At 42.3% G+C, this 458,203-nt stretch overlaps 24 protein-coding genes across 38 annotated transcripts; 11 read left to right on the top strand and 13 right to left on the bottom strand.

Annotated features, from left to right (window-relative positions):
- Nucleotides 1–14,332: 14,332 nt before the first annotated feature.
- Nucleotides 14,333–16,683, bottom strand: LOC138591101 (homeobox protein six1b). Its single transcript, XM_069661616.1, has 2 exons — nt 15,863–16,683; nt 14,333–15,014 (listed from the first exon to the last, which is right to left on the bottom strand). The coding sequence occupies exons 1-2, from the start codon at nt 16,420–16,422 to the stop codon at nt 14,720–14,722; spliced, it is 855 nt and encodes a 284-aa protein (XP_069517717.1). The 5' UTR covers nt 16,423–16,683; the 3' UTR covers nt 14,333–14,719.
- Nucleotides 16,684–22,349: 5,666 nt separating this feature from the next.
- On the bottom strand, nt 22,350–28,696 carry six4a (SIX homeobox 4a). Its single transcript, XM_069661493.1, has 3 exons — nt 27,860–28,696; nt 25,403–26,097; nt 22,350–24,467 (listed from the first exon to the last, which is right to left on the bottom strand). Exons 1-3 carry the CDS (start codon nt 28,591–28,593, stop codon nt 23,887–23,889), a joined length of 2,010 nt encoding a protein of 669 aa, XP_069517594.1. The 5' UTR covers nt 28,594–28,696; the 3' UTR covers nt 22,350–23,886.
- Nucleotides 28,697–28,827: 131 nt separating this feature from the next.
- mnat1 (MNAT1 component of CDK activating kinase) lies at nt 28,828–61,266 on the top strand. 3 transcript variants are annotated; one of them, XM_069661837.1, is made up of 9 exons: nt 28,828–28,911; nt 30,168–30,262; nt 35,929–36,081; nt 36,470–36,543; nt 37,823–37,926; nt 38,094–38,234; nt 39,451–39,582; nt 48,468–48,589; nt 60,971–61,266. In XM_069661837.1, exons 2-9 carry the CDS (start codon nt 30,174–30,176, stop codon nt 61,089–61,091), a joined length of 936 nt encoding a protein of 311 aa, XP_069517938.1. In that variant the 5' UTR covers nt 28,828–28,911; nt 30,168–30,173; the 3' UTR covers nt 61,092–61,266. The 3 variants fall into 3 exon arrangements, with proteins under 3 accessions (XP_069517938.1, XP_069517937.1, XP_069517939.1); XM_069661836.1 differs by lacking the exon at nt 28,828–28,911 and having other exon boundaries at nt 30,107–30,262; XM_069661838.1 differs by lacking the exons at nt 28,828–28,911; nt 30,168–30,262 and adding an exon at nt 33,592–33,674.
- Nucleotides 61,267–61,287: 21 nt separating this feature from the next.
- On the bottom strand, nt 61,288–64,367 carry trmt5 (tRNA methyltransferase 5). The gene is made up of 4 exons (XM_069661834.1): nt 63,753–64,367; nt 63,436–63,560; nt 62,661–63,300; nt 61,288–61,531 (listed from the first exon to the last, which is right to left on the bottom strand). The coding sequence occupies exons 1-4, from the start codon at nt 64,219–64,221 to the stop codon at nt 61,473–61,475; spliced, it is 1,293 nt and encodes a 430-aa protein (XP_069517935.1). The 5' UTR covers nt 64,222–64,367; the 3' UTR covers nt 61,288–61,472.
- A 313-nt stretch (nt 64,368–64,680) lies between these two features.
- slc38a6 (solute carrier family 38 member 6) lies at nt 64,681–75,311 on the top strand. The gene is made up of 16 exons (XM_069662197.1): nt 64,681–64,934; nt 66,572–66,702; nt 66,810–66,883; nt 67,692–67,744; nt 67,854–67,893; nt 69,780–69,858; nt 71,791–71,876; nt 71,955–72,013; nt 72,094–72,165; nt 72,586–72,642; nt 72,880–72,959; nt 73,067–73,167; nt 73,371–73,495; nt 73,775–73,919; nt 74,197–74,291; nt 74,391–75,311. The coding sequence occupies exons 1-16, from the start codon at nt 64,842–64,844 to the stop codon at nt 74,472–74,474; spliced, it is 1,374 nt and encodes a 457-aa protein (XP_069518298.1). The 5' UTR covers nt 64,681–64,841; the 3' UTR covers nt 74,475–75,311.
- Nucleotides 75,312–83,100: 7,789 nt separating this feature from the next.
- prkcha (protein kinase C, eta, a) lies at nt 83,101–109,480 on the top strand. Its single transcript, XM_069661244.1, has 14 exons — nt 83,101–83,748; nt 88,718–88,781; nt 92,183–92,336; nt 92,430–92,464; nt 92,565–92,647; nt 96,299–96,428; nt 96,520–96,653; nt 96,739–96,870; nt 97,014–97,187; nt 99,358–99,512; nt 105,011–105,149; nt 105,596–105,784; nt 108,469–108,615; nt 108,745–109,480. The coding sequence occupies exons 1-14, from the start codon at nt 83,398–83,400 to the stop codon at nt 108,892–108,894; spliced, it is 2,037 nt and encodes a 678-aa protein (XP_069517345.1). The 5' UTR covers nt 83,101–83,397; the 3' UTR covers nt 108,895–109,480.
- Nucleotides 109,481–113,029: 3,549 nt separating this feature from the next.
- Nucleotides 113,030–126,544, top strand: hif1aa (hypoxia inducible factor 1 subunit alpha a). Of its 2 annotated transcripts, none has more exons than XM_069661271.1 (15): nt 113,030–113,288; nt 121,019–121,209; nt 121,620–121,771; nt 121,906–121,990; nt 122,648–122,757; nt 122,893–123,095; nt 123,279–123,385; nt 123,495–123,642; nt 123,735–124,009; nt 124,126–124,325; nt 124,414–124,536; nt 124,628–124,884; nt 124,966–125,065; nt 125,156–125,246; nt 125,336–126,544. In XM_069661271.1, the coding sequence occupies exons 1-15, from the start codon at nt 113,257–113,259 to the stop codon at nt 125,497–125,499; spliced, it is 2,238 nt and encodes a 745-aa protein (XP_069517372.1). In that variant the 5' UTR covers nt 113,030–113,256; the 3' UTR covers nt 125,500–126,544. The 2 variants fall into 2 exon arrangements, with proteins under 2 accessions (XP_069517372.1, XP_069517371.1); XM_069661270.1 differs by having other exon boundaries at nt 123,735–124,045.
- Nucleotides 126,545–126,620: 76 nt separating this feature from the next.
- LOC138590864 (serine protease HTRA2, mitochondrial-like) lies at nt 126,621–130,661 on the bottom strand. The gene is made up of 8 exons (XM_069661273.1): nt 130,024–130,661; nt 129,294–129,498; nt 128,521–128,715; nt 128,282–128,314; nt 127,834–127,942; nt 127,632–127,701; nt 127,448–127,543; nt 126,621–127,097 (listed from the first exon to the last, which is right to left on the bottom strand). Exons 1-8 carry the CDS (start codon nt 130,482–130,484, stop codon nt 126,932–126,934), a joined length of 1,335 nt encoding a protein of 444 aa, XP_069517374.1. The 5' UTR covers nt 130,485–130,661; the 3' UTR covers nt 126,621–126,931.
- A 1,048-nt stretch (nt 130,662–131,709) lies between these two features.
- Nucleotides 131,710–139,849, top strand: mis18bp1 (MIS18 binding protein 1). Of its 2 annotated transcripts, none has more exons than XM_069662132.1 (16): nt 131,710–132,565; nt 132,665–132,802; nt 132,905–133,191; nt 133,302–133,375; nt 133,509–133,630; nt 133,741–133,828; nt 133,987–134,099; nt 135,245–135,405; nt 135,489–135,558; nt 135,644–136,388; nt 136,477–136,655; nt 138,038–138,177; nt 138,296–138,438; nt 138,509–138,596; nt 138,681–138,735; nt 138,965–139,849. In XM_069662132.1, exons 1-16 carry the CDS (start codon nt 131,710–131,712, stop codon nt 139,063–139,065), a joined length of 3,360 nt encoding a protein of 1,119 aa, XP_069518233.1. In that variant the 3' UTR covers nt 139,066–139,849. The 2 variants fall into 2 exon arrangements, with proteins under 2 accessions (XP_069518233.1, XP_069518232.1); XM_069662131.1 differs by having other exon boundaries at nt 138,962–139,849.
- Nucleotides 139,850–140,133: 284 nt separating this feature from the next.
- tpp1 (tripeptidyl peptidase I) lies at nt 140,134–149,001 on the top strand. The gene is made up of 13 exons (XM_069661384.1): nt 140,134–140,187; nt 140,610–140,684; nt 141,189–141,328; nt 141,435–141,585; nt 143,051–143,172; nt 143,277–143,452; nt 144,026–144,224; nt 144,417–144,605; nt 145,527–145,599; nt 145,755–145,875; nt 145,958–146,119; nt 146,848–146,973; nt 147,284–149,001. Exons 1-13 carry the CDS (start codon nt 140,177–140,179, stop codon nt 147,419–147,421), a joined length of 1,683 nt encoding a protein of 560 aa, XP_069517485.1. The 5' UTR covers nt 140,134–140,176; the 3' UTR covers nt 147,422–149,001.
- A 307-nt stretch (nt 149,002–149,308) lies between these two features.
- On the bottom strand, nt 149,309–152,871 carry yy1a (YY1 transcription factor a). Its single transcript, XM_069661385.1, has 5 exons — nt 152,264–152,871; nt 151,102–151,252; nt 150,760–150,820; nt 150,369–150,527; nt 149,309–150,163 (listed from the first exon to the last, which is right to left on the bottom strand). Exons 1-5 carry the CDS (start codon nt 152,760–152,762, stop codon nt 149,981–149,983), a joined length of 1,053 nt encoding a protein of 350 aa, XP_069517486.1. The 5' UTR covers nt 152,763–152,871; the 3' UTR covers nt 149,309–149,980.
- A 971-nt stretch (nt 152,872–153,842) lies between these two features.
- On the top strand, nt 153,843–158,139 carry degs2 (delta(4)-desaturase, sphingolipid 2). The gene is made up of 3 exons (XM_069661268.1): nt 153,843–153,951; nt 156,308–157,050; nt 157,465–158,139. Exons 1-3 carry the CDS (start codon nt 153,870–153,872, stop codon nt 157,606–157,608), a joined length of 969 nt encoding a protein of 322 aa, XP_069517369.1. The 5' UTR covers nt 153,843–153,869; the 3' UTR covers nt 157,609–158,139.
- Nucleotides 158,140–159,154: 1,015 nt separating this feature from the next.
- evla (Enah/Vasp-like a) lies at nt 159,155–198,863 on the bottom strand. Of its 3 annotated transcripts, none has more exons than XM_069661266.1 (14): nt 198,471–198,863; nt 173,017–173,185; nt 172,289–172,469; nt 167,491–167,548; nt 167,225–167,286; nt 165,407–166,351; nt 162,948–163,201; nt 162,704–162,819; nt 162,447–162,474; nt 161,570–161,612; nt 161,415–161,475; nt 161,008–161,065; nt 160,863–160,920; nt 159,155–160,603 (listed from the first exon to the last, which is right to left on the bottom strand). In XM_069661266.1, exons 1-14 carry the CDS (start codon nt 198,473–198,475, stop codon nt 160,566–160,568), a joined length of 2,076 nt encoding a protein of 691 aa, XP_069517367.1. In that variant the 5' UTR covers nt 198,476–198,863; the 3' UTR covers nt 159,155–160,565. The 3 variants fall into 3 exon arrangements, with proteins under 3 accessions (XP_069517367.1, XP_069517366.1, XP_069517368.1); XM_069661265.1 differs by lacking the exon at nt 198,471–198,863 and adding an exon at nt 193,775–194,008; XM_069661267.1 differs by lacking the exons at nt 165,407–166,351; nt 198,471–198,863 and adding an exon at nt 193,775–194,008.
- Nucleotides 198,864–199,224: 361 nt separating this feature from the next.
- eml1 (EMAP like 1) lies at nt 199,225–255,088 on the bottom strand. Of its 6 annotated transcripts, none has more exons than XM_069661353.1 (24): nt 254,895–255,088; nt 220,442–220,624; nt 220,172–220,225; nt 217,578–217,713; nt 214,275–214,403; nt 214,042–214,070; nt 211,890–211,916; nt 208,556–208,685; nt 206,932–207,081; nt 206,220–206,289; nt 205,950–206,060; nt 205,768–205,863; nt 205,544–205,678; nt 205,308–205,407; nt 204,997–205,148; nt 204,420–204,545; nt 203,982–204,113; nt 203,454–203,521; nt 203,205–203,293; nt 202,909–203,006; nt 202,467–202,554; nt 201,264–201,359; nt 201,041–201,171; nt 199,225–200,948 (listed from the first exon to the last, which is right to left on the bottom strand). In XM_069661353.1, exons 1-24 carry the CDS (start codon nt 254,920–254,922, stop codon nt 200,823–200,825), a joined length of 2,484 nt encoding a protein of 827 aa, XP_069517454.1. In that variant the 5' UTR covers nt 254,923–255,088; the 3' UTR covers nt 199,225–200,822. The 6 variants fall into 6 exon arrangements, with proteins under 6 accessions (XP_069517454.1, XP_069517451.1, XP_069517452.1 ...); XM_069661350.1 differs by lacking the exon at nt 254,895–255,088 and adding an exon at nt 241,176–241,755; XM_069661351.1 differs by lacking the exon at nt 254,895–255,088 and adding an exon at nt 241,176–241,755 and having other exon boundaries at nt 205,950–206,057.
- Nucleotides 255,089–266,127: 11,039 nt separating this feature from the next.
- Nucleotides 266,128–275,782, bottom strand: pkdccb (protein kinase domain containing, cytoplasmic b). The gene is made up of 7 exons (XM_069661893.1): nt 275,098–275,782; nt 274,295–274,432; nt 272,053–272,324; nt 271,650–271,729; nt 271,261–271,368; nt 267,413–267,589; nt 266,128–267,073 (listed from the first exon to the last, which is right to left on the bottom strand). The coding sequence occupies exons 1-7, from the start codon at nt 275,683–275,685 to the stop codon at nt 266,967–266,969; spliced, it is 1,470 nt and encodes a 489-aa protein (XP_069517994.1). The 5' UTR covers nt 275,686–275,782; the 3' UTR covers nt 266,128–266,966.
- Nucleotides 275,783–279,793: 4,011 nt separating this feature from the next.
- Nucleotides 279,794–293,530, top strand: disp2 (dispatched RND transporter family member 2). The gene is made up of 10 exons (XM_069661595.1): nt 279,794–279,885; nt 283,298–283,442; nt 283,608–283,879; nt 284,433–284,462; nt 284,590–284,713; nt 285,264–285,379; nt 286,033–286,130; nt 287,084–287,181; nt 287,424–287,582; nt 288,713–293,530. The coding sequence occupies exons 1-10, from the start codon at nt 279,794–279,796 to the stop codon at nt 292,034–292,036; spliced, it is 4,458 nt and encodes a 1,485-aa protein (XP_069517696.1). The 3' UTR covers nt 292,037–293,530.
- Nucleotides 293,531–293,536: 6 nt separating this feature from the next.
- rpusd2 (RNA pseudouridine synthase domain containing 2) lies at nt 293,537–296,527 on the bottom strand. The gene is made up of 3 exons (XM_069661596.1): nt 295,894–296,527; nt 295,348–295,644; nt 293,537–295,227 (listed from the first exon to the last, which is right to left on the bottom strand). The coding sequence occupies exons 1-3, from the start codon at nt 296,362–296,364 to the stop codon at nt 294,436–294,438; spliced, it is 1,560 nt and encodes a 519-aa protein (XP_069517697.1). The 5' UTR covers nt 296,365–296,527; the 3' UTR covers nt 293,537–294,435.
- A 683-nt stretch (nt 296,528–297,210) lies between these two features.
- On the bottom strand, nt 297,211–299,930 carry pcmtl (l-isoaspartyl protein carboxyl methyltransferase, like). 3 transcript variants are annotated; one of them, XM_069661927.1, is made up of 9 exons: nt 299,862–299,930; nt 299,387–299,522; nt 298,971–299,075; nt 298,856–298,887; nt 298,660–298,764; nt 298,459–298,579; nt 298,288–298,373; nt 297,995–298,164; nt 297,211–297,762 (listed from the first exon to the last, which is right to left on the bottom strand). In XM_069661927.1, the coding sequence occupies exons 2-9, from the start codon at nt 299,502–299,504 to the stop codon at nt 297,726–297,728; spliced, it is 774 nt and encodes a 257-aa protein (XP_069518028.1). In that variant the 5' UTR covers nt 299,505–299,522; nt 299,862–299,930; the 3' UTR covers nt 297,211–297,725. The 3 variants fall into 3 exon arrangements, with proteins under 3 accessions (XP_069518028.1, XP_069518029.1, XP_069518027.1); XM_069661928.1 differs by having other exon boundaries at nt 297,211–297,798; nt 299,387–299,554; nt 299,862–299,929; XM_069661926.1 differs by having other exon boundaries at nt 299,387–299,554; nt 299,862–299,929.
- Nucleotides 299,931–300,067: 137 nt separating this feature from the next.
- ccdc32 (coiled-coil domain containing 32) lies at nt 300,068–302,454 on the top strand. Its single transcript, XM_069661972.1, has 4 exons — nt 300,068–300,165; nt 300,457–300,716; nt 301,346–301,499; nt 301,667–302,454. Exons 2-4 carry the CDS (start codon nt 300,470–300,472, stop codon nt 301,860–301,862), a joined length of 597 nt encoding a protein of 198 aa, XP_069518073.1. The 5' UTR covers nt 300,068–300,165; nt 300,457–300,469; the 3' UTR covers nt 301,863–302,454.
- A 4,007-nt stretch (nt 302,455–306,461) lies between these two features.
- Nucleotides 306,462–307,876, top strand: prlh2r (prolactin releasing hormone 2 receptor). The gene is made up of 2 exons (XM_069661738.1): nt 306,462–307,343; nt 307,562–307,876. The coding sequence occupies exons 1-2, from the start codon at nt 306,462–306,464 to the stop codon at nt 307,874–307,876; spliced, it is 1,197 nt and encodes a 398-aa protein (XP_069517839.1).
- Nucleotides 307,877–314,421: 6,545 nt separating this feature from the next.
- Nucleotides 314,422–342,859, bottom strand: bahd1 (bromo adjacent homology domain containing 1). Of its 2 annotated transcripts, none has more exons than XM_069662182.1 (7): nt 342,579–342,859; nt 324,871–326,631; nt 321,509–321,918; nt 320,502–320,661; nt 320,326–320,405; nt 318,616–318,707; nt 314,422–318,385 (listed from the first exon to the last, which is right to left on the bottom strand). In XM_069662182.1, the coding sequence occupies exons 2-7, from the start codon at nt 326,501–326,503 to the stop codon at nt 318,193–318,195; spliced, it is 2,568 nt and encodes an 855-aa protein (XP_069518283.1). In that variant the 5' UTR covers nt 326,504–326,631; nt 342,579–342,859; the 3' UTR covers nt 314,422–318,192. The 2 variants fall into 2 exon arrangements, with proteins under 2 accessions (XP_069518283.1, XP_069518282.1); XM_069662181.1 differs by lacking the exon at nt 342,579–342,859 and adding an exon at nt 331,342–331,728.
- A 6,913-nt stretch (nt 342,860–349,772) lies between these two features.
- On the bottom strand, nt 349,773–355,395 carry ivd (isovaleryl-CoA dehydrogenase). Its single transcript, XM_069661772.1, has 12 exons — nt 355,161–355,395; nt 354,232–354,321; nt 353,978–354,029; nt 353,713–353,882; nt 353,507–353,600; nt 352,424–352,554; nt 352,155–352,251; nt 351,978–352,071; nt 351,673–351,754; nt 351,471–351,575; nt 351,212–351,284; nt 349,773–350,396 (listed from the first exon to the last, which is right to left on the bottom strand). Exons 1-12 carry the CDS (start codon nt 355,290–355,292, stop codon nt 350,263–350,265), a joined length of 1,254 nt encoding a protein of 417 aa, XP_069517873.1. The 5' UTR covers nt 355,293–355,395; the 3' UTR covers nt 349,773–350,262.
- A 2,278-nt stretch (nt 355,396–357,673) lies between these two features.
- Nucleotides 357,674–369,755, top strand: itpka (inositol-trisphosphate 3-kinase A). Its single transcript, XM_069661912.1, has 7 exons — nt 357,674–358,347; nt 363,262–363,358; nt 363,738–363,951; nt 365,345–365,549; nt 367,099–367,200; nt 367,669–367,740; nt 368,889–369,755. The coding sequence occupies exons 1-7, from the start codon at nt 357,931–357,933 to the stop codon at nt 369,159–369,161; spliced, it is 1,380 nt and encodes a 459-aa protein (XP_069518013.1). The 5' UTR covers nt 357,674–357,930; the 3' UTR covers nt 369,162–369,755.
- A 2,749-nt stretch (nt 369,756–372,504) lies between these two features.
- Nucleotides 372,505–419,255, bottom strand: ltk (leukocyte receptor tyrosine kinase). Its single transcript, XM_069661804.1, has 29 exons — nt 419,076–419,255; nt 402,738–402,836; nt 399,670–399,819; nt 399,196–399,418; nt 397,619–397,758; nt 396,500–396,634; nt 394,942–395,091; nt 394,659–394,759; nt 394,354–394,514; nt 393,396–393,490; nt 391,826–391,897; nt 391,349–391,523; nt 390,077–390,236; nt 389,826–389,954; nt 389,434–389,590; nt 386,485–386,670; nt 385,773–385,871; nt 383,104–383,265; nt 382,851–382,964; nt 379,312–379,498; nt 379,134–379,224; nt 378,558–378,622; nt 377,178–377,307; nt 376,985–377,082; nt 376,722–376,814; nt 376,366–376,467; nt 373,983–374,117; nt 373,630–373,720; nt 372,505–373,536 (listed from the first exon to the last, which is right to left on the bottom strand). The coding sequence occupies exons 1-29, from the start codon at nt 419,125–419,127 to the stop codon at nt 372,508–372,510; spliced, it is 4,581 nt and encodes a 1,526-aa protein (XP_069517905.1). The 5' UTR covers nt 419,128–419,255; the 3' UTR covers nt 372,505–372,507.
- Between the last annotated feature and the right edge of the window lie 38,948 nt (nt 419,256–458,203).

The following is a 458,203-nucleotide window of genomic DNA, read 5'->3' as shown; positions in this document are numbered from 1 at the left end:
TAAGGGCCAGAAGCCAGAATGCTGATTCACAATGAAATAGCTGATTATCCTGTGTGCAGGAGACTTTTCAGCACCACGGACAGAGACACAGCCCTGCCCTGACTCTTTACGTAATTCATCACTAATGTCCATCATAATTTATCAGATCAGTATGACATACTTTCTGGGTCAGACTTTTGTGTTTCTCAGGAAATGCTGTGTCCGGCTGTTTAATGTAGAGCATCGTCTCCTGAAACCACGGCAACAGTTTTTTTTTTAATCTTGATTCCCAATAGACTGACAAAGTTTGGACATAATAAAATCATTTCAAAATTATAATAATGAGAAAACGTATCAGGCACTACATAGCTAGTGGACAACAGAACATTACACCCACAGGTTCATTTTAAAACTCTGCTGCACAGTCCCTCCGTTCAAAACATTTCTGGAAGTGGAAGTTTCTCTCAGAATTGTTCCCACAAAAGGGAAATAGACAATTTAGTGGAATATAAACCACAGCCTCTTTCTAGTCTAACATTGATTCCTTGAATGGAACTAAAATACCTATAGTATAAAGGTCGTGAACCAAAAGTACACAAAAGTATGTGGACCCCTTGGCGACAAATTTGAGGGGGATAGAATTTTATAAACACCTCTCCTTTCCCCCAAGGAATGCCCCTCTCTCAGGTTCATACAGCAGAGGTAATTAGATCATACATCGGTGAAAGTACTAATACAACAATGTAAAAACACTCCATTACAAGTAAAAGTCCTGCATTCAAAAGCTTAATGAAGTCAAAGTACACACGTACTATCACCTATGCTAAATGTACTTCAAAGTACTGCTTCCTGCAATAAATTGGCCTCTGTGACTGAAACATAATGACCTCAGCACACTGTTAAACCTGATGCACTGTAGTGTAAGCAGCATTTTGCTGGAGAGATCATTTTCTCAAACAGAACAGAGCTTTTTTTTTAAAAACACTTTTTTATTCAAAGTTATGTACATTTTAAATTACACAATTCACTTGTTTTAAAAATAAAATGTAACAAAACATTAACGAAAGAATTCTTCAGCAAACCAGTATTTAACTTTGAATTCATGGCATCATCTTCATCCGCAAAAAGATGGGTCTGTAGAATTAAACCAAAGTATAGTGGGTACAATTATATTTTAATTTAAAATAAGAAAAAGCAGGATATGTATATGTGTATATATATATCTGTCGACATACACCTACGCACCTACTTTCACATACAAGCATATATGCATCCAGGATAACGTTATCATGTCCCTCGCCACCAGTAGAAGGAGGTGTAACAAACAAGCCCATAGCTCTCTCAGGTATTGCACCAAAAATGTAACACAATGGCTTTAGTGGTACATCAACACTCAGACTGGCCCGTATTTGTATTGAGAGTCACTGGTTTTGTATTGATAATGTGTTGTATTGAAAAGGTTTATCATTTGTCTCGTCCTATAAATATGGCTGTAAAATAATAGTAAGTAATTAAAAATGACTAAACATTGCTCTTAAATGTATTGAAGCATATAAGTAAAGCAGAAGTACCTTTATATTTATGGAGCACTACTTGAGTATATAAACTTCTCTCCACCACTGCAGTGAATGTTTTTGGTTCCACTGTATTCAAAGATGATAGGGTCTGCTAACTTTATGTCCATGTGTAGTGTTTGCCTGCAGTGAAGGAATAACAGTGGAGAGGTCCGTTTAACATGTGGTTCACATGAGACAGAGTTCACCTGATAGTTAAAATGCTTAAAAACTTTTTTAAACTGTCTGTAAAGCTGAAAGAGGATTATTTTTAGGGACATCTCAAAGAGATTTTCAAGAGCCATTGCGTTGTATTTTTTAAATACTATTTTCACCTGTAATTTAGTGGAGTAAAAGTGTATGGTCACCGCGACACATCACTTGATTACATGTCCTTAGTTTCTTTCCAAAACCTCCTGCCTGAAGCCTGAGAGGTAAAACCAAGGGCAACAAAAGTTCACTTAGCTCATCGCTTTGAGGCCACAAAACCACCCGAGGAGCGAAGTGAAATACCGTCAGACTCACTTTAAAGTCCCAAATATAATCCATGCTTCCCCAAATGTAAGGAAATCCTGTATAGGACTACATAATAATTATATCCATCCAGAGTTTCTCTGTTCTGCTGGTTATTCCTTATTAACAGACCCCTTTAAGTCTTATATTGATTTGCCCCATTAGTTCTGCTTAACATCATACTTGTGTTCAGGCTCTCGTCGTGCTTCGAAGGCCCGACATCCCAGCAGGCTGATCAATCATTCAATCAATCCAGACATCGCTCCAACCTTCACCTTTCTGCTGTTTGTTATGTGATTACAGTGCAGACAATGAGATCCAATTATGAGTCCTGTGTGAGTGTGATGAAGTCAGCCAGTGTTCACATCACCGGGCCGCTCTGCTCACACAAAGAGGACTCGTGTCAGCCTGTCATTAGAGCTGTGAGAGTGTTTTTACAGGAGCCGTACATGAGATGAAAACATGATCACAAACACGCTCTTTGTGCGTGCCAGTGTCCATTTAATACATTATAAATAGAGCAGATCATAGAAGAAGCTTTGAGGTGAAAAGTCAAATACTGTGTGCAAGAAAATGTTTAATAAATATCTAAACACAGCTTTTTAAAAACAGTCAAAGCCAAACAACTTCAAAACGTAAGTAAAAAGTGTAAAATAAGACAGTTACTGGGTATATTTTAATTCTTGTATTTATCCTTGGTTGATCCAGATGCAGGACCAGATTGACCCACTAGGGGGCCCCAGAGGAAAAAGCCCTTTAGCTCCCCCAGTCCCTTATTTACCTCTGTCAAGGAGGTCATGTTTTAAGCATTGGCCAATGAAGAACCTATTACATGTCTGACTGGGTTTGGATCCATTTAGAAGTAGATAAACAACAGACAGCTGACATGATGACGCTTCAGCAAGGCACAAACATAATTTCACAAAACTCTCACAGTTCTGTACATACAGTATATCCAGACATATCATAAGAAGACAAGACTTGGCCTTGGTAGATGTCTGCAATCTCCAAATGCCTTCCTAGTTCGCAATGCTTTCATTGAACAAATGTTTACGGGATATATGCGCTGTGCTAACATAACTGAAATATTAAGGGTATTTGAGCGTCGTTGATGTGTCACATGAAAAAGCGGTTTGAAGGATAAAAATACTCACGGTCACGTCTTACTGGGACACTTAGAACAAAGATTTTGTTAATGCTTTTACAACTTACTTTCTTTAATCTAACATTTTAAATGTCTGCTGTGTAAGAGTCTATTGTTACTAGATTTGACACCCTTTACAAAGCAGGCGGCTCATGATGAGGTCACTGTGAATTGCAGTAAAGCACCTTAAGGCCCTTACCAGGTCAGTATGTTAGAGGGGTTACAATCGCCAAACAAATGAGCAAATAGTCTATATTTTACCTTATTGCCAAACAGGACCTGCGCTCTCCAAGGTACTTAATTTATGTCAAAAGGGACGATGAACATTAATCAAATCAGATTTTTATGCCCCCAAGGTAGGTGGAAGACTAGCTTTCATCAGCTGTCCCTTAGCCTAATGTTTTAGGTATCCTACAGTCATGAAAGTATTATAACATAATACACAATAGTTAAATAACATTACAGCAAAAAGCTTATACATACAGTTTAACAACAATATGAGAGCTTAAAGTCCTGTGTGGTAAGAGTCCTGGGAGTCTCAGGCCCCAAAGCAGCTGCTCACTTTACCCAGTTAAATAACTAAGCCACGGCCAGGTGTTGCACTTACTGTAGTATTGTTAAAATCCAACTAGTAATAGTAGTATCAAATTGTTTGGAGTAAAAGCGTTGGGCAAATGAAGCTGCCATGGTCTCTGTAAAATGTCTGAGGATGGTGAGTGTAGTTCAGTGTTTGGCCTCTAGATGGAGACAGTGACTAAAGGAAGAGACGTGTTGAGGAAATGTTGCTGTGCTTTATCGACATAGGAGTGAAGACCTGTCACTTTGTGACCCGTGTTTTTCTGCTGCTCATTCATCAATACTGAGATTTTTTTCCTGCACTGTGACTGTATGAGAGACTTTAATCCATTTACACCAGAAACTGGATGCAGAGTTAATTTAACACTTTTATGAAATCAACGTTTTTTTTTTATCTTTAAGTTTGGTGTTATAAATGATCAACTGCGTGCATGGTTTCAAATTTAAAAATAACCGATCCCTTAAATAATTTTTTTTTACCTTCAATAATTTTAAATAAATAACAAATCGGCCAAAAGTGCAGTGAGATTAATTTTTGCACTTCTATTATTTTACTCACCAGCGTTATTGGGTTTTTTTTTGGTTATTGCTCTTTGGAAATCTCTTGAAAAGCAGAGTCTTACAAATAAAATATATCTAAATATCAAATAACAAGCATGTTATTAAAAGTAAGCTTATTTATAGAAAGAAAAAACATTCTTCCATGTGAATGTTTTTCTGTACCTGTAGTTCTGCTTTTGACCACAAGATGGCGCACAAGATCCACAGTACAGAGGAAACTACTCAGTAGAGCTGCAGCTGCAGGTTTTGTAGACTTCTGTCATACTCTCGGCATGAGTTGGTTAAAACCATAGACTGTATGTAAATAGTATATATAGTCTTGATTATATATGGAGACTTAATATAAACAGTCGATCAAAAAAACCATGAACAATTAAAAAAAGAAAATTTGTCACAAGACCTGAGTTTTAAAATATTTAAACATGTAAGGTCTCCAGTTCAATCTCATGAGCGACGTTAACCAACACTAAGAATAACCCCATTGTGTAAAGAGCTCTCTTTAAACACACTTTGATCGTACATCAAACTAACTACAGGTAAATTTGGAGCCCAGTGTAAATGAGTGTACAGCATTACTGAGCGCAGGGTGTGAATGTACATGTGTAAGAAAGTGTCGAGGCAGGGCGAGGGCAGCAGTTGGGATTTTAAGGGTCTAAATTTAAACTCTGGGGTCTCCAGTTTCTGCAGCTGTCGCCAAGTTTAAGTTCAGCACCTTGAGCCTTTCTCAGGCATGCCGGAGGCTGCGGTTATGAACCTGCAGAACTCACAAGCAGAGACTCTCGCCTGACCTTCAGGTCGGAGCTGCAGGAGCTCCACGAAGTCCAAATCGTACCGGTGTCATTGAACTGAACACTGTTGATGATATCTGCTTACCATGCAGCTCCTCCTAAATGACTTCATGATGCATCACGTTATGTCACAGAACTGCTGCAGTTCTTTAAAACTGCTGTTTCATTGTTGATATTTGTCTCCCTCTCTTCATCCCCCTAAAACATCATCAGAAAGAAGTGCTGCATGGTTTCTTATGCTTCTTCTAACATCGTATACACGTCCAGCTTTACTCCACTGTATTCAAAGAAACAGATGACTAAGCACTGTGTTTATAATTCAGAACATTTAGTCTCAACTGCAGCTTAAAGTTAGAGGGTTTCATCTTATCGTTGCTAATGAACAAAACAGGATGTTCTTAAATCAATTTCATTATGAAACAACATCCCTGACTGAGGTTTTTCCTGCTATTGTAAGTAAACTCTCATCATAATGATTAATACTTTATGCACTCCTTGCAGGGGCCCAGCAGTCCATGTTGTCATGACCTGGGACTGACCAGGACTACTACTACTACTACAGGAAGTACATTTCTTTCTATCACGTGTCATCCTTTAATTTGATGTGTTACACACATTTTGCTTTGTTCATGTTATATGTTGTTTTGAATCTTTTTGCATTTCTCTGTAGATAATAGGTAATACATTGTTTTATGATGGATTAAAACCAAAGCAGTGATGTTTTGCGCATGTAAGTCTGTGTGAAATTGCTCATTTTAATCAGTGCTAATGGACATGAGCGTATGAAATATATTATAACATTACAGGTACAGGTTTTTTGGTTTCTAATCTTACAGCTTACAATATTATTGCATGAATCTTCCTCGTGTTGTACTTCTGTAATCATTGCCTGAGAAGGGAAATGACAAACTGTCTTCAGTATAAACTGTAGAAACAAAGGCGTCCAGTAAACCAAACCTTACTGGATGTAAAAACTGTAAAGATGTGACTGACTGATCTGCTGCGTCCCTCTGACAGACGTCTCCTGCAGGTCACCGGCAGTCTGTCCAAAGACACGGGCCATGAGGACAACGAGAAGGCTTCTTTCTGTCTGCTGCTATTCTGCAGGGTGAGTTATGCTGCATCAATATTTTATATGTCATTACAAATGTTCTAGATTAGTAGAGTAGTGGTAGAGCGAGATCTGACAACTGCTCTACGCATAATTATAGCAGCCACATATGATAAACATGTTTCCTTCATATGAGACAGACGCAGCACTGCAGCCTGTACTCTATAAATCCTAAACAATCACTCGATAGATAAATATATTCAGATTTAACAGGGTAAACATTCACAGATTACAGATATTAAACTAGAATTTAAATAATTGTTTTAATATGTGGATTGTGCAATGATTTTGCAAAGGCTGCTTTCTTAAACAGATAACTTGAGATATTAAACATGTAAACAAAACACGCTCTGTGGAGCTACACGATGACAACATTTTTCAATCACATTTTGGCATCAGATGTTACGCAAAACAGGTGTTCATGTAGGCACAAAGTAGAAAAAACCATATAGGCCGATACCAATATATCTGTATAGGCCCACATTAGCCCGATAACATACCAGTATGATATATCAGTCTTGTGCTAATAGATAGATTGACCAGCTGAGTCTGCTGTAGTAGCGCCTACAGTCCAGTGGCAGCTCTCTGCCTAATAACAGAGCTTAGCTGGCATACCAGAGCCGGTGGCACATTGGTGTAGCGGTAACTCCGAGAGAGCCCGGTAATTACCACCGGCCGCTGACACCATGCTGCAAATGCACCAGGAAGTACTGAGAGGAGCAGCGGAGCATTTCTCCCCCCCTCCCTCTGCTGCCAGACGGCTCTCCTCGCCAGCCATGGCACCGAACAGCAAAGAGAAGTGTATCATCTCTTTCCAGCCAGAGAGAATATTTTCTCCTCTGTGGTGCTGAACATCAAAAGTCCTCCTTTCTGCTCTGTCATCTTGGACACACTCGTGCGCTGAACGAGGAGTCCTGAAGGCTTTCTCTCAGGAAAACAAACTGCAGGGCCGGAATGGGAAGTTTATTTTGCTTGGTGCATGAATATCTGTGGGATGTGGGGCTCAGAGGGCTGCAGGAGCGCTCTGCTCTCTGCAGAGGAGTTCATCCCTGCTGCACCGTCTCCTCTCCACCTCCTCCTCTGTCTGAGGAAACAATCTCATCCTAATAATTCCTCACACATCTTTAATTTTCTTCCTCCTCTCCTCTCCCCTCCCTCCTCTTCTCTCATCTCGCAGGCTAATATAGGCCCAGCAGCTTTTCTCTGGGCCTTTTGTCCCTGCTCAGGGAGACGTTTGGCACACAGCGGATCGTGTTACAACTTTCATTTCCTGAATATTTTCCTTTTTTTCTGCGTGGAAGCAAGAAGGGTATTCTATCCCTCACTGCAGCATGAAGATGAAGGGCGAGGGGGAGGGAGGGGGCAGGATGGCAGCTCGAATTCGGGCTCCTGTCACTCCAACCACTGCAAACAAATAAAGTACAAACTGCACGTAGCTGAGGGGTCCGGGTGGAGGGTCGCTGTGGTGCGCTTTGGGCACAGCGGGGGTGTGGATCATGTGTGTGGAACAGGGGGGGCTTAGTTACTTGAGCTATTTGTGAGCCCCAGGATAGGTGAGGCGAAACCTTCGGGAGTGTGAGGTAAATTTCATTATCCCATATCCCATACCACTTCCTCCTGTTGTGTCTGCCACGCTGCCCCTCCCCAGAAACCCCCCCGAGCCTGCAGCGGCAATGTGTCTGTGTTTGGACTCATGGATCTTTCTTGGTTGCACATTGAAGCAGATTAACAAGCAGAACAGTCGTAACAGTATGAAGTATTATAAATTATTAATTCTATTGAGAAGTAATGTCTATAATATGACAGTAAACCCGTCGTCAGAGCTGTTGTATCGTCTGCTTCCTGTTTTATGCTCCTACACAGCATGATAACAGACGGATCTCTGGGACCAGTAAAACAGACGTCAGAGGCCGAAAAAGTAACTAAAATGACTGTTTTGTTAATTTTTAAATGTATAAATACATTTTGAAAGTCAGTTTATTTATTCCAAAAGTTGAGCCTTTTCTTTTTCTATATATTTCTTTAGCATTTAAGTAGGAAAAAGACCGAAAACAGAAACTTCTCTCAAAACTTTGGGCTCTTAAACTCCTGTCAGAGTTGCAAATCTTAAAACCAATTCACAAATCTACCGTTTAAGTTTTTGAAAGAGGGCACTGAATCTTTCATCAAATGTAAAGTGCATTCAGAACACTATAAGTGGAGTCAGCTCGCAATAAACTAGAGTACCCATGTTCACGGTAATGAAGGAACGTGTCAGAGCAGCAGTGTGGCTCACTGGTGTGTTTAAGTGTTGTCGTGTTTTTGGACAACAAACTAGAGGAATGGAGGAAAAAGTGTGGTGGACATAGCTGTGAGATAATTTCATTGTTGGTTTTGGTCTTTTCATTAGATGTGTTGACAATAAGACAAATATAGAATATCAATGGACTTTGCTACTAAGCTATCTTTATCTGATGGACACATCTTTCCATGAGCATCAGCAGATAAAGAGTAAATAGTAATACATCACTCTGGGAAAAGGAGTCTTTATTTTGTTTGGACCCGTCATATCTTACTTCCATTTTTCCAATGAAATTAAATTTGAGATGAAGTAGATAGCAGAGATTAGATTAATCTTATCAAATGGCTGTTTTTAAAGGCAGTGACTCATGTTCTTTTATTTTCACTTTAACAATATAAACTCAGAACCTCACTTTAGGCGGGGCATTGTAGCACTCTGTTTAGCCCTGTTATTGCTCCCGGCTTGAACGTCTGTATATATATCTATAAATATTTCTCAGTGTCCAAATAATCCTCCCCAAAAAAGTCCCAAACTAACAATGAATAGACCCAGGTAAGAAGTACTTCCTGTTTGGTTTCCTGGTAAATGTCATACTCATTGTGATGCAGCTTACTAATAATTGTTGGAATTGACTGGAGAGTCATATCTACCTGTATGAACCACGTCGTTGCACTGTGACATGCTCCTTAACTTTTTTTGTTTGGCCATTTTAGAGGAAAGCTGGAGACAGACAGGAAATATGTGGGAAAACAGAGCATGCAGCAAAGGGCCGAGGACAGGCGTCCAACCTGCCACCTGCGTCGAGGACTGTGGCCTCTGTATGGTGCGCCTGCTCTACCCACTGAGGTAAACCAGCGCCCCGACATGCTTCTTAACTTACCTGAACATTGGAACTGTAGTTTATACCTACTGCCGCTGTAAATACTCATTAGAGCACCAAATGTGTATTAATCCTCCTGTGAATTGCCGAAATGTCTGAGTAACTAAGTTGAGTTTTTTGCCAAAAAAAACTACAGTGTCCAGAAATGAAGAAAGTATACAACCTTTAAAAATATTAAACTGTATATTTGGGAGCAGATTTTAAAGATTTTGATCTTCACTTAAATGATTTAGCTTTTATTCTGAGGTTATTTTAAGGAAGAAATGTCTCTGATTCCAGATTCTTAAACGTGAACACTTTCTGTTCCTCCTCTTTTTCATTAAACTAAACAGGATATTTAAGAGAAGGCTTTGGGAAACAGGGGCCGACATTTTGTCATCAAACAACTACACAATCAGCAGATCAATTGACAGTGGAATAATAGATAGTTAGTTGCAGCCATACTTTGTGGGGTTTCTTTACATGTGAAACTTACTCAGTCCACCTTTCTCCCCCGAGCCCGACACATTTGGGTAAAGACAGTTGGTTCTGCAGTAATCAGTAGACAATGAATGAGCTGCACTTTTATTTCCATTTAAAAGAGAAACTAAACCAATAATAGTCCTACTTATGTAGAAATGTGCAGCACTGATTTCATCTCCTCTTTGTCTCCTTCATGAGACATATTTTACCTTTGATACTCGACACTAAAATCCTCACAAAACTTTTCCCAAAAAACACCCGGACTGCAGCCACTCTCCTCATCAAACATAAGAGACTAATGCCACGATCACATTTCTTCCCCCAGCTCCAAAAATATACATATCTGATTCTCAGCAACCAGAGCCGCCTTTGTCTGCTGAAGACGTCGTCATGTGAGCCTCTGCCTTCTGGCCACATTTCTTTTATACACGTCCTCCTTCGCAGACATCACGTCTTATCTTGTCCTTTGTCTTTTCCTCTTTATTACAAATATTCCCCCTCTCTTTCATCAGGTAACGTGCGTGATGCTGTCCTTCATTTGACACATAACATGGTATTTAACACTCTAATGGTTAGGGATCGTCTGCAGAGCCTCCCCCTCCTCCTCCTCCTCCTGCTCGTGTCTGAACCCGGGGTCATGCATCACTCATCCGACTGGAAGAAGGAGATAAATATTTCTTTCAGCTCTGTCACATGGTGGCTTCCTGTTCGAGGAAAGGCTTCCTACGCTCCTGAGAGGACGCTTTCTCTGACTCTACATCAGAATGGAGCCTAATCCTTCTGATTTCTGCACACTTGTGACACAGAAATACACCAGACGCCTTCTACTTCCTGCCTTATTTAACTTTATTTTCCACTTTAATCAGTTGTGTTCCCTCACTCTGGTACACGTGAGTAAGTGCACACACTCACTGCATCTGCCCCTGGCTGCGTCCAGGCAGGAACATTGTCAGATCCATGCATCATTGGTAAGAAAATCTCTCCCCCGCTCCCCTCCTCTCCTGCACCAGCAGCCCTGCCCCTCTGAGGCAGACCTGAAAAGATCCTTTTGTCCCTCATCACCCGCCCGCCTCCTCCCCCCTCTCTCTCATACAGCCCTGTGGTTATGGATACCTGGGACCGTCTCACACCCGGCTCCCATGTTGGGGTGAAGCTACCTGCAGTGCACCAGACCACGAAAACAGGCCACCGAAAAGCCGCCTCTGCTTGAGATTTAGTCCTTATATCCTAGACGAGCTCTGAGTCTGATGCCAGAGAAAACACGGCAGACGGCTTGCACTCATGCAGGCTACTCTCCGTGTTTATTTGCACACGTCAGGGCCTTTTCCTGCTGTTGATTTAGAGCCACTGCCACTTACGCCTATGTCAAATGAAACGCCTGGGCCTCTGTTTGCTATCAGCAGCTGCTCCTACTGGCACAGACGCCTCCATCTTTTGTCATGTAGTCTATATCCTGGAGCACTTGTTGCACGTCTGACAAGAGGAAGACGCAGTAACTCATACGGCGCATAGATTTATGGCTGCAGACGCGCTCGGAAAGCCGGGATTTGAGCTTGATTAAAAGCACTGTCAGAGTTTCCGCGCTGGATTGATTTTAGTCTCCCGCACATCCTGAAGGTGACTCCACTCGCCTCCCTCCGTCATGTGGCTCAGAGCCGGTTTAATCCCCGCTGTGTCTGTATACCCTGCCGGACATGTTGTCATTAGATTAACAGGTATGAGGGAGGCATTTTGGTGGCTTTGTGATCACCTGTTTGCTAATTTGTGAATATTCAGACGCACCGTGTGCCAACAGGGAGAGACACGTGATGTGCAGGACCTCTGCTCTCTGCTGACCTCTGCTGATGTGACGTACAGGCATGTGTATGCACTGATGCCTTTATGTGTAGACACTTTTTTTATTTTAAAACTACACCACATACAAGTTAAAACCATTTAGGATTCTCAATAAATCAAACTCATGCTTTTAATTTGAAATTTAAAAAGTACAACTGGCTATTTAATCTACATTTTGATTTGTAAGCCTTAGTTTGAATGTAAAGTTTAATGTCAAAAATATTATGTTGTATTTTAGTTTTTTTTTGTCCAAAATTAAGACACGTAAGACATGTTTGGTAGCAAGTTCAAATTAAGCCCTCATATTTCCTGCTTGTATAAATGTAGGATGCTAAAGTACCGAACTTAAAGGCCCCTAAAAACCTTCTTTTTTTTCTCCACCAGCTGATTGCTGTGAGCGATGGCGTCCGACATACTGTACAACACATGAGATGTTTCTGTGTGTGTGTTTTTGCAACATTTGAATCTGAATCAGGAGAAAGTTGTGTGCTCGTTTGGTCTGCTTTGCCGGCTGCTGTCAATCAAATGTTATCGAAACACTCGCACTATCCTGAGGAATTAAATGAGCTTTTATTTTTTACTTTTTCAGACATAAATCCTAAATTATAACACCCACTTTAATTTAATTTTGCCTTTTGCTTATGTAGACATAATTATTTCATGTTATTAAGAATATTTAAGATTAAAAAACACATTTTCAGGGACTCAATATTAAAGCATTTTACTTGTAATATTCAAACTGTATGCTGCTTTCTTTACTCTTCTACTCATCTACGTTCCTGAGCGTATATATTACTTATTACTGCTCTGCAGTTATGTGACACATGGCAGTTTAAAACTGAACATTTATAAATCATAACAGTTTGATAAAATATTGTATTACAGTCTTAAACGTCGAACAAAAAGTGGTTACATTAGCTGCACATCTGCATTTGTAATAATGATCCAGTTACCCTATAATAAAACCTGTCGGGGGCTTTTAACTTCTGATAGTCTAAGTACATTTGGCTGCTAATACTTCTGTATTTTTTAATGCCTGCAGGACTTTAACATAAGACTTAGTGTCACTGTAAATTTGACCCAAGAAAAGGATCTGAATCTTCTTATATTCTGACTCTCACGTGTTTGATTAAATGTAATAAGAAACAAAACATGACCTAAAGTCTGATGATGGAAGGTCCGCTGAGGACAGCCAGCCAGACAGACACATCACTCACACAGGCCATATGGGGAGCTGAGATGGGGAGCACAAGCCGGGTGTTTTAGTCGACCCATGGGGTGGGGAGGGAGGTAAGGCCTGGAGGATGCAGACTACCTCAAGGTCCCTTCCACTGAAGCCGGGCGCTGCTGCAGCCCTGCAGCCCCTGCAATCTTCGCAATCAGGCAGTAATGCTAGCAGCGACTGTTTCAGATTATGCTCAGGAAATCCTCCGTGCTCTCTGCTCAAAACAATTTACCCTGACATGAGCCCAAAGAGAGAGAGGGAGAGAGAGTGGGGGGCGGGGGGCGAGAGAGCTGTCCCTGCTGCTCTCAGGCCCCCAAACTCTCATAGACTGTCCCACAGATAATCTGATGTTATTGTTATTTTTATTAAAGCTATAATTACTGTAGTAGTGTCACTCTAATAGGAATCATTAGAACACAGTCGTTTATTATAATGGGAATTAATATGATTAATTGTCTGCATATATTTAAGCAAATATCTGCCACCGATTTTTAAAGCTGTTTTGTTTTTTGTTTTTTTGTTTTGTTTAAAGGGCACCTACACAGACAGTGAGCTTTAAACTTATTTTAATATGGGATGTTTTTTTTGTTTGTTTGTATGTTTTTATAAAGGGCAGTCATACAGGCAGCCTTATTTTTTTTTTTCCAAAGTGGATGTTGTTGTTTTTTTTAAAGGGCAGCAATACAGCCAGTGAGCTTTAAACTTCTATTTTTTCATATGGGATGTTTTCCTTTTTTAAAACTAAATATCCAGAGCTGGTAAAAGGTTGAGTGCTGGCTCTTTCCCATGGCCCGGAACCGACAGAACAAACTCTGGGAGAGAGCAAAGAAAACACGGCAACAAAAAGCCAATGATCCGCAGCACCCAGGCCAAAAAAAAAAAATGACGAAGAAGAAAAAAAAAAAAAACCTCCTTCAGTCAAACATGTAGCTATTATGGAGCAGACTCAATATTCAAAGCCTGCTTCGTGTGTACACAACAGGCTCCTGACAGACAGCTGCTCATGTTGACTCACATTTGTATAATTAAATTTCCCTTTATGGCTCTGTGTGTTTGAATTCTGTGTTTTGAATTACCGTAATTATTGTAAAAAACCAAGAAACCGTTCAGGAGGCTTTTATCCGCACCGCAAAATGACTCATGATATTGTTTATATGGCTTCATATCCCACCAGTGATGCTGACTCGGCATTTTGCAGATAATTCTACAATTTTAAGCAATTTTAAGGAAAAAAAATACAGATTTCAAAATAAAATCCAAAATAAATATAATACGGAAATTAATTGCGTCGTTCCCTTTAATTCACGATCTGTTTACGGTGAATTGTCAATCATTATAACCCCGATTCATTTGGTTTGAGGGCCTGAATCTGCGCTATCTTTCCACTACGTACACAAATAACACGGACACAAATGTGTTACTTTTGTTTTATTGGAAACTAATAACCATGACTCTAATGAAAACGTTACCTCTTAGTTTCCATCGCAGGAAGTTGCTATAATTCTTTTCTCTCAACAAAATCTCATAAATTAAGCGAATGGGAGTCCAGTTAAGTGTCTCGTTGAGTTTAAGAGTTTCAGTCAGGTCCTGTTTGTGTGTTTTCGTGAGCAGGAGGTCAGAAAAAGGCTCCTGTCAGGGCTGATACACAGGTTAAGCGCATAAAGGAATTTTGTTCTAACCAAATTTAACGACAGACAAGTCAGTCTATATTATAAGGTAGGCTACTATAGTGTTATTTCATACATGTACTCAATCTGATTATCAGTCTTTTTTTCACGTTTTTGTAAAATAAAATCATCTGTCAGCCTCTTTAAGAGCCCAAATCCACGAGACTGGACGTTAGAGGTCCCAACAAGGAGTCCTGCAGCTGGTGCGGGTGTCCGTGCATGCTGTGCACCGGCTGAGGGGCCCCCAGGCCGGACATGGGGTACGCGGAGGCCCCGGGGTGGCTCATGTTGCCCTGGAGCAAAAGCGCTGAGTTCTGGTCGGGGCTCTGAGGGGGAGAAAACTCGTCCTCCGAGCTGGACATGAGAGACTTTCCTCCGTCCAGCGGCGACAGCTGGTTCTGTTTGTTGCCGCCTGCGTTGCTGTTTTCACTGTTCTCCCTGGAAATGACATCAAGGAGGAATTAGAGAAAAATACGGACTATTTTTTCTTTGAAAATGGCTTCAAATCCGTGTGTTGGGTCTGTGTGTAGAAGCCAGCTGCAGTTATTTTTCCTCCAGCAGGCCTAGGCCTTGGAAAAAATAGTTTTTATATTTTCCTTAAATTGCAAAATTGTACACTAAATGTTTTTTAAAACTAAGAGAAAAGTGAAGAGAATTAATGTTTAAATTCTCTTCACTTTGGATGTCATTTATAAATCACCAAAAAGGCCTGTTATGTGCGTGTTTTTCTTCTGTCGTTACCCAGTTTAACCTTTTCTAACTCTCCCAAAACGGGCTCCAGAAATGTCACCAAACTGCGTTTTGTTTCCCCCTAACATTAGCCTTTTAGCCAAAAGCATAAACCTTATTATGGTGCAGATATTTGTATGTATTTCCTGTTCTAACTGAAGCTGTGACAGGTCAAACGGGACGGTTCCTGTAGAGAAAAGTCCATCATTTGTCAACAACCAGCTTCTGTTTACTCATCAGCACCGTTATCAGGAAATGTCTCATTATGAGGAATAAACATATTCAAAATTAAGAAATAATTCCAAACTTCTGTCTGACATAAGATGGTTTCTATCAGGAATACTTTTCTATTTACTTTCCTGCTTTTCTTGAACGTATGAATATTATCAGAGCACTGTGACTCCTGTGATTCCTTCTGTGGCTGCTTGGAGACACATTTTGGGGAAATAATATCCTGAGTTGAACTTGAATGATCTCCTTAAACATGCGGAGAATAAAGTAAAAGTCTTTCTGTGTAAATGACATGCTGCATGGAGGTTGTGTCAGTAACAACGTACCTCTCCTTCGCCTCCGCGGCTCTGTCTCGCTGCCGTCTGTTTTTGAACCAGTTGCTGACCTGCGTGGTGGTCAGTCCCGTGGCCTCGGCCAGCTCTCTCTTTTCTCGCGGGGACGGGTAAGGGTTGTGTGTGTACCACTCTCTCAGGACGCCCCTGGACTTCTCCTTAAAGCAGTAGCTGGTCTCCTCTCCGTCCCATATCGTGCGGGGCAGCGGGAATTTCCTCCGTACGCGGTACTTCCCTACAGCTCCGAGCGGCCGGCCGCGCAGCTTCTCCGCCTCCACGTAGTGCGCCTTCAGCCACAGCTGCTGCAGCTTCGGGTGGTTGTGTGGAGAGAACTGGTGGCTCTCCAGGATCTTGTAGAGCTCTCTGAAATTCCCCCGGTGAAAGGCCACCACCGCCTTGGCTTTGAGGACGCTCTCGTTCTTGTGGAGGTGATCGCAGGCGGGCAGAGACCACAGGAAGCGGCCGAGCCTCTCTAGGTTTCCACCCTGTTGCAACACCTCGCAAACGCACGCCACTTGCTCCTGCGTAAACCCGAAGGACGGAAGTATAGACATGATGTCCGAGCTCACTCCTCCGCCCTGAAAGTCGGTATCCAAAGCGAAAGCTGTCGTTTAATTTCTACGTGTGTTTGAGCTTCTTCTCGCGATGCAATCCAGCGCAAATCCTTCCGCGCAGCACGGGCCTGTAGGCTCTCCGCTCCTCTCCAGCCCCTGATGCGCGCAGCAGATTGGGATGTTGATTGTTGGGACAATTTGTTCCTGTTGGAGATATGTCAGGCTTAAAGGGAGCCTGTGCGTTTCGGTGATTGGCTCTCCCTCTGCCCTGCACCGTGTACAGCAGAGCAGGACTGAGTTTGCGGCTCCGTTTCCTCCCCAGAGGCAGTGCGTCAGGGGCTGAAATAGGAGCGCTCCTATGCACCTCCCGCCCCCACAGTCCCTCTCGCGCTGCAGCTGAGGGCGCAGAGCGGCACCTAAACACTAATCAATTATTACAGACCTCTTAAAAAGCCGTATTAACATGTTGTTAATATACATCTTCTACTGGTTCTACTGTATATGCTTTCAGGGTTCACACGTGTGGACAAACCTCACACTGCTTCCCCTCCACGCGTTATCAGTAATCACAGTCAGTGGAGGTGAACCCACAAAAACACCAAACTTTTTTTGATCTCTCAGGGGAAGTTTTACACTTTAAAAGGCTAAAACATGTTTGTGATGCACTTCAAATGTGCCTCACAAAAAACAACAACACCAGTGCAGAACATTTGGATAAAAAACTACAAAAAACTCAAAGATTTTTGGGAGAATTTGATGTTTTTTTTCCCACTTGCAGGTTTATTTACAGTCACAGCTGATCGCGGTTGACGCCCACCTCCTTAATTACACACAGATTGAACATTTTGTTGCGTCCCCTCCTTTAATTAATTACCCAAGCCGTTTATTTTATGAGGCGATATAATTTAATAAGTTCCTATGATAGGTGGCTCCACGTGCGCCATTACGCACCACTTTTATACGAGAAAGCCTACACTACCTGCCCAACGTGTTATGGGACATATAGACCACCAGCAGGAGATCAGCCACTTAAAAGTGAGTGTGTGTATGTGTGTGTGTGTGTGTGTGTGTGTGTGTGTGTGTGAGAGAGAGAGAGAGAGAGAGAGAGAGAGAGCGAGAGGCTGATAAGAAGTGCCACATGGTCTAAGCATGACGATTTGACAAACATCTTCAAACCGCGTCACACTTTACACACTTAGTATGGCTTTTCAAAATAAAGTGTTTTAATATTTTCATACAGCAAATTTACGCGCTTTTATCTCACAAATCTGAAATGTTGTGTTTCATTGATCTCTCTCTCTCTTTGTTTATTATTTTATGCTTTTCACCCCCTAATCGATCACGTGCCCGTTGCAGAGCTCCTTCCAGCCTGCAGCCCACATTTATATTTCAGGGATTAGACGGGCACCGCACTGGCTCCAGTGTTTTCTGGTGGGTGAAACTCTAAACCAATCCATTAGTAAATGAGTTCTCTGCGACACTGCTTCTTGGTGGGGCAGTTGTTGGTTTGAGCCGTATAGATCACATTTCTTTATCTGCACTGAGTCTGAAACTAAAAACCCCCTTTCAATATGTTAAAGGAGGGAGGGAGGGGGGGATGTGTGTGACCTGGAAAATAATGTTTAAACTTGAACAAATTCATAGTAAACGTTTGGAGGAGATCAGCACTGCCCTGACTGATTTTTACTTTAAAGGTAAAATGCTTTGAGGTTTTGTTTTTGCAGCGACTGACAGCTGCAAAAATAGAGATCTGCTCTAAACAGCACCACTACTGACGGTAAATAGAGATTAGATTAATACTAAAGATATTAGGGAATGAGGCTGGAGCTAGACTATAAGAATAAAAGCTTTAAATACAAGAAAACCAGGTTTAATTAGGCAATTAATTGTTCCAGCGTTGCGTAAAGTGTGAAATAAAAAACTCATATGTCACATATTCTTTACTATTTATCAAAGATTATACTGGAACTAAACAGCCCATTTCCCCTGAATGGATCGTATTTATCTCTCGTGCTTAAATTGAACAGGACACATCAGATTATTGCCTGAAAAACGCACCTGCGTCGCCACAAACCTGCGAGACTTTGGAGTTAATTTAAGTCATTTTTACTCTATTCTATCAGCGTCACCAGTCTTATAAACAATATACACAATTCATGTTATAACACTAAATAAAACCGTTAATTGTTCGGCTTTTGCATCGTTTATAACAATTATTTCATACAGTTAAAGTCGATTTTAACGCAGCGCCATTTCCTTGTTTTTACGCAGCTCTTATTGCGTAAACGTGATTAAATGAGCGCACCCTCTAACGTAAATGTATCTCTGTGCCTTCAGTGGACACTCAGACCACTTGAGCCCGGGTCCTCATGCTCTCAGTCTGTGTGTAAAACCTCAGAGCTTCAGTAAATGAGCTGTCTGATGAGCGGCTCTCGGGTTTCTCTAATATCTCTACCACATTGCGCCGCGCCTCCTCCTTTAACCCGAGCAGCCCGGGGGGCCAGATTATTTCAAGATGTGGACTCTCTCCGCCTCCTCCGGAGCTGCGTGGGCTCCTCAGACCCCGACCAGTAACGCAATACTGAGGTGCACTATCACTGGTTACTCGTTTTAAATGCAGCGGGGATTCTTCACTCTCGTCTCAGAGTTTTCCCTTCCTCAGCGTTAAACTTCCAAAAGCCACAATAACTCAGTTTACATATACTGGAAAATCAGGGCTGCTGAATGTTACGGATGTTCGGAGTCGTAGTCATTGCCTTTCCGGACAAACTCACATGAGTCAGAGTGTTTTCACCCTGAGAAAATAAACCTTTAGCCATTTCTCATTAGGCTGCTTTTATGTGATGAAGGCCGGAGAGAGACTGGCGCTTTGTGGGCCAGTGCTTGTTGAATTAATCCGCCTCATGGTGCCAAATTTGGAGGTAAAAGGGACGTATTGATTTTAAATAGATGCTGTATAATTGGTTACATTATGCACTACAGGAGAATACAGATGAAATGTAACACTTAAACCCTGTGGGAGAAAAGAAAGCACGTCAAAATGTCATCAGCAAAAAGCGGAATGATGGTTTATTATTATTTTTAAATATGGAGGAAGATTCAAACGGCGAATATCTAAATCCAAAGTGCAATTTCATTTGCTGTCTGCCGGAACAAAGACGGTTCAGTTCAGTGAGTGAAACATGTCAGAAATAGTCCTCAGCGTTTTATTTGATTTGAGCTTTTTTTTGAAAGGGATTTGGTTGGTATTTAAGGATGCCCCCTGAATGCACCGCAAAAAAACCTACTTGATTATTTATTTAAATCATTAACAACAACAAAAATAATGTCATCTATCTTAATGTCCTCTTCCCTAATTTATAATTCACTAATTAATTTTCTTTTACATTATTCTGCCTTAATATAAACAAATCTTTATATGTCTAATATATTTATAAACTAATTAATTAATCCAATCAATAGTTAGTCATTGGTTTACAGTTGGCGGTTAATCCATGATGTCCTAAATGTGCTTTTAATTAAGAGTAAACGCGGTTTGTTCTGAGAGGTGAAGAAAGGCGCTGAGAAGGAGCAAAAAAAAAGCAGCTCCTTCTCTCAAAACAAAACACAACTGTTGACATGAGTGAGTTAAATGAAATTGGAGCTGCAATTATCAGCTTAACAGAGTTTCCTGTCATGTTGGAAAATTAGACCTGGTACAAGTGCACGAGGGTTAACCCCCTCCTCCCCATCCAAATCATTACGCATTTCCTCCTAAGAGGACCAGCTCCACAAATATGCAATTATACGGCCTCGGCTTCTTCTTTTTTTTTTTTTTTTTTTTTTTACAGTGCTCTGCTTTGTAAACACGCCCCGAGCTTAAAGATGGAGATATTTGTTTAAAGGGAAAATCTTTTTTTTTTTAAATTTAGCCGCCGGGCCGGATTACGTAAACAAACCCGGTAAAAACATAAACAAACAAAAGGGAGGGTTTAAAAACGTGAGGTGCCGCTGCCGGCAGACAGGGGGCGCCACCACAATGCTATCATACACGTCTAAATATGACTCCAGGAGAGGGTGAGTTAGTGCCTGTGTTTTAGAAAAATGAAGTTTTTAAGGCAGACAGTTGAGCAGCAGGTGTGTGTGTCCATGTGAAGATCAATGGCCTGGTGTGAGCTGCTCCTGTTACAAAGTGCTGTTTTTCTCTCTGTTTTGACCACTGTGATGCTGCTGCCTCCCAGCTGCTGCCTCTGTGTGTGTGTGTGTGTGTGTCACATTAAACCTTGTGTGTTTTCTTTCCAGGACTAACCAGTGACTCACGATTGCATCTTCCTCTTCCCAACACTGCACGATGAAGTGGGCATGTGCACATACCTTCCACCCTGCCAAGCAACAAACAGCTCGCTGAGTTTAAGTGGAGGTAAGAGAAACATGGACGAGACCCCTCATAGTTCATAAACACCACATTATTTCCACGAGCCAGCGCTAGATTCAGTTTCTCTCCCCTCTCCTCGGCCGGTAGTGGTGGGTCTGCGCGAGCAGGCTGGTACCCGCTGACCCCTGCCCTCTCATTAGTGGGACGTGGAGCAGCGGAGTACCGTACTCCCCAGGTCATGTTACATATGGCTTGCAGTCTGCTGCGCCGCATTAAATGTCAGCTTTGAAACCATCTGAAAGAGCAGAGGTCAGTGTTTTTAATAAGGCCAGAGTTCTGGGGGAGTTCCCTTTTTTACTACACCAAAGTATGTTTTACGCTGCATGTTTGAAATGTAGACAAAAGGATCCTCTAGAATTTAGATATGATATCGTATAAGTGAAATAGGAAAATAGTAGCTGCCCTGTTCGTGAAGAGAAATCTATGTTCTGTGAGGGATCCATTCTTCTCCTCTCCTGTCTAATTTATAGTCACAATACAAAGGTGGAATTTGTAGTTCTTCGCGTCCCCCTCCCCGTGAGACCCACAGACCGTGAGCCTGTCCTCCTGCGAATGGGATATTGTTCTGGGCTCCAACAAAGCTGTTTTCACCCTCTTCAATATTACAGGAGGAGTCACCTGATACCTAACAATCAGCTAATCCACTGCCCATGGCGACGAGGTCACCTGTGCACAGGTAACTTTATCCCCGCTCGCCTGCCTCTCCCTCCCTTTCCCGCTAAGTCTCTCCCTTTTTATTTTTTTCTCTCTCCTCTCTCTGTGCCTCCACAGTGAGCACGGACAAACAGCCTCTGTTTATTTAGGTCATCAGCTAGATCATATATAACTCCTGCAGCCAGGAGGACAACTCCTATAATCCACCGCAGACACGCTGTGAATAAAACAAAATCCCCCGCTGTTCGTCCATTTGTCAAACTTTGTCTCCAATCTTATCTCTCTGGTTTGGTCCGGTGCCCACAGCGCGAACATGCATCCGAGGGGAAGTTTCATGAATTTAAGGAAGATTTCAAACGATCTTTTTCTCTTGGATACAGACCCAGAACCTGTGAGTGACAGCGCCTCAGATTCACTCTCCCACATGTATAAGCAGGGCTCACTCGGCCTTCGCTCTGGGGGGAAAAAGGGCCTTTGGATTGGACTGAGCTGTGGGGCGCTGCAGACCCCCCACCCAAAAGGAGCTTTACCTCTGGAAATCTCATTGCTGTTTATTTGAATTACAGGGGCTGAGATGAGAAAAGGAGGGCTAATGAACTCCAGGTTGCCGGGCATGTGCAAACGATCACTGCAGGTTTGCAGAGAGCTGCAGCAGCAGCAGCAGCAGCAGGCACCCCCTCCTGATCCTCACAGTTTGGCTACACAGGACTCTTAAACGTTTGTCAGACATGTGCTTTATGTCCGGCATGTAACATGTTACAAAATACAGGCGATCTCTGCTTATTTTTTGTAGCTAAATTTGAAAGAATTCAAAAGTATCTGTTTAATGTTTTTATAAATATAAACTTTTATTGCAGTATGTAGATTTAGAAAAATACATTCACATAATTTCAGATAACAAACATATAATTCAAACTAAGATTTAAAAAAAACAAATGACCATCAGTTTTTATTATTCGCCCAACGACTCATTTTTGGTTTATGACATTAAAGCACTGAGAAACACTCGGACATGTCCTTTCAAATTGACGGGATTGTGTCTTTAAATCCTGCATTACTACAGTCCACATGTATGACTGATGCACTGAGAGATGTGCATAGTTCGAGTTGGCTGCGAGGCTGAAATGTGCTATTATGGTCATGTACGACAGCGAGGAATTAGGCCCCTGTTGTGAAAAGCACCGGACACACTTGACAAATGGGCTCCACATTCTCTCGTCTTTCCCTCGACTGACACCCGACAAATGTGCCCGGGGAAGCGAGGGGCGGCGTCGGTGCTAAATCACTCGCTTACTTTCAGTGTCGTCCACAAAACACAAAGTAAAAGGCACTGGAGTCCATGCAGAGAGACATTACTACAATCCCTTTATAGAAAAATAGCATCCATGACATTTTGGAGACACACGTCAAAATGAAACAGGATATAGAAGAGCATCATCACGTCTAGTTAACATACTCCGAGCTGCAGCTTTATAAACAACATACGGTGAACAACGTGTGAATCCGACAGCGAGACCTCATTCATGTGTCGCTCTCACAGGTTGATGATGAGGCGTTACAGAAATAGTGTGCGTTTGTTGAGGTGTTTTACACATGAAACCCTTCCAAAAGTAAAGGCTGTTTGAAACATGAGCATTGAAGTAGTGCAAACGCCAAAACAGACCAATGAGTGTTTAAAGTAGCAGAAAGGCACATTAGTCGTAGTAGATTTGGTGATATAAAGCATTAAAAGCAGGTTTGCAGCGGCTTGAAAGGCATTCAGATGTGATTTCTGAAGGACACTTTTTCCTAAATCAGCAGCTTTGTGTATTTAATGACCTTTTCTCTGTGTGTGTGTGTGTGTGTGTGTGTGGGTGTTTGTGCAGTCCTTGAGTAAAGCTCTCGCTCTTTAGCCGACCATTTTCACAGAGCCTCTCTCTCCCTCTTTCCCCCCTTCCGGATGACCTTTTTGGTTTGACCCAGATGACGCATTTAGTTTGGAGGAACATCCCGGTCACATGACTCGAGGCATTCCAGCACCTGCTCCCGCGGATCAAATCCACTCAACAGGAAGTAGCAGGTGTTGTCTATAAAAATGCACATTTAAACACGGCTCAAGCTCGTACAGCGACTTCTTCTTCTTCTTCTTCTTCTGCGGGCACGTAACAGTCGTAATGTTTCTTCTTACGAGCGAGGGCTTTTTAAAACATGTCGTAGGCTTTTTTTATTTTTATGATAAGCTGATAAAGCCCACCCAAGGGCTCCTCTCTGACTGGAGTGCATTGTAAAAGTCAAATGAACACAAATAATTTAACATTTAAGGGAAGTTAATGGTAAAAAAAAACACACGCACGCTCACACAAATTAAAAGATTCATCATATCTGCTTGGACATGAGTGCTACTGCGAGGAGAGAGGTTAAAGGTCAGCCATGTCCTCCTCCATCTGCACTGTCTGTAGTTTGGCGAGATCCTTCCCCTCCACCGCCTCCATCTCCCCGCACATCGCTCGCACCATCTCGCTCACGCCTCCTGAAACCTCCACCTTGCTCTCCGAAAGGTTCATGAAGTCGCTGTTCATGAGGTGCGAGGACGGGGGACCTCGGAGGTAATCTGAGGGCTGGAGGTGGTGGCTGCTGTGGTCTGTGTGAGCCATGAGCGGCGTACTGACTGTGAGCGTGGTGTAGACTTCAGGCTCCGGGCTGGACGAACTCACGGCGGTGACCTCGGTGTTGGAGGCGGGACCTCGGCTGGACGGGACGTCTTCGGAGTTGGGGGTGGTGTAGGTGAGCTGGCCGCTGGGGTCCAGGTGGAGGCCGTGGTGGTACGAGGAGTAGACGACTCCCTCCAGAGGCTCCTTCTTGATGGAGGTCTGGCCGTCGCTGCTCATGTTGTAGAGGACAGTGCTGTGGTGGAGGGACGACATGGTGAGCTTGTCCTGCTGCTGGAACGAGACGTCGCTGGAGGACGTCACTGCTACGTTGTTCAGAGGCAGAGAACCTGCGGTGACACAACAATGGATGAGGATATAAAGTATGTCTACTTCCTGGATCGTTTCTCACAGTGTGTTATTTACAGCAGGCCTTGGCCGCTAAACTGCTGTTGTCTGTCTCACACACTCTCTACTCTTAAATCTCGACCCTGCGGAGCCCCAGAGAACATGAGCCAACAGTCTGCCAGGACTCGACAGCATGCTGCAATTTTCTGTGTTTCTTTATTATTCATGCTGCTGCAGATTCTCTGCTTTTTGTCAAAGTGAGAGCTGGAACGGTTTATTCCCTGTTAGTGCGTCTCATGGCCTCTGATTGTCTGAAACATATTTCTCCTCCTCCTCCTCCCTGCTCTGCACATCAAGAGTGCAATGATGATGAGTGATGGTGACTCCAGAACTTGTTTTTATTCATCTCTGGGGTTTTCAAAGGACCACCTCTTCTCTCTGTATGTGTGTGTGTGTGGCCCTGTTTCTCCTGCTCTGTGTTGCGTGTAGTATCGGCCCTTTGGGCAACAACCCAGCACATAGAAGCCAAGAATAAAGCAGCTCAGATATATTTCTGGTGGACGTAGTAGAGACCTGTTTACAAACTAGCTCGGAGGTGCAGCATTGCACTGGGCAAAGGTCGCGTCTGATCGTCTCTCAAGCTAAGAGATGCAAGAGAAACATTTGAACACATGATTTGATGTAAGAGTAGAGGATGGTATGACTGGATGTTTGATCTCAGTTTAGTATGTTCCTGGACGGGTTCCTGGACTGTGTAAAAAGGGTAAAATTAACATGAAATACATGTAAATAATTTAGTATTTTACCCCGATTTCTAGATGAGAATCACCCAAATGCTGCTCTTAAATGATCAATTATTACAGCATATGAAGCAAAACTTGTTACTGCGACCAAGCAAGTTTCTAAGTTGAAATGAGGGTAAAGTTTCTGAACCCACCTTGTTGTGTGATTGAGGCAGATGAGGCCGAGGAGAGCTGCAGAGGAGGAAGACCCACGTCACTGTTGAGTAATGAGCTGCCATCGCTGTCCCCGCTCGGTACCTGGACCAGGCTGTACCCCCCCAGCTGCAGCGCCCCTGACGAGGAGCTAAAGGTGAGCACGGAGGAGCCTCCGTTGTGGGCGGCCATGGTGGGAACCCCCTCTATCTTCACATCCGATCCGTTCACGCAGCCCGGGTAGGAGGCGTACTGCAGGGCCGAGTCCTCCGCAGAGCTGCCCAGTCCTTTCTCATGCCCCGTATGCATCTGCATGTCCACCCCGGAGCCCCCCAGCAGCACCCCTCCGGATGACCTCAGAGGGTTGAAGGCTAAAGGCTGTAGGCCCAGATTGAGCCCGTTGAAGAGGATGTTTCCGGGCGTGTGCAGGTAAGACGAGCCTCCATTGTGGAACACGCTGGAGGAGGTGTTACTGGTCACCAGACCTCCGTTGTAGAGACCGCTGCTGGTGGATCCAGGAGGCAGCTTGATGTCCCCGATCTGCTGGATGACCACCCCACTGTCCAGAGGCCCTGTTTGAATGGGAAGACTCCCATGGGTGATCACTCCATCTGAGGAGTTAGAGAGGGGCCGGGGGGACAGCTCCTCCTGGCCTTTGCTGGACTCGTCCTCTGTGCTGTGGTTCCCATCAGATTCACTGAGGAAAACGAAACATTACAAATGATTTGTCACAAAATGTGTGAAGTAATAGGAAAGAAGAATGTTTTGGCTGTAAGTGTGAGATGACTTTTCAGCTACTTTTCAAATAAAAAACAACCAGAAAATGTGTTTTCCTAACACATATATTAAGTTGTATTCTCATGCTGTGATAACAAGGACAAACTTTAAAGCACTCTTAAAAAGTTAGAAAATAAATTCAATATAAATTCACATTTTTTTGATATTGTTTTATCTCCTCTCCGCCCACATCTTGCCCTTCTCTGAGCACAGAGCAGCTCACATTTGCTGCTGTGTTATTACCCAGCTTTGAAGAGCAGCCTGTGTTTGTGAATGTGGAGCCCTCTGCTACCTCATGGAGAGCAGCACTGACAACAACCGACCAACACCAACAACCGTGCAACCATTTGGCGCAATAAATTCTGGTGTGACAAAATGCCAGCACTTGCTGGCGTGACAAAACAAATGGCTGAGAGCATTTATTGGAATTAGTTCCTCCAATTTAAAATGGTTTCACAATTTGTAAGCCCTGTTTTTCTGCTTCCATGAAGCCTTTGAAAAGATATATAGACGTAGTTGATACAGCTCATTAATGACAAGTCTTATTTAAGATTGATTCAAACAGCTGCAGCCTCTCCAGCACGCACGCACACACAAACACACACACACACACACACACACACACACACACACACACACACTAAGCTGTCCCACCCCCCACTTCCAGGAAGAGGTATAAACAAAGACCAGTTGCCACAAATATGAGCAAAATATCCTCAAGTTATGAAGTTACAAAAATGTTGTTTCTGAATGATTTTAGTGGCGACTTAAAGGGAATCAAAACAGTGTGCTGTGAGTCTGTGTGTGTGTGTGTGTGTGTGTGTGTGTGTGTGTGTGTGTGTAAGGGAGAGAGAGAGAGAGAGAGAAAGAGAGAGAGAGTGACAGAGAGAGAGAGAGAGAGAGAGAGGGGTCACCTCCACCAGGTGTGCGTCAGCTTTGTTCACAGAGACAGAAACATGAAAGAAGCTCCCCTTCAGTCTGTTTGAGTGGGGGATTATGAAAAGAAACGCACGAGCTGATGGAGGCTCTGAGATCCTTTTTGGTCTGAAAAAAGTGATAATGAAAATGATTTATGTGCTGACGCACGCGCCCATGTGTTGTGCGTGCTCAACACTGACTTCGTGCACACACGCACGCACACGCACACAGACACACACACACACACACACTACAAAGCAGAAGAGAAGAAATAAAAGTCACTCGTTAATTGTTTTATCAAAGTTTAGAACCTCTCGTGCCTGACAGTCAAATCACCAGCCTGCAGGACTCACTATGTTATTTAGTTGCTTATGGTTTCCATGCCTCTAAGCAGCAACACACTTGAAACCGGATCTGAGTGGCAACCGCTTCATATTTCAAAACATTAAAAGCGTGCTCCAAACCCTTTTACGCACACTTTTTTCGCTTCTTAATTATCAACGGTTAATGATTCACATAGTAAAAAAAAGTGAGTCCAACGGGAGATCATGAAATACACTGAGTTTTGTCTGTCACTGGCGTGAGTGTGAATGGTTTTAAAATATAGACGCCATTCCTCTGAATAAGCTGTAAATACTTTGGTAAAATTAGCCTGAGTCTATTTTAATGCGCCTTTTACGCACAGCACAGACTGAAGAATATTTTAGTACATCGTTTTATATGAAGTTTGTGACTGAAATAACTAGTTCCTTTAGTTGCCTCACCTTTTTGATTGTGCCTCGGACGGGTTTCTGTCTCTCTGCCTCCTGTTTTTGAACCAGTTGCTGACCTGGGTCAAGGAGAGTCCTGTAATCTTGGCGAGATTTCTCTTCTCGGCAGGAGACGGATACCTATTCTGATTATACAGATCCTTCAGCGCGTTTCGGGACCTCTCCTTGAAACAATACACAGTCTCCTCTCCGTCCCAGATAGTCCTTGGGAGAGGGTACTTTCTCCGGATCCGGTACTTGTCCACGGCGCCCAGGGGTCTCCCCCGAGCCTTCTCCGCCTCGGTGTACCGGGCCTTGTACCACAGATCCTGCAGAAAGGTGTGGTTGGACGGACTGAAACTGTGGTTCTCCAGAATACTGTACAGCTCCTGGTACCGAGCCTGGTGAAAGGCAACGAGGGCTTGGGCTTTCAGGATGCTTTCGTTGCCGCGGAGCAGGTCACTCTGAGGCAGGGACCACAGGAACCTGGCCAGCCGGTCCACATTGCCTCCCTGCTGCAGCGCCTCGCAGACGCACGCCACTTGCTCCGGGGAGAAAGCCAGAGAGGAAGCGGCGCTCACCAGCAGCTCCGCGCGCACCGCGTCCGTGTTAGGAGTCGTGCGCTCCATGGACAACTCCGCCGCGTCCAGCGCCACAAGCTTGATGCACTCCCGCGTATCCACCTCCTTCACATTTTCCCTCTTGATGTCATTTGCTGTTGTGACTTCTCCGGCAGAAGAAGAAGACATTTTTTTTGTTCAAGCCTTCCCTGGTAAAGTCACTCCTCCCAGCTCGATCAGGTTACCTCCTCGCCATGCGAATGCGATCGGATATCTGACAGCAGCTGTAAGTAGATATCTCTCTCCCCTTTTCCTTCCAACGTGACTTTTACTCTGCGGGGACTGGAGCTGGACGGAGACACGCTGGGGTCTATCTGCAGGAGAGCCACGCTATTGGCCGCCGAGGGCCCCATTAGGGAGGAGCGAGCGCGATTCAGACACGAATGTTTGGTTTCCAGCTGTCACTCATACAACCTACAGTAGATTCCCGTAACTCACCTGTGCAAGGTGAGTGCTGCTGGGATCGTGGGAACGGGATATCCTTGTTGTCTGTATTGTTCGGAGCTGACTTAGCTTTCTGTGAAACATAAAAGCATTTTTATTCCCAGAGGTGTGAAATCCAAGGGGGAAATAATCCTGGGACTATTTTCTCTCATTGTCTCAATCTTTAATCATTTTTTCCCAATTTTTTTAATCTGCAAACAAAACTTAAAATATAATTTGATAATCGATTTGATAATCGATTGTTTGGAATTTGCCAGATTAGATTATTATACATACTCCCCTTTTTATTTCATATGTCCAAACGTATTGTCAGTTTTGATCATTACTACATTGTCTAATTGTCACTGTTAGATACAGTATCTAAAAGCAATAATTTTACAAGTGAAATTCTAAACAGATTCCTTATAGTTCAAGGTCCTAATTGTGATTAGAATAAGGTGTTAAATTGTTAATGTAATTGTTAATTGTCTGTCACAATTTACTTCATGACATAAGGTGTGTGTGCTGTGATGTTTCTGTTCTCCAAAAACTATAGCTTTATGTTTTATTTCCACATCTAAGATTATGCGACCCACAGAGACAAACTTCTGTGGTGCCTGAATATAATTTAATTACATTTTAATAATTTAGAGCATGTGTTTTCACAGCCATAACCTTTGAATCTGGACTTTACTTTAAACCAGCCTCCCTTAAAGTTACTTGTTAGCACTCTAATGTATTAATACACTCTTTCTGTCCTCATTTTGCATTGTTGATTTAAGTTAATAAATCACATGATATATCCATCATCCTTGTGGAATTATTCACATACACAGTTACACATTCAGGAATTATATGATGTCAGAAGCCCAGGGGAGCAACATCTGCAGAGGTTTTGGGTTTTAATTATGTTTCAGTGCAGACTCACATTAGATCATGGAATATTGGAGTGATGTGTAGGGTACTCCGTGGTAGAGACAGTGAAACCTATAATCAAAACAGCCATTTAATACCGTCTCCATAAATACAACCCTTGTGTGTATGTGTGAAAATTAAAAACTCAGCTTTTTACCTCAGACCCCCTGGAACTCATCAGGGACCAGCACCACAGTGTGACCACCACTGCTGTAGAGGTGATCATTAAGTAGGAACTCTTCTTATTAGTGGCGTTTCCCGCCGGACCGCATTCTGTGTGACGCAGCAGTTAGCTGCCTGGAAAGTGACAGAAGAGCTGCTAGTTGTTGACATTTTTCTCTAGCTTTGTAATTTGTGTTGCGCAGACAGAAATGGACGACCAAGGGTGTCCGAGATGCAAAACAACCAAATACAGGAATCCGTCGCTGAAGCTGATGGTGAACGTCTGCGGTCACACGCTGTGAGTATTTACATCTGACAGCTAAAAGAATGAAGAGGAAAATACATTTACACCGGCATGACGCTGTTTTTGCTTCAAACTGAGCAAAAAGATACATTTCAACTTAAAATGTGAATACGTTCGTAGTTATACTTACACGTATGTTACGCTTTAAGCCTTAATAGTGGAACGTTAGCGTGCAAACAGACGTTGGAATAATTTTTAAGCTGCACGAGCTCTTAGCGAACAGCCAACGGTTTGCTGTACCCTGCTGCTGTCCTGTGTATAAAAGTGGGAAAATGTAAATTCTTCTCGGTTAAAAACACCACATTTCTATAAATGTTATGCAATACTACTTCTAACTTTCACGCCCTCTTATAAGGAGTAGAGATAGCATCAACAGGCGAGTTTGTAGGTGGGTTATCCTCTTATCTCAGCCATAATATTAGTGCATGACAGCTGTCAATCTTTCTAGACATTTTTAGAAACAATGGCGGACAGGTAGCCCCCAGTAACACATCGCTGCACTGAATATTTGCACCCCTCTGTAGAAATTGGTTGGACGTTTTTTTAAACAGACGCTGACGCTTTAATCATCAGAGCTTTTTCCACTAACCTAATCTTTAGAATAGGGCATTTCTTGGAAAGTTAAAAAAGTTCATCATGGCAGAGAGGGGGATGAACTTTTTGTGGACTTTGTGTGTGCTTAAATTCTAACCACATAATGAAAGTGTCTGTCAAAGGGGTGTTTAAAGGGCCAATTCATAATATCAAATCAAATCTCCTGCATGTTAACAGTAAGGTCTATTATAATTCGTTTTTTTAGGTTAAACTGATGAATTATGTTTCCTCTGGGTCTGTGGTCGAGCAGACCATACCCTGACCTATACCATGCTACTGAAGATGCATCCTAAACATAGTCACCTTATGGCAGATCCCTAAACATAACCCTATTTTACCTACTTGCTATACGCCCTGAAGTCTGGTTAGACTTAAACCATGGTAGGATTCTTAATTTTTCATAAAAATGAAAATGGCAGAATGCCTACCACAAATAATTAGAGCCTGAAAAAGTCTTAAAAAATAAAACCAATTAAATTAAATGTTTAGTGAATTCAATTTTCAAATTTAAAAAGTATTTTAACTAAAAAGAAAAAGATTTTGACATGAAAAAGTTTCCTCAAATGAAATCTTTTCAATTTGATTGCTTCATAAACAAATTGTTGTAGCACTCATACACACTCATCATATTCATTACGCTACAGTTGTGACTGTGCGTCATGCTCATGTCAGTACTCAGTGAAACTTGTGTGCCATGCATTTTCCAATATCTAACCTTGTCACCTGTTTAAAAACCTGCTCATTTAAATGAAGGGGACATGTTCTCCACGAGCATCATGCAGCGACGGTGCTAGTCTGATGAGAGCATCTTTTTTTTTTTCCGACCCTGTCTGTTTATTGACCGTACCGTCAGGAAGTTGCTGTGCTTTGTCATCAGGTCAGCGAGCTCATAACTCACCGCCTCCGTCTGGATGCAGGGCCACACACAGAAAATTAAAATGATTCTGCAATGAGGCAATATGGAGAGATGTCCTAGTCTGGGTCACCTTGGATTTCAGAGCGGGTGCGACTGTGTATCAATGCACCAAAAGGAGCCTGCCGCACTCTCACACTGTTTTAGTATTTTCATCACTGAAGTCACTTATTGTTATGAACACTCCTCAGTGTTAATAGATACAGATGCGTGTACTGTAGCGTGAGATATGTATTTAAATTTCACCGTTACTCATTACCAGTTTTGTGTATTTAAAATCTCTATGCGGGAAAAGTCTCACGTTGACATCTTTGATGAGTTTTTTTCTGTATTGTGGGAATATGGGCTCTATATTTAAATAGGTTTATTGAAAAAATAATAAGTTACAACATCAATACTGAATGTAATCATTAGCCCCAGAGGGACTCCGTAATGTTTCGTTCATTTGAATCACTGTTACCCTCTCTTTACCCTGTTGTCCCTGTTGAGCAGTCATTCCAGCCTGAGCTCACCGGACTCCTCTACCCGGCGATGCAATGCAGTATTGAGCTTCTCCTCCTTTAGCATGCATCTAAATATAAACCCCACCACAGCACATTTTGTATCCCTGTCACCGGGGGCATTTGATGCTTGTTATTTATTACCTTTTGCACAATGACACCAGGCGCGTGTCCTTTGGCATTTGACACTGGGCACAGGCAGGCACAAAAGAGAGTAGCATAAGCATACAGTGGGGAGTAGAGGTGTCTACCTTCTATAGTGAGCTTCACCTGAATGACACATAAATTGAAGCTAGGATGATGAATAGTAGAAAAGATGGACATTTGTTATTCTGATTTTGGGGTTTCCATCAGTAAAAGCTTTAAGTTTGTCTTAAATCAGTAATCAATAGAAAAGGCTGTACACCTACAAACTTAAAGGAAAAGGTAGATGAGTGTGAAGTACACAGAAACACATTCTTTTTTTACTTCAGTTGTTGCATGGATTACGAAAAAACAAGATATAACTTTGAAGGTGCTACCTGCTGGATTATTTAACCTTTGAAATCGCCAGGCTAGCTGTTTCCCCCCTGTTTACATTTTCTATGCCAAGCTGAGCTGGCCGTCGCTTTCTAACGAACAGACAGGCAGGAGAGTGGTATTGATCTTTTCTTCTTGTCTTGTTGAGACTGCTAATAAGCATTTTTCTGAAAATGTTGGAATATTTCTTGCAGAAAGAAGTCAACTACACGGGGGCATTGCTGTTCACAGAAGTCTGTTAGTGAGCTTGAACTTTTGTTGCTCTTTTATAGAGAGCCTCACAACAGCTCCACCTCAGAGTGAGCGTTTGTCTCTGACAGTGTTTCCCCACAGTGTTGTTACATTTTTCACACGGCGTTTTTAATTATCAGGAACATTGAAATTATTGATTTAATAACTTTTCAATACACATTTTCTCCCTGCCTGCTTTGCTTCTCAAAAATGTAAGCTTTATTTTTGTTAGATCACACAAGCCTGCGCTGCCTTCCTGTGTAAGCAATCACACTCCTGAGCCTCAGCACTTTTTGGCCGTGCTGCTGCAGGTATTGCAGGTCACAGGGCAGGACGGACAGAGCGCCGTAGCAGGTTTGAATTTGACATAAAGCCAGCTCTGCTGTCTGGACTCTTTGAAGATGAAACAACAGAAACAAGTGAATATATCTATTGTCTGTTCATAGTGCTGCTTTGTTTTTGCTTTTTCTTGCATGTGAAGGAGGCAAAGATGCAGGCAATGTCACCAAGGGGCATTGAGGGTGGTGGTGGGGGAGAGGCCTCTCTGCTGAGCCAGGATACTGTTTACCCTCCTCTTACCACCCCCGTCTTTGACCTGCTGACAGCTGCAGATGGGAAAGATAGGAGCCTGGAGCTCTGAGCAGGACAGGTGAGCGAGGGAGGAGTCAGGACTACTCAGTCAGCGTCAACAGCCTTGGGACACAGAGATGGCAAGCTGCTAGAGATCTGTCGACTCTCTTTAAAGTCTGTTCACTCTGCTTGGCAAGAGATTTCCGAGGCCCCCTTTGATTACAAATTGCAACAGGCGCACAATCTGAAAGCTGTCACTTAGAGAAGAAGTATTTCAGAGGAATGACGGCAAATTGACTCTAAAAAGTCTCCTCCCTCCCTCTTAGTCGTTCACCTCTTTGCTCTTGAGTTACACAGGATTTCCCCTTTGGAGGGTTCTGTTGTGTGGTCCATTTATGGGGCAGGGGGCAAGCTACGCCCCACTCCTTACTCCGCGTTGATGAATGGGCTCTTTGTGGGCCTGTGGAAACAAGCTGAATCCCTCCATCTACCTCCATATGGCCGGGTCTATACATCTCCTGTAGCCTGGGGCCGCACTGAACATCTGCCTCTTGCAGGGTGCACTTGAGCAGGAGGCTCCTTGTGCTCTGAAGCACCAACTGGACAGCGCAGATGTTTCTGTCCGTCGTGCAGCTTTCAGTCTCATTTCGCGGCTTCATCCAAGCCAAGCCTAGATAGTCCCTTTTAATGCTTCATCAAACTTTTATATGTTTGTTGTGTGGCTGTGAAAGCGAGGAGTCACACTTGGCAGGTTGAGCTTGTTTGACCCATATCTGATACGCCGGGCGTAAACAGCCAAACTACATAGCTCTGCACTTTTTCCTTTAACTGCCTTTTTGTTTTGAATCCAGCCGATCCAGCTTTCAGGATGACTCTCTCGTGATTGTTCTAATAGGCTTCATCCCTAGAGATCTTTTAAATAGACACCAGAGTCTGAAGCCCAGGACTTAACTCTGGAAAGAAATGACTCAAACATACCATCAGTGACGTATGTTGAAAAATTCTGCCTTTTCCCGTCAACTTTGCTGCATTTTATTATAAAATCTGTCAGTGCTCAAAAGCAGATAGTAACATTTGGAAACCAGATGTTGCCCATTTTAGCGAAGGTGGTCAGAAGCAGGAAGGTGAATTCCTGTGGAAATAAAGCTCCACAGAGACTTAATTAAAAGAGCGTACTGTGCAAACGTTTATCCAGGCCCTCCACCCCGTCAGGGGAGACTTAGGAGCTTTCTCATTGTCTTCCACGTCCACTCCTCATTTGAGTGTGACTGATGGGTAAACGCCTACCTGCATAAAGGTGTGATTGATGGCTAAGCTCAGGGTTGCGCCCTCAGGTAGGTTTGACAGTTGCCATGGACTCATGTCATGATGGTGCGTAGAGTAAACTTCACTGTTTGAAGCAGCTTTACCTTAAAATGCCCCAACGCTGTCTGAAGAGAGTTTCTGCACTTTAGTGCAGGATTGGTCACGGGTGGAGAGACGTGCTCTTTACTGAGGAGAATTGTGATTCATTTGAGGACCAAAGGACGGCTGAAAAAGTCATCATGACTGCACTGTTCTGCTACATATGTACTCTTGGAAAATTTTTAAATCCATTAAACAGATTTACAGTCGATTCTTTGGTCAAAAACAGCCTCAATTTCACCCGTATTAAAAATGTGGGTTAAACTTCTTTATAATGAGACTTCCTTTCATCTTGTGTCAGGAATACTTCCCGACACAAAGGGAGACTTGTTTGAACTGCATGTGGACATGCTGTTGATTTTAAAATATTCAGATAAATGAAAGATCTAAACATGAATGAAACTTTATTTCAAGGTGCTTAAATTTGAAGTAAGGAAAAGATCAAAACAACCGTACATCTGTGTTTTCTCACTGATTTAAAATTACATAAGAGTCCGTTTTAATAATGATAGGCTGCACTGAGAATTACTGGATTTTATCATATTATGCAACGAGGCAGAATGACTGAGGTCTGTTGAAAAAACAATGAAGCTAATGTTTTTCCAGTGCAGACAGACACTCCACTGATGGGGTGTCAGACTAATTTCCTCTTGTCTGCCATTTGGAGGCAGCCTAATCGACATTCCAATCATAATCCAGGCCATCTTTGAGCACTCAGAGGAAATATTCATATGCCCCATTATCACCCACCGCGCCTGACGATAACTTGCAGACATTAAAAAAGCACAAAATTGCTTCACTCTGAGGAAAATTATATTAAAGCAGCCATATATGCCCACACATGCTTAAAGCTGACTCTCAGGGAAGGACCACCTCTGGAAACCCCCAGCTCAGCCTGATGGTGTTTTGTTGTCACCTCTCTTCCACAGATGCGAGAACTGTGTGGAGATGCTGTTCGTGCGCGGCTCGGGCAACTGCGTGCAGTGCGACACGCCCCTGAGGAAGAGCAACTTCCGCGTGCAGCTCTTCGAAGACCCCACCGTAGATAAGGAAGTGGAGATTCGCAAGAAGGTGCTGAAGATGTGAGTTAAAGGGGGGGTACTGTGAGGGTGAGGGGCGCGGCCCTGCGTGTTTATGTGTCATCTCATGCCTCCTCCCACTTCTTAAGCCACCTTTTGTCTTTCTCATTACACTGTTTGTTTTGTAGACAATGAGTCTCCCCAGGGGGGGCGCAAACGGGAAGGCTCTTTCCCTGCCAGGTTTTTACTTCTCAGCCCCTCCCTGCCTCCTCTCTCTCCCTCTCATCTGTCCTTTAATAGCCCCTTAATTGACATCTAATGGGTGTCTATTAGGCACAATGCAGACATGGTATTATAAAATGGTTGATTTAATGGAAGCTATTAATGTCGGTGCATATCTGCTTTCATCAGGTTTTACAATTTGTATCATCATTCTGTTCTTCCTCTGCAGATACAACAAGAGAGATGTCGACTTCCACAGTTTAAGAGAATATAACGACTACCTGGAGCAGGTGGAGGACATAGGTAGGAGCACAGACTTCATGCCTCATGCTGAAACAGAGGGCGAAAGGGAATCATACTAGAGCTATGATTTCTCCTTGACTCTGGCTGCACATGGAGGCATCTACAGGCATTAATGCCAACCAGGGGCATGGACCAGGAAGTAGCTTTGCCAACAAGCTTGCCTAGAAACCCACAATGGACCTATAGCATTGATGTATTAAGAGAGCGGGATATGGTGTAGCCAGTCAGCGTCACAGCTACATTGTCTAAGTGGCCAACTGTGACTTTGCAATAAATAAATCCCAGAGCTCATTTTCCCTTTAGACTGACAATAGATAGATTTTTTTAATACACTGATGATTGAAGAAGATTGAGGTCATAGTTTTAGTGCACCAGGAAATATATGTGCCGTATCTGCACACTCCCATGTATCAGTGAAATCTGATCTACAGTTACCCTCTGAAGTTGAGAGAAATATTGTTGTTTATTGGTAAAAATTGAATTAACGGCTCACAGTTTCACACAGTCTCTCCTGGAGGACATTCATAGTGTTCCACTCAATTGTTCAAATGAAATAGTTTTGTTAAAGGGCCAGTTCGCCGATTTTCACCCTCAGTCCGATCATGCTATTATGGGGAGCTAATGCCATTATGGTAGGGAAAAAAAATGCAGTTTGGCTCTGTGCATTTGGCGGACGCTATCCGCTTCTCCAATGGGCCCTGGAAAACCTCCGACTACGTAAAACGTGTCATCTGTCGGAGGCCAGGGAGCTCGCTAAATTACACTTCCTCAATCTATGACGCCCGCCTCCGTTGCCATAACTCGTTCATAATCGTCAGATGTGAAATGTAGACTGCAGACCCGAAGATTTTGTAGACGATCCACCGGTATATTCTTGTCGTATTTCAGATTCTGTACCGCTCTGAGCCATTGCCTGCAGTTAAAACGGTATTATTTCACGAGAGACGCTGGGCCATTTCTTCCAGAGGGAGGGGCGCAATGCACGCTGGGTGTTGTAAGAATGTAGAATGAGCGAAACCATGAGCTGTTTGTACAACTTTCTCCACAGCTATGGCACCAATTTCAAATATTATTTCTTCTATCGATTACAGAGAACACCAGCTTTGACTGACAGCGACTTTTTCCAGGGAAGAATTGCTCCTTTAAGTATTAACAACAGATCACATCAGATGTGAGAGGTGTGGGTGGATGGGGTTTCGGAAGCTACTAGAGCTTTTGACAGGCACTTTTGATGGAGTATGCTGGCCCCTTAACCTTGTCTTTTGCCTCCTCTGTGTAGTGTTTAACCTGACGAACAACATGGATGTGGAGAACACCAAGCTGCGGATGGAGCAGTATCAGAGAGAGAACAGAGACATCATCCAGAAGAATAAGGCTAAACTAGTACGTACCGAGCAAACTTTCCTACGCACCCATAATACCTTTTATTATTGATGATAATTTGAATCTCGCATAAACACTTGTTTGCTCCTGTTGCTGAGAACTCAGAGTACACAGTCAAGTACAATATGGCATCACTAAATCCCCCTTCTCCTTCCTTCGCTCCACAGACACGAGAGCAGGAGGAGCTGGAGGAGCTGCTGTTGCTGGAGCAGCGGGACAGTGAGCAGCGCAGACTGGACGTGCTGCAGGAGGAGCAGAGGCAGCTACAGGCCAAGAGGAAGAACAAGCAGGCTCTGCTGGATGAGCTGGTGAGAAACACACATGTCACATGTATGTCCACAGGCTGGAGGAGCGAAAAGCCGTCACATTGTGACAGATGCTGAATGTCAGACACTCACGCACACATGAACACACACACACACCCTGAGCCTGAGGGTTCATTGCTGTGAGATCATTAAGAGCTTATTACCAGTCATTGTGCTGCAGGCTGCATTGTTCTCATTCTGTGATTCCAAAGCCTCTTGGCTCCATTGTGTTGACCTGCAGGCTTTGGAAGTGATTGTTCCTGTAGAGCGGGCTGCTGAAGGACCATCGCAGATAGCAGGCTAAGCTGTGTGTTTGTTTGTTTAAGGCACAGGGCCTGTTGACTGTAGGCAGATGAGATCAGCTCCCACCCCCCCTGAGGGAGCGATCCTGAGCTCTGACATCTGTATGTCCCTGCGGCTCACTGCTCTCGCACACATACAGTCAGATTCCTTGTTGCTGCTGTGGCTAACTAATCAATACACCACAGGGAACTTGACGCATACTTATTATTGTCCTTATCTAATCTAAACACTGGACTAATATTACATTTCTGATTTATTAGTTATTATTTCTTGACTTTATGGACTTTTTTTCTCAAGATCTGAGAAGAAATTTACCCCAACAAAGTCATCCAGATCAAGCAAGTAAATTCCTCCAAAAAAAGGGTCACTATTTTGTAAAATGTCTGCAGTGAGGTCGGGACTTATTTGTCTTGGAATCCACTAAATCAGTTTTGGTTTATTGTCAAATGCTAAGCCTCATCTTAACTGTCCTCACCATCAAAAATGTCCTACGTCTTGGGTGAACAGTCTGTCCGGGCTTGTGTTCTTAGACGTCTGCGCTTGGCAACACTCCACTGGAGAAATTGAAACGTCCGACCTTGCGTTTAATGGAGGTGAAGGCGGCGCAGTGCACTTGAAGCGGCGTCCCCTGCACTGCCACAGTTTTGTTAATATGGCTTGCATCAATAATGTGGCAGCCAGCCTGAAAGCAAAGCCCCCTGAGCTGATGGTTATCCTGATATACAGAGAGGTCTGAGCCGGTGAGGGGGCGGGGGTGCGACTGTTTTCTTTTCTCAACATACATCAGTTTAAAAGGAAAAGGCCTCAACATGTACATGTGTCAGCTGATCCCAGTTCCTGATGATGCACTTTGCTGCATGTCTCACACTCTTAGATTCCAGTCTCATTAAAGCCCAAATCTTGTTTGTTTCTCCAGGAGCAGTCTAAACTTCCTGCCACCATCTTGCTCGCCCAGCACAAGGTCCGCGCTGCCCAGCTGGAGACCCAGATCGAGCAGCAGAAACAGGTGGTCAAACCGACCAATCTATTTTCAACTGGAATCCATATGGTAAGTGCAACACTTATTAGCTTTACCCCAGTTAGTCATACATCAAAATCAATGTGACAGGCTCTCTTAGTCTCAAGCTTGGGGGTGCGTGCTCACATGTATCATTTTTCCCCTTAAACACCAAGTAGCACGTTAAAGATTTATTATTGTGAAATAAGAAGTTGCTGAGCGATTTTTCATCAGAAAACACAACTTATGCAAGCCAAGAACAGCAAAGAGATAAGATGTGCCACTTTGTGCGCAGTGTTTGCCAAGTTCAACACAAACTGAAAATTCCTCACAGTAGCTTTAAGGTAATCAAAACAACCATGATCGGTTGTTGCCACATTGTCGATGTGTGCCAGCGGACGTTTGATGGAATTAGTTTTAGAGTATGTACTGTACGTGTGAATAAGGCTGCAATGTTTACATCGAGCGTTCAGACTGGAAGCTACCCTGCATTCAAAGCATTCTAGGGGCTGCATTGTCGGGGTCTCGTCATGTAGAAAGATTCACGTGTTTGAAAGCCTATCAGGTGCCGGAGCACTTTTTTGAACACGACCTTAGTGTACATTCAGACCCGGCTTTGCTGATTCAAGTTAAGGCAGGGAGAGAGCATTGAATCAGGAGAGCTTACAGGAACTATATGTACCATAATTTCACACCAAAATCAGCGCGTTTTCAGACCCGTGAAGACCTGATTGTCTTTTTCCCATTGCCAGTGGAGTATACCCTTTTGGGTCTTTTTCTGCTGTGTCACCGGAGACAGGGTTGGTAAACAGTAAAGATGTTACGGTGGTTAGGTCTTTATTGTATCTATTATTCATTCACCGACAAACTTGGAACGATGTCCGAGTGCTGCTTGGACGGAGTCGGACGGAATGAGTGTCATAGCAACGCGCCGGAAAGTGGGCGGAGATTAGCGTGTCTACCCGGGTTTTGTGTTCCCATCATTGCCGATTGCAGCCGAGGCGATAATTACCCGGGTCTGAATGCAGATTGCAGCCTTTCCCACTCAGCAAAAAAGCCGAGTGTTAGCGTGTTTTTTGACCAATGAGAAAGGGGCTTTAGTAACAAATGGATACTTGTTTACAATGAGCCCATGCAGGTTAAGGTCACATGATTGTTTCCCCTGTCAATTGGTCAAAGATGGGTCTTCACAGTTAGGGTCTTGGCGTAACTTAAGTTGAGTGCTAACTTCATGTGTATTGCTTGTTTACAATAGAGTGGTGATAACAGTTCAAAGGGAGGACGTACCTCCGTGTCTGGTCCTTCCTCAGTGTGGGAACAGGCCCCTCAAACCTTCAGTCATGTCATCACATTCCTCTGGGCGAGCACTGGGACCCACAGAGAGAGAGTATGGGGGCTCAGGGCTCTGGCAGCTCTGAGCTCACAGCTTTGTGCTCACCGTGTCTGGAGAGACCTTCTCTCTGGCTGTTTTTCAGGTTTTCAGTAGTTTATTTTCATTTTACTGTGATGGAGATAAGCTGTGTCATCACCCCCCCTCCACCTCCTCCTCCCCCAGCAGCCCTCATGAGGCATGCTTGCCTTCCCACAGTTCAGTGAGGCGTGGGAGAGATATGTGCTTACGACTCACCTAGGCTCAAACTGGAGCTGGGTTTTGACAAACTCAGGTCTAACCAAGCTTTCCACATATATCCTGCCAGTTTCTTCGTGTTTTCCCCGGGTATAGTTTTTAAGCTGGCTTGATTGAATTAACTGATGCCGTAATGATCAGAGACTTAACCAAAACATTAACTCAACCCCACAGAGACAACTAGCTCATCCACCATTTGTGGAAAAGCATTGAATTGATCCAAACGGAGGATGTGGTGCTTGATATGCAGCATGAAGTTAAAGTTGCTGATGGAGAGAAAAACAGCATGATTTTGTTGCTCTTGGCTTCTTCTGTGGCTGTTTTTCCTCACTTCTCTCTTCCCATTTCTCCTCATCCTCCCATCCCTGAGCTCCTGTTGGTGGAGCACAGCTCCCACCATACATCTGCCGTGTTGGACAGAGCGTCTTGAGTCTGGGGGAACGTGTGGGTTTGGATTTCCCTTCACCTCGGAGTCCATAAGAATGACTCCTGTTTGACTTGGTGGGGTTTCAGCACAGAGCGGTGGATTCCTGCAGATTGCTGGAATTCATTTATCTGCTAGGTTGTGGTCCCTTGTTCCTAGCAGGGTTTTTCTTCAGGAGAAGTCAAGGGAGGTAAATGTAAAAACACATTTCTAACACGGGGCCAAATTTCCACTTTATTCTTTTACTCACATTTAGGCTGATTGGTGCTGTTCTTTGCAGTGACGGGAATATCAATTTGTTTTCATTAGTTTATCAGTTGTTTCTAAATTAATAGACCATTTTTATTATCAGTAATTTTTTTAAATAGCTTCTGTTTTTTCCTCTCTATAATTTATTTTGCAATTATTTTGTAACCTTTGGTTCCTTTTGAAATGCTGGATTTCACTAAACAAATCTGCAGATACTTTACTGTGAAGTACTTGCACACAAGAGAAACACTTATTATTGTGCCTGATGAATAGGGGTGTGATTTATCACCCCCTTCCTTTTTGGTGACGTGCAAGTTCACCAGTCACAGAAGCAGATATTCATGGTGCCTCTAACACCCCCCACCATCCGGCTGCTTTACCCCGGGCCAAGGTGAGCCGTCACTGGTGGAATGACATATCTGGCTGCCGTTGAGCCGTGCAATCCATGGAGCGTGAGGAAGCTAACTCTTCCTCAGCTTCCCAATGACTCCGGTCTTTATTTACAGAGTGATCTAATGTTGCATCTAGTTGTGTCATGGTGTTTCCTGGGAACACGCAAGGAGACATCTCAGCCATCCTGGCACTGCTCTTTGTCTGGGTGATTTTCCAGGAGTGAGTTGAGGGGATTCCAACTCCCCTGGTTCTGATTATTCTGCTTTTGTGTTAACTTGTTGAATGGACGCTTGAGGAACTTTGCCGATCCTGAGGGAAAGTAGTCGTGGTCCAGGTGTGATGTGAGATGGGATGGGCCTGGTCTTGCCTCAGGAATGGTCTGGAAACACTCACTAATCCCTCACTTTGTAGGCACTCTATTGAACCAAGACACGCATATCCGTGTGCGGGTGCATGCACGCACACACATAAACGACACTCCCCTCACCCAGTCTGAGCAAACATCCTTTGAAGAATAAAGTGTCTTTTAAAAAAAAAAGATGTCTGCCAATCTCAAAAGAGGCTCTCTGCGTGGGAGGGAGGCAACCATTCGCTGTTTAAACAGGTTGATTGTTGTTGTCTGACACATAAGAGCAGCCCGAGTGCCAAGCGCGGTGACAAGAGTCACGATGTCTACTCATCAGGTTTGGCACCTGCTCCGAGCAAAACATGGACATGAGGTGAGGGTTATTAGCATATAAATTACTTTTGGTTCAAGCGTTGCACAAGTCAAATTTGTTGTTTTTTTGATAGTATGTAAGCATGACGGTTGTGTGTGTGTTTGTGTGTGTCTGAGTGTGTGCGGGAGGTTGGGGATTGTCCTCAGCTGCTGCAGTGTCCCATTCCTGAAAGCGGTTGACCGATGGGGAATCTCTCCACCTTGGAGCAGCTTTCAGCGCCATCTTAAATGAAAGGTCCCAGGTTCCTGCGCTGCCGGGACGCAGTCCACTCCTCACAGGCAGCAGAGCAGCTGACATACCTGATGAGGCCGGCATGGGCACCTTATGAAAGCAGGGAGCGCATGTAAACAAAGTGCAGCTCACACACACACACATGTGGGTGGAAAGTTTATCCCTAAACATAGATGAGTAGCTGGCTGAAATAACCCCAGCTTCTCTGGCTTTATTCGTTTCTCCACTTAGGGAGAGGAACTTGACTTCCATAGAAAACAAAAACACATGTACACACACACACACACACACACGCGCGCATGTTCATGCTGTGAGCTTGTTTTCTCAGACCTGACTTACTTGGTTAAGTCGTCCTCTACAGTGACCTCTGCTCGGTAGACGTACTCGTCAAACTCTCCTCTACTTTCCTCTGGCAGACTCGCCTAACCTGTTTCGCCTGGAAGGTTGCTGCTCCACGCTCCCCCAACCCCCACTCACTCTTTCTGTATCTTCGGTGTTATTTTCATTTCCTCTATTCACACTCCTGAGACAAAGATACAGTATCCGTGCTTTTAAATTGTGAGGTTACGCATTCACAAGCAGCGGTGGCGGGTGTTATGTGGGAGAGTGCATAACCCCTTGCCCTTTGACCTTTCCTCTTTTTATTACATTGATGGCACGTAGGTTGGTAGCTGCAGGGGCTTTGGGAGAGGGGGTCAGCTCTGGTGGTAAAGAGATCCGTCAGCCCTGATTGGCACAAGCACATGTGGGCATTCACACCTCTGCCCCTGCCCCTGGCTTTGCCCCTGTTTAGGTTGGCCTCAGCAACCCTTGCTGCCCGCGCAGGCTGGCCCGACCCAGCGGAAAAAAAGGAGTTGTCAGCTTTAGGGGCTTTTCGCCGGGGCAGCTGCCACTGGTCAGGCGGTTATATTTAAACTTGTAAGGCGAGGGGAGGCACTGTGCGGGCAGCAGCTTTTACACTTGCTACTTGCTGCTCTGTGGGCCAGTGGGCAGCTCAAAGCTCTTTATCCACACAGAAGCACCCGCAGTGCCAGAGCAGAAGGTGGAAGTCGGGGCTGAGGATGAGATGCCACGAGGTGGGGTCCTAACTAGGCTTATTAATTTTATCCCTGATACAACACTGTCCGCTGCTTCCCTTTTCATTGTCCTCATTATCACCCCGTGCATTAGCAGCGAGGGCCTCACTGTCTCTGGAGCTCAGCTTAGGCTCCCCAAACCCACAGGAAACAAGCACGTGTATGTGGTTTTGCGTGTGTTACAGCGGATGATGTGGGGAGGAGCTGATGGAGAGGTTAGTCTCTAAAGCGACCTTGATGTGTTCCTGCTGAGCTGCAAAGTCAGGAGAGACGGTGGCCTGGAGGGGGCTGATGATCATGCAGTGTGCTTGTGTGTTTGTGTGCAGTACGTGGCATCCTTGGTGGTGACCGACGATCTTAACCGATAACCAGCTGAGCTTATGGTCAAGATGTGCATTGTGAACTCTAAACATAACCTCCTCATTGTAGCACTTAGTATCTTTAATTGTGAAGAAGTTATCAAACTACATTACTTCAAGATGTAGGAGCACCTCCGACAAACACGCCATCCATCATCTTCTTTTAATGTTGACTCTGGTACGCTGGTACTATACCTCGGGGGCAGACCCCTCAAACCTTAAAATGACTTTTATGAGACCCCCATCCCATAAAAGTCACACGGATGTCTGCCATATCTTTCTGTCAGATAGGTTAACCCTGTTGCTTTCCCAGATGGTACGGTTCAGATGGATGGTGACGGCACATCAAGAGCCGAATTCAACCCCCCTCCCGCGAGTGCTTAACAGTTTTCCAAGCCAGCACACCTGTCCCCTCCGCCAACACGAGGATAGGCACCAGTGACGGCTTTTACTTGACCTTTTCAAACAGTTCCACTCCCAGAAATTGGAGCCGGTATTACGAGATCACTATAACTCTATCTGGATCTGAAGTAGGTTAAGGAGGATCACAAGTACAGGAGGAGGACGACTACTCCCTCTGGCGCGATGGTGATTCCCTCAAATCACCCTCCCCTGCGGTTTTATGAAGATTGACAGCCCCCAGAGTTTCATTTCGGTGTCACAGGGGTATTATGGGAGTCTTAAATACCGCCTATACACAAACTTAAAAGTGCCATGAGGACATACATAATGTTGTGTAGGTAGTAAGACGGGCCTCTGTGATGTTAAAAGCAGATGTTTGCGTTGGCTCTTTAGGTGGTGTTGTTCCAGCGACCCCTAGTTCCTTAGCCGTGTCTGCTCTGCTCGGCCTGGCTGGACCCCCACCCCCCCCTTTCTCATGCTTTCTCTCACCAAAGCATTTGGAAAACAACATTCATAAACCGCTTTTAATAGGACGTGATGAGTTTATGATTGAAAGTTTCGGCACTGTTTAAGGTGGAGGGGAGGAGAGGACACAGCTCGATCAGTCACAGAGCTACAGAGTAGTTTGCTACAACAGAGCATTAATTTTCACATTTTTGTAAATATATTCTGAAGGGCACAGCCTGCTCTTGCGTATGCAAGTCTTATGCTGTGTTTGTTCCTGATGATGTGTCTCTGCCAGCTTTCAAGGTGCCCTTGCAGAGGAATGCAACAGAAACTTCTCCAGACTGGGGGGTTGGCCCTGCTCTGTCTGTCGCTTAAAAAAATCTGATTTACTGCACTTTAGTTATCTGCAACTCCCAATTTGCCGCTCTCTTTCTCTACAACTCCACCACTGTAGATTTTCTACTCCTCTGCTTCTCCCTCCAGCCCTTCGTCCCAGCGCGTCTCTTTGATTGGCGCGGTAGGGGAGTAAAACTCTGCTGAAAGTCTGAAGGAAGATGGATGGGGAGACTGAAGAAGTGTGAAAGTGAGGGAGAGTGACTGGGTGAGGCTGGTCGGTCTGGGTTTCATTAGCCTGTGGTGGGGCTCCACTGTGTTGAATGAATGGATGGGACAGGAGAGGGGATCGCTGGCACCTCGGGGTTAAAGGTTGACTGGAAACCGTGGAGAGGAGGGTGTGTTGTGTTTTAAAGAAAAAAATCTAAATCTAAAGCATGTCGATAGTTTTTAAAAACAGGGCATGCAGGTTTGGACAAAAGGCCACAATACCCATGTGCTTTGGTCCACTATCTGATTGGGTGTTGTGTATTTCTTTCCTATTATCTCTGGATACAGTAAGTAAGCAGATAAATGTATGAGCAAAAAACAATCTATCATGGAAAATAATTATTAGAGGTATTTAAAAGGTATAATAAGTAGGATTTTTCTTTGCAACACATTCAAACTGGGCCCCTCCTCCTGGGCTCTTCATCACCAGAACCTCACTCTCACTCTCTCGTGCGACTCCCCGCCGAGCTAACACCGACAGCCGCCGGTTACCTTTGCGTTAGCATGCTAACTGCCGGTTAGCTTGTCCTACTCTTTTTGTGGCACCTAACTGTCCACCAGAGAGAAGGCCAACTCTGCATCGCTCTTTCACCATGTTTGCCAGTCTGAATGGGGCCCCATTGCTAATTTGAACCACTCCCACACTCACCTATACGCTGTGATTGGCTCAGGGAACCACAACAGCGCCCCTCCTGAAAACGTCCTGTGCAAAGCAAAACAGAATAGATGCAGAGGAAAGGGTCTCACAAGGGTATAGAGGCCCATAAGTGATGATTTATGTTATATTAGATTTGTAAAAGTCAATTTTTTTCCTAGGAAAATCCTACTTATTATACCTTTAAGTAGTTGTAGTTGAAAATTCAACATTTCTTTGTGGGAAAAAAAAAACCCCTTTCTTCTGACACAATATACTGCCACTGTCGTCACCCCCCCCTCTGCATGTATAAACCACCGCTGAATGCAACAGGTTCAGACTCGCTGTTTTAGGGTAGTAGAAAGTCATTATGGGAAATATCCTGTATCACAGCATGCGTAGTTAATATTGCAGTATTGATACACATCGTGATACAGGAGACCGGAATGTCTTTGTCAACTGGGCTGCAATAAACACTTCATATTGATGATATATGACATCATTAAAGCATGTCTTACTCGTGATTGTGGTTATTGTTTTGTCTGTTTAACTACCCTACATGCTGTCCTGCTTACGAGAATTACCACCATGTTGTGTTTGGCTGTAAACTCATTGCTGTCTCACTGTGCATCACTTTTGTAACTTCCAGTTCGTCTAAAGTTGCTTTATGTCCCCGTGGGTGCACAAGCAAGAGCCAGAGCCTGTGTGAGGGCGGGCAGTCTGAGGCCGCGGGGCACATGTTACTCGTTTACTTTGGTTTTTCATCAGCTCCCCTCTGTGTGCTCTTGTTTATGCTCCCCCACTTCTCTGTTATTTGCTTTCTCTTTTTATCTTCCTTTATTCTGAGTTCCTTTTGCTCCATGCTAAAAAAGTCAGTGTTTGTTTAGACATCATCTTCTTAAATCCACGTTTGTTTCATGACTTTGGCTCATCTTCTGAGTCTTATTACTTTAATGCCGGAGAAAGCCGAGTGGTCTGATGCCGTGTGGAAATTCCCCTTTGATGGCAGAGCACCAAGTCGAACATTTCTACATTGTCCTCGAGAAGGCTCGTGTTTCTCACTCGATCGCGGTGGACAAGAGAATTAGAAACTGCAGTGGCCCCACTGAATCTGAGTTTTTATGAGGTTTTCTCTTGACTCTTGAAAATGTTGAGCATCATTTCAGTGACATTAAGATTCACCTCAGTCGGATCAACGTTGTATTTGGTGAAGGAGAGTAGATGCATAGAGCAAACATTCAGAGCTGAACAAATAACTTCATTCAAACTAGTCGACCAGCTTTTAACTTTCATTTCGGAGCAGCTTTCTCTTCTCCATTTTCAAATTGATCAGTCTTTTTGTGATTCCATGGAAATAAGCCCTTAGCCATTTTCATCCGAAATCCCCTCCTTTCTTCTATCGGGGATTACATTTCCTCAACAAACCCACAACAAACTCTCTAATGTTTGTGTTTTCCTGATATCAGACTTTCAACAGGAATCGTTGCTGACCACAAAAAAAAAACCTTAGTCATTCTCTCAATTGTTTCTCCACCGAACCAGCCGTGCCAGGGGAAAGTGAAAATGACATAACTCCTATTTCCAAACCAGTCGGTCAAGAAGCGGTGGTTGTAAATGCTGCGGTGTGATTGACATTAAGCCTTCTACAAATTGTTTTTTCCGTTTGTGTCATGCTGATTGAGCCATCGCAGAAGTTTCCAGTGTTGCTAATGCATACGAGACAATGAAGATTATTGTCCTGTGTTTAATCTGTTTTTTTTTTTTTCTTTCAGCGGCAGACGGTGTCTCTTCAGCCTGTGCCCAAGATAGAGGAAGTTCTGTATCACTACAAGCCCCTTCACATTGAAATCTGCGGACCCCCGGTTCCAGAACTGGAGCAGCTTGGCAGACTCGGGTACAAACTTATTTACACACCTGTGTCTTCCTATCCACCACATTCAGAGACATGGGGGGCATTTTCAGCTCCTTTAAGTCTATGGAGCCGTTTTCCCACTGGTTAAAAAACCCACTAACACCCAGCTTTTTTGCTTAATGGGAAAGGCTACAATCGGCATTCAGATCTGGGTCAAATGACTCTGCAGTAGACCTGGGTAATTATCACCTCTGCGTCAATGTGCTGATTTTTAGCGGGAAAGGGGTATAAGAAATATAGAGACAAAGTTCTTAATTGTTCAGATAATTACATGCCAGTTATTTGTTTTTTGAGTCAGACTTTAATAAGCAGGACTAAAAGTTCCTTAAAAGAACTGCCCCATTAATACCCCAGTAAACAGTGAGCGAGAGTTAAGCTTACCTCCACTGCACTGACAGGTGATTGAAATACACCAACTAAATATTGTCTCAGTTTTACTTGTTATTGGTGCCAAATGAAAAAGTTCTTTCCCGGGACTTTCAATCTATTCAATGAACTGTAATTCATTTCTCCACAGAGCTACTTTGTACAAGTTTCGTTGTAGGGTTTAAGAGCTGTTAGAAAGGTCTACTTGGAAAGCCTGCCTCATCTCACTTACCTCTCTTCTAATTATCGGGGAGAGTGAAAGCAAACGAGGAGCAGGAGGGCTGAGAGAGAGAGAGAGAGAGAGAGAGAGAGAGAGAGGGAGTAACAACCATCGCCCTGCCACAAGCCGCCACAGTGCGTCTGCAGGAGCGTCCATTAACACACACAGGAAGTGCTTTCCCCCGACGGCCCCTTTGGGCCAATCAATCCACGACGCCATTGGTCCAGTCCTCACTGAATGTAAGCTATCCGTCAGACAGCCCAGCGCCCAGCCTTCTGCACTGCAACTGGCTGGCACTAAAGCCTGCCCACACACTGAGAGTGGCCTGCTTTTATTGGGTGACAGGAGCAAAACAGGGTCATATTCTTTCTGGGCGAGCTCGCTGACTTTCAGCACGGCTTCACCCTGACAATAACCTTCATCTGGCTGAGATGTGCAGATTTGAACGTAATGTCAGCATGTTCAGGATGAGGGTTTTCTAGTTCATTCTTCTTTTGTCTTCAGATAAAAGTTGCTATTGACTTTTGTTGCACAGCCCCATTCACCTAATTACCTGAAAAAACACCTACTTAAGGTGAAACGTTTTCCTTAAAGGATTCCAGGCGAGTTAAAGCAGAATAACTGGTACTTATTTACATTATGTATTCAGTGAAGTGCTGAGGTCCTACTTCTTTTGGCCAGGCTGATCAATATGCAGATGAAACACATCTCACAATTTTTGCCGCATGCTGGAGCTCAGAGTAGAGAAGAAAAGGAGGGGGGGGGCGGTGTCAGCAGTTCAGGGGTCCAGGAGGACCGACGTTGGAGAGGAAGGGCTCTGCCACAGAGATAAATGAGGTTCAGTTCAGTGAGGAACAACAGTCCCACTGGTGCAGGCAGCCGGCAGCGACACAAAGAGGCCCCTTCAGACAAACCACAACTCCCAAGATGCAACGTGCCGTTAAGTAAAAGCGAGGAATAGTGCTGACACTTCTGCGCAGTTGGCAGATTGTGATTCAGCTAAGTTTGAGGTTTTGTGCATGCAAGCTCAGATATACAGACGATCAGGCTTGTTCCTACACATGCTCACAGAGGTGTCCCTTAAACGTGCTTTACATTTTGTGTCATACGCACTCACTCTCACCCTCGTTATTGCAGTCCCAGCAGTTTGGCTACAATGGAGCTTGTGTGATGTGGTAAAAATTCAGTGTGTGTGCAGAGCAGAGAGAAGGCAGACAGCGTTGAGAGGGTGAAAAGTGAGTCCCCTGTGTGGAGCGTTGGACTGCAGCTCCAGTCCTATGACCTGTGAAGGGAATATGCTCCAACGTGTTGGGAGATATGGATGTGCCTGAGTGTGGATGAGGTGAAAGGGGCTGTGAGGGGGCAGGTACTTATTTTAAAACACGGCTGTTTGTCTTGGTCAAGGCCCACGGTGACAGCAGCACTGCTGGTGATTTGTCTTGGACTCAGCCATCAAGTGAGACTGAAGAGTTGAGCTCACACTCCCCCTCCCTGGTGGCCCCAGGGCCCCTGGGGCCGTGCCGGCCTCTTGCACAGGATGTCCAGTCCACACAGGACTGACTGGAGCCGTGCTTTTTTATTTCAACTCACTCTTTTCCTGTGCACCGCTCTCCTTCTCCCTCTGTCTCAGTGTCTGTGTCTTTTTCGCCTTGTCCCTTTGCCCCCCAAAAAACCGCAGGAGTGCTGCACGGCTGCCAGGAAAAAGAAGGGCCACGCCTCTTTCACTGTCTCTCCCTCTCTCCGTCAGCTGTACCTGAATAAATATGGGCTGAGCCGAGCTCTTCTATTAAAGACAGCTGCTTCAATACTGGAGCAGAGGAAAGGCTGCATGTTCAGGCAACGGGGGCCTCCAAAAGTGCCCATTCAGCTTCAACTTCTGCCCCCTTCACACACACATGCATAACCGAAATGCTCCTCCCCTGATGTGCGAAGGTGCGTATGATATGCCACAGAGGATAAGACCCCGACTGTGTGAGGTTTCTATAAAGGCAGTGTAGGGCTGTCCATCTCATTGACTGGCACGTACCCAGAACCATGCGTGAGCCGTAAGAATTATGAGTCAACTATGAATGTAACATTACAGCCAGAACTCCAAATGTCCTGCCATGGCTCCTTTGCTTTTATGTAGAACAGTAAAAGCCTTTAATAAACAAAATCAAGGTCAAAGTAAATACTGCTTTGGAGACACAAACAGAAACATATGATGTTTACGTTGACATGGCTGTGATATGAATTCCAGCACATGGAAAACCAAGCAGTAGCTGTTTTAACTCCCGCCTCCTCCTCCCGACCCTACGCCTGCTGACGGACATAACCTGAATGGAACTCTTGCCTACATCAAAAATACACCGTGCCCATGAGGTCATGCCTGCAGAATAGTTGAAACAGGTTCGTGTTTAGGTACGAGAGCTCGTTTGGACTCACGCTGACGACCTGAAAGAAAAATGTCGTCCAACTTTTTTGTTTTTGTTTGTGAGCATCTGGATCTGAGTTTTCTCTCTACAATAATACTTCTTAAACTTTTTTTACTCCGACTGCGTAGGCGATGAAAGACTGACTGGGATCTTGGACAAGGACAAATCATATGGGGGGAAAAATAAGGGGAAAGAGAAATTGGCTGCGGAGCGTTGAAAAATTCGACTCAAACCTCAAGTGCTGACAACGAAGGCTAGCCAGAACAGTTGTTTGTGTTGGCACAGGTCGCCCTGAAATTAGCCCATCTCTCTCTGACAGAGGTTGCTCAATGCGCTTCGCCAAATGCCAGTGTGTATAATATTCTGAAGCTTTGCCTCCTCCCCCACACTGCATCGCTCTCTATAATTGGTGGAAAAAGTGAGGTTTGCTGTTGGGAGCGCTTGTCAAGCATCCGTCTCTTGTCGGTAGGGTGAAGGGGAGCAGCTGAATGAGCATGAGTGTTTAGTCTGGAGCTCCTCTCATGGGGATGCACTTCTGTGCAGGAGGAAGTAGTCCTCAGAGCACTTTCTCTTACAAATACAGACGACTAGTGACCAGGTGAAGGGTTAAATAGCGACGGGTGGTTTTCTGTGACCTTCATTCTCAAACACAAAGGGCAGCCATGTTTTTCATCCCCTCTAAGCTGCCCTCAAGTCTTCATTTAGAGAGACTCCATCTTTCTTTGGACATAAGTACATACATATAGATACACAGGAGTAATACATAAATCACTGGTACACACACACATAGACTAGCGATGTTTAACGTCTACTTAAAGGACGCCTGCTCACTGCTCTGGTTGAGAGCCAGGGGTTAATGGGTCTCTGAGTGATGCTCTCCCCCTGCCTGTGTTCCTTAGCTTTTCAAACATCCCTAGGCGTCTGCGTGTTTATGTGAACGCTGTGTGTATCTGTTTGTTTGTTTGTTTGTGTGTTGGCTTATACTGCATGTTAAGTGCTTTGGTGGGAGGGAGATATCCAGAATAGTCAGTGGTGCCATCACAGCCCTCAGTTCCTGGCAGCCGCCTTCGCTAGCCTCTCCCTGCCTGCTTGGCCTGACTCCAGGTCTGAGCTCTCCATCTCTCCAGCTCTGAACCTAGCTAGCCAAGAGCACTACTAGTGACCCTTGATTTGGCTCTGCTTGGGGGGAAGGACCACTAGACATGGTCCATAGAGCCCTCTTGAATCCATTTCTGCCATCACTAAATTAGAGAATATGAGGTTTAAATTGCATACAAATCATTCTTTCCTTCCCCTGCTCTCCCCTCTCGCTCTGCAAGGAAAGTGCAAGTCAGCCGTGATATTCCTCTTTCACTCACTATGCAGAGAGAAGCTGCTCCAGAGGAATCTCAGCCATGAGTAGTTTTTCCATGTATCCCAGGTTCTCTGATCCCTGCAGGGCACATATCCATCTGATGGGCCTGACGGGCCTGGAAGGGCCGGGGGGGGCGGGGGGATCAGAGGTCGCTGACCCCGGGGGAGCTGAGGTGCAGCACCACGACGTCAGAGTGCGGAGACTGATGGGAGCAGAGTGATGGCACCTTGGAGAGACCGGTCTCGTATTCTTGGCCTCAAATAGTCATTCACTCTTGCACTCTCGTCCACACAAACACTTTGATGCTTAAGTTATGAGCTGGAGACTGAGGCGCCAGCGAGCGTGACCTCAGATGAACTCCCTCAATAGCCTCAGTCTTTGATCTACTTTTACTACTAATAGATAATGTCTCAAGGAACGTATTTTGCTCTCATTCAGCCGATTAAATATTCGTCAATGTTGCCAAATAGAACCATTTACGGGAAAATGGTTTATTTGCATCTTGCATAACAGAAGGGCTTTCCCTCAAATACTTTGGGGTTGCCACCATAACCTGAAGCTGAACTTGGCCTCTCAGATATCTGATATCCTCCTTTCTTCCACACTACACACTCATTGCGCGTGCCACTGTTTTGTGTTACTAGATCCTGCATAGCCAGTAACTACAGACATCACTGCAGGTCTTCTCTGACCATTTAAGTGTTTCCATAGCTCAGATCTAAAAGCCTGACTGCAGCCGCGGCTCCCAGATTTAAACATTTGCATGGCAAAACGAGAGTGCAGGCAGAATACAAGTGTGGAGGTTCGAGTCCAGCTATTTGACTTGCAAACCTGTCTGTGTCAACAGGATTCCCAATCTTCGTTGACAGCATACAGCCACCACCTCCCTTCAGCTTCTTGTACTGTATGTGCTTACTCTCCTCGTTACAAACTAGATGAGAAACAGAGTGGAGCGCCGCCACTGTCCGATTCTCCACCAGCCCCCACCCAGGCCATTATCCCGTCTGTCTCAGTAAACAGACCATTAACAGACAGAGCTGGTGGAGGCCAGATCACTATTGTTTTCCCTCCCATAGATCTGTGCAAATATTGATCTTCTCTTGAAGTATGAGTCAAAATAAGCACACACTGTAGTTGGCTGGAGGCTTTTTACTCTTGGGTGAGTCATTTGTGACCCACAGAGCAGGCGGAAACAGAACGACACAGCAAGAGAAACATTTGTCTTGTGTGTATTCTGGTCATCCGAAAGGGCTCTGCTTTTAGTGTTATTGTTTTCCCTTTGTGGGCCATGTGCCAGACAGACCAGCAGTCTCCTCCCGGGATGAACCCAGGCCAGGCCAAACCAGGCCACTGCCAGCGAAGGAGACACCGGCAGGCAGGGAACTCCGAGGACAACAGCGTCTCCTCCCTCCAAGTTTATTTGTGTCACAGCCTAAAGGCGGCAGGGTCAACACCCAGCGGAGGGTGAGGTGATGTCTTCTGACTATTTTAACACACAGTGATCTGTGTAGAGGTCTGCAAAGCAGAAACACACTTTGAGGGTTTATTTTGAGCGTTTTTATTTGTGTTTTTCACTCAAACGCCATCACACCTGAACTCTGCGCCTCTTCCTTGCTCTTCACCCCTGGGGCAAAGGGCCCGGCAATGTACAGGGGGGATTATCCGGCTCATTTTCCCCTCTTAAGAGCTGGAGAAAGAAAACAAACTCCCGTCACGTGGGGCTCGGCTGTGGGGACTTGCCACGCACACCTCATGGTAGGAGGTACTTCTCCACAGTGGTGTATGAATTATCAGCCCCCCCCGTGCTGTAGCTTTCCCTGTCTTTTTGTTTTCCTCAACCCCCCCTTCTTTGCTCTTTTCCCATCTCTCTCCCTAATTGAAATCCTCTTTGCCTCTCCCCAGTGCTTTAGGTGCTTCGGTAACTGATACCTGTGTAGGAACCCCCCCTTCTCCCCTCGGGAATACTCTTTTCTTCCTCTATGTATCGGTGCTCTATTCCCTGAATGCTACATCTAACTGTCAGGGCTCCTTTGCTAATGTATGTGTATGGGTGTGCCTTGTGCTAGCAGCCATTCACTGAACAGCATATGTCCTTCCATTGTTTACGGCCCCATTTGGTTAACGATGACACTGATGTCATGTCATTATCCTCCCTCTCCTGTCTGGTTTGCCCCCCACCCCCGTCCCCCCCTCTTCTTCTCCTTCCTCTAAGCTCTCCAGGGGGGCAGAGTTATCAAGTGGCAGCTCAGGAGACGAAAGAAAGATGCTCTCTGTATCAAGTGGCGAGCGGGTTGTGTGATGCCTGTCCAAGCCCCACGGCTGCTGTGGTAAGGTGCGATGGCAGCTGCCCAGTCAGTCAGGCAGCCTCTACTGCCCCCAGCAGGTCGGACAGAGAAGGTGCAGGGCCAAGACTTGGGAGAAGTGGATAAGAAGTGACAGGTGACGCTTGGACCAGGAAGTTGTACAAGTAGCACAATAGGCCTTTATCTTAGTTAACTCCTCAATGCTTTCTTTAATACACGCAGAACAAGAATACCTCTTAGTCTTTATCTCTGAAACCAACAAGCTGCCTTCTTGAAAACAGCGTACAGATTTACTCTCCGTAAGAGCATTCTATAAGCGTTAATGTCAAGTGTCACCCCAAGCTTCTGTTAACACTCTAAACATGTTCTCCCCTTAACTAAGTGTCAGCGATACCCGCCTCCCCTCCTCTCTTTTGGGATGCAGAGGCTCAGACTCGGCCCGTCGGAGGTGATGAGAAGACACGATAATGGATAAGGGGTCTGTAGACTCGTGAGGATATGATGTAAGCGCACTGAGCTCCCCCTCAGACGCACTCAGAGCACAACTTGAGATAATCTAGCGGACAGTGGGGAGGCTAATGGCCGAGGATCTGTCTCACACACTCGCGCGTCCCAGAGGAAGCTGCGTTCAATGGAAAAGAGTGTGACCTATGACCTGTGGTGATGAAAGAGCGCTGTTGACAGATATAGTATACCTGTGAGAGTCCTCTGTGTTTGGCTTGTCTGCGGGAGGTTTTGTTTTTTGGACCGCAGCCTGGACCAATTCACACGTCCTTCAGTGGTAGAATTCTGCGCCATCGCTCCTCCGTCGGTATCGATACAAACAGCTCTGCCCTTAGACAAACATGTGAATTGTGCAGACACATACATGGGGGGCAAAACACACACCGCACATCCATACAATGAGCTCAGTGTGCTGTGTCTCTCACAGGGGTACATTTTCTCTCAGGGTAGAGTGAAGGAAGGAGGGGCAGATGGGGTAGCAGTGTAACCGGAGCTGCCTCAGGAATGCAGGGGGTGTTTTTGGAGGACTGGAGTGGAGTTTGGGGGGCGAAGGGGGGTTGACTCAAGGGGTAGGATGGGTGATTAGGGGGTGACAGCTGAGTGCTGACCCCTCTATAATGACAAATCATCTGGCAGGTGTGTGGCTCTGCACCCCTCCCCTCCTCCTCCAGCCCCCATCGTTTCCAGGCCAGGAATCCTCCACCGCTGCCGGAGCAGAGCGCTAAAGGAAGACTTCCGGACATCCACACTGCCATCCAGCAGCCTCATGACTGGCCTTTCAGAAGTATGGGGCAGCCTCTGTTCAGATATAGCCTGCCCTGTGCTCGTCAGCTGCCCTCTTTGTGCACTCAACACTTGTGTCTTAGCTCCTGCGCATTAATAAACATAGCTAATGAGGCCTCAGTCCTTGGAGCGTCTCAGGTAGGGTGGGTTTTATTGATTTATCTTTGCGAATGTTCTTTTTTTCTTCCGGTGTTGATTTAACAGAACAAGAGTTTATCTCTCCAACTGCATGAAAGTCACTGACCCTGTTTGGATCGTGAATCATGCTGACGACAAGCTGAATCCAGAGAGCCTCTCATCTTTTGAAGTAAAAACAAATGCTGACCCTGGATCACTGAGGGTGCTGTGAAAGCGGACAGGTGCCAAACTAAGGCCTGGACTCTGCTCAGTGCTTTGAGGGAAACTTGAAAATGCCGCCAGACTCTCTCCCATCACCCCCTTCATTCAGAGATTGTCTCAAATTTTCTGCTCCATTGAGGGAGCTTGTTTATCTTCTTTGGACTATTGTATCGCTATATATAAGCTCCTGTTTATGTTTGCTGTTGTTTTGCAGTTGTCCACGGTATTGGATAATCTGCTGAGAAGTAGTTCCAGGGGAGGGAAGAAGGAATTATTGTTATGAAGCTACTTTTAAGCTGAAGTTCGGCATTCTGGGGAAGAGAAGACGCATGTTGAGTGAGCAAGAGCTAAGTCAGAAAAGCAGTTAGCCAACCTGTTTGTTGTTTTCCCAGTGACACTTCAACCTCGGTCGATCTGCGTTCCAACCCTCACCTATGGTCATGAGCTTTGGATAGTGACCGAAAGAATGAGATAGCGAATACAAGCGGCCGAAATGAGTTTCCTCCGGAGGGTGTCTGGGCTCAGCCTTAGAGATAGTAGAAAATTAATTTGGGGGAGCTCGGAGTAGAGCCGCTACTCCTTTGCATCGAAAGGAGCCAGTTGAGGTGGTTTGGGCATCTGATTAGGATGACCCAGAGCTCGCTGGAGGGATTATAAATCCCTTCTGGCCTCGGAACGCCTCGGTATCCCTCAGGAGGAACTGGAAAACGTTGCTGGGGAGAGGGATGCCTGGGTCACCTTGCTTAGCCTGCTGCCACCGCTAAGCGGAAGATGAGGGATGGATGGATGAATGGACCTAACCTCAGGTTAGCTGTTGCTGCGACAAGGAAATAAATCTGGGCTCTGTTGAGCTAGCTACACACACATGATCTCTTCCTTATTCTTCCTCCATCTGTCTAGCTACCCTGCAACGCACCCCGCAAAATCACATTCCGGATTCTTACAGTGAGCGTAATTTAAGACTCATTTAGGTTGCTCCATTGTCCTGTGCTCCTGTGCTGCTAAAGTATCTTGCAGAAATAGCCTTTGCAGCATTACAGGCCTCTTTCCTTTTCCATCGAGCTTGGGCTTCAACATCTCCTCTTAATCCAATTCCAGCCAACACATGGAGTCTAGACAAGAAGCCCAACACAGCCTGCACCTCAGTCTGATATCTCCTGTTTTTCCTCCAGAGTCCCGACCTCGCAGCTCTTTCCCTGAAGAATCCAAACACCCTAATTTCTACAGCAGCATCGCAGATCCAAACATACAAAGAGGAGCCACACATTCTCAGCTGGAAATCACGCAGAACCCGCCGGAACATTTCAGCACTTATCTTTTCACTTTGAATTAGGGATGGGGCTGTGCAGTGTTTTCCAGGCGGCGGTAGTGGGGAATACGTCTCTGAGCGTTATTAGCATTAGCAGGAGACATTGCACAGGTATTCGGAGCTCCAGACCCGAGTGGAAACATGCCGATTGCTCTGAAAAGTTTTGATCCAACTGCACACTGCTGCAAAGAAAGGGAAAATCTCAGATAATATCAGTAGAGTTTCTTAATTCAAGTATTTATTATTTTGTTTGGGGGAAAAAAATATGAATTTGACCCTTTTGCTGCTGTTTTTACCTCCCCTGACAATAACAGAATCTCTTGCCCATTGTCTTGGTGAAGGAAGAGAGGGAAAAAAATCACTCCTTTGAGTGTGTACAATAATGGAAACCCCCTGTCATATTCCCTTGTGGCAATCGCAGCCTAACACGCACACCGTCACACTGTGTCATTCAGTTGTCTTCATCACCTGCACTCGTCTTTTCCCACTCCTCCCCCCCTCGAGCGACATAATGGGCCGGTCCAAAGTGACCCATATTTACCCAATAATACGAGGCTTTGAAAAGACCCATATCGAGTTGCAGCTAATGCTCCAGTGGGGCCCGGAGAGTGAAAGATGTTACCGGCCGAAACGGCTTGGGTTTCAGGGCCCTGCGAACAAAAGGCAGTCCAGTCCTCAGAGAGAAAGGGAGAAAGAAGGGATGGGTGGGGGGTGTGAGGGTGAGGAGTGTGAGTGCACACAGTGTGAAACAGTAGCGTCAGAGGGTCTCGTAGCGTCTGTTTCAGACTTGTATAGTGTGTGTTGTATCTCGTTTTATGATTGACGGTTTAAAGAGTGCCTGTTTTTTTTAGGCGAGGCGAAATGCAAATTTTAATGCATTTCATGTTGTTGCACGTCTTAGTCCACTCTTAATGTTTCAGTAACGTCAAGTACAGTCATGAGAAAGGGTTTTACTTTCAGCTTCACCGACATCCATACCCGGTTGTGTGTGTGTGTGTGTGTGTACATGTACGCGTCCGGGCCTTTACAGGAAGATGCGGATACAGCCGCTGAGTTAATGGAGCAGAACTGAACTAACCTCGGGCGTTAGGGGTGAGCAGAGGGCAGACAGGGTTGGTTTAAGGGAAGAGGGTTTGAGATGATGATACCCAAAGGTGATTTCACCTCATATCCTCCCTCCTCCTCTCTCCTCTCTTCCCACCCCACCCCCACCCCCTTCCTCCCTCTCCTTCATGTTCTCTCTTTGCTCTCTCTCTCTCTCTCTCCTCAGGGGCAGGCAGGTATAAAGTTACACAGAGCTCTCAGCTTTCTTGGAAGGAATGACCACATGAGTAGCTTGGGGATTAGATTAGCAGGAAGAGCAGACTTAGCCGGGCTGTAAATAGCCCACTTTTTTCACCATTAAAAAGGCCCCAGTACAATATAATCAATAGATAGCACTCATCTGATGCAGGAAGCCATATGAGAAGACCTCCCTCAAGTGCTCTGAAGGACAGGCTACAGCAGCTTGTGCCTAATGAAGTTATTATTAATCACTGGGCCTCCTGTTTTGAACTTGTGTGCCGTTTGTCTAGTGGCTGATGAGTGGTCTTTGTGTGCGAGACCTGATTGACATCTTGTGCTGATCTTCTTTTCACTCTATAGAGTAAGACAAGCCAAGGTCGTGTGTGATATATACGTGAATGTTTGCTTTCATGTCATAGTCATGTTAGCGACTATATTTGAGCTTTTATTTTGAAGGTTTTATTGCTCTACGAACAAGCCACATCATAGAATCATAAGACAACAAAGCTAAAACCATCTATTCCGCGTGTAGTCTCGCCAACACCTCTTTTCCCCCTGTCCATCTCTAACACACACACACACACACACACACACACACACACGCCTCAACTCTCTCAGTCTCTGAGCCTCCCCACAGGTGTTGGGTTACTCTGTAAAGCAGCTTGAATGGGCACAGAAATCACAGAGGGCTGTCTGTGCTCTTGATTTTCGTCTCACTTTGAAGTTTCCCCGGCTCACAGGAACAGGGGCCACAAAGCCAGACTCGTGTGAGGGCTTTAGCTCTCTCTGCCAGGACTATACGATTCCTGCAGGGTGGGGTGAGGGGGGGTTGAAAGTATTGACAGGCAGAGCTACGTGTTGTCTCAGTTGCTGGAGGACTTTGCTGTTTTAGCTTTGTAGTCAGATGCTACGAGAAAGCAGTACAGAACATGTGTGCAACGCTTTTTGACGGCACAAAACAGTGAAGGAAGGATTAGACTGGGTGGGGGACGCAGGTCAAAGCCCCCTTTACACACACAAGTCATAAGTAGAGGGGAATCTTTCACTGTGGGGACAAGATGTGGAGACTAAATTAACAGCTCGGCTGTTTTTCTGTCTGTGCACGACTGTGAAAATAAACAGTGACTTTTGGCTTTGCTTAAGAACCTGAAAAGGGGCTTTGGCAGGCTACATCTGTAAGCACTTAAAAAATAAAAGACACCCATAATACTTTAATAGAGCCATGTTGGAGAGGCTTTTAGGCACAAGGTGTTCCAGTGTTAGTGTATGGGTACGTCTGTCTTGGTTGATCTCATCAAAGGGCCAAAGGGTCGCGGAGAGCCAGAAAAAATAACTTCAAGTGTTGATTTAATGAAGAATAAACTTTCACTCGAGTTACACTCACAGGAACTGCTTTTTAAACCCGCTCTCTCGCTGCCACTCAGTCGCTTTATTTACAAAATAGCTCACTGCTGTTTCTGACCAGGGCTTTCTCTGTGTGTTCTCAGGTATCTGAACCACGTGCGGGCTGCCATGCCTCAGGACACAGCTGGAGGATACTCCTCAGCTTTGGCTTGTCATCGAGCCATTCAGGACGCTTTCAGTGGGCTGTTCCCTTCGAAAGGCTGAACACATCCAGGAACAGTCACTGGTGAGAAATGTGACTAAAAAGGACTTTAAAAGCACACTGCTGCCACCATGGAGCGGGCAAAAGCTGCTGCGGTAATGATCCGACTGATTTTTGGTCGGGATTAATATGACTTTTTCTATTTTGTTATTCTTTTATTAAAATAAATCACAGTGACCTCTGAGAATCTGTCCGTCATTTAACAGATTTATTTAAAAGTGAAAAACGATGACGCTGAATAACAGTTCCACTCATTCTGATTTCCTTTGACAAAACGGAACAAAATCTGTAATAAAAGCATCAGTTACACTTTGTAAAAAAAAAAAAATGCTCAACTGAAATGTTTCCTTTGATTCCTTATAGTGCCTTCATCTATATGATCATTATGTTGAATCAGCTTCTTCACACTTCTGTCTCTTTGGTGCCGGTTCTGCTGAAGGCTCTGTGGACAAACAAAATCTGATTAGAATCGTTTACAACTTTATCGTCCACTAAGTTGGACAATCTGTCTGTGCATTATTACACATACACCGAACACACAACAACCCTGACTAACTGACTGCTAAATATTACACATGAAAGACTTTATTTTAAGATGATATTGGGCATTTTTGCGTGATGTCTCACTGATTAAACTGTTTTTAGGAAAAAAAACAGATTAAAAATTAGTCACTAAGAAACTAGGGCTGACCCGAATGCTTCGAAGCTTCAATCGTTGCCATGGTAATCGACAGCAAAAATCAGTATTCTAATCTATTCTAGTTCTTTCCTTTTAACCACAGACATTAGGAGACGAGCAGATAGAACACAGATCTGTGTGTTTCTTATGCTCTGGTTCAATAAGGTTGCGATCTGTCCGTTTTTTCCGCGCACAGTTGGGCTACTATAGTATAAACTACGTCTCCATGCTATGAATGACACAAGCAGGAACCTGCGATCAGTTCATCATAGTTCATAATAACGCAGCACGGGGAGGCCACAGGCGTTAAATAACGTGGATCTTTCTGTCTGACGGTCACTGTTAAGAGAGACTCCAGTCTGCTGTGTAGTTCATATGTCACTGATAAACCACAGAGCTGTGGAGGAGCGTCAGGCTTCATGAGCAAACTAAGTTTTATATCACATCATCACTTCAGTTCGTGATCACACGCTCCATCCCCCTCTCAGCGCTGCGAGTCTGCAGCACAGTTTTTATTATATGATGTTTTTTAAAGTCTAATGAAGGTGAATGAGGCTCCTTGTATATTCACAGGGCCTAAGGCTGTAATATATTTAATCAGAGTATTCCCCGTTGCCCTCGTAGCGAAGCTTCAAATACAATCGTGTAATTGCTGCTGAAGTTTCGAAGCCCCAAAAAAAGGTTTTCGGGACAGCCCTATAAGAAACCTAATTACCTGTAGGACTAATTACTTCTTATATATGTTTTATGTTGCCAAAGGCATGCTGTCAGGTAAGCCACAGTATAGCCTCCCATACTTTTAGGTAACTGAGCCCTCATGTCCCGTTCTCTTTTTCCAAAGAGTCCCAAACATATTACTTTAATTCTCACAGTTTCAATAATAAATGCTCACCTGTCTGTTCGTGATCACAGCTGAAGAGGACTTCTTTAGGGAGTGTGAATGTCACACACATCATGTCTTTGTTGGGGGCCACATTACGAACAAAATGAACAGAACATTTGTCCTCCAGAGGGAATCCGAGGCTGCAGGACGCCCTCTTCACCACGTCTGTGTCTGGGTCGTTGTCTTTAGAGAAGCCGTAGCAGTGAACTATGGGAAGGGTCTCCTCGCAGGCAGGCTCCTCCTGCAACAGGCCTCTGAAAGCATCCAGGAAATCCAGAGCCAAGGCTGGCAGGTTCATCACAACATGGATACCTGCTTTCTGCTTCATCAGCGCCGGCAGCTCCTGCTTCACAGGTCCCTGGACGAACGCTCGGCCGTCAAGGTTAAAGGTTCTGACTTTGCTCTCCACCTTGTTGAGTTTGCAGTTGTGCTGAAGCCATCGGTAGGACTCTGGGTTCAGGTCGTTGGCAAGCACGTTGGCACCTGAGCGGGCGGCTGGGATGGCGAAAGGTCCGACGCCGGCAAACACATCAAACACAGTGTCACCACGTTTGACGAGCTGCACCACACGCTGGTGCTCTGTGCTCAGCCGGGGATTCCAGTACACACGGGAAAAATCAAACTCGTAGGCAACACCGTTTTCTTTCACCTGCAGCACAGACAAAGAACATTATACACAACATCAGGAAAGATCTGAGGATATTTTAGTGAATTAAAGTTCTACTGTATACAAATATGACAGTATTATTTAGATGAATTTAGTGCACATCTGTGAATAACCTACTTTGGCGACCATGTTTTCCTCTCCAGCTAGAACTTCCATTTTGAAGTTGCGGTAAGTGGAGTCGATCGTGTTTGTCTTATTGACCACACAGGTGACACCGGGGTTTTTGTCCATGATGACTTGACCTAAAGAGGAAACAGTGACCAAAATAAAGACTGGAGGTTGCTGATAAAAGAGCTGATTCCTCACATGATACTAAGTTATAATTGTTGAACTATTTCAGAGCCTACAAACTAATGTTTAACACAATAAAATTGTATGTTTGATCCTAGGTCATCACATAGGTCACAGCATTTGTTGCAGCATGTGCTTCTCACCTATGAGGTTCTTGAATGTGAGCTGGTGGTCCCTCAGATTCATGTGTGCGATGTGTCCCACCCGGCTGAACGCAGAGGTCACATCCTGACCCTGCGGGAGCACAGCCTCCAGCACTTCTTCACTCTTCAGGTTATCGTAGGTGAGTCGCATCTCAAAGTAGTGCAGCTCCTCGGAGACACTGAATGACCTCAGAGCCTCAGATTCAGCCTCACTGAAGGAGCTGGGTGAGGACACTTTGTGGGGGTCCAACAGGACTAAACGAAAGTCACTACTCTCCTCTTTATCTTGCACCACTCTGTGCACCCCAGGGCGCTGGATGGTTGACTTTCTGAGGCTCTTTACCACTTTGTTTAAGACCCCGGTCGGCACCCGTAGAGCTGGGACAGTGATGGTCTGTGTAAAGGCCTCTTTGTCCAGAGAGGTCATCCCCCGGACCTCTGGAGGCGGTTGGTAGAGTTTAGCCTCCATTACAGGCTTCAAAGCAAAGCCAGAAGCAGCTGAAGCTGATGACCAGAGGCTCCGGTAGACCACGGCAGATTTTAGCTTTCTTTGAGTTTGTACAGAAGCAGAGACTCTGGAGAGGAGCCTTGAAGGACAAAAGTGCTGCTGTTATTGATCGAAAAACTAAATAAATGCATCCCAACTTTAAATGAGTATTTAATTTTAAAAAATTGAGTATGGATAAATAGTAATCATGCTTTAATTATCAAGAATTGTCCCATTCAAAGCTCACCTCAACATCCTCCGCTCTCAGGCATGCTTGAATTACGTCATCAGTGGTCGACCAGTAGCTGACTGCTGATTGGTCAAACGAGCGGAGAGTCGTTTTCTGATTGGATAGTCTTTTCTCCGGACGCGTCAAATGCGACGGAAGAGCACGGCACGTGACATGGGTGATCAACAATAACAGCCAGCAGCTGACAGGGGAATAAAAGGAGAGTTTAAAAGTGGTGTGTAAGAGAATATGTTATCATAAGTTTCAATTTGACGTCGCCACCCTCACAGGAGGGTTTGTAAAGTTTGACGCGGAGCAGCCGGAGTTTGTTTCTTTTAATTTGTGTTCTAAGTTTTTTTTGAAACTTTAGAAAATGAGCATCAATGCAGATAAAAACACTGAGTTATATAATGAATGCACTACCGGGGACGCAGAAGGCAACGAAACTACACCTTTATTATCAAATGTAAGTATTAAAACAGCAGTATGTCTCTTCCAGCTCAGAAACAGCGACGCTTCAATAAGTATGTGAACTTGATAGACATCACGTGCGTGTTCTGGAAAATGTCAGCTCCCTCTCTGCTTTTAACCTCTGTCAGCACTTACAGGGGAAATCCAGACTAAAGCAGCCATTATACCTTAGCTTCTAAATTATAATTTTCCACTAGGATATATGTGCCTTCATATTAATTTTTTTATGTAAATACAAATTATATTTTGCATGTCATTTGTACATTTAAAGGTCAAGATTTTACACAAGACAAACTGGACATCATAAAGTCAGTTATGTAATATGTCCAGTTTCTGTCGAAGGAGATTTTCAGTCGACATACCCTAATTGTATTTAAGTCAATGTGTAAAAACAGTCTCATTTAAATATATCTAGTTTAAATACCATCTGAACCAGCTTTAAATGCACACTAAGATTAAATGCAATCTGCATGTGTAGAATATAATATCCTCCTTGGGTTTTATAAATATATTCTCTATATTCTCAACAGCATCTTGAGATCGTGACCTTGGTTTCAACAATTTTTCAGCCTGCGTGGAGTAGCTTCAGTATAAGACTGTGCACTTCTCAACCATTTAATCCTCCGAACTACACGCCAGTATTTCTGAAACAGGAGTACTGTGTTTTTATGCATTTCCACATGTAATAAGTTGCAAAAAATGTGGATCAGTGTTGTGCTTTTGCAGGGTTTATCAGTAATAATGATAAATCTGATATAGTTTATCAATCAGAGTTGTTCTCACACTCAAAGGAAGTGATGACAGTAGAAACAGTTTTCCATTTGATTTAACGACCTATTGTCATGTCATGATGCTTGATTAGACTACTGATGGTCAAACATCTCTCACATGACTTCACAGTGAACACTAAATGAATCCCATCACCAATCTAAAATCAATCAGAAGACATGAAATAGAAAGAGGAAATGAGTGAGATAAGCAGTGATTTGTAGATTAATGGTTAATGGTTTGTTGATTCACTAAGCACTGGGATTGACTTGTGCATGCTGGGATATGCTTTCCTTCCTCTGACCCTAAACAGGATGAAGATATTGATAAATGCATTTTTATGAATAGATTTGACCATTAATGTCAGATCACACTTTCCTTGTGCATAGTTATTTCCACATTCAAAATATTTTAATTAACTAATCTGGATTATAATTTTACATCCCATCTGGTGTCATACTTTACTTCCTGTTCTGTCAATACTGTAACCCACGGTGATTCAGATTCAGCAGCTCGCGGGTCAAGCCGAGCTTGTTGTGACACTGACACCAGAGTTGCCACTCGTTCTCTCCAGGATATCCCCTATTAGAGAGGTCAAGCAGTTTGGGCAGCTCCCCTTATCCTGAGCTCAGGCAGCTGTCCCACAGCCAATAGCTCAAATCCCACCATTCCCATTCCCATTCCCTGATCCCGCATGCCTCTGCAGTGTTGTTTCATGACATCCATCATCAGGGGCAGCCAGTTGTTCTTAATACTGTCAGGAGCTAGCTCTTACAAAAATATTCAGATTTCTTCTGCTGCTTTGTCGTCGCACTCTGTTTGCATCTTTCTCTTTTATCTAAATGTTATTTCTGCTGTTTGCAGGGATCAGCGCCGACCAGAGTCAAAGGAGCCTCCTTCGCCTCCTCTGTGTTTAACCTGATGAATGCTATCATGGGCAGCGGCATACTGGGGCTAGCTTATGCTATGGCTAGCACTGGAATAGTTGGTTTTTGGTAATAATGCTGTATTTCTTAGATATTTTAGACCGCTTTTTAGATATATCAGACATAAATACAACCACATTACACTAATTTATGCTCTATGCACCTCTCCTCTCTAGTATCCTGTTGTTAGTAGTGTCCAGCCTTGCAGCGTACTCTATACATCTCCTCCTGAAGCTATGTGACCAAACAGGTGAGAGACTGACGATGGATTCACATTCTAACTTTAGATTAGCACATCACCATGCCTTTATCCAGAGGGTTAAATCCGTTTTGTTTTTTTTACCATCACTCTGAGGTGTTTCCTTCACCTCACGCATGATTAGATCACTATTAATGGAAGCTGATATGTTGTCCAAGGCTATCTCTTTGTGTCTTTGTTTTGTGTCTTTATTTACTTCCTAGTTGTGATCTAATCAGGGGAAGTTTTAATGACGAGAAACAAGATAAAAAGAGATAATAATAGATTATTGTCTAATTAGTTAACCCCTGAAAACTGATGAGATTCTTCTGGGGAAACGGAAGGACATCCTGTTCCAATTTTTGATCATCATTCAAAGGGAACTCGGCTGATTTTACACATTTAAGTGTGTTATCAAGTCTAGGAGATTGCTGCTGCATATGCGTGTAAAGCCTTAGGCTAATAAAGTGATCATTTCAGTCAGTTTTGGTTCGGGCTAAGGACTATTAACTTGCAAAAAAGTAGAAGTAAGCTTACTAGACCTCGGTCACCCTCCAAAAATCAGCTTGACGCTAGCAGCTCAAAGCTACATTAGCAGTTGCTAGCACGACACACAAATCTTGAATCTAACTGTGGTTTGTTGAGTTGCACTGTGGGTTATGTAGGCAGGCACCGTGTTGTGACTGGAAAGATGAGTGAAATAAAAAAAGATGACATCTCTGTGTCTGCTTCACACGTTTCGATCCCTTTGTTTGTATTTTCTGGAGAAGTTTACCTTCATGTAGCCATGTGTTTGATTGTTTTGATTTGACTCCTATAGGAATCAATTCCTATGAAGACCTTGGCGGCAGAGCCTTACAAAAACCAGGAAAAGTAAGTGTTGTCTTTTAGATTAACGTCAAAACAGGAATTCCCTCACTTACAGTCTCAATATCACCCGGAGACGTACTCACGCTAACCGCCTCCTCAAAATTCCTCGTAGGTTCTGGTCGGAATCGCTATTGTCATCCAGAATATTGGTGGTAAGTCAGCTCCTATTTGACTGCACAGTAACATACATTGTTCCTGACATGTTGGACATGAAGCGATTTTGTGGTTTGTATAGAAGCAGAGTGGTGAAGAGGGTGCCGAGTGCTTCAGGGTCAGACTGTGGGTGGGTTATTTTGGAGGCAGATAGTGCCCCCTACTGGTGATCAGGTCCTCCTTCCTTGTGAAGCTATTACCCAGATTCCCTGATAACCTCTGACCCTGTAGCCGCTGTCCTCTCGGCCCCCTCCCCTGGGCCTGAAACCTGACTTCTCGTCTAATTGATCACTGATGGTAAACCCACCCAGCGTTGAGTAACCTAATGGGACCCCTCCTTTTATTCCCCCACACTTTTCTCCCTCTCCGTCCCTTCAGCCACAAACTGCGCTTCCCAGACAGCAGAGAGCCGAGGTGATCGCTCCTCTGCAGTCATTAGCGGCGCGGCTGAGTGGATTACTGCCGTGCCCTCTAGTATGTTTGTGGTTTTCCCAGCATGGGGCAGTGTGTGTGAGAGTGTGAGAGCCGGCACTCCAGCACGCATCTGTCTACACCCCGGGCCCCCTTTTATAAGAGTGCAATTAGCCTCACTCTGGGTAAACATTCATCTGCACTGCCAAAGCCTGATGGGCCAATTGACCTTAATTACTGCCCAGCCCAGGGCTCTCTCGGCCCGCCTCTCCCCTCGTTCTTAATGAAATGAAAGTGGCTCTGTCTTATGTTGAACACACTCTGTGACCACACACAGGAGGTTTACGTCAAAGTTTCCCATGAATTTTTACATATTTCTGTTTTATTACAACATGTTTCCTTCCACTTTGCCAGTAACAATCCTTTTTCTGCACTCAAGGGCCTTTTTGTGTTTAGACATGTAAGTACAAAGAGTTGTTGTGCTTCCCCTAACCAACTGCATGAGCCTAAACCTCCGCATCACGCCTGTTGTGTGATCCCTGTCAGTGTGGTTGAAATTATTTTCATTTTTATGGCTTTTTTCTTTTTCATGTATGAACTTTTGCTGTGAAACGTTTTGGCTCAAACACCAAAGCAGCTCCCGCCTCAGACTGACCTCTTATTGTCAGATTTAAGTGCTCATAAATGGCATTAGTTATTCACAGAGTGAGTGTCCTTGTGTCTGTGTGGGCTGGGAGGGTTATTGGAGGAATTTTCTTTTATAAACAAAGACAGGATCTGAGGGATTATGGTCTAGGCTTATTTAACGGCGAGTGCAAGACCTGCCCCTGGGGCTGTAAGGTCCCGGCTAACTCTTAGCTCTGCTTCCCAAACTTAAATCCCTTAACACACTCTCCCTTTATGACTGACCACACGCTGCATCTGCATCCCAACTCAACCAGAAACGTCCTCCCCACCTGGTTCAGTCTCCATCTCCCCTTCTCACTTTTCCTCCCGGTGTTATTGAGGCTGGTATGACCCTCAGGAAGTGACCCCGATCCCCTCTCTGATTGGCTGTCCGTTGGAAGGATGTCGGAGCCTGTCGGAGGCTGATAATATCCTGTTTCCTCGTGAGGTGGAGCAGGGGGAGAAATACCTGGATTAGCGTCAGAGATCATTATTGTTAGCATTCCTCCCCCCTTTTCACTTCTTCGTCTCCAGCAGTTGGAAGATCTGCATAATGTCTGCTCCTCTACTCCGAGGGCTTTGCTGGTGATCCCCTTGAGCTTCCCGCCCCACCCATCTGCATTAACTCAGAGCCGCCATACCCCACCCTCCCTGCCGTTTATTTCCTCGAGCTGGAAAACGCACACCATCCTCACACAATGTGTTGTGTTTGTGGTTTTATAGTTTGGTGTGATTGTGCTTTTATTTTGTTGCTAACTTTATTTTGACAACAGGCTTTTTCTGACCTTTTTTCCCTCTCCTCCCTCAGCTATGTCGTCCTATCTGTTCATCTTGAAGTCGGAGCTTCCCGCAGCCATCAACAGCTTCTTGACCTCACACGGCACAGGGTTGGTATACTCATTATAGTGAGCTCCCTCCGTCGCCAATAAGGAAATTTGGTTTAAAATCTGTTACAGCTGCGGGTAAAACCAAACCATTCTTTTAGATTAGCTGCATTAGATAACGAATGAGTCATTCCTGTTCCCATGATGTTGTAGATTTTACCTTTGACTTCAAATACGTCAAATTTGACACATCTGCACCGCACGGATTGAAAAGCAAGAAAAACCTATAAATAATGCACGGGAGAAGATCCCTCAACAAACCACAGTGCATTACTAAAGCTTGTGTGTGAGCGATGGAGGGGATCTTCTCCTCTGCGTTATATAGCCTGAAGCTGCCCAGAGGAAATGTATTTACGACAGAGAGCCATTCATCACGCATCATCAACCGCCGCTGTCTTTCATTGGCCCGCGCGGACGAGCCTGCAGGCCGAGGCCAAGAAAGTAACTTCTATCACTTTATTATTGGCCACACTGGTTTAAGCAAAGAGATGTAGCCGCTCTCGGCCCAATCCGTCAACATCTGACTCTTCCACCACACAGCTGCTTTGTATTAGCGCTCTCCTTTCACCCCCAAATCTCTCACACATGTTCCCCCGGAATCAGACTGATACAAGGGGATATCAGTTTTGCCATTCTAATTACAGCTCAAGCTGAGGGAAACAAAACATTTCTGTTAATGAGCGGCTTTGGGATGTTAACAGACACATTCTCGATCCCATCAAAGCCTAAATACACGAGTTGTTTTATGTTAAAACGAGTCTTTTTTTCTGCCTCATTTATCATAATACAGCTGAGTGAAAACACAGTCGTGCTCGGTCGTGTCTCAGTCTTTTCTCTTTGCCTCTATGTGCTGTTTAAGATTGTTGTGTTTCCGTTCAGTAACAAGGCCCGAGATGCGCACAGCTGTGGATCTGGGTTTGCGTTGGCTAGATTTATGCTGATCTTCAACACTATGTGGAGATTGACTCATTGGCAGTCAGACTCCAACCTTAACAGAGAGCGATCCTGCATCTTGTAATAGCGTGAAATGTTCCACATTTCATGGGTCGTCTAGGTATCCTGCGTCTTTACAGTAAGCCTCGAGCTGGATCCTGGTGAAGGAGGGTTTTTCTTTTAATCCCTGTGTCTCAATATCGCTCTGTGAAAGTGAGAAAGAGGGTTAGCTTAGCTGTGGTCGAGCGCTTCAGCTAAACTTAGGTTGGGGTAGAAGTGATTGGACAAGAGGGAGTCGGGGTCAGAGCAGAGGTCTCGCTGACATCCAGTTACGGGGCAGAAACGAGCGCAGACGCAGACAAATCCATCCGCGCCTCCGCTAACGCCACAGCTGTGAAACTGCCAAACAGGGGTCAGTGGGTGTTGATGTGGTCAGAGCAGGTGCTGCTGACTGTGGGAGTCTCATAAAGAGCGCTGGAGCCAGTCCCTCATGACCCCACGCTGCGGTCCAGCATACAGCAGCGCCAGGCAGCACCCTTCCCACCCCAACCCCGACCCCAGCGGAGCCGACATGCCTTCCACATGTGTCACCTCGAAACGCCGCCCCTCCTCCCTCCTCTTTCTCCTTTAGCTCCCCAATCCCGAATAAACCGCCAAGGCTATCCCTCGGCAAAGGAAAATATTATTCCCCCCACTCCTAAAAAACCCGGCGAGTGAAATGCGGTCTCAAATGACAGAGCGACACGACGTTTGCATGTGAATTACATAATTGTTATGGTTTGCGAGAGCTAAAGCCCTTAATTCGTACCACATGATGAATCTGTCGCTCTGTATTTGAGCACCAAATGGAGACAAATTTTCCAGAGCAGGTCGGTTTTAAAGCACTGAGATTAATCTTTGCTGTTCATGACATCCACTGCAGGACCAGGGAGGAGGTGATGATGATGTGAAATGTGTGTCAGCTTTGGCTTCTTTAATTATTAACGTCCTCTTGTTTTGCAGAGACGCCTGGTATCAGGACGGCAGGTTGCTTCTGATCATAGTCACAATTTGCATCGTTCTCCCTCTGTCTATGTCGCCGAAAATAGGTAAGTATGCCGATCAAGGAGCATCTTTATTTGCTGTTTTAATTTGTGTCTTACACGACCTGTGTCTAACCCTCACAGGCTTTCTGGGCTACACCAGCAGCATCGCCTTTTTCTTCATGCTCTACTTTGCAGTTGTGGTGAGTTTTCATAATTTCCCCTTTTTTAAAACTTTTTTTTTTGCATGTCTCTTGTTGACGAGGTGTTTTCTCTCCTCCAGGTTGTGGTGAAGAAATGGTCCATCCCCTGCCCACTCCCTCACAATGTAACCACACATCAAGATACCTTCCAGGTAACAACACTTTCCACACAAACACACACCATAAAAGGACAGTAAGTCTGAGGTTGGCAGTCTCGACCAGACGGTCACGGCCGCAGGATTAAGAGGAGGGAAACCCTGGAGACTTGAGTTTACTGACTGTGTTGACTTAGGCTGATGAGGACCAGAGGAGGCTGCACAGAGCTTTTCATGGTGAATGGTGCCAGTCCTCCTGCAGGGGAAGGAAGTTCATGTGACCTTGCATCAGTCTGGAAATGACCTCTGGCCTTTTGGAATTATACCGACCAGAGTACAGCTTCAGACCTGGCATGGTTGTTTTCCTTTTGAGCTCCAAAGCCAGGCAATGCATCCAGCTCTTTGATTCTGCTCTGTGCAAACGCAGAAGAAGTCATCTCCTAAAATTCATCTCATTTTTCTCTCTCTGTTCTCCAGACGTCGAATTCCTCCGACTCTGAATGCACACCGAAGCTCTTTGTCATCTCCAGGAAGGTACGTGTAAGAAACGAGCCTCTTTCTTTGTGAGGTGACAAGTTGTTGAAAGTAGGTCTGCTGCAGTTGTTAGACTCTGGTAACAATCTTTATGTGTAAGTGCACTGTGCAGCTGCTACTCACATGTATGGAACAAGTAAAGGCCATGTGTACATGTGGCATGCAGACTAAATCTCACACCTGAACATCACACACTTGACCCACCTGTAAATGACGGCTGTGCTCTTTGTGTTTCAGAGCGCTTTCGCCATCCCCACCATGGCCTTCTCCTTCCTGTGCCACACGGCCATCCTGCCGATCTACTGCGAACTGGACCGGTCAGTACCGCACCTGCTGAGATTTACCATTTTACTGTTTCAGGTCAAGTCATTTATTGTGTTTCTCACCACTTAACACTCGGTAAATGTGTGCTGGTGTTTTTCAGACCCACGAAGAAGAGGATGCAGAATGTTACAAACGTCAGCATCAGCCTCAGCCTCTTGCTTTACCTCATTTCTGCACTGTTTGGCTACCTCACCTTCTACTGTAAGGTTCACACTTTAATGTAACTAAACAATTGTAGATGGGATTTGAACCATCTCAGTTGTTGTATAGGTATACTGTTTATTCTCTCTATTGTTATTCTTCTTAGTTAACTTATTTTATTTACATGTTTGAAATAAATTGATGTTGCTACTTACCCGTGTCCGGAACTGTTCCCTCACTCTTGTCTTGTCTCCTGCTCACAGCTCATGTGTACTCTGAGCTGTTGCTCGGCTACGATGCGTATTTGCGTCATGACATCATGGTGACGACCGTCCGACTGGCCATCCTGCTCTCCGTGCTGCTCACCGTGCCTCTTATTCAATTCCCTGTAAGTGCAACGATCCCAGAATCCCAATTTCTGAATGCCTCGTTATTGATTCTTTGGTCAATTATACTAAATGATTAAGAAATATTTAAATGTGTTTAACAAGCCTTTTTTTTTAGATTCTTTGCTCTGTATCACTTTATTGGGAACTATAATGATGATTGTTGTCTTGTCTACATATGCACAATTCCTATTTGGTTACATTTATTCCTACGCTTTCTCTGTGATATGTTTGCTTACACTGGTCTTATATATATATATGTGTGTGTGTACACGCTACAGGCCCGTAAAGCTGTGATCCTGCTTCTGCGTGGAAGCCGGCCCTTCTCCTGGCCGGTCCACATCATCGTAACTCTTCTCATCCTGGGCGTGGTGCTGCTGCTGGCCATCTTTGTGCCTGATATCAGACATGTGTTTGGATTAGTCGGTATGTGATGATTTTTATATATGGTTAAGAAAGTAATTGTTTGTTTGGCTTTATATTTTCTTTATAATTGATCATTTTTACAGCAGGCATTGAAAGCACCCAGAATCTCAGCTGAGATATCTCTATTCCACCCTTATTGATCGTGCTGGCTAGAATCACAGCCTCTCCTTATCCATAATTAATGGTGCAGAGCTGCTCAAACAGTTTATGAAGCTGCTTTTATCAGACATGAAGTGTGTTGTCTGTGCAATTCAAGGATCTTTCCTCTCTTTCCCAGGATCAACAACATCCAGCTGCTTGTTGTTTGTCTTCCCCGGCATTTTCTACCTCAAGATCAGCGGCAGACCCCTCAAAACCTTTGACTCCATTGGAGTAAATACACCGTTTTTATTCTCCATACACTGCTTAGATTTTCTGTTTCAGTTTACCGTAATGATGCTAACAGTGTTGTTTATGCTGTTTTTGTCCTAGGCTCTCCTCCTGGTGGTCTTTGGTCTGATTATGGGAATAATCAGCCTCTCTGTCATTGTCATCACATGGGCACAGAGCTCCTGACCCTCCCCTTTCCCACATTATGCACAAGAGCGAAGAAAGGGAAAAGTGCGCCAAAGAAACTCAATACTGGATAAAGAAAGGAAACATACAGATGCTCATCAGCATCACCTCAGGCAGGTTATTTATGGGAAAGTCGTTCTGAACGCTGAAGTTTTTTTTTTTTCTGTGCTTTAAAACTTGCAAACATGGAATGAAGTCGGCACATCTGAGCCAAAGGAAAGAAGTACTTTACATTTTCTACTCAGTGATTTTTAAACACTTCTCTTCATGAAGATTATATCCACTCCAAGCTAATCTATGTTCCTTTCTTTATCTGGCTTAAACAGGACAGAGTTGTGGTTTACTGTTTCTGAATAATACAAGAACGTAAACCAAGTCGTCCATTTTATTTAACTTTATTTTGTTTTAAAACAATTTTTTAACTTTATGTTGCTTTGTGTAGATGATCGTGCACTTTATGTAAAGCTTTTAGAACACGTCTGACAAAGTCTGAATCACAAATCTGTCGGGTTTAACACTTTTTCTCTTTTTTGTTTATGTCACATTCTTACATGTTTGCGTTCTCAATGGCTACAGGTGTTTTTAATTTATTAACCTTGTTTTTGAGATTTTCTTTTAAGCTTGTTTTTGTTGGTTACAATGACTTTCCTCTCCGAGTACAGTCCAGATCTCAGGTGTTTATGCTGCTATCGTATCCTTGAGCTTTAATGAACTTGACACAAACTCAAGTTTTTTTAAACTGACCAGGTTTGTTTGGACCAGTTAATTACAATCATCTCCATATGGTCATATTGTAAGAATTGTATAATGTTCAATCTCAAATGACTTTCATTTAATAAAAGGGAAACCGTTTTTGAACTGACATGTCGGTTTGCTCATTTAACCACTAACATGTCTTCATCAGCGTTGTGGAAAGCTCATCAGTCCAACATGTCACGTTCATGGCCGTGTGTTTGATTGGCAGGCGCAGTATTGATGCTGAGTCCTGCTCTTCAGTGTTGTGCTGTGGGTTCAGCCTGTAGCTAATGAAAGCCACATGCTCGGTACGTTTCTAATCATGATGCTGTTTAGATTGTCTTCATGCTGCCTCTGGAACCTACAGCCACCCGCTGCTGCTTTTAATCTAAGGAATTAGGCCGACTGGCCCCGTCGCCCCTGCAGATAGCAGTGGCTGCCCACTATTCACGCTGCCTCCGGGGAGGTTCTCCAGTGCAGGAAATCTCTGCGGCCTCCACCCTCAAGTCTGAAGGACGCTCCTGTGAAGAAATGAACCACAAGTACCATAAACACTGAATATATATATTTGGTAGTCTGTGTTGGGTGAAGGAGTCAAATCTTTTACTGACACCAAGTACTTTTAAAAGTACCAAAATAACAATGTTAAAAAATACTCATTAACAAGTCTTGGATTCAAACTGATTTTTCAGAAGATCTACCTGTAGAATCTTTTTTTTGTTGTGAAGTTCAGCGGTTCCCAACCTTGGGGTCGGGCCCCTCAAAAGGGCCACATAAATCTGAAGGGCTATACGATAATAAACGTGGTAAAAAAAAACCTGAGAAATTACACATTAATTCATGAACCAAAAAAGTCACAAAAAAAAAAAATTAACAACACATTTTTAATGTGAAACATAAATCCTAAACATAACTACAGCTGTCAAAAAAATATATAGTTCAGTAAAAAAATCATTAAAACCTTGGATCAAATGGAAATAGTCAAAGTACACGTATTAGGTTACTCAGCGGGGTTAAGTGTGGCTTAGTTGTTTATCACTTTCATTGACAACCATCAGCTGTCTGTCACCATATCTGTTGAAACTCAAGCTCTCTCTGGAACTAAAACATGCTCTGACTCCTATGGGATCCTATGGGAACAACCCACCAAACCCATTTGAAACACAAGATTACCACCTAGTGTCAGACTGTGTTCACAGCAGTCCAGCTCCTCCTCATTTCATTGACATCCCTCTCCTGGTTTATGAAAGCCTAACTAATAAGAGATAACGAGATGCTCCAGTTTTCTCCCATTTTTATCATGTGTTGGAAACAAGTGTGTTAACAGAGACCAGTGCTGTTTTTATGAAAGTCTGAGTGAGGCATGTGTCCTCAGTTTAGTCCGCAGTGTTTTTGTTTAGTTAAACTCACTGACACTCTGGGCCCATGTCCAGCAGTATGACAACACCATCTCCCAGGGTAAAAGGATGGAATGAGGCGGAGGAACGATGGTGGGCTGAAATTAATCCCCCGCTGGCAGCCACTGCTCTTGTATTGTTTTAAGAGGTGTTGGCTGTGTTCTTTGAAAATTATTTTCTGTTGTTGGAGATCAGGATTTTTGGGTAACAGCTGGGTTTGATCCAAATTGTCGCTACTTTGACCTTTGAAACAGTTTGACATCGTATTGTTTCATAGATTAGATCAGCGATTGCCATGCTACGGCACTTGAACCTTAGGGTAGGCCCACCTCAACTAAAGTTTTGCAGTTCCAATTTCTCAGTTGTGATTTAAGTGAAATACATATCAATTAACTTGCTTTAAAAATAAACCACCGTAATACAAATGGGTGTATTGATGAACTTTTCCATATTTACATAACCAACATGTTACGCTTGAGAGGGTGTAGAAGCTAGTTAAGTTTAAATAGTTAGCCTGGATAAAAGTAATTTAGGAGAAATGTTAAACGAAAAAGTTAACAAGCTGAGAGTAATTGATTAGTATTTAAAATAGTTAGCCTGAAGTAATGGATAACAGTTGAAAGAGTAGGCTTAGCCAAAAGCAGTGGACAAGCTGATGTAAGCTAAAAGAAAACCAATGGATGAATAGTTGAAATAGTTTCGTTACGTTAGCTTAAAGTAAAGGTTTGACAGAATTGTTTGCTAAAAGTAGGCTAATTGGTGTCATCTAAACTTGCTTGCCAAAAGTAATAGATAAACAGCTAATATATTTAACTTAAAAATAATGAGTAACCAGTTCGAATAGTTAGCTATCTTATAGATAAGTATTTGAAATAGTTAGCCATAAGTAATGGACTACAGTGGAAATAGGACACTTAGCCCAAAGAAATAGATATACTGTTAGCTAAATGTAGGCTAATGGAACACTTGGAATATTTAGCTAAAAGCAGTCCCCTGTATAAACAGTTAAAATAGTTTAGTTATGTTAGCTTAAATTGGGCCTGCTGACCTATGACGGTTTGCTAATTGGAAGACATCTAAAATGAATTAAGCCTAAAAGTAATGGTTAAACAGCAATATATGTAGCCTAAAATAATGAGGAGCTGAAATAGTTAACTAAAAGTAATGGATAAGAATTTGAAATGTTTAGCCTTAAGTAATGTTAAAGTTAAAATAGAAGGCAAAGCTAAAAGTAATGGAACAACTTCTGTTAGCTAAATTTGGCTAATGGATAAACACTTGGAGTATTTAGCTAAAAGAAGTCCCTGAGAAACACCCTGCTGGAAAAACAAGCATGAAATCACTGGTCCATGCTAGTCATGCTGGTCACCAATATGCTGTTTTTTGTAGCAGGGCAGTTAAAATTGTTTATTACATTAGCTGGTTAGACAGTTGCATTCTTTGCTAAAAGTAGCTAATGGCTAATCTAAAATAGTTAGAGTAATAGAAAAGTATTTGAAATAGTTAGCAATAAGTAAATTACAGTTGAAATAGGAGGCTTAGCGAAAATCAATGCATAAACTGATGTAAGTATGCTAATGGATAAACATTTGAAATATTTAGCTGAAAGTAGGCCAATGGATAAACAGTTGAAGTAATTATGTTTTATTAGCTTAGCCTATGTGCACGACAGTTGCATCGTTGGGCAGGCAATTAAAATAGCTTGCTTAAAGTAACGGCTAAACTGTTTAAATATTTAGTTTTGAAATAATTGAGATAGTTGGAATCGTTTGCTTAAAGTAATGGATAAATACTTAACATAGTTGGCTAAAAATAATGAACACTGGTAAACTGTTTAAATAGTTAGCGTGAATTAATGGATATCAGCAGTTTAAGTTACAAGAAACTACTACAGTTAAAAGAAACAGGCCTTTCAGTCCTCTACAAATTATTATTGTCAGAAAGCAGATCTAATGCAGTATTCCACTTCAACTTCATGTTTGTGTTTCAACAACATCAGATCAACTTGCCTTCACAGGTAGAGGAAGTCAGAAAGAGCAACAGAGCTGCGAACATGCACATCTGCTTTCTGTTTACCCGCATAATCTTGTTCAACAGGCATTCCTGGCTGAAAGGTGCTTCAAGGGTCTTTTCACATAAGCCTTTTAATGCTGGCTGGCATGATGAGTGGTTTTCCTATTTAGTCATGGTGGCGGACTGCAACTCAGCAAATGCCATCGATACGTAAATGTCATCGCTGATGAAGTGCTCTCCATTTGATTTTCTTCTGTCCTTCCAGTCCCTCCTTCCCCTCCGTCTACCATCGCTCCATGCTGCTTTTCTGCTTTTAATCGATTTCCACACTCTATCAGTAAACATGCTCTTTGTGTCACAGTAAGAGCATTCCTCGCCTTGAGGACTCTTTCTTAGACCGCAGATGCTCTGGCTATGGTGGAATTTACTGTTTATACTCTGACATTTTTCATATTCATGTAACACAGTAAAGATAAAAGGACGACCACTACTATTGGAAATGATAGCCTTCAGAGTAAGACTCTATTAACTAACAAAATATTGGTACTACCACTTGTTGGTCTTCATGAATATAATCATCATCTTGACGTTGTCCCTGCTTCTTCTTTGTAGCAGATGTGTTGTGGACGCTTCATGCTGCTCCTGTGCAGACGAGTGATGTCCTTCATCAGAGCACCACTGGCTGCACAAAGCTGACTCTCACCCAGAACCCCAGTGCCTAACCATTGTGTGCACAAAACATATTTCTTGAAAAGCACTCAGGGTAAGAATTGGCGGTCACTCTCATCACCCGTCAGTCAGCAGTCAGGGCCAACACGACAGCAGCAGCAGAATGACATGAAATGGACTTGACCCCAAGATTGCTGTCCCCATAGTCACCGAGACGTAATAATCCTTGGAGAGAGATGAATCATGAGTCAAGGCAAATAAACAAGGGGGATTGTACCGTGTTTGTAGAAGTACTGCAGTGCTTACTTATTTTGGCAGATGTAGGAGGGGTCTTCACGCAGTGTCAGTGGTCAGCAGAGCAGTGTGGGGTGCAGTCTGTGTTTTTCGGCTGGAGAGTAGGGGCGAGCTTGTCTCTCTGCGATCCCATCAGCCCTGGGCTGAGCTCTTAATGCGGCCCTGACGCCTCGCTGGCGCAGGGGCCACGCTGCCTCACATCTGGAGCCAATTACCCAGGAGGGGCTGTGACAGAACCCCCCCACCCTCGTCTACTCTCTGCTCTGCTGTCCAACTCAGCTCCGACCAGTTACATTCCTGCACTTTTCACAACACTATTTTTGTCGGCCATTCTTTCCTCTTATTTTCTCCTGCCTCACAAAAACACATCCTCTTTATTGATCAGGATTGTGCTTTTCTTTTAAACCAATCAGAAGAAGAGTATCAGGATGTAACGGTGACCAACAGATTTAAGACACAGTGTAATCATACTGTTGCTTGTTTTAATGTCAGTATCTCTCTCTCTTAAAGGATCTAAATCAGTAAAGAAAAAAGGCCCCAAAATAAAATGACAAAGAACGAGCATGATCAGCTTTATATGACTGCAGCTCATGAACTTCTTGCTACTTCATGTGAAATTTCTGCAGACTAGTGCCGTCGTAAGTCATGTTTTCCCGTGCTGCAGCACTGGCAGTAAACACCACTTGTGAATAAAGCACATTTAGTACCAAATCAGCTTTTACAGTTGTGATTTATGGAGTGACCCTGCTTTCACACAGGAGAGCCACAGGGATCTATGTGTATGCGTGTGTTTGCATGTGTGTTGTAGGTTTCTATATGGCCTTACCTGAGGAGAGGTTGGGGTCTGATGACTGTAGGATGGAGGTTAGTTCTGTGGGGGTGTATACAGGCCCCATAGGATTTCCCTCACCGGGGTCAGAAGAGTTGGGACTGGGCTTCTCCATATCTGGGCCGTGCACTCTTTATTCCCTGCTGCCCTGTTTGGCAGCGATGCTATGGTTCATTAGCTGCAGCTATAGGGTGTATACCTGGGCAGGGAGCCAGAGGATTGAGCTGTCCTGGGTTACACGGACATAAATTGAACGTGGAAACTCTACAGGTGGCTGAAATTAAGTCGTATACAGAGATTCAGTCTGCTCTGAAATATGGGAGGCTTTTGGTAGCCGGCTTTGTGCTCGTGTGCAATAAAATGTTGGCATCTTGAAGAGATACATCAGAAGTATTGTTATGATTCATGCCTCTGTGTGTGTGTGTCTGAGGCATGCACGTGTCAGTGTGTGTACATGTACACTGTTTCAAGGCATGTGAAGTTGCAGACTTCTCCCATGGGTGCATAATTCAAGATAAGGCCATGACGACCACTTACAGAGGGGGAGAGCTAGCCTGCAATAAAGAGGGAGAGATGCAGGGCAAAGAGCCACACAGTTGAGGGACAGAGGGAGGAATAAGAGGGCGAACGCAGGTAGAAGAAAGGAACAAAACAAATCATTCTTCACCGTAAAAATGCCAGCTCTGGCTCCGAGGTAAAATACGGGAGAGAGGATGTAAAATATAAAGATTTTTAATTATGCTTAATCACAAGAGAGAGGCAAGCAGAGAGGAAGAGGAGGGTTTAAGGTGAGGAGATACATATTGAATGTAGCAGTCTCTTTCTGCCCTCTGCTGGACAAATTGGAAACTGCACTATCCTCATACTCCGTTAAACTTCTGACCTCAAGGCACAAAAATATGACTAAATTAGCTCGACTCTAAGGTGTTGATGGAACATACTAGTATGTTTACCTGCAGTGATCCAGCTGATCTGCAGAAGAAAATCCAGTCGCAAAATGTTTCACTCTAACCCCTCTGGTCTGACAGAAAATGTCAAACCCATGCTGCTGATAACTGTGAGCGTATTTTCACTCACTGCACTGATGCAATCCGCTATCTGGCTGCCTCATCATTATGACCTTCTCCGCTCACTAAGGTCATGCCTGAGACGCTGTTTACAAGACAAGTCTGTATCCCAGGGATGTGTAAGATCTGCGAGCCCGGCTCTTTATTTATAACAGCTGGAGCGGAGAGATGTGGGGCGCTGACATTTGGCAGAGTGGGGTGAGAGGTCAAGTTTAACACCAATAAAGTGGAGACTTTGATCGTGGCGTTTATGGATGGAGCAGGCACAGCACCCTCAGACACACACACATCTTTTACTTTCACCTCAGGATTTATCTTTTATTGTTAAATGCAATTTTCTTTTGCTATGTTCCTTTTTCCAGCAAGTGAATAAATCCTTTAGTCAATAAAATGTCAGGAAGAAACCTTAAATTTGGTCTTAACAATTTCCAGAACCAAATGAGACAGTTGTTTTGTATGGAAACAATCTGAACTCCCAGAATATTCATTTTACAAGGACAACCTGATAAATTATTCAAACCATTCATTGTTGATAATTGAATCACTAGTTCATTTTACTAATAATTTCAGCAAAAATCAGATCAAGGGATGTTCCAGATTTGTTACTAGCAAAGCATTCCACTTAGACTGCTCAGATAAAACCCAGCTGAAGCTAAATGCATCCTAAGGTTTTCGGAATGAATTTTCATTAGTCCTTTTTGAGCCCCCCAACATTATGGAGGTACAATGCTAATAGTATTGTTGTTCCCCTATTTTTCCATTTAATTTCAACACATTTGCTTTCTGCCAGGATAAAATGTTGGAAAAGTAAACATTAAATCCCTTTGTTGCGTTTATTTATGCTATTTTCTTCCTAAAAGACATTCATCCTAAAATGATTAGCCCTCAAATTCCAGCACGAGGTATGTTAATGTAAATATCAATTTTAATTTCACTTTCCTTTCCTTTATGCATTTAGCCATAGAATAATTTTATCATGGCCCCAATTTACCTCATTTGCCTGTTACACTTATTTTAAATGATCTCCGTAACACAGACTTAACAATGAACAAAAAAAGGGCATTATTAGCTGGCTTCACAGCAGCGAAGAAGCTCATTGCCACACGCTGGAAGCCCCCCACACTTACTTTCTTGTCAAGTATAGATATTAACGTACTTAGACATTGTGTACCTAGATCTATCCACAAGAAGCAACTGTAGAGATGTGGCAACTTCTATCTCAAAAACCTTTTAAGTTGATCCTCTCTTGGGGCAGTGGTCTGGGATGGGGTAGTTATTTTTATATTAACAGCGAAATTCGAATCTTATTTCCGTGTCATAATAGAGCTTTAATTTCGACATGCATAGGCCTACTCAGATGCAGTTCTCTATAACAGCAAGTAGATGGCAGTATTCCCCAGTCAGCTCAGCACAGGTGTGCCATCACAGCACCTTCAACGAACAGAGCACTGCATTATGGTTATTCGAGTAACTCACTCTCGATAAGAACTACAAACTCAACCATGTGACACAGCAAACCAACGGAGGCAGGTTAAGGGGTGTGCTGTGTGTTTTTGCGTGTGTGTGCGCTTTGTGACAAGTTATGCGGAACTCTTCGGCGTGTCTGTGTTGTGGCTTCCTTCTTACTGAAACTTCTTGAAACAGGTTCACACACAGACACAGCGGCGTTTTGGGGGCTGGCAGTTTGTTAGTCTGTGTTGAGAGGCGCGAGGACAGTTCGTACAAGATAATGACTGCTACAGAGCGCGTGAGGTGACACCAAATAACAGTATGAGGATTTTAACTATGAATTTAAGACAGCGCTGTTTTTGTTATTGATATGAAGTGGTCGTGAATGCTTTTTTTTTTATGACGCTTGTTTTATTTTTGCGCTTTTGTGTGTTTTTTACCTTCCGCGTGAGCCTTAACGTTTGATAAAAATGAAGTTCAACGGTTACCTGAAGCTGCGGATAGGTGAGGCGGTGGACCTCAAACCGACCACCTTCTCCCTCCGCCACTCTGTCATCTTCAACAAAGCCCCTCCGGCTCTGGACCCTTACATCGTAGTGAAGGTGGACGACTCCAAAATTGGACAAACTCTCACCAAACAGAAAACCAACACGCCGACGTACAACGAGGAGTTCTGCCTGAACGTGAAGGACGGGAGACAGATTGAGATGGCAGTTTTCCACGACACCCCGATCGGATATGATGACTTTGTGGCCAACTGCATCATCCAGTTTGAGGACTTCATTAAAACCTCCAACACAGGGGAGACCTTTGAGGGATGGGTGAGTAAAGGGGAGATATTTGAAGAGCTAAGAGTGGAAGTAAACAGTAAAAGTCAACATAAAACATGGTCGAGTTAACCTATTAGGGTACAAATGTACTGTTTGGTCCCTGTTACACCATCCCCACCTCACAATATACATCCAATGCCGAGTTATTTCAGGCCTAAACTGACTGATACTGCGTACTGACAAATATCTATTGAGGAGCAGTGTATCATGATATATGAGCTAAATGTATTGAACCACACACAGACAGTAAAGCAGACCTGCAATTAAGTTTAAAAGGGTCCAAGCACCCTGATGCAACTCTAAGCCTCAGGTGCACTGCTAGGAGAAAAACAAGAACCATGTCTGCAGCTTAAACAGGATATTTATTTAACATGTTTGTTTAAATGCATTAAAAATAAGTATAAGTAAATAACTTTATTAGAAGCTGGCATGACACGTAGGTGATGCACAGTGTTCATAGGCCAAGGACTCTACCTAATGTGACGATCAGTATCTATTTTACTGACATTAATCCATAACAAAACTTGGGATTATTAACAGCATAGATACAATATCAATCAGCTAACCCCTACCCTAAACCATGACACCACACATGAAAAGTAGGGTGAAGGATATTGTTAAATAATTGTTAATAATGCGAGAGCTTTGACACATGCTGATCAGTTATTAGTTAGGAGGAGGTACAGAAAACAAATCGGCTATTAACGCAGCACGTGTCGCTGACACTCGCCTGTTTTTCTGCTTGAACGCATCAACAGCATGTCGCCTGCACTGAGCTGATCCCTGCTGCTGTCTGACTGACTGATTACTGAAGGATAACACCCTCACACCATCACTTCTTTATATGTTGGTGTGGGCAGCGTCAACTGGACGTGTGGCTCTTTCATGTCTTGCAGTTAGAGCTTTTACTGTGATCATCAGCATTAGGGCTGAAACCACACATACCACTGCAGAGGCGAGGTGTTAATTCTGCTTGCAGGTTGCATGGAAAAACTTGCGTGCCCCTGCGTAGCATTTGCCCTGCTTGTAAAACCAATGTATGGTGATGAAAGCCGCACGCTTACTGGGTGCAAAGTTAACACTTTATTTATGTAGGTGCCAAATTAATTGATTAAGTCTTTTACTTGTAAAGCCCACTTTACAAAGTATAAGTACAGTAAGTCAAACCAAAAACTGCCCCTCCACACTGGAGTTTCCCTCTGATGACTTACTTTCATCCCTTTAGGACGTTAAGCCACTGCAGGTGTCGGTGATTGTAACTCGAGCCCGTCCAGGCCTGGAGCAGGCTCAGGTGGTATCGACTACCAAGCACAGCCCTCTCATCACATGCAGATCAGTCCTGCTTCACATTTTCTCCTTGAGCTGAAACAGTTTTCATCAATACAGAACATTTACCTGAGAAGTCTGAACTTTTTTTAAACCGTTAGTAAATTAAATAACCAATTTGGTTTATACTGTTCAGCAAAAAACTTTATAAACTCAGAATTTGCAACAAAAAGTATGACAAAGACTTTCCAGTAACAGTAATGTAAAACAGAGAAGACGTAAAAGCTTTTACTACAATACATTGAAAAAAAAGATACACACATATTTGAAATTGTTGCCATTACTTTCTTCACCGTACACTAAACATCGACATCGTCCTGGCAGCGAAGTTTAGCGAAGTGTTTTTAGCGTGACATTGTGTTATCAAAAAATGATGCATTCATGTTTCACTTGAATTTGAACTATATGGTCATTTCTTCTTAAAGAAATACACTTAAGTAGAAGTGACCTCTAAGAGATAATCAAATCATGACTGGCTGAATTACAGTTTGTCTTAAAAGAAAAGTGTAAAAGCGATTAATTCACTTAATTGATTTGTGTCTGAGCGAATGAGTAGAAGTCAAAATGAAATGTAAGTAACAGTAGGGAAAGCTTTCACACGGCTTCAAAGACCCCATGCTCTGAGGGGAAGTGGTGTGAAAGTGAAGCGCTTGGTCTGCAGTTTTTGAAGAACCAATAAGTTTGTGCGCTTGACTTTCTCACTTCTAGACACAGGTTGTTATCAGCTGGATCTGAGCTGTGACGGGTTTTCTGTGCTTTGTTGTACAGAAGAAAGTGCTGCTGGGCTGGTTTATTTCACACAGGCTGCAGCTGAGACTGAGACACAAGACTCCACACGCCCACACCGCTGTTTATCACATCGTTCCCACCGTCTGATCAGTGCTCGAGGGCTCACTGTAAAATACTCTACCCTCTATTGATTTGTTGTCCAGATGTTCACTTTCTCGCCCACCTTTCTCAGTGCATTCATTAAACCCCACAAATCATTATAGATGTATGCCGCTCTTATCTGACATACAACCTCAATCTTTTAACTACTCAACTCCTCCTCTTAACTAATAGTGAAGTGTCAGGACTGACATCATGCGTCTCCTTATGACATTTAAACACATGAGGCATGTTTCCTTTGCCTCCCACCTGTTATGATACGACATGACAGCACGCTGATGCAGCTTTGACTTTTTACTCACTTATTTGAGCTCTGACATTTCGCAATAGGTTGGTTATATTTACTCACAAAGGACCTGTGTTGTTGGAGGTGTTGCTCAGGCTTTAAGAGATGAAGTCTGCCTAAGGGGCACTAAAACTGAAAGTGGGTTAAATATGGCCCCACGAGATTTTCCAGCGAAGTGTTTTTCTGCCTGCTCGTGTGAAACGGGCCCCAGCCCCTGTGTCTGAGACAGAAACTTCCTCCTCTGTGATAAAGCATGAAGAGTTCTGCTTTTCACCATCATGCTGCTATCACCAACTTCTATTTTGGATCTTATCTGCTCTCCCTTAATGTATGCAGTCTCAGTTTTTTCCACTGAAAGAGTTACTTGCAGCAGTTAAATTGGTGAACTGATGGTTGCAGCCAAACACAAGGCTTAGGACAGCCAAGAACGTCAGCATATTCATGGTGGGGCTGCACAATAAATAGCCATCTCATGGCAAGATGTGCACTTGCATTAAACACATTGCAAAAGACTGTTTGAATCTTTATGAATTAAAAAAAAAACGCTGTTTGCATGTACTGTGGTTTCACACTCAGCATGCTAACATTTTGCTAAATAGAAGAAGTCCTAGCTAGCTGTCAGTTACCCTTAGATTAAAGGAGCAGTTCGCCCCCTGGAAAAGGCCACCGTCAGTCAAAGCTGGTGTTCTCTGTAATCAATAGAAGCAGTAATATTTGAAATTGGCGCCATAGCTGTGGAGAAAGTTGTACAAACAGCTCGTGGTTTCGCCCGTTCTTCATTCCTACAACACCCAGAGACGCTGGAGTGAAATTCTACCGTTTTCGCTGCAGGCAATGATTCAGAGCGGTACAGAATCTGAAATACAGCGAGAATATACATCGGTGGGTCGTCTAAAATATCTTTGGGTCTGCAGCCTGATGATTATAACTCTATTGCAATGATTACGAATTCAACATTCCAGACAGCTGTTTCTTCAGTACATTGCAGAGTTTTCTATTAAATTTAATTAATATATAAATAAAAAAATACAAAACAACAAAAAAGGAAAACCCAACAACAGCACACTAACCACAATAGAACAACAACAACGATTCAGCATTAGATTGAAACCTGATGATTGTGAACGAGGCATGACGAGGCGTTCTACATTGAGGAGGTGTAGTTTAGCGAGCTCCCTGGCCTCCGCCAGATGATGCGTTTTACGTAGTCTGGCAGACGTTTTCCAGGGCCCATTGGAGAAGAGGATAGCGTCCTCTAAAGGCACAGAGTGAAATTGCTTTTTTCTACTATAATGGCGTTAGCTCCCCAAAATAGCACGATGAGACTTAGGTTGAAAATCAGCGAACTGGCCCTTTAACTGTTGTTGGTCTGTTGGTGAAGAAGCACAGCACTTCTGCTATTGGGAATTATTTCAGATTGACATACGACAGGTACTGTGTAAAACATGCAGAACAGCAGAAAGACTTAGAAGCTGTTGTGTAATACCTTCTTTTATGAAACACAAATATGATGTACGCAGGCCTCTGTCATGGTCTGTCTGCTTCGAGGATTGAAGTGTGAATAGCTATGACGAGAGAGACATTTCACAATTGCATTCAGCTCTTTAGTTCTTTCCGTGACTGTGACCGGAAGCAGGGGTTCAAATGCCAAAGATAACACAAACACAGAGGAAGTCCTCACAGTGGACGAGTCAAACTTGCTGTCTAGACTGCAGATTCAGACACAGGATATGAGCAGGTAACTGAAAAACAAAACTGGGCATGTTTGAGATGAAGTGAACTGTTCCTGTAAATAAAGGTTTACACTGAATGCACCAACTGAGTGACCACAACACAATGTGTCTCTCATGTGTAGGCGAACACTATTTTCCAGGTGTGCTGTATATGTAACATAAATAGATCCACATTTAAGTGTACCGTGACCTCTGTTTCCATTCAGTGGTTGCTGCAGGAAGTATGTTGTTCTGCTTGCCCATCACCAGCCACCTCCAAAAAGACCCTGTGTTTTTACGTAGACTTTCCTAAGTCATGTCTCTCAGCTGTGCGTCAGGTCAACACAACCTCTGCAACCAGCCCGACCTGCAAGACCTGCTTTGTTTTCTTTCTGCTACGGTGTCAAAAATTCCTCCGACATCACGTACACCCTGAGGAATGTAAAAAATATAGAGCTGCATGTTTTCTGAAGGACTCATGCTAAATCTCAAAAAACAAATTGGATTTAAAGCATAAAGAACTTTACAAAGTCATAAAATATGACACATTTCTGCCACCTGAATGTGTTATATTTCTTCTTTTCTTTACAAAATATTTATTCACATGTAACAACATGTATATTTTTTAATAGCAGATTGGTCGTGGTTGCATTGTGTCGGATCTGAATATCTGTTAAAACAGTTTCTGTTGTTAAGCAATCAAAGCATGCAGAAATATAACAGTGTGTTTGTGTTTGTGTGTCTGCAGATGGACTTGGAGCCAGAGGGAAAGGTCTACGTCCACATTACACTCACTGGATCCTTCACTGATGGTAAATCTGCTGCTGTAGACTGAAACTCAACTCAGTGTTTCCACCCATGCTTAAGTATCGCTCTTACACCTCTCCTCCTCTGATACTTTTCGCTTCCCTTTTAATAGCCCTTTCATAGCCTAACTGCTCATGTGTAATGGTAGTGACATTCGAGGCTGTGAGAAGAATAGGCGTGCACACATGTTTCTGTATGACTGGAGCAGGCTGGTATGTGCCTGGTATGCTTTCTGCAGACCTGCAGACGTCATGTCTCCAATGAGGATTTCTTCAGACGTCATGTCCTTCTTCCTCTTTTATTCTGCTGCCATCATCATGCCCCGGTGCCTGCCAAACTTTGTGGAGAAGCAACATTTACTTATGCAGCACATAACGAAAGCATCACACGCTGTTTCAGCTTCTTTCCCACTGATGGAAACTAGTGAAACATCTGAACAGATTCTAACACTGCAGGTTTCATTGCTCTTCATTATTTCATTTATTAAAGACCAGCTCCAGTCATGTTTTAAGACATATAAAATGTTCTGGGCATCTCCTCATTCTTCCTCATCAAAAATTCCCGAATCTGCATAGACCCCGCCCACTCTGTACTATGTTTCTCCTTTCGTAAAATTGCAGCCAAAAACAAAACGCGTCTTTGTCATCGTTAAGTGGCAACTTGTTGAAACTCAGCTAGCTTCAAATGTAGTAATTAGTAGTAGTAATGTTGACGTTCGTAGTCAGTAGTGAGTTTGCAAAACTTATGTTGATGGTTACAGCTGGCTCGCGCTTCGCCAAAGTGGTTGCCATAGGCTACACATAATGATATGCATATCGTCACCCCGTCTATTAATAGGATTGGCTCCTTAGGTTTGTGACGTCTCAAACCTGCCAATCTGAAAACATGTTGTTCAGCCTGTTCTTGGTACACTGCAGTTTAAAAGCAGACAGGCCCAGCCATGGAGATGACTGCTTATGTTGTCCCTGATATGTCTTGTAGCACATGAAAAACAGCTGTTTACAAGGTTAAACACTGGATTTTCACTGGAGGGGGTCTTTAAACACTGAGTATTTTCCTCATGAAGTTTAATTTCACCAGCATTTTCTAAACTTCCAATAGTTATTTGCCAAAATCACCTGCAACACTGCTCTCAAATGCTCTGAATCCATCGGTTTGTTGTCCAGCAAAGCAGCAAACTGTCACGAAACTTCTTGCAAACATCACAATTCACTCACCAAACTTTGGAGATAACCGTATACCTTTATATGGATATTTTACTGTTTGCATACTTATCAGTCAGGGGGTTTGAAAACCCGAAATGCAAAAATATGATCTGTGCTCTGGTCGACCTCAGAGGGGATGCGAGGACCTGCAAACAGCACGGAGCACTGAGAGCCTCCTGCTGAATGCACCACTCTTGCAGACAACAAAAGGTGGTGGCCTTACAGTTGAAATTACTAAAATGATATGTGTTAGAACATTTTCTGATATTTATATTTTTCATCATCATATTAACAATAGTCACAAAAGCTCTTTGCTCATGGGAAATAAAGACTTTTATTACTCTATTTTTGTTTACATTAAAATGTCATAGGAACACTTTATTTTGAAAATCTGACTTTGCAAAACAATAACACAGTATGTTCACATCACATGCAATATTATTCCACCAAATTACTCATCAGTAAAGTCTTTCTGTACAGGCTCTGCATCTGTTAATCCAGTATTACATCATATTGAGCTTTTACAGAGAATATCTAAACAGTGTTGTGCATATGCTCGAGGGCTTTCAGTGTACGGCACCTCTCACGCCCCCTTTCACACGTCTCCCACAACTATATCTGCTGTTTGACGGGGGCCGCGTGGTTCAGCAGTTTCCGTAATGCATATGTGGTTTCTTAGCTCCGCTACACTTACTTTAGCTTTGGCTAAAGCTTGGCGTGTCGAACCACGTAGGTTCACAAAAAGATGTGCAGTTTAACTTAAACAATAAAATGTCAAAAGGCCGATTTTGTTCATCCTTTTTTCTAACCCTAACCCAAGGCCACTTTACATGTGAGTTCAAACTAAAACAAAAAAAGCACAGGTACAAAGTAAGAAAGCAAGGTGAGCTGGGGAACAGTTATTGATTGTAGATCTTGTTGAAAAGGAAGGTTTTGAGCAGCGTTTTAAATGAGTGAATAGTTGTTGTGTTGTGGATCTCAATAGGGAGGCTCTCTCCCAAAAGGGTTAGGGTCTTCGTTTGCATTATTTCACATTAATTGTACAAAAATGAAACCTTATCGTGCCATTAACATGTTAAGTTTTAGCACATTTTATCATGAAACAGTGAAAGTCGGATGGCATGGAGAAACATCAACTGATGATCTTCTGATATCACCTCCTTCTCGGCCAAAATAGACAGAAAACTCTATGTAAATTGTTTTATTGAAATAATACCAGGAATGAAACAACTTTCACTTCATTTTTTGCCTTTAGTAGATAGTTCAGCTGAAGATATACAGGAAGTGTGGGGAGTAGAGAGTGGGGGAGGACATGCACCAAATGATTGGCAGACCGTGAGTTGAACCTGCGATCAGTGTGACGAGGACTGTAGCCTCTTCACATGGGGCGTCCGCTCTATCAACTGAGCCACACCCGCACCACTTCATAACAGTTTCAACGTCTTTATGGGTAGAATATGTCATGGACATGCAATAAGATATTTGCCTGTATTTCTATCTGATTTAAACTTAACATTAATGAAATCTGCGCTTTTATTTTTTACAGCCCTCAACAAAGTGAACTGCAGTGTAAAGAGACAGGCCTGACTGCCGCAGGTCCACATCTGACGCTCAGCCTGTGTGAACACCACAACGGTAGCAGCCGCAGCAATCAAATGAGGCAGCCGTTAAGGGCTGCTCAGACTGGCTGAGTGAATTAGCCGTTTACTTTTAACCCCACTTATGGTAATCTTAAGCCCCTATCGCACATGCACTGCCTCCTGAAAGTTTCCCCACATTGTCCAGGTGGGCTGCATGTGTGACACAAACAGCCATGTTTTCAGCCTGACTTTATGCAGACTTTTTCCTGCCAGCCTCCTGGTTAAATGTCAGAAAGAAGTCAAGTGAGCCGATGTGTGAACGCAGCAGGTAATAGTCAGGAACATTCACCGCGAGCGAGTGGACGAAGTGCTGACGTTAATATCATGTGACAGGTGTGACTTCTGCAGCGTACCTTTTACATCATGTCGGCCTCATGAGCACAAAAAGTAGCATTCATCTGGAGCACAGCAACGTCTGTAGGAGTATCTGTGTTGCTAGTTGCTAACTTTGTCTACTGATCAGTGCTGAATCCATAGTATATAGAGGGTGTTTAATGGGTGGTCTTCACCTTGCACTCCTGTTGTTTTAACCCAAACTTTCCCTCTCCTTTGTTCTCTCAGACGACGCCATAGTAAAAGAGAAGACCTTCAAGCAGTTTACAAGGAAGCGGCAGGGAGCCGTGAGACGGAGGATCCACCAGGTCAACGGACACAAGTTCATGTCCACTTTCCTCCGTCAGCCCACCTTCTGTTTTCACTGCAAAGAGTTCATCTGGTGAGAGAGTGGAGCAGGGACGACTCACTGCTGCCTGCATGTATCTGTGATGTGTGTGAACTGGATCTGATGGTGTCTCTGTCTCTGTTACAGGGGTGTTTTTGGAAAGCAGGGTTACCAGTGCCAAGGTGAGCTGGCCTGATTTTGTATTTAAGATCTTTCTGCCTTTTGACTCAGTTTATTAAACATGGAGAGTTATGAGATTCAACAGCGTGGTTGTTTTCTCAGTGTGTACCTGTGTGGTTCATAAACGATGCCACCAGCACGTCGTCACCGTGTGTCCACGCATGAAGAAGCAACCAAAAGAGCAGGTAAGAAAACACTTTCATCAAGTCAACAACACACTTCCTGTTCAGTAACATTAAGAACCCCACAGGGGAAACGGTCAGTGTACTTTTTGGTCTTTGAATTCTCCTTTTAGAAACAGAAATAAAAACAAAACAAAAAAACAAATGGTTTTTACTTTAGTTTTTCTGGTCAGAAATGGCAGATACAAAATTTAAATACCACTTCATTTTCTTTTTCTTCTTTATAAAGCAGAAACTAAAAGTGCAGCAAAACTCAGACGTAAAACGACCATCATTTCATTTTCAGAAACCGGAAGTTGTTGTGGGTAAAACAAACAAACAAACAACCTCTGTTCAAGGCAAGTGCACCAAAATAGTTTGTGCGCTATTGAAGAGGGTTACTGTTAGAACAAGGTCAAGATGGCAAAAATCCCAACTTGTATACATATAAATATATTAATATATATACATACAGTTCCGTGCAAAAGTTTTAGGCAGGTGTGAAAAAATGCTGTTAACTAAGAATGCTTTCAAAAACATAATTTATTTTTATCAATTTACAAAATGATAAGTGAGCGAACAAAAGAAAAATCTAAATCAAATCAATATTTGGTGTTACTATTCTTTGCTTTCAAACCAGCATCAATTCTTATAGGTACACTTTCACACAGTCAGGGAGTCTGTAGGATTATAGTCAGGTGTATGATCAACCAGTTATACCAAACAGGTGCTAATGATCATCAATTTCACATGTAGGTTGACACACATTCATTAACTGAAACGGAAACAGCTGTGTAGGAGGCTTAAAACTGGGTGAGAACAGCCAAACTCTGCCACCAAGGTGGCTGAGGTTGTGGAAGACAGTTTAATGTCACAGGTCACACGCCACGGCAAGACTGAGCACAGCAACAAGACACAAGGTAGTTATACTGCATCAGCAAGGTCTCTCCCACACAAAGATTTCAAAGCACACTGGGGTTTCAAGATGTGCTGTTCAAGCTCTTTTGAAGAAGCGCAAAGAGACGGGCAACGTTGAGGATCGTAGACGCAGTGGTCGGCCAAGGAAACTTAGTGCAGCAGATGAAACACATCGAGCTTATTTCCCTTCGAAATCGGAAGATGTCCAGCAGTGCCATCAGCTCAGAACTGGCAGAAACCAGTGGGACCCAGGTAAACCCATCTACTGTCCGGAGAAGTCTGGCCAGAAGTCGTCTTCATGAAAGAGTTGCAGCGAAAAACCCAGACCTCCGACATGGAAACAAGGCCAAGCGACTCCACTATGCACAAAGGAACATGTGTGCAGAAAAATGGCAGCAGGTGCTCTGGACTGATGAGTCATAATGTGAAATGTTTGGCGGTAGCAGAAGGCAGTTTGTTCGCCGAAGGGCTGGAGAGCGGTACAGTAATGAGTGTCTGCAGGCAACAGTGAAGCATGGTGGAGGTTCCATGAAAGTTTGGGGCTGCATTTCTGCAAATAGAGTCATTTGGTCAGGATTAATGGTGTCCTCACTGCTGAGAAATACAGGCAGATACTTATACATCATGCAATACCATCAGGGAGGCGTATGATTGGCCCCAAATGTATTCTGCAGCAGGACAACGATCACAAACATACAGCCAATGTCATTAAGAACTATCTACAGCATAAAGAAGAACAAGAAGTCCTGGAAGTGATGGTATGGCCCGCACAGAGCCCTGATCTCAACATCATCGAGTCTGTGTGGGATTACATGAAGAGACAGAAGGATTTGAGGAAGCCTACATCCACAGAGGATCTGTGCTTAGTTCTCCAAGATGTTTGGGACAACCTACCAGCCGAGTTCCTTCAATAAACTGTGTGCAAGTGTACCTCGAAGAATTGATGCTGTTTTGAAGGCAAAGGGTGGTCACACCAAATATTGATTTGATTTAGATTTCTCTTCTGTTCATTCACTGCATTTTGTTAATTGATGAAAATAAACTATTAACACATTTTTGAAAGCATTCTTAGATTACAACATTTTTTTAACACCTGCCTTAAACTTTTACTGTATATTAATATATTATATTATATTTATAATTATTGCTGTATATTAATATATTATATTTATATCTATAATTATTACTGTATATTAATATATTATATTATATTTATTTTCTCTTTCACAAAACTTCAATGATTCTATTCACAATTTAATGAGTCGTTAATTATTGAATTGTGGAAAGACCTCCTGCCGTCATAGACCCATGCACATTAGGAGGCGCGGCTCCCCCTCTCCAATATGGCGGCTACGTTGACGTATTGTTGCTGTGAACAGCAGCGGCTAAGACAGCAATCTACGTGTATAAATCAGTGGATGCTGCCCAACTATAAAACAAGAAGAAGAACTTCCTGTTCCTGAAAATGAAAGAATAGGCTGTTTTTTGTCTGAGTTTTCCTGCAATTTTATTTTTTGCTTTATGAAGAAGAAAAAGAAAATTAAGTGGTATCCCAGCTAGAAATGTTTTGTTCTAAGAACGTTCTGAGAATGTTACGTGCGATGTTCTGGTAATGTTTTGAGCGTTTTTATTTGGTTCCCAGAAAGTTCCTTTTAACAGCAGGAGAATTTTCTCTGAAAACATTCAGAAAGACATTTCAGAAAGTTGCAGTGAGAATGCTCTGGAACGTTTTATAAATCACGTTCCGATAGTTCAGGCCATATTAGATCCTCAGATGTTGCAGTAAGCATGTTCTACCTTTGTTTTTATGTAACATTGAGCAAATGTTTTATAAAAGGCGTTCTGACGTCCCAGGCCTCAATAACATCCTGAAAATATCTTCAGAATGTTGCAGTGAAAACATTTAGTCTTAGTTTAAGTTTTAACGATACAAGAACTTTATTTGAAATGATAAACATCCATAAAACGTTCTTTGATTATTAGATTAAAACGTTTTCTTTCAAACGTAATTGGAACTTGTATGTGATGGGAAGGTTCCCTGCTAGCTGGGATTTCAATTTTGTATCTGCCATGTCTGACCAGAAAAACTAAAAATGGCTTGTTAATAAAAGGATAAAATATATGACAATATAAATAATAACAGCAATAAAATGATAATAATAAAAAAAACTCACACACTTGATGGCCTCAACAGATCATCAGATCAAAAACAAATGTATCAGTTTATCAGAAGACTTCATGCACTCAATTATGTTTCTGTTTGTTTGTGGTACAGGAAGTGCAAATAATAGCAGACCACTGAGACAGCTCCCTCCTACACACACACACACACACAACCCTCTGAAAACCTCTGTTTAACACCTGCAGACTGTACTTCCTGTTTTTGCGTTGAGCTGGTCACTCAGCCAGAACAGGCACTATATTTTACAATACTTTTCCACACATGCTTGTTTTTTAGCATTTCATATTTTCTATTTATACCCATGTGCTTGAATTAGCTTCTCTGCATTCAGTTATTTTCACTCCGTTTTCTACTTTTTGCTGAGCATTACAAGTTTCTCTTCCTCTGGGACATTTAGAGAGAAGCAAATGCAGCAATAAACTAAAACCAAGGTCGCCTATTACAAAAAATAGGAACTAAACATTTGTCACGGTTCTTGTGGCTGCTTATGGTTAGATGAATTATGTATACATGCAGTAGAGCACGCTGTTGAGACACAGTGTGTTAAGAAGACTTACAGTGTCCTCTCTCCGCAGCCCGTAAGCCAAGGCTTCAGCATCAATGTCCCTCACAAGTTCAGCATCCACAACTACAAGTCGCCCACCTTCTGTGACCACTGCGGCTCTCTGCTGTGGGGAATAGTCCGGCAGGGGCTGCACTGTAAAAGTATGTCAACGTTTGTCTCTCACAATCAGGACCTCAAATGTCCCACTTTGCATTACTGAGTGTCCCTGCTTTGTGTTGTTTCTCTCCTCAGTCTGTAAGATGAACGTTCACATCCGCTGCAAAGGCAACGTCGCTCCCAGCTGTGGGGTCAACAGCGTGGAGCTGGCCAATACGCTGGCAGAGATGGGTCTGCAGGCCGGAGGACTCTCAAAACGCAACTCACTGGTCCGAAGGCTGAATTTGACCTCTATCACCTTAATGTGGCTTTAATCAGGCTGAACTAAGTGTTGTTTTTCTTTTGCACTGACAGGCTAAAGGGGCAGGTCAGACGAGAATGCCCTCTGAACGGAGAGAGAGTATGGAATGTCACCCGCAGACCCCCCGGCTGGGCATCTCAGACTTCACGTTCCTGCAGGTCCTCGGCAAGGGCAGCTTTGGCAAGGTGGGAATAAAGAGATGGTAATAAATGCGCTATAATGAAATAATAAACATGGTAAAGGACAGAAACATTTCACTAAGTTAACCTCATCTACTCTAATGAGTAAAATTCTCCTCCATCCCACTCTATGTGTGTCGCGTCTGCAGGTGATGTTGGCGAGACTAAACGATAAAGAGCGGGTGTTCGCGGTGAAGGTGTTGAAGAAGGACATCATTTTGCAGGATGATGATGTGGAGTGTACCATGACGGAAAAGAGGGTGCTGTCCCTGGCCCGCTGTCACCCCTACCTCACACAGTTATACTGCTGCTTCCAGACTTCGGTCAGTACCAACACATGAAGTCTTTGGAGTAATAAACATTAGTTTTAGTTCAATTATTAATAATTTTATAAATATAACCTATAACCCAGTTTAAATGCCTGTTTACAATGCATGTTATTTTCCAGTGTACCCCTTTTCCATACCACTTATTATATTTTTTTTAAATCACAGCAGTAAAAAAATGAAAACAACAATAGTAAAAATTTGCAGATCACTTTTATGGCTTTATAAGTCCCCTTTACGTGCTTAGGCACACAGTACTTTGGTTATTTGGCATAGCTTCCATTCACATTGTCGGGCTTCCTAAAAACTTGTTATAGATAAACACTTTACATTTTAGTAAATAGTATGAGTGATATACCCTGTGATGTTCCCTCCTGTGAGGAAAGTTTTAACTGTCCAACTTCCTTACTACATACTAATAGCAGTGTTTCAGAATGTGAGAACCACACAGGGAATATGAACATTGTAGGTATGTTAAAAAAAAAGTCGCCTTTCTCAATGAATCCACTGCTGTTGATATAAACTTAATCTTTAAGATTATAGTGCAAAAAAAGAATAGAGGAGGTGACAGCCCCAGAAAAACTAATAACTACATATTTTATCTTTAGAAAACATTTTGCTTCATTAAATGTTTAGTTTTCTCTTAATAAAAACTGGCTTAGGGGACTGATTGATGTTGTACACCAATTACAAACACAGTCAAGGCAGTAGTGTGGAAAAGGAACACAGGATTGTAATGTGTAAATTGGTCAGCAGGTGGCAGCAGTGCCTCAGAGTGTGGGGAGTGAGTGAGCGAGGCTCTCTTCCTTCTGGCACAGACCGCGCACTCCTAATCTGCTTTTGTGTTTTAACCGCCACTGACCTACTTCACCTCGGATCAGAATAGAGCTGCAGGAAGTGAAGAATTGCCTTAGTAACACTGCTCCCCTGACCAATGCCCAAATGCATTTTACAAAGATGAGCGTAAAATTAATCAGTTAATGATTTTAAAATAGTCCTATCATTAGATGATGACATATTGACTGTTTACAGAATAGTTTTGCATAAATTTGTGCTGTGTGAGCTTTTAGGAAAAATGCAGGCATGGAAAGAGTGGGTGAGAGGATGAGTAGGGCGGATGTGTTGCGCATGTGACGTGTGTGGAGCTGGAAAAAATGTATTTTCTTTTACTAAATAAAGACAAGACATCAAGATTACAGAGCAGGGAAAGAAATTCTCAAGTGCCGCATAAATTCTTAAGGCAATAATAGTCAGGGTTATCAAGGTCATAGGATATTACACTTTGATACAGTCAGGTGTCACTGACTCCATTTATACACTTAGTTTTAGGGAGATATCAGAGGTGGCAAACAAAACATTGAGTGGCCGGCAGACAGGTTTAACGAGATGCCACTGAGGGAGTTCACGAAATACTTTAATTTCACATTCTGTGTGTTGCATATAAATTTAGATCAGACTAAACTTTGTGAATCCCAAAGGCAGCAGGTCGTTTATTGTGAATATAAAATGACCACCCCGGGAAATGGCATCTGCGGTGACTGTCATGTTCAAGCAGCAACAAATTCTTCGGGTGGAGTTGAATTAAATCTGTGAGCCAGGTTCTTGAGATTAAATTGTTGTTGCACCTTGGAGCTTAAATGTCAGTGCGAAGTCTTAAAATTTAGAATTCTATAATATTTAATAGAAATGTCAAACCAGGACACTGTTAAGGTTCTGCCTGCTTTGCCTGTGCAGCACATTATTATTACACATTCCACATGAAATCTCAGGCCTACTCTAAACCACAGAGAAGTGAAACAGACTCAGCTGTGGCTGAACGTCCCGATCACCTCAGGAAGCTTTATGGGCCTATCTTTACATCATGTTCCCCTGCAGTATTTTTCCTCCCTGATCTAATTTTCTAGATCATTTATCGACCGCAGCCTGTAATGAGAGAGAAAGATTTATGGATTTGATCAGTACTTTTTTTGCCCGGCTGACTCTCAGCTGCGGTTTGTTGCGCAGGAATCCATTAAACCGACATGTGAAATTTATGAGAAGCAGACGTGCATCATCCTTGAAGCAATCTCAACATGTCCATGGTCATGGGTTCCTGGACGGTTTAATAACAGGGGAGCTTCTGCGAGGCTCGTGTGTAAATGTCATCTCTTTGCTTCCTTTTTTAAAGGACCGTCTCTTCTTTGTGATGGAGTTTGTGAATGGTGGCGATCTCATGTTCCACATCCAGAAGTCGAGGAAGTTTGAGGAGCCGAGAGCGCGTTTCTACACGGCAGAGATCACCTCGGCTCTCATGTTCCTGCACAGCAAAGGCATCATCTACAGGTGTGAACCAGTACTAAATGTGACGGGCCAAAAGGTTTCCAACTAGTGCAGTATCACTCTACCTTAACACGACATTTTGACTTTAAGAATGTAGTATTGGTATATTATTAATATGTCTTAATTCTACCACTGCTAAGATCCTGCACATCCTTTCTTGTCTCAAAATATCGGCTCAAATAGGGAGGCTGATGTGGAGACACATGGACTTATCTCACCCGAATGTTTGAAATGTTTTCTTGTATAAACAGAAATAAGCGATGGCTGAAAATCATGACAAATTGCTTGTTAAGTCAGTATGATTTCTTGCTCAATCAAGGTTGAGAAGTTAAACTAATTAGGGTTATACATCATTTTGGGCTCTGGGGCTGCACATTTATTATAGAAAACTTGATTTGCAAACATTTATCAGACAGCGACAGCCTAAAGAAATTAATTTATATTGTATAAATCTGTGTCTTCATCATGTTGCGGCTCCTTTCCCAGCATTAGATATCCTTTTAAACCTTTTTTAGGATGCTCTTATCAACTTGCAGGAGTAAGGTCACACATGGGCTCTCTGCCAGTGCTTGTTGATAAGGCCAGGGCATCATGTGAGCTAAATCCTGAGTTATATTTAGTGGTCCGTGTGGTCCTTGTCAGCCCGCACCGCATAGCATGACTGTTAGCTTAAGAGGCCACAAGCAGTTTGCATGCTACAACTAAAATAACGAGGCATATAGCAGCATGCACATCAGGCCTTCACTGTAAGACGAGCAGAGTTCATGCTGCCTCCTCAAAATAAGATGTAGCCTCGCACACAATGTTGTGTAATGTGCATGTCTTCTCATGACTCCACTAATTATCCCTGTGTGGTTCTTTTCTTTTTAAACACTGTAATAGTTTTCCAAGAAACAAACATGATATATAATAATGACAGTAAACACACACAGGAGACAAATAAGAATTACAGACCTAAAATAAAAATTCATTCTAAACCAAATGAACTCAAAATGAATAAAAATAGATAAACAATAATAAAAATACAGTTACAGTTAGTACTCCCAGGCGTCTAACTGAGGCATGTTAGGTTTCCATCCTACTGCAAACAGAAGAGCTGATCAATCCTCTCCAAATTCACTCTGTTGAACCAGAATACTTTCTAAGTCTGTACATTCAAGATTCTCAATAAAAGGACATTCAATATTTTTGTCTAAGGATATACATGCAGACAATTCTAAGCTTAATCCAAAAGGCAACTGGACCTGGTTGTTCTTGAAGACGCTTCTTCAGTTCTAAACTGACTGGTGGATAGAGCTAGAAATATAAGCCTCTGTAGGTCATTCGTATGCTAATAGATAGAGATAGACCGATATGGTTTTTTCAGGGCCGATACCGATACCAATTATTAGTAGTCAAGGAGGCCGATAACCGATATTTGGAGCCGATATTCATTTGCCGTAAAAGTGAAAATATTGGCGTTAAAATTTTGAATAATACAAACTCCAACACTTAACTTTGTTTAAATGCCTTTAAGCATATGTTTATTAAACAAACAAACAAAAAGCGCAGGGAGTTCCCAGGGTCAGCAGCATCTCTTATAAAGTTAACTGAAAATTTAAATAAATAAATGAATAACTTCCTGAAGTTTTATTAAGTAAATAAAACAAAGTTAAATAAAATTTGCAAAGAAATGAACTTTTTCTCCTCTCCGCCGCGTGTGTGAGCATATATATATATATTTTTTTTTTCTTAAAAAGGCCGATGCCGATATGCGTCAAAATGCCGCATATCTGCGCCGATAATCGGTCCAGCCCTACTAATAGATGTGTAATCAGGGGTCGTTACCCTGAGCTTTTTACCCAGTATCACTGAGAGTCGTTAGTACCCTCTGGTGTTGATGGGTCGTTAGGCTCACATGATCCTGAGTGTGAGTGTGATCTACATTGTAAGTGGGTGACTCTGCCCAGACAACGCCCAACTCACCTCAACATTCTAAAGTTGGCACTTGCTGGTTGCAGTCTTTAGAAATGCTCTGAAAACCAACTGCCAGTTTTACACCGCCCAGACACTAGCTGACAGGACAGACTTTTCTTGCCTACTTTTTCTATTCAGGTTTTTGCTTTATTTTTGCACATTGGTCCGACTTTCCAAGACTCAACCAAACCCGACTGGACATGTCAAACTCAAACAACTCCATCCAACCGACACCAACTGTCGGCACACACTGACCCGACGGTGTTAGGCCACCACCTCTATTAAGGGATGTTTTTTCCAGCTTAACATAGATGGCTTCCTTGACACCTCTTTCAAACCAGCCGTCTTCTCTGGCCAGGATGTGAACCTTGCTGTCTTGAAAGGAGTGCCCTTTGTACTTTAAATGTAGGTGGACAGCTGAGTTCTGAGGAGCTGGCTCTCCTATGCTGGGCCATGCCACCTCAAAGAATCTCTTCCATCATGTTTCACCGTTTCCCAGAAGTTTTTTTTCTTATTACATTCCCAAACACAATGGAAAAAAGTACCCTTAGATTGTCCACATTAAAACCTGTGTGGCTCTTTCAGCTGTAGGTAAAGTCAGACTTTGTAGCTTTTTAATTGTGTGCCACAGTGTGGTCATGTTTCTGGTAACCCTCCTCCACATGAAGGATGTTAGTATGCTGGTGTTTAGCACGATATAAAAAACATCTGGTTGTGTAATACGACTGTTTATAACAGTCTAAATTCAAAGTGACTTTAAGTAAGGAGAGCCACTTAAACACAAGCAAAAGGTTTAGATGAGGTGTCTTCTTTTTCTCCCCAATACCATGTTAGTGAACAAACCATGTAAGGAGAGAACAAGATACTAACAAAAGGCTGCTTTTAAAAATACACCAACAACCTTATAAGAGAGAGATGTTTTTATCCATCTTGTCTAATGAGACCCTGCAGATTTGGTGACTCGTCTCTCAGTGGTCTGAGTAACTTGTAAAAACTTGAGACGGCTGTGGCAGTTGCTCAGTTGCTCAGATGCACTCTTACCCCCTTAACCACAGTCAGACAGAAGATCTCACTGTGTGTGCGTCACAGCGTTTGTCAGCACTTCCTCTTCTCTTACTTGGAAAATTTCATATTGATGCAACTCTCTCTCTTACCTCGTTAGTTATTCCTACAGCGTGATAAAGTTCATTAGCTCAATAGTGTCCGCGCTCCAGATGTTAACTGCTGCTGTTGTTACCACAATGTCATAATAACACTCTTACAGCAAGACCAAGTCAGAGGGTAGATGAAGGAGGAAGGATGCTCTAGTTGCAGTGGCTTATCTACATCAGCAATTACAGATGAGAAATTGCAGTATTGGCCACATACAGTATCTGGAGCACAAAATCACAAACACAAACTTAAGACTGAAGACATTTACTCGCCTCCCTTTATTAGAGTTTAAGCCCTTACACTCTCTAAACTGTACTGCTTGGTGGTCATGTTGTGTGAGCATCTGTCTTTGGGACACTCACCATGAGCATCTGAGTCACTGTTGCACAATCTTGCTACAGTAAAGAAAAGAGAACCAGATTAATCCAACCAAACCGGATTTGCCCGACCAGTCTGCGTCACTTTCACAAAAAACAGCTGTTGCTTCAAAGTTGTATGCATCACCTGAATGTTGTTACAGTGAAGTATCTTTTGCCCGGCTTCAGTAACCTGACCTTGGTCCACAGTGTCTGATCACGGATTACACTCAGCAGCTTTAATCTCTCTGTCTCTGTGATAAGAAAGCGACAGCTGAGGAGGATTCTACCAGCGTTTGGTTATGCACAGTCAGCACTGGGAGAAATGCATCCACTTTTTTCCTGTATATATTTTCATATAAATTAAAGTTATATTAAGCTGCAGAGTTATTGCTTCCTGTGGAGAGTAAGGAATTGTAATATTATTTATAATATATACTATATATTATAGTGAGCCATTGTTATTACAGAACAGCTCCTCAGGTCCTTTGATATTAAAAATCATCTCTATTTTTGCTCTTGAAATAAATATTGACAGCAGGTCACTTTTTCCTTCAGCGTGTCAGACTCTTCGGTTTAACAGTCTGGGAGTTTTCTGTCAGCGGCTCCGGCTGCTACAGAAGCTTCACTGTCCTCAGAAGACCTTTTTTTTTGGTCTCCTGTGAGGAAAATTATAAGTGTCACCGATGCTTGTGTGTGCTTGTTCTGCTCAATGCTCTGACCTGCCTCCGCTGTCTCCTATGGCTTTGTCAACGGCAATCCTGGGGAGTGAACAGAAAGCCTCTGAGGTGGTGCATGTAGCCAGGAGTCCCTCTGATCTTGCCCTCCACGTATGTCCTTTCCTGACATGTTGCCCAAACCTTCACATCTTTAACACCTCAGCTTGCAGCCATACTTTCCTTGAGGTTTTTGATGTGGACCCCATCTCCTTCTGTCTGTCAGCATGCAAGACGTGTGTCCTAACAGTTACTGCCATGGACTGTCCACCAACATTTCTGGATCCCAATGGCTGTGTGCTTCTCCTCCTGTTGGCCTTTGCTTGAGATTTTGACACATCATCATGAGCAGTTTTTTTACACAGTCCCGTTGTCCCTTAGCTCCGCAACCAATAATCAAAACATCAAATGAAGTTTGGTCAGGGTATTCTGTTGCCCCTTCCCCCTCCTGCTCAGGGTCATCACGAGAGTGCTCAGCTGTTGGGGGATGTGTCTCGTGACCAGGAGGGCTGCAGGCATGGAAACAGCACGGAGGCAGAAGAGCCCTATCTCTTACCCTACATTTGTTTTTCTCTCTCTTCTACGTACACTTTCATCTTCCATCTTTTGCTTTACCATCACACCAGCTATTGACCTCGCTTCCCTGACCACTTTTGGAAACCTTGCCAATCCATCGGTTTCTTCCCTACTTTCTTTCCCTGTTCTCTTTCTTCTAAACATACTCTACTGCTTCTTAAACAATCAGTACTCAATGTGCCTATTAAAGGAAAAAACCCTGTGTTATATAGTGCCAGAGTGAAACATCCTCAACCACATTTTCCCCATTTGTCTACAATCAATTTAACAGGACCTGAAAGAAGGTCAGGTAACTGACTCAGTAGGACAGATATGCTTGCACATCCAATGAGCTTATCATCCACACAAAAAAACACAGTCACACTAATCTTAAAGTGTGGTTGGATCTTATCGAGCATACACTACCTGGTAAACAAGATTAGATAATCCTTCTTTGCTCTCCAGGGGGGGAAGTCGGGGGTCCTAAAATAAATGTCATAAAATAAATTGCCCCCCCATATATCTTTAAATTTAGACGAGTTGCCCCCTTGATGATCCCCGGAAAATTCCCACACTCACCACATATTTGTACCTCCCTCAGATATAAGTGGTAACAACAGCAACAGGGAACGTCTAAAGTCCGAGCACAGCTGTTGGCTCTTAGTGGATTTTGGTGCATGAACAGCTTTTACTTTCTTTTTATTTCTGTCAGCTGGAAAACGACGAATGTTTCATTTTCTGATGTCTGTGTTTGTTTTGCCTTCAGGGATCTAAAACTGGACAATGTTCTTCTTGACAAAGACGGACACTGTAAGCTGGCAGACTTCGGGATGTGCAAAGAGGGCATATTTGAAGGCGTGGCCACGGGAACTTTCTGTGGGACCCCGGATTACATTGCCCCCGAGGTCAGCTTCTCCACACATACAGTAGCTTTGTACACACACGTTACAACAACAAAGACATTTGTCCCCTGCAACTGTGAGACTAATGTAACCACATTTAGCGCCCTGCTGCCCAGGTGCTATGAGTTCATATGATGCAATTCCCTTTCCCATCCCTTCTGCATCACACCACCTCGCCTAAAACAAACACTGCGGTCAGCTCCCTCCCTCCTGACTGACTGGAAGGCTCGCTTGGTTTTCATAATGAGGGATTAAGACGGTCTGTGTCCTCATGTTTGAGGGATTTTTCTCTGACCAAAACTGCATCTGGATTCATGAAAGGCTTCTTTGCTGTCATCCACACTCGCACCTCTGTGTAGCCTCACTGCAAACACACTCATCTGCTCTGTGGAGCTCTCAGTGCCGTGGTGTTTAACTTTAATGCTATGCTGTGTGACGTGTTTCCACAGATCTTGCAGGAGATGCTGTATGGGCCCTCTGTTGATTGGTGGGCTCTCGGGGTGCTGCTGTATGAGATGCTGTCGGGACACGCCCCGTTTGAGGCCGAAAATGAAGACGACCTCTTTGAATCTATCCTCAATGAAGAGATTGTTTACCCCTCTTGGCTCAGCACCGAGGCAATGAATATACTCAAAGCTGTGAGTCATTTCACTTTATATTCACAGGAAGGGGTTCTTAAAATGTAGAAAAAAATGCATGATGGATAAAGTTGGGTGAAATCCAGCTGTAGCCCTAGTCTTTATCCTATTGGCAAACTTTTACCCTCATCAGATTGCCTCTGTCAGACTTTTTCACATTAAACAAAAGCAGGAAATGACGCCAAAGCTTTTAAACGGAACATCGATTCATCACTGGAGCTGTGATCAGCTCTGTGGAGAAGAAAACAATAAGTAGTGTGAACATTTACTAAAAGACCAACTTCCCTGCTTCCTGCACAGTTTAACAAAAGCCTGCAGAGCAACTTATGAAGATATCAAAGCTCAGAAAGGTTTGCAGATGGATTTCTGATGTCAGAGTTTTTTATTTGTTGTCCTTCAGATGGACACATTCACTGCAGTGATGGCAGCCCGATGGTGCTCTCTCAGCCAGCTGTTTGGTCTGGGTCTCTTACATAACTATATTAAGGCATGGTCCACTGCCCAACCACAGCACACAAGCTATAAATACCACGACGCCCCCTCCCTCTATTCCTCCTCCTCTTTACCCCCTGTTCTCCTCCTCTAATGCACCCTGTTCACCCCCTCTTGCACACCCTTGTCTCCTCCTCTTATCCTTGTTGTTATTCCAACATGCATGAGGGAGCACCGGACCAATCTCCCCTGGTGATTTATGTCAGAGCTCCCAGTGTCACATGTTACGTAAAGAAGCATGTCGGTGTGAGTGGATTTGAGCGCTGCTGCACTATTTATACTGAGGGCTGATCCGTGGTAAAGTTCTCCTTGTTCCCATTAACAAGTTCATGGACCTGAGCTGTCAGATTTCCTTTGTGAGGCTATATAGAGGAATGTTGTGTTAGGAATAAAATGACTGAGCGTTATTTTAGTGGCATATGTAAAGACCCTTTATCAACAAGTCGACAATAATAAACAAATGAAGCTCTTTAAAAGGGCCGAACCAAATAATTGTTTTTATTGTCCATTTGATAAATCAATTAATCATTTAATTTATTAAAGAACAGCTCATGTTTACGACATATAAAATGCTTTACTTGAAATAATAAATCGTGTTTTTTTTCTTTCTCCCTCATTATAAATTGCAGAATCTGCATAGGCCCCGCCCACTATGCAAAATCCAACGGCCAAACAAAACCCGTCTTTGCCAGCGTTTAGCGGCAACTTGTTGAAACTAAGCTAGCTTGAAATGTAGTAATTAGTAGTAGTAACGTTAATGTTAGTAGTCAGTCGTGAGTGTGTAGAAATGACGATGAAGGTTACAGTGATTGCCATAGGTTGCACATTATGGTATGCATAGCGTCACCCCGTCCTTCAATGGGATTGGCTCCTTAGGTTTGTGACATCACAAACCTTGCCAATCTGAAAACGTGTTGTTCAGCCTGTCCTTGGTACACTGCAGTTTAAAAGCAGTCTTGTAGCACATGAAAAACACCACACGATTTCTAAGAGCCAAAAGTTGCATTTTAATTTGCTTGTTCTGTCCAAGCAACCATGCACAAAGATGTTTAATTATATCAAATTTGAAGCCTTTATTCAAATGCTGTGTATGCACTGTGAGTCCGGGAACAGCTTCCTCATGCAGACATGCTGACATGGCAAGTCTGCTGCAGAGGATGGCACAGCTGACGTGTAGACATGGAAAGATGGCATCGACTTCAGTGGAATATTCTCTCTCGAGTTTTTTCATCTGTTCACTCCTGAACTGATTGAACCTTGCTTGTCTAACTTGCAGTTATTTCCACTTCACTGGTGTACTGGTGTGTGATATTTTTTAATATGTTTTAGCCCATAAATTAAAAATCACCTTTTCAGCATAATGCCTGCAGCTGCATTTTCCTGCATGACTCTGAACAAGCATTGAACTCTAATGTCTCCTTGATGTCTTCATGTTAACAGCAATGTGCATTGACGTCTCTCTGATCTTATTTCTCTCTCTCTATGAACTTGCTGAGGCATGTGTTGTTGTATATGCTTCTGGTACACATTGGCCTATTGGTTAATCTGGTCACTGTTAAGGTGGAGATGTTTTGTTTTGTTTTGTTTATGCTCCTCTGAACGTCACCGACAGCCTTAGGTGTGCCTGGTCTCACCAGCCAGGAGACAGGCAGCCGTCCAAAACACATTTGTTTTTTCAGTTTGTTCCTACAGGCAGTTTCAAACAAACAAACTCTTTTCAGTTTGTTTAGTTTGGGCCTCTCCCTCTGGTTTCTACTACAGCGTTTATGGCAGGGACATAGTTGGAGTCAGGCAGGTAATTCAATGTCCTATTGTTTTATTGTATACAACACCAGGAAGTTGAGACACCTTAGTTGCTCTATTGAACCCTGTCGAACTTTGTGGGAGGTGCCAGTCACAATCCAGGGTGTGTGGTGTTTTTTTTTGTGAACAAGGAGGCGGGCATTGACTGGATGTTATGCTGGCTGGAGTCCAGTTTGGCAAGACTCCAAAAAACAATGTGGTCTGATCTTGTTTAATTACCTGCATCACAATTCCCCACTTTGTAGAGATCCTAAGCAATCTGCTGAAATCGACTGATTCAAAACAGTCCTTTTAAATTGTTGCAATTATTTATTGATTATTTACATTTTTAAAAACTCCTTCTTCAGTCTTTCAGATGTATTAATGTATCCATCTTTTTGTTTTCACAGTTCTTGACCAAAAACCCTGCACACCGTCTGGGCTGTGTGGCCTCAGAGGGTGGCGAGAACGCTGTGACCGGCCACACCTTCTTCGCCTGCATGGATTGGGAGAAGCTGAATCGTAGAGAAATAGAGCCACCCTTCAAGCCCAGGATAGTAAGTCACATGCATACGTTTATGGATGGCACGGTAATGTGTGTAGAAATGATAATGAAAGCACTCAGCAGACATTACGTAGTGTTTGACTTTGTCTTACCTTGAGCCTTCTTTGTTATTCTCCTCCAGAAAACACCAGAGGACGTCAACAACTTCGACCCAGATTTTACTCAGGAAGAGCCCACCCTCACACCCATCGATGACCCCCTGATCCCTTCCATCAACCAAGAGGAGTTCCGTAACTTCTCCTTCACGTCCTCTGAACTTCTGGAGAGCTAGACATCTTCTCACTGATCTATCAGTCATCCCTTCTTCCCCTCAATGTGTCCGAGACAGCTCCCTGCGGCAAGCAGAGTCTGACACTGTCACATTCCCCAGAGACATGAGGGTGCAATGTGCCCACGGTGTCGGCCAAACACATGCCTGACAGGAACAGAGGCTGCACTCTCAAGCACTCCTGTAACTCAAGAGAAACGTGGCGTGTGATCAGCTTTGAAATGACATTCTGTTTTGACTATGTTACGGACACATTGAAGAAGGCGTCTTTTTGAATGTTGTAAACTTGTCTGAAAATGGTTTTAACTGTCGTGTTTTTTTGTACAATTGCTCTTAAGTAGATGAATGACTTTGCTTCCAGTTACTTCAAATGAAAAGGCACTCTTTTTTGGACCACAAGGGCACGGTTTGAGTTTCATTTTCGCTCTAACACTGTGAGAGGAATAAATGGAGTGTCAGTTTGAACTAGCCTGCCAGGGGTTTCCATTAAAGTCGAGCTGCCAGCTGAAATCCTGGAAGGACTGAGGTAGCACAAATAGTTTCTTAATGATGTGACTCTATTTTGTAAAATAAACAAATTCGCACAGACATGCACAATCCCTACCTTTTCTAAATAAAAGCACAACATTTAAATGAGGCTCAAAAAACAGCAGAACATCAAAAACAACTTCAATAAGGTCAGGGCAAATGTGACATGTAAAGAGTTCCTGCCTTAGGTGCAGGTGTCAGAATTGTAAAGTAGGTCATGTGTGTTACCTAATTATTATTCAGACTCTAGAACAAAAACTTGGCATCCATCTCAGTGACTTTCTACATAGTTTGATCAACAGGGCAGGTTAAGAATGGTTTAAGATTGAATCAAAGGTGAAAGTGCTGGTGATTAATGTTGACTGTGAAATATCTAAAAGTTTGCTGATTTCACCACACAGCTAGTCAGAGGACGAATCCTAGTATGGCGTCAATTGAGTCCTAGAGCATCTGAAGATTTCCCAAGGGTAACCGTAATCGCTCACTGCCGCCCGTCTTCTCGGTCTGTGGACAGACCCGGTAAAAGGGACTCACATGGGGGTGCTTTTCACTCATGCAAATTAGAGAAAGTTATGAATATTCTCCCTGTTGAGCACTTTTAACCGCCCTCACTGTGAAACCGTAAAATGAAAACTATAGAGGAGGAGCAGGCAAAGAGAGAGCGAGAAAAACTTTAACCCTGCAGTGCACTTACATGTGCCGATCAACTGGTGGGGGAGTCAGTGCTTCCTTTTTTTTCATCACAAGCAAGTAGAGAATAAACAGGAAACCACACCGCGCCGTTACTGTCGCCTGTGATAGAAACAGGAAGAGGCGAGAAGAAAGAATCATGCATTTGTGATACTTCTAGCATGACTACAGTACAGCTGTGCTTCTGCTGATAGAAATTGAAACTATTAAAACCAAACAACAACAAAGGGAAGAAAGTTTTGTTGAGAGGAGTGTGCCCCATGCTGAAGCTGTCAAGACGTGAATGACCTTGAACCCGCAGGACGTGGATGGACACTTCCTGTTAGTCTGTAGAGGATGTCCTCAGGCCTCACATCACATCTGTTTATCTCCTCAGCCCCCTCTCCTGTGGGGACTGTGACGCTTGATACAGTAAATTGGTGGCTTTGTATACAGAAACGCCCGTGTGTAATCGGACACCAGAAACAGACCTGCTCTAGTAATACATTATGTTTGAAAGTGTGCAAGTTGAGGCTTCTGTTAAGCTCTTCTTGTTGTGCTTTAATCCCTGTTAAGTCTCCGGTTCACCCTAAATATCATTTCAACTCGGGAGTAAAACATGCATTGATCCCAGGGACTTTGCTCTGCTTTAATCCGACCCTAACAAAGATGCGTACTATACAGAGAATGGGACATTGGATTAAATGACTTGACTTTTTGTTTACCCATTAAAGTGGCCCCGCCTGGCAGCTCTCCTCGGGTGATGTCTGAATGAGAGGAGAGATTTAGGAGCCTTGTCTCCACTTTCATTACTGAGACTTACTGATGGCTGCCAGCAGTGTCTCTGCACCGCTTGAATTGAACCAGGTCGATACCCCCAAAAGTAGCAGCAGATAATAAAAAGTCTCAGCCTGTGGAAAGTTGCCACTTGTTGGACATCATTATGAAATCAGTTCTGTGAGTTTACATATAAGCTCAGCATTAGATTATGGTGTTTGCCCTGTGTAAGAACTGTTACAAGGATTAAGACATTAACTCAGGAGGCAGAATCAATCAGAGATGACAAACATCTTTTCTGCAATCATGTACATTTCAACATTTCCCTTTCAGAGCTGTGTTAATAGTGTTATCACACAGCAAACAGTCCTTTCGGGGGATTTTAATTGAACTTGTAAGACATAAAGAGGTTGCACCACATAAATACCCAGCAGTTGTTCATGGTTTGCACTCACATGTTACTCAAATACTAATCTCACACTGTGATAACTGGCAGGGCAGTAAAGCAGCGTGCTCATTGTCCTGATATGACCAATAGCACGGGAAAAGGTGTGGCTAGCAATGTAGACAAGTTCCAGACTATCACATCAGAATGACTAAAAAAAAAAGAATGACTAAATAAGTAAACATAATTTGCTGCAAATGAGTAACAATTAGTGTTGACTTCCATGTTAATACATGTTAATAAGGACAAGAGCAATTACCGGCATAGCATAACAACCAATCTAATACAGAAGATCAATAAAGTTTACACAATGTTTTTCAAAGTCACACTGTTTTATAGGCCTTAAAAATTAATAATCAAGTTATAGCAAAGCTACACATCGCCTGCCTGGTCATGTATTCATTTGTCCTCAGGTCAAAGTGTGCAGCTCTGCCGCTCGCGCTGAAGTGTTTTGCCAGCCAGCCAGCAGTTTTTGGAAGTGATAAACAAAGCTTTTCATAGCTGTAATGTTACAGCCAACACGTGCAAAGAGAGAGGATGAGGAGCTGTAAGGCAATACAGCAAAGAGGCCATTTAATGGGGAGGGATTTTGGCTGCAATTTTTGGATGTTGGGAAAATATTTTCCTTCCATTTTTCATTTCCAGTGCGAGAGCTGAATCACAGACAACGTGAATAACTGCCAAACATGTGGGAAGGAAGGAGGAGCCTGACCGGACAGAAAGCACCAAACTGGTGCAGGAAAATAACCAGTACCCTCTCAAAGCCAGTGATGGTGAAGAGGATACTAGCTGAAATCCCTTTTATATTCTCATCTTAGTAATGCTAAAATACCTCTACACTCAATAATAGAGAAAACGTGTTACCTTACCTACTTTCTAAAAACAATTATATTAAAAACATTTTTTAAATATAATCATAAAAAATCACATCAGAGCTCTCTCATGCTGTGGAAAATGTTGGCAGTTATCAACCAAGAACATCAATTTCTATTATGTATAGATTCTACATACAAGCAGCTGCTGAAATTTACGACAATACCCTTTAGTGTTTAAAAAAGTGTTTTGTATTCCAATTTAAAATTATTTCCACTCATTTAGGTAAAAATATAAAACTCTGTTTAGGCAGAAAGGGTGGAACTGGAGACAGAGGGACAAAGTAGGGCCTCTTGGTTGATGTGGCGTTAGAGGAAGTGCACAGAGAGCCTAAATCTGATACAAGTTGTCATTTCTGTAAAATCAGTTTTTGATTTTTTAATCTGAAGAGGACAAATTTGCACCTAAGGTAAAAACACAAAAGGGTAGCAGTGGTCACCTTCCTGCTACCCTGTGTACACTTGGAGACATAACAAAACAAGGTCTTTAACAGTAAAACACCCCAGAACACCTTCAATTCTAGAAATGTAGGAATATGTTGTGTTTTTTACACATTACAGTATACATTAGGAACATGATAGGAGTATTATTATTAAATCGAAATAGATTTGAATAGCACTCTGATCCGTATAAACATGTAATGGCTATTTTGGTGTCATATACTTAAATTTAAGTGCCCCTAACACTATAACTTTCGTTTAAATTAGTTAGTTTTCTGTGTGGTGAATCTCTCAGGTTTCCTTAGCGCGTCCCCGCTGGTAGAAGCATGTGACTGCGCGTGCTGGAGCAGGCAGGGGGCGGAGCCAGTGATCCTCCACAGTGATTGTCTCGGCACGTAACCTCTCACCAGCGTGGCACTAGCTTTGAAGAAGAGCCGACGAGTGGGCTGTTTTTAGTGGATGAAAGCTTGATTTCTTTGACGAAATATATACAGCGAGAAGTCGTATGTAACTCGGTTGAGGATTTACGCATCCATATCTGTGAAAAACCGTGGGATTTTGGTTCATTTCTCGGTGGGCCCGGATACAGCTTGATACCGATAGAGAGACTCAACTCAGGTCTTTCGTCCTGACATGGACACAGGAATTGTACCCGAAAAGAAAAGGTAACGTCAATGCTAGCTTATGCTACACAGTAGGCTTTCTTGTTGCTTAAGAGCTGACTAAACAACTTTCGTCATCAATTAGGACTTTATATCTACTCCAAGGGGGATATTATGTAGTGTATCTCAAGGTTAACTCTTAGTTTAGCGCGTTTGTTCGACGGAAAAATGCGTTTACGAGCGACGCTGTTATCATTAGCCAGCGGCTAAAGTAGCTAGCTAGCTGCTGTAGAACTAACGTGTAGACTGTTTACTGAACAAGATACTGACGGTAACGTTGGTGAATTGGGGCAACTTTGTACCCTACAAGATTTCAGGTTATTTACCTTGATTAAGTTTGCTTTAAAATTATTTTACATTCCTAAGCCAACGTTGCTAGTTTTTGTTTGTGATCGTTAGACGTCTACATGCAACATTAACGGTCTTAACATTTGTCTTGATTCTGCTATAGTTGCATTATTAAAGGGGTGTAGCGTTACGTTTGGTTTGATGTGCCAACATTGACAGCTTTCAGTAAAAGCTGCGAGCGCTCCTGTGAGCAGTGATGAAGACGGGTGTGCTGTGTCTGATGAAATATTGAGGGTTTGATCGTGAAGCTAGACTTGGTTTGAATTTCTCTGGGATTTTTTGTACTGGCAACTTGGTAGAGATTTATTAGAGAAGACATCATTATTATTATATAACTTGGTTTCAAACTTTATGTGGAAAGTTAAAAAAATATGAGAAAACTGCTGAAAAATCTTGCTAAGTTTGTCAGTTTGGTAACAAAGCATCAATTTAATCTCTTGTCTTCTTTAAAACTGTTTATTGTTCAACTCATTGCATGGACACACATTTTATTCATGTAAATATCATCCTCATCTGATATGAATCTATGCACACTGGGGTTTTTTTTAATGTAAATTATCTACCTCATGTAAATTAACCCATCTGTTACATAATTACATATTTTTTTAAAGTCATGTCTATTTTCAGCATCGTTGCACTCCTCATATTTGCACTATTGTCTTTCGTGGGCTTGTACATATTAGTTTAATATTTAATGTTAAATGTACTTCGAGAGCAAAGTTTAACCGGAGTCAAATTCCTTGTATGTGTACATACCTGGCCAGTAAAGCTGATTCTGATTAACGAAATTAAAGGAGTGTTCTGGAAACTTTTGATGTCAATATGACAGTGCAGGGCAACACCTGGTTTCAGGTCAAATAAGGGTATTAGCTGACTTCATCAGACTTCTGATTTTATAAAATGTACAATTGTTGGGATATTGCCTTTAAAAATGATCAGAGACATTTAGGTCATGTCCTATAAGGTTTTGTTTGATCGTTATGGAATATTAATTGATCATCACAGGCTATATCAACTAAAATTTTGCCTGACTGATTACTGGATAGTCACTGGATTAAACAATTTGTGAGGTTTTTAAAATCCTTCAGTGACTTTAATGTGTTGTTGATGTGTGTTTATTGACATACCTTTGTAAAAACACTGTAATTGGTATTGGCTGTATAGGAACAGTTTCTAGGTTGTGCTCACACTCTGCATCCAGCAAAGTATTCTATCAAAGAAATCACATTGAATATGCAGACAGGTGATGAATTATACTTCGATGTTTGTGTGCAGAACAACACAAAAGTGCTGGTTCCAGCTTAGGTGAACACATACTGTCCAGATTCAGAGGGTCCTAATAGTAACACAAGTTGCAAGACCAAGAAATGATCTTATAACCATGATAACTAGAAATGGGTGCTTTTTGTTTCATCCTACATGGTATATTTCCACTGTGTTGTTGTTTTCTTCTCTTAGTATGGCTGTCCTTTGTCACGCACTTGTGCCAAATTGGACCTGCTAGTTAAGATAAATAATTGGTAGACAGCATGCGATTGACCTATCGGCTTTATTCATTTAAGTGGCTAGGCCAATTTAAATATAGCATTTAAGTCTGGTTAAAGGGTCAGAATCTGTTCTAGTGTCAATGAATATGTGTTTGTTGTAATCTAAGGGTAAAATTTAAGAGTTGTTGCCTGGTTTGATTCAGATTTGGCTCGCCTCTCTGAGGTGCCTTGGTATGATTTCTGTCTCATCTCTTAATCACCCAGGCTTGACGTCAATAGGAGTGGCCAATGTGTACCGATTCACTTCAGTTTGAAGCTTGCCCTGAGATAGTTAAGTACAATCACCCTTTGTGTGCAGGCTAGTTTGAACTTGAAAAACAAACTTGCCAGTGCAGGGTAAAGGCATGTTTTGTCTGTGCACAGATTTCTCTTGGTATGTATTTTGTGGTGGAAGACAAAAATAAAGAAAATAGGGGCATGATATTGCTTTATCAGACTACAAAATCACTGCTTTCTGCAATTAGAGTTTGTTATTGTTGTTGTGTTTTTAAAATGAAAGTGGAGACTGATACGAAGGAAGTGATAAAGGATTGTGGCTCTTCAGTGGAAGGTAAAGACTAAAAAAGTATACCAGGCTGTTTTCTGGAGTTAGAGATCAGATTAAAATGGCTTTTACAGGGCGTCTTGTGAACAATTCAAGGAAGGAAGTATTAAAACAAAACCGTCATCATGTCTTCAACATATCCCACATTCAAGTATGCTGTTATTTGACTCATTGTCCGTACCTTAATCTGGATTTATATTTGGACTTGTGGTATGATTCCTTTTCACTGACTGCCACTGTCTGTCAATAAGTACTGATAAATAGAAACTATGTTTCTGTCATCAGATGCCAAATTGCCACTAAGAACCACTAAATCTATTTAATATACTTTGGAATTGAGAGACAACCATATCTTTTTGGTCAGCTGTAATGAAAGGTAGCGGTCAAAAGCATAGATGGTTTAAGATTAAAAACTTTGACTTTAGTGTAAACGTAAAATCTGAGCTGAGATTAAGTCAGTGCTGTGTCCGCCTGTCTGAAGTTTCATTTAAAGCAGCTTTGAGAAACTTGTGTTGTTTTTGCCGTGGACATCTCTTATCTCTTTGCTGATTCCGTCCTGTCCATGCGCGTTTAGTATGCTTTCTTTTAAGTGGCTAACATACTCGGTGTGAAACTTTGCTCGGGAAAAGGTAAACATAAGCTCTTTGAGTCTACATGCTATTAATTGCTTCGTCAGCATCTGACTCTGTAGCCTGCTTTAAGAATTTCTTTAAAGCTATGGTAAGTCTTGTAGCTGATCAGCTGGTATGCTTTTGTCATATAGTCAGTATTAAATTGAGACTGTTTGGGCGCCGGTTTAGCTCAGCAGTTAAATCGGCAACCATTTACAGAGGCTATAGTCCTCGATGCGGCGGCCCGGTTCAACTCCCACCCATGGCCCTCTGCCACATGACTCTCTCTTCCCCTGTTTCGGGCACTATCCACTGTCTTCTCTCTAAAATAAAGGCCAAAAAAAGCTAAAAAAAGATCTTTAAAAAAGACTCTAACCAGCTAGAAACTCCTCATTGAAGGTTTAAGGGCTTAAATGCTTTTTCACTCCGGTAATCCCATTTCCTGCAGAATTGCGTTTGTAGTACAACCCAAAAGAATCTAGCACAATTATAATTTTTTGGTATTTGAATGAATCCTCAAGGGATATGGTCATACAAAGCATAGGTCACTATGTGCAAAAGTAATATTCTGAGCTCTCCAAAGTCCATATTTTTCTTTGAACACACATTAGAGATAAAGGGTTGTAAGAGGCAGCACATGGAAAGTCTGAAATAGTAAAATGCTCAAAGGCTCGGAAGAAGATTTTTACAGTCCTCATCGGGTGAGTCAGACTTGCCAGGTCAAGACCTCCCAGTAGAGAGGAACAAGTTTTAACTATTTCCCCGTTAGAAGCAGTAAATTGCTGTTATACTGTGAACTGTGCACTTTGTATGAGGATAAACTAGGCTGAGCCATGACAGAGTGTTTCATTCAGACAATATTTATCCTCATGAATTATATTTGATAATTGCTTCCTTTTATTTAAAACAACATACACTGAACCACTCTATTTATCAAGGCGTCCTTCTGATTAATTTCCTCACTGTGTACCCTCTCACACACCTAGCAGCTTCTGTTGTTGAGTCACACTTCTGTGGTGCAACCGAACAACTCACCTGTTATAAGATTGGCTGTTTGCAAACACCTGTAAGATGCTCTATTATCAAAGGATATGAAAGGCTGTTTTAGAGCCAGGGCTTATTTGCTTTGTGCACACCTAGCCATCGTAAAATCCCTCATTGGTTTGTGGATTGCCTTTTTGAAGGACTCAAGTTAGACATTATGGCCGCTGCGATGTTTTATTTTGGAGCCAGTGTTTGGACCATAGGTTGAAACTGAGGAAGAATGAGGGGACGGCAAAGGCTAAAGTTATACAGTTTATGCCAGAGGATAATTGGCTTGTTATTTAAAAGCAAGTTAAACTGTTGTTAACCACATTGTTTCCCACAGAATGTGATTCTATTTATGGTGGTAGTTGACCAGAGTTGTTTTCTTATTAGAAGAAACATATTAAGAGAGTTTTAGGAAAATAGCGTCTCTGGTGGGACAGCAAGCTTTGCACTTAATGCAAAAACTTATCAATGTGTGACAAACACTGAACGAGCTATCAAGCCAGGTATGGCAGGGTAAACACAGATATCTGTTACTAATCGCTGACATTATATAATACTATATTTCTAGTAATAACACCGGAGTTTGGTCTGTGAGTACAATTAACCGCATAGTGAGACATGTTGTTTGTCCGTTATTTGCATGGCAAATTATCCAGAAGGCACCGACACAACAAACACAGTGACATGTCAATGGATGTCTGGTTGAAGACCAGAGGTGACACCAACACATAGGTAACCACTTCCATCTGTTCCTTGAAGATGGCACGCCTGTAATTATACGTAACTTTAAGCTTCAAAATAATTAAAACAGGTGAGTTTTATAACACATTAAAGTGGGTCTGCACCATTACCATACTGCTGTATCTGTACTCTGTGGTATGCTGAGTAGATGGTTGTTATCCCAGCCTGCAGATACGTCAGATACACTACTACATTTCAGCAACTAGAGCAGCATTGGCGTCACTACGACCACATGGTGCATGCAAAACACAAACAAGTGGAGGGAGAACTGATGACAGTTAGACTGTGTGGGTGCTGTCGCTCTCTGACAGGTCATAGCCTAATAATTTGTTGTTTAAATTGATTACACTCCGTTTAAACAGTATTTTCAGCCATATTAGTTATTTACCTGTGCAATTACATACAGCGCAACCAGTGACACAATCAAACATTTTATCGAACAATCTTCTTCTTGCTACCATGCTGCTTTCAAAATGTCGTTCATTAGTCTGTAAAAGCGGTTTAATTTCAGTGTTGCTTTGCTTTTCTTCCAAATTTGTGTAGCAGTTGTGGTGTTTCCCTGGCCTGGATTATATAACAGATAAGACAATATTTACTGCTGCACTAAACAGAGCTGACAGACAGTGAGAACATTTCTCCAGTGAAATAGGTCAGCCCCTAGTTACCAAATACACAAACGCTGTTTTCCTCTTAATCGCCAACTCACTCATTAAAAGTTTTGTTTACATAATTGAACTCATTCTTATTATAATACAAAACTAATTAAAGCAAACGAAATGGCAAACTATGCAGGGAGTCATGTGAAGCAGCGCTGCTGGGCATGGATGACCATGTGCATTTATAGGGTTATGTAACGGTGGCCTCTGTGCTCGCCTTTGTTTTAACATCAAGGGCTGTGATTTATTTCCGCGGTTTTCATGCTTTTATTTAAGTTTGAAAGTTGTCTTAAAGGGTAAAACACCTGCACAGATATGTGCTTATTTTATAATTTGAATGTTTATCTAGTGCTTTGATATTATAGTAAAAAGCAATGGCTCAAACATCGTACTGTTCTTCGTGTTGAGTGTAGGCTTAGTTAAATGTCCTCCTCTGTGTTGTACCTTTTAATGTTCAGTCAGTAACTAAGCTTCATGTGAACAGGATTTGCATAACATCTAGTGACATAATGGGATGCAGTGACGACAGAAGAATCATGTGTACTACTCGGTCATCTAACATCCTAGAGGGGCCTCTGTTAAAAACAAGCCTGGAGTTTATCTGTCATTAGATCATCAGAAGCTTAGCCAGTAGCTTAGCGAGAGGACTCTCCCCATTTGTTCTGTGTGTGCTTTAGCTTGTTAATCATTTGGGAGGGTTTTTAACATGGTTGTAGAAGGATGGTGGTGATGGCTGTTATACAGACCGAGCCAAAAGTCACACTTAAACACAGGGCTTGTTGCTCAATGCTCCAACAGAAGATAATGTTAATGTTTGTCAATGGGTATTGACAAATGGTCAAACATGTGGATGATTGTACGCTGGTGCTTGTTGCGGTAATGACAGACTGAGCTGAAATGTGTTTATATTGGAGTATATATAAACATCTGGAGGAGGAGGATGTTCGGTATTTGCACTATAAATAACCTTAATTGCACATAAGTTGTATCTGCAGAAGTTTGCGTCAGGTTTTTTATTTGTTTCTGAAATTTACAATGTTGAAAGTGGTTTCCGTTTCATCTTTTTGTTTCTTTTCTGTTGAGTTTTACAACTCTCATGTTCACCTTTGTCCTCAGCAATGCTCTGCACACAAAATCCTCACTCACATTGGTGATTTCCAGGCAAAGGTCACTGTCAGGACACGCTTGTTTTACCCCAAAGGACTCATTTTGTCATTTGTTTTGGGGGGAAACCTTTGATTCCCTCCCCCTCTCTGTCTCCAGCCCTGCCAGGTAAATTGATACACTGCCTGCTAAATGTATTTAACTGGTCCATTTTCTTGTTAGAGAGCCTTAAATAACAATGTGGCCTTGGTCCATGTTGTAAGTGCACAACAGATCAATTTCAATTAGGTGTTCATTTCGGAGCCAAGGGCTTTTGAACTGCCATCCTTTTTGTCGTGATTATCGTCCAGTGTCGTCTAAATGTATTTGAGGTTACGAGGTCGTGCTTCGGCAGAGGGGATTAATGTATCTGGCGGCCGTCGGGATGACTATTGCAATTATGTCGAACACTTGGCCGGTCTATTTCTGTAAGTGGTCCTGTGAGTTTCACAAACACAAGTCGGTGCTCAGCTTTAAAGCCAATTTTCCATTTATACTGAATTGCACTCGTCATTGTGTCCTATTAAAACCTGCTGTACTTTTTTAAAAGTACTTCAAGGTCTAAGACAGAGTTTGCTCTGTGGTGAGTTTCCATTAGATCTAAAGAGAAGCTAGTACACACAGTTAGAAGTTATGAGGGAAGCTTCTGTGTGTTAAATGCAGGTTTGCGCTGTTAGTCGAAGGTGTCCCTCTCTCTGTTCTTGTGTGCCCGCTGTGTTGGTGCCGCTTTTCTCCCTTTTGCACATCAGTTGAGCCAGGCTCATAAATGTCACAGTGATTTGTGTGTCAATGTAGTTTGGCTGTGCACCAACAGACAGACAGGAGAACCCATGCTCTGCCTCGCAGCCAATCACTCTGAGGGGCCGGTCTCCTTTTCTTTGGTCAGAAGCCAATAAGACGGTCGCAGACAGCAATGTATGAAAATGAGTCTGACGGGGGTCCAGACAGCAGCTGGGCTGTGAGCCTGTTTGTTGCGGACTCCAGCTGCTGCAGACTCTGCACACACGCTCAGTCAGGGAGGAGGGATGTCAGAGTTTGTAGTGTGCCTGGTGGGATCAAAACCAGTTTGTGTTCAGGCTGTGTCTGACCCAGCGCCACCTGTCTCCCGCAGAGTGAGCGCGGAGCGGAGGAAGGAGAAGTCGAGGGATGCAGCGCGATGTCGGCGTGGGAAGGAGTCGGAGGTGTTCTACGAGCTGGCCCAGGAGCTGCCCCTGCCCCACAGTGTCCGCTCCAGCCTCGACAAGGCTTCGATAATGAGGCTCACCATCAGCTACCTGCGCATGAGGAAGCTGCTCAGCACCGGTCAGTAACTATAGTTTACAGGTCCTTATTGGTCTTTATTATCTTAGAAGCCACATTAGAACTAATTGTTTTGATGATTCACTGTGGAATCATAATTTAAAGATAAAATATGGATATTCTGGAGGAGTTGTAAGAAAAAGTGAGCACACGTTGAGATGCTGCTGCTGCTGGAAGAAAAACGATGGTTAAACACTGAGTCAGCTTCTCTAAGGAGCTGCATGACGCAAACACAGATATAGATCTCTTTACAGATACACATGTGGGTACGGCGTGTTTTCTCTGTGTTGCAGTTTTCTGTGCTGTAACCAGGTGTCTTTGGAAAGTTTGGAAATTCAAATTTTCTCATGCTCTTTTTTACCTTCTTCATCTCTCTCGCTCCCCTTTCCTCCCCTCTTTGTTATCTCCTCCAGATGAGCTAACGGCAGAGGAACAAAAAGAGCTTGATGAGCAGCTAAACAGCTCCTACCTAAAAGCTCTGGACGGCTTCCTCATGGTGCTTTCTGAAGACGGAGATATGATCTATCTCTCTGAGAATGTCAACAAGTGCCTCGGGCTGGCACAGGTTGGTGTGTTTTGACCTGCTGTGTGTCCGCATTGAAAAGAATGTAATATGCTCGGTAAAAGAGTTAGACTTCTAAATATAACAAAAGCTGCATTTACATGTAGATGATCCTCTCCTCCCTCTCTCTGCTGCAGTTCGACCTGACAGGACACAGTGTGCTTGACTACATACATCCCTGCGACCAGGAGGAGCTGAGGGAGATGCTGGTCCACAGAACAGGTGAGGGACAACCACTGCGAGCAGTGTCACCTTTTAGGACCTGTCTAATTGTGCAGAGACGGCCACATGCTTGCACTCTGTCAGGTGTGCCGGTGCTCCAATAAGCAGAGTGCTCAGCTTCACTGTGAGCTGGCAGGTTCAGACGAGCAGGCTGTCAGAACAAGTTATCATTTACCCGGTTCAGTCATGAGGTCAAAGTGATTAGATTCAGCTACTTTTTGGGCTTCAGTGACTTTCACTCTGCATTACTGACACAGAGAGCGACAGTAATGGCACATTTCCTGTTTTGCAGGTCTTTGCCTGACTTTATGTGGGTGCTTTGAATTTGCTTGTTTCATTTCCATCACTTCCTTTTTAAATGTGCTCCTAAACATCTTTTGCTTTTTCCTTGCCATGCACCCAGTACACACTAATTGTATCTCAGCCACAACGGCTCGCACCTCCACTTCCTTTATTTTCCTTTTTGACCACAGAGCAAAACTTTTACAGCCTAATGCTTTTGAATGCAAATGTTCACTGCTGGCAGTTGGCAAAATTTTACAATACAACACTAAGTTATATGTCTTTATAGCTGAGGCAGTTGGAACATTGAAAAAACAACACAAGACGCTAGTTTCCCTTTTTTAACTGACTCTCTTCCTGCTCATGTGATTTCAGGATCCAAAAAGGCGAAGGAACCAAACACAGAACGCAGCTTCTTCCTCCGAATGAAATGCACTCTCACAAGCAGGGGCCGCACGGTCAACGTCAAATCAGCCACATGGAAGGTAGGCTGCAGGGGAATCAGTGAAGAAATGTCCTCTTGGAAATGTTATAATATCCCGTGTGCAAATCTTATTGTAGTCCATCACACTTAAAACATTCAAACCTTTGGATAAGACTCTCCTGTTGTGCCTCTCCAGGTGCTCCAGTGCTCAGGTCATGTTCAGGTATACGACAGCAACACTGAGGAGACTCCCAATGGGCGGAAGGAGCCACCTGTCCCTTACTTGGTTCTGATCTGTGACCCCATCCCCCACCCATCCAACATCGAGGTCCCTCTGGACACCAAGACCTTCCTCAGTCGCCACACAATGGACATGAAGTTCACGTATTGTGACGAGAGGTGAGTTTGTACGAGCGAGTGTTTAAGAAGCTTAGCATGGATCCTACTGTACATTGGCATGGTACTCAAGGAGTTCTCACACAGTCACTGAGAGACACCTTGTGGTCAGTGTGGATACTACAACTCGCTAAATCAATGGGTCAATAACGGGTTGGTTTAATCCTTTGTTTTTTGCTTGTCCAGGATCACTGAGCTCATGGGGTATGATCCAGAGGACCTGTTGAATCGATCTGTGTATGAGTACTATCACGCTCTGGACTCAGACCATCTCACAAAGACTCATCACAACTGTAAGCACCAAACTCAAGAGCTTAATTTAAAGTTTGTTCTTAAATCCACAAAAAAATCTTCAACCAAATGTCTTAATCTTTGTAACTTATTGTGTGTCTTTGCTCTCAGTGTTTGCAAAGGGCCAGGTCAGCACAGGCCAGTACCGGATGTTGGCTAAGAGAGGAGGCTTCGTGTGGGTGGAAACCCAAGCCACAGTCATCTACAACAACAAGAACTCTCAGCCGCAGTGTGTCGTCTGTGTCAACTTTGTGCTCAGGTACTATAAAGACTGTTACAAGAATCAGTGTCTTCAGGAGTGTGTTTGCTTTGTTTACGACTCGGTCTCACACCTGCATTACTGTGTCTCAGTGGCATCCAGGAGGAGAAGCTCATCTTGTCCTTGGAGCAGACTGAGGATGTGAAGGCGATAAAGGAGGAGAAGCAGCAGGAAGAAGAAAAGGCTGAAGTCGAGAGCATTCAGTCCGACATGTCTCCACCTCTGCTCAAGGAAGAGGAGGAGAAGGGCCCAGAGCTGGATGTGGTCAAACTTTTCACGCAGACAGTGGAGGTCCGGCCGCTGCCCAGCCTGTATGACCAGCTGAAGGAAGAGCCTGAGGCTCTCACCCTGCTGGCACCCGCTGCAGGTGATACAATCATCTCTTTGGACTTCAGCTGCCCTGGTTCGTGCCCTCATATATACAAAACAATACTTAATATCCTGGGTGAAAGGATTCTAACTGTCTTTTGTCTTCTGCTTCAGATTCAGAGATCCACCTGATGAAGGAAGTCCCTCTCTACAATGATGTCATGCTTCCATCCACCAGCGACAAGCTGGCTCTTCCTCTCTCTCCTCTGCCGCCCAGCGAGCCTGTCCATGTCACCACCACCTCCAAGGATGCAAAAGCCGAGGACTACGCCGCAACCACGTCCTCTAAGACGACCAGCCCCAGCTCCTCTGAGGTAAGACTGAGTGAATTACTGCCATTTAACAGTACACACGATCAGCTCTTCTGACAGACAGATGACCTCTGACCTCTCTTCTCTAAAGGGTGACACTTCGATGGACTTTTGTTTGCCCATGGATTCAGAGATGAGCTCAGATTTCAAACTAGACTTGGTGGAGAAGCTGTTTGCCATTGATCCACAACCTAAGACCCCTTTTAACACACAGGTAATAATGCCCGGAGATGCTGTTGATTCAAATGAAGTTAAATAGAGTTCACTGTGTTCAGATTCATCAGACCCTTTTTTCTCTCCTTCAGGCAATGGAAGGACTAGACCTGGAGATGTTGGCTCCCTACATCCCCTTTGACGATGACTTCCAGCTGCGCAGTCTGAGTCCAGACGAGCCTCTAACTTGTGCACCGGTCAAAGCCCTCGAGAGTCCTCCAGCCAGCGTCACACAGGAGATCCACAGTTATCCCAGCTCTCCATTCAGCTCACCGGGCAGCCGCACGGCTTCCCCAGCTCCACCTGAGCCAGTAAACGCCCCTCTTCTTGCCACCGTCATTTCTAGGAGGTAAAATTTTCAAGCAGTCCATTTTTATCGCCTCTTTATATTGCTTTTTGTAATAAGCTAATCGCTGTTGTCGCGCTGCAGCACCCCACAGGTGGACAAAGAAGTCGCTCTCAGGACCCTGGCAGCTCAGAACACACAGCGCAAAAGGAAACTGGGTGACATACAAAAGATGATTGGACAGGTAAGTCCTCCACATCCGTTTAGATTGATAGATCTTGTATTATATTTACAGATTGGGAGTTTGAGTGTCTGTATTTGATGATTCCCTCAGGGGACTCTGCCACAGGAGCAACCGGAGCAGGGCAAGAAGCTGAAGCCCTCAGGGTCAGGGACAACCCGGACCATACTTCTGCTGCCTTCAGGTGATCAAAGTGTTGAAACGATTTAAGACTGTTGCCTGAAACAAAACCTCAACAGACTCATAACTCTTGCGTATCTTATTCTCTCTTAGATATGGCGAGTCGCCTGCTGGGCAGCACGTCAGAGGGCACCAGTTCCCTGTTCACCCTGCCGCAGCTCACCCGCGACGACTGCGAGGTCAACGCCCCTTTACAGGGCCGTCAGTACCTGCTGCAGGGGGAGGAGCTTCTGCGTGCTCTGGACCACGTCAATTGAGTCAATGCTTAGCCTGCTCACTGCTGAACTAGACTGGACACTACAATTTCTCCCTCTCAAAGACCCTCCTCCCTGCCCCACCTACCTAACCCCACCCCTCTGCCCCTTATTTATGTATGTGTATGAGTTTGACTATAGTTTGGCTGCTGTTTGTGCACATCATGTGATATCTGCAGCATTCCACCGTGACAAACACCATAGCAGCATCTGGGTTTTTGGTGCAAGGGATTCAGGCATCCTGAGATGTCCAACTGTCGTCCTTCGTTTTGTTTTTCGTCTCTCCTCCGGGGAGTCTCTCAGCACACAGCGCCTCGACATGTGACCCCCTTCCAGCAGGTCACCACAGAACCTGGCGCTACTGCCAGCAGTGTATTGTAAGCTTCAGTCGCACAATTTATATTTTCTTAAAAAGAAAAATATTACCAGCAATATATATTAAGCCTTTTTAAAGTCATTTTAATGGGATTTGAACAATTTTATTTTTCCTCCCATACTTGTATGTTGTAGTACTCGTACCTAACAAGATGTCTTTAGTCCAGACGTATGAACATATTGTTTAAACCTTAGCTGGTTTGAATGTTCTCCATTTAATAGCTATCAGTCTTTGAGGTAAATGCATTTAATTGTGTAGCAGTCCAGTACATGTCACTGTATTACTTTACTGTAAGTGTGTTTCTGTACATATGCCAGGGACAGTTAATTTACTCAGTAAGGCTCCACAGCTTTGACTCGTACTCTCACACCGAGAGTAACTTCACCTTTGGTTTGCTTCTCATCATGCAGAATTCTTTTCCCTTCAACATGACTGAACTCATGTTTTATGGTTTTAACTGTGTGACACTCTCAAACAGTCAAGTTCAAATAAGTGGGATCTCAACAGTTCATATTTTACTTGTGTGTCATTGTCATCATAGTAGCATACGTGCGTTGTCAGACTTGTTTGCTCAGTTAATGGTAGTCAATTTAATACCATTGATCCATAACATATTGTTGGGTCTATCATGCTTCTTGTTGCCGTCTAACATTAAATGGCTTTAATAAAGTGCATTGTTTCAGGTTTCTTTAACATGCAGTTCACTTGTTCTTGGTACATTACTAAAGACAAAACACTTAGAGGTAGAAAAATTTGTTTATTGTAGTCATAGAAACTTATAGAATAAATACTGGAGCGGTTATCCATTTAAGTCTCGGCGCTGACAAGTTCATGGCGATTTGAACACTTATAGTAAACAGACAACAACCAAATAGAGAGACTGCTTCAGACACTGAGAAAACCAGGCAATACTTGAACTGATAAATATTGCTCCTAAACTCCACCAGTCTTTATTAAACTATAACCGACCACAGTCACTATCAGGTTTCACAGTTTTCTTGTACACAATGTCGTCTGTCCATCAGGCTAACAGGAAGTTAAGTGAAACTGCAGTTAGTGTCACTCTGTGAACTCCGGAGTCATCTGCAGTTGGAGCAGCTCCTGTCCTCTCTGCACCACCATGGTGATTTTGTCGCTGCTGCGGACGGCCGTGTAGATCTCCTCTGCGGTGTTCACTTTCACTCCGTTAATCTCCAACACGATGTCTCCTGGCAGCATGCCCGCTCTGAAGCAGGTACGACAATACAGACGGTTACAGCAGCACATCATTCAGGCTTAATTGCTTATCCTCTATACAAATCTACTCTACATGTGTAACAGCATGTTTGAATGTCAATATTTATCTGAAACAAACATTTAGGTGACAGTTCTGAAAGTATTATTCATCGGGGATCAGTGTACAACATCCATATCATGCAATGTCTATAAATTATGCATAGCAGCCCCCATATAACTCTGTATCAGCCATGTGGGATGTGTTAATATTCAGTGGCTGTAGGGAAACACTTTGAAACTTCAAGAGCAAGAAGCTTCCTTCATTGTTCGCCCTCATCATCCGTTGCTTGTTCTGCTTACCTGTCAGATGGCGAGCCCGTGATCACTTTGTGAATCAGGATGCCATGTGTCACGTCTGGGAAGGACGCGTCTCTCAACTTCAACTCTGCAATGATGCTGATGCAAAGAGCAGAAACACATCTGGTTTTAGACGCTCTGACGTTACTTAAATCACGGCTTGCATTTCTGTTTGTGAAGCTCTTACCTCTGCGTCAGCGTCAGCATCATCACACCGATGTACCGCCGCTTCGTCTCTGACTCTCCAAACCAAGAAGCTTTGATAAAATTCAGAGAAAACAGAGAGTGGAAAAGCATATGTTATAAGAGAGAACAGTTGGACGCTAAAGAGAATATGGACGACATAAAGACCAGGGGGTGTTTGCTTTTGATTCTTGGCCTGTTCTTACTCTTTTTCTTTGCAGCTTGATCAAGAAATACTCTCAGTCGATCGGACGGAATAGCAAAGGAGATCCCTGCAGTGACCTTCATGGTATTGATACCGATGACTTCTCCGTCCTAAGTGGAGAAAAGAGAGAACAGATAGTGTTGTGCAACAATGTGTTATTTGGCTGCCAAAGTCCAGGAACTTCAATCAGTCAATAGACTCCAACTCTGATAATTTTTGTACAAAAGAAAAATCAAACATCAAATTCAAACTGTCAACTCAAACATCCTGTAACCGTAGAAAAAAAGTTGCCTGATGGAACAATTTGTTATATTATTTCATATATTTACTGTCCATTTAATAACCTGAAAACCGGCTGTCCATTTTAACATTACACACCACCGCAGTCTAAACAGGTTTGGTGACATTTGAATTTGATGACTAACATTTAAACAGAATGTGTGACTCACCAAGTTAATCAGGGGACCTCCAGAATTTCCAAACTGCAAAAAGAAACAGTCACACATGGCGTCAGGAGTCATTTGTAAACTGAAAAAGAGCCCCAATAGAAACCCCAATGGAATAAAAAGTGTATTTTTACCCAAACACATTTCTCTGCCCACATCATTTTCAAATGTTACAGTTGCAAACATAACTAATCGTGTTAGTTCATTTATCTTAAACTCTCACAGTGCTGCAGAATACTAACATCTATGGCTGCATCAGTCTGGATGTACTCCATGTTGGGGTTGGACAGGCCCAGCTCCTTGCTGCCTCTCTGCACCGAGCTGACGATCCCCGACGTGATTGTGTTCTTTAAAGCGAATGGGCTTCCCATGGCCACCACAAACTCTCCCTGCCGAATGTCAGACGACCGGCCGAGGGCGAGCGTGGGTAAAGGATTCTAATGTCAGGGCAGAGAAAGAGCAGTTAAGCGGGTACATACTGACTGCTCACAGGTCATACTTCCCAAATAAAAGAGCTTCCTATTGTAGATTTTCTTGCTGCAATGAGTCAATGATGTTAGCTCCGTGCTCTATTTTTAAGTAGTTGGATTGGCCTTTAGTTCTACTATCACAGTACGGCTTTTCAGTGGAAATAACAGAAGACCTTTCATTAGTTTTGCAGCAGTAGTCTTTTAGTAAACTGTATGAATCACAGCTTTGTCATTTGCTAAGGAACAACTCAACTCATGCAAAAGATTCAATCTTTCTTCACTGGCAGTACAGGGGTTTCATTTGATATGTTATTTAATGGATTGTTCAATTGTCTGATGTCGAATACAAGCAATTCTCCTGTTTCAGGTTTGAGAAGAAGTCAACTGTTGTCCTTTTTCTAACCTTATTTATAACAATTTTCATTCAATGATTATGCCATTTATATTGATGACCTGTTCTGCCTCTGTGCTCGATGCAAAGGTGGATCCATTAAGATGAAAACAAACAGTTTCTTAAGAAGTGATGATTGTAGTTTGCTTCTCACCCCCGCAGTGATTTTGATGGTAGCGATGTCGGCCACAGGATCGACATCCTGCACGGTGGCGTTGTACGTATCTCCATTGGTGAGCTTCACGCGGACGCCTCTCTTGTTGGCCACAACATGAGCGTTGGTGACGATGAGGCCGTCGCTGCTGATAATGAATCCAGAGCCATTGGACACGGGGACTTCCCTTCCTGAAAACGGATGTCTGTAAAAAATAAAAATAAAACAGTAAATACAGTTGATCTTAGCTCTACAGAAAGGAGAACTCAAGATCAGGCCCACATTGTTCCTTCTGATAATGTGCACTTCCCAAAGTTAATCACATGACCACAAATCAGTTGCCTCCCAGGGAAAGTGAGGCTTTTGGGGGCCCTTAAGGCTAGGGTTATGACAAAAGGCTATCTATTGCTAAAGTGTCGAGTTAGCTTAATATTTGACATAAAATAACTAACAATTCTGATACCTGATATTCTTAAAATAAAATCTTAAAAAGATACACAAAATACCACACATCTCCAGATTACACCTTTACAAATATTCCATTTCCTTATTTTCCTGTTTCACATCGTTAAATTAAAAGTTCTAACATCTATAACAATTTCTAAAGTTATAAAAGGGGTATGATCATAAACATTGACAGTTGCAGCTGGGCTTTATTTAATTCTTAGGTCACAGAAGTTGATGTAACACGTGTCAACTATTCCATATGGTACCTTTTCAGTCAACTCACCTGCCCACGATTTCAATGTACACAACAGCTGGAGTGGACTTTTCCACCACATCTGCAATAAAGTTGTATTTATACCGGGGGCTGTCAGGTTTAAAGGGAGAAGCACAGCGAGCTGAGGGCAGAATGAGTTCGCTAAACCGCCTGGAAAGCGAGACTCTTGTGTCCTTTTCTTTTTCGTCTCTTTGACTGTCCAGCAGCGCCACACCACAGAGTCCCAAACCCACAGAGACTGACTTAAGGACCGGAGAGCGGCTGCTGTCCCGCCCACTGTTTCTATCCCACTCCACGGAGGGTCTCCTATCCAGGCTTGTGTTTCCGTCTGCTCCCCCGTGGTGACATATTACCGTAGAGGACACCCGGCTGACTGTCCTCTCTGCCAAAGAGTTAAGTCCACGGCTCTGACACCGAGCTTGTCTCCTCAGTGCTGACAGAAAACAACTACTGAGAGGAGTTGCTGCCATGTTGCATCACTTCGTTCACGCCGAGTCAGGAGTTTTAAACAGCAAAACAACAGTTTATTTCCCTATGTATTTACTGTAAGAAATGTCCGTTTTGTGGTTATTGTAATGACCACACTGTCCTTATAAATAAAAAAAATCCAGTACGAATTCTTCCTCTAGAGTTTTCTGTTACTCACACCAAACAGATAGACAGCGAAACTTAGGAAAGCGACAACCCTATCCCGGAAGTGTGACTTTAACGCGAGCATGCGCATTAGGCCGCTTCTTCTTCTAAAGATTTTGGCAATCGGTCTGTTCTTGTCGTAATACTGCCCTCCAGAGGATAGAAAATTCACCAACTTAAATTATAGTTTATGATCGTAAAATTATGATTATAAAAGGTAATAATTCTGATAAGATTAGTATTACACACATTATAAGATTAGTAGTAGAATCATGTAGAAATATTTTTGTATTGTATTACATTTAAATGCCCTGCATTCAGTATCTTATATATACTGTATATATATTTATATGAAAGAATGAAAGTATTATCATCAAAATGTAGCCTACTTATAATTTCAAAAAATTGTAGTACTCATAATATATGAGTTTAACCGTCCATGTTTGATCATTGGTTTATTGTAATTGATTCATTTATACGTCAAAATAATTTTACGATTGTCGTTGTTCGAAATTAAGCTGTTTTTTTCTGGATTGTTTAGTTTGTCGATAATTTGTTATAATGTTGTACAACGTTTTAGAAACTTTTCATATTGCTTTGTTGGGGTCTCTTGGACGGTCGAGTGGGTGAATTGGGACCACTGAACATCAATATTTTTGTTAAAATGTAACCCCTCTTTTTACTATTCATGCATATCGAAATCCTTGCTGTTTTAATGTCTCTTACCTTGCCCCTTACCCCTGATGGTTTTTGTTTTTTTGTTTTATGTCTTCCTTATGTTGTAATACCTGTTTGTATTAATTGGCACACTGTATATATTTTTGCTGACCTTCTCTAACTTGATTTGTAAATGTCTTTGTTTAATAAAATAAAAAAACAGCGGACCGATTGGGTGTTAAAACCTATGCGGAAGTGACGTATTTGTTTTGAATTACGTCGCAGGTCTCCAGCCAAAGGCGGCATTGAATCGAAATTTGAAATCTGAGGGCTAGCGAGCTAGCGAGCTAGCTGCTAGCACACGCATCGGATGTATATTAATCTGTTTTCGTCTTCCCCAAAACAATGGCGTCGTATCATCATATATTTCAACAATCCAAGCCGCGGTTTGAATCTCCTGCCAAGGTGTTCGCTAAGCTGAAATCCAAAGTGCAGAGAGAAGAGATGTGCGCGAATGAGGGGTTTTTTAGCAATACAGCGAATAACTCCTTGTGTGGAGAGAAACATGGAGCAGTTTTTAAGTCGCCCAGGAAGAGAGCAGAGAGCACCTGGATGACCGATGAGCTGAAGGAGAATCAGAGGTTTGGTCCGTATCGTAATGAAGCCCAGGCTTTGACCCTCTCGCCCATACCGAGTCCTGAGAAGAGATTCGGATACTCGTATTCAGACATTACCAGTAAGCCTGTGGAGGAAATGTCTCATGTGACTGATGTCGGACATGGATACACACCAAGAAAGAGAGCCTTCCTGGAGTCTACAGCTGTGTCTCATCCCCTCTCTCTGTACAACAGAGCACAGATCCACACAGAACCCCCTCAGAGCAGACACCTGGATGGTTTCCAGGTGAGCACCAGCAGGACTCCAGTAAAGATGCAGCCACGGGAAGAGGACTGTGTAAGGAGGAGTGAGTTTGAGGAGGAATCTGCTTTTCTTGACACACTCAAGTCTCCAGCTTTAATGTTTTCCCCCATGAGGAATAGGTTGAGGAAGAGAAAATCTGAATTACAGGAGTTTAACAGAGTCAGCTACTGCACAAACCAGGCAAGCAATGAGGTTTTCGTTCAACCACTGGAAAGAAAAACCTCCAGTGCTTTCAGTGAGGATGATGCCCACAGCAACACTTGCATGGATGATTTGGAGGATGACGAGGGATTCTTCACACATGAAGCCATGTTATGTCCAAGACCCACAGCAGTGAAACGTGAGATATTGTGGCTTTTGTTCGAATTGAAAGTGTTTAACATGCATCATTTGGGGAACAGGCTGACTGATGATGATGCCTCTTTGCTGTCTTGAACAGGTTGCAAACTTATTGCAGTAAATAATCCCCCGATGTCTCCAGCAAAGATTTTTGCTTACATGAAGGAGAGGGAAAGTAAAACAGAGCAGCAGGGAATTTCTGAAGTCTGCAGCAGCACAAGACATCTGTTTGATGAGGGTGAGTATGTCATGACGCGGACAGACTTGACTCCAAGGCAATAAGTAGGCTATGTTTTGTTTTTTAATCAATGTTTGCATGCTGTACAATTATTTTCAATAGGTAATTCCCATCTGTCCAGAGGCACGCCTCCTTTCATCGCCCACAATATGGACGAGAATCCGGCCTATAGAAATGTTCCAGAAAATATTGTCCCTGTTAACCAGTCCCCAGTAGAATCAGCTGACAGCCAATCAGACACAGAGGACGTCCTGATCCCTGCTGCGCCGCCACAGCCGGTTCTGCTCGAAGACCCGCTTGTACTCAATACTCCACGGATCTCCATACCCAAGAAACAAAATCCTGTGTTCAAGCGCAACAAGTGGCCTCAGACCGCAAAGTTCCCGAGTGTGAGCGGAAATTCATCTTAAAATATATACCTTAAACTCTTTAATCAAAGGGATGAGAGGTTTTGCTACTTAGTTTTAATTTCTTTGACTTGTGTTTTCTTGTTTTGCAGGAGAGCGTGATTTATCTCAAAAAGTGGTTGCTGAGGAAAAATCACAAGGGCCTGTTCGTTGATGGAATCCACAGGTAAGTTTGTGTCAAAGCATAATGATTAAGAAGAAGAAGAATACAACATTATCATCAGCTACTGTCATATGAAACATATTTTTTTCCTACTTTAATATGAACACTGGGATTTTTTACTTGTTTTTCCACCCAGGGACGACAACATTCCATGGAACAGCAACATCATCGTGGAAAGGGTTTCTAAATCTGTGGTGAAAACGGTCTCCGGGAGCGTTTACATTTTGGTCGGCAAGATGAACTTTGACGTTAACTCTGGTTTGTAACTGAGGATGTTTCATTTGAAGAAAGATGTAAAAGCATAAACAAACTGATACAAACTTGCTTATAGACCTAAACAAATGTAATGTATGTTCTTCATCTTACAGGGCTTCCTAACTGGCTTTTGAAGAAGTTTGTTAATGGTTTTCCTGCAAACTGGAAAGCACTTTATGAGAAGTTTCTCTCAGAGAAAGAGTAAGAATATTTCTTTCATTTCAAAGCCACCTGCAGTAAGGGAGGCTTTATCCATGGTTTGCTTTTGCTTGGAAGGATACATAATATAAGCATTAGGCGAAAAACAAACAGTTGTTGAAATTCCATGTACTCAATAGCTATACTCTGTGTCATTGCAGCAAAGAAACAACAGGGAACACTGAAGGGAGAGGCGCTAAGGCGAATACAAAATCTGAGGCGTCCTCCATCAACGTGTCTCAGAAGCGGCACAGGCAAAAGCCTCTGAAGACACGTAAGTACAAGAGAACAGCTTACAGCTCAGCAATTATATGCTCTGTATGAGAACATTCAAGGACAACCGCACCATCTCTCTGCAAGATACACTGGATAACAGACTACGAATGCTTGTGGCGTCCAAACGCCATGAGTCATTGCTTTGAGAGATCTGCCTATCTTCCACTTCTATTATGAGCTGTCGGTTTTGTGCATCACTTAAAGGGCCAGTTCGCCGATTTTCAACCTCAGTCCTATCATGCTGTTATGGGGAGCTAATGCCATTATGGTAGGGGAAACAAATGCAATTTCGCTCTGTGCCTTTGGAGGACGCTATCCGCTTCTCCAATGGGCCCTGGAAAACCTGGGGGATAAACTACACTTCCTCAATCTAGGACACCCGCCTCCAATGTCATGTCTCGTTCAAAATCGTCAGGGTTAAAATTTAGACTGCAGACCTGAAGATGTTTTAGACGATCCACCGGTATATTCTCGTCGTATTTCAGATTCTGTACCGCTCTGACCCAAAAAGGTAACCGCGAAACGGTAGTATTTCACTCTAGCGGCTCTCGCTGGGCTGTCCCTTTCAGAGGGAGGGGCACAATGCACTCTGGGTGTTGTAGGAATGTAGCATGAGCGAAACCACAAGCTATTTGTACAACTTCCTCCACAGCTAAGGCACCAATTTCATATCTTATTGCTTCTATGGATTACAGAGAACACCAGCTTTGACTGACAGTGGCTTTTGCCAGGGGCGAACTGCTCCTTTAAAAATACAGAGAGAAAAGGCAGATAGAAGCATTTATACATGCTGAATACATGAACCACACAGAGCTTCAGATTGACTGTAACAAGAGTCTACAGGAATGCTAACTGCTCTGTGAGGCTAAACATAGACACTGGGATACTTTGAGGTAAATGCTAACGTCAACAATAACATGCTGATGCGATGTCAGTAATGTTCTTTGTGTCGACCATCTTAGTTTGGTGTGTTAGCATGCTAATGTTTACTAGTTCTCCATCCTACGACGGCTAAAAAGTTTCAGTAATGCATTTTGTATCATGAATTTTATCAGCACATTGACAGTTTTAATCTGTAGCTGTGCATTGATTAACTAGTTGTACCAGAGGACTTTTGTCTAACCATTCTCTCCTCCTTCCCAGCTGCTTCCTGTCCCCCTGCCCCCTCGTCTTCTACACAAGTGTCTCGGAGCGGTCGCGTCATTAAGCCCCCGCTGGAGTATTGGAAAGGAGGGAGAGTCATCCTGGATGCACACATGAATGTTACCATCCATGAGTGTTATGAGACCAGCATCTGCTTCCCTGTAAGCATCTAAAGATGAGATCACTACTCAGGCCAAGCTGTTTTGAACTTTGATCAGTGATCAGACTTTTCTATATTTCACAGGAGGTCACAACAACAGTGTCTGCAAGGGCTTCAAAGAAGTCTGCCCGTGTGTTCCTGCCCTGTGCTGAAGGTAAAGATAGTAGAGGAGCTGTAGTTCTGGTACTGTGAGATGAGTTATGAGGTGCATGCAGACAAACTTGTCCTTGTGTTTTCAGGACAAGGTCGATCCGAATCCACCAGTGACCAAGAGGCACCTGCACCACTGAGGAGGGTCAAGGCTCAAGTCCGCAAAAGCAATAGAGCCAAAGTTAGCGCTGAAGAGAGGCCCTCTTATTCACCAGAGACTCCTGTGGAGACACTGAGCAGCCCTGATGAGGGGTCTGCTAGAGCGACAAGGTCGAGCAGAAGGCGTCCTCCAGAGAGAAAGTTGTATGTGGAAACCGTCCCTAAGAAGCAAAGTGAACCTGAAAAATCAAAAACAAAGAAGTCAAAAAAACAGACAACCGAAACCAGGACACCTTCAGTGAGAATCTCAAGACGCAAACAGGCTGTCTCATCGTCTCCAGAATCCCCCTCTGTTAATGATAAAACTCAGTCATCAGATGAAGAGGTTTTTAGGAGACCGAAAAGAGAGAAAGAAGTGCAGAAGAAGAGACGGGGGAAGGTTCTTAACAAGTCGAGACAGAGCAACAGGTTTCTGTCAAGTCCGTCATCAGAGTCGTCGGAGGAGAGCCCGAAGGAACCGAAGAAGAGAACCAGAGTGACAAAAAATAACGCTGCTGCACAAACACAAGTCAAACATAAACAGAGCAAATGCACCAAAACATCACCACCCACAAAGCCTGCACCTAAGCCGGCACAATCCAGCAAGAAACAGAAGGCGAACAAAAGCAACACGCTGAAGCAACAAGAGGAAGATGAGGACGAGTGGACCGCTGCGGAGCTCATGAAGCTACGAGAGTAAGTCTTGTTTGCTCACAGATTGAGAAAGTAGGAATTTGCAGAATTACAGTCAAACATTTCTCAATCTTTTTTGTGTTTTCTCCAGGGCTGTGTCCTACTATCCTAAACACATAGCCGGTTACTGGGGGAAGGTAGCGAGGACGGTTGGAACCCGTTCTGCAGAGGAGTGTCACAGCCAGCACACATCCGAGGGAACCTCTCAGACCCCCGCCAAGAAACCCAGCAAGTCCAGAAAGCAAAAAGTGGAAGCACCAAAAGATCCAGGTAGGGAAAGTGGGATGTGTGTTTGTGCAGCCTTATGGGACAACTGGTTAAAAGGAACGGGACAGATTTACCATTGCACTCTTATTTTTTGTATTTTGTTCCTTTACATAAACTTTATTGAAATGTGCTTTGCAAAACATGCCAAATACCTTTTCAATAAAGCCTATTGAATTTTATTGAACGTAATTTATTGATTTGTCAGACCCCGGCTCCTACATTACCCACAATGCAACTTGACCTCAGCGAATTTGACATGCTTGTAGGTCTGTATGGAGTCAAATGAAGGTCCAAAAGATTTTGAGCCCGCAAAATAATGCTCACACATAATTTCTATTTTTTGTGTGCATGTGAAAAATTTGCATGCAAGTATCTAAATTTGTGAATGTGTAAAAAAAAATTGTCCTCACACATTCAAGTTTGTGAATTTGTAAATAAGTTGATGACATATTTTGTGCGCCCTGATTGGGCAGATTACCTTCCTCTGATTGGATGGTCAGTGGACAGCGTGGAGGCGAGCTGATTGGCTGAGTGCTGAGGCGTAAAGAAAGGGTCAAAATTTGAGCTTGTAACTTGCAACTTGTAGCTTGTAACTTCAGGTTCACACATGCAGGTGGGAAAATTGTGCATCTGTAACTAATAACTGAAAATCCTGTGGCACAAATTCTAAGTAACCAAACACAAACAGTTTCTACAGCTACAAAAGCGTTTTACACATTTGCAAATCTTTCCTGTGAGCACAAAATATTTCTACACATGCAAAACTTATTTACAACTTCACAAACTTAAATGTGTGAGGATAACTTTCTTATAGGCATTTACAAATTAAGATACTTGCATGCACAAAACGTTAAATACAACTGCAGGCTGTATTTAAGGAAATTATGCGTGAACATTAATTTGCGAGCTCACAATCTTTTGGACCTTTATTTGACTCAATAGGTCTGGTGACCTCATTACTTTCTAACCTCGAATCACCAGATTAGACGAAGGTCACATCACTTGAGGTATTTATTGTACATTGTATTGCTCCGTCTATGATTTTAAAGATTATGTTTTTTTGGCTTTTTTATGCCTTTTTATGCCTTGAAGAGAGAAGGGGGGCGCATCCAGGACTGTAGCCTCTGTACATGGGCCGCTGATTTAACCACTGAGCTAAACCGTTTCCTGTGTCTGTGATATTAGAATGGCAACCAATGATTATTTTCATTATCAATTACATGTATTATTTTTTTGTTCATTAACCATTTGGTCTTAAAATAATTACACTGTAAAAGAAATCAAAAAGTATTTTGGTCGTGGCCTCAAAAAAGATATAAGGTTCCCTATCATGTAAGAAATATAGAGACACTTCATGCCCCTGATAGGATCTTGTGTTTGAGTAGTTACAGATCAACCCGTGATTTCTGCCCGCGTGGGAACCTTGAGGAGGAAGCAGCAGGTGCGTGAGTTCCTGGAGAACATGCCCAGAGAGGATGTGGACGACGTTTTCTCCTCTGCTTTCATGCAGAACAAACGGTTTGAGGTTTGTTTCTTTCTGTTTTTGTCTTTTGCAAAAATCTAATGTTTTATGAGGAATTCTCGACAGTGATGTTTTAAAGTGAGTCATGGCTGTTCCCCCTGGCGTCTGTCTTTGTGCATAGATACCCTCCATGTGTCCGAGTGAGGATCAGGACTTTAGAATGACGCACCTGGAGCCCCTGACCCCCGGGTCCACAGGTTTCCCTGAGGTGAAGACTCCTCAGTGTCTGCATATCACTCCCGACATGATGGGCTCCCCCAACAGGTGAGGGATCTTCACTTCTGTGTGTTAAGAGTTTATTACAGTATAATAACTAACTTACCTTTTTTCTTAGGAGCAATGACGACAAGTACGTCTTTCAGCTCCAGAAGAGGATGAGAAAGAATCAGTTTAATGTTTGCAAACAGGCTCCTTCTTCAAAGGTAATAATTGACAAGGGTTCAATTCTGAGCACAAAGATATTTTTTTATCATTGGAAAAACAATTTCCCTTTTTGTTTCTTTCAGAGCTTCAGACCCACACCATCGGTTAAACAAACAATGAGAAGACGTGTTAACACAGGTAGGAAGTTTAATCCATGAACACAGAGGCTTAACGAACAATAACACAGCAGAAGTTTAGATAGACTTCTATTTCATTAAAATGTTAAACTTGATGTTCCTTTTTTAAGGCTGTAGTAACTTTGCAGAAATTGGTTGAACACATTTGTAATGCTGTAATTGAAAGCAGTTATTGCTACCTTACTTTTTAAATCTTGTTTCTTGACACATCCTGTCATTTTTTCCAGCAGAAAACGACTCCTTTGTTGTTTGGGAGATGTTTCCGGGAAAAGATGTTGCGTTGTCTGACAGCGGAGAGGAAGAGGACTTTTACTTCTCAGACAATGACTGATTCAAAATCAATGTCGTGGCGTTAAAATAAAAATAAAACTCAAATTATTCTCATGAATTAAAATCAGTGAGCAAAGACTTTTTACTTGTTAAATTCACAAAAAAACAAACATTCAGTTCCAGTCTTTCACATGGAAGAGGTGGGGGGTTCTTTTTTTTTTTCGCTGGCCAGAAAAATTGATCTGAAACGTTTAAACAAACTGCAGTGCAGTGTATAAAATGTAACACATTTTTGTTTTGAGACAGTTGAACATTTTTTTATGTGTCTGCTGACAAAGGCTTGTTCTGCTTCCAGTATATTCCTGTAAATATAGTTTTTGTTTAAAGTCCTGGTCCAAAGACTCAGTTGTAACTATCCTTTAAATAAACTTCTTAAATTCTCAGTCATTGTTGATTTGTGTATATATCAAATGTTCAGGGAGATTAGCCAAATTCTGTATTAGAACCTAACAACTGGTTAGGATGTGAGAAATTAAGACAAAGGTGGATTTTCCTTTTTGGACTGTTTTATTTGAAAGACTTTTAGTGGTTAAAGTTTTCAGTATTTCAAATGAAAAGCAAAAAATAGTGATAATCCATGAAATTCAACATTATTTCATAAACATAAAAATACACGACACAGTCACCTTCAGAAACTGAGAATTTAATGAATATAAAGAAAAAGAGTGCAACGTTTTTTTTTTTCCTGATATTGATGTGATTCTTTGTTATTGGTCTTTGTGGAGGGAGGTATGCTCACCCCAAATGAAGGGGTGGACCTGGACATATTATCAGAAGTTGTTTATTTGACGTGCATAATACAAATAAATGGTACCTGTGATAAATTGTGATTGTTAATATGGACGACACACACACACAGAGTCTGAGTCACGGTTGTCACCTCCTTGTCAGAGTCCACATTAAAATAAAATAAAAATAGCCTATATAACATGGTTTAAAAATGTCATGTATTGCTGAATGCGTCGCGGTGTAAATTAATTTGACGCACCGGCATTATAAAACGTTTGAAAAGCAAAGTCACGTGAAGCCTGTCACGTGACTGCAGCGTCTATAACCGTCAGTCCCTCAGACAAAATAGCAGAGTTTGGTCCACTGCACGAGCCGAGGACACGATGAAAACACTGTGAGTAGAAGTTCAGAGTTGTGTATTTTTATCATGTTGACAAAAAGAAATCCAAAGATACCAAAGAACGCAGACTGTTTTAAGGTGACTTATTGTATTGCACCTTGTATATTTTTAGGTTCGTTTGTTGTGACCTAGATAGCTGCCATCTACTATTACAGGTTAAAGTGCCGACATGACGCTTAGAGTATTATAAATTAGATTATTAGTAAAACATGTAAAATTAGCTAACTGTTTTGCCGTTGTGTTGAGAAATGCGTTGAATCTGTGCTAAGCTAAGTCACATTGAGAATTAGTTTTCTAACCCCGAGTTGACCCTCAAGTAAGGACGTGTTTTGAGCCCTTCCTGGCTACATGTATTTGAATTTAAGTCTCTGCGTTTGTTATTTATTTCTCTTACGTTTTATTTCTTCCTCCACCAGGCTGACCTTCTCCCTCCCCTTGTTATTCAGCTCGTTGGTGTGGAGTGGATATCTGGAATATGACCAAGATGTCCTGTGAGCAAATTCACTTCAAGAGTCATTTCCTTATCATTTATTAAGTTATTTTTGTATGCCTCCTTGTTTAAACCCTTTATAGAAATGCCACTTGTACAAGGAGAAACCCCCTTCTTCAATTTTCTGTCAGTGTTTCATGTATGTGAGATGTTTTGAAGCTGCCTTGCTGACCTTTGTTTCCAAGTGTAGCTCTTTATTTAGTCCTAAAATTAGGTTATGTGGATTGAGCCATCATGGACAAAGCTTAGTTTCTGTAACCTTTGACGTCTGCCAATAATTTGTAGCTGTTTCTCTTAGACTTTAGGGCAGAAAGGCATCAATTACAGTAAATACATCAACAAAGGTTTGATAAAAAAGGGTCTAAAAACTATTGTTTATACAGCAGAATGACAACAAATCAATCAATACATTTGAAATTCAATATGTTGGTCAGCAGCTTTATGTGTTTGGTGAAGTAAAGCTTCTTTTAGTATCAGATAAGGAATAGTGTCCGTATGTGTTCAGGATACCAGAGGACTGGACTCATGTCGGCCGGGTCAACCCCACAGAGGAGCTGGAGCTGACCTTTGCCCTGAAGCAGCAAAACGTTGACCTGCTGGAGGAAACACTCAGACTGGTGTCTGATCCCGACTCACCTCTATATGGTAGGGCTCTGTCTTATAATAGCTGGTTGTCATTAAGTAATGTGGGTAATGTACAGATTAAAAGCATCCTTAAAGAGATTGCCAACACCTTTCTTGTCCTCTACAGGTAAACACCTGACCCTGGAGGAGGTCTCCTCCCTTGTGCGTCCATCTGACCTGACCCAGAAGGTGGTGCGTCGCTGGCTGCAGAGCCATGGGATAACAAACTGCCTCACTGTTCACACTCAGGACTTTTTACAGTGCACAACGACTGCAGAGTAAGCACATCTTCTTTCAAGCAACGTTTGCTCTGCTTACTCAACAGTTATTTTTTCTTGCTCTTGACACAGTTAAGTCAAAAAAGTCATTTTTCTTGTCTTAACTTCCCTCTGTGTAACGCATGCAAAGGCCACGCTCTTATCTCATGAGACTGTTCCTCTTTCTGCGGCTATTGGTTTAAATCAAATCAACTTTGAGATACAGGCTTTTGAAATGTATGAATCTAGGTCAGGCTCATTGGATCTTAAAGAAAAACACCTCCCACTGAACCGAAACCTGATAATGGTTTTGTTTACCGATAGTGGTTAATAAAAAAACTGCACTCATGTTGCAACCGTTTCTTCCTTGGAGATGGAGCAATGAGTTTAAATACCAGAGATGTGGACTTGAGACTTGGTGACTTGGACTTGAGTGGACTCGAGTCACTGCGGCTGTGGCTCAGTGGTAGAGTCGGTCGTCTTTCAATCGGAAGGTCGGAGGTTCGATCCCCAGCTCCCTCAGGCTACGTGTCGAAGTGTCCTTGGGCAAGACACTGAACCCCAAATTGCTCCTGGTGGCATAGCCGATAACTGATTGACAGTTGGGCACTTTAGGTAGCAGCCTCTGCCATCAGTGTGTGTGTGAATGGGTGAATGTGATATGTAGTGTAAAAGCAGCTTTGAGTGGTCGCAAAGACTAGAAAAGCGCTAAATAAGTACAGTCCATTTACCATTTACTGTTTTGATGACTTGCGACTTGACTTGACAAAAAAATAAATGACTTGAGACTCGACTTGAGGCATGATGAATTGCGTGTGTTCATATGTTTGAATGTTAGCTGTTAAATACAAAATGATAAGATTCAATGTTGTCAAGTTTATGTCAAACTATCAAGTATGTATGTAGCGCAAACTGGGAATCATGATTGGACGACTCAAAAAGCTCCCCTGCATGCTATTGTCATGATTGGATGGCTGGCTGTCAGTCAAACTCCTCACTATGGCAACACGCAACATCAAGGCTTCCAGCTACCTGATGTTTTTTCCCCAAAGAGAAGCTTCATCAGTCGTACTCGTTACTACTCAATACGGTCTCAGACCGGACCATCATCATGGCTGCGTCTGTGCCAAGATAATACAGATACAATTCATTGTAATAATCTTTGAACAGGTTATATAAATTGGCAAATAATATTATTATTAGACGGGCTACTAATACCTTGTCTTTTCTCTTTATAAAGACTGATACTACAGGTAAGACTGCTGGATCTTGGGTGGGGAAAAAAGTGACTTGACTCGGGACTTGACTTGACATAACCTGTGACTTGACTTGACTTGAGTTGACTTGAAATAGACTGGAGTCTTGGACCAAATGACTGATGATTTGGTCACAACACTGTTAAATACTCTGGCATTGCGTATGTTTGAAGGTCAGTGGATTTGTAGACGTTCATGCTGTGGTTGTTTTTGTTTGTTTGTGTATTAAGGGTTGCAGAGACGCTTCTCTCAGGGAGCAAATTCCACCGTTACACCAGAGACGGCCAAACTGTAGTGAGGTCTTCAGCTCCGTACTCTGTTCATGATGATGTTCACAAGCACCTGGACTTCGGTGAGAAACATTTCTATTTATTATTGCTGTATATACTTAATGATCTGCACTAACATGGATACGTTGATTACTGTTTGGTTTTTTTTGTGTCTGTGCTTCCACAGTTGGAGGGCTGCACCGCCTCCCTCCTAAAGGGCGGGACCTCAGCAAAGGAAGGAAGCAGACGGGGTCTAAGGCAGTGCTCCACCTGGGAGTGACTCCTGCCATCCTGAGGGCTCGCTACAACATGACAGCAGCTGATGTGGGAACATCTCAGAACAACAGCCAGGCGGTAGCTCAGGTAGGACCAGCTTAGGAAAAGTTATCAATAAAGTACCACCATGTTTTTTTTCTGAAGTCATGTGCACATTAGCTCAGATAACATAATTTCCGGAGCCTGACCAATATGGGGTTTTTGAGGCCGATAAAATACTGATTATGGAGAGTATTCTCAGATTACTGTTGTGGGGCTGATATTGTGAGTTTTCCATGCAGAGGAAGGCAGAGGTCTACTTGCTTAAACGGATAACTTTATTAAAGAATATGTAAATGATTAACACATTGTTTACCTATTCTAGCACAGACCATCATCTGCAGGTTGTGCTCAGCAAATTGTAAACAAAGCAGCCGGAACGAACAGGACAAACTACATGATGGCACATTTTTGTTATAACCCCTGTTTCTTGCAGGATTATATCTATGAAATACATATTCATATCAGCACAGATTTAGAAGTCATGTATGGCAATATCTACATATCTATGTAGGCCTGTATCGGCCTGTTAAAAATGGCTGAAATATCCATCGTTGCTCTAATAATGCCACCATAACCTTGTTGTACATTTTCACTCAAGCTATCAGTTTCCTCCTTTAGTTCCTGGAGCAGTACTACAGCCCTGCAGACCTGGCTGAGTTCATGAGCATGTACGGCCGGAGCTTCCAGCATCACTCTCAGGTGGACCGAGTCGTAGGCACTCAGGGGGCAGGGAAGGCGGGTCTGGAGGCCAGTTTGGATATAGAGTACATCATGAGCACGGGGGCCAACATCTCCACGTGGTTCTTCACTAACCCAGGTCTGTGTGAGAGAGTAGTGATTTATTTGGGAGAACTTAAACTTGTAACATGAGTGATGTTGACATTGACTAACTATAATCGTACTTAGGCAAAGTGTTTATTTAAAAAGGAATATAAAGCAAAAGGAGGGAAAGCAGTTAAAATCTGACCACCGGCATTTAACCCACTTGCGTTTCCTCATCATCCTCCAGGTCGCCATGAGTCCCAGGAGCCGTTCCTCCAGTGGATGGTTTTGCTCAGCAACATGTCCGACCTGCCCTGGGTTCACACCATCAGCTACGGAGACGACGAGGACAGCCTGTCTGCTGCGTACATGATGCGCATCAACACAGAGTTCATGAAGGCTGGCGTCAGAGGAATCTCCCTGCTCTTTGCTTCAGGTCAGTGAGGAGGAAGTGTGCAGACCACATCCACATGTCAGCAAAATACGAGTGTCAATGAGAGAACACAGCCTCCTCTGTCTACAGAGCAAGGCTGCTATCTTTTGAAAATATGCTTGTCACTGCAGAGTAGAGATAGACCGATATGGTTTTTTCAGGGACGATACCGATTATTAGTAGTCAAGGAGGCCGATGACTGATATTTGAAGCCGATATTCATTTGCAATAAAAGTGAAAATATTGGCGTCAAAATTTTGAATAATACAAACTCCAACACTTAACTTTGTTTAAATGCCTTTAAGCATATTCATTAGAGTAAAAATAATCCAGTTTTAAATTGATCTCTTATCGGCCGTCGGATTAAAACTTTTTTTTTTAAAAAGGCCGATAATCGCCCCGGCCGATAATCGGTCTATCCCTACTGCAGAGTAACAGTCACATTTTATGTGACAGTTAGTCACATGCAATGACGCCCACTAGTTCCTGGTGTACTTTTTAATCTAGTCTCGTCCGGTAAATATCAAGTTCCTGTATTCAGTGGTCATGGACACAGAAGACAATACTTCAGCGAATGCCGACTTGTGAGCTGTAATTTTAGTAACAGCCTGAAAAAGATCTGATTGTGTAACAAGAATGAGGCAGCCTTGGTTCTTTGGCAACGTGACGGCTTACTGTGGCTTTGCTCCCTTCTTATAGTCTGATCATTGTCTTATCTGAAACATGACTACACCACTATTGTCTTAAATAAACATCCACGATCCAGAAAAACGTGTTTGAAAAGTTTCCTCTGGTTGTGCAAAAAGCTACAGGGCAAACCACACTTGACAGATGGATACATGCTGCATGACTACCCGGTTTGTCATCTTCAGTCACTTCTTAAATGTGCCTCTGTTAATGTCTGTGGCCTTGTTTCATGTTCAGGTGACAGTGGTGCCGGCTGCAAACATTTGGGAGGGGGAATAAACTCCTTCAGGCCGAGTTTTCCTGCTTCAAGGTAAGACATTGAGCTGAATGAATAATTCAGCCTGCAGTGTGTACTGTGAAAGGTTAATTCAGTGTCTCAAATTCAGTCTAAAAGTGAAACATTTCCTCGTCTAAAAGCAAAAGGAGAAGCACCAAGCATCTAACTGTCTTGCTTCTTGTTCCCAGTCCTTATGTGACCACAGTTGGAGGAACCTCTTTCAAAAACCCCTTTAAGGTCACGTATGAAGTCACGGATTACATCAGCGGAGGCGGCTTCAGCAATGTCTTCAAGATGCCCGACTACCAGGTAACCATGTCATGTCATCATCTCTTTAACTGCACAATTATTGCAGACAGAGTCATTCATGCTGTGTGTTTGTGTCACACAGGCCGGTGCAGTGGAGGCGTACATCAAGACCGTAGGAGCCACGCTCCCTCCTCAGTCGTATTACAATACCAGCGGCAGAGCTTACCCAGACATGGCTGCTCTGTCTGATAACTACTGGGTGGTTTCCAACAGAATACCCATCCCCTGGGTGTCTGGGACCTCGGTAAAAAATCTTTATTATCCTTTTTGGTGAATGTAAGCACCGCCATACAATTGTTTTCTTGAGAGAAGGATAAACCCAGTTGTACAAAACTGTACTAACAGTTTTGGCTCAGCTGTAGCACATTGGATCTGATTTTAAAAGGGTTATAATAAAAGAATAATAGGCTTGCCTAGCTAAGCAGATCTTAGCTATTGCCATGTTAGCGCCTGACTCAGCTTTTATTTAAATTATTTTGTACTTAAATAACCTTTTTAAATCACAAAGTTTAGTGTTTGTTTGATGCCTGTTATCATTGGAAATGATAAAGTATATTCTTTTTCTTGAACACACTAGATAACTTGTACAAATTGAAATGGACAAGTTAAGGGAAGAAACACATTTTTCGATTCAGCATTTCCTTAAGACTATCCAAATACCAGCAGTATCTACTTTTAATTAGGTATTATACGGGTTATATGGCTATTACAACTTTCTGTTATGCACACAGCCTGAGACTTTAAATCCTTTTTCTTTACTTCAGTGCTTCAGTAGTCACTACTCTGTTTTTTTAGGCCTGTATAGTGGGATTATAAGGAAACGGTGAAATGTGATTAAACCTTAAGTTCAGCTTATCCTCTCTAAAGAGCGTACATAAATCGTATAAACAGTAGTTTCCTTAAGTACTAATTGCTTATTACTCTCTTTATTCTTGCTTGATCACATCTCTCATCGATCGGTCTTCCCTGCAGGCGTCGACCCCCGTGGTTGGAGGGATGCTGTCTCTCATTAACGACCAGCGGCTGCAGAAGGGCCTGCCTGCCCTGGGCTTCCTCAACCCTCGCCTCTACCAGCTTAAAGGACGGGCCCTGTTTGATGTAAGTCTAGTCTTTAGACTTGATTGATGTTGTGAGCTTATATTTATACAAAGTTTACAATGTTTAGTTTTCGTTGGCATTCAGTTTTGTTAATTATTGAAGTCATGGTCTAAGAAACTCTTGACTACATATTATTAAAACATGCTCCACTTTACTGCAGAACAGTTGTATTAATTGCACATAGTATGATGATTTACTAGTGCAAATTAGAGAACATGAACCGAAGACTTAAACTGTATAGTTTTAGTTCCCTCTTAAGGCATTGGCAGTATAACCACATGCTGTGTGTATGTTCTGTTTCTGTCTGCAGGTGACTGAGGGCTGTCACACGAGCTGTCTGGACGAACAGGTCCAGGGGAAAGGTTTCTGTGCTGCCCCGTCGTGGGACCCTGTCACAGGCTGGGGAACACCAAACTACCCTGAACTGCTGGCTGCCCTGCTAAATTAGTGAAAGGTTCATGAGAGTGAAACCGTCAGGGCAGAGTCTGCTCTGAGAGCAGGTACCACACACACATCACCAAACTCTCGACAGGATGCCTGATACCAAAGGCACGGCGGGGAAATGGAGGGAAATCTATGCCTACAGTTCAGATACACGCTAACGCTTTCTTCCAGTTAATTAGAGGCTGAAGCACTGCGTTGTTTATGTCTTCAGGAATGTTTTTATCTTTCATCATCACATCCTTCTACTTAAGGACACTCCCGACTCTTTTATCTTCTTATTTTTTCTCTTGAAGGCTTTAAACTGTTTCCTCAAATATTTTTAGGTCAGGGATAGTGCTGGTTTGGGATTTTTAATGCTACACTGCAGCTGCTTATTTCTGCCGCTCACTGCGTTTTTACTGACCCAGATTTCTGCAACCTGCAGGCAGATTAATGTAACAGTAATGTTCCGCCTTAAATTCATGCCTCTCTCGATACACAGCAATGAAACGTTTGGGGTGATACTGGTTGCTGAAGATAAAACACTGAACTTAAAAGCTATGCATAAAGAACATTAACAAACTAAAATAAACGCACCAATCGCCTCTTAGAACAATTCAGTATTCTTTTTATATTAAAACTGTCTGATATGTTAGATGTCATTAAAAAATCTACACCGGATGCAATAAATTCACTAAATCAAGGCATTTTATTGAATACAAGTTTGTAGTGAGACTGGATGGCCAAATGTGTAATATTGTCTTTATGCAATACTACTCTGCAGGGATGAGCCAGGTACAAGTCATCGTTTCATTTAATAACATAACTTGCATGCTCTTCTAACAATGTCACTTACCTATTTTTAATAGGTTTAACATTAATACCTTTTTTTTTTTTTAACTTGATTTTACTTTTGTTGGTTGCTGTTTTGCTTTGCGGCTATAAACTAACCAAATGCACTGAAATGTGGGTTTAAAGTGATTCAGTAATTCTACCTACGAGCGTTGTTGCACATGATTTTGTCTTTGACCCATGTAAAGCCTCAAATCAGATGTATTTAATTGTGAGAGACTGCCTGTGTTTGTGACTTTTATTAAAGCTGGACTTTTACTTTGAAATGTCAGTTGATTGTTGAGGATTGTCCTGTGTAAAGATGAGGGTGAAACTGATCTTTCGAAATGGACCAGATGCTTAAAGAGTGAAGTGCTATGCAAAGAAAAAGCAGTGGGAAAAATTTTAATGTCAAAGGTTTTTGCTTCTAAATTGGGAGATTTATTTTTAAATCTTGTGTGATTGTCATGTTGGGCTTTTTATCAGTATTTACTTACAGATCAGAAACATTATCTGCAGATTTGCTGCTTAAGAAAATGATTTGGTTCCAGTCTGTTTGCAACGAGTTGAGACGGCAGCGATCATAGTGAGCAGAGTATCTCTTTAAAGATTTCGACACTCCCTCTTGTCTCGGTTTCGTCCGTGAGGTCTCGTATGACAGAAACGGTGATGGGAGAAGCGTACAGATGTCACTTTGAAGATGCATAATTAAAGAAGTGAAAGGATTGTCAATCATGTTTACGCAGAGAAATAAAGGAACCGCATTTGTTTTCATTTCCTTCTTGTTTTTTCCCCTTTTACCAAACTAGGAAACAAACTACTCCATCAAATGGATGTAAAACTGCTGAAGAAACCTCAAAATCTGACACATTATGTCAACATTTAACTACAAATGTGATGCTTATGTTTCGTTTAAAGACACTACCTGTTTAAAAACACTAGTGTCCTCCTGAAGCTATAAAAAAGTGAGGTTAAAATCAACAGTGCATGACTCATTTGTTTAAAATAATTTAAACATGCAAATTATATTAAGCTTTAGGTTTAATTTGAAGTGGACAAATGACACGTTTTGTATGGGTAGTGCAAGGGGGAAAAACATTTTAATCAGTGATAACTATTGAAAATCACATGGCTATTATCTACATGATTCTGATATTGCGTTGTACAAAATGAAAATATACCCAGCTCCCCCTGAAACACACTCACATGAAGGGGAAAGGGGGTAAAACAAAGTGTGAAACCTCTTCCATGAAGAGCTACAGGGACAATCTCACTACATACATTACCACAGAGCTTATGTCAAACAGTGTACAATATGCACACTTAGGGGAAAGTACAAAATTGTAAATGTGTCATTGCGGAGCATCGATGCAAATTTGACATTTATTGCAAAAACTTTGAACTGGCTGAGTTAAGGTATAAATAAGTTTTTTTTAGGTGCAGATCCGTGATTTAACATCTTCACAAGAAGAAACTGTAAATTGTTCCATCCAGGTAGCGCCGAGAAAGGGTTGGATGCCTGAGGGGGGTCGGTGTTCTCACGAGTTCCTTGTTCAAACATCCAAATGTATATCAAAGAGTTTCAAAAAAAGTTCATTTCTCTGTTTAAACCTTTTATCTAGAGACAAGACAAAGTGGACTTCTTCTCTCACAACAAAGCAGGACACTAGTTTGTCTCTCGAGGAGTGGAGATGCAGGTAGAGTCCTCCAGTGTTCGCTCACGTTGTCGCATTAATCCGGGCTCCAGGCTGCTTCACTGGTTGTTTTTGGCTTTGGCGTGTGTGAGGATGTGAGACTTCAGGTTGGTTGACTGAGCAAATTTTTTGTTGCAGCCATCAAAGGGGCAGACATATGGGCGGTCTCCAGTGTGAATCCGCACATGTGTGCGCAAGTTAAAGTCCAGAGAGAACCGCTTCCCACATCCTTCAAATGTGCACTGTAAACAAGAGAGAGAGCTAATGAAGATGCTTGTCTCAGCTCGGTTCAGAGATAAACTGATATCTTTATCAGGCAGGTATGAGATGACAACAGCAAGGTTTTTAAAGAACTACTCTGACACAAGGCAGTCATTTAAAGATTACATTCCTGTATAAACATTTACATTAAAAAACAAAGAAGTAAGCAGAAGTGAAGAAACTGACCTGGAAAGGTTTCTCTCCTGTGTGTACGAGTTGATGCCTCTTCAGTTTTGAACTCTCAACAAAGGCTTTGCCACACTCTGCGCAGACGTGCACGCGAGGCCCATGAGTATGCAGGTGCTTCCTCATGGCGGAGTTGTCCCTGAACATCTTGGTACATCCCTGAGAGGGAGAGAAACAATATGTCGTAAATCACTGGGGACACATTCACTTCCCACACTGCAGCTTAACAACCGAAGCACACCAACCAGGAATGCTTCAACGTTCCTCATATCAATGTTATGAATACATGCATGTTCTCAGTACGGTTTGATGAATAACAACATACAGTACAATAGCGTCATAATCTTTTGCACAGTACTGCGTGAACTGATGTAATAAACACTGCACTCACTTTGTGTGGACAGGCTATCGTCCGGGGTGCATCGTCTTCTTTTACTTTTCTTGGTTTCATTCTGCAACAGAAATAAAAGTGGACACAACATTATAAAGACAACACACACACCTGAAACAGACAAACACTAAGCTTCCTTTATTTATTCATTGCATTTGATCCTGCAGGTACTGGTTTAACCACATGATTGGCATTACGACTTACTCTTTTACACCATGTTAGTTTTAATAACATTCCTTTAACAGACCTTTAGTGAAGGAAACTAATCTTGTTTGAAGATTGGCCGAGGCTGTCTAACCGTCACTTAGCCTGAGTAAACACAAACATGACATTACCACTCACCGTGCAAACTCTGCCAGCTGTTTGGGGTCTGACAGGTCGATGCCTGGGATGCCTCCAGGAGGAAGCTTCTTTCCTGTCATGTATTCAGAATAATCTGGAGGAGAGTTTTCTCCTGTGATTTGCTCCTCATGGTCGATGTCTTTCTTGTCATCTGGATCAAGGGGACGGAAGTGTTGATCAGTTAAACAGAACCAGATCATGTGACAGAATTGATGAAAGCCATTAGTTAGAGCTCATTTACCCCCATCCCTCCCTGTATTTCCTGTTACTCTTTAGAGTTAATTATAAACTATTTGAAATAGAACTTTTTTTTTCCATGAAAAGTCTGTATTTACTTAATTAGTTGGAACAAAGTGCCATATGTTTTTAATAAACATTGGAAAAATTGAAGGCTTTGTATTTTACCATTTGCTTTTATGGAAGAATAAATGGTTAATGAATCACTACTTTGTCAATTTTTTTTAATATAAAAAAGATTAAAAACTTCGCTGAATTTTTTTGGTTCATGTGGCTAAAAAAAAGATGCGAATATTCACACTGCCATGTTTACAAACATGCACACACAAATATTCGAGTTGACTGCGGAAATAAAAATACGGGTTTTTTGTTTTGAATTTTCCATTTGAAAACCAGCTTTTGAGCCTACGGGATAAAAAAATGAACTCTTAAATTAAATTATTCTTTCCGTAGCCAGTGAAAAGTACGAGCAAACAGATGAACAACTTAATGGGCACAGGGTCTTGTTAGTATGTACCATATAAACATATATGGTTAGTTTAAAGCCTCGGAAGTGTAAAGTATGAGGGGTTCCTGAAGGCACCACCACAGTTACAGTTTAACTGAACTGCGCCACAGCGGCCTAGCGGAGCCAGCTGCACTCGCTCCCACTCTCGCCGCCATCTTCGTCGGCCAAATAAACGCCATTTTTTCGGGCCGCCATACTTTCTAGACCGGGGAAATATGGCGGCGCCCATCGACACATAAAACATGGCTTCCCTTAAAAACAAAAACATTTCAAATGCAGTGTCAGTGGCTCAGAGTTAGGAAATAACTCCTAGTTTAGCGGAGGACAAGGCCCCAGCAGGCCCCAGTCACACGGCACACACGCTGAGAACAAAGCGACGGGACTGTTGCAGGAATTCACTCAGGACTCTGAACTTACCCGATGCCCACATAGTAACAGAAAACTCCCCCTCCAAAGTCTTTATCTGGACCTGCTTCTGTTCCCATTTTCTGCCCATTTCTCCACCGCTCAGGTAGCTCTTTTTGCCCGCTTTCTTTCCGCTTCCAGCCTTCTTCATCCGGCCTGTCGAGGAGCTTTTCCCCGCGACAGTAACGAGAGTCTGTTCGATAAAGTCCTCCTCCACGGCGGGGACGGGGATGAGGATTTGGTCCTCATAACCGTCATCCGTGTGCAGTTCAGAGTCATCCTCACCCACCACCTCCTCTCTTGTTTGCACTAAAATCACCTCTTGGTGCGAGTGAAGGGAGTTTGGATCATCCGAGTCAAGAGGCTGTAAGGCGATCATAGGCTGGTGTTCTCCGTCGTCTCCAACAACTGTTGTCTCGATTGTCTCTACTTCGATCTCGTGCAGTTCCACTATTTCGGCTGGCATTTCTGACCCGTCCGTTTCTATGTACAGGGTTTCCCCAGATGCCATGATTAATTTTGTATTTCCCCCAACTTAAATCGTATATTTTTACACTCTCGTTTTCCCTCCTGTCTACTCTCAGCCTTCCTCCTCCCTCTCCGACAACAACTCTACTCCAGTGTACTCTCGTCGCCACAGTGCTCCAGTTATGAAGTCTCGCGTGATTTGGACCAAACAACTCTCAACCACAACATTACCTACAGCGTCTGATTTCTTGAACGTGTAACTTATGGCCATAAAGATAACACTTATATTTTCATGGTTATATTAATCATGATATGTAGTAATGCTTCAATTCTATTGATAATATACTGGATAACTCAACCAAAAGTAAATGATAACCGACCATTATATCTGACTGGACTAATTTTTGTATATATTTTTTTGGATCCTTCAAAATGTCATTACAAAATAAGTTTGCATGTAATGATATCTATTATGAAATCATATTAAGATCATTTGTTTGATTATTTGATCAATGTTTGCTCTATAAAATGAAATAAAATAGTGATAATTTCAAAATAATAAGGTTATTTATATTACTAGTTCCCATAGGCCAAAGTGACATATTTACTTTTCTGGTTTTGTCTGAGAAACAGAGTCAAGGATACTAAATTCTGAACTATGTAAAGTAAAACAAAAAAGCAAATTACCAAAAGTTAACTTAAATACTTCTACCATATGGTGGACATGGTAGGAACTTAAGTGTATCTGTGGTTCCCAATAGTGCAATTGTAATATTATATTTCTGCAGAAATGACAGTAACTCATGATACAGGGAAGTCCATGAGTTTCACATCAATTTTTACAAGAGAAATAAGCGTCTCTATGGGGTGGAAATAACCTCACAGGCTTGCTGTATTTCATCCCTTTAAATATATGCTATCTGTTATCATAACAACGATGCAGTTGTTTGCATGTTACTCAACAAACCATACAGCAGGTGCACAAGCAATTTTAGCCCCGCCCACCACAGGGGGGGCGGAGCTTGTGATCACACCTTACACCTTCAACCTGCAGCCTTGTTTGAGTGGGTGTGCCCGACATTGTAAGGGTTTGATGACACACACACACAATGCTGCACAGCCAGTCGCCTGAAACTCAGCGGGGATAGTCATGGGGAAAACAGGTGGAAGGAGCGACTTTGAATGGGTTTACAGTGACCAGCCGCACACCTCGAGAAGAAAAGAAATTCTGGGTAAGAAAATAAAAGACTAAAAAATCTCGCTTTACACTGAGTTAAAGGTCAGATTAATTTGTGCTAATACCGCGAATTTCTGTCTGACCACTACCTTCTTTTAAAACCTAGCCGGTTAAACCTGTTTACTAGCTGTTGCCTAACGAGCTGCCAGACCACAATGGATGCAGGGGCGATGTAGAGCCTGACAGGCATCACAAGATCATCTCTAGTAATCAACTGAAATGTGCTGTTGGTGGAAATTACACAATCCATTTTAAGTACAAGCAGAAAAAACTTAATTAATTCAGTCCATATGGAAGTCAAACATAATATATATGTACATTTAAAATCTGGATCTGCTTTTTTGAAGGTGTATTACATTTATGGGCATTTGTCACATTGCTTCCTCTCGTGGTTGACCTTAGCTTTGAGGCTGCATACTTGAAATTATTTCATGACTTTTTCTGACAAAAAAAATAACAGAGCAAAAGAAAAACAGGGACTGTAGATATCAGAAGCAGAGATAGTGAATGAACTCTGTCACCCCTGCCGGTGCAAAAGGCATGATTTTAAAATGTAGATACCCAGGAATATTATGGCATGAAAATCCCTCAGAAGTGTACAACCTATAGAACTTAGCTGTAAACCAATCTGCCTGTCTGTCATCTTTTTCTATGACCTGTGGGACAATAACGCATATTGATAACAGGTGCTGTTGACAATGCCTCTGGGCCTGCTAGGTAACAAGACACATTCCCTGCACATGACAAACACAGATGTAATGTTGTGCATGAAGTGAGGGGAAAGGCTTTGCGAGAGTCAGGGGGGTCAGGGAAGATAAAACAACTTAAATTTTCGTACCTTTTTAAGGTAATCTGGATGAAGAAGAGTGATCTTTCATTATCTGATTCATCCTGTAATTCGATTTAAAACCGTTTAGACCTGAACCTGTGATGTATATTTGATCCTGGATCTTTTGTCCAGCGCTCACATTGTTGCTCTGAAGGTGTGATAGAAACATCTAGAAGGTGATGGGTTGCTTGACACTGCCAAGTCTTCAATTATTTAAGCGTTTTGTTCTGATTATCCTCTGCACTGCTCTGGGATGATGTGTTTGTCAGAGGTCAGTGAGCCGCACATCCTTTTTACGTTCTCATGTGGCAGAGTTTGATTGACAGGTGGTTTCATGAATTGAATGAATTGTTTTGGCTCCGACTTGCGTGTCATAAACTTTATATTACTGTGAGAAGGTTGTCAAAGTTTCCATCACAGAAGCTGCGATGATTATGACACTGAATTGTCTGAATGTGAACAGTGCATGATTTAACATTTTCTCTGGCTTGTTTGTTGTTGAATCTGAAGTCAGATTTAGCTGAAACTGAACACGTTTTGACTTTTTGTCTCCCTGACATGGTGAACTAGAAAGAATCTCTTGATGGCTTTACAGCATGTCCTGTGCGCTCTCTTCGAGCAGTTTCTTTTATGATGTCTGGTTACTGATTGAACTTTATGCCATATGGGTCGCCAACAAAGCCAACACCTGAAGACATACAGCCCCTATTCAGGGCTGTAAATAGTTTCAGATGACTCGTCAGAGGCGAGATGAAATCATACAGCAGATGGAATATGCATTAAATATGTTGGAGCTGTATGTTGATGAATGATTGTCTTAAAATTAACAGTATTTTTTGGGGCAGGAGGAAATTCTTCTTGGTTAAACATGAACTGCATAAAGAGGGGAGACCTGCATGCCACTGAAACTCTGCCGTGTTTTTTCCAATTTGCATAGAGGTATTACACGAGCAAACTAAAAGCAAAGACACACGCTACATTTGCATGAGACATCACATGGCTATTGGGGTGAAACCCCTTTGAGTTTTACACTGATAGAAAAACCACTCCTGAAGTGAGTGGGCTGTAAGGTGTGGCCCAGGTAACAAATCAGAGCATGTATGTCCTTATCAGTAGATTATGTTGTAAAGTTTGGTCTAAACCTCGGTAATGGATGTTTTTGAACCGCTCTCTCGTATGTGTCATGTCCCTCAGCAAAACAACACCTCCGCCAATTAACAGTGACTTTAGTCAGCAGGGTTTTCCCAAGAGAACGGCTGGTTCCATACAATACGCACAGTATCATGTCACAGTATTACACAGGGATAAGAAGATGTTCCTCTGTACCTATCTGAAACTAAGGCTAAGGCTGTTTCTGTATTGCTTTAGAAAAGAGAGTAGATGAGTCCTGCTACAGTTTACTCTTCTGGATTTATGTCAGAAAGTTTACGTTCTTTACATCCTGTAGAAAAAAATTAATTTGCTTCTTTTCTTCTTCTGCCACATCCTTTCCATCCCTCTTCCTCTCTGCTCCTCTCCTCAGCCAAATACCCAGAAATCAAGTCTCTGATGGGTCCGGACCCCCAGCTGAAGTGGGTGGTGTCCGGCATGGTCCTGACCCAGCTACTGGCCTGCTACCTGGTCCACGACCTCTCCTGGAAGTGGATCTTCTTCTGGGCCTACGCCTTCGGGGGCTGCATCAACCACTCCCTGACTCTGGCCATCCACGACATCTCTCACAATGTGGCGTTTGGAAACAAGCTGGCCAAGTGGAACCGCTGGTTTGCCATGTGGGCCAACCTGCCCATCGGGTTGCCGTACTCCGCCTCCTTTAAGAAGTACCACATCGACCATCATCGGTATCTGGGCGGCGACCAGCTGGATGTTGACATCCCTACAGACATTGAGGGATGGTTCTTCTGCACCCCGGCCAGGAAGGTGCTCTGGCTCTTCCTGCAGCCCTTCTTCTACGCCCTCCGCCCGCTAATTGTCAATCCTAAACCGGTCGGTCTGCTGGAAGTCCAGAACGCAGTGGTTCAGCTGGTAGTAGACTTAATAATCTATTATCTGTGGGGGCTGAAGCCCATTGTTTACCTCATAGCAGGATCCGTCCTGTGCATGGGACTGCATCCGATCTCTGGGCATTTCATAGCTGAGCATTACATGTTCCTGAAGGGACACGAGACGTACTCTTACTACGGACCGCTCAACATGATCACCTTCAACGTCGGGTATCACATGGAGCACCACGACTTTCCCAGCATACCCGGCAGCAAACTACCTCAGGTAAGAAGTGTGATACATCATGACTGGTACGCTTTAGACTCAAGACTAACGTTAGCTTAGCGTTAGAGAACGAGGTCATTTGCAGCCTTTACATCAGCAGGAGGGGTGGGCAGATAACACAGGCGTCTCCTGTCTGTCAGACTCGAAACAACAAGGTATCGACACATGCCACACATTTTTTTTCTATCAACTGCAAATATTTATCCTATTAAAGGCCCGGCTTTGTAACTAATTAACTGCTGCCTCTCTAGTAGCACCAGAGCATGGAGAGATTTAGAGATACCTGCTTCTTTAGGTTGTTTTTTACTTAAGAGGAAATATCACGCTGAAATAGGAAGACTGTATATTCCAAACTTCAGATTGTCCTAACAATTTAAACCTGTTATTTAGATGATATGTTTCTTTTATTTTCAGGTCAAGCAAATCGCAGCAGAGTATTACGACTCCCTTCCCCAGCACACTTCCTGGATCCGGGTATTATGGGACTTTGTGTTCGACGACAGCATCGGCCCGTACACCCGGATCAAACGGGAGTACAAGCTCGGCAAGCAGGAGTAGACGTGTGACTGGTCTTTGAACAGGAATGTGAATTTCACTTGTTTGAAATCAACGACCACTATGAAACATTATTATATTCTGTAGTTGAAATGCTCTGTGCTTTCACGTAGTGTGTGTGTGTACGTAAACCTTAAATCATTCAGGAAGCAGGAAGAGCATTCAGACAGACCTGGATGGTTTCCTCACCTCGTTATTTATTACTGCTTCTATCCCTGCTATAAGAAGAAGGTCCATCACCTTGTATTATTTCCTCTTTATCTGTAATTAGAGACCAAAAATAACACAAATAGAAGTGTTTTTAAAGGTTAAAAGGTCATTTACACGGGGCGCTGTTTAGCTCAGTTGGTTGAGCAGGCGCCCCATGTACAGAGGCGACAGTCCTCTTCGCACTGATCGCAGGCTCGACTCCCGGTCTGCCGATCATTTGGTGCATGTCATCCCCCACTCTCTACTCTCTACTCTCAGCTGTCCTACAAATAAAGCCAAAGGCCAAAAAAATAATCCTACAAAAAAAAAAAAAAAGGTAATTTACATTCTCATGAGGTTTTTAAGCTCTCTCTCCCTCAGTGTATTTGTATTCTTGCCTTTAAGCATTTAACTCCTGATTGTCTCTCAGATTTGCTAAATTATTAACATAATTTCACGTCGATGCTGCAGAAGAGCGCTGAGGTGGAAAATGAGCATTGAAACTTACTGTCCAGTAAGAGGAGCCTTTTCTTCAGTGAAGCCGCATTCTGCCCGCTCGCAGCTCCAGTGTGCTTTAACTTTAAACACGCGTACGGGGAGTGGACAACATAACAGAAACACTGTATAATGTACAAAAAGTAGTTATTTAGTTTTAGCATTGTAATGTCTTTTTAAGCCATCGCTTCGCTTCTTTCAGGCCGTGTTATCGATTCTTATGACCACTGATTCTGCTCTATTGTGCAGTTCTACAGTTGGCCTGTGTCCTCATGAGTATGTACTTTACATAATGCTTAAAACCAGCTATTCAGGCACTAAATCTGAACCACTTGTGTGCTGATTTCAAAGGCACTTAAATGTGACTTATTGCCACTTGTGACGCATTCACATTTTTCTTATTGTGAGTATCAAGGCCACATAAGGAAACTTGTTCAAATAGAACAGTCACTCCCTGATAGCTGGTGCAAAAATGCAAATTAATATGTAAAGAGGTGAGAGAGAGACAAGAGAACGAGCCTACAAAATGAAACTAATCGTCAGACTCATAAAGACTCTAAAGCTTTGCTGTATCAGTATTTACTGCAGACTTATTGTTTTGTATAGTCGTTATCTTGTCCACTCGCTGTGTAAATTCATCTGTGTTGTGTTTAATAAGAGTGATTTTTGATGTTTCTATTTAAACAACTGTAGTATACATTTATACATACAATCAGTAAAAGATCTTTATAAGACGAGACTCCTTTAAAAATGTGTTTGTGTTTGATTTGTGCGTCCTGTCTGCTAGATCTGGTACTGAAACCATATCATACCCTAAAGATGAATACGGAACAAAAGAAAGCACACACACACACACACAGGAGGATTTTGTGTACATGGTTGACACGTCTATTGTTTTTGTTTGAATGAATTTTACTTCCAGCTTTGAAATCAGAACGTAGTTGAGAGCGGACAGAGTGGATCGAATGCAACAACCGAGATTCAACCAAACCCTTCCTGCAGAGACACACTTAGCTACCATCACGAAGGCCTATCATTCACTTTCTGCACATTCTTCTCTAGGTAAGGTTTGCATATTGCCACAGCAACTCCCCCTCCCGCACATTGCTACCATTATCAATTTCAACATCTCATATATAGAAAGGGGAATCTTCATGGAAACAAACCACTATAATAAATGTACCACCGTGTGTTTTTTTTTTTTCCTTTTTTTTTTTTTAAACCAAATAAAAACTAATTCATAGAGATGGGGGGTTCATGCATACTTGGGAGGTTCACAAAGCATAGGATGACAAATAGATAGAACTACATTGTTGTATAGCTAGGTTAAACCAGGTGGCACATTTACAGTTATGGGCCTGTTTATGTGAATGATCCCCGAGTTTCACCTTTGAACAGGTAGAGAGAAACGTGTTGTAGAGCAGACTGTTGTTTGTGTTATTACTGATTAATTGGCAAAATACTGTTTGCTAATTTGTAATATGGAGGAAGGAGGTAATTTAAGTTGCTTATTGTGGTTAGAAAGAAAAGGTTCGACACACAACACCAGTATGAACAAGGTCATAAAAAGCCAGTATTTTAAAACAGCCGGTCGGGGGGGCGGGTAAGTCTGCAGCACCTTCACGCCCGTATTGTGCTTGTTCTCGTCAAACAGTTAGGGAGGAACTAAACAAGAAGAAATAATAGAAAATATTAAAGGCTGACATAAATGGTGTGCAAGATTCCTTTCTCCTTCTATAATATCAATAAAATACTCATTGTCATCAACAGCATCATCAGTATCACCACAGGTTTTAAATAATAAAACAGTAAAAACTTAGAAAACAAAAATATTTTCTTCTTAAGACTCGGACTGAACAGAGAACAAAGAGTTGCAACACCAGGCTGACTGAGTCTATAGGTGCACAGAGAGGACCACGACACCGAACTCAGCACCGAAGTCCGTCCTTCAGATCATCTTCTGCTTTATTTTCATCCTCTGTTTGAGTTCATCAGTCCGTCCAACCTGTCTTTATCCTTCTGTTTCTCCTCCTCCTCCTCCTCTCATTAACCCCCTCCTCTCTCTCTCTCTCTTTCTTTCTCTCTGGTTCTTTCTTCCATTTTCGCTGTCCAGCAGACTCAAATGTTGGCACAACATCTCTGCACCTTGCGTCGTGGCGTGGCGAGGTCACAGAAACGTTGAGAGAACATTCCCGGGTCCTCGTGTCTGTGCATCTGCATGTCCATCCTCCTCCTGCTCCTCCTCTCGCTCTCCTCCTAACGCTGCTCCGGTGAGATTAGGACGTACTGATTCTGCCGATTTCTTGTCTGATGGCTGCAGGAAAAGGACGGTAAAAAGTGTTAATTAAACGCTTTGCTTTCATACTTTTTATGTGTTTGAATAAAATGTGAGAAAATAAGAATTTAAATAAATTATTAATGGCATCAAGAAGCTTTTTGATGTTACAATTTGATTGAAAACAGTAAAATTTTACTGCGTGCGAGTTGTAAAACCTACTGTGCAGAGAAGATCAAATGACACGCTTTGTGCCCTCGGACGCTGCAATAAACTTAACGAGCGCCGCGCTGCTTACCGTTTATGATTTCATCTTTCACCTTATGCAACTCGCGAACGACTTCATCCAAAATTTCCTGCAAAACAAGAAGTGTTTGTGAGGCATGTGACACGGGGTGTGTAAAATCACAGGTTAGTCTGGATAGTCCTTAAATTATACCAACCTGTTTCATCCTGTCAAACTCTGTGTCTGATTCACTGGTGCTGCCGATGGGTCTCACTCTGCAGCACAAACACATCGACTGAGTGAATATAAAAGCATCATTTCTGAGTATTACGCACTGCATGTTTAAGGATTTATACAGAAGCCCGAAGCAGACATGCATTTTATTAACCCAGTTTTCCTGTGATAACGAGCAATTCCCAGTAATTATAATGTATAGATGCATGTCCGCTTAGGGCTTCCGTAGATTTATGTGTCAATAACAGCACTTTTTTTAGACAACGTAACCACAGTTTAGACAATTCTTTCTTTTGTGCTACCATCACCATTGCCTGTAGTCTAACGGACGAGATATAAACTGAATCCCTGTAACTAATGCCAGAGGTGCTCCTCCTCCTCTCTACAGACCTGGACACCAGTGAGGACTTGTCTGCAGAGTTAGATCGCTCCCATGGCTTCTTCACAGCATCTAATGAAGGTGAAAAAATAAATCCCAAATCAAATCAAGGAGCTAACGTGTTAGCTATGGGGTACAATAATGTGATGAGGGTGCTGTTCTGTACCTGTTGAGTTCTGCTGACCCGGCCCTCGACCGCTAGAGTCGTCCTGCAGGACAGAGAGGAATTAATAATAATAATAATAATTAGAAAATTGATAGCTCTCTTATATTTGTATGCTAATTGTAAAGCCACAGCCAGGAGCTGACTAGCTTAGCATAGCACAAAGACAGAAAACAGAGGGAAACGTTTAGCCTTGATCTCTCTTCCAGCCCCTCGTTAACTCACTTATTTACACAATATGTAAAACAGGAAGTTGCTGTTTATTCAAGCAGTCAATACACTTTACTTTCATGTCATGTGACAAAGAGTTTGTTGACAGCTGCTTTGGTGGCCTGCCTGATATCATTGATCCTGTGTACTACGGTCAGTGTAATGCATCATTGTCCTGTGTGTCTCACTGTCGATAGAGCTCGAGCTAAATTGATTAATTTGCTTGTTATTTAGGTGCTGTACACTTAAATGTACACTAGTTATCATCAAGCACTCTCGCTGTCACTTCAGCCACTTATAAACTCAATGGTTTCAACTAAATACTCTTAGCTTAGCAGTTAGCTTAATCTATCTATTGATCAATCTAAACAAAGACCGTTGGCTGCGTTGGCAATAACTGAATAATAGTTTAGAGGCAGAGTGATACACGGTTAAAGGTCCCAGTGCTGTTGTACTCTCTATCAGCACTCATTGTCCAATCAGATAACTTGGCGGTAACTAACATGTATAAATGGTATTAATAGGTGAGCTTCAGAGGTGCTGCCAGAGGAATGTAGCTGGATTGAATATATGTGCTAAGCTAGGCTAACTGGCTGCCAGCCTACTCTCCTCATGTTACATTAACCATTTTCAAAAAGGTCAAACTCTTGCGTAAAGGCGGCAGACTTACTTCATCAGGTTTCTCTGAAGCTTTCCGTCTACAAGGAGGAAACAGAAGGAACAGTTAGATGCACGCGCAGATAACTTAGGGACAGAGATGTGTTACAATACAATGGCACAAAAGCTTATTTCCTTTTGCGATACCACTTCACTGCAACTAAAGCAGAACCAGGAAGAGCCAAATGAAGTGTTGACAGAACGGGCATTTTCTCTGCATGATTCATTGAAGGGAAAGGTGAAGGCTGTGTGTTTGTAAAGCTGCTTTACCTGCGAGCTAGTAAGGCATTCATCTCCTGCATCAGGCCCTCCCCACCTCCACCGCTGCCTCCACTGGACCGGTTGGAGTCGCTTTTGCCACCAGACCCCGGCGGACTGCTCTCATCCTGAAGAGCACATTGTACAATGGGTTTCGGGTGTCTCCTTTGTGGTGGTTTATTTATCCTTCTAACACATAACTGCTGATAAGCTAAACCAGAAACACTGGATCTCCTGAGTGTTATCCACGGCTCACCCTATGTACTTTACGTAGTTTAGCTCCAGCCAGCGCTGCAGCCAGTCCTGAGGGTTGGTGCTGGGCCCCCGGCGGGCCCCCAGGAGGCCCTCCACCGGTGGGCAGTGGAGGGGGCATAGGTGGGGGCACTGCCATGGGGGGAGGTGGACCCGGAGGTGGCGGTGGGGCTGGAGGACCAGCCATGGGTGCTGGAACTGCAGCTGGAGGAGGAGCCACAGAGAGCATGGCGGGGTGACCTGCAGAGACAGGGGGGCCTGGGAGGGGCAAAGTTTCATACTGGTTAATGGCTGTAAGGGTTTGTCGATGTTTTTTGCCCTTTGGAAGGTTGTGTGACGATCGTCTGTCTGTTTAACTAACACCTAATAACTGCTTTTTACTGGACTGATGGCTGCTGGTGCTGCGCTCTGGTATCTACGAAGAGATGGATTTGATTGCTAATGAATTCGCTAGTTAAAGAGTCAAATTTTAAATATTTTGTACTAAAAGGTCATCAATTTTATTTCAGTTCACTCAGTGTGAAAGTAACTTTTATCATCTCATCATCACACAGTTGCAAAAATGGACAGTTTCTAAAACTCCGCCGTGCTGGTTCAGTGGAGCACGAGGCTGCTTGTTTATCCTTTCACACAGTCACTGCTGGTGAAAGTGACACTGCAGCCAAATAAAACAATAAAAAAATTCCTTTCTCAACCATCGAGTAGGATTCTAAAACAGCCACTGTCTGCTACTGAATAACCATGGGACAATAAAGTTTAATTACAAAGCAAAGGTAACAAAATGTTGACCTCGGTTTTTGCAGGATGACTTCATAATATGATTACACGAGTGGAAAACTGAGGCTGCACAGAGGTTGATGTAAAAATGTGTGCCATATTTTATTGTGTCTCTGCTCGAGCACAAGAGATGTGACAGAAAGTGACTGAGTTTAAAGAACAGACTCTTTTATCTAAGGGTGTGTACGGTGTATTCATTGTAGTTCCTTATTAAAAAGTTGTTTGATTTTAGGAGAGAGAATGTAACAGTCACTGATTGGTTGCCTCAGTGGCTCACCTTTAACAGCACATTTAAAGATGTTATCTTGAAAATTTTAGTTTCGTTCTCTTTGTAACTCTTGATTTTCCTCGCTGACGGTCGCTTTCCTTTTTAGACTGTTGGCCTTCATCTAAGCGTTGAGTTTTTTTTCTTTCTTTGGATTTTCACTTATTGTTGAAGTTGTATCTGTAGTCATCCATCTTTTCTTTGTTTGTTCAGCCATAGTAGATTACTGTTTACTCGCAACACTTGCGGAGACCGGAAAAGCAGCCGCTTAGCTCCGCCTACCCTCTCTGGCAGACCAACCACTGCTGGCTGATGGAAACGCGTCAATAACTGGGCGCCACTTGTGATTTTTTCCACGAGTGTCGCCACAGACACCCAGTCCATAATAATACTACATACTGCAAATGCAAAGGCTTTCATCAGTGGGCCATAGGCTCAAACACCATTGTGTTACCTCATTCGGCGATAGATCGTGTCTTAACAGACATTTATTTACATGAACATTTTCAAGATTATTACTTTAAGGTAACACTCTCGCAATAGGGTTAATTCCAACTCAGGCCATGTGCTGCATGTCACGCCCTCTTTCTCCCCCGCACGTCCTGTCAATCTAACACGAGCTGTGATGAACTTAAAGCTTATTTTTGGTTTTATCTCTTTGCTGATCCGATCTTGTACATGCATGTGTTGTATTCACTCATTCTTTTAAATGTGCAACTGAACATGTGACACATTTTATGTCTGCATGCTGTAATCTGCTTCATCTGGATCCAACCAGGTGACAGGCAAAACAGGATCACTTACCGTAACAGATTTAGTCAGATAGATTCTGGCCTTTTTTAGGTCACATAGACGCATCAGTTTCATAAGCAGCTACAAACTGTCACTGTCAAAGTCAATGACTGCTGTTTATGTTCATGCTGATGATTTACTACTGCTGCCAATATGGGACATTTTTCCTTCAGTGTTTTTTTTGTACGTGAAACACCTGCTGAGCTGGATTGAGGTCATGTGACTGATTTGCCTCGTGAACAACATTCAAGCGCTGGGTTGGTTTGCCTGCATGCTTTAGACATCTCGACATGTCAAGCGTAAATAGTAATTAGTGATGCTTAAATTCCATTCGGTTGCTCCAGTTTCCGTGTCGTGCTGTCGTTATTAGGAACACTTTTGTTTCCTAGCCTGACATGTCAAACGCCTATTGTGCTGCTGCACTGTGCTGAAACTGGATACCACAAAGCTGCATGTGCTAATAACACTGGCAGTCTATCGTGTGCTGACTGATTTGACTTCATAGGTGATAATCCCCTTCCCCTGCACATGACCCGCCCACCCTCCCCACACATAAACACATACACAGCGACACATGTAACATCCCTCTGCTGAGAGACTACCTCCTCCTCTCTCCTCCTCATACTTACTGCTGCTGGCCATGGGGGCCTGCTGGGGGACGGGGGAGGGGGTCTTCTTGGGCGAGCCCCCGTCAGACATGGCAGTGTAAGAGGGGGGCGAGGAGGAGGAGGAGGAGGAGGTGGTGATGGTGGTGGTGGGGGGCTGGGCCTGCTGGTAGTACACCTGCTGCTGCTGCTGCTGTTGTTGTGGTGGTGGCGGATGCTGCTGCTGCTGAGGGTGGAAGGTGGATGGGTACTGGGGGGCGGGGCCTGGGGCTGTCTGACCTATCAGGGGGGGCAGGGGGACGGCCTCGCAGTACTGCGGGGTGAGTGGCATGTGCTGAGAGTGAGGAGTGTAGGAGTCGTCTGGCTGGCCGTTGGAGTGAGGGTGAGGGTGGGGCTGGTGCTGGGGGTACTGGTGAGTCGCAACGCCGGGGTCAAGAGGTGGGGGCTTCATTCTGGGGTTTAATGGAGGGAGGGGGTGAGCCATGGGGAGGGCAGGCTGCTGGGGCATACCCTGCTTCACATGCATGGCCATCATAATGGGAGGGGAGGAGGAGGGGGGCATCTGGGCGTACATTTGCTGCAAATGGGAGGCGGACCAGGTGCCATGTTTGGGGGGGAGCATGATGTCTTGTTGCTGCAGTTGCTGTTGCAGGTGGAGGTGGCGGGCGGCTGTGGGGGGGGACAGGGGGATCTGACGGACCTGTCGGCCCTGGGTGGTCACTCCCGCCTGGACTGGGGAAAAGGCGGAGGCGAGCGAGGTGGAGAGCTGGGAGGAGAGCTGGGCCTTGTCCCTAGCAGCCCCCGCCTCTTTCTCCTGAGAGGGAGAGGAGGAGACGGAGGAGGGAGGAGAGGAGGAGGCCACGCGGACGTAGGAGGGTGGCAGTGTGCTAGCCCTGTACTGTCTGTACTCGGGTGGAGTGTCTGGGTGGGTGGGAGGGGTGGAGACTTTATATTGGAGAGTGGAAACGACTGTGACGGGCAGAGAGAGAAAGACAGAGAGAGGAGAGAGAGAGAGACAGAGAGAGAGAGGAGGAGGAGATGCAGACGAAGAGGAGGACGAAGGAGGGCAACAAACAAAGGAGAACAGAAAAGAGAAAAACGTGAGAAGAATGAAAAGCAACCAACTGAGCAACCAAGCAAGTAAAAGATGAGAAAATCAGGAGCAATCCAAAAAACGGAAGCCAATAGCAAATAAGAAAGAATCAAAATATCATAAAGAATAACAACAAGCAGCAGAATGCAACATGACTGAGCCATGGTCACAAAGCATATGGCATTTCCCCCCAACAGTAGCTGGAAGAAAGAGATGGCAGTAGAGCATGTTGCAGGGACGGGAGGGTTCTGGTATCGCCACTGACAGCAGGGACAAAGGAGGATGTTTAAGTCTGTATGTGCTTTAAAGGGGCAGACTTGAACATGTATATGTGTGCATGGATAAAAAAGCATAAGGGCGTACAGACCGGGGAGTCGTGGTTGGGACTAAGGTGGGAAACACTAACACAAAGCACAGCGGGGGAAGCCTGTTTACCTCCGGGAACCTACCGTGTCAGGGAATCTCTGGTATTTATTAATGATGAGCTCACCTGTTTGCTGAGAGAAGTAAAGTGTGCTCTGCCTGACCTGATAACTTCCCTCATTAACACAAAACAACAAAGAAAGAGCAAATATCCTCTGACACCGTGTGAGGTTTGTGTGTTGACAGTTGGAGTGTTCTGTGGCAGGTTTTTTTTTCTTCTTCATGTTTGCGGAGCTCGGAGCAAACGCAGAGGATCTCCACAGCCGTGTGTGTAAGACTGAGCGTGCTAATAAAGGTGGGTGTGGGTGTGTTTGTTTAAACCTCACCTGATCCAGACGTTCGTCGCTCTCTCTCCTTGTGCGCCTGCATCTGATGCTGCTCCATCATCCTGTCAATTGAAAGGATGTCAATGCTGATCAGTGTGTAAGTCTAATAATATAAGTGATGATCTGCATTTACAGCGATATATTTTTATTATTTAGGGGCCTAAGTTTTGTATTTCCCTCTAAAATGTGTCCACATGCACAGACTTGTATTATCATATGTGTTAATGTAATGCAAAGTGGGCCTCATGTATGCTCTTGCATCATACCTCCTCTGTGCCTCGCTTTCCTCTGAAGACGGCCCATTTTGGCGCTGGACGACTGGACCTGAAAGACACAAGGTGAAAAAAAACTTACTTTCAGACTGTTTCTTAACCAGAAAAAAAAAGCTTTTTATCTGTTTTTGTTTAATTGTAAAGAGAACATACACACGCAATCTTAGAAGCTGTGATTCGCTTTTTCTCAATTATCTGATCAATCAATCAATCAACCTTTATTTTAACTCGAGAGATCATTAAGGGGCATCCCTCATTTACAATGATATCTAGTTAATTACAAAAACAATTAAAAAGATAAACAACGAAGCATTTGAAGAACCAGGCGACACACTGATAAAAAAAGGCGTTCTGACGTTAAAGACAATTAAAAGGTAAAATAAAATGTGTATCAGTTAAAGCCTAAAATGTACTAAAATAGTTGATACGATTTTTATTGTGATTGTAGTATGATTATATAATGACGTTTTATAGACTAAAGGTTAAACTAATTTGTAGTGGTAATTCCAAATGCTGAAAGACTCCCTCACAGCACTTATGAGAGGCTGCAGTAGATACCATTACAAGCCAAACAGCGCCACCCTATATAAACGTGCTAATGTCCCTTCATACTCTTCTAATTGTTTCCTCCCTTTTTCTGACAAAACTCGCTCTTTCACTTCTTGTTTGAATTTACTCATCCCCCCTCCCCCCTGCCTCTTCCTGGTTCCAGGTTTTTCTTCCTCTATTATATCAGCAGACTTCCCTCTTGTCTTCTATCTTCTCATCCTCACTTTCACATCACTTCCCTTTAGTCTCATGTATCATCCTGCCTAACTGAAAATATAATATACCCCCCTTTTAATCTTTATATATCTGACACTTTTTGTTACATATTGAATTTTGCAGCGTAAAAGCGCAAGGGGAGCTTTTTCATTTCGTCTCTATTAGATACGTGCCTTTGAAGTCACTGCTGAATCGTGTTGTCCTATGGCGTCTTTGTGGGTTGTCTTTATTGCATGGTTAACAACAGGTCTGACCGTGGATGACTCATACCTGTATGTATCATGTTTCACTGTTTGTCTATCGTGTATGAACCCTCAGAATTATAATCATTTTATATGAAGCAGTCCCAGCAGTGAGTGTTAACTGAATGAGCGTCATGTGAGGCACGTTGCCCTGGAGACCCAACAAGCTCTGTTGCAGCCACAGGAATCTCATCTGTAAACTGCAGCAGACAGGAATCCAAATTAACAGGAAAACTGACAGCAGAAATTAAATAAACATTTAACTTGAGCTTAAGTATAAAAAGCTTCCAGCTGAGTGACGCAGTGACAGCCTCATTCTGGAGCGGCTATTAACAGGGAGCATCCGGGACAGCGCTTATCACATATCACCAGAATACCAGTCATTAAACTTCAACGCCCACCGTGACGCTAAGAACACCCATGGGTGATATTTCCGCTGGCTGTGTCTGGAGCATGGGGGTGTTGGCGGGCGGGGCGATGGGGGCAGTCAACATGAGGCGGAGCTGTGACTTAAAACTGGCTCACAGCAAGGGTTGAATACATCGAATTGTTTAACCCTTTCTGTACCAGATGTCAGGTTCGCTTCCCCCTGACTCTTTAATTCACTGTAATTTAGCATCAACTGTGTCCTTCTGACCGTGAGATAGAGAACCACTCCTTTTATGTTTCCATATTTGTCTTCCTACATGCAGGTATCGCTGCTGATGATGACATACTTCACATGCTGACCCGGTGAGCTGATTCATTTTTGTGCTGCTACCATGACAGAAAAAGCGAAGCACAAAAAGCTACTGCTGGAAGATGTCTTGCGTTCCTCCACTCCCTGAACTCTGCTTGTTAGCTCATGCTAATTATGCGCTCTGTTTGCAGAGCTGAACATTAAACATTGAATTTACATAAAATTAGAAACAAGAACTTGATGTTTAGCAAACAACCTGCTGGTTTAAAGCCAGAATAGGACGTTGATGAAAGGAGAACAAGTTTGTGCTCCAGTGACACTGTTTAGTATAATAACAACATGTTTTTTAATTGTATGTTTGTACCAGCAGCAATACTTGTGGCAGAAACATTAAAGTACAAACACAAATACAGATAGAAACAAGTGAGATCTTCGGGATTCACTCTTTGAACACAGCACTTCCCGGTCGTTCTGCAGGCCTTAATTAGCTTGATGTTAATTAATGAGACCACTATCACTCTGTGTTTTGCTGTACTGCATGTGTATCCATTCATACACACTCACAGGCCACTTCATTAGGTACACCTGTACAATCTAATGCAGCAACTACATTATATTGAGATATGTCTCTAATTTTTTGTCTTCCCTATTTACACACATGAGCTGGCCAGAGTGAGACACCTCTGAATATAATGCAGCTCAGTACAGCCCCACCACCAAATTATGACCTTGATGCTGAAATATCATTGAATTAACATTAGAAAGAAGCCTGCACATTACAGGCAACATAAAAGCAAATCTTATGACTGAGCTGGTGTATTGGATTACATTAGATTTTTTCAGGTGTACCTAATGAAGTGGCCGGTGAGTGTATGTGTTTCCGCTGCTGACATGGCGTGGCGCTTGCTGTTGCCATGGTGAAGGTCAAGGATGAACGGAATGCCCCAAAGGATGTGAGGGCTTGATTAGACTTGTAACCTCATGAGACCAGCGTGTGTTCGTGTGTGTGAGTTGTTCTTAAAATCAATTATTCCTTCATGTTGTACTTTGTTAATCTTTCTACAGACGGCCACTTCATTAAAAGATGGATTTCAAACAAGAAGAAGTAGAAGTCTCATCACGTTTATGACTTTTATTCTGGTCTGTAATCTCTAAATCTGAATGCTCTCCGGAGTCTGGTATAGTTTTTTATTATCTTAGCTTTCCCCAAACTGCTGATAATAAGGCTTTAGTGTAGTTAAGGTTTACCCGCCTCCCCCCTGTTTTATCTTCTTTAAGTTACAGTAACAGGCCAGTTCCTTTTTTTAATGTGGGATAAAAAAAGAAGAAGTTCTGCCAGAAAGGTTTCCTCTAACCTTGTAGGACTTTTTAGGCCACAAAGAGTTATTTCAGTGAAACTCTGAGAAGTTCAGAGGAGAATTTACTCTTTGTTGTAACTGCTCAGTCATTGATATCTGAAAATTGACTATAGCTGTCAAACAACGGGAGGAAAGTACATGTTTCCAGCTGAAATATAGGAACGTATAAAGCAGCCATAAATAGAAGAACTCAAGTACAGGACACATGCCTCAAAGCTGTGCTTAGGTAAACTACTCAGGTAAATTTACTTAGTATCTTTCCATAGCTGTAAGCAACACATTGCACAACACACCAAAAACAACTGAAACATGCTCAGCTTGTGTAACATTAGAAAAACACACATAACTAGTGCACATATATCTCTCTTACTGAGGACGATGATGGCAGACGAAACCCTCCTGAGGACCCCAGGAGAAAACTCCGGAGTCAGCATGACGACAAACTTACTCTGCAGTCTCCAACACTTTCTATGTCACTCTGTCGCTTCTTTCAGCAGGAAATAATACGAGAAAAGTAGTAAAGTAAGCGAGGAAGCGTTTTCCGTGAACACAGACGGTTTTGCCGTGCATGACGAGGCCCATGATCCAAAATCCAAACGCACCCACAAAAAGGAGGGCTGCAATGTGAGCACGGCGAGGTACGACATCAAGGCTCCGTGCGGGATATTTTAGCACCCAATGGGAGGGTCACAAGGATGGGATGGGGTGTCACTGCAGTTAAAAACTCACAGATATTCTCCCTCAGTATCTTATAGACACACACACACATGCACACGCACACAGGGATTAAAAGTAGCTCGTAACCAGAGCTGTTCAGACGCTCTTTAGTCACCCAAGAGTAGGCGTGTGTTTGGCTTCAAATTCATTTAAAATTCGTATTTAATTTGTTTACTGTCCATGCTTGAGCCCCACACACCCCCAACCCTCAAAACACCCATAAAATCTGTACATTTAGCTTCACTTCTCCAATAATTACTTTAATTTCGAAATAACAGAATTAAATAAAATTGGAAATTTTACTTTTTTTTTTGTAACAAAGAACTTTTTTATTTTTTATTTTTAGACTAATATCCCTGCTGTTGTTGCTGTTTGGTCTGGAGTGCTGAGTGTATCTGCAGTACCTCTATTAACCAGCAGAGGGTAGTACAGCTCAGTTAAGCGGTTACACTTTACAGGCTTTAAACATTGCAGGGGATTAAATGTGAAGAAATCATCAACATTTTAGACAATTGTGCCAATTAAATGTATGAATATTCTTATCCACCGCGATTTTCATCAGTGTTTCTTGAGAAAGCATCCATGACAGAGTGTCTATGTATTCAAAACAAACATTTAACACTATGTGGATTATTTGACTGTGGTTACCTGACATTCTTCTGAGAGCAGAAATAGACTTAAATGAGTCACAGATGCCAGTTAAAGACAGTGTGCTGGTTGGTAAGGCTCCATTAGCAGGTTTCCAACACCAGTTTAAGATTTAAATACTTAAAAACAATCTGTCATTAACTTATTGAGATGGCATGTTCAGAAAATGTCTAAAAAAAACCTCACAGTTTGCCAGTAAGTCACATACAAATCTGGATCTCAAAAGCGGAAGAAGAGTTGACGGTATAATGTTGTGGTAGGGACGGGCATTGCAAATTAGCCAAGGCTATAAATGCTGTTGTGTGTGGCATTCATACTTGTCCCAATACAAATAAACATTAAACGTCAAAAATGGATTTATACTGTGTATGATGTATCCTTACCTCCACTGTCAGGCGAGCTGAGGACGTTGAGGGCGAACAGCATGGCGTTGGAGAAGGTGGTGGCCTCCTCCTTACTGGCAAAGTTCAGCCCATAGACCTGACGAGCGTCACGCCACTGATGGAAGGTCGGGGTGGCCTGATTGTACTTCAGGCCCTTCACTATGGAGTAGTTAATCACCACCTGCAACAGGGGAAGAAAAATGAAGCTGTGAATTAAGATGTTGCAACTGACTGATCACTCAAAGGAAAATGTGCTGAACCAGTTCTGATAGAAGGTATTTCAATCAATGTACTTCCAATCTCCGTAAAATTACAATACTGAAATAATAATACTGACAAACTCCAAACAGCAATCATAACTGGGAAGCTCAGATTATCCTGATAGATCTGAAGAGCCTGAAAATAACAGAAGGGTGGCTCACATCTCCTGAAAAACCCCCATTCAATATATTTAAACCCAACTGTTGTGTCTATCGTGTGATTTTATCAGTGCTCAGTATTTTAGCCCTCACATGACCAACTCTGCAATCATACACTTGATCACGTTGTTAACATCCATCTGCACCACTCATCACATATGACATAAAGCTGGCATGCACCAGGTAATGTATAAACCACACAGATGTTCAAAAGTCACTTAGGGAAATGTAGGGAGAGCTACTTGTGATCTGTAAACATGTAGGAAGGGGATTATAATAGGTCTCTTGCTGCTCTAAAGTCTCTCTCACCTGCTGGTCCTGCAGTTTGACTCCCACCACTCTGAACGTGTTGTTGGCAGTGTTGTGGTAGATGTTGATGCGGCTGAAGCCCTGCTGCCCGGGCTTGATGGGCACCCACTTCTTACTGGCATCGTCGTAGACCATTACCGAGGCTCGCGCCTGGCAGATACTCTGTTCACTGAAACAAGAGAGAGAGGACAGTCAAATGTTGTAACATTGTTAGGATGATTGTGGAGAGACATTTAAAGGTCTATGTATCTTCTTTTAGAGAGTTTTTAATTAACTTGTTAGTAGTTTTGTTCCAATACTGATACCAGTTTAGGAAATGCCTCTGATACAGCCTAAAATATGCTATAGGGTGTCAGTGAGTATGCTAGTATACACTGATCCTGTACCATAACTTATCAGCCACTCAAAAATGAACATGTTTATTCTTCTCTAAAACAGTAATGATAGCAAAATATAAAATATAAAGTTGGGCTGCAACTAGCAACTACTGTTTTAGAGCGACTAAGAACAACAATGCGCTGCTAGCTAAAAGTGTAACTTCAGTCAAAGCGAGCAGTACGCTAGCAATCCCTATTTTCCACGCACATTTTAAGGCTCTATTTTCTTTAGAGTTTAAAGTTTATATAATAAGCCCAGTAAAGAAAAACAATATAAAGCAGTTTTATGTTTCAAATTTAAGTGTTGCGACGCTCTGAAGCAGACCCAGGACGTCAGGAGTGGCTGCTAGCCGAGCTGCCGCTAACGTTAGCCTAGCTTGTTTCTAGTTCCTTAGCTTGTTGTAAGGTCAGGTTTCCTTCAGTGTACTGAACCAGGCTAAAAACATTGATTATAATAATATAACAGTCATACATCAATAGTAGTATAGCCTACAAGTGTTAAATATAAATAACAGCGTATATTTCTTGTAATTTCACAAGTCTTGGAGGGATAGTAAGTAGCAGACAATACTGGTACAAATACTGGTACTGGACTTGTCACTACAGGAGTAGATTTGTCTCTGTAAGAGTACAGACATAAATTAAATTGAGCAAAGAAAGCTAATATAACAATAAATTCCTGGACAGGAGGGCGGATTCGGTTCACTTATTCTCATACTGTTGGCCAGTGGTGCAAATGTCACGGTGGCCAATTAAGTCAAACCAGTGAAACAGAGTCTCTGTATGATTATCTGGTTGACTGTTGGTCACTGGGGAGCCACACCTTTCTGCAGCCACCACATCAGGAGTAACACACTGCCACTGTAGAAATCTGACAGCCTGTGTGCTGAGCAGAGGCACGTTTACAAGACCTCAACCTAAAACTGAACCCTGGAAAATTCCCCTCTCCGTCCTGGCCTTTCACTGCGGTGCAGCGACATCATTACAGCACATCGAGAAATGTTTAGAGACAGCTGTGCAGAAGGGTGTGCACAATGTGTGGTGTAATGATAGTGGGTTAAAAACACAAGTGTTTGATCAGTTAGCGAATCTCCTGCAGGAGTTTAGGGTGAAAAGCAGAAGAGAAGTTTCACATCACACACAGCTGTGAGGAAGCATAAAATTATCTTGTTCACAACTAAAGAGCTGAAAGGGGATTTATTCACTAGAGAGATTTGTGAGGTTCAGAGAAATCACATCATAAAATTACTACTTTCAAGTAGTTTTTGACTTTAGCACCATATGTGCCTGAAGGTGGCAAAACGCTTCAGTAGGGTAACACACGACAGCAGGTGGAGAGGTGATTTGGACTGGCAGAGGTGATGTAACCTCTGGGAGGTGACTAAAGGCTTTCATTGTCACTCTCAACACCTCGGGGACTGGCTCTCTGGCAGCCAGTCTCACATTAGCAGCCTGGAGGTGTGAGGGCCACAAAAAGAGACTACAGAGCATGCCTGACATGTTCACTGACAGTCAGGTTTTTTAATCTCTGCCACAGTTTATATAAGATGAAGTGAAATTAAAAAAAGGCACAAATTCAGTTACTGCAGCAGCAGAGCGAGTGGGGAAAAAGCCTCATTATAGGCGTGCAAACTTTTACTATGGCTTTAACTTTAAATTACTTGTTTCAGTTTCCATATTAAATTCTTGATTTCTTTCTTATTGCTAAATCTATGAAAAGCCAGCAAGTAGCCAAAGTGACGACTTTAAATTCAGATTTTTTCCAATAACTGAAAAACCCAGAAGAATTTAGTTTTGCTATCATGTTAGACTAAGAAAAGCAGCAAATTCTCCCATTACAGAAGCTGGAACTGTGTGACACTATTTCTGCTTAAAAAATAACTGAGGAATTCACCGAACATTTTTATGCAAGTGACAAATCAAGTCATTGACTTTTTGTTGCAGGTTCAAGATGTACAAATCATCTCACTTTGTGTGAGATGTTTCTTTTAGATTTCATAGATTTTCAATAAGGCAAATAAATGGGACTGCACATTATTATCCGTAACCATCACATTTGTAATCTATTTTTACATGACATTTTTTTCTTTTTTTCCCCTCTGTAAACAAGTGGACGTCAAATTTACCAGACTTCTTTCAGGAGATTGACATGATTACAGTTTGTCCTACGGATTGTGTGGTTAGAGCCGCATCGTTAGCAACGGTCTGTTCTTCATAGCAACGGTCTGTTAAGCCCTTTTCCCACTGGTCAAAAAACTCACTAACACCCGCTTACACCCGGCTTTTTTGCTTAGTGGGAAAGGCTACAATCAGCAATTATACAATCGGGTAATAATCGCCTCGGCTCCAATCAGCAATGATGGGAACACAAAACCTGTGTCGACACGCTAATGTCCACCCCCTTTCCGGTGCGATGTTATGCTCTGTCGGTAACTTCTGCGACTCTTTGATAAACAGACTGAATGAGTAATAGATACAATAAAGACCTAACCACCGTAACATCTTCACTGTTTACTAACCCTGTTTCGAGCATGTTTGTGACGTCAGACGGCGACGCGGCCGAAAGAAGTACACTTCACTGGCAATGGGAAAAGAGACAATCGGCATCTATACCCGTGTCAACACGCTAATTTTGGTGGGAAAGGGGTATCATCGAGAAATAACAGACCGCAGAATGCCGTAATCAACCAATCCGAATCAAGTATTTAACACAGCTGTGTAATAATAAATTATAATATCTTTTGAATGTTACACTGCTGATAAACCTGCCCCTCTTCATACAGCAGCATTACACTGTGTAGCACAAAGTAAAAGTAGCGCCTGAGAGTAAGAAAATAATGAAGACAACACTGATGAATTGTTGTATTACCTGCAGAGAGCCTGCAGATAATGAGATCATACACTGTAATCATACACCCTGAGCGTCTTTGTGCAATTATATCAACAATAAAAATAACACAATAAGGAGCAGATAAGTGAATAAGTGGTTGTCTTAAACAGCATTTATCAGCGGCTAGTTCTTGAGGCCCTGAGGACGCCTGCAACATTCAAATGCCAAAATATGACCCCCCACCCTCCCCCAATAACCTTTCTGTTAAAGTAGGAGGAAGACAGCATGACACCTGAGAGACCCCCCTGCACCGCTGTGACACATGGTTCTGTCTCAGCCGGCTCGCTCTCACTTTCCTGCATCATCTGCCCTCAGGCTCCCTCGCCGTCGTCTGAACGGCCTCAAATAACTCAGCAGAGATGAGATAGCAGAGCTTCTGCTGGCTTAACTAAAAGCCTGCATATCTTGTCCGTAAAAGCATTTTTTATGTGAGGAGCGACGCAATTATATCCAGGATTAAAACAAAGTGATATTTGTGCCATTTTGGGTGACTATCCCTTGAAGGTAGTACTAAATTTACAATAAAAAAATGTAACAGTCAGACGTCTCGATAGCCAGATACCGTCCGTTCATCGTAAGAATCTCTGTGGTTAGTGACATGCGTGTTATGTTTACTTCTATTGAACAATATTTGAAACTGTGCGTTTAGACTGCACAGTGACGTCATGTTGCTCCTGAGGGAGAAGCCTCTAACGCTCACCTAACACATGGATTTCAGCGCCAACTCCCACGATTACAACCAGCCTCCTTCTGTCAAATATCCATCAGTCCCAACTGTTGTCGAGCTAACCAGCAGAAATCACATCGATATATTGAAACACAATTTATTCATTTCTACGACCGCAGGCCAGACGATTTATATAACGGTAAACAACGGATGGCTTGGTTCGGTCTCTTGTGCAGCACGTCTGGATGTTGCAGACAGGCCAAAGACAGCGAGTCGAGATTGAGATGCTGATGGCTGGAAAGTGGTTACACGAAAATAGCCGGCGTCTACAGACACACAGGAACTCTATAAACAAACAGGAAACACATTGGTCATTAAACCGAGCACATGTAAACGTGAAGTTCCCTCAATTCAAACATAACCTCAACAACTCACTCCAGATAAAATCCCTGCACGCAAATGTCATCTGACTCCTAATGCATCATGATAAAGACAAACACTAATCGTCTTTTCCAGTGGAAAATAATAATACATTTCATCTCTGATACGATCTGAGAGCTTCATGGTCTGCATATTTAAGGAGAAACTCCGACTCTGAATGCAAAACCATGAGGGATAACTACAGACACCATGTTTCCTACATGTCTAAATAAGTTAAATAGAGTCTCTAATCACATAACAGACACTTCAGAGACCCGACAGACCACCAGAGTCTCACTGGGAGGGGAAGAGGGAGGCGGCTGCATCTCTGTGATGGATCTTCTTACAAAAACAGGCCCTATTTCTGGAGCAGTTTGGGCCAGAGGGATGGAGTGCCTCGAGCTCCAGGCTGACGGTTTCAGTTCTCTTAAAGCAGTCAAAAATAAAGTGTCAACTTGTCTGCTGCTGCTTTACATACAGCTCATACAGCTGCTGAATCAACACAAGGTGGGATGTAGTGCAAAAAAAGACGAGAAAGAGGATCTGAGATTATTTATCTTCGTCTCTTTGGTTTCAGCAAAAATAAGAGACTCCTCACCACTTCTGACAGGGCGCTAAATGCTTCTGAGTGACTCTCTTTTGGTCACATGACACGAGGGAGACAAGGCACAATAGGGCACATGATAGCTGCCTAACATCACAGCTGCTTTCAGCCAGAAAACAAGGGTGACCGAGTGGAGAGACGACGGAGATGAGAGGCAAAGGGGACAGAGTGACGACGTGTTTGTGAAGCGGGGAAAGCAGGCGATACGGCATAATCTGAGAAAGGTCAGATATCGCTGAAAATCACAATCAGTGACATTAAAATAACGCGATGAATCAGAGGAAGAGCGTGCAGAACAGGAAGAACTGAAGGCCAAATGAACAGAATGAGTAAAGGTCTCTTTAAAAAAATATTGATTACAAAGACAAAACCTTTTTGATTCAACAGAATTTTAGTGATGAAGCTTAAAAGACAAAGAAAAGTGTTGCTCATTCGCACTTTATTGAATGCCAGGAGAAGTAGAGAGAGAAACACATCCTTGTTCAGTAAAGGATATGTAACACAGTAAACGACCTTTTTCACAGCACAAATGGGATTTCTGCACTCAATGCAGGAAAAGCAGGAGGTGTAAAAACATTAACAATGGCTCTGTTTCACCAGGAGTCCAAGTACGAGTGAATATGCACAGTACTAGAGCCCTGAGACTAAATCACTTTAAGAAATGCAGCCATTGTTCATGTTCCTAATTCTGCTTGTAATAATTTTCCTGCTTTCCCTAAACGTACGCCATGAAAAGTTTTATCACTGATATTTTTTGGGGGGGTTTGGAGGCATCGGAACATCAACACTTGATTCAGGACGCAGCCTACGAAGGATGCGTCGTTCGTAGCCCACGTAGAGCGCTAAGGCCGAACTGAAATTAGACGGTCTACAGAGAATTTCCTGTTTGCGTCAGCAGCTGTTACCCTTGCGTCACCAAAAGCCGCTCCTGTCGCCTAGCAACAGGTAGCTAGCTGGCTAATTTGCTAACATAACTAAAATAATAGTTAAAGTTACATGATGTGAAAGATCATTTGTTTCAAGGCCCCTTACTTCTTTTTTTAACATTTGTATCGCTAGCTAATCGATTGAATTGAAACCAAAAACTTAACATTTAAAGGAGTATTCCTCGGCCGCTTAAGAGTCCGCCATCTCGTTTTGAATTGGCGCAAAATAAATCTCGGGATATGTTGGGCCACAGCCTTCGACGCGTCGCTAAAATACATCCTTCGAAGGATACAGCGACACAACTTGCCAAACGTCTGTCTATTCTGTTAGAAGCCTTATAAAGTTGGAACTAGCTAGTCTGCCTCCCACCCTAACACTAAAAGAGAGATTAATTTGCATTCAAAAATGCCAACCTGTTTGGAACAAGATGCTAACACACATTGAGACAGAGTAGCCTGTCAAATGTTAGCAAAGAGTAGCTTATTTCCACGTCAATTAAGACCCATTCGCACGGGACTGGTATTAACTGGGGACCTGTTGTAATCTGTAATAATTGCGGAGGTCGTCTGTGATCTTGCCATGTCCGTAATTTGTAAAGTAAAAACTCCAGCGCACATTACCTACCAAATTTTGGCAAACACAGAGCTCATCATAATAATATTAGTCCCGTGAAAATCGGAATCTCCGTAATTTGGGGTAGAATATTTTTTTTTGTAATATTGTTTTTGTTATCTCCGCCCCTTTTTCCTGACTCTTTCCCGCTTGAGAATTATTGAGGCTGCGTCGGAAATTATAAAGGAAAGTTTTGACGCAATTTTGGGTGTGAAATCAGGAGACTCATCTCGCTACACAGGCGGGCGACCAATTCGCAAGAGCAAAATGTGCATGGCAACATGCGGTAAGGATCTTTTGTCTATCTTTCAACAGGCTTAAAGCTTTAAGCACATGTTACGCGGAGCCTTGACATTTTCAATCATATCCGGGGGTTAGGGTTAGTCCCGTGCGAAGAGGGCTTTAGACACATTAATATTATCAGTCATCCTGAGTCTTATATCTGGTCTTCTCCCAATTGCCAAGTCTCTCTTTGTGCTCTGTTTTGGTCTCCATTAAGTCGTAATGCAGACCCCTAAATTCACCAGCTAACTAGACGCTAACGTTAGGTGGTTGGTCCGCAGAGCTGAGGGGAACGGCAGAGTCAGGTCGTATCTAACAGGGTGTTTCATCACTGCAATCGACCTCCTTTACATAAGTAGTCATGTGAACCATTATTAAGACAAAAATATTGATCATGATGCTCTCAGCAGGCTCCTCCAATCCTCTGAAGGCTTGAGCCTGCTGGTATTTTCCCTCTTGTGTATACTATAGACTACATCTTTAAAAATGCATAAGCACTTCCCCACTGGCAGCTCATGAATAAAAAAAGAAACACTGCACGTTTCTTACACTACTTTGACAGGCTAATGAGAGGAGCACAAAGATTCTCAAGGTCAAGTTTATCTTTTTCTTATTAGCGACAATATATTTGGATTGGTACAAGTATATATAAAAAAAAGAGGGTCTAATTTTCTTCTTAAAGAGCTACAAACGCTCGACTGATATTGCCAACATCTCCAGTCGAAGCACATCACCTTGTTTTCCCTGGACTAAGCACATTTCCTCGAGGATGCTGAATAATATTGCGACGCAGCCTGAGAGGGGTGAGAAGAAAGAAGACGAGGAGCACAGAGAGGGAGAGAAGGAGATGAATCAACATCGGAGAGAAAAACAAGGGCAGAGAGGATATGAAGGCTTCTGCCACACTGAGCACTTCCTCATGTCAAATAAGCCTCATAGGCGAGCGGTGAAAAGGAGGCCACATTCCCAGGCTTTTAAATTAAGCAAAGCACTTCCCTGCACACATGGTTAGACATATGTGCCCCCCTCCCATCCCCCTCTCCCTCGCTCACCCTACAAATCCTATACATACACACTCTGAGTGTGTTTGCAGTCCATTAGCAGAAAGCTGAGTGCTGGAAGAGGTGATTCCTGAACCTGATCCTGCGCAACAAATAACTGTACACAAGACCTGTTTTGCTGTGAGATCTACTCATGATTACATGTCTGGATGTATTTAAGCTGGGAAAGTGTTTCCTTGGCATACTGGGAGAGTGGGTTGGGCGTTTGGGTGTATGTGGCGTTCTCTCTGGGTAACACCCGAGGGCAGAGCTTCTGTTATCATGGCAATTAGCTTTTGTTGCCGGGGTAATTGTTTCATCGTGCTGGTTCACAGTGGAAGCCACCGGAACAGACCCGAACACATGATGAGTCATTCAATACAGGCCCCCGCGCGGCCGGCTCGCGACAGCAGCTCAGATTTGTTCGCCTTTTGTTTCTGTGATGAGAACTAAATGTTAAAAACACAAACAAAGGTTACCGAGAGAAATGTGCTGTCAGCAAAGGTCCACACGTGTTAAACCACTCATACAAGAGGAGAGGCAAAGCTAGACATGAGAGTGCTCAGAGTTCAGTCTCAAGGAAACGAGGCAGTTAAGCTAGCTTAGCTCAATTACAGGTTGTTTATGTTGTCGTGTAGCAGCTCCACTCAAGCATGGTTAAAAAGATTCTCAGAGTTGGACAGCTGGTTTGATTAAACTGCACATTTCTGTATTGCTTTTATAAGCAATCTTACGGCTTCATTTGACAGCAGAGAGATGGTGGAAAACGAGACACAACAGAGGTCGCTGACTGGACTCCAACTGGGGATGTTCAAGGCGCAACTTAAACCTGAAAGCCACTGAGACGCTTCGCCAGCTCTGTGATAATACATAACCAAATGTTAAAACCACAAGCTGTTTGCACCTGCAGACAAAAACAGAACTGGTTACTATTGTAGGAGTTCATATTGGTTAAAATAACTACATACAGTAGTAAACACAGAGTGTTGCAAAAGCCACAGCTGCTTCTTTATCCAATAGACACTCAGCTAAACTAGGCTAATCTAACGGTTCAATTTATAAGCTGCATGCAAAACAAATCATGCTTTCATGAGCCCTTTTGGCACTGGATCAAAGAGAAAGCATCCTCTCTTGAACCTTGCCTTAAAGGAGCAATTCGCCCCTGGAAAAAGCCACTGTCAGTCAAAGCTGGTGTTCTCTGTAATAGAAGCAATAATAAAGACGACACATTTTACGTAGTCTGGCAGAGATTTTCCAGGGCCCATTGGAGAAGCAGATAGCATCCTCCAAAGGCACAGAGCGAAATTGCATTTCTTTCCTACCATAATGGCGTTAGCTCCCCATAGTAGCATGCAAGGACTGAGGTTGAAAATCAGTGAACTGGCCCTTTAAAGAGTATACCTTTAAAAGCATTACCTACATGTAAATATTGTTAAATAAAAGGGGAATCAAGAAGTCGAGGCAGTTCGCTGGTCATGGCAACATACCATGCGTTCGGACCACAGACTGTATAAAAAGATGGACGACATGACAGCTCCCTAAAAGTGAAGCCAAAACATTTCGAGCGCCCCCTGCTGACTGGCTGAAGAATAGGTCATAACGCCCGCCTCCTCCATGTGAACAGAAGTTTATTTTTAATTAGTTATTTGATGCTGTCAAAATGATGATTGACAGCTCTGTTGACAAATACGGCTCCTGCAGCCGATCAGTTCCTGATCAGCAGAGTGGAGGACGAACGGCGAGAGGAAACCTAACAAAAACAATCACTACAGTCAGTGAAGTTTCCATACCTGTGAACATTAACCTCAGACCAACACAAGTAAATTGTGTGTTTTGGTTAGCGGAAGTGGCTATGAGCGCCACCCGCCGATCTCTACGCAGTCTCTGGCTCCATATGACGTTACCATCATAAGATGGCAGCGCCTATCACAGGGGCTATTTTGGCATCACTTTCGTACAATGGGAGCAGATGGAGACGCGTCGTCCGTCTATATATACAGTCATTGGTTCGGACATAAGGCCTTCTTCATCATCTTCTCTTTGCCCCGGTCTTTCATGTCTCTGTCTGTACTAAACTAGCTAAAAAGGGCAAAAGTGAGGCCTTAAATAATGAAGGAGACCCAGACACAGCCAGAAAATCTTAATTACTCAGTTCAGATATATCAATCAGACAGAGCCCCGATTATTTGCTATATCTTAGAGGCGCAGCAGTCAATCTGCACAGCTGGTGAGAACTTCATTCACCCAATTAATCATTTCATTTCATGCTAATTAACTCGCTTAAAAAAAAAATTCCTAACCTCCCGCACAATGAAAGCTGGCTGAGAACAATGACAGGCTTCCTGTGCAGCAGGAGTGATAATTACACAGTTTTATGCGTCCCTGGTTGCTGCTGTAGCTAATAGAGACATACAGCCAGCGTCAGGGAGGGCTTACAACTCAATCCAAGGTTGGGTTGATAAACAAAGGCATGCGCAGGTAGACAGTGTTTACATCTCAGTAGAGCAATGTGCTGCCATATCTGCAATCCAGCTGCCTGAAGAAAGACTCCAAACCATCTCTACACCAACCTGAAACAGATCAAACTGTATAATAAGCATGTTCTACGTTAACCATCTTGTTTGTGTTTATCCTGGATATAAGGAGGGATGTAAACACGCCTAATGCTTAGCAGACTGCTTTGAAATGTAAAGCACAAACAGAAGATCAAGTGGTACTTCAACTCATCTGAGACTGAGGCAGTGCACTCTATGATGTCCTGCAACGCTCTCGCAAACAGGAATAGAAATACATAATTATACGCCCACACACAGTATAATGTGGTACTCATAGTGTACCTACACCCAAAATAACAGTCACTGATATTTTAAGTGAAGGGCCAGCTTAGGGCAACAGAAACAGACACTCATGTCTTTTTATACACCTCATTGACATAATGCCTTCACTAGCCCCTTACCTGAATCAACACAACTTTAAACCTAATCTTAACCCTTAACGGTGACCTAATTCTAATCTCAACCTCAAAACCAAGTTGTAACCATCAAGTTGTCCTTTATAATAGTGAGAATAGATAAGACGTCCCCATAATGCAGAAACGTCCTCAAGAACGTCAAACGTTTTAGATGTTAGTCCCCACAAAGATAGAAATACAAGAACACACAGACACACACATATTGGTTTCTGTGTATGTATTCAGTTAGTTGTCTGTTATTATTAAACTCACCATGAGGTTTGTAGCCTCAAGGGATCACTGGGAATTTTGGGGCACGGCAAAGCTAGCGCCTGTGTGTAGTTAAAGTGGGGGTGTATTCATCTATTGGATGGCTGTGTGTGTGTGTGTGTGTGTGTGTGTGTGTGTGTGTGTGTGTGCGTGTGTTTGTTTTGGGTTGGTTCTGGGGTCCATCCGACAGAGGGAAGAGGTCTGCTTGACTTGTTGGATTAAGAGACCGAGCCTGCCAGGCAGATCATTACCTCACTGCAGTCTTAAATCTAAATTAACCAGGACTTAACTCGTGTCCACGACCTCTAATCTGCTCTGTGGGGAAAGTACTGTTCACAGGCACAAGACGGGAGGAGGAAGGAGGCCTGCAGGAACTAAAAACAGCACAAGCCAACTGCATTGTTGAGAAACAGTGTGAAGCCTGGTTATTTGTAAGTGAGCAAACTCAGCACAGTTAGCTTGTTTTAAAGGAAACTGATAAATGCAGTTTTTCGGGACTGCAGTCGTACTTCTGCACTGGATGTAACACAACAAAATTCATATTATTTTATCAAACTACATCCAGATTACAATATCTCTAGCATTTTGCCATGCAAGTCAAATCTAATTCTCAGCATTAATTAAATAAGTTTGTAGTTTGTTTTTATTGTTGGCAGAATCATTTGGTCTGTCCAACACTTTCTCTCTAAAACGACTCCACCCGATTGCCATGAACGTTTGTACAGACATTCAAGTTTCAACCAAAGACCAACTGTAATATCAGCCTCAACTATAGTCCCTTTTGAAAATGCACTGCAATCCCAGGAAATGTCTTCATACAACTTCATTCTGCCGGCTCCCGAGTACAAAGTCAGTGTAATGTCGATTGAGCCGATTTGTGAACAGAGCAGGTAATTGTCTGGAGCATTAACACCGAGCAAGTGCCTGTGCTGATGACGATGTTGAGGAAGTTGCACAGAGTGTTGCTGCTTTGCTTGCCTGTATTTTGCGTTCAACTCTGCCGTTAATATTGCAGATACTTCACCATACATCTAGTATTGATATCAATGCAAAAAAAGTCATCAGTGCACATCCTGCACGCTCTATTTATCCCTCGCTTTAACCAAAGGAAGGATTGTCAGTCATACGTAAAATCTCTTGTACTGTGCTACAAGTATAGAAAGGCAACTCCTGACATTTTTATAAACTTAATTCTCCCGACATTGTCTGAAGTTTAAAAGAGGAAATAGTTTTTTGTCACTGTGAGCATGTTGCTATCAGGTTAGCATGCTAATGTTAGGATTTAGTTAAAAGTATCGTGGCAGTGCAGCGTCACACTTGTTAATAATTGGTAAGGTACTTTTTTGCTAATTGCTGAGAGGTAGATGAAAAATTAGCTGAGCTAACCAGCTGTTAGCTTTGGCTACATATTTCCCATACAGACATTGGAGCGCTATCTTCTCCTCTAATTGTCTTTGTGAAAGTATATAAGAATATTTCCCCAAATGGCAAAACATCCTTTTAGCAAGTTTTAATGTCTATTTGTATTTTTGTAAAGTTCTTGAATTAAAAAAAATGCAATAACTAAAACTTAGGTACGTAATTTTCTTATATATAAAGCCAGATTCATATTACAATACATATTGATTCTACTGAAGCATAACTATGTATCAGCCTTTCTTTGTGGGGTATTAGTGCCACAAAGTAATTATGCTTTAGACTACAATAATAAGGATTCAAAGACTCTAATGCTCAGCTTCAACAGCATAACATTTCTCCATCTCCCTAAGTAATGCATCACAATAAGACTGCCATACACTGGCACAGTGGTTCAGATTCTCATAATCTACACAATGTCACCAAAGCTTTAACATCCCTGATCCATTATGCTGTCCAGATTGTGATATCTGTACTACACGTAGTGTGTTTATCTAACCCCTGCTCCAGTGATCCACAAAGTACAGAGCGATAGTGCAGAAAAAGCTACAATTAAGCCCCAAATGGGTGAAAGAGAGCGAGAGAGGGGGAGAGCACTGCCTTCTAAATGGCATTAATGCAAACCACATTAATGTGCTTATGTTCTTAGCTAAATGTCCCAGTTGTTTTGTGCAAAAAGCTCAATCTCATGATATAACAGTCCGCATTGCTGCTACCGTCATTCACACACGACACAGAAGCAGAAAATGCATGACCTATATTCTGCATATTCCCTCGCTGTGTGAGGCATTTGTATTACAATACGTTGAAATACATGTAATCGGATGTGCTGGCATTAAAACACAATGACAGGAATGTGAAATTTTGACATTTGATTTCATTCGAGAAGGAAAAATAAGAATATGTCGACCAAATCCATGTTAATATTAATAATTTAGTGTAATATTTTATGATGTGTTCCTCATTTACGTTTGTCATTCTGTATCCTGTATCACACAAAATGCAGTTTTTTCTAATACATTTTCTTAAAGGAGGTTTCTGGACAAAATAAAAGAATAACATGGATGTTTTATTTAAGGTTTAGGTTATGAAACAGACTGAAATTAATTCTGATGACTCTTTATGACCTACAAAAGCAAACCAGACCATCAGCCACAACATTGATTATTTCTATATAGTTATTTTTAATGCCTGAAACCGCTGGTGGGGGGTAGGTGTCAGATGAAGCGATTAACTGCACGCTGCCTTTGTTTACATTTTCCAGGGTAGAAATTTAAAGTGAGCGATACATATGACTTTTAAAGAAAGCAGGCTGAGTTTTCTTTTGTTAAAAACCACCACTTAAGCATGTACAGGACAAAATCAGCATAGAGATCAGAGGTACAGCTTTGTCCACAGGGGGCGCCAAAATCAAAAGTTTTAAACCAAAAACCTAAATCACACTAATACAAAAAATCCACTATTGCTGACAATGATTACATATTAAATAAAATATGTATAATGTATTATTTATGTGTTAAAAATTATTTAATCCAATGCCAAAAAAATGCATCAAAACAAAATATTATAATCTAAAAGGCAGATTTCCTTCCTGTTTGTCTGCTTGTTCTTAAACAGCTTTTCTGTCCTTTTTCTTCTTTGAGGGTATTTTATTTTTGCAGTTTTTCTTAATCTACATAAAGGAGTCTGAGTATATACTGCAAAGACTTCACAGCCCTTTGTATAAAATAACATTTTGCCTCCTACATTTGCTCCTACTTCCAGGTTTCCACAGCCAGCCACGTCCTCATGTCCGACAAAGCGAGTGGTCATAGGTCAGCTTTAAGCATCAGCTGATCACACTGTACAAATAAAACCTCATTGTCCTATATTTTTAAATCAACACCCCCTCTTCCCGTCCTCCTCTCCCTCATGAAAACAAGACAAGCCAACAGAGCTGTTTGATCTTGCAGTTCTCATTTGGGACATGAGCAGCAGCAGCAGCAGCGGATAAACCTCCCTCCGCTGTCTCCATCTCCTCTCCATCCTTCTCTCTCATAGCAGAAAACAGAGAGATAGAGAGAGAAAGAGAGAAGGGCACTGGCCCGAAAGGCTGCAACCTTAGCCAGAAGCCACGCCGTCTTCAATGCTAATGTGAATTAAACATGTATGGAGCCTGTACAGAGCTATTCAGAGATGCTCTATGTGAGGCAGACGAGTGTTTAGAATAAAGAAGATGCTCGGTGTAGCGCTCGCACACAGAGCTGCATCGCTCTGGCAGCATCTCTGGCTTTGACTCAAAAGATGCGGCCAGGCGGGAGGAAAGGAAAAAAAAAAAGAGGATGATCAAAACAAATCAGAGTGACAACATGTGACACTTTACTCTCATTAAACGCAAGACACTTACAAAAAGCTGTTTTGTTTGCAGTGTGTGCCAAATTAAGTTATCCGCGCTGCACAGAAACTAATCTAAAATAACCTTAATTCTGGGTCTAAACGACGGTTTGGTGAGGCCAGATTAAGATCACAGATTAGTATTTTAGCTCTGATTAAAATACAACAGGGGAAGACTTAGCCGTCTGTGCAGGGGGGACATCACAAGACTTTCTTTGCAGACAGTCATCGGTAAAACAATTAAGCATAAAGTGCAGGAATTCTGATGTGCAACTTGCTTTCACCGTACTTCCTGCATTTGACATTTAACTTCCATCGCTCATCATTGAGAGTGGAAGTTTAAACGATCACACACACTCACACACTGAAGTGTCGGTACAAACCTGGCAGCGATGTGGCTGTAAAACAACCCTGAGTCACTGACGCTCTGGGGGAGGCAGTAACGAAGCACTTGGAGCCGATGTACATCCATTTTGGGTAAATAGGAAAACAAAAGCAGCAGCGGAGGTCTATGACACACACTCCCTGTTGTGATGCTCTGCTACCTCACAACAACACTCATTGAAATCAGTTTAATCCTCCTGCTGAAAGCCCGACGCATGAATTACAAACAAAAGCCCAAAGCTGCACAAATAACCCAAAAAACACATCCAGTTAAAAACGGCAAAAAATCAAATGAAGTCCGTCTGCTTTGAATTCTTGCGCTGCTGCCTCCAGTATCCATACGGCAACAAAGAGATAACTGACGGACAGACTGGCAGGGATGAAGTCATTGACCAGCCTGTTGTCTGACCGCATAACAGATGAGCATGTGTGTGTGTGTGTGATGAACCTCTGTGCTATTGTCATACTGTTAACCCAAGGGAGATTACCTCATATCCGTCTCAAACAGCTTCTACCCCTCATCCACACACAGTAATATTTAGAGAGTGGGTGGGGGTGTTGTAGGGGATGCACAGTTAACCCCGCCCCCCGTTGACTCCAGCCTGCTGTTACCACCCAGTATTAAGCAGAGCCTGTATTAACATTGAGCGGTCCATACTGTGGTCAGCTCCTATCGATTGGGATGCCCTCTGCCTCAGAGGACACATCATGTAACTGGTGATTATACACCAACGTGTACAACACACATTAACTGCTGGGCCCGTGCGTGCTGGAGGTCCATTAACATCAAGTGAGTTAATGAGTTACGCTAACGCTCAATCAAAGTTTGCATCACAGGAGGGTCATTGTAGTCTAGATTAATTAAACCTATGTTAGCTTGTGGGTTAGCTCTATTTGCAGAAGCCGAATCTGTAGGCGCAGGAGGGAATTTTGTTTTGTTGTCCGAGTAGTGTTGAAAAATCACGTATCAGAGGGTTTGGTTGCATGCATGTGAAACAGTCAGCGTGGAGAGCAAAATGGGCTCCTAAAGTTGCTAGTCGGACCTTAAAAAATGCAGAGCACAGGAAGTCCTACTCGTTAACCGCTGGCTAACAGGAAGCTCCAGAAAGTTAGCCGTCGCTCCCAGACGGTATATCATCATCAGGTGATAGCCCTTTGGTTCTGAGATTGAGTTGTTGGTAATATTTTGGTAGTGGTGTATGCAGCAGCAGCAGTCTAGTCAAAAGAAATTACAGTTCAGAAACGTTTGAGTTAGCTTAGCTTAGCATAGTGTCTCTGTTACATAGTGTACCCAGAGAGCATTAAAGAGCTTATAAATAGCCAGGCTAGCGATGTAGCGCTTCGATTGGTCAGTCCATCACTCTGGTCCAGAGTAAAACATCTCAACGACTATTGCATGGAAGAAATAAAACCATTCAATTCTGTACAGGCACTTGTTGTTACCAGACTTTGGTTGTATCCTGACTTTTCCTCTAGTGCCAACATGAGGCTTTGAGTGAATCTATTGGATGGACTTCCAGGAGATTTGTTCAGACAGCCAGGTCCTCCTCAGGAAGAATCATCAGGTCAAGCAGTATTAAGTAGTAATGACCAATCACGTTTGAGCAGGCGTTGGATGCATGCAGGAAAAACAGTCTATATGGAGATCAAAACAGGCGGAGGGCAGTGGCTGAATCTCAGAGCCTGTTGGCTATTAATGATTTAGCTTCTTATTAGCTTCAACATTGGTATACAGCTATCAGATTATCTATAGAAAATGTCCCTCAAGCCAAGTCCATTTTCAAGCCTCGCATTACTAGTCGGACTGTGTATGATTATCAGCACACAGAAAAGACGTTATTGATTTTTGTTATCCAATATCCAGATATCAGCAGGCTAACCTGGAAGCCCTAGAAGGTACATGTAGGCTAAATCGTCATCAAAAGTTAGCCTATGAGTGCTAATTCTAAGTATGTCAAGAGTGATAACATGCTTAATTAAGGTCCTGACCATGGTAAGAACTAAACCTGCAAAACATCCATATATTAGCATAGTTAGCTTAGCATGCTGACATTAGCATTTAGCTCAAAGCACTGTTCAGCTGAGTAGGCTACAGTCTAACAGAGCCGCTAATGTGGTGAAAGATTTTTAATCTTGTTTGTGTAAAATGTTCCCAAACCTTGCTTACAATTCTTTTAATCTTCCTTTAAAAAATGTGTGTATATCTTAAACAAAATCAGAAACACACGCAACCACACACACTCCCAGAAGTGATCCAGTGTGAGGTTGACAGAATATTACAGTCTGACCTTTGACCTCTCTGGTTCGCAGGCCTCCACACTAATCGCTGACCTCATACGTCGCAGTGACAGCAAACAACACAAACAACAGAGTCACACCACCATGGGGCCTAACAGCTCACTCCGCAGCACAACACAATGTTGTGATTGGTTAAACTGAGGTCACAGTTCACACTGATTGGCTGGACAGGAACGTTCATCAACACTGATTTGTTTTGGGGGGCTCACAGTAACGCCAGCGCCAGGCTGAATCACTGTTAGCTCCTGTGCGGCTCTGAGTGCTGAGCTGGACTGCAGGACATTTCAGTAACGAGCTCGATGTGTGACAGACGAGGCTCGGTGGCGCCCTGAGGAGGGACGCTGCCCCTCACTAACATGTAGAAGACGATGACAGTCATTGTTTAAGTGCTGCAGGGCAAGTGTTCACCATGAAACGTGATGGTGATATGTGGACGTGAATCCACGTAGTTTCTTAAACTGACTTTAATGTCATCTTCTACTCAGTTTCAGGGAAAACTCCACACCATAACAGAGGCACTCACGTCCTGATGGAAGCCATTGAAACTAAACAGGACTAAACCAATGACTGTATATATAGTTTAACAACGCGTCTCCATCTGCTCTCACTGTATGAAATTAAAGCCACAATAGCCCCCGTGACAGGCGTCATTTGGAGCCAGAGTTACGCAGTAGAGATCGGCGGGTGGAGCCACCATAGCCTGTTAACCACACACACACTTAACTGACCGAAAAAACCCCCGGCAAGGATCCCGCATGTCGGCGTATTTAACAGCAGAACAGCTTCTTGTGTTGTGAAGCAGACGTTCACAGAAACTTCAATGACTGTAGTGATTGTTACGTCTCCTCTCGCTGTTCCTCCTCTACTCTGCTCAGGAACAGATAGGCTGCAGGAGCCGTATTGGTCAACAGAGCTGTCAATCATCCTTTTGACAGCATCATATAAGTAATTCAAAACAAACTTGTCAGAAAAATGAACACTTGGACATAAATCAGCATGATAAGAACTAACTATAATGACAGAAACCATGTTTGAGAAACATTTATTTGGCGTGTATTTTGATTTTATAGTTTGACTCATGTCCCATCTGTTAACATGGAGGAGGCAGGCTTTATGACCTATACTGCAGCCAGCCAGCAGGGGGCGACCACAGTATATGAACTAAACACTTCAACTGTGTCATATCTTTCCTGGTAAAGGCCACTGACTGAGTTGTTCATATATGACTTTCTATCATAGGAGAAGCTCGTTCCAGATTTTGTGATTTCATAATCCCGGCTACTAAATATTGATAATGTGACATATGTCGAGGGTGTCTGTTGTGTTCCTTGCTAGTACTGCAGAGCTCATGTCCTCCATTAAGTCTTGTTGACAAGTGTCTGAGATCACAAACTGACTGAGAAGTAACTAAAAAACCCTTTACATTATTATGAAGTTAAATTATGAGACTCTAAGGAAAGAAATATTGTAAATGAAGTGAGCAATTGACTGACGGTGTGCAGGATTTTTTGGGGTCTTTCAAAATTGCGTGTCTGAAATATGTAATGTAGAACCAGACGGGCTGCAAAAAAACTCCTTTGTGACGATGTAGAGGCTTTTTCTACTCTACGCTAAACAGTCAAAGCAGTAAAAAACAGTGTATTAAATAAGACTGAAGTATTCTTTAATGAAAGGGTCATTAGGAATCATTGTCTCAACATAGGACATCATTTGGTGGCAACATCACCGCAGCGAGCAGCCTCCCAGAATGAAATCAGCATATCGACCCCCCTGATGACATCACTTATTAATTACAAACTGCTATAGATGCCAGTTGGCCCTCAGGCTAATTGTCAGAGACACATACAGTACAATATGGATAACAACCCCCTCTTCTACAGCACCCCTCCCCCACCTCGCCTTCTCCTCCGCCTCTCTCCACCTTCCTCAGCTCTCTAGTCCGCGTCCCGTCACTAATCCTGATCCTTAAAGGGAAACGCAGCTTCCATTTGGAGGACAATACTTATCGGGATACACAGCGGAGAGATACAGAACGACAGAGCGGTTATAAACCCGTCAAAATATGATACAATTCTGTTATTTCTCAGTCACTGAAGTAATATAAAATAATAATGCAGACTTGTGGTGGGGGGTTTGTACCCAGTGTCATAATCTGGATATATTTTGAGTGTTTCTGATGTTCGTTCTGGATTTGTCAGCTGAAGTGTCTGGAGGAAGAAAAGGCGTTTAGCTGTCAGATAACTGTCAGAAAACTGACGGATAAATGGGAAGAATTGATGTCAGGATGATTCACATGAGGAGTTGAGCAAAGTTAGTTTTCAGGTCATGATTTTATAAAGATTTTGACCCATTTTGACAAAAAAACTATGAAAATAATGCAGAAAATACTATTTAAATTTACATTTTTGACACATAAAATAATCAGAGCGAACATGCCAGTGTGTTTATTACATTATAAATAATGAGCGTACAGAGGGAGAGAGGCCGAGAGTCTCCCCTCTGATGTACTTTACAGTAGATTACTAGAGTGCATGCGGTCAAGCGTAAATCTCCAAAGTTATCTCATCTGTCGCTCGGCTCCACATCTGTATTTGAGCTCCAACAAATCGCCGCATCCCGCTGTAATCTGCAGAGGCCATATTATCACAGAGGCCCCTCTTTTCGCGTTTCATCTGGCTTTTGATAGTCCCACTCATTCAGCCATTCAGAGATTAGCGCTCTCTATCCCTTTCTTCCTGCCTTCCTTTCTCACACATGCAACCAGTCAGATGGGATCCGTCCTGTGAAAACGACAGAGAGCAGCAGCTGAGCTGACAGACAGACAGAGAGGAACTCATTCCTTCTCTCAGGAAAAAAAAGAAAGACCGGACCAATGAAAGATATGCTGAAGGGGAACCAATCAGGCCTCTCTGCTAACAGCTGGCTCCAGAGAAAACACAGACAGACGAGTGGAAAGAAGGAGACACACGGGAGAAAGTCAGCAACCACGAGAGGAGATTTTTTCCTCTCCCACTTTTCCTGGATTCCTCTCCAAGTCAAGCCAGTGAGCTTTTTTTTTTCAGTTGCATACAAATCCTGTTAGAAGAAGCAAACAGATTCTGCGGTCTGAAAGCTGAGCCAGGCTTTAAACAGAAACACCAGAGAAAGGAGAAGCAACATCATGACCGCACGCTCCAAAGCCAATTTACTAACACTGCTCCAAAAGCAAAGAAAACCTAAAATAGAGGAAGAAGGTGAGGTGGTCTTACCCGAAATCATCCAGGGAATACATGTCGCAGAAGAAGACAGTCCAGTCCTCAAGCGAAGGATGAAAGGAGGTATAAAAGGGGAGATTATGGAGGAGAGGGGGAAGTGTCAGCCTGAGAGGAGCGAGCGCTACACATGCTGTCCTTTAGCCTTCTTTACATCCTCTGAAAAGGTTCAGAAAATCCAACACGCCAACAGAGCAGACATAAGACTGAGACACAGAGAGAGTGGGAGGAAAGGAGTGAGCGAGGGAGATGAGGAGTGTTGTAACAGTAAGGGAATGCAAGAGAGAGAGAGAGAGAGAGAGAGGGACATGTGATCAGAGCAGACCAGTCATCTCTCTCCGCTCTGAGGATTGGAGTGCCGTCTTTCAACCTCCAAGGAATCATTTCCACTGGATGGAAATTACATGTTAGCCCATATAGGAAACAGGAGGGCTTTTACAACCCGCCTTTTAGCGTGAAATTTTCTGAGTGACGCTTTAAATAGATTCTACAGTAGCCGAATTTTAAGCCTAATCACCAATTAACTACAGGCCGGGAAAACACACGGCGAGTTTGTTCCTTCAGCTCGGCTTTTATATAAGGACACGACATTTAACGCAGTGCAGGAAAACATCATTAGCTTGATACATTTTTTTGCGCATTTGCGGCTTCTGTTGCAGATTTTTCCTCATCTTGCGGCCCATCTGGCAGAGGAAACACGAGGCTAATAAGCTTCTTCGCCGAGCCGAGGTGTGGGAAACAAACAAAGAGAAACCTCGTCTACGAACAGATTAGGAAGGGATATGCACCCATAATGAGTGGATTGTACCTACAATGTTAAAACGGGTTTAAACTGAAGGACTCTGTAGGATCAGAAGCCTGAGACAGAGTAAGAAAAGATGCCTCGCTTTGCTGTAAATGCTCTCACAGTATGTGGCGGGGTCATCTGACATGCCCCGTCTGACCTCCATCGGGCCATAAGGACACATGATACAGATTCCTCATCAAAGCTCCGCAGCACAAAGCTGGTGTATGTATGGGATATGCTGGAAAATGACGGGATTACAGTGTGGAGAGTGAATGAGTAATGGTTTGTGGTAAGATGTTTATGAGAGGAAAGAGGTGGGATCACATGCTTTACTGTGTTTACTGTGCAAATGACCAAGCAGCCTTTACTAGTGATCATCACTGCTTACATATGACTGTAGGTTATAACCAAAACATTTACATACATCACTTTTTTCTGGTCTGAAGAGCTCAGACTATACAGTGATTCACATGCGAAAAAAGACCCAAAAAAAGACAGATTTTTGATTTTGCACCCGTCAGATCTTATTTATACACACCAAACCAGAGTTAATGTGCAACCATTGATCTAGATAAATATGCAAACATGGACTCTGTATGACCTCTATGAAAAGGTGCTCATATTTACATGACTATAACTTACGATGCAACATGCTTCACAGATCAGTTACTGCTGACACCTAAAGAAGGAGCACTAAAGTTAGTCACTAAATCAGTGATGAAACAATGCGACAGAAAGAGATCTCTCTGATTTATTGAATTCTAATTTTCACATGACTGTTAATCTGTTTGTCTTTGGAGATCTTGCTTTAAATGATGCTAAGAGTTTACAGCCACAAACACAATGAAAATACTTACATGCTAATGCTAAGAAGAGAAAATGTTTACACTCTATGTCTACTGTCTTAGTGGAGCGTTTAAGCATGCTAACATTTGCTACCTAGCATTTAACATAAAGTACAGCTGAGAAGTGCATTGTGGATAGCTTTGCGGGTATTTGGTTGTAAACTAGCCTGGGAACCTGACTCACCTGCAAGCTCATGTTCTATTTGCTCTGGCATGATGTGTCGGATACCTTATGGAGGTCCTGTTTACATTTGATATTATCATGTGTCCTGAGTGATCGGATCACAAGTAAGTAGAGGTGTAAACACACTCAGGACACAGATTCAACCTGAATCAGAATCAGATTTAAGGCCAATATGAACTGTTTGTCTAATACGGGGGCAGCTTTATCAGTTGACGCATTTTTGTCAATAACCCCCATAAAATGGACAGTAGTTCAGTTAGTAGAGCAGGCACCCCATATACAGCGGCTACAGTCCTCGTCGCACTGATCGCAGGTTCAACTCCCAGTCTGCAGATCATTTGGTGCATGTCATCCCCCGCTCTCCACTCCCAAAATGTCCTGTCTCTCTTCAGCTGACATATTTAATAAAGGCAAAAAAAGCCACAAAATAATAATAATGTCGCACTAACCGCTATGTCACATTTCATTGCTCTGATTAGATATAGTGTCCAAAGGCCTTTCCTTCTAGGCTAGTTGATAACGCCCATTAAAAATCAATACAGAGTCAGACTAACCTGCATTTGCCAATTCATCCATCTGGTAATGCAAGGATAGTCCCATTTGACCTGATGGTGGTGCTAGCTAAAAAGCCAGAGGATCACCAAAGGTATTACAGGCAATCCTCAGAGGTACATGACCGATTGTGCTTAACTTTTGATATAAAAAAAGTGAAACATTTCACATCAAGGGATCACCAAAATCAGTAGGATTCATCCTCTGGGGACCATGAACGTCTGTACAAACTTTAACAGCAATCCATCCAATAGTTGTTGAATCAGTCTAGTGGTTGACCTAAAGGCTGACTTAGCCAAGCTGCTAGCATGAAAAATAAGAGACATTGTTTACCTGAGAAATGCTGCTAAATGATGCTATAATATGACAGAAGTGTAAATAGTGAAGTACCAAAGCTAGCATCAGATATCTGATGCGATTGGTAATCTTGTCATTGTCCTTTCCCCTGCTTCTCACTAGTCTCCCTGAAAGGCTGTCCATCATCCCTGCCAATGAACAGCAGGAGAATATGAGTGTTGTAGCTGTATGTTGTGACGCTGTCTCACGTGTGGCTGCCCTCAGATCAGTAGCTGCCCGCAGTAAGAAGCATAACTCAGCGTTTTACCTTCCGCTGGCTGCACTCGCTCATTCTACCTTACCTACGATGAGTCACCACAACAGGCGCTTCAGCATCATCCTGCGTTAATAGTAGAGAAAGGACGCCTCGCTTTCTGCCCGCTTACACTTTTTTTTCTCTCTCTCACACACACGAACACACATGACAGGAGGCGGTCTGACAAGGAGACAAGAGAGAGAGCATCTCATAATGAAACCACAACTGTTACCGGACAAAAATAGCACACTCACACTCTTCATGCACATACATAAAAACATGTGCACCCTTACATAAAAGCAGCAAAAGAGGCAGTGATGCTGAACAAATGATGTCATTGAATTTAATCTTCTTTTTCTTCACTCTCCTAAAGAATCTTCAGGTCACCTTGTTGTCACTTTGTGGAGATTTAAGACTTCCCTTTTGGGCCTGAGTCAAATAACAGATCTGCGAACATGCACGAGGGAAACAAGGAGCACAGCTTAAAGGAAAAGAGGAAACAGAGTGTTCACTGAGCCGGACAAGAAGATATGAATCTTACATGTTTACTGTCTGGGAGCAGGAGAGTTCAGCTGCTGGCTTTGGGTTTGCGTGAGGTTACAGGAAAGGGCTGAATTATTCGGATCAGGAGACGTAGTGTAGTGAACAAGATATCCAGATGTGAGAGCACCTAGATCTACTTTTTTCTCCCTCTCTTTCTGTCTCCTTTTCCTCTCTGAAGGGAGTAACATCACAACTACACACCCAGACAGTCTCACTCACACACATGCAGACAAACACCGGTAGCTACAGTAAAAGCAGAGAGAGTGCACTGCATCCGAGGAGAGCTGTCAGGGTGAATCTGAAGCCATAAAGCAGAATGGTGCAGGCTGCAGCTACGGGGACACGGAGGAGTCAAACTAAAGGCAGCAGCAGGAGGGGGAATATATAAAAGGAGTGTTTCATAAATAGATCAGAATACAGACACTGGGCTGCTGGAGAAGATTTGGGCCTCAGCGCGTTTTGCATACCAGGATAATCGGGAAAAGGCTCAAAATACCTTCTGCAACCACAGATATAGAATGAGGATTTAAACATGAGACACATTTTCCATATGTGCATGAGTGGATCCGTCATGGAGTGGGCTTATTTAGGTGTGTGTGTGTGTGTGTGTGTGTGTGAGGAGAGGGGGGTGGGGGTCTGATAACCTGCCTGGCAACCACCAGAATAAACACCCTCCTCCTCCCCCGTTAAATGGGCCCTCACTCATCCTATATTACCCCCCTGCAGCCACCCACACTGACCGGTGCATCAACGTAACCTGTTTTATTTCACCAGGTGCACCGTTTGGCCTATGGGGTGAAATGCATGATGCTGTCGTTTCCATGACAACATTAGCCTGGCTTAGTCCTGCACTGAACACACTGGGCGGGTCCGGCGGCGACAAAAGAGGGCTAATAAAGGGGAAAACAGCACGACTGATGTACATTATTAGCATTGTGTGCCAGGACTGTAAAGCTAATGGTAAAGGGCGCTAATATAAGGCTGAGGCCCGGTGGGTGGGCCGCTATATGTTCATAATGCCGCCCATATATGAAGGAAAATGAGTCTACAATGCTTCACTACATTATTAGCCGTTTATATTCTCAAAATATGATATAAATGCAGATGTATGCTGGAGGCAGAGGGCTGAGTGTCGCTGCGCATCTGTCATGACGCGTCAAACAGAGCGCGTGCTGCTGGCCGCCGCTTACCTCATTTTCTCGTCCTTAATTCACGCGGAGATGATGGCACCGATGAGTTTGATGAAAGGGACCGACCGTCCGCTTATATTTCAGTGTATACAGTCCGGGAGGCTCGAATACGCTTCCTCCCTGTGTCCCTTGTCCGCCTCCGTACAGATATAACAGGCTGAAGATGAGTCGTGTTGCAGAAACGCTAAGCGACAACACGAGCGTTGTCTCCCATCCGCTTTGTGCTCCGTTGTCTCTGCTCTCCTCGCGCGGCGCTGCGTATCCTTAAGTCCATGTTCAGCCGGGGCTCGTGCTCGGTAGAAAACGGTGAAAGGTGGTGTTTAGCCGCCGCCTCCTTCATGCCATATTTTCTTCCCATTCGGAGTGTTGTGGTGAGGAGGAGAGATTTGGGGGTAAAATGCTAATACTGTGTGGTGGAGGAAGAGGAGGGGGGCAGACCGGCTCGATGCTGCCCACCTGCGGCGAAGACACTCACGTGCAGCTCACTGACGCCCCCTTACCTCAGATTACCAGTACACCCGTAGGCCTGCAAGTATTCTTATTCAATGATATGGTGGTCTGAAGGAGCTTTAATTTGGGTGTCCTGCATTAATATGTCCATAAACGTAATAATTTTGCTTCTATATGGAGAGATTTGTAGAAAATACAAACCTTGCAAGTCTGTAAACGTGCATAATATTTACACATATCACCTTGATCATACTTCCTGTAAAATAACGTACACAGAACCGAAAAATAAAGTGTTAAACATAAGACACAGCCTCATTGGATTTAATGTTGCATTTACTTTCAGACACGTTAAATGTTAAATGGTATTGCGTAGTCCCAGGTGTTTAATGGTGAGATAAATCATGTTACATTCACTCTGCAGAGTGATGACTTCAAATCACTGCTGTTAGAAGATTTCAATGATTTTCCTGGTAAAACAACTCCAACAATCATCCAACCATCAAAACAACACCATGTTCCTCATGTCAGTGGCAGTTCTGGTTAAAACCCAATCAAAGAAATATGGCAGATTCATGCATGTGTGTATCATTGATTTGCTGTTAACCGTACGATGATGAGTGTGACGTGTATTGGGCTGCAGTAGTGCATTAAAGTATAAAAAAACGTTCAGTTCAATTAAATATCTTGCCGGTGTCTGATGGTGCTCATCAGACGTAAACAGTTACAGTGTAATGGTCTCAGCCTCCTCCCTTCCTAAATTGATCTGCGTGCAGTAAAATGCAGAAAGATACAGATCTGAAAAGGCTTCACATCATTTAAAAAAAAAACATACATGCTTCATTTGACTTCCCTTGCAAATCAAGGCAAATTAAAGATACAAGAACTCATTCCAAAACTCACCCAAATTTTGCTCATATCAGTTTCAAGCTTCTCAGTTTATTTACAAATATGTGTCTTAACAAGGAGTTATTTCAGGGGAAGTGAAAGGAACTGAAATTGGCAGTGGAGGATTTGACTCGTGCTCAATAAATAATAGAAAAGGTGTCTTTTTTAAGACGTGGAAGCACAAAAATGTAGAAAACGTTATGATAATATTGTGGAAAATGGTTAAAATCCTAACTCTGAATTCCAGATAATGTACTTTTTCATTTCCTGATTTCAAATGGTGGCTAACATCATTTGGGCTGTATGTAATCATCATTATCACCTCATCTTTATGGGTTGTTTTCTCACATAATTAGTCATTTTATTAGTCATATTTTTAATGCTTTGGCTCAATCTGATATTAACCGTCATTGATGCGTCTCTGCATGTGTAAGTGAGATATGTTCAGGGCTCGTTCTGATATGTCAATGTTAACCTGCTTCACTAGTGCTTTCCTGAGTTGTTAAATACAAAATAAAAAAGAAAGCTAAACAGTTTTTTCTGTACATAGTTTTTGTTCCACTGCTCTCGAAGGATATTCAGCCTGAAAGCAAACATCTTTAGTCTGTTATCTGTGGCAGGAGTGTGCACGATACAAGCCGAACTGTACAGATGCAGTGAGATCCTTTGGTTCTGTTTATGTGGATTTGATCTGTTTGATTTGTTTTGTCTTAATCATTGGTGTGAATGCTAGATTATGTGTTTTTCTTTACATGTAGTGTGGATAAAGAAAAGGAGAAATATTCAGGATTTCTGTATTTCAAGCAACCGCACAGTACACCTCCATCAGTTCATCAGGAAGCAAACCTCAGGATCCTTTTCACTTCAGGCAGATCCACCGTTTTGTGTTTAGCGTCTGAGTTAGTTTACGTTTGGTTCGGTTCAGTTTAGTGCAGTTCAGTTTAGTTCATTTTGCCTCTGCTGGCTCTCAGGCCCCAGCAGAAGTAAGAAAGACAGTTTGTGTTAGTGTCCGCTCCCTCAGACTATCCTCCACTGCATCACGCTCATGTCCTTCCCTCCAGTCGACACCAGGTAGCTGTCGCCGAACAGGAAGGTCACGTTGGTCACGTGGCTGCTGTGGCCTCCGTAAATGTGGCTGGGAGCCTGAAACAAAACAGAAATCGCAAACTTTAACTTCCTTTCAATACACTAAGAATTAAAGTTGAATATTTTATATGTATTTTTCAGCATCTTACCCTGAACTGTGAACACGGGTGTGAGAACAGATGGACCTTCCCAAAGTCGTCTCCGGTAACCAGCAGGCTCTTATCGTTGGACCTGCAGGCTGCGTTGATGTCGGTGCCATCTGAGCCGTCGGGCCACAAGCCTGGGGAGCAGAGAGGGAGGTGGAAACATATATTATAAGAATATATAACAAAAACAACCAGCTGGAGAAGGAGAGCTAAATGACACACTTACCAAAGACATGAAAGCTTAGAGTGCAGGTGAAGGTGGCCCACTCGATATCTCTGGTGGTCTCCACACTGACCACCTGTTTACACACGGATGGGATCCCTGAGAGAACACACACAAAAAATGATTATTGCCATATTTGTGTTGTATCCACATGGTTGAATAGTACTGTGAGTCACTTTGGATAAACAGCATCAGCTAAATTAATTTGATGTTGAAGTACTAATCTCAAAGTTCTCAGTTTTGTCCTATTTGGTGGCACATTATGGTGATAAAAGGCATTTGTGGGCGAAAACATTTTACACCCAATTTAACCAGATGTCCGCGATTGGCTCCGGTTGTCGCTTTCCTTTTTAGACTGTTTGCCTTCATCTGAGCGTCGAATTAGTTTCTTTTTCTTTGGATTTTCACTTATTGTTGAAGTTGTATCTGTAGTCATCGATGTTTTCTTTGTTTGTTCAGCCATAGTAGATTACTGTTTACTCACAACACTTGCGGAGAACGGAAAAGCAGCCGCTTAGCTCCGCCTACCCTCTCTGGCAGACCAACCACTGCTGGGTGATGGAAAACGCGTCGCTAACTGAGCGCTGCTTGTGATTTTTTCCGCGAGTGTTGCCACAGACACCCAGTCCTTAATAATATTACATCTTGCAAATCCAAAGGCTTCATCAGTGGGCTCAATCATAGGATCATAGGCTCAATCACCATTGTGTTACCTCATTCGGCGACAGATAGTGACCTGAAGTAACTGTTGGTTAACAATCTATTAACCGGTCCAGTAAACCTTATCTTTTTGCTTTTAACTGTCAATGAGATTTTCTGTATTTTTGTTCTTTTTCTTTTCTGAAGTGGGCGGAGATTAGCTGGGAAACGGTGATGTCACTTCACCACTTTATCAAAATGTAATGACAGTATGTGGGTCTTTGGAAACGCTGCCTGTCCTGTGAGTCAGACCTCATCAAACCCCACACATAAACAATAAACTCTTAAAAGATTATAACGAGGATTGTTTTTTATGTAGTCATGTTTAATAAATGTCTTTTGACACCAAGTTTCAGGGTCTGACATCAACTCAAGCATTAACATATAGTTACCTGATCATTGACGATTGATTGTTTAGTTTTGCATCACTTGAGCTTCATTTTTGTACCCATATTTTAAAGAACAGACACAAACCATTAAAGAGAGGATGACAGTGGTTACACTTACAATACAGTATCTCGTAGTCCCCTGAATTTGACACCAGGTACTGGGAGTCCACTGACCAGTCCAGATGGGTGATGAAGCTGGAGTGACCCTAAGATACGATACAAAATGAGTACGTTAGATGTGTTTATCTTTACACACACACTTTGCAGCGTTCCTGCTGTCGAGGCGAAATCAAATTTCAAGCATCAAAAATAACCTAATATAATTTTGATTAGCTACAGCAAGCCTCAGTCATTATGTTTACATTGACAGCCCTGTATGACACAGCTCCTTGTCAGTTATCATTTTACAGCTTCTCTATCAACACAGTGAGGACAGAATGTACGGAGCAGAGGCCCAAATAAAGAGCTGAGGAGGGAACTAAATATAAAGATGATGCAGGGAGGAACTAAAAATACAAGGAGCGGCGGATGAGGGGGGGATTATAAATACAGGTGCTCACCGAGCACTTCCCCACTCGGCTGTACTTCCTCCCGTTTTCTGCCACAGCGTAGATATAGATGTAGTTGTCGTGGGAGCCGATGGCGAGGAAGTTTCCGTCTGAATGAAAAAAAGAAGACAGGAAGATAAACTGTGGATGTTTGCAGATCGAGTAGACATGGTGGTTTGACTTTAGCGTTCGATAACATGCCCAAAATATGTCTTATCCTTAATATTTATCTTTGAAGCTTAATTCATGCTGCTCTTTAAATTTCTAAATGACAAAAAGGAAAACAGACAGTGAAAGCAACACTCCACCTGGGCCGAAGCTCATCACAGATAGCTGTTCGTTCCCGTCTGTGTGCACTGTGACCAGATCCTTAGAGTCAGTGTCCAGCACCAGCCACCTGCACCATCAATGACAAACTGATCAATAATCTGCTGTTACACTAATTAAATAAAAACTCAATCAGCTCGAGAGGTTGTGACAATTACTTTTTTCTTATAACTAAATATCCAATTCCTTTAATAAGAAAGTAAATATCCACCAAGTGTGGGATGCCCTACCTGCCAGTTTGGGTTCCTATAGCAACCACAGCTCCAGACGGGTGGAAGCCTGCTGATTGGGCAGAATCCTGACAGAAACAGGAAGAGGAGAATATTTAAAGTCCCGCTACACTCAAATATTGGCTTTGCTATTCATTCATTTGAATGCTGGAGCAGAGTTTGACACAAAAAGGCAAAACGTTTTTTACATTTATCTGCAGACGGAGGAACTTTCTCTGTGCTCAACTTTAATTTCCATTTAAAAGTGTGATTAAATGTGTAACTTTAAGACTTCAAGAGGTAATTTAACTTTTTCTTTGAAGCATTTTATCACACATAAATAATCAACAATGAAATCAAAAAGGCTATAATTAACCAAACAATATAAAACTGAAAAAATGTATACGTATATATTGTACATTTTAAAGTTGTTCCAATGTTAATTTGTACATGTTAGCTGTTAAATGTGAAGCTTCTTCTGTTTCTCAGTCATCTTTGTCTTTGTAGTTCCCATGACTGACCCCAGAGGGCGACGTTGGCTGAACTAACCTCCATGCTCTTGGTCCAGATGAGCTGATGGGAGCTGGAGTCCCACAGGCAGACCTGCCTGTCGTATCCACAGGTGAGGAACTGAGGCTTCCAGGGGTGGACAGCCAGACCCCACAGCTCGTCAGTGTGACCCTGCAGAGGAGAGGAGAGCGTGTTTCTTATTCTGTTATGATGACCACCTTTAGTTTGTCAAGTACATTAACGTCACAGTAGTGCTGCAACACACTGATCAGACAGACAGGAAATTAATCAGCAACTAATCTGATACTATTGGATTCATTGTATTTAGCACATTTTCTTTGGTTCCAGCTGCTTAACTTAAGGATCTCTTTTATTTATTAGTAAACTGATACTGAACAATACAACTGGCAAATTAACCAATAATAAAAAATATTAATTAGTTGCAGCCTTTTTGCACAAGTCTGTTTATGCATGTACCTGTGTGATAGGCATGAACTCTCCGTCCAAACTGCCCTGCAGGACAAAGTGCTTGGTGGTCCCGATGAGCACCGTCTCCCCTCTGCCCTCTGCTATGGTCCGGATTGGACCAAACAACTCCGGCACCTGAGGAGGAAAACAACAATCATGTTAAATCCATCACTAGCTGGACTAAACATCAACTCGTGTTTTACTGCATTATGTGGTCTCCTTAGAGCAAATAAGACATGAACGATCCATAATTCTTATCACTATAAATATCCCATCTCATCCTCTGTAATATTTATGATGCTGTGCAGGAATCAGAATGCAAAGTCCACCGCCTCGGGCAGGAGAGCAATTTCAGGCTAATAAAAGTAACTAAAAGCGACTTCAAAAGAAGGAGCTGGATATGCAGCTTATCGTTTTTATAACCGAATGTGGAAATTGCAGATCATTTATCAGGATGCGGTACCAGGCGTTCTTGTGGTTCAATCGTTTAATCAAGTATGACTCAATGATGACTGATTTATAAACTCTACTTTTCAAGCCTCAGACTATTTGACTTTTTCGTGACTCCTGTTGAACTTCTCCTCACCTCCACCGTCTGTATCTGCTGGTAGCCGCCGTCCCATGACACCAGCCTGCGGTCTTTCCCTCCAGACACCAGCGTGCCGTTCCTCAGCATGCACAGAGTGAAGATGCTGCCCTCGTGAGCTCCTTGGATGACGTGGCTGATGCGATTAGTGCCTGCGTGACAGAGACGGGATGAGAAGGTTCAGTTGGAGAGAGTCGGACATAAAGGTCATCTGCTGGAGGAGGGCAGATTAACAGACGAGCAGACAGACAGACTGGTTGATAAACAGATAAATCAGAGACAAAAAAAAAGAGAGATAGCGCTGAATGTACCTTTTCCCCACACCAGGATGTTCCCGCTTGAGTCTCCTGTGATGGCGTCTCCATTTTCCGCGAAGGTCACACACAACACAAACTTGGGCTTCTCCTGCTTCTGCAAGAAACACAAGAACACACACACATAGTGTTTTATTCCTGCAAAACTACCATTGATTATCTACATGCACTCATGCTTCTGTATCAAATTTTAGAGATTTATGGCACATGTGGGAAACAGTCTGGTGTCTTACCTCAAACAGGCCTTGCTTCTTGACCAGCGTGCCTTTCTCCAGGCTCCAGAAGTAGAGATGTGACTTCCCACAGGTCACTATGACATTGCTGTCTGTCGGGTGAAAGTCTGCAGCAAACACCGACTCATTGGAGCACTGAACCCAAACACAACAAACAAGAAACACAGAGCTGTTAAAACTACATCTACCCACAGGGTTAGGTCTTTTTTTGTACACATGCATACCTTGACCTCAGCCAGTCTGTCCTCTCTCTGCCAGTCCCACACGGAGAGGACGTGGTCGTTGGAGTCGTCCACGACACACAGTGTGTTCCCTCCATTCTAAAGTATAAGAAAAGACATATCAGAATACAGGCAAAAACAGGTCAGAAATGGCCTCCTAAGATGTGTCAGGGGTGTTTTCTTACCGACTTGGAGAAAGCCAGACAGACCAAGGCTCGGTCGAAGAAGCCTGAGCCCAGAACATGGAGCGTGTTCAGGCTGACGGAGTCCCAAACGCGGACGTGAGGAGCCAGCTGCTGCCAGGAAGAGACCACAAAGATGGAGAACAGGAAGTATATTATTAGTATGATGCAATGTAAGATTCAGTGTTTTTATTGAGCAGAACAGTATGCAAACATCCAAAATCCAGGAATAGATCCGCTAAAGTTATCATTTCAATAAGAGACCTGGCTTACTTTCCCATCTGAAGAAGTGCCCGCCACCTGCCCCGTTGCTATAGTGATTTTGTCAGGGTGGACGGCCAGGCTGGTGGAGAGAAAGATGTGGAAACAGACATGAAACCAGTTAAAGGCTTTTCAACATCAAACGGAGCGCGTGAATAAAGATGAGCAGCGTGCCCAGAGAACATGAAAGGCCGCATTTGGTGAATATGATATTCAATGTAGCTACCACACGTCTGCAAATCTGTCGGTGCTAATGTGAAGAAATGAAACAGTTTAGGATAAACTTGTATTTTATTTGGGTATGGGGATGTAGCGACGTTCATGGGCTGTTTAAAGCTTTAACATGTGTCTTCAAAGGAGGAAGAATGTGTGTGTAGCCGATGCTTTAATCTGGTATCTAAAGAGCTCATTACCGACTTGAACTTTTATCAACCTCAGAGTGTAATATAATAATCATGGCATGTCTTTTAAAGTTTAAACTCACTGCACTCCATACACTTAAACAGGAATACTTTGATACTACAGAACTACACTTAGCTGTTAGCCTCCCTCACTGTGTGCAGCTATTCTGCAGAAGTTGATAAGAACAACTAAACAGCTTATTAGGATGGTAGAAATGGAGTTAATAGAAACTGTAACAGGGTAAAGGGATAAATGTAATGATGGAAGCAATGACTGTATGTGAAAGCCGTCCCTCAGGTAAACCTGTGCGAGTGTCTCTCACCATTTGATGTCGTCAGTGTGTCCAGTGTAGTGTCTCTGGAGCTGCTCGTCCACGTTGAACAGGACGACCACTGAGGCGATGAAATACACCGTTTCTCCAGTCGGCAATAAGTAAAGGTTGGAGCGACAGTCTCGACCACGGTAACCATAACTGGACATTGAAAAAGGTCAAGGAATAAAACCAAAAGAAATGACTTTTTCAAGGTAGAATTTATCAGAAAACTGAAAATATTTGGGTTTTTGACAAGAACCTTGAGGACGGGCAGTTTTGTCATGTTTTCCAATGTTACATAGATCAAGGTATGAAAGAACCATGAGATAGATTAATAATGAAAATCATTGTTAGTTGCAAGGATTAAAAAGTTAAAGAGAGGCTGTTTCACATTTTCGGACATATATATAATGTAACAATGTTGGATGTCCAGACTAAACGTGAGTGAAGTTTCAAATCTGTAGGTAAAAGTATGTTGGAGTAATCTCCAGGCTTCTCAGTCTGCAGGCTGCTGTGAACGCCAGGTTTCACACAGTTTTTTCTAGCCTCAGCAGATTTCATAGAGCTGGCCAATCAGAAGAAAGTGGGCTTGTAGGGGCGGGGTTTCTTAAAGGGACAGAGCTGACTGAGTCGTTACAGGCAGAGGCCTGCACAGAGCACCAATGTCAGAAAAATGCAATCGACCCAGGTAGACCCAGTAGACCCGGGTGATTAACGCCTCGGCTCTGATCGAAAATGATGGGAACACAAAACCGACACGCTGATCTCCGCCCCCCTTTCCGGCGCGATGCTATGACTTGCATTGAAGTTCCGGCCGTTGTCGCGTACATACAGAAGAACAACACCGATTTTGTTCTTACGTGCAAGACGCAGCAACACTGACGAGACAGCGAGGTGAGGGATCTTATTCTGATCCGATGGGAAGAAGAAATAAGGCGACAACATGACCCTGATTACGACGCGTTTGTGACATCAGACAGTGACGCAGCAGAAAAGAGACCGAAAGGAGTATACTCCACTGGCTATGGGAAAAGACAAAATCGGCATGTATTAGCAGGTCTTCCCAGGCCTGAAAAACCTGCGTCAACGCGTTAATTACTTAAAAGCAATATGAATACATTCATATCCATTCAAACTATTTTCACATCTATTTTATTCCTATGATCTATCTGGAATATGGCTCATTCTTGATATCATTTTTCCCTTAAAGCTTTTTTTTTTACCTCCTCTCGCACTCTGAATAATACACTTTATTCATTTTTTCATAACCAAATGAAAAGCAAGAGAGAAACCACAAAATGAAACGAAGTAAAAAATAACACAGCACAAGAGGAGCTTCTGACTGGTTGCGTCTCCGGCTGCCAGCTGTGTGCAGGTTATTACTGACTGCGGGCTGCACAGCGACGAGCCCGTCTCCACACGATAAGAATGAACATCTGAGCAGATCGACTCTGACAAGCAGCGAAAGGAGAGGTGACACATTTCTCAGCTTCCTCTCTTAACTTCATCACAGGCTGATCTGGATTTAACCTCCCCAGAAGATTGCTTTTCAAAACTTTTTACATCAAAAGTGCAGAGAAATAAATAAATAAAAAGACTACAGGTATAGCGTGACGTCTCTGTGAAAGGATACACCCAGTCCAGTTTGAGCTTGTTGCTAGGCAGCTCGGCTCGGGCCTCCAGGCAGTAGCTGTCCACCTGCTCTTTGGGCATGTACATGGTGATGGGACGACCCTTCAAGTACATTTTCACATAACCTTCCTCTGGAAAAAGCAACAGAGAAGAGAAGTGAGATAATATACAAGCAGGAAAAACAGATGTGAATGCTGGGATTACGCCAGTGTTTTGAGTACCACACTTTTTAAATGTATGAAAATATGCAAAAAGCACAGACAAGACATTCACGCATGTTACAATGTGTTATTGTGATGCAAATGACAATGGGGACAATGTTGAATGTGTATTAGAAGAGGACAATAGATGGACGTGATGTGATTTTTGGTATGAAAAAGACTCAATTAAGGACAACACATGACAGAATTTGCAAACACAAAAAGATTAGCTTTTTAACTGACTTTATTAGTCATTTCAAAAAACATAATCATGACAACAAAGAGCGCAAAATGAACTGCAAACACTTTCAAATCTCATAAATATTCAGCTCACAGCAGAGGTTAACCAACATTAAATGCAGACAAAAGCAGAGGTGGCAAATGGTATGGAAAAAAAAATGTTTTGAGCTTAGAAAAGGGAATAATGAGAAATCCATTACAGTTTAAAACATACTACAATGAAAAAGAAGTCGTGCAGAAAACTTCATTGAAACCAAAACAAACAAAATCAGCTATTAGGGTCCACAAAAATAATTTAGCTAAGTAATATAATGGACTTCGTTATGTGAAAAATGTTACTAATTGATGCTAAAAAAAATCTCCTTTGGTATGGTCACATTTTCACATTTTCACTTGACGTCACGCTCAGGGTAGGAAGCTCAGATAATGGATAGAGAAAATCCCGAGGGACCTCAGACCATATTTCAGTGAAAAACCATATGCTTGATGACCCATTAGCAGCTGTTAGACAAGAGCTAATGCTAGCATTCAGCTAATACTACCGTTAGCTAAGAAGTTGCTGGATGCTTACGTGACACTTTGAAAGTGTTATAACATATGATGGGAAAGGCAAAACAAACTTCACTCTGTAAAGCCAACCTACTTGATAAGCCATTAGCTTACATCAGACAACAGCTAATTAGACAATACTGTTAGCTAGAAAGTGGATGAATGCTAACACTACAGTTTGAAAGTGTTATATGACACTATAGGAAAGGCAAAAACAAACTTTACTCTGTAAAGCCAACCTACTTGATAAGCCATAAGCTTCCATTCGACAAAAGCTAACTAGCTTATACTGCTGTTAGCTAGGAAGTTGCTGGATGCTAACGTGACAGTTTGAAAGTGTTACATGATATGATAGGAAAGGCAAAAACAGACTACTCAGTTAAACCAACATATTTGATAAGCTACTAGCTTCCCTTTGACAATAGCCATTTAGCTAATACTACTGTGAGCTAGGAAGTGGCTGAATGCTAAGGTTACAGTTTGAAAGTACAATATGATACTAGGAGAGGCACAAACAAACTTTACTCTGTAAAACCAACATACTTGATAAGCCATAAGCTTGATTCAGACAACAGCTAACCAGCTGATTCTGCTGCTAGCTAGAAAGTGGCTGAATGCTAACATTATAGTTCAAAATAGTTAGGAAAGGCAAAAACAGACTTTAGTTTGCAAAACCAACATTTTTGATAACCCTTTAGCTTCCTGTAGAAAACAGCTAATATTAGCTTTCAACCCCTTTGTTGCTAACATTATTGTTATCTAAGAATTTACACCTCTCCTATAGTATCTAACACTTTTGAGCTTCCCACCTTTAGCGCAATGTCAGAGGAAAATGGCCGCTGTGTAAATATGGGTATTAAACCATGAGATTGGTTCTTCATACTGACTGGCTCTGGCTTATTAAAGCTTGATAAGTAGAACAAACAGTCATATCTAAAGTTATTCTGTTTTTGTACACATGTTTAGCTAGTAACAAATCTGAAAGTACTGGCTGGGAGACTTTATGGGGCTGCGATAACTGGGAGGGGAGATATCGAGGGGAGAGTACGTTGACAAACTCCCAGACTTTCTCAGCTGGAGGCTAAAGCTCGGGGTCTTTCTGGCCGGTGGAGCCTTTAAAACACCACCCTTTCTGGCAGTGCTGGCCTTGCTGCTTTCTGAGCTTTGTTTGGGGTTGGTGTTGGCTGAACGGGATGTTACAGCCGTAGCCGCAGGGCTGCCGCTGGTCCCCGTCCGTTTGGCAGAGCGGCTGAGGTAAATCTGTACTGTGACTATGATGGAGACGGGGACAAGAGCAGAGGAGCCAGTGGTGGAGAGGGGCAGGTGGAGGCCGGTGGAGGGAGCAGGATCAGGGACAAGCAAGTAAAAGTAAAGGGTGGGGGAGGTGGGAGGAGTAAGTTAGACAGATGTAATATCTGTTTTTTTTGTAACATTTAGAATTAGCATGAAACACAAACGTTCAAAAGCCAACTAGGGAAACTGACGGCTTTACTTTATTTAAGCTATAACGCACGCAGACGCTGCTTCATGTTAAGCTAAAATATCTGAGAACCACCGGTCTAAATTCTTTTAAGTGTGAAAAGAATTAATTATCCTTTAATAAGGTTGAGCAAACAGCAATATATCTGTAAGGAAATGAGCTTTAACTCCAGTCTTGGCAGCTTGGTGAATTCTTTGCTGAAGGAGACTACACACAAACGGACAACACTTCAGGCCATGTGAGAAGACTACAAGCAGTAATACAAAGAGGCTTCAATGGGAACTACCCCCAAAAAAGACTGAATGTGTTTGTAATGCAAATACTCATTCTGAGGGCAGGAAGATAGTAAGAGTCGGGCCAAATTGACTCACTCTGAAGTGCAGCGAGGAATCTCAGAGCAGAGGATTTAAGTGCTTGCAGGAAAAACTCAAAGCGACTGCGAGGAAGCGAGTGTCAGAAATCTTTGTGTTGTTACTTTGGTGACAGAGACTAAATGCCTTGAGCGAAACAGTGAGGCAGCAGCTTCATCTGCAGTTAATGTGGAGACACACAAGTGCACCGCAAACACTGCAAAAACACTCTGACGCAGTTCCCAGTGGAGGTTAGGTAGGATGTGTGCGTGTGTGTGTTAGATTATTGCGTCTAAAAACAATAAAGGGAGGTAACTTCACACACACTTTGTCAACCCACTCCTGCCCCTGTCTGGACAGCTCTCTGAGCATTGCATCAAAAATAACCTACATTTGCATATATATTGAATGTTTAGGACAAAAATGTTAATCAAATTTTCAAAATAAAAGTCTTTGCATATCCAGAGAGCTGTGTAGGCGTGGGGGCTTTAGGGGAGGGGCTGATAGTAAGCCTACCTTTGCAGTGGGTCACACGTCGCATCCCTTGTAAAGGTCACAGAGAGAGACACAAGCACCAGGTGAGGGCGGGCATGGCTTCCTCACTTCCTGGTCTGTCCTAACATGAGTGCACTTCCTGCTTCCTGGTGTTCATGAACAGCAGCTTCTGTGCTTAATGCTCTCAATAAATCAGTGCCCCTGCCTGAATGGTCTGAATGAATCAATGCTCGTTTCCTGCGTGATGGTGTCCCACCCTCTCCTCCAATGAGAAGAGTGATTAAATATAACTGCCTACTTGCCTTTTTTTGCCCCTTTGGCCTTCTACAAGGAAAATACATAATTTTATAAACCATTTTTTTAAACTGTTGTTTTGTACTATTTTTGTAACATTATTAATTTTGTATCAAATGTACCACTTTGCATGTAATCAATTCATTTATTGCAGCATTCTATTGGCAGAATTTACAGTTGCAATTATCGTTGTATTGGTTAATTGTCATCTAGTTGCAATTTATGCCAATGATACTACCCTGATTGTGCTGATTTGCAGGAGTTATTTGTCTATAATTAATTCAAATGTCCAATAAGTAGTGAACAGTAGTAATAATTAACCCTGTGGCTCAATTTCTCCAACAGTCAGTGTCTTAAATCAGGAAGCAACAACCATAGAGCTACGCATGGTGATATGTGAGGCACTACTGGGGATACTGACTGCATTAACATATCTATCTTGTAGTTTGAAGGTAGCAAATATATAAAGAACATGCATAAGTCTGATTTATGTGCGGATCACATTTGGTATAACTAGACCTCAAACTATAAACTTACTAAAGGAAGTTTTTTTTAAATGGACTTGTCTCTGTAAACTCAACACCTCTAACTATTAACTTCTAAAATGCGTCTTCCTCTCCAGGAGTCTGGTTAAACTCTGTTAGGATGCAGCCTAAACTGAATAAAACTGGAGCCAGGTGTGTCAACCAAATGAAAGACAGCAGTTCAATTTACACAAAAATCAATAGCTTGCTGGAGGTGGAGATTCTGATCAATACTCATTTCATTTCATATTCAGTCCCATTGTCTTGTTACCCTGTGTTACCCTTCCTTCCTTGTTACCTGTGTTCAAGATGGTTTACTTGAATAGTAAAGGAAACACTGTAACTCCAAAATGTAATGGTTGGTCATCTTTCGCCTTTAAAACCTAAAGTCTCTCTTTTGTTTGTCTCTTAGTCTACTAATATATCATAAACTACTGAAATAATCTGCCAGAAAACCTGGAGAAATCTTGAGCTAATGCTAAATTAGTGTAGTCGCAGGGTGCTGCGATCAGATAAAGGCAGCTATCACAGCTAGTTGAATTGTAAGTTGAATTTCTAGTTGAAATTTGGAAAATGTCTACATGACTATGAAACTTCCAGAAGCTTTCAAAATAAAGTTAAGATTTACATAAATACTTTAACTGCAAACGTTTTTTTAAGCTAGCTAGGTTAGCTGTAGTGGATCTCTATGCAGTTAGTTTAATGTAGCTAGCATACGTGGCTACTTTCTGAGGTAAAATCGGACTCCGAGAGGTGTTAGAAATGTATAAGGTGAATTTAAAGTTTATTTTGAAGGCTTGAGATTCTTGCCACAGTATCTTTTACCACAGAAAAATGTTGAGAGTAAGTACGAGTAAGAGACCTAAACTGGAAAATATCAACATAGATCAAATAAATTAAACAAAATAAGTTTTATTTAAGCAAAGTTTTAATTGAACACAGCAGAAAGATTGGAGTAAAAAGAAGACATGAATTGAAGTGTGGAGGTGAGGATGTAGTAATGGATGAAGTGATTACTTGTGAATGAATGGATCACGGAGAGGATGAATGTTTGACTCTGATGTTTATGACCCAACATCGTGTAGAGAAAGACTCAGTGGCTCTCTGTGTGCAGGGAACAGATCGAGGCTCTGAATCAAATCATAGTTGACATCAGCTTCTGTCTTGTTTTGGGGGAAATAGACTCCATTCAATTTATTTTAGGATCCTCACATTTGCATTGACCTTTAGCTGACACAGGGAGCCACTGAGTGTGTAGTGTGTTCTGTGTGTACTGGCTCAGGGTGGGTTGTATCATAGCATGAATCATCTTATCTGTCAGGCTACAGAGCCGTAAAAGAGCCTGTCGTTCTTACCTGCATTGAACACTGGATCCCTCTGTTTGCTGCAAAGTAGATGAGTAAACAGACAGCTGTCATTCAGCATCTCACCGCACATAAACCACTGTATGATTTTGACTTGATAGTGTGAAATAAGGAGATCATGAGTGCTGGAAAGTGGAATCAAAACAGCCTCCTATCTTGTGTGGACAGAAAGCTTCACTGACAGTGAAGATGAATGGGGAGTGGTGGTTTTTAATGTTTGTTACCTTTCGCTTCTTTTGCCGCTGGAGTTGCTGCCGGTGGATCCAGCACGGGTCCGGTTGCCCTTGGTCTCGCCTGAATCTTTCCGCGTGAGAGTCCCCACATGCTCGTTTGAGTTGGTCCTCCTCACAGTGCTGAGGAGGCACAAGAAATGGGTCATAAAACTACCTGACTTTGCTTTTCTGAAACTGCCCTGTGGTTAAGTTTCATCCAAGAAAAAGCTTATGAAAGCACGAATAAGGAAGGTGGATTATTTCATGATTCAGCTCACACTTCTTTGAAAAGTTTGACACTTTACAAGAGTGTCAGAGTGAGTTTGCACCAATGAAAGAAATATTGTTTCCTCACACGCTCTCTTTGTGTCTTTTACTACAGTGTCAGTACAGATCGGTGCAAATCTGCATATTGGTGGAGCAGACAGCCCGCCTATTGACAACAAAGAAAAGGCTCCATCAGCAATCTAAAGGCCAGCAGGCCCGGTCACCTAATCCACCCTACGGGAGAAAAGTCTATTCACATCCTAAAACTGTCCGCTGGCTGTTTTCCCTTCTGGAGAGCTGGTGTGTGTTTGTCCAGTAAAAAGCGGAATAGAATACAAAGAGGTGCGAGTGACAGAGAGAGAGAGAGAGAGACTGTTGTTTGCTGTGTTATCCCACGAGGAATCACAGTAATTGGGCCACGGGGCATTGGGGAAGGCTCGATGCCAACACTGATGGGATTGTGACCAATCTGCAGTTTAGATTAATCCCACAAACAGTAAACACAACAAAAAGTGCTCCAGAAAAGCGGTGACTTGAGACTTGCAATGAGAGATTTGATGAAAATGAGAGCAGTAGATGAACCTAGTGATTAATTAAAGCACAATAAAAATACTGGTTAGTATTTATTGGAGCTGTGGCGATGATGTTATATCGTGACCAGTTATAACTCAGTGATTCTCTCACCTCAGCGGCAGGTAGAGAAATCTGGCCGAGCAAGACAGAGAGGACAAACCGCACAGACTGAAAGGACATCACAAGGTAGGTGGACGGGACATAAACAGGACGTGACATCATAGTTGGAAAGGACACATTATCAGAGAGACAGTACAAGAGTGAGAGGACAGATGGGAAAGACAGACATCACAAAGAGAAACAGAGGAATCGAGCTAGAGTTACCCTGTCAGTCTTAAATCTACTTAAAAACGTCCTCCAAATTCAAACCCTCCATTTAACACAGCAGCAAGGAACCTCATTTATTAGCTTCATTTATATTCAAGCAGGCACTGAGGTCTGTGCTTGTGTTTTGTCTGGGAAATTCAGGGTTGTTTTACACTGTATATTTAGACTCGTCAACCTTAAGGCTATTAAATGAATCTAATAATGAGGGATTCCTTGCTATAATTTGTGGCACAGTGGAAGAGGCTTTGAAACAGTACTAAGGGTGGACAGTAAACCGGTTTCAATACTGTCACCAGTGTAATGTTCTGCTACCACATGGATTTTGCAATACAGTCATTACAGGTATAAACACACGTTTTGGTTTAAGTGCACACACGAGGGAGATTTACTTCCCCCTGTGTTTCCCCACATATCGACATATAGTGTATTCACAGCCACCAAAGTATATCTGGCAACTAATTCTATCATGTTCCTTCATCAAGATCCTCATCCACGATTAAATGATTACTGAAAATCCTCCTCTCAGGGGGGGTGATATGATAACTCAAGAGAAGCTAAGTGAGCAGATTAAAGTAGAAAGAAACAGTAACATAACATGTTCCATGTATTGGAAGATCACTGAAGCACTAAAGCCCCTCTAAGATTTCAGTGATGCCCTATCAGTGGAGGAATATAGTTGTGTCCCAATCCAGAGGCTGCATCCGTCAGATGCGGCCAAAAAATGCGTCCTCCGTTTCCTGGGCCGCAAAGGATTCATCGGGTGTATCCCGAGATGCATTGCACGCCAACTTTAAAATGTAAACCTTTTTGGTTTCAACTCAGTCGAATAGCTAGCCTTACACATGTTTTAACAAAAGGGCCCTTGAAACAAATTATCTTTAGAATAATAGGTTAACTTACTCGACGTTAGTTAGAGTAGTTAGCCTGCTAGCTACCTGTTGCTAGGCGACAGGGGCGGCGTTTGATGACGCAAGGGTAGACCAGACTGTCTCATTTCAGTTCGGCTTTAACGCTCCACGCAGGCAATGAATGGAGCATCCTCAACGGACCACTGCCTTCGAAGGCTGCAGCCCCCAGGATTGGGACACAGCTCATGTCAGCATCTCCTATTTGAAGCTGTGTGTGGCTAGAATCATGTTTTGAGTAGAGTTCCCCTTTTCATTTTGTAATACCGCGATATAATACCATTACTGCAAGAAGCAAAAATAAAAAAATACCATGGCCCACCCCTAAACAGCACCAGAGCATTTAGGCCTTTATGGCCATTGGACTTTGACTCATGTCTCTGGTGTTCTACAATCATGGCCGTATCCAATCAATAACTAGTCATGGCTGATTCAGTACCAAAGAATTAACTGAAAGGTCAAATTACTTTTCCGAGTAAGAGTTTAAGAAATCTTGATGCAGAAAGATTCTGATAGAAATCCAAGAAAACTACAAGGAAAACAAGGAAATACAAGAGGCCAAATTAAATTTCCTGTATATCTAGGGGTTTGGACTTTGTTTCTCACACTGTTAACATCCCCGTCTAGAAAGCAATTTCTTGACTGTCCTCTCCGGTGAGCCTCAGGTTGAGAGCCAGCCAGCAATAAAACCTCTCTCAGAGTTGTAAAACATCCCCGAGCAGAGATAAACTTACACACACAGACAATCACAGACACCACAGGGGAGCTAACATCTGTTTGGACTGGAGCTGGTCCCCTCTGTCTGCTGAGCTCATATGATTATGTTAATATCATCCAGAGACGGGAAATAGCTATTGTTCCCCTGACAGATGAGATTGATAACCTGTGCCCCACATGCATGTATAAACACACACACACACACACACAGCAGAGGAACAGTGACGGTAATGACGATGCTGCTTCTCACTTTATCAGCCTGTTAAATGTCAGGCTGATAAAGAGGCTGAAATGTGACGATTTATGGCTCCGATTATGCGACATGGCAGAGACAGGCAGGAGCAAAAAACGTCTCCAGACGAGTAAAATGTCTGGAAAGAACGACGAGATGCATGCAAGACCTCACATAACCTGGTGACACACTTCTATATGTGGATTTACAGCAGTGTTAACAAGACACAAAGGTTCAGTAAAGCTACTGAATCTGGCAGAAAAGTCGACCGTAGACTGTTTTTCTCCTTCTCACCTCTTGGCCGGCGCGCTGGAGTCCTTCCTGGATCCAGACCCAGACGGGGAGGGCAGAGTGCCGCCGCCTTTCTTTGGTAGGATGGTCCCGTTGTTGACTGTGGGCCTCAACGGCAGGGTGGCGATCATTGGCCTGGCTGTAAGAAAGAGGACAACAGCGGTGTTTTCAGAATAAAAGCTGGACACAAAATGCTGTGTCATTAAAGTAATATGTGAGAGTGACAAGAATACTGATCCGAGTTTCAGGTGTCTAAGATTCTCTTCTTTATTAGTGAAAATAAACACAGGCTACTGTAGCATCCCAGGAAGGTTGGTGTAGGTGTAAGCCTCCCAGCATGCACTGGGGTAACAGGTTTAAGGGCACCAGTCTTTGTTTATACATGGTTCTACAAGATAACTAGCATTACTGTGTTAGACATTTTTTCTATAATGTTCCCACTAGTCATACAGCCCGCCTGCTGTTATTTAAAGTGGCAGTAAACAACATGAACATTCTATTGGAAAGTCCCTCTGCTACCTCATATCACTCCGCTAACCCACTCCCACCAAATGATGCACCAAAGATTTACGCGCATTTTGCTGGGCTTGAGCTGGAAAGTCATGGTTCCCAACATTCCCAACATTAGCATCCAGAACGAGATAGCTAGCTACTGTACGTACTAGCTCTGTTCCGGGGCATTAGTCTGTGTAGAAGCCGGATGATGCTAGCTTGTACAGAGTCGCATTAGCTAGTTATGCGCAAGCTAACCCTGGTTGGTTGTTTGACTCAGCCTGAGCAGCTACAGCCCTACTGTAGCTTTAAGTCAGTATTGGGAACATCTGTGCTTATATGTGAATGTTCTGGTGTGGAGGTTTATTGAAAATCCTTCAGACATGAAATGAGTTGGTGACTTTTGATACATACAATAATTATGGTAATAAAGTTGAATATATAGGATAAAAGCAGGGGAAGCACATGAGATTTCTATAACAGACATCACAATGTAAACAAATATAATTTTTTTTTTTTTCCCCCATTATGTGTATAATGTTGTTCTGTTTAAATCCCTTTCATGTGACGATGACGTCTCAGCCCCCTGCAACCCTTAACAGGATAAGCCGTATATATAATGGGTGGGTGGATGGATGGATAAAGATGACATACTGTGTGTTTACAAATCAGTTGCAGGAGGTGGTTTGACAACACAAAAGGGGACATGCACGTCACACACATTCATGCACGCATACACACGCACATGCCACTCAGGCAGGCCTTGGAATAACAAATCCAAGCTGCAGCTTTATCTGCAGTGATAAATATTTAATAGACTCAGTTCATCCAGCAGACACACACACACACACACACACACACTGCTCTGTTATCTTTCATGTAGTAATTACGCAGCAGGGGCAAACTGTTGTGGTAATTTTGTTAGCATGTTAAAGAAGATGAATGTGTTCCTGTGTGTCCATGTGCGGTCTGTGTGCTCATTGAAGCGCATCATCGTACTTCAGCAAAGGGGAGCAGACTGCAGGCTCCCTGCAGCTTGAAGTGCAGAACAATAAGGGAAAGCTGAGTCTGAGTCATCCTCCAGCTCCCAAATCAAACTGAAACTTCATCCGTCCACAGTCACTCCGGAGACTGAAGCTGGCAGCAGCTCAGAATCACAATCTGTTTCTGTTCCGTCGCTCTACAGCACACTTTAGGACTTAAAAAGGCATGAAGTGCAGCTAATTTCACATGCAGACTTAATCAGCCTTTTGGGTGAGGATGCTTCATGTGAACCAGCTAATATAAAAAAAAATCCTCTTACTTAAGAGGGTTAAAAAATGTTGGGAAATATGCTTATTCACTTTTTCCTTGTGAATTAGACGAGAAAACTAATACTACTCTCATAATTGTCTGTTAAATATTAAACTAGCAGAGTGGCTGGTTAGCTTAGCCTACCTGAAGGCGGGAAACAGCTAGCTTGGCCCTTAAAGCACATAAATCTAATTTTTACACTTTGGTTTTTGAAAGAAGTAAACATACAAGATATAACATGGTAATGGTAGAAGGGTTTTGGTAAACATTGGAAAGAGCCCAGCTAGTTGTTTCACCCAGTTTTAGTCTTTATGCTTTGCTAGGCTAACCAGTTGTTAGCTGTAACTTCATATTTAGCATGCAGAGTCTGAGGCTGTTATTCATGGTGGGTTTAGATACATTTTGAGGGACCATGTGATATCATTATGATTTAGCATTTATATTAATAGCAATAAAACAAAATACATCAACAACAGAAGCTTATGTTTTCGAAAGGGGAATTATCTTTTAACAATCCAGAGCTAAACACAAAATGTTAGCTTAGCAGCTTCTTCTCACTTGTGAAGGTTCATTGATAAGTGAGTCTATACTGCAGGCACAAATACCAACCGGTCAATAAAACATCTATTTCTGTAGACTCAGATCACAGTGCATTGACCTGAGGCAGTGCAGAACTGAATGTGACACTATAGTAAATATAAATACCACACTATAGTACACATCATACTCCCAGCAGGCAGTGACTGACATGTGCTTTATGTAAACACAACACCAGGCCTGGTTAGTGCAGACAGACTTCACAGTCGGCCTACCTGGCTTCCCAACATTGCTGTCCACTGAGGGAGACTTTCTCATCATAGCAGGGTCTATACACGTAACGCACAATACGTTAAACACAACACAGTCCAGGAGAAGGAAGGACAGGAGGAAAGGCAGATGGCATGACAAGTCAGAAGAAAGAAATTGTAGGAGGCATCATCAGGAAAGAGAGAAAGTGTACCTAAAAGCTTCAAAAATGTGTGTTTAAGCCACAATATGTGTGTTGTAGCAGGAAACAGGCCCTTCTCATGTAAGTCTGCTACCTTTGGTGGGTCCTCGGCGTGACCCCATGGCCTGCTGCTCCTCAGACACATTGAGCCGTCGAACCACGTCGGCCAGAGCGGACTTCAGCAGCTGGATCTCGTCCTCCTGCATCTGGACCCTCTGCTCCAGGGAGGCGATGCGGTCGGTCACCTCCATACTGCTAGCTGCTGACGCGCTGTCATCTGTGGAAACACAGTTAGCTTGTTAGATATGGAAAATGTCACAACACTGATACATTTTTATGTAATAAGAAATGTAAGTTGGTTATTGCTGTCTTCTGTTGTAAGACAGGATTTGTAAACAGCAAATAGAACATATTGTCTTCAGGGAATAGTTGAACAGTTGTTTAGCTTAGCCTAGCTTAGTGCAAGAAAAGAAAAAGGGGGTAACAGCTTGCTTGGCTCTGTCCAAAAGTAACAAAATATTTGTTGCTCAGTCCCAAAAGAGACTCTGGAAAGTCACCACTAACATCCAAGGAATAGTCAGCTAAATGACCCCCTTAAAACCACAACTTTACATCTCTACACTACAGTTTTTGTACCAAATTGAACAAACATTGTGTGCATCAGTTTTTGTTGCCTTTAGACAGAGACTGTTTAAACCTGTTTCCTGTCTTTGTCTTTTTAGCTAAGCTTAGCTAACTTAGCACCTACAGTATTCTCTATATTAAACCAATGCAGTTAAACGTTTTCAGCGCTCAGCGTCCTAAGTACAAAAACGCCCTCAGCGTCAACAGTTTTTTTGTTACTGCTCTCACAGCGCTCTCAGTTAAAAATAGTTCAATTTAGGGAACACCGCCGCGCTTGTCAATGTCAATTCTCCCTCACAGACCAATCAGAATCAAGAAGGGGTGGGACTTCTGATATCCACTTTGTCCTTTGTCCTTTCCATTGTTTCTTTGTTTAAGATATCATTGAATTAAAGCAAATATTAAGCATACAGAGCGATTTAAAACAGACTTAATCGTCTTACCAAGGGAAGCGGAATGCCGTCAGACAACTTTCGTAACCTAGCAACAGTAAGTGCTGGTGAGAAGCACTCTGAAATTGAGGTTGTGGGCGCGGCCAGCGCAAAAAACGCCATTAGTGGACACAGGCCCTAATGCTCTTTAAGCAATGAATCATAGGGATCATTGCCAAAAAAGAACCTTGAGTTTCGTGAAATGTGAGGAGAAAATTAGAGGTAGTTCAAAATAATCACCATTAAAAAAGACATCCCTGATTTTGTGGTACTGGATTGTACAACCCATTTAATACCTTTACTTCAATTCATCTCAAAAAAGAACATAAAAAGTGAAAAGGCAGGAATATGATACAAACAGAAAGCTGCTTTCAAACCCTGAGCTTTCATTCTTACTTTCATTCTCTTTATCTGTGAAAGCTTCGGCCTTGTGTGATTCAAAGAGCTGACTGCATTTCAATTAAACCCTTTATTCATGAGCCTGTTGGTTAATTTAATTCTGTTCTTTGAGTTTAAACTAACTTAACACGTTATTATCGACCTCTCACCTGACACCCTGATAGAGGCCAAGCAACACCCACTAGAGTCCACTTCATTAATGATATTAAACACACACACACACACACACACACACACACACACATGCAGGGTCTCCTCCATTAAGACTTTGATGTCACAGTGGCTTGATGAAATATTAATGTTAAGCACTGCTATGTTTTCCCTGCAGACTTGTAATAACAGTCTGATGCATTATGCATCAGAGCGAGTGGGCATCTGGTGATGAGGCAGATCTGCAGCAGTCAGTTTTCCCTCTGAGAGTCTGAGCTCAATCCTGACAAGGATTTGACTGACTGACTGGAAATCCAAGGTCTTAACCTCTGTAAATAACAATCTCAAACAATCAGGTTCAACAGTATTTTAAAGCAGTGAAATGTGTCAGACAAACCGGCGAAAGAAAAGCAGTGTGATCAGCCTCAAAGAAACTGCTCAGGGGTTTCCGGGCTTCCCTAATCTCTTTAAACACATTCTGCATATTTTTGCTTGTGGAGAACCCTTCGATCCACAAATCTCCTTGTATCCCATCACTATAAAATAAATGTTCTTCCTTACTTCATTTACTTTTCTCCTCTGATTTAAATGCATTACAATAAGTACTAAGAAGTAGTCCCGCGTAGTCCCTGAAGGACGAGGTCAATTTGATGTAATTGACAGACATGGCGGAAAGGCGATTTCACAGATTTGTTTATGAGTGGACAAATTCCATTAGTGAGCAGAATCCTGCGGCTGTTAGCTGGTTATTATAAATGGCTTGAGTCGGAGGGACCCTCCATGAGACAGGATGGTAAATTGGTGCATTAGGCAGATGGGACGCTTGTAGCAGAAAATGGAAATCTGAGCAGATTCAGAAAAGCCGTATCATGCATTTCAAAGAGAAACACACCAGGGATAAACATATTTATACAATAACAAAAACACATAGAAAAGTATCCTCTTATGCCCTGTTATATTTAGCTTTAGTTACGGCCACAGACATCACTGCTGTCTTGTGATTTATAGCTTGTCGGACGCACACAGAATTCCCTGAATGTTACTTTACGCAGACGATGCAGTGATCTACCCAGGAAGATCCTAATACAATGACTCCCCAGATAAAACCTGCAGGTGCACAATCTAACACATTACATCCCAGCTGTGAAGCACTATGTCCGCTTTATAGGCTCACAGATGTCTACTCAAAGGAAATGCATTCCGGTTTAATAACGCCTTTCGCGCTTCTTTATCCGAAACACAACGACAAAGCTTTTTCCAGAGATAAACGTGGCTCTTAATAACTTTCTGCTCACCTGAGACGCAGTCCTTGTTCATATTCTTATGCCAATATGTGTCACTGAGTGAATATCCTCAGATAAAGCTTCCATTATTTGCTCAGCATCTGTTGTGGGTCTGCTCCTAACACCGACACAATGACTGCATGATACCATCGGTCATTGAAGTACAATGACTGGCTGTCACGGCTGTGATTCTGCGGCTCTAACATCCTCCGTCTGTCACCCTGCACTCTGGGGCGCGTAAACACCCATTAATATGTTCATAGGTGAAATCAGAAAAGGCTTGTGGAGCTTCTGTTTTGTGTTTTGTGACACTGAACGCAGCACGGCCTCGATGTGACAGCACACCTCTCTGGGACTCAGGTCACATGCTTTCTCTCCAGACATCCAGAATCAGTAAGATGTCAATCTTAATCTAACAACAAATCCATCAGCACGCGCACCCCTGGACACTTATGTCTCTCTTTCATCCCCACAAAAGCAGATCATTACACGCCGCCAATCTCCCCTTGCTCCAGCGCTCCGTCACACCTGTCAGCTTGATGCTTAAATTACTTCATTTCTATCCATCTTGTCCGTCTTTTTCTGTCCCTGTTCCATTATCTGGTCAATATGTGGCCCCAGTTGGCTCTCTGAGGCTGTCTGTCTTCTTCCCCGTAATGCTTCGTGACATGCTGCTCCCTATTACCCTTCCCCAGTCAGGCGAGGACCACCTGCCTGCTCGAGTGTTTGTCCATCACTTCAGCCTCAGCGACTCAATGGAGGGCGAATAGAAAACGGGCACTCTCTCTTCAGTTCATCTTTCCTGCTCTTAAAAAACCACGGCCGCCCCTTTCTTTAATCTCCGCCTTACTCCTGAGTCATTTCGTGACCTCACCGCCATCAATAAGGAACGCTGGAGCGTGCACACATGCACTGACCCGTTTCCCCCGTTCTGCACTCTCATCTACCACAAAGATCAATACTCTGAAGGAGGACGAAGACTAACATAGTGTCTGGTAAATGCTCCAGAGTGATGTTGTACTCCACTCTATAGATTTGCACTTTAATAAACAAACACACGTGAGGAAGAGAAAATATATACACAGTCAAAGGATAAAAGAAAGTGGCGTTAGTGAGCTATCTCGTGTGACTGTGACTATAACCCTCTGACATCCATAGTGATTGATGTCTATTTTCTTTGCTCTCAGCGGTGCAGGGAAGCCAACAATAAAGCTCGATTGACTCGATGGAAAGTTCAGCAGCCAGGTTAAGCTGCGCCACAATGGCAGCACATTTAGTGTTTGCAGAAAACAGATCAGAGAAACGAGCCGGCTGCGGGAACACCCTGTCACAACATTATGACAGCAATTCCTGTTTTTTCAGAGAGAGAAAGATAGCTGTGATTCACCCTCTGCTGGCACTTCTATCTACTCGCAGGATGCAGATTGCAAAGAGCGCTTTGCCAAGTGGTTTTAGTTTCACAGCTTGAGTGCACCAAGCCAGGTGGTGCTCTGCCATAGTTCCAGTTCAGCTGCTGCAGATTATACCTCCAGGAAAACCAATGAGTCAGACTTATTAAACAATCTGACCTCAGTCTGCTGCCGGCTTCACTGATTTGAATCCAGACCTAATCACAATCAGGTGGTGGTGGTGGGGGGTTATTAGGCGAGGAAGTAAAGGAAGTTTTGAGAAAGATGGAGGGGTAAGAAGGAGACATATTTGTTGCTCTGTGATGCTGCATAAAGGTGCAATTGTGCCTTAAGCTAAATGCTAGTATGCTAATCTGCACACATGCCGATGCTTCTAAGCTAACGTGCTGATGTGTCCCGGTCGCGGCAGATGGCTGTCCAACCAGTGAGTCTGGTTGCGCTCGAGGTTTCTGCCTGTTAGCATGAAGTTTTTTCTTGCTACTGTCGCTAACTGCTAGCTCTTTGGTTGATTAAGTTGCGTCTCCGTAATAATATGTACGGTCAAGACCTGCTCTTTATGTTAAGTGTCATGAATAACTTTTTTGTTTAAATACTGTAGAATTGATTGAATTGAGCATATATTGTCCGCTATCTCTGGTATTAGCATGCTAGCATCCGCTTGTAAACGTCAGAGTAAATGTCATCACCAAAAGCTTTACGATTCCTCGTCTTAGGACCATGAATGTCTTCATAAAAATGTTATCCATCCCATAGTTGTTTAGTAGTTGTTTAATAGTAGTTGTATTTCAGCTCCCGTCTTTGGAGCCAAGAAGCTAACATGGCTAAAATGTAACAATAATATATGCGTGTGTTGCTGGATTTCAGTTATTAGCATGAAAAATGTCATGCTTGAAATTGCGGCATTAATAAAATCTCAGTCTGCTGCAGGCATGACTGGAATCATCCATCAGGAACGTGTCAGCATGGATGTAAAACTGCAAAAACCAATTGAGTCAGAGATCGAAGGAAGGAAAGGAAATGGAGGAGAACTAAAGTGTTACTTAAAGTGTCATCAATCTTGTGTGTCACCTGCGAGCGAGCAGCCGATGACCTGTCGGAGGTGTATTAGCTAATCAACTGGCTGGATTAGGACGACTGAGGCTGTGTTTACAAGCAGCCTCTGATGGACCGAAGGCTCAGGGGCTATAAATAACAGAGGTGGATGAAAGAGGAGGAAGGCCTCGCACACGGCCTGAGAACTTGAGAGTGATTAAAAAAAAAAGGAGCGAGGTGATGAGTGTGTGTGTAGGTGTCATAAAGAGTGTGTGTCTGGGTCAAAGATGAGTCCCACGAGAGATCCTTCCGTCCTTGTCTGAACATGTTAAACCCTTCCTTCCTTCCTTCCTTCCTTCCATCAACTACATCCTTGCCGGGGTCAAACTCAGGTCAAAGAGGATTCAGCTCGCCCACATCACTGCTTTTAGCATCAGTTACACACACTCAGACACACACTGCATGCACACAATAATGTGTCAAATCACTGCCGCACAAGCAGAACCCGGCATGGCTGAGTGCACGATCAGACAATGCAACATCAGCATTTCTGTTGTAACTGTAAGGGACTGTCAACAAATTATTAGGGGACAGATAAAGAGAAAGGGTTATGAGTTTTGTCTACTTTGTTTAAGATTATTTTGGGGGGCTTTTGGTGCCTTTATTGATAGAGAGGACAGCGGATAGTGTTTAAAACAGGGGAAGAGAGAGTGGGGAATGACACGCTGCAAGGGGCCGGGGCTGGGAGTCGAGCCCAGGGCTCATCCCAAAAACATCCCAAAATGTAAAAAAAACGAACCATGTCGTCATTAAATTAATATTTGAGTGAGAGTTGTTCATAAAGCTGCGTTTTGCACTAAAGTAACCTTTACCAAAAGTCAATTTTCAGTTTCTTCTGCATCATAACAAGATAAAGGTGTCACGTAAAGTTGGCCTGTCTAACAAACAAAGTCAGTTCATTATATTTATCATGAATAAAGAAATATTCCTTTTTTTTAATCGTTTATTTTGACGTTTTTAGTCATAAATGGCGGAAAGAGTCATAGCAACTAAGTACTATATTTTGAGATATTAGCTCACTCAATTTGTTTAAGTTCTTATTTATAACTCCAAATAAAACAGGCAGGGTCTTGCGATTTGAAAACTAAATTATACGTTTTAACTCCCCTTCCCAGTCTAGTCATTTTAATACAGTCCCTAAAAGTGTCCTGAGATAGTGTGAGGAATCAAAGACACAAAGAGAGAGGTACTTGAGAAAGAAAACAATGTGAAAAGCCCCGGCCCACTGAGGCAGAGTAACTCCTCAACTCTAACACTCATTGTATATACACCGAAAATCCCCACACCCTGCTTCGAAACAACACACACACTCCTACACACACTCTCCTCATTCAAAGAGGAAGTGTTCCCGGCGTGGCGGAGGGATTATTCTGGATATGTGGAGCAGATCTTGCTCAACGCTAGTGATCCCTGAACTCAGGGGGTTTGAGCTTAGCAGCAGGCTGGATTTGTATTCTGTCTCTCTCTCTCTCTCTAACCTCGCTCACCTCTCGCTCTATTTATCTGACTCGCTCTTTATCGGGAAACAGTGCCGGGGTGGATTTCTGAAACAAGGAAATTAAGTGACTGTGGGAGGAGAAAGAGACACTGAAGGATTAAACTTAAAGACGGATCGACTGTAAAATATTTTATTGTAGTAGAGAGTTTAGGAGGATATGCAGACTTCACAGTGTGCAAGATTTTCCTAGCATAGATATGCTAAGCTAGGTGTAGTAAGAAAGTCTCTATATACAGTTTTTATTGTTAGTGGTGGATTCAAGTTGCGTTCACATGCATGAAAGATTCACAGAAATAATGCAGCAGCAACAGTTTGTGTTTTAATCTGTAATTAATCTCTCCCTCCCCGCATACAGAAAAGGTCAAAACCTTTAATGGCATTTAAATCACTTTTATTCAAATGTCAGGTTAAAGGATTAACGCGCCTGTAAACTATAGAGGGACGGGAAAGGGTGACGGTTCTGAGAAAAGGAGAGACATTTCAAGTTAAAGCGGTTTTATAACAAACATTTAGTCAAGCAGAGTCCTGCTTAAAGAGGAGCTACTTTTTGTGTATGCACCTCCCTCCGCCAAATACAAACGTTGGATCTACATGAATCCCAAAGGTAGCTAATTACTGCTTGCAGGTATGATAAGTTTAGTAATACACAATATCCCTTCTTAATTTCTTATAAGTCTCTGCATGACAAAGGAGCTCTTTGCTGACTCATCACCTGTAAGGAGGCAGTTGTTAAAGCCACAAATTCCTGATAACCCTGGTGATCTGGACTTTATTCAACACCTCTGTCTAAATAGGAACTGAACCAATCACAAAAACAGTAACAAGCAGCAGAAGAAAGACACCCTCTTTCTCCTCGCTGTGACTTTTAGTGCCGAAACAAACCGCAGAAACACTAAGTCATGTCTGGCTCGGACACACAAGCCTCTTTCTCAGCCTCAAATGTTCTGCACATAAAACACGGCTTTGTCCCCCAGTGACAAACAACCAGGAAGGAACAGGAGGCGGGACGCTCATTCTATCCCTGTGTGTGTGTGTGTGTGTGTGTTGTTTTATCCAGTAACTGTGCTGTTATGGGAAACCAGACCTCCATGGTGTGAATGGTCTCACATACAGACACTCTGTGATCTCCATCCTGAACATCAGCCAGTTGTATATCAGCCATCTGGAGGGGAGGGAACATACAGCGGCAAGTTGGCAACGACAAGATCATTACACAAGACTGAGGAGAAATCTGAAACCGAACTTTTCTTTGATTTATTTGTGTTTCTGTACTCTCGTACACACAATATAAATATTAGCAAAGAAGTAGTCCTTGCAGTTACAGGCGGGCTCTGTTGTAGCTCTGGTTGGTTTGAATACAATTATGAGAGGTGCTGAGTCATCATAAAATTCCTCCCATAGTTCAATGATGAGCTCAGCTTCCATGTAGCTTCTGGGCTTAACTGATTGTAACTGGTTTGCAGTCCAGAATTAAATCCAAGGCTGGTGTGAAAGTGCCAACATCATCAAAATAACTCCATCAAACTGTCTGTCTCCTGTTCAGTATGCAGTTCTGTCACGCCTCATGAGATGACAACACACGCTTGTTGGTTGTCGGAGGAATCCATGGAAAGGTTTGAGACGGTGTCAAAGTTGTGATGATAGTACATCTCAGACCTCAGCATCGTCTGTCCGGATAGAACGTCAACCAACTAGGGCTGTCACGGTAACCACATCACCGCAATACTGCGGTTATGTGACACCAACCGCGGGTTGACCCATTAACAGTCATCGTGGCTACTTTTTTTAATATCATAGACCCAGTGATGTTGCTAGGTACACGTTCTGCCTCTCTGACGCATTAATATCTCAAGGGACTCAGTAAACTAACTATCAATACTTCCCAGGGAAGCGCCTCATCTTTCCATTCAGAACGATACATTATGAACAACAAAGTCATTTTAAAAATCTCAGTAATCTGCAAAAGAAACCTTGCTGTCAGAGCACAGCTGTTTCAACCCTCTGTGCATTGAAGTGGTGCAGACGAGCCTGTGTGCAGACTCCCGACATGCTAGTTTAGCCGCTACAAGAAGAACTAGCCTGTCACCATGGATTTCATTTTAACAAATAAGGATATGAACTTAGTGTTTAATCAACTTAATCGCGGCTGGAAAAACTTGACAGCCCTAGAACCGACCAACAAAACTCGTATCTGATAAACATGTTTATAGCCTAGTTAGAAAAATGGCCTCGGTCTCTTTGGTTAATTTGTCTGCCTGCAAACCTTTTTTGGCTGACCGCCGGGGTCAGCCCTACAGATGGGTCTGTATGTGACTGAGTGACGGTGGCAGATCATGGAGCATATTGGACCTCCACTGACGCGACTCTCTGCCTATACGGCTCTGGATACTTTGTTCGGGGAGTAGGCGGAGCTGCTCCTCCGCTGCTCGTCCGCTGTCCTCACCTGTGTCCGCAGTGACACCTGCTTTCAAACACGTTGTCATCGGCCTCATAGGGACAGTCCTTGTAACACATTGCCCACAAAAGCGCCCATTGACCTGAAACGGTCAGCCACACACTAGGTTTTGACCTAGTCTTGTTTCTATTTGTTATGTTCATTCTTTGCTTTTTTTATACTTAATTCAAGTAAAACATTAATAAAAAAATGTCTTAAAACACGGCCTTGTATCACATCAAAAATTGTAAAAACTGAGCAGCCTCTGTGTTTATTCATGTTATAGTGGTTTGGGTGGCTCTTATTGCTCTCGATTTAGGCCAAATTCATTCAAAAGCTGTCATTTGAGACAGCTCTAAGAAAGTTATTCTCCTTCCATGTAACAGGTCCTGCTTTCAGGCCTGTTGAGGATGATCTTTACTGACAGAATGAAGCAGCCTGACCTTTGACCTTCACTATAAAAAAGCCCCCTGCTCTTTGAATATGACAACAAAATGTGACATTTTCCTCTGACGTTTATGATGAAAGATCTCTGAAATCCTGCTGGATTGTAGCTGTACTTGGACTACTTGATGTTAGAAGGCAGCCTAGTTTAAAAACAATGATATGCACTGTAACCACAAAGCTGGACAATTATCCTCTCATCAAAACTGACAACAACTGAGGAGTAAACAAATCAAATAATCACGACCATCCTCGCCGCTCATCTCTGCACCTGTGTTCTTCCTGAATCTATTTTTAATGGAATTTCTAATAAGAGTCTCCTCTTCTCCCTCTCCATCTGTTACAGACAGGCTGCACACATGCAACGCGGGATACACACACACACACACACTCACACACAGACATGCGTGCAGCGCCTGGGCTTCCCCCTCGGTTCTTCCATTAACAGCAGGTGTAAGACACCAATTAGGGCGCAGCGCGGCCTCTGGGAGCTGCACCGCGGGCACCGAGAGGTTAATTATATCTGTTCACAGCACAACTGGCCGGATGAAGTCCTGGATGAGGTTTAGAGACGAGGAGCGGCCAAATCAATGGGCCGAGACTTTCGGCCTGCAGGACACAAAACGCTGATGGAGATCATTAGCATAAATACAATGGAGGCAGCACTCGCCGTGTCACAGACTCTTAACTGATCTTTAATTAATCTTGATATGTGGGATTTAAAGGGAGAATTATGCACAGATATGTACTGTATCTGCACAGATTAATGCGGACACACATACCTGTAGGCAGACGCACACACACTGATGATCAGGCTGGAATCATCTGCATACTAATCTGAAACACATTGGATGCCTGACTGCATTTTAAAGCATCTTCCTGCATAATTTAACCCCTGTTTTTCACCTGTTTTTCATACAGAGCAACATAAGTGATACACACAGAAACTAAAAATAATGGCATCTCCCCGGGATTCTGCTGACTGCTGTGATTTATTACTCGCCTTACCCCTCCCCCTCAGGTAGAAGTCAAAGCTTTGTAGAGCACATTCAGTGTCTCCATGCAGAGTGTTTCTCACTCTTTCATGGTATTTTTAACGCATCCCTGCAGTGACATCCTTGTTCAAGGACTCGTGCAGCCTGCGCTTCTCCACTTCTGACCTTGTGATGTCACGCAAACACGCAGCGAACTTGAAGATGGACACACAAAATACACACATAAATAACCAGAGAGGGCTTCTTCCTTTCATGTCGGACTGCCTTTAGTAACACACACACACGCAGAGTCTGAATGTATATTTAGCGCAGGAACTCGCTCCTGCTTTACATGCCTGATTGTTTTAGTGGGTCATGCTGCGCTGAGCGAATGTGTGTCAGTGGAGGAAGAGATAAGAGAGAGAGAGAGAGAGAGAGAGAGGAGAAATACTCAGACAACAAATGGCATCTCCTACCCGCTGGCTCACCAAGAGGCTGTTTCCATGAGCACGCCGACTCTGACCTTGTTTCCGACTAAAATGCAGAACATCAGAGATAACCGCACCATGCAGAGCCATGTTTGTGTAACCCAAGAGGACAAAATAGTTCTGAGTTCATACAAATGTGCAAACTGTGCAACTGCAAGAGAGCAAAGCAGCTCAATTTCAAATGTCTGCAGAGAGGGAAGAAAGAACCTCTGCACTAATATTGAGGGGGAAGTGCAAAGATGGCAAAGCAAATGTTAATGTTTCCCAGCTTGCACAAAAAGTAGTGCTATAATTTAAGGTGTTGCAGGGACTGTGATGCATTCAAATGCAGATCCCACTGTTCTAATCGCATTCAAAGTGAACCTTTCTTCACTCAGATTTTATGCTGATGTTTGTGTGTTTCCTTTACACAGACAGACTTCCTAAAACTAGATCTAAAAAGCTCAAAGTAAATGGACTCGTCACCCCCGTATCGTGTTACAAACCATATCGTCGGCCTCTTTCCAAAATGCAGTCTTACTCAGTGAGGCAACAGAAAGTGTTGTGAGACTGTTGCCAGGATCTTGATAGACATTAGGGGTGGGGCTAAATATCGATAGGTGAAATACAATTATCAATAGGCTCCTGTAATTTACAAATATACGGCACTCTAAACAGATTTCCATGCCATTTTGACTCATCGCATCACTGCTTCATGACTCCTTGCGGTGGCGCTTGAGTCATGAATGAGGAACGTGAGCGGAGATTAATTGGCCGACTAAGTTGCCAGCAGGATGAAAGAAGAAGAAGGCAGTGGGATAATGTCGGACAGCGGTGAAAAGAAGTTAAGAGACGCGCCAGCCTCTTTCAAATCCAGAATCCTAATTTGTTTTTACAGTTGTTCTTTAGTTGACACCAAGTTGCAGTGAATAAGTACAATAATCCTGCACTTTTTAGGGACATATTGTATCGTGATGTGATATGATTGTCTTGCAATAGATCAATTATCGCAGAATTGCTGTATCGCGATAATATATCATTATCGTAGGCCACATATCAAATATCATATCATATCGTAACGTAACGTAACGTAACGCAACGCAACGTAGCGCAACGCAATGTATCGTAACGCAACGTATCGTACCGTAACGTGAGTTACCCAGGGATTCCCACCCCTAATACACATAAGCTGCATTTCCACCAAAAGCACCCAGGAACTTTAGTCCCAGGAGCTTCTTTAAAAGGGACTTAAAGGTTCCTCCAGCCTATTTTTGTATGTTCCTGCAGAGATTAGATATATAGTCTGCTGACTGATTACTCTATATTAACTTATCTTTACATCACCTGCAATTCAGCATTTAAAACTTATTTATTTAATCCCATGCACTGTCCTCTGTTTTAACTGTATAAAGTGTAGAATGGTGAAACTACCAGCCACTACTTCCTCAGAGTGTTGTACATATTCAGCAATGTTACGGCGACGCATCCAGAGAGTCAAACCTCGAGCTGCTCTGCTTCTCAGCCAATCGAAAATGTTCCACGCTGCAAGGCCCACCCCAAAACCCCTGAACTTTTGGAAAGTGGCACCCTGCTTGTAGGGACCCTTCAGGGTTTATTGAAACCCTGATCCATGCGGGTGGAAACACAATGAGTACCTCAAAGAGTCCTCAAAGGTTCTGCATTGGAGGCACAGCTGTAGAATCGACACTGCAGTGTTGATTACTTGTTCCACTGGGATCATACGTACACAGGACTGTTTCATTATGTAAGTGGCATCATTTCTCAGCTGTAAGTAAGGGTAGCCAAATCTCAGACACACACACACAGCATGACTCTCCTGCAGCACAATCTGCTGTTTTAAACAACACACCACAGAGCAAAGGAAACAGTCTATCTTTCTGCTCACACTCAATCTATCTGTAACATGCCCACCTTTAATGAGCGCACACTGTCACTGTGTGTATCTGTTAGCAGCTAACGGCTCTTTATTCTGCAGCATGAAAGAGAACGCGCAGGGTGAACCCTTATCAGCACAGCGGGGGGAGAAAAAAAGCGTGACTCGTGACTACAGAAGACTGAATCCGCCGAGCTCGATATCTGCCTGTCTGGAGAAACAGAAAAGCACTCTGAGCTCCACTCGGGGCAGGAGATCAAAGAGAGAGCGTGAGAGAGAGCGGCGGAGGGATGACGGGTGGAGGGGAGAGACTGAGAAAGAGGCAGAGTGTTAAAAAAGTGGAGAACTCCAGTGACATTGAAGGAGACAGGAGCCGGATGAAAAGAAAGCGGAGGTGCTGTGTGCTCGCTCTGACACGGGAAGAGGAAATCAATGTCGGCCTTTACATGAATCAGCAGCAGAGGATGAGTTACACCGCTCAGGTCGATATTTATTAAACTGCTGCTCTGATGCACGTTACGGGTTATAAGGAAACATAATATCCGAATCCTACGTCTCTACGCCTCTAAATGAAAGAGTCCCACACACACACACTCGTCTCTTCCGCCCTGGCATCCTTCCTTCCTTGGCTGCTGTTCGCGGTAACGTGAGCTCTAATCCTAATCCCTCCACACGTGCCGTCATGAATCAGGGTTTGGAGGGAGACACCTATAGATGCACGGCCAAGACGTGGAGGAGACTGGATAGAGTCGTGTCAGCTCCACTGTGAGTCAAAACACCTCCGACAAACTTCAAACGAGCCTCCGTCTTCTTTCATTTCCACCTCTTCGCCCTGCACGTCTGTCCCGTCCATCTGCACTCAAACTTCCATCCTCTTATGCAATCACTGATTTTTGCTTCTTCCTTTGCTGGCATGTCATGGTGCCTTCATGGTTACCCTGCCACTCCCGGGAAGGTAAGGTGTCGTGCCAGTGTGGAGCTCAGAGATAAAGGAACGTTAGATCCAAATCAGAGCCGACATCTTAAGTTGAAAAGGTAAAAGAACAAATCTCTCTAATGAATGAAGGCAAAAGATTAATAGTCCTTTTGATTGGTTGGAGACGCCGGGTGCTTTGAGATGATCATGAGTGTGAGATCAGCAGAATTACAGCGCTGTAAGCGAGCCGGATTTACTCATAAACGGATTTAGCTATTAAAATGAACAAGGGAATCGCATTTACTTAAGTTTTGGCGACACATTTTACATACCAGGCATGATTGCCGATTAAGGGTTGGGTTTTTAGCCTTCGTGCAGCCTCTGGCTTCAGTCTGCTCTGTGTGCTATGAAAGTCGACTTTTGGACATGCAGGTACTCCGTCATTAACCACTGGGCACGTCTTTGACCTGATGATAGTCTACTACGCTTTTCCCACCAAAATTAGCGTGTTGACACGCGCTTTCAGACCCCAGAAGATCCGCTTATAGATGCCGATTGTCTCTGTTCCCATTGCCAGTGAAGTATACTCCTGTCGGTCTCTTTTCTGCTGCGTCACCGTCTGACGTCACAAACGCCCCGGAAAGAGGGTTAGTAAACAGTGAAGATGTTACGGTGGTTAGGTCTTTATTTTATCTATTACTCATTCGATCTGCGTATCAAACTCGGCTTGGAAAGACGGGCGGAATTGGTCGCTGAGATGACAAGGAGTCGCAGAAGTTACAGACGGAGCATAGCATCGCGCCAGAAAGGGGGCAGAGGTTAGCGTGTGGATCCGGGTTTTGTGTTTCCATCAATGCCGATCAGAGCCGAGGCGATAATTACCCGGGTCTACTGCGGAGTCATTTGACCCGGGTCTGGATGCCAACTGTAACCTTTCCCATTAAGCAAAAAAGCCGGGCGTTAGCAGGTTTTTTGACCAGTGGGAAAGCAGCTTAAGAGGAAAGTCATGGGTCCTGAATCTTCTGTACAGTGCTGAAACTGCTACATCAGCCTACGCGAGTTTCATGTTTTAACTGAAGACACATGTTCAGCAGAGTTTCCACATCCGTGGCTGTCTGCTGAACATTAAAACATTGGCCAGTTGTGAGTTGTAGAGACATTTTCATTGGTTGATCCACCAAACTAAACTGCTAGGTGGCTTAAAATGTCAAATGCTATTTGTAGGTTTGGGTTTTTAAAGACTTGGGCATTGGGAAACACCAGACAGATTCATGGTCCACAACATCCATCATAATCCATCAAAGTGAAAAGTTAGTTACATATTGACCCATGGTGATGCATTTGTGAGCAGAAGTTTAAAACAGTCCTTACTGGTGCGTTCAAGGAGGCTCCAACATCTGCTGTGTGGGTGTCAAAGAGCATTCTTTCTTAGTTGTATCATCAAGTAAATTCAAAGCCCTAAGATAAACTATAAGCAGCCCAGACAATGTAAACATGATATGAGTCAGATACATTTTAAAGGTTGCTCTTGGGGAATTCCTCTGGAGACTTTGAATAATGGATGGCGGGAATTTTAAAGGCAGGCAAAGTGAGGAGAACAATCTGGATGGTCCATTAAAGTGTTGATAACATGCAAGGAACACTTTCTTCCCCTTAACATGAACAAGAATGAACAAGAACACCAGTAATCACATTACCAGGAGCACAACACAGACTAATTCAATCAGCGCTGTCCTCTTCAGGACCACCAGGACCCAAATGTCATTAAAGTGATTTAACTCGGAAAACGGCCTCCTCTAAAGGATTCACTTCCTCCATCAGCTGTAAACAGATTGTGTGTGTCTGTGTGTGTCCGAGTGTCCGAGTGTGTAATGAGGCTAATTTTCACTTAGCCTGATGAGCTGCTGTAGCTGCTGACCTCCTGAGGACAAAGCATGCAGCCTGCGCATGTGTCTGCGGTGTAGCTGACCTAGTCTCTGAACGTTAGTGTGGTTGGATGCTCCACAACACACACGGGCCGAGCGAGAGAGAGAGACAGGGAGAGAGAGGAAGAGGCTAGGAATGACATCATTGACTTTAGCTTTGAGCAGGGCTGTTTTCAGCTGGACAGAAGTATGATATCACTTAGCCTGAAGGATCAACACACACACACACGCACGCACCGGTCTTCTATATACTTACACACACATAATAACTAAGGCCTAATTGAGCAGTCTGCTGGAATAGGGAACAGGGTGCTAAGGTGCGTTTTAGTTGTGTGTGTGTGTGTGTGTGTGTGTGTGTGTTTGGAGGAAAGAGGGAGAGAGGTTCTGTAGGCTGGAAAATCCCTGGCACGGCCCCTAAGCAGCATGTCTTACTTCATCAGCTTCTCAAAGACACAAAACATGACATTGTAAAGGATTACTAACAACCTCGCAGTGTGAGAACACTCACAGGCCTCATGACATGGCAACATGAACATGAGCAATGCTGACATGCTGCACCTGCCGCTGCTCTGTCATTTGTGAGGTTTTTAAAGGTTGGTTGTTTCCTCAGTGGAAGTCGTGGAGCTATTCTGATGCTACACAGCGTCTGCTACACCTGTTTTTCAGGTCAGTCCAACAGACTCACCTCAGCTGTTTTCTTTGGCACTGTCGGCAATTTGCTCATCACACAGACACGCTACACGAAAAAAGAGTCGGTCTAGACCTGCTCTTTCTGTAAAGTGTCTCGAGATAACCCTGGTTATGATTTGGCGCTATACAAATAAAATTTGATTGATTGATTGATTGATACACGTGAGCAGAAAAGGTGCTTCTCTTCCTTCAGTTAGTTTCCTTCATTTGCACTTATTCCAGTTTCCTTGCTACGACTGATCTCTTACTGAATGCCGTCAAAAATGAAGCACATGTGCCACCTTGATGAACCAATGGATGCCATCCAGGTGCAGGAGTATGAATAAAAACACTGACTATATAAAACATTCGGTATAAGCAAAAGAATCTGACAAAACGTGATCATTTCACTGTTCCCGTTTGATCATCAACTAAAAAGACATGGACTGGGAAAATCTGACAGAAATTTCAGTTGAGAACATGTTTGATAGCCAGTTAGCTTCTGCTAGACAGCTACAGGTAGCATTTAGCCACTTCGTAGCTAATATTGACTTCAGCCAGGAAGTAACTGAATGCTCAAATTCCCGTTTGATCTTTAACTAAAAAGACAATGACAGGGAAAATCTAGACAGAAATTGGGCTATACTTCAATTGAAAACATGATAGCTAATTAGCTTCCGCTATACAGCTAATGGAAATATTTTGCCACTTCGTAGCTTTGTCTGACTTCAGCCAGGAAGTAACCGAAAGCTAACATCATTTGATATTATGTGTTAAAAAAGGTGTAAATTACTAGCTAGCTGTAATTTTAGCTAAGCTGTAGTTATGTGCTTTTATAAGCTAACAGTAGCATTTAGCCACTTTGTAGCAAATATTGACTTTAGCCAGGATGTAACTAAATACTAACATTACTGTTTGATAGTGTTAAACAATATGTAAAAAAAAAAAAAAAAAGAAAAAGGTGCAAATTACTAGCTAGCTGTAATTTTAGCCAGGATGTAGTTATATGCTTTCATTAGCTAACAGTAGCATTTAGCCACTTTGTAGTGAATATTGACTTTAGCCAGGAAGTAAATGAATGCTAATATTATCGTTTGATAGTGTTACAGGGCATGAAAAAACACTTATATTACTAGCAAACTGTTATGTTAGCTTTTAAGATGTAGTTATATGCTTTCATTAGCTAACGGTAGCAAATAAGCTATGAAATATCTTGTTTTATCCTAAAATATGGGCCGATGTCCTCAATATTGCTGCTCTCCATTATCTTTTCGGTTGCTGATCAATCAGAAGGCAGTTAAATGGTAGCCTAAATATTTGTCAGATTTGCAGCATGGAACAAAGCACAATAACACTATCCCAGCATTTGAGCTTCCACCCTGAGCGTGACATCAGAGGAAAATGACCACCATGTGCATATGGTCAATTTTAGGCTTCTCCAACTCATCTGTTTCTCCTTCTCTGCATCTCGGTCTTTGCAATTACTATAAATTTAATGAGGGAAATCCATAAGGGATAAAAGCTTTTAAATGGCTTCCCCTCATCAGTGATTCATGAGAGCACCCAGCATTCATAGGGTGGGGGGACACTTCTGTGTGATTCAACATCCAGGATTTGCTCTGATAGACGCCAGTATTCCCTCATCCCATTGACTGCGAGTGCTTACGCAGCGCAGTAAATATTATAGATTTTTTCATTATCCACCAAAGGCAATTAACTCGCTAACCACAGGGTCACTGTGACTGAGAAGGCGTCGCTGAAATACGTTAGATGTATGTTAAAAACAACGAGGATGTCAGACTCAGGGGGTGAGGGGTGATTCTTGTTGGGGCACGGTTCCCTAAATCTGCTCAAATCAGCACTGCAGCGTGTTTTAGTCGCTCTACTACAGTGGTGGTCTCTATTGGAGACCCCGTCATTGTGTTGGGGATAATCCCCTTTGTGCAGGGCTCATTCACTGTAGTTTGTCAGTATGTAGGCAGGGAGGAACATACTGTAGAGCCTCGTTAAAAAGCAAGACGTATTTGGGCGTTTTAGACTGAAATAAATGAGTCCAGTTTGGTTGTTTTGGTGTTTTTATATTAGGGGAAAAAAGCAAAGAAAGTGAAGCTTCTTGGACATAAATCCCAAACTGATGTCATACTGATGTGTCATGCTGCTTTCCTCCTTCCCTGAGTCACCCTCTCCCACCCATAACATCAGAAGCCTCAAGTACAGTTTCTCCCGCTACAAGCAAATGAATAACATTAGTGCAGCAAGCAACATGAGCAATAGTGTCTGTCCTGTTCTGTCATCTCTGTTCTGCCAACAGGGGGGAAATATATTCATAACAGAGCCCTCATCACATCAAGCAGAACCGGAGTAATCAGGGCAGCGCTGTGAGCGAAGGACCGCTCCTCGTCCTCCCTCCGTCTTTGTTTATTGGCTCTCCTGATGGCGGCTGGCCCATGTTCACTGTTGACATTATTCTGGCCTTGATTTCAGGGCATTTCCTTCAGTTTGACAGAGAGATTTTGCTGTAAAAGCCTTCTGTCCATGTGTTTACAATCAAATGTTTTCCAAGTTTTCTAGCAAAATCTCTACAGGGCATAAAAATGAAGGAAATGTCAGGCACTAAAACATCAAAGACAAACCCTTTTTCAACCTTGATTTCGGGGTATTTCCTTCAACTCTACAGCGTTTCTACAGTGTCCTCTGTCCATGTTTTAATGTAATAGGGTCGTACTATATATGCACCTGTGTGTGTCACTGTTTTTTTGTCATAATTACACAAAAATGTACCTGGTGATTGTCTCTGTTTGACTGGGAGGACCTTAGAGCTCCAAAATGTGCTAGTATAATGTGCTTCTTCTTCTGTGGTTGTTTCTATGTATAAGTTTTGCCCCCTCCCCTCTCCCCTTTTGTACGATCACAGTGGGAGAGGGGGTCTCATTCGTTTCAGCCAAGTCATTATCCAAATCCAACTCCTTATTAATTGCATTCTTTTATGCATATTTCTATTTGCGACAATGTTTAATGTCTGTTGCAACCTGTTGATATATTGAGTTGGTTTAATACTGACTGCAGCTAGCTTAATGTTACGGCAAGTTAGGCTAGCTTGCGTGCTCTATATTTATCTGACCTGTGTTGGAGTTGGAGTGGGCTGTGTGACTGACATGGAGGTTCTTTGCCAGATTAAACGGTGGTCCAAAATTCAATGAATCCTGGTGTCCAAGCTTCATTCATCCCTTTCCAACACAACGCAAAAGCACCGGTGACAATTACGATCAAATTCTTTGTTGCTAGTTAGCTAAATCTCTGCAAGGCAAAAAAATGTGGGAACATATTAAAACATAAGAGATAAACTCTTTTCACCCTTGATTCCAGGACATTTCCCTTCATTTTTGTAACCTTTTTTATGTAAAGTCATCTGTCATGTTTAGAATGAAATGCTTTCAAAGTTTTTAAGCTAAATATAAGCCAGCTCAAAAACATGAGGGGAAATATTGTGCGCTAGCTAGCTTTTTAGCTAAATCTCCGTCAGGTTTAACAATTTGGGGAGATATCATGCACTTGTTTTTGGTGTATAAATTCTCTTTTCATGGATTGAGAATCAAAAGTTTTCAAGCTAAAACTCTGCCGGCACTCTTGATGGCAGTTTTTACGTCAGTTTGACAACGCTTTACGATAATCCTTGCACGTGGGAGTGAACCTGGAGCGAACCATAGAGGGAGGCGCTGTTTATTAACGTGAACATTACGTGCAGAAAAGGACTCGGGCTTAGCCCAAGTGAAAACGGAAACTCAGCACTTTTTATTTGTCAAGTATTCAATTTACACAGGATTATCCCAAATAGGTTATTTCATATAGACTTATTACTTGTTAAATTACCAGAAATGATATCGTGATATATATCGATATTGAGATATGAAAAATCCTATTTCACGGGATTTTGGCCACATCGCCCAGCATATTACAGTCTTATTTCAATATGTTTGCGGTGCTCTGTCCAAGTTTCCCAGCCAAATATCTCCCAGCTTTAAAATGAGGGACATATCATGCGCTATAACATAAACTCCTTTTACTGTAACTAAAATAGCTCTGTCTGGTCTCAACACACACATCTCTACTTGGTGTCAAGTTTTCGCCACTCAGCCGGTGACATGTCAAACCCACAGAAACAACATGCAGCAGAGGTAAAGGGGGAGGAAGGGTGAGGAAGAGGATTAGTTGGTGTTACCGTTGCAGAACTGTAGCAGTGACGAGGTGTCATACAAGCTGCTGTAGCTGGAAAAGCCGTCCTCCATTCTCAACCTCTGTTCGCTCCTCTGTGTTCCCTCTGTTATCCACCACTCCTTCCTCCTACTCTTCCTCGCTCTCTCTCTCTCCTCCGTTAGTTTATCGTTCACTTGGCGTCCAAGGCGCTCCCTCCATTCACTCTGCACGGGTCAGGCTCCCTGGGTGAGTCACCATGGCAACCCATTCACTCCGATTATGTCATGTGAACTCCAACCTTTTCCTCTTTTTTCACAATAAAAGTCCTGAACTAAAGCAGAAAACACTCCCTGCTGAAGAACGAGCTGCACCAGAGACACAGAAGTTAAGAGGCTGCTGGTGGGTTTGTTTTCCTCTTCTCTCGTCCTGTCCTCCCTCCTCTCCCTCGTTTCTCCTCCCTCTCTTCTCCTCTCGTCCTTCTGTCTCCGGGAGAGGCAGCTGTGTGTCGTTAGCTCTCGCTGATCTCCGGCGCAAAAACAGCTTTAAGAGGGCTTGAGCTGAGCGCAGGGAGGCTCTGTGTGTGTGTGTTTATGTGTGTGTGTGTGTCAGAGGCTGTGTGAGTGTGTGTGAGTGTGTTTAGATAAAGCTCGGGACAGCCCAGCCTTCCCCCTGTCACACAGTGTGGACGAGTCAGAGCGCAGGGGGGAGGGCCTGCCGGAAAGATCCTCCTCCTCTCTCATGGTGGGAGAGGAGAGAGGGAGAGAAGAAGGTAGAATAAAAGAGGAGAGAGGAGGACAAAAGAGGTGAAGAGAAAGGATAAAGGAGCGGAGAGGAAGGTGGTAAAGGTGACAAGGAAGGAGATGAGGACAAATAAGAAGTGAAGAGAGAAAGGGAGGTGAAGAAGAGAGGGAGAAGACAGGGTAGAATAAAAGAGGGGAGAGGAGGACAAAAAGTGAGGAGAAAGGGGGAGTGAAGGTAGGGCAGGAGGAGAGATAATGAGAGGAGAAAGGAATAGAAAAGAGGGGAAGTGAGGAGAGAAGTGGACAGAAGAGGAAAGGAGAGGAAGCAAGAGCAGAGAAGAAAGGCGAGCCTAAAAGAGGATGAAGAAGAGGAGAGGAGAGGAGAAAAGAAGAGAAAGGAGGGGAGGAAAGGGAAATAGAAGTTGTGAGGGGACAGGTAAAAGAAGAGAGGAGATGAGAGAAGGATGGAGAGAGGAAGGAAAAGAAAGGCAAAACCGAGAGGAAAAAGTAGGGTATGAGAGGAAAGGATGAAAAAAAAGAGACAAACAGAAGAGGATAGAGAAGGAGAGAAAAGATGAGGGAGGAGGACAAAAGAGGATAGGATAAAGAAAGAGAGTGGAGGAGAGAAAGGACAGAAGAAGTGAAGGTAGGAGGATAGGAGGGGAGAAATTAGGTAAGGAGATGAAATGAGGGGACAAGCAAAAGAAGAAAGGAGAGGAATGAAGGAGAGAGGAAATGAAAGGAAGAAAAGAGGGGATGATTTGGGGAATAAGAGGAGAGGATGTAAAAGGCGAGGAGAAAAGAAGATGGGGTTGAGAAGGATATGAGAGGAGAAAAGATAAGAAATGAGGAGAGGAGAAGAGGGAAAGAGAAAGAAGGAGAGAGGAAAGGAAAGGAAAAGAGGAGAGGAGACGACAAGGTAGGATGAAAATGTAATTACGAATCAAGAAAACAAACCAATGCTTAAACACAGTGGGTCCTGAAATCAATAAATAGCAGTTAGTGGAGTATCTACATTATTCCCCTGCTCTTCCACACATACACAGCCTCTCTCACACACACTCTGTGTAATGGTATGGAGTCATGTGGGGACACACCATAACAAACCAGCATCACATCTCTCCTGCAGCCGCACACTCAGACTGAACGCTGGCAGGGCATCACTGCTGTGGCTAAACATGATTATCATTCTGTCCTCTGTGCGTCTTATCTGCCACGCCGCAGCCTGCACAGAGAGCGAGGGATCTTTAAAACAAGGACGAGAGGGGGAGAGAATGAAAGGGAGGCTGGGGGATTGAGGAAGAAGAGAGAAATAAATGGGATAGAGAGGGGGAGGGGGGAAAGAAAGAGAGGGAGCAAATTAAAAAGTGAGCAGGGTGGGAGTTTTGTGAGGAGAAAAAAAGGGGGATACCTTTTGAAAAAGAACTGGGGGGTTTGTAGTTGCATGTGCAGGGAGGAGAAGAAGGGGGGGGTCTTTGCATTATTTATAGTTCAAGCTTGCAGGGAAAAATAATCAGCCCAAAGGCGACAGAGTCTGTGGCCTATATTCACGTCTGAAACATTCCCCCCCTTTTCGTGCGAGATCTCAAGACGGAGCCGACAAAGGATTTGTTTCTCTCACAGCAATCTGTTCTACCCGTGCAGGTATCGCTCATAATACCCACAATCCTTTCTGGTTCAAAGGTGTCCCGGCTGAACGTGACCTCCTACAGCAGCATGAAAGGGAAGCAGTGAAGCGCCTTTTAACAGTTCATCAGTGCATGGCTCAAGGCCTCCATGTTGTTGACCTCAGAGCTGCGGCCTTCATATTCCCTGCTTCCTCCGCTCCCCGAGGAAAACACTGCACTCTGCTTCACTTATTACACAACAGCATCAAGGCCCCAAAGCTCAGCAGAAGACAGGATTATGCGAGAAGAGAAGGTGCTCTTTGTTGACCCGTGTTGCATTTACACACTGTGACGGTTGTTTGAAGAATCACATGGATATTACAGCTGAAAACACGCAGACATAGGGATAAGCGTTGACCTTTACACCATCTAAATAACTTAAAGTCTGCAGCTTCAGCTAATGCTCTTATCAACAGCTACAATGTGGAGAAATGCATCCAGGTATTTGCTTTTATTTTGAAAGTATGCGTCACATTTCAGGGTTTTTTCTGCCACCAAAAGGCCACAAAATCCAGTGTTTTGATCCAGATACAGAGAGGAATTTCACGCAGCCTCACTCCCGGAGAAAGCAAGCAACACACCCTGTAAACATCCTTTGTGTTTTCACTCTGAAGCCTGCGTCTCACTCTGGTGTTTTGTCTAAAGAGGGTTCAGATTATTGCAAATCTCATTCTAGGGCAGATTTGGGATGAAGATTAAGGACAGGTCTGGTTTTTATGTCTGCGTGTCTCGGTGCATGCGCTCACGTGAGAAGAGGCAGCTAAAACTGGGGTGCATTCCCTCCAAAATCCCCTCCCCATGGGTCCCTAAACCCCACCTAGCCTGGCGGGTGGCAGGCGTTGGAGCTGCTGCTGCTGCGGCTCCACCCCTCCTCTTTGCACAGCGGCCTTTTGAACTCCCCCCTCCCACCCTTGACATGAAACCAGAGGGTGCATAAACACACACACACACGCACATGGACTTAAAATATAAACAGGATAGTGCTGTGCAGTGTCACTTCCAATAACAAATAGTGAATGTGTGCAGACCACAACAGGCAGTCTGTGAGCCAAAGAGACATGTACAAACTGCTTTGTAATTTGGTGAACAATATCAGGCTATTTCACTTGCTAGAAAGCAGCCATAGTACATGTTTTTATACGCATTTGTAGCTCATTCTTTCTAGCTGTTCGCCCCGCAACTTTTTCGGTGAAAAATCTCCGCACACTACGTGCATCAAACAGCACACAGACAGCAGGAAACAAGCTGGTGAACATATTGGAGCATTCAACCGCTAAAGAGCCACAAATTTCCCTCAGGATTTGGTACAGAGCAGTGAGTGATTATTAGACGTATGTTCACCAGGTGGCCAGAAACACAACAATCCAAATGACAAGAAAGTACCTTAAGTCTTTGTTCACTAACTGTAGAAGTTATGACGTGTTAATGTGGGAAAATAGTCATTGATTGCAGGATTAAGCTCTTAAATATTAACAGATTTGTTAAGTCACCAAGGATTGGTCAAACTTGTGATTAAAATTCTAATGGAGATACCAAAGCTGGCCTTGATTGCTCGATCAAGTCGATTTGCCCTGTACAACATCAGGAACATCAGACCCAACCTGTCAGAGCATTCAACACAACTGCTGGTACAGACTCTCGTAATATCATGCATTGACTACTGCAACTCCCTACTGGCAGGCCTTCCTGCATGCACATGCAAACCTCTGCAGATGATCCAAACGCAGCAGCTCGACTGGTCCTCAACTAACCCAAAACAGCACAAGTCACTCCACTGTTCCCTCCACTGGCTTCAAATTCAAAACCCTGTTGCTCGCTTACAAAACAGCAACAAAGACGGCTCCTGCCTACCTGAACGCCCTCATCCAGGTCTACACTCCCTTCCGCCCACTACGATCCGCCAATGAAAGGCGCCTGGTACTCCCATCACAACAGGGCCTTAAGTTGCTTACAAGACTCTTCTCATCTGTGGAATGAGTTACCAAACTCCGCTCGGTCTGCAGAGTCTCAACACTACAGCTATAAAAACATGCTTTCACTATTTCATGTATGTTGTACCTTTAGTAATATCTTAGAACAAGCACTAATGCGACACTGTCAAAGTGTCATGAATGCTTTTAATACATTTAAAGCAGCTTTGGGATAAAATTAAGAGTTAAAAGGGTTCAGTGTTAATCATGTAGAGCTTAAATAATAAGATGTTTATTTATAACCTGCAGGGTCAGAGCACATGCAGATATCTTATCAAACACATCTGCCAGAGGTTCAGTGTATGAAGCCTCAGAGTACTTTAGCCAGGCTTGGCATGAGGTCTCCATTTCTCTCTCACCCAGCCTGCTGTTTTTACAGCTTTGGTCCTCAGGAGGCATCTGAAGGTCAAATTCATACTGTTGTTCATTTCTTTTTTTCTTCCAACAATAGACAGAAACTGCTGACTTTAGTTTTATCCACAGACGTTCAGTCAGTCTGTCAGTGGGCCAGGATTACACTCAATCAAATCCAGATCTGAGGAGGAAACAAGGTCAATCCTCTGTATGATCCAGCCACCATCTGTGAGCCTGTCCTGGTTATTGGGCTGGTTTGTGCTTTACACCATGAGTTAATCCGACCGGGGGTCTTGATGATTCATAAACACTAAAAATCAAACAAAGCCTGGGGACACAGAATTCGTTACAGTCAGTCAAGCTGCACAGCTGAGGCCTGTTTATAAACCCTTTTATGAAAATGTTTTAGCGAGTGAAAGTTTGATGAAAGAAGTTAAACATTACAGCGACACTGGGAGTGCTGCCAGATTTAGTTTCACAGCCGCTTCTTAAATATCCTTGTCAACATATAAGAAAGTGAAAATGGTAAAATCAAAATAAGATCAAACGCATCCAAAGTCATACATAATATTTGGATAGTTTATTCTCTCACATGGGAAAAGAGAAAGGTGAAAGTGTCAAATATAACTTGTAAATGTAGCAGCAGGTAACAAAGGTCGCCGGATACAAGCCAACAGGAAGAAGAGAGTAAAATCCTCACCGCAACATGTGTTATTCATTTATTTCCTGGTGATAACAATCACACCAAGTTCAACAGTCCTTATGTCAACCTATTGTCTTACAGTGCAAGATAACGACAGGGGCTGGTATCAATTTTAGACTTTACATAATCTTTTTGTGGACATATCGACAAGAATAACATTTTGTGAGGACAAAACTATTGGATGAATTGTCAGGAAATTTTAAAGAGATATTCATTGGATGAAACCTACTTTTGTGACACAAATTTTCATCTAGTGTTTTACCAGCAGACTGACATTTATAGGTTGGAAAGAAACTGTAATGCCATGAAAGTTGGTACAAACAATCGCGCCATAGCGCTGAAGCTAACTCTTAGCATGCTAAGGCCACATAGCGCCTTTTTCTGGTGCTTGCAGGGCGCTGGGGAGCACTGGGATAAAGTGCTTGTGTGGTGAAAGAAAAAAGGCTGCACATGATGAGAGAAAAAACACTGCACGTGGGTTTTGTTTTCATGACAACAATACGTTTAAGTCACTACACAGCTTACAACGCGTAGGGCGATAAAAGCACAACAACAAATGTGCTTTTCGGTCTCTATCTATCTCCAGTGGACAGAAACTGCCAAAACAAGTTGCTCCTCCATATTTGGTGATAACCAGGGCGACGAGTGGTGCCCCATCTGATTGGTTGCCGGAAAGAAGCAGTAGTGACAACACAAGAACCTTTTTGTAAAGTTCAGAGATTTTAAACTCGAAGTGCTCGGAGTGACCGCACAAAAAAAAGGCAGAACGCTCTGAAAAAAGACGCTGGGTGCAGCTCTTTTTCTCTTGGCGGCCACATACGCTCTGTCCCCATTGGATAGAATTGAAAAAAGATGCTGGCGCTCAGAAATAAGACGCCTTGTGGACACAGGACCTTATTCACTAACCAAGATGGAGAAAATAGTACATAATACCTGCTAAACATACTCGTTAGCTTTGTCATCTTGAGCATGTTAGCATGCTAAGTGTTAACCTTTAGCAGCACAGGGTCTATAACTACAGACTCACAGGGCAGCTAGCACTACAAGGACTACATCCATTATTTTTCTTTGACACTAAAATGCCCAACTTCTTGCAATAGAAACACATTTCTTATCTTTTCCTATCTTATCTCACCTTGGGCTTCGGTCGATACTGCCAAGATCAATTCTGACAGCATGACAGTGTGACAGCTCTTAACAGTATCTGCTATTGATTCACCTGGATCACCAGAAGAGGCCAGACCAGCAGAGGATGTAATACAGCCCGTGACTGACAGGTTCGGTCTCTCTAATAACTGTCTGGACAGGAGAGCAGAGATAGAGACGGAGAGAGACAGATTGAATGTGAGAGCAGAGAGTAAATCAGCTGAGTGACTGTTGAAAATACATAATTTCCACCTGCTGGGGAAAATAACCTGTCATCTCTGATACATGCTTATCAGAATAGGCTTCAAGACTTAAACACATTTTGTGGCACTGAATAAAGAAATGTGGTCCCTTGACATCAGGCATTATTAGCTTTAAAAAGAAACTAGTTAACTGACAAGCCACTATCAGCTGTACCTGTGAAAGAGAAACAAATGTTTTAATTTAACGCTGCAAGATGAACTAGAATCCACAAAGAAGAGCTGTTGAAAGTTTCTGTCATCATGAATTATGAGGAGGAAATGTGACCTACTTTCAATGAGGGAGAATCCAACAGAGTGATAATGGTTTTTTCACAGCTCTGCTTCAGGGAAACCACAAGGGTTAAATTTTTATCAGCCAAGTCTACAGCCACGTTGACAGCGCCATGAAGAGGGCCAGCTAAATGCTAACTAACAGGCTAACATATTGACTTTAAGCAAGTGTGTTTACCATGATTGTTATCTCAGTTTAGAGTTTTATAGCCTAATGCTTACATTTGAATTTATAAGTACCAGCTAAATGCTAACTTTAGCTAGCAAACAAGTTATCAAGATGCTTACATATTGATGTTTAGAAAGTAGTGTTATCATGCTAACGTTTGAATCTATGAAGCTGTAGGTACCTGCTAAATGCTAACTTAAGCAAGCAAACAAGTTCTCAATATGCTAACATATTGAGTATGTTTACCATGTTCATTAGAGTGTTATCATGCTAAAATTTGAATCTAGGAAGCTATATCTCCGACTAAATGCTAACTTTAGCAGGCAAACAGGTTCTCTGTGTTTAGCAAGCATGTTTCCATTTTGCAGGTATTTGGTCATAACCATAATTTTTGGACAAACTCAAATCGTGACCAAAAGTGTGTACTTCATTCCGTGGCAGTCTATCAAATAGATGTTTATACATTTCAATTTTAACCACAAATGTCAACCTTATGATGACACTACGTTAATTCAATTGTTTATAAGGATAAGTCTTAGTAATCAAGGGCATCTGTACCAACTTGCATAGATGTCTATCAAGAAGTTGTTGCTATCCACAGAGCTGCAAAAAAAATGTTCAGTATAGAAAATAACACTGTATGTAAAGTCAATACTTCTTTGTACCACCCATTGCCACAAACTCTACTTCTAAGTTTTTAAGTTTTTGAAGCCAATGAAAATAGTCAACTGACAAAGATTGTATTACAAATTTTGGTCCAATTTGTGCTGAAATAAGGCTACAGGATGAAAGCAAATGGCAGCAACACACTGCAGTGCTCTGTTGTGGGCCACACAAGCAGCAGAAATGCCAAATGATGATGCTATGATTCAGGAAAAAACTGGGTCACCACTTGTGTTTTTAGTGCAGTCTTTTGGTCATGGTCTCTGACGGCATTATGCATGCACAGATCCACTTCCAGACTCTATAAAATCAACAAAGACCCACATTTACCCACTTTCCACTTATTGAAAAGAGAGAGTCTAGGAGATGTGTTTAGTCTTACTGTGGTGCGACAATGCATTGTAAAGATTTACTCATTCTTCATTCAGTTGGATGACTTCCTATTTTCAATGGCAGCATTACATGGGTAAAATGGATACGCTTAATGAACAGTTAAATCAGTTAATAAAGGCTTGGGTGTGGTTCTGTAGCTACACTCATTTTTCTGTAAGTGAATGATAGTGAACATGTTTGGTGGCTAAGAGAGAAACATGGTGTATCCCCTGTTAAGTCTCTGTGAATGCCGTGTTAAGACAGACTTTATGAGAGCGGCAGAGACGGCACGTGAGTGCGGAAGAGGAGAATCTGCTTTTGGGCTGTAAATAGCTCCTAATCCTGAGGCTGTGGAGCAGCATTACATGCTGTACTTCTGCTTCGCTTCTCTTCTCTGTGTGGTGGAATATATCACCCTGTCAAACAGATAAACCCGCATTGAGGAGTTATGGGTCACCAAACCAAATTTTTTAAGATACTGTAAGCTGTTCCTCCCTCTAGTTTAACTGATAACACTTTATTTTGACTGAGTAAATACTCAGCTTAGTATCACCTGACTTTCAGTTGACTTTTACGCTAAGAGCATTAAATTTTGATGCTGTAAAGCCGGGGAGTGAGACAGTATTTTTGTGCCAGTGCTTCTCACAGCCCTGTTACGCTTTTGAAATGCTAACAACAAAGTCTGCATCAAGTTTCATGATTTGTTGTTTGACATAGATTACACCTGATCTCATTCTGAACTGTATTTAGCAACTTTTACTTGACTTGTGTTTGTACCTGACATTACCTGACTGTCATACCTACCGCATTTTAGAGGCACTTAGCAGCAATTATCAAAGCTTATCACTGCTAAAACTGCTAATTCCTGATTCTGACCCTTCATCAAAAGTGCCTTAAACAATCAGTTTAAAATTTGGGGCACTTATTAGCGTTCTTTCTGTGAGTTACTGTAGATTATAGGATTGATCCCGTTCGAATGTCTGTACGTTAATTATGAGGCTACACCCGGGAGATATTAGCATAGCTGTTAGCTGTTGAAGCAGTTAGCTCTGGCTCTGTTGAAAGGAAACAAAAAAAGGTTGATACACAAACGTGTAAAAACCACAATTTATGTTTTACCCTTGTTAAGTTCCAGACTCTTTCTTGACTAATTAGCTGGTTTCCTGGAAACCTAGCAAAAACGACAAGTTACTGTGTTTGGAAGTGATTTTAAAAAGTCTCTGGATAGCCAGAAGCTAGCTAGTAGACTATCGCTAAGGATAACCATCTCTTGACTTCAGCCTCATATTGAAAGGGCAGATATCAGTATAGTATCCGCTCATTTAAGTTTCAGTAAGAAGGAATATATGTCCTTTAGGTTTGAATTCAACTGATAGTATAACAATAGCCGAGCTGAGTTGATGCTAACTAAGTTAGGGTAATGCTATAAGTGAATGTCAACCGATAAGTAAGTACGTAAATTGAATGTTTTGTGTTTAGTTACACCAACAGTCCAAAGTAAGAGAGACTGGTGACCATTTACAACTAAATATATCTTTAGGGGGAACTAGGCTAAATATCATCCATTGCCACCATTGGTTTGTATACGACATATGACCCTGCCACTGTAACCAGCACTATTTTCAACATGTGCTTTTTAGAGATGACATACTTACTATTTACCGAACAGGAAGGGCCACAAAAGGCTTTCACAAAATCTTTATAGCAAACAAAACCCTCTTTCCTAAGACCCTTGATGTGTAGGCTAAGGAAAAGCTCCCCAAAGAAACCCTTTAATGGGGAATATAGGGAAGAAACAGCAAGGCAGCAAAGGAGGACAGCTCCCTCTTCCAGGATGGAGTGGGCAGACGTACAATAGATACAGTATATGTGCAGAGAACAGGATTAGATTTCCAGCGTGCACACATTCATACACTTTGAGAGGACTGTCATGAGCAGATAGGCAGGCGGGCGAGAAAAAGAGGCACACATAAAAGGATGTGCCAGAAAAGGGGACCTACAATATTATTCTGCACAGAGGTGTAACATTCACAACATCACAGCACCATATCGAATCATAATGGGTGGTGTTACTTGAGCTTTCATTGCTTCTGTGTCAACCTTTGATACCTTCTTCCCGCCTCCTTCCTCTCTGTCTGACCTCCTCGCCTTTACACTAATGATGCCATAAAGGTGGGGAGGATGGTTATAAAGCACACACACTTCTATATATGTAATCTATATGTTAATGAGAGATAACTTGGACACAGAAGTGGAGCATGATTGGTGACATCCAGCAGGCTAAAGTCCATGCAAATGTACTAATGTGCCTGCTGCTTATGGCCATTAAAAAGGCGCAAACAGCGCCTTGCAGGTCAGTGGGAGACGTTGTAATTTATTAACCATTTACTGCTGTAAAACGACCCATTTATCTTTTTAAGTTCACCTTATAATAAAGTCCAGCAGTGCTCTGGTGTGTAATATGGACACACGGTTGTATCGCAGTGTGCAGGGCTGTGTTCTCTCAAGCGACGACAACATTAATCACATCTGACTTGGCTGCTGAAACATCCATGTACACCCTTCCCCCACTTCCTGAACAACCAAGAACTCTGCTTTCTCTCTGTACAAACCTGCACACACACATTTATATATGCGAACATGGATGTAAATGCATACCCCTTCAGCACACAGTGTTATCTATCCCTCTCTTTTCATGCACTACCTCCCACGGCCTTCTACTTTCCCTTTCATGTTAATCTTTACGTTACTTCCTCCTGCCTCCTTCTCTCCTCTTCCCTTTCAAAGTCAGAGCACCTCGTCTCTCAGATCGATACAGCCCAAAATAAACTGTGCTGAGGAAATCTGGCGTCTGCTGCAGAGTTCACTCTTATGCATAATATATCGAGGCAGGGATGCTCCTCTATGTGTGTCTCACTGCAGGTGAGTGTGCGACAAATGACCCATTTTTTTCAGCCAGTTCGTTAAGAGGAGGACGTCCACCGTCAGCAAAAGCTACGTGTCCTCGTATTCAGGGCACAGATGGAGGGCTGACGTCAGAGGGCCATGACGTTGTCTTCATCTTTCATCTGCATTTCTAAACACACACACACACACACACGTCTCCTTGTACAGCATCTGCTTTGCAGGCGGTAGCCCCTGGATGCTAATATCCGTCCATCACTTTAAGACATGTCAGCTCCCATTGATGCCCCCATAAGTCTCAGTTACAGACACACAACAGCCAGCTATGCCTTTCATTTTTCAACAAACTCATCTCCTGGGCCACCGCCTCGCTCCTCATCCCCTTTATCCTCCTTACCCTCCCCGTCTCCCTCTTTATTCCTTACCTCCTATCTTCCTTTAACTCCCCTTTCACTTCCTCCTCTCCTCCCTTCTTTTGTCATCTCTAATTTTCTCCACTTTTGTATCCTTAATCCCCCTTTTCATACCCTTTTCCAATTCCCACTTTTGAGGCCTGTGCTTTTCCTTTCCTTCAGTATCAGTACCACTATTCATTAAATATGCTAATACTGCCACCTGCAGGGTGCTAGCTGAACTGCTTCCTCATTTTGTCCCATGCTTGGAGGTCGATACAACTCTGACTATCAGCAGCTGACTACATCCCTTATTGCATTGTTAAAGCTTTCTTTCACTGATGCTAAATAACACACAGTATAAATGGTAACTGTGCAACCCATTTCAATTAGTACATTTAAGGTGTCACTGCAGGAAAAGCACAGGTGTAAGTAATAATGGCCTAATTACATGAAGTGGCTTCAGAGTATTGGGCATGTTCAGACATGTTTAGACATCGTTAATGTAATCAGTAACACCTGTGACAATCAACATTTCTGCGCTCTGCGTTTTGCTTAAAGGCTCCAGTTTGCTGAAACTGAACTTGAATCCTTCCCTACTTTTCTGAACTGTTTATTTCTACAAGTGCTGTTTCCTGTGAGCACCGTTTCCTTAAGATAACATCTTCTTTCCCACACATCCTCAGTGCGTCATTGTCCATTACAACGCTGTCATGTTTGCACACACACGCCTCAGTTCTCGGTGTTTGACAAGGCTGTTTAATCCTGTTTAACATCCTTAACTATTATGTTAAATTCAAGCATCCAAAGGTTTCTAAAAATAAAAGATGTCTCAATAAAATATAGCAAATTATAGGGGAGCTGGTTTTGCTCAGTTTTTAGAGCAGGCTCCTTATATACAGAGGCTATAGTCCGAGATGCAGCAGCCGCAGGCTCGACCATCACCCCACTCCCTTCTCCAAAAATGTCTTCCGCTGTCCTTTAAATAAAGGGAAAAACGCACAAAAAATAATCTTGAAATATTCCCTTTGATAAATTGTAAATAAATAAATGTTGGATTTAACTTGGAATAAGTGTGGTAAGGATACACATCAAGCGCAGGCAGAATACTGGCTCTACTTTCTGTCTAACAGTGTGTAGATGAGGAACATTTCAGTGTAACACTGGAAACATCAGGCTAAATTCTTTAAAATTACAGCAGCTACCATAAAATGTTATCTATTTGCAGAATCAAGCTCTGAGTTAGAGGCTGTTCTGCGCCTGTAAGTGAGTCACAGTGATGTCGCTCACTGATTTCAATGCCATTTCCTGTCAAATCCCTAATCCACCGTGATAAGGCGGATAATCTATAGGTGTGGTTAGCTGCCTATCAAACAAAACAACCACCATCTTGGCGATGGCTGTCATGCCTGAAGGATCTGTAATTGACAACATCAAACATCCTGCTGAGTCATGTTCAAGGGAATCACGCTCGAGCAGAGCCAGAGAGGAAAAGGAGATAAAAAAGGACGGAGAGGGATGAGAAGGAGAGGAGACGGGAAAGAGGCTGAAACATGAGTGAGTGAGAGGAGAAGACAAGGGGAAGGTTTCTATTTATAACTGATTGTTTGTGTTAGTCTGTCAGCCAGGCGGTAGTAAGGCCTTTAGCTCATCTGTCAGCATGGCTGCACTTATGGGAAACGACCCTTCGCTTAATGCTTAGCTGACACACACACTATGCAGGAAGCACACACACACACACACACACACACAACACATCTTTAAAACATGCTGCTAGTAGACGTATCCAGTAAAACACGTATCTTCCTACCGCCATCCAACTGTCTCCTTTCCTTTCTTCTTTACATTCCTCTGATTTAAACTCCTGCTTTCCGCTGCCATTCTGCATTATTTTCATGAAACCAGAGGGAATCCTCTACAAGTCTCCATATAAGGGCCCAAACTGAACCAGCTCCTCTCTGCAGCTGAATACTTGCAGGGTGAGCTCTTCCAGCAGTCGGCTAAGGCCTCATCCATCAAACATACATGTGCATGACACACAACTCCAAATAATTTACAAGTATGTAAGCACGGATATGCATTTCACATATTTCTCTCAATGCATGCACGTGTGCTCTCTGTTTTCGCTTACCCGTAGGAAGCCCCTCACAGTCAGACATGGCGAGAGAGAGAGAGAGAGGGAAGAGGACCAGGACTGTGTCTTCTTTGGTCTCAGTTGAGTTTCTGCAGCCTGTTGCGACCTCTGAATTCGTCACCTCTTATTTTTTTAAGTATCTTTGGTCAAACTCTGTTTTAGGCTCTAAAATATCACCCTCTCTCTGTGTAGCTTCCAACTTTACTCTTCCACCCCTTGTCCACCTCTCTCTCTCTCCCTCTCTCCACAAATGACCAGTGGCCAGAGGATATGCCAATCAAGCATCACACACTGCGCCATTGGACACTAAATTTAGGATACTGGGATACTGTTACTCTTAGATATGGCAGGCCTTTCTTAGATATGATTTCATTGCCTTCCTACACAGTAAAATGAATTAATTAAACCCTACAACAAAATAAGTATGCTTAGATTTCCTGCTTATTACTCACCATGAAATTTTCAGAAGCACTCCTTTCCTGGTACACTTTTCTCCTTATCCTTTGAGCCTGAAACAGAAAACAGGAAGTTCCAGGAAACTCCTTCACCCTTGGGATACAGGTTGGCAAAAACCTGGCTTTACCTCAGAAAAGCAAAGTATTTTTTTGGCTGTAGTAGCTTTTGTCTCCTGTAGGGGGCGCGTGTGTCTCATTAAAAAGCAGCTCCTTCAAATCAAGAGAGTTCTTTTGTTTTCTCCAGTTCCTCTCCAGTGGCCTGAATACCAAGAGTCAAGTGACTCAGAGGCTGCAATTTTGACAGCTAAACTTAATCTAATTGGTTGCTTTATTTGTTGTAAATAGGCAGGAGGCAGATGTTTTCCAGAAGTTGCATTTGCTGCCAATTTCTACAGAACATATGGACAGGAAGGGAAGCAGAGACACAGAAATGTTGGCTCGAAGTTAAGAGGTAACGTAAGGAAGAATCCATGAAGGGGGAAAGTAAAGGAATCAAATATGGCAGCCAGCTTCGCCTCTCCCTCTGCGTCCTTTCATAACACGGCAGACAAAGAAAAGTGCTTGTGAGGCACTTCGTAATTCTTTACAGATTACCGGGCCCACTTGAGCGCACAAATGTTCTTCAGCTTTGATTAAGCTCACAGCCAACCTCTCCGTAACCTCATTCCTCAATTTCTTTTCAGCGTACTCAGCTGACCCTTTGTCACTTGACTCAGGAGGGATTATCACGAGGGAAAGGTCCGGCATGTGACTGAGTGGGGTCATGTTAGACGTGTTCAGCGGTAGTTCGAGTGTCAGAGAGGTGAGGGGGTTTCAGCGCCGGGGACCAGGGTTATCTTGAGTTTTTCTCAGAGGACATATGTGATGAGATGTTTGAGGGTTTCTTGCTCCGTTATCTCTCCTTTAGACCTGTCCGAGACCCCCCTCCCAACTTAACCTAACACAGCACCCCGGCCTTCACACCAGGACCAGCTTTGATGTTTGATCTCCAGCTCTTGTTTGCCAAAGAGCTCGAGGGCACTTTTGCAAACGTAACCTAAACCTTCACCCACCAGAGACCTCTCGACCCCCAAACAGAAAGTGGACCATCCACCTCCGTGTCTGTTTTCACTCACTAATGATCACATGAAATTACTTCGGCTGAGGTAATATACTCCAGAGAGTCCACAATGGTGCCCACAGGATGTTAAATTAGATTGTAAAGTGGTTTAATATGAGTTTTCAAGGCTTGGATTCTTGCATTGGCTTTAAACAATGCAACATTTTCCAGCACACAAGAAACTAACTGATTAGGAGAAGTCTGGCTCAAGCAGAAATCTGAGGACGTATTTGAGATCTCTGCAAAATCATGGTTACTAACCATGAAATCTTACCTATATCCAATATGATTGTGAACGTGTTATGATATTTATCTTTATTTGAATCAGAAAATTCAAATAAGGGCGAGCTCTAATTATCAGTCATGTCATGCTACAATGGAAGCGTGATAAGGGCACCGAAACTAAACTAAAGAAATGCTATCTAATTAGGTACTGGTTCCATAAAAGCAACAATCAGGACAATTAAGAGCCATCAAATGGTTGTAAAAGGGATTTAAATGTTACATGAATAGTTTGACGGGAGTCTATTGGTAGAAGATGAATTGTTCTTGAGACCTAGTGGCATTTCCTCATCTTTACTTTTTACCTGAGAGATAACACTGTCTGTTGACTGAGTATTGTAGGACCTTACCTATATGATGCATGGATGAATGAAACTTAGTGAAGAAGTAGATATCCACATTAGTGTCCTACAGGAAAACAAATGTATAGGTTTTATATTAAGGTTAAATGGTATATATGTATGGGTTTTAAATTACAATAACTAAAATGTTGCATTGGTAAAGAATAATGTCATCAGCATATTGATGAATTTTACTAGCGACAATAAATGAAATAGGACCTAGTATGGTGCCCTGTGGAACACCACTGATAAATTGTTAGAATTCAGAAGACAATTTTCCTACATGTACACACTTCAATCTGTGACAATTTAAAAAATGTTTTTAAAATATGTTAATAGAAAGTAATTCTATTGATTGTCATTATGTCATTATTTATATTCCTTTGATAAATCAAACAAAGAGGCTGCACAATGCTGCCTATTTAGTCGAGCAGATGTTACATCAAAGTGGAAGCATGGTTGCACTGTGTTGTTCTGAAACCAGATGGAAAGTGACCTCTTGTGATTTCCTTTAAAATATCATTGTCATGTGCTTTTCACTGATGTGAGCGTTCCTCAAAGTTAATTTGGTTAACTAGTTACATATTTACAATAAAATAGCAGACGGTTTAATGCAATATCACAAATTATCTTAATTTATAATTGAATATGCGTGTGGTGCTAAGTGGTAATTGCAGGTGTTTTGTTGGACCTAGCTTTAGCTTTGCTTTTTTGACTGTTTGCTTCCACAAGAACACAGTAAAAATAGTTTGAGAGTGTTTTATTAGTTTCTGTAGTCGTAAATGTTTCCTTTGATTGTTTGGCCATTGTAACATTTTTTGCACCATGCTTGCAAAGACCAGAAAAGACAATACAAAGCTCTACATGTCAACTGAGTTGAAGAGTGAGTCTGTTGTGAGGGGCATTTAGACCTCTACCTGACACAAAAATATTCCCTTAACATTTCAGTTTCAATCTACTCAGCTCTAGTATCAGGACATCATGAGAAAACTACTGATCATCCGTCACAATCTACACACTGCCCTTTCTCTTCAGTTTATCTCTCCATTCGTCTCTGTCGACCGCTAGCTAAACAACTCTCTCTTCCTACACATGTTTTTCTTTCTCTCCTCAGCTCTCAGTCTCTGTCTACTTCAGTCCGTCTCTCTCAACAAGTTGCTACCACATTCTTTTGTTCGAATCCGCTCGGTGCACCGGCCTTTATTTACAATTGAGTGACACGAGATTAGCCTCAGCATTATGTAGCCTACTTGAAGGCTAATTATTTTTCCTGGTTACAGATCTCAGTCTCTTTCTCCTGTCTCCTTCACAGTTTAATATATGAATAATATTAGTTGTTCTCTTTTCTTGTAGTGTTGTAAACATTCTTAATTATGATGATATACAGTAGATTCCTGGAAACAGCTAGCTGTGTTTTGTTATGTGATAGAGCGATGGTGCGTATAGTGCTGCTATTGAAATGTAAATGCCTGAAAATTACTTTTCTTTTTTTTAAAGTAAAAAATCACTTATACATAAATCATTAAAAAACAGTTGAAGATTTTATTTGTTTAGTTTTCATTGATTTCTGACCTTTTAAAAGATGACATTTCCATTGATTCATTTAATTTAACCAGTTTAAAAATGTATAATTACTCAACTGGTGCTTGATACCCTCATAAGATTTTTCATCAGTTACTAGCTTATCTTAAATGTAGGTAAATGTTGTCGAGGCGAGTTGTTGAGTGTTTGTATATAAATGACTATAATATATGTCTGAGATAGGACCAATAAACGTGATAGCCAAAAGGGAGCCCAATTAATATGAAAGGCCTCTCGCCTCCTTTAACGGCTCTATGTTAATGATCCTCCCATGGCAGCAGCACTTGTGTATGCAGGTACTAATGAACTCTTAATAGTGTTAAACGAAACAGCCTCTGAATGATTCCACTAACTGTTTTATAGCCGTGTGGGCAGAACCCTAATTGGGGACTTGTGGCAGAGAGCTCTCTTCACAGCCCTCCACAGGTTTAACAACCTGCACGAGTGAAGCTGCGCCCCATTGTTACACAGACACAACAGTTTTTGTTGTTTTAAGTTACAATTCAATTTAGTTATTTGATTAATTCTTATTTCCCTGTCATGTCAATTTTAGTGGTGCAATCCACATGGGATTACAAGACTCTACTGTTCCAGACAAATAAACATCTCCTAACACAGTAAAATGCCAAGATAAGACAGTGACAGTGATAAAGGGGTTTCTTACTCAGCTCCCGGGCTTGCATGCATATTTGCATAGCTGTAAAGTTGTTGTCGTGTTTAAATAAATTGGTAAACCTTGTTACATTAAAAGTCCTTAATGCACAAATGTAATTAATTTGACTTTAATTCAGTAACTCAGTGGGGGAGAGGGTGGGGGCTGTGGTGTATTTGTGGTGGAGGATTAACTGTAAAGAAGGAAGTCTTCCTCTGGCTGGGGGCAGTAAGTTGTCCCCCCGCTGAGAAATGGCCGAGGTGTGACGGAGGGGATTCCAGAGCACGCAACAAAAGGCAGGCACTTTGATTTGAACAGCAGTTTTCCTCAACAACACACACACACACACACACGCGCACAGTCCCTGCCCTCAGGTCTCAGCCGGTTGAAAGACGGGGGAAACTCCAGATGCTTCACAGCAGTTGTGGGCCGTGACTTGGAAGGGAAAAAGGGAGCAGTGGAAGAGGACTGGCAGGAGGAGGAGGACACTGATGGAGGGCTGAAGTCATGTATCGAGTGGAACAGTTTAACGGCAGCGGCGCAGGCCCAAATTAATAGTAAGGCTAAAGAGGTTTTGGCCTGAAGGAGAGTTTCAGACAGAGAGGGAGGGCAGCGGCAGCAGCAGACGAGGACGGGCGGGGTGGAAGGAGGTTTAAGAGAATCTGTATGATGGATGGACGGGTGAGGAAGAGAGGTGGGGGGAGAGAGGGGGAGCTTCAAAAGAAAAATGACCCAGACTGCTGCTGTGACTTAGAGGGAGGGAGAACATGTGGGGATCTCATAACCAAAAAAGGGTTTTACTGTCCCACCATGGCGAGGCTCGCCAAACACAGGACATTCAGTGAAGATTTAACACTGAATTGTAAATGAATAACTAATGTTTAAAGGTTGGAACGGAATCAGTGTTTTTTAGTCTGATGCTCCATATTGTGTAAATGAAAAGCTAGCAAAATCCACTTACTACCTCCTCTAAAGCTCACAAATGTACATGGTTTATCTTGTCTTTCTAAACCGTTCAGCATTTATGTGTGACACTATTCCTGATCTAGGAACATGAACCTCTCCTAAAAAAAAGTGTTATCTTTGCACAGAGCCAAGCTAGCTGTTTCCCCATTTGCAGTCTTTACGCTAACCTAAGCTAACTAGCTGTAGCCATGAATCTACTGTAGAGCTACTGCACAGTGCTATGAACCACCTCATGAAACTCTTGGCAAAGAAAATTAGTTTGTTTCTCAAAACTATGTTTTTATAGCTTAATCAAAGTAAACTAAACCAACTAGTCGTCCTAGTATTTGTGCTAAGCTAAGCTAAGTGACGACTCGTTTTAGCTTAATCTTTTCTTTGCAGAAATGAGTGTGTATCAATCTTCTCAATGAACTCTCGGCAAGAAAGCAGTACATTTCTCGGACTATATTTTAGTGCTCAACGTTTAGTATAGTAAATAAATAACTCTGGGTTTCATTTTAAAATCGGTACTCAATCACATTTTCTTATTTCAGTGCTCCATTTTGTGAAAATGATAATTCACTATTGTACATGATTGTGTGTGACACAATAGTGTCTTAATCCAGGGGCTCCTACAAAGGCTCCTTCAGATGCGGCCCACAAATGCATCCTCCTTCGGGTGCATCCTTCGCGGCCCACCGTATCCCAAGACGAATTGCCCGCCAATTCAAACGAGATGGCGGACTTTTTTGCAGCAGAGGAATACACTTTTAAATGTAAAAGTTTTTGGATTCAACTCAATCGGATAGCTCGAGTTACACATGATTAGAAAATACTAAATGACCCTTAAAATAAATTATCTTTAAAATAATAGATTAACTTACTCAACGTTAGTTATGCTAGCTAGCTAGTTAGCTCGCTAGCTACCTGTTGGTAGGCGACAGGAGCGGCCTTTAGTGACATAATGGTAAGAGCTGGAACAGCTGGTGACGCAAACAGGAAATCCTCTGTAGACCAGACCGTCTCATTGCAGTTCGGCTTTAGTGGTCTACGCAGGCTATGAATGACGCATCCTCCGTGGACCACCTCCTTTGAAGGCTGCAGCCCCTGGATTGGGACACGGCTAACATCTTGGTTATTTGCATGTGTTATTTGCACAGAGCCAAGCTAACTGATTCCTCATTTCAAGTCTTTATGCTAACCTAAGCTAATAGTTGCTAAGTGTATACATGAAATTTACTGGAGAGATACTGCATGAGAGCGCTGTAAACCTTCTAGTCAAAAAATGTTTTTTTAATCAAAACTATGCTTTTATCGTTTAACCACATCAAACTAAACCAGCTAGCTGTTTTCAGTATTTGTGCTAAGCTAAGCTGATAAATGACTCGTTGTAGCTTCATCTTTTCTCTGCAGAAACGAGTAACATCAACCTACTTATAAAACAAGAAAGCAGGGTACCTCTCAAACTATTCCTTTAATAAATAAAATGTTGATTTAAATGCTAGACTTTTTATACAGTGAAAAAAAAAAACTATGCAGTGGGTCCAAAGAGAAGTCACTAGATACAAAACTGAGCTATTACACCTTTCAAGATGCCTCTGTGGCTTTAGTGGTGGGCATAAACCTTTTGACTGGGGTTAACTTCAGGGCTTTTAAAACATGATCCAGCCACACCCCCCCCAACACAGACAGGCAGAAATGAAAACCTCTCCTCACACACACCTACTTGCTCCCTCCTTCAGGGCCTGTTAAAGCCATTATGGCTCTAAAAGAGATCGTATCGGCTCCAGGCAGACAGACAAATAGTTAGTTAGACAGTTAGATATACAGACAGCACCCTGCACACATAGAAGCCTCTGTGCTCGGGACAGGACGGCTAAATGTCTGGCTACTCTTCAGAGGCTCTCAGGTGTGACCGGCCGGCCTCCTGTGTACCGCAGCCAAGACGGCAGACAGGCACAGAGGTGTTCTGTGAGCCCGGAGTCGAGTGAATATCTGCTCTATCTCTCCCGTCACAGGCCGCGTACGCTCCTGTGAGCGGCTCAAACACAAGCCAGATCTTCTTTCCTGCAGAACTATGCAGGCTTTCACTGAGTTAATGCATATTTTTAGGCTGAGCCAAGGTCAAACAGTTTGCCAAAGACCTGCCTGACACGTTATTTCTCCCAGCAGCTGCGGTTTCGTACACTTGATGACTAACTTTGCATTCGAATCAAAGACTTTAGCCAGACCACAAATGCAGAGCAGCAGGATTTTAAGAGAGGACGGTTGGTTCTTGGAAACACGTCTTTCTCGCACTGCTACATTGGTGCAGACTGAACCCCACGGAAGAGGCCCTAACGTCCTCCTCCCTACACACATATGCACACAACTCTTCCCTAAAATTGCTGATGGCTTGTTTTCATGAACATGTATTATTTCCAGATGGAGGTCATGAATAAAAACCCGACGGAAACCAGTCGGGTGAAACTGGAAACTTAAAAAAACAGAATGGAGGGGTACGGAGCTGAGTACAAAAAAAACAATCTCTCTCCTCCCCCGCTCCTTCCCTGAACCTTTAGAAAAGACCAACTTGTCAATTACACGGTTAAAAACAGAGAAACAGTCTACCTCACAGGAACATGTGGACAGCAATACCACATGATCTTTTAAATGTTTCACCACCGTGCACATAGGAAAACATCCCTAAACAAAAAGTGACTTTCATAAGAAAACAAACAGAATAAGCTCGGAGCAGCTCTGCCTTCAGACCTCCACACATTTTCCCAGCTAAATAAACAAAGTCTGGGGGAAGAAAGGGAATACTTTCAGACTCAACTGAGAATACAAAAACTCTGCCGTGAAGACCTCCTCTGGAACAACCGCAGAGCGCTGATTCACCATCACGCTGGAATACAAAGAAAGAGGCATTGTTGTGCTGTGAATGTACAAAAAAAAATTTAACTGAACCCATCACTGCTTAACATTTGTGATGTGTTTCAAAACATTTGAGCCTTAAATAACACGAGCAATCTCTGGACGAAGCCAGAACATCCATTAGCTCTGTCAAAGGGAGTGCCGAGACAAACCAGTGAGACGCCAGACATTTTCTTCTCCGAGCTGAAGTGGAGGAAGATGAACCGCAGCTGTGAGTTCCAATAAATTAAAGCTCATCATTGGAGGAAATCCAAGGGGAAAGTGCTGTGTATCATCAGTGTGAAGGCCTTATTTGTGAATAAACAGTTTAAAAGTTATGTTGTGTGACATGTTTACTGGGTCTGTGTTTACTTTTCAGTCTGCTAGCTTCTTTTGCTGCTTTTCCAAAATTCTTTAGCTATGACGGTTGAGTTCTTATACTTGCATCTGTTTACTGGGAAAACTTAGCAAAGCAATATAAAGGAATGGTTAGACATTTCTTATTAGCTTTCTTAACAAGTTAGATGAAAAGTCTAACTCACATCTGTATAGTAAAGCTGAAGCTATCACCAGCTGCTAGTTAGCTTAGTACAGCATAATGACTGGAAACCGCAGAAAACGGCTAGCCTGGCTCTCTTCAAAGCACACAAAGGTAACCTACTAGCTGCTAGCACATCTAAAGTAGCCTACACATATTAACATGCTACGTCCTGTTTTATTAATTCTTACAAAAAACAAACTGTGTGTGACAATTCATCATGATACAGGTTATTTGTGACATTTTCCCTTGGCTAGGATTAGTAACTTCCTTCTAAAACAGTGTTAGCATGCACAGCACCGAGCTAGCTGTTTCCCTCTTTCCAGCATTTATGTTAAATTAAAGGGCCAGTTCTCCTATTTTCAACCTCAGTCTTGTCATGCTATTATGGGGAGCTAACGCCATTATGGTAGGAAAAAACTACAATTTCGCTCTGTGCCTTTGGAGGACGCTATCTGCTTCTCCAAAAACGCATCATCAGGCAGAGGCCAGGGAGCTTGCGAAACCAAACTTCCTCATTCTAGGACGCCCGCCTCTGATGTCATGTCTCGTTCAAAATCTTCAGGTTGACTGCAGACCCGGAGATTTTTTAGACGATCCACCAGTTTATATTTGTCGTATTTCGGATTCGCTCTGAGCCATTGAATGTAGCGATCAAAGTCCTTGACTGGAAATCGGTAGTCTTTCACTCCAGTGTCTCTTGCTGGGCCGTTCCTTTCAGAGGGAGGGGCGCAATGCACGCTGGGTGTTGTAGGAATGAAGAATGGGCGAAACTACAAGCTGTTTGTAAGACTTTCTCCACAGCTATGGTGCCAAATTCAAATATTATTGCTTCTATCGATTACAGAGAACACCGGCTTTGACTGACAGTGGCTTTTTCCAGGGGCGAATTGCTCCTATAAGCTAACAAGCTGCTAGCTAAAACAACAAATTTCCTGTAGAGCTACCGCATGAGAGTGCTATATGCAATGTCATCTAACTCTTGGCAAAGAAGTAGCATGTTCCTCTAAACTATGCTTCAACAATGTAAACTAAACCAACAAGCTGTTTGTCCAGTCTTTTTGCTAAGATAAGTTAAGCTAATAGCCTGCTCTCTGTAGCTTAATCTTTACTGTTTAGACAAGGGAGAAGTCTATCTCTCTCTTGGGAATGTCTTGGTATTTCTCAAAGTATTCCTTTAACAAATATAAATATTGATTTTTGTGCTCAACTTTCTGCAGTTCTTTCTTCAGTTCAGTTTATTTACTGTAGCACAGATAAAACACGCACTCCTGTTGGGGATTATTGCTCCACCAAACAACCAGTCCTTCTCGTCAGTCCTGCTGTGTTAGTCGAGTGAGTCAGTTTGGTTTTATCTAACCTGACTAAGACTTCTTATCTCCATAATCAGACTCTAATCAGGCAGCTTTGTCCAGACAACAAGGGGCCAACATGAGGGGAAGAGGACCCTGAGGCCTCCCTGGTGTCTCAGCCATAAAAGTGTAATTTGTGGACAGGACATGCCCTTTCAAGTCAGAGGCAGTGGTATGGCTGAATGGGAATGAAAGATTTAAAAGATATACCAAGTTTTTTGTTTTGTTTTGTTTTGACTTTCGTTTCTTTCGAGTCCTTGTTTGTGTTTTTTTCCCCAACAAAAAAATGTTTTTGCGTTATATTGTTTTCTTGATAAGATGTTGAGTAAATTTTAACATCCTTGCATATTTATATCAGGAATATTAAGATATTTATCTCATTATTACCCAAAGTCAGGCATCAAGGCTGGTTTCTTCTTAACAGCAGCAGGATATATGTGAAGAGTGGGGGATGACATGTTTCAAAAGTCTCTGGCTCATATCAGGACTGGTATTTAGTCTGCTCTTTCTCCCCCACCAGAGACTCTGCGGCTGCTACAAGTCCTGACTTTACAAATCCTTCAGCCTGCCACCCTGCAGTCCTGCCCTTATCTCAACCTCACCCCTCTCCTCCTGGCAGGCACAGATGGCAAGCCCATTCGTGTGCAAACCACAGATTGAGCTCTGATTGTCCTCATAACTGCCTTTGTCTTACAGTAATGCCCCCTCTCTCACCATGAGAAAGGGCCAGTAAGTAAGCTCATTTACATGTATTAATTAAGGCTCATAATGAGCTCAGCATGACAGGGCATTTGAATGCATTCCTCTGGTATTGTGCAAACTCTGCGGAGCTCCGTAGGTTTGCAGTCTCACCCTTTCAGATGGGATTCGGATAGTAGGTGTGGGGGCACGCGAGCAGATAAAGGACTTAAAACACACACAAAACCAGGTCAGTATACACATGCAAGCTCCACCTCCCCCGCTGACACACACACAAAGTGCTAATGAGAAACAAACAGGCTGTTATGCTGAGACTTAATTCAATAAAAATGCAAGTAACACCAGAGAGTAGAAACAACACATTTATATCATTACAAACTGTAAAACTGTACAACAACAATAAGTGAAGTATAAAAAAACACTGAAGTGAATAATTTTTCATTGAAAATAAAAGTTTCACCCACAAGGTGCATGTAAGCTATACTGCACAATCATGTAAGAACAATTACATCTCATTCCATCACATAAATATTTATGAATAAGCACTATGAGCTACAAAAGTGTGTAAGAAGACACTGCTCGGGAATGGTTTGAATCATCTTTGCTGGTTGATGTGTAAATGCTTACATGGTTGTTGCCATCTTGTACCACAGCCCAGCTAAGCCAGGGAAGCATGAAAAAACAGCCGCAACCTCAGCGCACGAACATCAAAGTGTATTTGTATAAGAGCTTGTTTTCTTTTCTCGTCCCCGGGCTTCAAATGCTGAGCTGCAGCGGCTGTTCTTATTACCTCTTTGGCTTAAAAATCCTACTACAGGGACCCGGCCTCACAGGGAAAGCCAACACACATGGCAAATAAAGGCAAGGTAGAAAAAAAACATGTCGAGGGCACAAGCCGCCCCCCAACCACCTCCCCTGCCTCCTTAATTGTACCTGAAGGGAAATCCCTTTAAATAGCAGTTGGCAGAGGCAGTGAGCTGGCAGGCAGATCAAACAGTCACTGAGCAGAAGCCCTATAAATACATCACATTCACTCGCCTCACTTCAAACGCCTCCTCCTCAGCCCGGCCTCTACGCTCCTCCCGAAAATCCACAAAAGCGGGCTGCGTTCAACATGTTCATGAGGAGGACATAGCTCCTCTTAAGCGCAACATTTTGCTTTGCTTCACATCACCGACTGTGTGTTAACCCTGATTCCCCGAACTGGAAAGTTCAATTTGTTCCTTGCCGTCACACCGTGGAAGGTTCAGGGGCTTTGGTTTTCTTCACGTACACCTCTGACGTCCCATCAGGCACCAGATGACTGAAGCTGCTCCTGAAAGAGGCCAGGAGGCGACCTGTGAAAAAAAAAAGGAAAAATAGCCACGTCAAACATCTGGAGCATCAATAAAGTAACATGTTGGGACCTGAATTTATAATAACTGTATACATTCCAACATGTAAAAGCTTCATCTAAAGATTAAAGCAGTAGCGGCCGAGTGTGTTTACTCAACAGTCCTTGTCATGTGACAGATGTGATTTATTGGGTAATTACAGGCGCTTATTACAGAGCATTTCCAGTATTTGTGCATGAGGTCGATTTGATTTATAGGATGGGGTTTTAATCAGACTACAGAGAGATGGAAATAAAAATAAAAGGTTCAAAAAGGTTCATGTTCATAAGTGGCTTCACTAACCCGTCCATGTCTTCTGCCCCGTCAGGGTGAAGCTGTTGCACTGAGAATGGGAGTTACAGATGTAGGCGGCCTCTCGGGCGCTGTGGACCGACAGCACGCAGCCCTGCTGGCTGTAGCTCGGCCAGCAGCGGTACTCCGCGTTCCCAGAGGTGCCCATTCCTCGCATCACGGTGTAATCTAACAAGAGAGAAGAGATGAGTTTAATGATCCCCTGAGTGAAAATACAGGATACTGTGCAACATCGACAGAGGAGAATACATAACAGACAGAAGAAGGTTTATATCTAGCAACTCCAGAAGACAGTGAGCTGCATACAGGAAATACTTGGCAAAGACAGTCCTGAAATGTTCCTAAACTTTTATATTTAACCACCAAACTTTGTTCACAAGATAGAACATAAACCTTTGGATGTACTTTTCAGTTTTACTGGCAGCTTTTAGGACAAATATGGCTGCAACTTCTAGATATCCATTATGCCTAATACTTTTTTACAGTAATGTCCTCATCATATCTTCACCGGGCTTAAGAAGACATCTTAAAATTCCTCTTTTGGTCCAATCATCAGTCCAAAACATGAAGATATTTATTTATATATTCACATGAGTGAAAGAAAATCAGCAGCAAATCGTCACAACAGAGAAGCTGGAAACGACTTCAAACTTTAAGCAAAACAGTTGCAGAGTAATTAAATAATCAACCAGAGAGAAACTACATCTTATTTGTTTAACATGTTAATTAACCCAGAACCTTCTGCTTTCATTATGGTCTCTGTAAAAAGAAAACAATCTCCATTTGACACCATTTCTCTACTCTTCCCTCACAAACTGCTGCTCTGCACTGAGACTCACTTCTCCCTTCTCCTCCCTCCTGCCCAACATTTGCGTTACATTCATCATTACAGCTCTTTCAGTCAGACGTCTTGTGGATCTGGTCCTAAATCATCTGCTACACATTAGCAGGAGCCATGAGAAAGAAGCATGCACACATGTGGCCTACACACACACATACACACACACACACACACACACACACACACAGAGAGAAAAGGACAAAAGCCCGTCTGTGGGTCCGTACGGAGGAGGCACACTGTTACAAACTGTTAACCTTCCTGAATGGCAGGAGCTGGTGTGTGTGTGTGTGTGTGTGCGCGGGGGGTATTGTTAGGAGGAAAAAGACACGAGGATCTGCCTTCTGGTTCGAAGAAAAGGGAACAAGGAGAAGGAGTGTTTCGAGGATCCTTCTCAGGGGAGAGAAAAAAAAAATGAGGTCTGTCGGGGAGCGAGGCCTCAGCTGTTGAGGAGACAGGGATATATGAATATAAGCTCTGTGTGCTTAACATGAGGGATGTAAAGCAGCCTTTATTTCATGCCAATGTAAAGAATGTCAAACATATTAATGACCGTGCTCTAAACCTTAAGGGATTTACTCATTTTAACCAGATTCTCGCCTCTTCCATCAAAATAAAATGATCTCAACGGTGGAAAAGTTACATCCACATTACCAATGAAAATCCATCTGTCAGCAATTTCAAATTAAGATTTAGGACCTGATGAGTGTTTTTCTCTCTCTCTCACACACACACACACGCACACACACTCCCGTCATTACACAGTGTTCCTATTTTAACATTTGGTTTCTTTTATGAAGTTTATTTGTGTCTTTGGCTGCACACTTGTTTTTTTCTTCTCAGTGGGAAGTTAATGAGTCCACATGTTTTTAACACACAATCTTTGATTTATTGTTTCATTCCTTTGGTTTGTTTTATTATTTAAAGTAACAGTTCTGCATTTATTTTTTCTCTCGTCTTTCTGCTCTCTTTTCCAGAGTTAGACCAGCACCAATGTCTTGTATGTAAGCTATGGTGCATTCAAATGGGGTCGTGTTTATCGCCTTCAAGAGGACATAAATACGCCCCCTTGTAATCAGATATTTTTGTTGCAACTAGTTTGAAGGAGGCCATGGAAGTTTATTTCCAAGGGGAAGGGTAGGTTAACAGGCTGTTTATTTTTTTGCTCAAATTTAATCAAAGATTTAAATAGACTCATCTTTTTCCTCTGTCATACTGCATTTGCATTTCCTGCATTATGTTACCTACTAGCGAGTCTCTTTAGCGTCTCTGTTGCTGCTGCCTAGCTGCTTTGTTCCCAAAACTAAAGCACTTGAACGCCACGCATATTGTGTACTTTCACTGTGGTAACCATGAGCTTACAAGTTCCATGTTAAGGCAGCATTAATATGAAGCTAACACCAGAAGCTTGTTAGCTTCAAGAGAAACAGCTAGCTTTCCTACCTGTACCGCTTCTCATTAATATGTAGTATTCGTTTGTGTATGCGTAGACGAGACTTCGTTATTTAACAGTGGTTGTGTGCCTGGGTCAGTAATTTAATTTTAAAACAGTGTTACCTTTAAAGAGGGTTACACTCTCTGTTTCCAGTCTGTAGCCTTTGCTAGGTGAGGCTAACTGGCTGCTGCAGCAGTACGCTGCATTTACCAGACAGATGCTTTAACTCTTAGTTTGGGGAAAATCTTATTTATTTTCTTGCTAAGCTTTAAATATGTGAAAAACTTAGCTAAGGTAACCTGTTAGAAGTGTAAAAATATCAATTTGCAGTTTTATGGGGGCTCTTTGCTGGACTGTATTTTGGCTAGTAGCACAAACTTCTAAAACACTTGTCGTCAACCAGCAAAGACTTTAAACAAAATCTATAAAATGACGAGATAAAGTTCTGATTTTATATTTAAAAGTGCTTTAAATTACATTTTTAAACCTTTGGATAAAAAGTGAGACGAGCTATTTCCCCTAGTTTCCAGATCTTATGACAAGTTATGCTAAGTAACAGCTAGCTGTAGCCTTATATTCGATAAACAGAAACTATAAGTAGTACTGAAGAAAGTGAATATGTGGATTTGCCAGTGTGTCAAAATAAAAAGTAAAGTGTTCTAAATTAAGCTAAACTAACCTAAACAAAATTAAAAGTTAGCAGGCTTTTCCTTCATCTAAAAAGTTGCCGTGTTGAAATGATACACACACATATTTTCGGTCTTATCACACACACTCAGCAGCAGCAGCAGCAGCAGCAGCAGCAGGGTTGACTCATGGCACCTCCTTGTTAAGCTAAAACATTCCCTGCTGGTGTCAGCCCCAGCGCCCAGGCCTCTTTACCCTGAATCTGTGATTAAATTCACAAAGCGCTGCTATATAAACAGTCCAGCATCTGGGGGACGGAAAATCTCACCACAGGAACGCAGCCAGTCATACTGTTATTAATATTTCATAGAGCTGAGAGGAGCGGCGAGGGGGGGGCGCAGTGGACTGAGTTAAGAGAAGAAAAGTGAAAGACTGTAGTGTTTATACTGAAAGAATACTAAAGTGGGATGAAAAGTTTCCAGAAATATTCTCTTTATGAGTATTAGGAAAGGTAAAAGTATGTAAGGTGAGTTTTTTTAATACAGCAAACAAAAGTTGGAGAAGTTTGAATAAAATCCGGGACATGGCGGCCCTGAAAGGTAAAATAAGCAAACAGAACATTTCCCATGTCAAGAATAAGTCGATGTAAGCCTTGCACTGTGCTCTCTGAGCCAGAGACATGCCGGATTAATCCCACTTTGTTGGTCTTGTCCTCTCATTCCAGCTGCCTAATAAACCTGTCAAAACAGCCTGAGCGGGAACAACACCCCCCTTAATTTTTTTTAAAGATACAAAATGAAAACAGAGCTGAAGACTGAGTTCACTCTAACAGGGGGATCAGAAAAGGGTGAGCATACTCTGCGAGGGGAAAAAAAGGAGAGAAGGGGTCCACAAGAGGGTCCACTGTACTTTATAAAAAGCAGCATTCATTCCTCGTACCTCTGATTATTGATGGAGGCAGGTTGTCCAGGTGCAGGCCAGACTTGTAGAGGAGGAGGATGTGTTCAAAGGCTTCCAGCGTTTGATTGATGTCAGCTTTCAGCTCCCCTGGACACACGCAATACATTTAATCATGTAACAGATGTAACTGACTACAGACAGAAAATCATACTGATCCAATACGGATGATTTGTTTTGTTGTCTAATCCAGTTGTTTGATCTCGACAGATTACAAATTGTATCCATTACTTTGTTTCATGTCATCGTGTTGAGCTCAGTGAAAAGAAACACTTAGACCGAGGCATGTCATCACACGACTGAAATAACGGAATAATCATTTGCTTGCTGATTTTAACAGTCGGCGTCCTGTCATGTCAAGGCGTCCTCACCTGTGGAGTTCATGATGTGGTCTACCAGGTGTGTGAGCCCGGGCGGGGCCTGGTGAGGCAGCAGGTAGGTGAAAAAATACCTGGGGCCAAGCAAAGACAACTCATTCAGAAAAGACAGACAAGCCCCGTCACATAGTTCCCACAGAACATGACTTGTCTCACTCTGGTGTTAAAACAAACAGGCCATAAAGCTGTCAGAAACGTGAACAGAAAAGACTTCTTTTCCACTGAAACTACCAATTTAATCATCACACCTCCTCCATCACATTTCCAGCTGTATGTCTTAACTATCAACAACATTTAAGGTGTCACTTCGGCCTGTATTTAAGCAATCATCCATTCAACTGCAGCTCCATCCATCCATCACACATCTATCACGCAGTAAAACTGTCGCTTTTCTAACCTGTAGGCGTTGTAAATGTTCCTCTTCTCGCTCAGGCCCTCACACACTCCGCGGGCCGAGCACGGCAGAGTGAAGTTTCTGTGCGGAAACTGGAGGGTGCAGTCCGCGTCCGTGCGACAGGAGGTCTCCTCGGCGCTGGCGTCGTCCAGGTCTGTGAGCTTCAGAGAGCCCGAGACGGTGACGAACTGCCGCGGCTGGAAGTCCAGCAGACCCACGGAGCCCAGAGGAGACTGGGAGAGGAAGTGGAGGAGGCGGACCAGGTCCAGACACACCTGGAAGAGATCAGATGTGAAGACGCCTGATCAGATGGGCTGAATACTGAGAATCATACTGTCCTTGTAACTCCAAAACCTTGGATCATTATCATTTATGGTGACCACTACTTTCTTGATTAAAGGGCCAGTTCACCAATTTTCTACCTCAGTCCCATCATGCTATTATGGGGAGCTAATGCTATTATGGTCGGAAAAAAATGCAATTTGCCTTTGGAGGACATTATCCGCTTCTCCAATGGGCCCTGGAAAACCTCCGGAGGCCAGGGAGCTTGCTAAACTACACTTCCTCAATCTCTGATGTCATGTCTCGTTCCAAATCGTCAGGTTTGAAATGTAGACCCGAAGATTTTTTAGACGATCCACCGGTAAATTCTCGGTATTTCAGATTGTTTTCGGAGCATTGCCTGCAGCGATCAATGTCCTTGATTGGAAAACAGTAGTGTTTCACTCCAGCCTCTCTCTCTGGGCCGTTCCTTTCAGAGGGAGTGGCACAATGCACGCTGGGTGTTGTAGGAATGTAGAATGGGCGAAACCACGAGCTGTTTGTACAACTTTCTCCACAGCTTCAAATATTATTGCTTCTATCGATTACAGAGAACACCACCTTTGACTGGGAGTGGATTTTTCCAGGGGCGAACTGCTCCTTTAATCAGGTGGCTGTACATTGAATAGTAAATCATTCATTTTCTATCATTAACGACAAAGAAAACCAGCAAAAATATAACTTAAAACCAAGTTGTTCTGGTGATTGATGAATCAGTCGAACCAGTTATTATTTCAGCCCCAGATTAAATTACTTTTAACTCATCAGAAAAGAAGTAAAAGCATTAATTAAAAATGAAAACAGATGTTAGCTGCTGTCATAACATGGTTCATTCAAACTTCTGCAACTGTTTTTCATACAAAAAAACCTGAAGAAAAATGTAGGAAAAACCAATAAAAGTCCAGCTAAAAGCTGTTTTCCTGTAAAGGAAACACATTTGACATTGTAATTAAGTTTAATTATGCAGCTTAAACTAGTAAAACATAAAAAAAACAACTCTTATCTGCTTTTAAGACGTTTCACCAACCACATTTACAAACTATTTCCTGAGTCTGCTTTCATAGTCCTTCTTAAGTCCCAAAACAGAGAGAGAAAATAAGCAGGCTACTAAAGTCAAATAAAGGCATTAGCCGCGCACTGACAGAGCATGAAATGATCCTGTCACACTAACATACAAACATAGCTGCAGTGTTAGGTAATGCTCGGGTCTCTTGGACGTCACTCGGTGGGATCGAAGCACTGTAATAACAGGGCCGGGTGAAACCGAACACCCCCTGGATTACTGTAGCCTGCGCAGATGCAGCGTCGCTGAAAGGGGGCCGAGCGGCTCGAGGGGGGATTATGAACGCCTATTTGGGTGATGCAGCAAAATGAGACGATACTTGCTAGACTGGGATGTTACTTTGGCTAATCCAGAAACAAAGCGGGCATGCTCTGGATATTTTTTTTCTTTTCCAGCCATTCTTTCCGTCTCTTTCAGACACATCCATGCGTGACGACACACACGCACACACATGCACACTCACACTTGGATCACTGGAGTGTAAATTCAGCCTGTGTTGGCTCCAACTGTGAGCATACCTGTGATGGGGGTTGACTGAATCTCTGTGTGTGTGTGTGTGTGTGTGTGTGTGTGTGTGTGTGTGTGTGTGTGTGTCTGAGGGATGAGATGACATTCCTAGCCTGCAGTGGATTAACTCCAGGACCCATCTTTGTCCTGCCCCGGCCTGATCAACTACACCGAGGGACAGATGTCGGACCTTCAGGAGTTTCAAATGTCCGCCTCCCCTCATCTTTCAACCTTCATCTCTCACACACACACTTCACGCAACGTGTGTGTAAGGAGAATTTCAACCTCCCACTGTGAATTTTAGAGGAGAGACTAAATGTACTGACAGTTTCGAGTGGATAATAGAGCGCATACCCTGAATCTGTCCTCCCAGGGACTCTGCAGCAGCTGGATCATCTGCAGAGGAGTCCCCTGCTCCAGAATGACTGTGACTCTTCCTCCCTCTCCTCCTCCTCCTCCTCCTCTTGTGTCTCCTGCACAGTGACCTTTAAGCTGTAGAGAGGAGAAAATGTGGTTAGTCACAGCATTTTAACTCTGCAGAAGTGAGAGTAAGCAACAGGCTAACAGTAAACCCAGAGGACATTATGTTCTGCTAAGCTTCCTATCTGCAGCTCAGACGATAAATCACATTAGCCTACGGGGGAATTCGTTCTATACACTTTGAAAAATTAATCGATCCGGCTGTCGTACGCACCGCTGTCACACGACTGCAGGACAGGAGAATCAAACTAATGCGTTTAGTTCAAACTAGGTCTAAATTGGGCAGTAATGGGTTGAGTGAATTGAGCCTGGGGTTTCAGATGTAACCAGGGATAGTGAGGAGGACAGAGGCACATTGTCTGCTCTCCCCAAACTGGACCCAAAGGTCAGGAGAGGGTCAGTGAATTTAATTTAATTACATGGGAAGGTCCTGCAGAGCCAAAGAGGCCTTTTTTTTTATCCAGCTCCAGTGTGTCGCAGACAAAGGAAAATGTGAGCAGTGGTACATGGATTATGGAAAATCCGAATAATATTCAAGCAGATTCAGAAGTGAGCCGTGGCATTTAATTCTCTAATAAAACACAGTCTATAATTTGATGTGGCATTTTGACAGTCACAGTAACTTTTTATAGTGTAAAAAGTCTTAAACATGTGCACATAAAGAGGGAATATTTTACCTTTATGACGTTTGGATGCTGCAGCCGCTGCAAAAGGACTATTTCTTTCTTCAGCTTGTAAGAAACGAGCTCGCGGCAGCCTTGAGGGTCTCCAAAATCCTCCACACATTTCCCCATGTCGATCCCCTGCTCATTGACCAGCTTTAACGCCACGGGCTGACCTCCTGCGAGATTCACTTTGACAACCAGCTTGGTGTATCCTGACCCGAGGACCTCCACCGCCTGCATGTCCACCAGAGAAGCACAATCCATTTCATCCATGTGCGCTTTTCTGGACCCAAGTGAGATCTCATTCCACAGACTGTAATCCAAAGAGGAGTCAAGCGGAGCCATATCACGTCCGTTTTCACTTTTATCATCTTCATGAGGTAAAAGTAGCGGGATTATTTCTTTGCGCCTCTCGTTGACTTGGTAAATCAACGCCCCGCGGAGCGACGCAAACTCGTCACCAGCAACAGTTGCGTTGGAAAAGTGGGATACCCTCGCTCCAAACTGCTGCACGCTGCTGATCAGGAGTGACACCAAGATAGAAAGGACCACGAAAGCCAGGAGGGCAGCCGCGCGTAAAGAGTTGCCCATCCCGGGCATTTTTACTCTCGTGGCACGGCTACTATTCCTGCAGCTGGAGAGGCGCACACACAAACACACACACACGGCCGCAGGGCAGGCTGGGACGACCGCTCCACTCCAAGTGAAAGGAGAAGTGATCAAGCTCCTTGTTTCCACCTCCTTGGGAACTCCCTCTAGAGGTGTGTCCTGTCCACTCGTAACTTTACACCCGCAGAACAACCTCGCAGGAGAGCTCGCGACCTCATGTTGTCACTCAACCCGCGTGTTAAAGCGCGTTCTGCAGCTGATTTCACAACTGCAATCAGCCTTTAGAGGATAAATAGAGCGGCTGAGTGATTATAATGCATGTTTTATTTAACACGACCACACAGAAAAAGAATTTTTAAAGATTTTTAACTTGAAAAAGATAGAAAATTAGCATTAGCTAATATTAAATCATCGACATAAAGAATTAAAATACTTTAAGACCTTTTTTCCGCCTTATCGTCATTTTATATGACGAAAAACACCGTTTTTTAACCACAAAAAAGTCCTAAATATTTTGTTTTTTGTGTTTATTTTAGTTCAAAGAAATTAGCTAATGATACTGTTCTACTTTTTTTTTTTTTTTTTACATAAACCGTCAAGTTGTGTTTTATTATTATATTATTTATTTAGTATAGAATATTTTAGAGACAAAAGAAGGGAATTCACCTTCGCAGTCTGTCCACCAGGTGGCAGCAAACCCCCTCTTCCCTCATGAACAATCACCCACAGCAATGTATTCATCTCCTTTAAGAAGCATTTTACAGAAGCACATTACTCTACTCTTTTTTCCACACAGTCTGTTATGCTGCACTTCCTGCTGCATCTGTATTTATCTGCCTGTGTTCTGTTGTTTCACAGCTCTTTAGGCGGCACTGTAGCTGTAATGAAGCGTTTCCCTCCCCATCACTGTTCACCGAGCACAGATCTGCCACAGGAAATTACCACAGCTGTCACCTCAGCACCAGCCAGAAGCCAACCTCTCATTATGTGTGGCTCTGGTATCCAGTGCGTATCTGCCAGGCTCTGTATACGTGTGTATTTGGGTGTTTTTTTCTTCTGTGTATGTGTGAGTGTGCGGTAAGGCAAGCAGCTAAACAGTGTTGGTTAATCAGTGTCTGAAGTCAACAAGTCATTATCCCTGTCGGCTGCAACACAGGCTGTTCACAAAACCCCAGGCCAACCAGCCACACGGCACGGCTCGGTCGATTCTGCAGCACAGAAACACTCTTAAGTTGAGGAGGAACATAAAAAAAAGCTCAAAGGTTTAACATTCAGCAGCTTCCTTTGAACATTAAGTATAAAGCATTAATACCTTACTGTACTTCTCTCATCTAACAGCTCTGAATCAGTCAGCCGAGACACTTAATTGACCCAATTTATTATGTATGAACCGGTTTGGAGCATCATGACTCATTGAAGCACTAATAGAAACAAATTATGCTGCATTATCGAGATGAAAATAAAGATACCCCCCTCCTCCACTGTCTCTGCGTCTCTTTTAAAATCATGAAACGGGCTTTGATCTCCTGCAGAGCTCTCTCACACCCTCCTCATCCTGGTCTCTGCCTTCCCACCAATAAATCATTTCCTTTTTTCATCCATAAAGCCGGCCCCTCACACACAAGAGACCAGCGCCATGATTCATATTTATAACCAGAGCCAGACCAGCGGCCGCCTCATTAGCAGCGAGTCACAGAGGTCTGCTGTGTCACAGTTTCTGCTTTGATTTGAGCCGCTCGGCTTTGGCTGCCTCTAACCTCTCTTATTAAGAGGTGGCCCAAAGTCCTGTTAGGTTTTCTTTCTGGTGTCTTCGAACAATTTCCTAACCCACTAAAATTAAGTGTGCCCAAGTTTATTATTGGGAAACAGTGCGGCTCTGTTTTTGGCCACTACAAATTCAAACGGATAATATTTGTGAAGTATGAATACTTAAAAATCTCTTTAGGTTCAGCAAAATACATTTAATTAAGGGGATATTGAAATACTAGATTTAATTTTTGCCCCTCTATATTTACTGCATGCCACTACATATCAGAAAGAGCAGTGTGCTTACCTCACGATGTAAGGTACGGTGGCCCTGAAAGACAAAACAGAAAGACATTTCAGAAAAAACAACAACTTTCCTCAAATAAAACAACAGATTAAAACCTTTTGTTTGTGATTGGAGAGATCAAAGTCCCTCGCTGTTTTATTCCTGCAGTTCAGGAGGTTGCAGGTTCACAACAGCAATTTGAGGGGCATAGTGTTTACGTTAGCGCCATCTTGTGATTGGATGACCACAGGAGGCGTCTAATCCTTTTTCTGATCTTAAATGTTGTGGTTTTTGTGTTGTTTGTATGGTTTTTTTTGTGTGAAATCTTGTTGGGATTTGACCTTCAGGGCCACCATAGGGCTCATATGTTATATTAATGTGCAAAATTACTAGACTATGCTGTACTATTCTCTATCAACGTACACTTTTTGTTTCTTATAAACGTTTTATTGATTTTTAATTGTTTATTTTTTTATGCTTTCAGTTATAAGCTTTAATAATCACTTGGAATTATGGGATTTTCTATTTTAGAATAATTTATAGGCTACATGTTGTTAATAAACTGTTTTTGGTCTAAGAAAGTGATTAAATGATCAAAGTTTTTAGTAGCTACTTACAACCCCTTTGTAAATGCCCTTTAGAAACTTTTATTTAAATAAAATCAGCACCACTTAGGTTCTTTTTCTCTCTTTATTCAAAGAAAGAAACAAATGCACCATGCTAAGGGTAGTAAATTACGGAAGCCCTTAGCGGACATGCATCCATACATTATATTTACTCCGTTTTCCCGTGAAAACGAGTTATTTCTGATCGTTTTCTCGAGATCTCGACAGTGTGGGCAATGTCAGCATGGCATGTCCTGGTCTGTAATATCACAGTGACCAGCCTGTTGTTTTGTTTTCTAGATCGCCGGAAAATTATCCCATTATCACGAGAAAACAAGCTTTATTATCTCGACATAATGGGCGAAATTAATCCGTTATAATGGGAAAACCAGCTTTGTTTTCCCGACATAACGAGATAAATAAGACGAGATCTCGAGAAAACAACCAGAAATAACTCTTTATCACGGGAAAACGGGAATACATAAAATGTATTCAATGCATGTCCGCTAAGGGCTTCCGTAGTAAACATATATATTAAGAAGTCATTTTTGTTAAATTTGATGAAATTCTCTTTACACCTCTTATTATATTCGAGGGTTTACCTGCCTGTCTACCCACCTACCCAAACACCTGCCCAGGCCCTACTATATCTGCGCATGCGCAGAGGAGAAGAGACTCCAACAAGCTACTCCTAGCTAGCTAGTTTTAAAAAAGAAAGCTAGCTAGCTAGTTTTGACACTGAATGCATGACAAAAATTCGCTGGTCACCCCGACACTCTCTCTGGATTCCTCCTGCACCAGTAGTGAGGAGGCTGTGTACGTTCATGTGTTTGGAGGAGCGACGAATAATGAATATCAAACTTTCATAAATTAGCGAACTCTTGCTGGTGTCTCCAAAGTTGCTTTCCCCAGACTACTCGTAGGCCCTGATTCGGGGCCATATTTGTTAAGCTTTTGTTCTGGTAAAGGGTTTAAATAGCTTAGAATCTTCTTAATTGGGGTTAATGGCATTTACCTAAACTCACCTCATCAGTAGTAATATGTTGCACCCTCACAGTATGGTGTTTAGCGGCTGGAGCTTCAAATGAACTGATAGTGTTCATTGAACACAGCATCACTGGTGTGTACCTTCATACCGCTCACTAACTAGCAACTGGAGCTCCCGTCCGAGCCAATTAAGCCTCCACTGAAGCATCTACTCTCCGTCACCCTGAGCTCCAGCACCGCGGCCGGTTGGACAGCGACCAGGCAGCGTCCTCAGCATCACCGCGGCTCCGCCAATCAGAGCGCAGCTCGAGGCAGATTAACCCAAACAGCCCCGGTGCTGCTCTGTAGTAGCAGCCTCAGAAACAAGCCCGGACCCCTGATCCTCGTGGACCCAGCCTGGGCAGGTGGGGGGCTGCTTGATGAACCCAATTCAAAAATAACAATGAATTCAGTTTAAGACGGAATCAGTGGGGAGATGGATGCCTGCTCGATGAGAGGAGAAAGCACGGATGCGATAGTGATGGATGAATCTCCTACAGATGAGAGAGAAATTCAGGCTCGCCGAAGGTGGGTTGTGTTTCTAATATGTGTATTTTTCTGTTGCTTAGTGTGCAACTTGACCCCTGCAGGAAAATAAATTAGATTTACAGTAGTAGCCTTGAATGTGTCTTTACCCTCCCTGTGGTTGATGGGAGTATTGTAGCACTCAATCCAGCTGTGTTTATGCTGCTGACAATGGGATTATGAACAGGATATGATTTCTGCTGTTATTTTTCCATTATAAAGATTATTAAAACATTAATTCCTGATTATATTGCACTGGTTGTTCTGCTGGTGAAACCAAGAAATGCTCATGTGCTGTTTTCAACTTAGTTTGAAGAATTATTATTAGGTAACCACAATATTTTCATGTCAATGATCAATATTTAATAGATGTGATTACACTATATCAGTATCTTGGCATAGTGATGGATTAGAGCTAGTGCTTTTAATGCCTCTCTGAATTTCCTCTTACAAACAGGCTTTTATTTTCCTATTTTGTTCTCTATGCAGTAGCAACAAAAAATAGGGCAACACACTGAACACAATTTTTCCTTCAGTTACACCATAGTCGACTTCTGAGAAATCTGCTTGGTGTCATTAGCCTTCTGCTGGGGTCAGATCGGCTCTGTGGACCTCTGGTGTCATACTGTCACTCAAGAAGAAAAAATGGCCATTGGGGTTCAGAAGTAAAAATGGGTCTAGAAGCAGCTGAGGTCTGGCACCCCGACACATTTTCGTCCCTCCAGAAGAATCCTCTCCGTTTCTTTTTCTAAACCTTGAAGACAGACCCTCGGGTATTTCTCCTCTTAATAACACCCCACTGAAGCTAGCGCTGCCTTTTTATGAGGGGTAACAGCTTGCCTCCTTCATACAGCCTGAGCTCCTTCTTTGTGTGCGTGAGATTGGCTGTTCCGAAGATGTTTGAGGTCTTGAATTTGACTGAGATATCGAGACTTGATGAAAGAGACGTGCTGGAGAAAGGATAGAGGCAGGGACATAAAGACAGACAGAGGAGAAAGTAGCAGGAGGTGACAAGTTTCTTAGCGTGATGGATATTTTGCAGGAGTCTTAAAGCTGTCCCTGAACGCTGTTTGATTAATGCTCACAAGATTAACTCAATTTAATTTTACATTACTTTCTTAGGCATACAGGACTTTTAATATTACAATATTCGTGTCGCAGGATTGCTTCTTTAACTTTAAATAACTTTCACACTTGCATTGTTATGATTTAGAGGTGTTTTTCAGAGGCTGTATTTTGTAGTTCAGATGAATATATAATTTGTTATGTGAGGTGTTTCTCTTATTTTTTCCACCCTCGTGAATAATTCATGGCTGATGTGTTAGACTACATTATTTTATCCCAGTGTACCAAACGAACCAGCAGCTGTCTGAATGAAAAATGAAGTGAACTTCTGTTTTATCCTGTACACTCTGCTGCTTTGGTGTTTCTCATATTAAGGAGCTCGTTCTGTCATCATCGCGCGTCATCGTCCTTTTTTTATCCCGGGGTGGGGAGGAGCTCGATGACACCTTCCTGGATGTATTTTTGAATCAGCCACTGAAATATTAATGAGATCCACAAATTGCTCTCCTCATGTGTGTGTTAGCCAGCCCTGTTAGAAACCATCAAAGAGGTGTAATAGGCTTAAATACTCCTGAGCATGAGTAACATAGTACCCTCTAGACTAGGAAATACACTGTAGGTTATTTATCATTTAGATCATGTTTCATTTTTATTGTAAATGAAGACAAAATACTGGAATCACTGCCGTTAATGAGCCACATAATCCCTCTGCTACTGTATACCAGACTGCTCATCATCTGTGTGCCTTATTATGGGATGCAAATAAAACTCTGTGAGGTCACTTAGGCTCTGTTGACTTACTCCGTCGCCATGGTGACAAGACAGGAAGTGCGGTCACGTCCAGTCTACTGTGGAAAAGCAAGCATCTGGTAGACTAAACAGACCACATGGCCCCTGTGCTGAGATACAAGCAGAGCATTGCTCAGTAGTTCAGTTGAGTCTGTTTACTCTAGATTGAATATCTCAATAACGTCTCCTCCATCACATTTAAGATGCCTTTGCCTTTATCGATTTCTTCCAGCACTTCGCTGAGGCTATATGATGTTTGCACTTCGTAAAATATTTCAAGACCCCATGCTTTTATACCTGCTGCTGCACCAAGCAACCACGTGGAAATAATCGAGATGTCCTTTTCTTTTGTGGAATTTAAAACACAGTTCCTAAGATTTTAACAATGTTTGAAAGCACACCATGCACATGTTAGATTGGTTAAAAAGTTTATGTGGAGTTTATAAAGGACATTTATGTGAGTGTTGTTGAATATGTTAAAGTAGAAAAATGCAATACAATACTTGGAGTTTAAAGCCATGCTTTGAGCTACATGCTAACACCAACATGCTAACAGACTCACAATGATCTTTTTCTAGATGGTGTTTTCTTTAGGCCTTTTGCCTTTTATTTGAATGGACAGTGGATAGAGTCAGAAACATGGGATGAGAAAGCGGTGATGACATGCAGCAAAGGGTCAAGGGTCGGAGCGGAACCCGGGGCCGTTGCGTTGAAGACTGAGCTTCTGTTCATGGGATGCACGATTTAAACTTGTCGCCCTCACTATCTTATTTTGGTGTGTTAGAATGCCAACGTTTCCTTAATAGCTCTAAATATGAAGTAGAAGTGGATGGTGACATCATTAGTTTGCAAGTATTTGGCCTTAAACCAAACTAAAATAAATTGCAAGGGGATCAACAAAGTCATTAAACAAAGTTCGTCCTGGGGCAAACAAGGATGACTTTTATATTTTTATGGAAATTCATCCAATTGTTGTGGAGCTATAACATCCTACACCCACATTCCTAGAGCTGCACTGCTAGTGTAGCTAGAAAAACATGGTTTCCTTAATTAAGCGTGCGACATATACAGAAACTATGAGAAAGGAATGCATTACAACTTACAACAAGTCACGCTAGTGTTCTCCTTTCTGCTGCCATTACCCACGAGTCCTCCCTCGGCTGCATGTTATCTATCCTGAGCAGCCACCTACCCGCTCTCTGTGTACCCTCCGTCCCTCCTCCTTCTTTCTGTTTTAATTGGCCCTCCTTGCTTCCAGTAGCCAAAATGTTCTAACCATAAAATTCCTGGTCTTACCTCATTAGTTCTGTGGTCCCGCTCAGCTTTCTGTTGAATATGTGGAGAGACCAAACAGAGGACATAGTCAAGAAACTGAGATGTCAATCAATGTGTTAAAGGAGAGATAGATTGTTGTATTAACGTCACCCTCTCCAACCTTTAATTTAAAATAACCTTCTTCTTATTTCCCTCCTGCTTATCTGTCGCTCATTCTTCTCTGTTTCTTTTTCTTTTCCCACTTTTACCCGTCCTCACCCTCCTGTCTGTTGTTTCCTCTCCTCAGTGAGATCCCGGCGTTGTCTCTGTGCCCCCCTGACAGCGAGTGCGACGCAGAGGCCCAGTTGACAGTCATCCAGTCTGAAGGAGAACTCTGTGACAGCTGCAGCAGCCTCGGCAGACCCTCTTCCTCCTGCCAGCTTTATCACCAGGTGAGCCTGAACACTGAGAACCGTGTGCTGTGTAGGAAAGATATTTGGGGAAGCATTAAAACTGAGTCAGAATGTCTCGACGAGGTTAGAAATAGACATAGAACCAGGATTTGGGAGGTGGTAATGGTCTTGAATCTTATTTTCTGTCCTCCTTTTCTTCTTCAGGTCCCTCAGTGTCCTCGATCTGGGCTCTACGATTCTTCACAGTCCAGAAAATGTCCTCACTGCAGCCATTACAGCCCAATCAAACTAAAAACCTGCCAAGACTGTCATTCAAACACGACAGGTCCTCATGCAGAAGGAGGATTGAAAGTGGGACATAGCTGTAGTTCTGCCCATCAGACGTCCCGTCACGGCGCGGTGAGGTGCCATTGGCTGCATGGGTCGAATGAGAGCGGGGCACAGAAACCGAAGCAGCGGCATGTGGTGACAGTGAGGTGGGTTTAAAGGAACTGTCTTGGTAAACATGTATATTTGGTTCTGTCGTAAGGTTTGATGAGAATATTGATTGCACCCAGCACCCGCATATCTATTCAGTCAATATAAAATGCACTCAGCAACCGCTTAGCTTTGCTTAGCTTAGCATAAAGAGTAGAAACAGGAGGAAACAGCTAGAATGGCGATTTTCACAGTAAAAATACACTTACCAGCACCGCTAAAGCTCACTAATAAACACTTCAAAAGTCGTTTGTTAAATTTGTTCTCAATATTGTATTAAGCTTAAGAGGTACTGGAAGGCATTTTTTGTCCCATCTGGGCAGAACTAGGCTAGCTGTTCCCCCATTTCAAGCCTCTATGCTAAGCTAAGCTAACCAGATGCTAGAAACGTTTTTTTTTTTAAATATACGAGTGTGGTGTCAAACTGCTCGTCCAACTCTTCAGAAGAACACTAAGATTTCAACAAAATGTAGAACTATTCTTTTAGGAGACATTTGGTGTGATACCAAATCTGTGTTGAATCATTATTATAATGCAGTTTTCAATTAACAGGGATGGAGGACTCTACTGGATCCTTAGAAAGTAAGTACTGAATCCAATGTTCACTTTAATACCCAAAAGTGTGTCGCACCTTTACTGATCATTTTGAGCATGTGTTACACAGTGTCACTGATACCTTCTTCTTCTTCTGTGGTGTTCTATCCGGCAGTTATTCCCAGGCGATAGTGGACTACCCGTTAGCAGTGATGGTGGGTTGTGCCGTGCTGCTGCTGGCATGCTCACTGGCCGGACTCTTCATTGGTCCACTGCCGGACTTCTCTGACCCGCTTCTGGTGAGCGTCAAACACACGCACACACACACACGTATCTCTACTATCACCACCAAGTCTACAATACAAACCTCCCTCACCACCTGAGGCTGAGTGTTAATTACTGTTTCTCTAATGACTTGTGATCAGGGCTGTATCCATTTACTTCTTATCTTATCGCAGATTCATTGAACTGCAATGAATCGGATCAAGCTCAGTGTCATCTTAATTAAATGCATGTTCTCACTTCTAAATCACAAGCTTACAGGATAAACACTGATTAAGACATTATCCTGAAAATGCAAAATGTGAGTCACAACAAGGCAGTCACACATGATTGAAACAATCTACGATGTATGTGCAGGTTCTTTCTCTAGAAAACATCAAACAGTCATCTACCAAACAAGCTTATTCTGTTTAGTTTTTTTTAAATCCTAGCTCAGACAACATTATAGTGTGCTTTTGAAGCTGATTCATTCAGTAACACACTGCAGTGCATTGATGGGCACCAGCATCCGCACTGGGATTAGCTTTGATGTCTGATTGTGTGTGAATGTGTGCGTTGTTTCCTCAGGGCTTCGAGCCGCGGGGAACTTACATCGGAGTCCGCCAGTCCAGTTTATCTGAGCTGCAGAAGAACACAGGCCCGGGGAAAGCTCTGTCTCCTTTACCCCAGCAGCTCAGTAAAAGGTCAGCAGAGAGTTTAAGTGGAGCGCAGACTCTCTCCTCTCCACAGGGAGCTGCATTACTGACTGATGTACAGTCCTGCAAGTAAATCATATAAAATATAACAACAGAAATGAGATTTTTCTTCTAGAATATTCACAAAGAAACATATTACATAATAGATGATGGCTGTGTGGATGTGAAAAGGATCAGTTGTATGTGTAAACGCACCAGAAGAGCTTTTTAGCATCCCACAACCTTTTACTGTCGTCATCCACTCTCACTGCTCTTATCCACTTGGTTTTTTGCTGTGGCAGGCAGCTGTTCAAGCAGAAAAAGCTCTGATAATGCAACTGGACGTCACCTGTCTGACATCAAATTACAGATGGAGAAAGTTAGCAACTATCTGTTGAACATAGTGGAGCATCAGCAGCTAAAGAGCTACTCATATCCCTGGAGTAAAAAGAGTCTAAAACACAGAAAAATGTGTCATTGCTACATGTCTGCTGCTATTTCAGTGCTCCCATGTGGACATAAAAACATTAAATTTCGGTTTAAACTGATTTGAATTTAAGATTCAGTTGTATACTTGTTTGGAAAATGTTTGTATGTTCAATGAGTCTGAAAAGTGCATTTATGTGTGCATCTGTCGGTGCTAGCTTCGGTGGTGCTACTAGTGGAGACGGCAGCGGCAGCCAGGACACTTCCAGGCTCCGCATCAAGAGGATGCTGGCTAGAGATTCTTCTCCAGACACTTTCCTCTGTGATTCTCCAGGTGAGTCCATTTTTATTCATTTTCAATTCAATAACCTGCAAATTAATTGATGATGAATGAATATTCTAAACTTCTCCAACTCCTACACTGACATCAATCTATCAGGTGTGGTTTAGCTTAGTTGATAGAGCAGGCGCCCCATATATAGAGGCTACAGTCCTCGTCGCACTGAGCGCAGGTTCGACTCCTGGTCTGTGATCATTTGCTGCATGTCATCCCCCACTCTCTCCTCCCCACATTTCCTGTCTCTCTTCAGCTGTCCTATCCACTACAGGCCAAAAAATTATTAAAAAGAAATATCAATCCATCAAAATGACCTAAGTCCTAATTGTGATTTCATATTGCACATTTAACAAACGCTAAAAGGGATGTCGAACACTGCTGGCTCGAGAATACCCCATATGGGGATACTAAGTATTAAAACAATGTAATTGTGTTGCACGCCATCAGCAGTCGAGAAACTTCTGTTAGGGATTAATCAGCACTCTGAGCAAATAAATAAAAACAACACAACTGAAGAAAGCTTTTTACATAAAATAATGAGAAGGCAAGATGTGAATAACAGCCTTTAGTGTGGCTTCAAAGAGAACTGTTTGCTGAGTTATTTCCATGAGATTATCCCTCATTTTGTCCTTTTAGCTCAACTTTGAAACAGTGTGCTGGTAGATCAAAGACTATACTTCTGCCTGCATTATAAATACAACAAACGCTCCCTAAATGGATTTATTAGCAATTCAAAGCCTTGAGGTTTTTATGGCGCCCAATTTTTATTCAACACAGACAAGGAATTTGTTGTTAGCCTAGCTTCACCTTTAGAGATCTTTTCCCGCAAACCTCTTGGCAACGATCAAACCATTCTCAACATAGCTGTCTCACCATCCAAACAAAGACAGTGATTCACCGCTGGTCGTCTTGTTCCTGTGTGATGAATCCATCTGTCTCTCCCCATGCAGGCGAGCGTTTGGCCCAGTTGGTGTTTCGCTCAGAAAACTCCGCCAGCCTGTGGAGTCTGAAGGCCATCCACGCCATGTGTGAGATGGAGCAATCCAGGGTTCGCTCTCATCTACTCAGCCGTCATATCACCTCTGCTCTTCTGCCTTTCCCCTCTTTCTTCATCACTTTAATCATCACCTTCTGTCAAATCTGTTGTCTTCTTCTTCTTTTAAAAGCCCTGACTTCAATTAAAAAACACTACTTTATGTGCATGGCCTCATCAGACATCCATTCATTTTCCGTGAGTTTCTTTCAAAGCTGGGCACGTGTTCAAAAGAATCTCTCTCTCATCTGATACAGATTCGCTCCCAGGCTCAGTTCCAGGACCTGTGCCAGCAGCATGTGCGGGCGGAGGCTGAGGGAACATCCAGGAGCGGCTGTTGTCCGAGCTGGTCTCTGGGGAATTACTTGGCTGTCCTCACTAATGCCTCCTGCTGCCTCAGCCTCACCTCACACCAGGTACTGCAGCTTTCTTCTCACTTTAAAAGTCACAAAACAAACAAACTATTACACAACTTGTAAATATACCATTAGTTTTGTAAATATAACATTTCAATAGCCTTTTTCTTGCTGTTGCGTTAGTGAACAATCTCTGGAGCGTTAATACTTTTATAAATGTAATAGAGAGGAATCAATTTGGGGGCTGCATGGTGGTGCAGTGGTTAGTGCTGTCCCCTCACAGATAGAAGGTTCCTAGTTCGAATGCCTGTTCAGGCAAGGGGGCCTTTCTGTGTTTGCTTGTTCTCCCTGTGCATGCGTGGGTTCCCTCCGGGTACTCCGGCTTCTGCCCACAGTCCAAACACATGCCTGTTAATTGGTGACTCTAAATTGCTGGTAGGTGTGCGTGTGAGCTTGAAAGGTTATCCATCTCTGAGTCAGCCCTGTGATTGACTGGCAACCAGTCCGGGATGTAACCCCACCTCTCGCCCAATGACAGCTGGGATAGGCTCCAGCCCCCCAACCCTGAAAGGGGTAAGCGGTGTAGATATTTGATGGATGGATGGTTTCATTTGGACCATGGTAATAGTAGTAGTATTATTTAAAAGGCTCAATTGTTGTTTGTAGATATTTCAAAATTTAGCTAATAAGCAATAAACCGAATATGTGAAATCAGAGATTTGTCTAATGGAACTAGCGCTTTAAGTTTTTGCACAAAGGCCTACACATCAGGTTTGGGTGTCGAGGCCTCATATTCTCAAGGACTTCTATTTTGCACACCAAGTTCTGCAAATATTCAACAATATTTGCTTTATTTCCATGAAATATAGAGAAAAATGCTGCTACTCTCACATCTGTACAGCACAAACGAATCATCAGTCATTGTTAAGCTAAGCTAGCTCGCTGCTTGCTAACTGGAAAGAAATAGAAGAAATACTCAGATGCATAAAACCTGTAAAACATCAACTGTCTCATGGATGTTAGCGTGGTATCAATCTAATCTGACTTTCCACTGGAAAACAAATCAGCACATTTCCTTTTGTGTCAAACCTTTCCTGTAAAGAAAAGTTGGCACTAGTAAAACTCTTGCCTGCTTGTGTTTGATGGTTTATTTTATTAAAGTGTTTTCCATGTTCTCCCTTTCACCATAGGTGTCGGAGTCTCTAAACCTTCTCCGGAAATGTGCACCGTACTATCATGAAGGACAACTCGTTGAAGCCTGCGTCGAGAGACCCAAACTTGGCAGCTGTTCCTCCGTCCCGTCCCGGTGCAAACAATCCCATGTGGTGTTCCAAATCCTGCACTTCCTGGTTGATAAAGACTTCCTTGGGCCACAGACTGTTGAATACCAAATCCCTACCCTGAAGTACAGCCTTCTGTTCCTACCCGTCGACAAAGGGGAGCACATGATGGAGATGTACATGAACAGTCTTGAAGGCAGGGATTTGACGTACAATAACACGACTATCACCGGCATGGACTTTGGCATCAAGCATACGCTGTTCAAGTATTACCTTGCGAGAGATTCGGTGTACCCTGTCCTAGCTGTTGTGTCTCTTCTTTTCACTATGACCCTTTATCTGCACTCTCTCTTCATAGTAGCATTATCTGTTTTAGCAATCACAGGCTCCCTCCTGACCTCTTATTTCTTCTATAAAGTAGCATTTCGCCTGACATTCTTCCCCCTGGTCAACCTCTCAGCTGCTCTTATTCTCCTGGGAAGCTGCTCCAATCAGGTTTTCATCTTTGCCGATTTCTGGAATCTACAGATATCCCAGAATCCCTCTGCCTCCCTGGAGAAGAGAGTAAACAGAGCTATGCAGGAAGTCGGCTATTTGATTTTAGCATCAGGGCTGACCTCCAGCGCAGCATTTTTCTCTGGTTATCTCAGCAGCATCACAGCTATCAGATGTTTCTCTGTTTATCTAGGAAGTGCCTCATTTATCAGCTCGATCTTGGCGTTGGTGTGGCTGCCTTGCTCTTTCATTCTGCGCGAGCGCTACACCCAAGCGTCCTCTGCATCTGCGGCGGTGCAAGGATGGAAACCATGCTGCTCCAAAAACACCGGAGGCTTCTGGGATACGAGCTCACGCAAGAGATGCCTCTTCACTCTTGGGCAGAAGCTGAGAGAATTAAAAAAAGGTCTCACAGACACTTCCAATTTATTATTTATGAAAATCCTGCCTTGTGGAGTGGTGAAGTTTAGGTACATCTGGGTGTGCTGGTTCGCAGTGCTCGCTGCTGGAGGCACTTACATGGCCTGTGTTGACCCAGGCATGAAGCTGCCCACCTTGGACAGCAGGGTCACCCAGCTTTTCCGCTCCAGTCACCCGTTTGAAAGGTACGACTCGGAGTATCGTCACATGTTTATGTTTGAGAGACAGCGGAATGGTGAGGATAAACCTGTTACATTAATGCTTGTTTGGGGCGTCAAACCAACTGATAACAGCGATCACTTTAACCCCAAGAGCAATGGCTCGTTGGTGCTGGACCCGGACTTTAACATGAGCCGGCCAGATTCACAGGTTTGGTTGAGGGACTTGTGTGGACGTATTCAGAATCAAAGCTTTTATTTCCCTCCATCACCTGAGGATAAAGATGTCATGACAGATAATATCTGTCTTGTGGAGCAGTTGATACACTGGGTATCTGTCAGACGGTGCTCAGAGAGTGATGACTCCCTGCATTTTTGCTGTAATGAAATCCCTTTCCCCTACCCTCCCAGCGTTTTTGAGAACTGCCTCAGTATGATGCTGGCGGAGAGGTATGCCGAGGGCCATCTGGCTCACAGCGGAGGCCTGTACTTCCAGCCAGATGGCAGGGTTGCTGCGCTCGTGTTGGCATTCAAAACCACATACCTCTACAGCTTCAACTTCAGCAGAACCAGTGTTTTCTACAGAGAAATCCTGACGTGGTTTAACAGAGAAATATCAGGAGCACCACAAGGGCTCAAGAATGGCTGGTTCTTCAGTCATCTGTCTCTTTTTGACTTACAAAAGTCCCTAAGCTCAGAGACTCTAGTAGTAGCTGGTTTCTCAGTAGCTCTCACGTTTGCTCTGCTTCTCTTAACCACGTGGAATATCCCTCTAAGCATATACGGGACTGTAGCTGTCGGAGGCAGTGTTTTTGTCACCGTTGGCCTCCTTGTATTACTTGAATGGCAGCTGAGCGGCATCGAGGCTCTGTTCATATCATCAGCCGCAGGGTTGTCTGTCGACTTTGTTGCCAACTATTGCATATCCTACAGCTTAGCTCCTCATTCCGAAAAAATTGGGAAAGTAGCTCATGCCACTAAAAGGATGGGATGTCCTGTAGCGATAGTTTCTGGTGCATTCTTCTCCATGGGGATTATCATGCTGCCTGCCACGGTCTTGCTGTTCAGAAAACTGGGGATCTTCCTGTTTTTGGTTAAATGTGTAGCGTGTGGATTCGCAACCTTCTTTTTTCAGTCCCTATGCTGCTTTTTTGGACCCGAGAGAAACTGTGGAAAGATCACACTGCCTTGTTGTTCCGATCACAACGATAGCACACTGTCCTCCTGCTCTGCTACAGAGCCTGGGTCCTCGTCCGCCTCGGCAGCTAACGGGGCTTTTGGCAGATCTAGAGTGAGGAGGAGTTATGACAAAGAAGCAGGTGGCTATCTGTACCCCAACCACCAGCGTCAGCAGAGACAGAAACAGACTGGAGCAGGAGGAGGCGGGGGGCCGGAGCAGTACGAGCTGCAGCCGTTGGCCTATCGATTGAGCGACAGCTTCGAAAACAGCACCTGCACCAGTAAGCTGTCCAACCGCCCCTCTGTGCTCTCAGATGAGATAGAGTTCTGTGGGAAAGATGTGGGCAGGAATAGCATGGATGGGGACAACGAAGAGATGTGCAGCCATCAACACAAGATCTGCCAATCACCTCCAGCACTCCAGACTTCATCTCCTTACAAAGAAAACACCCTGCGCCCTGTAGGCACGGGACAAGAAGATGTCGCCAACGATAAGCTTCTTTGTAAGACATGCAGAGGTGGGTCAAAGAACTGGAGCACATCCTTCTCCTCATCTTCCAGCATAGAAGAAACCATCATCAGCCAGACCATGGAGACCTTTGACCAGTCGTCTCTCTGCAAAGACGGTCAAACCACAGAGCAGAGCCACCAACATGACTCCAATAAAGGGCACCTATTCTCCCAGTCTCAGAGCTCCTGTGAGGGTCTGGAGGACTCTAATGAAACATGCTTGAGTGACATAGAACCAGGGCCTTCAAACACGCAGCAAAATGAAGGAGAAGAAGACGAGGTCCAGTTACGGCCAGGACATCTAAACGGGAAGAGAGATACTCTCCGACTCTCGCTGAAAGAAACCGTTTATGAGGCTGGTAATAAGGGCCGCATCAGTCAGAGCGAAGAGGTTGTCATCTTACCCAACAGTAAGCCAGACCTGCCGGACGTTTGGATAAAGAGAGACGGACAACGAGAGGATACTTGTTGAGCGAGGTTGGGGGATCTTTGAAACACTGTGCGTTAAATGCTCTAAATTTATATTTAAAAAAAGAATGACTGAGCTTTCACATGCAAATAGAAACTACAAAAGGAGCATTCAATGTTACTTTTGCGTAATACTCAAAAGGAAATATAAGCCACGTGCAATTGTAACATGTGACAGCATGTTTGTCAAAGTTGCTGCTGAGGTTGTTACAGTGTATGTTACAAATTTATAAGGTCAGAGCATGAGTGCTTCTTTAGCCAAAGGTCAAAACAAAGCATGACTTATTTTCAGACAAAAGAAAATGAAAGATGAAGCTTTTTTTTCTCTGACACAACTTTGAAACCTAAAACTGCAGTGTGCCATCAACACAAAAATCATCATTACTTTGTGCCTGGAATTTTTTAACACCTGCACAGCCTGGCTTAATACAAAACAGCGCCACCTGTGTGCAAGCACTGGCCTTTTTTCATGCTGGAATTGACCTTAATGAGCCATATACATCCATAGACATCTGGATTTTAAAAGATACACAAGCTTTACAGAGAAAGAGCAAACAACTGCCACTTAAATACAGTTAGTCGTTTCATTTTGTGGCGGTAACATGTACAGTTATGTCCTTACGTAGCCATTACATAGCCATTTGTAGCGTCATGGTTTGTTTGCAAGTCCTGCTGTTTATTCTCGTGTCAGTGCCAAAAATGTTTTGTTTTCTTACTGTGCAAAAAAAGCAAAAAAAGGTTTCTTATTCAGATAAAAAATACATGTGAGTTTATACACTGTTTCTGGCAAATTAAGGTGCATACATTTTACAAAATCCTTCTACTGTATGCCTTAGTAGAAGGAAGCTTGGTGTCCATCACCATCACATGCCACTGCCTAAACAGCTAACGATTTGTACATAGACGTTGCTGCAGCACTGTTAAGATACACCCCGACAAAATATCTGAGGAACAAAAAGCCTTCATGTACACCCCATCCCACAGCTGAGATAACACGTCAGCTGATTTTGTGTGTCTTAATATCATTCAGTATTTATGACATGAACAGCATGTGCCAAATGTCTTTAAACAGCTTGTTTCACATGAAACAACTGAAACTGTGTGTTTTGTGGAGGATGTGTTTAAAAAGTTAAATAAGAGATGTGTGTATGATCCTTAGTATGATATTAAGTATATAAAAAAAAGAGGTGTTAAAAGGGGAAAGTGGTTTAGACATTGACAAAGATGAGACAAATGTGCCTGTGAGCAGCGTTATATTCAAGCTTTCTCTCTGTAAGAAGTGTTTGCTTTTGACATCTTGTCTGTATAATCACAATCCTTCAATGAGCCTTCACTTCAAATCACTCAGCAGAATAAACCTGCCTTAGAGAGGAACGAAATCAACAACGGGACTTATATTAAGAAGAAAAGAAAAAAAGGTCACCACAATTATTACTACTTACAGATGTCAATGTTGTTAATTTTTTCACAAAACTGGAATAAAATCAAACATTTATTTTCCTGCAGACTGGCTTTTTATTCATTTCAAATCGTGGCTGGAGCAGCAGACAGATGACAGGCCAAAAGGATGAGATTAAATTCAATTAAAACTACATTTGTGACAATAAAAACAGTCGTAAAATTAGAATTAATACACATCTATTTCTTGTGTATGTTAAAGGCAGCCTGGAGCCAAAGAAAAACCTCTGCTCAATTTAGATGGACATAGCAAATGCTTAAACTAGGGATGCACGATATTGGATTCTTGTGCCGATATGCTGATATTTTCCAAGCCTTTTTGCCGATTTTGATACTGATATAGTTGGCACATGTTCTTTTTCCACTTAATTACAGAGAACATCAAGTCTCCCCTCTAGTGGAATTGATGTCATGCCTACTCTTATTGTAGTGGCCCACTGGCAGGTGCAGAAATAACATAATACAGAGAAGTTTAAAAATGCACACATTCACTGGTCAATATAACAAAACTAAAACTTCGGTTACATACAAAATGCCAACTTTTCTTTCAATATTCATCCAACTTAGACAGGCTTGGATGATGCTCTCCCTGAGACAATCCTGACAGCAGCCACAACTAGGGCACATTTTACCTGTTGCATAGAACAGATACATAAAATGAAATCTACCTTGCTGTCCGTTTTGGAAACTTTGAAAAACTACCACTCCGCAGACATCTTGCACCCTTCTTCACGCTTGATGAAAGAGGCGTGGTGCATGCAAGGCATATCTGCAGATACTGATAACGTGCTGATATTATCATGCATCCCCAGCTTAAACCATATTTGAGGCCTTTTATACCCCCTTCAGAGAAGTATCAATATGAATGCATCACAGAAAATCACAAACTCTCACAGGAAACTTTCAAACGTTTATAAGGCAGCGACTGAAATGCTTGAGTCATCTCTATTCAGCTTCCACCCAGTCCTCTTTGGCCCAGTTGGGTAAAGGTGTTGAATATTCAAAATCCGGTCCTTTGTAGCGTAAAGCATGGAGATACATGATGAGCTCCTTCTCTGTAGGATCTGGTCGCATTAGCTTACATTCGCTGCACAGGTCGTCTCTGATCCCTGAAGGAGCTTTGCGGGCAGATTCAGCTGCTTCTGCCTGATTTCCGTTTGAATTTGTTGGTGGAGATACGAGCGAGGTATTGTTAGTGTTTAGGTCCTGCCCAACGTCAGTCACTGTCTCACTGCTGTCAATCTGTGTCCGAGGACGTTCTCCACTTTCAGAGGTGCCAGCTGATTTATCTTCTTTCTCAGATGTTTTGTTTTTCTGTGCCTCTTTTTCAACCCCGATCCCATCATCTGGAATATCCAAGAGGTGAAGGCTTTCCTGAGAGCGATGTTCCTCTACCAGAGCCTGCAGCAGCTCCTCATTACTCTTCCCCACCAGTCCCCCCTTGCCCCTGTGAGGACCCCAGGCTGAGGACCCATAGATGGGATCATTGAGGATGGGGAAGCCCAGGTACTGGAGGTGGACCCTGATCTGGTGTGTGCGGCCAGTCAGGGGTAAACAGCGCACCACGCTTGTTTCCCCGTTAAAGCTGAGCCTCTGGAAGATAGTCCTGCACTCCTTACCTTTCGGGTCGACTCTGCAGAGGCCGATTTTAAAGGAAACAACCAGGATGGGCTCCTCGCAGACCAGCTCACCCTCTGGGAACTCGCCCTCTACTCGACACACATATTCCTTTTCAAGCTGTTGGAAAGCACAAGTTTAAAGGACAATGCAGCACTCCCAAGGCATAATGTATAAGTCTTGCGAAAGAAGCTTAAGAATAACACTAGAGAAACATAAGGGCTAAAACCCTGAACGTACCTGTCTGTCTCTCACCAACTTGTCCAGCTTCTTGGACGTCTCCAGTGTCCTGGCAAACAACAGCACCCCTGAGGTGAGCCTGTCCAGCCTATGGACCGTGTGGAGCTCAGAGATGCCTCGCTCTTTACCCAGGATGAAAATCACTGTGTTGTGTCGGAAGCGGCCGCAGGGGTGGACGGGGATGGAGGCAGGCTTGTCGACCACAAGAACTTCACCATCGTCCGCCAGAACCTCAAGGGCTGTGCCGACCACGGGGGGCTCGTGGCGGTGCACCGTGTTCTTCATATGGTCGTTATTCTGTAGGAAGTAAGGGAAGATTAACACACTTGTGTTAACTCATCGCCTCCTGGTGTACTCTGTCAAGGGCCGACCAACCAACCATTACAGAGATCTAGATCTGATCTGTGTGTAAAGTGTCATGAGAATGTCTACACTTTTGTTGTGATTTGGCATTATATAAATAAAAATTGATTGCTTAATTGACAGTAACAGTAGTGGTAGACAGACTTAAGCTGAGCACATTAGAAATATACTGCTGACACTGACCCTGAGCACCACCGACAGGTCCTCCACAGGTGTCTCGTTCAGCCGGATGCGACCCTCTTTGCAGGCCCTCTGGTAATACTCAACGGACTCCGCTCTGAACTCACTCTCAAACACCTCCAGAAGGCTCTTCCCTATCCACCGACCTTTGCAGTACGTTTTAAAGTCAAAGTAGTACGGGCGAACTTTACGCAGGCCCCCTTCAAAGTAATACGAGGTCTCGTCGAAGTGCTCCTGGCAGAAGCTGACACCCGGGTTCCTCTTCTGCGGAGGCGGGATGTACCTCTCGCCCGGACGGAGCTTCTTCCCTCCCGCTCCTCGTCGCCTCTTCCCTCGACCACTAGACTCGGAAACATCTGGCTCGTCGCTTTTCCGTTTGCCAGTTTCTGTTGCCTCTTTCTTTGTAGTTTTCTCCATTGACACCGAGCTGCTTACCTCCACCGGTGCAACAGTAACGGCAGCTGCCTGCTCCATCGTCAAGCTGCTCGGTTGTGAACGAAACAGACGACTCAGAGGACGAAATACGTCATAAAAAGAAGTAAAGTTATGCTGTACTTTGTAAATGTTAAGTTCCGTTTGGCCAAAGAAGAAAGACGGCAAGTTATACAGCCTCAAGCGTTTCACAGATACACTCACGTGCATTACTTTCTAGCTAGATGCCCTTCTCACTAGAGGCGCCTTGTGATGACGTTGATTTGTAGTCCAATCAGTCCATAGTGTAGTTCCAACTTTCCTGGTTCTTCTTCTTTTTCTTTCTATCACAGGGCAAATCACCTCCACAACGAGACATTATCGCCACCACCCGTTCATAAAGTGTATTTTAAGTGAGATTTGATGCTTCAGGTGGAAAACAAACTGTGTAACAAGAACTGCGTTAGGTATTTAAAGACATGACTTAATGGTATTCCAGTGTGAACTCGTAATGTGTAATCGTAATGAATAATCGTAATGTTTCATAATGTGTCTTTTATGTAAGAAATGAGGGCTAAATATATGCCTGTAATATTCTTTGGGAAAAAACAGGTCTATTAAAAATGTTAATTCATGATTATTTAATTTTATAAACTTTTTATATCAATTTATAAGGAGAAGGTTGTATAGTTTTAATTTTTTTTATTTAATATACATAATTTTTTTCTCCTCCATGTTCTCTTTTGTTTGGGAAATGTATATTATTTGTTACATATTATTGCTTTAATAATGTTTTGTAAGTGTACATTTATGGAATTAAATCATAACATTTTCTTTGTTGTCCCTCCTGTAGCTGTCCCTAAAATAGATCCATTTATGTTGAGTAGAAAAATTGTTGACAATGAAGTATACATTTAATGGGTTTTATTAATAAATCTTAGAAGTGTACACATAATTCTATAATTGTATAGTTACAAAAGATTGGGTACCTACATCATCAATCAATTTTTGGCACAATGCCTCCTCTGCTCTACAGTAAAGTACATTATGGTACACATACAGTATATGAACCAAAAAATATATTACTTTTTCTCTTTGACAACCAAGGCATTCCTATTAGATTACACACAAATTGAAAAAGGTAGCATTCATCTGAATTTCACACAAGCATCCAGAAAACTGTGTTGTTCTCATTGCTGAACATCACTGACTTAGAGCAGAAGTAAAAGAGTAAATCAGTTAAAACTCACACAGCCTTTCTTCCACAATCTGCTTTATAGCTCCTAAGCTGACTCATCCAGTCACTCTTGGAAGACAGTCTGGTTGGGCAAACAGAGCAGAGATCCTCCTTGTACATTGTTAGGTGACAACCAAGCGAGGCAGGGGGCCGTTAAGACTGCAGCTCAGTGAGACCACGAGGAGTGTTACGGGGCCCCGGACATGCAGCACCAACGCCACCTCCTGCAGGGGCAACCACACTGCAGTCAGAGCTCACCTCTGGAGAGAGAAGGAAGGATGGAGTGATACAATCAGGGAAAAAGCTACAGATGAAGGTGGATGTGAATCATGACTGTGTAAAAAGATTAAGGATGTATCTGATAAAGAAGTGTTCCAAAAAATGTGCAGCTTTTTGTCAGCACATGGGTTTACTTGACTGATTTTGTACGACGATTGTAAGTGTGTTAGGTTTTACCCAGGCCACTGGCGCCTCTTGTCGGTCAAGGGGACATAAATCACTCCCATCAAAGCTCTCTTGAGAAAGGTCCCATCACTCTGCCGGTCGTACTGTTCCAGCACCTGACCGCCACCGTCTGGGCCCACTGGGAGAACCAACCGCCCACCAGGCTTCAGCTGCTCCAAGAGCTTTCACAAAGAGAGGTAGAAATACAGTTCCTGACTTTGGATTTAGTTGAATAAATGTGTGATTTCTTTTAATCTGTTGTTTGCTATTCTATTTTCACGAGAGTAAAAGGCACATGTCCTTACAGATTTAGGAACGGTAGGTGCAGCTGCACCGACATGAATGGCATCATACGGTGCTCCCTCTGGGTAGCCGAGCCTTCCATCTCCCACTGTGCACAGATGTAGGGATGATGTTAACAGTCTTTCGTAAAAGGTGTAGTTTTTAACATAAAAATTTAACTTCTCCTGACTCACAGACAAGTTTGATGCGTCCGGAGGTGAGCAGTTCTGGGTCGTCAGCTTGCACATTTTTTATTGACATTTGAACAAGTTCATCAATGTGTTCAATGCCAACAACTCTTCCATTGGGTCCTGTCTACAAACAGAAAATGCAGCTATTGCAATCAAGCCATAACAATTGAATATTATGCGTAGGGAAAGAAATGTAGAACTAACCATCCTTGCAAAGCAGGCAGTGAGATATCCACTTCCTGAGCCCACGTCTAATGCTGATGCTCCTTCAGTTAGTTTGTCATTTAACAGCTCTAAAGCATGAGCATGCTGTCAAACCAGACGCAGAGGAAAACACACAATGTGTTAAAATGTAATTAAGTGTGCTATAAAGCTGAACAATTTAGTGTTTGTTACTCACCATGTGTGGTGCACTGATGGTCGCCCTGTAGCCTGAGAAACAACAATGACATCACACACTTGTTACCACTTTCATAGGCCATGTGTGTGCATGTTTCTATGACTTGAATGAATACCTATGGACTGAGGAGAGTCTGCATAAGGATAGTCTCTGGAGTAGATCCCTCTGTCTGTAGCCAGCATGGCATTAAACACTTGGTCGCTGTGGATCACCCCATGATCTGAAGGAGAAAAGAGAACAATGACGCCGAACTGAAACTTGAAAGTCCAAAGGATAAACTCTGTGACGTTGTAAATGTTTATGGTATTATGAATGTTTATTTATGTGCCGTTTTTTCTCTTTATTTTAATTCCAGGTAACTCATCCTTTTAATTTTCTGAGTTAACTTAATAATGGATGCGTTTTTTGGCAGAATATGTCACCCAGTTTTACTTTGAATTCATTATAAAAGCATCAGCTGTCGTTCCTTCTGAGGTTTTAGTCAAAGACCTTGTTTCATGCAAGACTTAAGTCCCTGACATCAGTGCATACCCCTCAGCCTGCTGATGAGCTCTGGATGTGTTTTGCCACTGGACATCCACGCCATGGTGCGGGACAGCAGCACACCCATAGGGATAGCCACTACTGCCAGGCGCAGCACTGCTCGCATCTCCTACACTGGATCTCCCTGCAGCGACATGATCATCAGCGCTTGCAAACCTGAGTACATGACACACGCACACAAACTGTTACATGCATTTAATGGTTTGGTTTGTGCTTCCTGAGGGAAGGCGATTCACCAGTCCAAGCAGAGTGAACAGAACGTGGGAGTACAAAAAAAATCAAACAGAGCTTGACAGATAGCCAGCGAGCCTCCACAGTCTCGCAGTTTACAGATATGCTAACAACTCAGCGTTATCACTTTAAGCGAATAACATAATTGTACAGTTTCCCGTTGTAATGTAACTACTTCAAACATTCAATACCCAAGAGTAAAAATTAACAGCGGTCAGGAAAGGTTGTTTACCTTTGTAGTTTGTCCCCGTTCCTTCCAGCCGAGACAAACTTCCTCACTCCCTCCTCAACGAACCCCAGCGCCCGGCCAATCAGATACTGAATATTGAACGTGAAGCCCGGTTTACCAAATCACAGCTCAATACAGTTTGACAGGCGGTGACAAGGTCCAATCATATGACTGTAAATAAGGAAGTGGGCTGTCACTCATTACAGATTGTGGATCATGGACACAGTTAGCTAACAGGGCTAATCTTTAATCTTTGCATTCATACTTCTGATGAAATAACGTTTAACATCTGAAGCATTTCACACAGGTAAGATATATTTGTGATTTATTACGATGTCAAACCGTTTGTAGAGCAATTGAAATGCATTAAATGCGTTAATAAAGCAGATAAGACAGCAAGTTAAGCTAAAGCATGTTGTTGATTAAGCTAAGGTTTTGATTTTTCTTCTTTGCGAAATATCTGCGCAGAGTTACTTTGTCTGTTGTGTTTAACTGTCTGAACACCTGCGATAATGTCACTGAAAGTACCAGGCTCTGAAGCAGTTTGGGCTGACGTTGACTGATGTTAAAAGCTGATGTTGACATCTGTTTTAATCAGTCACTGCACCAGGATGGTTGATGACTTCGAGAGTCAGGAGGTCCGGTCCAGCGGGGAGCTGTGGTCCGAAATCTGCTCCAGCCTGCCGGAGGGTCGAGCTGAAGCAACCCCGGACAACAACACGGAGTTCAAAGACTCATTCCAGCCAGCAGCACCAGTCGGAGTGCAGGTCAATGGACAGACAAATGGGACAAATACCAATTCTTCTTCCGCTAAATGGGAGCCCATGGAGGATTCTGAGATCTACATAGCCAGTTTAGGTACAAACATCCTTCCTGCCTCTGTAGACCCACCGGATTATAGCATCCATCATACTATCAAGTTGTATGGGACATTGTAGGGATGATAGTCTTTCACAGTCCATCACAAGGACATGTGTTGCAACATTCTTCTCTAGTACAGCAGCTGTATTTCACACATTTTTATCTAATTTATCTGAGGTTGTTTCCAGTTTCACATCACAAAGTCCATCAGTTTCTGCCGTCTTCATAATCAACCAGGGTAAAAAAAAAAGGACATTACAGTCATCGTGTTTATCAAAATGTTTTGTTTTTTTAAAAACTGATAATACTCATTCTTAATGCACAAAAAGCTGTAGGAGACACAGTATTTCCGTCAAGACATTGTTACACCACCCAGAATACATATTTACTTCCTTGGTAATACTTGGTTGATAATGGTCTAGCCACATTTACTGCAAAACATGCAGAAGAATAAGTAGTTATTTCTATTTTCTTAGGTGGTTTATAACTAATAGCCAAATAGCCAAAAACGTGCAATAAACCATGTTAAATGTGGATGGGCTCAGTGTTCTTCATCCTGCCATCCATGTCAAAGGTTTGAATCCAAGAAGTAAAACTGAGTATTTCTTTGTCACACTTTGTTGCAGAGAACCGCCTGAAGAAACTAAAGGGTCAGTCCAGTGACGTTACCTCCAGGGACATGTTGCGCTCCTTGTCTCAAGCTAAGAAGGAATGCTGGGACAGATTTCTGCACGACGCCCAGACCTCCGAGCTCTTCCAAGGCGGAGACATGGATGAGAGGTGGGAGGGAATTTGATATATATCCTAACTTGAAACGCAGGAATAACTCACATCCACAGAATGACTTCACATTTTGTGTTGCAAGGATAACACATGTCTCTGAGGTAGTAAGGAGCTTGATCCTCATCCTAATACCTTTTGATTAATTGTCTCCCTCTCTTTCCCAGTGCCCTTGAACACTTCAAGAGGTGGTTGATTCCTGAGAAGGTGGCCATCAGCGCAGAAGAGCTGGAGTATCTCCTGAGGCCGCCTCAGAATAAGGAAGCTGCGGAAGCGAGCCAAACACAGAACGAGGAGGACGGGGAGGCTGAGGCTGAAAGACAAAACCCAGAGGAAGACGACGCTCACAGCCCCGAGAAATGAGTCTGTTTAAAATAGAAACAGTGAAAGAAGAACTAATTTGGCGTGCATTCAGAACGGCTGACTTTTTACTCCCGACGCTCATTTGAGCTTTATAATGTCATGGCATTGTTTTGGCCGAAGCTTTTGTTCACTGCGGTCAATGAAACCAATTACAGCCTGTCATCATCCTCCGTATCCCCGGGCAACTGAGTTTTAAGTACGTATTCAGTCACATGCGTTTAGTCCTCGCTGTACAACACCTCAACCAAATCTCACAGTGAAACTATATTACAAAGACTTTATAATTAGCCTTGTTTGTGTGGTAGAAGCAGAATTAGCATCTTATCTGTAATGACTCCTCCCCGATGTCTGTGACGAGAATCTTTACATACAGAACACTAATGAAGGACCACATGCAGTATAATGTTGTCATTAAGACTCTGACGAGCAACTCGTTAACTTGCAGAGACATTATTTTTCTGTTTTATAAAAAAAAATCAGACGTGAAGAGTAGGAATATATACCTGAAAATGTAACATATCGTCTTTATTTTTGACAAGTTGATTTTACATGTGAAGTTTTACCCGTGTTACAATAAAACAAGTAGATTTCATTCTGTTCGTGTGTCTGCTCTTTAGCTGAATCAGTGGTACTATTTAACTCCACAGTGGAAATGGAATTCAAACTTTGTGTGCTCTTTGTCTGTAAAGACACATTTGAGATCATTCCTACTACACGTCAAACTCCATCCTCCAAAATGAGCACTTTGAAAAAACACCTCTCTTAAACAGTTACAGCAAAAACTAAATATAGTTACAATCCCGATTTGGACACTCATTCTCTGAGTGTGACTCTGAGGTGTGAGTGTGAAAGGTCGTCGGTCTCTATGTGTCAGCTCTGTGACTGACTGGCGATCAGTCCAGGGTGTAACCCGCCTCTCTTCCAATGACAGCTGGGATAGGCTCCGGCTCCCCCGTGACCCGCGAACAGGATAAGCGCTGTCGATAACGGACGGATGGATAAATGACAGCTTCATTCTCTAATGTGACTCCGCTTACATCGGGATCATCACTGACATGAAAACCTTTCGGTCTGCTGCTGTCAAACCTGCTGTCAATCAATTAAAAGGAGGTAGGAACAACACTTGTCTTTGCTTAATAAAGTGGACTGTATTTCACTTATTCTGGAGGAATATTCATTCTTACTTTCAATGAAAAGCTGTAAATAAGAGTACCTATACCAACTCTCTTGCCAGGAAGTTACAATAATGGCTTTTGGAAGAGCAGCAGCAGATCTGGCAACAATTTATACCCTGAAAGTTACAGGGGTCACACAGAGTGCAACCTTATGTAATAACACTGACAAACGAGTCCAGACAAACATCTGTAAACCACACAGTTATCCCTCGGCTTGTCTTCTATGCAGAGCTCTCGAAACTGGGAGACATCAGCAGGTGCTGAAGATGGAAAACAGTCCAATCTGTGTCTCTGCTTCAAAGACAGTTTCAAGAAGCCATTTTCAAAAACATTTGCATCGATAAACGGTTGGTTGCAAGCAGGTACAAGACAAGATACAGGCAGAGAATCAGCTTTCCCATCAGCAGTTATGGCTCAGTATTTTTCCTGGTAAAGCATCAGTACTGAGGAAACTGATAACTTCTCCAAAAGACCTTTTAATACATCACTTCAAACACACAGACCTGAGCCGCGCCATGAGGTGGCCACGCCGTGACCCACTTGTGAAGTGGATGGTCACACACGAGGTTGCTGTCTGCTCCACTGCGAATGCAGTAACAAACCGCACATTGAATAACCAGTACTAGTGTCCTCAATACAACCCGCAAGTGGTAATGCACACACTATGAAATCACTTTGTTGATGTTGCAGCAACAAACCTGTCGTCGTGATGAAAATGAATGTTTTCAGTTTTTCAGTGTATTTGAAACTTTACCTTTCTATGTTTTTCACTTTACTTTCTATGAGTCTTCTGTCTACATGCTGGAAAATGGCGGGAACAAACAGTGAAGCCAATGCAGAAGTGCCTTAAACCTGCATTCTCACTAATGACCAGCAGGGGGAGACTGCAACTCTTACGTCTGTGGACATTCTCCTCATGAGTTCATGCTCTAAAACCTTAGTTCCTTAGTTTTTCAATACTTTATCATAAAATATATGATAAAGCAGGGTACGCTTTATTCTCTTATCAACCCTGACATCCAAATATGATCACTTCTGGCTCCAAAAAAAAAAAGATGGCAACGGCTAAAAGGCCAAATTCAAGACTTTCAAACAGCAGCCCACAAACCAACTGGTGATCCATCCATCTGTTATCTACGCTGCTTATCCTGCTCAGGGCCACGCGTGCACTGGAGACTAGCCCAGCTGTCATTGGGCGAGAGGCGGGGTTATAATTGGACTTGGACTCATTCACAGGGCTGACACAAAGAGACAGACAACCTTTTGCGCTCACACTTGCGGGCAATTTAGAGTCGCCAATTAACCTGACGAGCATGTCTTTGGACTGTGGAAGGAAACTGGAGTACCCCCTGGATTCGACCTGGATTCGAACCAGGAACCTTCTGGCTCTGAGGTGTAATGAATAAACACAAGCTAATACTGTGTTGCAAAACAAGATGCTACATTTATTGTACTTTTAGTGACCTTTATCTGTCGCAAAAGTTGTTCTTATGAAACTCCAAATTAAAAGCTTGTGAATCTCATGACAAATTAATTTAAAAACTCTCTTACGGTCCTCGACAATGCTCATGTCATCCAGATCCTGGGTTTTCATTATCCTCACAATCAGCCCCCTGTCCCTTCGAGTGGTCTCATGTTAATGAGTTCTGTCCTCGATTCCCCTCTCGCGGAACACGCGCTCACGCTGGTCCGTTGGCTCCTCTTGCGTCAGGACTTTGGACACTTTTCTTAAAATGAGTTTATGTTTGATGAATATTTAAGATGTGTACTGCGGGAGAACGATCATGGCTTGTCTCTAAATTGCTCAATTTCTGTCCTGCTCCCTGATGTTCGCTTGTGGTGTGTTTTTCGGGAAAGTGGCCTCGACGTGAAGAAGCGCACAGCTGGAAATGTGACGCCCAGCTCTGACAGTGATTCATGAACGGGTTGGGAGCTGATTATTTAAAATAAATTTGTTTTTTCTTTTCATTGGTTGTTCGTACATTTAGTCAAAGCTGTTTTTTGATGCTCAGGACGCAGGACACATTCAGGGTACAATGAGTGCAGACATGGGGGTATTATATCATAAAGTGTCCCAGGATCATTATGAATTTATTACACAGAACTACACACACATTATAAGCCCAAATAGGAGAATTATAGTGCTTCTATTGCAGATAAAAAATACCATAAAACACAGAATATATTCAATATTATATATTCACTGTTTATGACCAGAGAGGCCCTAAAGATCCCACGTGGACGATCACAGCAGACTTTAATGAACATTCACTGGGGGGGCAGAGGATCTTTCTTTTACTGGAGGTGACTCACACACATGAACACACACCGCATGTGTGTGTGTAGAGGGAGAGATAGAGCACACCTCTCTGTTCTCATCAGAGCTGCAGCGGAGAGGTGAGGCTGCACACGCTGGGGCTCCCTGCAGACAGACGACACCAACAGGTGCTGGACCGTGCGACACTTTAAGGAAAATGTCCGAGTGACGTCTCAAAGAGGTAATTTCTTAAATCAATTCTACTTTTTTGAAAATGCATGCACTTTGGTAACTGTTGAATTAGCATGTGATTGTTTCTTAAATTCTGGATTGAGTTGTACTTTGTGCAGAAGGGGTTTAAAAGATGCCACTTAAGACCTATTTTCTTATAAAGCAAGCAGCTGTGCGTCAGTTATGTGCAAATGAATGCATTACTGATTAATGCAGGCCATTTAGGCAATAATTTCCTTTTGTTAATCATCTGTATTGGACTTGATTTAACCATCATCTTTGGACATTTTAGGCAGTTTAGTGAAAGAGGTTCAGTAACGTTGTGATAAATGCAGTCGTGGTCAGGAGGTCTCGCTCAGCTGAAGTAGGTTATTAATAAGCACGTATTCACGCTCTATGGGAGTCCAGGGAAGGTTTGACATTTACAGAAGAAGGAAGCCGTAATGAAGCTTTTCTTTTTCTTTTTTCTTCTATGCATAATTTTATCTGACAGGATTTGTTTTGCATTATTTATGTAGATACGCTGTGATTTATTTCTGTTTTATGAATGAAACTTAAAAAACAAGGAAGCCTACAATGTCATCATTATCTCATCTTGCAAATTTAAAAAGAAAAAAAAAGCGCACCTGCTCTGTGTGTATCGATGTAAACTGTATGTTGTGTATGGTGTGACCTGAATCTGGATGAGAAGTGTAGTGTGAAGAGGAGATCGAGGCTCTTCAATGAGATTGAGCGAGTGCTGAAGATGGTCTCTGATCAGCAGCTGTCACACATCTCCTTAATCTCTACGTCTTATTATGATGTTTATAAAAGGATGAAAATGTTCTTTAATAAATGTTTAAAGTATTTGTCTGGAATTCTGATGTAAAATATGCAGCAGGTTTTAGGGAATATCTCGTACTAAATTGCTTGTTATTCATTCTGCTTCCTGCAGCGATGGACTGGGAGAAGTCATCAAACCGCTCCACGGTGAACTCTTCTTCATCTCCATCCATGCCTGACTCTTCATCCACCTTCACTTCCCCCTGCAACTCCTCTTACCCCCTCTTCTCCACCCCGTCCTTCTCTGGCCTGGACCTCCTGTACGACCTGAAGCCCATCTTCCTCCCTCTCTACTCGGCCGTGGTCCTGGTCGCCTGCTCCGGGAACCTCCTGCTGCTCTTCCTCATCTGGCACAACAAGAAGAGACACAGCACCACCAACTTCCTCATCAGCAACCTGGCGCTGGTCGACTTGGTCATGTGCATCTTCTGCGTGCCTCTGACCGCGTCCTACGCCTTCGACCCGCGCGGATGGGTGTTTGGAGGCCACATGTGTCACTTTGTGACTGTGATGCAGTCTGCGGCCGTGTACGCAGCCGTCCTGTCCCTCATGGCCATCGCAGTGGATCGATACGTGGTTGTTGCTTATCCCATCCGCAAAAGAGCAGGGTGTCACTTCTGCTGGGGTCTGGTGCTCCTGATCTGGCTCTCCTCTCTGGCTTTGTCCACACCTACAGCCCTACACACCGTCTACCTGGACCTGCGGGCTGCCGGGCTACAGATGGCCGTGTGTGAGGAGTTCTGGGACGGCCAGGAGCGAGGCCGCCTTGTCTACTCCTGCTTCATCCTCTTCTTCTCCTACTTTGTCCCGCTGGCTGCTGTCTCCATCTCCTACTGTGCCATATCCTACCAGCTGAAACAGAGGACCACGTCAGGGCTGACAGCGTGTCCGGAGCTGAGATCAGCGAGGGCTGCGTGGAGCCGACGGAGGAGGAAGACCTTCCTTCTGCTGCTGGTGTCCGTCCTCTGTTTCGCCTTCTCGTGGCTGCCCTTACAGGTATGAGTTAACAGGAAAGAGACTGTTTATTTGATGGATATATGAATATAAAAGGTTGGTTGATTTCTTTCTGAGTTAGCTGTTTCCCCTCGTTTCCAGTCTTTAAGCTAAGCTAGGCTAATTGCTTCGGTCTGCAGCTTTATATTTGTATGCAGGGATAAGGAGAGTGTCAATATTATCACTTTTCTTACTTTGGATAACAGAGTCTATCTTCCCAGGTAGTGAATCTGATCCGCGACCTGGACACAGACTTCTCCATCTTGGGGAAGAACTACGTGAACATCATCCAGGTGTCAAGCCACCTGTTCGCCATGAGCTCCGCCTGCTACAACCCGTTCATCTACGCCTCATTGCACGACAAGTTCTTGTCCTGCCTGTGTCACCACTTCCTGTCCCGTAGAAGAGGCAAAGGAAAGGACAGAGGTCAAGGGTCAAGCATTCTGACAATGTCGCACAGAGTGCAGCGACTTCACACCTCCACAGTTGTGGCAGATTTACCGGGTAGCACTGGTCCTCTAGACTACTACGCTTAATGGGCATAAGAAGTGTATCTGCTGTGGTTCAGAAATTTTGCAGAGGATCTACTTCACTCCAGGTCGTGGAAAAAAACATGCCTTCATACTGACAGACATGATGAGTGAAAGGTAAATTCGTTTAAAGCAATGTACATTCAGTGAGATTCAGAGAGAATCATTGCAAAGTGAGGTTGCAATGATTTTATAAAACTGGAAGTTTGTGAAGGATGTAAAATTATAGGCCTGTATTGTGTATGTAATCACGGAAGCCATTGGGTATCGTCTAACGACGATATAACCTCTGGGAGCAACGGTGAACATGTCGAGCATTCCGGTTTAGCCAGCGTTAAGCGATCAGGATTTCCAGCCAAGACTTCATTTTCCGTGCGCTGCGCTGTTTACAGTCCAGTCAGCATCTTGACAAGTGACCGCGTGTTCAGATCAAAAGTGAAGCTAATTCCGCCCCTCCAGGTATGTCAGCAAAATAAACGCAATCATTGCTCGGCTCATTGCATCCCCCTGAGGAGCGCCTGTTCATTTGTTTCTTATGATTCTGAGTTTCACTGTAAATAGTCAGAGTTACACAGAGGCTTCTACTACTGCGGTATGAACCCGAAAAAGAAACCACTTATCTTGTGATTTACTTCAAATTAACGGGTCTTACCTTTGCCGAAATTACAACATCTCGACGCAGATTTGTATGAATAAAAATGCGAGCTTTGCCAGGTCTGTCCTCAAGAGGAGAAGAAAACTACTTTTAAAATGCTCGTTTGTTGAACGGAGGTCGGATCGATCATTTCGGATGCAGTCGAGGACGTCAGGAAATCTAAACACTGCACGACTGTTGGCGACACAGCGCCAAGGGAATTTGTCTCAAGTTGAAATGTTTGATCTAGAGCGGATTGTTAGCTGAACTACACTTCCACACGGACTGTTTTTCTTGCATATGCTAAAGCCTGCTGATACGTGACTGGTCAACACTAATCAGACTACAGACAAACCAGAACAGTTCTGGTTTTAAAATCTGGTCATGTGCCTACAGATTCAAATAGAGATCATGTATGTGACGATTTTTTAACATGTACTATATGGATATTGAACAGAAAGTCTATTTAGCACTGAAGAACATACTTTACATTTAGACTGTGCTCTTGTCTTGAATTAAATGTATAGTTTTTGATTCAGTTGTACATTTTTTAATTATTGTCAATTTCTATTACAGTCCTGTAAAAATACTGACTCAATGGATTGTTTATATAAATAATAATGTGCTGTTCTAATCCCTCGCTGTGCACTTTTACTGATACTGTATTCTGGTAATTGTATGTCTGTTACTCTGCGTAATATGAGGTCTGTTTAGTTGAATGTCACTCAATAAACAGGTTTATTTAAATCATCTTTCCCTCCTCGTTCATTCAATATTGTTTATTGGATAAATTAGGAGCATGCAGAGTGTCTGTGATAATGAATGAATAATGTATTTTAATGTCATTCACTGAAAGCTTTTCACACTTTCTGCCTCGACTGTGACATTTGACGAGCACGGCGCAGCATTCTGAAATTGCAGTGTGTTTAAATGTCAGCTTTCAGATGGTGAGAGAAATCCAAATAATAATGTTACACTTGTGTTGATATTAAATGCGGAATCAGTGTGAACTGAGCCAAAGAATGAACATAAAAATGATGTATTAGATAAGTTGTTGACAGACTTATTTACTTTTTTTTAAAGCTTATTTCAAGATCCGTCTGCCTTCTTCTTTCTCAACCATGTCACACAAATTAAAAAAGGTAATATAAGCAGGTTTAAAGGGGGGGTATTATGCTAATTGTGCAGGCCATCATACAGCCTCTGCCTGAAACGACTCAGTCAGCTCTGTCCCATTAAGAAACCCCGCCCCTACAAGCCCACTTTCTTCTGATTGGCCATCTCTCTCCGGAGCCTGTGACTTCACAAAGTGCAGTGTGTAGAAAAAAACTGTGTGAAACCTGACGTTCACAGCAGCCCGCAGACCGAGCTGAGAAGCCTGGGGATTACTCCAACATACTTCCACCTACAGATTTAAAACTTCACCCACGTTTAGTCTGGACATAAAACATTGTAACATTATATATATGTCTCAAAATGTGAAACAGCATAATACCCCCTCTTTAAAGATTGTCCACACTGTACCATTTACTTGTAGTATGTTTAAGCACCAACAGCTCAGAGCAGCTGTACTGAACATGAGTCACTTTCTCCTGAAAACAGGCCGAGACATCGAGCTGTCTGGTGAATGAAGCACTTTGCAGGGTTTATTTGCAATTGTGACCTTTGACCTTGCTCGTCTGCCTCCCTTATCATTACCTCGGCCATTAGAGAGCTTCTGTTCTGCTGCAAGCTAAAAATCATTACTTAGAAGTCTTATTTTAAAAGAACATTTGAAGCCTCTTTTGTACAATCACGCTGATTACACACTCAAAACAACATTACTGAATGTTTGTTAGCCAAAGCCATGAATGTGCAGTCACCCTCTACTTTTAGCTCCAACTATTGACCATTTTTCAAGCTCCACAATGGGTCTGATTTTAACCTTTATGAATGGATCATTATTTGGATCTCGTTTTGTCAGGTTCTTTCTCACAAAAACTCATTTTTAGACCAGTTTACAGAGTAAAAGTATGTTTTAGTTGCTGATGGAGATGATTTTTACACCCAGGAGCTGCTGTGTGATAACAACAGAGGACATGTTGAGATTGTATAATATCCGGGAGAGACACGTCTACTGTCACATCTGCTAATGGGGGCATGATATGACCCCCATGCAATATATTATACGCAAATCTCTCATCCACTTATGTAGAGCGCTCTCCTCTTGTCTGATTGTGTTGTGAACATCTTTTATGAAAATGCAAATGCGGGCGTGCTTAGCAAAGTCTTCGCATGCAAATGTTAGTGCTGTAGGGAGCAGTGGATGTGCGCAGAGATGATGGCCCTCTTATTCTGAAGGATTGTTTGTGTGGACTCAAAAGCAACACGAGCAGAAAAACAATATAACCCAGTACCTAAAGGAATATGATGTTCTGGTGTTACTCTGCTGATAGATAAAATAAAGAGCCAGGACGAAGAGAGAATTCAGGAGTGACCTTGCAGGCTGTTCCTAGATGAGCAAAACAAGTTACAGGCCGTCACCTGCTGGTGGGAGTGCTTGTTTTCTCTCTAGACTACACGGCTCAAGAGAAAAGCAAAAAAAAGTTGTTTCGGAGTCGCAGCTTTGCCTTGTGGCTGCACTATAAGCAGATAAGACTTTTGCTGGAGCATAAAAACGTCCTCCTCCTCCGTGTGCACATTGGAAAAAAAAATGTGCGCAGATCAAAAAGCAGCACCAAAAACTAATCTCAGTAATCTGTATGAAAAAGCACGGAGCTCTTATGTAAGTCAGGAAAAAAAACAAATTGTCACAATCATTGAAAATCTCCATTCTGTCTGTGGCCCGGTACATTGCTAGCATGTTGAGCTCTACACAGGGAAGGGAAATTCAAAGGACTTAAGGAGGAGTGCAAAATTGGAATGAGTCAGTCCAAAACCTCACAGGTGTGTTATTTAAACACCTCAGGACAACTCACGCAGCAGGCTGACATGACATGAGGAAATCCAATTTTAAGGCCATTTCAGAACGATCTGACACGTGAGGAAATCTTTTTCTGACGAGGTTTTGTTTTTCAGGAAGTGGCGACTTATTTGTCTGGGTGAAGGACAAGCTGAACGTATCAAGCATTGATTCATTTCGTTAACATTTTCAACAGCTGATCTATATCCATCCATCGTTCATTTTCTTCTGCTTATCCAAGGTCGGGTCGTGGTGGCAGCAGGCTAAGCAAGTTAGACCAGAGGGCCCTCTCCCCAGCAGCATTTTGAGCTCCTCCTTGGGGATTCTGAGTCGTCCCAGGATATGTGGGATATATAGTCCCTCCAACAAGCTCTGGGTCTACCCTGGGGTCTCCTCCCAGATGGACATGCCTGGAAAACCTCCACAGGGAGGCATCCTAATCAGATGCCTGAAATGTTCATCCTTTAATTGTAGCTTAATGAACTGCTAATAAGTGGCTGACTCAGCAAAAACTAAATTAAGATGAATTATTTAATATTTTATATTGTGTGTCAGGCACATTGTGCAGTATGGACCTCGTGCTTTGAGAACTTGAGCAGTGAATGCTTTCGTTCCTGTTTCGAACACTGCTGCGATTCGGCCCCCTGTGGCCAAAATGAGTATTACCGTTTTTCACCTGCCAAAGTGACTGAGCAAAATGTTCCTAAAATGACATTCCCACCTGTTTCACTGGTGAAAAAAGAGAGAAAAATAAAAAGATGATACTGGCAAAAACTTTGTCACATGTTTCTACAGTTGGAAAAAAAAATACATACAGCGGAAACCATGAACCAGCGTTATTAAGATGGATCAACAGGTTGTCTGGAGGTGCAGCGTTTATATTTTGTATTTGTTTTCTAGGTTTGTGGTTTTTGACTTTACATTGTTTATGTCTTTGCAGCTGATTATTTTTTTTTGTTTTTGGGTTATTGCTTCTGTCTTTGAATTTGCATCATGGAATTCTTTTGTGCTGTTGCAGCATGTTTGTCCTAGTTGGCCTTCGAACTATGGTGGCCATGAAATCCGAAAAAGGTTTTCGCTTTAAGGTTTTGGTTTGTCCCCTCTGGGCTACTGTAGAAACATTGTGGTGCAATGTGGCAGACTCTGAAGAGGACTTACTTTCTCTGTAGATTGAAAGAGCTAATAACAAAAAAACAATTCCTATTATCAGGTGAAATTTACACTAATAGAAAACACATTATGGATATTTCATTCCTTTACTGCCAGTTGATCCCCCTAAATCTAACACACTGGTCAAATGTGGAAGTATCCTTAGGGTGCAAAACCCTGATATGGAATTTACTGATTAAAAGTGCATGCATCTTGTAGTGACTCTTTCACTGCAGAAAACAGCACCAAATCATAAACACACACTTACTGCTGCACACTGAGCACGCACACAGCTGCACGAACACACGCCTGCCTAATAAACCGTGAACTGAAGCAGCTGAACTTTCCGACTCCTCACTCTCACATGCCAGCTCTCACAGATTCAAATCATTTACCTGCTCGTGCTTTATAAACCTCGTAACCTGAGTGAGCGATGCCAGAAGCCTCATACATATTCATCACAGGCCTGATTATTGAAGTTTGAAGATTTACCGTGTCTGCTGTCAAGATGCTCTCGCTCATTTTTCCTGTCATGACATACGCAGCGTAACAGATAAATGGGATCATAATGATGTCAGGTGGAAAGAGATGAATGAATAATAGCAGTCGAAACAAAGAGGGATTGCTGGAGGCATTGAAAAGTGATTTATATGGATACTATATTATTTTTTTTATGTTTTCTTGTTTAGATTTAAATGCAAGTTAATTTAAATGTTAAATTCAGATTATTTAGAGTTCCCTTTCATTGCTTCAAATGCAGTCAGTACAGGCATCTATTTACATTTATCATTCTAATTATACATCAGTTAGTTCCAACCAAGTAATTTGATTGGATAAGAGACATCCTTTGAGTGCTGATATAGAGAACAACATCGCTGAAATGTTTCACTCTGTATATCACTCCGCCTCAGCCAGGTTCTGTTAGTTAACATTACATGTATGTCTACATTAATGGAGCTGGTAACTCTGAATCACACAGCAGACTCTTATTTCCCTGGTTGATGATGAATTAAAACTTACAGATAAATGTACATGATGAAAAACAGCTGATCTGTGGTAACCTGTGGACACAGAGTGCAGCAGAATGTTTGGGTTGCTTGGCAACAAAAGTCCAGCTTCAGTTAAGTTGTGGAACAAGTTGAGCTGGTGGAGCAAAAAATAATCTGTTATTACTTATTACTACAATTTGCCGCTCGTTTAACTGTTGTATAAAAGCAATATCACACTGGCGGCCGTGATGTTATACTGAATATCAGCACGGCTGTGATTCGGCTGTAGGAGGACGGAGGCCGAGTGCTGCAGATAATCAGTACATTGCTCCCTCTCTATCTTAACAGATACAGCTTTATATAAGCAACAGACATTTAAATGATGTATTTATTTATTAATCAATTATTCTTTTAAACCCTCTAACTTCTCAGTGCTGGGATCACTGTAATGATAAATCAGATATAAATCATTGGTTAAGTGAGCCACCATGTGGACAACAACACTTACTACAGATAAAAAGACCTCACGCCACATTTTCAAACTCATATATTATTTATTACAATTAAATATTTTTCTTATATTACAGAGGTCCATTTGAAACCATACAAATAATCTGTGCTGTGATTAATATTTCCAAAACGCCATGCAAAGAATAAGAACAGAAATCACATCAGAAGAACCAGAGTTTGGGTTTTTGTACACCTGGGGAGGATGACATACATATTCCACTGCTCCCCCCCGAATCCGTCTCTTTTTGGTGCAAACATTTCTTTGTGGTGATTCAAGATCAGACCGGCGTCATCTGAGAGAAATGAAAGGCATTTGGAAGGTGGGTAAAAAAAACAAAACATCAATGACTGCTCGTCCTTCTCTTCGTGGGAATAAAGACGGGTTAATGGGAACAGGCACAGAGGACCAATTAAGACATAATCATCACACATCTTGATTAAACATAATTAGTCTGCTGAATGATTCCTGAGGCCTTTATATGTTCTGTGTGTGGCTGATCCACAGCAACCACTGGGAATTCTGATTGCAGAACCAAATGTTTTTACCCAATTCGGCTTTGTTGTATTGTGCTCTGTGGGCTTTACTGCAGAACATGCACCCGCCATTAATATTCAATAAAGTTTTGCTGTTTTGAACTAACTTTTTAACCTTTTATTGAATTAGACGGATGGAAATGTCAAAGATCTTTTCTCATTTTTTCTGCATAATGACTTGAAATAACCAATTTAAAAATGTATTATGTTTGAAAGTTGAATCCTTTAATTAATTATAGTGAATTCTATTTTTGTAAAATAACCAAAATACACTACATTGCCCTTCCTAAAGGGAGCAAAGGAGAAGTAGGCAGGATGTGGGCACTTTTCAGTGAAATCTTTTGACTATCAACTACTCTGTGCTGTGCTTGAGAGGTGGCTTTAAGTAGGTTGTAGTTTATCTCTTTGTGTAGAACAGCACTTGTGCTCAGCTTGAAACATGTGGGATTTAAAGGGTGACAAGTTTTAAACACTTACACATCTCAAACGCTCCAGCTTCCTATCGAAATATGGCTGAATACACTTCCATGCTATCAACTCTCCCTTAAGCGATTGCTGCGATTGTTCGCGACATAAAGATCATCCAGGTGGACAGGTGAGAGGTGGAAATTCATTTCACTGACAGAATTCAAGCTGACTGCAGAAGCTCTTCTACGAGAAGCACAAAACTACAAACTTTAAGCAATGTCTCAACATTTTGGGAAATACTTTCCTCACTTACTTTTGCATCAGCTGACAACTAGTGTAGCTTAGCTTAGCATGAAGGCCGAAACAGAAACAGCTGTTGGCTAATTGATGTTGTAATACCTTTATATTGGCAGACAACATGTTGATTAGTGAGCCTTAAAGGTGCTGGCAGGTAGATTGTGAGGCTTTTTCAAACAGAGGCAGGCTAGCTGTTTCCTCTTGCAGCCCTAATGCTAAGCTAGGCTAATTGTTTGCTAGCTGAACCCTCAAATTCAGTGTGCAGTATCTTCTATCCATCTTCTCATAGCACTCCCGACAAAGCAAGTAAATGAGCGTATTTCCCAAAGTGTTAGTTGTTTGATAGTAAAGATCAACTTGAACAGGATTTGGGCGGACTTTTATCAAATTCAAAGTGTTGCATCAAGGATGAGGTTTGCCTTTCAGATCCAAATAGATCACATGAATGGGACTTGAGATGCATCTCAAGCACTTAGGAATCACGATCAGCAGACTAAAAAGCTTCCCTTCCCCCAGGCTAATATTGGTACACATTTCTAAATGAAAGGCTGGGAATGTTCTCTAAGGCAGCAAGATAAAGGGCACAGGCTAGTGGCAAGGTGAGTCTAAATCATTGTAGCATTCAGCGTTTAAAGGTGTAGAGGCAAAGCTTTATCATCTGAGGAGACGTGAAAGGAAAACGACAGGAGGCTGGGAGAGGCCAAGCTACGTTTTGGTCCTGCAGGTTAAGCATCTCTGGTTTCCTTCAAACTGTATCTGAGATCCTTCAAAATACTCCAAATGTGTCCTCGTATCCGACCGGAGGACGTCAAGATCGCAACATTTAGTAGGTTTGTTTTGGGCGAGCAAGCTCCATCAGTCACAGAAATACTATTGCAAATGACTCACACACTTTCATCTTAGACAGTGCAGCTAAGAAGGAGAGACAACTTTAACCTCCTCTCTATTTAGGAATGAAAGCCACTCATCTAAAACTCTATTCTTTAAAATTACCTCAGAAAATAAATTATATTTTCATCTCAGTACAGAAATAAATACATATTTTCTCTCAAACATAGGAATGAATCATCACGGATCTAAATGCTACACTGAATACATTACTCACCGTCTCAGCGGTGAACAAACAAGAATATAGGTGACTAACTGAAGCCATCTGCCGTGAACACACACTCATCCAGAAATATAAATGCAAATATACAGTTAGCAGACACCGGAGTCAAATCACACCTCTGGCGAACAGCTTTGAGAAAGTAAAATACACCTAAGCATTGGCATAACAGAAATCCCCTCAATGCTCGGCTCGTTGGACATCTTCACACTGCGACATCGAGCAAACTAATCTGTGCTTTCTTTGTAGAGTGCAGTTATGTATTACATTGAAAATAAACACCACTGAGGTGATTTTCAGAGTTACAGATATGACAATAACCTAGAAAATCTCTTAGAAACTCATGAGGTGTAGCAAGAGAATTTCCACATTTCATAGTTTGCTGCGTTAAAAGTTAATCAGTGGCAATAAAGTTGAAATTAATCAAACTTCCTGATCATGAACTTTCCTTACAGCTCTGTTAAGAATTTCAAATGTTAAATGATAAAATTATTCTACCTAATCTGCTTTTTTTCTTTCTCCATGATATCGATGAGAATATCGATACAATGGTAAATATGTAACTGGAGTCAGCAGCTAGTTAGCGTAGCTTAGCCAAAAAACTAGAAACAAAGGGAAACAGCTAGCATGGCTCTGGTCCAATTCAGGAAAAATACAGCTAGCCTGGTTTAGCCAACACCCATGCTAGCTGTTTCTTTCTGTTTCTAGTCTTTATGCTAAGCTAAGCTAACTGACTGTTGGCAGTAGCTTGATATTTATGACGGGTTCGATGTCAAGATTCCGATGAGAATATCAATACTAGTCTCATGTCTTTTGGGTAAATGTATAGGCTAACTATAGCCAGTAAGCTTAGCTTAGCACAACGACTGGAAACAAAGGGAAACAGCTAGCCTGGCTAAGTCCAAAGCCAGGAAAACAGATAGCAAAGTAAAAAAACACAGATAGCCTGGCTTAGTTCACAACCAGCTTAGCTCTTTCCCTCTGTTTCCAGTCTTTATGCTAAGCTAAGCTAAGTTAAGCTAAGCTAAGCTAGCTGACTGCTTGTAGTAGCTTCATATTTACCATACAGACATGAGTGGTATCAATCTTCTCATCTCACTCTGGGCAAAAAAGAGAAATTCTCCAAATTTCTAACTTTTCCTTTAAAAAAAAAGCTTGAAGTTCACCCTTGAGTTTTTTGGTGAAACATCTGTACGCAGCGCCTCGTAGAAAACTGTGTGCTTCTACATTCAGATGTACAAAAAAAAAATCTATTGACAAATGTGAGTATGTCCTCAGCCACTGAGACATCTTTGTTTCTCCTCTCTTCTCAAGAGGACCTATGGGGCATGATAGCTCGAATTTTCTTCAACCATCAGGCAGACAGTAACATAATTCACATGTAACATCAACCTCAGTTCATATCTATCAAATGTCACATTTCTAAGAGCTACAGTAGCGTTTTCTACAGCAGAGTAGGTTCGAGGTTCTTCACACAGCTGCTACAACACCAGAGAGCCATGTATGATAAAGACCATTAACATCGCCATATTAATCCTTTTACAATATGTCAGACCATTACTCTTACTAACTAAAAAATGTGGCATGTAAGTGTGAGTTAAAAACAAAATAAGTTTGTCTCTCAATCCTTCATCCTAAACTTCCAGTTCCTCTCACACAGGCAGCAGATAAGTTTGTAGCTAATTGACATTGTGGAGGATGAAACCAGAGTAACATCGTCTAACAGCGTCATGTGTCATGTCCCGTCAGATGCTACTGCAGGTTTTTGAGGAGGCGTCCGTAGCGGAAGTCATAGACGTGTCGACAGAAATACACCAGCTCTGGGTCGACGTCATCGGGCACACAGTGGTGGGTGGGCATGGCGTTGTCAACAACGGGTGGCACCAGGAGGGAGGCGGCACTGTCGCGTACGCCATCCCTACGGCGTTTTACCAAGGCACAAAATCTGGACAAAGCACAAACACAGGACATCAAACTCAATCACCTTTAAATACGTTCAGAAAAACATAACTGCTTCTTTGTAGCTTCAAATTGTGTTTCTGTTTGTTATGTTAAACAGTGTGCATTTTAATCCAGCGGGTATTTCATGCAGGACAATGTTATCTCTCAAAAGCAGCGTGTTTATACTTCTAAAGCGACCAGAAAATGTTGAAAATGAAAAGTATTTCTTCTTACCGGCAATACTGTGCCAATGTTAGGACATAGCATTTGTCTTCAATACAGGCCACACTGTTCACATCCTGGTGACGAGATGCAAAAATCTCATTCTGAAGAAAGAAAAGTTTTATTTTAGTCTCAAGTTAACTCCAAACATGAAACCCCATCATCCTTAAAAGCTGCGTTTTCACAGCAAGAACTTTGCCCAGAGACTTTAGAAGGTACTCGGTTTCCACCGCAGGGACCAGGGTCTAAATACAGTCCCAGGGGCTTTATTTACCACTTAAAAGGTAGAGGAGTAGTACTTTCTAAAAGGACAGGGAACTTAAGTGCTGAACATTTTTGATTGGTTGAATACAAGCAGAACTAGGGAGACTCTTTCCCATGTCAGAAGAACCATTTGCCTTATCTTCAAAGGTCTTTAGTGGAAAAGCAGACAACAATGGACTGGAGGAACCTTTTAGTCCCTTGAAAAGTAGCTCCTAGGACTTAAAGTCCTGGCTACTTTTGGTGGAAACACAATCCAAGTCTCAAAATTAAACATTTGATCTTCACAGTTTGCACATGTACATGGGGAATTTACTTATTTTCAAAAGAGGACATCGGTCTCACCTTCCCTTCAGGATGTAAAGACAGTTTCAAGGATAAAGATGTTTCACTTCCTCTCCTCTGAAGAGCCAAAGCTCTCTAACTGTTCTGACTGCTGCTCTGATGTGTCTGTTGTTTGTTAGTGCAGCCGACAAATGACAGACTTCATGTGGTTTATTGTTTCTGGAGATTTAATAAAATGCAACATGTTCCTCGGGGAGATTACTGACAACAGGAAGCAAAGAAAACAGAAGCTGCTCCACAACATGTGTGTGTTTGTCATTCACTCTCATCTCTTTGAAACACATTTTCAGCTTCTGTGTTCAGCCAAAATCTCAGAAGTCCTCTCTTCAATTGTAATGTTCTCATTTGGATGCAAAGTCAGTTTACAGATGGGAGCAAATGAAAGGCAAAACTAAATGGGAGCAGACTCAAAAGTATTTTGTATTTTAAGAGAGAAACTGATAAAAATAAATTGATGTATTTTGATATTGTGTTTTTTTTCATTTCAAGGAATCTCATCTAAAAGTCTCTGACATGTAGCAACAAAATCATTTGTTTCTAAATGAAATGCAAATATGTTATATCTAAAAAAAAAAGGTAAAATATACAGACTTTTATTTTGAAAAGTAGAAAGGAAGTAATGTTGGATCGATTGATTTGGTTCTTTAGCTTATATTTGAAATAGTGTAAATAGGGCTTTTGTGGGGGACTATTTTCAGCTGTGGATTAATACGTATTTGGTGCTCTAGTAGAGAGAACTTAGAGCAGCAGGATTGTGTGTGTGTGGGATTGACTCAAAATAAACTGCAGGGGCAATGTTTATGATAATGAAGGGATGTGTCACCCAGTACAGCTGTGTGGCTCATTGTTGGACAACAATAGAGGTTAAAAACATGGAGGACTGAGCTATATTGGGGTTTGGATACACAAACTTGCGAGTGGGATCAATTCTTTGTTGGTTTTGGTGTTGGTGTAGGAATTTGCCTTATCATTTGGCAGTGTAACTGATATTTTACTATATTTTCACCTGAGATACTTAAAAGACTTAATTTAACCCTGCTTACATTTTACACACGGTTAAATGGATCTATATTACAGAAGTCCTGGTGTATGATTAAAGCATGTACCCGTCCTCACCTCACAATGTACACTAGGGTTGCGTCCCCCCTGTGTGTGTTCTGGACGGTAGTACCAAAACAAACTCATCATCAGCTCTCCTGAAGAAGAAGAAAACAGTTCAGCACTCCAGACAGTTATTACGGAGTTTATTTTGTTTCTCTTGAACATGAAGTAGTGTCCATCATGTGTCCTACCTGACTCTGGCTCCACCCACAGAGCTGAGATCTTAGCCACGTAAGGCAGAGACTTCTTCCTCGGTCCAGACTTCAGCAGAACAGTGTCTCTGACCCGAATCAGCTCCCCGTCCCTCTGGACTCCCTCGAAACACTTCCTCAGCACCGGCGCCTCCTCTCCCTGCGAACACAAGCAGAGAAAATACTGACTCCTCAAACGGACACAAACTGATAAGCTGTGAGAGGCTGAGGAGTAAAAAGCTCCAGGATGGGATTTGTATTCACCGTAGTCACACAGCAGCCACTTTTTTCTAATGCTACGCTTGAAGGGTGGGAAGCTAAAATGTCATACTAGTGTATTTTAGCTTATAAGTGGTGTAAATGTAGGGATCTGACAATTGTTATAATTTCTCCACTTCTGGATCAATGAGCAACTTAACAACTGAAAGTGAAAACCTGAAGGGAAATCTGCCTAGTAAGTAAAACAACATAACTGACAACACATTAGCTACCTTTAGACAACAGCTAATGCTAGCATTCACGCACTTCCTAGATAAAAACATGCTAGCTGACATTACATTAGCTCGTAAGTATGTTAATTATTATTTTTTTTTTCAAGCTCACTTAACGTAAGCTTGTAATTTAAGGTAGTATTAGCTTTCAGCCACTTCCTAGCTAACGGTAATGTAATCTAGTGTGTTATCTGGATGCTAACGTTAGCTGTTTTCTAACTGTAGCTAACTGGTGATGCAAAATGTAATTTAATCGTGAAATATGACCATTTATTTTCACAGTTTATTTGCCAGGGACCCTAAATCGATACGACTAACAAACTGGAACACAGCAGTACGACATTATAACAGCGTTTTAGCTTCCCAATCTGAGCATGACGTCAGAGGAAAAGGGCTGCTGTGAAAATAACTTGAATGACTTCTAGTTTATGGCAGAAATGTGGACAGTCAGATGTTTGGATAAGAGTCTCCATCATGCCCGCGTCACAAAGCACCAGCATGACTTTATCTACGTACCACAGAGAAAACCTCCTTCTGAAAGGGCACGCCAACTGGACGCCAGCCGTTGGTGGATTTTTGCCGTCCGTTCTTCGGCTGTTTGGCAACCGTGCGCCCTCCGACGCTGGCAGGCCCGAGCTTCTGTTTCTTGTCCCTGTTGACAGGGCACACAGCCGAGCCGATGCTGCCGGTGCCACGCGCGCCAGACCTCGACCCGCTGGGCGACTTGGCACTCTGAGGACACTCCTTCGCCACCTGCAGAGGCGGCTGTGGTTGGCTGGGGTCGGACAGCGGAGTCTGAACGTGGGGCACCGATTGGCCTGCTGGAGGCACGGTGGGAACGGGGCAGCCAGTGAGGGTTCGGGGGCTGGGACAGATGGGGATGGAGGAGGGACTGTGATGGTCGCTGAGGGTTGATGGGTAGTCGTCTGAGGAAGGGAAAGAAGTGAAAATAAAGTAGAGTGACAGAGTGACAGTGTCCTTAAAGGATCAGCTACAGTGATCAACAACCTTTAACAAGGTTACATAATGGAGACACCAACGACACTCGGCTGTTATTAGTTCCGCTGAAGCAGCAGAAAAAACAAACAGAGCCTCCATTAAGGTCAATTATAGCCTTTAACAGCCCCTCACACACACACACACACACACACACACACACACACACACGCACACCAATACAGCTGACAACGAAGAACACCAACGCTAACTGTGTGAAATAACAACAGCAGGTTGTCAAACTCCCTAGACACTGATGTAGTAATGACATTGAGGAGAATTAAGTTGGTGTGTTTACTTGATTTGCTAATACTTTTATAATTATACTCTTGTAATATTATTACTTTTAAATGGAGGTATGGCACATTTGACTTAAAGCTGGAGACTTTTACTTTTAATTGAAATTACATTTAAACCATATCAAATTTCCATGATTTTCCCAGTACACTGCAGTTTTTAAATCTGGTGTCTGTGGTGGCATGCCAATGTTAACCAGTAAGGGCTGGTTCGCCAGAGCTGAGAGTGGGAGCAATTGTAGCGACACAGTAGGCTAAAGAAAATAGTACAAGGGAGTCTTTGGTGAAAGATCATAGGAAACATTGTTGCTCTTGATAAAAAGAAACTCTGTGTTCAGTAAAAAGGCTCTGAACAGAGAGGACAAACATGGATAACTGTTTGTGTAGCTCTCCTTGTTGAAGATAGCTGAGCAATGTAATGAGTCATAGCACAAAGCTCACACAACATATTGGTGCTTAAAGGTAAAGTACATTTAATTTTCCGGCAATACAAAATTACAACCTGATGATTTTATTATTTTATCTGTACACTCCCACAGGTGTTATCTCTCATACTAATTACACCTATGCTCAGGTGGATGCTGGGCGGAATCACATGAGTCTATCTAGCAGTCAGTTGTTTCGCCTCCACAGGTGCAACTACGGGCCTTTCTCAAACCGGACCTTACACTTACACTCCGTCACGAAGTGAACTCGAAGTGAATTTGTGTAACCATGGTTTTATGTCACACAAATAATACAAGCCACGTAAAAACCAGTGAGTCATTACAATCACTCCACATTATGAGGAAAATCAACTTCATCCTAAGCTTCCTTGGTGGCTTTTCTTATTTGTTTAATATTATATTTTTCAATGTGATGTTAATGAAGTGCTATTTTTACAACGTCCCTGTAAATGTTAACACTTTTCATTTGTATCATTTCTAGACAAGAAAATGGTTCATTAGATCCTGAATATAACATGACGTGAGAAGGAGTTGCCAATCAAACCTGATTTGAACACGCCCACTCAAGTCCTAAGAAGAGGTCTAATCAGGTAGAAAAGTGCCAACACCTGTGTGGGTGGAACTCTGCTCTTTACCCTGTCAGACACTTTGAGCCCAGGTGTTCATTACTAATCATATTAACAATGACTTTGTTCTATTAGAGTGTGGACAGTGCAGCAGCAGTTCATGTGAAATTACTGTTTTTTTCCGGTCGGATTTTTTAACCATACAGCCCCACATTGTGTACTCGTGTTTCATACTGCAAACACCACAAAGAGTTTTTCCGCTCTGGTTCACATCTCTGACTTAAACTCACTAACTATCTGCTGACACTGAGCTCATACAATCAGCTCATTAGGTTTCAGCTGCACAGGCCTCGTATTCACTGTGCAGCAGCTTGTATTCAAACGTAGACAAAAGAGGTCTCGGCCTTTATCTGATATTTTTTGTGACTTCCCACTCAAGTGACATTCCAAAATGGGAGCTTAAATAGCCTGACATAATAGCTATTCTCAGCACATTGTGCTGCTTTGGCAGCCGGATTAGAGGGGGGACACTGCATATAAAAAAAGCTAATAACTATAGTGTGCTCTGTAATAATTAATACTTAAACTTATCAGTAAATCCTTCTGTCGTAGTTAAAGAGGCCAGTGATTTTACACAACGGAGTTCAGTTTCCTTGTCATTAAGACTCAGCCTGTGAAAATAGTTGTTCAATTTCTTTTGTCGCTCCACAGGGAGCTCTTTAAAGTCAAAGGAAATAACTCTGATAATGTCACTCAGCGGCATTAAAAAGCTGAAGTAACCTTTTAATCAGCCCTACATGATCTCTGGTCTTCACCATCTACTACGTCGGTTTGTTCGCTGTTTTTAATCACTTCTAAATAACATCTTTTTCAATTAGGAAATCTGCTCACACCTGATTTTCTGAAGAGCTGGCACACAAAGCTAACACTGTTTTTTTTGTTTTGCATTACTCCTTCAACTGATAAATGCTGTGCCAAGCCAGAATTAAACTACAAATGTTCTGTAGGTTCAGAAACCTAGACCACCAAATTAAGGGGTGTCCTACTTCATGAGTATTTCCTTGGTGGACCTATTTTCTTCTATGGTTTACACTTATTTTTGTATTATTTTTTGGCTTTTTTGCCTTTATTGGATAGTTTAGATGAGAGACCGGGAATGTTGGGATTAGAGGCGGGGATGACATGCACCAAATGACCGGCAGATCGGAAGTCCAACCTGTGATCAGTGCGTTGAGGACTGTAGCCTCTATACATGGGACATCTGCTCTACCAACAGAGCTAATCCAGCAGCCCATGGTTTACATTTTTAGCTGAAACAACTAAACAAATATATGCTACAAATAATAAAGTAGTTTAAATGATATAAGCTGATGTGACACATAGCAGTGAGCTCGAGAAAAATGCAAATCCTTTGACTCAGTTGTCATTGAGCCTTACACCTGAGGCACTTCAGAGGGTTCTAAGTGTTGTTACTGAAGTTGCCGCCAGGACAGGTATGCGTGCATTAACACAACTTGTTGAATTCTTCTAAAACAACTCTGACACACTTGAGTTTGAATCTTGTTTCTGCTCACCTCTTTTGATGCTGTGGTTACATTTGGTGCAGTCTGCAGGGCTGAAGGAGCGCCCTCCTCTGGCGATGGCTGGAATCACATTGGTGTAGGCGGGGTAGCCATTGATCCTGCAGGGCTCTCCGTAGCACCTCTCCACAGAGGTGCAGCAGTACACTGGATGGGTAATCCCTGAGGGCTGCGGACCCGTGCTGGGGAGCAGCTTAGGCCTCTTGCCGCTCCTGGAGCACAAAGCGAGGGGTGGAATCTGAGAGGGGGAGGTGTCCGGGTGGCTGAAGTGAACGTAGTAGCCTGGGAAACAGGTGTATGTGTGCGGGCTGATGGTGATGGCCGCTGGGTGGGGGGACTGAAGATGGTGGTGATGATGGTGATGGTGGTGATGGTGGTGGTGGAACACCTCGGACAGCGAGCCGTCCTCTGGTTCCTTGAAGGTCTTGTCTTCCAGGAAGAGGGCCAATCTGTGACAGTACTCGACGCACCTTTCCTGGGTGCAGCAGTAGCAAGAAGACACCTCAGCCTCCACCTGCTCTTCTTTGATTGTTTTCAAGGAGAAGCCCATCGAAGAGCCACAATGGAGCGGATGTTTGAGACAGTCTTGTCCGCCAGTGTTCCCCTTCCACTCTGGATCCAAAGCCTCGCTTTTACACAAACTACAGCAGCCCTGGATGGTGGACCCCAGCTGGGAATGAACCGGATCGTCTGTACCCTGTTTTCTGTGCTTCAGTTGGTCCTCATGTTTGGGATGTGTTGCTTTTTTGGTCAGCGTTGATCCTCCACACACGGGCTTACCGTTAATCTCATTGTGAGTCGTAGCTGCTGCCTCACTTCCGTTCCCCGGCTTGGACTCCGTCTTCTTTTGTCGTTTGGTTCCGTAGGCGGCACTGGTGAGTTTGAGGAGTGTTGCAGCAGTGAGGCCCGCCTGACGCCGAGGCGTTGGTGCAAACAAAGCCAACCAGTCAATTTCTTGAGCCTTCACTGCTGACCGCCTCTGTTTTTTAGGTCTTTCTTTTGGGTCTGCTTTCCCTCCTGGAGGAACCTTTTTGGTTTTATGACCTCTATGTTCTACTTTAGTCCCACTCTCTTTAGCTTGATCTGCATTAGTCGGCTGCCGTTTCTTTGTGAGATGTGACGTGAGAGGGTTTTCTTTGTAGAGCAGCAAGCTGTTGAAGGCCTCAGCGTTGAGAGAGGCCATTCTCCGTCTGCGGGGCTCAAGACCTGGTGGGGGAAACATGAGTAAGGCGTGGTTGATTTTTGGTTCCAGTGCTTGTTGATTGCCTGTGGAGGTTTTCTTGAGTCCAGATTTGGTCCGTCTTTGACTGGGGCTGGAGTGCAATTTCTTTTTGACTTTAACACTCTTTTCTTTCCCCAGTTTTGGTGCATCCTTTTCTTTACCCACAACTGCTTTCTCCTCCAGGCGCGTCAGCAGGACGCAACAGTCCAGTGCATCTCCATCACCGAAGGCCAGTGTCTTCCTTCTACGCCGATGACACTCTTTCTTATTTTTCTTCTTATTGTTTTCTCTCAGATCATTCTTTCTCTCTTTCCCTTTTGCAGTGCCACCTCTCTTTTCCTTGCTTCCCGACTCCTTCCGAGGCTTCCTGCATTTCACGGGCTGGCTCTGCTGAGCTTTCACCATGGTCTCAGCGTCTTGGAGCAGATCCACCACCTCCTCTTCATCCACAAGGTCTGACAATGGTGGGCTTGAGCTCAAAGAGTCCCTTCAGTGAGCATCATTGTGGATCATCAGTTGTGTCCATAGGCTTTCTGGGGAGACACATATGAGACATTTACATGTAAAAGACAAACGCCACAAGGACTAAGTCGTGTACAATCAGAGATTGACTTCATGTAACAGACAAGATCTTTTGATGCATTATTTAACAACTGGTTTTACTTGCTTTGCTGTCACTTCCCAGGTCCCCGGAGAATATGACCAATTAGACAACCTAACCACACTGCACTTACAGGATGGAGGAGAAACTGAGATAAAGAGCACATTAGCTTTAAGCCTGAAGCCATTTCTGCTCCAACCTCCTTTCCATTTGCTCTTTATACACTTAGATCATCATAAATCAATTAATTGTGCTGTAGCTGCTTTGCCTTTTGGTCCTTTGTATCAATAACAACCATTTTCCGCTCCTTGAACCTATGTTGAAGCGCATCAGTGACTCACACAATCCACCAGGAGCCCAATATTACAACATTCACCCACTCACTGCTGAAACACCGAAGCACAGAGCAGAAATACCAGATGAGGCGCTTAGGTGGTGCTTTTCAATGTTTGATATGATGGATGCTTTTAGAAGTGATTTGATCTGTTAAGTCACAATTCCACGCTGATTTAATTTCAGCCTGTAGCTGATCTCGCTGAGTGGTAGTATGGCTTACCAAAGAGTGGATAATTAGATTAAAAGACTGCAAAGACTACATCATCTATAAGGACGACATGTCAATTTCTACAAGGTCAAAGGGGCCGGCAATTTCTTGTAAATCATTGACAGTAATTTTGGGGACACAAAAACAAACAGTGCAATCATATGACTCATGAATTGTATTTCAGCAGAACTGGTGGCAGAATTGTCGTCACACAACAGCCTCTTTAGTTTCCATGTCAACAGCCTGCTACAGAGTACATCAAAGCATCTCCATCAACTTTATAGTGAGAGACGTATAAATGAGCTTTACGATCCTCTGCAATTCAGAAGTCTTTGTACTCTCTCGACACCAAATAACGCATTACTTAGGAGAAGCCTTTAAAGTCCCTGATGATTCAACTGCCACTGACCTTTTTGCAACGGCCCTGAAACACTCAGCATGAAGAGACGGGTCGCCCTTCCTGCTGATGCCTTGAAACACAATTATGCCACTTGAACTCGAAGAACTAAGTCAACACTGGGCTCTTTTTGATATTACGTGACTCGTCAGGTAGAATTCATTGAGCTTTTACAACCACACACACTCTCTAGGAAATTATGATGTCTGAATGTCAGTTTCTATTAATACCCTGCGGCAATGCGATCAATGAAGAGACCGATTCTACTTTAACAAGCTGCCACTTATGATACCGTATATGGACATGTTCAAGACCACTAAATAATCTGTTGCCTTTAGTGTTTTTTTTGGAAATATTACAATCACAAACGTTTACATTAATGTAAGGCTGCCACTAACTAACAATATTGATTTATCTGCAAAATGATGTCTCTTTCTTTACAAATTGTCAGAAAAATTATAAGGAGATGTTTTGGTTCGTCCAACTAATGGCGAAAAGCCAAAAAGGCTAACACTGGAGAAGCTGGAACAAAATAATTTTGCTGCATATGTTTAGAAAACTACAATAAAAACAATTGAAAAACATAGAAAATGATTATGATTAATTTATGTAAGGGATAAGGTCCAGCTCACCCTGCCGGGGTTCCATCACGGGATAACAACCTTCTCACCCTACTCTGTCCTACTTATTACACGGCCTTTTACTTGAAATCAATTATTTGACACAATATATTGATTTGGAAATGATGTTATAAATTTTAAGATGATTATCTTTCGGTTTTCCATTTAACAACAGTCCATTACACTCACAGTGAGAGCTGACTCCATAGCAACAGTTACATCTGTAGCCTTCTTAAAATGAGCTAAGCTAGCTGTTTTTAGTCACATTAAATTGAAACATTTTTTCTGTCTCATCACTGTCAGAATCCCTAGCAACGGTCTGTTTTTCATGACAACGGTCTGTTATCAAGAAATAACAGACCTCGGAATGCTGCAATTAACCAATCAGAATCAAGTATTAAACGCAGCTGCGTAATAATGATCTTCCGCTAACCCCATAATCCATTTACAGGATGTAAGCTGGCTACATGCAAATCAATATGAGTGTAAGTGTTTAACTCAACAAGTGACTGAATCGTAATATTTTTCTTCAACTTACATTGAGCGTGCAAATGTGTCCATATATGGTCATGATAATATACACTACCATTTTTAAACACATCATCCCTGTGATATTTCTGGTATTGACAAGTAAAGTCATCTCACATTGACAGCAGAAGACTGGAGCTGATTAAGATGTGACACGCTCCGATGAGGTTCATATCCACACTGATGTTTTCCTTCCATGAATAAAAATGATTTACATCATGTCTGAATGTCGTTTTTGTTCCTGTTGTGATGTTGCAACGAGGATTTAAATGACTCAGGGGGGCCATCAATGGTGTGTGTGCGTGTGTGTGTGAGTGTTAGTGTGTGTGTGTGTCTTTAATCCTTTTATACCACAAGTTGTCTTTCCTTTGAGTACAATACAGATAATCTCTGTTACTTTTCTGCACAAATATACTGCAGGGAGAGAACAAGAACGCACGTTTGGGATCATAAACATGAAATTCTTCAAATAACGTGCAACAAAAAGAAAAGGATGATGTGATATGACTCAGAATGCATGCACATTCAGCTTGAACTGCTCATGCAGATTACTAACATTTCATCAACAGCATCAACAGTAATTAAATGACAGTTTTATTGTTTCTCATGTACTTCAGTTTTTTTCACTAGCAATATTCAAATGTCCCTAAGATCTACACTAAACTTGAACACACCTTTTGTAATCTGTCATCTGTTGCAGCCTTTTATGTTAAACTAAGTGGCAGCGCACCCAAAGAGCTGAGTCGTACCACAAACACAAACCCACTCCGTCTCTGGAGTGGACACAAATGTCCGCCTGGACGTTTTCAAACCATCTCATAGCTCAGCCGCCCTTATTGCCCAATGACTCTGCGAACCGTGAAATGCAATCCATGAGAGAGAAATTTAATTTCCAGATAACAAGAGGACAGAAGGAGCCTCGCATTGAGTTTCTGTCTGCGGATATCAAATCAAGTTGCTTCATTTCAATAAGACAAGCTTGAACAATGGAGGGACAGAAGCTCGCTGAGGAGCATCATTATTTTACCCTCTCAGACGTTCACCACAAGGACCACAGATTATTTAGGTTCAAATTAATGAAGAAGTCTTATACAGTATATTTACTTGCTTGTTTATGCTGTTGAGAAAAATAGTAAAATAGGTTGCCAGTTTCGAGGCGCTTTGCAAACTGCACACACACTCAAACATATACACACACACACACACACACACACACACACACACACACACATGCAGGTTCATAAAAACCATACAGTACATATTTCCCCTTTTTTATAATGATCAATTCTTGTATTCTAGGGCGTCTCCAACACGGCCCCTAACACGTTATGTTTAAAGATGCCAGATAAACCACTGGTTATTGGTTAAATACAAAATGTTTCTACCACTCTTGAAAAGATTGGTTATAACACATCAAGTGGATGTTTCTAATCAGTTTTTCTTATCAAATTTAAAGAACACCAACAAGTGTGTTAAAGAAACAGTCCAAGTGACACCACTAAAGCTTCATCTAGTGATTCAGAGAGGTCGAGCGTGTGATGACCAACGGTTTAAGAAACAGATTTGTTCTACACACATTTATTTTTCAGACTTTTCACCCCCTTTCTTTCGGGCTCTTAAAAGCATCCTGATCAGCGTCAAACTCTTTTAACAGTTCATATTTTACAGACAAATTAAATCCATAGATCCACTAAAGCACTGTTTCTTTTAAGAACTGGTGATTTATATCCGTGCTTCCCAAACGTTTTAGTCCATTTTTAACTCTTCATCGCAGGACTCATGAAATGTGAGGGTATCAAGTATTTCACTACAAAAGGTATTATCATTAACAATTCAGATTTTTTTTATCCTGACTTTGTGTGTCAGAAACATGACCCCTAAAATGGTCTCTTTCTGAAAATAAAAGCCAAAATTAGATGCCAAATATTAATCATTTTATGGAAATAATAACTGTTTCGCTTTTTATACCATTTAATTATTTAGTGACCCTTCAGTTTTATGCTGGGATGCCTTTTTGGCATCCTGTTCCAAGTCTTGGAACCTCCGATATCAAATGGCATACTTCTACTTCTGAAAATCCAAGACTTTCAAGTCGTCCAATTTAAAGTAACAGGAAAATAATTGACACATAAAACCCTCTTAATGATGACTGACTTTGGGTCATGGATTCCTCCCTCTGATGGCACGTTAAGTGACTGTAGTTTGATCTGAAGACAGAGGAGGAGGTGGCTGAACTGCCTGGCTGTCACACACACTCGTTCAGAACAAGGACATGGTGTAGAGCTGTCATCATGAGAGAAAAAGCCCCGAGGCACGAGCTCTGAGCTGGTGTGTGTATGCATGTGTGTGTGCGTGGCTTCACATATCACCAATAAGTCCACTTTTTCCTGGAGCAAACGAGCACCAACACAAACCATCCTCCACCAACACCTCCTCCCTTCACTTCCACGCAGGTTCAGGCACAAACACACCGCATGCGCTCATTAATCTGGATTATTTTCAGCAGAAAACACAATTAAACGCAGAATTATGCATGTAGAATAAGAGACTCGCCTACTGGAGCTTGTAGTTGGCCATGGTGGTGGAGGATGTGGACGGTGTTAATCTGACAGCATGCCGAAGCAGGAGCTCTGTGCAGGCTGAGATATGAGAAGTAAAAAAAAAAAAAAAAACCCTCCGCGGGGAAACGAGTTAAAAACCTCCGAACATCCTCGATCAATCCGCTCGTTAATATCAATATCATTACATTTACTCGTGTTACAGGCGAGTTGTTCGAAGCAGGCAGCCCAACGACCCCATCATCCCCCAACTGTGACGGGAATTACAGCCGCGTTCATCGTTACCTCGGAAAATAAAGATTAAATCCCCCCAAAAATAATCCGGTCCGTGTGGTTTCTAGTCCTTAGTTTGTCCTCGGTTTAGCTGTCGACCTGGGGAAAGATCCGCGGAGCGAGCAGCCCACAGTAGCTGGAGACATGGTGAACAAATCGGTGAGCGGTGACCTACTTCCGAAGTGGCATGCTGGAGATAATATTCATGCGCTGCCTGCATTCACATTCACGTTGCACCGGGACATCCCCACATAACGCCAAATCACTGTTCTATTCCTGCAGGGACTGAAGTGTGTCCGCAATCTGCACCGGGGAATTTCACCTCATTTTACGGTATTTTTTTGTGTAAAAGAAATATGCACGTGTTTTTTCCTGCAACATTTCCTGTCATTTTATCATAGGAATGCACATACAGCTCTATTTAAGCCACCAGTGTCCAGAGCAAAAGAATCCCTAAAGGAAATGACCAAATTCTGACTAAAGATCTTCAGAAATAAGGTCAGCTAGACGTAATTATCCAAGAAAAAAGAGGGAAATTTGCCTAAAATTATTTTTAAACATAACATAAGCAAAAGTAGAAATTAATGAAAAATATGAATACGAAGACTGCTGACTGCAAACTACAGGAAAAATAGTTCCTAAAGAACTGTTATTGTGCAAAATGTGACTGTAAACGCACTTTAAAATGTTCCAATATTCAAACAATCAGCTGCAGAGGTAAAGACTATAAAATATATTGAACTAAAAAGAAATCATCTAAAAACTATTATGCTGCTGTGCTACTGCTTTGGAGTAACAGCAAATTAAACATCATTAAGGTCACTTTCAACTCCATAAAGAGCATTGCTTCAGTGATGTAAATCTTTTATAGAGTATTCCAATAAATAATTAACATACAAGTACTTTTCCATCTTAAGTGGGCTCAATTAACGTATCCTTCTCTCTTAATAAAGACATTTAGTGCGGCCTTAATTAGCGAAAACTAGCCAGTGACCTTTAACACCATTACTACTATATACTAATTACACACAGATACTTGACACCAACTGTCAAATGCAATCAAAAGTATAGAAACACAGGAATATATCAGTATAACATCCCACTAGTGGATGTATATTAAAATATTAAAGAAATTAAAACACAGTGAGACGGTGTCCGAAACAGCGTCCCTACAGGAATGAATCCCTCTACACAAGGTAGGCCTAAATGCTAAATGAACTGCACTTACTGTATATAGAGCCTTTCTAGTCTTCTGACCACTCAAGGCGCATTACACCACACGTCACACTCACCCTTTCACACTCACGTTCATACATTGACGTTGCCATGCAAGGCCCTACATTTATACTTTCGCACACATTCATTACCGATGGATATGCCTCGGGAGCAGCTCGGTATCTTACCCAAGGACACTTCGACATGCAGACTGAAGGAGCTCGGGGGTTTAAACCACCAACCTTCCAACCTTGGAGGGCGACCCACTCTACACCCAAAGCTGCTGAAGAACTGCATCCCCTTCATTTAATAGCAAGAAATTACAGGAATGAACTTTGATAAATGCTGCAACAGAGACCCAGAGGTCAGACGTAGCACACAAACAGATTTTCAGGATAAAGTTGAGTACTTCCTGTTACTTCCTTTTAAAGATCTAACTACAGCTGACAACAACTGTAACATGCAAATGAACTTTAGGCCCACAGCAATATTATAGTCAGCTAGAACTAAAAAACACAACAACCTATAAGCCCCTAAATTAGAGTTAATGTCAAATATTGTAGGAATAAAATAAAACAGCCCCTTTATGTGAGCTTAGCAGTAAAATAAATACTACAAAGTATATTTGAAATGTAACAACCTTGTTTCTTTTTAGCACAAAATGCATTTCTGAACTCACAAGTAGATTCATCAGTGATGAAAAGGAGGGTGGAGCCTTGAATACACAGTATAAAATCAGACCATTCAGTCTTGCAATGCAGAGTGTATTCAGCTCACAGTTCACTCCACAGCAACAGAAACATTAATAAGTATAGGATTAACTGCCAGCTCTCTAGTGAGTGTTACATCCATGATATAATTTCCCTAAAGGAATATTCTAGTGATTCTTCATGTCAGATTAATGACGGCAGAAAATAGCAGCATGTATCGCTCTTAATTAGTCTCATTTACTGTATCCTGCTCTCTTAATGATACGTGCAATCTAATAATGAAGATCAGCTGCTGCTCATCATTTATTACCCTGCTCGTTGAGGAAACCCTGATAACATCAGCCTGTTACAGTATGATACATTAAACACACGCTGCCAATAGTGAGCGAACTGCTGCCGGACTCTTTCAGTAGACGTTCAGTCACAGGGAAACTTCGATAAGTGTTGGAACAGCAGCTTCGGTCTGTCAAAAACAAAGTGATTGGAGAGCGGCTACGTTGTCAGGTTAGCGCGTGGTCAGATTGGAGCTCAATCAGGCTAAATGCTGATTGTCCTCATCAATATCAGCTTTGCAGTGTGTAATTAACATCTGTAAACAAGCTGAGTGTGTTGAGTTAATGAGGCGTGAGCACCGGGGAGAGCCGAGGGAGGATAGACTGCTGAGATCTGACCTGCGCTCTGATAAACACACTGACACCGACGAGGACCGCTGAAGGCTTCGTCTTACATGCAGGAAACACTCACACACTCAGCACAAAAAACTACACAAGATCTAAATCAATTAAATACTCAGAGTTCTGTTTCAATGCTAATTTATTTTTTTTAAAGAGGCCTGTCATTCCTGTCAAACCAGTACACACATTTAACTGACTGACACAATGGCAAATATCCGTCATGTCAGCTCATTCAACAGCAGAGCAGCTTCTTGTGTTGGTCTGAAGCAGATATTAACGGATACAGAAAGCTATATGATTGTTTTAGTTACATCTCCTCTCCCCGTTCCTCCTCTACTCTGCCACTCGGGAAAAGAATGCCACAGGAGCCTTATTTGTCAACTGAGCTGTCAATCATGGCGTTGGACCCCTTTCTAAAGCATCAAATAACTAATTAAAACTATGGAAACTTCAATGACTGTAGAGATTGTTTTAGTTACGTCTCTTCTCGCCGTTCGTCCTCCACTCTGCTAATCCGGAACAGATCGGATGGAGGAGTCGGATTTGTCAACAGAGCAGTCAATCATCCGGAGGCGGGCTTTATGACCTATACTGCAGCCAGTCAGCAGGGGGCTTTCAAGATGATTTGGCTTCACTTATTGGAAGCTGTCATGTCTTCCATCTTTTTATACAGTCTATGTTCTTGCTCAGAACAGGTTGCAACAGAGGCGTAATAAATGTGAAACAGCGTCAATTTACTGCGGCGCGGGCAGGCCAGAACAGCGCCGTGTGTGTATGTTTGCGCCTGGGACAGCGATATTACGGCGCCGTTCGGTTCAGTGTAAAGGTACAAAAGCAGCGTAACAGTGGAAATTTGTTACGCTGCTGTTACAGAATGTGGGTGTAAAAGGGCTCTTGACACATCAGCTTACAGCTAACCTATAGAGTCCAGTCTCTCGTTACTTGGGGAACATGAGACCAATATTTGCCCCCTTTTTGCTCCTTTTTCGGTCTCCACCAACTCCTTAAGGAACATGTTCTGCCCAATGCTCCACTGTCCACACCACCTAAAGCTAACCGCTAACTATGACAATTTACCATTCAGTGCTGGGCAGGAAGTGACCACCTGCTTTCTGCGGCCAAAAAAGAACACGAGAGAAATGTGTTAACTGACTGTAGGATCAGTAATGAAAGCTTGTTTATCGGCAAGTTTTCAAGTGTGGGCAATCCTCAAAATCTGAACTCAACATGAGAATTTAGACCAGGGACCCACAGGTTCTTTGACAAGGATTTATGAAAAGTGTGTGTTATAGTCAGCACAGAGACAGTCTGTCATGTAAGGAAACTACATCATGCTGCAAGGCCTTAAACTTGACTGCACTACTTAAGACTGGTCTGGTCCTTTGTGTCGTCTCAGTGTGCTCTGGACCATTCTCACCTCCGATATCTCTAAAGTGATCGACATTAGGCCTTGTATCCGTATTTGACAAGATCTTGCCCCAGAAAAACTCTCACCTGAGGAGATATTTACTGAAGATGATACATTTTTCATTCTGGAGGTGGAGAGATAGCATCAGGCAGAGTGAAATAACACTGTAATACTTTATTGATCCCTCTCTCTGCTCGCTCCTGCATGAAAACTCAGAGCTCAGATTCTGAAACAGGATGTGTCCGAGCTGCCCGAGTGGAGGATGAGAGAGAGTGCAGGGCAGGTGTGTGTCCAGGGTTTACACATGACACCAGCGGACTTAAAGTTTAGAACATTTGTTGCAACATGGCACAAAATGAAACCCCTCCCTACCTGCCTTTTTCTTCCCTAGAAAATATGAGTTCAATCTCAGAGGAAAACTTCCCTACAGGAAAAGTCTGTCTGATATCATGTTAGTGCAGCTCTTCAGCAGAGCACACAGAGACCTGACTGCCGTGCAGCAGTCTGTGTGCCACCTGTCTGTAAACTGTAAACAATCAGCCGATGCTGCTGCTACTGTCACACGCGAAGTCGGCTGGACGATCGAGGCGTTCAGTTACGCCAGGCGGCTTAGTGTATTCCCATTATCAGCAGCACCTCACCGCGGTGCTCGTTAACACTGTGGCCACATAACCGAGCCGTTCACGGAGCGGACGTGCCTCAGAGAGTTTACTTAAGCGACTTCACCTGCAGCGCACAGGACAGCGTTTGATGGGGTCCTAGGAGTTCTAGATGTTATTACCCATCCTTGCTGATGTGATTGTAGTTTCACACAGCAATGATGCGTTTATGGCTCAAAGGTGTAATCCATAAAACACTTGTCAATTTGGCCTATTAAGTCATAAAATAAAGGTTACCAGCAGCCGTGTTGCATCACACCTAACAAAGGACTGAAGAGGCTTTTGAATGTGAGGCAAATGTTCTTCATCAAATTTGAAGCCTCTAGTTTGTCATTTCGTCATCACCATGTTGGTTTTTGGAACCAGAAGTGACCATATTTGGACAAGAAGCTGCATAGCCACAATCTAAAGTTTGGTGACAAGGATAAGGCCAGGTCTACACAGGTATTTTTACACGGGAGTTTTTCCCGTCTTCATTTCCAAAAAAACAACATCCACACATGCACACTTATAAAAAAAAAAATCCCAGTCCAAACGAAAATGCTGTCATGAGAATGCCACACCAACAGGCGGCGATATAACCCGCTCATGCAAAGAAGAAAAAGAAAATCGCGGCCAATCAAAAGACTGAAATAATCTGTTGCTGGAAGACTACCTGGCGGGCTGCAATCGAGGAAGGGGGGCCGATATATCAATATAATCAACGAGTAACTGCACATACATATATGTGTAAACATGTAAAAAGTCATCACTGTGTCACGTCTGTCATTTTGTAATCAATGTCGCCTCCTTTGTGATGCCTCACAGAGGAGATGACGGCGCACAGCCTGACGTCACGAGTCAAAAACGCTGTTCACCCCGTCTACATGTCTCCGCGGAAACGGAGTCTTCACCCTAGCCGGAGTTTTACAAAAGATCTTCTGAGGGCTGAATCCTGCAGATTTCACTGCTGGTATAAACACGTACAGTATATGTAGAACAAAAAACTTCCCTACAGATTATGTCAGCAACACAGAAAATAACATCATGTTGTAAAGCATGTGTCTGCTACACAACAAAACAGGTAGTGAGCTGTTATTCCTCTGCTGCAGCAGAAGCCTCCAGATGTAGAGATGACAGTTCAGCACTACAGAGCAGATACAGGACAGGAAGTGTAATTATCTGCTTCTACTGTTCCTCTTCAAAGAGACGGGGCGAGATGCCAGACAGCCTGACTGGCAAAGAGAGCGGACGGGGGGGGAGAGAAATAAAGAGAGGAAGACAGAAAGAGAAAGAGATGAAGAGTGAATGTAAAAAGATCGAAGAGAGGATGAGAGAGGAGGAAGAGGAGAGGGAATCTCACACCTCAGCTTTCACCGAGACGGAGAAAAGTCAAACTAAGTAGAAATCAGTGGGGCCATTTTTCACATCCTCAGTCGTGCTTTCTTTGCTTGACAGCTCCTCAGGGATACAGACATTTGACACGGACTTTTTTAGAGAGCGAAAGAGAGAAGAGAAATTAGGAGAAAGTGTGAGAGACAGCGACGGAGGGGAGGCAGAGAGACAAGAGAGTGATGGATTGAGATAGCACGGAGAGAGGAGACAGAGAGAGATTGTCATCATCATCGTGAACAATGACTCTCTGATAGAGGAGGCCTGTCGCTGGAGTTGAGACCCAGCTGAGGAGGGAGCGAGGAGGGGAGGAGGGGAGGAGGGGAGGAGGGGGTGGGGGTCGGCCGCCTGCCTGCCCACCTGCCAGGGCCTCAGTCATGCTTTTTAGCATCTGCCAGGCTGAAGGACGCTCGGTGCCATGTGCTTTTCACTGAAGGAGCCTGACGTTTGTCGTTCACAGTGAGGGCTTCTGTTCAGTCCGGCCTCAGACAAACAAGGTTTAATGTCCCACACACACACACACACACACACACACACACTCTCTCAAACCCCGTGTAAACAATCCCAGTGTGTGTGAGAACAGAGCGAGACCCCGGCTCTGAAAGCTCCACATCCACTGCAGCTGTGGGCCGGCCGACAGCTGACGCCGGGGCCGCGGGTCTCTGTTCTCTTTCTGCTTCTTCCTTCACCAGCGACCCCGCCTCCTCTTCTTCTATGTTTCCATGAAACAGACCTGTAATTTTCACAGCTGTGTCTCGGGCATCGTGCCAGGGTGAGTCAGGGAAAGAGAGAAAGAGAGAGTGGGGTGGGAGGGAGGCTAATGGCTTTTAGAGGAGTGCAGACTACAGCACAGCTTCACTTATCCACAGACACTCCAGATTCAAACCACAGAAAAAGTCAAACTACTGAACAACATTAAGATCCAACTGCAAAACTGATTATATTAACATAAAAGAAAAAAGACAATCTCAGAACCATCAGCTATCGTCTGACGATGTAGCCTCTGGGAGTGACGCCAAACTTTGCGGGCATGTCCGGTTTAGCCGGTGTTTAGCGATAAACAACTTCCAGTTAGCAACTTGAGAAGCGACCGTGTGTTCAGATCAAAAGTGAAACCAAATTCTCTCCTCCAGATACGTCTGCAAAATAAAAGCATCATTTTTTGGTTCATCAAATCCCTCGGAGGAGCGCCCGTTCCTCCGTGTCTGGTGAGTCTCAGTTTCACTGTCTGTCCTCAAAAGGAGAAAAAAAGCAACTTTTAAAATTCTCGTTTATTGAACGGAGGTCGGGTCGATCGTTTCTGATGCATTTGAGGAAGTCGGGAAATCTAAATGTTGATCGCGACACAGCCTCAAGGAAACATGACGCTCAAGTTAAACATTTTGATCTAGAGCAGATTGTTAGCTGATCTCGCGTGCAGACGTTTGTTGAAAGAGATTAATTAATGGCCGTCAGATGAACGGCGATGGGAGGCGGGATGTCATTGCAAGCGTAGCACAAACAGAAATCAGAACACTTCCTGAACTAAAAGCTGATTGCACGCCTAGAGATTCTTACAAACCAGAGAGGTGGTGATGAGGTCAACCATTTGAGGTAAACAAACCAAACATTACGGTTAATTGAAGGAGTTGAACCACAGTTACTCAGCTGGACTTCTGTTTAGCAAGGTTTTCATTTTCCCAGATCTCAGCCAAGGCCAGATTACTTCCAGTGAGTATCTCTCCTCAGGCGAGTTAATGCTCCAGGATTCAACTAGTTTGGACAGATTTAAACTTGTATTAAAGATGCATTATTCACATGCAGTAAATGTGACTTGTCCTGCTCATCATCACTTTTTGTAATCTCAGTTTAAAGACCTTTATCCAACGGTGTAGGTTTGGTTTTAGACGTGAGCGGAACGCTGCATTTTAGTAGAAAATTAACCGTGTCAGCTTCAAACCCAAACATCCTCACCCAACAAGGCAGGGGAGCTTGAACGCAGCCTCAGAGGCACTATTTCTGTTTTGTGCTTGTATGTTATATATTCCATGAATGTTGGAGGAATGGGGGCCCAGCGGGTCATTTTTGCCTCCGGGCCCCCTCACAGGATAATCCCAACACGATCTCAGACAAGATTTCGCTGCCTGACATTGTGCCGCTCACAGAAGATCAGTTCAAAAGTAAAGGTATCTTTGCATCCAAAACAATTGAGCCCGCTGAGCTGTCTGACTTCCTGTTGGGTAATGTTTAACGTCTCCCTGTGGGGCTCAACAGAGCGACTGTGATAAGTGTTTTGGGAAAAAAAGGGATGCGCGTGTGTCTGTGTACTTTTCTAGAGAAACTCCAAGAACAATACAGGCTTTCATTGTGGCCGTGAGGCTGTTGTTACTTTCAGAAAACATTTCCCTGTAATAAAATATGTTTGCATGCTTTTAATTTGAAAGATGAAAGAATTATGTGTTATCTACTAGTTTTCCACCCGCCCTTTCTTCTGAGTAAGAGCGCAGGGAGGACAGTGTGATTTGGGTGACAGGAGGCACGTTCCCCTCCTCCTCCTCCTCCTCCTCCTCCTCCTGCTCTATAACCACAACAGGACACTTCTTCAGACATAATGGGATTATGTGCAGGATTGATATCCAGCTTTATGGCTCACGTGTGGGCACTGCTCCTCTGTTCGACATGCTGCCGTGACGCTCCGGTCGGAGTCGGCTGTGGAGAACAGACTGGACACAAATCTAACACGACCTCCAGAACTGAAGCTCCATTGTCCGGTTCACAAGAGGCTTTACAAACACCATTATGGTGAAGAACTCACTGGGCGACTTGTACGTCAGGCATTATAACACTGATGTCATGTCAGAGCCTGGTCTTTTACAGCAGGAGATCATCAGCTTTATAATGTAAGATGTTTTTAATCCTAAATGGCCTGAAACTGAATTATCTTTATGAGCAAATAAGCTGATGATTATTTCCTTGATTAAAAAATTTAATTAGAAAAAGAGGTGACAGCACAAAGTAAAAGTACCAAGCACCAGGATTCTGCACACCTTTTCCAGCAGTTTACAGCCGAGTCGGGAGCTTCCCAGTTCCAAGGAAAAAAGGTGAGAAAATCGCCTAAAGATTAAGTTACAAAGTCACAGGTCAAAGCTGTTGAAAAGAAGCCTTTCCAGCAAACAGGCAACCCCACAACATGTATCTCATAGGCCAATCATACAGAGATAAAAATGCTCATTAGTTAAGAAATCATGAGCGGCCGCTACACCTTTACGGGTCACTTCACTCCACTGAGGATTACCCAGCTGCCGCCAGACGTCAATGATAACCCTAACCCAACCTGCTACGGAGACAGACATTGTAATCTGCCTTCAATTTGAAATGAAAAGTCCATCAAAGCTAACATGTGGTTGACATTGACCTCCACCGTTGGACAAATAATGTATTTGTGTTTGATATGAAAATCAGGTTGATGGAAAAAACAACAGTGGATGGAAATTAACCGCAAACGTTCACAGAGTCGGAATTTCTGTTGAAATTTTGAATTGGACAATCGTCAAAACCCAGGGTTGTGTTGACCTCTGACTTTGGACGGACATTGAGCTAGTATGTAAAGTAATGCGCTTAAAACATCCTAACTCCTAGGTCACCAAACATTTTATAAAATCCTTCAGACTGCGGCTGTCTACATTTTTAAATGTCTATAGTTTCTGTTGGACAAACTGAAACAGATTTATTCATATCTGAATAAAATACTGCAAAACTTACACAAAACATGGCTCATGATATTGCTGGACATTGACTGTTAATGTAACAAGTTATCTAAGTTCTGAGAAGTACACAAAAAAAAGATAACTAAGTTCTCGATATTGAGACACTTCAGATTCACAGTCTAAACAGAGCACATGAAGTGTGAATTTATCCTCTCATGTCGGACATTTGAGGGATGCTTGTGCTTGTACAGTTAATCCTTTTATATTTGTAACATTGATATAAATCTTTGTTCTTTTGTTTATAGTGTTCCAAATCCACCAGTGTACTCCAATCCCTCTTCTTAACTAGGAAGTACAGAAGTATATTTGATTGAAAACATAACGTCTGAGGACACTTTCAAACTGCATTACATTCTGTTTTGGTATTATTACTGCTGAATAAATATATACTGAGCATTTTAATGATGCATCCTGATAACAGGAAGCTTATATAAACTACTTAAAATACTTCTGGATAGTTAAATGGGCTGTATAAGAATGCAGTTTGTGCTCAATAAAGGATTTTTGCATCTCAAGCTGCCAGTTAAATACAACAACAAGCCTCCATCAAAATTGAAAACTTGAGTTAATGTAGTATCCGTCCATGAGACGAAAGTATTTGGCTCATTACCATAGAAAACCAAAAAATATCCACATTTGAGAGCCTGGCAGCACGGAGATTGGCAGCAAGTATCTTTCCTAACAAACGATTAATCGATTATTCGAAACTGTAGCAGCTCAGTAAACTAACTGATGAATAAGCTAATCATTTAGCTACAAAACCAAAAGGAACAAGCAGTTATATACCAAAAGGACCTTTGAATGTTTAATTCAGGCTGTAGCTGTTTGGTGTAAACATATTTTATCTCCTTCACTTTAGAAAAGCCTCAAAAACAAACTCCGCAGCAGAGTCGAGCCTCAAACTTGACTCGCAGAAGCTGCTCGTGTCACATTTTCAGCGAGCACGAGCTGGAGTCTAAACCTGCTCAATGTTTAGACGATAAAACTGTGCAACCTGCACGAAAGAAGAGACAGAGATGTCCAAAAGTTTCACCACCAAGCTGAAGGATCTGTGTGTCTGTATTTATCTGACTCATTATGTTGAACCTCGAGCTGTGTCATCGCTCGAGCCCGTCCTGCCTCACACTTTCAGTTTTGCACGCGAGGCGATAAGAGTTAAAGTCTGTTGTTACTTACCAGTTTTGTAGACTGTAAAATAACTCAGCATGGACGCTTTTAAAGAGCAATATCACTTCCACAGGGCGAGAGAGAGATGCGTCAGGTGTACGCTTTCCGCAAGTGAAGGAGGAAAAGCGAGCGGAGGACGACTCATGTTGAAGCCTCGTTTTAAACTCCAAACTGCGCTGCTCCGCGCGCGACGCGTAAATATCCCACAACAGAACACTTTAAACCAAAATCCTGCTTTGAAGAAGCGAAGTGCAGCTTGTTAAATATCCAGCAAGCTCCTGCAAACTACAGCTCACTCCAGCGTGTTTTTACATAACAGCATCATCCGCTTTTTATGTTGACGCATCATGTAGCGAAAACATGGAGTTTCTTAAAGGGCCACGGACGCGCCGTCCACATGTCACCGTCCCCCAGAAGCCCCCGCTGCGGCGGACAGATGGCTTTCACCTAGTTAATGTCTGTAAGCCCTGCTCCTTTTGACACTTGTATTAACCCTGGCAGGCAGTGAGTGAGTCAGTGAGTGAATGAAAGAAGGATCTGTGGCCTGTCAGCTCTGGCTCGTGTCCAAAACCTGCTCTGACATGTGACTGCGTGGAGCCTCCTCGAGCTCTGATGTGGGCACTTTGTTGTCTCTTTTTTCACTGTGACATTTTATGTTTGGAATCTGGGATTTTAACATGATGGGCCTCAATTGAACAACATTTAATAAAGTCTATGTGTAGTAATTGGCCCACACATTTTTGTTATCATCTTTAAACTTTCTTGTTCTGGTTTCCCATCATTTCTTTACAATTTAGGCTTCTAAAATGTAATCAAATAAAACGACAAATTGGCAGAATGAAGGCATTTATTATCCACAATTAAGAGAAACCACATTATTAATTTTCTCTCTGATCTGACTGACACATGATATGATCGAAACCAGCACTAATCTCTGACAGGTGCTGATGTAACAAATGTTTGCATTCATTAACATTTAGTCTGCAGGCAGAGACAGGAAAATGACTCCGAGCAGCCTTCTCCTGCTTACTTATACAACACATACTTGTGTTAAATATCTTGGTGCAACTTTATTATATGTTGCCTTACGAAAAGGCTTATAAATGAATAGCAATTCAGCAATATGCTGTTAATAAAGCAACTTTTGGGCGTCCAAGTGGTGTGAAATCCTCTTGCTTTGTGTTTATCTTTTCATTTTTGGTAATAATACTGTGTTAATAAATGTTGGTAATCTATCAGTAAATACAACAAGCCATCAAGTCTGCATTTACAAATGGTTAAGTGTTAAATAAGTGTTTCATAAAGGATACTGGTCATTTTTAAACTATAAAACAGTTATTTTAAAAAAGGGTTATAACTGATATATAAAACTTAAAGCTCCTGTGAGTAGTTTTTCACTGGTTATGAAACAGGCTGAAATTAATTGTGATGACTCTATATGACCTACAAAAGCAAACCAGACCATCAGCCACAACATTCATTATGTCTTTATAGTTATTTTTAATGCCTGAAACCGCTGGTGGGGGGTAGGTGTCAGGTGAAGCGATTAACTGCACGCTGTCTTTGTTTACATTTTCCAGGGCAAACATCTAAAGTGAGTGATACATATGAGTGTTAAAGAAAGCAGGACGAGTTTTTTTTGTTAAAATCCACCACTTAAGCATGTACAGGACAAAATCAGCAAAGAAATAAGAGGTACGGCTTTGTCCACAGGGGGCGCCAAAATCAACACAAACAGAAAGCTCCTCACAGGAGCTTTAAGTAACTGATTAATCAAACTTTATGTTAGCTAAGCTAGCTAATGTTAGCATCATAAACACTGGCTGCCTAATTAGAAATAACCACAATCACACATGAATTTGTTTATGTCAAGTTTCCAGCGAGCCAGTTCTGAAGGCACATTTCCATGTAATCATTTAATGTCTTCGTTTTATTATCTCCTTTATGAATCACTCCCATGGACTGTTGTGAAAGACTTTATGGAGCATCTATAAATAACTCACTTAAGCTTCAGACTTGATGCTTAGTCAAGAGGAAAACCTTCTCTCGACAATGAGGCATTCAGTTTGTACGTCTCTCTGAAGGGAGGAGTCCTTCCTGCTTTGTAAAGAGACACACTGCTGAGCAGACAAAGCACGCAAACCGGACTACAGTTACGCAGCAGCAACATCTGGGATCAACACGTATAGATGCACATACGTTGTTTTAAGTTTGCGTTATAATCGGTTAAAGCATAACATGATTTATCCTTTAGAAAGTAGACAGCCACATTACAAAAAGATAAGAAAAGTTCATCTATTTGCAACGTAGTTTGAATTTTGCAGTCTGAACCTGCAAACATGGACAAACACCGTGGTAGAAGGTAACTCAATACATTTACTCAAGTACAAATTTGGGTGCTTGTAATCTATATTTCCACTTGTGCTACTTTTTACCTTTACTTCAGTACATCTAACAGGGAAATATTGTACTTTTATTGTCATACATCTTCTGACAGCTACTTGTGGCCTTATTTCACAGACGAAACCTGTGGTCAGATTAAAAAGATAGGACGGATTATGACAGATTAAACTACACAAGAGTCATTCAATCTGCAACTCTACAAACTACAACACTGGTGTACTTCTGAAATGTTAATGTGCAAATGAAAACCATTATATAACCATAAATTGATTCTTCAGTCCATTTTGCTGCTTTTACTTCAGTGTGTTTATTGAGGTATAATTAGGACTATTGTTTATGAAAGACTTTGTAGAGTAGTATTGATACTTCTGCTGAAGTAAACACTCATCTGAACATTTGTTTCCACAAACAGATTAAAATCACATTAACAATCAAGTCCTGAAAGCAGGGCCGGCTCTGGCTATTTTGGTGCCCAGGGCAAAATTAGGATTTGATGCCCCACAGCGAAAACGGTATCTGCCACACATTATCCTTTTTTTATATATTGTATGCCATTTTGCAACACAGTTATACAGAAAAGACCTGATTATTAGATCTGATATTACAATAAAGATCGAGGATACTCTAGGAATAAAAAAAAAAAGTCCCGGACTCTACTCCCAGACCTGGCCCCTCGTGCGTGCCATCCCCATTCTTCCTCTGTCTACTCACTTTCAATAAAGCCATAAAAGGCCAAGAATATAATTCAATTTTTTTTTTTAATGTGCAACTTAAAGTTATAATCTCGAAGATCTCAGTTTCGTTGTCTTTGGCGGCACCTATTGCGATAAACGGTAATTGTGGAAGCACACTCCAGACAGTGTTGCATGTGTGACGTCCACGGTTGGCTCCGGGTGTAACTCTTGATTTTCCTCGCTGAAGGTCGCTTTCCTTTTCAGACTGTTTGCCTTCGTTTGAGCGTCGAATTTGTTTCTTTTTCTTTGGATTTTCACTTGTTTTTGAAGTTGTATCTGTAGTCATCGATCTTTTCTTTGTTTGTTCAGCCATAGTAGATTACTGTTTATTCGCAACACTTGCAGAGACCAGAAAAGCAGCCGCTTAGCTCTGCCTACCCTCTGTGGCAGACCAACCACTGCTGGCTGATGGAAAACGCGTCACTAACTGGGTGCCGCTTGTGATTTTTTCCACGAAAGTCGCACCAGACAGCCAATCCATAATTCTGCAAATGCAAAGGCTTTCATCAGTGGGCCATAGGCTCAATCACCATTGAGTTACCTCATTCGGCGATATATAGTGACTTAACAGACATTTATTTAAATGAAATTCTTTGAGATCATATCTTTAACTACTATCATTCAACATTTATTGACTAAAGTGCCAGTGTCCCCCAGGACATGGAGCCCTTTGTTGCCTATGCTTTGAGCCGGCCCAGCCTGAAAGTATCTCCGATCACGTCACATATCAAGACTTAATCATTAGCTTTTAATAGTATACTGTATGTATTGTTTTTTTTTGCCATTTCGCCTTTATTAGATAGGACAGCTGAAGAGAGACAGGAAGTATGGGGAGAGGAGATTAGGGGGTGACATGCAGCAAAGGGCGGGAGTCAAACATGCAGCCACTGCATTGAGGATTGTAGCCTCTTGGTCGGCTGCTCTACCCACCGAGCTAAACCAGCGCCCCTATATAGTTTTTGAAGATAAAGTTTGAGTTAAACCTAATCCTGCTAACAACGCCAGCCTTCCCAGTGTTAGAGATATTAATGTCTTAACCTGACTTGTTTCCTGTAAAGAGAAAATCCTCCGTGAAACAAACTCCCATGTATTCTTCAAATGTACTCATGGTTTTAATCTCTGTCTGTCTCTCCTCTGGCCTGCATAGACACAAGGAGGGGTCACGGGGACTACAGAGGTGTGTCTTCTTTACAACATTAATTTAATCAAAGGATATAAACGAACCATAAATACACCTAGAAGAAGTTCAGTCACCTCTGTTTGCAGCCAGAAAGAGCAGATGGATTGTGACTTTCCTGCAGCGAGCAGAGAAGCATCTTCACATCTGAGATGTCGCTCTGTCATCTCCACTCGAAGGTTGAGAAATAAAACAATCCTGTAAACCCTTCAGCCTGGTGCTGTGTTTTTATTTATCACAGAATGACACACAGCCGAGCAGAATCAAAGTCCAACAAACAATCTTCTTCACATCAGTCAGCCTGAGCCGGCGCGGCTGACAGATGAAATGAGTGTGGATGGATTAGAGGCAATAAACTGATGATCTGTCGTCTGAGCAGGTGATGGACAGAAGCTCCAGCAGCAAGTTACAGAGAGAGAGAGAGAGGATGACAAGAGGAGAAATAATACCAGTTAGACAGAGAAGGATTTAAGATGTTACATCACTCTTTACTGCATTTCTGAGGCAAAAATCGTGTTATTCCTCCCAAACATTTAGTTTACAAATTAAGATAAGTGATGTTGCAGATGTTATACATACATTTCTATCCCCCGAACAGATTTCAGGGTTTGCTCAATATGGATGAATATTTTAAAACCTCTCCGAAACCGAATTATTTTTGGTAACTTTACACAGAAAGAGTAGTTTATATTAAAAAGTGGTTTAAACTTAGAGAAGCTTGAAGCTGTGTTCCCAAAAAATGTTAAATCATTAATTACAAGAAGAAGAAGAAGAAGATCTATTTTATTAAGCCACGAGGGGAAATGCAATTTCTGTCATTACAAACATGATACACACACATGCACACACAGGACTCCCTGGACATGCATTAATAGAGTGATGTGAGAGTGAGGGGGCTGCACAAGGACGAGCAACCAGAGCAGTTAGGGGATGTGATACCTTTCTCAATGTGCCCAGGAAATGAACTGGCAGCTACTATCCATCCATACCGTCCATATGAAGACTTGAACCAGCAACCCTCCTGTTCCCAAGCCAAGTCCCTACAGACTGAACTACTTCTACTTTACACTAAATGATTTGTCCTATAGTTTAAGGGACAGGAAACAGCGTAGGACAGTTAAAATGTAAGTTATATTAAAAACACAAAATATCTCAAGAAAAAGTGGGATGTGATAAATTTAATGCCAGAACAGGGAACATGTTTTTTGTTCCATCTGGCTTTTGAATAAGAACCAACATTTAAAATGAGTGTTATATAGTTGTGCCCGTTGACTTAGAAAGGTGTACAGCATGAAATAAACCACTGAAGAAGCCAGGTTAAGGTTAAAGTTAAAGTCATAATCAAAGGCTTTGATATGCTGATTTTTAGTCACTATTATCAGTCAAACCCCAAATATGTTTCATTTCCCATAATGCAGCTGATAACAAGTTTCTGTTCAACAATGGCTGTGTTCGAAATGCCATACTATATACTACATACTACATGCTATATGTATATGATATACTGCATACTGCGTTCGGCGGTAGTATGTAGTATGGAGGAGCTTTTCAAATTCATTTTGCAGTATGCTACACCAGGCTGAAGTAAACAATAACCACCGCTTCTCTAGCTATAGCGTCGCCTTCTGCTTGCATGCTGCTGCTGTCCGTCATTTCAACTGCCGTTGTGACGCTCCAGCACTTTGCATTGTGGGATACAGTAGGCGAGGTAGACTGGTCCGATGCATACTGGAGGTTTTTTATGAATTAGTACGACATCAAGTTATTTTTGGCATACTGCACATTTTGCTTTTGTTTGCATACTACATACTACATTTTGGCTAAATCCGTACGCACTGCTAGTATAGTCTGGCATTTCGAACACAGCAAATGACTGGAAAATAACAATATATTTAAAGCTGCCTAAACTTTTAGTTGTACACTTGTAGTCTCAAAACACAAGTTGCCATAGAACGGTTCTTTCTTACAGGCTGACCAGCAGCTGTTCACTTGACACAGACAGTGCTTTTGAGTTTTATGTTAACATTTCTTTAAATTTTGCTTAAAAAATGGTCAAACACTTTAAAAAAGTATGCTAGTTCAAAACGGACTCAAATTGATTTTGATAACTCTATATGAGCTACAAAAGCAAACCAGAACATCAGCGACAAGATTGATTATTTCTATATGGTTATTCTAATGCCTGAAACTGCTGGTGGGGGGTAAGTGTCAGACGAACCGATTAACTGCACGTTGCTTTTGTTTACATTTTCCAGGGCAAAGATTTAAAGTGAGTGATACATATGAGTGTTAAAGACTGTTTTTTGTTAAAAACCACCACTTAAGCACGTACAGGACAAAATCAGCAAAGACATAAGAGGTACGGCTTTGTCCACAGGGGGCGCCAAAATCAACACAAACTGAAAGTTCCTCACAGGAGCTTTAAGTACATAAAGAATACAATTAAAAAACAGGCACAAATTCAAGATTAGAAAAGTTGATTTTTATTTACTGCAAACAACTACAATATTTCATACATCTCACACTGTACATCTATAATCTGACACCAGAAGCCCACTGGAGAGGAGACAAACATGTTTAGGAGAGTCTCTCCAGGCAACAACATTTATAACAGAGGAATCTGTTTGCTCCCAAAAATGAACAAACTACTTTCTAACTCTCTGAAATCAGCCGTTCGTCCTTTTGATCAGTTTGCAGTTAAATCATGGAAGAGAAGTTGTTAACAAAACACATTTACAGTGAAGACAGAAAAATCAAGATGTTTTTTGTGATCAGCTGAAATGATTTTCACATTAAAAGGTCATTACTGGATGTTATCAGGTTATATATAAAGAACAACCCACCTGCCCACAAGTCTTTTGTTCTTATGCAACGATGGTGCAATAATTCATTCTGATAACTCTTTAATGCCAACATGGTCTTTAGAAGGAGTGTTCAACACGTCAAGGGGCCTAAATAATACAATGATGGACAATACAAACAGATGTATTTAGTGCTAAACAACTGCATTAAACATTTCCAAAAGCCAATTTAATTTCATCACATGAGCAGAGAATCTGTGATCGGTCTTTTTATAAATGTTAAATACTTATAATCGTATTTCTTTATTGGCATTGGAGTGGTTATTAAGTCGCTACAGTTAGCTTATCATGAAAAGAAAAGTGAAATCAAGGCCACCTAACACACCGAGTCAAGAGATTATTTCTCATCTGACTGATTTCATCTTTGCACCTGTGAAATAAAAGATAATGAACCTGAACATCATCCTGACAGCAGCATCATTCAAATAGTATAAGGCCATGGTGTGTGAGTAACAGTTTGTCCACAGCAACAACAACAACTCGTACAGTCTTTAGCGATCGCCTTTTCTCACTGGTGATTATTTGAACATGGAGTTGAAGGATCGTCCGATGATGAGTCTGCGGATCTCACTCGTGCCTGCTCCGATCTCGTACAGCTTCGCGTCACGTAGGAATCTCCCCATGGGGTAGTCATTGATGTAGCCATTCCCACCTGTTGACAGGTGATATGAAGATTAAAGTGAGTGTGCAAAAACCCTTTATTGTGCTGGAAGAAAAAGTACATGTCATTAATTTATTAATATGGCAAATAGGTCGCTGAGTTTTAAACATCTTTGTCCTTTGCTACTGACATGTAACATATCACACAGTACATTATTACACATCAAATATAAATGTAGTGACTTTTACTCTACATTAATGTGATAAAGTGTCTAAGAAGCTGTTCTTATCTGTCAAACATTTTCATTAAAATGCAGCTTATAAGAAGTTCAGTGAGTAAAGCCACTCCATTCATTCTCCTTTACAATGAATCTACCTCGATTCATTACTGTCACTGGACCACAGCTCGCAGCTTCAATCCATTCAGTACAGTATGTTCCCTCTGATCATAGTATCCTGAAGGTTAAGAGGAAACTCCCTCCTTGTTCACACTCGTCAGCTGATTAGGCCTCTTCTCTCTTCCCCACACTGCAGACGATCACTTGTAAACGTGCTATTTCTTAATCAAAGTAGCTGCACCTGTAGAGCTCTGCTTAAAGCTCCTCACTATGATGGCGACAACAAACCTGAGCATATAGGTGAGCATCAAGACGGCCAAGCAGGGTGTCAGCATATTAACCATTTAGGAGATGCATCACCTCAGATTCTAATCTCCATGTTGCAGAAATCTTTTTTGTCCGTAAATCAAAAGAACCTTCCTGACTAAACTTAATAAATTGTACCTGCAAAGTTCTGCACATGTTCTCCTACAAATATTCATAACAAATGTTTTTTATTTGAACATTTGAATCCCTTAACGCCTCTTACCTAAACACTGAATGCCATCCAGAGCAACCTGAGTGGCGTTCTCTGCACAGTACAGGATCACTCCAGCACAGTCCTGCAATGACAACACAAGACAACAGTCACTGAGTGCTGTGATGGGAAAAATAACCTAAAGGAACATTTTTAGGAAACATTTTTCTTGTTTTTTTTTCCGTATCTTTTGACAGAATTTCTTCACATATTTATTTATTTTTTTAACATTGTGCTGCAGAAGAAGATAAGTGACTTATAATCGTCTCACCATGGCGCTGAAGTGTCCTTTGTCACAGGCCCGGGCTACGTTGTACACATACTGGCGACAGGAGCTCAGCCTGGTGTACATGTCGGCCATCTTTCCTTGCATTAGCTGCGCACAGATGAACATAAATCATGCTCATTTCAAACCTTAAATTGTATATTTACATTCTACACTTTACATGCACAGCACAAAGTGAAGGTCGAACCTGAAAGTGTCCGATCTTCTGTCCGAAAGCTTCTCTGACATGAAGGTAGGGAACAGCATAGTCCACGACGGCCTGCATGATGCTGAAGAGTAAAGAGGGTGTTAGGCTGTTGAACTATTTAAAACAAGCTTTGTTCCAAGCTCGCATTATGTAAATATTCAAAACTCTGAAAGGTCGGATTGATAAGCAATTAGTTGAATTAACTTGTAAAATGAATATGAGAGTGCATGTGGGCTGGATTCATTCAAACATTCTAAGTAATGTGCCAATTTTTCAAACCACGTCTATGTCTGGTTTGAACTTACCCAATAGGTCCTGATGACAGCACCAGCCTCTCCAGATCTAAACCGCTCATCATCACATAAACGCCTTTGTTCAACGGGCCGAGGATGTTCTCCTCTACAACACAAAGGGAAAATAAATTTAAACTAAAAAAACACACGGACATTGAAAGATTGTTTGACACTCTCCCTTAAACACACCTGGGATTTTACAGTCTTCAAAGATCAGCTCGCATGTGTTCGATCCCCTCATGCCGAGTTTGTCGAGCTTCTGTGCTGTAGAGAATCCTGGCATTCCCTACAAAGTGCCAATGCATACATTATGTATATATACACAAGAAAGGCCACGGCTCTATGTTGCTGCAATTGTTGTTTCTTTTCCATAATGCTGTTTCACATTCATTCAACAAGACACAAAGGCTGAACATCAGAGGCAAAGAAAAATAAATCTTCCCTAAACTGGTTTTTACCTTCTCCACAATGAAAGCTGTGATCCCCTTCTGATTGGCCGAAGGGTCCGTCTTTGCATAAACAATAAGGACGTCGGCGTCCGGCCCGTTTGTGATCCAGAACTTGTTTCCATTCAGAATGTAATAGTCGCCTGTAGAAAAAGATAAAGACAAAATAGAAATGAATTAGAATTTAACAGAGTTACAAATAACAACCAAGATTTTTAAAACTTGTGTCTGGATCCATTAAAAATCTTGTGTATTTATAAATGTTATTGTAGATTGAAGGACAGTAGGTTTAGAACGCCGACCTGTGATTTGGGTTTTTTAATAGTTACCTTCTCATAACAAGTTCAACTCATCCATAAATTCTGGAAATGTTTCGGTCTCTCTGGTTTAACCAGCCCAAATGTTAACACACAGCACTGCTCTATCATTAACTTATATTTAACATCAGTATTTACAGGGCATGAGGGAAGGTGCAGCCATGAAGGGATCACACCCTTTAGCTGATGGCACATCTCACTCATTCCTACAGGGGTCAGTTATTGGAGAGATATAAACAAGACGTATGCCTGTCAGAATGCACATTTTGTGACCCTTCTCGCTAAACAACTCTTTGCATTTATTACCTGCATCTTTTTTGGCCACTTGAGGGCAGCAGAAACAAGTTGTAGAGACGCAACGTATGATTGCCCTTTAAGTAGATACAGCTTGTAAGCAAAAAAGGTGCGTATTAAAGCATCAGGGGGTAAATGAGCGACATTATTGTTGATACAGAGTCACATAGATCCACTGTCAAACTGACAGTCCAGCCATCCAGCAAAAACACACACGTGTCACCTTTCTGAGTCACTTTGGAAACATAATATTCAGAGTGAAAAGGCCCGAGTGCCAGCTCTGTTTTTGTCAAATCCTGAGTCACTACCTTCCCCAAAATGCTGAAGTGATGATTCTAATCAGCAGCAGAGCAACTGAAACGTACTCTATCTATCAAAGTTTGATGTTTATACATTTTAGATAGCCTATACTGTATTAAAGAGAACATTTAGCAGAACAAATATGTTAAGATAATAACAAATAAATAAGTCCCTTGGTTCCTACCTTCCTTCCTGGCTTTGAGTTTCATTGATACGACATCAGAGCCAGCGTTGGGTTCACTCATGGCCAGGGCTCCCACATGCTCACCTGTCATTAACTGGCAAAAGGAAACACCATGATTACACCATAGAATTGAATCCATCTTAGCTTGTACATTTATGCATTTCCCACAGTGTATATCGTGAAGCATGAGCTGTTTTGGTCCGGACCTTTGGCATGTACTTCTCCTTCTGTTTCTCGGAGCCGTGGCGGACCATCTGGTTGACACAGAGGTTAGAGTGGGCGCCGTAACTGAGAGCAATGGCTGCTGACACTCGTGACATTTCCTCCATCACGATGACATGATCGAGGTAGCCCAATCCTGTGCCCCCATGTTCCACTAAAAGAGATGTAGAAAGAAATATTTTTAAACACAACAAAAACCAAGAAGAAAGCATGTTTGATTTTTATATGTTAAAAAAAAACATGACAAACCTGGAGCAGTGATGCCAAGGAGTCCCATATCTCCCATATCTTTCCAGTAATCCTGATGAAGAGAGAACAAGAAGTTACAAAGATCCTGCTTTATTTCTGATTATTTATTTGCATAGGGAAAGACACAATTCCCATTTAAGATAAAGCACAGCAGGGGTGTGGGTCATGTTCATGGCAATGCCACCTACATTTTTGACCTTTCAACTCAATCAAGGAACTATAAGTACATTGTACCTTTAAGTGTTTCAACTCACCCGCATTCCTGGAAATTCATTGCTTTTGTCGATCTCGTCAGCATAAGGTGCAAGCTTTTCTGCACAGAATTTACGAACTGCCTGCCTGAGCTGTGAAGAAGACGAAAGAAAAACTTGACTTTAAAATAAGTAATTATTACATGTCTTAATATCATCAAAACGCACTGGAAAACTGGCAGATTGGCAGATGACAGACGGATGGCAGTCTGTTACATTTATTATGTATTTTAATAAGTAAGTGGAAATAAATAAATAAATAACTGAACAGGTGTATGTGTGTGTGATTTCAAAATCACTTATAATCTGTCTCAATCCTCACATGCCCCCAGAGAGGACAACACCAACTTTCATCCAATCAAATCTTTCATATGATCCCCTCCCTCTGTCCTCCTCTCAGCGTGCTTTCAGCCTCTCTCCCTTCGAGGAAAACATCACTGACCTCATGCCCCCTTGCGTTTAACTGACAAAACTTGGTTAGAGATTATGTTTTTATGTGCCTTTATATGCCTCTACATCTCGATAATTTAGCTGCTAACGTTAGCTAGCCATCTGGGCTAAAAGCGGTGTTATGTCACGTTGATCAAGGTTATAACGCTGCCCGTGGAGAAATTTGAAGTGCCACTTTTTTAATTAATGACATTAGAGCATACAAAATTTACTGACACTGACATTAGGAAGCTTTTAGGATGTGTGTTCTAGGTGGTTAGCTTGGTCGGCTAATATCAAGGTCTTCTCTGTGACTGTTAGCTGATGTTACATCACCTCACGCGCACAGCGTCCTTAAGTAACCATCGTTTTATGACAGTTAAACTTACTACTGAACTCAAGCTTCGTTTTGAGTCCCCCCGTGTGTGTTTTTTCCTGGTAAAGGCTTATCTGCACTGATATGTTAACTTTGTTTTGCTCATTGGCTAGCCAGTGTGGCTAACCTGTATCTGCTCGTCGGTGAGACCGTTCACCACATCGTCCACAGGGATAGCAGCCCCGGCGCATCCTCTTCTCGCCACCGCAGGGATGGATAACCTGGAGCTGAGGCGGAGAGCGTTTCTAACGGCAAACATGACGTCGCTTGGAGACGGACGGGTAAAAGGAGAGAAATGAAGCCAAATTAGACGAGGTGGATGGCTGACAGACTGCGGGCTGGCTGCCCTTTAGCACTGAGAAAGTAAGAGGTCTCACTCTGACACGATTTCTCAGTACCAACAACAACGTCATCAACACAGTAGTTCACACGTCTTCTTCTTTCTTCTTTCTTCTTATTGGCGAATTTACGCCGCCTGTTGGACTGGAGTGTACATTGATCCAAAAAGTACACCAAATTCCTGTGGTGGAATGTAACTAAATAAATTTACGTATGTTCTGTGCCTAAATAGTTTCTACTTCTACACTTCTAAACTAGACACATCACATTCATACACCATACACATTCATCAGTGTATGAAAGTGTGTATGAAAGGTTGACTGGACATGTAGTGTACAAGCACTTTTAATGGTAGGAAGACTAGAAGAGCAACTAGAGACTAAATAAGTGCAGACAATTTACCATTTACCTTACAAATTGAGATTTTTCATGTTAAACAAATGCATCTTCATTAAAAAATAAAATGTAATGTTGTGTCATAAGTTAAACTGCCTAAAAGTTAAAAGGACCGCTGAACGTTTAATCTATAAATATGCAACCATGAAGGAGAGACAGGCGAAAGATTGAAGGCCTTAGAAGTCAACATTGTCAATTAAATGAGCAGAAACATTATGTCAAAGTCAGTATCATCTCCTGTCAGTCTTTTTCTTCTGTGTGTCATTATAATAGGAGACAGTTCTAGATTGAATTGCCTGAATTAAGTAAGAATAAAACATTAAATATGTTCCTTTCTAACCATCCATCTATCCTTTAATTTGTGTTTTTTTTTCATCTGTACAGAGAGAAGACAGGACATGCCAACCTCAGCCCACCACACAGAGGAAGAAGAGGCGAATAAAAAAAGATTGGCAAAGGGAAAATAACTGCAACAAAGACAGAGCTCTGATGGGGAGAGAGAAGAGGAGGGAGTGCTCTATCTGGGTTTGCGTGCAACAAGTGAGTTGAGTGTAGAAAAGAGGATGCAGGGTGAAGAAGATAAGGACAGGATTGAACAGATGAGGAGTGAAGTTTGGGTTGTATTTGGGGTCCTTTGTAATAATAATAGTGCAACTTTTATAATATCTAAACAGCAAATGTGGTCTCTTCATATGAAACTGAATATATTATGTCAACTTAGACCAACGTTTAAATTAAAAGTCCAATTAATCTATCTTAAAGGTATCTTTTGTTTTTGACCATAATAGGTGCTATAAGCATTGTTTTTAAGAGTGGGTCCTCACTTTATATCCGATGAAGCAATTCAATTTCGATGGATGGTTTTCTTCAATTTCACTGTTCACCAGTAGGTGTCAGTAAAGTGCCCAAAAAAAGTTAATAAAGTGCAGCAAACATGAATACAAACCATGCAGGTTTCAAACTTTACAAAATTACAAAAAAACCTTTGCAATTGTTTTTTTATGTGGGGAAATAAACCCAAAACCTTTGTCTGTCTTCAACCTTTCATTCAAATGAATGTATGAATGGCTGCCTGGAAGGGAAGAAAGACCTGAAACTTAAAACTGCAAACATTCAGAAAAGATGATCTACGTTTAAGGAGATGACAATGGCAAACGTGTGTATTAGCCTTTCCAAGACACAATGCTCCTGTCTTTTACAGTCAGCTAGTGGAGGAGTGTAGTTACACTGTAGTTGTGCTGTAGTTACACAGCAGGTAGGACACAGCCCTGGTCTCAGGCTGTCATGACTCCCTCCTCTCTTCCCTCTGAACCCCACGCATGACTTATGATGATACATATTTTAGTTTGCTTTCAAATGCTAAGTCACCACCATGTCTGTACCTGTGTTTTTTGTTTTTCATCATTAAGTTTCACAACTTCTCTCCTCTACACTGCCTGTTTCTTGTCAAGAGATAAAGAGCAGTCACTGGTAAAGCTGCACAGGAGCGCCACCGCCTGGATGCCTCCAGATCTCACTCAAACAGGATGATATTTAAACATTCAACTTTTATTTTGAAATTCCGCACACAGTGTATCAGGGATAAAACATTTGTAAGTCTCATATCCGAAATCTGACATTTCTTTCACTTTCTACACCTGGTACATTTTTAATTTGAAATTATACTATTTTGATTAAACTCAGCACTATTTGAAGCGTTTATTTGGATTTATACTGGTATCGTTGTAACCGTTTAGTTTATGGTCTTGCAAGTGTCGTAGATTATTGTGGGGGACAAAAGAAATTATTTAACTGTTTAAAACTGAACCCGTCAGCTGGTTCATGTTTTCAGTCAGGAAGCGCGAGAGTCAATGCGGAAGATAAACTTGTACAGTTGTATGAAGGAGTGCGCCGGCGCGCGCGTGTGTAAACCGCGTAGAAGCGCGAGCCACGCCATCTCCTGAGAGGGGTTCCCCTTTCCAACAGTGCTCAGAGAGCAGAGAGGCTGGCGAAGGCTTTTTAATGAGTGTAAACTCGCACAACAAACAACAAGGAAGTCCTGCAGAGGATCGACTGAAGACTTAGAACTTACACTGCGGTTCTCAAAGTGAAATGACCAGATTTTAAGGCTTATTCTAGTCGGCTTTGCGCCTCTCCTCGTGCGCTCTCGCGACGGATCTCCAATGCCCAAAGAGGGCAGGAGAAAGACCTCAAAGGACTTCGGGCTTTCTGGGACTCCACTCACGGAGGGGTCGCGTGCAGAGCGAAGAACAGCCGGGAAGTCCTCCCAGATCTGCGATGATCTCGCCCAGACAGCCGCTCAGATCACAACGTCTTCTGCAGCCGGAGCGCCGACTGTGATGGATGCTCGCCGGGTACCGCAGGTCACCATCACCCCGGAGGGGGGCGGCTGCTCCCGAGAGATACAGCAGGAGGACTGGGAGGATCCGGTGGTCGGACCCCTGCGCAGGAAACTGTCCAACTCCTCCATCTCCTCCACAGGGTCCTCCGTTGTGGAGTCTGAGGATGACTTACTGAGTGACAACGAGAGCAAAAGCAAAGGCATCGTCACGTTAGAGCCTCTGGTGGACACTGGAGAGGTGAGGAGACTGTACAGGGTTAATCATGTAGTGCAGACTTTAAATGGTCTTTTCATGTGGCTGCATATGTGGAGGTTTCAGGGGTTAGTTGCAGGTTTTCCAGGTGTTTATAAGCACAACATTTCATGTAGTTTATTGTATTTTCCAGTGCAGATTGTTTAAAATAATCCAAACACTGTATATATTATCTACTGTTATATAATACATGAATAAATCAGCTAAAGTCTGCCCACATGTAGTATCCTTGTACAGAAACATTTCAAATAGTCATCTATGACCTCCTGTGTGTCTTTTCAAATCCGCATCCCCTATAGTTCTCCGGTTACAGAAAAGAGCTGATGTTTAGAAAACAAGAAACAGTGAAGCACAGCAGCACACAAACAGCAGTCAGCAAACTGCTCTACTTCCTCACAGAGGACCTCTGGGATCTCTGACAGAAAGGAGGCAAACAAGCAGTGTTCAAAGTTTGTTTCTCAAGGCCCATAAACACGTCGTACAAGGGAGTTCTGCAGCTATGAATTGCCACGGGAGAGCAGCCACTTTTACCTTGTTGAATCTGTTGTTTTGTATGCGTTCTCTTGTTTAAGATCATTTAAAAGGAAAGATTGGAGCTCCTTTAGATGGCAGGATTAGCTGCAGAGAGAGTGCAGGTAAATCTTTGATGCATGAACTTAAACCAACAAGAAGAAGCTGCTAAAAGCTGCAGCTCATTTAGTTTTCCTCGCCGCGTCTGTGGCTTGTTTCAGAGGCTGGTGAGCTAATAAATCATGCACATGTTAACCACATTAATCATATTTAAAATGCATCTTTTGCATGTTTAATGTCACCCCAACAAGTTGTTACATTCTGTGTTTTAGCAGCGTAATTCTCGACCTTTAACATGGCGCGTCACTCCTTCAGCACATACTGGTATGGAAGGATCAGCCTTCAGGTCATTGAACGCTGAGGGAGGAAATCTGTTTGCCTTCGACATTCTTCGTTGATAAAGCTTAACACGACTTATTTAGCATTAACATGCGCACACTAAAAACTCTGAGAGTGTGCATGTGCATTTGAACGCAACATATGTTTCGCTGGATCATTGTGTCTGCATGTGATTTGTGGGGAAGTTGAGTGAGTCACCTCTTGTTTTCTGTTGTTAACAGTGTAATCTGCTTTTGGTCTTCACTTTCAGACATTCTTTCATTGTGTGTGTGTGTGCTTTCTCTCTGCCTTCTCCATACAAGGCCTGTAGCTGTCGGCTTCCTTTAAACACACTGAATACACATTGTCCATTAAGCCTGTGTGTGTGTGAGGGTGCAGGATATTTTCCAGTCATGGGAAGGCTTCCCCAATTTAAAAAGTCAACTCTCGCTCTTTATCGGGTCCTTGAAGGCATCATGATTTGAATGGAAATTTGTTGTCACCTCTGAAAATGGGCCCTTTTTCTGCCCCCTCAGCCCACACATCAGCCCACACATCAGCCCACACATCAGCCCACACATCAGCCCATACAAACACACACACACAGCACAGGCCAACATGTTATTGTGTAATCGTGTGTTTTTGTGGTCAGGAGCTAATTCAGGCCGTGGCCTTTGACATTTAAGAAAGAAGCACTTCAGGAAGTCAGAAACACACGTCTCTTAGTTGACATTTGAATGCATCTTTAAAACAGATTCAGCAAACTGCTCTTAAACAGAAGAGGAGACAACACGCTCATCGGTCGTATAATCATGTTGCAGTGGTTTGGATTAGCGCCTCGAGGTGACAGAACACATTTACATTGAAGGCATCGGTTGCGATGTTTGGCCAACAACACCTGGACGAGTGAGTCACCCGTCACAGAGATGTTCTGCTCAGAACAGAAATCGCTGAATTTGAGTCATATGTCTGCAGCGATGCTTATGGCTTATCACACACACACACGCACGCACACACAGGCCCAGTGTTATAAAGAAAGGTGTGTCTGATCGAGCAGAACGTATTTAACAAAACAATCCAGAAAGCAAACATTAGGCTAATCCCAGAAATAGCTTTTTATTTATTGAGTAATCAAAACTTTATTCCCTCACACGGGCCGTGTGTCTTTGTGATAAGCCGCGGTTGGAAAGGAACTACCGTAGCAGTACAAGACACTGTTCCTGACACTTTTTACTTTGGCTTCACCACATTCAGAGGGAAAGATATACTTTATTCTTCACTGTTACTTTAACAAATTACAAGGTACTTTTAAAACTCAGATTTTACTTTGAAAAGTATGATACAATCCAGTTTATCAAAGCAAGAATCAAACCGGCTTTTCACAAACTTTTTGGATAAAGAAAACCCCACTGTGTTGTAGATCGTTTAACGAGTTAAAATAATGTAGAAAGGTTGGATTGGAAGATTAGAAAAAAAAAATGATGCAAATTTGTGCTGCAGAGTTCTTTTTTAGTCTTTGATCTCTTATTGATTGATAAAGGTGTTGCTTGTAAATCTACCATGGCCAGATCTCAAGGCTGGGACCCACTGGACTGTAAGGTTTACACAGTAGAAGTACAATAGCTCCACCCAGACCAATCAAGCCTGCAGGCTACTTAAGAACAGATGCATTAGTACAACATCTAATCTAAATTATGTACCAGTATATGAGTCAAGTCATACTTAAGCTGAACGAGTACTTTTACTTCGATAGTTCAAGCGTACTTTGCTGATGATTGTACTCTGATAATGTAGGGCTTTTACTTTAATTTAACACTTTTACTTTGTAGAATTGTCACTAGAGCTGCAACGATTAATCGATTAGTCGATTGAAAGAAATTAGTTGATTAGTCGATTGAAAGAAAATCAAATAGCAACTATTTTACTCATCGATTTAGTCAATTTTCCAGCCAAAAAAGCAAATATTAGCTGGTTTTAGAATTTGGTGCTTTTTGTTCATTTATGAGAGTTCATAAAGAGTTTTTGGATTTGGACTGAGAAAGAAAACTATTTGAAGACATCCCAGGATAGTGTGATCAAGACATTTTATAGACTCGACAATCAACATTAATCGTGGAATTTATCTGCAGACGATTCAATCGTGAAAATAATCATTGGTAGCATTAAAGCTCCTGTGAGGACTTTTTTGATGGTTATGAAACAAACTGAAATTAAGTGTGATAACTCTATATGACCTAGAAAAGCATGCCAGAACATCAGCAACAAGCTTGATTATTTCTACAGTTATTTTTAATGCCTGAAACTGCTGGCGGGGGGTAGGTGTCAGACGAAGCTGTTAACTGCACACTTCCTTTGTTGACGTTTTCCAGGGCAAACATTTAAAGTGAGTGATACATATGACTGTTAAAGAAAGCAGGATGAGATTTTTTGTTAAAAAACACCACTTCAGCATGTACAGGGCAAAATCAGCAAAGAGATAAGAGGTACGGCTTTGTCCACAGGGGGCGCCAAAATCAACCGAAAGTTCCTCACAGGAGCTTTAATGTGCATTTTTATTAAAGTTAAAGATCTGAATACTTCCTCCAACATATTTGAACATCTTTTGATGCACTGTGCTTACTTGAACGTAACAGTAAGCAGACCTGTTATCTAAGAGTGTTATCAGTACAAGCTCCTGTCATTTCTGTCCTCAAGGCTGACCCGGGTTGAGTCGTGAGCTTAACCTGAAGCGTCAAAGTCAGACTGTGTGTAAAATGTAAACATGCAGAGAGCTGCAGGGTCTTTATGTTTACGTTCAGAGTGTCCATTCGCTCTGTGTCAACGGAGAAGACTTTAAAGCACATGATACCAGACTTTATTTAAATCAAAATGCAGCCACAAGTAAGAGGCTCACTTTATTATCTGTGTGCATTAAAGGACAAGCCGCAAAGTTAAAGCCTGTTTGTGGAAGTCGAACACCTTCACATGTGATATTATCAGTAAACAAGTAGCGGCACATTAAGTGAAGTGAATCCCCTGACATTTACCAGAGAGCTGCCTGTCTGCCGCAGAGCTCTGCTGTTACTGAGGAGACGCTCAAGCGTTTCACTGACATCTGAGTCCCTGTTTCATTTCCTGTTTCAATCACAACACATAACTCAATGACCTCTCCGAAGCTTCTCCTCTTCTCCAACACCTGGAGTTTGTTCTCCTTATAATTAATCTGAAGATGATTGTGTAGAAATATAATCCTCTCCGTGTTTAAGTGTTTTATCTAAGTCGGATTTCTAGGAGCGAATAAAACAAGCAGTTCCCTTCAAGTGTGAACACTTCAGTGTCTCTGTGAAATATGCAAGCTGTTACTGTGTTTTCTGCGTGCGTGCGTGTGTGTGTGTGTGTGTGTGCAAAGTGACAGACAGAGAAAGTGACGGCAGTAGGAGGAGAGTCCTTAAACAAACAGCCGTGCACAAAAGTAAACATCTCTGCCAAGAGAAGATAATTCACATGTCAGTCATCATTTTCCCTGGCTTTGTCCAGGACACATTTATGTGTTTCAAACAGTCATGTGACTCCAAGAAATTCAGACATCGCTGAAATGTGAGTGGGAGTTGAGAGGATAGCAGCAAAGGCAGCGTCACATGTGATTATTTGGCTTCAGTTTCTCCCTCAAAATGTGGCAGTTTGAACAGAGACGACGAATTATGCGTGTTTTAACAAGTGTGAAATCAAAACACCATCCACACGCAGAGCCTCTGTGTGAGTTATTGTTGTAGATTTGGACTGAGCCGGCCCACCACACCGGGCTGCAGATGCTGAATAGAGATGTTCAGCGCAGATACGAGTTTCCACAGTCGTGGCATTTTAACTGACCCAGATTGCAGGTTTCACGCAGTGGAAAACAAAGCCTGACATCAGATTTAAAACTGCTGATGACGAGTTGACCAAGTCTCTTCTTGTTATCAGATGTGCATGCAGATAAACCCCGAAAGCATTAAAGCATTAAAATGTGTGTCTTGTGTTTGTTTCCTTCAGAGCAAGCCGTGGTGGAAGTTAAAGACGATCGTCCACTGGCCCTTCAGCGCGACGCAGAGGAGGAAATTGAGCTGGGTTCAGCTGGCCGGGCACAAAGGTACGGCCTGTTGTTGTCATGATGCTTTTTATATTCCATGATGTCTTGTTTTGCTAGATGTGCAGCCTTTGACACAAGGCTTTTTCACTTTTCTGGCAGCTTTGAGCGAGAGGAAAAAGAGAGGGCGCGAGGTCAGGCAGAGTTAAAAGGCTTGCTGTCATGAATGATTGAAGTTGTCTTCCTTTAAAACGCTTCCCTCGAACAGACAAAAGAATCAGCTCAGTAAAGCTACCTCTCACCGTAAAAAATCATTTCCAGCTTTAAAGACGCACGCCCAAATGTGCCAATGAATTCCCACACATAGAAACAATTTGAGGGCGTGCGTCCTTTCCCTCTTCCTGTTTGTGAATCTAAAGTGCGGGTCTTTCTCTCGCCTCAGGGAACTTCAAAGCGGCAGACGAGGGCACCATCCTGAAGAAGTTCTCTGAAAATGAGGTGCAGTGTTTTGAGAAGCTGAGGGAGGACGCTCTGCTCTCGTTTGTGCCCGGTTACCACGGCGTCGTGGAAAAAGATGGAGAGTCTTTCCTGCATATGACCGACCTGCTGGCGACCTTTGACCTCCCCAATGTCATGGACTGTAAAATGGGAGTAAGGTAAGGATCTATAGTTCTATATATACGTGTCACTGTGTCAAAAAGTTTGTGTGTGCGAAACTAAAAGCCACATTTAAGCAACAATTTCTTGTAGTTAAATTTATGTTTTTTCTGAAGGTCTTAATGAGACGTGCAGTGCTTGATGCCTGCAGTGTTTGTGCTCTACAAGGGAACACCTGTTGTAACTGCAGGCCACATGCTTGGCTTCCTGCCACAGCGGGCGGGGTGCCTCACTCTATCATGTTCACAAACATACACACACACACGCCTACACACACACATGCACGAATGCAGGCCAACGTAAATGCATAAACATATACATGCATCAATGCACACATGAATGTTTACATGCACATGTTGCTGCATGCACAGGAGCAGACCTTCAACACTCTGAGGAGAGCTTTACTTCCGGTTCAAAAAGCACACACACGCGCACACACAGAAACCGACACACAGGAACACTTAACATACATCGACACACATGACAGAAACAACTGAAAACAAACATTTAATTTGTCTACTAAGTGTCTGACTGTTTGTATTTCTGAGACTACACACACACACACACACACACTCAGGGTGTCCCTGGAGACTCCCCTATGTCAAAAACACTCTCAACCACAAAGCTGCAAAACCGCTAACTTAGACTAGCACACACACACACACAATCTCACACACAGCGCTGGAGTCTCCTCTCAGCTTCCCTCTTCTTGCTCAGAGAGGAAGTGCACACTCTCAAACTGAAACTGAAATTTAAATCTGTTTGCATGTAACTGACTCCGGTATGAAAACGATGAATGTGCTGTGCGGCGGCAGAACTTAATAGTCGCACAGCAGGCTGCTCTCAGCTGTGGGGGTCAGTAAGGTTGTTTAAATGCATCATTTATCTGTTCTGCAAGAGTGGAGATCAAAAGTGAGAGGCGGTTTCTGTTGCTTAAAGTCCTTTGTAATTTATTTCTATATTGGTTTCAAAACCCATGTACGGTGGCTGACAAGGGCAAAAAGGTCCAAGAGATTTCCTTCAGGAGAAATGGTCTGCTAGTTCAAAAACATATGCGAGAAAACATTTATATATGCAGTCATATATTATTTTCTGCATAAAATATGTTTCACCAAATTCCAGCTGCACTTAGCGCCCCCTGCAGGTTTGGAGCAATTGGCCTTGTTGGCCACCGTAGAAATTGATATTTGCTTCCAAAGAGTGTTTTTTGTCAGTATCTTGCTTTTATAACTATCAGTTCAAAGTCAACAACAAATTACCTAAAGTAAACTAAAACTCAAAGTAAACAACCCTTCAACATTATTTACTCCATGTACAGAGAACACTTTGAAACAGTCTGTAAACATGCCGCTCCGGCCCCTGAAGGTCTTCTTATGTGTCGGTCTGTTTCAGGACGTACCTGGAGGAGGAGCTGGTCCGGGCGCGGGAGCGACCCAAGCCGAGGGAGGACCTGTACAGGAAAATGGTGGAGGTGGACAGCGACGGGCCGACTCCTCAGGAGCATTCCCAAAGAGGAGTCACCAAACCTCGCTACATGCAGTGGAGGGAGAGCATGAGCTCCACCAACACGCTGGGCTTCAGGATAGAAGGGATCAAGGTAGAGGGGGCGGCATGACATGCAGATACTCTCATCAAAATACCAGCACAGTTGTAGTTTGTAGCTGTGGAAAAAGCAGCTTAAAATGATTTCTGCAGTAACGTTTGGACCAGTTGTCAAAACCTGCAGGTTTAATAGAGCAGGAAAAACGAGCAGCATCCATGCAGTGAATAATGTGAATGGAAAAACAGCTCATGCTGCGAAGCAGTGGTTTTTAGAAAAGCCCCGCTGGATGAATTAAAGCTGCTAAACTAAATACTTTTATATAAACAATGGGCCAAATGAATGTCTGTAATATACAAAAGGACCACTTGAAAAGACAAACCCACACACTGCGGTTCTCTTCAGCTCTGTGGAGCTTTCAGCTTCTCTCAGCTTATTGTAAAAGAAAACGCTGCACTGTTACAGTTTGATCCATCAGTTGAAATCCTCTTTGCAGCATTGCAGTTATCAATAAATCAATAAATCAACAAACAATTCAAAAATTGGTGTCTGTCAATTGCAGATCTGATGGCTCAACTGCTTGCTTATGCATTCACTATGAATTAGCAAAGTCAGTTGTAAGCGAGCAACAGGGTTTTGAATTTGATGCGAGCGGCGACTGGGAGCCACTGGAGGGATATGAACAGTGGAGTGACGTGTGCCGTTTTGTGTTGATTGAAGACCAGTCGCGCTGCTGCGTTCTCTGCAGAGGTTTGAATGTGCATGCAGGAAGGCCCGCCAGTAGGGAGTTGCAGTAATTGATGCGCGATATCACGAGAGCCTGTGCCAGGCTGATCTACCTGATGTTGTACAGGGCAAATCCACGTGACCGAGCAGTCCAGGCCGCATGAACCTTAAAGGTTAGCTGGTCATCAGTTGTGACGCCCAGGTTCCGGGCAGACTTAGTGGGTATGAGTTTAGTTTGTCCAAGCTGGATATTGATCTGTGGTTGCATAGAGGGACTGGCTGGGATGACAAGGAGCTCAGTCTTGGATAGGTTGAGCTGAAGGCGATGTTCTTTCATCCATTTAGAGATATCGGCAAGGCATGACGAGATACGTGCCGAGACTGTAGTGTCGTCTGGTGGGAATGACAGGAAGAGCTGGGTATTGTCCGCATAGCAATGGTGTGAGAAACCATCGGAGCGGATGATTGCACCAAGTGAGGCAGGGAAAAACCATATGCACCATAAGTGAGGCAGTGCACTTTCATGTATTTGGAGTTCACTTTTTAGCTCTAAAATGTAGCTTAAGGCCCTTTAGGACACATAAAGACAAAAGCAACACAGCGCTCTGAAACATATTATCACTGAAGGCTTGCACCTCGCTTAAATTGCATTTTGCTGGTTGAATATTGTGCGCAGCATTCTGTGATATGCCCCGAACCAAGCAGCGATCGCAGCTCAAACTACGTTGTGTCTGAAAGGGAGAAACATTCGCAACATATATGTTTTGTTTACAGCTCATTGCGTTCACAAAATCACAAAATACATGAATTCAATTTTTTGTCATGATAAATGTCTGCTCACTGTAAACTCTGCTTATTCTGGGCCTTTCTTCTCTTTTAGAAATGTGACGGCACGTGCAGAACTGACTTCAAGAAAACCCGATCGAGGCAAGATGTCATCCAGGTGTTCAGAGACTTTGTCGGAGGCGACGTGGACACTATAGTAAGTGGAAATCAGCTAAATATACACACACGTGTGCAGTTTATTAATGTATGTCGGTGAGGACGCACAAAACATACTTGACTGTGTGAATATACACACATCAATCCCGCAGGCATTACCTGTAAGACTACATAAACTAACAGAGCGGCTGTGTAAGCTCGCACATCCGTGTTCAGTGTTTGGACAAATGTAAATAATTTTGCAGACACAGTTTGAAAAAGGTTGGGGCCTGTTTAATGTTGTAAGAAAACAGCCCTGAAGTGTTTGAACTGCAGAAAGTCAATATTCACACTGTTACGCTCTTTGAGTTTTCTATTATAGCAAAAGGTTCCCGAGTATAAACTCCGTCTACACCCTGTTACGTCTGTGGCTTCTAATTGATGTTTCAGATTAAAACATATCTGGCATTAAATAACAGGCGTCAGTGTTAGTACTTTGGAGACGCTCATCACTGTTCATGTTTCACAGAAGTCTTACCTGAGCAGACTGACGGACATCCAGCAGGCCCTGAAGACATCAGACTTCTTCAGACAACATGAGGTGATGACTGAGAAAAAACAAACGTACAGCGCCTAAAGTGTTTCAGCTGAAATCTACATGAGGGTTGTAACATTTTCAAAATGATATTCTTTTACTTACATACACACCTCCAACAGGTGTTTAGCTAGGATGAGATCTGGTGACGCTTCATCATTTACTCTTCAAACTATTCCCTTAAACTATAACATTATTTATCCTAAAAATAATGATATTGTAAGCCTTTAATAATGGTTTAATACGATTCAATGTTAAGGTGGATGGTCAACTCTTTATCCATTGCACTGTATATTATTAGCCTACTTTTGACTAAGCTAGCTCCTTTAACTTTTCACGATTTAGCTAGCAAAGCCTCATAACTCTGTGAGCTGAAATGACTCTATAGCAAATCAATATCATCACTAAAGTGTTTGATATTGATTTCAGAGATTTTCTCAAACATACCACATGGATAAAAAGCACTTTAACCCAGGGAACAAACCTATTTTAATGTATTTTAGCAGAGCTTATTACATATCAAAACATGGGGCGCATCCTGCATGTCTGCCGGGTCTCCAGCAGAGGGCGCTCATGTTACACACAAAATGCCAGTCCCAGCGTAACGCCAATAACAATACATTATAAACAGTATTCACGCAAGTAACTTAGCACACTACTGGCAACATAATGACGCATGCTAATTATTGTGTGCACAGACGATAAAAAAATATTACTTATGGGACTTCAGGGCCTCTGTAGTTTTATGTTTGTTTTATATATTAGCTATTTGATTAACTTTTCAACAATGCTTTTTTTCTAAGCTAACTACTCCACCCGTTTTCATCAGTTTGAACTTTTTACCGTAGCTCACGACTACAAAGAGTAATCCCATACTTTTAGGTATATAAAAGGTTTATTTTTTTTAGCTAAAATGTTTGACCATTTATCCCTTCAGCAAAACTGTATAGACCTTTGTTTGCTTTCTAATTAGTTTTCAAAGTCTCAGTCACAAAGCGTGCTGTTTGCACTTACAGCTTACTCAATATATGGCCCTGTTTTTCCAAACAGTTGAGATACTCTATGACCCCCGGGTGTAAAGGTATATTGATGTCTGAATAAAAGCAGAGGGCAGAGACAGAAAGCTAATATAAAACCCTTCTTGTTTGCCGCAGGTCATTGGCAGCTCTCTGCTCTTTATCCATGACCACACGGGCAATGCCCAGGTCTGGATTATTGACTTTGGAAAGACCACAGCGTTACCAGAGGGCCAGACGCTGAACCATGACATTCCCTGGCAGGAGGGCAACCGGGAGGACGGCTACCTGTGGGGGCTGGAAAACCTCCTCCAAACACTGAAGTCTGTCTGCAGTGAAGGGACCGCTGGAGAAACCTTCTGCTCTGTGACCAAAGAAAAGAATCAAACTACAGAAACAGAGGGTCAGTGACCTTTGACTTTTACACGGGTAAAGGGAACTCAAACTATTTTAATGGACATCACAGAGAGGTTTCAGAAAGAGCGTTCAGTGTAGGTCAAGAAGTGCTTTGTGAAGCCACTGACAGAAAAGACGAGATGGACACTGAGCAGAGAGAAGAATTTGTCACTAGTTACAGAACGATTGAGCAAATAAACTGACACTAACTCAACTTCCTACGAGATTAACAGAAGTGAAAGTGTAGGGATTTCACTTTCAGGGATGTTACATGTGAAGTAAAGATGATGAATTCAAACAAAGAGAGTAAGTTAAAACAGTGCTGCAAACTGTACAATGATCCTAATGTTATCTGCTACTGATCTGACAAACTCTCTTTTATTGTATGAAACAATTTAGATTCTTTCTCTGATTTTATTCCTGTAATCAAACTTTTATTTAAACTTAAAAAATTACCTTTTAAAGATTTTAATTTCATGTGCTGTTACAAAATGTGTTGGATAATGATGCTGCGCTGTTTGTTATGGAACATTCTTTGGTTTTGGTCGACATATGAAATGAATGAAAATGTATATGGAATTAAAAAGGGGAAAAATGTTATTTAAATAATCACTGTTGTATCTTAATTTGTTAGTTCACTCTGTACCGTTGGGACAAGACTCTGAACTGATCACACACATAAGATCAATATATATGTTTTATTTAGGGCACAGTTAGGTTAGATGAATGTGTGACAGACAGTATATTGCATAGAGTGCATTTTTGGTTGAGGCGTATGACATCCTCGGCTACATAAAGAATGCAGAAAAACTTTTCAGTGAGTGAAATAAAATGCAACAGGCCCAAAAAGGAAAATACAGTGAGAGATGTTTCTCTGTAAACGAAATAAATCAATAGTGGCACAAATCACTTTACAAAACTATAGGAGTCTTTTTGGGACATCAGCAGGCCCGAGCATGAAACAGAAGGAAAACCCTATAATGTAACCATTCATTCAACACATTAAAAAATAACTAGTAACACGTTTAAGATCAAAATAAAAACACATCTCTACCAAACTGACTAAATAAGAATAACATGAAAACATAAATACTGACTATAAATTGAATCTTGACGGTTTAAACTGAGATATCTTCAGCAGCCCGTTTGCTGTATCAAAGCTGAATACCTCCCCCTGCTGAGTAAACATAGGAACTACCAGCACTGCATGAGCAGGTGCAGCGTAGAGGTATCAAATGGCAGTGATCAACTACAAATACAAATCCATCATCAACATAAAGGAATACAAATAAAAGAGCTACAAATGCAATGGGTTAGTCCAGTGTTTGAAGGTGAGTACAAAAATAGCAAAATATTTTCACAGCTGCACGGTCATCAGCAAAGTCTACAAGCTTCACGAGACCTCCGATAGTCCAGGTAAATATTGAGTCATCAGGAAAGAGAGTCAGGATTATAGAATAATATGCAGAGCCAAATCGAGATCTTTGTAGTTTGGCAAAAATAAACTCAGCCCAAGGTCCACTTATTTACAGAACATCCAGACAGGAATCGAATGAGTCAGCTCTTAAAATAAAACCTCAAAAGAACAGGTTTTTTGGGGAAAAACACTTTCATGCAGAGAATCAGAGAAAATAGATTTCCTGTCTTTTTTTTTTATTTGAATCTACAAGCAGACGCCCTTAACTTGGGCTGTTAACTTAACAGCTGGGTTGGCTCTGACAACAGTAAACAATCTGTCATCTAGCGTCCTTAAAGCTCACCAATAATAATAAACAAACCAGATATAAATGGTTTTCAGTGGATACATTCTTGAATTTCCTGAAGTTTTGTCTTCAATGTTTCCAGGAAACCAGCAGTGACTGTGTGAACATTAGACCAAAACCAGAAGCACTGACGGGGCAGGGGTCAGAGTCATTGACCAGGAGTCAGGGGATGACCAGAGAAAGATTTGTCGCATCCAAAGCCATAGTTGAAAAGAAACAGTGTTTATGATCTCCTCATGTTAACAAATGTTTTTTATCACATGCCTGAGAGCCCATAGTGAATACTATCTACCAGCTGTTAAAGTAATAATGTTTAAGATTTTCATTTAAATAAATGTCCCGTAAGTCACTCTCTATCACAGAGTGAGGTAACACAATGGTGATTGAGCCTATGGCCCACTGATGAAAGCCTTTGCATATACAGTATTAGGGGCTGGGTGGCGACATTCGCGGAAAAAATCACAAGCGGCGCCCAGTTAGCGACGCGTTTTCCATCACCCAGCAGTGGTTGGTCTGCCAGAGAGGGTAGGCGGAGCTAAGCGGCTGCTTTCCACTCTCTGCAAGTGAAAACAGTAATCTACTATGGCTGAACAAACAAAGAAAGATCGATGACTACAGATACAACTTCAACAATAAGTGAAAAACCAAAGAAAAAGAAACAAATTGGACGCTCTGATGAAGGCAAACAAAAATCAGGAAAGCGTCCGTCAGCGAGGAAAATCAAGAGTTACAACCGTAACAAAGGGAGCCAACCTTAGACGTCTGGTCCTCCCGCAATTACCACATATCGCCAAAGGTGCCGCCAAAAAGAGAACACAACTGAAATCTTCGAGATTAAACCGTTAAGGAAGATTTGAAAGATTTTGAAGAACACAAGAAAGTGGACCTCAAATTTTTTTGTTGTTGTTGCAAAGGTCAAGACTGAATGGATAAAGTAAAACTGTAAATACCTGTTATTGCAGTATATTAGGCATATCGGTTTTCACATTATGTAGGGTGAATGGATCCCGGGCGTTTACCAGGCCGAACCGTGAGTACCTCAAGAATGCATAAAATTAAAATGTTAGCTCCACAGCCTTTCTGAAATTTAAACATATAATATTCAAAAATCTGCTTTGAGATTCTCTTCCCGATGGCTCAATATCTGTCGGCTTGTTCTGGTCGCACTGTACACTGACTACTACAAACTCCAACAAATTCTTCACTATGATGCAACAAAACATTCTGCCAAAGCTTTCATGAAAAAACAAAAAGGTAGAAAAGTCCAACTACAGCAGTTTCTTATGGCAACCAATGCCTGTGTTTCAGCTTCAGTGTTCAGCTACCAGTGTAAGAGATGCCCAGAACAGAGCTCTGAGTCCAGTGTTGTCTCTCTGTGTCACAGTGCAGAGGAGTGTGTGTGTGGCATGTGAGTGTTTAAGTGTGTTTTCCAGCATTCCAGGAACTCTAATAAGTTGATGTTGTGTCTCTCAGACTCTGGTGGGAGCCCTCGTGGTCGTACTTCCTGTTACAGAAATCCAGAGCTCTGGTCTCAGGTTGTGAGAAAAGGGGCCCCAGCTGAGATTTCATTTAAAGTAATTAAAGTCCCTGGTGGTTTCTTAGATGGGGGTGACGCTGAGGTCTTCAGACAGAGAAAAACCTGAGTCTCGGTCGCGTGTTGGTTTCTCAGCTTTGGTGTGTCTCCTCACATCTTCATGTCCGTAGCTGGCGTGGCGCTTCAGCAGCAGCTTGGGCATACAGGATGAGGAGGCGTGGAGGCCTAACGCCAGTCCCAGGCTGCTCCCGGAGGAGACACTGGGGGCCGAGCTGGTGTTGGTTTCTGGGGCTTTGGGCATAACCAGGGGCAGGCTCTCTGCCTCGTAGTTCTGCTCGTCGTAGGCGTAGTTGACGTTGCCACAAGGGAAACTCTGGAGCTTAGCCAGGTCCATACCAGCCTTTGTGCTGCCCCCTGCTGGTGTCTTATGGGAGGACGTGCTGGGGGCAGCTGGAGCCTGGCAGGAAGGGGATGGAGTTGAGGAAGTGCAGAGGCTTGAAGGGCTGTCGCACCCGGCTTCGTTGCTCTCAAAGGTCGTGCTGCAGGTGTTGGAGGTGCTGGGAGAGGAGCCAGAGAGCGGCATGGACTGAGTGTGAGAAAGCGTTTTCTTCCCCCTGAAGTTTTCCAAAACCCAGGAGCCGTACGTGGGGTTCCACAGGTTCTTCGTCTTGTTCTTCAGCCTCTGGCTCCCAGAGTTGGAGCTGTTCCTGGAGCAGGGCCGGTGATGAGGAGGCTCGGAGTGGAGCCAGTGGCTTCCTGCGCACGCGCCTGCTGCTGACAAAGCAGGGGCGGGGACAGGTTCAGCCCAGGATGGCTCCAGAGCCTCGCGACATGACGTCACCTCATGGTGGACAGGCTGGGTTCTCTGGAGGAGGAGACGGGGTTTGGTGGGCTGTGGGGGAAGAGGAGTGGAACCCAGGCCCAGAGAGGAAAGACCGAGCTGGGGGGAGGAATCCTGGGAGACAGGATGGGACACCAGGAGAGGAGTAAGGCTGGAGGAGATGTGATCGGAGGGACGGATTATTAGACCACCGTCGTCCTCTGAGGTGGGGCCGTATTCTACTGGCAGGGGCGTGTTGATCACATCGGGGTCCTGATGAAGAAAAAGACATGAAAATTAGAGTGAATAAACATAAAATGTATATAACACTAACAGCATTTTTATATCGCTACAGACAGAGCATACCTGAGAGCAGTAGTTAATTCTCTCCAGGATAGAAGAGAAGTTGGGTCGGTGCTCGGGACAGTGCTGCCAACACTGAGTCATGATGCGATAGCTACATCGAGACAGACACAAGTTTAATATTTATTATTCAAGCTTCATGTTTACAATTTATCTTGTAAATGAAGCATCAAAAAGTTCAATACATCTAAAGTGGTTGAAAAAGCAGATCAAGCGCCATTATCTATAAAGATTTATGATGAAAAATAAGTCTGTGTGTGAGGGTATGTGGTGCACAAACTATCATCTCACGTGACGCTACAATCCCTGATTACTTATCATATCATATCTAGGCTCCTCTCTCTCTCAGTACTCACACAGGCCCCGGGCAGCTCTTCGGAGGATCCATCCTGCCTCCGCTGGTCACAAACTCCAGCACCTCCTGGTTGGTTTTGCAGGGATATGGCATGTACCCCAGAGAGAAGATCTCCCACAGCAGCACCCCGAACGACCTGCAGGGGGAGAGAAAGCTCAACCACTGAGTTCACTCTCTCATGTGGATCACATACTGAACCTTGCCCGTTCCCATCTTCCTCAGTCTGGGGATACCAGAGTCAACAGTAACTATTTCCTCCAAAGAAAACTTCACCCATATGTAGATGTAATCACACACTGGCTGAAAGCCGGAGTTGGATTAGAAAAGGCTTTTAACTGATTTGCATCCAACTGCAAACCTCCCAGGCGGTCTTTAGAGTGGTTTCTTCTGTCTACAGTCATTTTTCCCAGTTCCAGTCCCGGCAGCAATTACACTGTTCTGCAAAGTAGCGTGTGTTCCAAAGACCTAAAAGGACTGCCAGAAGGTTTCTTTATAGAATATTAACAGAAAGCAACATTTTTTTTAGTTAATTATATTGCTTGTAATCTCTATTTACAGATTCTACATAGAAATGTAGAATCTGTAGGCAGGGACATCGATTTTAGGGATGGCAAGTGTTTTGGTTTCTGTTTGTGCTACGCTTGTAGTCCGAGTAATATTGACCAATCACGTATCAGCATGCTGCGGCGTATGCAGGAATAACGGTCCGTGTGGAGAGCAAAAGCAGGCGGAACGTAATGCACCGTAATGACATCCAGGCTCCCAACAGCGGCTATCTCTATAAACAGACATCTGCATGCTAACAGCTAACAAACTGTTCTAGATGTAACTTGAGATAAATTCCCTGACGCTGTGTCACGAAAGCCGTTCAGATTTCCCGGATTCCTCTAATGCATCAGAAATTATTGATCCGACCTCCGTTCAACAAACGGACAGACCTGAATAAGCTTCATTTTTACTTTTTACTAATCTGCATCATGATGGCAAAGGTAAGAATAATTGAAGTCAATCACAAGAAAAACGGGTTCTCTTTCTGTAAACAATGCAGCACGCGTAAAAGGAAGTCTTGACTGGAAGTCATTTATCACTAACCGTCGGCTACACACCCGGCATGTTCAGCCCTGGGTCTGACTCAGATCCTCGGCTCTTTGCTGCATGTCATCCCCCACATCTCACATTTCTGACTCTATCCACTTCCCTATCTAATAAAGGCTAAGGCCAAAAAACAAAAAAACAATTCAATTCAATTAAAATCAATTCTACAGTTTTGCTAAATTTGAGAATCCTTTTCCCACACAGGGTTTGGGTCTTAGTGACCGGAAAGAGAGCCACACGAGCCAGGACTCTTGTGTGCCTCTTTGGGGTTTAAGTGTACTTCTGTGGTCTGACCCTCTACATCAGGGGTGGCCAACCCTGCTCCTGGAGGGCTACCTTCCTGCATGTTTTAGGTTTCTCTGCACTCTAACACACCTGATTTGAATGATCTGCTCGTTATCAACCAAGCGTCTCAGGGGATCGGTAACGAGCGAAACATTCGAATCAGGTGTGTTAGAGTGCGGAGAAACCTAAAACATGCAGGAAGGTAGCCCTCCAGGAGCAGGGTTGCCCACCCATGCTCTACATAAACCACAACCACGTTTGACTCTGAGTTTTAAGGACAGCTGTATCAATCCACAGTGGACACATAAAAGGATTATACATTCAGAATTTCACAGGTCATTAGGTCTTCAAAGGTAAAGATTTGATGGTGTTTGGCTCACGTTAAATGTACTTCTTTGGGCATGGGAGGTGGTTTGGACCTGTCTCTTTTCCAACTGTACTGAACTGCACTTGAGCTCACAGGAAAAGGGCTTTGTTGCTCAGTTGGTGTCGCGTCTTGTGCACAGATGCTGTTTTGTCTTTAAAGATGTTTCATTGAGATTCTGCTCTGTAGAAGATGAGATCTCCACAGGTCTGTCTGGTTTCGTTCAGGAATAAAAACGTTTTGTGAAAACGTCTCCAGCTTGTGTTGCTGACCACATTGGAATTAGCTACTGCTAATAGCTGCTGGGATACTTGTCGTCACCCTAGAGAGACGCTTTGGCTCTTTGGCAAAGTTACACATGACAAATGATTTTCAAGGCAAATGTGTTTTCCAATTTTCTGTACAACATCTGGTGTTTATTGTCCAGATTTACATATGCACGCTGCTTCTAAGCATGTGTGAGTAATGTACTGTATGTGGAGTGGCAGCTGCACAAACACTGGATATTCATTAGTGATCTAAGACCTACAATTTGTGTCAAAGTAAGATACCCTCAAACTGAAAGCAAAGGAAAGAGTCCACAGTTCCTCTTTAAGGATTCTTACTTTGGGGCCGCGTTGTTCATACTTAGTATTCATACCATGTATCAGTCTTGCAGGTGAAGATTCCCTCCATGAAGGCCTCCGGAGGCATCCATTTGACCGGCAGCATTGCACGACCGCCTTTCCTGTAATAGCTAGCTCTGAGGAAAAGAAAAAAACAACCTGTTTTACGAATGTCTGTCTATCATCAGAATAGACGAGAAGGTAAACACCAGACAGAGATAAACTCTGAGAGTAAATTTACAATCCGGCCCTGTGGAGGACAATAAAACTGCTTTCCAAATGGTTCCCCATTCACCACCTCAGGTCTTGCTAGAGGAGGATAATCATGAGTCATCTTGTGTGCTTTTCCATTTGGACTACTGGTGTGATGATGCATTCGCAGTGTACGGACCTGTATATGTCTCGTGCCATGCCGAAGTCTCCAATTTTGGCCACTCTGTCTGGTCCAGGGCAAGTAAGCAGGCAGTTTCTCGCAGCAATGTCTCTGAAAGACACAAGATCTGATATGAAATGCAGCCTCATGATTGCACTAAACTCTCTAAGCCACCATATTTAATCCATCATTGTTTAAACACACAAAACTGAAGCTAAGATGAGTTCAGTTTGTATTTACATAAGACTCTCAGCAGTAGTAACTAGGCGTGAATATGAGACCTGTGTATGAAGTGGTTCTCCTCCAGGTAGCGACACCCGAAGGCGATGTCTCTGGCCATCCGCAGCAGCTCCCGCGTGGTGAGGCAAGAAGTCTGGCCCTGAACACAGCAAAGCTCAATTTAGTGCACAACACACACACACACACACACACACACACGGCTAAAACAAACACACAAATGTGGTGCAGACGTACAGCTCGTGGCCTGTTCTGTCTCAGGAAGCTCTTTAAGTCTCCTCCAGTCATCAGCTCCAGCAGGATGAAACGAGGCAGGATGTTCAGACTGACGCCGATGCAGCGCACGATGTTGTCATGGCTGAACTTGCTGCACAGACAAACGGTAAAGACACTTGTTTTAGTTCTGCACATGTGTTTATCATGTAAATTGTGCGGTGTGTTTGTGTATTAAGTGACTGTATTTAAATACTTTATACAACTGAGCGGACAAGAAAGGACATGACAAAGTCACTATGTTAGAGAATTAAGTCCCTGCAACGACCACACAACAACACAAACAAGCAAGCGCCAGGTGCATACCGTAAGTCATATATATAAGGTTACAATGTTGGATGTCCAGACTAAACGTGGGTGAAGTTTCAGATCTGTAGGTAAAAGTGTGTTGGAATAATCTCCAGACTTCTCAGCTCAGTCTGCAGGCTGCTGTGAACGCCAGGTTTCACACAGTTTTTTCTGCACGCTGCACTTTGTGTGTATGAAGCTACTCCACAGGTATCACAGAGTGAAATATGAAGCTTGAAATTAGCATAATACCCCCCCTTTAATGTAGACTAAATGTTGTTTTTTTCATTATGTAGAGAATAAAAAAAACATACAAAAAAAAAAGAATAAAATTTTGACATTTGATATCCACTTTGGGAACCATTTCAGTAAGAGACACTGCAAATATTGTCAGATTCATCCCTGAAATTTGTGGAATTTTACAAACAATAAATGTTGATAAATGTGCACAAGGACAAAAGTGTCAGCACAGATCAGTGTTTTAGTGATGATTGTCCTCATAGTATTGTCGCTCATTAAGTTCTGTACATAAGATAAGATACGATTTGCAGGGGCTTAAACTCTTCTCCAATCTGAATTAGGAATTCTTCTTTGATCCTAATGAAGTCTTAATAAAAGCCCAACAGATGTTCGGGAGGGAGACCAATTACTTGTACTTACAAATTAACATTACACAGGTCATAAACTACAATTAAGTTGTAATCTGTATTGTAGTTATTTTACTGAGATCAAAGCACATCCCTTCAGACATGATTGTCTGTGACTAATTTGCGTCTGTTATATTTAGCTGAATTATACGATAGGCTACTTGGTGTAATACAATATATTATAGTGGTTTGATTTGTACTCAGTTTCTGGCTCCAGCTGTTTTCTCCTCTAACTCTGAGCAACATGTTAAGCTAAAAAACAAAGATCTGATTCACTGAGCACACTGCTGCCTCACATGCCTACAAGAGGATCTATAACAAGAATGTATTGGCTGAATCAAGGTGTGAACTAAAACGACAAAGCAGCCAGTGCCGTGTGTGATGATCACAGCGAAGAGAACAGCTGCACCTCATAATCAGCGCCTCCATCAGGAAATCCATTTCATCCTGTTCTGAGCAGATTTCTGGGAGAGTCTGTGGGGCAGAAAGAAACAGAAAGGCCGTTTGAGGTGTGTGCGCCTCAGTCAAGAGGAAAGACATCATTAGAGCTAATCAGCAGACCATTGAGAAGCAGGCAAACCCATGCAGAGCTCACTCAGCTCTTTGCTTTCTACACTGTGGATTCTTGACAAGTTATCTGAGGGCATTGTCTGAAAATGTTCACATTCTTCTCTCTCACAGTGATCTATCATTTTGTGCAGTCACGGCGCTTATGCAATGTGTGATCCTGCATGATACAGACTTATTGCACAAGCCACCCCATTTCTTTTTCATATAAGGTGGTAAGTACATAACATAATCGTTCTCTGAATGTCTTACAAAAGCCAATCTTTGTGTGTGCGACCTTTAGATCGAGGACGTAAAGGCACCCCTGTGAGAGGTTGCTCAGTTGATCATATATGATTAATGTAACTCCGTGTGAGGTGTCATCATCTGACATTAAAGTGAAAATCTTCTTTATGTGCCTCACAGAGGGCGATCTGACCTTTATGGCCACCTGCATGGGATTGTTATCAGCGCTCATTCCCAGAACTTGTCCTTCATACACTTCACCAAACGCACCATGGCCGAGAGCCCTGAGACAAACAAAAAAACAACAATTGTAGTGAAAACATCATCAGAACCTCAAACTGACTCCAACATTGTGTCCCTGTGTGCGGTACCGGAGAAGCGTGATGTTCTTGCGTGGCACTTCCTTCAGTTCATTGAGCGACGCGGCCTTCCCTGCAAAGCAGTAGTTGGGGTTGTAGTCCGTCATGATGGTGGACGAGCGGATCTTGCTCAGCTTGTACTCTGGACTCTGCAGACGCCCCCTCACTGCGTGCAGGTCGTTCTTCCTGCGGTACCACACTGACAAGACAAAGAGACAGGACAGAGACAAGCTGTTTTTACTTCAAAGTTAAAAGATTTTTTAATCATAACGCTAACTAGACCCCACACTTTGCTTTGCATGTTTTAGAAGCAACCTCCTGACCATCTGCTAACTGTAGGAGCAGTTCCACAAGGAGGGGTCACGCCACATCTCTCTGGGCGATTTAAAATCAGTATTCTTCAGTGGGAAAACATGTAAAAAAAAATCAGACTGCCTGTAAAAAGTTGGCTAATTGTTTTCTTAAATGAGAACTCCAAGAAATGATGGAACAATGCAACTCGATCGCTGACAGTTGGGTCAGAAGTACAGGGAAGTTATGCTAGTAGCGGCAAATGTAGCCTGGGGTTGCCAGCCTCAAGCACAGACAAGAAGATGGCTAAAGAGGTCTGGTAAGATCACTTCTTTTTAAGTCCACAGTGACACCCACATTTTTTTTCAGTTTTAAACTTGCAAGCTGATTCAAATGACATCACTTGAGGCAATCAGAACTTGCACAACTCTCGCTGGAGCCACAAAAGCCTTGAGAACTCCCTGACGTCAGTAAACACACTTTGTTCTGGGAAAATCTGTGGAGTTCTCCTTTAAGACGACACGCAAACACTTGCATGTGGGATGTCCTCTCCTTGGTTACTGCTCCTACTCTGTCTGTGCCAGTGAGTTTGGACTCACCCGCCGTGGAGGCAGCCCACGTCCCCGATGCAGGTTGGTAGTCTGCCAGGGAGGGGGGTGTTGCGTGCAGGTAAGAGGTGCCGTCGAGCCATCGCCCGGTGCAGGTGCTAGTGACTCAAAGGGGGAGGTTGGGATGGGGAGTGGGTTGAGGAGGAAGGGAAGAGGAGGAGGAGGACGAGGAGGAGGAGATGGGGCGCCCAGGGAACAGACTACCTCCCTGCATGGGGGAGATCTCAGGTGAAGAGACACCATTAACCTGAATTGTGTGTGCCGGTGTGTTTTTTTCCTCCAACACGTACGAAAGCGCACAAATGTCATGTTTTTGTTTTAGTACTTGATTTATTCACTTATACAGTCACACAATTACACACAATGCAGTTAGTGAAGAAGTCACAATGAGTAGATCTTTTTATAGAAGGAGGTTTTCACGATTATGTGGCGCATAGGAGTCAGTTTAGTTTGCACTTTGTGTGGTAGTTACACGAGTACAGTGTCCTGCAGTTACACAGCTGTTTGTTCATGTCTGGTAATAATCAGCAAAACATCTGCAAGCAATATCTGTCTGATTACACAGAATTACATGTCTGTTTATTTGTACTCAAACTTTGAATATAAATATTAGTCATCAGATATGTATCTGATGACTAATATTTACCGGCCTGTCCTCTCCACTTAAATTCATTCCCCAGTCCTGTAAAATGGTCGTAAAATTTCCTCTAATCTCCTGCAGCACAGTCCAACAGGAGGAACTCATTTACTACTTTTCTCAAAAGTCATTATTCTGGTTTACTCCCTTTGTAAACGAACATTAGACTTCTTCACACAAGTGTTTCACACATTTACATCAACGCAAACACTCAAACCCAATCGCCTTACATGAGGCCCTGCCACTTGAACTTATTACCCACTGAGAGGCAATCAAAATACAATTCAACATTCCTACTTGCAAAAAACAAGACACTAATCATCATGCTCAGTTATCCTCATGAAAGTGTGAATGCGCTCAGCAAATGAGATATCTGTATGCAAAGTGGAGGACCACATTAAAAGCTAAAAGGGTCCTAAATCTGCTGATTCAATTCCTTTCTTGTGTAAAACAGCTTGCGCAGGTCTCACTGCAAATGGGAAGTATAGGATACTGTTCCTTTAATCCCTTACATTTAATTTCTATTCAGGTCTTTCCTTACAGGAGGTACAATTCATCCAAGAACCAAAACTTCTTTTATCATGCCTGGATGTCTTGTCAGACTACAAGCACAAAAAGCCAGAATAGTAATTGATATTTCACAAGAAGTGACGATTTCTCCAGAGGCCCTTACACACAGTATAGATTCACCAAAATCCTCTCGCTGCTAAACTTCACTTAACATTCTGCACTTTCAGCGAGGTTATGGAGAGGACACGAGAGACAGAGAGAGAGAGTCTGCTATATTCCAAGCAGCTCTTGACGGAGGATTAGTGGGTCGAGCGAACTGTCAGGATTCCCTTCCGAATGATCTGCAGCAGACGGATGTCAAAAAGATGACAAAGGTGCAAAAACAAATGTTATTAGCGAATAATCCCTCACTGTCCTTTATAATTGCAGAGTGACTTTGTAAGTCAACTGCAAACAAACTGTGCTTACATAGTGTTTATAATTAGAGTCGAGATTAAGTATATTAGTCCACATTAAAACGTATATATGGCATAGCAGCTTTTGAGACCAAGTTAAACAGTAATGCAACATTAATACCATTAGTTACTGTTATAATCATATTAAATAGTTTTATTGCTATTGAGTAGTAAAATTCTAACTACAAAAAATGTGTTAATTCCCTAGTTATTCCTATTTTAAGTATTTGTGCAAGATTAAGAATTTTACAGGCTGTTAGATTGTCTCAAATAAAAGAAAATCAAACTAATCTACACTGATAGCATCTTAGCTATGTCCTGTTACTCCTATCATAGAAAGTCAATGCCCGAGGGGAATAACATAAACTAAAGATCGTCGCTGCACTTCCCAAAGTGACTAAAAGGCTAATCTTTAATCACAGTTTTCTATTTTCCCAAAATGTTTTTTCAGCCACTGAATCATGACGCCTGATATTTGCTTACTGACATTAATCTCACTCATCAGTGCACATCTCCAACTGAGACAAACTTCCTGGTTTAAATGTCAAACCTTTCTGCTCGTTCTTTACATCGCAAAAGATTTTATTTTAAGTCACGCAAAGAGATGCTCAGACTTCATCTCTATCTCATGCTTCTGTGAGAATAATCTGTGGACAATAAATACAACATAAACAACACAGTAATTAACTGCAACAACCCCCATTATCTCAGTTCATCTGCAGTAAAGACTTGTTTTAAACTCTGCCTCAAAGAACGTCAGGATTGTATTCCGACACACCCAATAAAATGAGAGGCAACTGGAATAAGTGCTTGTAATAAAAGTGTCCGTATGTGCTCACTTCCTTTTGTGTTAGCAACGAATAATTCAAACCGTATCTCTCTGCAGCTCCTTTAATCATCTGGTGCACAGCCAGAGGAACCAAAAGTTATCAAAGGTGTTCCTGTTTCTGTTGTCAGTAACATCTGGAAGCATCTGTATGTCCAGCTGTGCTCACAGCCGGTGGAAGGTGGAGGGCACAGACTGCACACAGAACTGGAAGCATCTCTTACTGAGGATGGCGCCGGCACAGATCAGGGCGATGCCGCTCGCGATGGTGGAGACCACGACTGCCAGGATCAAAGACATCGACAACTGGCCCTGTGGAGCCGGGCCCTGAGAAGGTGCTGGGAAGAAGGTGAGAAGACGGTCAAAGAATGACATTTAAAAAGGCTTAAAGTTTAGATGCTTTCTCTGTTCGAATTGAAAATTTTTTAAAGGGCTACATTAAAAGAAAAAGTCGTGTTTTTTGGGTTAATAACGTACCCACAGTGCTGATACATGTGACATTGTCACTGGCCAGGACTTCGTCCTCTTCGCAGAGGCAGAGGACAATGTGAGTGTCTTCATCCCGTTTGCAGCTCTGCGTGTGACAGTGGCTGCAGTTCAGCTGTACCTTGATCTCACACTCGCCGTGACTCTCCATAGCTAGAGGGAACAATAAATGAACACATAAATACAACAGTATTAATTTCAATGGAAAAAAAATAATGTTCGACAACGACTGAGGTAAAAATGTCTGTCAAAACACAAACAATGCATTCCTGTAACTGGGTAACCTGGTTGGAGATAAGGGGTGTCATGAAGGTGGTTAGAAACTTTCTCTGTTAACTCAGACTTCTGCTTCAGTCAGACTGTTTAAATGAGAAGAGATAATGAAAAGTAATCTTTAGATGCTGTGCCCTCGTCGTTCTTTTACTGTATAGATGATCTGCTCAAACTATTTGTTAGAGAGGGAGATCATCAAGTTTGCAGGAGACTCCAACTCCAGGTCTAGTGATATTCTACATGTTTCTTTATGTCAGCATATTCCACTCACACTTGTTCGTAGAGCCACATATCCATGTTTTATGACATATTTCAATGTGCCCCATACAGTTGCACTGGGTTTTCCTTCATTACAATGAACATGGGCACTGTAGTTTAAATTCAGTCGATCCCACTGCCATAACTATTTGCTAAAGCTACAAATAATAGTACTGGAAACAGCTGACCAAGTGTTTAAGGAAGTAAGTTAGCCTTTTATAAAAAATAAACAGTGAATAGAAACGGAATATGTGAGCAATTATATGTGTTAAAAGGGAGTATGTGTTTGTAATAAAATGACAGCTTTTTGCCTTTATCAGGTGAAGACTTGTTGTTAACTGATCATTAATCTGCGACCTAAACAGTGCCTCTTTGTTTCTAGTTTAAATTATGAAGCAGGCTTGTGCCATGTGAGTAATATATTTCACCACACCCTCCACTTAAAGACAAAAAGATTTAATGAAATTACAGAAAAACATTTTTTTTCTCAAAATTCAATTACAACCGTTAAGTTTAATCTCTTGTTTATATCTTGCTTTGACTGTGCTTTTTGAGGCGGCCATTGTGTTTGATAGCAATGAGTGGCAGCGCGCGCAGCAGCAGCAACAACAGCGCCTTTCACATGAGAATGGAGGCCTGTCTGGTGGCGCCAAAGGCAACAGGCTGCATGAGGCTGTAAATTAGTCAACTGCTTTCCTCCCGCTACATAATGAGAATCAGATGGTCGGTAGTCTCATGAAAAAAAACCACTATGTATATAAATGTTCGAGCATGTAGGCCTGAGGGATCAGACAGATAGTAGTTTGGCACAAACACGCACGCACACACACAGGTACACTCTCGGGCAATGACTGGATCAATTGCTTGGGGAACGAAGTTCACAGAAAGCCAAGAGCTCAGGATTCAATCTTCAGACCGATCTCGTCTCTTTGCTTTAGGATTTACCGTTTAGAGTGTTAACTGTTCCCAGAGACTCAAAGCAGTGATGCAACTATATGTTATGTAACCTGTAATAAAACACGGGAAGCTAATAACTCACATCTGTTCAAAGAGCCTGCAAGAACCTGCCTGTCTGCAAGTAATAACACTTTAAGCACATCAGTTTCAACTTTATTTCTTTCTGACTTTATTTTAATACTATTTGATTAAATTATTTATTGATCTGAGTTTTTATATTTTGAATATTAGTTATTGCGAGGTAACCTCCTCCTCACCTTAAGCTGCCTTATCCATGTAGTCTAATTCATTTAAATAAATGTCTGTTAAGTCTCTATCTATCGCCGAATGAGGTAACACAATGGTATTGAGCCTATGGCCCACTGATGAACGCATTTGCATTATATAGTATTATTATTATTATCGCCATAGGGTGCCGCCAAATAGAATGAAACTGAGAACTTTGAGATTATCCCTTTAAAAGACACCTCACCATCTTCATCTACAGATGCTGTTTCCCCTCTCTCACCTTACTATTACGGACTTCACGGGTGAAGGGCCTTTATGGTCTTTGCTCTTTAAATGACTGTACTCTACAAGTAAGTAAGTTACACTGCACCCTATTTCATAAACATCATGAAAAATACATCTCAACTCAAAGTTCACTTTCTAGCTTCTCCAGAGCTTTAAGTTGCATCTAATGTTCTTCATTGTTGTCTGCAGTTCCCTCCCTATTCTACTTTCTTATTCAATAGAGTCTACTTGTTATGAAACAGACTGAAATGAATACTGATGCATCTATATGATCTACCATAGCATGCAAGGCCATCAGTGACAAGATTCATATATTCTATGTAGATATTTTTAATGCCTGAAAATACTGCAGCGGAACAAAACACTTCTTACACATGTACCGGACAACATCAGCAAAGAGATAATCGGTGCATCTTTGTCCACAGGGGGTGCCAAAATGACACAAACTAAAAGTTCCTCACAGGATTTACGGGCTTTCTTCATCTTCAGCTCATGTTCTTCAATGGAATTTGTTCTCTACTCCACTTAACCTCATCAATCTTTTTAACTACTTGACTTGTATGATACAGAACATCTTAACTCAATGCCCGATAACTATCGTTTGAGAGTCACTATGTGAATAACTGTCTTCTTGATGTGATGTGCTGCATCAGTCTCACCTGCCAGAGGCTGAAGGAAAATCTCTCCGATCGGATGGATAAAGGAGATTCCATTCTGACCGTCGGCTGTGATCTCGTCTGTGAGCGCGGCGTCACCTCCTGTTACAAAATGAATGTTGCGGTCACTCTTATAACTCAGTTTTATAAGTAATGTCAAAACCATTCAAAACTCTTTTTTTTCCCACATATAAAATATGTTGCTGCCCAACTTTCTGCTTTTGTTATGTCAGTGACAGAAAGTTGAATAATGTGATAAATATATGTCATCTAACAATTAAGCTCCCCCTGATGGCGTTTACAGGCTATTATGTCTTTCTGGGATTAAAGCATAGAAAAAGCATAATAACTGTGTATAATTGCAATGGCAACCAACGACAAAACAACAACAAACACAAGCCGATCCCAGTGCATGGTAGTCCTTAACATCGCAGACAATGTTGCATATTTGTTCATGAATGTGACAATAATACTTTAAAAGGGCATTTCTGTTGAATGGTGTCATTTTCTGTAAAGAGCGGTTGAGAGCTGCCAAACAAGCATAAATTATGTTTAAGATTGTGACACAAATCACATTCAGCACTTTAAGAAAGACAGTTTTATCACACAAATGATTTCTTAAGGAGTTTAGTGTCTGTGTAGAAGCTATACGAGGGAGGGGGACAAGTGAAGGGACATAAAAGCAGCATCAGGGTAGCTGACAGAGCTCTGTTACCTCTGTAACCTCCTCCCCCGCCTCCAGCTGTGCACGCCCCACCTCCACCTCCAAAGCCCCCGTAGGTGGACCAGCTGAGCTTGAACACTGCCAGGGGACACGAGGATCCCCCCTCAGCACCCTCCACCAGAGACTTTCCTGCCCTCAGGTTAGGACTGGGACTGTCTTTCCAGCCTCCTCCTCCACCTTCAGGGAAACAAAGACAAAACAAGCACAAAGTTAAACACACACATTACATGAATAATCAAAGAGGGGGAAAAAATGAAAGTTAATGAGGGAGGCAGAAAATGTTGCAGAATCAGACAGCTGTAGGGACGGATTAGAGGTGAGCATGAAGAAACTTGTGACATTTTTCATGTTGAGGAGTGATGCTGCTCTCCCCCTGAACTCCATTTCAACTTCTGTAAGTGAGCAGGGATGAAGAGAGGTTACTGACCCGCAGAACGAACACTGTGGATACTCTCATAGGAGATTTGGCTCTATAGTTTGAACACACACAGTAAGCCAGAAAAGACAGCTCCAGATTTAACATACGAGGATGGATTTGGGAAGATTTGAGGCACAGCTGGATTATGTGTTTTTCAGCTGCAGCAGGTATCCATGGAGACGGGGCAACCGAACCTACAGTTAAGCTTGATTTCATGCAAAGGAAATGTTTGATGTGATCTGTAATGTTAAAGAAGCACTCACACACATAGATTTACAAGAATTCGGGGGCTTTAAAGCCACATATTTAGAAAAATGGTCATTATAGATGCAGCAGAAGGTGAGATGTGCCAACTTTTAGTTTGGGTCAAACCCCAAAAATACTCCCCAAGATGCAATTGGTTAGAGTGTTTTGCTTGGTCCTGCCCTCCTGGTAACAATGATGTCGTTAGAGCTCCATGCCATATATTTTTTTTAAAGCAGGAATTCTCTTATAAAGTTATTTTTTAATCATCATTGAGGCCAGCTTGAGACACAGAGGTATTCATTTTAACATAATTAGCATTTAAGCAATTAGAATTAATGAAGATTTTACCATTTGGGAGTTTAATCGTAGTTTTTACAAGTGTTTGTCTTTGCTGACCCTGCGTTCCATGCTCTCCCTGATTAAAGGCCTTCGTACATAACCGATCCCTGAGAGTATTTTCACATTTTGTCTCTTGTTTTTGAAGCACATACCTGGCTGATAAAGTAGCGATAGCACACTTCTTCTATAAAACTTGATGTCATTTGTGGAATTTTTATAGACTTGGGCTTCTCTGGAGCCAAAGAGGACATTTTACAACTGTTAACAAAGGCTGATTAGTTCCCCTCATGACTAGTAAACTGATCTTGAGCAGTAAGGTTTAAGTATTCCCCTGATCAAAATTGACATTTTTGCAGTCTGCGCAGCTGTGTTCATAGCATCGCAATAGGACCACAACAACAGTTTGTTAAGCATCTGTTGTCGAGCATTTCTTCCTTATGTCAGGCAGCGGCTTGACTCAGCTCTTGCTGCAGGCTGTTTATCTGACCGAGCACTTTGATTTAGCTGCAGAGTCATTAAGTGAGAGAGTCTGACAGGGTGTTCGCACAGAAAATCAGGCTCTGCTCGGTGTGTTAGGGCCTACCCAGAAGTCTCAAGGGAGCAAGATGTTTCAAGGAAAGAGCTCAGGGAAGTTAAGTTTGATGAGGTGGAAAGACCTCCAGGTGGAGATTAAAATAAAGCGGGCAGAGATACACGGCATTAAAATAACAGGTGGTGTTCTGTCTACCAGTTTTTTGTTGTGTTTCTTTGTTTTGTTCACAGACAGCTGGTGGGGAGACATGAAAGGGTCAGCCTGTTGTTTTTGCCTTTTATTTTTCACTTAACATCCACCCACAGCCGCACGCTATTGTTGTAACACTGACTCTGTTGAATACTCACATATTGGAGCTTAACTTTTGACAGATACTTTTCTGCAATAAATAAAAATTGTAAAGAGTCGACTGGTGCGATCACCAGCTAATCAAAGCCTGATCTATGGTGGCGAGCATATAAAAGCAGGCTAAAATAAAACACATACGTCTAGCATGAGCTCATAAGCAATAGACACACTATGTCTACTGGAGTCTCATGTGATGATCCGTTTCAGAAATGCCAGATGAAGTTTATCATGCAGCTCACAAAAATATGTACACACACACACACACCTCCTTTACTCACTACTAGCAGCTACATATTTCTCCAGATCTTTATCTACACAGTCCCACCGAGTTTTCAATAAGATGAGCTGATAGATAGTCTGTGCTGAAGGGCTGCAGGTCAGAGAGGATTTACGGAGAACGTTCAAGCAGGCCTTTCAAGGAGCAAAGAGAAGACATCTATGCCATATTTGTCTTGCTTGAAAGGTCAACCCTGTCAGGAAAACTAAAAATATAAACCAGGTAGATCCCATTATCCACAGGTCAGATGCATGCAGCTGTGTGAGAGCAAGTATGCATGCCAGCCCATGCTGCTTTGAGTGTTTGCGTACAGAACAAACAAATCGTTTCATGGGCGTCAGCCAGCAGGTCTCTGTGGGCTTCACTGCCTTTTAGAGAAATGAAAAGCGTGCTCTTGATTTTACACAAAAAGCTTGTCGTCATCTGAGGACCAACGCACTTCAGTACTACAAAAGTAGGAGGTTGTTCTTAACTAGAACACTTGGCATCTCTGTGATCATGACGTTTAGACCTTAGACTGATGTTGCTCATCGAAGGCTTATATCAGTCGAAAAGCCCCTTAAAGTGTGCTGAAAATAACAAAATGTTCTTGTGTGGTCCAAATTACAAACAGATGTCACTTCAAACTTTCATTGAAACTTCTTTTTGATCAAATAAATAGTCCCTATGAGGACTGTCGATTAATCAGATTAATGGGAACACTGATCGTGACAGAGTGGAGAGAGTGATCTCAAAGACAGATCTCTCCAAACCTGGGACCAGTTACAGTACTTATTATACCTGAAGCGCCAGTTCGACCGTTGGTACTGAGAGCTATGGTGCTGTTTTCGTACTGCTCCAGCGGAATGTGGTCCAAACTGGACTCTGGGTCCTCCATGTAGGCATTTCCTCCTCCACCAGCCGCAATCAGCAAGGGAACCAGCTCCGCTCCCTCCGTCTGTCAACACAGCATCACTGTTAATCCTACTCATTTGGGAGATTTACGTGCTCAGCGATACAAAAGAGAACATTTACATGTCAACATCTGCCACGAAACCTGCATTTGATTACAGATGGGAGAGCATCATGAAATGAATGTTACACCTTCTGACCTTTACTGTATTTCTATCAATATGTGCACTTAATCGCCACTAGGTATCAGACAAACCCAAACAATAATGATCCTCCATCACCTTAAAGATATATGTGGCTCCACCTCCTCCGCCTCCTCCCCCAGCCCACTCTGCACCAGCCTCTCCCCTGAGGTTGTCTTCAATCACTGACGACTCTCCCAGGCAGATTTTCTGGGTGTGGGGGTTTCTCTGCAAAAGAATAAACCCAGCAGCCAACATTTCTTTAATCCGGGTCACACTCCTGATTTCCTGGCAGAAGATATCCCAGAGGAAATCACACACAAATCTTTCCAGTTTGTCCTTGTGCTCACCCTACTCACCCCCGGGCACGCATCCTCTCCCTGGTGGCCCACCAGGATATAAAGAACATCTCCTTTCTCCAGGGGAAAAATGGCGGATATGAAGACCCCGTGGTTGCGTTTGTTGTGGTTTTTGGCTCCTTTCCCTCCTGCAGCCCCGTAGGCAGAGATCCTGAGGGAAATCGTTGCACCACAGGGGAATTTAATACTGTTACTGAAAGAAATTGCTTTCTGGCACAAGCATCACATTATATATATATTGTACTATATAAATAGACTGCAGTACATGTGAGCAAACAGCTATAGATGCCTGTCAAACAAGGAGAACAGCCACCTGCGGCTTTATATAGATTTCCACTAAGAAACAATCATTCTGTGACGTTATTGACAGCTGTGAGTAATTTAGCTCAACACCCTGTAAATCCATTCCCACTTTCCTGTGGTTTCGTTTTAAGTCGTCATGAGTGTGATAATTAGGTCCCATGACTGGCTCTGCAAAGACAATCAAATTGCTCGAGGTCTTGATCTGGCAGGACAACAATCAGACGCACTCAGCATGGCTAGAATAATTTGGTCCCACAGCCTGCTCTCATGCCTCTTAATCATCAAAGAGCCCAGCTCTCTGTAAACGCCACAATATTACTGCGTGTAGATCGATATGAACTATTCAATGTCTCCTTTAAAGACACTGTAGATCGAAAAATTGTTGGAAACAGTCGAGAGAGCCTGTGGCTTCCTGAACAACATGAATTGATGCACTTAAGGGACAAGAGTGGCTTTATCATATATGTTTGTTCTTGTCAACAAAGTCCATGAAAAGACTAAATCCGACTACGCATTTTTTGATATGTCAATCATTTCTGACTTCCCTACATGTTGTAGCTCTCAACCTGGAGCTCATGAGATCCTTCTTAATATATTTAACCTAGATTTAAGTTTTTAAATGCTGAGTACTCTTCTTAAACACCTTTTCAGCTGTGATTTTGTGTGCAAGACAGTATATCAAGTAGTAAATTCGAGTATAAGACGCACTTTTAATACTTTTTTTTTTCATCGAAAAAGTAGGCTGCGTCCTATATACCGGTGCGACCAATATACCAGTATAAAGTGCAGAGAGAGCTATTTTATAGTGCTACGGTACTTTACCCAGATGACCTAATCTAGCTTAAGATTCGTCACAGACATGCAACATTCTTTGTCGATTTGGGTCTAGATTTGTTGACAATGAGAAACACATCGAATAACTGAGCAGCTTTTACCTTAACGATCATCTTTATCACTTACAGGTATCTGTTAGTAGCCGGTACCCTCCATATTTGGACGCCTTTCAAGGAGCCTTCCTTTCCCACCGTAACACTGACATTTTTGTTCCGGTAGGTGCTGTCACACTGGGCCTGGGTGGGACCGTGAGGACCACTGGCACCGCATGAGTTAAACCACCACGTCATTAAAGAGACTTCTAGAAGAATGAGACAAAGACAAGCAATGGAACAACAACATTGGAGGACAGAAACACTAATACGGCAAAACATCTAGTGGAGCAAGTGGGATTGAATGAGCCACCTGGTATGTGAGCTCTTAATGTAGAATGAATTAAAGCTTCAGGTCAGCTGATACACTTGATAAAGGGTCAAGTATTAAGAGCAATTTCAAGAGCACAATCCACCGCATATTATGTAAATTCTGCCTGCAGAATTGATTCAAAAGAGGCGAGGGACACTTCACAAGGTCTCAGAGGTGTACGCTGAAGCTGTAGGCTACCTGAGGCTGAAGGCTCTGGAAGGGGGCTTAAGAAATCCTCCAAGTCCGCCATGGTGAGAAGAGAGTTGAGATCTGAGGAGAGGCAGGCAGCCAAGGTAGAGAGAGATGGGATGAAAGAGAGCGAAAGAGTCACATTCATCCATCTGCATATCGCTTAAGAATAAATTGTATCCAGACAGAAAGCCACAAGGATCAGAGGGAATGAGAACAATTCAAGGAGGGGTATTATGGTTGAACACAAAGACATTTCCTCAGAGAAGTTCCCGAGCAGGAAAACATAACACACTTATTGAATTTTGTCCATTTCCATGGTTTCGCTCAATGTTTCTGTACATGTTGAAGGTTTTACAGGGCAGCGTTCTTTGCATGAACCAAAAAACTTCCACTACACAGTCCTCTGCAGGGCTTCCCTGAAACAAATGTGTTTGACGTGGCTAAAGCAACAAGAGCCCTCCTGAACTCACTTCAACGCTGTTTAAGCATGAAAAAATAGATCCCAGCAGAGAGCTGTCAGAAATGTGATAGGTGGAAACATTAAGCTCAGTTTTGGCTTACTAAAGGTTCTCTAGGGTCCTCAATTGACTATGGTATCAATCAAACAATGTTCCAGTCTTGCTCAACTGCAAATAAGCTACAGTTGAGGTTAAGACAAAAAACAGACGTATTCCTTTAACCCAACACACAAAAAATCAAATTCAAGTTCATCCCAGACAGTATCAAGTCTTAATAAACATTGACACATGAATATTGCAGAAAAGCATTCGATGTGTGTCACCCCTCGTCAAAAACATCGAACTGAGCCATGCAAACAAATGATTGAGTGCCTGCTCGGTGCCGAGTGAAAGACGGCAGTCATCAGTTAGCCTCAACAACAGTCGAGTCCCCGTCGTGTTCCTCTGCTCTACATTTACACTTAACACGGGTCGGATTAGTAAAGTGAACAGATCACTGTAAACTGTCATTAGGAGAGAAATTGGGTAATGTTTCTTAGACAGATTTATTATCATCTTGGGCATCATTTACTTTCCAGTTAAATGAGCCGTGAAGACAGCCCGCTGGAGAGCGGTCTCTGCGGCCACAAGTGCCAAGCAGGAGTTTTCTTGCAAACAATCAAAAGTTATGTTTATATTTAGTCTCTAACCAAAACAAATTGTATGTATCCTCGAGGTTAGCAGACTAGTTCAATGGTTTTCCTTCATCATCAAACATTTGCAAAGCCACATTTTGTATGTTTAAGCTTGTGAATTGATTAAATCCGTGTTGATTGGTTTGCAGCCTTTGTTGGAATTTTACTGCGCTTCTTTTCCACCACACAGGAATGTTGGGAATGTAAGTAAAGTAGGTTATCTTGATAAAAGTTAATTTAGTGTTACACAGACTCCCTTTATGACAGAAAAACTAGTGTGACCAGTAACATTCGCTCCCCCTGGAGAAGGCAAATCTTTGAGTTAAAATAAACAAACTTTGATTTGTATTGGTTTGAAATACTCTTTGCCATAACAAACTTCGATTACATTCCAGTATATCTGCTACGGTAAAAGGCGTTTTATAATAGTAAGCCACAGTTTACCTGAATTGAAGCAGGCTGCTCCAATAGCAATGTTATCAAGAGCGACATCAGCATTAGAGCCATGCGCCCACACAGCCGTCACCTTAACGTGGAACCTGGAGCAAAGCACATACCGTACGTGCAATTAGAGCTTCATCGTTTACATCTTTCAATGAATGCAACAGGAATTCAAGATTCGTCAAAATAATCACAAATTATTTCGGTAACAGCAGCAATTTGAAATATATACTCATTCTTCACCTCCTCACCATGACGGTAAATTGTAACGCACAGCAGCTAAAGAACAGCTTTTATTTTGATATAAAATGAGGCTGATGGAAGAAACTTTTAAACACAGGAGACGACGACTGTTCCTTATGCTGTAGAACAGTGGTTCTCAACTGCTGGGTCGGGACCCAAAAGTGGGTCGCGGGGCTGTTTTCAGTGGGTCGCAGATGTGTGCTTGGAGAAAAAAGTTGTGGCAAAAAGTCAATGCTGTGCTTTTATTTTGAAGGACATGGGTTTCCTATGACGTAGGTGCAGTAGTAGTGTAGTTTATTCATACTCCATGTATCAACTGATTGGGTAATCCCAGCTACAGTTACATTTACATTCTTGAAACTTGATGAGACTTGATGTAGTTGCATTAATGTTGCTGGGGCTGTTAATTAAATAAATTGTAGAGGGAATATTTTCCTCGTATGCACTGCCGCCTGCGGGTCACATTGGCTGACCATTATACTGTTGTGTTTTGTGATGTTGACATACTGTGATGGTTTTCTTCCGTCTCAGCTCCAAAATGCACCATTTCTTTAATTAAATAAATGTGGGTGGTTGAAAAATTTCAGAAATCTGGGTCGTGACTTGTCACTACGGAGGCGGTGGAGGATCCTGAGGCTAGACCAGTTGAGAACCACTGATGTAGAACATCATTGTTACATTATCTGCTCATCTACCCATCTGTTTTTATTTTATGTACCCATAATGAAGGCCGGTCAGCTGCAGGGCAACATCTTCCCAGTCGTCTGTCCACTGACCATTTCTCTCCCAGATCAGCGGTGCGTTGGTGGTTCTATTCTCCTCTATTGCCACCAGCAATGAGCCATTAAAGTCCCCATACAGGTACAGAGAGAAACGCAACTGCACAGAAAAATTTACACAATTTCAGCAAGGAGTTAGTTTATAAACAAAATCTTTTTATGCTAAAGGGCAGCCTCACAAGGAGAAGGGAACAAAAATATAGCAACATAATAGTCCACATGTGTATCTGTTGTAATCACTGACCTGGCAGGCAGCAGAGGAGACCGGGGGAGGGAAGGAGGAGCTCTGAATGGACGCCTCTTGAAGGGGATTAGTCTCTCTTACCTGAAGAATCAGGAAGTGCCCTGGGGGTGCACAATAATGTGACACAGTCAAAATAATGTAAACGAGAGATACAGTAATAGTTAAAATATAAGGAGTAAATGTTCTGAAGCTGGATTTAAACGATCTATATGTCCCCGGTCATCAGAATGGAAAACACTCATCAGAGCGACATTAGTACAATCAGGGTGTTAACACAGCCAACCTGGTGTACGCTGCAGAGCGACACCCTGCATGTCTTCTTCCTCCAGAAACTCGTCTCCAGCGACCCGTCTCCAGGCAGAGTGATTGTTGGACACAGACCAGCCGCATGCGTCCAGTTCAAACGAGCAGTGTGAGCCAAACAACAGGGCACCTGGAGGAGGAGGGAGAGTGTAACTCATGATCGTAAAAAACCGACATTAAAGAAATATGTCCCAATTCTTTTGCGAAGGGTCTTTGCCTATTTGTTTAGTGGACATCCCTGCTACTAACAAGCATCTACAACCAGTAAATCTCTTTGAACACCACAAGTTGCCATACTTAGATTTCTGTCTACATAATGATTAAACAAACACATGGTAAGGAATATTTTCTAAACAAGGATGCCCAGATATTTTTCACTGCAAGCTGTTTTATGTAAAGCTAGTGTATTTAATTACAGCTCTGTGCTTACAAGAGACATGACATTGGTATTCTTCTTCTTAACTGTCATACAAGTACTAAATGAACATTTCCTCTCATTAAAGAATCTGTACTTAAATGAGATGGATGTTAAAGACACCTTTCATTGCTAGGACAGTTCCTCCTCTTTGTAGTCTGTGCTAAGCTTAACTAAACTTAAATCATCATTATCCTGGACATAAAGCTAAAAATTGATAAACATTTATTTAATTTGATCTTGATAAGATAAAAAAAAGAGGCACTTTAATGAGCAATCATAAGGTAGCGATTTTACTGGCAGGCCATTGAAATAAATACCCGCCACTGTGACCCAGCTCCTTCACCCCAGGGAGCCACAAGTCAAGGACTCTAAATAGCCCTGATTCATCGATTTCATCTGTGACTGAAGCGAGGCCAGTTGATTCTCACTGTGGTGAAGTGTTTTTTTTTTCAACTCAATGATTGATCTTTTTTTATAAAAATAGAAGGAAGCTTGTTTTATTAAAGTTGGAGGAAATTAAAAGTATTGACTGACTGTTGATATTTTCAAAGGCGTGAGTTGAGATAAAAACTTTCTGGCCAATGAAGAAAGAAGAACACAAGCTGATGAGAACAGTTTGAATCATCTGAGGACAGTCAGGGCTCACACTTTAAATGTCGATATAAAAGTTATTTTCCGCACTTTAAATGTATTGTAGAGAGGCTCTTGGAATAGAATAATCCGGTACCTCCAGTCAAAGGATTAACAATTTAGCATACATTAAAGCTTTAATACAAATGCAAATGAATAACAGCCGACTAGAAGCCCAATATTCTGCTTTAGGACTCCTGTACTTCATGCTGGCCTGGCGTATCACTCCACCTTCAATCACACAAAGAGAAGCACGTACACATCTTTTGCTTTTTTGTGTGTTTTCACACTCCCACTCTCAGAATCAGTTTAACGGTGCAGATAAAATCAAATCAAAAATGATTCATCATCACACAAGGGAGAACCTCTGAAGCCAACCGGCAAAGTCCATTTTCAAGTATGACTAATAGATACTGAAGGCCACAGTTTGCCTCGTCAAACGATCCTTTTCTGCATTTTGTGATTTCATTAAGAAAATATTAAACCTCACCACAGATGAAGCCCTCATCCTCTCCTAAAGGACAGTCAGTGTGGAAGTCGCACACTTGGCTCTGGTCGATGCAGACTCCTGAGTTTTCGCAGTGGAAAGATTCCCCGCAGGCTGCATCCAGCTCGATGGTCTGACCTGCAGCCAAGCAACCACATAACGTTTAAACAGTGCTGTAATCACATGTACTCAATGTCATGGAGAACTCAGAGAACAAGATTAAGAATTTAACTGTAAAATTGTGAATATATGTTTTTTAAAGGAGTAATGACACATTTTGCTTTTTTTTGAAGTTCAACTACTCTCATTTCTTAATCTGAGCTAGAGCCAGCAAACAGTTAACAGATACGCCAGGGGGGCTGGCATCAGGGGGAACCAGTTAGCGTGGCTCTGTCCAGAGGTAACAAATCCCCCCAGTGTCTCTAACACAAACTGTAAACTGTAAGCTGTGTGGCTGTGTCAACAGTCAGCAGGTTGCAAGAAGTACATTTATCCATTAGAAAATTGTACATAGATATTATTTTACACCTCTGAAATTGCTTGAAATGGGCATAACCAAGGGCAATAAGTGTTGGAAATGTAATATACAGGTGGGCACATTCCTCCATGCTCTATGGAACTGCCCCATGGTACTACCTTTCTGGAAGATTGTCCTGAAAAGTCTTGAAGGCTGGCATAAACAGCTTCTTCCAGAAGCCCCCCAATTATGTTTGTTAGGAATCAAATCTCTTGTGTCACCAGGCATTACAAAAGCACAGTCTGGACTGATAATGACGGGCTGTGTTGTAGCAGCTAAGCTAATTCTGCACAGTTGGAAAAGCCCACATAAACAAGGCTTAAACTCATGACAGAGACTGCTGCATTTGAAAATATGATTGCTCGGGTAAATAACGTCCTAAGCAAAACTAGCCAAATATGAAAGGTCTTTATGGCCTATATTACAGGTGTAACACATTAAATAGGGTATAGAGTACTTGCAAGAAGGAGCAGTATATGTGTACATGTACATACGATAACTGTAAGTGCATGTCTGTGTAGATGCATATATTGATGTATGACCTAAACAGTCAGCAGTTTTTCAGTTAAAACAAAGATATAGATGTTTAAACACACTGAACTCACCCGATTCACAGTCTATGAGCTCCAAAGAGTCCAGAGCCACAGTAGCCCCATCGTCCCCCAGACAGGAAGAGTAGAGCAGGGTCACCTGAAAGGGCTCCTCCACCTGACCAATCATAGTCTCTAGAACCTCCCACTCACCCCTGCATCAACCAATCAGAGAGAAACGTCTTTCAAAGTCGACTGCAAGAATTCACAACTTTCTTAATACTGGATATCATTAGCTTGTATGGCTAAGTTTCAAGATATTGTATTGCACAACTATCCTTGCGATAGGCAATTAGAGAGGCCTAAAAAATCTGCTTGGATGTAATATAAACTTTTACTGGTTTACATTAAAGAAAACACTGTAGCTGCTGAAGAATTGTGGGTACCCTGTGGCATTTCATCATAAACAAACACTTTGATAAAACAATCCTGAATTTCATCAAAAGAAAGAAACAGCTTGAATATATTTTCTTCCCCATAAAACATTTTCATCAAGCTTTCTGGCTTGTTATGAACCCCACATTGTTAATATCAGTGTGTGACTTGAATCTTTTGCTCTTTCACTGTCATGTGGCACCTTCTACAGCATAGTACTGCCAACACTGTTCAAATGTAGTCAGCAATGGTGTCATATGAGTACCATGAATAAGAATACATCGGTAAAGGCCACATTACAGAGCAAATATTACTTTAATCTTTGTCAGAATGTCAACCTGAAATCTTTATGTGCACTTTTACTAAGCTTTAATCAACATATTACAAATGCACCTGTTTGGGTCCATCTCTGAAAATAACATACATGCTTTACTGTACTTTCAAGTACTGTACATTTATTAGAGGGTTTGTTTGCTCTAGGTTTTCATTCTGTAAAATGAAGATAATGCATACAATCTAGGGTCCGTTTCCAGAAGCACTTAGCCTCGGTTTTGCAGTAAAAATGTTCAATTAGTTGTTGTCGGCTTCTGAGAATAGTCAGTACAGAGCAAAACCTCACAACACACAATGCACAGAGTAAAGATACAGCACTTAGGATGGGAACTGTGCTCTAAATAGAGAGTGCATCTATATGTTACACCTGCAGGTACGTGGGAGAACTGTGGGCTGGATAAATGAAAGTACTGTATGTGTGTGTCTCATAATGGAATTGCTCAGTCCATTACTGCCAACAGAAAAACATACTACATATTCTCATCCATCCCTCTTCTGTCATAACCAATTATATATAAATTTATTTCCAGAGATGCAGAGACACGAGTGCTTTTGGCTGTACTTCAGCATTAGATCAAAAGGAGATTCTTGCCCCCATTGACCAAACAACACGCAGGAGACCGCTGTCCCCACACAACTCAAGAGATTGTCCCACATGAAAGATACACCTCTCATTGCAGTGACTCAAAGCTACCTTTTAGTTATTTAACTGGTTGGACCTTTACTTGACAAGCAATGCAATCAGTGTAGATGCAGGCTTTTGCCTTCTGACACTAATTAAAGGGACATGAGCTGCATAAATAATAAGTTCACCAATATATAAATAAACATTCTGCTCAAACTCTATCACAGAGGCACGCAGAGCCTGTTCTGAGTTTGCTGACCTGCGGTCATCATGTCCGTTGAGAACCATAGAGTGAATCGTTGAACCTGAGAGAACCGGCTTAATCAGGAGCGTGAGGTTCCCTGCTGCTGGACCGGCCTGGTACAGAGCCACCTGCAACATGCAGTGTCTGCTGCTTCCTGGCAAGACCGGGCTGGTTAAGTGGTACTCACATCTCCCAGAGGCCTCTGAGGCAGGGTAGGAGCTCAGAAGAAGGAAGTGCCCTGGGGTAATCAAACAGAGTAGAAAATCCATGCTTGACAGTTTTATAGCAGCATCATAATAATGTCACTCCTGTAAAACTAATGCTTCAGGATGGATATGAGACTGAGCATTAGGGTATATCAAGCACAAAATTAAAATAAATGTCAATGGAGATGCACTGACTCAAAGAGCTCTGAGTCAGTAACTGGGTTTTATAACCTTTAAATACGTTTCATTTAGTTTGTGCTCAGTGGAAGTCTTACGGTCTTACCGTCAGAGCTTCCGACAGAGTGGTCGGTCACAGGAGTCGTCTCAGCCTCGGCGCCTTCTGATTGCAGCGGCGACACCACGGACCAGTCACTTTGGTCGCTGTGATTGGATAAAGTCCAGAGGCAAAGTGTCTCAAAATCACAGGAGGTAACTAAAAGACAGAAAGGACAATGAAGAAGGACAATATTAATTCAAAGCTGCCAAAACAATACTTGTGTCCTATTTTTATAGAATTTATTTTATCTTACATCCACTTATTTCAAACAAATATGTCTGTTCTAAGATGTTTTGATGCACAAAAACCTTTTTATTTAACACTCTAATCCTCAAACTACTCAACATTAAAGGAGCAATTAGCCCCTGGAAAAAGCCACTGTCAGTCAAAGCTGGTATTCTCTGTAATCCATAGAAGCAATAATATTTGAAATTGGCGCCATAGCTGTGAAGAAAGTTGTACAAACAGCTTGTGGTTTCGCCCATTCTTCATTCCTACAACACCCAGCGTGCATTGCGCCTCTCCCTCTGAAAGGAACGGCCTAGAGAGATGCTGGAGTGAAATACTACCATTTCGCTGTAGGCAATGGCTTAGAGCGGTGCAGAATCCGAAATACGACGAGAATATACCGGTGAATCTTCAGGTCTGCAGTCTACATTTCAAACCGGATGATTTTGAACGAGACATGACATCGGAGGCGGGCGACCTAGATTTAGGAAGTGTAGTTTAGCGAGCTCCCTGGCCAATGGGTGCTTCTCTAATGGGCCCTGGAAAACCTCCGCCAGACGACGTAAAACACGTCATCTGGCGGATGTTTTCCAGGGCCGATTGGAGAAGCGGATCTTGTCCTCCAAAGGCACAGAGCGAAATTGCATGTTATTCTACCATAATGGCATTGGCTCTCCATAATAGCATGATAGGACTGCGGTTGAAAATCGGCAAACTGGCCCTTTAAGTCTAAGAGAACAAACAGCAAATGTTATTCACCCCAAAAAAGATGTTTTTACTTTGTTTTCTTGGGATCACGAGAAATGCATTTCATGATCTCAAAAAAACAAGTTGTTTTTCTGACATTATGAAATATTTAAAGTTAATACATGAGGTTTTTCATTTTCAATTTTCTAAATTAAGTTTATCTACAATTTTGGTCATTGGTTGTTCTTCTTTATAACAAATAAATTAATTCACATCTGCACACGACCTCCACTACAGATGAATAATTTCCCTGGCTCATGGCCCAAAATTCCTCTAAATTTAATTGAAAACCAAAATCTTCTAAGCAGCCAAACAGACAGACTCTTTGTACCAGTTGAGTGATGTGAGTCTGTCTGTGTTGGGGGGAGGGGGTTGATGAACAGGATAAGAAAAGAAAAGAGGAGGCGTTTCAGGCGTCATGTGATGGTTGGAGAGGAAAATGCCACTACAGCTAATTTAGCAAACTGCCAGAGTATTCCTTCTGGGGATAAATGACAGAAACATGAGGCACATAACTGAATTATTATGTCATTGAAACCCACTTTCATGTCCTTCTTTCATAAAATACTATAAATGAACCATCCTGATCACAAATGACCAAATCAGACTGGATGCTTCTTCACAAGGTGTTTTAATGTTGTCAGGATGCTATTTGTGTTCTTGTATTTTTAACTCTCTAAAACAGCTGTGTTGTTATAGTTCAAGGCAGACTTACATTAATGACTTGTTTTTCTGTTAATCAACTTTCTTGTGATGGATAATTGGTAATAGAATCATTCCTGACCTATAGGAGAAAGGTGCTGTATATGCACTAATTAAGTTTTTTCTCTAAATTGTGCCTTTCAATCAAACTAATTGCCTTTCAGATCAGAGAGTATTTAAACTGATGCAGGTGTTCATCACCCGTGCAGTGTGATGTTGTTGCACTTAACTATGAAAAGGGCACAGTATAATGTGAAGGTTAGACATCTTCTGTCAGAAGACACTGTTAGGTTAATCAGGGCAAGTATATTTAGCTCTTATTTTACGTACTTTAATAGCTTTGTCTCTTTCATGGAAGGTACTTTTATTGATCTTAGGCTGTAGACGTAAATTACTTAAAACTTGTGCGTCAGTCTCTTTCGTTGTCATCTTATACTGTTGTTTATCTTTTAAGCATTCGTCTGCCAATGATTGAAGAAATGTGTCAAGGAATGTGTGTCCCAAGGTTCCCCTGTAGCTTGCTAGGACAGAGTGTACCATAAGACTGTTTGCTTGAACCTGGTATTCAGTAACTCATGATGTTACACGGGCACTTAAAGTAATAATCTTAAAGATTTTCATGCAAATAAATGTCTGTTGAGTAACTATCTATCACCGAATGAGGTAACACAATGGTGATTGAGCCTATGGCCCACTGATGAAAGCCTTTGCATTTGCAGAATTAAAAACTGCGGCGCCCAGTTAGTGACGCGTTTTCCATCACCCAGCAGTGGTTGGTCTGCCAGAGAGGGTAGGCGGAGCTACGCAGCTGATTTTCCAGTCTCTGCAAGTGTTGCGAGTAAACCGTAATCTACTATGGCTGAACAAACAAAGAAAACACTGTGTGGATATCTGGGAAGTGTGCTTCTGCAATTACCTTTTACCGCCATGGGTGCCGCCAAAGAGAACGAAACTGAGATCTTCGAGATTATAACTTTAATGCATGTGTGAAAGAGAAATCCTATGTCTTCATAACTATGGGTAAGTTGGTTTATTCATGGATTTTATTTTTCTTATAGAAAGCAAAGTATTGCATTTGTATATAATTTATCTATATTTTTAATGATGCGATCAGGCATATTCTTTGTTTCTCTCTGAGAAAGCACTGAGGGTATGCATGCAAGAGAAACCTTGTAAAAGTGTTATTCTGCCATGGCAACACTTACTGTTGCTGCTGGCTGGGAAATTAACGGCTGAAAAACATCTCTGAAAAGTGTGCCTCTACCTTTCACACTGCACATCACAACACTTCACCAGCAATGACAATATTGACCCAGATGATCATGGGAATACTTGTTCTCTGTTTGGTGTGTGTGCAGTTGTGTTTGTCAGAACATCGGCGAGCACACATTTCTTACTTTGGCTGTCATCTTCTAAACCCAGATGATGAGGAAACAGCTGATCGGAGTAGCTCTCCTCCAGAAACCGGTCCAACAGAGCGTGACAGGTGCTGCTTACTGCGGAGAGAAAGACAGGGATTGTTCATCTTCTGAAGCCAAGTCACACATACATATCAAACTTCAAGCTGCTCTTAAAGATATTTTCTGTCCCGAATCAACCCAAGCACCCTGTTTGAGTTGAAACTTCAGTTCCCTTGAAGCAGAATACATCCTGGAAATATTTATTGGAGAATAACATGATTATCTAAACCCAGCAAACGCCAACAAAGGGAGTTACTGTAAAACAACACAGCCTGCAGACAGTAGATGGAAAATTGTGCAATATGAAAAACATGTCGAAAGACTCGCAAGTAAGGTGAAACATCCATACAGTCGTTGAGGCTATAAGCGTGAATGATTGTCCGTCGATACTTGTTAGCCCTGTAATAAACTTGCAGCCAGTCCAGGGTGAACTTTACCTGTTTCCTACTGTGAGCTGGGAAGGGCTCCAGAAGTAAAGCATCCTGTGACCCTGCAAATCTATTAGGGGTGCAACAAAACTAAAACAACACTTTGTTCATGACAGGTTAGTTTTGTTTAAGTTGTAATCTGGAAGATTTCAGTTTCGTTCTCTATTTTCTTTGCTGACGGCCACTTTCCTTTTTTAGACTGTTTCATCTGAGAGTTGAATTTGTTTCTTTTTCTCTGGATTTTCACTTATTTTTGAAGTTGTATCTGTAGTCATTGATCTTTTCTTTGTTTGTTCAGCCATAGTAGATTACTGTTTACTCGCAACACTTGCAAAGACTGGAAAAGCAGCCGCTTAGCTCCGCCTACCCTCTCTGGCAGACCAACCACTGCTGGCTGATGGAAAACGCGTCACTAACTGGGCGCCGCTTGAGATTTTTTCCGTGAAAGTTGCACAAGACACCCAGTCTGTAATTCTGCAAATGCAAAGGCTTTCATCAGTGGGCCGTAGGCTCAATCACCATTGGGTTACCTCATTCGGCGATAGATAGAGACTTAACAGACGTTTATTTACATGAAAATCTTTGACATTGTTCAAGATCAGACCAGACCAGATCAGAAATTCTATGGGATTTTACATGTTCACTTTGACAGATTGAGATTTGTAGTTTAGAAAAAAAAACTTGAAGTGTTTGAACTAAAAGCAGGGAAAGGCAATAAGTTGTGGTGAGTAATTTGTTATCTTGGGATATAAAGTTGTTTTCTTATGATAACAAGATAATGAAATTTAGATTTTCAGATGAAGAGTGAAAAAAAGAGAAGATTTTGTGGATTAGATGTTATAATCCAGATTAGGAAGACTATACATGTAAAAAATCAACAAGGTTTTCTCGTATTACCTCAATTAGTTTCACCTCCGGGTTACCGACCCTTTGAGCATCAGTTTGCTCCAACCAAACTCAGATGGTACAACATCTTCAAACAATATCTCTAGCTTTCCAAAACAGGCCCACTTCACTCTGCCCTCAAGAGAGGCTGATGGGAGGAAATACAAACACACGCTTTCTGATATGGTTGTATAAACTGCTTTGTTTTTTGGGCATTCCAGCTTAACCCTTTAATAGATCTTGTTTGTTTGGGAAAAATGCATAGGCAGCATAGCATAGGTTTTATATCTATAAAAATACACTATTGAATGACTTAAACCAAACCCCGCTCTCGGTTGTCTATCTTAATCAGTTAGGCCTGCCACATGTGCATTGTGCCTCAGCCCTGTGCATGCTGGGTATGGATCCAGTTCCCCATCATAGATGGATGGATGGATGAACCACAGAGCTGATCCAGAAATAGTCTCCACTGCCGACCGAGCAAACACCCAACACAAACACCCTACAGACATGGTCTTGTATGTTTAAGAGGCAGTACACTCCACACGTGACATGACATTCAACATACTAACAAGCATGAACAGCAGACATTGAGGGGGATGATCATATTGCAGTGGGTCATCGCAACTCAACCCCTGTAATAGCCTCTGGACAGTGACATTACTGTTCTCTGGAGCCTGTAGGGCAAGGTCCCAGAGGTCAAGCAGGACAAATTGAATTATTTAAAGGACAGTTTATTAAAAGCTGTTAGCTGTGATAATGATGTGGAGTGACAGCAATGGCAGCACAGCTATTCATTGGTAAATATGGAACAAAAGTAGCTATGGATAGATTCCTGAATAGGGAAACCGGAAACCCATCAGGAGGGGGGTTCATCCACAGAGAAAATATTAACACATTACTATAAACATAAAATAGCAAACTGTTTTTTTGGGGGGATTCCCCCCAGAAATGGCATTTCCTGTCATTACATCCCACTTTGGCCCAGTTTTAATTTAAAAAATGAAGGAAAGGAAATAGCAAACCATGATGGCATGGCTCTTTTATGAAAAAAGGAAATGAACAAAGTGAATCACTTGCTTCATTATAAGCCAGCAGAGCAGCTTATTAGTCTGATGGCTGTTGTTCTGTGAGTTGAACAGAGATTGACTTTGAATTTTGTGAGTTGTGTAGAAACAAAAGGCTGACTCTGAGTAGTCTTTTAGGACTAAGGCTGTGTCAAGAGAGGCAGTCATTCTGAGAGTCTGCAAACACTATTAGCTTAAAGCAGTTGCTGGTGTTAATAACTTTGAAGGTTGAAGCATTATAGTTGAGGTTGAGGATCCTGAACATCCAAGAAAATCGTCATCTGTGATGTTGTTCGCTAACAAAACGGGAAAATAGCTGCAGCCACTTTGCCGTGGATAAACCTGAGTCATTTTTCTCCTCTCTTCTCCTCTCCCAGCTATCAACAGTCTAATCTTTCACTTTCCCTGGAGGATTACGCTCACACTACAGTGAAATGTGTGACAACAAATACAACAGGGCTTGTTAACAGAGCTTATTGAAAAATGGTTGTGTGAATACCGGCTGCTTGTCAGGTGAAATAACCCTAGTAGCAGCTTCAGAAGGTGTGTGATCCACTTTGCTAGTACTCTTATATCTGCAGCAACGTATGTACTGAATACTAAAGCAACAACAATTCAGGGAAACATGATTGTTTGTGCCAAGTGTCATGGTTATCAAGACATTTGACTCAAAACCGCAAACAAGAGTCTTTGGAGTTCATTAATCTTGTTAACATATTTCATGGTAATCCATCAAATACTGGTAAAGATATTTTCAGCTATACTGGTAACATGGCTTAAAGGAGCAGTTCGCCCCTGGAAAAAGCCACTGTCAGCCAAAGCTGGTGTTCTCTGTAATCCATAGAAGCAATAATGTTTGAAATTGGCGCCATAGCTGTGGAGAAAGTTGTACAAACAGCTCGTGGTTTCGCCCGTTCTTCATTACTACAACACCCAGCGTGCATTGCGCCCCTCCCTCTGAACGGCTCAGCGAGAGACGCTGGAGTGAAATACTACTGTTTCGCTGCAGGCAATGGCTCAGAGCGGTACAGAATCCAAAATATACAGATAATGAGAATATTATGTTGCCAAAATAAATAAATACAGAATACAGAAGTCTTCATCTCTCTGCTGCTCTAACAAAGTATTTACTCCATCACATCCATCCCTCCCTCCCAGGTCTTATCTCTTACTCCCCCCCAGAGAGAGCCATGATCTGAAACATCTTACAACGATTTTGCTGCATCAAGTGTGAACACGAGCTCAGGAGAGGATTCAAAGACAGGGATGAACACAAAAGCGCTCCCGAGAGAAACTTCAAAGGTAGACGCCACATATATAACTAACATAATAACAAAAGCACTCAGTGGCTTAAATAAAACAGTATAAATGCTTCCCACATGGGCTTTTTAAAAAAGCTATTAAGTGTGTTTTTGCCTTTGTAATTGCTTGCAAGTGTGCCATTACGCGCAAATACAAATGTGTCACGGAGCCCTCGACTTTATTTACGAGCGTGTCGGAGGAAGAAAAATGAGCAAAAACACTTAAACCAAACAAAACTGTCACCCACACTAGCATTCCCTTTTTGCACTCACTTCTTTGAAGATCATACAGACTTAATATTTTTACAACACTGGCGCCAGGAAACAGAAGTTGCGAAGCGTCTGCTTCATAAACCACCCTTTCATTAGCTTAGATATACCCCCCAGGCTGCTATGAGGACAAGGTCAGAAAGAGGGGTGTCAAATGCTATTCTAAACTATCTGGTCCTCTTTTCTGACCACCGAAAACCAGTCAGAACCAGTTTCCAAAGCTGTTAGAGACATTAAGTCAATGAGATGTCTGAAAATAGGGGAGCTTCTGACTGAACAACAAGTGGTCACAGAGGATGCGGACATTGTTTATCTCTAAGACAGATGCAACAACGACACTGAGATGAAATAAAACTGGCTTTAAAATTACAGCATTACTGTGCTCGCATCCAGCGTTGCCATTTACCAGAGTACATCGATGGGAAAATGATGCCCTTACATATACAGTATCATTCACAAATTGTATTCAGAAGCACATTGTAAAGAGAGACTGACAGAGGTGCACTGACCCCCATGTTGTCTGTGTCTGCCTGTGTTTTATCTGGTGCTTTGTCAGATAAAAAAGAACTGTATAAGGAAGTTATATGTAAGAGTCAAAAGCTGATTATCATGAAGGCGTCATTTTAGGATAAAAAAATCACTTTAGGCCCGGTTGTGATAATGATAAGATTGATAAGCAAGAAATTAAACTACAGCTAATTTCAACCATAATTTTTAACCAAACTGTTCTTTATACTTCTGTTTTTGTAGGATGAGATATTCAATTCACTAACATACATGACAAAGAAAAGTATCAAACCTTTTCTAAGCTGCAGTTGAAGAGAACTTATTTGCATATTTGCTTGGAGAAATAACTACAATGATTAAACCGCAATCAAGGTTCATATAATATGTTGTCATTTCAAAACATATAGATACACACAATAAACTGAGAGTTGTCTCACCCCAAACACACATGAAATATACACAATATGAATGATAAAAGTTTGAACTGACTCTCAGCTCTGAATCTGAATCTTTTATCCCAGACAAACACCGCAACTCTACGAGAAGCTGTGAGTGTAATCATGAATTCTTCAATATCTGGCTTAGACTAGAGATCTAGAGAAGAAATAAACAGCCATAAAAATTAAATCATCACTGGACTTTTAAAAACAATAGAAGTCGTAAAAATTGCCACATCTGATCCCCAATTTTCATAAACATATTCTTTTTAACTTTTGCTGCTTTACGGCCTCTGTAGGTCTTTGCCATGTTTTTTTGCCCCATTTGACCGCAAACCATACTGTATGTCTTTCATGTCGCTATGATAAGTTAGTCTAAATCTAATTTCCTCTCTGGGCTCAGTGAGTTCAAAATTGATCTAATTGAATTTTAGTACAAACTGCAAGTTGTTTGTTGTAAGCGAGTTAGTTGTTATTGGACTCAGTACCAGATGTTACAAAAGAAAAAAACTTAAAGAAAACAAGCTTGAATAGCAAGACGTGCTTTGGAGCCGATTCATTTACGAGTGTTGAGTTTTTTAAGTAAATAAAAAACTTGAGTCTTGTAGAAATTAAGTTAGTTACTTGTTTTACAACATAATAACAACAACAACCAGACGCCAATCTTCCATAACAATTTCTCATAATGCCACTATGAGTTTGCCAGAAATGTTTATGTAAATGTTTTAAAAACCGATTAGCAGTTTATAAATGTCAATTCTCGGAATCAAGGCTGCAAATCTGCTTGTAAAGGTTTTATGTTCCATGCAACTTGCACCTTCTGTCCTTAAAACCAGACTTCCAAACTCAACCACAAAAGTTTCATTAGCAGATGGGGTCACGGAAGATTTGAGTATAAAAACTGGGAATACGTTTGATGATACCCTCATGTGTGACATCTTTGAAAAACAGATGTACCATTGTTTTTTTGATAATAAACTTAAAAAGTAAATGAGTCAGTTCAGATGGCAGCAGTCCTTTTGTTGGGGACCAAAAAAAGCAGTTCGGAAAACGTTGAGAAACTGCCTTCGGCCACAGATAAGAAGAAAAATAACTTTATCCAGACAAGCACAAAGCTTTGTGAAATCTGCTGGGAATGTTGCTAACGTCAGATGCAAAATGTTAGTCTTTCTTCCAGCAGCTTATTTATACTGGTGTTTGATGAAGTATCAGTCAGAAACGCCTCAGGTTGTAAAAACATTTGTGTAATCATTTCAGATCGGGGTTTATTTTTCCAAATGCAATGTGTAGCCATTTAAAGCTAGACTAAACCTTAAACCTAAACTTTAAACACATTGTTTGTTCATTTCTTATTCCATCTATTATCAACCTGTCACACAAACACATTTGTGCTCCTGTCTGTATTCAGAGCCGCGTCCAAAAGAAGCAAACACTGCTATCAACTCCCAAAAAACCTCATCTGTTCAGCTCCAGACACTCACACACATATTTGGAAACCATTTGAACATACCAGCACGACTCTGAACCGTTAAACTACTTTCTACTCTCATTTTTTGTCAGTCATCTGCGGTGTCATTTGAAAATAGTCCCTTCCAATGCCTGTAAATGAGCCTTTATGAGTTCAGAGCAATCATGTTGGTAAATAGAAGAATTGTGCTGACAGCCTTCATTACTGCTGGAAATGACAATATTACTCTGCCACACATTGTTCACATTTGTTTCATCAACAGACTTTTACTGAACTTTGTCATATGTGACTGATATAATTGGAGCTTAGCAGCCCATTACATCTAAGATCAAAGAGTAGAGACAAGAAAAAGATTATATACTGTCAACTAATGACTGTTTTCTTTTCTTAATTTATATGTAATTAAGTTAAAACAGTACAACTTTTAATCATTAAAATATATCAGTGCAAAAATGTTAACATCCTGAGGGATCCCAAGAAGTTCATGGGCCAAAAGAGTAATCCCTCAGGCGTGTTCTGGTTCTACCCCAGAGACTCCTACCCATTGGACACGCCCCAAAAAACCTCGAAGGAAGCTGTCCGGGAGGCACCATGAACCACCTCAGCTGGGTCCTTGTGGTGCCAAGGAGCAACCCCTCTACTCCGAGCTTCCTCCGGATGTCTTAGCACCTTGCCCTGTCTCTAATGCTGAGCCAACCAAACGGTGGAGGACACTTTTGGTCGCTTGTATCTGTGATCTTCTTCTTTCGGTAACTATACATGAGGGTCGAATGTATAACCCAGTAAAATGAAAGCTTAGCTTTATGGCTCAGCTCCCTCTTCAACCTGATGGTTCAGTAAAATGGCTGCATTACTGCTGACACCGCAACGTCTGTTGATGTCTCTCCCCATTTTAACCCACACTCGTCAACAAGAAGTCAAGATACTTGAATTCCTTTGCTTAAGGCTATGGCCTCAGACTTTCAGGTGCAGCCTTTCTGCCAGGTTGCTTCACACTCAGCTGCAAACTTCCCCAGTGCGTAATGGAAGTTGATGCAACAAACAGAACCACATCATCTGCAAAAAGCCGAGATTGAATTGTGAGGTCTCCAACCAGACTTGGTCCTCCTCTCCCTGGCTGCACCTTGAAATTCTGTCGACAAAAATCTGAAACAGGACCGGTGACAAGAGACAACCCTGGCAAAGCCAAACATCTACAAAAATGTATATTTGAGCCAAAGACACAGGCAAAGCTCTCACTTTTATTTTAGCATCAAATGGCTTGTAGCAGTACCCTACTATTGCTGTACACTACTGGACTTGATTAGCAAACTCCCATGACCATCCTCGAACCCTGCAAGGGTGAAGAACTGGTCCACTGCTCCACAGCGAGGACAGAATCTGCATCATTACTCTTGAATCTGAGGTTGGAAAATTGGCCGGAGCCTCCTTTTTGGCACCCTTGCACCCAATAATGTCCAGAGCCTTCCCCCTCTCAGGGCCAATCTTATCCACACCTGGAGCCCTGCCACTAAGGAGCTTCCTGACTAGATCAGCAACTTCTGCCAAGGATGTGGGCGAGGCTTCTCCAGGATATTTAAACTCTCAGAGAAAATGTAAACCCACAGAAACACCACCATTTGCCTGAGAAAGAAAATGTTTATGAATTTCAAAAGGCCCCAGACGTGATTGCTGTCATTTTGTATGATGTAAGAAGCACAAATAAAGCCTTTTATGACAACTTCAAGCAGCTAATGATGAGCCCAATATCTGTAGAGCTGGGACAAAAACATTTGATCAGGAACCCTCAAAGATTTCGCAATTCTGTGACGATTCTTCAAGACAACGTCAGAGCCCCAGTTTTGAACTTATGAAGTGGAAAAAAGGCATTCACTGATTCACACTAATTCATCCCAGAAAAAGGTGATAAAGGAGACTCAGGATAAATAGAGCAGCTCCCTGAGGAGAAATAGTCGAAAATCAAGTTACAGTTATTCACAGCTTGAATAAAATATGTCCCCTTTCAAGACATTTCAACACACCATTTATATTCAAAACACTCCCTTTTTCTCAGGCAATAAAAACGTAAAAGAAATTTCCAGATGGAAATATGTTTTGCACTTTATTGATGGGTTACAATATGAAACAGTCAAAGGGGAAAAAACTACACTTTCACATTTATATAATTAAACAATGTATATCTGACAGCTCTACAGGTGTTGGGCTCATCATTAGCTGCTTGAAGCAGCCTAAATAAGCAGCACCTTCTTCTCTGGTTCACAAAAAGATACTACAGTGCTCCAGTCCATTATTTCTGTTAAGTCTGTCCATTATCAGGCCAAAGTATTGAGCTGATGGGACTTGCAAAAAGGAAACTTAAGATACTTTTTCGTACCTATTGAGCCCTTCAGTGAGGCCAAAATATTCACTTCCTTCAAAGAGATGAAGCTCCATTATACAAGACTTTTTAAGGAGCTAGATAGATGTCAAAATAAGTGCATCTTTTCCTCAAATGTCTGTCTGCATTCAGGCACACTTCTGAAAGAGCCATTCATGTGAAGAGAATCAGGCTTTCCACGGTTCCAAAAGAATTAAGTTCCATAACTCAATTTGTCATTTAATTGGTTGCAGCTCGGCTTCAATTTGCTGGCCTATCGTAAGGGTGTGCTGTTTCTTTTCATATGGGGAAAAAAACACTGCTACAAGTCTGTTTTTTTTCTGACATCCAAATATGAATACATAGAGATAAAAGGCAGCATGTACAAGTCTATAAGAATTTAATTCAAGGTGAGCGAGGTAGCTGACAGAGATATGTGCTTTGCGTTGCATCGACTACAAGCTTCACAGTAATGGTGAAAAGCTTTCAGTGCATTACTGTGATGTGTTTTTTGCCATGCATTTCTTCCTCATTGTGTTGTACATTAATGTCATTGCTGTATGTTTTCAAATGTCAAGCCCTGGAGGGTCAAACGGTCACTGCATCACAATTTTGCTTTTTAATGTTGTTTACAGCAGCAGAGTCGAAATAACGTAATCTAATGAAGTTGCAGTTAAACAGTGGTTTGCTGCAAGATGTGGGAAAAGATCTCAAAAGCTCAGTTAATCATCCTCCTGGAACATCCACAGCGTGATTGTCCTCAAAAATTGTGGTTTATTGCACCACTTAAAACGCCTTGCTAACAGGATCCTCTTTTAGACAAGCAATTAATTACTCTTGTCTGAGTGGAGCATAAGTGGAAAGTGTAGAAAGCATTAAGATGGATTCCAAAAAATGAGGACCCAAATCCAGACCTTAAAGGAAAAGGTTGACATTTTGGGAAATGAACCTCTGTATGTCTGCTGGATGCTTTATTATCAAAAATACACTCTCAAGCTGTTTACACATCATACAAACTGGTCCTGACTTCTGTCTGGGTAACATCCTGGACTGAAGGGACTGAAGCAGTCCTTCTCATCTCCAACCACAAAGTCCAACTCCCACTCAGTCTGACCGGGCCGCTGAGTTGACCTTCCTCCACAGAGATCAAACAGCAGTGCCTGTGGATGTGGCACCCTTCACTCATAAGCCATGTCTTCATCACTGAGGCATGAATGAGGCCTGAAGCTCTGTGTGAACCGCCAGAGCCAGCTCTGTTTCCTGTATGACTCACTGCTTCGCCTTACTGAATATAAAGTAATATCTGCTGCACAGATATTAGGACGGTGTGCTACAGCAATGTTTTCCACAATACACAGGAAAAATAAATCACAAGGTCAGATATAATAAATGCTTCCTGTTCAGACAATGTTTGTCAGCTTGAGGAAACATTCACTTTACGACTTCTCTTCTTCTCTGAGACAGGCTTCAAAATCTATCCTGACATATTAATGTTCTTGCAAATCACACACCGTCTTTCCTGTAACCAGGAGTCAGGGCGCTCTCTGACAGCGGAACAGCCACTGATTTGACCAGAATGCAGCAAAACATGAAAGATCCCGTGATAAAAAAAACATGTGGCTTTGAGACTCTGTTGTTCTGTTTTCTCCTTGTGCTTCCCCTGACAGCAGCCTGTTTTCATTCAACAACACCAAGTCAATTCCAAAGTTATTCTTCACCACATGGAAGTCTGTGCGGCATCTTTCTGTCTGAAAAGGAACATCATCTAACTTTTTCTCAAGTTGTGAAAGAAAGTATGAAAACTGTAGAGGACGGTTGCACAAATGTTGGAAAATAAACACAAAAGAGACGGTTTAAATAAAGATTTGACTTCTTCTAGTGATAAAAAGCATGCCTGTCAGTGTCCGCACTGTGAACTACTCTGCAGCACTTATTTATTGCCCCCTTCTTCAAATAATCAACAGCAGCAAAACACAAACTGTTTAAACACACTAGTTATAGTCAATTGTTTATTAGTGTATTTATCAACAACTACAACTCCTCCTGTTGACATCCTTAAGTGAACGTTGTATTAATGCAGATAAATATTGACAAAAATATTTGTTAATATAAAATATGTTGTTAAAAATTCTACCACATTAAAAATACTTTACATTAATAAGCATTAAAAATGCTCTCAAAGCTGCAAAAAAACTACATCGGGAAGTGTTAAAATAAAGTCTATAAAATGTTTACATACTGCTTATAAATGGTGAATAGTTCATATAATACAATTTTCGGTACTTGCAATAACTGCTGCTGCACAGGATTATCTTCAAAAGTGTTTTTATCCATTGTTTTGCCAAAAATGTCGAATGAATTATGCAAATAGGCTCAAGGCTAAATCACAATGTCTCGGAGCCTGAGGTGACGTCTTTAAGGTGCTGGTTGAGTCTGAAACAAAGATATATTTAGTTTCAAACAAACTATGAGAAAAAAAGGCAGGAAGTCTGCACATGTGCTTGAAAAATAACTGAAATGAACAAAAACGCAGTCTTTTTTCATTCTATCTTTTCAGCTCTACTTACACTTTTATTAATTTATATTCATATTTTTTTTTTTTTTTACAAATAAATGAGCCTGTTACTGTTTTTTTTCTGTGCCAAACATGTAATAATGATGAAATACTATCATACTGTTGCTCAATAATACTGGAAAACATAGACTGTTTAATACTAAGACCGCCTGTGTGTGTAAGAACATAATTTCTGCATGTTTATAAAAATAATAATAACAAAAATAATTAATAACGTCATAAAGAAGCAGAAATTCTGAGCATTTGTTGCCAATTGAATCAGAGGAAACATTAGAAAAAGCTCCGTGCACAGTACAGCTTCACATCATCAGAGGAAAACAGTTTTAATGAAGTGAGAGATTGGCACAATCTGTGCTCTAACGTGGTGTTGTAATTCCCTGCAGTCTTGCTGGTCGTTTTTGTTTTGGAGTTTCATTTTATCACCCAGAAAATGTGATTAACTAATGCCTGGTACAGATCTTTAGAGTCAACAACCACAAGACTGATGGTGTGTTACTAGGCCTGTTGCTTTACGAGCCAACAGGACCAGTTCCATTACTGTTGGGCTGTTTTTGTCTTTTTATGTGTGAGGTACTTAAACTAAAGCCTTTGAAAAGAGGTATGCTAAGGAATCAATCTACTGCCAATCTAGCTGTACATTTTCTATTTATTAGCCTAGATCACATTCAATTAAAACCGTATTTGTACGCTTTTCAATGTTGCCTCTGCAAGACGTGCACCTTTAGCATTTCATGCAAGTCTAACATCTCACTCGTGGTTCAATGACTTGTCAGCTTGTTGCCATGTTTTATCTATATTTATCAGCCTCTCTGTCTTTCTCTAATTGTTTTTGATAACAAGAGTGAAAGAAGAAATACTTAAAACAACATCTGAGTTGCTTTTACTCGACCCATGGTCGCCCTTTAACATAAGAGATGCACAGCTGGCTGCTCATCTGTCTGTTATCCAGCCAGGAGGGGTGACTCTACAGAGGCACAGCTTTGATGTGCCGTCTCTCTCTCTCCATGTTTTTGATGGCTGCTATAAGACATCTCTTTCTTGACCTGAGCAACAGACTTTATACTCTCATCCAGCAACTTCACCACTAGGAAACAGAGGGAAACAATGTCTCTTTGTGCTGCTGGTTCAGGAGGTGAAAAACCATAAAACACAAGGAGCTTGAAGAATCTTAAAAATGAGGTCTATCCTAAAATCCTGCCAGAGAAAATCTGAAAGACGTCAGAGAGACATTTTGCCTGGAAAAGAAAAAATATTCAGATGCAAAAGGGATTTATTTTGTGCCTCTGCGGACAGGCTGAGTGGAGTGATCGAAGTCGCACAAAAGACCAGCAAGATATTTGACTCCTGAGGTATTCCACTGATCTAGGACCCAACTCCCAACCACGTAAGAGCTCAGACGAATCAATTCACACCTCCTCCCAGCGCCTCTTGGGTCAAGCTACGGTCAACCCTTTCTAAAGTTACGTTTGATCTCCCAAAAAATACTAAATTGTGCACATTAGCATTTATACCTCTTAATCTCACAGTGAATTTTAAGCCTAAATGCAACCAACAGGATTAATCTGACTTATCTAACATTAAACAACACAAAAACGTTTAAGGTGAGTTCATCCATAAATACATCAAAGAACTGTACACTATCAAACAGAATAACCTGACAAGGTGACCTATGTATGTGTATGTGTGTTTGTGTTCTAGCAAACAGAATCACTTGAGGGATGAGCTGACCTTTGTGCGTGCCTGTGTGTGCATATCTGATCTATAGTTTGCACTGCCTGCTCTAATGAGATTCAAACTGCAGAGCGAGTGCAGATCACGCTGATCATTTTAAACATTCATAGAAACAGTGATGCAAAATAAACACACACGATTATTTGGAGAGGAGTAATTTAAGCTGCACGCACACGCACACTTACACACATGCACTGATTGTTGTTCAAAGTCACTGCTGTTCAATCAAACTAAATCCTTTTTCAGTTAATACCTGGCCCAGTGTCATATTTACCTCTTGTGAATTTAGCACATTCTTTGTGGTTTTTGGTAGAAATGATGGCATGAGTCAGTGTAAGAAGAAACACTTACTCTTTAAGGCTTATTCATCTCTGCATTTTGGCTTTATCCCTCTGTGTAATTTTGAAAGATGCAACATAGCATTTGGCAGGGGAGGAGAGAACAGTCTGAACCAGTGATGTTAATACATCTAGTGCAGGGGTTTCCAACAGGTAGCTTGCAAGCCTGGATTTTAGTAGCTCGCCAAGAGGTTCACAGACTCTGTACAAAAAATCAGACGGCGATAATGCACCTTGAAAGCCTCTTCCCACTTCAATTCAATCAAGTACACAGATGTCCCACCCCCTCCAATACAAAACAATAGGCTAGGCCTAAAAGCTGTCAATAAAAAACGGTGATGCTCCTGGCAAGATTGTCAACGTCTGAACCTAACCAATCACAGCAATGTCGCAGCAACCTCCATCGACAGGTCGGGTCTGTTACGCTAGTTGAGCTAACGTGAGGAGTTTGGTATTTGCAAGCCCGTTTGGCCAGATTTATGACGGACAATGAAGGTGGCCGCGCCAAGAAAAAGCAGAAACCATACTATTTCCACGGGGAGTGGGAAAGCAAGTTTTTATTTACGGATGTGAGGGACAAGTGTGTGTTCCTCATCTGCAGAACCAGCCGACAAAAGAATCAACATGGGGCGCCACCAGCAATTACAGCGATGTCATGCAAGTAGCTCTGAGATGAAAAAAGGTTGGAGACCCCTGATTTAGTGTTTCTGTGCAAAATCAGTCTGCATGATGCATTCAAAAGACCTACAGCTTCCTTAAGTGATTACATTTATATACGTTGTCACTCTGCAAAGAGTACCACAGTAACACAAAGTGATGCAATAGTCCACAGTTCTGGCACTTCTGTTTCTGCTAGCTTCACTAAAGGCTTTAATGACCCACAAAACAAGCCACATGCACTATCATTTCATAATAAAACAGTGAAAACAATAAGTGCTTTTGTCCTGCCAGCGTATCAGCAGGAGGTAAGAGGTTAAGAAATTGTGGTTTTGGACTAATGTTAATACACCAAACACAGACTGTCTTGTACTTCAAGTCAAAATGAACTTATTCAATATTTTGCAAAAACCACAACCCTTAACCAAATGCTGCGAGTGCCCAATCATAACACTGAAAAAGTTCATGCTGTTATTGATACCAGCAGACACAGTGGTGAAGGCTTAAGGGGATAAACATTTTGCAGATAATTTCAGTGTGAACTGTGTGAACTTGCTTTATAATCCATACACATTTACATATATAAATGTCTTTTCAAGATGACATGGCTGCCATAACACATCTGTATGCTGGTATAAAATGTACCGTGCCTCACTTGCAGCAACTACACTGCATGCTGGACACAATTCAGCACCAGAGAGGGAGGGGGTTTCACATATTACTGTGAGTTTTGGCACGGCTCACCGTATCTGGGTTTTCTTCTGTCACTGAGATTGACTGCAGTAAGACGGAGCCACTTAAGCTGGTCCAGCCTCTGTGGCTACTAAAGCCAATTAAAAATGGGACAAGCCAAGAGACCAGCTCATCCTGCCTCTCTTTGTTATAAAGAAAAGATGGCATGCCTGAAGATACGTCAAATCAGTTATTCCTGAGCACATACACATGCAAATATTCAGCAGATACGGGACCATGTGTGCAAAACATGCGGTGCGACATTAAAGGGGAAAAGCTGGAATGAAACCGCACAAAATAGCCTACATGTCTTGAAAATAACAAGCACAGGCATGAAAACTTGATCAGAGGATCCACATGTGGCTTTAACATGTAAAAGGTGAACTAATGGACTCCGTGGGAACATTTAAAGCCAGATGAAGCCACAGTAATGCCAATAACACACCTCTTCCAGTTTCAAGTCAGCTCATTTTTCTGCCCTCATGACATGCCTCTGTCCCTCAGCCTGCCGTGAACACTCAATCCATTCATATATGGCATTAAGCCTGGTCAGATACGGTGTCAAAGCGCAAAAAGAAAATTATTTTGGTAATACTGGACAAAACAAAAAGAATAGAAGAACAGACATGAAAAAAATAATGGGGGTTGCAGTTAACAGAAAGTGAGACTGGGAATGATTCTACCCGATTAATGGGCTGATAACTGTTTTAAACTTTAAGTTGAAACATCTGACCATTACCCTGCTTCACCGTTTACTTACAAAGAAAAAGTTCCACTATTTTATTTAAATATTTGCCTTAAAACTCACTCGCATCCAATATTCTGTAATTGCAACCCCACTAACTGTTATGAGAGCAGTTGCAGAGCCCATTTCTTGCCAAGTCTTGTGCTGCAGTTATAATTAATGTAAATCAATGTCACTATATTGTGCCTCTTGAGAATATGACACCTGCACTTTGGTTTTTGTGCGTGGAAATGAGAAAGCTAGTAGGAGAGTGACTTGCTGCATATTTCAGACACTAAAAGAGATTCAATAAAACTGAAACAGGCTTAGTCCAAATATTTGACTACATACCCAACTGGTGGAGTATTTTAACTCGTCTTACACAATTACACAAGAACCAATTGTGTGTTATCACTTGTTTTCCAACATTTTCTGACGCTATTTGGCTACGTCTTCTCGCTGCGGCCTCTTCTTCTGCGGTGGTTTAGTGAACCCTGACTGGAGAATTAGCGCCACCTACTGTTCATGTTGTAGAACCAACTCCAAACGTTAGCATAATAGTAACGGTTAAAAACGCGCATTTTCTTTAGCTAATTTTCAGAAAATTCGGTAAAACATGGCTCTTCATTTGAAAGAAAACCTGACTATTGTTCGCAAAGTGTTTCATTCAATCTTGTAGAGAAAAAACAAGTACAATATAAAGGCACTAAAAGACTTAAGAGAAAAGTTTAAGTGCAGTTACATTTTGTGTTGCTTTAGCTAAACACTTACTGAGGTAAAAGTGAAATTCTGTACTTACTTATCAAAACGACGATGGAGAGAGGAGTACTGTGGTGTTTTATATAATCCATGGCTTTCTTTTTATTTATTTTTTTGGCAAATCCAGAGAGTTCTTGTAGTTTTGGCACCTTTAGGTCGTCATGACCTAAACAGACCGTCACAAACAGGCTCGTGAAGACACCAGCTAACGGACACTCACACAAGCGCGCGCGCTCCTCCGGATAGTGTAGTTGTTTCTCCAAGTTGCGCACTGTTACTCATTCCGGTGATGCTGATGCTGCTGCAGCACCCAGTGACGACAACCCCTCCCTCTCTCTCTACCCCTTCACTCTCTCTCTCTATGTTAGTCACCACTCGTAACGGCTCCTGGTCCTAGAGACATTCATTTTCTCAGGACTCTCCCTCTGCCTGCTGGCCGGATGTGTTCATGTCTGTAGTTTTCTCATCAGTTTTTTATCTCTGTGTTCCGGCTGCAGGTGGTGTCCTTAAAAAAAGAGTTTAAATAGTTGCAAAAATATACAGGGATCAATGTTGTAGTGTATTTATATTTATTTTATAGTGTATTTTTCAGATTGGAAAGTCTGTGTTTTTTCTGCTTTTTCTATCATTATCCTGTCAAATAAACAAAACATGTAACCTAAATAAAAACAATATGTGTAGTAAAAGTCCTCCATTTGGTTTAAAGAGGTCTTATCATTAACAAAAGTAAGGTTTTATTTAGAAGGACACTTTTAGAGAGTTAAATTGTTATTTAATAAACACTTAATGTCTATTAGGTTTATTAGGTAAGCCTGGCTAAAAGGACTGCAGTCTAACAAATAGGCAAACAAGTAGGCCTATTTCAACTCCATTTCAGTGGTCGTACCTAACAAACTGGTAACTGAGTGTTTTATATTTTGGGCTTATTGTTATTAACGTGACATTTTAATGGAGGAGTTCTTTGAAGAATTTTATACATGAGTGGGTAGTTTATTTGTCATGATGTCTCATGTTGTTTTTGTAGGCCTGTAATCCTACAGCACGAAAGTTTCCCTCTAAAATGTAGAGGAGGAGCACTGCTCTTCAAAGGATTCATAGGATTATAAACTGTCTGATTTTAATTTATACATTTACTTATTTTACAATAAATGTTCCAGGTTACATTTCTGGTGTTCTGTGTTCATAAAAATACCTCATCCATGTAGCATGATTTGCACTATTTTCTACTATGCTTCCATGTGATTGATTGCTGAGACCTGTGATGACAGATCTCCTGAAGAGAGATCAGAGAGATCAGAATAAACTGCAGCTGTCCGTCACTATGGATCGCTGGTGAAGGTGAAAGATTCTATATCTATATTTGCACAATGCATATGTTAGTGTGTCATTTATATAATGATAAATTAACCATGTAAAATGTATTTAGCCTGTCTGAACATACAGCAGCAGCGTTGGTGGGAAGAATTGTCTACTGACTGAATAAGTAAACACATGAATCAACATCAAGCAGAATTTCAGATGCTTTCATGTTGCATTTTTTATTTTGTTTGATTGAGAGGAAATAATACATTCAGTGCTGAAGCTTGACATGACGTTCCTTTCATAAGGGAAATTGTGTGTACGCACAAAACAATACGGCATCATTTCTTTCTGTGATGAATCTGTTTTTGTGTTTTCTTCCTCTCTTGGCTAAAAAGAAACGTGTGCTTGGCTAATCTTAACAGCCGTCCGGGAAAGAAATCTGACCAAAAACATGTTGCCAAGTGTGCAGAACAGATGTATAGACATATTCGAGAGTATCATCTTCAATTCTGTACAATAATTTATGCTAATCCATCTTTTCTCAAGAGATTTTCTTCATATGCTGCCTCACATGAAGTACCCCTGTGTCCAGATGCTGGTGGTTCAATCATACAAGTCTTGCTTCATCAGCGTCCACTGGAGAGTACCTGCATGCTCATCAGTGAAGCTGTCAATCAACTGTGATATTTTCCAGAGCACTACACACTGCAGATTCTCCCAGACCGGTGACGATGGCAGCGGAGCAGGAGGAAAATAGCTGCAGGATAGGGGAACATGTAAGGGTTGGAGTAGAATAATATCTCCTTTTTGAGGTTGTAAAATGACGCTGTGGTCACTGCTGTTACCAGGTGATGGGCTGTCCCTGATTTTGAAGAGTCCTCCTCTAAAAGGATCCAAGAGCCGACCTGCTGGATCGGGGGAGGTTTGTCCCCTGTTGAACTGAGACTACGAGTGCTGCAGGCTCATTAAAATTCACCTCCTCATTCACAAAAACATGCTGCAGAATTGATACACCTTGTCACAAATGCAGCAACACAAAAGCAGAGGAGCTACACAGGAGGTTGAGCACCATGACGCCATGTGTTCTGACCATTTAAAGGCTCCAAGCGGAAATCTGATGGCAGTCGACTTATGTTTGGGAACCACAGCCCACATGAGTTGCAAAAAATGTATATGATAATATTACATTTTATCATACACAGTATCTCGTGAGATTGACAGGCAGATCGGTGCAGCATCAGCAGTAATGCAGGCGTTGTACCAGACTGTGGTGGTGAAGAGGGAGCTGAGCCTGAATGCAAAGCTTTCGATTTACCAGTCGATCTACGTTCCAACCCTCACCTATGGTCACAAGCTTTGGGTAGTGACCGAAAGAATGAGATCGCGGATACAAGCGGCCGAAATGAGTTTCCTTCGGAGGCTGTCTGGGCTCAGCCTTAGAGATAGGGTCAGGAGCTCAGAGATCCGGGGGGAGCTCGGAGTAGAGCCGCTTCTCCTTCACGTCGAAAGGAGCCAGTTGAGGTGGTTCGGGCATCTGGTTAGGATGCCTCCTGGGCGCCTCCCTTTGGAGGTTTTCCGGGCATGTCCAACTGGGAGGAGACCCCGGGGCAGACCCAGAGCTCGCTGGAGGGATTATATATCCCGTCTGGCCTGGGAACGCCTCGGAATCCCCCAGGAGGAACTGGAAAATGTTGCTGGGGAGAGAGACGCTTGGGTCACCTTACTGAGTAGGCTGCCACCGCGACCCGGCCCCGCATAAGCAGAAGATAATGGATGGATGGATGGATGGATCATACACAGTGGTTAGCATTGTCGCTTCACAGCAAGAAGGTTGGTATGTGGGATCTCTCCGGATACTCAGGCTTCCTCCCACAGTCCAAAGACAAGCTTGTTCATTGGTGACTCTTAAAATTGCCCTTAGGTGTGAGAGTGAGCGTGAATGGTCTGTCTCTATCTGTGTCAGCCCTGTGATTGACTGGTGACCTGTCCAGGTTATACCACGCCTCTCGCCCAGTGACAGCTGGGATAGGCTCCAGCCCCTCTGCAACCCTGAAGAGGATAAGCGGTACAGATAATGAATGGATGGATGGACAATTTATCCTATGCTATGATCAGTTTCTCGGTTGTGTTGTACACCTAAAATTGAATATTGCTACTCAGCTGATAGACAAACAGTTTTTGAAGGAGCCGCATAAAGCAAAACATGACTTGTGTGCTTTGACTGAACTGTCATAATACACTTCTAACATGCAAAAATAAATGAAATGATACTGGAAGTCACGAAGCAGAAGAATGTCTGTCTGAACTCCAGCATTCCTGCGGCCACCTTTCATCCTCTAAACAGAGGATATTGCAAAAGAGAGAAAAACTGAGGTGAGATTTGAAGAAACTGTCAAACTCAGACATTTCAGACAAACATTTCATATCAGCATACTAAACAACACCACCGTACACAATGTTTTTAGATATTTTTTATGTTTTGCAGATTGTATATCACACATTGATTTAGCTATGTGTTTGTTTAAGCAACATCACACTCAAGGCCGTGCTGTTGTTCTATATATATCAGCACTGCTGCCATGCTGATATTCAGTACACCAAGTAAGACTCTAAGACTTGCTCCTTTGGACTATGTAAATGTATCTGTATGTCCCAAATCTTCCCAAACTTTTTATGCAACGCACCCCTAATATCCTGACCGGGTAGATCTACTCCCAACCCCTGACACAAAAAACGCAACATGGCCTATTCATAGGCGCATTAAAGGCATCAAGTTTCCTCACTTTTGAAGAGCAACGAAGATGAGTGAGGGCGAGGAGAAGCGCACAGGCAGATAGGCCCATCATGAGAGGAGACGGGGTAAATGCTCTCATATTTTCAGTCGCATTTAATAAAAATTAAATCAAGTTTAAATTACAATTACCAAACATAACAAAGCAGTTACGGAAATTAGAACATCAGTTGCCTAATTTGAATCAAACTGCAGTAGAGTTACACACCATCCTCCGAGTAAAGATTCACACATGCATAGGCTCAGAGACAGATCACATGGACAAAAAGCGGATCCATTCGAGGATTTTTAAGTGAAAAATCCCACTAGGTAAAATAAACACACCATTACATTTTTAACATGCACCCCCTAGAGGTAGCACCAAATTTTGGGAATTCCCGATCTCGACAAAGAACGCCTGCTGTAACGTTATTTAACAGTGTTCAGAACACCTGTAGCAGAGTGATACATGGAGTTAAAAGTCTCAGTGCGGTTGTACTCTATATCAGCACTCATGGAAGGTCTCTTGTCCAATCAGATTACATGTACACTAACAGAGTTTTAGCTTACAGATGTTTTTTCCAGGCTTTAGTTTTGTGTGTGTTTTTTCCTCACTGATGTGTGTATTTAGGCAGCACACTGCCTGACTCAAGGATGAATGAAGGTGAACTGAATTGTATTGAATAATGCAAAAGTATCAGAAATATTAAAACATCTTATGACCTAATTTTGTAACTTTGTCAATATTTTCCAACATGCAACAGACTCCATAGGTCTCAAAGAAAACCATGTGGTTCTCAGGCTTTAAACGTAGATATCTGACTGGAAGGATTGTTAGTCATGTCTGATGTATTTTTATTGTTTTATTTATACTATTTTAAAAAAAAAATTTTTTTTAATATGTACACTAATTGGAAAGTTTTATGAATTGCATGGTGAAATAAACTTTTGGCTTCTCTTCACCATCATAAATGTGCATTTACAAACTACACAGTACAATTTAATTGGTCATGTAGATTAGTTCTTTTTTGTGAATGATTTGTTGGCTGAGGGTAAAAGAAAATATGTCCATTTAGCTGAAAAGAGTCATGAAACAAACAACCCACATGTTTAGTGTTTTATGGAGGAAGTGCTGGATTGAAACCAAAGAGACCACCGCAGCGTCTGCATCATTTATCTGTAAACAGACAACAACAGCTTCTTCTCTCTGCACTGTCATGTTGTCACCACATCTGAGATGTGTGCGGCAAACATACAAGTCGAGATCAATTTCAAGTCTTACCCCATTTCATTTGGGCACAGATCTGGCAGACAAAATGGTTCGATGGTTTTCTAAAGCCCCTGAGCGGACAATCAAAGAAGGCCCAAACACAAAAAAACACATGTTCTTTCTGGGAATCTTCTTATTTTGTCTGAAACGACAAAGAAAAGGAATTTTCCTGCACGATGTTTCGCCACAGCTCAATCATTTCAAACCACTGATTTTGATGTTCTGTCTCATTTTCTTCTGCGAGGTCTTTCTATCAAATCAGCAGTCAAAGACCTCAGCCAAACCTCACCAATAAATCACCTCAAAATGCCCCTCTGAAACATCTGTTCTGGAAAAAGGAGAATTCCCCATGTTCGAATGTTCAATGTTATCTGAAAGCGCATGTTCTCATGGTGCCACAGCTACAATGGACGGTTTTCTTAAACGAGAGTCTCCTAACAAGGCTGCTCGGCCGTCCAAAGCTAATACGCTAACTCCCACCTCTGGGAGTCAGCACTATTGTTTACACATGTTACATATCATTTTTAATTCAATAACATCATACTGCCGTTAGATTTTGTCAGTAAGATGGTCTCTGCAGCAGTTCAGGGGGACATAAGTTGGCTGTATCTCAGAAAGTAACAAAAAGACCACATGCAGTTTGGCTCATGGTTAAACCTGTGATTTTCTTTTCTCAACTTCTGGCCAAAAACATTATGATTCACAGCTATTACTTATATTATAGAAGAGGCTTACAAAAAGACAGTTCTTCATCGTTTTCAGGCAGAGAAAAAGAAAAGAAGGGACACATTTAAGACATTATCCAATCATGTTCTTTTTCAGGTTGATATATAACTACATTGAACCAAAAGGAGTACAAACTAACCTGTCAAGATTGTCCTTAATTTCAATAAGGATATATAATTATCCCAGCAGAAACTTTATACCACAACAGAAGTGTGAAGATATGAGGTGTCATTTAAAAGATGAGGGCCATTTGATTGGATGGAAATGTATGAACACAGGCCAGGACACATGCAAAAACCCAGTAATGGAGAACACATAGTATAAAGAAATAAGATAAGTGGAAACACTTTAGAGAGGTCAAAGCTGCCTGCATCATTTAGGCCTCTGAACATTACAGATTTAAGATACTGCACCGTGAAAAATGTACCACCATATTTTTACAGTTTAGGTTTGTCATGTTTCTGTGGTAACTGTAGAAACAGAGAAAACACATCTGTGTACTAGCTCAGCTCTAATGATATTGAGTTGAATTTGTTGCCACAATCTGAAACATCTTGACTCTGAGGTTTCAGTTTCAGCGCTCAACACCGCAGCGGGAGTTTATATACAAGCAGCTCAACAGAAGGAAAGCCAAAATAAATCAGAGCTAAAGTAAAGAGGCGAGTAGGAGGTGAAGTTGATTACAATGCTTTATCAGAAAAAAATAAGTAGGCATGCCATGAACATTACAGACAGATGTTATCTAATTGAGTAAGGTTACATAGTGGCGGTGGATTTATACTGGAAAGTGTCCATCCACTGAGAAAACAGTAATGTTGATAGTAGCAAGAAAATCAAATGACCTCAGGTCAAAGCAACTAAAGCTGTACATTCATTGAGGTCAATTAGAGGCCATCGACTATCAGATAACAGCAGTTTAGTTTGTAGCTTGGCCTAAAACAGTTAAAGCAGCTCTATACAATTTTTTTTAAGATTATAATGAATTGAATGTAATTTGTGATTTATGGGGCGACGCTTGCGAGCTAGTTCAGGCAGACAACTCGGGCTGCGTCACTTGATATGCGTCACTTCCACCTGACAACACAATTCCTTCCAATTGGTGGTCCATTTAAGCTGCAAGATTTCCTGTCTCTCTCTCTGCTCATTACCATCGCTGCCCTGCACCAGTAATGCGCTCTCACTTTCAGGCCCACCACCACCCCAGCATCCACCTGCAGGCTCCGAGAGATTAAGATATTATCTCATCACTCCTCAATTTCTGCATGTAAAATGAATCTGCGAGGAGTGATGAGGTCGGAGCCTAGACGCCAAACACAACCTATGTTCCGCTGCTGTAATAAACATTTCAAACTATAACAACGTGAGTTGTCTGACTGAAATAGGTTTAGTGTCAGTGTTGTAATCTGCATAGCTCTTTCTTTTTTAAGCCACAACAGGCAGCTTTTTCCAGTAGAATATAACTGTATTTCAACTATAAAAAAAACAAATAGCACCAAGCTAGTAAACATATCACATTATTTAGCATCAAAAAACCCCAACAAACATTTCCTTCAGTTGCTTTGACTCAAAGCCTTTGAGACCCAAAGAAAGCTAAAAGAGGGAATATAGGACTTACTTCGCCATGCAGCTAGAAAAACACCTCCAAATGAATGCTACCACTTGTGTTCATGTACAAAGGTATGCATTCCAACTACCTAGCATAAAAACGCAAATAGCCAAAATTAACTCCAAGCTAGGGAACACAGAAGCACAGTATTTATCAACAAAATCCCCACAGTAATATGTCATTCAGTAACTTTGAGACCCCAATAAAGCTAATAGAGAGTAGGATTTACATTCACCATTTGACCAGAAAAAAGCCTCTAAATGAATGCATCTGTGTAAATGTGCAATTGTATCGTAACAAGCTGTGTTAACGGCATATTTCATTGCCAAGAAACAACATCCTGGATAGGAACTTTGCAGTCTCTAATACTGGACTAGCTTTTAAACTAGAGTCTTATTGAGTGTTTGATTGTTTTTAATGTTTTTTAATATCATAACTTTTTAAATATAGGACTTACTTCACCAAGTGGCCAGGAAAACAACTCCACATGAATGCCAACATTTGTGTAAATGTGCAACTGTATGCTAACCAGTGTTTAGATTCCCCTTCCAGTGGCCAAGAAACATTTCTGCTTTGAAGCTTCATTTAGTTTCTTTGAGGCTCCAATAATACACAGCCTTATAAACTAGAGTCTAATTTGGGTGTCTTAAACTTTTTATGTATGACAGCTTTTTTCCGGAAACATGTAACCGTACTTCAAGTACCTAGCATAAAAAAGCAAATAGACAAAGTTAGCATCAAGCTAGTAAACACAGTAGCATATTTACCAACAGGAAATATGTCATTCAGTTGTTTTAAGATCCGAAAAAAGGAAATAAGAATTGTACTGGGAGATAAAAGGATTTACATTCACCATGTGACCATAAAAATACCCCCTGATGAATGCTAACATTTGTGTAAACTGTATGCTAACACGTTGTATTAACAGCTTGCGCTGTTTGGAGCTTCACTTCAACATTGTTGATAGTTTATTTGGGGTCTACACTACACTGCCTTATAAAGTAGAGTCTAATTAGATTTATTAAATGTTTTATGAAGAATGTGGCCTTCCTCCAACATTCCTTTAGTGGCTTTCCGTACAGCTCAAGGCCTACCTGGGCTCTTCTGCACAGGTCAGTTGAGTGAGTTATTTCATGCCTCCGATGTGGACATTTCCTGGTTGGTATTCCTTTAACATTTTGCAGGCTGTCAATGAACTAACTGTACAGGTACAAATATTCCAATATTAAGGCACCTAGCTGTCGTCTCTCTTTCAGCACGTTCCCCTGACCTTTGTTTGACTACGTATATACCATCTCTCAGGATGATCTCAAATCTAATCATGTCAATTCAATTAGAAGAGCCTCATTACTTTGAATCGCCTGCAGAAGTAAGGCTTTGTCTCTGCTCTCATTACATGAAATTTCTTCTTCCACGAACCAAGTCTGATTTGTTGGGAGCAGAGCGGGTGACGAAGGATGAGATGGAGAGAGAAGGCGGGGGTCTTCATTATGAAAAATTAAGCCCACAAATCTTTATTAGCCGAGGAGGGTGCGTTTTCAATTACTTGTTTTTGTTTGTAAGCAGGTTTGCAGTAAACTACTGTTGCATTTTTCCTGTAACTTGGTGCAAAGGTGTCGCATGGATCGAAGAACCAATTAGATTTAAGAGTGGATTGAATCCGTCAAAAGAATAAGCATTCATTCTGGATCCAAGTCATGAACAAGCGAGACACATTTCACTCAAAGTGCATGCATCTGTATTCTATTATATTAGCTTGTTGATCAACGAAAAGACATATTGTTCTTGGTATCATCAACCAAAAAAACCCCACACTGATTGAAAAAGGCCTTTTGTCTGTTGTTTATTAACATCACTGTCTACTTTTGTTTTGGGATTGTTACAGGTATAATACAAAACTCACTATGATATCTATCTTTATACTTTAATGGATGGCATATGTAATTTCCTTTGTCATACACATTGCACAGAGGTTTTAGTTCTGGATCGCTTGCACCCTTTGTAGGATTTTGATGTCTTGCTCAAGGACACATTAGACTTGTTGAATCAGACGCAACCCCTTGAACCTCCTCATGCTGTGATTGCACAGCAGAAACTATGCTTCAGTAAATCTGGTCATTTTTTTGCGGCTTAAAGAGGAATTTTAATGCCAGAGTTTCTACATTAAATCTGACTGAGCCTTTCGGAAATGTTTCTTCTTGTGCTGGTGATCATGCACGAAATATTTATGAAGTTATTTACATACTAAACAAGATTTATGCAGCTGATGATATGCGCTAAACGCAGTCGCTCTAGAAGGGCTATGAATGTAGGGAGTGACCTAAATGTTCCAAATGTCACTTAACATGAAAAATGTACTCCCTGTGTGCATATTAACAACACAAACGTAATAAAAAGTTATGTGGGTCTTAAGAAAGGCTGAAACGAAGTAGGATGACCTTGAAAACTGAAGTAACCTCTTTGTTTATTTAAGCATATGTTTCTTATTCACCCACCAAATGTGATTACTTTTAAAGTTAACAACATGTGAAGCTAATCTGAAGCCTTCACCTTATAACTTTATAAGCAACAGACAGATGTATTTACAGATGTTGTCGTGCAGCGGTGAACGTATTGTTTATCCCCAGAGTTGCCAGGAAGTGTCCTGCTTTTGAAATCTAATCTAATAAATGTGAAATACGAAGCTGTCTGGGTCTGTCAGGATGCGTTTCCTCCACCTTTAGTGTGCTTGTCTGAGTCTGTACAGTCTTATCAGGGCACATCAGAAAGTGTCTCTCCATTTACGGTCTCTGAGTTACTGTAAACAAGTCTTCCCATTGTACACACGGTTGCTCAAATGTTTCCTCTGCAGTGGTTTGCCATGACAGTTTATGGACTACAATAAAGCTTTTATATCATCCAGTAACCCTATTAAAAGTTAACAAACTACATTTTCCTTCTCTCTTTTCCCTTTGTCCTCGGTCTCTCTTGCTGTCTCATTGGTTCAGATTGTTGGATGTGTTGACAGAAACCTTAATACCAAGCAGATCAAGTTCCTTGTATGCGCAGGTTTGCACAGAACTCATGTCTAAGGCAATTCAAATCTCACTTCCCAGGCTATTTTGTGAACTTCAGCTCATGGCCAGTTTTTCTCCTGTAACTTTAAACACATTTCAATTTTGCAGTTTGAGTTGCTGAGACAACCTGCAAGTTCATGTTCTGCCATGAGAGTTAAACCAAATTACATTTTCTTGCTTCTGGAAAAAAAGTTAATTCCTGAGGCAATTTTTGTTATTGTTGGAAGCATTGACCAGGACCGTGATGCTTAATGGACAATGAGGTGATGCTCTGACAGCTGGACTTAAAACAGTCAAAACCTGTTAAGGTTTAAAACTGGAGAAGAGAAGAAAATTAGATGAAATAGTGATGAAAGGAATGAAGGAGGAAAAAAAGTTATAAAATCTAAAATATTTAACCCGAACTGAACTCTCAAATAAGTTAGCATTATAAATTTACTTACACAGGTGGGTTATAATAGGTTAGAAAAACTTAAGAATTAACATGGAGAATAGCAAAGAGGAAATCCAAATAAAACAGCACTGAGAAACAGAAAAAGAACTGACAGCAAACCAAGAGATGATATTAGAATAAATTAAAAGATCTGTGAGCCAAGTTAGTGAAGAGCAATGAAGGGCAGGACTCTTATGTCTGCACATTAAATATGAAGCTAGAGCTAGCAGAGGGTTAGCTTTCATTCATGGTAAGCTATGAAGTTAAAGCTGGTAGTGGGTTAGCATAGCTTAGCATAAAGTTTGGAAGCAGAAGGAAACTATTAACCTCGCTCTGTACAAAGTTAAAACAACTGATTATGCATATTAGTAAGCTTCTTGGGTTTTGTTGTGGCAAAGTTTAGCTAGCTGTTGTACTTTGTTTTCTTATAAATGCTAAGCTAGCAAACAGTCTCCTGGCTGTGACATCGGACAACTTTACAAAAATACCCTAATTTGCTTTCTTGGTGAGAGTTAGATGAGAAGAATGATACCACTCTAATATCTGCATGTCAACTATGAAGTTAAAACTAGCAGTGGGTTAGCATAGCTTAGCATAAAGTTTGGAAGCAGAAGGAAACTCTTAACCTTGCTCTGTACAAAGATAAAACTGCTTATTCTGCATATTAGTAAGCTTCTTGGGTTTTGTTTTGGCAAAGTTTATCTAGCTGTTGTACTTGGTGTTCTTATTTATGCTAAGCTAGCTACTGCTAGTCTCCTGGCTGTGACTTAAGACGACTTTACAGAAAATACCCTAATTGCTAATAGAGTTCAATGAGAAAAAGAGGTGATACTACGGCCTCTTTCTAAGTTAAGTATTAAGCTACAGCCAGGAGATCATTGGCTTAGCTTAGCTTGGAATCAGTGGTAACAGTAAGCCTGGCTCTGTCGTGCAGTGAAATAAAATTCTCTGTAACACCTCTAAAGCATAGAGAAAGAAAAGTAAAGAAAAAGCAGGTCAGTGTATTTCTTATATGTTGGACTATTCTTTAAATTTGGGATGAACCAGACAAGTAGTAAGCAGGTTGTGTTTTAGTTAGGTCTCAGCCTGGTAATCACACTTACCGCAACAAGTAGAACATCATTTTTAAGGTCAGCAGGGAAATTTTTCCCTGAGTTGAGAGTAAAATTTCCATATAAGGGAACCACAAAGTTGAAGCAGCCAGAAAAAAACCTAGTAGGCTTCTTTTTCATCTGGTTCAGTTAAAAGACATATCTCTACGCTCTGTATTTGCCAAGATATGTGCAGTCCAAGACTTTGAAGGCATATTTAATTTCAGACATTAATCTCAGCTCACATCTCCATTTAGACTTGACATTTTACAGGATGAGGTCTTGCCCTGTGTAATCCATCGTCAAGCATAAAAGAAGTGCATTTGTGTGTTTCTGATTACCTGTTCTTTGAGTGAAGCGCTCGGCGGACTAAATTGTTTCCCCCCGCAGTACTACAGAAATTCACACACACAATTCAACAGACAAATGCCGGCGCTGACTCTTGTGATTACTGATAGCGATACATTTTCTCTTCCCATGACACTATTTCCACACACCATTTTAAATATTTAACATACTGGCCGGGTTCAGTGCTGGACTGGTAATCAGGTATACTGGGAATCATTTTGCTGGGGCGCCAGATGGTTTATTGTAATGATCCATTTTTTTACCAACATAATGGTGTTTATACATATATATGTATATAATGGCTGGAAAACAAATGATGTAAGTAATCCCTTTACAGGTTGGATGGGTATCAATTCTGGTATATGTAATTAAATTATACAATTAATACAATCCTACAACCTGCTTTCCCCCTCACATTTAGCAGCTAATGTTAGTTTAACTTATTCTACATCTTAACAATGAACAATAAAATTGTTCAAGATGACTTTTCTAATTCAAAACAACTATCTTTGTGCTTTCACCTGTCATATCTTGCAACAAATGATGTAGCTTAACTGAAAAGATGCAGCTCAATTAATACAGGTGCAGATAATATACATAGAAGACATAGACACACACTTAAAGTAACTCTACGGCTCATTGTGCTCTTACTTTGAAATGTGGAAATGACATACTCATCAAGTAAACGCATGGTATCAGTGTTTATCAACACATTTATAGACATTTTCAACCAAACATGAAAGTTTGCATAAAATGTTATTTTGAATAATGCAGACCATTTTATTAGCTCTATGATTGTTAAATGTATCATTGACCCTTGGGGCATTAGTTTAAAGTTTCGGGGAAACACTGATTCTCATTTCCTTCTGAGAGCCGGATAAGAATAGTGATGCCACTCTCATATCTTACAAAAGTTTAATCTGAACCGAGGCGGCAATTAGCCTAGCTTAGCATAAAGACTGGAAGCTGATATGCTGTTTCATTCTCCCTAATCAAATGACAAACGCACCCTCCAAATTTGGTTGCCTATTTAAGCTGAAAAATGTCCCATCTCTCCCTCTGCTCTGTCAATGCTAAGCTAGGCAGCCCCAACTCTGTACCTCCAGCAGAGACATGAGACTGTTACGAATTTGCTCACGTGACTCTATAAAATAAATTAAAAGAATTCATAAACAAGCGAATCTATTGCTGTAAGCAGCTAACGATGATTTAAGTACTTTCTTTATTGGCAAAAGATTGGATCAATCAGTCAGGCAAAAAAAAAAAGATAAATAGATATGAAAAAAGAATAATATTTCAGTCAGTCTAGTTTGCAGGTTATAGCAGGTGCATTTGAAGTCAAGCAAGGTCCTTCAGTGTGTTTGTTATGTGAGCCACAATATTGTAACAACACCTTGTGAAAATCCCTGAAAAGGCAGCTGTTAACATGGAAGATGCACAGTGGCAAACTATCCTCTTCTCATGTATGTAAATAGTCCCATTTACAATGACAACACAGGAGCACGAACAAGTGTCAGAATGTGGCCAATCGAGCTCTTCTCCTGAGACTGGAGGACAAAATTGATATCATGGTCGCTTCACCTGATGGAAATACGCTTTCAAAACTTGTCACGCTCTGCAATCTTGTATCTGTTGATTGTTATCCTCTTGCCTCTGTGGAGCTACTCTCCTGCTGTTTTTTTACAGTCATCTCATACTCAGTTGGGTTGTGGAGCAAATACAAAAAAGTGTGTATCCAATCCGCTTTAGAAGATAAGTTTCACTGCAGGTATTGGAAGAGGGCTTCTCCCCCTGGAGTTTAAGCAACGTTCTTTGCGCTTCTCCTTTATTGTGAAGGGAAAGTCATCTTGCCCTGGAGGTTGCCAACAAACACCAGATGACCGCGATCAAACCCAATCGGCTGCACATGAATCCACTCTCTCCAAAGCTGAAAATTTGCTACATTCGTGCCTTTGCCAAACATTTGGATCCAAAACAGAAACTTAAAATGTTGAAAGCGTATTATAACCAGATATTTGGTAGGCATCTGAGTATTGCGTCAAAGACCAAACACTTGTGAAGATTCTCCTTTGGAGTTGTACACTCCCCCTGCTGGAGCCCTTTGGTGACACCTGGTCTTATTACTTGTCGCGTTAGAAGAAAATTATTGACACAAAACATAGGAACAAAGAAACTGTACTCCAACTGCTGCAAGCGACGGAAAGATTATGACCTAAAAACTATGATAGGTAATGAAAATGCACAAGTATCAAGATACAAAAAATCTTCATTTTGAGGCCAACTGAGGGATTTGAATGAGTGGATTCTGGAGTAAAAACACCAGGTCTGTTGATCCCTCTTAGAGCTGGCTGTAAAATGCTGGCATCGCACTCTTTAGATTCAGATGTTCTAATAGACAGAGGTTGACCTTTCCATCCCAGACACTACCAACAGCAAGGGGTTCACACAAGGCAGGCAAATAGGGTACCCAGTCATTATCCAGGGAGGTATAGGCGCATGTGTAGACTGCAGACAGGGTCCATCCAGCAGATCTTACTGATCTCAGACTGAACACAGCCTGCCTTAGATAAAGTAGGCTAAGAGACGACAGTGTCTGTGAGGTAATGAAGCAGCTGAGGAATAATAAGAGAGAAAAAGGGGTGACGCAGACGGACCGCTGTGTGCTGTGTCGCTAAGTGTTTCCTTAATATTCACCAAAGGACCCACGAGGGATTCTCTCCAGTAATAAAAGATCTGTGTCTGTAATCCATTGAAACATTGAGTTTTGACTCCCCGACATCACATCAGTGACAGCAATAAACAATTGAAGAGCTTTGTTTGGGCTTTCAGTAAGTAGTGATGCGTCAGCATGTTTATTACAGGATGTAATATAGAGCAGTAATTTATAACATGACTCAGCCCACTGTGTTTTGAGGGTTCATTAGATTTTTATGATCCAAGGTAGTATCTTCTACACGACCAACACGGAAGATTTTGGAGAGTTATAACTTCTTCTCTTGAGTTTTTTTTTCCATCATGCCATTTAAAATACATAAAAATTGGAAAATATAGGGTCGTAAGACTGTCATGATTTGTTGCTATGAGAAAAACCTGCTGCCCTTATAGCCGAGCCCCCAGAGATGTCAATAAAAACTTCTTACAGCAGCACTGGATCGAACTTTTATGATTTACAGGGCAAGCCACTATAAAGACTACATTTGCTGTACAGCTTCAGTAAAACTATGAAAACGGTGGGTTTAGTTCAGTATTTCCTGCTTAAAAATGGGGTGAAACATCTCTTCCAACCTCTGCAAATTACAACAAATAGTTCCTACGACTGTTGATGTACAGGTTTTATTGAACATAAACCGGATTAAAGTCTTCTGGCATTTTGTTACAACATTAAACAAATGGATAAATAGATTAACACTTGTTATTGTTAACACTTGTGATCCTGCTTAGGCCTCTGTGCAGACCTGAAACCATTATCCCATGTTTACCAAACTCACAAACCGACAATGTGCTCCAGGGTCAATAGGAAACCTTTACTGCAGTTCCCAGCCAACCTTTGACATAATTAAAAACAGGTCAAATAAGCTAACTGGCCTGTTAGACACTATTCAATTTGCAACAAACTGCTCCATTAAAACATCAATGGGAAGCAATGCAGGCACTTTGTTACCTCATTAGGGTTCCTCTAACCAAACAAGTGTGACTTTGGCTGTGCAATACAGGCCATAATACTTATCCTTTATTCTTTAATCATATTTCATGTCTCTGTGGAAGATAAGTGTTGGGAAGCCTGGATTTGTGGCATATAAAAAATTAAAATTTGATTTATTTATTTAGCACATATTAAAAAAAAGAGAAAACAACAACAACAGTAATATTATACATTTTAAGAAAAGTAGACGTGCAGGGGAAACCCAGAAAACCCTCAAGGGGCTTGACAAGTGGGGTTCCCTGTAACTATTAATTGGTACATACATTCTCTTACCATTACTCAAAAAAATAATTATAAAGTTGTTTTTACAAAAAAGGGGAAAAAAAGACTATAATAACAATGTCAAAAAAAGGGACAGTCAGATGAGGACAGAGTCAACTTATTAAAGAGGAAAAAAAGGGAGAGCGAGAAAAAGAAAGAAAGAAAAGCGAACCAAAAGAATAAATAAATAAATAAAATCACTTCGGGCTGTTATTTAGTAGGACATTTTTCACAGACTTTTTAAATGATAAAAAAGAAAGTTTAACCAGATGAGGGGGCAATGAATTCCAAATCTCTGTATTTGATACTAAATTGTGATGTAGTCGTTCGTGATTGGACGGGGCCTGAGCTCAAATGTTTTTCGTGTGTAGCAATTGTGAAACTGATTGTTAGCGCTGAAAAGATTGTGGAAAAAGGGTGGAAGTGTTTTATTTAATGAACCATGTGCAAATTGAGCCACTTGGAAGTTGTTAATTTGATGAATATTAAGTATGCCAAGTTTGCAAAACAGAGGTAATGTCTGACATCTGGGACCTGAGGAGGCAATGATTCTCACCGCTCGTTTTTTCCAACCGAAGAATCGGTTGCAGTTTAGTTTGGTGAGGACTGGCCCAGGCAATGTTGCAGTTGTGTCCTTTATTTTTCTGCATGGAAGGTGGCAACCCTAGTGTTATTGTTTTGTTAGCATGCTAACCCTTTAGCTCAAAGCCCGATTGTGCCAAAGTACAGCCTCATAAAGCCTTACACGATGAGTATAACTCTCATAAGTTTCAGCCGTACTTTGTGCTCAGTGCTAATTGCCAAAAGTTAGCATGCTAACACCCTTAACAATAATGTTGAACATGGTAAACATTATATCGGCTTAGCATCAGCATGTTAACACAATGATAGTATTATCATGCTAACCCTTGAGCTCAAGGCCACACTGTGCCACAGTGGCTGTATGAGTAAGCCTCCTAAAGCCACTGGCTTAGCTGCATACTCTTCTCTGATAATATTTTGATAGCAATTAATCAAAAACAACAACCCAAAAAGAAAACAAATGGAAAGAGTGATTTCGACACCGAACAAGTTGCCATCAAACAAGGTCAGGGACAAGCTTCTGTGTTTTGTATCACCGCAACAGTGTGATGCAAAACAGACTCAAACAGAAAATGTGTCAACCATCAATATCCCAACCACTGGGTAATAAACTCAAGGAACACAACTCTGTGGAGGGCTGCAGTGTGAGTCTAATGTTTCCTCATAAAAATGTAGTCACCCACTGTAGTTTAATGAGTGAACGCATACAGCTGAAAGGAAAAAGATGTTAAAAAGTAGGCCATTGTTATCGGAACAAACATGGAGTTCATAACCCAGAGAATAAGAGCATCATAGTCCAGCTGTTAAGACGTTTGAGTTTGGAAACAGGTTGTAATAATCCTGAGAGGGAATACATTGGTATTCATGCATTTTCCTCCTCTTTCCCCTGGCCTCCAGGTTTACGTATACAAACAGGAACTTATTGTGCTAATTTGTAGAATGTCAGTTTAATTTCAGGCAGAAATTCACATTGCTTATTTACCATAGATTGTATAAATAAGTGGAAGTAATGTTACCCCTCGATCCCACAGGATTTGTCTCTGGCGCGCTCCGTCTGCGCCGCGTTACTGGCCTCGCCCACAGGAAGCGTGTCTGGTCCGCAGCGCAGCGGAGCGCTGGCCCAAGCTGGCTCTGTTCAGCTTGACGCGTGTTTGAAGCGGCGTCCGTCAAAAATAGGCGCGCATCTTAGCGGAGCAGAGCGGAGACACGCTTCTGGGACGCGCCGGAGACGGACTGTGGCACGTGCTGTGAAATACTATCATTGACTTGAATGGGCGCGATCGACTCTGGAGGTCGCGGCGCACACGGATCCTATGGAATCGAAGGGTTAGGTCACCCATTGGTTTGCGGACTACTGCTCGCCCAAAGTTTATTTGACAGCTGGCTAATTACACGGTTAACGAGCTAAGCTAACAAGACAGGTGAGGAGAGTAGACAGAAATACCTACTAATACCTAATGCTAAAAAAACACAACACTCTTACTCTCGGAGAAAACTGGAGCACAGTTTTCTTGGATGATTGAACAATACTTACACAGTGAGCTATATATTCCATACTTGCATAAAACATTCTCCGATAACAACACCAACAACACAACCACAGTCAGGAGGTTAAATTTAGCCACTTGTAGCTGAGGTGACACCTAGCTACAACTAGCTGCACCAACCTGTCACTCTTGGTTAACGACACTAAATGATTGACACTGGTTAATGATTCATAACTTTAAGCATAATACAACTCTAACTTTGTATCAGGCTGTAACGTATATTGCTGCTGTAAATTTGGGCATTTTAAAGAGAGATCTAAAGAGATTGACTTACTTTTGATGGCCATTTGATGGAATACAGTTTTTGGCACTTCAGGGTTGGCTTAAATCTTAAGAACCAGTTTGCAAGTGTTGACAGTGTGCAGTATTGCATATTTATGGTAAATAAGAAGCTAACACCAGCGCCTGATTTGGTTAGCTTAGCACCAGATTAAACGTTAGGGGAGAGAGAACTAGCCTATCTGTGAGGGGCACTCACACTGGTCACTCATTGGCCCAATCCCAATCTCCACACTCACGGACTCACAGATTTCGAGGTGCGTTCCCGTTAAGTGCGTGAGTGCTTAGTGCTGTCCCATTCCCACTCTGATGCAGACTTTTCAACGGACTTTCCGTGAGTCCCCACATCTGCAGACTTCACGCAGACTTTCCTGTGGGACTTACCCAGAGTTCATAGCGAACTTGCCCCCCACTAAATGTGAACAAATCTTGGTACATTGAAGTAGTATACAAAGTTTGACCAGAAAACAATGTGAGCATGGACAGTGACGGGAACCGCAACTATCTGTAAGTGAATGACTAACATTAATGCCTTTCTGACTTTTGATAGTTTGTTAAATAAAGCTCATCTTATCTTAAAATAGGCCTGTGTAAAGACTGTAAGACACACAAATACATGCTGCAGGTCGGCTTTTTTTACCTATTAGATTTAATGGCCCATCTGGTTTCCAGGCAACGTGTGATGCCGTGATAGTGTGTCCCATTTTCTCATTTTTATGCAGTTCTCAAACCCTCACGGACTGCACGCCTGACGCCATTAGAGTCCGTGAGTGTTCAGTGCTTAGGCGTGGAGATTTGAGATTGGGCCACTGAGTTTGCTGAGGGAATCATCTCAGTGCAGGGTCAGGTGTGTGTGTCTGATTGTCCCTGATTAGGAACAGGTGTGGGAAGCCTGTATGTGCCCTTGGGTTCCAGTGCTCTGTGCGCACTCATCTCACCATCAGATGTAATGAGAGGTTCATTCAGTGTTTTCTCTTGTTGTGTAGGGGTGTATGAATCTGCAGAAGCACCACAAAACCTGTCTGCGTGATTTGCTCACCATTCCTGGCTGCTCACAGCCCCCAGTGTTTGTCTTTTAAGCCTTGCGGCAATTGTGTTTTGGTTTTATAGTGTTTCCTTGGTCTCCCTGAGACTTTATTTTTTGAGTCAGCAGCTCGGCAGCAGTGGTTTAGTTTCCCCTTATCTAAGAGTAATTTAGTGAAGAGAGCCTGTTTGTTTTTAGCTCGTCATTTTTTTGGTATTTTCCCTCTCCCACCCAATCGCTTGCAATTTTTGTGGTTATCCCTCTGTAATAACTTTAAGACACCCCTGGTCTGCAATTGCATTCCACTCCCCATCATCCTGACACTATCGCTGCCTGAAGGTCATAAAACACCTATCAACATACCTGAAGATCAATAAGGTGTTAGGTTAAGCTAAGCTTTTCTAGGCTAAGCTAACCTGCTGCTCCTAGTAGCTTCATATTGATCATAGTGGCATGCCAGTTGTATCAATCTTCTCATAAAGCTCTCAAGCATGTTAGCTAAATTCCAAAAACAACTTTTCCTTAAATCTTTAAGTACATGAGTGTTTTCTTTTCACATCTATTATCCAATAAAGCAGAATCAATGAGCCTTATATTCAGTAACAGGGGAGCCAAACGTTTGCAGTGTAAGTACCTCGCAGATGCTGACCGTCTGTTTTCTATCTATTCAAGGAAGAAATTACATAGCAGGAATGACAATAAGAGCTCTGAATGCAGGCTGAGTTAGTGACCTGTTTGTCCTTCACCTAGCCGACCTCTCATTTTTCCTCCAGGATTTGGCTTCTTAACAGAGCAGAAGCAGCAAAATGATCAAAGACACTGCTGATGCTGCTGCTGCTGATTCTCCTGAGTCAACACAAACTCCACTCCAGCGTGTGTGTATGTTTGTGTGTGTGTTATTAGTACTATAGAGAGACCAGCAAGGCAAGTGCTTTGTCATGCTCTAAATCTGTTGTTGGCACAGTTTGTGGTTACATCCTGTCGTATGCACTGTATCCAATTTAAAAACAGAGTATTACATTGGATCCCATTTAATCTCCCTATATCCATGATGAGTCAGATAATCCTTTCGAAACTAAACAAGCATTTTTGTGGCCTGCAGAATGTCAAATTGGACGTATGCATGTTAATAATTTGTTTTGTTTGAGCGGTAAGCGTCATTATTGTATTTGATGTGGTCGTCTCAGACGTCACCAAAGAACAGATGTTAGGAATCCGAGAAATTTTATTTTTTTTCCGCTCCAGTTCATCTGCTGCTTTTCATGCTATCCGATCTAACAGCAACAAAACACCTGAGGCAACGTGGCTTGCTTTAATAACCAATATATTATTAATATATTATTTATATCTTATAACAATATTTACTAATTTACAGCAAGAGTCAATCATTGGCAATTAAAAGACTACACATAAGAAAGATGGCAGTTAAACAGAAGCATTAACTTTTGCATCAATGCCTCCCTAAACAGCCTGGACACCTTAAATTATATAAAGGCAGATATTGCCACAGTTATTTTCCATATAAAAAAACATAGTTGTTGCTTTTGTAATGACAAATGGGATGAAAGATTTCACAATAACTGTCCAAGGTTTAAAATAATATAATTAACAGTTCCCTTTTAATACAGTACTTTCAAAATCATAGTTACAGAGCGTACTGGAAAAGCTGGAAAAGACAATTCGTCTTTAGCTGGGTGTTTGTAAGGTGCTGGTTTTTAATGGGACATAAGTTTGTGTATCATCTGCAGAACAGTGATACTGAATTTTGTGTGAAATTGGGCTTAGTTGCAGCATTTATACACAAACTACAGGGGACCAAGAATAGTGCCTTGGGGAACACCACAGGTTAGAAGGGGCTACAGGAGAGCAGGCATCACACCCATTAACATTCCTGTTGGGGTCATTTATTTTTTAATCCGCCACCAACTAAATGAAGAAAAAAAAGATTGGTTGCATTACCACAATTACTAATTAAGTACAGTCAGAAAGTTTCCATGTGTCGCTAATTTCACTATTTAATCCAGGTAAAAAACATGAATCTGTTGGATAACCCCTTTGATGCTGATAAAGAAAGATTATTAAAAAAGTTTTGACCTTTAACAAGCAGACCCACAAAGGTTTAAGTAACGTTGCAGGGATTGGTTACCGCAATGTTATCACTGAATAAATCATTGTTGTTAATGCATCACTAGGTAACTTCTGCTATCAGCAGAGTTCGCCAATCTCTTTAACAAACCCCATGATAAATGCAGACGTTTTCCCTGATGTACTAGTACCGGAGGTCGGGAAATAGCCGCCATAGATGACTGGAAACACATTTGGTTTCTAAAACATACCCGCAAACACACACACACACACACACACACACACACACACACTTTCCACACCGTCACTAACCCAGTTTAAATGGCTACAACAAAAAGTAGGACATCTTCCTGACTCAAGAGGAAACAGTAAAATTCCACATCAAATTCACCCTCTGTGCTGGAGCCAAGAAAGAAGACTGTTAAAAACAGTTACGTCTGTATTATTGCATCTGTTGCACACACAGAGGAGAACAAATAAGTCCCAGGAAATTTGTTTTCTTTTTCTACTGTTGCTGTTTAATCTGACAGGATGAGCTATGGAAATATCCAGCACCGAGCACGGGAAAGCCATGCATCACTGTGTCAGCTTCATGTCAGAAGGTAAGGAGGAGGACAGAGGATTTCAGTGCAGGAGGGAAGAAAGTAAGCCGACCTGCTCCTCTGAATCAAGAAACGGCACAGAGGGATTTATTAAAATCATATCTTTGGCTGCATTTATAACATTGGCCTGACAGTAATGCTAGAGCTGGTGTTTTTAATGACTCTGCAACTCTCTTTAGAGCATTTCACTCTAATGTGTGTTGGAGAATGATGGATGAGTGCAGTAATAAATAAGCACAAAGTAGTTCTTCTTCAGCTCCACTCACGGTCTGGAGATCGTTTGTTCCGAGGTAATTTATGATCTTCTGTTTCTGGCAAAATCATCAGTGACGGGTGTGAACGTGACGTGTAAAGATTCCTGTAGAGACGGAGCCAAAAATGTTTAGATGTATATCATGTCAACCATTAATTCATCATCATCATCATATCAGTGTTTCATCTCATCCTTAGACGACCAGGTATTTGTTTCATCTCTGAGTCAAGTCTAATTTTCGATCTGTAGCCCAACATGAAATATCAATGGGCTTTAAAGGCCCACAAAACAAGCCTGAGCTCTTAAAGATAAATGAAACAGGAAACAGTAGGGCACAATTATAATTATAGTAGTAAATATTATGATCTGGGACAATAGTTCACGCCCCTTTCACACCTTCACTCCTGACAAAAACGTGAAACAATGGCCAGTCGCTTACGGTAAATGTTTCAGACTATTACCTGCTGCTTTACACATCAGCTCTTTTTACTAGGCAGGGAAAAAGTCAGCTTAATGTCAGGGTGAACGAATTCGGATATGTTTTCACACATGCACCACAATGTTTTTGTGTGAAAGGTGTTTAAGAGTTTATCTAAAGTACAGCCATGTGTGTAACTCTGAGGCATTTCTTTGAGCTAAATGCTAACATTAGCGTGCAAAAAGATAACAAAAATAAGATTCTTTGTGGCCTGTGAGATATTGGCGTTGGACATCGAAGTGTCTGCATTACAAAATCAATCAAAGAAAAATAACCATCAATAGCACATTCCTATCCACAAGAAGCACACACAAGTACAATATATAACAGTTAATGTCAGTGTAGGTCAGTGGATCTGGTTCAGCTTAGTTCAGCTCGGTTCGTTTCGCACTCATATCACACTTTCATAGTTCATATCACACTTTGTTATTGCAGATGGTAAACCTGCCTTACAGTGAGGGGATACTGGGCAAAAGAAACAAGTCCTACTCCTCTTACACTTTAACCGGGATATTCTGGATCTACTGCCAAGGGTAGGAATCAAAAGGGGAGTCTAATATAGACCTGGTCTTACAGGGACACCGGCTGGACAAAGATACCCATCAAGGAGGTCTGTTGGACACCCATTCCCTCACCAGCCACCTTTACAGTGTAGCTCAGGTGTGTCCCTGGTGTTCAGGATGCCACGCAGTAATAGAAAAAGTAACACCTGCTGCAGGTCGGTAAAAGAGCAGCCCCCTGTGATTTGGGTGTGCTTTGTCTGTGGTCCTTTGATTGTGCTATTACGTTAGCCCACATGCTAACAGTGTCAAAGCTAATGTTCTGATGTTTACCATCTCAGATAAGAAAAAAGCTTTTTATATACTCCATTTTCCCGTGAAAATGAGGAATTTCAGGTTGTTGTCTCGAGATCTCAACGCTGGTTTTCCCATGATAAATTGAAGTCATAGTGTTGGTGATGCGTGAAAAGTCAGGGGATTGTCAAAGTCGGGATGAGTCTATGACCTTTTGGGAGCTATCATTGTCTGTACAAATTTTCATGGTTGTTGAGATAATTCACCGTGAAGTGGCCGCTCGTATGGCTAACATCAACAGAAAGTTGTTACAATTGGAGGAAACATTAACAATGAGGATACACAGGATCGAATTCTAATGCGTGACTAAGCGAGGAAACAGAGCAGCAGATCTCCCAGATGATCCTCTTTCACCTCCTTGTTTGATTTCATGCTATATGTCTCCTCTTCCCCGCATGCATCGTTCTTATCTATCCACAACATACTATAACCACTTCAGAAAAACACATGCACCTCCAAATTACCCCTGAATCTGTTCTGGGAATTGTTTGTTCCAAAGCAGATTTCGGAGAAAACCTGTGAAGCTTATGGACACTCGGAGTGGATATAATACGGTCCTTACACAGCCAGGAATGTCACGGACATCTGCACATAAGGAATGTCAACACACACTCAAGAATTAATGCTGCTCCAACTTCCAGCTGGGAGTTGGCTGTAGAGAGAAGCCAAAGCACTGGGACGTCTGGAAAACTGGACGCTTTATCAATCAGAGCCTGCATGGGTTGAGATCTTTCAAATTGACACCAAGTTATACGTTCATAACTAATAACGGCAAACCATCTGCGTGTTAGCTAGATCAGAGAACGACCTACTGCGGTGGCCGGGCTCGAGAGCACAGTGCACGTCAGCTGTAGTTGTTTGAGTTTGTGTGTGTTGTCATAGCTGCAAACATATGTGAACCAAATGTGCTCAAAAATTCAGACTGATGATGAAGTGAGGACATTTTGGTTGGTATGTTTTTTTAGGAGGTCAGTTTGAGATCAGGAATTTGTTTGAGGGTCAAAGAAGGACGATTTTATGAGGTAAAGCGACAATAACCAACATTTTTATTTCAACTGATCACCTGATTACTTGTATGTGGATCACTCGCAGCAATGAACTTGATGAGGCTAATGAATTACAAGCTAGTTCCCCATTGGTCTGCAGAGCTTTATAGCCTCTTGGTGCGTCTTTTAGGTTTATTGGTCCAGATGTTTTTCCCAGATCTTCTAATGTGAGGCGTTTACAGATCCAAACTTATCATGTTTGATATTTAAGATTTAAAAAATCTCAATGATTATGTTAGTCCGTGGTGCTGCACGGCCCACAGGTAGAAGGGCCCTGGTTAAGCCTGTGGCGGCCCTTCTTTGGGGAGTTTGCATGTTCTCGTCGTGCACGCGTGGGTTCCCTCCGGGTACTCCGGATTCCTGCCACAGTCCAAAGACATGCCCGTTAAAGGAGCAATTCTCCCCTGGAAAAAGCCGCAAAGCTGGTGTTCTCTGTAATCGATAGAAGCAATAATATTTGAAATTGGCGCCATAGCTGTAGAGAAAGTTGTACAAACAGCTCGTGGTTTCGCCCATTCTACATTCCTACAACACTCAGCGTGCATTGTCCCTCCCTCTGAAAGGAACGGCCCAGCGAGAGATGCTGCAGTGAAATACTACCGTTTCTCTGCAGGCGATGGCTCAGAGCGGTACAGATTCCGAAATACGACGAGAATATACCGGTGGATTGTTGAATCTGCAGTCTACATTTCAAACCTGACAATTTAGAACGAGACATGACATCGGAGGCGGGCATCCTAGATTGAGGAAGTGTAGTTTAGCAAGCTCCCTGGCCTCCGTCAGATGACGCGCTTTACATAGTCTGGCGGAGATTTTCCAGGGCCCATTGAAGAAGTCGATAGCGCAGAGCCAAATTGCATTTTTTTTCCTACCATAATGGCATTAGCTCCCCATAATAGCATAATCGGACTGAGGGTGAAAATCGGCGAAGTTGCCCTTTAAGTTAATTGGTGACTCTAAATTGCCCTTAGGTGTGAATGTGATTGTGAATGGTTGTCTGTCTCTCTGTGTCAGCCTTGTGGTTGACTGGAAACCTTTCCAGGGTTTAACCCCGCCTCTCGCCCAGTGACAGCTGGGAAAGGCTCCAGCCCCCCCTGCGACCCTGAACGGGATTAGCGGTGTAGATAATGGATGGATGTTGGTACTTTCTGAGCAGGACAGCAATATCCAATAAGATAGAAGTCTCCCCAAACATTTTCTCATCCAGACTTGTTAAGCCTTCTACTGAACCCCTCTGGTGACATCTGGCCACGAGATAGTAATGCACGGCAGAGAAACTTTACGGTCGTGTTTGCGCTTGATTATCATTAACACAATATGCTTTCGGAATCGCACCTTGAGACGGAGCAGATAGAGGGAGCAATGAATATGCAATCCATTCTTAGTGAATTTGTATTAATAGATGATCTTTTTCTGCAAAGCAGTACTACAACTGCAATTTTTTACTTACATCTGCTTCTCGGTGAGATATCCTCAGGTCATGAGAATGTGTGAGATGATTTGTGCTCACGGTGGCACACATGATATCTTAATAATATCTTATAAAGAGTGAAAAGCTTTTACTTTGAAATCCTCCATGTGCTTGTTCTGATCAGAGATTAAAGAGATGACTATCTTCAAAGTTTGTCCTGCGCATCATGTGCACGATGCAGCCTGTTTTTAAAATCAGTTAAGTCTTGTAGTCTCAGAGTAGTGTCAGGCCTTAAAGATATAATCAGGACGTCTGCTACACGTTTTTATTGGAAAAACGTTCTCGTGCAACCCAGAGTTTACGATCCACAGCTCTGTTCTTTATGAAAAAGTCGGTCATATAAAATCAAAGCTGTCTGCATCACGAGCTGCGGTAAGTTGAGAAATTTTTTTCTGCTTTAATTTGGCGTGAACTCTTAAAATATGATTCACGATGAAGGACACATTGTTAAAGGCAGTGAGTAAGAACAGAGTCCACACTCAGCCAACTGTGTCCTCTGGATGTTTCCAAAAGTCTGCGTCCATGAACACACACACCTGCACACACACTAACACAGAGCACAGGGTTCGGCTGGGACGACTAAATCCTGAAGTCTGATCATCCGGCACATCCTGCACACACTCATGCCATCAATATCTCGATAAATGTGTGTGTGTGTGTGTGTTTAAGTGCATCACATCACACTGAGGGTGTTTAATAGATAATGATTAAACCAAAGCTCTTGTTTAAAGTGATCACTTCAGTATTGATGCTTTTAATGGGTTTATAAGTACATCTTTCCCCCCTCTCCCCTCAAAAACACTCACACACACACACACACACACGCACTGCTCTTGGGTATAATTAATGAGTGTGTACTGACTCATTTTCTCTGACCTCTGTTGTATCACAGCAGTTCTGCTTTTATTGTAGGTTAATGGCTCTGATGGAAAAGCTTCCTTTACATTTCCGCCTTCTCATGTGGATGTTAATGTGTTTCTAACGCTCTCGTAGGTCCTGTAAACACAGGTTAGTTTCTCGTGGTGCCCTGACAACAATCATTTTAAGTGCCCAAAAGTGCAGCCTTGTTAACATGATAGAAATTATAGTTATTTCCAGATCATGAGTTTATGATTTTGTTCTTTCCAGAAAACAAGCTTTATCGTCAGGAATGAGCGAGATTATCAACCTGTTATCAGGAGACAACAAAGTTTCCTGTTATGTGTAGCAGAGATCAGGGGTCCGTTTCAGAAAGGAGGTTCAACAAGCCCTCAGTCTGACCCCGGACTGTGGTTTGACTTTAGTTAAAATTCGCTGGCTTTTTGGTTTCAGGACAGCCGATCAGAGTTAGTTCAATCAACTCTGAGTAGGTTCAGCCAGAGTTAAAAAGCCAGCATTAATGGAGCCCCGATACCACGATTCACCATGGCAACGGTACACAAAAAAAGGGTCCTCCTACGTCACACCAGTGGAGCACGAAATCCTCACGCGGACGTTCAGCGAATACGAGCATGTTTTTAGAAAAATACGGCTGCAGCTGCAAAAGAGAGAGAAGCGGCGTGGGAAGAAACTGCTGCTCGAGTAAATTCGCAAGTTTGAACTGGTCTATTTATTTAATACTTAATCACGACCGGAAGCTAAAATTTATATTCATTTAGGAGCAATCCAGCGGGAGAAAAAAACATACATGGAAGCACTTCAATCATATTTTAAATATTAAACTAATGAAATATCATTCAGTGGCTGTTTTAATGTGCATTAGCTTTATCCCTAACATGATGCTGACTTCACATACATTATAATTCATGTTGATTAAACTCAACTGTGTTAGTTTAAAAAGAAAAAAAAACTTACGCCGTCTTATTTGAGTGCTCTCGGCAGTGGTGGTGGAAAATCTAAAGATGATGACTTTGACACAGATTTGTCTTTTGATTTTTTTTATCATAATTAGAAAAGACTTTTGCAAAGCGGTCAGAGCAGCACAGAGACGCAACGTTCTTCTTTTAATTCGGTAACCGCTCAAACACACGCGTGAGACGGGCTGAATGAATGAGGAAGTCGAATGAGGGTTTTATATTCTAGAGGGAGGAGACAGAGCGAAACTCTGAGTTTCCTGAAGAAAACCTGCTCGCGACCAGGTTAGGTTCACAGACACAGTTACCATAGTAACCAACTCAGAGTTAAAGTTACCTCTCTTTCTGAAACGGCAAACCTGAGGTTTTCCCCATTTCAGGGTTAACAAACCTGGGGTTTCCACTAAACCCGCTTTCTGAAACGGACCCCAGGAGTGCCGTCATGACCGCATGCAGAGATGGTGTCAACAACTGTTGCAACTGATTTAAGCTCAAATGTCAGATCCAGAAGTGCCCTTTTCTGATCAACACATGAGACACGTACAGTGGCCCTGAACAGTGATGTTGATGGCTGAAATCTAACGTGGTCAGATGAAACAGACACTCATTTTATCCTTGATAATCCCGTGATCGCAAGAAAACACAGGTCATTTTCCCGGAATAAATAATTTTATTATCTGAAGAAATCGAGCTTTGTTAACTCAACTTAGTGAAATAATTTATCATTGATCTGATAATAAACATGAGAATGGCATAATGGTGATTTTACAAAATGGTAAATGTCAGTATAAGTGAGTGAGTCCTATTTAATGCATTTGATTGCAGTCAGCAGCATTTATCAGCTACAATAGGAATGTTTTACAATAAGCGATTTGATGATGTCTACATTAAAGTCCTACAGATATACAAAGAATCACCAAACAGAAATACTAAGACAAAGAAAACTAACCTTTTCTCTGCCATGTGTTTTTTGACAGGCAAGAACCAAGTTGCCAAAAGTCAGGCTGAATTAAATCATTTTTTGTGTTATATTTGTTCGGTTTCACCAAAACACTTCAAAGGAAGGGGTAAAAAACGGCTGTAAAAATTATTAGAGATTTTGTCTTTTTATGATGCCAATCTGTTTCACATTTTTTAAAATACATCAAAGTAACACGTGCAGTTTCCAACTTGCAACATGGTGCAACAAAACCAAACCAATAAGTGATGAAAGTGAAGTAAGTGTTCATCAAAGCCAGTTCATAGACCAAACTAGGTCAAAACCTAGCATGTGGCTGACCGCTTCAGGTCAGTGTGCGCTTTTGTGTGCGATGTGTTACAAGGACTGTCCTTATGAGGCCGATGACGTGTCTGAAAGCAGGTGCGCGCTGCGGACAAAGGTGAGGACAGCGGACGAGCAGCCCCGCACACTCCCTGTACAAAGTATTCAGAGCCATACAGACAGAGAGTTGTGTCAATGGAGGTCCAATATGCTACGATGTCCAACTTTCTCTCTCTACGGCTGTGAAAGTACCGTCACTCACTCACTCACATACAGACCCGTGTGTAGAGCTGACCCCGGTGGTCAGCCAAAAATACTGAAACTTCAAGTTGGCCGCAGGCAGGATGACCATTGTTTTTTTGGCTTTTGCTTTTGACAGCTGAAAAGAGACAGGAAGTGTGGGGAGTAGAGATAGCGGGATGACATGCGCCAAATGATCGGCAGACCTGGAGTCGAACCTGTGATCAGTGCGTCGAGGGCTTTAACCTCTGTATATGAGGCGCCTGCTCCACCAACTGAGCTAAACCAGCGCCCCAACATTGTGATTACTCAATTGGTAAAAGACGACTTCAAGGGGACTTAACAGACATGAACCTATGCATGGGTACCAGAAGTCTAGCTGAAACTTCTTATCAGGGCACATCTCACCTTTGACCACAGAATTCTCAAAGGACCAACGTTGAGTCCAAGTTGACGATTGAGCCAAATGTACTGAATTTTCATTCCTGAGATGTCATGTTCACTGGAATGGCATGAATGAGAGGTCATGGTGGCCTTGACCTTTGACCTAAATCCACAAAACTCCAAGTGGACCTTTGGGCCATATAAGAAATCTGTAATGGTGTTTCTGGGTTAAAGATTTTATCTGCCAGCTGTCAACACCAACTGACCCAAATTGGACCAGACCAGGTCCAACTTGGTCCCATAAATCACATTGTTCCGTATGTTTAAGTCTTTTTAGCATTGTACCAGTATTTAGTACCTTAAATCACCACTGATTTACACACTGCAGACAGAGTCCTTTAAGTTTTAATATAAGATTCTCTAAATGTACTTTAAATCCAGTGCGGTCTTCTTTGTTAAGCAGCTCACAGAGACTCGGCGGTGGCACATGCTGTACAGTGTCAGTGTGGCTCCCTTTGTGTAAAATTGGCTCATAAGACTTCAAAAGCGTGTCTCGATTAATTTGATGAATGTGCACTGAGGACGAAACCTTTGCTCAGCTACAGGTCAATTAATTTTAAGAAAGAAGAGTGAGAAGATGAATCATTGACCATATGTGCACAATAAGATCATCCAAGGGTGACGGTGTGAAGTGAGTTCTCCCGAAGCTTTTAGAGGCTTAACATATGTGGGCATATTGAATCCAAAGACATCTCTGTCAAGCTACCCTCATAAAACCAGCGGAGCCAGGGAGTAAATCCACACAGGAGGAATCCACAAGCTGTCCAATAGGAAGCATCATCAAAGAGAAAATAAAGCATCTGGGGCATTGATGGAAGATTTTGTGTCCTCAGTGTAACTAGAAGAGGTTATATGAGGATTAGTCGTTTTAGTGTGTTTCTCAGTCTGTAAGTCTCTTGCCATGTTCTTTATGATACATTTTCTACACTGATTAGCCATAACATTACGATCACTGACAGGTGAAGTGAATAACATTGATTATCTCTTTACGATGGCCCCTGCAAGTGAGCATCTTCTCCTCGAAGTTGAGGTGTTGGAAGCAGGAAAACAGGGCAAGCGTAAGGACGTGAGCGACTTTGACATGGAACAAACTGCAATGGCTAGACGACTGGGTCAGAGCATCTCCAAAGCTGCAGCTCCAGTGGGGTGTTTCCGGTCTGCAGTGGTCAGTACCTACCAAAAGTGGTCCAAGGAAGGAAAACTGGTGTACTGGTCTCGATACGCATGGTGAGCAAAGGCAGGGCCGTGTGTTCCGATCCAACAGAAGAGCTACCGAAGCTCAAATTGCTGAAAACGTTAATGCTGGTTCTGATGGAAAGGTGTCAGAACACAGCGCATAACAGTTTGTTCCGTATGGGGTTGCAAAGCTGCGGACCGGCCAGCGTGCCCATGCTGACCCCTGTCTATCGGCGAAAGTGCCTACAATTGGCACGTGAGCATCAGAACTGGACCGCGGAGCAATGGAAGAAGGTGGACTGGTCTGTTGAATCACGGTTTGTTGTACATCATGTGGATGGCCGGGTGCTTGTGTGTTGCTTACCGGGGAATGCATGGCACCAGGATGCACTAAGGGAAGACGGGAAGCCGGCGGAGGCAGTGTGATGCTTTGGGCAATGTGCTGCTGGGAAACCTTGGGTCCTGCCATTCATGTGGATCTTACTTTGACACGTACCACCTACCTAAACATTATTGCAGACCAAGTCCACCCCTTCATGGAAACGGTATTCCCTAATGGCAGTGGCCTCTTTCAGCAGGATAATGTGCCCTGCCACACTGCAGAAACGGTTCAGGAATGCAGGAATCCAAATTCCCCAGATCTCAATCCCATCGAGCATGTGTGGGATGTGCTGGACAAACAAGTCCGATCCATGGAGGCCCCACCTCGCAACTTACAGGAGTTAAAGGATCTGCTGCTAACGTCTTGGTGCCAGATACCTCAGCGCACCTTCAGAGGTCTAGTGGAGTCCGTGCCTCGATGGGTCAGGAGCCTTAGATAACAAAATGCCACAAGAATACAATACAATGAGTTTATTATTCCGTTATTTTGTCCCTCTTAGCAAACCTTTTCAATTCACAACAAAATGTAAGTCAATGGCTGAAGGCTAAAGGTGTTCATATACAGGTTAACTGCATTATTTCCAGCCCACAGTGGCAATCATTACTGTGTCTGGCAGTCTTTATACGGGTTCATAGATAGTTGTAAAGGGAAATGGGGTACAGTAAAGTTAAACAACCTCAGACATAAATCCAGATAGCTTTTAATGTTTTATATTTCTCTCTGCTTCTCCACCAGCCTTTCTGTTTCTTTCACACACACATAAACCTACACACAGAGACACATCACATAAAGTGGAAGTGGAAGAATCCCCAGGTGGCTTTAAGCTAAAAAAAACCCCCCATCTCTTTTAAAATGAGCTTCTCATCACTTTGAAAGCGTAATCTGGTGAATCCTGCTCGACTCTCTTTCATGCCGGGACACGCGGCCTCATCTGCCTCCGACATCTACGCCCCGACTCGAGACACGGCTCTCGTTAGCCGCGCGTTTAATATTTAATACTCCCCACACTACAGAGGAAGAGAGAGGCAGTGGACGAGGAAGAGGAAGAAGAGACTTGACACAAACGCATGATGGCAGCGATCTGTGTTGTGCTTTGAACACGGGCCCGGCAGATGACGTAGTTTGAGTGCGTAAGTTCACTTTCAGTCAGCTTTGTTGTGAAAATAAAGTATAATATGTGTAAATGTAGACATGGATGAATATGTTCTGCCCTCTTTCTGTCTGGTTTGTTCTATACTTCTTAATTAAAGGCCCAGGGAGAACAGGGTACTGGGGATTTTAGAAGTTGCAACACATATATATTAATGAACAAAACCAATCTGCACATACCACACACACACATTTCAAAGAAGCTTCTCTGTAAAGTCACATTTGCATTTCTAGCCTCTTAGTGCATCTCTGTCTTCTTGTTTTTCATGTCATAAGAGAAGCTGCAGCGACCTGAAGGAAGGCTTTGTTAGCCGGACATCGTGAGAGCATCATGTCTCCCCTCTAACGTAATCAGCTTCAGTGAATTACACCAGCGCCTAACGACGTTAGGACCTGGTGACACTCATTTAGTCCACTTAAGTCCCCGCATGTCTCAGACTTTGGAAGGTTTGGAGCACGGAGCGGAGGAAGTGACAGCTGTTGAAACAGCATCTCTTCCTGGTGAGGCTGGAGAATTACAGCGAGGATAAAAATCTGTCAAATTCTTCAAAGAGGATCTCTTATCTGGACCTGAGGCTACAACTGTATCTTAAGCTTCAATAATCCGTCTGAAGGAGGTTTTAAGGAGATAAAGTGGGTTGAGCTCCACTTTGTCATATTTAACACGTTTAAATAAAACGCAAATAGAAATCAAAGAGCTCAGACACAGAGGAATGCTCTCTTTGCTCACACAAATCATTGAATTTCTGTGCTTTATTATGAATTAGTCAGATGATTATTTCTGCTATTTGGTCTATAAATTTAATATTATAGAGCCCAAGATGACACGTTGAAAGAGGACCAAATCTCTTTACCCATGGCACAAATTTTGACTAAAATAACAGATAAGAAAATGAGCATTGCTTGCATGAATTGTCACATCACGGGTGCTTGTTGAGCTTAGCGATGGCCCATGTACGGAGGCTATAGTCCTTTCGGTGGCCCCAGATTCGACTCCCACCCCGGGCCCTTTACCGCATGTCATCCCCCATTCTCTCTTTCCCTGTTTCCGACACTCACCACTGTCCTCTCTATAAATACAATGGGAAAAAATAATCTTTAAAGACCAGCTCCAGTCATATTTTAAGACATAAAATGCTCTGCTTGAAATAATAAATTGTGTGTGATGTTTTTTTCTACTAAATACATTTAATTACCTTGTAAGGCATCTCCTCCTCCTCCCTCATTTAAGATTCCAGAATCTGCATAGACCCCGCCCACTATGTGCTATGTTTCTCTAACTTAGCTAGCTTGAAATGTAGTAATTAGCAGTAGTCACATTAACGTTAGTAGTCAGTAGTGAATTTGAAAATGACGATGAATGTTACAGCTGGCTCGCGGACGCCAAAGTGGTTGCCATAGGTTGCACATAATGCATAATGCATAGCGTCACCCCGTCTATTAACAGGATTGGCTCCTTAGGTTTGTGACGTCACAAACCTGCCAATCTGAAAACGTGTTGTTCAGCCTGTTCTTGGTACACTGCAGTTTAAAAGCAGACAGGCCCAGCCATGGAGATGACTGCTTATGTCGTCCCTGATATGTCTTGCAGCACTTGATAAACACCACATGGAGATGAAAAAATTGCCATATCATGTCTCATCTCTCTGCAGAACATTTCTGTAAACCAGGGGTGGGCAACCCTGCTCCTGGAGGGCTACCTCCCTGCATGTTTTAGCTTTCTCCGCACTCTAACACACCTGATTCGAATGTTTCGCTCGTTACTTCGGTTGGTTGATAACGAGCAGATCATTCAAATCAGGTGTGTTAGAGTGCGGAGAAACCTAAAACATGCAGGGAGGTAGCCCTCCAGGAGCAGGGTTGGCCACCCCTGCTGTAACCTGACAGCTCTCCCAAAGACTGGACCAAACCTCCCACTGAAGTTACACAACAAAAGAAACACATAAGTTGTTACAGAGATCATTCGGATACAGGCTCAGCTGCGGCCCACATGTAAACTCTGCATCTTTAACTCTATATTGTTAAAACTCTGAAGAACTTTATTTGAACTAAGAAATACAGGAAGCCGAGTAATTAGAGCAACAAAAGGCAAATCATCTGTTAATCATACCCGAGTTGCTCCTCTGACAGAGCACACAGCACTTGTTCTAAGCATGTTAAACACTGAGTGCATGTCCCTCAAACCTTTGAAGCTGCTCTGTAACTAATGAGATTGAGCTTCTGCTTCTTCGTCTAACTTATTTTGACTTTAAAATATGAAAAAGAACATGACGATGATACTGATCTTAAGGGCGTCATCATTTGTACGAAGATGTGTTGGGATGCTGCTGAGTCATTCAGCAAACAGCGCAGTGGTCATAAATATTACGCACTGTCTCAGTCTCTACGGTCAGAATGATTCAAAGTTGTTATGATCCACTGCTCAAAGGACATGTTTGCTATTATCACAGAGGGCTTTGTTAGTCATTGTTTTTCTTCAGGAATGTTCTTTGCATTGTATTCACTTCAAATATTATCTAATCAGCGTGTCTGAGTGTATATTTTATATATTTTGTTATCTAATTTTGTACTTTTTATATATATATATATATATATCGATAGATATATATATTTTGATCTTTATTTTTTACCCTCTGTGTGCTGATTCTTTCCTATTGTATTGTACTGTATAAGCTGCTGGAGACTGAATTTCCCAGAGGGAGTCATCCCAAAGGGATCAATAAAGTTGAGTCTAAGTCTAAGTCTAAGTCTAAGTCTGTCTGCTAACTGGAAGGACCAGAAAGACCCCTTCCTGGTGCGATGCTATGCTCCGTCGGTAACTTCTGCGACTCCTTGTCATCTCAGCTACAAATTTCGCCCGTTTCCGTCCGAGCAGCGCTCGAACATCGAGGCGTCGAGTTTGATACACACTGTTGATACATTGTTTACTAACCCTGTGTCTGTGGATTTTAGGCTGAAAGAGTGGTTGCTTAATTAAGAAGGTTTTGATCTTTTCAGACCAGATCAGACTGGAGTGAAGGCTCGACGAGTGAAAGAAAAAGGGAGATACAATGCCTGTCTCTTCTTTTGTCTCCTAGTTACCTCTTCCTCCTGTAGCTTTCCTGTTTTTAACCACTGTGATGTTTTCTTTCACAAGACCATGTCTTTAGTTATATGTGCACTGCAGGGTCATTCACTTATTATACCACTGGAATATTTCCACCACCTGACCACTAAATCTGTCTTAAATTATAGTTGAGCGCTCTACAGGGAATCAGCGCAGAGCAGGACAGATCAAAGACTGATGCCACACTGCTGTCTGTAGGCGCCATACCGGCTTGATTATCATGTAAGGTAAACAAACAGTAAATACACCTACACAAACACATATGGAGGGTTTCACCTTATATGCCCTCTTATGTTTTAAAAGCATTCCTATGTCAGAAAAACAACCTCTCCAGGACCAAATCCTGAATTTTTCTTGGCAGTGTGCTCCTTGTGTGGTGCACCACCTGGACCTATACTCGGGCCTGGGTACTTATCTGCAGAGCCGACCATGTTTCTAGGTATTGACTGGATTATAGCGGAAAGAAATTTGTACAATAATTAAAATAAAATTTTACAGTCGGTTTACGGGATCTAGATTTTAATACCCGAGAAGAATTTTATAGCAGGACTTTTAGTAGAGGAATAATAACGCAGGATATTGAAACCTTCCCACTGTGGCAAACGCTTTATGCTTCTCACAAAGCAGAAATAAAAACAGTGCACCCACATACTTGCCAAACTCTTTATTTAAAGGTTTAATTAAAGTATTTATTGAAATGGCTCTTTATTTTTTTTTTTACTTCCTGTGTTGAAGGTCTGTAAAATCAGAGGATATTAGTTTTCAGCAATGGGAGGTTAGCGAGGTGAAATATTGCTCTCCAGTGTTCAATATCCAGCTCCTTAATAAAAGCTTTAGTGGTTGTTAAGAGTCTGAGACGTTAATGAGACTCCACAGACTGAGGTAACTGCCTCCAGGGTAAGATGGAGAGGGAAAGGACAGGAAAGAGAAAGGAGTTTAAGAAAAACAAATATGTGAAATTTTGACACCAAAGACAAAGAAAAGACGGAGATGTACAGTTATATATTGTTAATAAGTCAGTGATACTTTTGTGTGCTTTCTTACTATACAAATACGCCAATTCCCTTTTTTGCTGAGAGTTAGATGAGGATATTGATACAACTCCCATGGTTAAGTGTAAATATGAAGCTTAGCTTAGCATACAGACTGGAAACGGGAGAAAACAGCTAGCATAGCTTTGTCAAAAGATTCACATTTAAATATTTTTTCAGTTTTAAATTTCAAAAGCATTCAACAATTCAGATATGATGTGTTCAGTGTTGAGTTTTAAAGGTGCAGGCAGAGGGCTAACCGTTTCCTTCAGTTTTCAGTCTTTGTGCAAGGCCAAGCGAACAGGTTGTTGGCTCTTGAGCTACATATTCACTCAACAGCAAGACAGTGAATAAAACTTTTCAAAATTTTAGATCATTCCTAATGTTGGGGGGTTTAAATACGGATTTTACAGTTAGAAGAACCTTTTATATTGAAGGTCAACACATGGATCACATTATTTTCGCGAGGGTTGCATTTTATCCCACCATGAACATTTGCTTTTCTCCACTAATAAATTCTTCCATTTTAATGTTATTAAAAATATTCTTAAATTAAAAATTATAGATATTATTAATTCAATAAGAAATCCCTTCTGTTGGGCTGCACGGTGGTGCAGTGGTTAGTGCCATTTCCTCACAGCTAAAAGGTTCCTGGTTCGAATCCCGGTTCAGAAGAGGTGGGCCTTTTTGTTTGGAGGTTGCATGTTCTCCCCGTGCATGCGTGGGTTCCTTCCGGGTACTCCGGCTTCCTCCCACAGTCCAAAGACATGCTCGTTAGGTTAACTGGTGACTCTAAATTGCCCATAGAGTGAGCGTTAAAGGTTGTCTGTCTCTATTACCGCTTTCCCACCTAAATTTAGCACGTTGACGCAGGTTTTTTAGACCCGGGAAGACCTGCTTATAGATGTCATTGTCTCTTTTCCCATTGCCAGTGAAGTATACTCCTGTCGGTCTTTTTTCTGCTGTGTCACTGTCTGACGTCACCAACGCGCTTGAGACAGGGTTAGTAAACAGTGAAGATGGTTAGATCTTTATTGTATCTATTACTCATTCAGTCTGTTTATCAAACTCAGCGCCGACAAATTTGGAACGATGTTCCAGCGCTGCTGGGACGGAGACGGGTGGAATTTGTAGCTGAGATGACAAGGAGTCGGCGAAGTTAACGACGGAGCACAGCATCGCGCCGGAAAGGGGGGGGGGGATTAGCGTGTCGACACAGGTTTTGCTTTCACATCAATGCCGATCGGAGCCGAAGTGATAATTACCCGGGTCTACTGCAGAGTCATTTGACCCTGGTCTGGATGCCGATTGTAGCCTTAACCATTCAGCAACCATTTAGTGGGTTTTTTGACCAGTGGGAAAACGGCTTATGCGTCAGCCCTGTGATTGACTGGCGATCAGTCCGGGGTGTACCCCGCCTCTCGCCCAATGACAGCTGGGAGAGGCTCCAGCCTCCTGCGATCCTGAACAGGATAAGCGGTATAGATAATAAATGGATAAAAAATGGATGGATCCCCTCTGTTTTCATTGCTCTAAATGTCATTGTGTGTTATTATCCTACAAAATGTCTTTTGCTGAGTTTAGGTCAAATAATGTGACCCAAGGTGAGCCATCATTTAACAATAAACGTTAAAGGTTTAAGCACACTCAAATCATACAGTGCCATCAATACAGAAAGAATATAAGATCCTGCTAGGAAGGACAAAATGAAAAGATAAAAATAATATGATGTAGATGTAAAAGTTCACTTACATAATGTA

This window comes from Semicossyphus pulcher, unplaced genomic scaffold, assembly GCF_022749685.1.
Source record: "Semicossyphus pulcher isolate SPU_LCO1_2020_fin unplaced genomic scaffold, fSemPul1.0.p SCAF_14, whole genome shotgun sequence".
Lineage (NCBI taxonomy): Eukaryota > Metazoa > Chordata > Actinopteri > Labriformes > Labridae > Semicossyphus > Semicossyphus pulcher.
This window is presented reverse-complemented; position numbering and strand designations above follow the sequence as displayed.

Coding starts and splice junctions, on each gene's coding strand:
- ivd (XM_069661772.1), bottom strand. CDS start 355,292: ATGTTTGCCGTTAGAAACGCTCTCCGCCTCAGCTCCAGGTTATCCATC. Junction 354,030..354,231: donor ATGAATTTCCAGGAATGCGG/GTGAGTTGAAAC, acceptor TCTCTTCATCAG/GATTACTGGAAAGATATGGG. Junction 351,576..351,672: donor AGAAGATCGGACACTTTCAG/GTTCGACCTTCA, acceptor ATCTGTGCGCAG/CTAATGCAAGGAAAGATGGC.
- trmt5 (XM_069661834.1), bottom strand. CDS start 64,221: ATGGAGGCTAAACTCTACCAACCGCCTCCAGAGGTCCGGGGGATGACC. Junction 63,561..63,752: donor CACATTCAAGAACCTCATAG/GTGAGAAGCACA, acceptor TTTCCTCTTTAG/GTCAAGTCATCATGGACAAA. Junction 63,301..63,435: donor AGGAAAACATGGTCGCCAAA/GTAGGTTATTCA, acceptor TCTGTGCTGCAG/GTGAAAGAAAACGGTGTTGC.
- degs2 (XM_069661268.1), top strand. CDS start 153,870: ATGGGGAAAACAGGTGGAAGGAGCGACTTTGAATGGGTTTACAGTGAC. Junction 153,952..156,307: donor GAGAAGAAAAGAAATTCTGG/GTAAGAAAATAA, acceptor TCCTCTCCTCAG/CCAAATACCCAGAAATCAAG. Junction 157,051..157,464: donor CCGGCAGCAAACTACCTCAG/GTAAGAAGTGTG, acceptor TTTTATTTTCAG/GTCAAGCAAATCGCAGCAGA.
- prkcha (XM_069661244.1), top strand. CDS start 83,398: ATGAAGTTCAACGGTTACCTGAAGCTGCGGATAGGTGAGGCGGTGGAC. Junction 96,429..96,519: donor GCAGGGGCTGCACTGTAAAA/GTATGTCAACGT, acceptor TTCTCTCCTCAG/TCTGTAAGATGAACGTTCAC. Junction 96,871..97,013: donor GCAAGGGCAGCTTTGGCAAG/GTGGGAATAAAG, acceptor TCGCGTCTGCAG/GTGATGTTGGCGAGACTAAA.
- ccdc32 (XM_069661972.1), top strand. CDS start 300,470: ATGGTTGATGACTTCGAGAGTCAGGAGGTCCGGTCCAGCGGGGAGCTG. Junction 300,717..301,345: donor GATCTACATAGCCAGTTTAG/GTACAAACATCC, acceptor ACTTTGTTGCAG/AGAACCGCCTGAAGAAACTA. Junction 301,500..301,666: donor GGCGGAGACATGGATGAGAG/GTGGGAGGGAAT, acceptor TCTCTTTCCCAG/TGCCCTTGAACACTTCAAGA.
- prlh2r (XM_069661738.1), top strand. CDS start 306,462: ATGGACTGGGAGAAGTCATCAAACCGCTCCACGGTGAACTCTTCTTCA. Junction 307,344..307,561: donor TCTCGTGGCTGCCCTTACAG/GTATGAGTTAAC, acceptor CTATCTTCCCAG/GTAGTGAATCTGATCCGCGA.
- LOC138590864 (XM_069661273.1), bottom strand. CDS start 130,484: ATGGCAGCAACTCCTCTCAGTAGTTGTTTTCTGTCAGCACTGAGGAGA. Junction 129,499..130,023: donor TACATTGAAATCGTGGGCAG/GTGAGTTGACTG, acceptor TATTTTTTACAG/ACATCCGTTTTCAGGAAGGG. Junction 127,098..127,447: donor ACGGGCTCGCCATCTGACAG/GTAAGCAGAACA, acceptor TACCTGCTTCAG/AGCGGGCATGCTGCCAGGAG.
- six4a (XM_069661493.1), bottom strand. CDS start 28,593: ATGTCTTCTTCTTCTGCCGGAGAAGTCACAACAGCAAATGACATCAAG. Junction 26,098..27,859: donor TCCGAGGCACAATCAAAAAG/GTGAGGCAACTA, acceptor CGTTTTCCTCAG/TGAATCTGATGGGAACCACA. Junction 24,468..25,402: donor TGCCTCAATCACACAACAAG/GTGGGTTCAGAA, acceptor GTGTCACCGCAG/GTTCTCTGCCTCTGAACAAC.
- rpusd2 (XM_069661596.1), bottom strand. CDS start 296,364: ATGGAGCAGGCAGCTGCCGTTACTGTTGCACCGGTGGAGGTAAGCAGC. Junction 295,645..295,893: donor ACCTGTCGGTGGTGCTCAGG/GTCAGTGTCAGC, acceptor TACTTCCTACAG/AATAACGACCATATGAAGAA. Junction 295,228..295,347: donor AGTTGGTGAGAGACAGACAG/GTACGTTCAGGG, acceptor GCTTTCCAACAG/CTTGAAAAGGAATATGTGTG.
- pkdccb (XM_069661893.1), bottom strand. CDS start 275,685: ATGCCCGGGATGGGCAACTCTTTACGCGCGGCTGCCCTCCTGGCTTTC. Junction 274,433..275,097: donor AGCATCCAAACGTCATAAAG/GTAAAATATTCC, acceptor TCCTCTCTACAG/CTTAAAGGTCACTGTGCAGG. Junction 267,074..267,412: donor GGGGCAGAAGACATGGACGG/GTTAGTGAAGCC, acceptor TTTTTTTCACAG/GTCGCCTCCTGGCCTCTTTC.
- yy1a (XM_069661385.1), bottom strand. CDS start 152,762: ATGGCATCTGGGGAAACCCTGTACATAGAAACGGACGGGTCAGAAATG. Junction 150,821..151,101: donor CAGCTGGCAGAGTTTGCACG/GTGAGTGGTAAT, acceptor TTTCTGTTGCAG/AATGAAACCAAGAAAAGTAA. Junction 150,164..150,368: donor CAGGAGAGAAACCTTTCCAG/GTCAGTTTCTTC, acceptor TCTTGTTTACAG/TGCACATTTGAAGGATGTGG.
- slc38a6 (XM_069662197.1), top strand. CDS start 64,842: ATGAGCATCAATGCAGATAAAAACACTGAGTTATATAATGAATGCACT. Junction 66,703..66,809: donor ACTGGAATAGTTGGTTTTTG/GTAATAATGCTG, acceptor TCTCCTCTCTAG/TATCCTGTTGTTAGTAGTGT. Junction 73,920..74,196: donor ACATGTGTTTGGATTAGTCG/GTATGTGATGAT, acceptor TCTCTTTCCCAG/GATCAACAACATCCAGCTGC.
- mis18bp1 (XM_069662131.1), top strand. CDS start 131,710: ATGGCGTCGTATCATCATATATTTCAACAATCCAAGCCGCGGTTTGAA. Junction 135,406..135,488: donor AGACCAGCATCTGCTTCCCT/GTAAGCATCTAA, acceptor TATATTTCACAG/GAGGTCACAACAACAGTGTC. Junction 138,597..138,680: donor AACAGGCTCCTTCTTCAAAG/GTAATAATTGAC, acceptor TGTTTCTTTCAG/AGCTTCAGACCCACACCATC.
- ltk (XM_069661804.1), bottom strand. CDS start 419,127: ATGGATTATATAAAACACCACAGTACTCCTCTCTCCATCGTCGTTTTG. Junction 382,965..383,103: donor CACATGTATCAGCACTGTGG/GTACGTTATTAA, acceptor CCTTCTTCCCAG/CACCTTCTCAGGGCCCGGCT. Junction 377,083..377,177: donor GACAGAACAGGCCACGAGCT/GTACGTCTGCAC, acceptor TGCTGTGTTCAG/GGCCAGACTTCTTGCCTCAC.
- hif1aa (XM_069661270.1), top strand. CDS start 113,257: ATGGACACAGGAATTGTACCCGAAAAGAAAAG. Junction 122,758..122,892: donor TCAAATCAGCCACATGGAAG/GTAGGCTGCAGG, acceptor GTGCCTCTCCAG/GTGCTCCAGTGCTCAGGTCA. Junction 123,096..123,278: donor TTCACGTATTGTGACGAGAG/GTGAGTTTGTAC, acceptor TTGCTTGTCCAG/GATCACTGAGCTCATGGGGT.
- tpp1 (XM_069661384.1), top strand. Junction 143,173..143,276: donor TCACAAGCACCTGGACTTCG/GTGAGAAACATT, acceptor GTGCTTCCACAG/TTGGAGGGCTGCACCGCCTC. Junction 144,225..144,416: donor GTGGTTCTTCACTAACCCAG/GTCTGTGTGAGA, acceptor ATCATCCTCCAG/GTCGCCATGAGTCCCAGGAG.
- eml1 (XM_069661350.1), bottom strand. CDS start 241,242: ATGGAGGACGGCTTTTCCAGCTACAGCAGCTTGTATGACACCTCGTCA. Junction 206,290..206,931: donor CACACTGACGACATCAAATG/GTGAGAGACACT, acceptor TCTCTCCACCAG/CCTGGCCGTCCACCCTGACA. Junction 200,949..201,040: donor ACCCGTGTTCACAGTTCAGG/GTAAGATGCTGA, acceptor GTTTTGTTTCAG/GCTCCCAGCCACATTTACGG.
- itpka (XM_069661912.1), top strand. CDS start 357,931: ATGCCCAAAGAGGGCAGGAGAAAGACCTCAAAGGACTTCGGGCTTTCT. Junction 367,201..367,668: donor GAGGCGACGTGGACACTATA/GTAAGTGGAAAT, acceptor CATGTTTCACAG/AAGTCTTACCTGAGCAGACT. Junction 367,741..368,888: donor ACTTCTTCAGACAACATGAG/GTGATGACTGAG, acceptor TGTTTGCCGCAG/GTCATTGGCAGCTCTCTGCT.
- evla (XM_069661265.1), bottom strand. CDS start 193,797: ATGTATTCCCTGGATGATTTCGG. Junction 172,470..173,016: donor TCAAACTGCAGGACCAGCAG/GTGAGAGAGACT, acceptor CCCCTGTTGCAG/GTGGTGATTAACTACTCCAT. Junction 161,476..161,569: donor GGGTCAGCAGAACTCAACAG/GTACAGAACAGC, acceptor CACCTTCATTAG/ATGCTGTGAAGAAGCCATGG.
- disp2 (XM_069661595.1), top strand. CDS start 279,794: ATGGATGCCTGCTCGATGAGAGGAGAAAGCACGGATGCGATAGTGATG. Junction 283,880..284,432: donor CGGCATGTGGTGACAGTGAG/GTGGGTTTAAAG, acceptor TTCAATTAACAG/GGATGGAGGACTCTACTGGA. Junction 284,714..285,263: donor ACTTCTCTGACCCGCTTCTG/GTGAGCGTCAAA, acceptor TTGTTTCCTCAG/GGCTTCGAGCCGCGGGGAAC.
- LOC138591101 (XM_069661616.1), bottom strand. CDS start 16,422: ATGTCTATACTTCCGTCCTTCGGGTTTACGCAGGAGCAAGTGGCGTGC. Junction 15,015..15,862: donor GCCGCGGAGGCGAAGGAGAG/GTACGTTGTTAC, acceptor TGTCATTTCCAG/GGAGAACAGTGAAAACAGCA.
- bahd1 (XM_069662182.1), bottom strand. CDS start 326,503: ATGGTGAAAGCTCAGCAGAGCCAGCCCGTGAAATGCAGGAAGCCTCGG. Junction 320,406..320,501: donor GTGGGTGGAGCCAGAGTCAG/GTAGGACACATG, acceptor CTTCTTCTTCAG/GAGAGCTGATGATGAGTTTG. Junction 318,386..318,615: donor ACATTGGCACAGTATTGCCG/GTAAGAAGAAAT, acceptor TGCTTTGTCCAG/ATTTTGTGCCTTGGTAAAAC.
- pcmtl (XM_069661927.1), bottom strand. CDS start 299,504: ATGCGAGCAGTGCTGCGCCTGGCAGTAGTGGCTATCCCTATGGGTGTG. Junction 298,888..298,970: donor AGACTCTCCTCAGTCCATAG/GTATTCATTCAA, acceptor GTTGTTTCTCAG/GCTACAGGGCGACCATCAGT. Junction 297,763..297,994: donor AAGAGGCGCCAGTGGCCTGG/GTAAAACCTAAC, acceptor TTGCCCCTGCAG/GAGGTGGCGTTGGTGCTGCA.
- mnat1 (XM_069661837.1), top strand. CDS start 30,174: ATGGACGACCAAGGGTGTCCGAGATGCAAAACAACCAAATACAGGAAT. Junction 39,583..48,467: donor TTTCAACTGGAATCCATATG/GTAAGTGCAACA, acceptor TTTTTCTTTCAG/CGGCAGACGGTGTCTCTTCA. Junction 48,590..60,970: donor GAGCAGCTTGGCAGACTCGG/GTACAAACTTAT, acceptor GTGTGTTCTCAG/GTATCTGAACCACGTGCGGG.